The 556,941-nt window shown below is 42.5% G+C and overlaps 70 protein-coding genes and 1 long non-coding RNA gene across 106 annotated transcripts; 37 read left to right on the plus strand and 34 right to left on the minus strand.

The window, feature by feature from the left end:
* The first annotated feature begins 277 nt into the window (after positions 1 to 277).
* Positions 278 to 2,653, plus strand: LOC111598751 (ADP-ribosylation factor GTPase-activating protein 1). Of its 2 annotated transcripts, XM_023314153.2 has the most exons (6): positions 278 to 357; positions 494 to 769; positions 859 to 1,436; positions 1,495 to 1,699; positions 1,802 to 1,861; positions 1,956 to 2,653. In XM_023314153.2, the coding sequence occupies exons 2-6, from the start codon at positions 710 to 712 to the stop codon at positions 2,478 to 2,480; spliced, it is 1,428 nt and encodes a 475-aa protein (XP_023169921.1). In that variant the 5' UTR covers positions 278 to 357; positions 494 to 709; the 3' UTR covers positions 2,481 to 2,653. The 2 variants fall into 2 exon arrangements, with proteins under 2 accessions (XP_023169921.1, XP_023169920.1); XM_023314152.2 differs by lacking the exon at positions 278 to 357 and having other exon boundaries at positions 411 to 769.
* A 262-nt stretch (positions 2,654 to 2,915) lies between these two features.
* Positions 2,916 to 14,626, plus strand: LOC111598752 (calcium-binding mitochondrial carrier protein SCaMC-2-A). Of its 5 annotated transcripts, none has more exons than XM_030225641.1 (9): positions 2,916 to 3,104; positions 3,873 to 4,700; positions 5,215 to 5,341; positions 5,403 to 5,490; positions 5,548 to 5,659; positions 12,107 to 12,181; positions 12,347 to 12,505; positions 12,576 to 13,149; positions 13,213 to 14,626. In XM_030225641.1, the coding sequence occupies exons 2-9, from the start codon at positions 4,185 to 4,187 to the stop codon at positions 13,446 to 13,448; spliced, it is 1,887 nt and encodes a 628-aa protein (XP_030081501.1). In that variant the 5' UTR covers positions 2,916 to 3,104; positions 3,873 to 4,184; the 3' UTR covers positions 13,449 to 14,626. The 5 variants fall into 5 exon arrangements, with proteins under 5 accessions (XP_030081501.1, XP_030081500.1, XP_030081502.1 ...); XM_030225640.1 differs by having other exon boundaries at positions 2,916 to 3,100; XM_030225642.1 differs by having other exon boundaries at positions 2,916 to 3,100; positions 5,227 to 5,341.
* Positions 14,627 to 15,598: 972 nt separating this feature from the next.
* Positions 15,599 to 17,921, plus strand: LOC111598721 (SET and MYND domain-containing protein 4). Its single transcript, XM_023314113.2, has 4 exons — positions 15,599 to 16,341; positions 16,397 to 16,739; positions 16,796 to 17,554; positions 17,612 to 17,921. Exons 1-4 carry the CDS (start codon positions 15,768 to 15,770, stop codon positions 17,919 to 17,921), a joined length of 1,986 nt encoding a protein of 661 aa, XP_023169881.2. The 5' UTR covers positions 15,599 to 15,767.
* Positions 17,922 to 18,302: 381 nt separating this feature from the next.
* On the plus strand, positions 18,303 to 24,428 carry LOC111598728 (RNA polymerase II-associated protein 1). The gene is made up of 14 exons (XM_023314120.2): positions 18,303 to 18,557; positions 18,617 to 18,894; positions 18,953 to 19,187; positions 19,247 to 19,649; positions 19,704 to 20,186; positions 20,243 to 20,400; positions 20,477 to 20,643; positions 20,707 to 20,792; positions 21,670 to 21,904; positions 21,966 to 22,123; positions 22,195 to 22,732; positions 22,787 to 22,925; positions 22,980 to 23,392; positions 23,450 to 24,428. The coding sequence occupies exons 1-14, from the start codon at positions 18,431 to 18,433 to the stop codon at positions 23,621 to 23,623; spliced, it is 3,594 nt and encodes a 1,197-aa protein (XP_023169888.2). The 5' UTR covers positions 18,303 to 18,430; the 3' UTR covers positions 23,624 to 24,428.
* On the minus strand, positions 20,724 to 21,720 carry LOC111598727 (general odorant-binding protein 69a). The gene is made up of 5 exons (XM_023314119.2): positions 21,427 to 21,720; positions 21,285 to 21,363; positions 21,136 to 21,224; positions 20,982 to 21,084; positions 20,724 to 20,905 (listed from the first exon to the last, which is right to left on the minus strand). The coding sequence occupies exons 1-5, from the start codon at positions 21,496 to 21,498 to the stop codon at positions 20,805 to 20,807; spliced, it is 444 nt and encodes a 147-aa protein (XP_023169887.2). The 5' UTR covers positions 21,499 to 21,720; the 3' UTR covers positions 20,724 to 20,804.
* Positions 24,429 to 26,367: 1,939 nt separating the features above from the next.
* LOC111598711 (bumetanide-sensitive sodium-(potassium)-chloride cotransporter) lies at positions 26,368 to 44,602 on the plus strand. 4 transcript variants are annotated; one of them, XM_030225645.1, is made up of 19 exons: positions 26,368 to 26,472; positions 34,482 to 34,972; positions 37,055 to 37,234; positions 37,295 to 37,409; positions 38,696 to 38,954; positions 39,025 to 39,278; positions 39,347 to 39,461; positions 39,518 to 39,657; positions 39,718 to 39,883; positions 39,943 to 40,094; positions 40,159 to 40,268; positions 40,340 to 40,475; positions 40,537 to 41,130; positions 41,197 to 41,419; positions 41,601 to 41,651; positions 42,675 to 42,772; positions 42,841 to 43,070; positions 43,977 to 44,206; positions 44,271 to 44,602. In XM_030225645.1, the coding sequence occupies exons 2-19, from the start codon at positions 34,743 to 34,745 to the stop codon at positions 44,513 to 44,515; spliced, it is 3,528 nt and encodes a 1,175-aa protein (XP_030081505.1). In that variant the 5' UTR covers positions 26,368 to 26,472; positions 34,482 to 34,742; the 3' UTR covers positions 44,516 to 44,602. The 4 variants fall into 4 exon arrangements, with proteins under 4 accessions (XP_030081505.1, XP_030081507.1, XP_023169866.2 ...); XM_023314098.2 differs by lacking the exon at positions 26,368 to 26,472 and having other exon boundaries at positions 34,332 to 34,972; XM_030225646.1 differs by lacking the exons at positions 26,368 to 26,472; positions 41,601 to 41,651 and having other exon boundaries at positions 34,332 to 34,972.
* A 15,685-nt stretch (positions 44,603 to 60,287) lies between these two features.
* LOC111598729 (gonadotropin-releasing hormone receptor) lies at positions 60,288 to 72,917 on the plus strand. The gene is made up of 7 exons (XM_023314121.2): positions 60,288 to 60,495; positions 64,121 to 65,140; positions 69,530 to 69,680; positions 69,766 to 69,798; positions 69,912 to 70,120; positions 71,117 to 71,268; positions 71,336 to 72,917. The coding sequence occupies exons 2-7, from the start codon at positions 64,301 to 64,303 to the stop codon at positions 71,775 to 71,777; spliced, it is 1,827 nt and encodes a 608-aa protein (XP_023169889.2). The 5' UTR covers positions 60,288 to 60,495; positions 64,121 to 64,300; the 3' UTR covers positions 71,778 to 72,917.
* A 1,612-nt stretch (positions 72,918 to 74,529) lies between these two features.
* On the minus strand, positions 74,530 to 75,204 carry LOC111598748 (U6 snRNA-associated Sm-like protein LSm2). The gene is made up of 3 exons (XM_023314149.2): positions 75,125 to 75,204; positions 74,998 to 75,065; positions 74,530 to 74,934 (listed from the first exon to the last, which is right to left on the minus strand). The coding sequence occupies exons 1-3, from the start codon at positions 75,125 to 75,127 to the stop codon at positions 74,718 to 74,720; spliced, it is 288 nt and encodes a 95-aa protein (XP_023169917.1). The 5' UTR covers positions 75,128 to 75,204; the 3' UTR covers positions 74,530 to 74,717.
* Positions 75,205 to 75,910: 706 nt separating this feature from the next.
* Positions 75,911 to 82,010, minus strand: LOC111598700 (LIM homeobox transcription factor 1-alpha). Its single transcript, XM_030225598.1, has 3 exons — positions 81,240 to 82,010; positions 76,369 to 77,247; positions 75,911 to 76,305 (listed from the first exon to the last, which is right to left on the minus strand). Exons 1-3 carry the CDS (start codon positions 81,871 to 81,873, stop codon positions 76,052 to 76,054), a joined length of 1,767 nt encoding a protein of 588 aa, XP_030081458.1. The 5' UTR covers positions 81,874 to 82,010; the 3' UTR covers positions 75,911 to 76,051.
* A 13,701-nt stretch (positions 82,011 to 95,711) lies between these two features.
* Positions 95,712 to 97,345, minus strand: LOC111598701. Its single transcript, XM_023314067.2, is given in 1 exon segment — positions 95,712 to 97,345. A coding segment is annotated over 1 exon segment (528 nt). The 5' UTR covers positions 96,849 to 97,345; the 3' UTR covers positions 95,712 to 96,320.
* A 10,864-nt stretch (positions 97,346 to 108,209) lies between these two features.
* Positions 108,210 to 109,896, minus strand: LOC111598742 (probable cytochrome P450 12d1 proximal, mitochondrial). The gene is made up of 3 exons (XM_030225625.1): positions 109,529 to 109,896; positions 109,357 to 109,473; positions 108,210 to 109,295 (listed from the first exon to the last, which is right to left on the minus strand). Exons 1-3 carry the CDS (start codon positions 109,885 to 109,887, stop codon positions 108,275 to 108,277), a joined length of 1,497 nt encoding a protein of 498 aa, XP_030081485.1. The 5' UTR covers positions 109,888 to 109,896; the 3' UTR covers positions 108,210 to 108,274.
* A 7,308-nt stretch (positions 109,897 to 117,204) lies between these two features.
* On the plus strand, positions 117,205 to 119,232 carry LOC111598743 (LIM homeobox transcription factor 1-beta). The gene is made up of 5 exons (XM_023314141.2): positions 117,205 to 118,001; positions 118,068 to 118,282; positions 118,341 to 118,528; positions 118,603 to 118,879; positions 118,941 to 119,232. Exons 1-5 carry the CDS (start codon positions 117,295 to 117,297, stop codon positions 119,159 to 119,161), a joined length of 1,608 nt encoding a protein of 535 aa, XP_023169909.2. The 5' UTR covers positions 117,205 to 117,294; the 3' UTR covers positions 119,162 to 119,232.
* A 9,775-nt stretch (positions 119,233 to 129,007) lies between these two features.
* LOC111598763 (inositol polyphosphate 5-phosphatase E) lies at positions 129,008 to 132,712 on the minus strand. 2 transcript variants are annotated; one of them, XM_023314175.2, is made up of 6 exons: positions 132,525 to 132,712; positions 131,868 to 131,919; positions 130,205 to 131,802; positions 129,488 to 130,148; positions 129,177 to 129,430; positions 129,008 to 129,117 (listed from the first exon to the last, which is right to left on the minus strand). In XM_023314175.2, exons 3-6 carry the CDS (start codon positions 131,485 to 131,487, stop codon positions 129,009 to 129,011), a joined length of 2,307 nt encoding a protein of 768 aa, XP_023169943.2. In that variant the 5' UTR covers positions 131,488 to 131,802; positions 131,868 to 131,919; positions 132,525 to 132,712; the 3' UTR covers position 129,008. The 2 variants fall into 2 exon arrangements, with proteins under 2 accessions (XP_023169943.2, XP_023169945.2); XM_023314177.2 differs by lacking the exon at positions 132,525 to 132,712 and adding an exon at positions 132,348 to 132,440.
* Positions 132,713 to 132,830: 118 nt separating this feature from the next.
* On the plus strand, positions 132,831 to 137,569 carry LOC111598765 (spermine synthase). The gene is made up of 4 exons (XM_023314179.2): positions 132,831 to 133,370; positions 135,594 to 135,702; positions 136,089 to 136,211; positions 136,398 to 137,569. The coding sequence occupies exons 1-4, from the start codon at positions 133,086 to 133,088 to the stop codon at positions 136,979 to 136,981; spliced, it is 1,101 nt and encodes a 366-aa protein (XP_023169947.2). The 5' UTR covers positions 132,831 to 133,085; the 3' UTR covers positions 136,982 to 137,569.
* Positions 137,570 to 137,930: 361 nt separating this feature from the next.
* On the plus strand, positions 137,931 to 139,439 carry LOC111598766 (delta-aminolevulinic acid dehydratase). Its single transcript, XM_023314180.2, has one exon. The coding sequence runs from the start codon at positions 138,016 to 138,018 to the stop codon at positions 138,997 to 138,999; it is 984 nt and encodes a 327-aa protein (XP_023169948.1). The 5' UTR covers positions 137,931 to 138,015; the 3' UTR covers positions 139,000 to 139,439.
* Positions 139,440 to 139,523: 84 nt separating this feature from the next.
* Positions 139,524 to 141,831, minus strand: LOC111598764. The gene is made up of 2 exons (XM_023314178.2): positions 141,696 to 141,831; positions 139,524 to 141,620 (listed from the first exon to the last, which is right to left on the minus strand). The coding sequence occupies exons 1-2, from the start codon at positions 141,714 to 141,716 to the stop codon at positions 140,085 to 140,087; spliced, it is 1,557 nt and encodes a 518-aa protein (XP_023169946.2). The 5' UTR covers positions 141,717 to 141,831; the 3' UTR covers positions 139,524 to 140,084.
* Positions 141,832 to 142,073: 242 nt separating this feature from the next.
* On the plus strand, positions 142,074 to 191,949 carry LOC111597379 (palmitoyltransferase app). Of its 4 annotated transcripts, XM_030225567.1 has the most exons (11): positions 143,585 to 143,792; positions 163,001 to 163,030; positions 178,267 to 179,608; positions 182,266 to 182,426; positions 182,972 to 183,156; positions 184,374 to 184,485; positions 184,555 to 184,709; positions 184,776 to 184,897; positions 184,979 to 185,180; positions 185,547 to 185,694; positions 190,737 to 191,949. In XM_030225567.1, exons 3-11 carry the CDS (start codon positions 179,418 to 179,420, stop codon positions 191,648 to 191,650), a joined length of 2,190 nt encoding a protein of 729 aa, XP_030081427.1. In that variant the 5' UTR covers positions 143,585 to 143,792; positions 163,001 to 163,030; positions 178,267 to 179,417; the 3' UTR covers positions 191,651 to 191,949. The 4 variants fall into 4 exon arrangements, with proteins under 4 accessions (XP_030081425.1, XP_030081427.1, XP_030081424.1 ...); XM_030225565.1 differs by lacking the exons at positions 143,585 to 143,792; positions 190,737 to 191,949 and adding an exon at positions 142,074 to 142,322 and having other exon boundaries at positions 185,547 to 186,923; XM_030225564.1 differs by lacking the exon at positions 190,737 to 191,949 and having other exon boundaries at positions 185,547 to 186,923.
* Positions 191,950 to 193,080: 1,131 nt separating this feature from the next.
* On the minus strand, positions 193,081 to 196,137 carry LOC111597389 (cell death-inducing p53-target protein 1). The gene is made up of 3 exons (XM_023312053.2): positions 196,047 to 196,137; positions 193,655 to 193,984; positions 193,081 to 193,585 (listed from the first exon to the last, which is right to left on the minus strand). Exons 2-3 carry the CDS (start codon positions 193,936 to 193,938, stop codon positions 193,480 to 193,482), a joined length of 390 nt encoding a protein of 129 aa, XP_023167821.1. The 5' UTR covers positions 193,939 to 193,984; positions 196,047 to 196,137; the 3' UTR covers positions 193,081 to 193,479.
* A 71-nt stretch (positions 196,138 to 196,208) lies between these two features.
* LOC111597390 lies at positions 196,209 to 197,519 on the plus strand. Its single transcript, XM_023312054.2, has one exon. It carries the CDS (start codon positions 196,294 to 196,296, stop codon positions 197,500 to 197,502), a length of 1,209 nt encoding a protein of 402 aa, XP_023167822.2. The 5' UTR covers positions 196,209 to 196,293; the 3' UTR covers positions 197,503 to 197,519.
* Positions 197,520 to 197,673: 154 nt separating this feature from the next.
* On the minus strand, positions 197,674 to 199,447 carry LOC111597384 (protein-cysteine N-palmitoyltransferase Rasp). Its single transcript, XM_023312046.2, has one exon. The coding sequence runs from the start codon at positions 199,202 to 199,204 to the stop codon at positions 197,726 to 197,728; it is 1,479 nt and encodes a 492-aa protein (XP_023167814.2). The 5' UTR covers positions 199,205 to 199,447; the 3' UTR covers positions 197,674 to 197,725.
* Positions 199,448 to 199,450: 3 nt separating this feature from the next.
* LOC111597383 (protein tramtrack, beta isoform) lies at positions 199,451 to 201,673 on the minus strand. Its single transcript, XM_023312045.2, has 2 exons — positions 201,178 to 201,673; positions 199,451 to 201,096 (listed from the first exon to the last, which is right to left on the minus strand). The coding sequence occupies exons 1-2, from the start codon at positions 201,178 to 201,180 to the stop codon at positions 199,501 to 199,503; spliced, it is 1,599 nt and encodes a 532-aa protein (XP_023167813.2). The 5' UTR covers positions 201,181 to 201,673; the 3' UTR covers positions 199,451 to 199,500.
* A 93-nt stretch (positions 201,674 to 201,766) lies between these two features.
* Positions 201,767 to 202,847, plus strand: LOC111597385 (NADH dehydrogenase [ubiquinone] iron-sulfur protein 3, mitochondrial). Its single transcript, XM_023312047.2, has 3 exons — positions 201,767 to 201,926; positions 201,985 to 202,056; positions 202,121 to 202,847. The coding sequence occupies exons 1-3, from the start codon at positions 201,863 to 201,865 to the stop codon at positions 202,786 to 202,788; spliced, it is 804 nt and encodes a 267-aa protein (XP_023167815.2). The 5' UTR covers positions 201,767 to 201,862; the 3' UTR covers positions 202,789 to 202,847.
* A 253-nt stretch (positions 202,848 to 203,100) lies between these two features.
* On the minus strand, positions 203,101 to 213,347 carry LOC111597382 (G-box-binding factor). Of its 4 annotated transcripts, none has more exons than XM_023312040.2 (7): positions 213,290 to 213,347; positions 211,673 to 212,304; positions 210,918 to 211,602; positions 210,556 to 210,830; positions 210,357 to 210,465; positions 204,743 to 205,869; positions 203,101 to 204,682 (listed from the first exon to the last, which is right to left on the minus strand). In XM_023312040.2, exons 2-7 carry the CDS (start codon positions 211,841 to 211,843, stop codon positions 204,335 to 204,337), a joined length of 2,715 nt encoding a protein of 904 aa, XP_023167808.2. In that variant the 5' UTR covers positions 211,844 to 212,304; positions 213,290 to 213,347; the 3' UTR covers positions 203,101 to 204,334. The 4 variants fall into 4 exon arrangements, with proteins under 4 accessions (XP_023167808.2, XP_023167810.2, XP_023167811.2 ...); XM_023312042.2 differs by lacking the exon at positions 213,290 to 213,347 and adding an exon at positions 213,199 to 213,271; XM_023312043.2 differs by lacking the exon at positions 213,290 to 213,347 and adding an exon at positions 212,654 to 213,151.
* On the plus strand, positions 206,536 to 214,961 carry LOC111597387 (larval cuticle protein LCP-17-like). 2 transcript variants are annotated; one of them, XM_023312050.2, is made up of 3 exons: positions 206,536 to 207,004; positions 214,369 to 214,500; positions 214,557 to 214,961. In XM_023312050.2, the coding sequence occupies exons 2-3, from the start codon at positions 214,489 to 214,491 to the stop codon at positions 214,914 to 214,916; spliced, it is 372 nt and encodes a 123-aa protein (XP_023167818.1). In that variant the 5' UTR covers positions 206,536 to 207,004; positions 214,369 to 214,488; the 3' UTR covers positions 214,917 to 214,961. The 2 variants fall into 2 exon arrangements, with proteins under 2 accessions (XP_023167818.1, XP_023167819.1); XM_023312051.2 differs by lacking the exon at positions 214,369 to 214,500.
* Positions 207,435 to 208,085, minus strand: LOC111597388. Its single transcript, XM_023312052.2, has one exon. The coding sequence runs from the start codon at positions 208,072 to 208,074 to the stop codon at positions 207,757 to 207,759; it is 318 nt and encodes a 105-aa protein (XP_023167820.1). The 5' UTR covers positions 208,075 to 208,085; the 3' UTR covers positions 207,435 to 207,756.
* A 1,213-nt stretch (positions 214,962 to 216,174) lies between the features above and the next one.
* On the minus strand, positions 216,175 to 216,636 carry LOC111597391 (pupal cuticle protein Edg-78E-like). Its single transcript, XM_023312055.2, has 2 exons — positions 216,619 to 216,636; positions 216,175 to 216,555 (listed from the first exon to the last, which is right to left on the minus strand). The coding sequence occupies exons 1-2, from the start codon at positions 216,628 to 216,630 to the stop codon at positions 216,175 to 216,177; spliced, it is 393 nt and encodes a 130-aa protein (XP_023167823.1). The 5' UTR covers positions 216,631 to 216,636.
* Positions 216,637 to 218,716: 2,080 nt separating this feature from the next.
* Positions 218,717 to 219,622, minus strand: LOC111597386 (pupal cuticle protein Edg-78E-like). The gene is made up of 2 exons (XM_023312048.2): positions 219,259 to 219,622; positions 218,717 to 219,191 (listed from the first exon to the last, which is right to left on the minus strand). The coding sequence occupies exons 1-2, from the start codon at positions 219,403 to 219,405 to the stop codon at positions 218,820 to 218,822; spliced, it is 519 nt and encodes a 172-aa protein (XP_023167816.1). The 5' UTR covers positions 219,406 to 219,622; the 3' UTR covers positions 218,717 to 218,819.
* A 3,410-nt stretch (positions 219,623 to 223,032) lies between these two features.
* Positions 223,033 to 223,595, plus strand: LOC111597377 (pupal cuticle protein Edg-78E). Its single transcript, XM_023312034.1, has 2 exons — positions 223,033 to 223,044; positions 223,128 to 223,595. Exons 1-2 carry the CDS (start codon positions 223,033 to 223,035, stop codon positions 223,593 to 223,595), a joined length of 480 nt encoding a protein of 159 aa, XP_023167802.1.
* Positions 223,596 to 224,918: 1,323 nt separating this feature from the next.
* On the plus strand, positions 224,919 to 225,418 carry LOC111597378 (larval cuticle protein III/IV-like). Its single transcript, XM_023312035.2, has 2 exons — positions 224,919 to 224,975; positions 225,038 to 225,418. Exons 1-2 carry the CDS (start codon positions 224,919 to 224,921, stop codon positions 225,416 to 225,418), a joined length of 438 nt encoding a protein of 145 aa, XP_023167803.2.
* Positions 225,419 to 228,761: 3,343 nt separating this feature from the next.
* Positions 228,762 to 246,961, plus strand: LOC111601082 (GTP-binding protein Rhes). Its single transcript, XM_030225627.1, has 5 exons — positions 228,762 to 228,829; positions 244,566 to 245,459; positions 245,536 to 245,729; positions 246,088 to 246,271; positions 246,326 to 246,961. The coding sequence occupies exons 2-5, from the start codon at positions 244,945 to 244,947 to the stop codon at positions 246,735 to 246,737; spliced, it is 1,305 nt and encodes a 434-aa protein (XP_030081487.1). The 5' UTR covers positions 228,762 to 228,829; positions 244,566 to 244,944; the 3' UTR covers positions 246,738 to 246,961.
* LOC111597380 lies at positions 239,776 to 240,806 on the plus strand. Its single transcript, XM_023312038.2, has 4 exons — positions 239,776 to 239,994; positions 240,060 to 240,330; positions 240,392 to 240,541; positions 240,651 to 240,806. The coding sequence occupies exons 1-4, from the start codon at positions 239,840 to 239,842 to the stop codon at positions 240,789 to 240,791; spliced, it is 717 nt and encodes a 238-aa protein (XP_023167806.1). The 5' UTR covers positions 239,776 to 239,839; the 3' UTR covers positions 240,792 to 240,806.
* Positions 240,844 to 241,925, minus strand: LOC111597381. Its single transcript, XM_030225628.1, has 2 exons — positions 241,622 to 241,925; positions 240,844 to 241,320 (listed from the first exon to the last, which is right to left on the minus strand). Exons 1-2 carry the CDS (start codon positions 241,908 to 241,910, stop codon positions 240,863 to 240,865), a joined length of 747 nt encoding a protein of 248 aa, XP_030081488.1. The 5' UTR covers positions 241,911 to 241,925; the 3' UTR covers positions 240,844 to 240,862.
* Positions 246,962 to 253,747: 6,786 nt separating the features above from the next.
* Positions 253,748 to 311,948, minus strand: LOC111601116 (collagen alpha-1(XV) chain). Of its 5 annotated transcripts, XM_023317564.2 has the most exons (24): positions 311,871 to 311,948; positions 311,002 to 311,281; positions 298,698 to 298,805; positions 297,856 to 298,394; positions 271,944 to 272,033; positions 271,672 to 271,734; positions 271,520 to 271,594; positions 271,217 to 271,283; positions 270,980 to 271,125; positions 270,532 to 270,669; positions 268,687 to 268,824; positions 266,110 to 266,229; positions 263,184 to 263,402; positions 262,262 to 262,339; positions 261,952 to 262,198; positions 260,692 to 260,864; positions 260,448 to 260,540; positions 258,077 to 258,199; positions 257,701 to 257,727; positions 257,005 to 257,019; positions 256,489 to 256,619; positions 255,671 to 255,850; positions 255,387 to 255,614; positions 253,748 to 255,287 (listed from the first exon to the last, which is right to left on the minus strand). In XM_023317564.2, the coding sequence occupies exons 3-24, from the start codon at positions 298,786 to 298,788 to the stop codon at positions 255,179 to 255,181; spliced, it is 3,090 nt and encodes a 1,029-aa protein (XP_023173332.2). In that variant the 5' UTR covers positions 298,789 to 298,805; positions 311,002 to 311,281; positions 311,871 to 311,948; the 3' UTR covers positions 253,748 to 255,178. The 5 variants fall into 5 exon arrangements, with proteins under 5 accessions (XP_023173332.2, XP_023173333.2, XP_023173334.2 ...); XM_023317565.2 differs by lacking the exon at positions 257,701 to 257,727; XM_023317566.2 differs by lacking the exons at positions 257,005 to 257,019; positions 257,701 to 257,727.
* On the plus strand, positions 284,290 to 285,385 carry LOC115483484. Its single transcript, XM_030225683.1, has 2 exons — positions 284,290 to 284,663; positions 284,713 to 285,385. The coding sequence occupies exons 1-2, from the start codon at positions 284,415 to 284,417 to the stop codon at positions 285,181 to 285,183; spliced, it is 720 nt and encodes a 239-aa protein (XP_030081543.1). The 5' UTR covers positions 284,290 to 284,414; the 3' UTR covers positions 285,184 to 285,385.
* Positions 311,949 to 314,786: 2,838 nt separating the features above from the next.
* Positions 314,787 to 316,666, minus strand: LOC111601055 (U4/U6 small nuclear ribonucleoprotein Prp4). The gene has a single exon (XM_023317471.2). The coding sequence runs from the start codon at positions 316,566 to 316,568 to the stop codon at positions 314,946 to 314,948; it is 1,623 nt and encodes a 540-aa protein (XP_023173239.1). The 5' UTR covers positions 316,569 to 316,666; the 3' UTR covers positions 314,787 to 314,945.
* A 360-nt stretch (positions 316,667 to 317,026) lies between these two features.
* On the plus strand, positions 317,027 to 318,648 carry LOC111601046 (putative RNA-binding protein Luc7-like 1). Its single transcript, XM_023317460.2, has one exon. It carries the CDS (start codon positions 317,158 to 317,160, stop codon positions 318,457 to 318,459), a length of 1,302 nt encoding a protein of 433 aa, XP_023173228.1. The 5' UTR covers positions 317,027 to 317,157; the 3' UTR covers positions 318,460 to 318,648.
* Positions 318,649 to 320,256: 1,608 nt separating this feature from the next.
* On the plus strand, positions 320,257 to 323,169 carry LOC111601037 (transcriptional repressor CTCF). Of its 2 annotated transcripts, none has more exons than XM_023317449.2 (4): positions 320,257 to 320,402; positions 320,573 to 320,920; positions 320,974 to 322,940; positions 323,000 to 323,169. In XM_023317449.2, exons 2-4 carry the CDS (start codon positions 320,578 to 320,580, stop codon positions 323,105 to 323,107), a joined length of 2,418 nt encoding a protein of 805 aa, XP_023173217.1. In that variant the 5' UTR covers positions 320,257 to 320,402; positions 320,573 to 320,577; the 3' UTR covers positions 323,108 to 323,169. The 2 variants fall into 2 exon arrangements, with proteins under 2 accessions (XP_023173217.1, XP_023173216.1); XM_023317448.2 differs by lacking the exon at positions 320,257 to 320,402 and adding an exon at positions 320,415 to 320,509.
* Positions 323,170 to 323,548: 379 nt separating this feature from the next.
* On the minus strand, positions 323,549 to 328,500 carry LOC111601038 (geranylgeranyl pyrophosphate synthase). 2 transcript variants are annotated; one of them, XM_023317451.2, is made up of 7 exons: positions 328,225 to 328,500; positions 327,867 to 328,021; positions 325,257 to 325,365; positions 324,920 to 325,180; positions 324,759 to 324,861; positions 324,564 to 324,691; positions 323,549 to 324,493 (listed from the first exon to the last, which is right to left on the minus strand). In XM_023317451.2, the coding sequence occupies exons 1-7, from the start codon at positions 328,288 to 328,290 to the stop codon at positions 324,338 to 324,340; spliced, it is 978 nt and encodes a 325-aa protein (XP_023173219.1). In that variant the 5' UTR covers positions 328,291 to 328,500; the 3' UTR covers positions 323,549 to 324,337. The 2 variants fall into 2 exon arrangements, with proteins under 2 accessions (XP_023173219.1, XP_023173218.1); XM_023317450.2 differs by having other exon boundaries at positions 323,550 to 324,493; positions 325,257 to 325,401.
* Positions 328,501 to 328,797: 297 nt separating this feature from the next.
* LOC111601048 (signal recognition particle 19 kDa protein) lies at positions 328,798 to 329,535 on the plus strand. Its single transcript, XM_023317463.2, has 2 exons — positions 328,798 to 328,978; positions 329,038 to 329,535. The coding sequence occupies exons 1-2, from the start codon at positions 328,914 to 328,916 to the stop codon at positions 329,444 to 329,446; spliced, it is 474 nt and encodes a 157-aa protein (XP_023173231.1). The 5' UTR covers positions 328,798 to 328,913; the 3' UTR covers positions 329,447 to 329,535.
* A 119-nt stretch (positions 329,536 to 329,654) lies between these two features.
* LOC111601047 lies at positions 329,655 to 331,303 on the plus strand. The gene has a single exon (XM_023317462.2). It carries the CDS (start codon positions 329,892 to 329,894, stop codon positions 331,143 to 331,145), a length of 1,254 nt encoding a protein of 417 aa, XP_023173230.2. The 5' UTR covers positions 329,655 to 329,891; the 3' UTR covers positions 331,146 to 331,303.
* A 325-nt stretch (positions 331,304 to 331,628) lies between these two features.
* On the plus strand, positions 331,629 to 335,922 carry LOC111601019 (major facilitator superfamily domain-containing protein 8). 3 transcript variants are annotated; one of them, XM_023317423.2, is made up of 5 exons: positions 331,629 to 331,706; positions 334,011 to 334,265; positions 334,323 to 334,978; positions 335,035 to 335,631; positions 335,687 to 335,922. In XM_023317423.2, exons 2-5 carry the CDS (start codon positions 334,074 to 334,076, stop codon positions 335,844 to 335,846), a joined length of 1,605 nt encoding a protein of 534 aa, XP_023173191.2. In that variant the 5' UTR covers positions 331,629 to 331,706; positions 334,011 to 334,073; the 3' UTR covers positions 335,847 to 335,922. The 3 variants fall into 3 exon arrangements, with proteins under 3 accessions (XP_023173191.2, XP_023173190.2, XP_023173192.2); XM_023317422.2 differs by lacking the exon at positions 331,629 to 331,706 and having other exon boundaries at positions 333,841 to 334,265; XM_023317424.2 differs by lacking the exon at positions 331,629 to 331,706 and having other exon boundaries at positions 334,185 to 334,265; positions 334,327 to 334,978.
* Positions 335,923 to 336,002: 80 nt separating this feature from the next.
* LOC111601020 (RNA-binding protein lark) lies at positions 336,003 to 341,514 on the minus strand. Of its 2 annotated transcripts, XM_023317426.2 has the most exons (4): positions 341,439 to 341,514; positions 337,199 to 338,059; positions 336,694 to 336,932; positions 336,003 to 336,628 (listed from the first exon to the last, which is right to left on the minus strand). In XM_023317426.2, the coding sequence occupies exons 2-4, from the start codon at positions 337,892 to 337,894 to the stop codon at positions 336,511 to 336,513; spliced, it is 1,053 nt and encodes a 350-aa protein (XP_023173194.1). In that variant the 5' UTR covers positions 337,895 to 338,059; positions 341,439 to 341,514; the 3' UTR covers positions 336,003 to 336,510. The 2 variants fall into 2 exon arrangements, with proteins under 2 accessions (XP_023173194.1, XP_023173195.1); XM_023317427.2 differs by lacking the exon at positions 341,439 to 341,514 and having other exon boundaries at positions 337,199 to 338,352.
* Positions 338,626 to 341,577, plus strand: LOC111601017 (N-acetyltransferase eco). Its single transcript, XM_023317421.2, has 2 exons — positions 338,626 to 341,172; positions 341,243 to 341,577. Exons 1-2 carry the CDS (start codon positions 338,792 to 338,794, stop codon positions 341,442 to 341,444), a joined length of 2,583 nt encoding a protein of 860 aa, XP_023173189.2. The 5' UTR covers positions 338,626 to 338,791; the 3' UTR covers positions 341,445 to 341,577.
* Positions 341,578 to 341,739: 162 nt separating this feature from the next.
* On the plus strand, positions 341,740 to 342,708 carry LOC111601074. The gene is made up of 3 exons (XM_023317500.2): positions 341,740 to 341,885; positions 342,044 to 342,467; positions 342,526 to 342,708. Exons 2-3 carry the CDS (start codon positions 342,174 to 342,176, stop codon positions 342,700 to 342,702), a joined length of 471 nt encoding a protein of 156 aa, XP_023173268.1. The 5' UTR covers positions 341,740 to 341,885; positions 342,044 to 342,173; the 3' UTR covers positions 342,703 to 342,708.
* On the plus strand, positions 342,698 to 343,223 carry LOC111601075. Its single transcript, XM_023317501.2, has one exon. It carries the CDS (start codon positions 342,706 to 342,708, stop codon positions 342,877 to 342,879), a length of 174 nt encoding a protein of 57 aa, XP_023173269.1. The 5' UTR covers positions 342,698 to 342,705; the 3' UTR covers positions 342,880 to 343,223.
* A 278-nt stretch (positions 343,224 to 343,501) lies between these two features.
* Positions 343,502 to 345,158, minus strand: LOC111601102. Its single transcript, XM_023317541.2, has 4 exons — positions 344,893 to 345,158; positions 344,590 to 344,709; positions 344,178 to 344,514; positions 343,502 to 344,116 (listed from the first exon to the last, which is right to left on the minus strand). The coding sequence occupies exons 1-4, from the start codon at positions 344,925 to 344,927 to the stop codon at positions 343,517 to 343,519; spliced, it is 1,092 nt and encodes a 363-aa protein (XP_023173309.1). The 5' UTR covers positions 344,928 to 345,158; the 3' UTR covers positions 343,502 to 343,516.
* Positions 345,123 to 347,328, plus strand: LOC111601101. Its single transcript, XM_023317540.2, has one exon. It carries the CDS (start codon positions 345,133 to 345,135, stop codon positions 347,248 to 347,250), a length of 2,118 nt encoding a protein of 705 aa, XP_023173308.2. The 5' UTR covers positions 345,123 to 345,132; the 3' UTR covers positions 347,251 to 347,328.
* A 298-nt stretch (positions 347,329 to 347,626) lies between these two features.
* Positions 347,627 to 348,848, plus strand: LOC111601057 (selenocysteine insertion sequence-binding protein 2). Its single transcript, XM_023317475.2, has 3 exons — positions 347,627 to 348,247; positions 348,305 to 348,525; positions 348,587 to 348,848. The coding sequence occupies exons 1-3, from the start codon at positions 347,676 to 347,678 to the stop codon at positions 348,811 to 348,813; spliced, it is 1,020 nt and encodes a 339-aa protein (XP_023173243.2). The 5' UTR covers positions 347,627 to 347,675; the 3' UTR covers positions 348,814 to 348,848.
* A 49-nt stretch (positions 348,849 to 348,897) lies between these two features.
* Positions 348,898 to 350,614, minus strand: LOC111601024 (gustatory receptor for bitter taste 66a). Its single transcript, XM_023317432.2, has 3 exons — positions 350,374 to 350,614; positions 349,719 to 350,321; positions 348,898 to 349,655 (listed from the first exon to the last, which is right to left on the minus strand). Exons 1-3 carry the CDS (start codon positions 350,612 to 350,614, stop codon positions 348,898 to 348,900), a joined length of 1,602 nt encoding a protein of 533 aa, XP_023173200.1.
* A 264-nt stretch (positions 350,615 to 350,878) lies between these two features.
* On the minus strand, positions 350,879 to 352,672 carry LOC111601058 (bax inhibitor 1). 2 transcript variants are annotated; one of them, XR_003944364.1, is made up of 5 exons: positions 352,605 to 352,672; positions 351,921 to 352,374; positions 351,692 to 351,862; positions 351,457 to 351,600; positions 350,879 to 351,204 (listed from the first exon to the last, which is right to left on the minus strand). XR_003944364.1 is itself a non-coding variant. In XM_023317476.2 (4 exons), the coding sequence occupies exons 1-4, from the start codon at positions 352,670 to 352,672 to the stop codon at positions 351,166 to 351,168; spliced, it is 732 nt and encodes a 243-aa protein (XP_023173244.1). In that variant the 3' UTR covers positions 350,881 to 351,165. The 2 variants fall into 2 exon arrangements, 1 of the variants encoding a protein (XP_023173244.1); XM_023317476.2 differs by lacking the exon at positions 351,457 to 351,600 and having other exon boundaries at positions 350,881 to 351,204.
* Positions 352,673 to 354,333: 1,661 nt separating this feature from the next.
* Positions 354,334 to 358,849, minus strand: LOC111601033 (cleavage and polyadenylation specificity factor subunit CG7185). 3 transcript variants are annotated; one of them, XM_023317443.2, is made up of 7 exons: positions 358,445 to 358,849; positions 357,553 to 358,251; positions 356,387 to 356,530; positions 355,538 to 356,022; positions 355,178 to 355,477; positions 355,047 to 355,112; positions 354,334 to 354,984 (listed from the first exon to the last, which is right to left on the minus strand). In XM_023317443.2, the coding sequence occupies exons 1-7, from the start codon at positions 358,511 to 358,513 to the stop codon at positions 354,786 to 354,788; spliced, it is 1,962 nt and encodes a 653-aa protein (XP_023173211.1). In that variant the 5' UTR covers positions 358,514 to 358,849; the 3' UTR covers positions 354,334 to 354,785. The 3 variants fall into 3 exon arrangements, with proteins under 3 accessions (XP_023173211.1, XP_023173210.1, XP_023173212.1); XM_023317442.2 differs by having other exon boundaries at positions 354,334 to 354,987; XM_023317444.2 differs by lacking the exon at positions 356,387 to 356,530 and having other exon boundaries at positions 354,335 to 354,987.
* Positions 358,850 to 359,015: 166 nt separating this feature from the next.
* Positions 359,016 to 362,036, minus strand: LOC111601094 (alkaline phosphatase). Of its 2 annotated transcripts, XM_023317531.2 has the most exons (5): positions 361,855 to 362,036; positions 360,906 to 361,090; positions 360,410 to 360,669; positions 359,247 to 360,348; positions 359,023 to 359,171 (listed from the first exon to the last, which is right to left on the minus strand). In XM_023317531.2, the coding sequence occupies exons 2-5, from the start codon at positions 360,973 to 360,975 to the stop codon at positions 359,041 to 359,043; spliced, it is 1,563 nt and encodes a 520-aa protein (XP_023173299.2). In that variant the 5' UTR covers positions 360,976 to 361,090; positions 361,855 to 362,036; the 3' UTR covers positions 359,023 to 359,040. The 2 variants fall into 2 exon arrangements, with proteins under 2 accessions (XP_023173298.2, XP_023173299.2); XM_023317530.2 differs by having other exon boundaries at positions 359,016 to 360,348; positions 361,855 to 362,013.
* A 68-nt stretch (positions 362,037 to 362,104) lies between these two features.
* On the plus strand, positions 362,105 to 364,027 carry LOC111601096 (syntaxin-7). The gene is made up of 6 exons (XM_023317532.2): positions 362,105 to 362,279; positions 362,488 to 362,720; positions 362,793 to 362,862; positions 362,957 to 363,101; positions 363,163 to 363,579; positions 363,637 to 364,027. The coding sequence occupies exons 2-6, from the start codon at positions 362,558 to 362,560 to the stop codon at positions 363,730 to 363,732; spliced, it is 891 nt and encodes a 296-aa protein (XP_023173300.1). The 5' UTR covers positions 362,105 to 362,279; positions 362,488 to 362,557; the 3' UTR covers positions 363,733 to 364,027.
* Positions 364,028 to 388,673: 24,646 nt separating this feature from the next.
* Positions 388,674 to 390,428, minus strand: LOC111601051 (fork head domain-containing protein crocodile). The gene has a single exon (XM_023317468.2). It carries the CDS (start codon positions 390,275 to 390,277, stop codon positions 388,763 to 388,765), a length of 1,515 nt encoding a protein of 504 aa, XP_023173236.2. The 5' UTR covers positions 390,278 to 390,428; the 3' UTR covers positions 388,674 to 388,762.
* Positions 390,429 to 398,457: 8,029 nt separating this feature from the next.
* LOC111601077 (forkhead box protein biniou) lies at positions 398,458 to 403,283 on the minus strand. Its single transcript, XM_030225622.1, has 5 exons — positions 402,518 to 403,283; positions 402,037 to 402,451; positions 399,561 to 399,837; positions 399,133 to 399,496; positions 398,458 to 398,819 (listed from the first exon to the last, which is right to left on the minus strand). Exons 1-5 carry the CDS (start codon positions 403,128 to 403,130, stop codon positions 398,563 to 398,565), a joined length of 1,926 nt encoding a protein of 641 aa, XP_030081482.1. The 5' UTR covers positions 403,131 to 403,283; the 3' UTR covers positions 398,458 to 398,562.
* A 7,366-nt stretch (positions 403,284 to 410,649) lies between these two features.
* LOC111601056 lies at positions 410,650 to 411,388 on the plus strand. Of its 2 annotated transcripts, none has more exons than XM_023317474.2 (2): positions 410,650 to 410,851; positions 410,912 to 411,388. In XM_023317474.2, exons 1-2 carry the CDS (start codon positions 410,719 to 410,721, stop codon positions 411,085 to 411,087), a joined length of 309 nt encoding a protein of 102 aa, XP_023173242.1. In that variant the 5' UTR covers positions 410,650 to 410,718; the 3' UTR covers positions 411,088 to 411,388. The 2 variants fall into 2 exon arrangements, with proteins under 2 accessions (XP_023173242.1, XP_023173240.1); XM_023317472.2 differs by having other exon boundaries at positions 410,651 to 410,851; positions 410,909 to 411,388.
* A 2,880-nt stretch (positions 411,389 to 414,268) lies between these two features.
* LOC111601063 (G protein alpha i subunit) lies at positions 414,269 to 421,028 on the plus strand. 2 transcript variants are annotated; one of them, XM_023317484.2, is made up of 5 exons: positions 414,269 to 414,853; positions 419,180 to 419,651; positions 419,716 to 419,810; positions 419,873 to 420,061; positions 420,130 to 421,028. In XM_023317484.2, the coding sequence occupies exons 1-5, from the start codon at positions 414,733 to 414,735 to the stop codon at positions 420,318 to 420,320; spliced, it is 1,068 nt and encodes a 355-aa protein (XP_023173252.1). In that variant the 5' UTR covers positions 414,269 to 414,732; the 3' UTR covers positions 420,321 to 421,028. The 2 variants fall into 2 exon arrangements, with proteins under 2 accessions (XP_023173252.1, XP_023173253.1); XM_023317485.2 differs by lacking the exon at positions 414,269 to 414,853 and adding an exon at positions 416,943 to 417,031.
* On the minus strand, positions 416,069 to 417,094 carry LOC115483477. Its single transcript, XR_003944365.1, has 2 exons — positions 417,063 to 417,094; positions 416,069 to 416,997 (listed from the first exon to the last, which is right to left on the minus strand). It is a non-coding gene; the product is annotated as an uncharacterized LOC115483477 (long non-coding RNA).
* A 137-nt stretch (positions 421,029 to 421,165) lies between the features above and the next one.
* Positions 421,166 to 422,325, plus strand: LOC111601031. Its single transcript, XM_023317441.2, has 2 exons — positions 421,166 to 421,395; positions 421,465 to 422,325. The coding sequence occupies exons 1-2, from the start codon at positions 421,323 to 421,325 to the stop codon at positions 422,172 to 422,174; spliced, it is 783 nt and encodes a 260-aa protein (XP_023173209.2). The 5' UTR covers positions 421,166 to 421,322; the 3' UTR covers positions 422,175 to 422,325.
* A 5-nt stretch (positions 422,326 to 422,330) lies between these two features.
* Positions 422,331 to 424,291, minus strand: LOC111601029 (putative serine protease K12H4.7). Its single transcript, XM_023317438.2, has 4 exons — positions 423,329 to 424,291; positions 423,129 to 423,267; positions 422,598 to 423,069; positions 422,331 to 422,540 (listed from the first exon to the last, which is right to left on the minus strand). The coding sequence occupies exons 1-4, from the start codon at positions 424,105 to 424,107 to the stop codon at positions 422,407 to 422,409; spliced, it is 1,524 nt and encodes a 507-aa protein (XP_023173206.2). The 5' UTR covers positions 424,108 to 424,291; the 3' UTR covers positions 422,331 to 422,406.
* A 267-nt stretch (positions 424,292 to 424,558) lies between these two features.
* LOC111601028 (cilia- and flagella-associated protein 52) lies at positions 424,559 to 427,191 on the plus strand. Its single transcript, XM_023317437.2, has 5 exons — positions 424,559 to 425,078; positions 425,146 to 425,677; positions 425,739 to 425,911; positions 425,969 to 426,198; positions 426,256 to 427,191. Exons 1-5 carry the CDS (start codon positions 424,648 to 424,650, stop codon positions 427,119 to 427,121), a joined length of 2,232 nt encoding a protein of 743 aa, XP_023173205.1. The 5' UTR covers positions 424,559 to 424,647; the 3' UTR covers positions 427,122 to 427,191.
* Positions 427,192 to 427,218: 27 nt separating this feature from the next.
* On the minus strand, positions 427,219 to 428,662 carry LOC111601030 (axoneme-associated protein mst101(2)). Of its 3 annotated transcripts, none has more exons than XM_030225586.1 (3): positions 428,423 to 428,662; positions 428,053 to 428,355; positions 427,219 to 427,988 (listed from the first exon to the last, which is right to left on the minus strand). In XM_030225586.1, exons 1-3 carry the CDS (start codon positions 428,544 to 428,546, stop codon positions 427,306 to 427,308), a joined length of 1,110 nt encoding a protein of 369 aa, XP_030081446.1. In that variant the 5' UTR covers positions 428,547 to 428,662; the 3' UTR covers positions 427,219 to 427,305. The 3 variants fall into 3 exon arrangements, with proteins under 3 accessions (XP_030081446.1, XP_023173208.2, XP_023173207.2); XM_023317440.2 differs by having other exon boundaries at positions 428,053 to 428,349; positions 428,411 to 428,662; XM_023317439.2 differs by having other exon boundaries at positions 428,411 to 428,662.
* Positions 428,663 to 429,264: 602 nt separating this feature from the next.
* On the plus strand, positions 429,265 to 432,851 carry LOC111601099 (UDP-glucose 6-dehydrogenase). Its single transcript, XM_023317538.2, has 3 exons — positions 429,265 to 429,576; positions 431,489 to 431,627; positions 431,690 to 432,851. Exons 1-3 carry the CDS (start codon positions 429,427 to 429,429, stop codon positions 432,829 to 432,831), a joined length of 1,431 nt encoding a protein of 476 aa, XP_023173306.1. The 5' UTR covers positions 429,265 to 429,426; the 3' UTR covers positions 432,832 to 432,851.
* Positions 432,852 to 432,911: 60 nt separating this feature from the next.
* LOC111601100 (SURF1-like protein) lies at positions 432,912 to 434,248 on the minus strand. The gene is made up of 4 exons (XM_023317539.2): positions 434,045 to 434,248; positions 433,874 to 433,995; positions 433,619 to 433,813; positions 432,912 to 433,552 (listed from the first exon to the last, which is right to left on the minus strand). Exons 1-4 carry the CDS (start codon positions 434,246 to 434,248, stop codon positions 433,168 to 433,170), a joined length of 906 nt encoding a protein of 301 aa, XP_023173307.2. The 3' UTR covers positions 432,912 to 433,167.
* A 152-nt stretch (positions 434,249 to 434,400) lies between these two features.
* LOC111601022 (ubiquinol-cytochrome-c reductase complex assembly factor 1) lies at positions 434,401 to 435,511 on the plus strand. Its single transcript, XM_023317429.2, has 4 exons — positions 434,401 to 434,537; positions 434,646 to 434,831; positions 434,891 to 435,142; positions 435,200 to 435,511. The coding sequence occupies exons 1-4, from the start codon at positions 434,481 to 434,483 to the stop codon at positions 435,485 to 435,487; spliced, it is 783 nt and encodes a 260-aa protein (XP_023173197.2). The 5' UTR covers positions 434,401 to 434,480; the 3' UTR covers positions 435,488 to 435,511.
* Positions 435,501 to 436,370, minus strand: LOC111601023. The gene is made up of 2 exons (XM_023317430.2): positions 436,166 to 436,370; positions 435,501 to 436,112 (listed from the first exon to the last, which is right to left on the minus strand). The coding sequence occupies exons 1-2, from the start codon at positions 436,329 to 436,331 to the stop codon at positions 435,550 to 435,552; spliced, it is 729 nt and encodes a 242-aa protein (XP_023173198.2). The 5' UTR covers positions 436,332 to 436,370; the 3' UTR covers positions 435,501 to 435,549.
* A 266-nt stretch (positions 436,371 to 436,636) lies between these two features.
* On the plus strand, positions 436,637 to 442,487 carry LOC111601021 (ATP-dependent RNA helicase dbp2). Its single transcript, XM_023317428.2, has 4 exons — positions 436,637 to 436,790; positions 437,035 to 438,386; positions 440,692 to 440,870; positions 440,934 to 442,487. Exons 1-4 carry the CDS (start codon positions 436,783 to 436,785, stop codon positions 441,768 to 441,770), a joined length of 2,376 nt encoding a protein of 791 aa, XP_023173196.2. The 5' UTR covers positions 436,637 to 436,782; the 3' UTR covers positions 441,771 to 442,487.
* A 290-nt stretch (positions 442,488 to 442,777) lies between these two features.
* LOC111601049 (putative mediator of RNA polymerase II transcription subunit 12) lies at positions 442,778 to 449,138 on the minus strand. Of its 3 annotated transcripts, none has more exons than XM_030225592.1 (6): positions 448,997 to 449,138; positions 447,039 to 447,462; positions 445,546 to 445,729; positions 445,409 to 445,451; positions 444,290 to 445,348; positions 442,778 to 443,761 (listed from the first exon to the last, which is right to left on the minus strand). In XM_030225592.1, the coding sequence occupies exons 2-6, from the start codon at positions 447,115 to 447,117 to the stop codon at positions 443,534 to 443,536; spliced, it is 1,593 nt and encodes a 530-aa protein (XP_030081452.1). In that variant the 5' UTR covers positions 447,118 to 447,462; positions 448,997 to 449,138; the 3' UTR covers positions 442,778 to 443,533. The 3 variants fall into 3 exon arrangements, with proteins under 3 accessions (XP_030081452.1, XP_030081450.1, XP_030081451.1); XM_030225590.1 differs by having other exon boundaries at positions 445,409 to 445,466; XM_030225591.1 differs by having other exon boundaries at positions 445,409 to 445,466; positions 448,990 to 449,138.
* Positions 449,139 to 458,609: 9,471 nt separating this feature from the next.
* On the minus strand, positions 458,610 to 460,332 carry LOC111601087 (zinc carboxypeptidase-like). Its single transcript, XM_023317514.2, has 5 exons — positions 460,095 to 460,332; positions 459,526 to 460,041; positions 459,250 to 459,343; positions 458,881 to 459,177; positions 458,610 to 458,826 (listed from the first exon to the last, which is right to left on the minus strand). Exons 1-5 carry the CDS (start codon positions 460,242 to 460,244, stop codon positions 458,633 to 458,635), a joined length of 1,251 nt encoding a protein of 416 aa, XP_023173282.2. The 5' UTR covers positions 460,245 to 460,332; the 3' UTR covers positions 458,610 to 458,632.
* A 2,824-nt stretch (positions 460,333 to 463,156) lies between these two features.
* On the minus strand, positions 463,157 to 464,838 carry LOC111601064 (zinc carboxypeptidase). Its single transcript, XM_023317487.2, has 5 exons — positions 464,648 to 464,838; positions 464,079 to 464,594; positions 463,798 to 463,891; positions 463,442 to 463,738; positions 463,157 to 463,384 (listed from the first exon to the last, which is right to left on the minus strand). Exons 1-5 carry the CDS (start codon positions 464,795 to 464,797, stop codon positions 463,191 to 463,193), a joined length of 1,251 nt encoding a protein of 416 aa, XP_023173255.2. The 5' UTR covers positions 464,798 to 464,838; the 3' UTR covers positions 463,157 to 463,190.
* Positions 464,839 to 484,357: 19,519 nt separating this feature from the next.
* Positions 484,358 to 487,434, plus strand: LOC111601045 (amidophosphoribosyltransferase). Its single transcript, XM_023317459.2, has 3 exons — positions 484,358 to 484,561; positions 484,634 to 484,815; positions 485,802 to 487,434. Exons 1-3 carry the CDS (start codon positions 484,531 to 484,533, stop codon positions 487,227 to 487,229), a joined length of 1,641 nt encoding a protein of 546 aa, XP_023173227.1. The 5' UTR covers positions 484,358 to 484,530; the 3' UTR covers positions 487,230 to 487,434.
* The last annotated feature ends 69,507 nt before the right edge of the window (positions 487,435 to 556,941 follow it).

Genomic DNA, 556,941 nt, shown 5'->3' on the forward strand with positions numbered 1-556,941 from the left:
AATATATTTAAATAAGTTTCTTACGTTACGTGCATTACGTATTTCAACATATGTAAGGATGGATGTACGTATTTTTACATGTACGTATTTTTTACTATGTATAGTATTTTCTTGGTCTCTAATTAAAGCATAGTGGAGACACTTTAAGATTAAAAACAGTGTTACCACATGTATTTTATGTTTGATTGCTTGGTATTAGTTTTGGTATATTTTATTTTATTTTCATTCGACGAATTGTTAAGTTTTTAACATAACAACAAGCTCATTTTAACCATTTAAATTATGTAATATTTGTAAATGCAAGATAGTTATATTCTTTAAATTGAAGTTATTTAAAATTTGCTGCACTCACAACAGGTAAAGAGTAAAAACCGCATTTTTACTGTGCTTTGGTCATTTTTGCAGTTTCTTAAGTCAGTCACACTTACAATGAGCATTTCAAGTGGAATTCTGTTTTAACAAATTTTTTGGCAATTAACTTTTATGACTGTAGTGAAGGCGGAAGAAACAAATGCACAAATTCATTAAATGTGTTAATTTAAGTGAAACAAATCAGCGTTAGCTCCCCGTAGTTCCAATTTGTATGAATGTGGCACAATCGCAATCAAACGATTGCAGCCAACGCCAACGTCAGCAAAAATCTTTGATATCAACTGTAAAGGCAACGCAGTGTGAAAATCAGTTTAAAGACGCTACTTAATTCGTAATAATGGCTAGTCCACGAACGCGACGTGTGCTGCAAGAGTTGAAGCCCCAGGACGAGAATTCGGTAAGATTAAGGCAGAAACATGTTAAAAGAAAATTACGTATTGAACAAGTTTTGACGTGTCTCAAAACTGGATTTTTATCGTTTTATAGAAATGTTTCGAGTGCGGCACTCACAATCCCCAATGGGTGTCGGTTACTTATGGCATTTGGATATGTCTGGAGTGTTCGGGCAAGCATCGCAGCTTGGGCGTTCATCTCTCGTTTGTGCGCTCCGTAACCATGGACAAATGGAAGGACATTGAGCTGGAGAAGATGAAGGCGGGCGGCAATCGCAATGCACGTGAATTTCTAGAGGATCAGGAGGATTGGAACGAACGTGCGCCCATAACGCAGCGATACAATAGCAAGGCAGCAGCTCTATATCGAGATAAGATTTCAACGCTGGCTCAAGGAAAAAGTTGGAATCAAAAGGACGCCGAAGCGCGCTTAAACAGCAGTAACTCTTCTTATGGCTCCAGCAGCTATAGCGGCAGCGGCGCCAATAGCAGCTCGCAAAACCGTGCAAATGCAACAGGTTACAGTGGCAACGACAGCGGTGGAGGCTATCAGAACGGCGGAGGCGCTTACAACGAGGCTGGTGGTTATCAGCAGTTCCAGACACAAGAATTCAAAGACCAGAAGGAGGAGTTCTTCAGCCGTCGTCAAATGGAAAATGCATCGCGGCCAGAGTGAGATCTTAAGAATTACTGATGCCTAACGAGATTACAATTTGCATTATTCATACAGAAACTTGCCACCAAATCAGGGCGGTAAATATGCAGGATTTGGTTTTACACGTGAACCGCCACCGAAAACACAATCTCAGGAGCTGATCGACTCCACGCTAACCACTTTGGCATCCGGTTGGAGTTTGTTCTCCACAAATGCATCCAAGTTGGCAAGCACTGCTAAAGAGAAGGCCGTAACCACAGTTAATTTGGCTTCGACCAAGGTGCGTATAACAATATTGAAAAAAATAACAGCTGTTCTCTGTTTTGTTATTTATTTATTTAGTTTTGTTTGAGTTTTTGTTTATTTTTATATTTGGTTGTAGATTAAAGAGGGCACCCTGCTTGAATCGGTTCAGAGTGGGGTTACAGACGTGGCCTATAAGGTCGGTAGACACAAGCGTAGTCTTGTTTTAATTACATTTACATTTATACTTACATTCGGACAAGTCTAACTGGACTCTCGTTTAAATCCCAAAGGTTACTGACATAAGCAAACGTGGCTGGAACAACTTGGCAGGTGGCAACAGCTCGGCGTCTCAAGGCGGCTACAACGATCCCAGCTTGGATGACAACGGCTATCAGCGTTCCAATTCGGTGGGCGGCAATTTGGCTGGTGGTCTAGGACAACAGAGTGGTGTTGGCGATAGTGATTGGGGTGGCTGGCAGGAGAATGCCAATAATAAAACGCATCTAACTAGCTCCAGCTCATATCAAAATCAACTTAGCAGCAACGCCAGCGGCACACCAACTGGCGGCCTCACGCAAGACGATGATTGGGCTGGGTTTAATTCCGCAAATTATCAGAATTCTGAGACATCGTATCAAAATACACCATCTGGTGGCCAGTCCGTTCGCCGCAATATGAAGCTACAGGAGACTTCGCAGAAATTGAGCGAAGGTTTCGATAATCTGGATGTGAAGAACGTGAAAGCCAAGCCAGCAGCCTCGTCGAGTGGCAAAGCGAGCGCCGAGGATGATGCCTGGAATTTGTTAATGAATTAGCAAATAGAATGAAACCATTATTGAAGCGTTTTTGTCAAATAACTTGATTTGTTTTGTATTATTTTTTTTATTGTTGTCAACTATGTTTTAAAGAAACTTCAGTTTATTCGTGTGCGCATTTAATGTAAATTTACGAATATTATGTTCCAACTTATTTTTACTGATTTCCAACGAAGAGAAGTTATAGTTTACATTATTATTTTTACAGGTTAGACCAATTTTAAATAGAAGTAATACAAAGTGAATTAATATGCAAAATATATATATATGTGAATTCAAATCTAGCTATAACTTGTATTATTTATCAAAAAACGGAATTTGAATTGGAATTTAAATTAAAAATCTCGATATCGATATAGTTCGTATGTTTCCAACTAGATATAATGTCTCTTAATCGATATATCGATATATAAAACACGAAATTTTCTGCAATGATTTCTCTTTCATTCTTTTTCGTTTGAACAAGCTGTGTGGACGCATTTTTATCGTTTTATCGTTTGTCACGACAAACGAGTTGGCAGTGCGCGCAGTTTATTCGGTTAAGTAGGACCCAAAGTGAATTCAATCATTAAATTTTAAAGTTTTTCATAAATATAAATTGGTTTTATAAAATTAACAACGTAGGTAAAAAAAAACCACTCGCTGTAGCTTCGCACAAAACTCTCGAGTTTGCATTAGCATTTCAGCGTGCTTGTATGTGTGTGTGAGTGAGCGAGTGTGTGACTAAGTGAGTGTGTGTGCATAGAAACGCGTACGTAGAAATTTAATTTTGCCAATTTGGCAAACAGAAAGAACTTATAGTGAAATTTGAGACTTCAGCTATACAACAAAGAACTGAAGGCCAATCTGTTTAAATGAACGCAGTAGCAGCTGTAGCAACAGCTCGTACACACGCATAGAAAGAAAGTTCCAGCATCGTCCCTCCACCCACCCGTTGTGCTGATTGCGTGGGGAGTTGTCAATTTTCAAGGCTTCACCTATTGAACTTCCGTTTCAGTCTTTAAAGCTGCAAAAACCAAAATTAATAAAATTAATGATTCACTGGCAATCGCGACTGCCCAGCTGGCAGTCGTCCGTCAGCAAGCTGCAGCAGCTCAATTTTGTTTAAATTTAGTGAAAGTGGGTTCATCCACGAATGACTTCATTTTCATGGCAACGATTTTTGGTGCGGGGTTCACAGCTGACTCGCTGCTTGGGGGAAATGAATACATTTGTAACATAATTTATGCTTGACTGCCATTAATGTTTTCCTTTTTACTTTGTTTACTTCTGAATAAATACCTTTCAATAAACATTCAAGCGCCCGATATACATATCTATATATATATTTATATTCTGTACAATAACATTTATGTGAATAAGCAGCAAAAATTTCAATTTCTTTATTTATAGACATTATAGAAAGTGTGACGCCACGCCTCACTATACAACGGCCCATCAATTTTCAGTTCAGTTGTGTTTTTATCTAGCAAACGTTACCGAGCCCAAAATCAAAATGTTTCAGCCATAGGAATAGACGCCCGTTCGAATATTTATGTGTATAATCGAATGTGAAACATTTGCCGGGCATTCTTAGGGACCTGACAAAAAAAAAAACATAAAGCAAAAGAAAAAAAAAAAAAAAAGAGGTACTCTGCATTGGAGAAGAGCGTCTGCTGAAGCAAGCAAAAAAAACTTGAACAAACGTTAAGACGAGTCTGGAGAATGGTTAAAAAGGAAGTCGGTTTAGAAAACAACGCGTCCTTAGTATTAAGTCAGCAATCTGAGCAGCAGCCGGAGAAGCAGCAGCAGCAGAAGCATCATAAACATCAACATCAAGATCATCATCAAGCTGAACAAACGCAACGCATTGATATCGACTTGACACCGGAGGAGCCGAAAACTGATTTCAATTTTGCTCGCCAGGCAACTGTCACCTATGCACCATTAAACCCAGCCAACAGTCCAAACTATGAGAGTTTGCACAAGCTGCAGCTGCAACATGCGCATCTTGCCCCAACAACGCCCTACAATCTCGACACTATATCGCCACAGAATACGATGGCAATGGCCGTGTCGAGCGTGCCGCTCTCCATCATGCCCAATGAGATTCCTGCTGAGGACGAGGAGCGCCTCGAGCGGATCTTCAATCAATTGGACCGCGACGGCGATGGCAAAATCGACATACACGACCTGTCGGCGGCACTGCACGAGTTTGGACTGTCCAGTGTCTACGCGGTGGTGAGTGAGAGATGATGGCATAAACAGCTGGGGGGTTGTCATCTATATGTATACCAACTGGGCACTATTCCTTGCAGCTGCTTAGCATCATCAAGCACAAGTTCGCATAAATTATTCGCTAACAAATACCGTGTAAATGATTTGTAAATCTTTAGTTGTCTGCCAACAAAATTTCGATCTCTGCTCACCTCATTGTCTGTCTGTCTGTCAAGAGCTAGATATCTGATGTGCATAAACATATAACGAAATTTTGCATAATTGGCCTCTGGGTGGCAATTTTTATGGTTTCAGCTAAAAGAAATATGCATAACGTCTCACCCGATCCACATATTGTCTGATTCTATTGATTTTGGCAAATGGGCTGCTGCTGTTTTTTTCCGACAATTGTCGGAGGCCAAGGCTAAGCACTGCAGATGCCAACTAACTGGGTCACGCGTGTACAATTTGGCAATTGTCGGCTTTTCTTAGAATACAAATAATTTGTAAATATGCTTTATTGTTTGATTTTATATAGAAATTCCTACAGCAATCGGACAAGAACCAAAGCGGGAATGTGGGCTTTGCTGAGTTTCTTCATTATGTGCGAGAGCACGAGAAGAATTTGTGTCTGCAGTTCTCGCACTTGGACAAAAATCGGGATGGTAACTTAATATGACACTAATTCAATATATTAAATATGCTATAATGCCTTTTGTTTTGCAGGGAAAGTGGACTTGGAAGAGCTAATATCTGCGTTCAAGGATCTGGGCCTAGACATTGACATTGACGAGGCTGCAAAACTGCTTGGAAGGTTGTAGCTCTTCTTAATTTATATTGATACATAGTCATGCCGATTACTCTCTCACAGAATGGACAAGGATGGCAGCCTAAACATAAGCTTTAATGAGTGGCGGGACTTTATGCTACTGGCGCCTTCAACGGACATTCATGATCTGATCAAATTTTGGCGGCACTCTACTGTAAGTGAAGGGGCTCGTTCTTCTCGTTTAGCTTGTACTGTAGCTGCTAGTAATTGAATAGTGTAAGCTTTTATCGCTTTATATGGATTTGTTTTGGCTTTGGAAACGGAAAGCGAAAAAGTATGCACAGGCAGCTGCCATTGTTTATATTGTAAGCGGAGCTAGTGCAGACTTGGCTCAGTTTCCAATTACAGCCAATACCAATTTGTACTTTGCTGTGCTCCTTTGTCTAGACACTTAGACACATTTATTTAGCTGTTTATCTTATCGTATTGCATTTGAAACTAATCGTTAAACCTTTTTACCCTCCTCGTTTCGTTAATATGCGTCTAAAAAAACAAAAACAAAAACATTTTACTTATATACCAAACATACCTGTGTACTATTTTGCTTAAAAATGTAGTTCCTGCATACACACCACTCCTGACTAACTGAGGAAGATTTGAAGGTACATATCGTCAAAGTTATCTAATTACAATTAAACATAAATTACTCCCATAGTCGTATGTAGTCGCTAAAGGGCACATATGTACATATCTACCATACATACTTCTCTCACATCTTTATACATACACACACATATCAGCATTTCCTCTTCCTTTCACCTTACGCTCACGTTATCAGCACTTGACATTCAAAACTCAGTCATGGCAGTTTCCCGTTGACCCAATGAGCACTTGTATCTTTGGAGGTCAGAGCAACGAAGAGCGAAAAGCTCTGATAAAAGCTCAGCTACTCTCTTTGCCATTTACACACGCTCTCTTTCTATCGCACTCTTTTTCCAATTGGCTGACGTAAGAAGGGGGCATATTTCATCATTTAGCTAAAGCTTTTGACTGACTAGCTTTTAATGATCGTGTCTAGGTTGGCAGTCAACTGATATTTTATCATGCGCTTATCAGTCAGTTTTCACTCTTATATGATGATCTGGCTGCTCTTGTGATTGTTTATGAGCCAAGCGAGGGTAATTCATTTAATTGGCTTTACTTTCTGCGTAATCATTTTGTTTACAAGTATTTTGTTGATTTTGTTCGCATTGGCAGTCGTTGTATTTTATTTCTGTCCTTTATATTGTATACATATTTGAAATCGGGTGGTTATGATTTTCCATTGGCTAAGCTGCTTTCGCTCAACGGGGTTTTTCTAACGTATCAGATTTTTGTATATAAGTAAAATGGGAAATAAACCCCAAAGTTATTGTTCTTTTCGTCTGTCTGTTCGCTGCAGTTAATTGCCCGCTTTGTTTAAATTTTAAGGTCAACCAGTTTAAACAGTTCATTGTTGTTCTTGTACCTGTCTGGCAACAGAGAATGCGACATTGGAGGAGATAGATAGGAACGGGATCCGTACAGTCCGGTTCTTGGTTGCTACGCAGTCTTTTTGCTTACTTAATGAGTAGCCAGAATTGAGCTTATCTTGACATTTGCATTTTGCACAAGCTAAGGCGTACCTCCCGAATACCCTAGAAAATTCATTAAAATAAATGCTGCAGCTCATACATACTTATAAAAAAATTCCATAGCAATCGAAGAGCATTTGTTCGTAAGAGTATTGAGTGTATTTCTGATAAGGGTATTTGCTATGTCGCTTGTATTTGAGCAAAATATTTACGCTATAATTGTATATTATAAATAGTTCCGTTGTTGATTAAAGTCTAAGGTTTTAAGAATCGTCGCGTGTCTGGCAACTGCAAAAATATTTCAGTGCAAATGCTGTTCAAGGTGATTAATTATCACCTCTATGAAGTCTACTCTATATTTATAGCTGAATATTTAAAATCTATTACAGAATTTATGTCGTTATGTTCATGCAACAGTTGATACATTTCCTTAGCTGTCAAGTGCAATTGTTATTTATTGGTATTTGATTCTTTATCCATGTGCCGTAGATCTATGTTTGTGTCTTCTGCAAACAGATAAACAATGCAATTGTTGTTATTTTTACTACATATATTGAGAGCTATTGCAGAACATTTCAAAGTTTACTGTGCAAAGACAGTCACAAAAAAATTAAAGAATAGCATTACTTTTTTAATTTAAAATTGATAGTAATTTTCTGAAATTCCCGAAAATTGTTTTAGTTTATACAATTTACACAATTATAGCTATATTGCAGATTGTTGCAAAGTCAACTCACAAAGAATACTATTTTATACTATTTTCGAACCCCTTTCTAAATTTAATTATTTTTAAGTCTTAATATATTTATATTATATATATAAAATATATATAAATATATATAGCAAAATGCAACAGAAATTAATTGAAGTAATTAAATGTTTTATAATATCTTATTTTTATACCGGAAAAAAAACGGAAAATACGTTTTATAGATTTCATATTATGTCAGAGATCCGAATAGTTAAGCTTGGGATACTTTTTCTTTTTGTCAACTAGGGAATCTTAAAGGCACTTTGCTTCAGAAAAGCATTACTTTGCACCTGCAAGCGCAAGCTGTGACGTAGTATTGCAATCTGTAAAGTTTCCAGTGCCGTAGATAAATCGCAAACGTGCTGAATTTTCGCTGTAAACATTTTGGTCCGCTGATACGCAATAGTCCGGGTTGACAGAGCGTCACACGCTCGTCATGTGGCTATCAGCAAAAGCGTCTGGAATCAAATCTTTCGTGTGCGCCCTTGATTAGGTGTGAAATCGGCGTAAACTGGTTAAAAATGCGAATTTACCGAGAATGATAAAGAAAGGCATCCAGTAAACAATTCAATAAATCGGTGGGACAATACAGTTTAGTTAATTTAGCTGTCGCGCTCTCCCACTGCATAGTTGCGCTTGTAAGCGACAAATTGACATTAGTTATGTTGCCAGAGAGAGAGAATGAGTGAGAGAGGAAGAGAGAGGGTGGGTAAGCGATTGTGTTTGGTTGGCTGATGCTTGGGGGCCTTACCATTTGTGCTCAGCACAGCTGCAGCAGGCTGAAGAGCGAGGAGAGAGAGAAAGCCACGCGCCACAGCTGTTTGATTGAAGCGATACCGAACATGAACGGCGCGTCGCGACGACTTGCACTTTGTGCGACGCTGGCAGCGACGTCTTGCTACGATCGGTGAGTTGAGCGCAAAAGCTCTCAGTCTTGTGGCAGCTGGCTCACGCGTAGGTTGTGCGCGCGTTATTCTTCGATTCGCTCACCGTAGCGACTATTATATAACTATACTGAAGCGGGTTAACTGCTTTGCGTTCTTTCGTAGTAACAGCAAACGCGAATTTTGACCAAGCGTCGTGTTTTTCTGTGTGCGAATCAAGCAAAGTCTGAATTCCGTTATACTCAACCTATTATTAATTAAATAAGAAATTTGTAACCGTTAGTGCGAGTTACCAGTGAAAGTTTGCAATTGTTTGAAACAGTCTGCAACAAATTAGTGAAAGCCAGCTGAGTTGCATATTAACACACTCGCAAACCGCAATTATACAGCGGAAATTGGATAACGGAAACGTTGTAAAGAGATTTCTACATAACTGTGACTCAATCCTCACACACGCACCCGCATTGGGTGTCACTGATGAGCAGAGTGTTAACATAAAATCAAAGACAACTTGGTCAAAATGTTTCGAAACAATACCTACCAATACAATTTGCCAGTCGATTACCACAACATACAACAAATGGCAGTCGCTGGCGACATGATGGAGGATTTCGTTGTCGTATTCCGCGACATGATGGGACGGGTAGGTCGACATTTATATGATACCTAATATAGCAAATTAACTAATGCAATTAGCAATAACTGATAGCGCGGCGGGGAATGTTTATCCCCCAAAACATACACACGTACATATCATATGCATATGCATCATACTTTATGGTCTTTCCATTTCTAGAATCGAATGCTGACTCACTTCGCGATTTATCTTATCGATTCCAGTGAATTCGTGCTCTCGAGCTACGCTTAATCTGTTGTGTGTTAATCTTGAACATTAGAAATTGCCAGCACATGCTGTACTTCGTTTTGTTGTTGAATTTTGTTTGCAGCTGCTGCAATTGTCTGCTGCACTTGTCTTGTGGCATCTAAATTCAACTCTCGACAATTCGTCGCGACTCGCTTTCCGTTACGAGGCAAGTTGAGCGCATGGCAACAGCGTGTCGAAAAACGAATCGAAAAATGCGACGTTGTTGAGCAAAGCGCTGATATGGAACCGGTTGACTCCCTATTTCTTTCCCTCTCCCCGCGACGCCATAGACATGGCTTCGCCCGCGTCTTCGTCTTCGTCTTCGTCTTCGTCGTCGTATGCGTCGATCGTGTCTACGACATACTTAACCACAACTACAATCACACTCTCTCGCTCTCACTCACACGCACTTCGCGTTGATTTGGTTCGCTTGACGCCTTGAGGGGTTTCGTTTCGCGGCGGCGGCGACAGCGGCTGTTGCCAAGCGCTCAGCGACGTCATTATGATTTGCTCTTGGCCAACTTTAGCCAGTTATGTTCACTGAGTCACGGCTGTCTGTGCACGTGCGGGGGTGTGTAATAGACGCTGTGACGTCAAGTGTTTGTAAACATGTTGATCTTTTATTGCGTGGCAGGCAATCCGCCTGACGTCTGCTGTTTGCGTCATTGGTCAGGCTCATTGCATTCCAGCTAAAAGCGCACTCGTGAGTCAGCTAACTTATCTTAAGCTATCCGGTTTCAAGCTGCACCTTCACGATCGTCATCTTCTTTGTCGCAGCTGCCTCTTCAAGGCACTTGCATTGTTTGGTCTAGTTTACCTTCATGCCTTGCATTTGTTGGTGGGCCTTCGCTTGGGGTTTTCTCTACTATTTAAATGCTGCCCTCGTTGTGTTGAGTTGTGTAAACTGGTAAAGCCCGCAGGGCCAACGAGTTTTATGAATAAGCCAACATTGATTACTTCTTCTATTCACAGCTCAGTTATACATATATACACTTCATTCAGACATTCCACGATAAGCATTTTGGCAATGGTATAAATAAACTTAATTTATAGAAAGCTTTTCACTGTCATGTGCCTCGTTTATGTATATATATAAATGTTTCCGAACCCCTTGGAATTAAAAATAAATAATACGATAACAGAAACGTAAATTGACGATTTTCTAAAAGTAAAATTCATAACGTCAAAGTCCATGGCACATATACATTTTCCACATGATCAAGGAATATATTATATTCACAAATTAATTATCAAAATTGAATATGAAAGCAAATAAAAAAAGTAAAACACATTCGCATTGTTCCGTCAATTTACAAAAGCAATGCAAACATTTTTGAAAATATTCCAATGGGGTGAGAAGATGCTAAACATGACAAATAAAATTTTGTTTTTAATATTTTGTACATCCTCATTTGGCTGTCATTCATTCGCACATACACAATAAGTGAATGTACATGCAAGACGAAAATGTGATCGTATACTATATACAATAGATGTTTAGTTTGCTATGCAAATAGATAGATAAAACACGTAGAGTTTAGCAGACTTTTAGCTTTTTTGGGCCACTTTGACCTTCTGTGATATTTGCACTCGCGGATAGATCACATTCGGAATGTGTCATTGAAGTCATTTTGTTTGTCATGCGCTCGGAGGCGACTGAACTTTGAAAATAAAACGACTTCAATTGTTTTATCCTTGAACTGCGGTTATCCGCTCATGCTTATGGGTAATTGTAATACAGATTAGTGTGAATATTTTGTTTTAAAATATTCTTTTCACTTCCATTGTGATTATTCGGTTTCTTTTGTTATTTCATTGTGCAAAAAGAAATAGCTTTTGAAAATCACAAGACTTGGCAAAGTTCATCACCCTCAGACGGCTTTGCTGACACTTTGGCCAGCTTTGATGGCTTATCAGGCACTTCTTATCAGCGCCACGCAAAAATAATGAAAGCAATGAAGCCTAAGCGAATATTGAGCGTATAATAAGCAGAAATTGAATTACACGACATGCGCTGGGCTTTCGATTAGCTAATTACGTAACCAACCCAGTCGTAACCCAGAAGGGGGCACGTCTCTCTGACAAAACAGAAACTAGAAAATAGAAATCTCGCAAATTGGTATTACATACTATTGCACAAACATCCCTACATACATATATATATATATATATATATATATATACTATAAATATACTCTCTCTCACATTATATATGCATAGTTGGCAAAATAAACGCATGGGGGTTAGTGGGCATCGGGAATTGAGGATTGGCTGGCACATGTGTTTGCTGTCGCAGCTTTTTGCAAAATTTTCTTAATTTAGAACTAGTTGCGTGTTCGTATTGAAATGGTCTTCCGCATTGCGTTTTAATTTGTTTATTGGCTTTGGCTTTTTGTTTTGTTGTTGCGTAGAGGGCGCACGGAGGAGGACGCAAGAGTAACAGCTTATTTGGATAATCTTGTGGCAGCAAGATGTGTTACGTTGCCTAGTTGTTGCCGTTGCTTTGGCAACTTGCAGTCATGAAACAAAACTAATGGAATACTTACAGGCGGGCGTGCATGGATCTCTGATGTCGGTGATGTTGCTATTGGGGAAATATATCAAGTTCTCGGAATCGGAATTGGTCTGACTTGAATCTTAGTTTGTTTTTTTGTATGCCCGTAGCCCGATTCAAATTCAGTATCTTTTCTCATAATCCATGACCCCTTTTAAATAGTTATTAAAGTCTAGACTAAGTATTCTGCCGTCATTCGTGTTATTAATCGTTCACAATTTTAATCTGTTACAGTACCTCGACATTGGCGAGGATATGAACGTACCTGACGACTTTACGCAAAAGGAAATGCAAACAGGTCTCTGGTGGCGACACCTTGTTGCCGGTGGCTTCGCTGGCGCAGTGTCACGCACATGCACAGCTCCTTTGGACAGAGTCAAAGTGTTTCTACAGGTAATATACTCAGTGAAAATGCAGCAAGTGTCGATTAACACTAATCAAATTCTCTTCCATCTGCTTGCAGGTGCAATCATGTAAAATTGGAATCTCAGAGGGTATGAAAATGTTGCTTAATGAAGGTGGTGCGCGCAGCATGTGGCGAGGCAATGGCATAAACGCTCTCAAAATCGCGCCCGAAACTGCGCTTAAATTTGCTGCATACGAGCAAATGAAGCGTCTAATACGTGGCAATGACTCGACACGACAGTTGACCATTGTTGAACGCTTCTATGCGGGTGCTGCGGCTGGAGGTATTTCGCAGACTATTATATATCCAATGGAAGTATTAAAGACACGTCTAGCGCTACGCAAAACTGGCCAGTACGCGGGCATAGCCGATGCGGCGACCAAGATCTACAAGAACGAAGGCGGTCGCAGCTTCTACCGTGGATATGTACCCAACATTCTTGGCATACTTCCTTATGCAGGCATTGATTTGGCCGTCTATGAAACGCTCAAGCGGCGCTACATAGCCAGCCATGACAACAACGAGCAGCCCAGCTTCCTGGTGCTGTTAGCATGTGGCAGCACATCGAGCGCGCTTGGTCAACTATGCTCCTACCCACTGGCCTTGGTGCGAACGCGGCTACAGGCACAAGGTAGGTTTTTAATTGCTCATATTTAATGTGTGTTTCTAATTGAATTGTTTTTCTCTTACTTAGCCGCCGTAACGGTAGCGACCCAAATGCGCAAAACACAAATTCCATTAAAAAGCTGCGATGCGGGGAGCAACGAAGAGACAATGTCCGGACTTTTCCGCAAGATTGTGCGGCAAGAGGGAATTTCGGGACTGTATCGTGGCATAACGCCAAACTTCCTGAAGGTGCTGCCCGCCGTTTCCATTAGTTATGTTGTCTATGAATATACAAGTCGAGCACTGGGCATCAAGATGTCGTGATTTGTTTACCCCCTCACACTCTCTCGTCCTCGTGGCCGTCTGCAGTGCGGATGGCGGTATTATGTGCGAAGTGCAAGTGAAAATGTGTGAGCACTTGAGTGCTGTGCTCTACTTATTATAGTAGTAGTAGGTGGAAAGATTCGCTCTCTGATTCAATGCCAGACTTCTCTATAAGTTAAATGATTAGATGCTTTCATTAAGTGTAGAAAACCGCCTCTTCCATGCTCTTGGTATATATTTCTGATAATTTATAGTTAAATTAGTTTTGGTTACTTTCTAAAAATACAAAATAAGTGATACTATGGCTAATTTATTTATAAATATGGAATATGTGAAAATTAAGATTGTGGAACAGGGCACGAAGCAAACCCCCCAGAAGTTTCTTAATTTATCAACAGTAGGCTTAGGCCATTGTAACTTTAAGTGCTAATTTATTTAAAAGTGAAGAAACAGGTAGACGGCGTCAGAGAGCAGTTTCGGATAAGTCATGCGATTGCAACGCTTCATTTCAAAAATACCAAAAAGTAAAGAAAACTAATCAAGCAATTGCAGCTGTGAGAGATGCCGACGAAACAGACCGAAGCGCAACAAATGGTTTGAGTGGGCTTTTCATCTCCGTTAACTCTGTAATCTGTACCGTGTCTAGACAACTATAATAGGCTACAAGGTTTTTACCGAGTCCAAGTGCTTAAGCTGGGGCAGGCGTAACAAATAAATGCATAACAATAAAAAAAAGTAAACAAAATGTGGGGAGAATCAAACGAATGAATACTTAGGAGCGTTTTAAGCTTGTACACAAAAGACATTTGTTTAGCATAAAAATACAGAAATAAAACTTAACACTTAACGTTTGAAATGTGATGATAATAGTTTATAATATACATGCATATATATACCTACACATACACACATACATATAATTCAAGTACCGACCTATGCGCTTCTGAAAAACAGTCGCAGATTTTTGTTCGACGGCGAGGCTGAAGTTTTGTAGCATTTTATTTGTTAAGTTTAGTGACATTTTTTCTTAGATTGTATTTGTGAGGCGCAAGTGAAGCCAACGAGATAAATTGTGACTAAAATTAACAAACAAAATCATATTTATTTTATATACATATGTAAATGTGTATCACAAAGAGTGGAAAAACAGTTTATCTATGCAAAATGTAAAAAGCAAACAAACAATAAGTTAAAATATTTCTAAAATTTATTATTTTGTACCTTACATTTAATTAGTCAATTGATTTTTGTTGTACATTCTTAGTGAAAATAGTACTTCATAATCTGAATTCTCTTTATCAATAACTTACGCATTTTTGTCTAATGTAACTGGAACATCATATTCAGGAAGCAAGAAGTAAACTCAACCATTTCACCTATTTAATTAACACACACCTTTTGAAATCAAAGACAAGTTCATATGCATTATTTAAAACAAACAAATAAATACAAACTTTAAACTACAAAATATCCTTTTTTGTTCATCGTTTAGTAGAATATACATAGTTCTAGTCATGGAAAGGAAACTCCAAAACAAATATCTAATAATCCGAGTTAAGCTCAATAGGATTATTTTTTTTTTTATTTCCTTAGATAGCAAATGTATGTTAGAAATAATTCCAAAGTAACTATTCTTAAAAATATGAAGTCTCTTTCCAAATATATAGTTGCCGATTATAGGAATAAAAACTTGTATGTTTAACATCTATCTATATATGGATATGCCAGTCTCTAAATATAATTGATATTGATATTCCGCTAAATTACTGAATTGAATTCAAAATTTACTATTTAATATACGAATATTATGGCATATATGGTACATGCATACATATATTTATATATATACATATATATATTGTTATATTTTTGTACGTTTAGCTAATTTTTAAAAACATTATTTAATGTGATTTATATGCCCTACTCGAGTTACAAATATAAACGACATATAATAAATGCAAAGCATATTCGTATATACGTATTAATTTCTGGCATACGGTCTACGTGGCGTATGCGCAACGCCTGAGCACTTTAGCGATCTCTAGCGGCGAACTGGCGTAACTGTGGGGCAGAAGACCGTACTCAAACAAAGCGAAAATGAACTACAACCGGTTCGAATACGAATCCGAAACAATTATTTTTAACGCGGCGAATCAAACGTTCGGTGCTATTTTTGGAGGGCATCCGCCCGCCAGCTGTTTCCAATACTCTTCAGCGGAAAAGCAAGACGTCTCTGAAAATCTTTCAGTTGCCACTGCAACGAAAATTCATATTGCATTTTTATATAATTCAATTCAGTGAGAAAGTTGTCTGAGAACTATGGAGTACGAACCGGACTATCAGAAGATCTGCTCGACTCGGACTGTGCAGTCCGATAAAAAGGGTTTCTTCAACGAATTCTATTTGGATGTGAAAGATGCATGTGGCGACAAGTGGCTGCAAAACTATTTCGGGAAACTCAAATCGAATGCGGCACGTATTTTGTCTATATTCAGTGATCGAGAGATCTGTGATCCAGTGCTGGGCGTCTTGGAGCATGTGCAGCCGGTTTACAAACAGAAAGATGTACTCCTCTCCTCTCAGCGACGTGCGCAGGCTGATAAGTTTTATTTGATGAGCAGCAATGCGGAGGTTGAGGAGGATCGCAAAGAACTGCTCAAGCAGGCACTGATGCACGCCAATCTGGCGGTAATGCGAGCACCTGCTCCAAATTTGGATACGAGTGTCGATCATGGATTAACTCTGGCCATGGCCTATTTAACGCGAGCGAACATTCTTATAAGCCAGGGCGAGGGGGAATCTGCTCTAAATGATCTCAAGCTGGCTGCCAATTTCGGAGTGGAGTCTAAGCAGAACGTGGATTACTACTGCAAAATGGCCAAAGCTTATGCAGGCAAGTATTTGGAAGTCCCTCAGTTTATCGTTTCATCAACTGATATATCTTGAAGCTATGGCCGAGGGCGCTCGCGCTGAAATCTCTTTGAAGATCGCTGAGAAACTGGCAGGAGCCAATACTGGCATTATTGTTATGACTCGAAAGGAGATTGCTCTGATCAAGCCAGCCAAGCGCGAGCTGCTAACAGAGGTGACCCCTCTATTGACGCATGGCGAGAATCCTGAGCTCAGCGGTGCTGCCAACGTGGTTAAGCTGGTGGAGACAAAGGATAAGGGCAGATTTGTAGTGGCCGATCAGGGCTTGAAGACTGGAGACGTGGTGCTCGCTGAGAATCCCGTGGCAGCGTGTCTCTTGCCCAACTTCTTCGGCACCAATTGCCATCATTGCTTCAAGCGGTGAGTGAAATTTGGCCTACACCATTTTATCTGACTAAGCATAATGAACTCTTTAGCCTGCACACTCCTGTGCCCTGCCTGCACTGCTCGGGTATTGCCTTCTGCACTGCTCAATGCATGGGCGAGGCTTGCGAGTCTTATCATCGCTTCGAGTGCCAATTTATGGACCTGTTCATCGGCTCTGGCATGTCCATACTTTGCTTTATAGCTTTGAGGATCTTTACACAAGCCGCCAGCTTGGACGATGGCCTGGCAACGGCAAACTTGCTTTTCGAGCATCTGTGCTCCCATCAGGATGTCCGCGAGGCGGATGATCATCTACAGCGTTCGCTCATGGCGGGATTCTTAATGCGTATTCTACAGAAGGCTCAGTACTTTGGACGACGCAAGACCGAAGGCGTCAATCCCACTGCTGTGGAGCTGCAGGTGGCCACCGCCCTGCTCGGATTGCTGCAACTGCTGCAGTACAATGCACACGAGATATACCATACCATGGTGACCGATGAGCACTGCTTCGAGGGCTGTAAAGTGGTGTATGTGGGTGCGGGTTTATATGGCACTGGCTCCTACTTCAACCACGAGTGTTGGCCCAGCGTGGCGGGTTACTTTGTGGGCAAAAAGTTGGTCATGTCTGCCACCAAGCCACATCGACCTAACGAGATAGTTGCTGTTAATTATGGACCTATATTCACCAAGATGAATCTAAAGGAGCGTCAGCGATCGTTGCGTGGACGCTACGCGTTCAATTGCAATTGCTTGACCTGCCAGGAGAATTGGCCCTTGCTACAAAAGATCGACAAACAAGTCAGATTCTGGTACGATGCATTTATAAATATAAAAAATAGTATTTGTAATTTGTTTACTTGCTCCAGGTGCACTTCGGCCAATTGCGTGAATTTGCTCAAGTTTCCCAAGGACCTGGCTAAGGACGTACGCTGCCCTCGTTGCCGCAAGAATGTTTCGCTGAAGGAAAGTGTTGCCAAGCTTATTAAGATAGAGGAACTTTACCGGGAGGCTGCGGAAGCGATGCAGGCTCAGAAGACTAGTGAGGCAATTGAGCTTTTCAAGGAGGGCATTGATGCATTCTTCCAAATAGCAGCACTACCACACAAGGATACTTTGATTGCACAGCAGGCTCTGCTCAAATGCAATGCCAACACGGGTACTACGTTCAAAAAGTAAAATTTTAAAACAGATTTTTCCTTTTTATGTGTTGCATATGAGTCCTTAGTGGCAATAAGTAAGTTTTATATGAAAGATTATAGATAAAAATATTATTTTCACAAATTTGTAGATATTCTTTTGAGCAAAATCTCTTACACAATGTGAACTAAACGGATATATTTAAATTAAGCCCAAAAGTCAAAACAGTGCTGCAAAATGATCTAGAATATTTTGCTCGTCGATAGATTGCTTATCGACTTTTATATATCGAAAAAATTCACTTTGAATTTGCATTTACAAGTTAAATTTAGAGCTATTTAAGATGTGTCTATTGTTTAATATGCATGTATTGTAATTTAAATAATTTAAACCTTAAAATTATATATTTTATTGCAATGCTTTCTCTTCGATTATTTACATTCAACAACATTGTTTGCGCTCATCTCTATTGAAGCATCTTGCAGCCAGCTGATTTGACATTGGCATGCGGCTATTGAGAGTTTGTTTGGTTCAGCAACAAAGGTAAAATGTTTAAGAAACTTAAGCCTGGGGAAAGCGAAGATGATGTTCTGCGTATGGCCGCAGAATTCAATGCGGAGCGGAAGAAAAATCCAAATTTTCAACCAGCAGCAACAGTTGTGCGTGTGAACAAACGTAAGTCTGTGAATGTGAAATAGGAAGACATAAACAACCTGAATTTCATTTATTAAAAGCTGTTGGCAAATCATTGTTCGCTCAAAAACGAGAACAAGCGAAACTTAAGAGTCAAGTCAGTGCCACAAATTCCTCAGAAACTGAGCCAAAGTCGACACATATTGTTGACGATGCAAAAAGTAAACAAATTCTGTTGGATGAAATCCACGAAAATATGCTGGGAGATGTTCGTGGGACTAAGGTAGATCTTGAGCTGATAAATAATGTGGTGGGTGAAATTGTTGAAAGGAGAGAAGCAGCGCCGCGGCAAGTGGTCAGAGATCGTTATCTAAATCAGGTATGTATTGAAATAATCAGGTCTTGAACTGAACTTAAAATATATATCTTCTTCAAAGCAAAACAGCAACAAGTCGAAGAGTATTTTTGCACAAAAATTTAATACAAATGGAAAAGTTAATAGTAACAACAGCCAATATGATTCACAAGAGAATAAATTGCCGATGGAAACTAGTTCTATTATACAAGATGCAGAACTGTCAAAGGAAATACATGCAGAAAATCTGAGTCTACTATCTCAAATGCGTGAAGAAGAAATCCAGGCAGAGCGACAAAAGTTGCTAAGCTCCTTGGGTAAGAAATACCAATACGTTATATGATCCCATAGATGAAATTAATTTCTTCTCCATTAGATCCCGCTCTAATTGAGTTGTTGACCAAAAAGCGTGCTATCCAAGCGGCTAATTCAGCGAAGTCAAAGCCACTACCTAACAATCCGCAGCAATTGCCTGTGCTAACTGATTTAAGCGACTCGAATCCAGCACACGGGCTCCTGCAGCAAAGTGATGAAGGCAATTGGTTGAATTTCAATTTAGTTGAAAAACACAAACTGGCTTGGATGCGTGATATACCCGCGAGAATAGCGCAGCTTAAGCCTGGGCAACAATTCAATGCACGTTTCGATTGGAAGGGCGTCTTGTTGCCTCATTCACTTGATGAATTGCCGCAAACTACCGATGATCGTGATTTGTATTTGCATGGCGAGGAGCCTGAGCGCCCGGGCTACACGTTGCAAGAGCTATTCCGATTGGCACGGTTCGTTGTGCTTCTTCATTCAGTTTAGAGCTATTACAAATTATTCTGTTCCAGTTCAACTGTGTTGCAGCAACGTATTTCGGCATTTGGCGCAATAGCTGGTATATTCAGCATTTACAATCAAGGCTTCTACGATCAGGTGCTTACATTGCCCATATCAAAAATATTCTTTCTGCTGCGCTTTGGCCTAGATGACAATACTCCTGCACAATTAGAAGTGGTCAGCAGGGCGTTGGCTCGCCTGTGCTATAATGAAACCGATGAAGTTTTGCTCGATCATATCTATGAGAACGCCTATTGTCATTGGCAGCCAATGCTGCAGGTGCTGACAGATGGCGACGACTCGAGCGATCCCAACTCTGTGGCCTTTCTGCAACGCTACATGTCGCTGTTGCGCACCAACTCGAAAGCTGTAAACGCAGATGTTGATGACGATCAGTCAGATCGTGATAGCCGCATGTCTATGGATGATTTTCAGCTGGCCGAAACTGATCTAATCAGTTGTCTTCTGCGGACGAATATTCTTCAACGCATTAAGTATGGATTACTTCCATAATATTTTATACAATTTAAAGTATATTTTCTGCTTACAGTTTTATATTTAGCTCTGTGCGTCCAGAGAATAGCACTGTCGAGTCTTGTCTTAAGCTGCTCATACGCATTGCAAGAACAAACTTGGCTGCGGCAAGGCAGTTGGCACAGGAAAAAGAATTGCTGAATATAATTTTGGTCAACTTTATGCCTAAAGCACGTAAGATTACACAACCGATACAACTTATTTGTTCTAAACATTCTTATTTTAATGTAATATTTTTTTCTATTGATAGCTGCTACGGGCACAACAGAGTCTTCATTCTATGGTTATCCTCAGTATTTGTGCTTAAAGCTGTTGCGTGTTTTAATCTGCCAGCATTTGGATATAGCTAAGCAATTGGCGAATGAAACACTGATCCAGAGATTGAAGGAATTTTTATTTAATCGTGAAAACGTGAAGGTAGGACTCTTGATTTATTCTATATATTAAACATGTTTTATTAATATTCAATTTTTATTGTAGGGTAAATTAGTACGTGTTCAAATCGAGGCGCTGCGTATATTGCGTTGTCTGCTGCTGCTGGGCATTGTCGATCGGGAATTGTTCAAGTAAGTTTTCTGCTAGCCAAGTAAGTCAGTAACGGTAGATTTAATAAAAGGTCCATCCGTATCGATGTAGCATACAACCGTCTGATAAGCAGTATCGCAGCCGTCAACGCCCTCTGTAGTCGAGTAGATGAAACCAAATACAAAGTTTTAAAGTTAATGAACATTGCGCTATGAAATAATTGTAATTACTTTTCGTGCCACATGCTTCCACCAACGTCATAATCTTCTCATGTATTTCCTCTGGTAACATTTCAACCAAAGACTCCAAATGCATAACATTTTCACTGTCGATCTATTAGAAATATACTCATATATATTTAAATATTGTATATATTCTACATACCAATCCGAACACATCAAACATGCAGTGCAGAAAGCATTTAAAAGATGGATCGTTTGGCAAAATACCCTTGTGCGCCTGGGCCATTAGCTCTGCAAGCGCATAAATCCTCTAAAGCATTCTTTTAAGTTAGCGTTTCACCTGTTGCTTACCTTCACCGGCGCCTGTTTTAGCCATGCAGCGCTTGTGCATTTTGTTCACTTGTTTCCTTACCATTTCAGGTATATCCCACTGTGTGGGAGTTATTTTTATAAAAAAATTCGTACTATAAGCTTTCATTCAATAAGAACTTACGGCTTGATGTGGCGTAATCGCGCAACACAAAACAAGCAATGCCAATGTCACGCCTAAGGTTTTAGAGTACATTGCAAAACACCGAAGTTTTAGTATTCTTCAAATTGTCCGGATTAAACACTCAAACACGTAGCTATTGCGCGCTAACCACAAACTAATGCTTGCTTGGACGGATGCCTACTTATATAGCTAATCATCTTGGTACTGTCAAAAGCTGATATTATAATACCTATTATTCTACAGACAATTCCAGCCTGCGGTACGTCAGATTCTTGACTGGCACTTTAATCATTGTGTATTCGAGATGGGCGGTTCGGCGCTAATACGGCAGCACGCAGCTGCCCTGGTGGTGACGATTGTGGCGAGCGGTGAGTGCGGTGCTTGCGACATTGAGGCGCAGCAACTATTCTTGGAGCCATTGCACAACTGCTGCTGCAGCTGGCTACACAAGGCGACGCGTGGCGATGGCCTCAAGGATGTGAGTCAAGTTTTGCCGATAACATAAAGGAAATTTCTCATTTTAAGTCTATTTGCTATAGTACACTCAGCTGACGCTCTTGAGCGCTGTGCTGTATGCTGTTGGTTGGTTCTCACGACATGGTTACCTGGGCACATCGTCCTTTCAACAGTTTCTGCGCAAAATTTTGCCTGAATTCGTTTGTTCCGCTGGGTTTGTTGCATGTGTGCAGCAGTTGACGTGAGTACATTTGACAGGCAATGTTTTGATTAGTTAATAAAATTTAATAAATACCTTTCAAACAAACACAGACGGAGCTCTATAATTTTACGCAGCTTCAGTGATAGGCGCAATGTACACGCCCCTTTGCCGAATGTGGGGGCGGTCTTGATGAACGACTATGGGCCGCAGTTGATTGTAAGTGACACGTATCCAGTCCAGCTGCTGAGTAATATCTGGGCTCTGCTTGAGAAACCACTGGAGGATGACATGAAGCCACTTTTTGAAGCACTGCTTCAACCGGCAGTGCTGGAGCCCTTGGCAGATTATTTAAAGGAGTTGAGCACACGTTTGAATCGCTTTCTGGCGAGCAACTTTTTTGCACGCAGCGAACTGAAGTTTGTCTATCAGCTACTAAGCACCGACGGCCTTGAAACTTATTTGTCACGCACGCAGCTGCTTCAGGTGGTTTATAACTATCTATGCTCCTTAAGCGCCGCTCAGGCCAAGCAAATGAAGAGCATATTCGAACGGTACATCTTTAGTGGGAAGTATGTGGAGTTAGATGAAAAGTCTTTGCAGCTGCTACAGCAAACCTGCATGGAAATTGTCTACTCGCATTTTATTGCCGTGAGTACTTATCGCACAGGTGTCAATGCTTCGTTTAACTATTCTCTTATGCAGGAAAACAGTGATCCCACGTTGACACTCTGCTATACTCAAGCGCCCGTGTTGATGCCAGACTGGCCTTATTTTCAATTGCGTCTGCTCCTTAACAATTATTTGCAAAATGTACAACAGGTTCCTGCGGTTATATATTCAGGTGAGTCAATACACAATTTCCTTTTACTTTTGTTTAATTAAATGCCACTCACAGAAAATCAGGTGGTACGCATGACCTTCAGCTTCGTGCAGCAGCTTGAGCAGCAGGGATTGCAAATTGTCAGCCCACTTGAAAAGTTAATGTATCTGATGATAGCCTTTATGGGTCCCGACAGTCAGTTCTTGGAACCAGAGCTGCATAAGCTACTACAGACACAATTGCTCGATTTCTACACGCACAATAAAACGCATAATTTCGATTTCGAGGCTACGTTTGAGGACAAGGCCAATTTCGAACCGCTGTACTATCTGTTTGTAAACCACTTCGAAGCGGCCAGCTATGGCGACGAGCTATTTAGCTCGTTAGTGCTGCTCCCGCTGGCTCAAAAGTATGATAACAAGTGGCGTAGACGCATCTGGTCTGAGCATGTACAGGCAGTGCGTTTTTTAAATTGTGATGAGAGTTTGGTATGTGCTGGAAATATCTTGAATTTAAATGTTGTTTAATACTGTTGCATTTTCCAGTTGATTGGAGGACTAGATGCTTATCTAGAGCCCATCGAGGAGGAGCCCTCGCTTGTAAAACTCTATGGAGATGCACTGCAGCGACAGTTAGTGCGTCCTGGCAGTATTGCCCACACAATTGCTAAGCATCATTTCAATAATTCACAAGCGATACAGAAAACCAAGTTGTTTTGAGCATCTGCAGATAAATCGATTATTTATGAATATTAATATTAGCTTAAGGCTAATTTTGTTGCCGTGATATAGCTTGTAATTTATTCAAAACGGAATGCATACGTATAATTAAATCATAAGCTTTTATATCTTAAGTCCGCTTGAACTGCGTTTGGGTGCCCGCAAGGCCCACATAGATTATGGGAACAATTAATATTGCGGTATAGTGTTTTTCTTGAGCTTTGCTTGAGTCAGGGATTGTTATTCAATTACATGCTCGAGTGGACCTAATGAACTGTTGCGTAAGAACATTTGTACATCGACAGATATATGTTCAGATAAAAATATCTGTCATTCTTAATTGTATGCGCGTTAACTATTAACTGTTTCTAGCAGGTTAACTGTGGACGACGGCACATAGAGAGAGCTCCACTATCACCCACAATTAATTAACATCACTTGACTTATTGACAACTGAGAAATGCCGCACATGGGCCCCGTCTTGGTCGCAGCGACTGTCGTCTATAGTTACCCACGACTGCTGATAAAATATATGTAATTATAATGAACGCAATTGAAAGGCCACAGCTAATTAAATTATATGCCGTATGTTGGTATGAGTGCGCCGTGAGTGTGTGTGTGTGTGTACGTGAGTACGTACAAACGTGACTACAAACCTACAGTCAAATGTCAAGTCATAAGGTCTTTCGTGTCGCATGCAGCGTATGTGTAATATATAACATGATTTCTACACCCTTACATTAAGTACTTGTTAGTAGCTTTTCTAAGTTAAAACAGGTTTTCCAAATAAATTTAAGATTTTCGAACGCTGTAAAGGTCATTAGCATTTAATTAACATTTTGAAATGGAAATCCCTCAGACCTGGCCTCAGTGACATATGAAAATTATGCTCCTTTGTACACCGCACCCACGCACTCTATGCACATCTGTATGATGTATGTGTGTACACATATGAGCTCTGGGCCCCTCTTGTTTGCCAACGTGAATTGCAAAATAACCTCGGGAGTTTTGAGAATTATATTGCCTCAAATTTATAAGGGCATAACTGATTTTATTTTGGGCTGCTCTGACTGGCGCCCATTCAAGCGTTGGAGTTGGTTCAATTTGAGTACATGTGGTGGATGTTTGGGCATATCTTTTAGGTTTCAAATGTACTGAGGCGCGTGCACCAGTTGGGTCTTGTGCTTAACATGAAAAGTGTATATGTAATATGTGTAAACATTTTGAGTTTGATTTATTACCATTTCTTTTTTACTTTTCTAATTTTTTATTTTAAAAAATGTGGAGCTATCACTAAGAGGTTGCATCGCTAAGGGGGTGAGAGAGTGACCTTGATCTAGAGATTGATATACTTATGTATATTTTAATTAACAGTTGCATGCATTATCTGGCAAACTTTATGCCACAATTTATCGAGAGCAAACAAATTGTATAATATAAATAATAAACACTTCAGATTCTATTGCATATTTATTTGCATTGACACGAGCAATAATATATCGTACAATATTAGTTATTAAATTAAATTTTCCCTAACGGGCAATGGGTGCATCAATTATTTGAAGCCTCTCTTATATGGTATTCAAACAGGACTCAAGTGTGAGTGTGGATTTAGCTTTCAGTACACAAATGACTTTACATGAACAACAATGTACATGAATGTTTGCAAGGGTAAAATTAAACTAACCACCCTAATGGGTAGTTGGAATACATTTATGAATCAAAGTGTAGACGGGTAGTCGCAGTTGTATGTCTGGGTGTAGCCGTGTGGCATAGAAATATGTACAGCTGTGAGGGCACATCTTTTATCCATAACTTCATTCACGTTTAGTGGAAGTTTCAGTGGTGTTGCACGTTTCAGCGATTTGTCATCGATCACGTCACAGCTTTGGCGGCGAGTAGTTGCCAGCTACAGCTCAGTTTTTTTTTGTTTTAATGTGTTTGGGTTCGTCGGTTCGGTTATGCCGATGGCACCGTCCGCTATATTCAGTTGTTTTTGCTGATCGCGCGAACGTTTCGTTTCAGTTGCTCTTTGGCTCTCTGCACGTGCGGTGCCTCCGGCTTGGTGTCGCCTCTGCCAACGTCTGAGTTTTTTTGGCCACGCTGGCTCTATTGTGCTTGAAGTACATTTTAATTTCTTCCAGTGAATAAGAAATCATATAAATAAAAACGTTTTATTTTGGGTTTCTGCTTAAAAAATAGCCACACTTACGCTTCTGCATGTGCTCTAGCGCTCCATGTGCAGATGTAGCTAGCTAGCTATTTATTTTCGAATCGAGCCCTAGAGTCGTCGGAGGGTGCTCTGTGTGTATTCTTAAGTGTTATCTTGGAAACATTTTTAATTAGTGGAATATGCATTTACCTATTTAATGCATGAGTAAAACTCTTAAGTGAGACCGCGTTCCAAGAGTTTGTCGCGTTTCTTTTTACAGTTTCGTATTTCAAAGACTCACGTCAACACAAATAACATCATTTTACTTGCACATGCATCTACAGAATAATAATGAATAATAATAATAAAGAATAATTATGCATATTATAACTATATAAATGTTTAGCTGATCCATTGATCCATTGCCCACTGCTCCTAAAGGGCATTATTCGCTTTTAAATTGTGCCTCATTTGGACAATTTGTATATATATATTTAAATATAAATATATATAAATATTTATCTTGCCATGCAAATAATTCAATTGTTTGCATTATTTCTTGTGTTTACCTCTAGCTGAATAGTTTATTTACCATATCAGTTGTTACACAAATGAAAAGGTATACTTAACCGCCTTCGACTAAGAACACGATAAAGATAATTCTCAATTGGATTTTAAATGCTTTTTATAGCTCTTGGTAAGTTGTTTAAGACTTAAAATATTTAAATAAATTAACAGTTAATGAGTTTTAAAGATATGAATTGCCATATATTATAATTTGCTTAGCCCTTCCTATTATAGTCATGTGGCATTCCATCCGGTGTATGCGTAAGAATGTTTATCTTTGACTTTTTGAATTGAATGTTTAAGCTTTTTAGTTTGCTCTTCAGCACAAACAAAAAATATCTTTTTTTCTCACACAAAATGGATTTTCGTCGTGGCATATAACCTCGACACGAAAAAGTTCGCTTAGCTCAGCGCTGTTATCAAAAACAATATTCTGTGGACAAACACCGCTATTAAAAGAAAGTCAATTCACGAAAATTATACATACTTAGGCATGGGTATATTTGCTGATGTACATAAATGCATTTCTATATAGTAGATATGTGCATTTTGTATTCCGCTTTAAGTGTCTCTTAGTTTAAGCGCACTTGAACTTGAAAGCAAGTAATACAACTGTATAATGTTCGCGCTTTGGCGCTCAGCTCAGATTCTCCCTGCTGAATGTCTCTTTCGCTTTGCTAGTCTGTGTTTGGGATTAGCTCTTTGCTGTAGTCAATGTCTGGCATAAATCATCGCAATATATGGCCGTGGTACTCTTTGTACGTGTCAGAGTATTTGCTAATCGGACTGATCTTAAGTGCTTCTAATGTGTGGCATAAGACGGGGCACAGTTTACAGTCACTTGTTGCAGGAGAGACACATATACCATATCTGTTACATATATATTTATATATATTTACATTTATTCATATATAGCTTTATATATTTTTCTAGTATAATCTAGTCTCCGGTTACCTCGAATTCTGTGCACTTTGAAATGCAGTGTAAGCTGCGGTCGCGTGTCTAGTTACATTTTGACACTATCCGAAAAAAACAGTGTCATATCTTTATGTATCTATATTTGATAAATGTGTCAGATATGGTGCTTATGTTAACTTAGAACATTACAATCAATTTGGGTCTGTAATATTACTTTTCATCAAGGAAACATAATAGTGATAACAAATTTCCAATAGATAAAATTGTTGTATTGATAGCTAGCTTGTTCGCCTTGTATAGTGTTTCTGATATTCATGTTTCGTAATGATTTAAAACGCCAGCTCTGGCTTTTTTCAGTGTATGTCATTTTGAGAACATAGCGCCGTGGGTACACCTGCTGTAAACAAAGTTGAGTTTCAAGCTATCAGCTTTCCTGCTTTGACGGCATCTGCTGCTAAGGGAGTTGCGCATGCCTTGTACATCGAAGCAACCCTCGTTCTCATTGAGTATAAACCTTTTTAAGGGGTTGCACTTAAGGGCTGCGGCCAGCACATGCATGAGAACATTTATGCCCAGCCAAGCAAATGTACAGTGGATAAGGGTAAAAAAAACTTTGCTGACAATAAATGCAACGTGTTCCACTGTAGAAAGCAGAGTCAGAAAACTGGAATATGAATTCTATATTAGATAGAAACTAGGCCGAAGCCGATTCGATGTGCATTCGTCGACCTATCGACAAAATAAACCAAAGGCGACTGATTGTCTAATAGTTTCTGACTTTTGACTTTTCAAGTAAACTGGCTGAAAACGGCAGCAGAGCGACAGCGCTGGGAAAAGACGAACAAGTGGCGCTAGTGTCGTGGCTTTTCATGTCAGTAGCAGACAATAAATAATGAAAATATGACATTGCGAACACAAAGAAAAGTCATAGGAATGTTTAGGCTCTTGGAGACAATGCAAAGCCGACTACTAAAATATTAAATCATTGACCTTGTGAACCTTGACAAACAGAGACTACTGAGCAATAGCCAGTCGGGGCGCAAAACAAAAAGAATAGACTGCAATCGAAGATAAGTGAGGTGGGTGTGTAGCAAAGTATAAAGGGAGGGGCGGCGAGGGGGCAGGCACAACGGAAATGCTCAGAGAACGACTTGGAAATTATGCAAAAGCCTTCAAACTACGAAAATAGCAATCGCTTGCGCTCGCTGAAACGCGAACAATTTTCACCTTTTCGCCACATTTTCCGCTTTTAATCAAGATTTATGGCAATTGACAGAACAGACAGAGTCCAGGAACATGAACTGGGGCTAGGTGGTCAGCAGTCAGCAGTGCCAGGCAAACGGCTCGTGTTTCGCTAAACAGAGCGGTGCACAAAAATCAAATCTTCTGGTAGCGGCTATTAATTGAATACGACTTTAATTAAAAAACGCGTAATTCACGAAGACTTAAGGAACCTGACCTCAGCGATTGCCCAGACCACTTGAAGATTAGAATTTGGTGCTTTGATGTGTGTTGTGGGGGCTCAATTTGCGTCTGATTGAAGGGGCGAATTCTTTTTTCTCAGTTGTTTCTCTGTTTTGTGCTTCTAAAAGAAGGTCTGCCGTCCGCAATAATTTTAATAAAAAATTCACTTTAACTCTAGCGAAATTTTCAAGCGAGCTAGTCTTGTTTTGCCCGCTTATAAGTATGTGGTCCGAGCGGGCGCATTTAAAATTAATGAAGAGCTTTGTGCAGTGGACCTAACCATTGGACCTAACATTCCAAATTGTGTGCTCAACTGTAAAATTATACAATGATGTGAGTTAGACCCAAATATAATACCATAATTAAAAGAGGATAGCTGTCAAAGATGCCAGAACGATTTACGAATACAGCCAGCTATTATCTGCTGAGCTATTCGAGCAGCAGCTCAAGCATAAATTGTGAATAGTTCAGATTGCTTAGTCATTCGAAAAGTATTTTGCTATTAACTACTTGAAGTTCAAGCAGTTGATTGGCTATCTCAAGACCAAGCTTTGAATTAGCTAACATGAATTTTGAAGCTCGTGCAAATAACCCAACTAACATCAGTTTGGGCATGATTACGACTAAGTTTGTTGCATGCTTGGAATTATGCTTGTTGCGTGCTTCAATGCAGTTTCCATTCACCATTACTGGCCCCTATTGTGGGCAAAGTATTTAGCAAGTAATTAGTATATAATGCTTAATACTAATTAAGTTATGAAAGCTGAAAGCGAATTCATAACGAGCTGCGGCACATGACTGGATAGCAGATGTGTAGATATGTATATAAAAATATATTCAACATACATACATATATAAATATTTGGTTTAGTATACGAGTTGCATGGGTAGTTCAGTCTCCAGACCATATTCGCGTGCATGCTTCAATTCAGTTTTGGCTCACATGAATAAAATCCATTTTAGATACTTTTATATATTTGCACCATTTTTTTTATATTGTCTTAGTGTACATGAAAAAATGCATATATGCATACGGGTTACGTGCGCCCTTGGGCTTTAAAGATACTTAAAATAATCTGAGAATTAATAAATTCACCTTTCGTTTGCCTTTTGTGTGAACATTATTAGAGGTGCTTCTGGACTTGAAATGATATTTTAACTACCAATCGGTTGAGCTCATATGTTTGCGTTTTTACTGTTAGTTGCAAAAAAACTGTCGTAAAAACGCCGTCAATAATATTTACTGTAGTCGCACAAAAGAATATTCCATAACTTAACCCAAACTTGACGGTGATCGGCACGAATATGCGAGTAACGCTTGAGACGCTGGCGTATACTTAATTTATTTTGTATTAACGACTATAGTTTCTTAAGTTATGGGTAAGTTGTGTCGAGTACATTGTGGCGGCCGCCTAATCGTTGGTTTTTTACGATTCCCCACGAATTTCGTTAAAATGTTTTTTTTTTTTCGAGCGAACTTTCTTTATTGCGAAGCGTTGAAAGTGAACATAAAAGTGAATCCGATTCGCATTGACATTGATTTCGTCAAATCAATTTTCCTTATGGTCGTAATACTTTTTTTATTGGCATTTTAATGCCGACAGCATTGTTTCGTCCTTGTGTTACTTTTATATGGATATACGAAGTACATATATATTTGTTTTTGTAGATTTTTGCACTTAATTTATGTTGCCGCAAATGAAGCAAATAAAATCTGCAGTCACAGCAAACACCCACACACAGCTGAGCAGTCGAGCAGTTGAGCAGTCGAATAGCCCGCATCCGGGGACAGCCGGCTCTTGGGTACTTACCGAATGGCGTTCCATTTCTGAGTCGTAAATATATGCTGCCACAATTTTACGACTTTAAATCATAAAAGGAATACATCGCTTATTGGAATCCTGCTCTCCCGAAAGACCAAAAAAATATACATACCGACAGGCGGCCTCTTGCCCGTTTCCCGCCAGTGACATAAAAACTCGCGAAATAATATTTATGGCACTTTTCAATGCAAATTTACAGCCCAGAAATAATATGAAATACTTGTACTTACATATACAAATGCGTGACATAAAAAGCCCCAAAACTTTTTCGACTTCCGACTGGGCATAAGCCCAAGACGCCAGCAGCTTTTATGTCCCTGCGGTTATTGAAAGAGTTAAAACTAATGTTACATATCGGATGACTTGTCAGGCTGGCACATCTCGACATATTTAAAATTCCCTTACAGACAGTTGTCTATGGCAGAAACGTCTTGAATCTGGATTTAAAGAGCTTGACCCAACAAGTTTTTAAGTTATTCAATATATTTAAAAGAAAACTTAAAAATTTAAATTTATTCATTGGCATTTGAAGACCAATATTTGCTTCTCATTTTTGGAATTGTAAAAGGTTAATAAACTTAATAAAATCTATGAAAAGTTTTATTTGAAGTGCTTTGGAATTCTTTTTATGAATTGGCTTCTGAATCGAATTTGAACTACGCAATTAAATTTTGTTTGCGGCTCAAACCTGCTTAATGACTTCGTGTTTCTTTCAGATATAAAAAAAGCTCATCTTTATTCAATTTCGGGGAACATGTTTGACTCGTAACATATTGAATCAATTTCTCAATATACTCAAAAGAACTTGGCAAGCATTTTGTTGCCCTCTACGCTGCTACGGGCTGTTCAAGAAAATAAAGAAACTTGAGTGCTGTGGTATTTCTACGAGGTGGTAACTTTTGCATGAAGAAGCTTTCGCTGTGTACTCCTATGAAAATTATGCTGCTTATGAGGGTGGCAATAAATATTTGTCTTAAAGACTTTAAAGTCTTACACAAAAGAGTATGCTTAACTCTTTGGCTTTGACTAGTTTTCCAATTCACTTCCCTTTCTAAGCCCAAACTAATCGTCATAATTTGTAGGAGTCAATTGAAATGCGTATTGGATTTCCAGATGTTAATTGGTCGAAATGTCAAAGGATTTCACTTAAGCTCGTCGCTGAACTTTGACTGGCTTTGCAGGCAAATATAACAGGATTTATGTATTAGAATGTTTTTCTCAGTATTCGGCGCTGCTTTGTTTAATATTAAAGTTGGCAAGCATTAAGTTTATCGAGCCACGTCCTATGCCCCTGTAAGACTGTCCAAATCAGCACACGCTTGACTTGTTTGACTTTCGTTGTATGTTTTTGACACTTTTTTTTGCCATGCTGCCAGCTTGTTCTCTACGCCGGCACACAGGAGTCTGGCTGTTAATCAGCTTTGATGTGCATCACGGATAGTCCTGCCCATCCATACAAACACACACACACATACACCGTGGCTTATGTGGCCACAGCGCCACATGGAACATTTAGTTGCATGGGTGGGCACTAGCCATTGTAGAAGTTGTCCCTAAACAACCGATGGATGTCGGAAAGTTTTCTTTTTGTGCGTGCCGTATTACTGATTACCATTCAGACATGTATCGCTTCTCATCTAGTACAAAAACGATTGATATCAATATTAGGCCATAAACTTTGGGCATCAGTTCGACACGGAAAGCACGTTCAAACGGTCATCACAATACACGATTATCCATGGACCCGGGTCTATGTTTTCCCATTGTGATGATGTTTTGTCATTAAGAGCTGCTGCCTCAGCATTGACAGGTCTTTACATCAGCGTCACCATATTTTATTGTTGCTCTTTTTGTATCGTCTTATAATTGAGGTCGTGCAATAAAATTTATATATATAAATATATTCTTTATTTGTGGCTGCCCATGGTCAAGGTAGAAGTATGTACTTGCAATTTAATAGCGTGTATTCTCATTTTTGATGGTGCGAATACCAACAAACAAATGCTCTAAGTGTTCTGCTCTCGGATGGTATGGACGAGGCAACTTTTAGCTTTATGACCATATATCCTTTGACAGGGGCTATTCTAATTTCGTACCCTTGGAAGAATCGCAACTCTTTACGACTACGTTACAAAGTTAAATTTATCTCATGGCCATTAAGCAGGCAGCTCCAAGCGTACATTTAATTCGGTCATATAGCAAAAGGCGTCGAGCCGGCTTTATACGGAATATCCATGCCTTCGGGCGTAGAGACCACCACCAAGTAGTAAAAATCTTGTTTTATTGTGGCAATTGAAATGCGAATGGGCGTTGAATTGAGCCATGAAAAGAAAGCGTAGCAACGCTTAAATACGCATAGGCATAGTCCAATCAGAGCGAAAATAGCAACAACAACAACAACAACAAGAAAGTTAAAAGCTTGAGAACAACAGAAAAAGTAATACATATACAAAGGCAGCGCGAAATCACCATCGGAAGCAATTGGCCCATTGTAGGGCCATTAAAAGGGGCCCGCCTGGTAGTCTCAGCCGCCTTCGTGGCTCGGACAATGGCAACAATTATTCAGATAAGTTTTTTACAACTTTTTCTTGTTTATACGATGCCTTTTAGCAGCTGTCAAGCGATATCGTGTGGGGGAGTCAAATGGCCGGCTGGTCTATCTAGCCGCAGCCCAGCTGAGAGAAAAAGTTAACTGCCCCATCCACATATTTTGGGTTGCGTTGACAGAATGCAAATGAATTTGTTTATGGCGCAATTCATCAAAACTAAGTCAAATCATAAATCAAGAATCTCCATTTAATGCCATCATTAGAAAGTGTTTTCATTACAAAGAGGATTCCCCGCCAGCACGCTTGCCTAGCTGCTGCAAAAGTCTGAACTTCTGCGCGTTTGGCGCTTATCAAATTTCCACCTGGCTCTTTCGACGACCGTAGGTCAAGGTAAGACTTGCCTTCTGTCGGTATCGGATAAGCGTTCACAAAGTTTTTGGTTTTAAGGCCAAATCCCGTAGGCCTTGTTGCTTGTTGAACTCAATGCGTGTATATCTGACTGCTTGCCACCAGCTGTCGTTTGTCCCTGGTTTCAGGCCCCAAGCCCCAGGCCCCTCTTGGCGTGTGCTTATTGAATTAAGCACTTAATTGCTTCAATAAATTTGTGCAAATTTTACGTTGCTCGAGTGCAAAGTTCCCACATATTTCGCAAAAATTGCATAATTGGCGTAATTATCTCGCGTTTTTATTTAGGTCTCTCATGTGTCGCGCGGCTTGCCTTAGTTTGGCTCTGACATTTCGTTTTACAATTACTCATTCTGTGTATCTCCTGCATTGACCCACTAGCTAAACTGATGCTGCAGATGAAGCCGGAAGACTGTGTGAGAAATGGTCGACGCTTTGCAATCATGTGCTGTAATCCCTTCTTGAGTTACGAGCTGCCGCTTCATATCCAGGTTGTGAAAGCATGGCGCATAGCGCATACGACAGGTGTGCCCGAGTGGGCTGATTCACATGGCAACCATTTTCCCTTAGGATCACAGACTCTGTTAATCATGATTAATTTGCATCAATTTGCGTTTGTGCTATATTTAGCAAGCCAATTTGTGCAGGAACTTCGACACAGCGAGCTTGGGGCTTAAAAATTAGAAAAGGTAGGAAAACCACATTACTTGGAAATGCTTTCACTGGTGACATGGGTAAAGAAACGGCAGATGCCACGAGCATGCCAGTAAGCTGCATTTGAATAGTTTGCCATGTAAAATAAATACAATTTTTATATTTAGCAGAAAATAGTATATGAAATAGTTTATATATAAATACTTATATAAGGAAAGAGAGGCACATTCAGCTTGCCAATGTATTTTACGGGAACGTTGTCATATTGGCGACATATCCAATTCACATTGTATTTATTTTTGAAATTATTTGTACTCTATTTGCAGAAAAGTATTTGTGGTAAAGCTGGAAAATATTTTCGTTGCACATAAATTGGTTGAAGAGAGATGACAAACACCAAAGTTTGTCCTTGATATAAATAGACAAAGGAACTAATATAGCTGAAGTGAAGTGCTCGTGTTAAGACAGCCAAAAAATAAAATAATAACACAAAAAGTTGTGGGCATTAGCTAACCACAGAAACCCAAAGCGAAGCACTCAAAACGCTTTTTCAAGACAAGGATCGACCTAAACGCACACACAGCAACATGTCGGATACAACATCGTTTGAAATGGCCTCGGTCGACCGACCCAACCGTTTCCAAGTGAATCCTGTTAACCATCACAAGAACAACAATGACAACGAGGACCGCAAATCACACGCACCCCCAGCTGACGAGGTTTACCGCAGGCTGACCAACATCGATGGAGAGCTGCTCGAGGACGACAGTTTCGATGCGACACAATTGTTGAACAAACAGCAGCCCAGGCAGCAGAGGTGAGCCCTTATCCAATCCCACCAAAAACATTTGTGAACATTGAAACTTTTAAGAAATTGTCCATTTTTTATGAAAAAGTTGTGTCGTTTACTTTGCCAGTTACTTTCTTGTTTTGATTATGTTCTGATTTCATAAATGCTCTTTTTGTCAGACTTAAGCCCATTTACTCATATATATGTGGGGGCGGAAGGGGTTTTATACCCTGGATATAGCAACAGTTGCTTAGTTGACACAGTACAAAGTTCATTCTTCTCTCTGTCTGCAGAAGGCGCATATAAAAAAATCTCGATTGCATCCATGTTGACTCAATTGAAAATGATTTCGATAAGAGAAAATTTTTAAATTATTATTATATTTACTTTAGCCCATGGTTGACCATCCGATTCGATACCAAGCAAATTGTTTGCCTGGCCATTGGCTTCGATTTGAACTTGTTGCATCTGCTAGCTGACTTGAAAGTTTGTCGACCTGGCTCAGTGGCCTCAACTTGGCAAGTTCAACAAACAGGCCTTGTCTTAATGCTTCCAGCAGCAACCCCCCGAGAGAGAGAGACACAGGTCCCCTAATTGAAATGGGGCACCGTGCACCAGTCAACAATGGAACCAATCAAAGCAAAAAAAAATAATAAATAGCAATCTGTTTATATTGGTGTTCGATGGATGCAGCTGATAGAAGGAACAGCTTGGCGTCCATTTGCATTCCCAACGGCGAATTGAAAATAAGTTGTATTTCGGTCCTTCACTAAGGTCACGACTGTTAATCAGAGCCACGGAGGATTGAGGTGTAGGGTGTAGACTTTGCCAGTTTATTGGTCTGCTGTTAGGGCAATAAATTACCAAATATAAGCAGCAGAAACCATAAAATGAGAGCCGTTTGTATCATTCATTTTCAAATTTATATGCGGAATGAATGAGGCTCTTAAGAGTCCACATTATTTCTCTAATTGCCAATTGCCATTTCAATGATTGGCTGCCTTCATCCTGCGACAATATAAAATGCCAAGGTAATTAAATATGCATGACGATTGAATTTAATATTTTAAGGCAAATTTTTAACTAAATAAGCTAAGCCTTAGCTTTTGTTATTGCGAATACGATTTCACGAATTACAACGATAATTTTAGAATTACATTTAAGCCCTATGAAGCTGATTCCCTGGAATCAAAAGCTATTTTCAATATTGCAAAATTACATATTGATACGATTTATATTATCTGCCCTTGACAGCTACCGTGAAGTCCATATAATCGAGTTAAAGTGTAGGGGCAGTCGGGCTGCTTCTACTTTTCTCTCATACTTTGCTTTGTCGCGTTCATTCGTTTAAAAAAAGCTTCAGGCTTTAAATGCATTTCTTGAAATCATAAGTAAAGCAGACGAAATTGGGTTTTAACTTCGTATTCTTCTTCTACTACCTTGATCTTAGCTGGTTTAGCTGAATTAATTAACTGCGCCAACGGACAAGAGGGCATAGCATAGTTGCTGGCACAATCGAATTTTCGAAGTTACTTTTTGTAGCTACAATTGCTTTAGGTTGCTGTTAAGGCCAATTGTTAAATCCACGCGAGTGCACATTAAGCAGAAATCAGCAGGGATTTAGTGAGTCAGTCATGCAGCGCATCATCAACAGCAACAACAGTGGCAATACCAACCAGCATGATAATCAAGTAAGCCAGTCGCTGCTTTGAACTGCTGTCTGCTCGTTTGGCTGTGTCCTACGGCTATGTAGAGCACATGTGCCCAGTACACCTTGGCTGAAAAGAGCAGCAAATTGAAATTGGACTTTTGTTCAACGAGTTCAAATGGCGTATAATGAAATTCGATTCGCTTAAATTTCGAAGTTGAGCTGCAAATGAAATAAAAATCAGCGAAATTCGTCGAACAAATAAAACGGACAACGTCAGTTTCCAACAGATATGGTTACAATTGTCTACATTTAAGAGAAAACTTTTTAAAATTCGCCCGGGGCTGACTTTCCGTTCGGTCCAACATTATTATTTTTTATGTGAAAGGGCAGTTATCATTGCGCAATGACCAGAGACCTTTTTAATCTTTTTTAAAGCGAACTTTGCTTTTGTATTGTAGGCAATCCATCAAGAGTAGTTTTCGCGATAAGGATAAGCCGTCGCGCTTTAAGGACTTGCAGACAACAACGCGTTTTCAGGTGGAACCACAAAATGAAGAATCTGACGCTTCAAATGACTCGCAGGAAGAGCGCGAACTGCTGGACAATGAATACGATACGAAATATGGTAAAAGTTTTAGGTAAGCCCATTAAATTTTCTAATATTTATTATTCTTGTTAATTGAATTTTCTTCATTCAGGCACTTTACGCGCGAAGCTTTGCCACGTCTGGATAATTATCGCAACATGATGTCCATACAGGCCGCGTACCGTCCAACGCTCGACGAGCTGCACAATGCAACGCTGGTGGGGAAAGTGAGTATCCTTTAGTGCTACTTCGCCTCCTCTGCCAGGCTATCTCAATTTATATTCATATAACGTAAATTTATTGCCCCATATTAAGTGCTCGGGGAAAATTTAAATTTAAACCAATTCGTGAACAATTTAACACCAGGCAACGGCCTGGCATCCAGACGGAAAAGTCACAGCCATTGCCAGAGCTTTTTAACCTACTCTTGTGCTTGACACTGCAAATTGAGACTGCCACGAGAAGTGTCAAGTAGCCTGTGGCAATGTGCTTTCTTCTGCTGCTTCCCATTCGTTTTGTGAAAATTGTACAGTGCCAGCAAAGTAGTCAACAGTTGGGGTCATTAGCATAGGGCGTGGGTTCGAGGAACGTTGCGCTCTGGCGCGTCCTCGGTAAGCAGACGAACGCTGCAGATTGTAAGAAACCACTGCAACCACTGAAACCGCTGCAGTCATCCAGACTGAAATGCAGCTCTTTTGATTTTAATTAAATGCAAACTAAATACAACATTGATTGCCATTTTTTGTGGTTCACGTCTGAGGCGAGGTCTCCGAGTCTCTCGAGAAACTTTTGGGGCCGCTGACTTTTCAATTGACTTTCGCGCTTGGCTTTTGAGTTCACACGTGTGGTTGGCGGGTAAGACAAAAAGCATTACAATATGTCACTGCTTGTTATTCTAACAGAGACTTTTTTCTGACGCCTTTCTTTGAGACTGACGGGAGGCTGAATTGAAAGTCCTTTTGTCAATGCCAACAGTTGAGAAGCGAAGACACGTTTCCTTTCTTTTGTATAGACTTAAAATAGATTCATTTGTTTGCATTTGTATTGGTAGCCATCGTCATATAAACACAATTTGTAATGAAATAAATTGCCACTAATTGCTTTTGCACTTTCGAATAATTGGGTTCGCGAATTCGCCTTGTAGTGGGCGTCAATTGAAATTGAAATGAAAAAGATCAATTGTTTGAAAGTTGAAAATTTGTGCAATTGTTTTCGATGCCATGAACCTTGATTAAATTGTCTTAAAAGTTAGCAAAATGTGTCCTTAAGTGTTTTTCAAGGAGAGAAAAAAGATGGATTATGCGCCAGATGCGTCTGCGGTTGCGTTGGAGTATGATTAATTTGACTGTAACTGCAAAGCTGTCAAGTGCTATAAGGCAGTTGACCTGCCATTAAGCTGACAGGCAGCGCTTCTGGAGCTTTTGAGGGGCAATCACACATTCCACCCACGAGCCATCATCTATCAACCGTATGCAGCTTTATTAGATCTGACTTTGTCTTTCCTTTTTCGCAGAACACGCACAGCCTACAACGCAATCGAGATCCGGAGGCAGGTAACACCAATGGGCTCCTCAAATTTGGCTGGATCAAAGGTGTACTCATACGCTGCCTGCTAAATATATGGGGTGTAATGCTCTTTCTGCGCCTCAGCTGGGTGGTGGGACAGGCGGGCATCATAGAGGGCTTTTTATTAATACTGACAACGACCGCTGTCACGACTATAACAGCGCTGTCAATGTCGGCGATAAGCACGAACGGCGTCATCAAAGGAGGTAAGTCCTGTATCATTGTCAGCCGCATCTGCCTTGTTGTTTTTAACTGATTTCTAATATGTTTACTAAGGTGGTACCTATTACATGATATCCCGCTCCCTGGGTCCCGAGTTCGGTGGCTCTATCGGACTCATTTTTTCACTGGCAAACGTTGTCGCCTGCGCCATGTACGTAGTGGGCTTCTGTGAGTCTCTGCAGGCCATGATGCAAGCCATGGATGTGTCAATCGTAGATGGTGGTGTCACGGACGTGCGCATAGTAGGTAGCACCACCATACTGCTGCTGCTGATTATCGTTGTCGTTGGCATGGAGTGGGAGGCAAAGGTGCGTATGATTAATTTTTGCCGTCTAATGAATTCCGCTCAGTTGCGCCTCTGTCCTGAAATGTTTAGGCTCAAATCGGCCTGCTTTTCATTCTATTGGCTGCGATTGCTGACTTCGTCATTGGCAGCTTAATTGGGCCCAAGAACGAGGGAGAGCGGGCCAAGGGCTTTATCGGCTACAATGGTGAGTAGCAGCCAACGCGTTGCCAGTGAACAAGCTTTTAATCAAATCTAATGTAGCAACGCTATTCCATACAAATCTGTTTCCGGACTACCGCACGGAGGGATATGTCAGTCACGATTTCTTCTCGGTATTTGCCATCTTCTTCCCTGCCGCCACTGGCATTTTGGCGGGCGCCAACATTTCGGGCGACTTGAAGGTGCGTCACGGTTTCGTCTAAGACAATTTATTAGCCATTTGCAGCTCTATTGTATTTTAGGACCCCCAAAAATCTATACCCAAAGGCACAATTCTGGCTATCGTTATCACTACAGGCACCTACATGTTCATGGTTCTGATCTGCGGTGGCACTGTGGCTCGTGACGCCACCGGCTATGTTGTGGATGCTCTGAACGGTTCTTTTGCGTTTCTAAACTGCTCGTCAAGTAGGCAACATTGTAGCTCCGGTTGGCTTAATGAAGTATTCTAATTAAATTTTGCACAGCGTCCACAGGTACTTGCCTCTATGGTCTGCAGAATTCATTTCAGGTAATCGAGCTAGTTTCGGGCTTTGGGCCGCTAATCTATGCCGGTTGTTTTGCTGCCACATTGTCCTCAGCCTTGGCCAGCTTGGTTTCGGCCCCGAAAGTTTTTCAGGTTAGTGTTTGTTATCTTTGCTGTGAGCCGTCCCATACGCTTCACAATTTGCATCTGTTGACAGGCTTTATGCAAGGATGAGCTGTACCCAAAAATTGTTTGGTTTGCCAAGGGATATGGCAAAAATAACGAGCCCGTGCGTGGCTACGTGCTAACTTTCTTTATATCCATGTTGTAAGTAACTCGATGGATATGAAAGAACGCAGAGTTTATAATGGATTTGCATGTGCATTACCATCCTGTAGCTTTATACTGGTGGGAGACCTTAACTCGATTGCGCCGCTCATCTCAAACTTCTTTCTGGCTGCATATATGTTAATTAACTTCAGCACATTCCATGCCAGTCTGGCCAAGCCCGTTGGCTGGCGGCCAACATTCAAGGTGAGTGTTTCTTGTTGACTTGATTGCAGATGTGTTCAATGCCTTTCACCTTTCCACCCAGTATTATAACATGTGGCTGAGCCTTTTGGGCTCCATACTCTGCGTTGCTGTCATGTTTTTGATTTCGTGGGCCACTGCACTCATTACCTTCTGTGTGGTGCTGGCGTTGTACTTAATTGTTGCCTATCGTAAGCCGGACGTTAATTGGGGCTCCACAACCCAGGCGCAGACCTATAAGAACGCTCTGATGTCCGTGCAGCAGCTGAACAATGTGGAAGATCACGTCAAGAACTACCGCCCGCAGATACTTGTTCTGTCCGGCCTGCCCAATACGCGACCTGTTCTCGTGGACTTCGCCTATATGCTGACAAAAAATCTTTCCCTGCTGGTTTGTGGACATGTGCTGCGGGGATCTGGATCGCAGAAGTATCGTAACTATCTTAAGGACCGCGCCTCCAACTGGTTCCAGAAACATCGCGTCAAGGGTTTCTATGCACTGGTTGACGGCGAGGACTTTGAGGCTGGCACGCGCGCCCTCATGCAGGCGACGGGCATTGGAAAGCTGAAGCCCAACATCATACTCATGGGCTACAAAACCGACTGGCAGACGTGTGAGCGCAAGGAACTGGTGCAATATTTCAATGTCATGCACAAAGTGGGTAGCAGCTGGATACTTTTTTCAGTTTAGAAGTTTCCATTTAATGCTGGTGTAATATTATAGGCTTTGGATATGTATCTCTCAGTGGCCATATTGCGTGTGCACCAGGGACTGGACTGCGCGCAGCTATTGGGCTCTCCGGATAGCAATTGGCCAACAGCCAACTGCAGTCTGGAGGTGCCTCGAACGCTGCAGCCCAATGAGAGCTCCAACGATCTGCAGGCTAGCGATGCACGCCATGGTCTCAGTGGCAGCGTGGACTCCTTGAGTCGCAATGTATCTCAGGGTAAGTTGGCTCCGGCTGATGCCAGCCACTTATTAATGCTGAAATTTTTAATTACTTTTGCATGGACTTCCAAAAACCAAATGCGCACCTGTGCACAATTAATCAATTATAATGTACAACCACCATTTATCAATGCACCACAAAACACAACCCAACTGCAACTGTAACCACAAACTCTTAGATGCCGCCAACAAGTTGGCTTCCGCTGGCAATGGCCTGAAATTTGTCAAAAGTAAGTATTAGCTGCGAGAGCAAGGATGAGAAACTCATTGTTTATTATTTCTATAAATGTTCGCTTTGATGCTGAGTTCCCTTTGCGTGTGCCTTACCTGTTCCCATTCCATTTTCTGTTCCATTTCCACTTCCGGCTCCGTTTCTACTTCTGTTTCTTTTTCGTAGTACGTTTCAAGCAAAGCCTGCGTAGAATACGCTCTTGGGCAGGTGATGTTGAGTGTAAGATCTATTTTACGTGTTTTAAGGTAATTGATTGGAATGTGAAGTGATGTTATAGTAGGTTTGCTGCCAGTAGGTAACTATATGTATGAGCAGACTTTACGGCAAAAAGCGCCAACTCCCAGCCCAGTTCCACGCCGCGCACTGTGCATGTTCTGCATGCATAATGGCTTAACTTCTACCCTAGCCTGGTCTCATTAATTGCTATTGTCGCATGCAACCAATTCATAACTAACTAAAAACTATGTAAAGATTGACCAGCCGACCACTGACTGCCAACTTGTTCTTGGGCCAACAACGAAGAGGAATCAACGTCGTCGGTGCCACAAACGCAGTCGCAGCCGCAGCCGCAGTCAACGCCAGCTGTGACAAAACCCTTTCGGCAATTTGTTGCGCCCAAATTAGGGAATGCCCGTAAATTTGAATATAAATTTATACAATGTCCCCTAAAAGCACGAACCCAAAACTGTGCGGACTACATGTGGAGTCGTTTCAAGGCCGCAGCCTGAGAAATGGTGCCGTGGGGTGGCAACGGCGGCACAGCACGTGCATGTTTTAAGCATTGTTTTGCATAACATTTCCCAATTTGAAAATAAATTGTGTAAATATGCGAATGGGCAACAAAGAATAGCATAAAACTGTATTGTTTATGGCATTTACTGAAAATTGTTACTATGTGGCCTGGTCTTAATAATTTATGCTAGTTCTAATTACCTTCGCATGGGCTTTGTATAGCACTCGATACCTCTATTTATGACTTTTGGTATATTGAGATATTATTCATTTTCTATACAACCCACAGCATCCAGTACGAGTGACTTATCATTCATAGCAGGTAACCAGGTGAAGGACGTATCCGGATTGCCCGATCCCCTGGATGCCAAGACCTCAAATGAGCAGGTAAGTGGGCCAGATCATTGAGAGATAAATTGTGCTCAATTTGCCGACACATACACCTATGCACATAGCCCAATTCACTAAGGAAATCGAAGGCGAAACACGACGATCCCGTCTCGCTCTACAGAGGACCAGGCGGTGTGGAGCTACCTAAAGATGTGCTGGCTGACTTGACTCAATTTACGCGTAAACGGAGCCATGCCATCATCGACGTCTGGTGGCTGTACGACGATGGTGGGCTCACTTTGCTGTTGCCTTACATCATAAGCACTCGACGCACCTGGCAATCATGTAAATTGAGGTAAGCCGCAAGTAAGGGCAATTCGAGGGGAAGCCAAACCATGCCCACGCCCATGCCCATGCCCAGTACAAAAGCCGAATTGTTTACCTCCCAAGGCGTTTTGGAAGCCTGCAGATATGCGAGTGCGGATTTATAAGGCATGAGTTGAATTTTATTCAAATATGCCAAAGCGAGGCAGGAATTTCTCTTATGACAGGATACTTTTCAGCGAAGTTCCACGGGGGTTGCTCGTTGAAATACGAAGACCGGGCAGGTACAATAAGTAGCTTCAGCAGGCTCCAGAGAGTAGTAAGCATGCCTAATGCAAGTCTCAGTTCGACTGACTGACTGACAGAGGCAATGATTGCTTGTGAGCAGATGCCAGTCAAATAGGTCATCACGATAGCTCTCCATAGTTGTTGTCTTCAAAATATACGCAACCAATTCCGGCAAAGACTGACAGAAAGAGGTTTGGGGCACCCATACCAACTGGACTGACGCAATGATGCGTAAGTATAACATTTGGCACGTCAAGTGTATCGAATGGTTTGACTTCTCGTTTGGCACATTTTATACTCTGTTTTTCAATGGGTGTATGGGTGTATGAGACTTGCGTATGATTTCATCTTTAAATATCGATAAAAACATTCTTCAATTTGAGATATGTTTCATAACTATCCATAATCGAGTGGAGGTACAGCATTTTTCTCTCTGTAACAGAGTCACAGTTAGTCGTAGCTTTCCGCAATATTGCATTTTTGTGTTTCATTATTGACTTTCTGCGCGAGCGAGTTCTTTACAGATGAAAGGGTTTCCGGCAATATTTGAAAATTAAAATCGGTCACTATCAATACATTTTATCTAAATTGGAATTGCTCTGTCACAAACAAAAAGTTGATACGGTTTCCTTTTCTATTAACTGCACAGGGTTTATGCGTTGGCGAATAAAAATTCGGAATTGGAGTATGAACAACGGTCTATGGCCAGTTTGCTGTCCAAGTTTCGCATTGATTACTCTGATCTAACATTGATACCGGATATTACGAAGAAGCCTCATGAAACATCGACGCAGTTCTTTGATGAGCTCATTAAGGACTTTGTTGTGAGCGATAAGGAGAATGGCCACAGCAGCAAGGCGACGCTGAACGAGGACGAAGGTAATGCTCACTGATCAGCAATTCTGAATTGTATAAAACAGACTTTTCCATTTGTTTACCCCAGCTCTTATTAGTGACGATGATTTGCTGGCCGTTGCGGACAAGACGAATCGCTATCTGAGGCTGCGTGAATATCTGCGCGAGCAGTCAACCAAGTCGGACCTCGTGGTGATGACGCTACCAATGCCACGCAAGAACATCGTCTCGGCGCCCCTCTACATGGCCTGGCTGGAGAGTCTCAGTCGGGACATGCCCCCCTTTCTATTTGTGCGAGGCAATCAGACGAGCGTACTCACCTTCTACTCGTAGACGCGGTCCCCGTCTGTTCTGTATTTTTGCTTATAACCGAAAACTCACTCTTCTTAGTTATACAAGTACAAGAATTTTATGTTATTCTAGTTGTACCATAATTGTATTTATATTTATATAGACATAAACATATACGCGCAACCGCCAATCCCAATACCAACTCTAAAACCAAACAAACTCCATGACGCACACAGACGATTAAATTTTATGCAGACTTTTATTCGTCCCTCCTTTTGTATTATATTTGTGAAGAATTTCCTAAAAAGATATTTTAGTGTTTTTCCTTTTGTTTTGGCCAGTTACGTGCGTGTGCTTGTGGCTATTAAACATTGGCGTCTTATCCCAAAAACAGTTAGCTCCCACGCAGTTCACGTTTGACTCTCAATTGCATTGGCGTGTAATTGAAATAATGTCTACCTCAATTCACGCTCGAGGGCTACGAGGCCGATCAATGCTTAAGGCTTTCGGCTTGCCACTCGGCATATTAATTTCTTCATTTTGCATTTAACTGTCGCGGTTGTTCTGTTGACCATGCCCCTTGACCCGGCACAGCAAATTCGAAATGCGATTGCGATTCAATGAGCGTGACAGCCACAGCGGTCGACCCCAAAAGGGCAGTTTGGTTACGACTCGTAAACTCGCAATTCAATTTATTACAGTGTAACTTTGTTTTAATTTTAAATGAGTATGTCGCCTCTGGAATATTATATTAAAGACCGGGGCAGCTAACCTCACATCTACGCAGCTTTAAGTGTACTTTTCCTTTTCACTTATCTGCCGTTCAGCATTTATCATATAGATCTTTATGTGAGCCTAGAGTTTTCTTTAGATTAATTTAATTTATTGTTTGTGCTTAAATTTAAATTGAATTTATTTTGTCATGCATCTTGCTTTATGTTCGCTCGTGTTCATTTTGATAAAGTTCTTGACCCGACATGTCATCTACCAATCAATCTATCTGTTAATTACGTTTTGCGCATGTCATTGTCTATTTTATTGCAACAATTCCTTCGGTCACGCTATCTGAAGAGTTCATTCAGTTGGAAATCATTTTTCTTGTTGTCTCTTTAAATATGGCGCCGATGGCTTTCGCATATATAGCATAGTTTATTTATTAAATTACCAGCACATCACCATTTCATAGTTTTCGCATCGTCGAATAGAAATGTAATATATTTTGTATTTTTGCATAAATTTCAGTTTTGCATAACTCAATAAACTTGTTTCATAGCCTTTATTTAGTTACTGCACTAACCGTTCCGTCCGTTGATATTCATTTAATTTTAAAATTTACTCTGTTTTTTTCAGCCGAAATTCAATGCATGAATGCATCACTGACAAATATTTTAATTTCTCAAGGATGGCACTGGTTCGTTTGTGTATTCATTCACACTTTTCGAGGGGCTCGCATATTTCATACACGTCTATCGCTCGTTAGTTCTGCACATTACTGTAACCCAAACAATGTGGGAAATCGCAGTATTATTTATGTAACACTTTTTCTACTATTCGTTTTTCTGAATTGCTGATTTGGTGCGAGCGCAGACAAGCTCAATTTATATTAACATCAAACTAGAATAAACGTATTTCATCTCACTTCAGACGAGCACATGCCTCGTATACGTAACATATCGCTTCTAGTGCAAGTGACGCTGAGTAATTACCACCAATGCTTGGCACCTCAAGAGGTAATTAACTGCCGCTTGGCGAAATGCTTGACTACATGCGTACGTACATGATACTTGTATTTGAGGGTAGCTAAATGCCTAAAAGTATGCAGCATATAATAAATTTGGCCACGCCCAATCCGCAACACACAGAAACTTTATTACAACAAGTATGAGCATGTGTGGCTGTATGTTCTGGCGTCTAATGAGCTAAGTTTCACATGCGAGCTACCGTCGCTTAAATCAATTAAGTTTTTCCATGGTCCAAAGTGAAGTCGTGCGTGCCAAAGTGTTTGTTGTGTGCGGCTGAAGCCACTCGCCCATCAATTTGGATGGCCGCTTAAGCATTAGACGTGATGTATTTGTCGCATACTGTTAAAGTTAAGGCAAGTTTGTTGTTTGATTTCTCACGCATAGCTGCTACTTGATCCAGATAAACCCTCTTATAGCAACTCAAAGAGTTCGTTTCTATAGAAATTTGATCCACAATGACAGGAAGCTTAAGAAACTAACAAGCGGTAAAGTGAAGAATTTTGTTTATGCTAACATTACAATCCTTTTATTTGCAAATAACTTTACTCCTATTATTGGTTGTAACGGGGGAGTCCTTAGACTGAAAGTGATGACAGCCTCCAGCAGTTGTATGAGACGCAGACACACAAAAGTTGTTATTCTTGCTTAGTTGTTCGTTCAAACGTTCAGACAACTGTTGCCCTATCGGGTTTTTCGTATGTATATCTTGAGCCTTCTTCATAAATCGCATTGAATTGCTGCTGCTGCTTAATTTAAACGTGTTGTACACATGTCTATGGCTGAATGGCTACACGACTCTGGCTTGCTGTGTGGCATCAAGTGCTTTGGCTTTATGGCTTTTACGAACGAAACATATGCGTCCTTAACAAGAGAGACTTAACGTTTAAATTATATGCAAAAAGTTTTCGAACAACCATAGGAGAAAGACTTTACTCAAATTAATCGCTGTAGGCTGGTTAATTGTTCTTTCCCATCAGTTAGCTGTTTGTATTTTAATGATTTGCCTATCGCCAAAGTATAAGTATTTAGCCGTAAAGCCGCTTACCTCGAGCCCCCAATTGTTAGTCGTCGGTTTTTTTAACAACGTTTTAATCTTTTTATTGTCACAAAATTGTTTTGTAAGCCGCTTTCAAAGACTTGTTAATGCTAAAACGACAAATTTTCTACGCATCAGAATGGAAAACTCTTCATACTCATGAACTCTCGAAAATTTGATTGTAGTCGTAGGACAGAACGAATCTCATAAGCCTTTCTACCGCTTGTTCAGTCTTAGCACTGGATCAGGAAGATAACTTCTAACTGGGAACTGTAACAATGAAAGGCCAAAGCGATACTAAGTTAATCCTATTAGTCAGCTATTATTGCTATCAAGAGCGTATATGTTGAAGTACTTCACATGAAGAGCTGAGCTACACTCACGAACTCCTGACTTTACCAAGAAATTAATAGCTTATCACAAAATTCACGGAATGCTGCCATTAACTGTTTTCTTTCCTTTCCCAAAATTTGGGCCAAAAATACGCCGTTTGTTGAATTCAATGTTTCAGTCTCTCCTGGGTCCTACGCACGAATGCCCAATAAGTTTGAGCACACTAAAGCTGCTCGACTTGAGTTGAATTCGTTCGACGGTCCGGTTCATGCATGTCCTCTGACCTACATCAATAACTCAGTTTTGTGGTTGGCACGGTAATTAAAAATTGAAGGCACTCATGTACAACGCACTTTCAGTACGAGCTTCCAGTACATAAATCAATTGGGTACGCCAAATACCACGTGCAGCTCGTAAAGGCTACCGCCGCATTAAGCTGTCAGCACGACGCGTCCGCAGCCATAATTACGAATTCCAGGCCACACATTGTACTCCTAAATCAAACGCAATGCGGAAACCTTAATGTGACCGCAATCGCGGCGAGTTATCACGCAACAACGTCGAGGGGGTTGCGGTGACCAAGGGACACTGCGCGTCTACCGCATGTAGCACAACGCGGCGTATGCGTATCGGCTAAGTGTTAAAGGCGAACGGCAGTCTGCTAAGTTGGACGCCACAGTGCAAATTTTGCCAATGACTTATGCAAAATTGAAGCTTCAGCATATACTTCTGAATACTTTGAGCCGTAATTAATTGGGTGGCGCTGACTTGACGTATTGCCAGCCAAGTGATTTGGCAAAATTTGCTCGTAGTGTTAAAGTGGGTCGGAACAAGGAAGCGCTTTAAATTAAATAAATAAACATTCTTCTTTGTGTACAAAATTTGCCTATACCAAACACAGTAAATAGTATGAGTAGGGGTATTCATGAACTCAAAATCCGTGGCTTGCCTTAAGACGGCTCCCAGGCTCTCGACAACGCTATCCCCAATGGATGCCAGCAAGGCAAACTTTTCATAGCAGCTATTCTGGGGTTGGTTGGCTAACACCTCCACGACGGCTCGTGCAGTATTGTATATTCCTAGGCGTAGCATTATGTTTTGAAAATTATATTTGACACGCGTTTATCGCATAAATATTGCGCGTGTATCTGGCTGGTTTTATATGCGACGCAGTGAATACATGTACATATATATATATATATAGAGTATATATAGATCTGTATATATATATAGACGTGTACTTGTATGTACTACATATCAGTACTTGGACATTCCCGGCCGCTCAAGTGGCTGTCCATAAACGTGCCTTTATTTACTGCCACCATCATCGAAGGGACGACGGGCAGAGTTGCTCTCTAACCTCTTGTATCTTGGCTACAGCAGGACAGGGCCTATGTCCTGCAGACGAATGGATCGATAGCGAGCATTCGCGACGCATCGTCATTTGCTGCCTCATAAAGCAACGTAGTTTGTTTGCTAAGCTTAAGCATCGCCGCAACAAGGCAGCCTAAATTATTAACTAAGCAGTTACATCTTGCTGTTGCGGCCATAAGAAGCATTGGGAGCTCTGGCTGGCACAAGCCATGGTTTGGTTAAGGGCCCGCGGCTGTTGCTGAAAATAAAGCACTAAACATTTTTAATGAAGCTCGAAAATCGAAAGTTTACATTTGGCTGCTGTGGACAAGAAGACTTCACGCCTTCGGGGACTATCGCATCGAACAATTTCCAAAGACAGCGACAATTGCAAAATTGTGTGTCACGTGTATACAATAAAACGTCGTCGCCTGAGCAGCCAGTGGACGGGGCGTGGCAAATGTAAGCATGAAAATTGTAGAGCTTACTTTTCAAAGCAGCAATTTGCACGGCTCGCATGGGACGTGAAATGAAAAAGTTGTAGCCAAGTGTTGCTGGCAAGAGGAAGCGGAACTGGCATTAGCTAAAAGTTATGGCAAATTAGCAAGACGAAGACACAGTTCTCTTATTTAGCGTATGTATGTGGTGTAGGCAACTTCCTTGTATACGGCGACGAGTTACGGCTACAGCTCAACTGTTAAGCCTACTCCAGTTACCTATCTTTCATTTACTTGGCTCGGCTTTAAGAATTTAAAGCTGCAGCAGCTACTGCGCAGTCTAGTCTAGAGCACGAACAAATGAACACCCTTATTTAATTTACTACCGTAAAACTCAATTACTTTCCATTTACACCGAGCTAGGAATAGTTAGTTAGAGAAGGGAAGCCGCTGTTGGCAAAATATGTGCCTATGCTTAAAGTGTTTCTGCTTTTTATTGATATAGTACAAGTTGAAATAGTTGGGTACTTAACAAGTCGTCTTTTTCTTGTTTTATTTAAATTTGTTATATAATATTTAATTTTTCTATTTAAGCCTTCCGGCAATGTCAATCAGCTTAATTATAAAATTATCACTTTTACAGAATTTGCACCACTTACAGTCCTTAATAACAGTTCTATCTTGCTGACTTGTAATCTTTAAATGTGTTAAGGCTAAATGAAATGTGCTTAAGCAGCGATTTCAACAGGCTAGCTAGAAATATAATGGACGATTTTTGGTAAATGAATGAAATGGCTCACACCTTTGAGAAAGCTTAAGTCGGCAATAAATTGGGAATAGTTGCTTCAACAGTAGAAGTAGTTTTGATGCCCACTAATTACCCAGTGTCACGCGAAACTAGAGCTTTACCAAATATTTGCTGCGAAATTTCTGCTAAACCACATAAATAGCACCATACACAACAACAGCAAAAATAACCCGGAACAATGGCTTTGTGGTTGTTTCATTTAATTTCATTTAATTGTGTGCCAGAAATGAAGACGCTTCCGAGTGGCACTCAGGGCGTATGGAACAAGCCACAGACTATCCTTGGGGTATCCATACGTCGGGTATGCAACTATTCTTCTGGATAAAGTTCCCTTGTGTAATTTGCTATAAAAATAATGTAAATTAATTGCCTTTTGACGGAAATGTACAGAATCTGCTAGTACGGACTAGTTTAACATGCTTTTGCCATCCTACAAGCCATGGTAACAACCATAATTTTTTCTGGTAACATGCTTATAGTAAAACTACCTTAAATGCCCTAACAAAATTCCACAAATTAAATTGTTGCACTTTAAGGCAAGTAACAAGTATGCACCCTCCCTAAACATTGTAATATTTAAATAATTTTCATTAAGGCAAATATGCGACAAGACATGGAAGCAAGGGCAAAGCTCAAAAGTCGCGCATACAAGCGGGAAATTATTGCCATGCAAGTCACGTTACCCTGCAAACTTTCTTCAAGGCATTTTATTTATTTTAATTTCACATTCGAGCTTCCTTTCTTTCACATCCGAGCTTCCTGACTTTTATATATACGCATATATAAAAAGGTCCTTAATTTCGCTCTCGCTGGCCCCGCCTAAAACTGCAAGCGCAATGCTTTTCCATTTCAGCTAGCACAATTAATAAATATTATTAATTATTGTGGTCTGGTTTATTTAATTAGCAATTAGCATTGTCTTTGACATAAAATGAGTGGCCGGAGCATTAATTACGCCCACAGTGCATGCAGGCGGCCGCAACGTATTTATTAGCTTTTTAACTAAATGCCACTAATTACCACAAGTGGCTTTAACCAACTGACTTGGCTGCCTATTGCCTACATTTTTATAACGCATAAAATATTTATGGCTGGCCAAGCTAATAAAATGACCGATGTCGGAGGCGCCACACTTGACCAAATACCGAAACACTCGCCGAGCTCGTAAAACCCCAATCCCTAAGTCCAATGGGTAAGCTGAAAAGCGGGCGTGGTCAATATACTGTCAGCTTGTTGTGGTTGCTGCTGCTTCTGCTACTCTTACTTAGTATGCGTCACGTTGTCGCCGTTTTGTTTGCAATAAATGTTTAAATTCTGCATAACTTCTTAATAATTAAGCAATGGCTATAAATAAGAAGCTTAACCGAAGGGACGACGGCAGCGCCAGAGTCCGCATTCCATTAATTAAATCACAACATTAAATATTATATTATCATGCCCGTTTTGTTTCTCTCAGAATTCTGCCAATTTGCATTCAAGCGCATTTGTTGGCTTATTTATGTGTTTGCCTAATTGGCTTTGAGGTGCTAATCAAAATGGTTTGCGGCGAGCGGCCGGCACATGGTATAAACCCATATATCATCTTTATACATTTATATGTATTTGTTGACAAAGAAGTGCCAACAGCTGTCAGGACTTGAATGAGCATTCTCATCATACTCTACCCAGAATTTTCCTTAAATAATCTGATTCGCATGTGCGAACGGGGTATTCGACCCTTTGACAAACCGCCAACCACCACGCTGTTTGTCTTCTGCTCCGCCTCTAGCGGGCTCTCAAGAAAAACAAATTCAAACACAACAAATTGTTTAAGTAAGTCCACAAGTTCAACAGCAGCGCGAAGAGCTTGCCGATGAACAACATAAATAACAGCAAAGCAACAGCATAAACAACATGTTTTACGTGGCTTTGTTCCGTGCACCTGTTTACCTTAAATCCTAACCAGTCACGGGTTGAGCTCTTGCTTGTCGGTTTGTTGTTTTGTCAGCTGACGAATGTCTTTTCATAGTCCTGACAACTTCTGTTATTAATGTTAACCTGCACAAATGTCTGACAAATATTTGCTTGTGTAGCATACTTTTCAGCGCGCGACGCATGGTTCTGAAATCTGTCCAAATGGGTTTATTTAACTACATATTGTTCAAATAACAGTTAGAATACAACTAAGGACTTCAGCCAGAAGATTATAACGTTCAACCAGCATAAGTCCGTAATCCGCTTGTTGCTGCAATAATATTTATAATATTTGAGTATATGAATATATTTATACTCATAGTTTTTATTTTAATATCCTCATCTTATTGGGCTAATGGTCTTATATTTACGTTTGTAACAGCTGAAAGAAGGATTTTCTTAATAAAATTTGGGTTAAAACTACGAGACTTACAGCTTCTTCAGACTTTTGCCAATTGATGCTGATGGAAAACAATTTTTCCAAAATTCGTAAGAAAACCCAATCCTTGCGTCGAAATCAGTTTAACTCGTTGATACCAAATGGGCAATATCTACTGGTCGATTGCTTCTAACTAGCTGATTTTTTGTGCTCTTGAATTTGAACTCAGGTTCCATGAACTGGTCTGCAGTTCAAGGCGCCGCCAAGCTGTAAAAGAAGTCTCACTCACACACCTTGTCAAAGCTAGGAATTTGGCCATTTGCTGAGCATGCAGACAAAATTGATTTCCACATACGATATACGCATGATAATGGTACATATATTTCTATAGCTTTGTTTTTTGCGAGCTACTCGAGTCAATTTGATTGCTGGTTGTGAGTCCTTTGTCTAGTGTGCTTTTCCGTTGGCTACCCAGCCTGCCAGATGGTAAGCAAATAAAAAGAGCCCCTCTTGCAATCAATGTTCACTATTTACAGACGCACGAAAACTCCCACACTGATATAGACATAAGGCACCATCCTCTATACAGGCACATCAGGTATGCGCCGGTATTCGTCGGATTTAATGGCTGCTTTGGGCCGAGCTACGTCGCTTTAGCTGACCGAAAAGTGTTTTATTAGTGTGTTTATTTTCTTGGCTTGGCAACGTGTTTTGATTTAACACCCTTACATGTGCTAAAAAGCAATGCGTTCGTATTTGCCGTAGCTGCTTGGCTTCGCTTTTGTTCAGTTATCGTGATTCCCAATTTTAATGATGGAGTTTGCACGTAAACAAGCTCATTAAGGAAGGCAACTATCAGAGGCCCAAGTACAACATATGCGTGGAATGCGTTCAGATCTCGATTACCTTGATTTGAATAGCATATTTGGAGTGGCATTTATTTGGCCAGGACCAAGGCTTGGCTAAGATTTACATAGTATGCAAGCATTCGATTTGCTCATGTATTTTATTTATTTTGCCCCGCTTCTCGATATATTTTATATTCTAAGAATAGGTGCAATCGGTGCCATCCCTTAATGGTAGCTGTGAAATTGATTCAAAGGAACACCGGAGGATTTATTTGAAAAAAAAAAACATCCTTAATTTATTTTCTCTTCACAGCCATTGCTTTGATATCAGTTTGACTTGATTCAGCAAAGCGAAATTTAAGTGATTTTCAATTGATTTATTTGCTCTGCTGTCAAGTGCGACTGGCTGTTTCCCCTTTTAAATCATGGCTTTAAATCTTAACGAACGGACGGACAGTTCAGCTAAAGTATTTGGGTTTAGGTCGCTGTAAAAGTTTATCAGTTGAGTCTTATCCACTTGGGGGCATCCGAACTATAAACATTTATGTTGACGCGATTGGTTAAAATGGAAAGTTTTGCCGGACTGAAGCTCAAAGGCAAAGGCTTATTGAAAATCCGCTGTCCTTCGACTTGTTGTTTTTCAAAAGCCGCTTACAATTGAAGATTCGGCTCGTGTGCCATCATCGAGTTATCACATGTCCCTGTTTCACTCTTGACCTGACACTTGAGCTCACCTACATTCAACTAGGATCCACTTGCAGTTTGACGAGCTTTCTGAGGACTTGGGTCCTTGTTCAACTCTCATAAGTCGGTGAGTCCACGAACTTTTGGCTCAATTTTTTCATTCAACTCCACAGAACTGATTGACTTTAAGCGCATTAAATACGTTTGCAACAGAGTTCGTTACTCGTTATGGGATAATTGTATTTGTACAGAATAAAGGTATTAAATATTCACAGTCACAACGGTTAGCTACGTCTTCCCAAAGCATATATATGTACATAATCCCGTGATTGAGTGAGGTCTATGTATATTTATATATATTATTGCAAGTCCTATTATTCGCTAACTTCAAACATATTAAAAATTTAAAGCTGTGCGTGCTTCCTGAGCTTCTTTGAGCCCGGATAAGCGGTAGCTTATAGAGTCCTAGCATCAGCCAGCTAGTGGTGATTTGTACTTGATATTAGGTTTTGTCTGTTAGCCGATAAAATTTTATATGCACTTGCTAGTGCTGCGTTTCCGTTGTTTCCACTCGTCAGCTGTCTTCCGAGCAATTGTTGCTTTTGTTGTTTGGATTTGGTTCTCAATGCCCGATTTAGCCCAGGCATTGTCGCACCATTTTCGCCACATTGGGCAGCACGTGATGCGTGCCGCATCATATTCCAGCACAGATGGCTTGACACAATAGAGGGCATACCATATGCACGTCGCCATCTAATGCCGCTTAAGTTGGTCGAAATTGTTGCGTTAGTTGGGCAAAAATCTCAAAGAAATCGAAATAGAAAACAAAACAACGAGAATAAAGGCTCCATTTGGGCAGAAAATCAATACGCAGCCAACCTGGCGCTGGCGATAAAGAAAGCCATGGCTTACGCCCAGATAGCTGCTCAATAATTGAGCATATAAATGCCGGACCGGGAAGCGGAGCACCCAACCTGCCTAGACATGGATTGTAGTTTGCCAAATGGTTTACTGCTGTCGCAGCTAATTCTTTATTCATTTGGCCTTTCATTGAATGTTTTCTCTGAGAGTAAAGTGGGAGGTGAAAGTGAAAGTAAAAGTGAATGTGAGGTGAAAGTGGTACTATTTTATGTAACCATGTTTGTCTCTCATACTTAGCTCAACCTCTCAGATTTGTGTAACTACGGCACGCATTCAATTATGTATGCTCCCCCGTCTGTCCTGCCACGCCCCACCACACCCCACGCAAAAATAATGTCAAACGCCACATGAACACATGCCACTAACATGTGGGGTCCAACATGGTAAAATGCGACAGCCCTTCACGTTTTTCCTTAATTAATACATATGGCCCGGCGACTGCCTATTAATGTTCTCTAATTGACGAACTGCTTCTTCGTGGGCTGGGGCAGTCAGACAAGGCCATCATTAGAGCGAGTTAAATAATTGTTATTTATTATTGAGCCATAAGCTGCTTAAGCTCGTGGCGACGTTAAGTGTCATATTTGCTTCCCGCTTGGCGGCCAAGTGGCCCCTAATTACGGACAGGTTATCTGAGAATTTGGGTCATGTTCTGTTTCAGGTGCGAGAATAGCGCCTGCAACAACATTAAGCTTAGATCTATTATCTTTTAATGCTTCAACAAGTTTCCGCAATTCCTGGAATGGTTTCAGCCAAAGGCAAATATACGAGCGATACAAAAATATTGTTTATTTCAGGGTTTCTGGGCTACAGTACCAGCCTGATATTTTGTTGGCTATATGTTAAGAGCTTGGTCCCATTTTCGGCGTGAGCTTAAGTATTTGTTATTTTCTTTTGTATTCGATTGAGACGTTGACTGCAAGTACAATGAATGGAAAACACGAAGCGACGCAAAAGAAAGCAAAACACAAGCCTGATTCTTAGCTGAAGTTCATTTAACAAAACTCCCACACCGAGTGTTGTTCGTGGCAGGTGAGAAAGCTCTTAGCTTAAACAGCAGGCAAATGGGCGGCATGTGCTTTGCATCGAGATTTGCGCATTTGGGCTTCTGTTGTTTGCACTCCATTCAATATAAATTCAATATGCTTGATCACAGTTTAAACACGGGGCGTATGATTAATGAGCAGAGTGAATAATGAGAATCCAGTCATCGATATCATTACCGTTGTCGTTCTCGCAGTCGTTGTCATGGAAACGTGTTAATTTGCAACTATGGGTGTTAGTTAAAATTGATTTGCCAGCTGGATTTAAAGCATTACTCCAAAGTCAGCTTGATCCACAAACCCACTGAGGTATCAAAATCTATTCCGTCAACTTCGTTCAAATAGATTGTCCTTGAAGTGGGTTTATATTGAGCTTACATCATAAATTTGTTTTTGTCCTCCTAGACGAGGCTAAGAAACCCTTTTGTTTTCGAAAAAGGTCAACGGGACCCAAATGAGGCGCAGACAAAAATTATGAATGCGAATTGTCAATTTAGCCCACGTGCCGTCGCATTTGCTGTTTATTGACTGATTTGGGTAAGTTTGACATATTTAGAGGGTTGATTGGCCGGCTGCCCCAGTCCAAGCCCAAAAAAGGAAACGCTGTACTTATTATTTACGTATGTATTTAAAGTTCACTTTCGGTTGCGACATTGCCAAGGCTCTTGCAATCTGGGCACGCACTCCACATGCTCTGTAAATGACTCAAAAATGTTATTAGCCAGCATTTATGACGACTTTATGTGACGGGCCTTAAAAATGTTTAATTAGCACTTGACAAGTCAGTTAAACAAATGTTTTTATGAGCATACACGTCATTTAGCCGACTGGCAAGCCATAAAACACAAAAATTATAAAGCCAAAATGGCCAGAAAATCCAAGAAATGACGCAGGATGTATTCTTGAAAAGTCAATATGATAAAACGCATAATTATTTTTAGACTCTGTTACTAGTGGAGGTGTCATTATCGCACAGAATTATACAAATGATTTCACATTTTTGATTTGTGTAAGAGGTGAGCGTGACGGCTGAGCTCTTCGTTTTAATTATGTGAGTGTCGTTAGGCTATCAACTGTTTAATTGCTTTATAAAGACGAGTTGTGATGACATCAAGCAATTCGTTTTGCTTGTGACAGTTTTTAAGTTGATCTAGAATGTATGTTTTGCAGCTAGTACACATGAATGTGAGAAAATGTAATTAAATTTACCAAAGCATTTCTGAGCACATAAAAAAATTACATACGGTAAATATCCTCATATACAGAAGGGTCCTTTGCTATACATAGCAATTTCCTGACAAACTGCTTGAGGCATTAATTGTTGTGGCTGCATTTAATTTTTGTCTTGGTTTTATTTAAGATTTTAAAGCAGGGTGGAGAGAGCACAGCATTTTATTTGCTTATTTTTACCAAAAAGAATCTTTCTTTTTTGATGAAATTTAATATATTCAAAGCTGTACAAATAATAAACAAATAAGCCAGATTCAGTGCAAGCATTCGATTAATATCAGATTAAATTGGAGCACGGAAAATGTTTACACGTGTGGAATAATATATGGCGTTAAGCAGGTATCCATAGCAACGCCCATGTGTAAGGTCTCTGCGGGTAATTGAAGTTTTTAATAATTTTTAAGCCACGCGTGAACATAATTTGACTTAATTCCTCTACAAGTAAGCTGGGACAAACCCAGTTAAATAAATGTGTATATAGTAAAAGAACCGTTTGCCATTTCGGCAAGGTTAAGCGTGTTTGCTTAGACTGTATTTTCCTTGCTTAAAGCTGGCCGGCACTTCAAACAAACAGTTAACCAAATAAAGTAGTTTGAATCTTGCAAAAGAGAAAAAGAAGCAGCCCAAATGGAACCAACAAATGAAAACAAAGTAAAATCCCGCTTGGGTGGAATAAAAATATGTTGAAATACTTAACAAAATGAGCAGCATTTGTGCCGGAATGCTTCCAAATGTGCGCGAATGGAAGATGTCAGAAGCAAAGGGGAAGTTATTTCAAACGGAAAGCGAAGGAAGAAAACAAGAAAAAATCATGATAAAAGCGAAAGCCCAAGTGAAAATCATTGCTTACTCAATGCAAGAAGCTGTGGCTGCCACACCCAAGCCCCAGTAAGTGCCTGCGATACCAACAGTTACGGGCTAACTAACTTACGGCCGGACGCTGAGCATTCAGCTTGGTAAAATCAATTTGTAGGGGTGTAAATGATGTTTAGGGTTTGGGGTTTGGGGCTGGAGTTGGGCGTGTGTTTTCAGCGTAAGCCAATTTGGAATTTCGCTACTGGTCATGATCTGTATTATTTACAAGTGCCTCTTTGACAGCACGTTAGTCAAGTGCAGCACGTGGCAATAGCATTATGAAAAAAGGTTTCAGGGTGTGATATCCCCCGTTCATGAGTAATCAGTAAACTTTGGCATACATTTTTTAAATCCAAAGTAGACACAGGAGCCCACACACTCGGCCCGGGCTTGGCTGGTAATATTTGTCATCACATAAATATATACATAAGAAAACAAAAATCTGCTTTGCATGAACACTCTATAGATTACGCAAGACTGTCAACTTTTTTCCTACTCATTCATTCATTCAGCATACGCCCATCTCCCGAGGCTCTTTTCCTGCTTAGGCACAAAGCAATAATCCGGGGCCAAGTCCGAGTCAAGAGCTGTGTCAACTTTGGCCAAAAAAGAAATAAATCACCCGAGAAATTGGATGGTGACTAGAAGCGTCTCCATTCCCGCCCATAATTCTGTATGCCAAATTATGCATTTGTCCGCGTCCCAGCCGCACACACATGGCAGGCCCTTTTGTGCTTTAAGTTTAGATATTCAAAATGGAATGCGGAAGTGGAGGTAGCTGCGGATGCGAATAAGGTTGCCAAGAAGTTTGCGCCCAGGGATCTTAACCGCGCCTACTACTGCTTATGATTTTAAATATTCATGCAGTTTAAATTTAGCCTTGACCACAAAATAGTTTTGGCTTACGTAACGGGGGCAACGGGATTGCCAATGGGTAGAGATAGAGAGAGAGAGAGAAACCTAAGTCGACAGCATAAAGGATTAGTGGGGCAACTTATATGCGGCTGTCAGCTCGCTATCTAACAGTCGCTGCTGTGGTTGACGCAACTCTAACCATTCGGGAACAGCTTTTAGCGATGATAATAGCGGTTGCTTACACAAAGGTCGGGCATTATCTTGCTTGCTTGTCCAGCTTCCCAAAAGCATAATTTGTCAACATTGCATGGCGCCTGCGAAAAGATGTATTTTGACGAACAGTTGTCTGTTGACAGGTGTGTCAAACGTAATCCTATTAAAAGTAAATATCAAACGTTGACATATTAAACAGTATCCGTCAAGCAAAATATCAGCAAGATATTAAGTAAGGGATGTTTGAAACATACTGAAACTGTATTTGCAAAATAATTTGAAGCTTAAACGATGATCAAACATACTTTCCAAACCATGTTATTTCCTTCCTTAAGAGCTCCTAGAAGCAATTGATGTTATTTCTGTACACTTTTGAGGGTATAAAATGTAATTATGCACGCTTGGCTCTGCTTTATTCTGCTTTACTGAGCAAAACGTGTGCCACTCCATTGTGCAATGCCCACCACAAAAACAACAGCGAACAGCTTTTACTATTTAGCATGTTGCCGGGATAATTCAGTTTAGTTAATTAATTTGAATGCGCGTGTGTGGTAGATAGTAAATTGTTTGCGCAGCGCTTTAATTAGCTGAAGAATATATGTATATTAAGCATGCCAGAATAAAATCAACAGCAGTTGCAGCGCTAGACAATTAAATAGTTTGTTTGCTACTTAATTTTGTGATACAATCATAAAGGAACAAAAGCAAATTAATTTTCACCTACGCTCCTAAAATTCATTGTCCTCGAACGTAGGCACTCGCCTATAAATACGTATGTAAGACTCATACGTACTTACATATGCAAACCAACAGTTATTTTCGTCTAACAGGAAGCTCGACATTGAGACCTAGAAGGTAGCGGATGTACGGTGCGTATGAGTTACGTCCGTCGAGCATTGCCCTTCAGTAGTTGCCTTTGTGAGCGTGCAGAAATGTAATTGAAAGCAACGCCAACATGTTGCGTGTTGTCTGAGCTGCTGAACGAAGATTCCTGCCGATGTTTGCTGCCTGTAGCTGAGATTTTATGAATGAAAGAGCTTGCGACTTGAGCATGGCAAACAAGTTCGAATGGCGCGGCTAACCGACCGAGTCTCGTGTGCCCGAAGAACAGTTCGCAACGAACAACTCAACTGAACGGAACGAAACGGAACGTCAGTTGCCAGTTGCCAGTACTCGATGTGGCGCAACGGTAGTCGTGTCGGTTTTCAGTGATATGCAGAAGTAACGCGCCAACTTCATACCATATTGAAGTTGGTAACACCAGCGAAGACAGTGATAAGATAAGATTTCGACGAGTGCCAATAAAGAAGTGAAAGTTGTCAATAAATGATTGTGCGTTAATACAAATTTAAGGAGTTGTATTTTGTTGATTAAGTGTACAAATACCTACAATATATATATAAATAGTTATTGAATGTTAAAAGCTTCTTACTTACTTAATACCTAAGAGCAAGTTCTGAAAGTTGTGATTGCATTGACTTAACTTTATTGAATCTAAATGTAATATAAATACAGTTTAATATATACTCAGTTAAAAATTTAAATTCAAATTCGCTTACACAAAGGCAAGTGGATCAAGAAAATAAATTGAATAATTAATAGGTATTTGAAAAATTATTAACTGCTTACCAGCTGTATATTTATGTGTGTGAGTGTATGTGTGGCAGTGGCTTTTCAAAGCTTTATGTGAATTCGTATTTGTTGCGCAGAAAAAGCAAACGGAACAAATTGTGCAAATATTAAAACCTCACAATACCAAATTTTAAATTCATGTCGAAAATTATTATTTGCTATATATATAACATGCTAATATTTGAACTGAAAACACACGCCGTTTTTATTCGATCTAATGCTGAAAACACATTCAAAATACTACATATATTATCAGTATATATACACATATAGTATATCATTTTAACTGCGTATATGTGGCTGGTACTTTGTTATTTTTAAGTGTGTGTGTGTGTTGAGTGCATTTGTGTGCGAAGCGGGACAACTGTGCAAATAAACCGCAGTTTCAACTTAGACAAAGCTAAAAAGTCAGAGTACATATCATCCAGAATGTGAGCAAATAAACGCGCAGCTTTTGTGTTAAAATTAAAGAAGTTAATATGCTTTTGTCAGCTCGACTGTTTGCCAAAGGCTAAGAGAATATTTGACAAGCATCATGTTTTTTTCTCAGTGTGCTTGACAGCGAACTGTTTTAATGCTTGTCGAAGCCGCGAAAGCACAAACAATTGACGCGCTGCATCAGTTTGAACTTTTCTCAACTTGTATTCCAATACGAAAAGAGAAACCCACTAATAACAAAAAAGTAAAAACAAAGCAAAAACAAAAAAAAATTTCGAATTAATTCAGTCTCAGCTAATGCCCAAACTTTTTTCAGACTAAGACAATTCAATTCAAAGTTTCTCTCTGTCAATTGCTTGTATATTTAGTCTTGTATATATTCTATCTAGAACACAATCGCGTTTAATGTAAGTAGATACCTGCCCTTACTTACTCGAGAATATTAATTACTTTAAAAGTCCTAAATTGTGTATACTGCGGTTCTAGACAGCATCAAGTCTGATTATTAATAATTTCAGCTAATTTTCATTTCAAACTAATTAATTAATTATTCAAACCATTGAAAATCATGATTCAAATTTGAAATGAAAGTAGTCATGTAATACTGAAAGGTCATGATACCCACATAGTTCTATAATATCAGCTTATCAATTTCAACAGATGACTTATGGAATGACAGTGGGTGTCTGTGTGCCAGAAGAGCCTTTGCCCATCAGCTTGATTTTTTGAGTTTTAAATGCAATCAACTGATGCAGATTTACAAAACTTTGTGGTTTGTGGTTGACGTCAGACCATGCTAAATGTGCTTTGCATAGCTTAAAACTTTCTGTTTACAGAAGAAGACCGCATATAATCGCCACACGAAGTGTCCTGCGGCTAATCTATTAACAATAACAATGCCAATTTTGCTACCCACAGCATAATATGAAAACTTTTCAACAGTTATTTAAGAAATGAGTTAGTTATCTTTAATGAAACACCAGAACGATGGGCATGCCCTTTAATTATTTTCAGAGCAGTGACAAAAAGCAAGTTGCGTATACGCAGTGGTAGCCAGCTTCAACAAAAGAGGCCTGCAGCAATACATGATACTGGCAATAATATGACTTCTGCTGCACTGATTATTAATAATTATAATTATTGGTTATTTATCATAATTAATTGAGTGAAGAAATATGGTCTTAAGTCATTTGATTTCATGGAAAGTATCTACCCTCTAGAGTTCGATTTGGATGTATAATACATTACATACAAATAGCCCTAATTGTCGTAAGTCCTTTTAATGTCCTGTGCCTTGGCAGCTAACTTAAAATGCAAATACCGACTGGTCCAAGGGTCGTCTAGACATTGGACTGAAAGAAGTTTCGCCTCATTTGGTGCTCTTGGGCCTTCAATTTTTGACACATTATATGCAAATCGCATTACTCTGGTGCATGTGCTGCTCAACCTCTCAAACGATGACCCCGGGGCTCATGTGTATTTCATTTTGACTGGGCGGCTGGCTCGATCAATCAAATGCGCATTTGTATATTAATCATGTTGATTAAGCGCTACAAGAATTTTAAACCCAAGCACGCGGCCAACGTAAACTGATTGACAATAGAGGCTATTTTGCACTTATATATCTATATATACATATATGTATATATATAAACGAAGTGATTAAAAGGCAATCTAGCATTTTAGCAATCTATCAATATAATGAAATGCTGGCGAGCATTAGCTGGCAATTAAAGTCAATTAGAAAGAGCCAATAGTAAAACGTAAGCATCAATTATATTGAAGCTAGTACGTTGAGCATTAGCTTTTTAATTAAAGCAGTTTCTTTCACATTAAATCTACTTTGATTACAATCAATTTTGTAGTACCTCTTTCTAAGATAATCGCATCTACGTCGATACGCCAATTAGCAATTCCTTTTTGTACAATTATCCATTATAATCTAGTTGTAGCTCGATGCAACACACTAAGACAGGATAATGAATCCAAGTGGTCTACTGTCATCAAAAATGCACACATCTCTTATGGTTTATTTTAAGCTTGAAATAATAGTGGCCCTTGTATGTTTTGCTTGGGATTGTTTTTTGCTTTTCATTACCATATTGCAGGTGAAATAACATGACACGGTCTCTATTTAATTTATGTTCATAAATTATATGAGAAAATTCAATTTTATGGAATTTTACTTGGAACTTGCACTGCAAAACGACGCTTTGAAGCTCTGTCAATGGCAGTGAAGCAAGCGCAACGTCGCATTTAAAGGTAATTTGTGAGCTTTGGACTGAAATTCTCGGTGGACGCGCTTAATCGCTATATGTCCCAGCTATCAGAAACCAGCAACCAGTAACCAGCCACAAGCTGACCGCAACCAGCAACCGAGCTGAATGGCATTAACCACTTTTACTTAATGAACGGCTTTGTAATTACGGTCATTTAATTGTGTGGCAAGGGTCAACGACGGCTTCGATGCTGTAACAGTAAGATTATAAAATTCAAATTGTCTGCATCAGCATCAAATTGCCCGGAAAGTTAGATCAATAAATGTTGTGCAAATTAGAGTTTAGCTACTAGAGTGGCAAAACCCACAACTAGCAAATGAGCAAATGATATGCTGTCAAAAACATTTACGTGTTATAGCTGCAAAATGTTTGATGTGATTGTGTGGATTTAAATTAATATATAAAGTCGATTTATCGTAAATTTCAAAAAATTAATTATAGCCCATGGTAATTTGCATGAAAGATGTAAACCAAAGTAACAGCTTTCGCATTTATAATATTTATAATATTTATAATATTTATAATATTTATAATATGCTGTAATCCTTTTGCATAACAAATTAATTTAATGTGAATTTAAAGCAAAATGTTAACTATTTTATTTTCAGGGCGGTACAAACTGCTTTCCCAACTACAATGGGGAGCCACACTCATTTGCTGCCAGAACATGAAAATAGAGCTTAACATCGAGCGCGGAAACGGAAAAAGCTCACAGGAGCACTACTAAATACCACCGAAACCACCAAACTCACTTTGCAACCAAGAAAGTATTACCCATATACTAAATAATGGACGATTTTGAGGATTCTACACATTTGCGACTGCTTGTTAACAACTCATCTTCTGTTGTTGGGACAGATCTGTTGGACAGTGCAGCATATAATGAGATAGAGAGTAATTGGTCAACCGCAGCGAATTTCACACGACTTTTTGTTGCAGCCGCTACCGAAGTGACCCCCAACATTGCCAACTACACGCTCAAGATCCTGGATGCTGGCCTTGCACTGGCCACTGAAGCTAGCACCAGCACAGAAGCTGCAGTGGTTGGCAGTAATAGTCACCTTGAGGCAGCTTATGCCATTATGACAAACTCACGCCTGAATAGCTCAGCGCTCGGCCCCATCAACAGTCTGCACGAGTTATCGCCGTTAGCGGAGCAGGTCCCGGAGCATGTAATGGATCATGCACCACAGCTGTCACGCTCCGGCATGCTGAAGGTTTATGTGTTGGCGGTAATGGCACTTTTCTCAATGCTGGGCAACCTTCTGACCATATGGAATATATACAAGACGCGCATTACGCGGCGCAACTCCCGCCACACTTGGAGCGCCATTTACTCGTTGATGTTTCATTTGTCCATTGCTGACGTCCTGGTCACTGGGTTCTGCCTAATCGGCGAGGCAGCTTGGAGCTACACGGTTCAGTGGTTGGCAAACGAACTTACTTGCAAACTTGTGAAGCTGTTTCAAATGTTTAGCCTCTACCTATCAACCTATGTGCTGGTTCTCATCGGTGTCGATCGCTGGATAGCTGTCAAGTATCCCATGAAGTCGCTCAACATGGCCAAGCGCTGTCATCGGCTGCTCGGCGGCACCTACATACTCTCTCTGGTGCTCAGCCTGCCCCAGGTAAATTATTATTTAGCTTATCTAGCTCAGCTCTGAATTGCAAAATACAGCGTCAAATCCAAAACCAAATAGAAATCAATTCACATTGATTTCATACAAATTTCTAATACTGTTTGCTCTTTATCCGACGCTTTCCAAACATTCCGCCCAGTAAACAATTGGCAACTTATGCAGCAATTTGTCGCCTGCCATTAAGTCAAGCCAGACCAGCAGTTGGGCCGCGGGCCGATGCTTTAACTCTGCATGTGCGCCGAAGTTGGAGTAATATGTTTGCTTTATGGCATACGGAATACGCCCCGTGGCTGCGCGTAAATATTCCGATGAGGGCGTCGGTGCGTGGGCTGGCATTAAAACTGATTGCCCGTTGGATGTGAGTTAGCTAAACGTTGCTTTGGGTATCGGTACGCCTACCACACGTGCTCCGGCACCACATATCTCTCACCCACTGTGCGACCTTTCCGATAGAGTATATTCAGCTGTTCGGGCAAAGGGTTTGCCAACGAGAGCAGTAAACATTCGTGCACTGACAACAGAAATGAAATATTTATTTGCTCGGCATACTTTCCGGGAATCTGGCAGATTGCTTCAGATTTTTGTCCTCTGCTGCGAGGTGCTTATCTGCTCGAATACATTTGCTTTTGCTCATCTTTAATCATAACGGAGCCAAACAAAAAGTCAAAAGAAACGGAAGCGGATAAAAAAATAAACAAACACATTTGACCATTTTCTTTTTTTTTGGTTGTTCTTTTGGCTGTTGCCGTTTCCGTTGCTGCTGCTGTTGTTGTTGTTGCTGTTGTAGTTCTTTATTTTCACACTTTTATTGCATTATTTATTTGGTGTGCTTCGGCTTTTGTTTGTCGCTTGATTGCATATCTAATTGAGTTGGCCGGCAGATTTATGGCCCACTGACACTTTAATAGCCTTTGAATCTGCAAACGCTACACCACAATCTGCAGATTAGGGAAACACTCATTTCAGTCATGCGAGCTGCTTGTTTGGCATATCATAAAGGATTATTTGGCTACGCCATGAAACACTTATAATAAATAGTCTATCTGAGAGGTACCAGTTGAAATTATATTCATATGGGAGCATTGAGTGAGTCAAGGCAGTTGTCAAGGGAACAACTGACTGCCAAGTTCTGCGGTTTTGTGTTGCTTAGCTGGCATTACGTCTTCAATGAACTAGCTGCTTGATTAATTATAGTCGCTTTCTGTTTGTGGTACGCTTAAGCTCAAATCAATTAGCACTGTTGCCAATTAAATATTTTTTTTACAATTTATCAATTACCAAAATAAAGCCTGCCGCTGAAGGCTTGCGAATGAATGGGGCAGACAAAGACTGCCATCAGTTCCTGCTTCATCTACCATTCCTTTGTAAATGAATCTGTTGCTTTCGTTAACATTTGTTGAACTATTTGATGAACAAGAAGGGAAATGAAAAATTCATGAATAGTAAATACAAGCATTGTTAGAAGGTTGTAGATGCTTAGCTTTGCAAAGGATATTCGACTGGTCTGTGAGGGCGGAATAAGATTGTATCTAATGGTAACTACGCACTTGAATAAACTCCTTGATAATACTATGCATGGGAGTCAAATAATACTTACTTAAATGCCACATCAGCAGACAACTCTTGGCTCCAACAAGCACGAAATTGGCAGTTATATGGAAACTGACATATTTTTTTACAAAATTGCTTTTCAGGTAGGCTCTTTGGGTATCTAGGGCGCCTTGAAGAGGTGCCCAACATTCATGCTTTTGTGAAATACAGTAACAGGACCCTTGACAGGAGATTACAAAGAATGTGACCTTTCTTCCTTTCAAGAAGGTGCCATTAGGCTATCTGCATACATATGTGGGTGCTCTGGCAGGTGAAGCTTGGGTGTCAGTATATTCCATGGAATTCGCATGCTTCCGATGGCATTTTTCAAACGTTTGGAATATACCTTTATCTGGTTTGTAAAATATTTATGAGATGAGCATTCAGTTACAGCGCTGAAAAGTATGCTACGTATTTGACTAAATACGTCTTGTCCGCTTGCCGCCAGCAGCAGTGCATATCAGCCAGCTTTATCTCTAACTATATGACCATGCATGCGATACCTAATTTGAGGCGTCGTGATTATGTTTGCATATAATTAGGCGGCAATTTGCATTATGTGGGAGTGTGAGTGTGTGCTTGCGCACTTACTTGTGTAAAAGCTATACCACGCATTAGGAATAATTATCTTTTTTATATCTTTGTGTCTTCCGGGCGTGGGCGCAGAATCCGCTCAGAGATTATGCTAAAGTTGAATAAATAAACACACTCGATGCGACTGCTTTTGGGACGTGACAAATAGCTGCTTACATGAAGTGCTTGTAATTCAAACTTGTTTAATTCAGCTATCACACCCGCACACACACGTAATTAATGTTTCGCTCATCGAATATGTTACATAAAAGTTAATGCGATATTAAAACGTGATACTTGACACTGCGTCTCCAGCTTGACGCCATTTGCTCTTACTACTATGGCATCATTTGAAAAGTTCCTTGCGAACAACTTTTCGCACTTTTCCACGTTTGCCCCGTTATTGAGAAACTCACGCATTCAGTTCGGTAATCAATAAGCAACGTTTCAAATTCAATATATGCGCCCCGCTGCGTCGATGCTCGCTCTCTCTTCTCCAATTCACGCGTCTCAAATAATAAAACAAAATGAAAATTTACTTTCACTGCCAATAAACAACAAATGTTGATCCCCAGCCCCAGCAGCTGTGCACATGCGTGTGCGTCCTTCCGTTTCTTGTTTTTTCTTCCATTCGTTCCATTTTCGTTTATGCTTACGTCTTCCATCTTTTATTACACTATGCTACAGTATTTTGACTTTATAGAGCTGCAGACTTTTCATTTTAACGTTCCCCCAAAATGTAGCTCGTATGAATTGTGTTTTATTGGCTCATTTTCACTTTTTGCATCAGCATACGAGAAACATCAATAAACTCGAATACATCACATATAGGACAGGCATGACAAGGTGCGATTGAAGACCCAAACTAAAAGGGAATATATGCTCAACAGACACAACAGGCATCTGAACTCATAGAGTATGCATTCATCTATGGTCCAACAGCTTTAGCAGTTTTCTTTATTGTATGGCGAAGGATCTTTTTGTCTTCGCCCTGTCATCATTATTCTTCTTCATTTTGGCACTTTGTGTCGTTCAATTGCGTGGAAGTTATAAATGTCAGAAATTAATAAAAATCAGTCCTAATACCGATGCCAAAGCTGATGCTGACTCTGATGCCGATGCTGATACTAATGCTAATGCCCGCCCACATGCTTTTAGTGTTTTAGTTTTACTACTTTGCCGCTTAGTCGTCCGAACACTCGCGACAGCTGTTGACACATCCAACGCGCAGAACTTCCAGGAAGTCATAAAATGTTCAAATGAAAACACTTTTAATGCATTTGTTATAAGCACAACTGCCATTCACACGCGCTGGATGTATTGATGTTAAACAAGAAAATTGCATAAATGTCGTGTTTTGTTGAGACTAAAGAAATTAATGCGTGTAACACCTCATGTTGCGTTTAAAGGCACAAAGTGTTTAAACATATAAAGTAATTAAAATTAAACAGTTCAATAAATGGCAGCTAATGGTTTTTGGATGATTTGAAAACATATAACTATCATCGTAATGTACTACGCTAATGGGATTAATGAATTATTGATGAGCTGGTCAGACTGAACGTGTTTGAAAGTTATTATTATTCAAATTATCTATGCAATAGACATGTGAAAACGAGTTCTCTCCCTGGGGCATACAATTTCCAAATTTGAATATCCAACGTAAGCGTTCTATGGGAACGCAACTACGATTACAATCGACAATCAGACGAGCACAAATACATGTGCCTACTGAAACATTATATTCAGTCCGTTGTTAGCTCACTCTTATTGTTGGCAAAGTTACAAACTAAGTTCTATAGAAACTAAAGACGCTCAACATGACGTAGACTTGTGAAATAGATTATTAAGATTATACGATTACAAGATCATTGTGGGAAGATATTCTTGAGATATTGAAAAGTAATCAATCATAGAAATATTTCTATTATTCCACCTTTACAGTATTAAGCCGTCGGCGTCTTTCGCTTCTCGTGAATTTACTTTCGCATTTTGATTGATGCAGGAAGAAGACCTGATATTATTCAATCAAGAAAAACTCTTGAATATTTGTACTTTTGTGTGAGCGAATTTTAATCAAACTTCTTGTGTCATCTTTTTTAATGCTCTCCACCCACGCCGCTACTGTCAACCACAATCTGGCACCCGACATCTCGCGTCGGCATTCGGGATTCGGCATTTGGCAATTCGGCGTTTGGTATTTGGCACCCGCAGTTCTTTATTTTCCATGTGGCGCGAGGTCCTTTCGTCGAGGAGTTCTATCAGTGTGTGACTCACGGCTTCTATACGGCGGACTGGCAAGAGCAGATGTATGCCACCTTTACGCTCGTCTTCACATTCTTGCTGCCCTTGTGCATACTATTTGGTAAGTACATATATACACATGTTGAGGTAGAACTGGAGCTGTCCATCTGGATGCTAATCAAATGCAACAAATTTAAATATTTCAGGCACCTACATGTCAACCTTTCGAACCATCTCAAGTAAGTGGATTTCCAAATGGACATGCCAGAATGTGGTACATTTCAGTGGGAACTATGTTAATGCCGGCTGGCATTTATTTTTTTTCTGTGCGTTTTCTTTTCCACCTTATCAGGCAGCGAAAAAATGTTCCAAGGCTCCAAATTGGCCAACTATTCGACGACGAAACAGCTACCCACCCAGACCAACCGGCAGCGTCTAATACACAAGGCGAAAATGAAATCCTTACGCATCTCGGTGGTGATCATTATCGCCTTCCTCATTTGCTGGACACCCTACTACGTAATGATGATTATCTTCTTGTTCTGGAATCCAGATAAAAAGGTAAAAAGAATAATCGAAAGCGAATGCGATAGCATTTGCCTGCTTGGGTCACTTCTGTGCCAAGAAACTGACAATTTAAAAAGGGTTATTATTTCAGTAGGTTTTCCTTTAAGGCTGGCGGCTTAGTTGGTGCCTGCAAGGCAGATGAGAAATATCTGCCAAAGCAAAATGTTTTGTCACACGAATACCAAAACAAAGTAACATAAATAAAAATCTAAACTTAGCAGAGGTGTTAGGGAACACCTCGTTTTCTGCTGGCTATGAGCAATAGGCTAATTGGAATTTACATTTTTCAAATATCCCTCACGTTGCGTTTTCAAATATTTACGCCGTAGGCGTTAAAATTTGGTAAAAATGTCTTTGGTGTCCCTTTCATATGCTAAAATATATATACCCTGTAACCTTTGCCTCATGCTTCAGAGCTTCACCGAAGGCATTTCACAACATTTTGAAGGCACATCAATCAACTGTCGATCCCTGGTGTGGGCGGGTTGAGCGAGCTGATTTTTTGCTTGGCTTGACGTGCTTTATGCTATGACGGGAGCCAGTTGAAAATAAAATGAGCATTTTGCTGGGAAATGCACGGCACGGGGCTGCTCGGCTGCAAAGCAATTGGTTCAGTCAGCAGCTGTTCCAACATCCTTTTTTATAGCTACATTTTTACGCAATTTCTTGCCGCGCTTTGCTGGGCTGTAAACAGACTGGGGCCGAGAGCACATCACAATTATTTTTTATGCACAATTTTTAATTAATGGTCTGGGCATATGGGCTAGGCCTGCGGGCTGTTGACTTGGTTACGGTTGACCGTAAAAGCATGTAGCATAAGGTCTTACGACAGCACAATAAACAAAAAAAGGTAAAACCAACAACGACTCAAGCTGCTAGCCTGGTCAGGCTGGCAAACCACAAGCCATAAGAAACTTACAAAATAACTGCCATATTGAAATGCTGTCGAAGGACTTGAAATTAATTTGTATTTGACTCGCTTGCATGTAGCTGGGCGACGAGTTGCAGGATGCCATCTTCTTCTTCGGCATGTCGAACAGCCTCGTAAACCCGCTCATCTATGGCGCCTTTCATCTCTGCCCCGGCAAAGGCAACAAATCTGGAACAGGTGGTGGAAACAACAATGCATACAGCTTAAACAGGTAAATAGTCTTCGGGTCGAGGTCTCTTCTTTCGAGCAAACCGAGTATTAATGCCCTTTTTTTATAGAGGCGACTCGCAGCGCACTCCCTCAATGCTGACGGCCGTGACCCAGGTGGATGCAGGTGGCAGTGGGAGGCATCTGCGCACCTTTCGGCAACAGAGCTACTACCGCAGCTCAAGCAACGGCACTGCCGGTGGACCCTTCAAGGAACAGGTGGGCCTGTTGCAGGTGGGCAATGCCTCAGGCTGCGCTGCCACGCCTCAGATGATGAGGAAAAGCTCAACCGTGCGCAGCCCACATCCTAATCACAGCTCAGCAATCGCTGCCAGGCATTCGGGCTGTCTACGCGAACAGGAACAGCTGCTGCTACAGTCCACGCCATCCACGCTCGTGCTCAACTACGACAGCCAGCGTGGAGGCGTGGGTGTGGGCGTGGCCAATGGACACAAGCTGCTGGCGGGTGCCAGCCTCCTGACGGACAACAACGAACGGGTGTCAAGTGTGTGAGCAGAGCTAGCGGCGATGGTGACGGTCGAGGCAGAGGTGGGTGCGACAATGCGCGCGGTGGAGGATGCTTGCTCCTGCTGCCGTTGCCTGAGCCAGGAGCTAGTGCGGCGCCAACAGGGACTCCTAGAGGCCACCGGTTCGCCCGCACACTAAACCAGTCTAAGCTGCTGTGAAATGTACAGTTAAGACGCGACCACCGTGCGTGATACACGACTCTTCCAGTGCTCGTGAGGTTGTTCAAGTTAGCGTTGCCAGCGAGGTGGAGCGAGGCGCGGCAGGACGTTGCCGATGATCAGATCATCGAGCCGTGCAACATTTGATTAGTTAAACTAACTGAGAATTAAGTCTTTGAACACTGTTCGTGTGCGTAGTCGTAACTGTAGGCTTAGTTGAAAATGGCTAGACATTAGTGAGTGTAGGACATAAGAGTGTGGCTGACAGCTAACTAAAGGCGAGAGATGCGTGCCGGTCCACTTACATATTCAATTATGTATTTATGTGTGTGAGTGTGTGTGTCTGTCTGTAGAAAGGGGAGTCTAAATGTAAATTTGATGATATTTTAATCGCCATAAAGCTCAGCTGCGCGAGAGCTCATTTCGAATGCGGGGAAAAAACACGTTTTATGCGATACCAATTTATGTATATGCAATTTTAATTACTTAGTAGCATCGCTCTATATATATAAATATAATATAATATAAGCAGTATCAAATGCAGAGCATAGGCAGAGTAGTTACTATGTGAAGCCGGACAACGAACAGAGCAGAACACCGAACTAGCTACCGAAATTAGCTGTAATGTTATAGCTACCTGGATTAGTGCGGCAGTTGTAATCCAAACAGGTTAATTACATCGACTAAGTCCCCATAATACTTAAGAGGCGTGTACTTAACTTTTCTATATATGTTTACTTCATTTGTGCATACCGACAAACATTTATATACACCTACATACATATATACATGAGTGTTTGTGGCCAAAATGGAAAGCTATATGTAACAGACTGAACTTGTTGGATGCTTGACAAATGCCATGGGATTTGTTTGAACTTTCAATTAACTTAGTTTTTGACAAAAGCATCCATTATTGAACATGGTATTACGAAGGACAATATAAATGTTTGTATGTATGTGCATGTGCTCCAGCTCTTTCTATGTGTGTGTTTTTTTTGTACATTTTAGATAATCTCTGTAAAATTTGTATAGTTTATTTTTTAATAAAAACCGAATGAGAGCATTGCAAAAAATTTTACGAGCAAACTTTTACGCAACACGCACAATTCAACACGTTGATGAACTAGCGCCCGGAATCCCAAAATGTCTATGCCTATGCCAATGACAATGCCTGTGCTTAAGCTCGTAAATCTAGCTAAACTCCAACCCATCGGCTGGCATATTACACTTTTATGCACAGCTCAGTTTGGCGGTTGGGTGGTTGGGCTGTTGCGTTGCTGCGCGCTGCCTTGTTATTAGTACCCCAACCCAACGTGGCACACTCACAGTAAACGACAATCTTCTCCAGTTCACTCCCTAGCCAACAGTTGGCGGGCTACATATTTTTATAACTGCAAAGTTCGTGTTCAAATGCAAAACAAAGCGTTGTGAAACGAGCAAAGGAATCAACTTCACTTCATCCAAATATTTGCTGCGAAATTTTCGTTCGCTGTTGTTTGATAAAAAAAAGTCGAAACCAATTTAACAAAATAATGGAAAACGTGGAAAGCTGGCGGATGCATGGGGCTGGGCCTAACACAGGCACTGACGCTGATGTTGGGCGTTTAATGTTTGACCGAAGTTTGTTTTTATTTATGCGCACTGAAAACTCCACAGGAGGTGCGCTGGACACACCGTGGTGGCCATGGTCGCGTCCACGTTCTCAACGTTGGGCGACAATTATAGCCAGGCAGACAACAAAACAGAGTGACACGTCCATCATTTGATGGCACGATATTTCACCAAATAATTCCCTAAATAGGGCATCTGTTTGGCATTTGAGCACCGCGTTGAATATTGTGAGCTCGTGAATTTAAATTCGAATGTCATAAACTGTGCACCCCGAAGGCGACACTCTTTTTTGTGTTAGCCCACAAGTTCCCTTCACACAAAACAAATTCCTAATTCCAATTGACAACTTCCAGCTACGACACGTCACATAGCTTTGCAGCCACTGTGATAAATTGGCTCGGATATTTAAAGTATTTCGATTGCCCACCCAGTTTAAATGACGATTTAAAAGCGTGTGCAGGGACAGCTGCTACCTCAAGTCAATAATGAAATTGAAAATTCTAGTTAACAATTAATGCCAGCGCAGAAATCAATAGATTCAATGGAGCACAAGTACACATATTTTAAGTCTGACTTCCCTTGCAATACATCAACAAAACGTGTTCCTTGATATCAAAACAACAACAAAACATGAATCGTTGATTCCCTTTGACCTAAAAACATTTTGTTTCTTCTGCTCATGCTACAAGCGTCCTTTTATAATACAATTCTCAACGATTAATGCCATTCATGCGTAGACCAATAATGATTTCGTAGCTCATCAAAACAAAAACATAAAAAATTCGCATATAAAGGTTGAATGGAAAGCCCCAAGTGACTCATCAAAAATTTATGGCCCGTACATAAACTGAATGTATTACATATGTACAAGAATGCCTTCATTACACCACAAGCCTCTAACATATTCCATAAATAGAATATCGTTCGACTAAAAGGTCGTACATATAGAAAGTAGTTGTTTTTGCATTTTAGTAAATAATCTATTTTCAATTAAATTTCTTGACTTATTTTTTCTTTTTTCTTTAACAGTTTTTCACTTAGATGTAGGTCAGAAACAAAGACAACTCAATGTACATCGCGCAGTGGGGGACTTTCTTAGGCATGGAAACTCAGCTTAACATATATGTAATTCGTACCGCAGACTTTCTGTATCATTCTATCTCGTGCTAACCACTGCCTCTTTGCGTGCTGCGTCCTGCAGCAGCTGTGTGTCCACCTCGTCGCCGGGCAACTGGACGTAGCGTACCACTGAGCCGCGGATGAAGCAGTTTTTGACGCTCAACATGTGCGGGTATTTGTCGGGATCTGTGACGCTGATGTCTGTCAGTTTAATGTTTAGATACTGATCCACAGAGTGCAGCGTGCCGCAAATGCTGAAAATTTACCGGCTTTAGTTTTATTTTTATGGATTGACACGCGCCAAAAGCGACTCTTACCTGAGGTCATTTTTTAGCTCGACCACGACTTCTTTGCCCACCAGCGATTTGAAGAACGAATAGAATAGCTGCATACATCATGAATTTATTAGTTAAATAGCGTTATTCACATATATTTCTTACTTACCATTGTAAATTAAATGTTTCTAGATTGTTTATTAAATCTGCTTCTTCTTACGTCTGGCACTGTTGATTCTCAACACTGGTACAACTAAAACTGAGGGCACCCTAGAAACTTAACATAAGCTAAACTGTTATTGACATTACACAATTATGATAACAGTGCGCTCCGCCATCTATCGGCCAGAAGACAAAGCTTCACTGCCATGAAGTTGGTTGAAGGTAATGTTTCATACTCGAGAACATTTTCTAAGTCACGACTCGTAGAGAGCGCCACTAGCAATCATAAGAACTGAAAATGCATTCATTCACCACTAGTGCGCTAACAAAGCGATACCAGCATCAAAAACTTTGAAAGCGCGTAACAGACACAGCCCCTAGAGAGCGCCACCAGCATAAATATAAACTTTTACACTGAGTGCAGATTGTTAAGCATCAGATAGTGAGGACAGTTAACATAAGCTCAAAAAATGTGAACCAATATAAATTGTTATATTGGTATTTAAGAAATATGGATAACAAGCTGTTTAAATTGCACTTGCTAATACATAATTTATTGACTGTTTAATTTAAATTACATTTTCATAACAATTTTTTGGTTCTAAAACTATTTACAAACATAGGCTCACATTGATTTTATCTTTCGGTTTCTCTACTTATTTACTTAAGTCGAACTAACAATAATTTTCGCATTACGTCTCGTTTATATCGCTGTAATGCAATTTTCTTAAAACTTCGTTTAGCTTAAAAATCACATTTGATCATTTTTACTTAAAATCTCAACTTTCCCACCAAAAAAAAGCCGACTGGCGAAATGACTTAGTTGCCCGTTAACTAATGAGTTACAGTGCCTACCAACATATGCTCGCAACTCTAACGCTAATAAATTCGTATGACTACGACTCCGTCTCTGTCTGTCTGTGTCCGTCCCTGTCTAATGGTCCGAGCTGAAGTACGAGTTCTGCATGAGATACAGCTTGTCGATGGGATTGATAAGGCTCGTGTTCAGATTGGCCAGCATGTCGTGGGGATTCGAGTGCTGGTTGTGATTGCCCGACGAACTGGTCGACTGCAGCTCCAGATTGTTCAAAGACAACGAGTCGGCGTCATCATCCAGCTGGTCAAAGTTGCTGCCGTCCAGCGAGAGGTCGGAGCTGCAGAAGCTGTCGTTAGAATTGGCCGGATAGTCTGCAAACAAGAAAATAATTAGTTTAATTAAACGAAAATAAACTTAAGATGAGTTAAACTTACCATCCGGTGAGAAGGGCAAGTTCGGATTAAGCGGCTGACTGGCGAAGGCGCTGTCCATGCCGCCCAAGAAGCCCACATTGTCGACGCCATGCTCCTGTTTCACGCATTTCTCATCCTTCTCGCTGGCATCCTTGTCATCGGAGGCGCCAGCATTGCTATTGCCTCGGCCACTGCCTGAGCCGCTCGTGGCGCCACCATTCTGCTTGGCCTTGCGCTGGATTTTCTTCATCTTAGCTCGCTGATTCTGGAACCACACCTGCACTACACGCACAGACAGACCCGTATCCTTGGCCAGCGCCTCGCGTACCTTGCGACACGGCTTGGGCGACTGATCGAACGAGGCCTTGAATTGTTTACGCTGCTGGGAGGTCAAAATGGTGCGCGGTCGCTTTGGTCCGCGTCGCCCGTCCCGCGGCCGCAGCAGATCCTCCTCGTCCAGGCCAACGAAGCCACAGTGCTGGGCAGCAGCGGCCGCCAGAAACATCTCCTTATCCAAATCGTGGCGATAGCAGAAGAGCTGGCCATCCCGCAGCATGAACTGCTCGCCCTTCTGGAGCGGCAGGCGGCAGGCGTAGCATACGAAGCAGGGCAGATGGAATACATAGTTGGGTATGGGTCGCATCACTAGCTCCTGAGGCAGCACGGCATGGCAGCAGCCGGCGCACTTTACGCCAAATAGACGATCGTAGTCCAGCTTACAGTAGAGCTTCGAGTTGCGCACATAGCAGGTGTGATGCAGTTGCAAGCCGCAGTAGCAGCAGGCGAGGCACTGCTCATGCCAGTTGGCATCGCCCACGTTCATCAAGTAGCGATCATGGATCTTCTGCCCACAGCCCTCGCACAGCTCGTAGTTCTTCTCGCATTTTATGTGGCCAACCTCTGCAAGAGACAATCACAATAATGGTTGTTAGCGAGCAATAAAATCGATTTCCTACCCCACTGTAAAGCCAAAAGGAAGAAGGCAGAGCTGATCCCCTACGTGCTGGCAGCATATGTCGCTGCTGAGTGTTCAAGAGGACGCGAATGAAGTATGAAGTATGAAGGCGAGTACGTTGTCAAATCGTGTGAAAATGTTTTTTTTTGTTGTTTTTGTGCCCCGTCTGTTGTTGTGCTTATGCTCATTGTTTCGCACTTCTGGCGCCCGGCAGTCAAAAGTGAAACAAAGGAGAGAAAAAAATTATCTGTCGCTGTCGCTGATGCTGTCGCCGTCTCCGGCGCGGTAACAGCTTGTATTGATAGCTCCTTGATGCGTAATTGAAACGTAAAGTTTGCTAAAATTTTGCCAGTCTGAAATTGATGAGCCCCAAACAGCCAATAGAAGTGCACTTACAACTGAAAGGAGCTGTGAGTGGCATTACATGAATATGTGTCGAGTGCAAAGTAGCGTAGGCCACAAGGCTAGCAAGTATGTCTAGACTTGTATTGGTGGAGGTTACTCTAAGACTATTCCACTGAGAGTCTACTCAAACTTGGCCGTTGCTCTCCAGGATGACTTTAACTGTGCCTTAAATGTGATTGCATATCGATGAAATCACTTTATAAATCCAAGCTGATAAATAACCTTAGCTACTCTTTAACAGCTCGCCAGCTAATAGCCACCATAGCTCTTCTAGCCAGCTAGCCAAATGTAGCTTAGACTCTAGTACAACAGCAATGCCTAGCACACACGAAGATTAATATGGGTGTAGGAGTAAGTCGACTAATCTCTGCACATGCACGCACACTTCAAACTGTAAACCAGTCATAAAAAGTGGTAAAAAAAAGGAGACGCACAACAAAAGCTGCAGTAAACATAAAAAGAGAAATGACGAGCGCCACGAGAGTTGGTTGAAAGCAACTGAAAAATAAACGACAGGGAGTCAGGGAGTCCGGGGAGCGAAGGCGACAGGACTCAGCGGAGCTGCTCCCATATTATATGACTGTGGCTCACTGGCAGAAAAATGTGTATGATTTATGGTTGGCACAATGGCAGCCCCCAGCCAGATCTGCGTGTGTGTGTGGGTGTCTATGTGTGGGCGCAAAGCGAGCAGTGAAAACAGCTCAGAGCCTGGGCTGTGCAACTGCCTGGATTGCTAAGCCAGCGCAGCGTTAAACTGACAACAGGGGAAGCAGCGAGAGCAGCTACATGCAAATGGGGCAGGCAGCAGCTCTGCTGATGACAATGATGCGAATAGCTGTTGGTATAACGTTTGCTATAACGTGCGCCCTCAAAAGTATGCTATAAAAAGCAGCTGCAGTGCGATGCGCTGCTTTAAATGTGTGTTTGTGTGTCCATGTGTCTATGTGTATGTACGTGTATGTGTGTGTATCAAATCGCATTGGTGATAACGCGCAAATATTGCTGCAGGAAAGTTTTAGGCCGGGGTTTTAGGATCATTTGATAAGTCCCATTTTCCAATTCCTTTTTGACAATTCGACTGTGTCCTGCGAACATTGTGAATGCGATATCGTGGTGTGTTTTGTCTTTTTGTGGTGCAAAAACCATTGACATTTCGCTTTGTGTAATCTAATCGGAATTTATGACCTTTGCTGCAGTTTTATGGAGTTACGTTTTTTACTGTTTCGTTGCAGTCAAAGGACACTTTCTGTGTATTTGACGCATTTGCGAAATGTGATCAAACGCGCTGTGCATATGCTATTCAAATTGAAAACAATACAAAAAACAACAGAAATGTATTTGCATTGTTCCCATTGGAATGAATGTACACATGGAAGCGCAACAGAAGCTGACGGCGGGGCTGCTGATTGATTAGCACTCGTCCCGATCGGGCGAAGCTTGTCGGCATGGCAAAGGAACAGCAAATACAAACACAAACACAGCTAAAACAAGTGCGAGACACTCATGTCAAATGGCGCGATTAAACAGCAGATAATTCCAAAATCAACTCGTTGATAAACGCGGGCACCCATAAACATAGGCAAACAGTTAATAGACGACAGCAACCCAGGCTGTTATCGGCTGTGATCGCGTTATCATCATTTGCCTTATCAGGGACAGCGAACGGCGTCTCTGATTAGGACAGAGGCACTCCTAGCCCTACCATCCAACTACACCCGTAACTCGACTTTATGGCCCATTTATTGACACATTGACAGGCGAGCGCAGGTCTATGATGATAAATTGATGACAGAGCAGCAGCAGCAAATGTTGTGGCATAAATTTTGGGCTCAAGTCGCGGCCAAAAAGTCCACGTGGCACGGAGATTTTGGCAGACAGCTTGTGACAGCTCATGATACGAGGGCTTTAATTACTGCGGCCGCAATTTAAAGCTCGCCCAGCCCAACTCCACGCAAATCTGCCAGCTATGCATATGGCACACACTAGCTGACATAGCTGACATCGGTGTCAGCTTCAGTCTGAAAGGTGGGCCAGATTGTAGCTAGCTGATTGCAAACTCCTGACTCTGATTCTGGCTCTAGCTCTTGAGTGTTTTCATTTCCGTGGTTGGGGGCTGCCAAGCGCCTGGAAATTCCTGAACCATTTGCAACTGCTGCTGCAGCTTGACTTCGGTTTTCGGTTTGGTTTTCGGCGTCAAATTCAAATTCAAATTCATAGATGAGCAATGCTCCCGAAGTCTGGCAGTAAAGTGATTGGCAAACGGAAACTATTTGCTGCCATTTTAGCCAGGCATTAATAGACATTTCATATGCAAATACAAGCATAAAGCTAGCCCGCCCCACAGCACAGCCGTGTGGTTGTGCATACGTGCGTGTGTGTGTGTGTGTGTGTGGCGAAATATTTGCGTGCTTGACAGAGCTCGCCCAGTTTGTCCGGGTTCGCATATGCATACACACATTGTTTGCACACTTTGCATTTTGGCCAGAATTTCGTAAAGTTTGCCAGCAACACTTTCGTTGCAGCTGCTAAAAAGTGTTGCCTACTTCGAGGCGCCTGCAATGAGTGGGTGTCTGTGTGTGTGTGTGTGTGGGTAAGTGTGTGAGTGGGAGTCTGTTGCATGCCTTAATCGCCTTTTATTGGTTGCATGCACACTCACAGCGTGTGTCAGTGAGGTTCATTGTCAAAATTATTTTGTGGTCAACTTGCGTTCATAGTTTTGGTTATGCTTTTGCCGTCGGAACAAACAATTGTTATTATCATTCATTTGCTGGAGCCTCAAAGCTCCATTTGCATATCTCTTGCAAATCAATTAAATTTTATTTGGTTTTGCCCTGGCCACAATTTCGGTTTATGTGTTTTTATTAGCAAACGTTTCCTAAGCCCAATAGCCAATTCACAAACTGTTTGAGCATTAGTATAGTTTGTACAGAACTCAATTGAACATAGTTCTTAAGGTCATTTAAAAGAAAATTCAATTCCAATGCCAAATGGTTTTAGTTTTTAATTTGAAATTAAGAAAAATTGTTTTCGATCAAATTATATTTTTAAATAAATTTTATTATTCTCTGGTTTCTAAGCTCATCATTTTCAAAAATCATTTGATGAACTGATGAACAAACTGAAAGTGAATTAAAGGTTTCAAGCATCAGCCACATCAGCGGCAAATGCGAGACGCAGCCCCAAAACCTAGAATATCACACGCAAATTGCGAAAATAATTTGGGCCAACTTTGAGAGTGGCCAGGGCGGGGGGAAGTGTGGGGAGTGCGGGCCAGCAATGCAAACTAGCCGTAAGTTGAACACGTTGGACGTAGAGCCAAGCATATTGGGTCTTCGAGCAACGCCTGCTTGCCCCAACGCACCGCTAGCAGCCAGCAGCCAACAGCCAGCCAGCTGCCAGAATCTGGCCATGCCCCACACGCCAGGCAGCACACACAACTATGCCAAAAACGAAAAACGTGGCAGCCCCCAACGGAAACGGAACGAGCCGGTAAATGCCTCAACTGCCGGTGCAAAATACTTTTGGAACATACCTGTGCGTCCACTGCAATCGGCAGACAATTTCGATGCTGACGCCAGCGCCAAAGCCGACGCCGTCGCCGCTGCCGCTGCTGCAGAGGCTGCCGTGGCTCCACTTCCAGTTGCTGCTGCTGATGAGGCAGAGACGGCTGCTGTTGCTGTTGTTGCGGCAGCAGCAGCAGCAGCTGTTAATGTGTTGCAGGCGGAGTTTTGGCTCTTGCTGTTATTATTATTGTTGTTGTTGTTGCTGCTGCTGCTGCTGATGGGACTGTGACCTGTGGGCGTTGGGCAGCTGTTAATTGGCGCTGGTGAGACCGCGTGTTGCTGCTGAAGTTGTTGTTGTTGTTGCGAGGAAATTACAGATGCCGTTAATGAAGCTGTTGCTGCTGGATTGTTGCTGTTGCTGTTGATGTTGCCGGAAATGTTTGCTGACAAATTGCTGTTGCTGTTGTTCGCGTTATTATGGCCATTGTTGTTGTTGCTGTTGCAGTTGTTGCTGGACAAACAGGCGGTTGTCATGTTGCTATTTACGTTGGCCGTTGCACTGGGACTGTCCAGGAAACGTGCGCCCCCATGGTTCTGCTGCAGCGAATATAAACTGCCACCGACTTGATTGAGGTTCGTGGGCATTGGATAAAACTCCAACATTTTATTGACACAATTAGACGCGCGCACTCTTCCTTTGTTTTCAGTTCAGTTCAATTTGCAGTTGCTTTGAATGTTGTCTGTTGCTTAAAGCACATGTAATCGGTATAAGATGCTGCAGACGTATAAACAAAACTCTAAACACGAACACTTGCACGAGTTGAATACTTGTATCGGCCAGATGCTGTGGCTAGCGCGCTGACAACCAGCTGAGTCCGCTGTCAGTTTGCGTGTGATCGAACAATCAGCGAAATCAAAGCATTTCACTTTGCCTTCAGTGCTCGATGCCGACTGCTGACTGCGGCGGCCAAAAGTCCCAGCCTAAAATGTACCCCCGCACGCAATACAACACACTCACTCACTCACACTCGGCTAGTTGGTTGCAGTGCGCCTGCGCATGTTTACAAAAGCAACGGCGGCGACTGAGAATGAGTCTGGGAAATTCCCAATGCATGCGAAGGGTTGCATGCAACAAAGCCAGCCAATGTCCAACCCCCAAACCCTGTGCCCCTGCCGCGCACTGCGCATGTCTCAAGTGATTATTAGCAGCGAGGGAAATTTACTCATGCGTAATTTCCCTTTGCTCGCAGAGGCCACACCTCAGCGACGCTCCGATTGGCTGGCCGCTTCCCCGGCAACCATTTTCCCTGGTGCGCATGCCGTCGAAGCCCTTACGCAGGGGAATTGCATGAATCGTTGCCGTTGTTGTCGTCGTTGTCGATGTCGTTGTCGTTGTCGCAGCCGTCATCAGCCACCGACTTGAACTTTTATTTTTTTATCGTCTTGGCATAAATTTCTAGCAAAGTTCTCAGCTGGGCGGTTGGTCTGGGGCTGCTGCTGGAGCTGGTGGGGGCGGCTGTGGCGCTTGGGTGTTTGGTGTTTGCCGTTTGGTGTTTGCTGATTGCGCACAAAGACATACTTAGAGTCGCGGCAACTTTGGTGTGTTCGTTGCACGCTGCATTGGCCATTTCTTATGGCATTTTCTTTTTTTGTGCTGCTGCTGCTACTTTGAGTGGACCAAATACATGCTGCTAACGACGGCCTTGTCTTTTTTGCCACTTGCTTTCTACTTTTTGTTTGGCTGTATAAGTTGGGCAGCAGCAATGCCAGTCGCAACAGGGTGTTGCAAGTGGCAGAAGGCGCAGCATAGCTCTGGGACAAAGATATCGGCACTCTGTATAGTTGTATGCTTACAAAAACGCAGCAAACTGTCAGTCGAGCAGTCAACCAGCTTTGGCTCCTTGCTGTCGCACTGGCTCACCCACTTACACACACACACACACAAACAGACTTGCAGGCTGAACACAAAAAGAAAGCCGAAAGCAACAACAACAAAAAGGAGATGGCGGAAACTGCCAAGACAAACCAAACATGGCGCTGTGCACAAAAGTTTGGCTCTGCTTCAGCTGCTGTTGCTGCTTTTACCGTTGCCTTGGCTTTGGCTTGGGCTTGGGCTTGGGCTTGGGCTTTCTTCTTTTGTTTTCTGCTTTTGGTAACTTCTAGTTGGCTTTTGGCTTAAGACTGGGCTTTGGCTATGGCGATTTTGCACAAAACTTAACGTCTTTCTCTTGTTTTCTCTACACTTCTGCCTGCTGTTTCTTGTTGTAACTGCTGCCAATGCAGTGTATGCCAAGAAACTGTTAATGCCATTGAAGCAGGCTATGGCAGGACTTTAGAATTTTCCGAAACTGAAGCGCATTTCAAGCTCAGATATTCATTCAAAAAACTTTATTGTACTCTGATTAACTTTTTATGTGGCCCATTTAAAATATTTTCCTAATTATGTTACGTAGTTACGTCAGAGTTATACATGTAAATAATCTATAATAACCTGAACAAAGTCCACAGCCACATGCGAAGTTTTATAGCCCATTATTACTACTATTTTTTGGAGGGCGGACTGTGTATATAATTGGGCTAGTTCAGGCCAAGATCCTGGCTAAACCATGAAGTTATCGTGCAAATTATTATTTACGGCGTGTCATAAAGATTAACTGACTCATATACACATAAATATGCGTTTTGACTCATTGTGTATCAGCCAGAGATACGAATCAGCGCGACAATTCAATTAGCCCTAGCAACAATCGCATAATACCCTGGCCAAATACAAAACCCTACTTCTCTGAATAGGTAGCTATGATGATGACGGCGGCGGCAGAGGTAATGAAATCAAGTTGACAATGGGCAAAGAGTGGAAAATGTCACAGGCAGCGGCCGGAACAGGATTGCTTGTGCCCAAGCCAAATGTTTGGGTACTAGAAACAAATTTAATAAAATATCTAAAAACAAAAACATAAAAAACGGCAAAGGGTAGCGCGAGCCTCATTGCACGCATTATTTATATGTCTCTGTGTGTGTGTGTGTATGGGAGTGGTTGTATTGTGAGCAGAGTAATATTGAATAACCACAAGAACAGCAACAACAACAGCTAGAAGAGTACGCTCGACAGCCCGAGGATAAATAGTTTTTGTGTGGCACTTCAATTATCATTTGAGCATGATAAGCGCTAAAGAGGCATCGAGAACAAGTAAACTGGCAGACCGAGAATGGAAAGTGGTAAAAAAAGAGAAGCCACTGGCAGCCACATAAGACGGCTTGAAAATGTGCCCAAGGATGCACGCCGCATGAAGCATGAAGCAGAGGGCAAAGCGAAGACGATCCAGGGACCACCTCGTGGCATTTGTGTGTGAAATCAAGCAGCAAACAGAGCAGAGCCAAGCAAGGAATCATCGATATATGATTAGGCATCGAGGCATTGAGGCATCGAGACATCGAGCGATAGGGGTCATTAGGGGCGGGCTCGCCGACCTAGGCAACTATTCATGCCCATTGAGGAGCAGTCAAGTAGAAGGACGTTCTTGTTTGGGGCGGGTGGTGTCATTGCTTTTGTTTGTTTGTTTTACCAAGACGCACGACCCACTCCAGGCGTAGGCCAAGTTATTTTTATTTTTATGGGCAGCCAACGTCTTGGCAACAATAACAACTGCAGCTGCAGCCTGTGATGACTCGAAGGGAGAGAACGAGTAGAAGAGATCCATCAACAACACGCGCGCTGACTGCTGGCCAGGCAAAAGCAAAAAATAAGAGCTATAGAATAAATAGGAAAAAAGGACACTGCCAGTTCTTGTAAAGTGTGTAAACAAAGGCTGCGGAGCAGTAGTTGCACCCGCTATGAGCACGCTGCATGCCACAGCCTGAAGTGGGCTAATTTGACGAGCCCCTGCGTGGCGAGTGCAACCCCCAAGTCCAGCACAGCTCGGTCCCAGGGTCCAAAGACAAAAGTGTTAAAGGATTTATGCGCGTAATTTTGCAGATGTTTAGATTTCAGATTTCATAAACTCGCTCGCTTCTGCCAAATTAGTTCCTGCCCGGTGTGCAGGCTTGTGTCAACAGCCCCGATCTCAAACACCGATCCACGATTGCCCGTTCCGGTTTCCCAGTTGCCGTTGCTGCAGCAGCATTGACAGACATGCTGTCTGCTCGACAGACAGTCAGCAGAGTGAGCAGCAGACCCTATGTGTGTGTTGCGTGTGTGTTGTGTGTGTGTGTGTTGTATGTGAAGTGGCGCAGCGTGTGCACAATTCACTTTTGGGCAGCATTTCTCTCATTGAACGCTATGAAAAAATGCTCTGTTTGCTTAATGTCAACTTTGCTGCACTCCCATATACAGGCCGAACCACAGCCGCTTGATCCGAACATATTAACTTCGATTCCTTTTCGTATCCAAAGTGTGGGAGTTTGCATGCTGAGCTGCATTGTCTTCGGTTGTTTGTTATTGTCGCACCCACATTTGGTTTGTTTAACTTGCGAAATACCATTTTTGCTTTTGTTTATAATTAGACTTTTGGAACGACTTGTCTGATTCAATGTTTATGCTGAGCTGTGAACCCAGCTGAATGCGGCATAATTATGTACAGCTTTCATAGCGTGAACTATCGAGATAATCTTTATACTCCACTCTCCCAGTGTGGAATTGAAAATGATTGTCTTTATTTGCTGGATTCTTTTGTTTCTTTTTAATTTGTGGCAAAGCCAAACACAAACGCGAAATACAAATATTGGCAATAGTTGCCAGCGCTGGCAGTCGGCCCACTTTGCGCTTGGCCAATATTCATTTGGCGTGCGTCGAAGCGGCAATAAATTGTTGGGCCCACTGACAATCCATCCCAGTGGAAACTGGTCGCATTGGCTTGGGGATTGTTGGGCTCGTAATTCATATGGGCGCACTTTGAGCCGCATAAACCATAAACGCATAAAAATGATTTTTCAAACGGTCGCCGCTGCGTATCGATGGCTGCTCAAATTGTTTGCGTTCGGCGTTTCGGAGTTCAGCGTTCGGCGTTCGGCGTTCAGCTTGACTATTTTTCATTTCGGTGGCCATTATGGCCATCCGTCTGCACCGACTGCTCATATTTTCTTTTCGCTTGCCGGCACATTTTCCAATTTCATTTGCGCTGCGGACGCGGAATGTTAGCGCGTCCCCCGCTTCCCAATCGCTTTGAGGGTCTTACTGCGCGCATTCATCATGGACGGCACCAAACGGGGCCGGAGCCGGGGCCTGGAGCATCCAAGCGCAGTCATCATCATCGTCATCGTCATCGCCATCGCCATCGACATCGTGGCAAGGCAGGAGTTTGGCTATTTGGCTATTTGGCCGTTTGAAAAAGCAACATTTCAGCCATATTTTTTCTTGCTTTCAATTTGGCGCTGCCAGCTTTGGTCATTTTTCATAGGGCTTTTGATGCGTAACCCGCCAATTCTCGTGGAACGCCCCCTCAACTACCGACCTATATATATATACTTCTTTTTTTTTGTGTTGGTCCAAACGCGTCGGAGTTGGCATTAGTCGTTGCCTTTGAGCGATTTGAAGTCAAGTGTAAAAACCGTTTTGGCTAACAAAAAGCTGTATGCCGCTTAGCAAAGTCAAGTGTTTTTAAGTTTAATTTGAAAAATATTTGAATTTTTGCTCATTTCTTGGTTCACTGCGCCAGCTTCATCTCCATCTCCTCCCCTGCTTGGGCAACAATTGGTGCGAAAACTGTGCCCCTTAGCAAGCAATGACAGCTATCAATGGGAAAATCCATTTCGCGCCGACTCTGATATTAGTTAACTGTATGGACTAGTCGGCCAACATCAACTGTTGAGGGCGGGCAGCTCAAAGATCCGTTAGATACGTAAGCAAACAACCCTTGTGCCCAGTTTCCAATTCCCACTCTTCAGTTCCCAGCTCCAATCAGCCACACAATCTTTGATTTTCTGACGCTGTTGCGATTGCCCTGCCAAAGTTTCAATATTTACACAAATTGCTCGCAATTCCGACCGTACTTCATGGCCAATCTGCTCGCCCCTGAAAACTGTCATTACGAAGCATTTGATGTGTGCTCAAGCCCTTGGGAACAATTTTGAGGTATGTCCCGAAGTCCCACAATATGATAACAATATAACTGCGTACGTTTTCATCAGATATAAGTTTTTAATGGAAAGTTACTGGGAAAACAACAAAATATATTTCAAAAATACTTTTTAGATGTATATTTAGGCCTCAAGCATATTTCCTAAACATGTTCAAAGTAAGTTAAGCTGCATTTGGAGTAAACTACCATTCGACTTTTTCTGTTGACCAAAATCCATGCAAATATTGTGTAGCCACATGTTCACAGAGAACACTCAATGGTCAATGGGGCGCCATAAAAGCTAAGCCATCTTTGGGGTCAGCAGCATCCAAATACTGACCAAACAGTGCATAAAAAAATACCAAACCAAATACTTATTTTTTTGACAGTAGTTTTTGCTGGGCATCTTTTATGTTTGTTGTAGTCGTAGCTGTTTTTATTGCCTACTATAGCTGGCGACAAAGCAACAAATACAACAACAAATGCCCAATATGCACACACACACACACATACACCGAGGCTATCTCATACATATTCCGTTTACGTAGCCCGTTCGTTTAACTGTTGTTTTTATGCGCTGCAGACAAATATTTGCTTTCCGACAATAGTCATAAATACCAAAAGCTACATGCTCGGCATACTTAGAAATACACACACTCACGTGCACACACACACACACAGAGGCAAACACACCATTGGAGCGAGCGGAGCAAATAGAAATCGGGCAAAGCAAATAGCGTACAGGATATGGTTTTTGGCAGCAGCAGCAGCAGCAGCAGCCAGTATCGTCGGAATAGTGGCAAAAGGCGAGACATAAGAGAGGCAAAGCCAGCGAAAAATGCGACTGCCACTGGCCCATTCAATGGTGGCCAGTCGCACCACAGGGCCAACAAAATGGTTGCGCAAAAAGCGTCAGCAGTCGCCAAAAATATTAGAAAAAATGTTTCAGACAAAAATTGTACCAACACATACACACACACATATGTTTACATTATATATATATATGTATATATCGAGTGTGGCCGCAGGGACATGCCAGGACGTTTAACGAAATGGCGACCAACAACTGTGACCAAGCGGAAAGCGCCTGTGTTTGTGTACTTGAAGTAGCCAACGCGATGTTGGCAACTTCAAAGCCTTGCAAACTTTTCATTCGCGAGCTGGGAAACGGGTAAGAGGACGAGCCCAGCACGAAGTCACCAACCAAAAGCTTATCCATGTGAAAAATCTATGGCACGTGTAACGAGCACGCGCTGGTTGCCATCGCTGGGTGCCTTCGCAGCCCGTTGTTGGCTTTAACGCATTACACCTTCCTAGAGACGAGAACGAGCCAATAGGCAAACAAACAAATAAACAGTGCTCACGTGCCGCTCCGAGGATTATCCGCGCATCACAATCAAAACAACACCAACAACAAACAAACTACCCGCCGAGCATGTGCCTCCGGCCAGGGTCCGCGCACCGTGTCCTGCTTCGGCTGCTGGTCTGTTTGCCAGTCCGACGACCTGTTTGATTTGTACCATACCCTGACCCACTCTTTTAGAGGCCGCTTTTTGCGATGCTAATCTACGCGAAATGTTACAAAATGTTTAACAATTAAGTAGCGACACGCGCTGCCACGCTTCGAGAGTGTGTGTCCTTGCTCTACCCTCAAGCGTTTTTTATTGACAGATATCGCTTTCAGATACGCGCCACTCGACGCAATTGAGCGAACAAAGGCAGGCAGGACAGACCACTTGATGTTCATGTAGATCACATCGATGAGACATGCGAGCAGCTAATTTACAGTTCAAGTTATCCTTGCTGAACTTGAGTCCAAGTGCTGTTGAGCATGTAGAAATGTAAGTGAAACACATTCGGTATGTATTATTCAATTGGGAGTAGTTCACAATGCACATGTGCTTGAGTAGCTAATAAATTAATAAAAGGGCTCAAGTATCGTAATTGTGTTTAGAAATGCATTAAATGTCTTTAAATTACGTTCTGAACTTTCACTTTCTTCAGCGAACGTAATTCTTCGTAAAAATGGTAGAAACGCTTAAGTCAATGGATCGTAAAGTTAGCTTCACGTCTTGTGCCACATTCTCAACTTCTGGCTTAGATAAATGCAGGTTTTAGAATAGTTTTTTGTAGCATGTTTCGGGCAACCGCAGGAAATGTGAGCAACGAAAACAAGAAAAATAACATGGCGCTGATGGCTGGTGCGGCAACATGGCGTATGCCGAATGTACGAGCCACTTATTAAAAATGGAAAAAGTGTCTGAAAAGCAGCAAACAAACTAGTACGGTTACAACATGCACCAGCAGCAGCAGCAACAACAGCAGCAGCTGCAGCAACAACTAACAAAGTGACTACCAGAACGAGGACCAGCTTCCAGTCAAGAGAGAGGAGGTGGACAAGGAAACGATGAAAGCACCAAACGACAACGATGGTAAACGACAAAGTGCGGGAAGTTTGCACAAGGACATTGCAGCACTCACCACATGCATGCACACAAGGATATGAAAGAACACACAATGCCACAGAAACACATAGAAACACACACACAGAGATACGTACACTCTCATGTAACCGCACAACACACACCAGCCAAATGACAATAACAACAAAGAGACGGAAAGAGCGGGACAGCTAGAGTGGGAAAGAGAAAGCGAGAGAGAGTCATCACAAACGAAGTGTTGCAGAGAAAAAAATCAACATGACAGCAGTGGAAAACAGTTAAACGGACACTTACACTCACGTACTACACATAGACAACTGGTGGGTGGGTGTGAGTGTGGGTGCATGTGCTTGTGCTTGTGCCGAACGACCAATTGAAGCCTCATCTTCACTTGCTATGCACGCACGGACATGCAAAGAAACAGGCAACTGAAGCACTTCGCTTGCGTGCGTCCAATGTCAATGAGCCTGGCCACTTTTTGGCGCACCATCGGCAGACCCTAGCCGCCGCATCTGCAGCCAGCAGCACCGTCGCACCGTCGCACCACCGCATAGCCCCAACAGTGCCAACAGCCGCAGCCCACCCCACAGGCTCAGCCCATTGAGCGTGCGCTTCACTGCATCCAATGACAAACCAAATATGTTTGGTGGTTTTTACGCAAGACTCGTTTCCAGCAGCTCCCGCATGGACAATGACCAAACACACTCACTCACACACACACACACGCAGAGCTCACACAAATGCACTCGAAATCAATCAGCATCACTGTCCACAACTCCAGTGCTGCTTCCGGAAATCATTCAGTCAATGTAAATGTAAATTTGCGCCTCGTTGCATGCTTTTCGTCCTGTGTCAATTCTGTGTCTGTGCCGTGACTTTTGTAATGAACTTGAAGTGCATGTTGCATGCATGTCATGTGTTCTCTTGTGACGGCCTCTGTTGACTTTTGAACGTTGCTGCAAGCAGTTGCCCACACACACGGGATGGCCATAAAAGGCCATAAAAGTTGCAACTGCAACTCTAGACGCAAAAGCTGCAAAGTCAATTAACAACTCGTAGGCAGCAGACGATATTTGCAACTTATCCAATGATCCTGTCGTCCTGCAGTCCTACAGTAATTCTTTATGGTTGAGTGCTTTATGTAATCGAAATTTCAAAAACCTGACTCAAATCGAGGACATATCACATGCAATTCAGGTTGTTATTTGCCCTTAGTCCTGCAGAAGTTACACAAGCTATGCAGCTCAAAGTAAGGTAAATATATGAATAGGCTCCCAGAAATACTTCAATATAAGTTTATGTTCGTTCGTTCGCCACGAATCGATGAGATTTAGTAGAAGTCAACTAGACAAGTCCTTTAAGACAACCTCAATGCAGTATGAAATGTTATTAAACTCATTAAAATTCATAGCAGAACGCCCCAGACGTGCAGAAAGGAAACCCATTCGGCAAACTAATGTTCGAATAAGCCAATTAAAGCACAGCCCTTGGGCTGCTACGACTTTCGACTTGCGACTTTCGAGAAGCGAGAGCTCGAGACGCCACAAAGGCGCCAACATAAACAAAGTAAATGTCTTGGCTCGACGCAAAATAAACATAAATAACAGCTAGCTAGCTGGCAACTGTGTGCTGAATGAGCGGCTCCTGGGAAAGGTGCGGATGAACAGAGCAGCGGCAGCGGCAGCGGTAGCAGCAGAAGCCAGGATCAAAAGGTTTGCGCGCACACCATGACATCCTAATGATGATGTCATGAATAAATTAGTTGAGTTTCAAAGACTGCTCTGGCGACGCGTCTGTGGATGAAAACTACACGCGCCCCGAGCAAAAGTTAATGGCAAAGCCAAAGCCGATGGTTTATGCAACGTCTTCACCATGGGCGTTGCTAGCTAAAAAATAGGCGTCACCACGCCCACATCCACTATGTGGCAAGGCAAGTTTTTAACGCTAATGACAAAAATGAAGTGAGCCGCAAAATGTGGAATGCGGCATGTGAAATGTGGCATTGCGGTTACTCTGCTAAGAGCGGCTAGGCGCTTCGGCCGCAAAGCTCAAAAAATGTGGCGCACGTGTGTGAAAAGTGCGTTGAGCGCACGGCTGAAACATTGAATTCATTTAAATTAAGTTGCAAATTATGCAAATGAAACGTGTTTTACAAAAAAGTAAAAACAGGCAATACCAGTCGCTTCGGCAGCCGCAGCAGCAGTTGCACGTGCGTCTGCTCGTTGCAGGTGGCCAGCAGCCACGCCCACTTCAACGCCCGATTGTCACACACATAATTTAATTAGTTGCGCCTATTTTTGCGATCAATCATTCAATTTTCTGCGCCATAAAATCAGCCAAACAACAGCAAAAAAAGATGAATTCAAGGGAAGGCAGCCACTTGTTATGCCACCTTGCTGCAGCAATGCGTAGCAGGAACGCCCCTTTCAGTCCGCCCCTGTGTCCAAGGACAAACTGGCTTGTCATTTATGTGCTGTTCGCTTTTGTTACGCTTTTTACCAAGCTGCTGCACCCTCCTCGGTCAATCTGTCACACGCTCGTATGTAAGATTACGCTACGCTCCGGGCTCTGTGCCTTGGACAGTGGTTGTTTCTTTTTTTTTTTATTTTAGCCAAGGTTGCTTGGGCCGCAAATTGTTTTATATGAAATAATCTCAAATATTTGTGCCCGCAATGAAATTAGCCAAATTAACACCTAGATCCGAGAAGGCTTAGCCAAAAATAATTGAAATATTTTTTGTTTTATTAAAAGGACCAGACTGAATAAAGGCAAAGGAGCAGTAGAGCTTGTTGCTGTAAATAAACCAAAAACAACAACTACAACAACAGAAATAACAAGAAAAACTTGTATGGATTTTGCGACTGTCCTTTTCTGCTGTGTTCGCTTTTTAGCCCCACTCACTCAATTAGGCGGACATTGGGCAGTCCATTTGGGCCAAATGCTTTAAGCCATTTTAACAATTTCCATTAACAAATATGCACAAATTGCCTTTTGGCGGTTTTACAAATAAATTGTACAAAAAATATTTTGACAAAAATACTTACATACCCACACGCATATATACATATACATATATATATATATAAATATCTGTCTATATATATATATATATATTCGGCAGAGTAATATAAAAAGCTGGCGAAACAAAATGCGTGTTTCAACCATTTTTTGTTCGACCAAAAATGCATGAAATATTTTTGTAAATTATTTTTATGCACTTCATTAAATATTTAAACAATTTGGGCGCCAGCAAGAGTAGGAGTCAGAGGCCCAGAGGCATAGCCAAGCCATAGCCCAGAGCCACAGAAAGAGCACAGCGCACTTTAATCAACCGTAAAATGTTGACCTTTTTGTGGGGCGTGGGCGGGGGTGGATAGGCGAACGGTTTTGTAGCTGGGCCGCAACATGCTGTTGAAATTTCAACAGCAGCTTGCCGCGTGTGGTGGGCCTAATGGGCCAAAGCCTAGCCCGAACTCGACGCCATGTACACTGTACACTGTACACTTTCGAGGCCAAGCCAAGTTGTAGCTTTGGTGGAGCTTGAGGTGGTTGTGGGGCGTGGGCGTGGTCGTGGGCGTACACTGGCCGTGTGTGCATTTACATAATTTATGCCCGTGGCGGGCGTCCGATCTACAGTCTGCAGCCATCTTTGGACTTGCAACCAATTTCATTTGTGTTTTCCACATTTCATTTTATGACATCCTGTGACATTGCCGACCGCTACTCCGGCTGCTGTTCATAATTTCCACGTGCCAAGCCGGCGACTGACATTTTGGCTTTTAATGGCAACTACCAAGAGTATAAATGTGTTTTACAATATCAAATTTCTGACGAGGCCAGTGCCAGAGTTTGACTGTAACGCATGCATTACATTTATATATATTTATATAGATCTAAGGTTATATATTTATCATTCACTTATTATGCGCATACAAATGCATAAATTATTTCATATTCAATGGCCATGCACACACACACACACACACACTCACACTCGGGTATTTTATTTATGCATTTATGCCAACGAAATTCATTCACATTTGTTGTGCAAATTTCTAAGGAGAGAAAGAGATTCGAGTCGAGTCGTTTCTCACGCCTCTGATACCCTTGCCACACCCACCTAAGCAGTGCTGCTTGTAGTTTCGTCCATTGCCAATAAATTCACATCAAAGGTCTTTATTTGTGTTTGCTTAGCAGCGAGAGCCAAAAAGGATGAGTATAGCCCAGCGTCCGTCCGTCCGTTTGTCTGTTTAGGTCCCCGTCTTTGGCGACGCCTCAGCCAGCGGCTGGGCCTGTGCAAATATCATTTTCATTTCAATTGAGCAGCTCGGCTTTAAGCATTACGGCCTGCGCCTGGGATTGGGCGCTAACCTACGACACGCGTGTCATCGGCTAATCCCGGTGCTGCCGCTAAATGATTTTCTAGTTGCCAGGCAGGCAGACAGCAAGGCTGGCACTGGGCGCACGTGTCAGTTGTTTTGGACCCCGGAGCGGATGTGTGGCCGGGGTTGATATTGTTGTACTGCGAATTGCCGTGCGCCTTGCATTGCAATGAACTCGGCACTTGAGCCGACGCTCTGACAAAGTAACTCCCCGGCATTAGCCGAGTGACCGCCAATGGATTTTTAAATACTCGGCACACGCGTCGCCGGAGCAGGCGAACTGCTCAAATTAAACGCCTCGACGGAGCAGCTTGAGCTTGCTTCTGCACCATTGCCAAATAAATAACTCAATTGTTTTGTTGACATTTTATTTGACACGTGACTTCGGCTGGTTAAACACAAGGCTACAGCGTGGCCGGGACCAAGACTCTGGCTTAGTGCTTTGTTCTTTTTGCGGTTCATGTGGCCGCCAACGTCGCAGCGCCGTCGGCAATTAATCTGAAAGGTGTCCATTAAGGCGTACACGCGCTCGGCGCCCATAAAAGATAGTTGCCCGTGCCGATGGTGGGCGGGTCGTTTGGCTGCTGTGTAATACGTGTAATAGTGTCAATTTGGTATTTATGGCCCAGTCAGACAGTGATTTGTGCCATTGCTGCGAGGCTCTTGCTCTCGACTAGGTAAGAACCTATTTACACCTTTGCGAGTACAAATTTATTCATGGAGCCCGGCCCCCTTTTGGAGAGCGCGTCAAGTGAATTGCGTAAATCTGAATGAGTGTTCGCGAGGCTCAAATGCAAATTTCCTCAGGAAGCGTGTAAATGACAAGAGCGTGACACGACCAAACCGCTTTCGACACGACTCTCACGTATGCGTATGGTAATTACAGACACACACATACATACATACTCATATAATCATATATATATATATTTACAAAGATGTGTATGTATGTATGTGTACTGTATTCTGAAACGAAAACGGATATAAGAAGCACATCACTAAGCTACCTCACTTAAGGAATATGAACGCGAGATACCCTTTAGTTGATATCAGGCATATTAAACTAAGGTTGGAATACACTTTTAGAAAAGGTTAATAATCTGTGGATGAGCTTTGTGTTGGGCAACCTTTTCTATGTTGCCTGCATATACCCCTTACGCATGTGGAATGCAGGGTATTGCAATGTGCATGACTTGTTTAGTTTGAACAACTTTTGTCCCAACCACTGAGCCCGGTTGCCTATTTCAGAGCCACAGCCCACTGTTTGTTTGCCTGGCTGGCGTGCAAGACTTTTGACTTTCTTCTAAAACAATTTGGCTTTGTATAACGGGCTGTGTGTGTGCGTACGTTCATGTGGTTGCTGACACAAACCAAAATTTAAACAAAAGAAAAGCTCGAGCAGTTCAGCTCAAGTGCTCAGCACGAGACAAACCTACTAAGACTGTTGGCTAACGGAAACCGCACTCACACTCACACGCACACCCACGCATACCAATACGTGCCCACACTCACACACACACACACACAAACACACATATACTAGCTGCTAAGTGACTCTTGGCTTTTGTTATTCTGGCTCCGCCTGCCTTTGAAGCGGTAGCAGGCAACGGCAGAAAAACTGAAGTATATTGTTAACAGGATATATAATACACAAAATAAAGTTTTCAGCCAAAGTTACACAAAAGTATTTCGCAAGTTGTGCGCCGCCCCGTCAACAATATCCCCAGCCCCCAGCCCTGCTCAAAGCCCAAGCCAGAGCCCGAAAGCTGCATCACCTTTCACTTGCTTTGTGTGTTTGATTTTTGGTATTGTTTTACTTTTGTTGAAATAGAAATTAAATACAAAGGAAATGGCCCCAATTTTTCCGGTCTGTGTATTTAACTGTGCCCGCCCTCGCACACATTTAAGGTTTTCAAGAATTTTACAATTTTCACTAAAAGAGATTGAATGAATTTGATTTGACTTGGATTTAAATGTAGAATAAATAAAAACTTTGATCAGCTGAAAATTCTAACTCAATGTCGATTAAAAAACGTAAAATGTAAACTAAATCAAAAAAGCAGAATCAAATGTTAATTCCGGACTGAAATCTAAAATATTCGCATTGAACTGACTCAAACTTAGTGAATGCAAAGTTGTAGTAAGTCCGCTTATTGGGACACTGCTTTCATTTATCTTGAGAGTCCGCCAACAACAATGCAAGACGCTGCTAACCAGCAATAGAAACCAAACTACGGCAGGAACGTCAGAAAAAAAGAAGGGAAAGAAAGGAAAAGAAAAGGAAATGCTCGTAAAAGAGGCAATGGCAAAAGCAAAGAACTGTCAGTGGTGTTATACGAGAAATGTAGCATTTGTTGAGGGGCAAAAATAAATGTTTTCAAATGTTTGACGCGTACTGACAACAAATAAGCACACACAAGCACACACACACACACACACATACACACACACTCAGGCATACTGGGCGGCGAGTGGAGGCTGCTTGAGTAGCGTACAATACACTGAGAGATATGTGCATACACACGCATTTGTCTTGCTGTGTGTGTGCGTGCATTTAATGTCTGTAATTTACCGTTAAGTAGACAAGTATTAATGGTGAAATACCAACGGAATGCGTAGCGCTGCGCAACTTAACAAACATACAAAACGGCCACAGCCGGAGACAAGACGAGCGTGAGACGAACGCCCAAAGGCAGCCATGGAGGAACCGAAAAAAAAAGAAGCGAAGGCAGCTGAAAACAAAATGGCGACGACGACATCAGTTTGACTTGACGTTGAAGTTACATGTTAACTGTGGCAGTCCACCCCCACGTACAAGCGGGCACACACACACACAGGACAGACACCCACACATAGACACAAATAAGCAATTGTCAATGTGGCGCGCGCATGTTGCCTCCCCAGCAGAGATGTCAAAAAAAAAGAAGAAAAAGAAAATGAAACGAAAAAAAAGCGAAACGGAAAAAAGAAAACGCCAACAAATTCCAAAGAAAACTCAACTTTGGATTGTTGGCATTTTTGCTGTGTGCTTTGAATGCTGAAAGCGTAACGGAAGCAGTGGGGTGTGGGCCAAAATCCACCAGGGCTCACACAAGTCGAGCAGAGAGCAAGTATGAAGTTGCTCAAAAAGGGATGAACCGCAAGCAGATACTCCGTAAAGCAAACTAAACACATACACTGCAGGGGAAACTATTTGTCAAACGACTTAAATATTTATATAGAACTGAAAATAGATCTGGCATTATAAAGAGATTATATGTATAGCAGTACTTAATTGTCTGGCAATGCAATTTAATTGTGATGGTAACAGGCATTGACTCTAGTTGGTCAGGCCCACTTTGTGGCATTTTCTGTGTGCTGGGTATAAAAAAATATTTGCGCGTTAAAATAGTAGATAAGGCGAATGGTAAGAAAGTGGGAATGACAAAACAAACGCGCCATTTTCTTGACGTTCACCAATTTGACATTTTACGTGATTTTTGGACCAGCAGCTAAGGCAGAGGCAACGGCAAGAGCAAAGTCACACAGCTCACACCACACCCGCGAGCCATGTGACTTGCCATTTGCTGAAAATTACAAACTGCCAAACTCTGTCTGCGAGTGTGTGTGAGTGTGCGTTGCGCTTATGTAATTGAGTTCGAAAGCGGCCAGTCCAGAAGCCACCGGAGCCACGTCGCAAGGCAACCCAAACCAACTCAAGCCAAGTCAAACCAAACGGGCCAAGCACGAGCACATTTTTCACAATTCATTTCATTTTGCTGCGCGCTCGCTGCAAGGCAACATTATTACAAAGAATATTGTGCGGAATAGATGAAATGAAAAAATGGCAGCATAACTTAAGGCGCTTTTCCATGAGCACACAAAAAATAAAAATAGAAAATAAAGCAAAAGAAACAGAAATTGGGAGCATCTTAAACAAAAAAACGAACAAATGCTGCACAATAATTTGGTTTTGTGTTTACATTTCTGCTTCTCGTTGTGCTGTCTGGCAACATTTCCAAAGTCCTGCCAACGCTGCCAAGAGCCCAGAGCCAGCAGTCAACAGTTCTGGCCAACTAGACTAAGATGGATTAAGATTAAGCCCAAGTAGCCCGCGAATTGCAGCCAGCAGCCAGCAGCCAACTGCAGCTTCAAACGATTTTTCTTGATTTCTTTTGCATTTTGGGCTGCCAACTTCCGTGCAGCTTTCAACCATTTCGCTCCACAGCTTTGTGTGTCGGCGAGCATTAGAAAATAATATTTTATACGCTTCACTTACAATTTTTCTTGTAGTGCTCGCGCTTGGCTGCGCCATCCATTGCGCCTTCATCTCTTCGCTGTTGCTGTGCCACTGCCAGTGCCAGCTTGAACGTGTGTATTTCTTGCAGAGTCTGTGTGTGGTTGGAGTAACGCCGCCATATTGTCGGAGTTGTTGATGTTGAAAAATGTTACATGCCAGAAATTGCTGGTTACCCACATGGAAATTACGTTGCATGTTTCATTGAGCCACCCGACTGAGCAATCGTCTTCGACTTCTGCTCTGACATTGCCTGCGGTGCGATATGCAAAAAGTTAAGCACAGTGGTGCTAAGAAAAATGATCAGTAAAGTAGAAGTGACTGGAGTTTGCACAATATTTGCATTGCAAAAGTCTGTTGGCTCAGAGATGCCTCATCAGCATTTCAAAACGATTCAGAATGTTCATTTGATCTATTATCTAAATTAAGACTAACACTCACAGCTGCGTCAGTCTACTCTGCCACATTTAAACTAATGCCTCGTCAGGCTCTGCTCACACTCATTTCGATCCACCATTCGCTATCAAAGGTACGCGTATGCCTTTGGCATGTAACAAAAACAGCGTAACTCCTATTTGCTGGATGCGCGAGCAAAAATCAATTTTATTTGAATTTTACAATTTAACCATAAAACCACAGAAAGCATTTTAAACGCATTTTTAATAGACTCAAATATGTGTTTTATAAAAGGCGGCTGGCTCGTCCTCAACCGCCCGTGCCGCTGCCTGCCCACCGACCTCGGCCGGTCCTGTATGTTTGTATGTATATTGCTGCTAGTACACATCAATGTATCAATATATATTTATATTGTGTGTAACAAAATTTGCGCATTTACAAAAGCCATTGAATACAGCGGCAAAAAACGCGCTAAAATTATCGTTGGCTTTTGGCAGCAACAACAGCAACAGCAGCAGCAGCAGCCGCTTCGCTTTACTCTGGCATTTTATTTTGCTGATGGAAAATTAGTTTTTGCATGTTGTATAGATTTATCTACCATGTGTATCTGTGTGTGTTTGTTTGAGTAACTGTGTTGAATGTTTGCAAATAGTCTGCATACTTTCAGAGCTTATACAAAGTCGCGTGCCTTTTTTGTTGACGTGCATACGAGTACGTTGCTGGCAAATAGCAAATAACAAACAGCAAATATTTGCAAAGACCGAGCATAAATTGTTTACGTGAACGGAAATTTAAGCGAACGATCGAGCATTAAATCTATGTGCTACTGAAAACTCAAATATAGCCAAGTTTCTATCCACTTTCAACGACGATCAGATATCTGCGCCCAATGCCAGGCTGTGCCCCGCATCAAATAAAATCTATATAACAACAAGCACAACTCGTCGCCCAATCCTCTGGCTGGCTTTTGTCATTGAGCACACATGTCGCTCGCTCGACCCCGAAAACCATAACGCCAACTGACCATGAAATGGAAGTGCATAAAATACATCAATGGGGCTGTAGCCGCTGCCAATTGCACGTTGTGTGGTCAAATAGAAGAATGTTGTTCTAAGTGCCATTGGCACTGCTGGCGACGGACATCGATGTGGCCATCCGGCTGACCCAACCTCATGGTTGGCCAAACAACGCGACAATAGTTGGTAGCCGGGGCAACGCGATAAAATGCTGCCACATGGGGTTGGAGCCACGTCTCCATGGCTGAAGCACGGGCTCAGTCCAATGCCGTCTCACCTTTTGTTCGAGCATCCCACTCGCTATTTGGGCTGCTCCTGCTGGGTATGCTCAAGGTCTCCAATTCCTTAAAAACAGCGCCCCCTGGTATGCCAGCTATTGAACATTTTCACTGCCGGACCTCGATACCAGCTTTGACATTCTGTACATAAACTCCAGCAATTTAAGCTTATAACAACTGTTCCAAGGCATTTTCCTCTTCTCTCTTTCTTTTCGGCTGGCTTGCGCAGCAGCTGTTGCAGGGTTCGATGCAAACATATTGAAGGGACGCATCCACAGTTCCGGCCAATGCTGGGGGTATCGTCAGCACCCCGTGTATACTGTAACGAGAATTGCTGGCTTGCTTAGTTTTTTTTTTCCTTCCTTCAGTTTTCAATTGTTTTAAGCATGGGGTTTGGGTTTTCATTTGGTGGAATCACTGCCACGCGCAATATGTTCGCCAATGAGTATCTGTCAAACAGGAAATCGTTAAGTTTGAAAGGCAGATTTTTATCGAAATTGCAGTTTTTATTAAGTTTGATTAATAAAATAATCAGACTGTTCCATAAAAGTTTGAAAATCGAAATTTGGTTGATGTTGGGAGTCCGTATAGAGTTTATATGTATCTAATTCTTAAATGTATCCAATATCATTCTTATGAATTTCAATCAGAGTTCGAATCGATACAAAATTCTCATAATAGTCTCATAAGAATATATAGATAGAATATATAGATAGATATAGATATATAGATATACTTTCTGAGAATGAAGACTTTACTTATTCTAGCTGCAGTCACTCTCTTAAACGACTAAGTCACTAAGTATTAAAATCTTCTATCAATCGCACGCAGAACATTCTTTAATTATATCAATGAAAAATCAAACAAAAATCAAGATTTATTGCTTAACCACAAGAGTATTAGAGATTTGATATGCTTAAAGTGCAGAATCCAATCGCAACGAATCGTTAAAGCCTTTGCTGCGTCAATGGCATCCTTTATAACGTCAAGTGCTAGCTGCCTGAATATGTGGCCAAATACGTAGTCGCTGCAAATCCGTTTACAGGCACAATCTAGGTAAATGCTTCCAGCTTACACACTGACACTTTGACTGGCGCCCGTTTGCTCCATATCCATTTCCATTTCCAGTTTCCCCATTGCTAGATCCATTGCCATTGCTATTTTCTACGTGCCCGGCCAACTGCTGCTGGGATGCCAGCAGGTGCAGATGCTCTGGCCTGCTTAGTTGTGTTCGTGCGTCCGTACTTGCGCTACTTTTGGCCAGTCCAAGACCAAGCGAAAAAAGACTGTTTGTGCTCCTTAGTTGAGATTGGGGCCGGGACCTGCCTGCCATTGGGTGGCGGTATCAGAGTCGGAGTCATGGCCCTGGCGTCACGTGGTCACAACATAAAAACGTGATGAAATTTCACAAAAATAAAAGTACTCTCCCCCCCAACCACCACCCCCAACAGAGGCCAGTGACAACGACAGCGGCCAGCATTTGCTGTCGATGTCGAATTGTGGGCGAGTGGGGCTGGTACTGGGACTGGGGCGGGACTCTGCTTTTACGAGCACGGCCATGCGATTGCTTGACATGGCTAAATGTGCCTTAGCAGCGTAAATAAGTAGTAAAAAATTTATAGGATTTGCGCTTTTGGCTTGGGAACAACAGTTGCAAAGGTTTTGGTGTGAAACAAAAACGCGCACAATTAATAAAAATTCTTTTTGGTTTGATAGAGAGCAGGCGACGAGCCACTCTTTAAAGCCTGCACATCCCGACCGCGGCATAATAAACAATTACAAATGTCGCAAGTCCCCAAGTCCGGTCATGCAGCCTCTGCAGCCCATCATCTGAGCTAAACTGCAATAAAGTCGCAGCTGCCCATAAGCGTGCAGCTCATAAAAGCCAAAGGCAACAAACAGCAATGGCCAATGGGGCAACATGAATAAGGCAAAAGAGTTCACCAACGGCATCTACAGTGCCTTACCCTATGCCTTCGTCTCTGCGCCGACGCTCGTCCATTTTTATAATCGCATTTTTATGATTAAGACGCATTTTATGGGATTTTAACTGCTATTATTTTCGCTTTTAACTGTCACAATAAAGTCAAAGTTAAAGACAGCAAGAGCTCCACACAGCACTCTTCTTTGTTTATGCGGTCCAGAACGTTTTGTCTGGCCCAAACGGCTTTCCAAGTGGAGGCCACAGAAGAGAATCATTTAACCAGAGCCGTTGCTAAAGACAGAGCATTCTTGCTTGTTGGGGTAAAGTTTACTATGCAGATTTTAAACGAGAGATTTGTGTCCGAAAATCACAATGGAATCATCACATTGCAGCAGGCAAACAGTTTACGCAATGAATTCATAGTTGAAGAGATACTTAAATAGGCTCTATAAGTGTCTTAGCCACCGGCACAGTGCATGGGGCAAAGCGCTCTCTAAATGCCATACTCGATTATTCTACACATGATCGATTTTCGAATGGCTGTAAAATTAACATCGGAGGAGTTTATTTATCGCGTTTTAAGAGGGTCACTAACATTTATAGACAACAAACATTGATAAGTCTAATAAAGAAATAAACTAATAAAATGGAATCTGATAAACTAGGAAAATTATTAAGAATTTGATATAACTATCGATATTTATCGATAGCTATTAGAATTTATTGTAATTTTTTTTTTAATTATTTTTATAATTATTTTAGTTATTTAATTATTTTCTCTTCAATAAGTTACATCTGCTATATTATCCTGTCCTATCTATCAAGAAATTATCGATATTTATCGATACAAGATACATCTTATAGAAATGATTCTTCCCTCTACAATCCATTTCATTTCCTGCTATATTTTGCTGTCTTATAGCCCCATCGCTTGGTAATAAATCGATTAAGCTTGGCCACAATTTACGGCTATGGGCCAAAGTCAATGCCAGCCATTACTGGGTTAAATTGAATGCCAACATTGCTGCAATGGCTCAACTCAAATACACAAATAAATATTGTTGTAAAAATTGATAAGCCCATCAAGCGCCGATGACTCCAAGGGAACAAAGGACATTAGCGCAAAGTTTACGGTTCAGCATCGACTTTTATGGGGCACAGGGAGGAAACAGTCAAAAGCGGGAACTCAACTCAGTCAAACTGTTCGGATATGAACTCTTTTTTAATGAGGTGCTAAAAATGCCGTTATTGTTATGACAGTCGGACGGGCATTAACGGCTGCTGGCCCAGGCGATGGCTTCAAATGCCGGCACGCAGAGTCTTGTGTGCTTTTCGCCAGGACATTAACGTTAAAGCCAAAGTTTTAATGCAGATGCGGTAAGTTGGCCCAGCGGACAGCTCAAGCGCAGTTTAAACATCGATTTGTAAATTGTTAAATGATTGCTGGCTAAATGCGCGTGGCTAATGTCCCGTTCCGCACGGTTTGCAAGGGTTGCTCGCTTGAACGGAATGTGCGAACAGGGCGAGGGTGCGGGCGAGGATGAGGGCTGCGGGATGCGAGTAATGTTAAGGGTATATGTACGTCTGGCTTGGCAGAACTCTCATGTATGCAGCCCCATCGAATTCCACGCATATTCGAGCAATGCGCGTACATTTTTTCCTTACGTACGTTGGCCTAGCAGCCGACGAAGTCGGAGATGTCGAAGTCACAGCCAGCAGCCCTTAGACATTAAGCCCTTTCACGATTTAAATACGCTATAGAGAAATCATAGGGTAGATTTGGTCTACTGAGCCTCTCATTTCGTTGCCAATAGGTAAATATGTATTTCAAATGAAAAGATAAGCTAAGTTAAATAGCAATCAAATATTTCAGATAACTGTTGAAGTTAACTAATTTCCATCCTATTTAAAAAGTATTTTAATCTTGTTGCCGAAGTTGTCATACTTATGCAGGGTATTTGTGATGCCAACTATTCGAATTGGAGACTTCAAAAATATTAGAATCGTTTTTATGAATAGCATATCTATGATTATGGGCAGTATTTCTTGCTGAGACCTTCTGAGATTACCCAAATTCCACTGGTTGCCCTTCATTTGGCGTGTCTTGAGTCTGTTCGTGCTTATTAAAACACTTTACCCACCGCTCGAGCGGTTTGGCGGCCCAAAGTGGGGCTTCAGTCCAAGTGCGGAAGTAGCCATTGAATATTCAAGCAGCCAACACTTGCGGCTCTGCGGATGGATGGGGCAGCGATGTAGTTGTCGCATGTGCTTTAGAGGGTGCCTGTTTCATTGACGATTTTTATGAAACTTGAGAACATTTTGCCGTAGATTTGGCCTTTTTGACAAACATAACACTTTGGCAGGCCGAGACGGCAGCAGTTGGCAAACAAATTTGAATTTATATTAATTTATTAGCATAGCAAAAGCGCAGCAGTAAACGCCACTGGACAGTGTGGCTAAGCCGAAGTCCCGTTGCCGCAGTCCAAGCCTAGAACTTCAATTTTTGGGACAGCAAGTGGCAGCCGCAGCCGCAGGATCAAAACTTTTGCAAGCCGGCCGGCCCCATAATGAAAATGAAAATGAAAATGAAATGTAATTTCACAATTTCTAGCAATGAAGTCGCTAATTTGAAATGTAAATTGCCGTGCTAAGCAGTCGGAAATAAAAAGCGAGAGGCACGAGTGCTTGCCTCTAAATGACTGCTGGCATACGCCCACAGTTAGAGCGAGGGTGTGGCTCATCTACACACATTTATTAATACGCGCATTTTTCACACCGGATTTGCATGTGGCCAGGACTAGTCCGGAAGCCGAGCGACTTCATTTTGAGTTTTAAGTGTCGCCCACACAAAAATATGCAGCACTTGCGTGAAATATGCGAGCGGGCCAAAGTAGCTGGCGCTATGCAAAATTATGCTAATGCCGCGCCCACAGCGCCCAGGTGGGCGTGGCGCCAGTTGCAGAGCCACCTGCGTTTTATGCAACGAAATTTGCCAAATGTCAAGCGGAGTGGGGCGCATGGTGCGGTGGCTGTTGACTTTGGTTCGCATGCAGCTGACAGCTCGGCAGTTGGCAGTGCCAAAAGTCACAAAAGGGGAGCAAACAGTGTGGAGCCACACACAAAAAATATACAAAAACAAATAAGTGCCTTAGAACTTAAAACAAACGCGCTTGCACTTTAAAGGCAAAGCAGAACGGTGCCTCCCGCTCCTTTCTGCTGGCAAGCGATCCACGGCAGCTTAGCGTTTACCTACACACTCATAAAATGCGCATTAAAACATACAGCGCTGGCCGGGTAAAATCCAAAAGGATTTAGTTGCGCCACAGGAGGTGGTTACTTCACGTCTATTGCGCCATCTTTGCATACACACACACACACACACACACAGTGGCACACATTGAGCGACAGCCAACCGAGCAACCTCTGCGCCCCAGCTGGTAACATGAATGGTTTTTTCATCCATCAAACATGGCGTCAAACGTCACAAGGCTTGGGAGCACAAAAAGGCAAGCCAGAATTCCCAACCCCAAAGCTCTATTGTCGTCTAATACCACAGCCCCGGCTCCAGCTCCTGCCCCGGACACGGCGCCAGCCCCAATCCCAGAGCCAGAGCCAGTTTCACTGCCCCGCATAACCGACGTACCCCATCAGAGTCATGCATCACTTCCGCAGCCGCTGTTGGTGGGTGCGGCTGCCACCACGCCGTGGGCTACATAATCTTTCGAGCTTTATGTGCTGATGACTTGCTGAGCCTGAGCTGGCGATGCCATTGCTGTTGCTTTTGTTGTTGTTGTTGTTGTTGTTGTTGTTACTGTTGAGGTCGGAGCTGTGTGGGCTGTTGGGGTTTACTGCGTGTTTGGTTGTTCCGAAATGTGCTGAGTCGGTTTTTGTGCTTGGTCGGATTTTCTACACTTTTGTTGGCATCACCCAGAGTGCTGTTCTTGCCTATGTTGTTGTTGGCTCAGCATGTTGCTGGCTTCTAAATACATGGACACACACATACACTAACATAAGCATAGACATTCATATAATGCTTGTAATATTTGCGCTTAGCCTTTACAGGATCAAGCGGGCCTCTGCCCGGCATCAACTAGCAAGCGGCAAGCAGAAGGCATCGGGCAGCAGGCAGCAGGCAGCAGGCAGACGACAGGCAGCGCGAACGCCCCAAGTGTCCTTGGGGCTGCGCTTTCACATTTCAGTCGAGTTCAAAATGTTTATTTTGTTGTCCTTAGGTTAGTCGCTTGCTCATTTTCTGTTCCTAACGCTTGTTTGCTGTATCTTGCCCAAGTGTATGTACGCTAGTATATATAGATATATATCTGTATGCCTGTATGTGTGTGGATTGCTTTTTACAGCGTTTTTGTGTATGTTATTTGATTTGAACTGTTTACATTCAGTGCTGTTTACATATCTCAGGAATATCTAGCCCATGCCTTCGGTAAATATCCTTGATCCATTTGCAAACAGCAGCAACAGACTTTTTAGCAACAGTAGCTTTAAAATACGATATCTAAAGGTACAACTGAATTGTAAATATTTAAAATATGTATTAAAATATTGAAAAATATTAAGCAAAATCGTAGAGCTCATAAATTCCACCTGCAATTTATTCTAGTTATGCAAGGCATTATTCAACTCACAAAAGAGTATCTTAACTACCCACACAGAAAATATCATAAAGGTTAAATAAAAAGAGTTTACAGCGCAAAATACAAAAGATTGCGCTGACGATGATGGAAAAAGCCTTTAAGATGGGATTTGCCATAATCGTCAAAACGAACACGAGAGAAATTGAGTGAGCTAAACAGCAAATCGGCATCCAGGCAAAGTCGCACAGGCCTTCAAATCTTATAAATTGAATACAAAACTCAGATCCTTGGAAGTCACATGCTGAGCGACAGACATGTGGGCAGGAGACAGACGCAACTCGTCTGACGTTGGTGCTGATGTGACCCGACTCCCCCGAAAAGTCGCCCTTAAAATGGGACAGTTTCAAGGAAGTGTTGTATTTGTAGTGTGCGAAACTATTTGTTTTTGCCCGCTGTGCGAAGCTGTGCGCAAATTTTCGCAATTCCGTAATGGTTATTGGAAACGCAGTCAGCCAGCCAACTGGCGGCAAATATTGACGCTGGCTGTATCCAAGTGCAAATCCTTTAATAGCGTTAAACGTTCCCATACAGGGATTTCCGCTTAAACTGCCGGAGCCAAGCTCCGGGCATTGTTTTGCCAGACCACACGAAACTCCCCAACAGTGGCGTCCTCTTTATGTATATTGTCAACCATAAACTTTTATTATGCCTTAAGGTGAATGATTTTGTTTATTTTTTAGGCCTGTTGCCGTTGGAATAACAACAAGGATACTCTCGACCATGTGGCTGCGTCCTTGTGCTGGTCAGCAACGCACGCATAATTCTGCGTTACTTTTGCTCGCCACGCGTTGCGCCCCACAGCGTTTGGCATCCTTTTGCAATTGGAATGGGGCTGTCACAGGCAAAATCGCAGCAATTTGTAATGCCAAGTATTTTATTTATTCTGCGATTTCTGGCACTGCGTTTTTGCCAGCGTTAATAAATACATATAAAATACATGAAATGGCTGCCTGACACGCATTAAATGAATATATCAGGCATGATATTTGTCGTGGCTCACAATTTTCATTAAATTTACATATTTTATTGAATCATTGGCAGGATTGTTGATCAAACTAGAAATATATGAACTTCTTACAGCTGTTTGGTAAAGGGAAGCGCAGTGTAAAGGGAAGCACAGTGATCCAAATATAGCTTAGCAGTTGGCGTGAATATATATGTAGCTCGAATGACAGGCTCACATTTAATACCTTGCCTTGTCTAAAGACTAGGCTGCGTGCCAAAAATATTGTTGCTGCTGTGTGAAGACAGATCGAGGCTCGACTGACGACAGCCACTGTTGTCGAGCAAGGCGTTAAAAATGATAAGTTACTTGCACAACGGCTTGGCATCAGTGGATAAAGAAAATGATTTAAGTAACTTAAGAAACCATTCTTAGCAAAACCACTTCTTAATCTATTTAGACAGATATCTCGCTCAGCTAAAGTCCGCACAAAAATATATAACAATTATATTTATGACTTTACAATGGGCAGTCAGTAATTACATGTACGTATCAAGTCTCTATAATCAGTTTACAAATGCAAGTATTTGATAAGAAAACAAAAACAAAAAAAAAACATTTATCTTATATATACATTACATAGTTTTGATAACACCTCTATAAGTAAAATTTATATACAAATTAAAAAAATAATCGATTTGCTTCATTTCTCCACGTCGGTAAACTTGAAGCGGAAAGCAATGGCTGGTTCCATTAGGAATAGCGACTTATACGGCTTGGATGCATCGTAGTTGAACTCCACATAGAAGTTGCGAATGATTTTGGCCAGTGTAGTCTCCATTTGAAGATCGACAATACGCTTGCCAATGCACTGGCGAGGTCCAAAGCCGAATGGTAGATACGTAAACGGAGTGACCTGGATCTTCTTGTTGGTCTGTGGATCACGTAGCCAGCGCTCCGGCAGATAGTCATTGGCACGTGGGAAATACGCTTCATCCTTCAGCAGAGCATTGGCACCTAGTAAAATCTGTGTGCCTTTGGGTATATTATAGCCCGAAAGGGTAACGTCTGTCATGCACTGGCGGAAGGTGCCCACTCCATTGGGATAGTAGCGCAAAGCCTCTTTGATAACAGCCCGCAAATAGGGCATATCCTTCATATTTTCCTCGTCCAGTACGGTATCCTTGGTCGGCATAACACGCAGCAGTTCCTCTCGCAACTTCTGCTGCTTCTCAGGATTTTGGCTCATGCACAGCAAGAGAGCAGACAAAAACGTGGAACTGCCGTCGACACCGGCCATAAGCATGTCCAGGCTCATAACAACAGCTGCTTTCGGATCAATACTCATCATTCGATCCATCATGCTGGCTTGGGAGATCTGTTCTCCTGCCTGGCGGCGACGCTCCATATCCAGACGACTTTCCTCTATCAAGCGCTGGGCAACGTCTAAGCTCTCATTCAAAGCACGCATTAATTTGCGATAGGTGGGCGTAGATACAAATTTCCATATTGAGGGCTGTATGTCCAGCTTAAAAGATAACTGAAAAGTCTGCCTTGCCGTTTTAAACAGTATCAAGGCGTCGTTGTTATCACGCTGCTTGCGTATGATGCCCAGTTCGCGATTGAAGGCAATCAGAGCAATCGACTCGAAGACCAATCGGCTCATTTCCTCCTCGAAATTGGCAGGCACTTCTAGGGTCTGTGGATCGCGTATCTCTTTGATGCTTTACCAGCAATTTATAAATCAATTATTTTTGATTATTGTCCAAAGCGCTGTGTACTTACCGCTCAATGAACTCGTTGTTAATGTTCGACAGCGGTTGGTAGTAGACCTTGAGACCTTTGGGCTGCATGAACACCGGATTCACAGCTGATCGGAACTTGCCCCACTCCTCGTGTTGCCTGCATAAGAAGAACGCTTTACCGGATGATTTGATATAAGTAATCCGCAACTCACGAAGCTATAAGGCCTTTCCTCTCGGCAAATACTTCCGGTCTTATGTGCTCGCGAAAGTAAACCAACGAATCGAGACCCTCGCGATGTGGCCAAATGCCTTCGTTGCGAAACACTGTCTCAATATCTTTGGTATTGAAGGTAGCCACCCAATCCTTGCGTCCCAATGTGCCGGGTATTATAAAGATATTGCCATAACGCTTACGCATAGCATCGGTAAACTCCATGAATGAAGTATCATGAAACTCTCCACCTGGCATAAAGCCGCGCATAAACTTCAATTTTCCTGGCCTAGGCACCTCTTTAAAAGGTCGCACTTGTACAGCAGCCACATCATCAGAGGGCTGTAAGAGAAATTGCATTCATTTCATTTCATCCAATTGTTTTTATTCCACAATCATTTGTAGCTCACGTTCATCACAGTCGCCGTTTGCACCGATCTGGCGCCGAGCAGCGCAATTTGTCGCGCTGTCAGCGGTGCTTTGATAAGGGCCATTTGAATATTGTAATTTTTAATTAACTGTTATCAACTGCGACTGTTCGTAACCAGCGCGCAGCTAAAACTAAAAATTGTTTAACGTTGGTGCCGTCTTTATAGGTGATCGCAGCTCAACGAGTAAAGCATCGTAGCTCATTCGCTCTCTCTTTCTCTGCGCTTGTCTCTCTCCCTCTCTCACTCAATCCCACTCTCTTGCTTATCAACACATATATATGTATACAGTAAGCTGCTGCTCATACTCGTCAGGTATGTCTTACGCGTGGCAAATATAAGAACTGGTTGCTTCATTCAATGGCGAAGCAAAAAGCTGCTTGGTCAGAATGATATAAAAATGCTTTGTTTATATGACTCGGCACATTCGATCCCTTTTGTTACATACATAGATCGAAATACATATAAACATCAATGCACTTGTTTGTAATTGTATTAAAAGTTTTCTGCTTGATAACAAGAGCTTTGTGTACTGAGCAAAATAGGCGATCGCTAAAGTGTTCTTGGCAGCTGATGAAATGCAAAAACGAATGGTCGAATAATATATATTATAAATATATAGTATATATATTTTTATAGTATACTATGTTTGTTTGACCAGCCACTAATTGTTGATGATTACCTGTGCATATATTCCAATTGTAAATATTGACTCTGGTGTATTCAAACGTTGCCATACAGAGATTTCCGCCACACCACACGAGCCGCCCTAAGAGCGCTCCGTTTATGTACCTTGTCAACCATAAACTTTGATTATGCCTTAAGGTGAATGATTTTGTTTATTTTTAGGCCTGTTGCCATTGCTTTCGGCCCTGGTTCTTGGTCCTTGTGCTGGTCAGCAACGTAGGCATTACTTTGGTCGCCACGCGTTACGCCCCACGGCGTTTGGCATCCGCTTGGCATATGTATACAGATATCTCAACAATCTCAACAATTTGTAATGCCAAGTATCTTATTTATTTTACGATTTCTTAAACATTTTTATTTTATTTTTGTCAGCATTAATAAGTGCATAGGCGCAGCAGCCGATTAGCTCAACAGGTTTCAGGGTGGGGGAGCATGAAGTGCTCGCTTCATAAATCAATTTAGCCTCACACAGTCAAGAACTTGGTGGGTGTTGCAACCGCTTCATAAATGCATCAGCGGTGGCAATCGCAACATAATGAACCGACGCGGCTGGTAATTTGTCTATTATGTAGCATTGTTTAGCGGCCGAGGCTCCAGCTGCCGGAGCCTATTCACACTTGCGGGCGTGCGCCGCCAAACTGGAGTCGGAGTCACAGTCGCAGCCACAGTTGCTGCACAAATGCATACAATGCCACACATGTCGCGCTTAATTAACCCCAAACAATTTCAGCTGTTTGGCTGCCTGACACCAATGTGCACAGAGATACACACGCGCACACGAGTCCACTACGTAATATACAAGTATCCTTTACACTGTTTATGCGATGAAATACAGATTTTACTTATTCTGAAAATATATCAAAACATATCTAATATTTAATTAAAAGTTAGTTGATGATAACTACTATTACCATATATAGTTACTGCTGGAAATAATATCTACTTTAGCAATTATGTATATAAGAGAGAAATGTTAATGGCATAAACGCCAGGGCAACTGCATTCATTTTAAATTTGAAGGCACGGGTTAGGCACTCATAATTTCGATGCACGTTTCAACGGCAGCACTCGCTGGGGTGCAGCTGTGGAGCACAGTGACCCAAATTAATCTTATTCATTGGCGGCAGCAAGTGTGTGTCGGCAGCAATCTAGAACTCGGCTGACAGCCTCGCATCCAAAAACCTTGACTTGTCTATGACCAGGCTGCGCGTCGACAAAGTGCCACAAGTTTTGTAGCGGCTGTATGAAGTGGGAGCGAGAGCCGCCTGTCGACAGCTGAGTCGGAGCGTGAAAAATTAAAGATACAAATTAAATATTTGATTAGATTCTTTAATGAATTGTAACGCTAGACTCATACAAATACCTGAAAGATAAAGTAAATAAGCAATAAAATACTGTTAAAGTAAATACTTTTCTTTTCATAAGACCCAATCGTCATATGCCGCGGCAATGATAATGAATCATAAAAAGTAGCTAACACATAATTATGGTGATTATCCAACGCCAGAGCGAAAAGTGGGGCAGAGCTGGCTAAGAAACTGCCACGCAAAGTAAATGGCGACTAAGTGGCTCGCCCGCCTGCACTAATTGTAAGTAACACGTTCACGTTTACAACTTTAAGAGAATTTCCCTCGGAATACAAGAGACTGGCATGCAGGCAGCACCAGGCAAGCAGGCAGTCAGGCAGTCAGGCATCCAGTCAACCGGCTAGACCAAGCCAGACGAGACACACAGCCATTCCAGCTTAGACATTAAAGTTTGGCCAGCCAGCTCGTTAAATAGACCAAATTCATTTGGCCAAAGTTTAAAGTGTCGGCAGCGCGCGCGCACGCCGACATTTATCAGTCATTAACACGGCCAACTACACAAAACAAAAACAGCTGGGCAGTGGGCGTGGCAGGCGGAAAGCGAGCGAAACAATTAAAGCTGAGGAGTCTTTAATTTGCTAACGGGTCTTGGCAGCATTAAAAATCAATAAATTTAAAACATTGTATGACAATAGAAAAAGAAATCAGCAAGAACCCATGGCCCTGCCATAGATTCGAAGCTAGAGAAAACTCTCTTCAGGGATGTTCATGTAGCGGCTGTTGTTGTTGTTGCTGTTGCTGTTGCTGAGACGCAGCACGAAATCGCCGAGCCAAACATCCTTTGTCAATACAAAATACGTACAACAAATCAAATAAAAGCACGCCAACAACAACATCGACATCAACAACAATGGCAACAACAATTCGAATGGCAACAAAGACAAAAGTCAAAAGTGCAAAAACAAAAGCAAAACGAACCGTTGCGCCCCCAAAATGCAAGCCGAGTGCCCACCAGCAGCCAGGAGAACGAGAACGTGGCCAGGATCAGCGCATGCGCCTAACTGACGAATCTCACGAAGCGGGGAAACCCACTTGGCTCTGTTTGTCTGTGTGGCCATGTACATGGAGTTGGCTTGGTGTCGGCTGGGTGGAAGGGCGCATAGGAAATGTTGCTACAAACGCCGCATAAAATGGCGTTGGCTCGTTTTGGGGGCGCACCACCCAGTCGCACACACACAGAGATATTTCTCCTCCATTTTGAGAAAATTTCCTGCTTTGAGCAGGCAGGCAGCAGTCGATGGCCACGTCTGGCCGAAGTGAGCAAATGATTTTTAACAAATTTCATTAACATCAGAGGTCCGTAATCATTCAAGCATCGCGTTTCGTAACTGGCCTAACAATACCTTTCCCGCTGGCCACTCTCATCCATTCGCATGACACTCGATGCACATTTACCTGCACTGCACCTGACGCGACTACCATTTTAGCTTTAATAAAAGCCACGTGAAAAGTGCCAAGAAAAAGTATTAATAAATTGTTAAATCAACTTGAAGTAGCGTATTTCTAAGCCACCTTTGATCGGGTCAGCCACGGACCTGTGATTAATTCGTGCATGTGAGCTGTTGTTGGCCGTCACAAATTAGCAAAATGATCGACGAACAGCATCCAATGCAAATTGGCCTGTGTAAGTATTTGGCATAAGTTGAAAAGTTTCTAGAGAAAGTGCCGTCGGTGTTTCAAAAATATTTCTTTTACCGACGGGTTTTCATATGCTATTTAATATGAGTACATTCGACTGTTAGTAATATAAACAAAATTAAGAATAGTCAGCAGTTATTTGTATACTTAACAAGTTTTCTATTGGATCATTATTGTATGAAACTATCTGTCATCTTCGAGAGTAAATTATAAATATTTAAACGTGTCATTGGTATGTGTAAGTTTGTTTAATTAGAGCAATAGATATATAGTTGAAGGCAGTTATAAGCACTCATTAGAGAAGTTTGAGCAATAACTTATTAAATATTTTTTAGAAAAAGCCAAGTTCAATAAAAAAATATCTATCATTCCAACTCTTGCATCTAACCACAATTAGTAGATCACAAAGTTTAAATATGATAAGCAAAAGTAAGCATTTTTTATTTAAAACATTTTCAGTAGAATGTGTGCCTTATGTTAAATTTATAAATATATATTCTGTCAACAAAATAAAACTTATCGAACCAATCCAATACTCAACCCCAAGTTAAGGTACCAAAATGCATGCTAAAGCAATCATAGGTGATGGAAACTAAGCACAGTTTTAAATTATGAAAATCTTAAACTGTTGATTTGAGTGAGAAACACAATAAGCCATATATATAAAAATCCTGATCGAAATGTTTGGTACAGGAAAATGCCAACAAAGATTTCATACAACAAGTAAAGTCCATTATTAATATTAAAAATAAAGATTTATATGTCTAAATTTAAGTTTATGTTCAAAAGGTTTTAACTAATATTTACTATACTGAACTATAGCTCAATCAATTGTTCGATATCGAAACTAATCAAATAGAAACTTTAAACCATAAACAAAGCTTAAGAGAAGATAAAAACGACATTTAATATTATCAAATTAATGTTTATATATTTTTCCACTGTTTCTGCAAGCTGAATCATAGCCCTAATCGCACCACTTCGAACTTATATACATATATTTATAGTATTTATTTAAGATATAAATATACCTGATGAAATTCACATATTTTTCGGTATACTTTTGTTTTGTTTTTGTCAAATAGTTTCGTGTACTTATTGTTCGAGTACGAGCGAAGGGAAAACTAAGAACCACTTGCACAACTTGGCACTTGAGCTAAGTGTGCTTAAGTCAAGCTGGCAGCGAGCCAAATGCCAAAAATCTGGACACATTTTATAGTGGGCAAAACAAATGCTGACTTCTGTCAGAGATTAGGCCAAAACAAAGCATTTATGTTGTGTATCGTTGGCACAACAGCAGCAACAACAACAACAACAACAGCAGCAGCAATGCAAAACGGCGCCATAATTTCTTTGTCCGCCCAAATCCGATTAAATTAAACGCCAGTCGCCGGCAACAACTCGGCAGCGACTGACAAACGGCGGCAGCGGCTGCACACAGTATCCTGGCAAGGGTTTCCGCTCGCCCGCTGCTGCCGAAGACTGCCAACATATGCCGCCAGCAGCCAGCAGCCAGCAGCCGTAACCGACATAATATATCCAAGCCCCTGCCCCATGCCCATCCCTTGACAGACATGGGAGTGAGGTGTAGCGTGCCCTGGTTAGGGGTTGAATCTTCAGCTACTGATTCATTGCAGTGCCTCGCTTAGACCGCGCACGCACTACTCGTAAATTCTATTATAATTTAGTTATAAGCAGCGCAAAAGTCGCCCTGCAGGGTGGGTGCCCGCAACCGCCCCCCTGATTTCTGCTGCACATTAGAATCTAATTAGTGTGGCGAAAGGGCGAAGCCAGCGCTATCAATGTCGCCTCTGCCGTGACACTTGTCCTCGCAAATCCATTGCTGCTAAGCGCTGACATGTCCAGCCAACATGCTGACATCCTGATAAGCCTTGCGGCAGCCAAAGGCCAAAGCACAAAAGACAAAAGTCTAACAGGTGCGCCAGCTGAGCGGATTAGCACTGCAGCAATTCAAAGTAGCTCACATTGAAGGAGGTGTCCGAGGTTAAATGTATCAAAAAGGGAAACGGAACGACCTTTGATACAATGCGCCAGCAGTTGCGCCTGACAATTGATGTGAAATGCGAACCATATGTTTATGTTTATAGAAATAAGCCCATTCACTTAGTTATACTTCAGCACGAATCTCTAAGCCAGCAGAATTACTAGGGTAGAAGAGATGAAGAGCTAGGATATCGCACTGTGTGACGCCCAAGTTATAGACAGGACAAACTCAGACAGTTCAATTTTTAAATAAGATTGATAGCTTTGAAAAGAGTCTATTCTGTAAAGCATTATATTTTGGTATCTATATACATATATTAAGGTGAGTCAGGGACTAGACTTGACTTTGCCAAGCGTTTTGAAGTCTTTTAAGAATCGCACGTAACTCTCCTATAGCTGATATATGAACTGATAGTACACTATTCTTTGACTAGCTGCTTTAATAGATTATAAGCATCATTGTTCTATGACATATAAACTTAAATTGCTTGCCCACTTGTCATCTGTCTAAGCAGTGGGCAGTCGAGTAGCTTGATTTGAATTGTCATTTGTGGCTGCACATGACAGAAATTGTATTTCTTACACGTGAGACCGCAACACAAATTGATAAAGTAAATTACTTTAAAATGCTGCACATATTTCTAGCATAAATTTTGCATGCCACAGAAATTGTTGTGAAAATTTAATGAAATTACGCACAGGCGAAATTATTTAAATACAAAATGACAAACGCTGAATGTGAAGTCCTCTGCACATACAGAGGACTTCACACTGTGTAAATAAAAAAGAACCAACCTATGGATAAGGGCAAAACAATAACAACTGAAAAAGCGCGTAACGAAACAAGATAAACGGCACTCACGCACACGCACACACACAAGCACACTAAGAGGCAAACAAATTACCGTACAATTTCAACAATTTGCCATAAATTGAGACAACAAGCAACAAAAAGCCAACCATCCAGCCAACAGCAGCAGCACAAATGCCACAAATGTACAGTCATTTTTTGCCACCAACTCGAACAACCGCAATCGCACAAATACAACACGGCCCAGCAACACGATACGCATACGCAGCGTATTGCCGCACACACACACACACACACATAATATATATAGAAAGGCAAGTGCGTGGAATTTGCAGTTCGTCCAGCGGGACAGACGAATGCGTACGGTCACGCACATATTTCGCTACAAAAGTCATTTCAATAATTGCAAAACCACAAATTTACTACAACTCGAAATGGTTGGCAAATGGTCACAGTCGCAGTCGCAGTCGCAGTCACAGTTACAGTTACAGTTACAGTTTCAGGGCGCAGAGTGGGCAAAAGTGCAGGAACCACAAATGCAAATCCCGTTTGGGACATAGTTTTTGCCACGAACCACTGGCCGCAGTTGTAAATTGCGAGGAGGGCACACGACCAGCCGCAATTTGCATGCCAATGCGAAAATAAAAATAACTGAAATGTTTCTCATTTGCATGTTTGGGGCCTGGACCCACGACAAACCGCAAAAACCAAAATAGTTCCAATGGACATCAAATGTCAACAGCAACAGCAGCAGCAGCAGCACCATCACCAGCAGCAGCAACATTTAGCTGGAGCTGGACACACGCAGCACCCGGCCGCAGCAGCCATTGCAATGGGGCACAGCCAACTGCTGTTGCACGGAAATGAGCGCATGTTAACAACACCAGCAACAGCAACAGCAACAACAACAGCAGCAGCAGCAGCAGCAGCTTCAGCTGCAACAACAACAACTGCGACCTGCCAACAGCCAACAGGCAGCAAGACAGCAGCAGGAGGAGCCACCAACTCCCACACCCACAATGACAAAATGGCGTCAGCTAGCCGAAATGTCAACGGAAGTTGTATCAACCACAGTAGCAGCATGTCCACCGCACAGCAACAACAGCATCAACAACAGGCGCTGACGTTGACAATGAGTAGACAGGGCCCCGGGCCAGGTCCGCCCATGCAGCTGAGCAACCGCATCACCTTGGGCGAGTGCAGTCTCAATGACTTGGATGGTTTTTCAGCAGCACCACCGGCGCCGCCGACATCATCAATCGCACCACACACACCACAAGCGCCTCAAATACTGCAGCAGCACACCGTAATGGGCATGGCCATGGCCGGAGATGGAGGCATGGGCATGGCCATTAGCATGGGTCCAGCGCTCAACCAATGCACCTACTGCTGCCAGCCAATTTGTGATCGTTACATCATGCGCGTGGTGGACAACTCGTTTCACGAGGGCTGCCTCAAGTGCTCCGCCTGTTCGTTGCATCTGGTGCACTCGTGCTATGCGAGGGACGGCAAACTCTATTGCCGCATTGACTACGAAAGGTACGAAAGGGCGTGGCAGCGGTTCAATATGGTTGTCATGAAACTCAATGAAACTCCCATCCACAGACTCTACTTACGCAATCGTTGCCTTGGCTGCGGCCATAAAATCGCCGCCGATGAGCTTGTGATGCGCTCTCAGGAGAATATCTTCCATCTGAAGTGCTTCGCCTGCGTCGTTTGCGGGGCGCTGCTGAAGAAGGGCGAGCAGTATGTGGTCAAACAGGGACAGCTTTTCTGCCGCTTCGACTACGAGAAGGAGGTGGAGATGCTGCAGGGCTATGGTGAGTCATTAAATGCATCTTCTAGTTTCCACTGCTCTCTAATAGCATATGCGCTTAGACTATTATGGCGATGACCTGTTTCCACCCAAAATGGATGGGCGCCGAGGTCCTAAACGGCCACGTACCATCCTCAACACACAGCAGCGACGTGCCTTCAAAGCATCCTTTGAAGTGTCGCCCAAGCCGTGTCGCAAGGTCAGGGAGAATCTGGCCAAAGATACTGGCTTAAGTCTGAGAATTGTACAGGTAAAGCAGATATTATTTATATGTGCAATATATATAATATCATTCTGTTCATTCTGATTTGAATTTTCGCTCAGGTCTGGTTTCAAAATCAGCGCGCCAAAGTTAAGAAAATACAGAAAAAGGCCAAACAGGAGCCGCCCGCTAAGGGTGTCAGCGACTCGCACTCGCAGGACTCACAGGAGTCGCATGACAGCAGTCTGACAGCCAAAATCAAGGACGAAGCGCAAAGTGATAGCGAGTCGCAACAAGAGTCGCCATTCTCCACAGCCTCTGACGGACTGACAAGGCTGCGTTGCAACATCAAGGACGAACAGGAGCAGGGCACTCTCAGCTGCATGGAGACCAACAAGGGTAAGTACCAAAAACACAAAGTTCCAGCACAGGTCAGCTAAACATATTCTGTGATCAATAGAAAACTGCAACAAGAACAGCGAGCCCATACTGAACACCATTCTTGGCCTGAGCTATGCTACCTTCCAGCAGCTGATGGGTCCCTTCACACAGACGCCAATGATCAATCCGATTGATCGACTCTATAGCATGCAGAGCTCCTATTTTCGGCCCGATGAGCTGGGCGCCTACGGCGAATGCGGTGGAGGAGGAGGCGGCGCCAAGGAGCCCATGGACCACTAGTCTCGCCTGCAAAAGAAAACGTTTTAAGCCAAAATCAAAATTAGTACTTGTAAAATAAACAAAATGTTAATGTGCCAGAAACTCGATTTAGACAGTGCTACGAAGCCGCTTGCCACATGCAGCAGCACGTGCAGCAGCCAGCAACCCAGCCCATCCGGTGCAACCACCCAGCGCAAGGTTGCGAGATTTCGGGTTGTCCTGCAGGTGCAGCCTCGATTCGTTCCACTCAGTTGACAAGAACAAAGCGTTTAACACAACAGCAGCCACAGCCACAGCCACCCCGAGTTGGGCAAAATGCCCAAAATGGGCGTAAAATACCGATTCGTCATGCATTGTTCGCCCGAGTTCTCGATGTGCAGCCGATGGGCGACCCTGTTGACAGCGCCGAGCTGTCAGTATCGCTGTCGCTGACTTAAACCGACCCCCATCAGCATCCGAGGGCTGCCATCGAGGGCGGCTCTGTTATCCATGGCACGCAGAGGCCACAGCTATCTATTGGCATGCGAATTGTCTATGGGGGCGGAGCCAGAGCAGCGCAGAGACTGCGGAACAGTGCACTAAAAATATATAATAATCCATGAAAATCTATTATAAACACTACGAGCTTATATTTTATTAGTTGAGTGAAATTAAACAAACTAGCAAATACATAGACTATATTTAGTTAGTTAAATTATCACGGATTGAGTTTAGTTAATTAAAAAAGAATCTGTTATATGAGTATTTCAGGGCAAGAAGCTTAGGTAAAATTATGCTAATGAATAGAGATCATAAAAGATAGCTTTAGCTTCTACAAACCTGATCAAGATTTTGTAGCTAGTGAATGCTAAAGCAGAGGGACACGTGTTTACACAGTCCTATGTTTGCCCCATTCTGCGGCCCACTCCACACACAGCATCCGCATGCAATTTGTCACAATATGTGTCACATTAGCCACAGCAATTGTGCTTAAATGTTGTCGTCGTCCTCTGCCCTTACTCGCTCGTCATCATTTGTGCCGCTAACCAGATTATACCCCAATTGCGACACCGCGCTGCAGAGCAGGGAGGCGCAGGCTGATGCTGTAAGAGTAGTTAAACAAAGGGAAACGCGGCACCACCACCAATTCAGCTCATGGCCAGAGCATTAACCACCATTGAATCCTCAGAGCAGTCCTACACACACGCACACACACTGACAGAGGCACAGTCACACACATAAGTAATTTCTTTTACACGCTTTTAAAATGCACATCAGCGAGAAGTGAAACTTCTCTTCGGGCGGGCCCACATCGTTAATCAAATGCTGAAAGGACCAGGCAGCAAAACAAGTGCATGAACCACTGTGCAGTTGCGAAGACCAAAAATAAAAGGACGCCAATGCAAATGACTGGCAAATGTGTCTTGGGCATTAAGTCCTTCTGCCCATGTCCTGTCACTGAACTCACTTTTTTTCCACTATAAATAATCGAGTGGCATTTCCACATGCTGCGACAGAGTTGACCGCGTCGTTTCAAGGATCTTGTCGCGCTTTTAAATGGACAAATTACGTAATTAATTACCGCCATATCGAGGAGCAATGAACGTACTTTAATGGCCATTCAGCCACTGTCTGGCCGGCCACAATGCAAAATGAAAAGAGAATTTTATGTAAATATAACAAAAGGTAAGCTGTGTAAACAGCCACGACACAGGACCCAACAGCATCGACATTCAAATAGATAGTCGAGTGCGAAGTAAAATGCTTTAATGAAATAAATATTTAGTTTTATTTTTAAAAATAGTAAAGACAGTTAAAATACAGATTTCATATGCGACTAAAACATTTATGAACCTACAGCGAAGTCGTTTAAGCGAACATTATGCAAATTGAATTGCCGCAAAGCACACTCAAAACATATAAAAAGCGATTGCTCTTTGATTTTATGGACAAGTCAACAAAGTAAAGGCTTTCAAAAGCCAATCAGCAATGGCAAATGGTTGACAAAAAGTCGCTTTCAATACGCTTTCATAGTCATAATACACTCTTTGTTGAGCTGCAGCCCCTGCTGTTATGGCTTTAATAAAATCAAAAGCCAATTGTGTATTGCCAATAAAAACAGCAAAGAAAGTGGGATAGAGAGGGAGGAAAACGTGTACGCATTTGTTGTAAAAACAAATCAGAGCCTGTCAAATGTCTCTTGTTTTATTACTATTTTTAGCTCGAAAAATGGCTGGGAAAATTGTGTGAAAATATATGAAAAATTATGAAAACATATTGCAGCCTGGGAAGTTTTTCACAAGCGGCAAAATGATCAGCCATTGAGGCTGACCTAAGTGCACATGGCTTAAATAAATAAACTTGAGCAGGGCGATGGTCAAATGAAATGGAGAATTGATAGGAGTCTAGAATGGAATATATTCGATGTTCTTCTAAAGTGAAAATAGATACATAAAAAGCAAAAAAAATTATTAAAATAAATCTTTCTTTTGTTAAATCAGATATTTGTTAAACTATATTCACACAGTTGTGAGCCCACTCTCTGAACTTTCAAATTTTAATTATTTATGGCCTATTCTAGAGAGCTCTAACTGGCACAGATGTAAACTGATGTTTTTATATATCTATTCTTTATACATAAACTAAATATGTTTGATCAAATATGATAGATTGTCCTTTAGTCAGTTCGTAAAACTTGTTAGACAGCAACTTGTACAACGGTTATTTGCTTTATAGAGAAACATATTGCCCTGACGGGCTGGGGGACACAGTTTAAAGTTTGCGCTCATAATTATGTTAATCGAAGTCCGTAACATGAACTGCGTCCGGTTGTTGAGTTGTCGCCGGGCCTACAGGCCTTGGCAGGCAGCAATCGTAAGGCACAGATGTCACCCGATGCTGCTGTCGATGGCCGGACGACAGGTTCTGGCTGCACAGTTTGCCGACGCAATCTAAATGCAAATGGTTGGCTCAAAGGACCGTTTTTGTGCCCAAAAGGAGCCACAAAAGCCATAACCAAGAATCTGGCGCATAATGCAGCCGGCAACGGGGCCGTAAATGAGTGGCCCAACTCATTTGATGTGTAGTTGTGCGTGTGAGTGTGTGTGCGTGTGTAAGTGTACTCGCTTTAGTGTTTGTGGTGGCACATAAGTAAGTACAAAGGAGCATTTCGACTGCGACGTCTGCTTCAGTTCCATTTCGACATTTGGCACAAAATTCATAAATGCTAATTTCAACACATTGTGCATACGTTACAAATATGAATATTTACCATAACTAGGCACGCACAGGCACAGGCACAGGCACATGCACAGCCAACACTTCGATTGCCTGCCTTCGAGGCTGGCAACAGCCGCAACGGCAGGCATAGATGCAGCCGTTACCAGAATGCCTGGCCCTCAGCTCACCCCCTCGATTGCCACGCCAGCCTCGTCTGATTCGCCTGCTAGTCATCTTTATCGACAAAAGGTTTGCCATGGTTTTAGCTTTTAGCTTGAGTTCGTTTCTGGTTTAATAAAAGCCTTTTGCAAAATGAAGCAATTGTATGAGTGTGTGCGAGTGTGTAGGTGTAGGTGTGTGTGTTACAGTTTTCGAGCGCAGGCTGACGCTGTCTGACTGGCTGGGCTCAAAACCTCAAATGTATCTCGCAGCTACATTTGTAGCTCACTTGTCTGCCAACTGTGTGGGCTTGGCAAATATGCGTCAAATCACACAGACGCACTGTTTTTGAATACCAAATGGAGACTACAATCAAGCGCACACGCCCACTGAAACTAGTCAGTGCATAGGCAGAGTCTATATTTGTCTACTTGATGCCTTAGATTGAGATTGGTTTTGCGCCTGGACGGTGTAATTGGTTGCAAGTGGCGAGCCACTTGTCTGCCAACATGTTCGCTCACTCACTTTGTCATAAATGAAAATTTTTCAATTGGAATACAAGCACAGGCCGGCGCTACATTATTAGTTTAAACTGGGCCTAATCGAAGCAACTAATGAGTTTCCAATAGGCGTTAAAGTGGCGAACAAGTGCCGTAATGAGAAAAATCGCTTCTTTAGCTTCTTAGGTGCCATATGCCACAACGCCCACGCCAGCAGCTGGCTAACAATCCCAGTCCCTGCCCCAGCTCTCGTCTCTCTCCCCCACTTGCGTGTAGATAATTTGAATTGCAAAATATTTTGAAAATTGTGGCAACAACTTACACTCAGGATGCGGCTGAGGGGATGTCGAATCAAGCATCGGGCATCAGCCAGAAACCAGAAGCCAGAAACCAGTTAACATGACAGACATCAAAGGGGCGTCGCAGTTCACGAAAATGAAAGTATCTGTGGCCACAGTTCACTGCAGATTGACTTTTGCGCCTGGCCGGGTCAGAAGCCAAATGCAAATGAGCAACATCATGTTTCTAAGGGGGCGTAACGCCTGATATGCAAATGCGAAATGCTGTCTATAAATATTTAAGGCGAAATGTTGCAGCACATTTCGAAATTTTGTATCTCAAAAAAAGCGAGCAACAAAAACAAAAATACAAAATGCATTACATATTTTTGTGTGTATGTAAGAGGAATGTTTTTCATTATGCTGCCAATAAAAGCAACAAATTTAGCACGCACATACATATGAACATATATATGTGTGTCTGTGTGTGTGTGTGTGTGTGCAAGCGAGCAAAGTCGCGTGCATGTATTAAAAATATCTTGTAGATACTTCTGAACCAGAACCAACAACAGCAGCAGCAGCAGCAGCCGCTGCCCCACTGACTATGACGGGCTTTAGTAGCTCCAAGCAGTAATAGAAATCGGCTTTAGTAGGACGATGAATAAAAAAAAAATAAGACGTTGGCTGTCCAACTGCTGTCGCCGCTGCCGTTGCCGCTCTTCGTGTTCTGCAAAAAATGTTTTTATTACATTTCGCGCTCGCGTATTTTGCGCTACTCACGAAATACTTGATGCCAACACAGCCGCAGCTACAAAGGCAGCGCTGAAAGCCAACTCAAAATAAATATCAAGCACTCGCTGCGGGTCGAAAGAGTGAGGTATAATTCCAGGCGCAGCTCGTGCCCCCTCAGCCCGCGCTCTGCCCATGCCGCCATCTGCACTTGCCTCTGAGCCGTGGCAAGACGACGCCGGCAGTCACACTCGCACTCAAAGCCGCGCGCATCAAAGCGTATTCACAAGTGGTCCTTTGCGCTTTACTGATTTCGCAAAGGCTAAAGGATATTTAGCAAGTCCTTCTTGCTTGTTTTTTTTTCCTTTCTCTTCTGCTTTCTGCAGATACTGCGCTGCCACTAAAGGAGTTGTCTTGGAAACTTTTCTGCGAGCTACTCAAGTCGAGCTGCTCAAGTTATTGTTGTGCCCAACAGCGCGGCGGGCACGGGGAAAAACCCCATCAAAAATCCGCGCGGAAAAATTAAAAATAGGAAATTGAGAAGCGAGCAAAAAAAATTGAAATGAAACGAAACCAGATACTTGGAAATGCCTGCCAGCTTGTCTTTGAGTAGCTGGCAAGACGGTTGAGCTTACAGCTAACAAAATGCCAATTTTGGAGGGCTTGAGAGTGAATGTATATAGCACAGCTTATTGATCTTATATAAAGCAAAAAAGAGAAAATCTGAAAAAGATTGTGACTTTATAGATGTAATCGGGAAACTGCTTAGGTGCTCGGCAGTAAGTAAGGAGTTGGTAATTACTCTGACTTAGCCCACTCCTTTCCCTTTCTATTCTTTATTTAATTTTCAATAATATCAATCTGTATATGTTAAATGTTAAAAAGCAGGCAGTCTATATAAGACTTGGACTCATTTTGCATACAGGTGTGAGCAGTTGGAACAAAGGATCTTAGTCTGAGGCATTCGTAAATTTCTCTGACTCCCTTAAAAAGACTTTATAGCATCTGTATAACTTTTTCATTCACAATCTAATACTTTACAGTCTGCTGCTTTACATCCCGTTGCTTTACAGTCTTATTCTCTACAGTCTGCTGTCTTACGGTCCAATCTCTGACAATGTCTACATAGTTTATATCTTTACAGTCTGAATAGTTACATTTGTATACTTTACAGTCTGTACTTTTACAGTCTTTAGCTTTACAATCTGCTGCTTTAGAGTCCACTGCCTTACAGTCTGATCTGTCACTCACTTCATAAAATCTTCATAGCTGCTACTCAGTCTGAACCTTAACAGTTGGATACTTTACAGTCTGTAGCTTTACAGTGTTGTGCCTTACAGTATGCTGCTTGACAGGTTGCTCTTTACAGTCTTCTGCTTTACAGTCTGCTGCTTTACAGTCTGCTCCTTGATATATCTACAATATCTCCGCATGTTCTTATGATTGTAGCTATTTAATTTCTTAGCTTTTGTCGTTTTCTATAGTCTTGAAGAAATGCAATTTGGAATTGCAATCAAGCGTAAAGAAAACATTGTTCGGTTAACAAAAAGTCGAGGAATCTCTCAAAAAATAAAATAAAATGAAAAAAGAATAAACACGCATTTAATAAAATGCTTGCCATGCGCTTCTCTCTCCCCCGCTTTCCCTCTCCCGTCTCTGCCACTCTCATGTTATCAGCATGAGTTTGTGCGTTTTTTATGCATGCAGATTATGTTTTCATTAAATTATGGTAGCTATGGTTACTTTTATACAATCCAAAGCTACTTCAAACGCGAAAGCGCACGACCCCCATCGCTGACACCCCGACCCCATGCCCCCCTCAGAGCGCCCACTCCAAAGCGAAGCACAACAAAAAAAATATCGCAACGGAAAGAATGCGCATAATAGAAAGTAATGTATATCTGGCTGTGGGGCATGCGACGGAGCCGTGCGGGAACGGGAGGCGACTCTGCATAACTAGTGCAAGAGTAGTCAAAGAAAATTGTAGTTTATTTTTATTGCGTTTATTGTACGCTCGACTAGCTAGCAGTCATATGAGTACAGCCGCGGACATGCGTGCATTTGCATGCAGCGTGACATGTGCGCGTGAGGAAAAGCGGAAACGGAAGCGCGCCATCTTTTTGGCTCTAAATTTACACGTATGCGTTAGTGTGTGTGTGTGTGTGTGTGTAAGCGTAGTTTCCATTGCTATTGCCATTGCTGCTGTTGTCCCTGTTGTTGTTGCGCTTTAGTAAGGCACGTACATTTATTACTTTTTGCACTCACACACATTGGAGACGCCGGCACATGCATGCAAAACGGTTTTCATTTTTTATTGCGAGAATGTAACGTGCCGCATGCGAATTACTTGCTTCTCTTGCCCCAATCTGTGGCACTGCCACTGGCTCTGCCCCCAGCCACCGCTTCTGCTGCGTGCTCTGGCTTTTCGGCCTTTCGCCACGTTTAATGTTAACTTTTTTTTGTGTTCCTCTGCTGCGCAGAAAATATGAAAAATATTCGTAATAGAGTTGTTTGAAATGTACAATAAGCTTTCAAGTGGCTTCGGCGACTGCCAAGTGCCAGATGGTTGCCCCACCCAAGAGCAAAATGGGAACGCCAGCAGCAATGAGCACTGCTTAACTGCAGAAGCATCTTTTCATTGTTAACGATCTGCCAGCAGCAATGAAATGGGCTAAGATGAGATACCCATTGAAAAGTAATGATAGCTAATGAATATGTGTGGAGTATAGAATCAAATAAATAAATCTGAATTTAGATGGGTTAAGTTTAAAAATATATAGCATACTTATCTGCGCTGGCACAACTAGAATGATCAATTATATAGTAGAAAATTGTCTTTGATTGAGTTGCCATATAACTCCTAGACATATTCTGACTGTCTTGCTATCTCAGTTAGCGTGTCACTCAGTCTATCATAGTCCACATCGTTATACTTCTTGCCACTCTGCTGTTACATATGCAGAATTTCAGTGTCTGACGATGCGAGTGCCTGATATATATGCACTGCATGCAGCTATAGGGCTGCCAAAGGGGTGGCAGATGGAAAATTTTAATAATTTGTGCATCTTCCAACACTTTGAATAAAAATTGTTGCTTTGATGGTGGCAGCAGTGGCAGAGCAGCGTAACTAACAATAAAACTTTTTAGTGTGAAGCGCCAAAAGAGACGACAAAAAATATGGACACATATGAAGTCATAAAGTCATATTAACACGTACGAGTGCGCACAGGATATTAATGTGCAGCACACACACACACACACACACACACACTGACGGAGGCGCACACAGTTTTTATGCGCCAAGCTGACTTCAATGTTAATATAATTTCAAATATTGCGGTTAATTTTTCGTACGTGCGAAGAGGGCAACGGAAATGAGTTGCAAAACTGTTGGCACAACAATAACTAGCCAGCTTTGCAGCATTTATTTAATATATATGCTACAAATATGTGAAATGCATTCACAGTAGAACTGCAAAAAACTAATTTCGGCCATCGCCCCAAACCCACCTTCAAAAGTAGGCACAAACTTTATGAATTCCGCTAGTAGCAACTGCCAAATGGCAGCCACAGCGCAGAAATTGCAATAAACAAAACGGATATTGTTGCTGCTCTTATTCTTTTTTTGGCTTGTCAGGTTGAGGGTTGGCGCAGCACACACTGGTCAATACAATGCCACTTAGCTCATCCTTCGGCGCGTTGGGGCCCTCCAATGATTTTGGTCAATTGGATGACACCGAGTCGCACTGACAAGAGTGTAAGCACAAGCACACTCGCACACACACACTGACACACACACACAAACCGGCACCCACATGCACGGGTTACATGGTCATAACCACAACCAAACTGTTCCGGCTGCAGCGCCGCGGGGCTACTTATGGGACATGGATGTCGTTACCGATGTCGATGTCGAGCCGTTGCCGTTGCTGGTGCTGCTGCTGCCGCCGATGCCAATCGCCATGGCAATAAATTGCAGTGCGTCCAACGTCCGCTCACCAGCGGCATCCAACTCGAGTTGAAATTGGTCAAAAGTTTAACATATTTGCGTGTGTGCGGAGAGGGCTTTACGGTTTGAATTGCTTCATGCTGCATGCTGCATGCTGCAGGCAGCGTGGGAGCAAAGGGTTCAAGGGGCCCATGCGACTCCAGCGGCTGTCGTTGGCCTTTTTGGCGCATTTTTTGGGTAAATAAACGAGCGGCTGCACAGTCGAGTGCCAGCCGCGGGCACATCCTGCCCGTTGGTTTGCTCTCATGGGCTCCGCTTATGAGTTTCGCTTTGTCGAGTGCCGTCGCCCAACTGCCGATAGCTGCCATTGCAAATTGCAAAATGTTAAATATTAAAGAACTAAATATATATACAAATAAATATATATTATAAAAAATAATAGATTTAACTATTTACCGAAGCAAACTTAAAACAACAAAAATTCAACCAGCTTTAAACTATAAGTTAGATATAAATATAACAATTAACAACTGTTGTTCGCACAACACTATTAAATATTTATGTATATGTATTTACTGCTATTTAATATTATTCACATTCAACTTTCCACTTCATTTATATATTTGCACTAAGTTATTAGCTAATAGATTCAACTAGCCTATACACTAATGCTTGGGCTATAATTAGATTCCATTATGACTGCGCCTCTATTTCGTAAGGAACGTTTTACATTAAGGCCTCAAGGCAACGGCAGCGCCTATCAACTAAATATATATTCGAACATGGTATCAAGTAAAGTATTTGGTATTCGACTACACAATTTAACGACTAACTAACTATATGCTATAAAGGCCACACACAACCGTGGTAAAGCATTGGGACAGCTCATAAGCTGATTTGGTATAGTTAACATGACTAGTATTTTCGAGATTTTTCACTGAATAGATTTGTATATATATATATATATATATATATATATATATAATTATATACATATATATATACATATATATATATGTATATATATTTATGTTTATATATATAATTTGTAGCTTTTACTGTATGGCACAGACCGCGGAGGCGCCGGTATATTGATTATTCAGACGACGACGCATGCCCTCCAAGTAAATGTCACGACTAAACAAGCCAGCAGCAAGGGGTATACTAAAAGAAATAGAGATATTTGAATTATTGTTGTTTTCAACTACTTGGCAGCCACTCACGCATCAGTGCCAGCACGAATTAGTGTGCGAAATAAAGCCCACACTGGTTTGTGATCAGATGTAGTTATAGACGGTACGGAATCATAGAGCAGACATTGGACGTAAGGCTGTGTGGGCGTAGACACGCCCGGCACAGTGCTCTGCCGGCGTATTACTAATCCCTGCACTTGACGATATTTGTAGAGAATACGATCCGTATAAGCGGGCGCACGCTGCTTAGAAGAAGTATCGAAGTTCTGACTTCCAGGATCATACTGAAAATGAATACATAATTAGATATTGAATACTGACATGTCGCTTCTGAAGCTCACTTTATATGTGGGAGGAAATGTAATATTTGCCTCCATGAAGCCACGGAAAGCAGCGCCATCGGCCAGCACAGACGAGAGCTGATCCGTGTGCATGTATCCATGTGGCAAATGCGATGGTAGTGGAAATTTCGTATTCTGTATCCACTCGAGCAGCTTCTCCCGTGGCTCGCCCAACCGAAAGTTGAGATCCCCACACCAGAACACATTGTCAAAGTTCTGCGTAACATCCTTGTTCTTGTGACGCATGTTTGGCAGATTTTTGGGCAAGTCCAATGCGTTTATAATGCGCTTAACATCGGACACACGCTCTTTCACCTTCTGCTGGTGTGCGGTTAAATGGGAAGTCACAAATAGCATGGATGTGCCGAACAGACAAAACGATATGGCCACAGCGCCCTTTGTTCGAAATGCCGAGCCCGTGCGCACCGACATCGATGCATCCTCTGGTGCCGAACAGTACCAAATGAGATCACGCCGCATGTAGACAGCCAAATGAAGCGTGCCGAGTGTCGTTGAATGGAAAAGCACATGGGATGGCCCCAACGTCTCCTGCAGCGTGACTTCCCATTCAAAGCGATCTGGACTGGACTCCTGAGTGCCCATAACAACCAGGTCGGGCACATGTTCCACATTGGAAGGTAACACAAAGTCGTTCATTTGTCTACAAAATAGATATTTATATATATGGAAATTTAGTCTATTAGGATTAGGACTCACTTGGGTGGACTGTGGCCATTCATATTCCAGGTGCCTACGAATATGGTGACCTCTTTCTGGGGCAGAACCCGACTCAGTTCGCTTGGGCCCAGTAGCGAGGATGAGCCCAGTCGCCCATCCAGGTAGCTACGTTCGCGTGCTTTGTCCGCTGGTATAAGATTCAATGCCTGCGCCGCCATCAATGTCTGACGAGCCAAATTGGATCCAGATCCTTGGCGATGCAGCGTCATGTTCTCGTGCGACATGAAACGCATACCGGGCGCCTCCTGGATGACAGCGTCGAGCGTATCTGGCTGTGTGGCAATGTTCGGCGAGGACATGTGCTGCGGCGTTGTAGCACGCTTCAATGTTTCCGCACTTTCCTCAGGATGTAGCGGCGGCAGCTCCTGTCCTGGTGGAAACAACTTGAGACGCAGCCGCGAACGACATGCAGACACAGCGATGGGCCGTATGGGCGCTCGATTCACAGTGTCGCTCTTGTTGGACGAACTGGATGGAGAGTAGTGCAAATTGTGATGCGTGGAGCCGGTGGCGCTTGCGCCACTTGGCGCAAAGAAGGTTTTGCTAGCCACTGGAGATTCGGGGGCACTGGCGCACTCGCTGGATGGTCGTGGGCGCTGGGTGGACGGGAGCTGAAACGAAGCAGCTCCTTCACTTGAGTGCGAATTTAATGAACCCGAATTATCCATCATGCTCCAGCTTAGCGACAGGTTGTCGCGCCGAAGCACGTTGCTGGCATTGACCACGGCATCAGGTATCGAATTGTAACGCACAGAAACCGGCGGCGTCATAGGCTTCTTCTCTGCCTTGCAGCACAGGCTAAACTGATGACTAAATCGATTGTGATTAGGCGAACGCTTCTTAGGCGATTTGCGACGCATGACTACATCCGCACCTCCATCGCTTTGGGAGCCCGCGTCGCTATATCGATGTGTGTGCGCTTTGCTCTTGGATGTAGGATTGCCGCGTCTATGGAAGCTTATTAGTCCGCTGTGAGATTTATCCAGCATCTGAGCGACATTACAATTGACGGCGTTGGCGGGCAACGTTTGACTCTTGTGATTGTTGCTCGACTCTGCCGAGCATTTGGCAAAACTGACATCATATTGGCCACAGGCAGACGTTGGTCGTCGCTGAGAATTTGGCGAATCAGGTGTTACAGGATGTGGCTCTACCTTGCTGGGCCGCTTGCTTAACAGTCCAAACAACGTGCTGCCAGTCTTTTGTGCGCTGCGTGGACTGCTGGTAATGCGTTCCTCACTGCCAGCCCCACCCTGCTGCATGATTTACAATAATTTGGATGCAGCGAGGTAAATAAATTTGTGTTCGAGTCGTGCTTCTAGTGGATCCTAGGTGTTAGCTGCTCATGCAAGTCTCAGCAGGTGTAATACTGTGCTTCATCAGCTATTATCACATGTTTACAATTGTGCTTTGATTGTGTTTACATTCGGCGTTTAAATTTAGGCTCTTGTGCGTATGAGCTGTATCGAAAATCTGACTACAATTTGTATAGGCTGGCTGCACTTCCATATGTGATGTTTAGCTGCTGCTATGCTCAGCCCATGATGAGCAACAAACTGTGCTGTGCCTTTCTTTACCTGCAAATATGTTGAGACTTTTATAATTACTTTTCTTTTTATAGCTAACCATTCACGCAACTCACCTGTGATTTAGACTTGTGCTGGTCATAAAAAAACCACAATTTGCAGGAACAGCTGTGTGGGTGAGAGCAAAAAGGAAAAAATCAATACGTGTATATAAAGTGTAAGCACATATCGTAATAAAAAAAGCTGTCGCGGAGCAAAACACTTAAATCCACCCTTCCCGCTTGCTATGGCGTTGCCCACAGCAATGCTTGGGGCGCCAACAGACGTAGGCAGGAGTAGTTGAAAGGGGGGCGCGCAAATGGCATACAAACGGGGGGTGGAACAAAAAGAACTATATAACGACGACGTAACGAAATTGGCATCTGCAAAGCATGCTGCGATGTTGCGGCTGTGACGTCCGCCCACGCACAATGAAAGCGCAAACAAAAAAATAAATAATAAAAAAAAGACTTCTGGCGACATCACTTGATTTGTGCGCCGGTGCGCTCTTATGCTGGGATTTATAATTAGCAGCCTATTGTTGCCGCCAAACGTACGCGCAGTGTCTTTGCCTTGAACGCCTATGAGGCGAGGCGTCTGGCGAAGTCTCGGCCAATAGCAATATAAAACAACAATGACAGCAGCAGCAAAAGCACACATTTTTTGTCACAAGTTTTTTCAAGTTCAGGTTCAGGTAGTCTACAACATTGACACTTTACTTCACGACCTTGTACCTTTTAGCACATATTAAGTCCGTCCGGTGCCCGCAAACACTAAAGCAAAATAAATATTGTTTATTTGCTTAAGTTACTCGATACCACGGCAGTCAGTTACTCGATTCCTTAATTCTAACAATTATAGATTAATAAATTGTATATCGTCTATCGGGCACACAGACTCAACATTGCGTTAACATAAATATGTTAATTTCACACAATGTTTAAATTCAAATAAAAAAATTGAGAAGGCTTTGCTGTAAACTTTTCTTTTTGATTTAACAACTTATTATGTGAATTAATTTTATAATGCATAATATCAGTACAGTAAGATTTTGCTAACTTTGATTCATGATTTTAAGCTAATTTAAGACGTAAACAAATCAAACAGCTGACTGTGAGTGAACACATTACTTTTGGGAAAGAATGTGCCCAGGCTTTTCACTCATTGACAAATATATCGATACTAGCATATTCGATATAAATCAAATATCGTTATAATAAAGGCGCATGCAGCACTAGTGAAACCTGCATTCGTATTTTGCACATTCGGCGGGCTCAACCTCAGACAATTTCGCCATGGCTGCCCAGACAATACTCTTTGATTTTACACTGGATGCTGGAAAAACAGCGACATCAATACAACGCCAAGAGGTGGCCCGTATTGTTCGCAACGAGCTAGAACATGTGTTTACCCAATTGGAACTTGCTTATTCTATGGAATCCATGGATAATGGATACTTTTCGGTGCTGCACGAAAATAAGGAGACGATTATAACGTGCCGCATCTTTCAACAGGGTTTGTTAACCATCAATGTGGAGTATTATTTGGCCGCCGGCAAGGAACCAATCTTATCCTTTGATGTATGTATGTATGAAATACACACTAAATTTATTTTATAAAACACAAATTTTTGCACACACACACATATTTATATATGTAAATATATTTTTATGGCATCCACACGTGTGAAAGTAAACTCACGGACACAGTAAGACTGCGACTAGCTGTTAAAAGTTTGTGTGAGTGTGTTTGTGAGGGGCTTGGAGAAGGGCTTACAGGGACAGCGGGAAGTGAAATTGATTTTTCGTTACTGTGTGTGTACGTGCGTGTGAGTGCGAGGCCCCTTGGCGGGGGTGTGTCTCATGCACTTGACCGTTTTTTTCCGTTAACATTGTTTTTGCACTCTTCGAAAGTGGAAGTGGGATGAAATGGGCGCATCGGATTTCAAGGCATTCGAGCTCCATGTGGCCAAGACCTTAAAATTGAACCATGTATGCGTCTAAATTTCGATTGCGACTATTATATCATACCGCGCCTCTGTTTGATACGCTAATAAAGGGTATATGTACTATGTGAAATTTCCACTTAGTAAATTCAAATGTTGCAGATTAGATTGCAGATAGCTAATTAGCTTGCCTTAGCATACTTTTATTATCTTTGAAATACTGTGCGTTAGCTTGATTAGGGTATGCGTGCATCGGCCCGGCGGCAAACATAATTTCTCGCTCTCCCTCTCTCTCGCACTCTGTTAGAAGCACGTGGGTGCAAGTTTGAGTAAATTCTTAAAATTATTTCTAGACGCTCTGCATTACCGGCTGCGTTTTCTCAGCAAAGTTTGCTATTGTTTATGTTTTTACGTGAGCAGAATATATATAAGTGTATATAGAAACAGGCGTGCAGGTCCGTATCGAATGTTGCGTTGGTCTAGCCGGCAATTTGCGTTTCTCGTATTGCATTTACTTCAGACTAAAGACACATATATGTAATAAGATATATAAACATGTACTTGTCTACAATCTGAACTATAAATAGTTGTTTGCGGGGCTGGCTATAATACATATATAGATATATATATATGTAGTTTCCACACACTAGCACGGGCTACTCGAAAAGTTTTTGGCTATGGGAAATTGGCTCTTACCGATTGTGTTTTATTGTTTTCTTTTTATTTGCTTGGCTAATTTCCTTCATCACAGCATTGACATTTGCAATTTATATGCTTTGATATACGCAGTAGGTAAATAATATTTAGGAACTTAAATAAGAAACATTACAATTGCAGACCATGCGTACAATGGAGCTTATTCTACGTCAAAAATTAGATTCCGATCGATCCAAGTATTTACCGCCGATAAAACGTGGTGGATATATTGACATATACATGACTAGCTCAGGTTGGTCAAATATATATATTATTAAAACAAATAAAAAAACAAAAAGTTTAGTTTTTGCTAGTTCTATATGCAGTATCAAAGAGTTTCGCAATCCTTGTATTTACTCGTATATATCTTCCTATTCCGAATTGTCTCTTCAAAATCAATTGCCAAAAACTTGCAACCCAAGCAGAGCAAAAAAAAAAAAAACAAAACAAAACAAAATTTCTGTTCACTTTATATATCAATTCGACAAATATATAAATTCATATTCATCAACTATTTGGTTGCACGGGCCCTAGCCATTGTAGTATGGCTCTATAAATTCGCAAACGGCTTGTCAGTCACTCACACTACAACCAGAAGCGTTTTCCTTTTCGTTCATTGTAGCCCCCACAACATCCATGTAATATACAAATTATATAAATTGGTTTGCTACCTTAGCTTACCCATAGAAATAGCCTTCTAATTTCGGCAGTTCTTGCATGTTTGTTCCGTCGTGCTAGAAATCCAATTGGAACCGAGAAAAAAACAATATAAAAATAAAATAAAAATGAACAACGTATTATTTGTATTATTTTAAGAATTCTTAATTATTTTGATTTTTTTTCTATAAACTCTTTTTTATTTTCATATCCATGAATATACACAAACGAAACCTACACGATGTCTTTGGTCTTCTCTTCATCATCAACATCAACATCATCACCTATCATCAATCACGATAATCTTTTACAACCATGATCAAAATTTCTTCGATTATAATCAAACAAAATGTGTAAACCAAATTAAATTGTACGTACGCCCAATGCACCTGTGTCACCTGCCCCGCTCGCTCGCTCGCTCTCATGGTACCAACTACAACTACTACTACTATGTACAACAACTCCACCTACCACCATGTACATTAACCACTCGACAACTGAGCAGACGGGCAAACGCTTGGAAAAAGCCCTAGCAAAAAGTTTGCAAGCCCTTTCGGGTCAAAAGATACCAACATTGAAGCGCGGCGATGTCGCTAGGTATTATCCCTCCGCAGGTAACGTATACCGTATACTCTATTATCATAATAAAAAAACTAGAAGCTAAATCATAAGTCATAAGTAGTTGAAAGCAACTTTCGCACTGCGTACAAATACATAATAAAAGCACAAAGCATGTGGCATCCTTTCATTTGAAATTCGAATAATTAATTTAGTTTGGAACAATTTTTTATTGAACATCTGTTCACTTTTCTGTCTCCACAATTTATAATTGAGTTTCTTTAATGATTTATCATTTTTTATTTCAGTTAATTTTGATGCATGTATGTAATACTGTATATATAGGATCTCTAGGGTATTTGATTGCAGTTCTTGTGAATAGTTTGCAACCTTTATCTATATTATATTTAATCCGTGTGAACTTTTGAATATTGATTCGCAGATGAGCGCATTATTGAATACGATATTGATACCCTTGTCTATGAGGCGCGGTCGCCGTTCCAGAAGATTCAAATCATGCACTCCAAGACGCTGGGCAATATGCTAATTTTAGACGAGCTGCAGAGTAAGTAGGACACATGCATTCGATAGCTCGGTGGCACGTTAATTTACAACCCCTGCATAGGCTGCAGACCATGCCACACAGATCAAATTAAGGTCAAGGCCTACTTGGTGCACGTCACGTGTCGCTGTTGCTGTCGAGCTGAAATAAAATCAATTTCGAATGCTTGCTAATGTCTCACTATTGCAGATATTGCCGAATCGGATTTGATCTATACGGAAACTCTAATGGGTCGCGGCGTTGAGAACTACGAAGGCAAGGAGATATGTATACTGGGCGGCGGAGATGGCGCTCTACTCTATGAACTGCTCAAGGAGAATCCCAAGCATGTGATCATGCTCGAAATTGATGAGCTTGTTATGCAGGCTTGCAACAAGTATTTGAACACCATTTGCGGCGATGTCCTGGAAAAGCGGAAGACCGAACAGTATGAGATTATAGTGGGCGATTGTGTGGACTATATGAAGAAGTTCATTGCTGAGGGTCGCAAATTTGACTATGTCTTTGGGGATCTTACGGATATACCCATTTCGGATACACCGATTGGCGAGTGTTGGGATTTTATACGCACCATCTTTGAGCATTCGTTTCAGCTGCTGAAGCCAGATGGTAAATATTTGACTCATGGCAATGGCACCAGCTGCTTGGAATCGTTGCAGTTGTTCGAAGATCAGCTACGTTTGCTTAAGCCGAAGGTTAAATTTACTACAACCAAAGCTTTTGTACCGTCCTTCATGGAAGAATGGCTCTTCTATCAAGTAACTTTCGCTTGACCAGCTCAAATTGAAACAGCTATACGACGACTACAAGCACCACAATTACAACTAACAAGTAGTACCAACTCAACTACAACAGCAACAATAACATCCACATCGTGTCTCCAAAAAGCTACATCCAGCACGCAACTTGTTCTCACACCCACAATGCAAATCGATCCACTTGAGCTCATCACCAAGGAGCCGCTGTTACTGCACAGCTACACCGTGATATTGCATGCTGCCAAGACGCAGCAGCTGCCACAGATTCTACAAAACAATGTGCCCCGTAAGAAGCAACGCAAGAAGCGTGTGCACTACCACCATGCCCTGGTTTCCTAGTGGAGGCTATTCAAATATAACCAAAAAGACAAAGAAACTACTTAGCATCACTCAAAGCTCCCGAAACAATAAAAGAAATACACTTCCAAGGGCTGTAACTAGCATCTGATAACCAAACCAAAAAATATTTAAAGTCCAATTGATATAATTTAAGTTAGGATTTAGTTGTGTTTTACGTTCATTGATTTTAAAACTAAAACTAAGTCAGGGTCAAAGGCGTGAAGACAAGACGACGAGAACAACATGTGTTATGTATTTATTTGTGCTTATTTAACATTATTAATTAATGTCTAGTATTTTCATAAACATACATAATATACTTATATATATATATAATTAGAATTCATGTATTTAATTTTCAATTAGGCGCACTCAACTGCGAGTTTATGAGAATTGAGTGTTAGGAGTGTAGCAGATGGATGATGTCACTTGATATGTTTGAACAAAAACAATAATAAAATGTCGTAAGCAAAATAAACAATTTTTTATTTTAAATATTAGCTCTCGGACTACGACTGTTCAGTAAACGGAAATTGAATTTGAAATGTTCAATTTTGCGCGCACGGTCACAGAAGCAAATTAATCGGAACAGTATCGATATGAAGTAAGTGCAACAATCGATTGGTCGAGTGCGATTTCCATTCTTCAGTGGAAAGCAAAATTTCATTCGTTTGACGTGCGACGCGACTGCGGAACAAATTAGAGTAAAAATGGATCGGAAACTGCATAGTGCTATACATCATCCTACGCTACGACTGCTACAGGAGTCTGGCTGCGAAATACTGCCATACAACTTGATGTATCCTGTGTTCATAATTAGCAACGACGATGATGTACAACCCATTGCGAGCATGCCGGGCATATCGCGCTACGGGCTGAACCGATTACGCGAGCACTTAGAGCCTCTAGTCAAAAAAGGTTTGACCTCTGTCTTGCTCTTTGGCGTGGTGGAAAGTGAGCATAAGGACGATCAAGCCACAAATGCTGATTCCAGTCTGAATCCCGTGGTGTTGGCATTGCCCAAGCTCCGAGAATGGTTTCCCACTCTGCTGCTAGCATGTGACGTGTGCATCTGTCCGTATTCGTCACATGGCCACTGCGGTTTGCTGGGCGACAATGGCTTGGAGAACGAGCCGAGTATAAAGCGCATAGCTGAAATATCCGTGGCCTACGGTAAGGCTGGCGCACATGTCGTCGCCCCCTCTGATATGATGGACAACCGCGTTCGGGCTATCAAGCAGGCTTTAGTGGACGCTGGCCTCACCAGCGTTTCGCTGCTGGCCTACTCGGCCAAGTTTGCTTCCAATTTCTACGGACCCTTCAGGGAAGCAGCACAGTCGGCGCCCGCCTTTGGAGACCGTCGTTGCTATCAGCTGCCCAGTGGGTCCCGGAACCTGGCCATGCGGGCCGTACAGCGAGATGTCAGTGAAGGTGCAGACATGCTGATGGTTAAGCCCGGCATGCCCTACTTGGACATATTGCGCCAGACCAAGGACACATATCCATACCATACTCTCTATGTCTACCAGGTGTCGGGGGAGTATGCCATGCTCTGTCACGCTGCGAAAGCGGGCGCCTTTCCACTCCGCGAAGCTGTGCTGGAGGCAATGAAGGGCTTTAGACGTGCGGGCGCCGATTGTATTATAACCTACTTTACGCCCTACATGCTGGACATAATCAGCAACTCAGCTTAAGCTAAGATCACCCTCTCTATATCAAGTGTACTTAAATGGGATCAAGAACATAATCTAGTTTTTAAGACAAAAGCGTGCAAATATTAGTAATAATTTCTTAATTTGTGTTTAAACTTCAATTTTTAGCTAATCATGATGACAATTTCATTAACTTATTCATTGCAATTGATGTCCATAGACAATAAGCTATTTTATATAGTATTCGCTGGCCACTCAACATTCAATATGCTTATCAGCCCAGCACATTTGGAAGGCAAATGCAGCCCAACCCCGTAGCGAGTGTTTCCAACTTTGGCATTTCAATCGAGTAGCGCGCACAATCAGCATGACGAGGTTATTGGTTAAATGTTGAAATATATACTTACTACAGTGAATGCTCGCTAATGGAAACTGTCACAAATTTGACACTTGTGACTCACAAACTTCGATTTTAATTCAACTTTTGATAAACGTTTTTTATTCATATTGGTTTTTAAACTTTTTGAAATATATAAATAATTATTTTATACTTTTTAGCAAGTGGATTAAATTGATATTAAAAAAGTGTAATACTATTTTATCTGTATCTTTCTGAGCTCTTGGGAATCTATAGAACAGAGCTTTGTTTAGCGAGTGTCCACCGTACTGTCCTTCAACCGGTTAACACGAGTGAAATTTGATTTGTTTTTTGGGCTGAAAACATGTGAAGCGCGCAATTAAATCGTGTTTAGCACTCACTTTCATTAATTATACAATTTGTTTTTGTTCTCATTATTTGGTTTGCAATATGGTGACAACGAAATTGGCCTAAATCTTAGGTGCTAAACTTAACGTGTATTAGAATATATTGTGCGAATATTAAGTCTTGGAATGTGATGTAAAAATCACAAAATAAAGTGTATTTAACTGTACTCAGGCTAAGTTTAAGTACAAGAAACATTTCCTTCTTTCGGGGGTACATATTTGAATCTTAAATGCATAGATTTGGACCACAAAAGCCGTGTAATATGTGAGAGAGTAATGCCAGTTAAGGAAACTACAGATACTATATATATGCTATATGTAAATCTATGAAATACTGTGATGCATTTCGAAACTCTTTGTGCTTAGGTGCTTTCGCTGTTGTGGATTTTGCTGTGCTCGAGTATATCCCGATTTTGCATTGGCTCCAAGTCAGTTTCGGATATTATTTCAGCCAACCACTGTTCAATTTGCACTGGATGAAACGTGTCCTCATCGCCGCTGTTGGCCTCCAAAATAATTTTCAAGTTCTCGAAATTCTTCAATACCAAACGCTTGCCCGGCTGCAGCTGCGACGATAATGTTGTCTTGCTGGCTTCACTGCCCTGCGTGCTGGAGACATGGGCCGGCCCGTCTCCTCGGCTCTGCTGCTCGCAACTTGAATCAGCTGCCACTGTAGTTGGCTGCACTGCATCGCTGCTTGTGACTGTTGTTGCGGCGGCGGCGGCGGCGGCGGCTGCTGCTGCTGCGGCTTCTTCCTGTGCAGCTTCATACGTGCGCGTTGGCTTCTGCTTTAGACTCTTTTTGATTTCGTTTAACAAGCGATTATAGAAGTCACAGGTTACTTCATGCGTATCCGTCGAGGTAGGCTGCGTGGGCGTACTTTCCACGCTCTCAGAATGCGGTTCCCTCTTGGTTTTAAGTGACTCCTCTTTGATCTCCGTCCTCTTAACACCTTTGTGCTTCTTGGACTGCGAACGGGAGCTCGCATTGCTCGAGTAGTTCGAGCTGGTGGGCGTGCAGCTGGATAGTTCGGTGGCGGTGCTGCTCGAGTCTGCTGACAGCGTTTGATGCAACTTTGTGTGAGCTGCAGCAGCTGCAGCGCCATCGGTTAAGGGCAGGTCAGCGCTGACAGCATCCTCGCTGGCACAGTTGATGGTGAGACTGGCGATGTTGCGGAGGTTGATGGTACCATTGCAATTGTTGATTGTTATCTTTGGTTTGAAGCGGGGTTTGCGCGTCTTGGGCTTCTGTTTGGCAGACGTCTGCTCGGGGCAGCTGCGTCCCAGGCTGGACACTGCATCGGCTATGGACGATTCCAGCTCGTCGTCCAGCTCTTCCAAATTAAGCGGTGGCACATATGTCTCGCGCTTGATTTTGGCTCGTCGTATCAGATCTTTGGCTTCCTGCAAGGTAATATTGATAATGGAGCGCTTGGCATTGTCCTCTAGCAGCGCCTTGTTGCGCGAAAAGTCCACCACAATGGCCTCTGGCTGCACCTCATCATTCAGATTGTAGTAGTTGCTGCTGTCCACCCGATCTTCAAGGCATTTGTACATCGTCTCGTGGTCATCGATGGGCTCAATGTAGTCCTCGTTTCGCAGACCTGCTGTTCTGTTGTCCTGCAGTCTATGAAGCGCCAGCTGCATATTGCTATCAAGTTGAAACTGTCCAAAACTCCGAATAGCCGTCAGTAGCTTCTCCTCTTCGTCATCGTCGCCCGTGACGAATCGCACCTTGCACTTTTCTTTATCATTGTCTGTGTTGTATTCTATGTAAACAGGCGCTGATTGTTCGCGTTGTGTATTTGCAATTACCTCCAGTTGTCGCAGTAGCAACTTTTCACGCATATGTAATGCGGCGCGTATTTCGCTGAATTTTTGCTGCACATTTGTTTTTACCTAAACAAAAAATACGTATTAAAAAATCTGTTAAGCTTCTGTAACATACTCAAAGGCTTTGGTTTGCTACTTTACCTCGTCCAGAAGCTGATCCATGTTAGCTATATGTTATTCGCTCTATTATGTGTTAAATGAAAAACATTTTTATCAATTTTCTTTAAGGGTAAATGAAAAATATGCAAATTCTGTTTCTGTTTGATCGAATTAGTGGAGCGAACAGCTACGGCGAATAACGAACATATGTTACACGGCGAAAAATACCAACGATAAGCTATCGATAAATAACTGGCTGATTTCGCCCAACTCATTTGGCGAGAAAATTTTGGCGCCAACAAGTAAAAACAGATATATCGGAGAAATATATCGATACAAAAGTTATTTGTTATCGACATGGACAGCCGCTTATGCGCTCGCATCTCTAATGTCAATTTGCCTTTTGCTGGAATTGCTTGCTGTTAATAACAGTCAGTCTGCTTCTTTTGGCCGTCGTGATTTCTAGGCGCGGATAAATTTTTGTTGATCGCTCAATTTGCGCTAAATTCGAAAACAAGATTTCAAGAGTATATTTACGAGTTTTTGACAATACGTCCGACATCGACAATAAAAAAACAATATAAAAAAATAAATATTAATAAGTTCACCGTTAATGCATTAGCTTTCGCTGTGCAGCAGCCGACGCCGCTTGCGTCGCATCACATTATTGTAATTATAATTGTTCTGTTCTCATAATTAGTGTATATTTTGAGTTTTTGTTAAAATTCTGAATTGTACATTTGTTTATATAAAAGCAACACTCGCCGAAGTGAATCATAGGCATCGAGCGCTGGCTGCCGTGTTTTGTTGTTGCTGTTGCTGTTGTTGCTTGCCTCGCACAACTAATCTAAAATAGTGTCAGTGTGTGTGTGAGTGCGTTTCTGTGTGCGTGTGTTGTGTCTTGTTTGTGTTTGCCAACGTGTTTTTGTTTTTCTTTTTACTTTGTTCACATACGCGTAGGCTCTAAAACAAAATTCATAAAACAACTCATTTAAAAATTGATTGTGCATGTCAATTGTAACCATTGTACAAATGCAACAGCAACAGCAATAGCAACAACAATAGCAACAACAACAACACAATAACGGCGTCAGCAACGTGGAGTGCAAAGGCATAAAAAATAAAGGCAAAAATCAAAAACAAAAAGAATGAGAGAGCGCGAGCGAGAGAGCGCGAACTGTGTCAATGCGGCAACAGCAGCAATGACGCCAAAAACTTGAGAAATATGTATATTCCAGACGGGCTATTAAACAAATGAAGCTATTTCTTTATTTAAATAAAGTCGCTTTAACTATTTTTAATTGGATTTGTGCGACATTTGACATCGCTACGTCGTTATGCCTACGTTCGGCGTATCGTCAACGTCAACTCTTTTTTTTGTGTGCTTCGCTCTGTCTGCGTTTTTATTGTTGTCTGTTGTCTTTTCATTTCTTTTGCTTTGCCTTTGCCTCTGACTTTGCCTTTGCATGAGTGTTCGAGCGAGGCAGTGATATGAATTGTATTTGTCTTTGCTTCGTGACTTGATTTTTATTTTAATATTTGAATATGAAGGCATATAATTTGTCAAGAAAAAGAAGAGAAATTAAAAGAAATATGTATTAAATCTAGGCTTTCTTGTGGCTCCGGCTTTCCGGTTTCGGTTTCAGTTTCGGTTTCCATTTGCCCGCATTGCAGCGCTTGTTTATCTATGCCTTATTACATACGAAAAGAAAACCTGTTTAGCCCGACGTAAAAAAAACAATTTGTAGTTGTACGTTTTAAATAAAAATTACCTCATTTCACACTGTGCCTGCCTGCCTTCTGTCTCTTTATCAAATTAAAACTAATATGCTCTATTTATGTATGCTTCCAGCAAAACGTATTCGAATCGAAAGTGAAATGTTTTAAAAACATCAACAGAAAGTGTCGCGAATCAAATTCAATTAACACATTCACAAACCCGTTTTACATATTTAAATTCCCAATTCAAAATTCGCGTGTTTCCATCAAAAAATACAAAAACGCATAAAAAAATTAAATATAAATAAGAAAAGTGTTTCGGGGTCAATGCTGTTTATTTATTGTGGCTGCTGCTAGCAAGAGCGACAGAGACAGTGGGAGAGAGGGAAGAGAGATAAACTCAAACTACGCAAAGCAAACGTAAGTCAAGAGTTTTCTTATTGTTATTTAACCGTTAATTCACACGTTTCAGCAGACAAAAGCGTGAGACGCCGCAGATAGCTGCGAGCGAGCAGCTCAGACTTAGCTGATCATAAATTAAATACTCATTTTGTTCAAATATTAAATAGAAATGATTTACATGCGAGTAGCAGATGTTGTGACTGGGCTCTCTGGCAGTTAGACTGAAGCCATTTAATGGCTTCCAGTGGGTTTATTTTGTACTTCATAACTTTGCTTTTCAATCGCGTCATGTGACTCATTTCTTATACTCTAGCTTGAAACTTGATGGAGGTTTTAGAAAATATATTTTTATTTTTAATTTATGTTAGTCATTTTTTTTATCAATTTAATTTTAAAAATCAATTTGGTATTTAGTATATTATTTAAAATAAAATTTCATTTAAATTTTATGCTCAAATTTTTTATTTATTTCATGTCCTAGACTTGCCCCATAGAAATAGATAAATTTGTAAATTAGGTAAATACATGGATTGATCTAATTGGAGTCAAATCCATCCTGTTTTGTAATATTATTGTTTAAAAATTTGTTTATTGTTTAGTATAAGACAGATTGCAAATAAAAATAGAAAAATTAAATAAATATATATATTATTTGAGCTCTACTTTGATATAAATATATAGTTTATTATTATTACACTTCACTTTAAGTTATTTAAGCTTCATACAAATTTTAAGCTTCAGTTTTTTATCAAGTTAAGTCGTAATAGAGCTAACTATGGAAAGTGTTAACTCGGCCTATGCATAATTAGAGCCTACACATTAAAATTCGTAGCTCTCGGGCATATAGTTTTCGAGTCAGGGCCAAAATGTATAAATAAATATTTGAGAGAGCAGCTAATAAAAATGGAGATTTATTCTACTCCTGCCGGAAGCTAAACTGTCGAAATAATTATATACATTTGCGAAAACTGAGCAAACATAAACTTGGCAATTACAAATTGAATTAAGCCGCTTTTGACACTAATTAACACCTAATAAAGTGCAATAGTAAATAAAAAGTTTTCCTTGATTTGAGTGCCAATTAATTTACTTTAATTGCACAGTAATTAATCACAAAGCCATGAAATTGATATGACTAAATCCAATATAAATATATAAATCAAATATATATATATTTAAATTTGACTTTTGTCCATGTGAGATTATCCAAACGAAATCATTATATGACTTTAATTAATACTAATTTGCATTATGAGCGCAATTCAGAAATTTCCCATTAATTCGAATGCACATATATGTATATATATCTGATAATTTAAATTGGTATTTAGTTTGCAGTGTTGTGATTCGTGTGAATGTGGAAATCGCTTTGAGCGCAGAAAAAGTAAATTGGAAAAACGCCTGAGCAAATTCTAAACTGTAAATGCAAATAAACGAAATTGAGCACACAATAAAAAGAGATATAAATTTCGATATATAGCTATATATATATATATTTTGAATGTGCATTCATATTTATAAATGCATTCTGTATTTCTAGCAATAACTTTTGTGCACTCTTCCGTTTAACATGCTTTGTAAAGTGGCTTTCAAATGTTTTGCCAATTGCTGACTTTTGAACTTCTGACGTGTGAGCGTCGCCCTCTGCCTCCACTCACCTCGCCTCACCTCACCTGACCCCTTCAATAAATTTGCATGACAAAGCCGCTTAGCCCAAGTGCTGTTAGCATATTTCAGTTTACATTCATGTTAGATAGTTGCCTAGCCAAATAAAAAATTGCCAAAATAAATATAAAAAAATGTATATAAATATTTTGTGTTCCATTGATGCATTCGCTCACTATACAGAAATAGTATTCATAGCGTGCGTAAATATTTAGATATGAAACTTTTACCGTTAGACGTAATTCAAATATGCATTTATATATAGGTTTTTTATTAGCAATACGCAAACGATTTACTGACCGCAAATAGTAAAATAATATTTGCTATAAATGCGTTATGAAAGTAATTAAACATTAAAGGTTTATTTCAGACTGTTTGAGTCGTTAGTTGATGCAGACTTAAGCCCTTGAAACCTTTGCCAGTTTGTATTTATCTCAAAGATTTCATTTGCTAAAGATGTTGTTTTCTATATAAATGGGAAATACATGAAAAGCATATTTTACACTAATTACTCATAGCAAATTCCAATCAGCTAAACAGTTTTGTCAACTCATTATATATATTTTTTTTTCATGAATATATAATAACACCTTATTGCTTTTACTTGCCTTTCTCTTTGAACTACTCAGTCGCAGTCATCTTCTGTTAATTTCGTTAAAACAATAACCAAATGACTGGCACAAATAAATAAAGGAATATAAATTGTGGCAGAGCTGGCCATCATAGCTGGGCCAGGTCGCACGTGTTTAGCCTGCAGCATTTTTGCTTGTTATCTGTTGCAATTAAATTTAATCACTTGCTCCAATTAGCAGTGCAACTGCGATAATTTCGTATGTTTGCGCTTAACGCAATTATGCGGCTGTATCACGGCCGTTCTGAAACCCACCAGACCACCACTCAGCAGAAGCAACAGCAGCGGCAGCAGCCACCCACCCACAACTGCCCCGCGCATAAACATCAAATCAAATTACATTGCTAATACGCCACGTTGCGCGCAGCGAGATACCGCCGAGTTGTCCGAGTCAGTGCGAACGCATTCGTTGTGCAATTTGCTTGCATTTATTTACCCACTTTATGCTTGTCCCATAAATGGTCGAGCTTCGCGGCTAATGAGTGGCTCCAGCTCCCCAACCTGGACGTGGACCCCCGCTTTCGTATTCGTCTTACACTGCGCTCTCTGGCTGTATTTAAAGCTTTGCACAATTTGAATTCAGTTGTCCTTTTTGCCCTTTTTTTTTTGTTGGCTTTATTCGCGTGCTTGCGAGCTGCCACTCAGCTCCAGCCGTGAGTCATGGCTGGGCAGTCCGCGCCCCCTTCGCTGGCAATCCCCGCGCTCTGTTTTAGTGCTTGTGCATTATGAATTTTTTATAATTTCTTGCGTTTTTATTGGTCGTTTATTCGGCTGGTTATGTTTGGGTCGCTTAGTGCGTGTTTTCCTAGCTCCTGTTGGCATTTTTTCTTCCTTTTTTTATTTATTTATGTGCCGTCGCCTGCGAGCGTTTGTAAACAGTTTAGGGCAATATCATTGCAAATGTTTTTATTGGACTGTTGGGACAATTTGGTGCCAAAGTGAAGCTGAGCACTGCCGTTGCCTCAATGTTTATTAAAATTACAATTTTAATTTCTAATTGCTTAAAGTTGGGTACGAAAACAACCGAAAAACTTGCCTTCATCCAAGCCTCTCCAAACTTAATGTTTCTTAAGCCGCTCAGTAGATGTGTTTTGCCATTTATCTTAGCTTCATTTGCGAATCTCAGCGTATTGACTTCTGAGCAATTGGGCTTAAGCCCAAAGACCATTTATAATAACGCAGTTATGACAAGGTGCTAATGGAACTGGCAACACTGTGCGCCAGGCCAAATGCCCCATGATTTATTAATAGCACAGGCTGCACACACTCAGTCAATCCTGACTCAGATCTCAATGGGGGTCAATACGTAGTGAACCTAACGAACGAGGGGCACAGCGAGTAATCTTCTTAAAATGCAATTTGTTTTGTTGCAATCAACGATTTTTGATGATGATGTTCGACCAAGGACGATTGCCCACTGGCAGCTTCATCAACTCGATGATGACGTTATCGGTGCTGTTGTTGTTGCTGATGACGACGATGATGATGACGATGTTGATCGAATGCGAGCTGAGTAACAATTTGCAGTATAGCCAAATAAATTGCTTGTTATTTCTACCCTTAACCCCACCAAACACAAAAAAGTGAAAAAATGGGGAAAAAAATAGGAAGCGGAACGAAAATAAAATTTGTAGCGTGCTTTTTGGGCTCCGTTTTTTACGTGCGCACCACTTGACTCAAATTGGTTGGCTGCCACTCGTGATGCATGGCCATGCCAATGCGGTTTGAGCGCTGCGACAGCCCTGACAGACGGATGGACAGATAGACGGTCGGACAGACAGGCGGGCAAGCCGAGTGACCAACGGCCAGTGCAATGAATGAATCACAAGCTAAACGGGAGCTTTAGTGTGGGGTCGGGCGGGAGGCGAAGGGTCAGTAACAATGCAGACAGACACACACACACACAGCTGACTCTTATAAAAGCGCAGCGCTTGCATTTTCGCGTGGCATGAGGCATGTGGCACGTCACTTGGGGGTCAGTTGATCAGAGTGATGCTTTGGCTTTCGCTTTGCTGCATACTTTATGGCGTGCTGGGCGCGTGCTGCGTGTTTGCCAGTAACAGATTTGTTTGCATTGCCAAACCCCGTTCACTTGCATTTTATTTGCTCGCACGTATCAGAGCCGTGTTTCAATTTGCACACACACACATGCACACACCCGCACGCACACACACACACATACACACAGACGCAAGTTGCACATGTCGATTGCTATGCCATCGTTCTGTGTGATTGTAAGGATTGATTTCTAGCAGTGACTTCATCTCTCTGTCTGTCTGTCCGTCCGTCCGTTCTTCTGGCTGCTTGTTGCCATTTGGCTTGCATATTTTTGCATATCTATCGCGGCGCCATCAAAGCGTACTTTTATGCAGTTTTTCTTTGTTTCTTCTGTGCAAACATTTCGGCAGCCCGCTGACAAACTGGCGTCTGAGATGCGCATTCATTATTTGGCAATTGATTAAAGAGCCAGCCTGGCCGAGATTAGCAAATGAATCCTTTGCCCTGCTGGGGCGCTGTGCGTGCCTTTTGGCGCTTTCACTCGGCCTTGTTGAGTGGCTTGTTGTTATTTTAGCTGGGCTGTAGACAGTGGCATGTACGCGGCTTATCAGCGACAAGCAAACACACTTCCACACAAACGTCGGGCAGAGCGTTTGTTATCAACCATTGCGTAGGTAATTACCCCTGGCCCGGCAGGTCCGTCCGTTTCTCTACCAGGTACGGGCGTAATCGTGGGCTTTGTTTTTGCAGCTATTTAAACAATTTGCTGATTAGATTTTCAGCATTTCTCTCTCTCTCTCTCTCGCTGTCTCTTTTCTTGTGTGCTCTCGCCCACACTTTAAGCAGAGTATCGATGGGAAAAAAGTTGGTTTAGCCTCAATTTGTTTAGGTTGTTCGCATTTGTGGTCTTGTGCGGAGGGCGTGTTCACTGAAATATCTTTAAAATTGAGATTTGCTTGTTTTTTTAATTAAGTGCATATTTTTTTTTTTAATTAAATGCATTCTTGCCTTTCGTTCTCTGATTATTTGCAGGCACTGTTGCATGTCGAGCTTAGAGCTTGTACGGCAAAACCTGTTTAGATTCTGTTTGTGTGTTTCTCAATTATTTGTTCTGTACGCTTGCTGCGTTCTGGATGGCCTGTTTACCTGTGCGCACCTTGCGGGCAAGCGAGCAAGCCAGGAGCTGCCAGAAGTGTCCACATATATAGACACTTTCCTATGTCTGAAATATGTATGTACATGTTGCCGTTGTCGTCATACCTAATCTCGGTTCTAGTCAAACTCAGCCAACACAATGCCATGACATTGCTCTCGTAGATCAACAACTGCCTTATATGTAGACACTATTTGAATTTTAAGCAAATTATATATATATATATATATATATATGTGTGTGTGTGTGTGTGTTTGTGTATACCCTCTATGCCTTGAGTTACGACTAGACGTTAAATTGATAATCTAAAACAACAAAAAGTGACGCATATAACATTAACCCGACCCTCAACTTGGGCATATAGAAAGCGCTGTTCGAATGGAAAATTACCTTAGCTAACAGTTAGTGTGAGTAAAGCAAACAGTTCAAATAAGCTAAGCTATTCGCATATAGCTTTGTCAATACCATAGAGCCTAGTAGTAAAATTCTTTTAAGACATTTACGACTCATCTAGCTAATCAACTAAACGACTTCGGGTTGCTCTGGCACAGAAGCCCATTTAGTGAGCTCGTTAGGCATTAACATTATCTGCTCCTACACAGCTGTGTACCTGGCTATTATCTATTAGCTGCCATTAAAAGGGCTCATTTTGCATTTGTGCAGGAGTTGGCGAGCCAGTTGAATGAGATGACGAGCTGCCATTTGGGGAGCAGCGTATGGGAATACATGTCATACTTATCTAATCATTCATATGCCAAATAAGATGACTGATTACGTCGCCACATGCAAGCCACACAGTGTGTGTGCTCGTATGTTTCTGTGTGTGAGATGTGCCCGATAAGCAAGACAAATGTGCTGTGCGAAATCTATAAAGCTGTATGCCTAATAGCGACATGCACATGTCATAAAACATACGCCCAAATGAGAAATGTTGCCAAGTCAGCAGCCGGGCCGCAGGCTGGGCCGGACAGGAGCTACCAGCTAGCAGCTAACAATTTTCAATCTCAGCTACGTTGCGTATACGTAATACATTTGCTAGCTTAGTGAAATCCGCATGCTGCATGCCAAAGATTGGCAGGCGTTGCCTTTGGTTTATTCAATTTATTTTATAACATTTTCTAATGCATATTTTGCGCGCGTGCCTGAAAATGTTTTTTCATTCCATGTGCCACTGCCATGGAATAATGTTTGCCCCGTTGACATTTTCCATCGCCCATTTCACCTGAACTTTTCTCTCTCTTGCGTGTCGCTGAAAACTTTCGTCCAACTATTTATCTAGTGCTGTGCATTTTCGCCGAGCCTGTGCAAATTTTTGCACTATGCCAACTATTTTTTTATTTTGTATTTTTATTTTTATATATATATATTTTTTTTGTTTGTTTCTTGTCGACAAACTTGGGCTGACAAACATTTTGGTTACAGCTGCCAAGCCGGAATTCAGCTGAGAGATTTCATACCTTTAAGTTGGCCTTTAGTCGAGCACTTGCATGTTCTGACGTCTTTTTGGATTGACTCATCAAAGGTCAAACGTTTGATTTTTAGTTTCCTTTCGTTAGTTTCTTTCCCCTGGCTTGGCTTGCGTTTTCGCTTTCAATTTGCGTCGACGCCAATTGCCCAAGAGTTGGGCGACAGCTGCCAGAACCTTAGGCATATACGTGTGTCCGTGTCTGTGTGTGTTTGAGTGTGTATATGTGTGTGTGTGTGGTTGCCATTATGTGGCCATTTCCAGAGCAACCATAAAGCCCGGTGGCCCGCTTTTGTCTGCTGCTGCTGCTGCAGCAGCATTGCGGGTTCGGAGGGGCTTTATGCCTTTTTAATATGGTCTTCCACCTCGACTACCTCGTTGTCATTGTCCGACTCTTTTGTTCGCCGCAGTGGCTGACCACATTTAGTTGTACATTGCTGTTATTCTCATTGTTGTTGTTGTCATTGTCTAACTGGAGGCCTGGGGGGATCACATTCTATTCGCATCGAGAGAGTTCAAAAGGTTCTTCCTGCGGCCATTGTTCACTAATTTTGTCACGTTTGCAGCTTTTTGTTAGCATTTTTGCTGCCATCTTCCACTTTCACTTACTTTCCCTTCTTCGCGTGTTGTTCCGCCATTTCCATTCATTTTGCTTTTCTTTTTTGTTTTTTGCCCTGCAGCGCTTTGCTCTTGTGTCGCCTAATCCTCGGCTAGTTGGCCGTCACGACGTGTCGTTGCGATGCATTTGATTGATTATCAGGCTGGCCTTAACGTGCTGGCCAGCAACGTCGCGTCTCTGAGCTCTTCCACTAATCATAAGCAAATACCTGCCGAAAGCCACAGCGCAGCCAAAACGCAACAAAAAAATGCTTGCGGGCCATGCGGGTCATTTTATAACAAAGCGTGTTGCCAGGTGGCGGCACGTGACTCGCACGCCTCTTGCCCCACTAAGTGTGCTGCATATTTTAGCGGCAACTTTTGGCCCCAACAGCAGTTTTTTTTTTAATGTGCTCCGCTGCTGCTGTTGTTGCTGCTGCTGTCGTGTGCTGCAAAATACTTTTAAGCGCATGTTTTGAATATTCCTGCAATATTTCGCTGTCTTGCAGCACACACGGTTGTGTTTTATACCCTGTTATTAAAAGTCGTAGCGGGGGGCCTTGCCTGTGCCATAAATATAAACGGAAGCCGAATAGCTTATGCAGCACGCGTCCATACCTAATGTTTTAAACAGCATTTAATGTGCTCAGATTTTGACTATGGCAAAACATGAGAGAGGAGATCGACTAGAGTCTGACCAAGTCTGTTCATAGGGTATGCAGCAATTTAAGCTTGAGGCATACGCATTCTCCCTTTCTTTTTTTTTGGGTCCTGTGGCATTTCGAGTAAGTTGACGCAGCTTATCTACATGTCAGGTCGAGCCTTCCGTCAGCTCTAGTATGTGCAGCATATGCGACAGCTAGCACGTATGTGTGCTGTGTATATATATATGTGTGTGTGTGTTAGTGTTTCTGCACATTTTTTCGCTGCTGTTTTGCAATTTTGAACCATTTACCAAGGGGTATTACGAGTTGGTAACAGGCTTTGCAGCAAATGGAACAAACAAATCTTGCAAAAAAGTTAAGTTATAGATCCTAGTTATACTTGGTTGAGTTAAGCTCAATTTTGGCTTATCCAAATTCGTTCAAAATTAACAAAAAAAATTGTTGCATTTTCAATGTTGTTATGATAAGGTCACTTATGCATATTCTATTAACTCTTAGCAAGAATTTTGTTTGTTATATTTCTTTAGTAATTTGCCTAGCTCCTAGACTTTGCACATTATGCGTTATTTATGGGCTTACAACTTGAATATTAGATTTGCAATAGGGTATTAAAGTCTGACTGCTTTTATTTTGTGTGTATTTTTTTCTGCACGTTTTTTTTTTTGCTGCCGCGATGCTTTACATCTTTTTAATGTTGAAAAGCTTTACTTACTTCCGTTGGCAGCGGCAGCAGGAAACGGAAGTTTAACTTTTGTGAACATTTTAGTGACTCGTGCGCAGACACTCGCCCACTGTGGTAGCAAATGGGATTGGCTCTGGCTAGAATTTGGACCAGAGCGACGCTGTAGATGTGGGCCAGCGCACCCACATGGCCGCAGAATAATGAAGTTTCTGTTTAACCTGGGCCTGTTAACGACACATCATGGCCACAGCAGCTGCTGTATCGAAGGCGGCCACGAAAATCAAATATTATTTTAATACACTGCTGAAAGGTCGATGCCGAAGTTGAGTGCCTTTAACTGGCCGTGGCTACGTGGCAGTAATAAGCCTGTGCGCTTTAATAGTTTCTGTGGCAAAACATTTCGTAATCCTCACCTGCTGATGGTCTGAGCTGCTTATAACTTTGCAATGTGCAGTGCAGGCGTCGGCGCTAGTTTGGCAGCGTGCCTGGGCACCCATTGCTATTGCCTTGCCACGCCCGCTCGTTGGTGGCAAAAGTTGTGAAAGTCGGACCAAACGGCCAAACAAGCAAACTTTCGAAAGTAGCAAACTGCCGGCGCTCGTTATTACTATTATTATCTTTATTATTATTATTATTTTTGGCTTATTTAATGCGTGCTCCGTCCGAGATCCTGCAATCTCTATCTATATATATACGTATATATGTATATATAGCACGCTTTTCTGCTCACCGTTCAACTTTTTTAGCTTTTAAACAAAAGTAGTCTGCGATTCGGATTTCAATGGACGTTCATTGCGTGCTGCACGTCGGTAGCTTTTAACGGTTGCATGTTTGCAACAGTCACGCCCCCTTCGCTAGACACACACTCGTATAGCCACACACACACACACATGCACACACACATATGGCGGAAATGCATTTTCAGTGGCCGTCAAGAAAGCAAGAGAAAGCAATTTCAGTTGAGTTTTATGAGCATTTGTTATCCGCCTCGCGATTGGCCGTTCCATTTCCTCGCTCGCTGTTTCAATTTGTACACAGTTAAGGGCAGCATCAGCCCTACAGCTGCTGCTTGCTGCTGTCGCCCCTCTCGACTGCTCAACTGCTCAACTGCTCAACTTTATCCTCGCATCTCTGACATCATGACATTGCTATGCCGTAAAAGCGTTATGGCAAATTGTTTTAAGCTGTGCGAAAATGCCATCAAAATCAGTTGACTATGCAAAGCAGCCAGTCTGTGCAGCTCCAGTGGAATGGCCAAGCGCTGAGTGGGAGCGCTGCAGGAGAGCTGGGTGACGGTGGTGGGGTCTGTGTTGGGACATTTGTTGCTGTTGGCATTGCATTTTATGGCTTGTGCTTGTCAGCCATTATTGTGGCCCATCTCCTAAACGTTTCCTTTTGCTGTGGCTCTAACTTGAACTTTAGTGGCTCCCAAGGGAAACGCGTCGCCAATGGTCGCCCAGTGGTCGCCGCTCTGGTCAGTGAGGTCTGCCCCAAGTAGCACTAAACAGACCTTTTGCAATATGCTGCCGCTTTGCCACTGCTGCAAAAGCAGCTGCTGCGCATTCGGGTCGAGCTTGTGTTGAGGGACACAAATTTATTCAACAAGCCAAGGCGAAGGCAGAGACTGGATATGGTTATAAATGGGTTGTCGTTAGCTCAAATTGCGTCATTATTTTAAGCGATTGACACACTATTGATAGAGTTGCCGTCGACAAGTTCCTTTCGGGCTGTCAGTAGGTTAATTTTTAAGCAATTTATCTTGATAAGCCAAATGAGACTGTGCTCTCTACTTGCGGCGCTTCTTTATTTGTAAATAATAATGCTGTGGGAAATCAAAATGAGCTTCAGTTGCAAAAGCAATCATAACTATCCGCGTTGTCAGCTACAGCGTTATTTGTTGGAATCATTGTTGAGGTGTGGGGTTCCCTTGCTTTCTTTTGCAGCACTTCAATTTAAATTGTACAAATTCTGCGCAACGGCCACAAAAGCTGCTGTGGCAAGCCAGCAAGCTGCATGTGGCAGCGGTTGAAATGCCCACGAGGCGGGCCCTTTGCCTTGACTCAACAGCTCCCGGGTACCTTTTTCACGCGATCCCCTCTTTGTTTGCCCTTTGTTTGTGTGGCCCGAGTACCCGCCCCAACGGAGGCGGCGTTCGCTCGCGGCGTGTGAATCCGCGCGGCTGCTGACACTTTGTAAATATACCTTACGAGCACAGCATTGCAATGGGGCATATTTTTGAAAAGCAAACATAAAATGAAGTTTCACAAAAGAAATCTAATTAAGAAAGGTTGGAGTTCTCAGTCTTAAGAAACCACATAGCTTCAGCTCTACTTTAAGCTCAATTACCTTTGGCTTTGTCATATTTCGCGTACAGGGTGTCATAAGGTCGACATACTCTTCGGCTTCTTAAGTTTTTTCACTTGCTTTTTGACGCTTCGCCGCCTGCCAAACGTCGCATGCATAATTTAATGCAAATAATGCACTTGTTTCGTTTCGTTTCGTTTCGTTTCGTCTCGTCTCGTCTCGTTTCATTTCACTTCACGTGTTGCCTTAAACACACGCGTTCTGTGACCCAACGCAGCAGGGGAATGCGTGGCTGTGGCATATAAAGTGCACAACTCCATTTAGCATTAACTTGGCTGCAACTTCTGCTGCTGTTGAGGCTGCTGTGACTGCTTATGTTGCTGTCGCATTTATTCAGCATATTTCTCGCTTGTATTGCATTTCCGCTGCTGCCGCAAGCAGGCGACGCGCGACGCGTTGGCATAAACTTAATTTCCTGTTTGGCGCCTGCTGCCGCTTGTCACTCGACTGCTCCATTTTTTTAATTCCTGTGCTCGACTCCTGCTCTGGCCCTTACAACTTGTAGCGCGTTTTGTCTTCGCTTTCTATTTAATTTCCCAACCGAAAGCGCTCGCCTTCTTGGCGGCTGGCATTTGCCATTTGCGGTTGCGCTCCTACACAGCGCTGCAATTTCCATCAACAGTTGAGTTCCTTTTTGCTTTGCGCGTTTTCTTTAATGGTTGAAATTAACGCCGCCTCCAGCCACCCGCGAGAACTGGGCGAGTCGCGGGAGTCGACACTTTGCTTGCTTGGTCGCTGCCTCGCGAAAATTGTGTTGCAAATTTCCTAAGTGCCATCATCATTCAGCAGCCACTTTTCCTCTTTTGCCGCCTGATGAGTGTTTTGTTGTTGTTTACTTCAGCTCTGAGTAGCTGCTGTTTTGAGTGTTTTATTTTTGAATAATTTATTGTCTGCATTTCTGACTGGGCGTCGCGTGGGGCGTATGCGCAATGTTAAGTACGCCTAATCGAGAACATCGCTCATACGCCGCGTGTGCTGTAGGCAATTAAAAGCCAGTCAAACGGTTACTTTGCACTGCGCGTTGAGTTAATTAAACCGCAATATTAGCATATTTCACATCTGGCAAACGGCAAACTCATCGCCCACACACCTGCCCTTTGTGTGTGTGTGTGTGTGCTTGCGTCAATGTGTTGCAAGCTTTATTGCTCAATTTTCCCAAAAAGTTTGCCTGCCAGCCGACCCCCTTGGTATAGGAGCTGGGTGCTGTGGCAAACCAAGGCACATCGAGTTAACATGCAACTTTAAGTTGCGTTCGCAAACTTGAGCCGAGGCAAAGCTCAGAACACACTGATAGCCCCCGGCGTGCTGTAAGCTCAGATAAACCGAGACAATGTTCAAACAGAAGCCAGCGGGGGTCGGCAGCTTGACGCGCTTGTGATTTTTATTAACGCACTTTGCGTACCAGATTTTGGCTAATAATAAAGTTATTTGCCTTTGGGCCCCAAGGCGGAGGTTTGGCTGCTGCGCGTTTGTCTGCCTAGCGATAATAATTTATAAATTTAATATTACTGCAGCGGCGTTTGGTCACTTGCCTCTGCCCACCTTTTTGTGTTGTTCTTGGTGGTGGTGGTGGTGGTGATGGTGGTCATAGTGGCAGTGGTACTGCTGCAATGTCCACTGTGATTTACAGCTATGCCTGCAACGGATTCCATGCCAGGAAGTGGGCGCCCAGCAACGTGCGCCAAAACTTGCCGTTGTCGACCGCTGGCCGCAGCAAGGACATTTATATTTGCTCGCACACACATATACCTCTGCGACCTTTTCGAGCAGGGTGTTTTATATTATTTGTGCCATTTACGAGTGTTAAAAGTAGATGACACTCGGCTGATAACTGAGGCGTCAAAGTGTCGACTTTGTCACTTTTTCCCAGTTGCTGCGAGTCTGTAGAGAACTTTTAAACCTGCATTGAGGACGTCAAAAACTGAAAACTATAAGTTCTTCCGCCCTGTCAAAGTGTTCATGTTACAATACATTGATAAAACTATTTATTTTTCAAGAAACTTTAAAAAATATATATAATTTATATAATTTATATAGCTCAAATAGTTTTGTGGTTTGTTGTTTTTTTATTTTAAATAAGTCTTTATACTACAATAAGTTATGCCTATTCGATCTGCAAGAACTCCTCACTCGTAAGGATATCTCCTGGTCTAGCATATCCTAGTTTGTTTCCTGAGTGCCTTGTGAAACAGATGCTGTTGCTGAAGTTGTTGCCAATGCTGTTGTAGTTGTTTTTTCATTGAAGGCCACAATTACAAGGGTGTATAATGCGCTTTTATGTTTTAAGAATTTTGGTTTGTCTGGAGGCCTGTCCTGGTAGCGCTAAATAGGGCCAAGCCTTGGTCTGTTTGTAAAAAGTATTTCGTTATTTATTGTTCGGTTATTATGTAAGGCTTTGCTGCTTGGCGAGCCCCGTTTTGCCCATATATATTTATTGCCATCTTATTTATGAGACACGGGGCCACTGGAGCTGACCCGACGATGGCTTTGCGCTCACAGTTGCGTGGCTTGCTGTGCGCGCCGTGGCTACTAATGAGAAAATTATTGAGCTGCCACTGAGTCGGTAGTCGCAAACTAATCGGGATTGGCCACATTGAAATGCAACTCCCAAAATCTAGTGGCTATAAATTGGTCTCGAGCACTGGGTTGCCAATTTCAATAGCTAATATCGCACCCCAACAAATAAGCCAAATCCCAGCCAATTTGCCGAACGGAAGAAGAGCGGGAGGACGGCAACAGAGCCACTCGGCTAACCGCAAATGCTTTGATAGTTGTACATTTGCACTCCACGGCCCGTCCCCTGAGCACTCTTCATATTTGTTTTTAGCCAGCTACAGAAATTTATAGTAGAAAATTAAATACCGCACGAACTGCTGTAGCTCGCCCTCACTGCCACACAGAGCAGGGCTCTTGTTGTCCTTTGCCCTTCGGCTCTGTTCCTATGCTACAGTTTTAACACAATTTTTATTTCAGTTTATTTTCTCTGTTCCTTGGTGCTCAGCATCCTGGAGCTGTAGTTATTGCTACTTTGCCGTTCCACTTGCAGTTTAATTTGTGCATCGATATATTTTCTCAGTTGTCAGGATACGCAGCTAAAGACACACACACACATGCATATATATATACATATGAGCATGTGTATATGCTCAACTGAACGTTGTAATTGCTGTGGATGTAATAAATTCTATGCTTTACCCTGCGATTGTCAGCCTGATATATACTTAAACTTTGTTCCTGGCATGCTTAAGGCATGACTAGGCCTGCTGCTGGCTGTAGGCTGTAGGCTGTAGGCTACTGGCTACTAGCTTCCGTGTCGTATACGTAATGCAGTATTTTATGATAATGCAGTTTGACATAACCAGCTAAATGATCTGCCATTTCCGTAATTAACACTCGACAGTAACTTACTCGTTACTCGACTTCATTCATAATTTGCACTGTCTGTAACATCAATCAACCACCTAAGCAAGCAGAGAATAGTCTATGGCTTTTGCCAGTGGCGCAAATTCTATCCGCCCGCCCGCACAGCGCTCTCGTCTTGTCGACGTTTTTGGCGTGCTTTGTGCCAACAATGAAACTTTTGAATCAATTCAAGTTGTCCAAAGTTAAATCCGCGCGCTGCAGCGCCAGCTTTGCACTCAATTAAGTGTGTTGCAGGCGGTAGAGGGGGCGTGTGCGGGCGCTAGAGCGGCAGGACGAGCTGTGCGGGCTGTGCGTGTTGCAATAGCAACAGCAGTTAGGAAAAACAATTTTGTTGCTGCTTGGAAAAAGTGAAGCAAGCAAATCCACTTCAACGGCAAGTTAGTGCCAACAATTGCAGCAGCAGCTGCCACGTCAGAAGTTGCCACTTTCTTGCCAATAGCCCTCACCACCGCCCAAGTCACCTGCCCTTCTCTCTCCCCCTCCCTTGCAGTAGTTATGTACGTGCACTGGCAAAGTTTTGGACCCTTGCTGCCGCCACTCGTTTCTCGTTGCTCTTCGACTTCCGGCTGATTGACTTGCATCGAGTTGACTTAGCACAGCTTCTCTTTCCGGGGCTCACTTGAAGGATGCAGCCTGGTCTGGCAAACGACAACGACGGCACTTGGCAATGGTTGCGTAAACTAATTTTCCATGTCGTCACTCGATTGTTTTAAAAGCCAAGTTTGCTTTTGTTGACACTCGGCCCACACACGCACACACACACCCACCCACACACACATATGCTCACAATCGTTTGGTCATAAAATATTTAAAGTTTTCTATGCGAGAGCCCCTACGTTGCTCGTCGCCTGATACTTTCCGCTCCATTGTTGCCGTTTAATGGAGTTTTTGTGTTAAGCCCAACACATCCTTCTATTGACCTGAACTTCTTCTATCGCATACAAGTAAACAATTTGGTATTCCCATTAGTCCCATTTGACTTTCGCACAGTGGGCAAAGAGTGTTTGAATTTGCTGTCTAAATTCAATGAACAACAAAACTCTAAACTTGAAGAGACTTTAATGTGTGCTGACTTAAACAGTTCAATGCATGATTGATAAATCTAATGAAATGTATCGAATTTACACACAAGCTTTCGCCCCATCTGTAGTGGGTGTAGTCGCTTTCCGCTTATGCATGGGTATTTGTGTCTGCCGCAGGCATTTCCGCAAAGTATTCTGACTTGCGGTCTTCGGCACTATGATGGATAATGGCATTTTATGTGAAACGTAATCCACTCGAGCTGAATTCCCTATGCACGCTTAGACGTCCCACCTTCCTCCTGCCTCCGGCCACATGTGGAGTCGTGTCTCTTAAATTGCTACATCAATTAATGCACAAGTCATTGTCAGTTGTCATGTGCATTATACATGATTTGTGTGCGTGAGCAGCTCTTCATTAGCTGTCGCACATGTTCCGAAGGCGTGCATTTATGGGTCAAATGTTACGACCTCATTGGTGGCAGCCTCTTAAACCGGCTTCACTGCATATTGATTTCGTGTGTGTGGAGGGCGATGCGGAAGGAGTGTTCGCACACTTCAGACTATTTGCAGTGGTTTGATTTCATTGCATTAGGCGAGTGACTGCCACGCCCACACAGCTGTGGTGTCGACACTTAAATATTCATTGGGCAAACTTAAAGTGAGCCCCACATTTACAGCAGCCACATGCACCGATAGCTAGGGAGGCAGAGACGGAGAGAACGAGTGGCTGTAAGAGGCAGAGAAGTCACTTGCAACGCTTTTATCAATTATCAATTAACCTAAATTTTAGCATCTACGTTTTTGGCACCGACTGCGACAGGAGGCAGCCACGTTGTCAGCGCCGTGTGCCAGTTGAAGCAGAAATGTCGCAAGACAAAGTATCGTTCAAATGAGAGCTGACAGCTTTGGCTAGCGGCATTTGCGCCCACCGTGGACGGCTCCTGCAGCTGGCTGCTGTTCGTGTGTGCGTCATTAGTGTGAAAGGATTCTTAATTTTTAATAGTGGTTGAAGTCGTATAAAGCTGCTCTCTGCTGCTAACTTCTTCCTCACTTATCTTTGCCCAGCTGCAGCCCTCTTAGCTGAGAATTGGGTTTGTTATTGCTGTCGACCCTTGACAATAATCATTTTCATTACAGCAAAAAGCCAGCAGCGGCAGCCAGTTGCAAATGATGGCAACACAAGGCTGCCGCTGCAGGATGTGTAGTTTCAATTTGATGTTACTGCCAAATTCGCAAAACAAACAAACAACTGCAGCGAGAGCGTTTTCAAGGCGACACAACGCCAGCAACTCCCACTGGGCGTGCCCCGTGGCAGCGTTTTGCAGCTACTTTTATGTCTTGCAGAGCGGCTGACGGCTGTGTGGGTGGTTCAGTGGATGGCTGGATGCAGTTACTGTCTTTAAGACGTGCACTTGCTCAAGTGGAAATGAATTGAACTCAGGCAGCGCCGCCAGAATCCAATCTCATTCTCTTGTCAACTTAACCCCGGCTGAGACGTCAGCGACGTTGCGCCAATTGTTGTCTGTATCTGTATTTGTGCATTTGAAGCTCCTTCCCATAGCTGATGCCATTGCCTAGCTACCGAGCTGCTGGCTTCTCTTTGTCATCATCAGCAGCAGCAGCCATTTAGTGACTAGGTCGCACAGTGGGAACCAAGTGATTGTTCAATAAGAATAAGACTTATTTTGCTCTTCCTAGAATAATATTGAAGATAAATTCGGAACAACGAAACTATGAAATATTTACCATAAATTTTGCTGACTGTAAACTCCAAACAATTATTTATCTGAAACTAAGAGAAACTTGCTTTTATCATTTGAAAAGCCAAAACAAATTAAGCAGAAATTGAATAAACTTTAGTTTTGAACTTCGATAAAAATATTTTATATGCAATAACACGAAACTTTTTCCACTGTCTTCGACTGGTTGTTTGTGTCGAGGTCCGTTTGTCTGCTGCTGCTGCTCGATTTTTACTTTAAACAAAAGCTTGAGCATTTCTGATTGTCAAATGTTTGCAGAGATAACATTTACTATTGCGGATTTGCAGCGAAGCGCAGGAGATGGTATTCTAACGATGGCGACGAAGCTGCAAGTGCCGTAAGCGATGTTCACTCCCCGCTCTGTCACATCCTTCGTCTTTGGATGCGACACAATTGCCATCAACTGTCGTCTTCAGGCGTCTGGCTGCTCGACAGGAAGCATCAATTTGTAATGATCCTATAAGTGCTTGTATTGTCCTTTTGTGCACGGCTCTCCACAGCTAGCGAAGCAAATGTATTTTTAATTGTTTCGAGCAGTTAATAAAATGGCAATTAGTTGCCATTACCCTGCATACTTAAGGACTTGTAGCTCTTCGCAAAGAATATAGAATTGACGTTTATTATTCAATATTATCAAACCATTAGCATTAAATCATAATAAAGAAATTTGATTTGCTTGGCTTTACGCAACTATTAAGAGCACTCTTTGAAAGACCTTTTAAAAGTGGAAGTTCCTTTGGCTCCTGTTGGAGCGTGTAGTTGCAATCACATTTTCCGGTTTGCATTGCACGTAATTCCTATTTATATCAGCGTAGTTTGACCAAATTAGTCATTTGCATTGTACCGCAAGTGGGTCTGCCATAGCCTTTGCTCGAATTTTCAGCGCATTTTACGCTAATTGAAATCGCAATCGAATTACATGACTACCTGGCCAACCGCCCCGATCACGCCCCTCGGCCCTGCTGGCCGGCATAAAAGCCAATGAAAATATAATCACATTTATGCAGTTTTTATGCCTGCAGTGTAAATATTTTTGCTGTAAACACGCGGCAGCCGGGGCACATGTCCTGTTGACGCCAGCCAACAGCCAGCAGCTGAGCTCTCATAACGGCGACACACACATACACACACGTACATAGAGAAAACTCGCTGATGCGGCGTCCATTCTGCGCATCCTGTGCATTGCAGTCAGTTAGCCAAGCAGACAGTCAGTCAGTCATTCGGTTTGTCGGTTATTTCGATTCCATTTCGAGTTCATTGAATTTGCGCTGATTTCTTTGCTTTTTGGTAGCTTTTGTGCATATAAAAATTGCATTAAAAAAGATTGTAGCATAAATTTTATGCAGCTATGCCAACGGGTAGAAACACAATTACGTTTATTTATTGGGTGTGTGTGAGTGTGTGTTAAAAGGATGCGCATAAATGTATAAACTTGTTTTTGATTTAATTGCATTTGCTGTAGGGGCTGGCCAGCCAGGCTGCCGACCCACCCGTCGTATGCGTAATTTAATAGTTTTTCAATTGCTGCGTAATTGGTTTTAGTTAATATTGACAAGCACACTGGGCACAGCTGTTGCATTATTAATGGCCACGAAATGTGGCGTTTCCGGTTATGGCCAGTGAATTAATAGCCCACAATTCAACGGAAATACGCGCAAAGTTCTGCTGACAATTTTTACTTTGATAAACGATGTGCCATGTGTGTCTGTGTGCCTGTGCGTCTGTGTGTGTGCTAGTTTGTGTGCGTAAATGTCACGTTCGATCGATTAATTATGTGATTTTTTCTTGTCTCTATTTGCAGTTCAGCGAGCAAGCGCCAAAACTACAAAAGGTAAATAATTGTTCGCCTATATATCGTATATTTATTGACGGAGCGTGTTAAATTTGACAAGCTCAACATATCTGGGCTAAAATCTATGCCCAGGCATGGCTGATTAGCCAAGCCATAAAGTTGCTCTAGACTGGAGACGGCATAAGCCAGTGACAACGTGAAACTTTTAACGAAAACTGACAACCGCAATGACCAGAGTGTCATAAATCCATAACCGAGCGTCAACAACATCAACAAACATTTTGTTTGACCTACGACATGTGAGTGGAACGACGCCACGCTTGCCGGCCAATAACCCCCAATAGCCGCCGACCCGCCATTGGGGATAAACAGCGCTAGACGACAGCTCTCATGTCAACCGCAGGCCGACGTATCGGACAGAATGGGACAGCACATATCACTGAGGGCACGAATGGGGCTATGAAAGATTGACTGTCCCTGCACTCTGACAACCACTCAACTCAGCTCCACTCCACTCAGCTCAACTCAACTCATCCATCCATCCATCCACTGCCACCCACTCACTCTCCAGCGCGCGATGTCGCCTCGCGTCTGTCAGATAAAATGAAGTATTTGGCGAGTGTGTGTGGATGTGTTCAAGACATGCGGAAAAACAAAATTCTTTTCAAACGGCAGCTGCTACAGCAGCGGCAGCAGCAGCTGTAATAACAAATAGCACCAATAACAACAACGTCGTTTGTGTCTGTGTTCGAAATTTATCGATAATTCGTCGCGGTTGACGCGCGCGCGCTCGCAAAAACAATGGTGCATAAATTCATGAGCTCCCAGACCGCCCGCAGCGCCAGCCATCAGTAATAATCATATATTAAAATGTATAAATTTTTTATATATATTTATTTATGTAGTCTACGATCGCTCTGAATTTTCGCCATTTTTTGCGTAGCCGCAGAACAACGGCATTGACAGTTAAATAAATGACTTTCGCTGGGGCGGGGGTTCACAAAGTAGGGGTTGTATAATAGTCCTGGCCTCTGACTTGGGCTCAACATATTTTCCTTGTTTTTTTTCGTCGCTTGGTAAATTTATGCAAATCTCTTAAAGTAGTGCCGTCATCGGAAAAGTTGTTGGCGCAGTCTTTTGACTAGTTTTGTTTGCGTTGTTGTTTTTAATATAATAAATATAATAAGATGCCAGGACTCGTATTTCCCCTCGGCAAACAAGGGTAGACAATAGTTTCCTTGTTGTTGCTGCTGCTGCTGCTGCTGCTGCTGATGCTGATGCTGTTGACATGAAATCCGTTGGTCTGAGGGCAGTTTTGTAATGTTTTTATGCTGCTGTCGGGCTCTGACTCCAAAGCTTTGTGGTAGTTTTGTTGAATAGCTTCATATTTATGCAAAGTTATGCGGCTTAAAAGATAAGTCGAAAGTTTGCTCTGACAACGGTGCGACAGACAGGCCAAGCACAGGCGTAAAGAGAACTGGTAACAGCAGCTAAAGCAACCAACTGCCACCAGCAACTAGCAACCAGACCATAGCATAGCACACCACAGAATAATAAAACTCTATCGATACACATGTAGGAAAGTCTGTTGGATTTGGCATACACTTTGATTTGCATTTCACTGAAAATTGTTTTAGGAAATTCCATTTTCAAGCCCTTTAAAGCAAGACACTCAGGCAGTGCAGGGCAGAGCAACTTTCATGGCTGGCTTTCAGCACTCTTAATTCCCTATGACAAACTGTGTGTATATGTAAGCAGTATGTAGGCCAAACTTTTAACTAGCCCCACACTGCGTATACGCATCAACATGTAAGGCAACATAAGCCGCTGCAGCAAGCGTGAGCTGCGCGCAACAAAGAGTGCCCCCAACTAATAACTCCGGCTTGCCGCTGCCACTTTAGTTAATTCCAAATTAAAAATAAAAAACTTTTGGGCTTTGAGCTGGTCGTTTTTGGCTCGCATTTTCATTATCTGGGCAACAAAGTAAAATTTGAAAAATAGCTGCATGCGAGCGCTAGTTAAATGTAGTTACGGTTACGGCAAGAGCGGCAACAACAACTTGCCACGTCCGAAGGGTACGTATTTGCATTATGCCGCTTGTTGCTGCAGGCTCTGCTGCGAAGCTGCTGTCCTTTGTACACCGTCTCGTTGTTGCCTTGTCGTTTGTTGTGGCCCAGCTCTCTTTGGCATTAGTTGCCTCTGAACTTCATTTGCCCTGGCGCGAGCAGCGTAACTTGGCCAAGGCTCAATGCCTGCTTGGGTCCTGTTGCGGCACGCTTGAAGCAAGCTAAAAAATAAACTGCAACGTGACACTTGGGCGTTCATTTAATGTGACCAAGCAGCAGAAGCACAACCAGAAGCAGAAGCATCAACAGCAGCATCACCATATTCAGCTCTTACCTCGCAGAGTGGGTAAATAAACAAAGGGAGTGACAGCAGCAGAGGACTTGACTGCTGCCTGCCACAGGCAGCACTGTGCCAGTGGGCAGCAGGTAGCATGGCCCAGCCATTGATTTGCGCCCCTCCCAGCTGCCGCCTCTCTCTACTTCCCGAGACTCTTGAGCATCCTCTCCAGCTCCCGCGCCCTGTCCGCACTTGACTGACCTCCTAAATTCGTTTAATGTTTAGTTAGGTCGCATCGGGTCGGGTTTTGGGCTGCAGCGGTTGACAGGTTGCCCGCAGCTGCCTCCTCCAGCCTTTCTACCTTATTAATGGACAAACTGAAGTGTACTAAATTATAATTTTTTCGCTGTCTATGCGGAACGGCGCACATTTCTTTTAATGAGTTTCGGTCCTAGCGTTCGTTCGGCTTCAAGTGCGCTCGAATTATAATTACGAGACTTTGTTTATGCGCGGACTTTAAACCTTACATCAATACGGCAATGGACATTTATTTAATAATCTTCAGACTCGAAAGCCATTATCCAGCTTTGGATGTTAAGCCGGTCCAGCAAGAGTAAGAGCGTTGCCCAGAGTTTCAATTATTTCAGAGCTTCATTAATTCAGTTGCTGTGCAAAACTTAATAAAACATAAAGAGGAGTAATTAAAATTCAGAACAGAAGACGGTTTATATTTGAAAAAAGATAGAAGGTGTAATTACAATTTTTGATTATATATTATCCCGTTTTATGAATTAAATCCCTGGTTAATTACAAGCTATAGACGTTATTTTTAAAATCCTTTATTATGTTGATACAACAAAGAAAACAAAAGGGTTTTTAATATAGTCTGACGACAATTTTAATACAATAATCTTGACTTTAATTAATGTCCTTGCATTGTAAGAATCTGTGTGAGCTCAAAGAAGTATATCATTTGATCTGATGATCTCTTTAGTCTCGAAGCCCCAGTTAGAGTAGGCAGTTGGCCAACAATTTGTGGCGAAACCAAAAGTATTTGCAATACGCTTTTGGCCAATGCATAAATTCTCTATTCTAATTATAGCTCACCCACATATATTTGAGCTTAGATTGTAAAAATAAAATGCAAATTTAATAGCATTAGTATGCGCTGAATGCAATTAAATAATTCGAAACTATGAAACTGCGAAACGAATGAGATATGTTTGTGGCGGGGAATGCATAAAAATTTTAACTGCCCGCCCGAAAGTATGCAGCAAATGAGAGTGAGAGTGAGAATGCAGCAGCTGCTGCAGCTGCAGCGTCGCTGACGTCGCTGTCACTGCAATGGCCGCCATGGCGTGACCTAATAAAAAAATTATGCCAAACGAAAGCGAAAAACCGAATGGTAAACGGTAAACGGCAAAAGGACATCGAGCAGGAGCTGAGGGCGAAAGGAGGCAGCGGACACCGTTAATTTTACAACCGGCAGCGGTTAGCGGAAATGTGAATGGGGTGCCGAGTGCTGCAAGGGTGGCTCCTGCTCAATATGCACACTCGGCACTTATGAGATATTAAGTTGAAAACTTTGCCGCAAACTCGAGTTAAATTGAGCAAAATAATGCGGTCAATTTATAACGGAACGCGTCGGGGACTAGGCTCGCCTCCAATTGGATATGGGGTCTCGGCCGGTGCACATTCAATATGGACACGATGACCGAGCTGCTGGCATGAGCCTATACCCATGCTCACACTCACTTGCATCCATAATGTATAGAGATGTAAGTGCACGAGCATGTGTCGTAGGATGTGGCAGCGCCATTATGCCAGCACTTGCCCCACCGTTGGCCAGTTTGAGGCAAGCTTAAACAAAAGGAAGTGGCCCGGCTGCTACTTTGTCAGTTTTCCAACTTGTTGGAGACACACGGAGCAAGGGGTATTTTGGCCATCCGGCTGGCTGACTGCGGATGTGCGGGCGTCCGTACCCATTCATGTCCCACCCGCTCGTCTGCTGGTGTCAGTTGGCTGTCTTTCTGGTCGCACGCAAGTTTGCCAAAGTATGGCATCAGGCACGCCCCGCCGCACTCCGCAGCGCTGCGCCCCGGCCCGCCCAATTTATAAGGTTAATATTATAATGGAGGCCCCTCTCGTATTCGGCTACAACTACAGCTACGTGCTTCGGCTGAACGAGCAGCCATTGAAAGTGCAAGTGGCATTCTTGCTATTGACAAATGACCCAATTTATAGGGCCGCATTCCGGTCAGCAGAGGACGACATGAACATGACTTAATTCCTAGCATAGCTGACATTCGGCTTTCACTTTTTAATGAGCTCCGATAAAGGACAGCTTAAATATTGGCTTTCTATTGAAAAGTTAGCTCGCTCGCTCGTTTATTAATCACGAGTCAAACAAAACTCAAATGAATTATTAAAGCATATTTATTGGGGCAAATAGGCAAGTGTGAAGAAACTTATGCGTTTGTATTTGCTGTCCTCTCAAAACACGTTATGCTACTCAAATTAATTACGCATGAAATTGCAATTAATTGGTTTAAGAAGTTTTGCCAAGTTTATTTTAAAGTTTCTGTTGGCCCCCACAAAGTAAGCAAAGAGCTTAAGTACTTGGTTAAACAAAAACTCGCATCCTCGCAAAGTGAAGAAGAAGCTGCGCCAGGCAGCTGCAACGACCGACGGCAAGTAAACAGATAAACGGCAACGAAATCTTGCGAAAGCAAAAACATCAACAACCAGCAGCCAAGTGCGAAAGAAAGAGATAGCGAGAGAGAGAGAGGAAGGGAGCGGGAGCGGGAGCGGGTAAGCCAGAGAAAGAGACAGAGAACAGACGGGTTAAAAACAATGGCGCAGGCAACGGCAATAAAAATGGCGCACAAGTTCAACCACGTGGCACGTGGCACGTGAGTCCGAGGGCCAGAAAATGTTTATTTGGGTCTTGCTTATGTGTGTGTGAAAGCTATGTGTGTGTAGGCCATGCTGTGTGCAGCCAAAGCAAAAACAACAATAACCACACACAAGCACACACGTGAACAGCAACTCGAGGGAGGACTGTCACAGTAACCTAGATAGATGCACAAATTTCGCCCAAAATATGCCACTTTCGCTTTGACCCAGAGCCGTGGCAAACGAAGGGCGGCCAACCGGCTGCGCAGCGCTGCGTTTGGGGGTCAATGTGTCGGTCGGCGGAGAAGCAACAACAACAGCTGCAGCCGCAGCAGCAGAGGCAGCAGCAGCTGAAAGCCATATAAGAAATCATGCTTGAAATATTATACTCGGTTGCGGTTAAGTGCGCAGCCCAAGGAGCTCTGCCAGCAGCTAAATTGCAGCCATGCGTCACACACATACACTGGCTATTGTCCTGCCTATGTATAGGAGTGTATGTGTGTGCGTGTGTGTTTGTGTAATACATGCAGCGTTGTCATGTCTGCTGCCTGGCTTTAACAAATGGTTTGATTTTCTGCTTAAGCCAGCAGCGGAAGCGCTCTGTGCCGACCCAATGCCCGGTTCGAGTCCCCGTCGTTGTCCAATGCCAAGTTAAACAAGCTACCTTTGGGAAATTTTTTAAATGACACCAATTTATTTAGTGTGTATGTGTATGTGTGTCGGTCCGTGTGTATGTGTGTGTATATGTTTGTGGCTAGCAAGGATTGCAGCCAAGGCCTCAAAGTCAAATATTTAATTTCGTTCGCAATCGCGTTTGTTGACATTCGACTCGGCACCCAAAATGCCATGTCAAAGGCGCCTGTTCACGCATAAATAACTTTCGGATTTTGCCTTTGGGCCCCAAATTGGTATTTGTAAATTTTTGCCTATGGCTAAATAAAAGTCCCTTAAATATTTAACTGTCATTATCTTGAAGAAAATTAAATTAGAAAATTGTGCCAGACCTCACAATATTTTTCTTAGATTTCAATCTAAATTAGTTATCGTATAATTTCTGATTTGTGAGTGGAAGAGTTGAATCGAGAGGCATCTTAAATTAATTATGCAAAGTGCGACCTAATCCAACAACGGCGAGAAGGACCTGTCGTACTAAAGGACTTTTAGGTGGGGCTAAAAGCCCACGCTGACTTAACCTTTTTTGATGGCGTTATAAACGTGCTAAAAATAAACAATTTGCGTCGCATTTTAGACCCATTGTTGCTTTTGCTATTGTTTTGTGGCATTTGCGTGTATTTTGTACATTTTGGCAAAGCCTTCTGACACTTGGCGTGTAAATATTTTATGTAATTTATTCCTATGGGAAGGACCCTCTGATTTGGGTTGGCAATTAGCAAAGCTTCGACTTTTGTCCTTTTTTTTTGTTGGTGATGGTGGGCGTGCGCCCTGGCTGAGTAGCAAAGCTGAAGGGTTTATTAATATGTATTCAATGATGATGACGGAGCGCTGGACAAAGAACCCAAATATTTTGTTGGTTGACGGCTTAGGCTGGCTTTTAGTTAAGCTGTTGAAGATAATGAATAACCACATAACAAATTCTTGTCCTCGGTCTATGACCTCTAAGTCAGTATATGTATTTTATGAGTACTCATGAAAGTCATCAAGCTGTCGGGGTTAATATTTGACTTACGTTTCACACAATCATTTCTTATTTACACTTTTGTAGATTTTGCCCTTTGCCCAGCATTTAGTCTAAAGGTAACCGCTAAAGGCCAATCCAATTATACCGCTTTTAGCAGTTTTTGGTTAGCCACCGGCCACTGGACATCACTTACAGCGTAGCCCTTAACCAACTTTGCCCTGTCAGAGCCAAAATGTCACGTGTAACTCATGGCAGTGTCTGGCTCAAACACCTCTGACCTGTCCAGCTGTTCGGGTCCGAGTTGCTCCAGCAGCGCTTTGAGTGGAGCAGCTAAAAAGCTTTTCGCCCGCATCAGTTTTTCTTTTTTGGCCGCACTACCACTCAAATGAGTCAACAGTTTGTGGCCACCAACGTTTGCGCCGAGTTTTGTTTCTCCATTTATTTTTTTTGTTCTTCCCGAGGTTTGAGTGTGATGGTATCCTGGTCGACTGCCCGATTGGCTTCCAGTGCGACGCGTTGCAGACGCGACTTGACGCTTGGCTAAACTCCAATGTGTTCGTCTGGCCATCCGGCAACCAGCATTCAGCATGCTGCATGCAGCATGCAGCATGCAGCAAGTCGAGCTGAATTTATTGTTTTTGTTGTGCGGAATTAAATAAAAATTGAATTATGTTTATATCCGCCAGTTGATGTTATTGTTGGCACCATAATAACGCGCATTGTTTGCGCTCTCTCTGTCACTCTGCTTTGTGTGTATTTGTATTGCCCGTCCGGATGACTCTATGTCGCTGTGGATCTGTCTGCGGCTGCCTTTGCTTGTGCCCGCACTTCGAGTGTTTTTCATTTTGCATAATAAATTGCATTTTCCATGCCAGTGACTCTCCATTTTCCCGCCGCCTCGTCTACTGCTCGGTTCAGTTCGGTTCGGTTTGGCTGTGGAAATGCGATTCCCAACTCCGCATCCGAGTTTGTATTTGCCACGTGCTTTGTGCTTTGCTCTTTTTACGGCATCTGTGCGCGCTGTTTTGCATTAATCTCATTTCATTGCCTGTGCGCTCAGACAACTTTTGGCTCCATGGCTAACCCTTTAAGGAGCTGCAAATTGAAGTCGTAAATCTGGGCGCCCACCCACGCTTTCTGCCTGCACGCGCTAAATCAATTTGCTCTTTAAGCTTCAAGCCTGGCTGCCATCGAGTGGCGCCCACCTTTATAGCCTTTGCGTCAGCGTCACCTGCTCACCTGCTCACCTCAGCGCCTCGTCAGTCACTTGCCAGGTGCATGCTGCTTCGTTAAATGATTTTCATGAGCTTAACGAAGTGGTTGTTCTGACTCATAGTCTTCACCTTCGAGACCCTTACAACAACTGCATCCATCTCGAAGCAAGCCGCAAATAAAGTAAATCAACGAACGACTATTGAATACCCTAACTAAAGCTAGACATAATTCAATAAATAAGGAAATAATGGGAAATATAATTATTAGCTAGAATCTAGTGAAGAATTAATCAAAGTCTCGCAGGATAAGCTTATATTAAACAATACATTATATATAATGTATAAATTATACATTCATTAAAAGTTAAAATCAAAATCTTTATTTAATTAGTGAGTTAAAAAGAAAGCTTATTAAATTTAAAATATTTCTTAACAAGTTTTTTTAAAGTCCCTTAAACTCTCTTTAAGACACCCTGCCTAATAGGCACATTTACACGAAGGTTAGGGCGGCTTTGCTTATTCATGTCGCTGATTTTGATGTCCTTTGAGGCTTACACGACAATGTTGAAAAAGTTGTGTGTCCCTTCTGTCTGTCTTTCGGTCCTTTCTGTGCCTTTCTTGCCTATGCCTGGCGGAAACAATAGATTTTTGAGTGTTGCCACTTTGTTTTACAATTTTATTGCGCGAAATTTTGAGCAACAGCGTCAACAAAAAGCGGTCCCAACAACAACAGCAACGCCATAAAAACCTAGTAGCTGCTTCAAAGAGTTGCCCTTTTTGCTGTGCGTCTGTGTGTGTGTGTGTGTGTGTGAATGAGTGAGTTCTGCGGAGCTTGTTGTGTGCCTCGTTTGATGCGCACATTTGAGCAATCTTTGTTATGTGTTGTTTTTGTTTGTGGTGCGTGGCGCGTGCCAAAATTGGCTAAACGTGAGTGGCTTTCACTTCCAACTGGCTACCCGGCGCCCGTTTAGGCAAATTCTTGCAGCGTGCATCATCAATCATGCCAACGTTTGCCGTTTGCGCTTTGAGCTTTTGTTTAATCAGCCGAATTATGTGACCCTAACGAGCGTAGATCAATTTATCTATATATATATATATATAGATATATACATAAATATATATATGTGTGTGCATATATTTGGACTACTTGGACGTTTGTTGTCCTGTTAGCAACTCAAATTGCTGGCCCATGCAGAAAACTTGCAGTTGCACAAAACTCAAACAAAGCCTGTCAACAACATGTTGCAGAACAAAAGGCATCGGGCCATTGTGCTGCAGCGGCAACTGCAACTGCAACTGCTGGCTGAGAGACAGGAGCCACCACTAGCGACTAGCAACTAGCAAGCTGGCAAGCAAACAAGCTAACAGGACAAACAAGCGCCACATAAAATCTGTATGGAAGCAGTTGACAAATGGCGTTTTGGTCATAATGCCGTCGCAGCTGGTGGCGCAGACGTAGCCCCAGCCCCATCCTCATCATCTAGGCGGTGGCTAACATATGTTTGTGTCAGTCTCTCTGTCTTCCTCTATGTGTGTGCATCAGCGGCAGACGCGCCGCTGCCGCCGTTCGCTCATAAAACTAAATTTCTAAACAATCTGCGTTTGGCAATCTTAGGGGCGCTGCTTGCGTCGCTGTCGCAGCTGGCGTCGCTGCTGCGCAACTTTATTGAAATGTTTGGCAGTTTTTCGTGTCGTGCTCAATTTGTGTCACATACATGCATAAAGACACTCACACACACACACACACACACACACACAGTGATTTGATATTACGTATATGGCTTTGCAATTTTGATTTTTGCAATTTTGCCATTGCATACTTTTTAGGGCCGCTGCAGCATGTAAAACAAAGTTTTTGATTACGGCACAAACTGTGCCACATGCCACACATTTCACATGTGCATGTGTGCTGAGGTGTGTGTGTGTGCGTGTGTGTGTCTTACATAGGCAATTCATTGATTTTTGATTGAAATTTAATTGAATCATAATTCAAAATCTCAAATGCGCCAGCAAATCTGCCTTGAGCAAGTGTAGAGGGTGGAAGGAGCCGATGCTCTGCCAGTGTGAAATTGCAAGTGAGGCATTCAAGCGTAAATGAAATAGCCAATGGCCATTCAGGCAATACGATTCGCATCAGAACGATGCCAAATCGATGATATATAAAAGCTTGTTAGAAGCAATAATCCAAAGCATCGCAGCCAAACAAGTCGTTTGTAAAAATCTCTCAAGAACGCCGTCGACGACTCGCATGTTGTTGGGCTGAGCACGTGGGCGTGGCAGTGGCAGCCCACCAAAATGGGCGCGTGCAAGATAAGCAAACAGCCGGCAGCTGAATACACATTTGCACATAATAGATATTGAGCTATAGCTAGAAACATATATACATATATATATATATGTATAGATAGATAGATTTGTGTGAGGGTAATATGCTTTATGTATTGTAAGTAAATCGAAAGTGTTTTTGAAGAGCGCTAGCAGCAGATTGAAGTAAATGTTGCCTAACACGCAGCTAAATAGCGACTTGCCTCACTTCGATGGCATCTAATGCACAGTTCAAATAACACTTAAGGCTCGTTGTCCTCCTTTCCCTTATCTCTCTCTATACACTTTGCATTGCCAGCACAGGTTAATAGTCGTTTATGTATCCATTATTTTATCTTATCTTAAAGCACATTTCGTGTTCATTTTAGCCGCAGCAATTTCCTGCTTAATTTATGAACAATTTGTGTTGTGTGCGAGAGACTACTCTTGATGTTCATGTTTAATTAAAAAAATTAAAAAAATATTAAACATTCTGAGCAAAATATACAAAGAGGAGCAACAAAAAGTTGAAGTTAAGCTTCAAGCTCTAAAGAGTTTTTCTTTATGTTTTTTGAGGGGGTTCCTTTTCAATTGGCTTAAGCTCAGCTCTCTGTGAGTGCGCTCGCTCTAAGTATTAATAGTGGAAGCAACAAAAAAATAAATACCCTGCTCAACGTGTACATAAATAAATTGAATTATATTGAAAATGTTTCTGCCACAAATGAAACGATATTTTTCGCTAGGCGAAACTTTCTGAGTAGTGGCTTTTACTTTAATGCTGATGCATTTAATATTTTAACGACTGCTGTTTTTTGTCTAATATAACAATTGTCAAGGTTGTTGAGGGTGGAGAGGAAGTGCCCGGTGGCGATATTAAATTAACGGCAACGGAGATAACAAATCGGACAACAATTGCGGAAAGTCTGTGAAAGGCAAAACCAAACCAAACGGCAATTAATTTAATGCGCCCCAATGGGCATTGCAGAGATAAAGTCGTAGCAGTAGGAGGCTGGGGCATCGCATCCGCAAATAGAAATAGAGCGAACCGAATGCCCAACAGTTCATCAGCGGAAAATAGTTGAATAGTTTCGAGCACATAAACTGAAACCGAAACTGAAACCAATGGCAAATGGACAAACAAAAGTTTGCTATCTGCCAAATGGACAGGAATTTCGAAATTAAAGCAAAACAATGCCCAAAGATTAACAACAGCTACTAATACACAGACTACACACACACGCGACACAAACAACGGATACAATTTGCTGGTTTACGGGAATCGAAGCGATAGTTTTCCTTTGCCTTGTGCCCTGTACAGTGAAGCTGGAAGAGGTATGCCTGGTACTCTTCAGCACTAGTCAGAATTAGCTTATCTTATATATAGATGATCCTTAAACGATATGCCATGACTTTGCAGGGCATCTGCCAGTCCATCAGTTTGGCTCAGTTAACTTTTGCCTGTTTTTGTCTTTGTTTGTTTGTTTCCATGCGCAAGGCAGTGAAATAAAATGTGCTACAAAACGTGGTCCAAACGCTGATGGTAACAGCGGCAATGACCACGGCCATGCCGAGCAAATCGTTGGCGGCGTCAGCAACGATTACAACGCCAGAAAAACTCACGCCAAACAACAAAAGCAATCTAAGTAAATGTGTTAGTGTGTGTGTGTGTGTGTGCTGGGCGCGACGCTTTGTTGCATTAACGGAATTGAACGCCATGTCGGAAGCGAGGAAATGTTTGTGCTGTTTCAACGGAATTGTTATAAATATGTTCTCAGATTTTGGTCTCCCCTGCACAGTGTGTGCCTGTGTGTGTATGTGTGTGTGTGGGTTTCCATGCTGCAACATGCTTACGCGCACGTTTAGCCAGCATGTCACAATCAGCAGTATTTGAAAGGATATAAAACAGAATAAATAAATGATTTAGATTCTATTATGATATACAGTTGGGCCTAGTTATGGAAACAATTAGCATACGTTAGTTTCACTGTTGAATATATTGGGGAACTATATTAAAGCTGTTGACGTTGCAATATCCTTAGGCCTATATCAACTTCTTAAATACAAGTTGCATATTTTTTGTGTTTTTTATAGTGAAACGATCTAGCAAACTCGTTTTATCTTTCTCTCTGCTCTGTACAGCTTTCTCTCTCGTTCTGGTTCTGGCTGTCTGTTAATTATTTCTCTGTTGAATCTGTATTTCTATCTACCTCTTTAACTGAAGTTCGTTTTAATTTACTATTATTTGTTTTCTTATTCTTTCCCTGTCTTTCTTTTTCCCTTAATCTATCTGTCTATCTATATATCTATCTCTTTTCCCTTCTATCTCTCTCTCTCTATCTCTCTGTCCATCTATCTATCATTCTCTTACTCCATTTCCCTCTTTTCTCTCTCTCTCTCTCTTACACTTTCTTTCAATCAGATCTTAAGACTTCCAGTTTTCTCGAATCGTAAACCCAAATTCGTATAAAATCTGCAAATTTCATATTAAACCAAATAAATATTTCCATATAATTTATCAATAAATTACTCAATATTTGTAATTACTTGAAAGATATCAAATAGGCCTAATGATCGACTAATTGGGTAACAGAAACCTGACCAGCATATTACTACGCAGTTTAATGGGCATGAAATGCTTAGCCGGCTGATTGCGTATGCCAAGCGTGAGCAGTGTAAGTTCGTATCAGATCGTGGCTTACAGCTGCTGTCTCGATTGCCAACTTCTGGGCATCTGCTTAGTACTCATGGAAGTTGCTTGCAACACTTGCCGCAGCCAAAGCAACTTAAACTGCCGCACACTTACACACAGAGACTCCTCTACACTACTCTGCTCACTATTCATTTGCAGGCTAGCCGAGGCATTAATGTGTCTGCGTGTGTGTGCTTTGTTTGTTTGTTTGTGTAATAAGTGGAGGGCAGTGTAAATGGTTTTGAGGCGTGTTGCGTAAATGAATAAGCGCAGTCGAGCAGAGGCTGAGTCTCGCCCAGCGACCGAGTCAGAGTTGGACACGTGGCAGGCGAGCGAGTGCACTTGCCACATGCGAGTGAATGCCAACGGAACAGAATGTTGAGTGTGCTCGCCATGCATGCGTGTGACTAACGGTAACCGTTAGTGAAAGTGTGTGTGTGCGTGCTGTTCGTAGCATCAAGTGCACACTGTGTGGTATTCAAGTGTTTGATGTATTACAAAATATACGACACGCATACGCAGTCACAACTGCAATTACAATGCCAAGTGCTTTGGCAGTACCTTCGCAATCAGACAAGCAGCGTGTGAAAGAGAGAGAGAGTAACTAATATATGTTGCGCTCTCCCTCTCTCTCTCTCTCTCTTGTTGTCATTTAATAATACAAACATGTGCGCGACCCGCTGTTGTCTTTTGTTTTATTACATTAATAAACATAAAATTGGCATATTGTTTGCATTTGTGGAGCCCACATATAAACACACACACACACACACACACACACACACACACTTGCTCAGATACTCAAACACACTCCTGCAGGCATATGCAGACGTAGTCAATGACTGTTTCCGCTCCGCCCGCTGGCCCCTATTGAATTGCTTTAAGTGGCCATTTATTACATATTTGCGTTGAGCGCGGCGTCGCGTTTGCCAAGTGCTCCTCAACCTTGCAGCGAGCTTGTTGTTGTTTGCTGTTTTATTGTTATTGTTTTGCCATAGTTGCCGTTGCTGTTGTTGCTGTTGTTATTGTTATTGTTGTCACTGGCACTTTGCGTCATTTTGTGCAATTTATGAGTTTATTGACTGTTTTGTGCATAAAGTAAAATCGGACAATCAAACTGCGTTTTGTTGTGGCTGCCACTAATTGTCGGCACTCGTTAGTTGTGCCACAGATTGTATACACACACGTATATGTGTGTGCCTGTATATAGTAAACTTGTTCTTATTTTTTTTAGCTATTCCCATTGCCAGTGGATGCCGTTGCCATGGCTTTAATTGCAGCTCAATTTGCATAAACTTGGCGCTATGCGAAGCTCGCTATTTGCCCCTGCAACAGCTCCTCTGCCACTTTTAATGGACGACGTGCGCCTAATTAACGTAGAACAGCAATGGGAATGTCTCTGCCACGCCTACCCCAGCACCCAGCACGCCCCGCTCGCTGGGTGGCTTGGCTCATGCCATTTGTTGTTGTTGTTTGCATGTGTGCTAGTTTATGGCATTCTCTGGGTCTGTTTGCCTTAAGATAACAATTGCCAGCACGAGACAGACAGAGAGAGAGCTAGCGCAAATCGCAGTTGTACTACGGTGCGTATGGTTAACTTTATTAGTGCAATTTATGTGGCAGTCGAAAATGTACAGCGCATAAACGCATTACTGCTGCAACAGCAATCTGTGTGTGCCTGTGTGTGTGTGTGTGTGTGTGTGTGTGTGTCCTCGCGTCTATTTGCGTTGTCAACCTAATTCGCTTAATTTATGGACTGTTTATGCACTGTGCAGCAGCTTATCCAAAATAATATATATATTACAAAACGAAATAGATTATCCCAGTATTTTATCTGTCAGCCAATCTAGTTGCTTATTCAAACCACAAACAAGTTGTCTCACTCAACAAATGACTGTTATGATGAGCCAATGAGTAATTTGAATAACTCACTTTACTATGTTCACTCATTCAGCTATTCAGACAGACAAATGAAGTAGAATGGATGAAAGAGAAGTCCGTGCAGAAAAGTAGCATTAAAAAAACATTTGCTTGCGTTCGTGTCTCGTCTACTTTTTCGTTTTGCTTTTATCTGAATTCCTTTTGGCAGTTTTGCCAAAGTTCTTCTTAATCAAAATAACTTAATGATTATATTTGCTTTCACCCGCTCTCAGTTTCTAATTCAATGCACGGTTCGCTCTTTTCTTTGCAGCTACGCAGCTGCTGCGACGATCTGAACTGCCTTTGAGGCGCCGGGCAACGTGCAGCGGATAATTGAATCATAAACGGACAGCGGCCGACAGACGAATCTCGGAGCGAATTGCGGGCAATGTTAACAAAGCCAAGCGAATAATTGTTGCAGAGCGCCAGGACGACGACGACGCAGACGACGAGGAAGAGTAAGAGCAGCGGGCGGCGACCAGGAGGCTAAGAAATGACAGCCGCGCTGCTTTAATTAAAGTTGCGCGCGGATGAGGCGCGTGGAGCGGCCAGCACAGACAGAGAAGAAAGAGTGAGTAAGCGAGCAAGCGTGCGAGAGAGAAGGAAAACGCAATGTGGCTGATGCCGCCGCGCACTGTGCACAACAGAACAAAGTGGACGAAATTGCTTTTGGAATTGAATGAGCGTTTACCGGACGCGGGCATCTAGACAGCGCGAGCAGACATTCATTTTGATTACATTTTACCTTTTACACTGCGCTACAAGAACTGACACGCAACTGAGAAATTAGCCGAAAACAAGAAAACACGATAAGAGCAAAGCCAGCCAAGTGGAAGCCAAGGACCAACTACCAAATAGCAGCCAAAGTTTTGCCAAAACTCTGCTGTTGAATTTAACGCATGAAATAATCGCAAACGGGCCGCACTTGCAATTGGGGGCGTGGCCAGGGCAGCACTGAAATTTGCATGCCTCAGGCCTTGGAAGAAGTTGCCGCCATTGCCACCATTGCCGCCCATCAACAGCTACACATGAGCACGCCGCTGTGACACGACGAGCTCGAGCAGGCGGGGAGGCACCGGTCACATTTTCGATTCGTCAACTACAGCAACAACAGCAGCAGCAGCAGCAGCAGCAGCTTCATCCTAGCAAAGTGTCAACGTTTGTCCATTAACGCAACTTGGCAGGCTCGCAACGAATCGGCATCATCACAATCCCGCACCAGCCCCGGACAACGTTGGTTCACATTAGCCGCACCAACAGCTGCATAAGAAGAAGCAGCACCAGCAGCCGCCGTCGCCGCCGCAGCAGCAATAGCAATCTCCTCTTGTTACTGCAACTCTGAAGATAACCCATTGGAGCCACCCGCAAGCAGTCGAAATCATTCCCCAGTCCTAATCTAAACCCGTTACCAGCAGCGATCCAATGAATCTGCTTTGCTGTTGCTGTTGCAGTAACATGGCACCAAACCAGCGCGTCACACGCAAATGGGAACTGTTTGCCGGACGCAATAAATTCTACTGCGATGGATTGCTAATGTCCGCACCGCACACGGGTGTCTTTTACTTGACGTGCATCCTGATTACGGGCACCAGCGCCCTCTTCTTTGCCTTCGAGTGAGTACCAGATGCATGTATATACCGACTATCCACAACGAATTGCGTGTTTCAGTTACCAGCTGCCATTTGCCAGTTTCCAGTTGCCAGTTGCCAATTGCCAGTGGCCGTCCGTCCGCTTCTCATTTGCAACCGACTGTGGTTGCATTGTTTGCAAAATGAATACGTTGCTAATTAAGCATCGCCAGGATGCCATGCCATGCCATGCCATAGAGCCAGCCCTGACCCTGTGTGTGCTCTGGTCTGCTTGGTTTCCAATTACGCCCACATTAATGGTCACTGACTGTCGGCCCGGCCGTCTGTAGCTCGCTCTCTGTTGCGCCTTGGACGTATCCAATGGCATGTAATTATTGCTGTGCAACGTAGCGTATGCGTTATGCTTGGTCGGGCAAAGGATATTCGTTGCTTTCGAAAAGGGATTAAAGTCTGCATGTTTTTCGGATTTGGTTCCACTGCGGTTTATCTATTACTCGTCTAAAGACTGTCAAATAAATGCAGCGCTTTGTTTTGATTTGTCATTCCTGTGGCATTGAAAAGGATAACGCAAATTTAATTTGGAAAGCTCGACGTTAAGGATCAACTGAATCAAACGTCCTTAGTGTTCCAATCCGATTAGGAGCGAGTTTCTTCGATTCGCTTTGAGCATTTGAAAGCAAGAAGCGTGACAAGCACCAAAATATAATTGGATTATCGATGCTGCACTTAATTAAACTTGGGCACTTGCATCGTGAAATGCTCAAAACTTTGTGCCTTTAATCAGCTTCTAGTTTAATAATAATGGCACGCTTCTACGGCACAAACGCTGCATATTCGAGTTGTTAAATAAATATTCGTTGCTAAACAAATAGATTGCTGTGGCTGCCACATGCGTTTATCTTGATTTTAGTTATAGACGTGGCGTATACGCAATGCCTACACTGTGGTAGCCTGGCAAATAATGTATACGTCACGTAGCGCAAATACAAATACACATAAAATCCCGTATTGGCAGGGCCGCAGGGTAATGCAGCGTGCAGCTGGTTTCTGTTCTGTTCACATGTGGGAAGGGGGAAACATAATGATGCGATTTCCAACAGTGCACGATTAGAAAAAATTATGCTCAACATTTTCTGCACGAATTCGTTTCAATAGCGCCAAGGAAATTGCATGTGTGTAGGTGTAAATACGCACACACACACACACTCATGCTCAAATAGCGAGCATAAAGAAATGGAATTGGAGTACTCGGTGTTTTTATTGTTGCTGTTGCCGCCTTAAACTTACAATCCAAATTTATGCGCTGCCGAAAAGCCAAGAACGGCAACTGCAATGACGCGACGTGGCATCGACTGCACATACCCATCCGTATACGCTTTGCTTAGTGCATAGAGATGCTGTCCAGGAATCTGGGAGATAACATGTGTTGCTCTAAAGTATACAAAATTCATGAACAGGATCAAGCGACGTGTTGACGTAGTCTTAACTGCGCCTCCATCAGCCAGAGAATTTTTACATTTGCAAATATAGTCAACATCCAGCTATAGCTGTGTAAGGGCATTTCCGCTTCGGCATTCTGTTGCGAAATCTTTTTTATTTTTGGGCTGGTAGCAGGATTTTTATTTTCATTGCATGCCTTATATTAGCGCACAGTCGAGCTGGCAACGGTGGCAACCTATGGGCATTACAATATCTTCTATGCTTTTAAGTGCTGTTGGTTGTGGGGAGTTGCCATGTCTGTTCCTATTACAGTTACCTGCCTGCATCTGCCCGTGGCTATGGCCAAATTGTATTCCGTTCAACGCGCTCGCAATGCAAATCGCTAAAAGGTAGCACACACAATGCGATGCTGGCTTCCTTTTTTATGTGCCATTGTCAGCGATTTGCCAGCTGAATGCGAGGAAAAACATTTTCTGAATGCTTTCCCGCTGTGGATGTGTGTGTGAGTGTGTGTGTTTGCTTACGGAAGGTGTGAGGCGGGACGGTCTGTTAGCCATTGTCATGACAAATGTATTTAACTATTTTCGGTTAGTTTTGCTGACGGTCCCACATTCGACTGGCCCCAAAATGCAGCTGCAATTCAAAGCTGAGCTCTGGGGCTTGTCACACATTATTTTCATTATGCTCGCATCTCTTGGGAGGCAGTCAGCGAGCGGTTGTGCGGGTGTGCGGGTGTGCGGGTGTGCGTGTGTGCTGCTATTCACAAATCGGTAGCACGCATGGACGGCATAATGTAACAATGCTGGGCAGCAGCATCATTGTCGCTAAGCGTTCCACAGCAATTCCCGCTGGGTTGCACATGCTTCGTGCTGCAGTTGTCTTATTTTTGGCGCCTGGACGGCGCTCAATAAAATTCCCTTGTTGCATATTTGTGCGGGCGAGCGGCATTTGGGGCATTGCCAAAAAGCCCTCTGGAGTTATTTGCATGCATCTTTGAGCAGAACTGGCTGAGCTGGAACTTTAAGAGGAATCTCCATGGGCAAGCAGACAGGGTGGGTACAGAAATGTAAGCTGAGTTCATCAAAGCTTATATTAACTCGCCTTCATTGTTGTATGTACATCTTATGAATACCTTTGTTGTGCTGAACTGTAATCAGACTTGGTTGCCAATCTTCGTTTCCTTTTGATACGAGGCCAAAATATATATACTTTAATCGTGTCATTCATATCTTTTCATGCAGCTGCCCCTTTCTGGCGACAACCATCAATCCAGTTATACCCATTGTGGGCGCCGTTTTATACTTCTTCACGATGAGCTCGCTGCTGCGCACAACCTTCACAGATCCAGGCGTTATACCGCGTGCCTCCAATGATGAGGCCGCCTATATTGAAAAGCAAATTGGTGAGTAAATTCCCCCTTGCCCTGGCTATGCTCTCTTCCCAGGTTGTGTCCACGTCAAAGAGGCGAATGTGGACAAGGTCGTTTTGCCTGTTGAATGGCTCATGACTGCCACGCCCACAAACAAACACACACACACACATGCATTTATGCATTTGTATATATTTGTTTTCACTTCATTAAGTTGGCAAGTGTGTGTGTGTGTGTGTGTGTGTGTGTGGCCCCACATAAAAAGTAATGAGCGTGTCCTGGCATAGAGAACTGCGAAAAAAGAAGAAAATATGTATGAAAATCATCAAAGGCGAAAGCTGTGCTGCCTTTACCCTAATGAGTTGTTGTTGCTGCTGCCTCTGCTGCTGCTGCTGCTGCTGCTGCTGCTGTTGGAAAATATTTAAAATGAGAAAACTTTTGCTCTTTCTCTCCCTTTTACTTGCATGTCAACAACGACTTTGTCGCTGTCGCTGCCGATGCTGCATTTCCGACGCCAACGCCAACGCCGACGCTGACGCGCACATCCGGTTCCGTTTGTTGCCATGTCGCCCGCGCAGAAGTGCCAAACTCGCTGAACAGCCCCACATACCGGCCGCCGCCCCGCACCAAGGAGGTGCTCGTCAAGGGGCAGACGGTCAAACTGAAATACTGCTTCACCTGCAAGATCTTCAGGCCGCCGCGTGCCTCGCACTGCAGTCTGTGCGACAACTGCGTGGATCGCTTCGATCACCACTGTCCCTGGGTAAGTGCGCCGTGCTGCCATCTGACATTGCAATGCCAAAACGCCGCAGATGTGGGCCATCGAAAACAACTTTCACTGACTTTAACCCAATTCCTGCGCCAACTGCTGAGCTAGCTGAGAAAATAATTTGTGTTCAGCTGCACTGCTGCTGCGACCACAGAGCTTTGCCAGCAAAAAAACTAACACACACACACACACACAGGCGCACGAATTCAAACACAGTCGCCCCGTCGAGTACTACCCAATTTGAGTTTTTTTTTTCTGTTGCTGTCGCGCAGGCAGCACAAAATGCGAATGCCCCGCGAGCGCCTAAAAGATGCAACAAGATGCGGCGGGTGGTGGACCGAACAAACAAACCGCTGCACACAAAGCAGACACACACACACACACAGACACACTTTTATACGCATACTTAAGTAGCCGCACTCTGATTTTCTAGCTTGTGAGTCTCTTTCTCTGTGTGTGTGTGTGTAAGGGGCATGTTACACTAAGTGCAACGCGCTTTTTCAGGCAACGTGGGCGTCGTTATTCTTATACCCTCTCGAATTAATAGCAGTTAAGGCTTATCTTAAAATCTATTCAAGCAGCTGCTTAGTTAGTCTTTCTAGCATTTAATCACAGTTTATCTTTTGGCATCTAAAGATGCCAGACTTAAGGCCCTAACAGCTAGCTATGCCGCCTTGACAGGCAAAACTCGTAAGTTTTTAAGTTTTATACAATGTTAAGAATCTTTTTGGTAAAGTTTTGCTTTCATAATTGAATCACTAAATACAGGGTATTCTTTGAGCGTGGCAAAATATTGCCGCTGACTTAAGCTCGCACCACCCACATACCGCTGTAGAGAGGGCTTTGAATTTTTCATTTGCTGAGCGTTTCGTTCGTTCGTTCGTTCGGACGAGCCCGACCCGAGCCACCCGACCCCTGCTAACCCACAGCCGGCTTGATTATGAGCTGTTGGCACTGCTGTCAGCGCTGAAGGTCGCCTCGTGCCTCGTGCCATTTCGGGCCTTAAAGCAGCGGGTGGTGTTGCTAAAAAAAAGACGAAATTGAGGCATTTCTCGGCGGTGCACGACGCGTAATTTCATTTTGGCGCCAATTATATTGCGAACGGGGCGTGGGGCTGACGAAAGGGCAATTAACCTTATTGTGTGACGGCGCATTATGCAGGCTTTGTGCGATGTGAAATTTTCCAATAAAAAATTTGTCTCTCTTCGCAGGTGGGCAACTGCGTGGGCAAGCGAAATTATCGGTTCTTTTACTTGTTTCTAGTCTCATTGGCATTTTTAGCCGTATTTATATTCTCGTGCTCTGTGACGCATTTAGTTTTATGTGAGTAAATCGAGCTATTGCGATAGTGTAAATGAAATTAATCAGATAATTCAATATGTGTTCGAACAGTGATGAAAACGGAGCAGGAGGTCTTCAAAGTAATAAAGAAGGCGCCCTTCACTGTGATTGTTGTGTTCATTTGTTTCTTCTCCATTTGGTCGGTGATTGGACTGGCTGGCTTTCACACATATCTGACCACCAGCGATCAGACAACGAATGAGGATGTAAGTGATGCCCCTATGGCTATACTAACCTATAAAGTTAACTGTTTATATCCACATTCCGTACAGCTCAAAGGCTCGTTTTCCTCGAAGGGCGGGCCTCGCACTCAGAATCCCTATTCACGCGGCAATATTTGCCTGAACTGCTGCCACATTCTGTGCGGCCCCATGACACCCTCGCTGATTGACAGGTAAATTAATGTTATGCTGCCTGCCGTGAATTGCATCATTTGTTAAACCGAACAATTTGTCTCTGCATCCACACACCACAGGCGCGGCATAGCAACGGATGAGTACATACAGCAGATGCATCATTCCAGTCCGCGGCATGCGCTGAGCGATGTGATCAGCGCCTCCCAAATGGTAACCACAGCGCAACCGATGCTGGGCAGCATGAGTGGCGTTGCTGGTGCCGGCGGTGGTGTAAGCATTGGTGGCACCGGCGCTGAGCTGAAGCCGCGCTTCTATGATGAGGTAAGCAGTAAATGCTGCACTGCATTTCGAGCACGTCCATCCAACTCCATCCTAATCGAAGTCTAAATGTCTCGGCACCTGTGCTTGCTTATCAAATCTCAATCTCAAACTCAATCTCCTCAATATATATCTCTCTATCTCTCTCTCTCGTACGATGAACTTTTGTGCACCTCATATTTGACGCTCTGTTTTTTCTACCTCTTCTTTTTTTTGATTTTTGGTCAATATTGATTTTGGTAACAACTCGTTAAATATATATTTGCATATATATATATATAAACACCAACAACCATATATAAACAACTTCAACAACAACAACAATCAACAATCAACCACATTTCACATAATCACACCGACAACAATCAGTCAAATCCCTCTTCCTCGACGTTGGAGAGCAACGGGGTGGCTGCCGCATCTGGTGGCGCTGTCAACGGCCATGGACATGGTCATGGCCTTGGGAATGGGAATGGGAATAGCTTCGATCGCCCGCCCAGCTATGATATGCTCCAAAACGGTAAGTCCAAGTCGCGCCGGCAGCAGAATCAACGCTGCTCGCTGCAAACACTGCTGCCAGCCAGTGCACAGCATCAGTTCAAAGCCAACAAACACAAACAACTCAAACACCAATCACACCAACAACAACAACAACAAACACAAACACAACCGCATCAAAAGCAGCAGCTTTTGGCTGCAGAACTGCAGCTGCATCTGCAGCAAGAGGCTCTCGCCAGTGGGCTGGCCACGCCGCCCTCGTTGCAGCGCTCGCCTGCGACTTCCTCCTATCGGCTGAACTTAAAGCGTTCGCTGCATCTGCCGCTGACACCATCATACGATGCACGCAACTCGCCGCTTCCGCTGCTGCATCATCACGTGCACGCCCAGCAGACGACCGCCATTGGCAGCGTGTCGGCGGCGGCAGCGAGTGTTGGTGGTGGTGGCGGCGGCTCTTCATCGTCGGCCACAACGGCGCCCACCTCGGCCTCGATGGCAACGGCGCCGGCGCTGGCGCCACGACGGCCCTCGACGCTGAAGCTGCAGGGCAGCGCCGTGATCTCGGCCAGCAACAGCACAGTGACCACAATACACACATCGGCACCACAGCCGCCGGCGCCCAGCGACTTCAAATACTATTCCCCGCAGCGCACCACCAACTATCCGTTTCCGAAGGCGGCGCGCAGCATGCGCCGCCAATCCACGCAGTCGGTGGATTCGCAAAAGGTTAACATTGCCGGCTATCATCCGCTGCCGATGCGTTCGCGCTACAAACATCAGGAGGTGATGTTCGAGCTGAAGTCACCGACCAATCGGCTGACCATTCGAGAGTGCGACTTTGGCGGTGGCGGCGAACCCTGCGACGACGATCAGTCGATCAAGGATAGCCAGATCTTTCGTGTTAGTAAACGAAATCTTTATATGAATCACCGATCGCCATGGAAGGAGCGCGATCGTTACTCGAATCTGTACGAGTATTCGTTCAACATCGATCTCAATTCGATTATCGAGGATGCCGCGGGCAGCGACTCGTCCTAGTACGCAGCTCGCAGCTCCCAAGCAAACACTGCCGTCAACTGTGACCGCCGCCTGGTCGCAGTTGCCACTGACTACATTGATTGGTTGTTAAACGCTGTACGCTCTAAGGGCTTGCCCCTGGCAGTCTGCCTCCGATTCCTACTGCTGCCAGGCTCGGGCTAGGTACGCTGTTCGAGCAAATAGTTAGGCCGTATCGGAACGGATTTTGCAAAAGAAAAGAGAAAACAAAAGTAAATTCAATAATATAAAACAAGTTTTTGAAATTGCAAAATTGCTAAAAAAAAAAAAATAACAAAATATATATAGTCTGATGACATACATATACGTACTGTATGCATATATCTGTACAACTCCTTGGTTATTACCCAACACTGGCTTTGGTAATTTCACAATTGGCTTCCGTGACGCGCTTTTTAGGGTAGATGATTGAATTGATTTCCCCTAGTTCTAGTCTAGTTGGCATTGCCTTTGTTTTTATTTTGCACGCCTAGCTGCAGCTCGCGGTTGTCGCGTTTATGATTTGATTTCTATTTTATGGAAATTTTGGACACCCAGCAACCAACACTAAAGCCCCCTCCCACCCAACCCTCCGTTGTAACAGCTCGTAGCACCCGACCCAGCTCTAAACCCGGACAAAACAAAATAGAAAAAAGAAAACTTGGTTCATACAAACTTTTGCGTTTATGTAGCACCTATATATCATAGGCGAGCCACGCTGCCGCGCCGCATCTGAGCCAGCCGCGGAGCGGTCAGTGTGGCCATATGTTTTCAGTTGTCGCAGCAATTAACACACCTAACACACACTTAAATGTTGAAAGTCCATATCCCGACGCCGCCACCTCCAATAGTAAATAAATTCAACAAAAAAACCGAAACGTAAAACTTTATAAGAGCAATGCATTTTGAAGACACTTGCATGTTAAGACTCGATTCGTAGTCGATTGAGATTTTAATTTATTAAAAAAATATACATACATTATATATATATATATATACTTAAATGAAAAGCCCTTGAATTGTGGGCAGTCACTTGTGCAGTTTAGTTGAAATTTAATTTGTGAGGTTTCAATTGAGTGAACTCAAATATGAAACGCAAACAGCAAACAGCAAGCGAACACTTAGCAAACAATTTATAAAAATAGCCAAACAACTGCCATTTATCGAGAGAAAAGAAAACACATTTTGTTTTTACAACGAATATTAAGTAAACAAATCTTTAAAAATTCACCAAGAATTTGGAATTTGATACGTGTAGTGTTGTATAACAAATTTTAATAGATCTGTAATTTTTAAAAACCCTAGTCGAAAGCAAATCAATGATGCATTATTAGTGCGAAATGCATGCGAAATATTGGATAAAATTAGTGTTAACAGATTGCCAAGTGACTGCAAATATGTCATAAAAACATATGTTTAAACAACTGAGAGACAAATATTTATACATAAACACATAGTTGTAAATGTTAACAGAGCAAGTTAAGAAGAGCAGAGCAGAGCAGAGCAGGGAGGGAGCGTACCCGGGCATAGAAGAGACATACCGCAGCATGCTTCTGGCCAGCGGGTAGCTTAGTTATTTAAGTGACAAATTCAATAGAACAATAAGTCAGCTTACTGTAAAACGGACGGCGCACTAGCAGCTCGTGCCCAGTCTTAAAGGCTATTAATGTTACGCATTAACAATATTATATATATTATATATACATAAATGAGTTCCTTTTAGCAATGGAAGAGTTATAAAATTGTATACATACGTATGTTGAAGATGTTCAGAACACGCGTGTTGAATATATATATATATACATAAATATATATATATAAATGTGTACTAACGCATATATGTGCTTATGTATGTTAAGCAGCTGGTATATATACACACACACAGACACATACAAACATAATAATAAAATTATACTTAAATGTTGGGCAATAAAATGTACTCTAGCGTATCTATGAAAACAATTGAAATGTTAAGGAATTACAAAACAAACAAACACAAACACACACACACACAGCTACTATGTTACGAATAAATAAACTTTGTGTGCTTACTGACAAAACTCACTTGAATGCAAATGCTGTAGACCAAGCGAAATCAGAAATTGAATATCTTTAAATTTGCCAGCGTTCAGCCATGAGCAATTGACCAATTAGAAAACGCCTTTGTTTCGCCGCAAAGTTTCTGATGGGCGAAATACTTTCCTATGCCGCGTCGAATTGCTTCCCATGGAAGACGAGCAAGACTTATAACAGAAGCATATTGCTGAAGTGACGATCAAGTATGCACACACACAAACACATACACAACAGAGACATACACACACACACAGACACCTTGGCAGCTGTACTGCACAGCGGCCAATCAGAGTGGACGCCATTTTGTTAAGGTTTGCGCGCTTCTTCTTAATCCCCCACTTCGCTGCCAATCGCCGCCATGTTTGAGTTTCCATTTAGCGTGATCTCATTTCGCATGCATTCAAATTGCAGGCGCGCCACACAAGCAGACGCACCAACCAACCACTCACTCCTCTATCCGAGTACTCAAAACAAAATAAATAAAAAATAAAAACCAAGCAACCGCAACAGCAACAACAAGTTAATACTATCAAGCTATACATGATTTTTCTCTTGGTTATTATGCACATATAAACACAATCCCTGTACACTAATGCCAAACTCTTTTTTATGTCTTTCAATACAACTTGTGACTATGGAAACTAACAAAAAAAAAAAAAAAAACAAACAAACAAATCGAACATAAAACTTTTTGTGTCTTGTTATTGATCAACTCGAAATAAACAAAATTGCAAACCAATCAAAATTGCAACTAAAAACTAAATGCAATTGAGGGAAAGCTTTCGAGTGCCGCTTAAAACTAGAGTAAAACATAAATGCCTCATGCTAAATGCCTCAATTGGGTGAGTTGCCTCCACGACACGAAAGTAATAATTCCCTTTTCTGTTGTTCAACTTATGTAATAGTAAAATAAAAACAAAAAACAAGTATTGAATTCTCGAGTAAATTTAACAACGCTTAAAAACGCTTTATTTCAAAAGCAAAGATTGTGCTATATATAGATATATTTGTATAACAATCCAATCCGATATATATGTACTTTGCTTTTTTCATTTTGTATAGCGCAATTAGCTAAAGATACAAGTGTTCGACTACCCTTTAAAGCCGTCTTTTGTTGCTTAGCCTTATGTTTATTTGTTTATATTCAAAATGAACCCAATTCACACAAATTGATTATGATTTGCCTGAATAAATACAGAGATATACAAAGCCCATAACATATCACACGCTCCAGACACAGCTCATCAGATAGAGATACATTTTTAATCTTAATTTGTCTATTTGAAACATTGGTATATTTAAGTTTTTTTTTTGTACAAAATTTGTAAAATTGTTGGAGCATGCTTTGAATTGTTTCATCTACTGCAATTGGCACCGCATTCAACATTCATTAAGCGTTCTTTATACATATATAAGAAGACACCAATCATAACATGGCTCATGCGTTTATTTATTATTCATTGCCATTGGCCATTTATTGATATAGGCGATTATCAAATTGAATTATATATTTTCAATTATGTTTCGACCAAGGATGCCGCCTCGACAGTGACGTCAGCTTAAATCCCATATAATTTCATTTGTTTGAGTTGTTCTGTGCATTGGCAATATTTAATCTATTTAATTTTTAATTTGCCGCCTTTTCAGCATTTTTCAATTGTTTGCATATTTGAATAGTTTGTTAAACCAGCAGCGAAACCACCAAAAAAAGAGTAAAACCACCAACCACACGAGCAGTGAACACTAGAGAAAAACTATTTCGAAAATTAAAATACAAATTTTTAATTAGTTGTCAAATTTGTTGTAATGAGAGTTTTAACATTATAAATGTTTCACATTAATTATGTATGCAATTTCCATATACATATATATGTTTTTGTATATATATATGTATTTATAAAAAGAAGTGCAAGTATAATTTGTGGACTAACCGCTTGGACATTTCGTTCGCAGGTAATTCCAATAGTCTAGCCCAGCTCGTTGACAACGAGATCCCCTTGGCCCAGATGGACATGCCGGCCTACACACAGCCAACGGCCACACAGACGCGTCAATTCCGGCACCACAAGCAGCGACAGCTGTCCAATGGCGCCTCGGCAGTCGAAGATCTGGCCTATGAGAATCAATTGGCCGCCGCCGGCAGCGAGGATGAGCTGGACAACACGGATGTTGTTGTGGTAGGCGGCACAGAGGTAGTCGCTGCGGTGGCTGCCATTGCGGCTTCCAGCAAGGCGCGTGAGATGCGCAACCGCAACCGCAGCGGCAGCTATAGCAATCTGTTTGACGTGGACTTTGATGCAGCTCTGGTCAACTCACCGCTGAGCGCCAACCATAAGCCCTCTGCGGGCGCTGCTCTACTGGCCGCTGCCATGAGCGGAGAACAGCATGCCCTGGCCAAGTCCGTCTCACAGACGGAGAACATGTACAGTAATGTGCCCCAAGTGGCCGTGTCGCCGTCCACAGATGCCGCCCTGCACGTCTACTCGAACATTATCGACGAGCAGGCACAGCAACAGCGGCAGCACAACGAGCGGATGCAAGCCTCGACGGTGCTGTCATCCACGCTGCTCAGTGACGATCTCGACCTGGACGATCCAGTGAGCGCATCGTTTGTGGGCGGCGGCAGTGGCGGGGGCGTGCACAGCCATGGACATGGGCATGGGCACGGCCCCCGCAAGGCTGGAGGCGATGGCGCCGAACAGGTCAAGTCAGCAGATCGGCTACGCATGCTGCACGACACGACTATGATTGATACAGCGCTCGATCTCGACAGCCTGGACGGGTCCAGCATGGGCAACAACTCGCAGTCGTGCTTGGTGAAGACGGCCAAGGCAACTTCCAACATCACTGGGGCGCCCATTGTCTAAATTACAGTTACCACTGTCATTAGTCGCGTATACCCTGTAAATAGCCAAGTTTTATCCAATATGCTTCAGCTTCTTTTAATTAGGCGATCCAGCAGCAGCCGGAGAGAGATAGTATTATAAGGCCTAATACTTGATCTGATTACGTTTATTTTTGTTGACATTTAGTTTAATGAGCGGACACTTCAAATATCAACCTATCAAGAAGCAACTAAAATATTACCTTAAGGCGTTACGCATTCATAAATATAAAGATATATATACAAGTTAAAGAAGATAACAAAAATTAAAGCAAACAAATACCGATACATATACAACAAAAAAAAAAAAAAACAAAAAGAAAACGTGGTGAACAATGTTAACAATTCAAATGCATTAAAAATGAATGAATAAATCCATACTATATTATTAAATGAAACTGTTTATACAATACACACACACCCACATACATTCATGTAAGGCAAAAGTATATACATATATTAAGACATATATATATATATACATATATATATGTATATGTGTTGTATATATATGGTTAGTTATTAGAATATATAATTTTTGTATATTTAAGTTTTTACAAATGGCAAACGACGAGCGTGTTTTCCGTTCTTCAGAGTTTATTACGATTTTTCTGTAATAGCAACAAATTTAAAACGGAAAATTCCATGCAATATATTTGGATGGAAAGCATGTTAAAACACACACTTGCATATATATATATAAATATATATATGTACAATAAATAATAAACTAATAAAAGGTACACCACAAGAGTTGTTAAGTGCATGCGAGACAAAGAGAAGTGCGGCGTATAACTGTTTATTTACATAATATATTATACTTACTATGTAATTCAAGTTAGGAATATGTGCGTGGTGTACAATGTTATCTGAACTTATAAGTCGAGGTAAAGAGTTTGACATGTTAAAAGAAAAAACAAAAACAAAACAAGAGTATGTTATGCGAAACTAATGAACTACAATTATACAAAGAATACAATTTATAAATAGAAAAAATGAAAATTCTTGAAGTTTTTACTGGCAAATTGGGTGGCTTACACAAAGTTCCAGAATTCCAAGGGGAAGTTACAGAAACTGACCAGTTTTGGCATAAAATAAAAACAAAGAGTGTACATATTTGTGTTTAATTTTTAGATTTTATTATTACGAAATTAGACTTGGATGTTATTGATCAGTTGATAAACACATATGCATATGCCCTAAGTATACAGAGTGCATTTTTGCATTTGAAGACATTCGCAGGTAAATTACAAAAATAATTATAGATGCTGTCTTTTTATCATTTAAATTACTATTTTGTGTTTTGCAGCATTGGAAAATCAATTTCTACATTTAAATATCATTTATGATAACCAGTCACTTCTCAAAACAAACTGAACTTGAATTTAAGATGATATTACTGGACAAATGGCATCGCATAGCAAAGTGTTTGGACAATTGTGTAAATATTTACATAAATATTAGAATATTCTATTCGAAAGCTGCCAAATAGTTATATATTTACCCGAATATTACATATTTAAATAACTAAAATATTTTTAAAAAATATTTGGCAAACTAAGTGTAATTTCGAGTTGCCAATTAAGTGCACGGAGCATGAGCAATTTAGCAAGGATTAGCATTAGATTAGAAATAAGCGCCTGCATTCCTTTTGGCCATGGAATCCAAGTATTATTATTACGATTTAATAAAAAAGGCAGAGCATTCGCTTAAATTTAACTCTCCGTCCCCTCCTCCCTCCATATGTATAGTTGTCTGTGAATTTGGGTGTGTGTAAGTTGTGTGCAAAGCAGCAGTAGAAATTGCAGTAATTTATCGTCGATAACGTCCCAAATATGCCTTGCAGTTGGGGCACGTGTGATGGACGTCCATGCAATCATCGATGCAACAAGGTATCAAGCAGCAGCCCAGCCAACAACTGTAATTAGAAAAGGTTTGATGTCAGCTAGATCTGGGATATATCAGTGAATACCTCTGGCGCACTTACCCTAGCAATGCGATTACAAAACCGGAAAGATAGGCAATCATGCCCGGTTCTGTACGTGTTGTTGACTCGATCTCTGCATGGCATGAGGGGCATATCATGTGTGTGGAAGTCCGTCCAATGGGCACCACTGTCGTCAATATATTTGTGCCCACGGTTGCAGGCGCCACAACTGGCGTGTATGGACCCACTGGCTTCACCCCGCCAACTGCCTCCAGATAGGACGGAGGCGCCGATGGCGGTGGAACGTATGTGAACGGCGGCGCATTGCCCGTAGACTTGCTCATATTGTCAATCGCCAAATAGTCCTATAAATGCACGTGATTGTAAGAGCTGCACGAAACAGAGCAAATCAAACAATTAGAAATGTAAGATAGAAAATTACCAGCATAGAATAACCCTAAACTGACAAATAAGCTAAAAATAGCGTGATGATTCACATACAGCTAGCCGGAGAGCGAGAGAGCACGGTCCACGGAATTTATGTGCCCGCATTTCGAAATATGTGCACGAAACATCAACAGAGAGCAAGGCCAGACGATTAATTGGCATAGTTATGGTTTGTTTGGAGAGCATAGACGAATTATACGCATACTCTGGGCATTATAAAGAATATTTATATAATCATTTACAATCTTACAGAAGGAAGCGTCATGTCTGCAAAAATACATGTGTTAATTGAGCGCTGCTCATGGAGCATTAAGCAATGCCTGTGACAATTTCAATTTAAATCACCATTGACGACATACAATGGACAATCATATATATATATATATAACTATGTGGGTATACCCACATTAATTTGTTTGTTGCGCTGACATGCGGCTACATCAATTAGACGCTTCGTCAATAATTGCCAACTTGTTGCGCTGATAGCAGCGGCAGACACGAGGATACAAATATACAAGTATGCACATCATTCTGATAATTACGTATATGAAGCAACGATGTCATGTGCTTGGTCGAAATCGAATGGGAAGTTAACAACAGTAACAACAACATTGCGGAGCTTAACTCGACTGTTGGAATGCAGCTTTCCCCACCCAAACAGAGACAGACTGTCAGCAAGTGGGCACAGAAACCGCGTCGCAACCACAACCGGAAGTATTTCAAACTCGAGCTTAGGAGACCGAACAAAATGGAAATTCAATCAACTGTCTGTCTAACGATCGCCAGTTTAAAGGGTATTTCCCAGCACAGCAACCGCAAAAGCTCGTTCAATTTGCTAATTCCACTAGACAAAAGTCGTAGGCTTGTAATTTCAGTCAAGTTACGCCTGATTTCTGTTTATTTGTTCTTCTGTTATTGACACTAAATTAAGACATAATTACTACAGAGGCCAGACACAACAAAAGTTTGAGCAAACATTTGTTTTCTCTCAAAATGATGTCATTGGGCGGACAACAAGTTGCAACTCTTGCAAGCTGCGTCATAGCAACACTAAGTAGAAGCCACTGTGCTTATTCCCATGGCATTCGAATACAGTTTGCGTGCAATTGTATCATAAAATTAAATATTATAATCAACATATGCTAACGTATTTTTGCCAACATTATAACAAATGGATTTTTCAAATTTTAATTATCTTAGAGCACCGTGGCAAAGCTGTTTTGTCAGGTTTCAAGTCATTTAACTGTATAAATAATAGCATTCACAAATCTATTTAAATAATATTTATTTTAAATTGTTGGAAGCACATTCGAGGAGTTGATTTAAACAGATGTTGCTGCTCTACCTACCAGATGACGTCGCTGTGCTATAATCGGAGAATATATAGCTAGTGTACATATAAATATACATATATTCATGTGTGTGTGTGTGTGTGTGTAGTATTTATGCTAAGTTGTTGTTGTGCAGCAAGCATATTTTTAGCAATATATACATACATACATAAACAGAAATATAGTTTTTATATGATGTAATCTAGTGAACTGTGTGTATACGCATTTAGGGTTCAATTATAATCAATGAAAATTAGATAGAATTTCACTTTTTTGCTTATCGAGCAAATAATCATTTAAATTAGATTCATACATATGTATATATGTACATCGAACGTTGCGCCTGTGTTGGTAAAGAAGCTACTTTTATTGCAAGACGAAAATTTAAAGCGAAATGTAATTTTTGCCTAAATAAAATAGTCCCGAAATAGACAACAAAACACATATTTTTTGTATTGAACTTATTTCCAAGGAAATCAGCGAATGAAAAATATATACATATACAAATATATATACACATTTACATACGCTTTTACCATATACACTTGCTTATAGAAATATCAAACGGCGGGAAGTTGTTGAGCACTCGCGACCTTCGCATCGAGCCTACCTGCCCTCATTTATAATAAATATATATAAACAAATCAGTAAACGCAAATTCTTGCTAGTTTTACCTCAATAATTTGTCGAACCGAGCTAACTTTCGCACAATAACACGACACGGCAACACGCTAACTAGTGATGCAACCTAAAGGCAAACTGATCCAGATATCGAACTATCGATAGAGAATTGAAATAACAGCGATGAGAAAATTTACAAGTTACCATCACTACCTAATTATTGAGATGGGCAGGGTTGTCTGTTTGTTTATGTGATTCCAAATATCTAATACGTTTACAGTCAACGTTCAAGTTTGGTCTATGTCAGCTAAGCACACGCCAGATATATCGGAGCTGCTACCAGTGCGCCAGTATCGCTGCGAGCACTGTGCAGATCAAGTGTTTGGTAATCAAAGCCACTATAGCCTGCACCTTCGACGACGACACAAGTTGGCACTCATAAAGAACGAAGCGACGAATCTTGCATACCATTGTCCAGTTGTAAGTTGTATTTATCATGCAGAACGGAAAGACGGAAGAGGCTTTGCAAATCTACGATTCCTGCGGCAACATTACCAAAAAACCCATATGACCAAGACGTTCAAATGCAATAATTGTAATGAAGCATTTCTACTCGAGCGTCATTTGGAAAAGCATCAATGCTGTTCCACTTACCCTTGTGCTGTATGTGGCCTCACCTATACCAGCAAGGCAAGCCTTCAGACCCATATGCGTCGCAAGAATCACCTGAAAGTGCCCTGTGAGAGTGAGACAACTAAGGATGCAGCAACGTCAAAGGTGGCAATTCCTAAGTTAAAGGCATGCCAAAAGTTGCCAAGGAGTTCTGTTAAAATGGTCGATCAATCCACAAATACTGAAGAAGTGCCATCAGATGATTCACCTATTAATGTGCCAATAACGGAGCACATACCACCCATAGACTCACCTATGCAACCATCATTCTATTGCCTGCCAGACATAGAGGTGCCCTATGCTCTGCAAACAGCCACACAGACGGACGACAGTGTCGACATGGACGTGGCAATCCAAACAGCCATAGCTGTAGCTCTTAAAGAACGTGAAAATGCAGAGAACGGATTGCCTATGCCAAGTTTGACGTATGATGAAGTCAATCGGCTTTTGCGCGACATGGAAACGCAAACGGAAGATGTGGATCTTGATGAAATCGACATGAACAATGAGGTGCTGGGTCCACTGCTTCGAAATATACAAACCCAAACGCTCGACAACAGGCAACACCAAGGCACAATGACAGAGCTTGACCAGGAGTCGGACCCGCAACAAAATGATAATTATGTGGCTTACCAAGACCAGGAAACAATGTTCGGGCCGCAGAACTCCGCTCACATGCATACCCAGACCTGCGATGAGCTGTTCGAAGAGCTGGGCTTATCGCATATACAAACCCAAACACATTGGCCAGATGGGCTCTACAATACGCAGCACACGCAAACTTGCGACGAAATGCTGGACGAGCTGTTGGAGAATTTTCAGTCGACCTATACGTAAACCAGGTGTTTGGATTGGCAGGAAACTGAAGATGCTGTTATTAATAAAATACTTAGCTATAATATATATATATATATATATATATATATATATATATATATATATATATATATATATATATATGTATATATGTTCACAGACTTTTATTAGCTTATTTGTTATTTAAGGGATAAACAATACAATAGTTGACGTTTAATACAGTCTTATACATCTAATTAGAAATCTAAGTTGCTTTCATTTTGTCCTTGGAGGACCTGGTCAGCAGGACCTCTGAGCATTGGAAGAAGCAGTAGCTGCAAAAGCTCAATGCCAAGTAGTTGCCTATGCCGCTTAAGTAGGCGCCGCGCATTAGAAATCCGCCGACTTCCTGACCGGCAATGAAGTAAACGTTGGAGAAGGCAGCGGGTATAAACAGTTGGGTGGCAAGAATCGCATGCAATCTTTGTGCGCCAGCAGACCCAAAGTGATTGAGTGACCAATTTTGATAGGCAGGCTTCGACACAAATGTCTTGTAGAGCTTTTCCGCGGCCAGGCAAACAAAATTAAGTACGCTCCAAATCAGTACATAAGTGTAGCAGCCATGCCAGATGAATACAAATGAAAAAGTCAGTGCTGTGGCACAAAGCTTCGCAGCTGGGGACGACTTCCGGCCGCACAACTCAGCGTAAATGTGCTTAAAGAGAAACTCATAGAGTCCCTCGTCAAAGTACTTCCACATGTCCGAGTAAAAATGAATGCGTCCAATACAGCGTGGTCGCCTTGGTGCCGCAATGTCATCATACTCGGCAAACGCAATTCCCAGTCCATAGGTAATCACATAGAATATAAAAAAGAACTGCCCCATGAAGTAGCCGGCGGCATGCTGCCAAAATACCGACTCCATCATAACCACCGCGCGCACATCCCGTGACATGTAGTTGATGTAGAAGTAGTGCAGGGACCACTGCATGACCAGCCACCAAAAGACAACGCGCAGCAGAGCTACAAAGAAGCTCCAGTTCGGAGACAGATCTTTGCCCGTGGGTTGCTGCTTGAAGCGCTCAAAGCTAATGAACGGTCCATAGGTGAGGCAAGGAAAGTACATGGTATAGGCCAGGTACTCAAATAGATTTTTCGAGCCAGTCGCAGTAAAGGAGTAGCTGCAGCCACGTAACAAACTCCAGGAGAGGGTAACTATTAACAAGACATACTCTTCATATCCAACTTGAGACAGCCACCATTTGCTGTTTTTGGCAACGTTAAGGACCCCGATCCAGGCAGCGGTTAGCAGCCAAGTCGCAAGTTTTGATCGTGCGTACAGAGTTATCAGATAATAGCTGACCAGCAGAGACCCAAACATAGCCATGGATGTCCAATGCATATTGAGGACGATTGCCAATGCGCAGACTGCAACATGTCCGAACTGGCGCAAGTGGGCCCATTTCCAGCGCGAGACACCACTCACAAGTGCATGCAACAGGTAGAAAGGCCAAAATTTGGCTATGAAATCAGCAAAGTTCTCCAATTCGTCATTACTGTCGTCACGCTTGGGGGCCACGTCAGCCCGTTGGAGCAGCCTCCAGCCATCAGCGAATTGGAAGTCAGTCGTGCTTAGTATACGATCCCTTAACGCATAGATTTTATATAATCCAATAACAATATAAGCAATATAAACACAAAAGTAGGCAAGTTTTTCGAATCTGTTTAATAAGCCGGCAGTCATTTCGATATCGATAACAGTGTACTACTATCGATAGCGATGGGAGAGTGTCGTGCTCAAATTTCAATCTTCATGGTAACATATTTGGTTAAATTAAAATATAAATATATGCTATAGGTTGCCTATAGGCGATCTATATGATAGATTATGTAATCAATTTAATGACAGATGTAACTTAGGACTACATTAATTCTAAAATCGCATAGTGTAATGTACATATATGTATGTATGTTTGTGTACGAATGTATGTATGTTTATGGATGTATGTATATATATATATATATGTAGGCATATGAATTTTAATTCATATCATCATCCTCTTCTTCATGTTCCTCCTTGACTTTACGCTCCGCCTCGGTCCCACGCCGTTGCAAGTGCCGCCATAGCGTGCTCTTAGGTATTTCAAAGAGATTGGCTGCATGATTTTGGGTCATTCCATCATTGAGGCACGCATGCACTGCCTTAGCTAGCTTTTCACGCAGCTCATCCTTCGGGGTGCTGTCACGCCGCCGGCAAGCAACGAAGTCGGGCAGGCGACCCTGTGCCGCAAGACGCACTTTGTGGCGGTGCAGCGTCGACATGGGTATATGGAGATCCTGGCTTATGCTTTTCAGCGAATCGCCATTCTTCAGGCGTTCATAAGCTTCCGAAAGCGAAGGTTTTTCCCGTTTTATCCGCATATAGGCTGGATTCGATCGCACACGTCGCCAAAGCACGGTTTTTGATATATCGTAGCGATCAGCAGCTTTTTGCAAGCTGAGGCCTTCGTGTAGCACGGCAGCCGCTGCGAGGTCGAGGGCTTCATTGAGATCATCTTTGCATTCTTTTTTAAGTGCTGCGTGTTGTTGATGCTGTTTGGTCATTGCTTTCTTCGTTGCCTTTGATGATGCTGGACGCTGGCGTGACTTGGGTTTTAACATTTTCATATCGAGTTGAGATTTGCGAGGTTTCACATCCAACAGCTCATCATCTTCCTCCTCGTCTCCATCGTGCATTGCATCCTCGTGCATATCAACATCCGCCTCTGTGCTCATCTCTATTAAAGGATCAGCCGAACCAACATATTCCTCCTCGATTAATTGTGACTCCGATTCTTCGTGCTCGTCTGTAACGTCTGCCTCTACATCCTCGTCGCCTAGCTCAGCTGTCTCCACAGTATCAACCACAGCTGAGCTGCCTTGCACTCCTAACTTGGACACAGATGATTGTGTTATGGTAAACGTTCCCGTATTCTCTGTATATATATACTGATTTCCGCTGGTTGTGCCGCCCATGTGTTCGATTGAATATGTTATCTTGGGCTGTTCACCGTACACATCCAGGAATTCCAGCGTTCGGCCTTCCTGCTCGTGCTGGTGTTGAGGATTAGTGAGTACGGTATTATCCACTTCCAATTTGCCAACTACTGCTCCTGCATCTTCCTCTTCCTCCTCCTCCATAAGAGCTGTATTCGCTATGTGCAAACCGCTAATTGATTTGGCTTCCTCGACAGCCATAGCGCCACTTATAACATTTGTGCTCGTCATGGATGTCGGATTGGTATCAAAGCTTATGGCAGACTTGATGCCCAGTAAATTAATGGCCCCGAGAAACTCGGGCAGCATGGCAGAGGTTAAACTAGTTTCCCCCATGTAAATAAACGATAACACATTCTCGAGCAGCTCACCACGGATGTCTGGTAAAATGACAGTCGCCTCCTGACCGGCGGGTAAATCGACAAGCAGATTGCGCATTAAGTCGCTGCAAGTGCTTAGAACGAAGAGGTGGGCGCGTACACTGATGCCATCTTTGGCCACAAGCAATACTTCGCATTGCTGATTGTTGCTTTGTTGATGTAGCAGAACGCGCTGTATATCCATTATTGTGGACGAGTGGCCCATCCATTTTAGGTGATTCTGAGGAAAGATAATCGAATTTCAAATGTAAACAAATCGCACAAGCGTGTCGGCATTTGCATTTGTTCCAAAAACCATTACCATTTTCGTTTGTTGTGTTTTATTTTCCAAAAATCGGATTCTATTCTATTCCAGAACTGCAGGCGAAACGCGACGAAAATGGAGAGCAATAGGGTTGCCAAATGTGATAAGAAACGGGATGCCACTACAAATTCAAATATTTTAACTTGCGACTTGCGGTAAAAAAATATAATAAAATGAACGCAAAATTTCTGTAGTGGTTTATTTACAAGAAAAGTCAATTTATAGCGTCAATTGAATAATAATTATTTTATTTAAGACAAAATATTTTAACTTGTTGGCAACACTGAGCTTGTTAAATTTGCGCTTGGTGGTTCATGAAATTAAGTTCAGCTCTTAACGGAAGACGATCATTTGTTATTGTTTGGCTTATTCCATTCTGCTGATGAATTCTGTACAGAATTTAAATAATCAGTACTATTGATAGTCAATTGTATTAAAAGTAATATGCAATGGGGTTCATGTTAATTTTTATGCTTTGTGGAGCCAGTGAATTTGTTCTGTTCCATCAAAATTTCAACAATTCGAGAATTTAGGAACAAAATTGAGCAGTGTCAATGATTTAGTTCACTAGAGCAAAACAATTTTCTCAACACTGGCCTTTTGACATTTTGTTATTACATAAAGTGTCAAATATTTGGCAGATTATTGAATTTGCACTGAAATATTTGGTTTAATCGAGCGTATGGCCGCATTAATTAGAAATCTGGGTGCCAGAATTGCTTCTGCCGCTTTGACGGCCAAGCATGGTACGTGTTTAATACTAAACATACTTCAATAACACTAATTTTTATATTGATTACATAGTGGTACCCGCTGGAACAGCTGCATTCCGTTTGCAGAGTACTGCGCCCGTTGATGCGAAACCAGCAGAGAAACGTACGTAGTTTGGGTTGGTTAACAAATATTTCGTTCATATATATAATGTGTTTCTATTTGGTAGCCACTGTACGCAAGCCAGATGCAGCTGCTCGCTCCAGTCTTTCTGATTTCGGTCGATATGTTGCCGAATGCATGCCCAAGTACGTCCAGAAGGTGCAACTGACTTCTGGTGATGAACTGGAAGTGCTGATTGCTCCCGAAGGTGTTGTACCAGTGCTACAGTTTCTGAAGGATCATCATCAAGCTCAGTTTACCAACTTGGTGGATATTGCTGGCGTGGATGTGCCGTGCCGCAAGAATCGCTTCGAAATTGTCTACAATATTTTGTCGCTTCGCTTTAATGCTCGTATTCGGGTTAAGACCTACACCGATGAGTTAACTCCTCTGGACTCGGCTTGTGAAGTTCACAAGGCAGCCAATTGGTATGAGCGTGAGATTTGGGACATGTATGGTGTCTTCTTTGCCAATCATCCAGATTTACGTCGTATCCTTACTGATTACGGATTCGAGGGTCATCCACAGCGTCGCGACTTCCCGTTGTCCGGCTATGTTGAACTGCGCTATGATGATGAGAAAAAACGCGTTGTTTGCGAACCTTTAGAGTTGGCACAAGAGTTCAGGAAGTTCGATCTGTCGGCACCCTGGGAGCAGTTCCCTAACTTCCGAAATGCAAACCCACCAGCCGAGGTGGTGCAGCCAGCTAAGGCTGCTGCTGGTGCTAAGAAGTAAGCAGTTCGATGTGCCGCATCGAAGTTGTGAACCTTGTTAAATGGTAATTATGTAGAAAACTATCAATAAAAACGATATGTAGAAATTGTAAATTTAAAAACAATGATTTATTGATAATCAACGGTACGTCACATAGAGTTTAACCTTGCATTCAGGCTCTGGGAGTCCGATTCTAATATGTAGTAAGAAAATAGATAAGGTCAAGTCATATAAAATATGCTTTTATACTTTTAAAATTTGAAAATAGTTGCCAATTACAATTTTTGATCGATCTACCAGTTTGACACGCACACATATCGGGAGTGCAAAAATAGATTTTCTTAAATTCTCATGAGCTGGGTACAAAATATTTTCATTGAATTACAACACCAAGATATATCGCTGTAACGATTTCGAAATTGAATGAAATTGTTGTATTCATAGCTTGAGTTAATTTAAAATTGATTTATAACTTGCTTTACTTGGCATTTCTTGCACTTTTTTGCGTTTGCACGCTTCCGTTTTGTCTGCCATCGCTGTCGAACTTAATTTTGTACTCTTGTTTATATGTATATTGTCTAAATGTAACAAAGTCTAACTAAACAGCAGCGAAATGTTGACAATTTTATTTGACTTAGCGACTCGTGTTCGCATTCGCATTCGCATTTTTACAAAATACTCTACATTCACATGTGCTTGAATATATACGCATATCATATGCATATTTACGGATTATCTTAATAGACTTACAAATCTGTTTTGTTTTTTTTTTTTTTAATTTTTTAACACAAAATTCAGTTTACCAGGTGAAAAATCGTGCGCCTGCGCAGCGGTGCCTGGCCTTAAAGGCGTCAGGTGTTAGGGGCGTCGTCACGCCTTCAATCCTAGTGTTCTTTGTTTGGCGGGAAGTTTATAAGTTTGTTGTACAATACACACATATATTTATATATATTAATGTATGTATGTCTGCTGTAGAAGTTGAATTCCGTTCATATATTTATGTGTTGATTCGAGCTTGATTTATCTGCACCGCTGATGTTTTTTTATTTCTTGATTTATATGTATTTTCGTTTCTCCAATTTGTACAAGACTATACATACAAATACGTTGTACGTGTATGTACGTAACAATAATTTTACATTTACATAGCTCGCTATACGATTAGTATTAAAAATGTTTCTTGTGCATTTGTAAACCGTGGCATGCGACTGGTTGCGCGCATGCCTACATGTAGGTATGTATCCATGTATGTATGTACACGTATGTACGCTACATCACTGCGCCGCCGAAATGGTGACGCAGATACAAAAACAAATTTTGTTGCGCTTCAATGCGCGTGAACAGTCCGTGTCCAGGTACCTGATCCGTCCTGGACAGTGGGACTGTGACAAATGAAAAATTTCGATGCAGGATGAAGAGTGTGCCGCTGGCTTGCCGTTTAAATGGCGCTACAGCTGCACTTCCTGGCGACAAACAACAAATTCGACATCGACGACCATTCGTGTAAGGGCCCGTCGTGCCTCAAATACAAATATGTAAGCCAATGCACACGATTCCATGGTGTGGCTTATATCGATTCGGTTTTCGTATAGAGCCGAGCAGCGGACCCGCCAGCTGATGCATAGGGTGCTCCTTTGCTGTTGCTGCTATTGCTGGTGTTGGCTTGGCTTTCGCTGCCGCTGGCAGCAGCGGCTGCTGCTTCATTATTGAGCCGCTCGTGGTACTCCTGGAAGCACGGCACGATGCATAAATTCGTTTGACACTCGGGACAGTGGTATTTCGTTTTGCGGCGCAAAATGCGACCATGTCCATCGATGGTATTCCAGCAGAAATTGCAGCCCAGCGCCGGACCAGGACGAATAACTGGGCAATGACTAGACCGTGGGTTCTCTAAGGTAATTATTTCACGTTGTGTCTGCGTAGTAAAGTTAAATATTAATATGATGTCGTGTTAAGCATACACTTATCCTCTTACCTGTGGAGAAGACACCGAGCGCTGTAGTTCCTCGTTCTTCACGCGCAGCGTGGGCAAATGCTCAAACGAACCACTCGTCGCAGTCTGGCTGGGATGCAGGTGAATGTTGCTGCTGCTGCTGCTGCTGCCCGTTGACTTGGAGGAACGTAACTTATTCCCACTGCCATTGGCCGTCTCTACCCGTGTGCTACTGCGCTCCACAATATTTGTGATGGGTGAGTGGGGCGACCGGCGTTCCGGAATGGGTGACTGTTCCGTGCTGCCTCCGTATGTCGGCGAAAATGGCTGACGATTGCTGTTGCTGTTGAGGCCTACTGGTGGCGATGTTACTACAGAAACGGGTGTGCCACTTGAGTTGGTGGGCGTGACTGCGGCCTCACTGGACGAAGCGGTACAAGTGACGACGCGTGCTGGTACCAGGTACTGCGATGAACCGGCTGGCGGTGGCGAGCCAGAAGCATAAATTGATTCAGGCAGCGAGATATGGTGTGGATGGTGTAACGGAGCAGGTGGCACATAGCTTGCATTACTTCCAGACAGTGGATGCGAGTATTGACGATGCAACGGCGCAAAGGGATTACTGCCCGTAATGCCGGCTGTGCCAGTGGCGTGCAGCGAATGCTGACGTGGCAGCAGCGGGTCCGAATGCTGCTTAATTAGATATGGTGTGCTGGCCGGTACGCTTAACAGGTGCGGAGTGGGCGATGCCAGACTTGGTGCTGGTTCAGAAGCGTGCCGCTCAATTCGAGGTGGTACGGTCAATAGATGATGGTGTTGGTGCTGCGCCTGGTGGTGATGGTGTGTCGAATAGTCCCTGGCTATGGCGGTGGTTGTGCCCGCCGCATTGAACGGATCAAAGTCAAGTGTCGTAGCGGCTGTATCCGGTGAAATCTGATTTGTCGACGAAAGACTATCGCTGTCGCGCTTAACCCGAGGCTGCCTGGTGAGCACCCTATTCCGCTTGGAGCCCATCACAGCAGTCGACTGCGATGTCTGCAAATCTGTTGCAGCATCCGTTTCACTCGGCGTCCGCTCAAAGCTGCCACTGCTGCTGCTTGTATTGGTGCCTTGGCTGTGGCTGATCGACAGCGTGGGATGATGCTGCGTGACATGCGCCGGACTAGGCTCTGCAAGCAAAGTACACGATTTAATTGCATAAAATTAATGAAATGAATTAGTTTAAATAATTAGTAAATGCAATTTTAAGTGAATTATGAATGTGTGACTTTTTTTTAATTTTATTCGTTTCTTGCACATCGAAGCCTAAAGTCTAAAAGGTTCGTTTGTTAGTTACATTATATCGTACATATTTTCGTAACTTATTTTACAGTCGTTTCATTTACTACCGCAGACTAATAGTACATTAAATGTAAATAATTAAATATATTTATATATATATATATATATATGTATACATATAACTATATGTTAAACATACACATACACAACTACCATAGTTATTGGTACTTTTGCAATTGTAGGAAACAGAGTTAGTCATAATTATTGTTTATGCTATTTTGCGTTGTTTATTTTGTATATTTATTTTTTGATGAATTCGTATTTCGTTTGGTTTGTTTTTGTTGTTTGTTGGCGTGTGTTACACTATGCATCTAGTTGTAGGAATTAAAATGCATTACCAAAGTTTGACGTTATAAATGACTTCTAACAAATCACGCTTAATTTTTAGTTTGCCCTGCGACAATATAAAAAGTTATTTATTAGTTACATACATTATTATATATATAATATTAAACTACTTTTTTATTTTGTTTTCATTATGTATATATATTGTATTAAAAACACACTACTCTTATTCGTTTTCCTTTACTTTCTGCAGTCTCCATTTAGGATTTTGGGTGGTTACGAGTTATCTTAGTTTTGTATATTGCATATATGGCTTGCCCATTTAGTCCTATTTCTAATCGTATGCGTACATCGAACTTATGTACAATTAAGAATTTCAAAATTATTAAACCAAGATTCCCTCGTCAGATATGTCTAATATGTGCCAAATTGCACTCCAAACAAAAACAAAGTGTTCTAATTTAATATATATCTCTTTAACAGAAACTAGCATTGGAATGGTGTGTAAATTGCCAACGTCGAAATTATTTTGTTAATCTGATTTTAGTGATGAATATGTAAAAACAGTCCCTGAACAAATTATTGCTTCCATATGGATCATTTGGTTGGTTGATTGGTAAATCCATCCCATAATCGAAAATACAAAATGAATTCGTACATTTACAAATGTATATATTGGTACGTACATATATATTATACATTATTGAGTTGGCTTAATTAAATATTTGATGGTTAACTTCCCTTACGGTTTATTTTATACGGACTTTAACACTATCCGTCTAACGGCAGACCCATTCCCCATCAACTAGATACAAACACCCATTTTAACTAAAAACTGATTGGCCGTTAACTGTACACAAAACAGATATATAGAAGTATATATATATATATATATATATATATACTCAATTATACGATTTAGAATGTAATCGTAATAAAGGTTGCTTTTGTAACACGAGTGCCAGGATTAGTGGGGGTTTACATCAATGATCAAAATAATTAGGCCATTTTTAAATATTTATATTTAAAAAGTTGTATGTACATGCTAGCTAGTCGATACATAAATCAATTTCTTTCTGATGATTAACACTAATAAAATTGTATAAATTTATGTACAAATATAAATTGTGGTTACATATACAAGAGTACTTTACTTCCGATTCCTTAGTTAACAGTGGTAAAAATAATGTTCGGCTCGAAACATGTAGCTTAAGGAATTAGGTTCTATAAATTATTACATGTGTTGTGTGTCGGCACATCTGCTTAACTTTAGGGACACTAAATATTAGTGGGCTATGTTTGCATACAAACATGCTATGTATCCCATCTTATTCCGATTACGATTCCGATTCCGATGCCTTATCTTTGTAGTTCACTATAGCTGCCGTTGCTCTAATACCTGTATACCTTGCACGGCTTAGCCCGGGAGCTTAGGATTTGTCTAAGTATTGCAGGCCCGTGTTAACCAGTGGAGCTAATGTACTGGCAACCAGTGGCGGCGGTGGTGGTGCCGCCACCGTTACAAAATTATTGAAAAGAAACGCAGTAGCCGCTGCGCTATGCGCAGTGCCCATTGCTGAGACCGATACGGGCACGGCTGATATGCTCATTGGTTCTGGCTCGTTTGCTGCCATAACGGCGGCCGCCTGCAGCATCGTGGCTGGCCCTGGCCCGTGCGCAGACTCGCCGCCGCTAAGTTGGTCCACCTGCATAGGCATTACACCTGCGGCGGCGGCAACAACGCCCATGTGACTTGAAATCGTATTCTATATTGAGTTGAAGTTAATACTCTGTAGATTCATGGCAGCGGCCGGATTAACATTGATCGTACCCGCTCCGGAGGCACTGGCCGCTGCACCAGCACCCGTCGCATCGATATACCGCTGCCGGGACATAGTGTGCACGCTTGTTGGTGATTCCATGTAGCGTGCGTCGAAGAGGCTCATGACGCCGATGGCTGGATGCGTGTTAGTGCCACCGGCCGTAGAGGCCGCTGACGCGCTGGCATGATGCGGCGTACACATCAGCGAAGGCGTTGGCGTCTCCGCCTGCGGCGGAATCTGCATATTAAGCGCGGCAGTTTGAGCTGCGGCCACGGCAGCTGCTGTTAGATGATCATATGATTCGTTGGGCGTATCGTCGCCGGGATTTGTTGACGGTGTTGGTGAAGGTGAAAGGTTGGGCTCCTGTTTGACCACACGCGCCTTGATGCTGGGCCTCGATACAGGGTAACCGCGTTTTTTGTATTCCAGCCAGAGAGTCCGATTATTCACCCCGTACAGTCGTGCAGCCTTGCAGAATCCGATACCACCAGTACGAACTGCTTCCAGAGCCCGAATAAAGTTCTCATCACCTTGTGGATTAACAGAACGTTTCCGTTTTACCACTTGACTGTTGCCGCCGCCTCCACCACTGCTGCTATTTCCGCCGCCGCCTGCGCTACTCGCACTTCCACCTGCACTACTACCACCGCCGCCGCCTACACCCGAGTGAACAGGTGACTGCGTAGGCGTTGGCCCCTGACTGTACACAGATTGAACCATGTTGGACTCGTTGGGAGACGTGGGTGACAAGTTTTGCGCTGCAGTTGTATAACCGCTGACCAGATTATTCACGGTTATGATTTGCGACGAATACGCCTGACCAGCCGTGGCGCCTTGTTGCTGCTGCTGCTGCTGATAGTGCAGCTGTTGTAAATGCTGCTGTTGCTGCTGCTGCGTGGCCTGTTGCTGGGCTTCATGCTGCTGCTGCTGCTGTTGACGCTGGTCGTTGGTGCCGGCAGCACCGACGCCTGCATTGCTATTCGCGCCACTGTTTTGATTGCCGCCGTTGCCATTGCCAATCAAGTTGGACTGACAGGCAGGCATCGAAAAGCGCGAATAGTTCGAATCAACAACTGTCCACTGCAGACCTGGGAAGGGGAGAGAGAGAGAGACAGCGTAAGATTGGTTTCGTCTTTAGTTGGGGTTTGAAATTGAAATTTACTCTCTATAAATTTACTCTCAACTTGGGGTCGGGGCTCATCATTTGGCCAAGATCTGAGATTGGAAATAGGGGCAAACCATTGGACAACAGGTATATTATAGTTTGTATAGTAGAATGGTATTGGTATCGGTATCGAGTAGTAGAAAGATTGCTAATGCTAAATCATTATCATTCGAAAACCGCTCCTAAAATGTATTCCCATAACAACAAATATTCGAAGAAAATTAAAAATCACTTGGCAAACAAAAGAGTTTAGTAATCAAATCGACAAAATTAAAAAATCAAATCAGTAAATACAGTTATTTAGTTTTGGACTCTGTGCTAGCTCTCTCCCATTCCCAAGTTCAGGTAGGATTTCGTTTTTGAATAGTATACACAATAGTTAATTATATACATATGTACATACACAATTGCATTAATTTTCATGTAACACAATTATTTTTATTCGCACTTAATCGGTAAACGGTAGTCTTTATGCTTATGTTTCATATTTAGCTTTAGCATTCATTTCTCCAAGCGCTTTGGATAGCACTTAAATTCTTTGAACTAAAGTATTTTTGTGTGTGTATTTGTGTGATCGTGTTGGTGTCGTTGTGTGTATGTGTGGTGTACATGACATATGAATGAGCGGTAGCAGAGTAACAACAGTAGTATCTAAAGTTGACCAAATTCGGAAGTATGAAATAATGATAATGATAGCAAAATAACAACAAAAACCCAAAACGGAAGGGACCAGGTTGAGCTCCCCCACTCGGCTCATATGGACAGCCTGTTGCCAATAAAAAGAACAACCCCTTAATGAAGCATGATCTGGCGTATGATTATATTTATATGTTGCAGTGTTATTTCTCTTAGTGCAGTTGATTTGTGTACTCTTATTATATTAAAGTACATTACACTTAAAAAATAAGTCGCAAATTTGTTTTGTATACTTTCAGAGAAGTTTGGGTAGTTTTACTTTTCTTATTCTCGCGATTTATTTTTTAAGGCACACTGTACAATTACATTTCGGACTGCGCTGTTATAGTTTAGTGTCTGAACTTACCCGAGTGCGACGATTGTGAATTGGGGGCGTCGTGTTCCGAAGGTGTCGTAGTGCCAGATATGTCCAGAGGCATCGATTGATTCACATTGCCAATATCCACTTCAGGCTTCTGTATGTTGATCAATCAAATATGAAAGAGACAGAAGTTTAATAAAATGCTTGGAAATGGATATTTAGTTAACGTGACCAATTTCATTACAATTTGCATATGTATGTGTCCGTGAGCGTCATCCAGATCCGAGTCCTGTGGCTGTTGTTCTAGCTCAGTGCTCGCCGACTCTTTCAGCAACTTGGCAGTATGCATCGAGTGGCCCGAAAGACTGCCCAGTGCCGCTGAAGAGTTATTGCCCGCTCCACCGCCAAATGACATTTGACTCATATGCGCTAGGCTGAGTCCAGCAGCGCTGCCAGCGGCGCTAGCTGCATCCAAGGAGCTGCTATGCTGTTCCTCCGAGTTATTCCGGTCACCAGAGCCTAAAAATAAAATCAAATTAGTTACATTGTTCAGTTTCCACGATATTTACTTCCTGGTCGACGATTCTTTACCCAAGTCACACTCACCGTTATTCGAGGATTTTCGCAAGCGCTTGCGCCGCGTGGCCGGCGAGGTGCCAGCACTTAGCGGCGATGGTGTTCGTCTCAACTGATGATGATGCGTCTGTGAACCCTGCGCTTGGCTGCCCTGCTGCTGTTGTGGTTGGTGATGATGATGGTGATGATGATGCTGTTGCTGCTGCTGCTGTTGTTGTTGCTGCTGCTGTTGTTGCTGCTGTTGCTGCTGCTGCTGCTGGTGCTGTTGTTGTTGCTGCTGCTGCTGTTGTTGCGCCTGCTGCTGCTGTTGCAGTTGTTGCTGTAGTTGTTGCTGATGATGCTGCTGAAACTGTTGTGCCTCACTGCTACTCCAAAGCGAATCACCAGCACTACTACTGCCACTAGCCGCTCCTAGACTAGAGGCAGCCACACCAGCGTTGGTGCCCGCAACATTCGCGCCAGCTTGACCCAGCAACTCGGTGGCCTCGCTGGACGACTTGCTATCTGACTTGGTGAGGTTCGCCGGATCTGTTGGCATTTCGGCCAGGCCCTTTATTTTGAGCATCTCGGCTGTTTTAAGTATGTGTGGCAGTTGCTCTTGCGACACATTTACCTCACCGTAGTACATAAAATCCACCATCGTCTTGAGATCATCGTACTGCACGTCCTTCAGTATGACAATCGGATGTTGACACGGATTCGTCGTAAATAGCGCCTGTTAAAATTAATGTGAAAAAGATGGGTGTCTTGAATATTCACTTTTCTTCAAAATCTAAAACACGCACCTGAAAGTACGAACTGCACGCGGACAGCACTATTTTGTGGGCCTGAAGTTGACGACCCTCCGCGGCAAGCGTGACGTCCACCAGCGTCCCATTATGCAGCAGGGAGGAACAGACGGATATGAAGTTTGGCTGGTGATTGTTCCAGCGCAAGCAGAACTGCTGCACAGACATTGTCAGCGTCAGCGTTGGCGTCTACGCAAGCAACAACACCCCTTGGCGAAGATGTTGCCGCTGCCGCGTACTCTATCTCGCGGCAGCAACAACAAGTTGTCGAAATGCCAACGAGATACCAGCAATGAATGCCAAGACAAGCCAACCAACAATATCAATTCCAAAAAGCCAAATGACGAAAACACGCTGATAACACTTTTTATCGCCTATTGATTATTGTTTTCTACTTTCTGTTCCGCTATTTTTTTGTTGCTGTTGTTTTTCTCTTCGCTTTAATTAAAGTTTATGTACAATATTATTTTCAGGGCGCCTTTAAGTTCCGCTACTATTGTCCTCGTCACTGTTTGTTTTTGGATATACATACATACATACGCGTACATATATATAAAATTTTACGTTTGGCGGCGGTTTCTATGCCGCACCGTTATACACATACACAGATGCACGCATCTTATGTACCGCTGAAATGGGAATGAATGCGAAATAAATAAATTATAAGTATGCACACACATTATAATACATATTTTTATATTTATTTGATAAGAGCAATATTCGAATTTGTTTGGATTAATTTTTTCTTCTTCTGCTTGCTTTAGTGTCAAGTTATCTCTTCTTGCTTACGCGCGCACTCTTTCGCTCTTTTTCTATGTATCACAGGCTGCGCCGCGCTCGCTCAGGCTGGTTACAACAAAAACAGCGTTGGCAACAACAAAATAAGTATATATATATATACATATGTGTGTGTGTAATTATACAGTCGCGAATAGCACACGCACACGGGTACACGTAAACATTCTAGCATATACATACACTGGCAGATGCTGGGAAATTTAACAGAAAGTCTGTGTACTGTTTTTTTGCCTTAAGTTTTATTTTTAATGAAAACGTAACGAAATCTAATACATAGGCTTCATGTCTGATGTGCGCTATAGGGAGACCTTGAATTTTCTTTGATTGTTATGACGTAATTAGCGCGTCTGACCCTCTGCCTCTGCCACAGGCACGACCACGACCGACGTCGACTAATCGCTGCTTCGTTTATTCATCGTATTGACATTTTCAGCAGCCTTTATTTAGGTATGTACACGCATACATATGTGCATATGTCGCGCGTTTTTTGTTATAAATGTTTTCCCATCTACATGCTTGCATTCTTATTTAATTAGCAATTGGCAAAGTTTTATGTTTTTCGTGGGTTAGGGCAGACGATTTTATTATTTCGCACAAAAGAAAACACGGCGAGAAGTAGAAAGTCCAAAAACAAAATGGCGCGCTTGTAAGAAAAATTGTTAGTTTGCAAAAGCTTTTAAAATCATGTTTTACACGTTATATTTTATAGGGAACTTATGTATTACACATTTTCACTGTTGTCTTTTTACATTGTGCATATTTTTGCTTAATTTTAGTTTGCATATAATTTAATTATGACAGAAATGCAGTTCTTACGTTTTACTTCTTTATTCTTTTATTGCGATATCAGACTTGACAATCAGGGTTGCTTTGCAGAACTGGAAAAAGCATTCAATGAAAACATCGATAGCTTAAAAATTATTGTATCTATCGATGTTTTACTAACTGACATGGTCAAATGATTTATTAATGTGAAGCTGTGAAATAATTGATCGAATTTAGGAAAGTTTTTTATTTTTTATTTTTAGATATTGCTTTTAAATTTTAGGTTTACTAAATGCTATAAAGTTCAAAAATTATTTGATCTAAAATCGTTCAGAGAATACCCCTAATTCGAGCTATTTAAAAGCCATCGAATGTAGAAGCTATCGATTAATTTCCAGTCACTATCGCAGCTTTTAGTGTTGGTAATGATGTATATACTCGGATGTTAATACCAATAGGAATAAAATACTAAATATTTAAAATGGTATTCGGCTTCACTAAATTTTGAGCTTATGAATTTTCATAATCCCACTGAAATAACAGCAATTAATTAAATTAGTTCACATACACAGTACGAAATTCCTCTAGGTTTGCAAATATTCATTTATTTTTATTTATTAAATGAAATGCAATCCAATATAAATTAAATTTATTTAGAAATAAACATGTATGATTCTCTCTCTTTGAGTTAGTTTCTATAATTGAATTGTTTAAAGATGAACAAATGTTTATAATTTGTAATGCTAATACCTTTTTAATGGCAAAAATCGCCTGATAAATTTGAGCTCATTTGCATTAGCACTTTCCGAAATGGAGTCAATAAGATTAGCTATATATTCATATACAAATGTAACTATATTAAAATAGGAACAATGCTATAAAGTTCAACGAAATAATGATGTGTAGTTATGAATAGGGCTGCTGCTATTCATGATACGCCCAGATTTACAACCTTTGATAGTCGGAATAAATATGCATTATATTTTATGCATGTGACAAAAGTTAAAGCTGCAATGGAAAACGTTTGTGGAACGCGGTCAGATTCATATTTGAGATGCATAAATTAACAATTCTGTATCTCAAAAACATTTTTTAATATGCATTATGACGCGGGGGCCCTTGTGTTGTAGGTGTAGGTCATCGATCCGACCGAGCGCTAGCTGATATAAAAGACTCGTCCAAAACATTGCGACATCAGTTCCAACTGCAATAGAGATCGGTGTAGTAACTAAATTTTCAGCCAAGCAAAAATGAGCAAGACTGTAAGTTGTCATCCTAATATCAATTAATTGTAGACTAAAAATTGATCATATTTCAGAGCATTATCCTTGTTGCGTTGTGCCTTGTTGCCAGCTGCAGTGCTGTGGATGAATCGGGTGCTGTGATTACCAATTATCGATCAGAGGCTAATCCGGATGGCAGCTACAGTTACGAATATGGCACTTCAAACAATATTCAGGCCCAGGAGACAGGCGTGGGCGGTGCCTATGCTGCAGGGTCTGTGCAGTACACTGCGCCCGATGGACAGCCCATACAACTGGCGTACACAGCTGATGAGAATGGATATCAGCCTAGCGGCGCTCATTTGCCAACACCTCCACCCATTCCCGATTACATCCTGAGGGCATTGGCATACATTGAGGCACATCCTTTCGCCAGAATTCAATTGAAGAAATAAGACTGTAATAGAATTGTGTAGCCCTCGCGCCACTTAGTTTAAGTTAGTAAATCAGAAATAAATTGCTTACATTTTACCGTTAAATCAGACAAAGATATAACTGCAGTAGGCAGCTTCACTGTGCGGCTGATACATATAGCTAAATCTGCTGAAGGTGTTTTGATATTATACTGCCTTGGGAGTATTTCACTTCCCCAGAGTTTGCTGTAAGTTGAGCTGTTTCTTTGCCACTTTGAGTTTAATCAAATGTGAAATGAAAAATGTAACTTCGTTTGTGCTCCAACTCAGTTGCCAGCAGCATCTGCAGCATCAGCTTCGGCTGTAGTATTGAGCAGTTGACCAGTTTTTTGATGTTAATGAAATTCAAAAGCCGTCGTTTTATACTAATTCAGTGTGAACGAAGGCTCTAGATTGGCGTGTCTAGTAGACATCTCTTAATCACGCAAATTGAGTCCAACACAGTCTTTAATTGATTTTTGATTCATTTCAGATTCAAGTGAAGTAGAGCACAAAGTAGATTGTCTATGGCACTATCTTAAGTGGACATAATTTAATTTGCTACAAACTTAAATTTTGAATGCTGCTTTATTGCCTTTTGGGTCAATTTGACTAGCTTAAAATAATTTAAGTTTGATTTTAATTTACGTGTAAAGTAGAACTGTTGATTTGATGATTAGCCGTACAAATTTAAAAAGATATACATTTTGGAATCGTCCTTGTTTTTAGCCTAAAATGGTGATGCAAATTCTTGCTAGTTATTTCGAATGTGGTCCAATTGAGTATGGTTTTTTGAATACGTATGGATTGCAGAGATTCGACTGAGTTACAAAATATAATTTCCAAAGTCAATTAAAATTTTATTGAGTTATTCAACTGTTGAATTAAACATTAAAATTAAAAAAACATTTAATAAAAATCCACTTTTCAACATTAAAAGTAATAAAAAATTAAAATCCACTCTTCAAGTTTTAGACGCGTATTTTAGTGAAATAAATAATGTATTATGTATATTTATACATATTATGTCATATATATTTGTTATATATTATGTATATATATATTTATGTTAAGTTTAAGGAGGAAAATAATCCTATAAATAAATAGACCAATGTTAAGTTTGCATACTTCAGATCACATTCGTTTATTTTACATAGTACACAATAGAAAAGTTTTTAGATTGATATTATTTGGAAATATTTATAATTAATTAATTTAATTTTTAATTAATTAATTAATTAAATATTTATAATAATATCGCTTAACCTATCGACCTAAAAATCTTGACGTTATTTTGACGCTCATCATATTGTGGGTGGGTGCGGATGTATTCCAATGATCTCAGAATAGCCGCTGGAATTGGTGGTGGGGTTGGCAAAATAGCGCCCTGTGGCTGGTAACCATTCTCATCGGCAACGTATGTAATTTCGATCGGTACGCCCTCAGGTGAAGTGTAAGAGTATCTACCGCTGGCAGCCTGACCACCAACTCCCTGTTCTTGAGCAGAGATTCCATTGGAGGTATCAAGTGCGTAGGCGTAGCTACCATCAGGATTGACCTCGCTCCTGACATTGGCGATTGCGTGGAGATCGTCCAACGGTCCGGCACAGGCGCAGGCAATCAAAGCCGAAGCAACAAGGAGCTAAATTTATTTGGGCGAAGTGGTTATAGCAATTAATCCTGTGATGCGAAGTTAAGCACTTACGAATCGGAACATCTTTGCAGGTTGTTTCTGTCTTTAGGTGATGAACTAAATGATGCCTTACTGGTAACACGCCAGCGAATTTATACTAAAATATTGGCTCGGTATTCTCATAAACCTGATCGCTTCAGAGCAACTTATATGTATGTATATGTTCAGGAAATTAATCTAAATAACAATAACAATAAAAACAACCAATAGCCCGAATTGTCCAAAACCGGCGAATGTCTGTGCACATCAGCATTAGCGGCAGCAGCCAGCGATGTGAGTGGGCTAACGCTCAGCGGCCTGTTGAGTAGAGCCAATAGCAAATGCCGCATGCAACGGAACGTCAATGCCAAGCCAGACCCTGGCCCACCGCCCGAAGGGAGCGAAGCGGGGGCTTCGCCCGGCACACCCAAAAATGTATTTCACTAAATTAATGTATGTGTGCGTGTATGTGTGTATCGCCATAAATATTTCGCATAATTTATGGTTTCACTGCTACAGTTTGTCTAGCTTGGTCCGAATTTTGTTGTCATCGTCCGGTTTTTTGGCCAGAAAGGTTTAACACATTTGTGCGGAGAGGCGCTAAATGTGCGCGCTTAACAAATTGGACTATAACATTGAGATAATTATCTAATTCAATGATCAAGCTGTGATATCAAAACAGGATTTATTTATGTCCAAGTCTCAGTCGAGTCTACATACACGCTGCGGCGGCAACGTGATTGATCTGCTGATGCATCAAATTTTATATGTAGACTTATTTTATAGCACATCTATAGCTATTTCAATTATTTTAAGCTTTGTTTTTAGCTGGCGTTTCGATTCTGAACGAAGCCTCAATGCTATATGTAAGTAGATAGCCCTTTTCAGGCTGAACTTAATTTGAATTTCATTTGGATATCCAGATTATAATCGACTGCGCTTCCTTTACATCATGTAAATGTGCAGATTTTTGGACGAAAATTGGGATGTAAGCCAATCGATTTTAATTCCAGATTAAAATTCTATTTTCACAGAATTTGTATTATATATATATTCTTTATAAGTTTTGGAAACGTGTTTCAGATAAATAATTATATATATATATATATAAATTGTCTGTATATTGCGTTAAATGCAACATTTAAGGAATGAAATAATCCTACCTAATTTTCAGTTTGTATACTACAAATCACATTAGTTAGTTATTTTAAAATATTTGATTTAACCTTATCCTGCCAACGATCTTAGAAATGGTGAGCTTTTGTATTTGATCGGCTCCTCAGTTTGTGTGTGGGCACGGATATATTCCAATGACCTCAGAACAGTTGCTGGAGTTAGTGGTGGCTGGCAACCATTCTCATCGACAACTCCCTGCTCCTAAGCAGAGATTTCATTAGAAGGATGAAATTCCAATTGATCTTCCATTGGTTCGGCATAGGCACAAGCAATCCGAGCAGAAACAACTAAGAGCTTAAATTAATATAGCAAAGTGGTTTTGACCATAGATCCTGCGATTCGTTCTTAAATTATATATATATACATATATGTATAGTATCATAAATACAGATTTGTTAGAGTTAATGTCAAAAACACATAAAAAACAAATAAAATGTGAAATAAGGTAAGTTAAGACAATATTTTGTTGCACAGTGTAGGGTGCAAGATGTTTAGAATTTAATTAAAATGATTTGTATTGATTTTGTGGCACATTTATGACACTTTTTGGTAAACATAGACTCGAAGCTTGTTGATAATTCAATTGATGGAAATGAGAAGAAATTTGAACAGGGAAAATATGCATTTGACTTTTAGCATTTGAATGATGGACGTATAAAACAAGTTTTGGCTTCATGGCTATGCGAGATGCCATAAACACTTACCTCATCAATTTATGGCCATAAGAAAACTATCTCAAGCATAAAACTATTCTGATTTACCATCTGTCGAAATTTGCATGCAAATTAAAACAGTTTTATAAGCCAATTTTATTTGACAACTAATAAACGTATTCTTAAGTTGCCCAGCCCAGTTGAGTAGCAGAAGCTCATATATATTTACATATATATATTTATATAGAAGGCATTGTGAATTTTATGTTTATGTTTAATTTTTATTATTGTTTCCAGCAGCTCAAAAAGAAGCTGAAACAACGATTTTATTCTAGCTTACAGGATGTGTAAAAAGCTAAGAACAGATAAAGAAAAGACTATATAATGCTGCTATGGGTTAGCCACTTAGAAGTGCACCTTAGCCAATCGCTGCTCCTTTGGCGGATGGGTGCGAATGTATTCCAGGGATCGGAGTATGGCAGCTGGAATTGGTGGCGGTGTGGGCAGATGAGCTCCTTGCGGATGGAAACCATTCTCATCTGCAGTGTAGACCAGTTGGATCAAATCGCCATTGTTATTGTAGTAGGCCGATGAGCCGCTCGCATAGTGGCCGCCTACGCCCTGCTCCTGCTGGGCTATGCCATTGGTGGTCTGGAATCGATACTCATAGGTGCCATCCTCCTTGACGTCGCTCTTGAGCTCACGTATTTCGGCGTTGGAGTCAAAGCTATCGGGACGGGCCTGGGCAACGGCCAAGAGGGCTACGGTCAAGATGAACTGAACCAAGGAGAAGATTGGCTGTTAAAATAGCTTCTTCAATTGCTGAGAGAGCTAATAAACTCACGAATTTCATGTTGGTCTCTGTGCTGGTTGTCACTGTACAGACGATGCGAGAATGAATGCTGCTGCAATGGAGTACCAGTCCATTTATAGTCTGTTTGCCAATTACCGGGCAAACCCAAGCGGCGACAAGTTTTATGGATTTTAGCATTGAACCTGAACTGCCGCTGCTGCTGCTCGAAATACATATATTGCCATACTCATTGTCGGCCCTGTTGCTAATTCACACATTGACATTCACAGACAGACAAATACATGCAAGTTGCTCAATTTTAGGAAGTGCGCAGATAAATTTGTATAAATTGTCTCTGCTTATGTGGCCTTTGTTTAAATTTCTGCTGGTTAGCCATGTTCTTCTGCTTTGTTGGGCCGACAAATCTAATTTATATTATTTAATTTTAACATCTTTCAAGTATATAATAAATTTCCATCTTTGTGTCTGACGAACTTTATTATATTTTAAAATAGTTTCAAAGGACTTGCATCAAGGCATCAGGAAACCCACGCACGCAATAAATCATAAAAAAAAGATTGACGAAAAACAAAAAACTTTATTATAAATGATACAAACTACTTAAAAAGTCGATTAAATATCAGGGCATTCATTTATTATAAAATCACAAAAAACGTTCCCCAAAAACCAAAGGTCCACAACACAGCCGGGAACGACCTTGCCACAGCATGTGCCGACTTTTTGCTTCATTTTTTTCTCATTTGCTGGCTACAAATATTGCGCATACGACAGGGATGGGAGCATTGAAGGCATCATCTGATATTGATGATATTTCATTGCAGATGCTGCAATTGCAGTTCGCGGCTCACGAACCTTCAGTCACGTATAATTCACATAGGTAACTGTCCTAATTTTAATTAGTCTTCGCTAATTTTTTGCAACTTTGTTGAGCTTTGTCGGCTTCCGCGTAAGCTGGACAGATTTGGAAACTAATAATTTAAACTATTAAGTGCGAATAAATTTAAATTGCCTTTATATAACTTATTTACTTTAGCTACCAAAATGTATATAAATAAAACCGATATTTTAATTAAGCTCAAAACTTCGCTCCGAGCTATACGAAAAGTTTAGTAGTTGCTATTTGCGTAGGTTTTAAGAGAATCTATATACGAAGTCATATAATTATAGCCTTTAAAACATGTGAGCTATGCTCATATAACGGATGCTCGATATAGTTGTTAATCGAATATTTAGTTCCGCGATCAATGCGTTCATTCATATGCATAGACCAGACCACAGAGCTCAACCGAAGCAGCTTGTTATTCTGTTCAAGAATATATATAATTTGTAAGACAAAGAAAGCGTGCTTCTGCCTCATACAGTAGACTTCAGCTGACATTTGAAATGGTTTAGGAGATGCAGACTTATTCCAAAAAGGTTCACCTCTAATTGAAGTAACTGAAGCCCACGGCATAGTTAGCCAGGCAGCCCATACTAACAAAATAAGCTATTCGCACCACAGTGGCTTGAGCCAATATTGGCGTGAGTCAGTGGTGCATCACTAGCGCGAATGGGCCAAGCAAAAGAAAAGCAACGAAGTAAGCACCAGCTACATGCTGTTCCATTTATAAGATTTGTGAATGCTTTTTATAAATACTCGTATTCGTGCAGGGGCGAGAGGTAGACGCAGAGTCTGGGCTGGGTTGGACTTAAAGGCAACATAATCTTCTTTCTTTATACGTTTACAAATATATTTATAATTTTTTGCCTTTTTGTTTTTTCGCCTTCTGTCGGAACCGGCTGCTGGGGCCCAATTGGACGGGTGCCGTCTGCCGCTTGGTTGAGTTTAAATGAAAGAAAAACTTGTTACGATTCTCAGGCACTTCCTTGCGCAGTTCGATGCTGCCTAAGTGGCTTCCGCTCGTCCCGGACCGGGTCAGTTCGGCCGGACCCATCATCAATCCGTCGCTGGGCGCATTAAACTCATATGAAGAGTGCCACTTGATGCACGTTCAACAAGCCGTCTAAAAATAATTGACCTAAATATTGTGGTTGCGACAAGTATGTCTCAAGGTCAGGGCTAGAGCACATCAAGCTTTGCCATTGCCTTTTATAAGTCGCCCAGTCTTCGCTACTCGTCCCTATTTGCTCCCATATCGAATGGATGCTTATGAGCATCATAAAAGTCTATGGGACTGCATAAATTATAATAATAGCTCGACATTTGAATATTTATTCGTGTTTGGTTTATTCAGGTTTTTTATTTGTATGCTCCACATTTTATCAGTTGATGAATGAATTAAAACCAAAGTTATGGTTAATCACTCGCTCAGTTCCATTGTCGGCATGCAGCTGTCAAGCGACTTATGTTAGCTACAGCTGATACAACTTGATCGACGACAGCTTTCACAGGGGTATATGCGACTATATGGCCAAGTAACCCACTCACAATGTCAACTACTTTCAAAAAAAGAGGCAAGGGGAAAAGACATTCTAACACTGACCTTGGACTCTTAAGATACCAAAGCTTTTGCCCTTATTTTTTGTTTGTTTTTTATTTACAAATCCAGCAAGTCGCACCTTTCGCTTGTATCTTTTCTTTTCAGAGCTGGTTTTTTTGGGTAAGTGTAAAATCCAATCAATGGAGTCTTAAGTTTTGGAGTAACGGTAAACATATGTCAGCGATTGGGTGGAGTCGCGTCGACTGAGTGTAAGAGTATGATTGACACACATAATGGTGAGGGTCGAGCTCAATTATTTAATTTTAATTAATTGTTATAAATAGAGTATCTAGATTGAGGCGTTGCCTATCTCTGGCCTGGTCTGAACCGCTCCTGGCTCGACGCAAACAATCAATATTAAGGAAAAAAGCCAAAATAAAATCCCCCGCAGCTCGCGTCTTTTGAATATTTTAATAAAATGCCCAAATAAGCGATTGTAATATTAATTAATTCATTTCATGGGCACAGCAATAAAACTTGTGAACTAATCGAAAGCAAATGCGAGCCTAAACTCTTGTTACATTCGAGTTGCAAGCGCTACGGAACTATCTGCTCGGATCTGGTTTCGCTCCATGCATTAGCATTATAACTAATTGAAGAGATAATTTAGTGGAGCAGAGCTCATCTCCAAATTCGAAGTTGAGTCATAGCAGCAAGCAGCAGAGCAGCAAATTGGGCAAGAGATGTATTCGCTCTGCTTTCGCTAAGAGTGTGGAGATTTACGTATGAGTGTGAGCAACTGTAATTAATGAATTAACACCAACACTTAATTATTTTAATAGCCGCAACGCAGCGTAGAGCTCGTACCTGCCGAGTTTTTTGAACCTCGGGCGGCGTTTTGCCTAATCGCAGCTCCAGTAAAGAAGTAAGTGCGTGTGTGTGTGCGTGTGTGTGTGTGTGTGTGCGTGTGTGTGCCCGTGCCCGGCAGCTGAGTGTTGCGTACAATTTAAGAGTTTAAATTTTAATTTCGGTTTCGGTTTGGTTTCATTTGGCTGAGCGAGAGCAAAAGTGAATGAAACTGATTGCTGATTAGTTTAAGCCCATGGCGAGCTGTGATAATTGGAAATGCAGAAGCTTGTAGCTAGTGGTTGGGATATGGATGACCCGTTGTTGGCCCTTAGCCTCATAATTCCATAATCATTATCAACGGTTAATGGTTGCACAGACACAGACCGATCTTTCCCCACTTTCGTTGTGGCACAGTAAAAGTTGAGGGTATATAAAACTCAGTTCAAGGCATAGTCAGGCATCAAACATAGTTTAGCTCTTAGGCTTTAAACAACAATAAACCAAAAAACCCCATAGAACTCCAAGCCAGGCAAAAATGTTCAAAATCGTAAGTTGTTGGAGTGTGGAAGGATAACAATGGCAAGTGGATAACAATGCCAATCATATCTGTGTTTCCTTTTGCATTTGCAGCAACTCGTCGTACTTGTTGCTGCCGTCTTTGTGGGCGCCGTGCAGTCTGCGCCGTCGGATTCGGCCGATGCGCACGCCGAGATTCGCAGCTATGTGAACGAACTGAAGCAGGATGACAACAGCTACAAGTACCAGTTCGAGACGAGCAACGGCATAGCACAGCAGGAGCAGGGTGTGGGTGGATATTATGCCAGCGGCTCATCGCAGTACTATACACCGGATGGCCAACTCATCCAATTGACGTATACGGCTGATGAGAACGGATTCCAACCACAGGGCGAGCATTTGCCTACACCCCATCCCATTCCAGAGGCCATTATCAAGTCATTGGAATGGAATCGCGAGCATCCAGAGGAGGAGAACGAGGGACAATACAATCATGGCCATGGCGGCAATGGCTATGGCGAGCAGGCCAATCAATTCCTGCAGGCGCCGGCATCTGGTCTGCCATACGAGAAGAAGATTTAAATTACTTCACTGCACAGCCACTGCAGCAGTAGCAGCAGCAGCAGCAGCAACAGCAACAGCTGCTGCTCTTGCGGTGGCCCTTTGCCCCGCGTTAGCTTGTTCGTTCATCTTGTAGTTTAAGTCCAGTCAACTCCGCCCTCAGCTCTCCGCATCAGCTTGTGTGTTCATTCATGTTCGTGTTTTTGCATATGCTTATTGCATGGCCGAGACAACAAACATGAGCAAACAGTCAGCGACAACAACATTGGCTCAGTGTAGCTGACTCCGGTTCTGAAGCTGGAGCTGCCGCTGCCGCTGGAGCCAAGGGATGTCAACGCCAACGCATATACCCCTCACTGTTCACATGCATACTGCTCATACACATACGCACTGTACATACATATACATCTATATAGACACCCACTCACACACACTCAGCGGTCCGCTCCTGGGCGCTGTGTCCTTTGTCGGCTCGCTGACGTTGACATTTATTGCCAGAGATAATAATAATGTAATAAAAGAAAAAAATACAATTTAATATTGTTGTTTATACTATGTACAAATGGCGTTGCTTTTACCCAACTACCTCGCCATACCGTGGCCATATGGCTGCCTACTCTATAGCACCACAGCAGCAGCAGCAGCAGCAGCAGCAGCAGTTGGCCTTATCATAAATCCTGCTTTTACAAGGAGCTTTAACTTTAGGTGTATTTCGAGCAGTCCATCGGCACTTGCATCAGTTTTGGGCACACGAAATTAAATTTTAATAAATGCGTTTCCTATTGTCATCGTTGCTGTTGCGGCTGTGCTTATGCTAATTAGCGTTTGGAGCTACATCTGTTTGGATTGCCGCATTTCGATTAATGCAGAAACATTCACCTTGTAACTGATGTTCGTTCATCTCGGCGTTTTGATTAACATACTTATTTATGTGGCAGTTGCTCTGCTGTTGTCTCTTGTAGCTTTTGCAGTGTTTGCACCAGCATTTGATAAGCTACCTTCGAGATTTGGTCAGCAACAGCAAAGAAAGAGTATGGCGGTGCTTTGAACTTGGTCATCAACTCAGACAAGACAAAGGTGATTGCAATCAAGATTAATATGTACAGTACACTCGTGTCAAAATCATTTGAAGACAAGCGCAAAGTATTTTCCAAATACATCTAAATTAAAGATGCATCTTGACAAATCTCCAGTTAGCGTATAATCGAGTCGATGTAGCTGCTTGGCTCTAAGCATGTCACTAAGCATATTTAAGTGGGCTACTCGGCCTGATCAATTTGCATATTGAATTTTTATTGTTAATAGTGAAATCTTACAACTTCGAATGCTATATAAGTTGAGGGCATGAATGCAGAGCTCACAAAGCAACTAACGTCCACAGACTGCACAATGTACAAGCTTGTAAGTAGCCGGATCAATGTAGTTGGGAGTATCCATTTGAATTGTGATTTGTTTGGTTAAAGTTCATCCTCGCTGCACTTGTGGCCTGCGCCGTCGCCGCCCCGCGTCCAATTGGTGAAGACGCTCAAGTTGTCAGATACGATATACAAGCCGAAACGGATGGATCCTTCAGTAGCAACGTGGAGTTGACCGATGGCACGATTTTATCGCAGGAAGGCCAGGGTGGAGTTTATGCAAAGGGACTCGTTTCTTATACATCCCCCGAAGGCATTCCAATTCAATTGACCTATGTGGCCGATGAGAATGGGTACCAGCCTCAGTCAGATGTGCTGCCCATTGCACCCCCAATCCCTGAAGATATTGCAAAGTCGATTCGATACATCCAGGAACATCCCACGCCGGAAGAGTTGGCCGATCGTGAGGTGCGCGCTCGCCAATTTTAAACAAGTCGCCAATTAGAACTCGGCTTTATCACTACCATATAATTGAAAGATGTACAAATAAATTATCGCACCTAATCGCGAAATTTAACGATTAGATGATCCAAATAGAAATGTTTTCCTGCCAATTCATTATCAGTCACGCGAAACTTAATTAGTGTTGTTACCGTGCTAATAACAGACGTGAAACCAGACAGAGCAGTTCATAGATGAAGCCTAGCCTTGTGTGTCGCCAACGAAGAGCATTCCAGCTGAGTGAGACCTGTCTGAAATGGAAAGCCATATTACTATATATAGATAGACTTTAGTTAGAGACTACTGTACGCTATGTGCCAGCACTTGCAGCCGATTGGCGTGTATGCGAGTTAAAGTTCAGCTTAAGTTTGGCTGCTAGCTTTTGCAGCTGTTTGGGAAGATTGAAATTCATCAAGAACCCGAGAGGAAACTGTACACACGCATACACACCGACAATGCACGCAACGAGTTGTGGCAATGGGAATACGTTAACAGGCTCCCCATATCAATTAGACATGCTCTGTGGCGGATATGAGTAGTTAATTAAAAAGATTAAGGCGCATGAGGAAATTAAGTAAATGTGCGCAAGTTGTATTATAATATCATTTATATATTGCTGGGGGTGTTATTTACAATTCGTATAAATAAATACTCGTGAATATATTAGGCACATGTGAAGTGCATGCCACGCGTGCTCAATTTATAATTAATTCAAACATTGGCTTGATTTTTTTGCATAAATATTTTTAACGCTTGCCAACACTTATGCAAAATGCTGTCCAGGACGCCGGAAACGAAAGGTAAACACAATCGCTCTTTAAATGATTCGCACGCCCCCATACGCCCCCAGCCCTACACAGGTGGTCGCGCTTGAGTGCTGATGCTGCCGTTTGTCGTTTGTCGTTTGCCGTTTGCCGTTTGCCGTTTGTCGCTTGACTCCCTGACAAAACAAAGTCTGCTGTGTAATCAAAAACTTCTATTTAACATTTTATTTTATTTTCAACTTGATGATAAATGTTTTGTTGAAATGTGGGCCCTATCTGGACGACAGAAGCGTTCCTAATTTCCAATGCTGGGCAGAGTTATCCGCATCGCCAGGCCAGGAAGTGAATAAATTTCAAAATAGACAGCACGTCTCGGCTCCCGTCCGTTGTTATATCAACATACGCATATATTCATTATTTTAATTTTTGATTGTATATTGTCTGCATTCTAACATAATTCAATTTATGCTTGCAGGCGTCAGTAGCTGTCAAAACAAACGCGTTTTCTTCGGTATTGGGCGTATTTCATAAAGCTCTGTTTAAATATAGCTGCAATATGAACCGGTTTCAGCCAGAAATTTCATTTAGTTTTAGCATAAATCAAGCCCGAAAGAAATCGAGTTGGTTCGCCAACGCAATAATCCAGCAGAAAACTAAAAGTTTTTCTACAAAAATTGGTTTTAAATAAAAAACAACGAAGTTGGCCATCAATGGCAATCAGGTATGGGCAATAAAATAACTTAATTGAAGCGGTTTTGCTAGATTAGCCTGAAGTGTGTTCGATGCTCAACAAAATGCGTATTTTACTATCAACTTTAACAATTGTTGCTTTTGTTCTGCTATGCCCGACATCCAACCGACTGTGACTCATAAAGTTTCAACATTTAGCACCAGGAACAGAGCCGCAGTTACACAAAGAGACAGTAGTCACAGAGCTCGGCAGCTGGGTAGCTGGGTTGAGCCTTTGGGGGGCTATTGTAATGCAAACAGATCTCTTTCGTTCTCTGAAGTGGCCACCATTTGTATTTGCCAACATGGCGTATGGAACCCCAAATGTTCATATTTAAAAAATAGCTTTGTTTTGTCACTGTTCGCTAGATTCCGGTCTGGACGGACTAGGGTATGGCAATATACGGGTAATAGCACGTGTCACGTAGCCGGAAAAATATGCGAGCGAATGCCCGAAAATAATACGGCACAAACACTACTCGGAAGTGGATGGCAAAAATGGTAGGCAAAGCACAAGCATTTCAATTAAGCTAAAAGTGGATCTAGGAGGGAGGACGACAATGACAAGCCAAAGGGTTTTGGGGTAAAAGGGTGTTTTTTTTTTCATTTTTTTTCTTTATTACTCTCGTAATCAAGCCGTAATCTTTAGCATTTCAGTTGAAATGAAATTTCCGAAACGCTTAAAGTAGCCGGACATGAGGTTCGAGTGGGAAAACTGTTTGTGACGCTCAACCCCATCACATTTCATTCGGGATGCAATTTTTCTAGTTGTTGAGTCGAGAAATGCGCTGGCTATATTAATAACAATAGCTGCTGCCGCACAGCAGCCGGAGGCGGTGACAGCCAATGTAGTGCAAGGGCGATCAAATGAAAAATAATCTCAAACAATAATTGCTATAGGAAAGTTTTCGGCTAGCCAAGCCAAGCCAAGTCAAGGCGGGTAGTGCGATAGCTGTCCCGGTCGACAGTAAAATAGCAGCGCAGACAAACGAAACCAATTTATTTTAAAAGTAAAAATCAACAGCCAAGAACCAACAAACGAATGTTCGGTGTCCCGCACCACCTACGTCTCACCATTAAAAAGCTGAGCTGTGAGTGGGCCACGACACCACTGAAAAGTGTAAACCAACAGCCACATGTGAACGCGAACCGGTCTGAAGATGCCGCTTAATCGACACCTGCCCATTTCAGTGGTTCCATGAAGAGTCGTTGCGTCTGCTTGTTGTCCGCAGCTACCGGGCGCGCTATTACACTTAACAACTCAACAATATAGAACCTTGATGGTACAAAATGCATTTGACAAGCCATGAAATTCAATAACTGCCACTGGCCGACAGTGTTTGTTCCTCTGGCTATCGGATTTCTCATATGCTGAGTGAGTGTCCGAGCGTGTGTGTGTGTGTGTGTGTGTGTGGTAGTTATTGTTATTTGTTTCATTTACTCACCGGAGAGCATTTACTGAATGGCATCTACTATTTGATTGCTCGCCTTCTCTGTTGTTAAATTATATATGACCAAGCGCATTCAGGATACATACGAATATACCTCTAGGTGGATACAGCAGCTGCTACGCTGTACTGCAATAAAAGTTGCTTCAAAATTGAACATTATTTTTCTTTGTTGTCGCCGGCGCATTTCCATATTTAATGCACAATGGAGGACTCACACACACGCACACACACACAGATACAAAAACTTCTTTTGCATTTCTATTGGCTTTGCAGCTCTAGCTTTTAACAGCCACTTAACATTCGCTGTTAAGCCTAACAGCGCTCAGGAATCGCGCCTTTTAACGGTACATCAGGGCGCTCGTGGCGCTCAGTTCGCGTTCGTTGGCTGCTCGTGGCTGGCGTTTAGTCGCATCGTCTATGTTTCGTTCGTCCACTTCCGGAGCCACGTTCTTTGTGTACGTAAATATTTATGTTTGATAAGCTCATGTGCGTCCTGTTTGGCTATCTGTATCATTGTGTATATTTTTGGCGCCTTTGCGCGAGTGTGTATGTGTGTATGTGTGTGTGGCTGTGTGTGTTTGTGTATGAAACTACATTAAAAAGTTCACACACAAATTGCATTATTTCCGCGCAGCGATATATTGGCGCGCTTGTTTGTGTGTTGCTTTTGTTGCTATTGTTGTTGTTGTTGTTGTCGTTGTTGTTGTTGTTGGCAACTCGAAATGCTTTGGGGCCAGGCCACAGCGAACATAAAGTATGTACATATATGAGCGTTATAAATGCCTGTGGGTGTGCATACATTTTTTACTTACTTTAAATAAGTTTAAGACATTATCCGCTATTGTTGTACAGTTCGCATGGCGTGTTCAAGGATGTGCGTACGTATGCATATGTGTGTGTTATTAAAAAAGAAAAGGAAAGAATGAAAATTTCCATTAAAATTCTTGACAGTTGCGGTTGTTGCGATTTGGTCCGATTAGGCTTCGAGGGGCCACTTCAAGTCGATTGCTCGGCTTTGGGAGCCTTAACACCTGGCTTGGCCTGAGGTGACGGCAAATTAGTTGAAAGCACGCTGATTTACAGCAAGTTTAGCCGCATTAGGGCATTAGCCCCGGGCCACATCCTGCTGCTGATGCTGATGCTGATGCTGATGCTAATGCTTATGCCGCAGCCACAGTTGGGCCATGTTGCCACATTGGTAATGTGATTTTTTGAGCACTTTTGTTCACGCCCGGCGACACATGTTGTGGTTCACACACACACACTCGAACGCTCACACAAACTTGAGGGTCTACCATGCCCGTGGGCGGTATTTACATGTTCCGACCCCGTTCAGGCTGAAACGCTTAGCTTGGCTGCCAAGTTTGTGCTGCAACTTTCCTGACAAGAAATATATACACATGTGAGTGTGTATGTGTTTGCGTGTGTGTGTTTGTTTAGCATGTGACTCTATTTAAATGGCCCTTACTAATAATGACCTTAAATTATACAGCTGGACACCTAACTTTTGTGGCCCCAAGCCAATTTAATCGATATATGGACAGACGCCAACAGTTAGTTGACGCTGGGACGTACGTAGTTATATGTAAATATTTGATGGCCCCTTGGGTCAGCTAGCCGTGACTTGGCTGCCATTCACGACACGCTTGATCTGAAGCTCAGTCAGTCAGTCACAATTTGGGGCTTTAGGCCTTTCCGACGATGTCCACTGCTCAGTGAACAGTCCGGGCCATTACGATGATGACGGGCGTGTCGGCTCAGTTCCGGCTAGTACCCCCATTAAATCTGAGCGCCGTCAATCCATCTGAATCAGCGTAAGAGTGGCAGTGTGCTGGTCAAGTACCGTTGCGGCGACAATTAATTAAAACTAATTGAGTTTTGGCCAATGCTCTAGCCCTGACCGACCGTCCGACTGTCCAACTCAGCGGCTGACTGGCTGACTAATTGACTGCAAGTTGGCAGCTTGAGGTTGAGCTCTGCCCGCTTTTACAATAAATTGTCATTTCATTAGTTTCCATTACGCGCCGCGCCACCCACGCGGCGTTATTAATGAAATAGGCGCTTATTTACCTGCTGCCGTGTTGTGCCGCTTGATAATTTTCACTTTTATTGGCATTTAATTAATGCGAAATTGTTTCAGATTATGAATACTCGTCAGCATCTCTGGCGAGGCAATTAATTTGATTACAAAACGTTTAACGGGCTCTGCATGCTAATGAGATCTTCGGAGCCAACGCTTAGTTGGCAGGCTGATGCTGAGAGATTGCAGTGTCACACGTATATTTGCTTTTTCAGCTCTAATAGAACGCACTTCGTTCACTCAGCTAGTCAGTCAGTCAGTCAGTCAGTCATGCCTGGGGGAGGCACAGTTGCGCCTGCTGCTTTGTGTGTTGGCTGCTTTTTCATTTCAATTGAAGTGATGCTATCAAGTCGAGCTTGTTGCCTGTCTTTTATCCCGTTAGCGCTTGCCTGATATTGGCTTGTATGCACGGCAATTGTCTGCTCTACAGGTATGTATCCGTGTCTGTGTCTGTGTGTACACACCAAAGGCTATTCAACACACTTTCACAGCAAAACAGTTGCATTCATCAGTTACCATGTTCAGTTCATTGACTGACTTTGTATCCCAGCCACACTTTTGTATCCTCGAACAATGCTCACCATGTTAGTGTGCGTGTGTGTGTGTGTGTGTGTGTGTTTCCTAGCGAATTCCAGTACACAAATATTGACATGGTCCAAAGACATACACAAACAAGCACACACAGACACTGTCACCCCTCATCACTCACTCTTATTGACGGTTATTGGTTATTGATATGAAATCTGATTATCTTTTGCTTTCTCCGCTTTTATGCAACTTAGCGTACGTCTTATTTGCATGTGCAGCCAAGCGTGCCAGCTGAAAGCAGAAACTCCAATATCGTAAACTGAATTTAAACTAGTCGAGGGATCTGTGGAGTTAGGAATTATATCGAATATTTATAATCAAGCTTCCTATTCTATAATACCCAACAGCTGTGCCGTAATCATTATAAATTAAAAGTAACATAAGTAAGTCTCGAAAATCTCCATACATGAAGTCTCTCTGGGAGAATTGCTCATTTTGTTAAGTTCGTAAGCGTTGGCTCCCACACGAGCAGCTACTTATTGGGGTAGCAATTTGAGCTTAGCTTACATACATCTAGTCGTTGGGCTTGGCATTTATCTGGCAACCTGCAAGATATTAATGTCAACAGCACAGCCTGGGATTTGCGGCATTTGAGTGAAGCCGCAGTGGCGACCACAGACCGTGGGCGGCAGTCAAAGGCCGCCACGACATTTAAGCCCACCCGAGGAGCAGTCTACAGTCATTGGCTTTTGGATATTATGTAGATGCTTTATTTTCATAATTGTCAACATCTTAGCATTTCATTAAAGAGCCCTCTCGGGGTCTTAGCCTTGCCAGCGGGCGCGTCGCTAGGATGCTTCCAGCAAGTGAGTTCGTGGTGGCAACAAATGATTTGGTAATCATACAAAATGATTTTAAAATCAACAGCTTATTTGCGATGCCAAAGACATGCGAATGCTTGACTTAGGCGCCATCTCTTACCATTTCTTAATTGTGTGTACATACGGGTCTGTGCGACTGACAGTGTGTGTGTTGCCTGATATTTCTATGACTGCAAGCAGAGAGAGAAAGAGAGAGAGAGAGAGTGCTGATATGGAATACAACTTGACTTTTGTTTTGTTTGCTTAACTTCATGTCAAGTTAGGCACTTACATACGTACTTACGACAACAGCTCGAACTCGAACTTGAACTCGAACTCGAACTCGCACTGTTAACTCTGCTGTTAACGTTAACAGGCATTAACAGTCGCTCTTGCTGTTAGGGTCTGCGCAGGCGCGAAACCTTCGTCAATTGAATTTCATAGCAATTTCCGTGCGATGGCTGCAATACGTTTCAGATAAGGGTTCGTCGGCTTCTGGTTAGGACACTTCATGCCGTTCACGGCAATTTAAATCTGAATTGACGGCGTACTTAAAGGCGTGCTCAGTACGTATTACGCGCAAGCAAAACAAACTCTGAGCCGGCCAGCAGGACAACGACTTGGCATGCGTTTAGCCATTGATGTGTTTCGCCTAAATGCTGATGGCTCCCAAATAAGACTTCGATAGTGTGCATTAGTGTGTGTGCGTTGTATTGTGTTTGTGTATTTGTGCGATTCGCATAATGTACTAAGTGTCAGCAATAGAAGAAATATACATTATAATTGTACAGGACAAGCAATTTGGATGGTGTCCAGCACAGCACAGGTGAGCCGCAATTTGTGCTTCACATAATGGAATACATTGTTATCGACAGATAGGCAGCATTATTCCTATCGCCCTGATGTGACAACGCCTAATGCAATTTGGGACTATTTTATTTTATTTATTATTTGATTTGTTGGTCGCCTTTGGCTGCTGACGCCGGTCAGCACCGGCGGCTCCCTAGCTACCAGCATTTATTTTATATTTATTTTATTTTATTTTATTTTTGTACTTTTTGTTTTATTTTTTTGGATGTCGTGACCAGCCCTCGTCCACTTGGCCTATAAAAACCCCGAGCATTGGGTTACCCACTTAAACACTCAATATTTTATGGCCCAACTCTTGAGTGCAGAACGCTGTGGCTTTTGTCTCTTACATTTCGCTTACTTTTATAGTTGAACTTTAATCGAGGCACTTGGAATTCCAGCAGCGACCACTCCGTCCTCAGCGATGTTTTCTTTCCCCCAAGTAATAACTGGAGTCGCAACCAAAAAGCAAGTTTGTCAACGTTAAAAGCTCGTAATATTTAACTGATTAAGTTGCTAAAAAAAAGGAAAATAAAGCGTGCTCTGCAAAATCAGTGGAAAAAACAAACACACGACTGCACAGCAGAGCGAAAAGGGAAACTCGTACGTTTTTCAACGAGTATGTAAATATGTGCTCAAGTATTAGACGCGTTCTGTGCTCTGCACACTTTGCTTATCTAAATTGTTTTATGTCACAGTCCTCCACTTGTTGGGGCCCAGACTATTAAGCAACATCAACTCATACACATACAGAAGCAGAAACATACACTCTCCCTCACACACACACACACTCACATACAGACACGCATAAATATATCATAGATAATTTTTCAATGTCATTTGAAAGCATCAAAAATTTGACATTAGCCATTAATAAATTAGCAAGCATTTTGAATTTCTGTCTGCTAATTGAATGTGAGCGAGGGCTGAGCTTTTGATGTCCCGCCTGTGATATTTCAGCACCACAAATCAAATGTCGCCCAGCTCCGCAAATCAGAAGCATAAAGCAGCAGCTGTGCCGTCGCCCGAAGTAATTTTATACGTAGCTTAACCTTTAACGCCAGCGCAATCCTTTGTTTCCGCCGACGGGTCGCCTTTTCACCGCCTTTCACACATCTTTTGGCGAGATGCTGCGGAGTTGGGCGCTTAGCTACGCGGGGCTGCACTGTGCTCTCATAGAAATCCGCCTACTGCCTCGGCGTGTGTTGCCTTTAAAAAAGTGAAAGAAAAATCTTTTTCAACATTGCTCAAAATGTTTGGTAAAATGGTTTTTCGGGTCCATTGCGGAGGCCTCTTTGCAGCTGTTGCTATTTTATGCCCTGTACTGAAATCATAAATGTTTTCATCAAACATTGATATGTTTATACAACAAAATGAGCAATTGCTCATAATAAATCATCTCTTCCCATAAAATCATCTTGCTGAAAGAATTTTATATCTGTATTTCTGAGGCAGAGACTCTAAATATTTTATTCCCTGAGATTTATTTTAATTTCAATAGAAGCTTTTCCAAATCATTTAGACTGCTGGCAGGTGGCAGAGGGTGACATCTAGTCGATCACTATGAAGTAGCTTCGTCCTTCTTTTTCTTTTTCTTTTTATTGTTTTGTTGTCTGCTGTGATTCCTCGACATGTGTTGCCACCTTAAACCATTTGATTTTTCGCACACCCACGCAGCAGAGCAACAACTGCAAGTTTGTTATAAGCGAAGTGTGTATTAAGTCTGTCTGTCTGTCTGGCTGTACATTGTTATGAATTTTCGTTGTAATTCCAATGATTACATAGTATTGCGTACACATTTGTTAGCTAAACCCAAAGGTAGGGCTTTAAAATGCCAGCCAGCTCAGTGGGACCCCTGCGGTTCGGTAGCCACAAAGTGGTGTAGCAGAAGCTACAAGGACAACATGTCCTGTCGCACTTTAAGACGCAGCCAAGACTGTTTATGTTTCCCTAGACCTGACCAAAAATAACTGTATGCTTGCTAAAAATCGAGCAAGTCGAGGATGAATTTAATTTGTGAAAAGCACAGGAAAATTCGAAGGAGCAAGTCTTTAGTAAGGGGAAATGAGCTTAAAGTGTAAACTAACTCAACAATTGGCGCACTTAATTCCGAAATTTGCAGCTTATGGAAATCGTTTCTGGTTAAACTAATAGTCACCCTTGTGAGCAAAAAGCATTAAACTAATAAAATACTTCTCAGAAAATAATATGCTGCTCTAGCGCTGCCTTTTATGGAGGTTAGCAACTGCCGCACAAAATATACCGAGAAGCAAATTATCGTATTATATTATTCGCCCCCGTTGGGTGCGGGACCAATTAGTGTAATTACGAAATAAAACTACTTTTTGCTAAGACAAAAGCATAGAAAAAAGCACAGCTCTGCGGTGCTTGATGCTGCTTTTTTGGTACAACTGGAAATAATTTTCATTAAATTGTTTTTAATTTTTAAGCAGCTTATAAACTGATCAACTTTCTCCGGTTGACCGCTGTCTGAATGCAATTGGGCGGCACGAGTGAGTGGCTCTGAATTCACTTTCTCTCTCTCTCTCTCTTTCTGAATGGTAGATAGACGAATTTGAGCTAAGCGACAGCTTGGTCAGATAGACATTATAATAACATCCATCATCCGGGGCTATATAGGGTTGACAGCAACAAATGTTAAGGCTCTTCGCTGAGTAAACATTGCCTATTTTTGTTTACCAAAAAATTTCGCTTTGGGTGTTGATGGTGCGTTCGAGGGCCAACCGAAAGTGGCCTTTGAGGGCCATTCGCTAGCTGATTTCGCCACGCGCCCTATATTTATATGTCGGAATGTATATGGACCAATAATAAGCCATTTCGTGCACATAATTGGCGGGGGGACAGACGCCGAGCAAATAGCCATAATTAATGTATACTCGTACAATATAAACATAAATGTGACCTGACCAACATACAAAAAAAAAACAGTGGCCGAAGCTAACAGCACGAACAAAAAAAAAAGTAAACGGAAGCCACAAGGCGAAAAGCACGGAAATTGTTTGTCATCGCGTTGCTGCGTCTGTGCCTGTGTGTGTGTCTGTTTGCGTGTGTGCGTGCGTGCGTAATACTCACGCGGGAAAGTATGCAATAAAGGCTATTTCTTCATTGATACGCAAACAAGCCAGCGATTTGTAACGATATAGCTTTTCGTTTATGTATACTCCGCATATACAGTATCAGCATTTCGTGGAGGCGAACGCCAGCAGCAGTAGGAATTGATAGAAACAACAGGAAGATGTGCTTTGTGGATGAGGACATCATTGCCTGATTGCGTTGCCATAATCACATTGACAGCCAACGCATCCTGCGGATATTTGCAGCTGCTGCGGACGTTTTATGTTGCTGCGAAAAGCACTTTTCGCCCTAATGCAAAGACGCAACATTTTCCGCACATATCGCGGCAATGAGAGTCAGTCATTCGATAATTACGTTATATGAACAACAACACAATTTACGAGTTGCATTATGCTTTTACAGCTTCAGCAAATTGGATTAGAAGCGAGCTTAAGCCGAAATGCTCGTGCTTATGGAGCGAATGGACACATAAAACTTTAAATGCACATAACTTTGTCAGACTTGGCTTGTCAAATAGTTTTAGCTTAATCTAATATTGCTGTTCAGTTTAATTTTTGTTATGGACTAAGTTGAGCCTAACTTATTTTCAATTTCTTTTACTTTGCTGTCGAATCCAATGCCCAGAATCTTGGACGAAATTCAATTGGAAACTTTCAACGAACGAGCTTCAATGTTTTTGGATTATAAAATAATTATTATTTAGCTAAGTTATAAATTCTGTTTGCCCGCATAAATTTATGTGCGTACTGCCACGTAGTTCCTAGTATTATGTTTGCCTATGAATATCTTAAGGTCTAGTCTTTTATATCAAAGCTTTTTGTTCTTTTGCATAATTTTGAGCCGTAGTAAGCCCTGGGCTAAGGCAGCCTTAGAAACTTCAATCAAGCGCAAAGCCTTTTTATTTTTGATAATAGCCAAATTAAATGAATGCAAACTGTTGTGAATTTAGCGCTGCACAAAAGATGTCTCGAATTTATGCGCTCCGCTCTCGAGGGTGCCATTGTCATTGCCAAGTGGTGACAGCTGCTCCGTTCAGCAGCTCATTGGTTGTTCTTGGCTGCTTGTGCTGTCTGGAGGTCCTTTGTGGTCCTTTGTCGCGCACTCTGCTCGCTGCGCTCGGGCGTTTTTATTACGAAGGCTCGTGAATTTTATTTAGCACGAAAATAACAGGACTGGCTACTGTTGCCAATTTGACGAGCATTTTTGCCTCGATATTTGTATTGGCCTTGGCTGCAACATGAAGGCAAATGCCGTGACAGGCAGCCAGGAAGCACACAGGACGCGCCCGAACTATGCGCCCAAGATTACGAAAATTGTTTACACAATGCGCCAGCGTGGCATGCGTTGCCCGCCACAACTCTAATTAAAAAAGTTTCACGTTTAACCGCTTGAGTTGGCAGGCCACACACCCAAGCACACATAGCCACTTACATGTGAGTGAGTTGTTTGCGAGCTGTGTGCTCTGGTCGGATGTGTGTATTAGTGCGTGGCTAGACAATCAAAACTTTTGTTCAAGCAGCCTCACAGGTTCAAAGCTAAACCAGGAACAACGTTTAAGCACACCGCAAAAGGCACGCCTGCCGACCTCAGATTTCTCTCACAGCTCTTAGCTCTTGACGCATCGCGGCATCCCCGTCGACTATAAAATTAATGAAGCGCCTCAGCTTTGAGCATTCAGCTGGCGGCCATTGCCATAACAGAGACATTAAAGTCGTCTTTGCCTTTGCTGTCAGTTGACATTGTTGCCGTAGCCGTTTTCTTGTCTCTAGCCTCGTGTCAGCTTCCCATTGTTGATGCGTATTTAAATATGCACATAAAAGCTACGGACGCTGCTCGGGATTTATGTCCTGCGGCCGCTGGAGGTCCCTTTGCTAGAGCGCTTCGCCCATTTTGTGGCTAATCTCTGATGTGCACTTAATTATGTGGCACGCTTGCTGATTGCCGGCGATCTATGGCAGCCACTGGCTGGCAACCCTTTCTATACCCTGTGCACAAAGGGCATATACCTCTTGAATAACACAATGTAATTAATATATGAGTGAGCGTTGAGCTCGCACCTTGAACTGCATTAACTTGTTTCAATTGCTAAATGGTACAGGGTATTAGTAGCTCATAGTCTGACAGTCAATTTGCAGCAAGCTCTCAGCTTACAGCTATATTTTTAATGCTTGGCGTTTGTGCTTTGTCGCATACCCTTTGACCCTTTGTATGCGCCAAATGCCATGTAAATTTCATATAGTAAATCCTGTTAGTAAGCCAAGCAAAAGTATGATAAATTTTTTACATTTTCATTGGCCTCTTCTCCGTCGGTGGCAGTGCAAACAAAATTGCCAAAAAAAAAATAAGTACAAAAAATGCATGAGAAAGTAGGCGAGGAGAGGCGAGGAGAGGGCAGGCAGCTAGCACGCACACTGCATGCAAATTGTGCACTGTAAATTCAGTAAAAGTTCGCAGCAGCAGCGGCAGCAACAGCGACAAAAAGTGCGCACGAAATTGAGCAGCTGGCAAAAAGAAAGGAACAAATTCTTTGCGCAAGTTGAGCTGCATTCCAGTTATGTTACACTACACTGACTGCCATAAAGCAATCAATTTGAGCCTCGTGCGTGTCCTCTCTAGCGTCAATCTGCGGCATTTGATGCTGGCCAACACCTTTGGCAAGGTCCACTCGAAACCCGCACATGAACACGCGACGAGGCGTGAATTCTTGAGCATGATTTGTAATTGCTTTCAAGCGAAACTTTTGCCAGTAGCCACGAACGCGGCTTGGCCGTCAATCAATCAAGCAGTTAAACAATCAGTCAATGCTTGAATTTATTCGAAACACCCGATAGGCATCTGCAATTAGTTAATTTGTTACAATTGCTGAATACAATTGAATATGCACAGACAACAACGTGTTGACTCACCCCAGCACGGGCAACAGTTTTATATAGATTTTCGTTGGCTTTGTGGGCCACTTGGGCATTTCATTGAGTCTAGTAATATTCACTTGTCATGCGATTGAATGATTACCTTTACGGCAATCAAAGCGAAGGAACGCGAATGGCGCATTTAATATCTATTGGCACAGGCAAAGGACCCATGCCAATATTAAATTAAAGTAACACTCTGGAAAGAGTTCTCGAATCCAGAGTTCATCTGCGCTCGCTGCTAGCATTACGCATACGCCCTGTGGTATTATAAATTATACCCTCTCCCAGGAGTACGAAAAAGCCAAACAGTCGTTTATCAGAGTCCTGTTGTTGACTGTGAACTGTTTTTAATTTAAAGCAACTCTATACATTTGTATATTGGCAATAATTCTATAGCAGAATCGTTAAAATTTCGTTGAATTTCTCTTATTTGTGCTCCTTGCTGTGAACAGAGTCTTTGGCCGTCAAGACTGGAAAAGTTTTCGTTCATAACAAAATGCAAACTATTTTTTTATTATCTCTTGTTTCTTTGTTAGTGAAAACTAATAGCAGAGCGTTATGCATTTCCATGTGAATTTTTCATTATGGCAGACGCGCCAAAGAGAATTCAAAAGAAAAGAAGAAAAACACAAATTTATATATATTTTTAATTATTTTTTAGCAAATTCCTTGCAGAGTTAATTGCAGTGTTTGCTGCTCACTCAACCGCACATTTACGTTTAAGATCTCAATTTGGGGAGTTAAGATAACTGGGTTAAAATTGAACTATTGCCAAGCATTGAAAATCCAATGATGTCCAAGTTTGAGGTCGTGTGCTGTTTGCTTAAAAAGTTGCAACAAACTTTGGCAACGGACGGGTTCGGGTGGCGCCTCATGTTGTAAGTGCTGTGTAAACTTTTAATTATTACACACTTGCGACGTTCAATTTGTTCGCGATGTTGCTAGATGGAAAAGTTTCCAAAGTTCAATTATGTACGACTCTTAAATGCTATTGCGTTAATTTGCTGTGTTATGTTCTTATTTGTATTTTGAAAGCAGGCTCAGAGTTTTGAACGGATAGTTTATGTCATTTCTGACTTACGTTAGTTACATTAGTTTTAAATCTACGTCGAAGTAAACAATACCAAATTCCTTGTTATAATGACTGATTTCCGCCCCAAATTCGGTTCCATTAAAAAGGATACGGAAGAGGATCCCGAGGACCGACGCTATTTCGTTTTCCAAGTATTTGCTCAGTTTATCACATATGCGGTATTTGCCCTATTGCAATGGCTTTCATTAGTTGCAATAACGAGGTAATATTTGAACTCTAATCTACTTCACTCCACTCCTCTCTACTCTACTCTTATCTGTACTGCAGGCTTGTAGACCACCACATAATTTTAAGCAACGAGTCGGCTATGGTTGTCCTATTCTTCATGGGCCTGCTCTTTTTCCTAGTTTTCGCAGTCAGTCCACAGCTGCGGCATAGGGTGTGCGCTAACTGGTTGGTTACTTTGGTTGTGGTTGAGGCGCAGGTTTTAGCCATAAGTCTTTTATGTGTGCGGAGTCACTACATTCTTATAATGTTGGGCTTTGTTATCGTTCTCGTGATCATGATCGTGGTTCTGATAGCGGTGTTCTATTTCCCGGTAAGTCCCAGGCTGCAAACAGTACCGTATGCATATCAATTTCATTTCGCTTGCCACACAGATTGACCTGACGAATTATGGAACCTTGCTCTTCATGTATAGCTGCTGTATATTTGTGCTCTGCATATATTGCCTTATATTTTGTGTAGTCCTCGAGTCCACCTGGGCATTTTACTTGTTCATCGTCGCGCAAGTTTGCTTGGTGTTACCCGTAAGTCTCTGTTGCCTTTTGATGACCATGGCTTTTCACAATAAACAACCCACTTTCGCTGACACAACCACCGTGTCACACCCACTCGCCATACACTTGCCATTTACAGATTATGACGTATCATGAGCAAACAATACTGGGCAAAGGCGAAGTCAGGTCCAGCCTCCATGATGACAAGTTCTGTGCCCTGCTATTGTTTCATGACTTTCTGGCTTTGATTTTGCCAAGCTTTTTCTGGAACGTTTGGTGACCCACCCGCTGCTAGAATCAATAAAAACCACCATTTGGATATATTCTTGCTCAGGGAAAAGAGACGCATCTCTATTCAAGGCCTTTCGCTTTTAGACAATCAGTCATGCGGTTCTGGGACAACACAGGCAGCGAGCTCATCACACATCCGGTTGGACCCAGTTGATGCAGCATTATGTGATCTCGACACCGGATCACTCCATCACCATCGCAATCCCTTGCATAAGAAGTTATGAAGTTGCGCACAGTTGCCGTAGCACAGCCTGGATTTGATACGCAAATCTCATAATCTGGAATAGTGTTACGTTGGATTAATCGATGGTCAAGCAAAGCCAGCTGTTCTTTCAATAAATTCACATTACCATCGGCACCAACGTATGTTGCGTGCCGTACCGCATCCTGCCAATAGGGCCTGGAGATCCGATAGATGCTGCATGGATTTGAATGGCACGTTGCCGGTCTATTTGCTGTGGCTGTCGCCGCGATGCACTCCAGACACTCATCGCCAAGCAGCTGAGTGCCTAAAGCAGCTGAAATACAGAAAAAAATGAAGTTGAGTGAGATCCGATATCATTTTTCATAGTAATTTATATTCTTTGACGCCAAATTCTCGTAAACCACTTTAATACTTTTATAGTTTTCTATATAACGTGTAACTAAGGTTGCAAGCTAAAGCGCGTTTTTGATATTAAAGTGACTGAGTATATGTTGTCTATAATAGTCGATATATACCTAATTCGTTTTACTCATGATTATTTGATAGTCAAAATCTGTTTAATAAACCTCATCTTTAACTCGAGCCAATAATTCCCAATTAGCAGCTCAACTTACCCACGGCTGGCATTGTGACCCCTTGGAAGGGGGGTGTCGCCTCGCCGTCTTCGTTTCTATTCGCTGCCAGCTCAATATTTAGGCGACCAAGATGATGTTTTTGCATTACATGCATATAGATGGCGCCCACGACTAGCAGCAGGGCTACCAAAATGGCAGCTGTGCTCAGCAGCTTTCCAATGCTACATTTTCCGTACTTTACTCGAATGCCTTGTTGCTGGTGCTGGTGCTGCTGCTGCTGGCTTCTGTCGCCTTGGGTAACTGCTACACTTGTTGGAGTCGTTGACATTATATACTCTGCAAAGGAACTTAATAAATTGGCGTTCTAATTCTTTACTTGTCAACGCGCAACTGAGCCCTTGCGGTGCGGGCTGAACAGGTACTCGCCTGATACGAGGCGTTGATAACCCCAGCAAATATACTCGAACAGTCGCTCCCATCGATTATCTCGCTCACTGTTTGGTCTGTAATTGATGCTAGCTGTTTGTTTGCGGTTTCAGACCGACTGAGCGAGTGAGCGAGTGAGCGAGCCAGCGAGCATTTTCTCTATCTCGAAGCTTATCTGTGTAGCTTGAAACCGTACAACATGCTCATATTTTTTTGGCTAGCATTGCGATTGGGATGCTCACGAGCTGTCCCGCCTCCTCTCCAACACAGCTGTGTAGCTGCCGTTGTTCTTCGCCACGCTCCGCACATAAAACGCAGATGTACGCGCCAGATTAGGTGTCGATTGCATTTGCTAGTTCGACTTGGCACATGACAACTTGCGGCAGGTCTGGATCTGGGTCTGGATCACAGTTTCGGTTCTGGCTGGGCGTGACACCTTGCGCATTTATATGCACGTACGGTAAGCATATATGAGAAATTGCTGAGCACATTGCAAGTTGGCAGCCATTTGGACAGCATGTGCCATGAGCAGAGGCGTCGCCAACAATGGTTGGGCGGGACATAAACACAAACACACACACACACACACATGCATACATATACACAGTGTAAGTGCCATGGGGAACTTTGAATAATTTGTGTGCACTCAGAACACATCAATCGTTATTTGGGAGCCTAACTTGTATAATGCCGGTTAAGTAATTGTCTGCATTCGGGTCTGTGCTCATACATTATTTGAAAATCAGCAGGGATATAGACCAAAAGCTGTAACTCTCTGTTAATTAACTACCACAAAAGCGTGCAGTAAAATATATGAACTCTAAACAGCAGCAAAAAAGTATGCAAAGCTTTTTTTTAAACATCAATGAAACTTTGGATAGTTTGACGGTTGGGTTTGATACTGGCCTATCTATACAGTTCCATATTGTTTGGATTTTGGACAGTCGCATTAAATAAACACGCTCACTTGTCGGTTGAACTAACTGTCTAAATATTTATGCTAGAAGAACTTTAAATCGAAATAGTTACAGTGGCATTCGAGCTGAACCCAGGCTAGTTGTGTCACAGCTTTATTTTAAAGCCACTCTTTATATGCCACGCAGCTCTAATTTACGCTGTCAATGTCTTGAAATGAATTACAGGAGAGTAGTATGCCCTGCTCTTAGCAGCTTTCAGCCAGGTGCACAGCTTGAAGTGCGCTGTCATTTACTTGATTGTTTTTTTATATACCCTACAGGCGAAGCTATTGGATTTGATAATTCATGGTGCACGCTAAAAGGAAACTAATTAGATGGCAGGCAAAAAAGTTAGCAATATATAGATAGAAAGCAAATGAATACCGAATGGGATCATTGAGAAACACTTAAGCCTGATTATCTATGTAGCATAAATTAGCAGTGTAGCAGGCTGGCTTGAACTATGAGTACATAAGCCGTAGTGATGGAGTGAAAAACTCTTTTTAAGTCAAAAATCTCCTCAAGGGTTTTACTCATTTCAATGGCCTGCAAGCGTTTTTTAATCCCTTCTCTTAAGCCACCCAGCCTGAGCAAGTGCGTGGTATTTGACAGTTGTAAAAATGTTTAAGTTGTTTGTCTTCCCTCGCACATTGCTGGGTTCGCTGGCTTTGTCTGTGCATGTGTGTGTGGTTGTGTGAGTGTTGCTTTCAAATGTCTCCATTGTCTTCGGGCGTTTCCTTGCGTTCCTCTCGGCCCAAAGTAATTTGCGTATTTTCTTACGAAGCACATGAGAATGGCTGCGAGCAGGGGCCGAAAAAACCCGAATTCAATTATGATATCGTTTCAAGTAGTTCTTTAAATGGCATTTTCTGCACCAAAGAGCCAAAGCGAAATGCCAGCTTCGTGGAAGCAAGCAACAATAGAGGGGGTTCCAGCAAGGTCGTTGGGCGTTGCTGTATGAGCGAGTTAGTGAGCATTACACAGACACACACACACACAGCCATACTCATTATGTGGCGAGTTCTTGTTCTTGCATATTTTCCAACCGAATTCCTTTGAAAAGTAGCGCTTGTATAAAAGAAAAACTGAAAAAATGTGAACAGAAGCTGGGCGATGCTCTCCAATGGGCGAAATTCAAGCCAAGGCACTTGCTGCACTCGATTACGGTCGGCACTTTCCGGTTTGATACCGTCCATTGCCTTGTTGTTCCGCCTGCATTTGAATCGGCTGCGGAACGGGCCAGGAGGCGACGGGGCGTCGCTGCTGTTGGAGTATCCTGAACACGTAGCGATCCAAAACAAAGTTAATTAGATTTGTTGCAAGATGGTCATTATTGAAGCCAAATGGTGCTTGGCTGAGGACGACGTCAAGCCCTTTTAATGGACAGTGCCAGTGCAGTCTATTTGAAATTTGTATGCGCCATTTTTATGTGGCTTACTCGGCTGGAATGCCTGCCGTGTCTCGTGCCCCGTACAATTACCCAGTTGGTTGCCAGCTTTGGGCACTGGCAAGACCAACTCTCGGCCATTTTTTATGCAATTCGCGCAACGTATTTTATATTTACGTGTTTGCGTGTTAAATGTATGCATTTCTCTTTGCAGCTAAACTAGGATAAAAGCAAGTAAAAAGCATCGGAGCTGCAAAAAGAGCTGCGAGCAAGCTGGGAAAGTTCTGTTTTTAACAGGTTCAGAAATCGGAAACGCAGCTATATATGCAAATGTACAACACGACAAAGTTGGCTGATTGAAAATGCAAATCGCATACAGAAAGTGATTGCAGGCAGCAGCAACAGGGCCGAAAACGAATTTTGTGGCAGCGCGAAAACAAGTAATAAAGTGCGCACAGGTAGCCCTTTGCCCGTTGCACTCTGCGTATGCGTAATAAGCGAGAGCGCGTGCTGGTCCAACGGGTGTAGCGCAGCGCGGGCAGCAGCAAGGCTACGCAGTTGACCATTAAAGTGGCGGAAATGACACAGACGAAATGTATCGCTGCAAAAATTGGTTCTGTGCGCGCAGCAACAACAACAACTACGTCGATGTCGCACTAAACGAGCCGGGACAAAGCCCGACGCCAACAACATTACCACCGCAGCCACCCAAAAGTAGCAGTAATAGCTGCAGCAACAGCAATAGCATCAATAGGGCTCGCAATAAAACCAATAGCAATCAACAGCCAAACGCAGCCGCTGCGAACCACAGATCAACGCCCACCGATGATCCACCGCAGTCTGCCGGAGCAGCTGGAGCCGGAGCCGGAGCCGGAGCCCATGTGGTCACGTTTCTGGACGATGCACCGGGCAGCAGCAACGGCGGCGTAACCAGCAGCCGCATTGTGACCACCGCTGAGCTCCATCAGGCTCACATGCTGGAGCACCACTCCAATCTAGATGCCATTGAGCAGGCCGACGATTTCATCTACGGCCCTGGCGCTGGACTCTCGCTGTGCGATGACAGCCTGCCGTCTGCCAAGAACTGCTATAGACTTGTGATGCTGGGGTGGGTATTCGTATAATCAAAGCTATTCGACTTGGCCGAATTGGTGTGTGTACTTAAAAGGCTGTCCACTTTGCAGGTCGTCACGCGCCGGGAAGTCGTCGATTGTGGCACGTTTTCTGGGCAATCGCTTTGAGGAGGCCTATACGCCGACTATTGAGGAGTTTCATCGTAAATTGTATCGCATACGAAATGAGGTCTTTCAATTGGATATTTTGGATACTTCAGGCTATCATCCGTTTCCCGCAATGCGTCGTTTGTCATTTCTAACGGGTGAGTCGGATGTCTGTTGTTAATGTATGAGTGTCTTACTGTATAAGAGCTGGTGTGTGTGCGTGTGCGTGTGTGTGTGTGTAAGTGTTAGCCGCAATCATATCAAACGCACGTTTCATCACTTAAGCTGCTGAGTTCCCGGCGCTATTTAATGTGCTATAAATTATCATAAGAATCAAGCACAGCTGGGGCTCAGCTGCCGAAGTCAGTTATTTGTTCCTTCACACACACACACACGCAGACTGCTATACTCCCCGTGTGTGCGTGAAATAGGATCCAATATATAAGCAATAAATTTGCATCAACTAAATCAAATACTGTTAAATATTTCATTTGATTGCATCGATTTGTATTGCAGGCGATCTATTTATATTGGTATTTAGCATGGACTCGCGCGAGTCCTTTGAGGAGGTAGTGCGCCTGCGAGAGAACATACTCGAGACCAAGTGGGCAGCTCTGAACCCGGGCTCGGGCTTCAAGAAGAAGAGTCTACCCAAAATACCCATGATACTGGCTGGCAATAAATGTGATCGTGACTTCAAGTAGGCTGAGAATAATAATTCGAGAATTTCTCATTAAATTCCTTATTCGAACAGAACCGTGCAGCTGGACGAGGTTATGGGCTACATAGCTGGGCAGGACAATTGCTGCACTTTCGTGGAATGCTCGGCACGCCAGAACTATCGCATCGACGATCTGTTCCATGCCCTATTTACGGTTTCCAATTTGCCGCTGGAGATGACGCCCAACCAGCATCGACGCCTTGTCTCCGTCTTTGGCGCGCCCTCGCCGCTGCCTCCGCATGGCTCAGCCGTGGGCGGCACCAAGAAGAATGCTCTATCCATCAAGCGACGTTTCAGTGATGCCTGCGGCGTAGTCACGCCCAATGCACGGCGGCCCAGCATACGCACCGACCTCAATCTCATGCGCTCCAAGACGATGGCGCTCAACGAGGGCGGCGAGGGCGTGCGTAATACATCCCGCTGGAACCGCTGCGCCCTCATGTGAATGCAGGGGGCATAGATTCTTGGCGTCCATGTGATAGTAGTGAGAAGGAGTCAGTATGTGGTGGCTGGGCCCACAGACAATGAGCGAAACTGAGAGATAGATAGAGAGATCTTAATTTTAAACGCAGCGTTTGGGTGATTTCGTTATGTAATGTAAATACTTGAGCACATACTTATGCATAACAGCTAGGAACACACTCGTATGTGGGTGTCTAGCTTAGGCAAGCAAGCAAATTACATATATATATATATTATATATGTATGCATTTTGCATTTTTCGCATTGTTATTATAATATTAGCAAGGCAAACAAGTCAAATATAGAATTATATATATATATATATGTATTACGCATATTTAAACACGATTTCCAACCCTTCCTCCGCACCTCGAATTTCTTCAAAGCAAACAGACCAATTACTCTATTCTATTTCTATTACTACATATATTTACATTTTTGTATTTCTTTGTAATTTTATCAGCACTTATTTTGAATTGACGCACAGAACACACACAGACACACACACACAAATGCAGGCGACAATAATGTTAGGATGTACTTGGAATTAGTACTTGTTATTCGATTCGGTTTAAGATTTAATAACAAACGTTGAATTTGAATGACTTGAGATGAGGCGACCGACCCATTGTTTAATTGTTATTGTTGATTGTTGTTGATGTTAAGCCAAAGTTTTTCTTTCCTAGCACCTTACGGAGCTCCACTACACTAACTACATCTATTTCCACAAAGTCTCGACCTAAGGGGTCCAATTAAACACTATTGATAAACTTGTACACCGAGCGAACAGACCAGACCGAAAACAGAAGAAAACTATTTAAAGCTACTCTACTCTATGCCAATACATAATCATATACAATGAGTACATATGAGTATATATTATACTAAGACACATGCATACATATACATATACAAATACATATACACGTATAGCGTTAAACCGAATTTATGCGTAATAAATTCGAGTTTCAATTTAACCTAAGCAACAGCAACAATTTTCGCGAGTTTAACTTACAATTTAACTAAAAAGTATTATGATTAAAGGAATTAACAATTTCCAAATGAAACAAAGACCAAATTAATTAACATTATACCATATACACAAGAATACTTATATACCAATACTTATATAAATATATACCTACTAACTAACTATATACCAATCGATATCTAAACTGATCAAAATGCGTTAACATACTCGTACATACATACAAGTTATTTAAAGTTTCGAAGCGAATATTGCATTATTCTAAGAAGTGCATATATTTACAATTTTCGTGGATTGCTACATAAGTAACGATTGAGGGTTTATACATACATATTTATATACATATGTATGTGCTAATGGCAAACTTAACAATTATGGTAAACAGCTCGATATTTGAAGCGTATGTTAAGTATAAAGTTTACATTTTAATGCTTTGGATTTGCATTGTTTATTATGATTAAATAAAATTCAAAAAAAATACAAAAGAACTGCATTTTAAATTGATGTTTCATAAACTTTGAAGCGCAAAATAGAGACAAGTTTGCTAGAGCTTTAAAGCTTGAAGTTAAAGAAAGTGCAGAGCTTTACAGCTTTGCTAAGGCTTTAGTGATGTCAAGTGGGAGAGTGTTTCGACTAAGATTAAAAAGCTTGGCTTGTGAGAGCTTTGTCGAGCTTAAGCTCTTTGTAAACTTTGTGAAAAGCTTCGATAGAGCTTTAAAGGTTTAAAAACTGATTGGAAATCATGTGGAGTTACTTTTTGTTATGCACCCAAGAGCAACTATTATTTAGAGTTTGTATTTGCTAATTTATTTGATCGGTTTACATATAGATTTATTGGATGTACTAAGCATACATTTTAATCGCTGGCTAATCCGCCACAATCTGCCACAAATAACAAAGCACTTTGTGTGTTGGCCAGCAGCGACAAACTGGCCAACGATTAATTGACGTGTCCAGGGAGCTGGCAAATCGCCGCCTTGTTTGAGCCATGGGCAACAACAGCGACAGCAGCAACAGGAGGAGCAACAGCGGCAATAGCCAAAGGGTTAGCACGTGCTGTGCCAGAACAGCAACAGCAACAGCAACAGCAACAACAACAACACATTTACGCCCAATTGAACAATGGATGCCATTGTTGGGGCAGCCCTGCGGACCCCTTTGGGCGGAAGGGGGCCAAGTGCTGGGCGAACGCTTAAAAGTGCCGTCAATTTTAATTGTTTGTCTGATCGCAGACGGGGGCTATTAATAGGCTTACGGTTTATATGAAATACTGAGCTGAGGCCATGTGGCTTTGGGGCATTGGTGGTGCCGGTGGTGATGGTGGTGCTGCTACTATTGGCTTTCAACTGGTGTGGACCCCCTCTGCTATTGTCGGCACTCGATAATCAGTGTGGTTGCCGCTGCGCGAGTTGCAATTTGCCTGTGCAACGTTATCGCTGCCCCGTTGTTGTTGCAACAGTTGCCGCCATACGCTGAATGCAGCACATTTAGCACCGGGCATATATAGTTATACATTAGGCATAAACCAATTAGGGCTCCCTCAAAACAGATTTAGTCGCAAAAGCCAAATCATAATTTAAATTATGCAGTTGTTGCTGAATATTTGGTTGTTCGGCTTATGCAACCAATTTCAGTTAATGGCTGACAGTTAAAAGCTTTTCACTTTGATTTGATACACGTGTGCACAGTGGTTAAACACATTATTATACATTAAAACGAATTCTATATATGAAGTGTTTCTATTTAGTTTTAATCTACAGATAGTTTCGTCTTAATACTCGCAGCATGCTCTTCAGCCTTATCGATTTCCCCTGTTAAGCTGCACGCAGTTGGCTTTAAATTAAATCGGCATTGCTGCTTAGTTAACCAGTGGGTAAATATTTGCGTTAGTACGCAGCTACAAAATGCTGAAACTTATTCGCACGTTCTGCTGGCAGACTTTACTTAGCCAGCTAGCTGCATGCTCCAGCTAACAGTGGCAACTATAACTATTCGCCCATTCGCCTTAGTCAACGGCGGCCCACGCAGAAGAACTTTCCGTGTAAACAGAAACAGAAACTGCGACGGCAATGGCGACGGCGGCGGCGTCTTTAAGTCTGCAACACCTGTGCAGGTGACTCGCTTACAGTTGTCGCTGCTGTTTCTGATACTCTAGTTGTTGTTGTTGTTGCTGTTTCTATCGTCAGTGTATTTGCTTATTGTGTTTGTAAACATTGCTAAAAACTTGAGTAATGCCGGCGACAACGCGCCTTCAACGTGGCTCCAGCCAGCTCAAATGCCCCCGCGCATTGCCGCAGTTGCTCTATAACTGTTACTCTGCTACAATTGCTAATAGAGGGCGCAGCAGAGAGAGACAGAGAGGAGAGAGGGTGTGTGCGTGTGTGTGTGTGTGTGCGTAGGTGTAGTGAGTAGCGCGGAAATACAATATATTTCGCTGAATGTGAACCTTTACTTCATTCCCCTTGACTTTTTCCCACTGCTGTTGGCAACTTGTAAGTGCTCAAGTTTTTCAATTAAAAGTTGCTACCTTTTTGTATTACTGCGGCAGCATAACATAAATACGCATGTGAGTCGTTGTTTATATGTGTTTCTGCACGTGTGTGTGTGTGTATGAGTGTAAGAGCCTGCAGCAATGGCTTTTCCGTTTAAATACCAATAAGCCGAATGGTAAATAGTAGCTCAGCCCAGCACGATTCATACGCAATTGGATCAGCGGGTATCACATTGAAATGGACACGGCCCTTCAGCAGGCAAAGTGCAAAGCGACGACAAGAACATAAAAACGTAACCAACAAGGCAAACAAACAAACAATATTGTAATGCCGTTGGCAGGTGTTGAAGTCCAGGGCATTACAAATTCATACAAAAATACCAAAACGTCAAACAAATTGCAAGTTTTCAGTTGCATTTCCGCAAAACGTAGCTGAAATAATACGTTGCCGCTCTTGCTGGCGCTGCTGTTGCTGTTGTTGCAGTCACAAAAGTATGCAACAAAAGCCATGATATCGAATGCCCGCTGAAGCCCGACAAATTGGAGGTAGGCCAGTGGCAACGTCTTCGCCTTGCGACCGTGTTCTGCGCTCACTCTTTGAGTGTGTGTGTGTAAGAGTGTGTGTCTGCTCGCATGACAAGTTGAAATGTTGACGGCTCACTGACACCGTGTCAGTGTGTGTGTGTGTGTGTGTGTGCATAAAAGCGGATAGCTGCGTTTTTACCCTTTAAAAGAGCTTTAAAAAGAGTTTTCTGATGGACGACCACATTATTTGCCAAGCACTCGAGTTATGTGTTGAAATTCAATATGTATATAGCATATTCATATTGAAATGGTCGCAAATGACTGCTTTGTAAGGCTTTTAGCGTAGTAAATCCTATTAACTCTTATATGTGCTCTACTGCTCTCTGCACGCTGCGTATGAAGAGAGCTAAAAAACACAATAGAAAAGAGCTAAATTTGTATTCAAACTGGCTTTATATACTACCTATTTAGATATTCCTCAGCCTTACAGGGTATATAATAGTCCATATGTGTGAGCTTTTTGCTTGGCTTGCCCGTGCCTGTTTGAATGATTTTGTGGCGTTGTGCCGTTGAAAAATCATACAAAGTTATGCAAATTCTGATGTGGCTGTCGCCGTCGACTGTACCGCTCCCGCTGCAGTTGCCGTTGTTGCGGCCGCTGCTGTAGCCGCCGGTGCATCGGTTTCTGCGGTTTGGCATGCATAATTGTTGGTTTTCAGTTACACATTTTGCCAGGCCGCACGGGCACAAGTCGGTTATTAGAGCAGCACAGTCTGCGCGCTTGTGCCGCAGAGGCATTTCAATATTTGACTTTGAGTGCATGCAGTTGCCGCTACTTGCAGACATTCTATATGTATAAATATATAAGAAGGGGTGGAGAGCACCTGGCAAATGCAATGTATTTTAATCAAAATCGGAGTCAGTTGGCTACTCCAGCTACAGCTAAAAAGCACAATAATCATTTCTCTGGCATTTGTTTAGCTATTTACATTGGCTGTGCTTCGCTTGTCCTGGCTTACCATCTGCCCCCTGCTCCCCTGGTCCTTCTCTAGTACAGCTAGAGGCTATGGCTATCATCAAAAAACAATTCTGCGCATAGCGTCCGCAAAATAATGGACGTTAGGCCTCGCTTGATAAGCTAAATGATAAATTGTTTTTATTCGTGACATATGTATGCATGTGTGTGTGTGTGTGCGTGTGTGTGTCGGCCTACACATACGAAACGTGCCTTGTTCAAAAGCAACACACTTACACTGAGAAGGAGCAACTTCTTTAGGATGCCAAATGCGTAAGTTGTGTGGTTTGCCGAACAGCAAGTCGTGTGTTCTGTTTGGAATAAAAAAAATGAAAACAACAAAGGAGAATAAAACGAGAAACAAGCAGAGAAACTTGTAAACGCGCTTGGGTACAAAAGTGGAATCTAATAAGCTCACGGCTAAACGTGTTATGATGAATGACATTGTCAGGCGCAGTCGGAATTTAAAAGTTTGCGCTCGCAAACCTCCAGTCGGCGCCGGCAGCCAGCAGCCAGCAAGTCTTATAATTGAAAATTGAAAATGCAATCGACTACAAAAGATATAAAATGTTATTATAAGTTGTTGCTCGTTGCTGTTGGTGTGGCACGGTTACTTACCTTGGCAACGATTCCATTTAATCAGCACTCGCCTCTTCAATGGCTTTGTTTGGCTTACCAGTTGGGTTTCTCGTTCAGGGCGCACATGACCTTTCGACTTCACAGCTAATCAACTAACCAAAAATGTTCGTATTCATTCATTAAATTAAAATTTCATTCTGCTCATCTGATTTGATTGCTCTGTGCCTAAGTGGCTGGCGCTGCCTGCTGGCGCTCACAAGCGCAACCACAATTTGAATCTCAATTCCAGTCCCAGTCCCAATTCCAGCCCCAATCGCAATCGTAATCGCAATTGTTGGCTTTCCTCTGGCCTGTCGGCTTGTTTATTTGTTTGTTGTCTGTCCTCAGTCGATTGTCAGCTTGCTTTGGTTACCTTACAAGCGTTTTGTATCTCTATCATCTGACTGAATCTGTATCTGTTTTGTATCTGTATCTATATCTGTATCTGTGTCTGTATCTGTATCTGTATCTATAGCGGCGGCGACCGCATCCGCAGTCACCGACGAAACTATGTTGCCTGCCATTGAAATTCATAAAGCATCCATGCCCCCGAATTGCAAAGGGGAGCAGGAATCGAGTTGGGGCTCTGCTATTTTATAGCGCTCACTGTTTGAAATCATTTGCTTTAATTCAAGTGAAAAATTATTTAAATTGGTAATCAAACGTGCGATGAACATTTACAGATGGAAAGGAACAAAATTTGCTGTGTTTTTTTGCTACTGCATGTCTAGTTCGGAATTTAAAATGGAAATGAAAATTGATTTCAACTTAAGTGAAGAATATTGATCAAAGAAATATCATGTCAATTTCCTGCTTCACTGGCACTCTAAGAATAATCTACTTTCCACTAAAATTCTAGTATGCCTGCTATAGTGCAAACTCCGTTGCAGATACAAATTATTTATTGCTTGGCTTATTGTTTTTGTTGTCCTACAATTTCGGCACAAATACCGAGCTAAAGTTTAATGACAAATATTAGAGACATAATTGACAATCATCATGATTTGAGAATCAATATGAATTGTGAAAGAGAGTAATGGACTTCGTTAAGATTTATGTCAGGAGTTGATTTGGAACTTGATTTAATTTTGAGAAATGTTTCAAAATATATATATTTTATAGTATAGAGCCGAAGGAGTTTAACAAAATATATTTTTCGAAAAACCGACTTCACTCACCTGTGAATCGAGCCACACTTAACAAATGTCTGCTGCAATCCCTAAACACTCGACACCTTTGGATAGAGTATGCCCGAGAGTAAAATACCCGCTTGCATTTATAGATTATTTATCATACGTAAATGTATTTTTATTTATTTTATATGCACTCTCAATCTGCATAGAAGTATTAGGCTTACGACTAGAGGGATTTAAGTATTCATTTTGATTTCACTAAAATTAGTTATTTGCAACATGCGAGCACACACATGCAGGTGTGTGTTTGTAGACATGTATGTGACACTTAGTATGTAGTATGTATATAATTGCTTGGGATTGACTTTGACCCAATTAGCATTACTTTTGCTGCTTCTCGTCAAATTGTAATTATTAAAAATGATACGCTTTTCAGTTATACAATTACATTATTAATTTATTACATTACAAATCGGTAGCTGGAAATGCATAGTTAAATGCAAATTAAATTATATAACTAACTATACTGGGACAAGTAATTTGTGCATTACTCGTTAGTAGTCGATCTAGAATTACAATAAGTTACATTACATATGAGTACATACATATGCATTCGTATTCATTTATTACATATAAATTACTGCACTCGCTGCTATAATTCAGTTATTCTATTGCGTTCATATAAAAAAGGGCTTCTCTTCATTTATATAATAACGAGTATTTTCATATTTCAATGTAGAAAATCTGACTACATTATTAGTAAGTAGAATAGAAAACTGGATTGGCATAGAACATAATGCACATTGGAGCTGATTCAGTTAAAAACGTTGGTTTCGGGGCTAAAAATGGTTTGCTCTGTTTTTGTTTTTCTTGATTTCATTGTTGGTTTCGTATCCTTATCATTTACACATTTAGAAGTCTTTGACAAAATACATTTATACACGTATACAGCCATGTGGAAATGTATTTGCGCATGGATTCTCCTGTTGCTGCACGATGCAGGAGTCTAATTTGGCCAGTTCGTATTGCTTCTTGCTGTTGGTCTTTGTGGTGAAAGTGATTTTGTTGTTGATGTTATCGGGGAGCAGCTGGTATTATGGTCGATCCTGGATCTGGAACTAGGACTAACCTTAATGGCAGCACAAGCAGCAACAGCAAATATGATTCGCCTTCGCTGTGACTTAATTACAAAATATTTAGCTTAGTTATTAATTTTCACTATGTATTAGGCTACAATTACGAATGTTTAACTCGCTTGTACAAAATGCTTGTCGCCTGTCCAAATTATAAGATATGACAAATTATTGTATATATTTATATATATATGCCTAGTTACTCGTAAGTTAAGTATGTAGTTATTTATGTTTTTTGTTCGTATTTTACTATGCAATTGTTAATCCATCGCTTACTTGAGTATTTTTTGGTTTAGTTTGGAATTCGCTGATTATATGTATTTATGCATGGCCATGATATACGTTTACATTTAATGTGTGTATTGTGTGAGTGTCGCTCTGTATGTGTACCTGTGTGTGTATGTGAGTCTGCCATTGGTAGTGTTGTTCATATTTGTATTGTATTGTATTGCAGTTACAGTTACCGTTTGCCACATGCCGCTCATGCTCCTCTTGAGCTGGCTGCCCCACACTTGCGGCGCTTACACTTGTAAATTATCTAAATGCTCGGCGTATTCCTCGGCCGTTGTGAACTCCAGCTCTAGCTCGCCGCGACTGTTACTGTAACTGCGACCGCGACTGTGACTGCGACTGTAATGAGCAAAGTTCGGGTGCGTGGCGGGCACCATAAAAAGTTAATGCCAAATCAATACTACACGTGTAAGCATTTCATTGTTGTCCCCCGCTCACCTGCTACTGACGTCACGTTTTTTCCGCCGATCCTGCGACAGGGCCTCCACACACAGCACAATCAGCTTGCCGTCGCACGGCTGGCGCTCTTGATCGAGTAGCTTGTTGCCCAGCAGGTTGCTGGCATAGCCGAACTTCTCGTGCGAACTGGAGTGCCAAGCATCGCAATAGGTGTCCATGGAGCGCTCCCCATTCGGCAGCGAGCCGTGCCAGACTAGCTTGAGCGGCCTGCATGGAACATGTATCTATGTATCTACATTCATACTTGAAATGGTGGGACTTACCACAACGGATCTGTGAGAACATTCTTGCCGCTAAAGCTATAGATTCTTGGTGCCTGGGAGAAGAAGCCGCCCTGGCCGTTAAAGACGCCTTTCCAGGAATTAAAAAGCACATCGCCGCGGGTATTTACAACTGGCAGCTCCCAGTCAGCAGGACGCACTATAGAGTCCAGGTTCTGTACCCTATGAGCGACAAGAAAAAGCAGGAAAATAAATTTAGCACGAGGATTATGAATACGAGCTGTGGCCCACTAAGCCAAGGGTCTGCTGCAGAAAATTTAAAGCAGGTAAACAAACTACCTACGAAGTGTCCAAGAGGCTGCTGCGTGTCGTTCCAGCGCCATCAGCCAGCTCTTAAGCATGGCTACGCAGGCGAATGCATATACCAAGCATGGCATAAGTATATATTTCTTTATTTATTTATGCTTTACTCTGGCAGCCTTACCATTTATTTTGGCATCCATTCAGCGCTTTGTGTGCTCGCCGCTGTGTAAATAAATTGCACGAGATTGTTTTTAGCGGCTTTTGTTTTCATATTTTGTGCGCTTTTCTTGCTTTGCTTCAAATATCAAGATTATATTCCAGTTAATGAGTTCCAAAAGCGCCACCCGGTGGTGGCCAACGCTGCGTATGAGCAATGCCATCTCGAAATTTTCGAGTGCCAAGCTTAAAGTGCGCACAGTGCCAAACTAAACATAAAAAACATGCCTAATACGCGTAAAAAATCTAAGGACAGATAAGACACACCCGGCCTTTCAGTCTTTCAGTCACTGTCCACCCATGGCCCCACACCTAGGACTTGGAGTCCGCTTCGTGCTTACCTGGAGGTGAGGAACGCCTTGAATGTGCCCAGAAGACCCGCTCGCCGGCCTTGGCGATAGCAGGCGAAGTCCGCGCCTCGAATGCCCTGCAAGTCGCCGACATAGGGCTCATTGAGGGCCGCCACGCGAAGCTATTGTATGGATTGGGAAGAGCGAAGCGCAGAAAATATGGCAGAAAATTAATTTGGTATTTATGTCAAGCATTTTGAAATCTAATTAATATAGAATTTAATGGCTGCGAATTGTTTGTTTAGCCATGTTAAGGATGAGGCAACAATTTCAACTTCTTATGAGCCTGTTCAAATGATAAGAGTGTGTACGATACGATAGCGCGGTACTCCAGAGATATTTCAATTTGAGAAATACTCGGGAATGCAAACAAGCCTACAGAGGGTACAATTTCTGAGGAACTGGCTTACATATGTATGTACACATGCCAAACGTTTGACGTTTGAGGGCATTCACTGGGTCGTCGGGTATATTCGGTATTTGTAATTGTACTGAAAGGTCACTCACCATCCGCGGATACCACTGAGAACGTAATTCGAGCATTTCATATGGTATTCAATTAAGCATCATTGTTAACGATCCCAACAATTTTATGCGACGACGCAGCAAGTTTGAGAAGGGCACAAGAAGTCGTACATTGTAAGATATATATATATATTTAAATGGGTTCAAGAATACACAAAACACAAAAACGGATATATTGAAGCACTCAACTCTTGCTATAGTCTTTTTTCAGTTGAGTGAAGATGCACTGCATAAATCAAAAGCTACACAAAGTGAAATGGAATTAAAAAGCGTATCTGATATAGATATAGAGTTGGCCTATATCTGACATTGATATAAGCATTAACATACAATAAGTTTTATATAAATTATTCATTATCATAACAGAAATTCAAAAACGAAGCCCAAAAACTACATAAATTCAGCTGCTCGCTACGGAACAGAACTCAAAACACAATTTGGACTAATTAGAAACGTTTTCATTGACCAAACCAAACCAAACCAAAATCAGATTATTTAATTGTGAGTGTCTATCTGTCTAACTGTGTGTGAGTGTGTGTGTATATGTGTGTGAGTGTGCAAGAGATACGTTAATTCGATTTAGTATTATTCTTTTTTGTTTGCACTCTTTGTGGTGTGTGTCTGAGTGTGTGTGTGTGTGTGTGTGTGAATTCAGTATATGATATTTTATTTAATTACCGTTTCGTATTCGGGCGCGGTTGTAAACTGCATTTAATAACAATTAATAATAAATGGGTTTAGTAGTGTTTATTAACTGAATTGCTTAATGCTTCGCTAGATATTAATTATACAATTTTTAAAGCTATCGAATGACGGCGTTATTGTTGTAATTCAATTTGAGAGTTTTGGCTACGCACTTGAGGCACTAGTGCAGCAGCGATAGTATGCCTATCATGAATAAGCAAACTGTTTGGAATATTTGCTTGGCATTCGATGCACATTTGCAGCTGCACAAGTGCCCCGCTGACATTGTGATAGAGCTAGAGAACAATTATGTATGCTTGTGTGTGGGTGCGCAGGTAAGTGGCTATATGAGATAATGGCGAGCACTTACCGTCGGTGTGTTGAGCAATGGAGGTGGACTATTCAGCAGGTTTTTTGATTGTAAATCGAAGCGCAGAGACGGCGCAACTGTGGTGGGCGGCGCTGGAGTTGCGATCGGCACCAAGGTGCCCAGCTGTCAATAGATAAGTAGATAATAATGTGCATTTAGTCAAGCTGTAAGTTGTAATTAAAAGCGATTTCAGTTGGCCAGCCAAGGCATCAATATTGTATGAGCCCGGCATTAGAACAAATCCCACTGTCCCCGGAGCAGGCACTCTATTATGATTTAAAATTCCATTTCCTACGAATATCTGCTAACTTTATAACAAAGTAATGGGAATATGTATTTGACAGCTTAGCGACGGAGAATCGTTGCTGCTTTTAGCTAATCAGGCTTCAATTTAATAAACATCAAGAGTAAAGTTTTCACTAAATGTAATTTTTAATAATTCAAGATTTCATTTTTTCCTCTTGCTGAGCTGCGCATAGAACTGGGTGACACTGTGCGCGCTGCTGTCTGACGAAAGTTTTAATTACTATTTTGAACTTTAAGTAGTCGACTCGTGTACTGAAATCTAATTAGGACGCGAGTGTCACCACTGATGCTGCAAGTAGCTTAGGCATCCAGATGGCAGCTCGGGCAAAGGACATAAAAGCCCAGGCTGTGGCAGCGTCAATGAGCTTTTGCTTGATTTACCCACATTTTTCAAAGAAAGCCCCATGCACGTTTTGTTGCCAAAAGTATTTAAATATTGCCGTCAAAGGCATGAGATTTGAGCAGCCCCTTGCCGACCCAACCCTGCATCCTGGCGCTGACTTTCGAGTTCATTTCCATTTCCCTTCTTTTGAGCATGCACATGGCAGGCACTGCTAGCAGCAGCAGCAGCAGCAGAACGAGTTGGTTGTTGTCTGTGGGCTGTCCACGCCCACAGTTCATGCTGTACTGTGCTGGCATTGCTTGTGGTGGTGGTGGTGGCGTGTGGTGGCATTGGCTTTGTGCATGCAACAACGGAAGCGGAAATCGAATCTTGAACAATTTTGAGCATATGTATTGTACACTCTGTGCACAATCAGGCGCCCCAAAAATCATGCAATACTTTTTAATAACGCATTGCCACAAGTCTGGAACTAACTCGGCTGAAAGCTGCTCACAAATTGTGGCCACTTTAATGCGTAACAAGCAATTGGCAATTGGTGCAATTTTGCGTGTAATTTGTGGACGCTTCAAGTCATTTTTTGTACGCTTCACAAGTGCTGACCAGGCCAAATTGGCCCAGTTCTACCTTCGACTTCGACTTCGACATCGACAGGCAGCGGTGACAGGTAAGATTAATTGGCAGCGTTGAGTAATGCACTGCACACACTGAAGCTGAAGCTGAAGCTGCAGGCGAGTGAGTGGAAGTGTGTGCAGTGAAAGTGCTGAAGTTGAAAATATTCCAAGTGCCATTTGTGTAAGAATATTCGATTTCCAATTCCGTTTAATATTATTCTTAATCTCCAGTTAAGGTTTATGACCCACAGGGCGTCTCTGCAAGCATATGCATGTTTTATTCCTTGCCAATAAAAGCTTCGTTTGTTTTGTTGCTTCTTTTTCTGGAAGCGTCGCAGCTGCTGGCTGACTGTGTGATTGGCTGGCTGAGTGACTGAATGTGCTGTAGCAAGTGGGTTGACTTGAATTGGCTGACATCTGCCTGGGTTTGTCCATCAGCTTTGCGTCAATATTACGTGTTCAGGGCGCCACTTCCTGCCGTCCTCCCTGTGTGACGACTGTGTTGGCTTAGGAGTAGCGCAATTCTTGTTCTATCGTTAACTCGCTTGAGTGAAAAGCCAGGCGCGAGTCAATATAATTGAATAACGGGACACACACGGTTCGGGGCGTAACATGCCCGATCCGTTGGCAATCAGTCAGAACGTCTGCAACATTTAATGTGCAAATAAAAAAGCCCGAAGGAGCAGCCGCCAAGACAAGGACATTGCCAAACAAAAACCCTATTTTATGGCCAAAAACAAGAGGCAAAAATAAACAAAGCAAACATATGTACGTCAAACGTCTTGCCGCCTAGCCTCTGTCTCCGCCTCTGCCTTTAGCCTTCTATTTTTATTGCATTTTATCTCGCTTTGCTTTGTTTTGTTTTATTCTGTTTTGCCAAGCCATATTTTCATAATATATAGAAAGCAGGCAATGGGTTGGGCGACTTGCAAAGGCTGCTCCATAAAATAATGGCGTCCGCCAGCGACTTTTTGTTTGCCATATTTGCCATTTGAAAGCGCACGCACGAGCCGCACTTGTTTGCTTTGGCCCGAACGCAAGCTCAATCCCAGTCCCAGACCCATTTCGATCCCAATATTTAACCCAGTTCTCTAACCCAGGCTCCACTTACCGCTATATACTGCCAGCCCTTGTTGACGCGCACGAGAAGCGCTTCCTCCTCGGTAATGTACGCCAGGGTGCCGGGTGGGCTGAGCGCCGATTTCTGTGGAACGTCAAAGACACCAAATTTAAATGAGTTTAAAAAAAAATAAAAATAAAAATATAAATAAAAATACGTTGCTAAATTTATATGCCCGGATATACTCCATGGACATATGCAGATGAGCGTGTATGTGTGCGCTGTGGTAACGCACCTTTGTCATTTCGTCTATGTTCTGGAAGGTGACTGCACCTGGCACGATTCTCATGTTCATGTTCGATGATGATGCGGAAAAGTATGGCAGCTCCTCGCCATCTCCCATGCCCATGGCAAAGCCATGAGCCGCCTCCTCATGCTTGTGCGAGTGCGACGTCTGGCGCGGCGGCTCTGTAAATGATGATTCCGAGACATGCGTGTTAAACATCGATTTAAGATAACTTAGCTTATATACGCATAAATACATAATGAACTGCACTAAAACTTGTGCGCGCTGATAAGTAATTCAGTACTGCAACTACTCTATATACAGTCAAAATCGAGTCATTAAAAAACGTTTTCAATTTGCCTACGTATTGGAATGACAATCAAATACAATAGGAAATAATCGAAAATTAAGAATGAATAGATGAGAACTCTTTAAGATATTTTAGAAAGGTAAAACATGCGTCATTTTTTAGTTAGACCTGCAAACCACTCTTAAGCCAAAGCTAATATTTTTACTGATTTATCTTTGCAGTTTATCAGGACATCCTTTACAGTGAGGCAAGGTAACAACTCATGCTCAGGTACTAGGTTAAATCTATAGAGCTCATTTTCAAGCATTAACTGTCATGTTCTGTGTGTTTTCTTTTTGTTTTCGGTAAGTGAAAGCATGACTCTGTAAAAATGTTGAACAAAATGTTTACATGTACTTCATTAACGCAAATGAGATGATGATGATGTGCAAATAATGAGCCCAATTCGAGGCATGCCAAGGACACGATGGGCGTGTTTACGCACTACTGTATATGTATATATGTATATTTATATATATATGCATATATGTTAGATATATTTGTGTATGTGGAAAGAATGCTTAGGCATGCAACATCGAAAAGGAAATTTGACTACGCCAACTTTGGTGGATTGATATGATTTGATTTTGATGGTTTACCAGCTGTGCCATCTGTGGGCCTATCGCGCAGATCTTGCAGCTCTCGCAGTGCTTTAAGTTCGTCTAAAGATGAGCGCGCACCTTGATTACGAGTACAATACAGAATGATTTGGAATTGATATCTTATTGGTATGGGAGGAATGCTAGTTACTCAAGTGTCTATCTGTGTGTTCGTGTCTGTATAACTGTGTGCGTGTGTGTGTGTGGGCACATATGTACAGTTATGAATCATGGCACAAGTACGAGCACCTAACTATACATGTACAATTATGCTTGTATATACAATTTGTTGTTGGCGTTTTTGAGCGGCCGTCGGCTCACCTGGTCGTCCGTAATAAGAGGCATCTCCGAAGAAGCTGCGCGAGTCCACGCCAGCTTCTCCCTTGGGTCCAGTTATCGACAAGCCTGGCAAGCCGGGTGGCCCGGGCGGTCCTGGCGGACCAGGCATTGGAATATATTGCACGCCACTGCTGTCACCGTCGCCGCCACCTGTTGTTGCAGGCAGGCCAGGTGGTCCTGGCAATCCGTCACGGCCATCGTTGCCCCGGTCACCTTTTTCACCTTTCATCTGGAGTAGACGGATAGACAGGCTTGAATAGCCATTTGTTGAAAATGAACTGTTGAAACTTACTCCATCACGGCCACCGGCATCTCCTTTGGCACCTTTGGCTCCTGTATCACCCTTCGGTCCAATCATGCCAGGACGTCCCTAGAAACGAGAATTTCATAAATGATAGCCAATCATTTGCTACGCGCTGAAAAGATTTCTTTTAATCGCAAGCCGGGCGCACCCTTTACTCTGGCAACTCTTGGAGTTGCAGCGTAGCACACAGTGGAAACATGTGGCAGGGTCCGACGGCTGGCAGGAATCGCTACTAACAAGTGAAGTAACTCGGGTATAAAAACCAAGTTGAACAATCGCCAAAAACGGCGAAACTTTTGCAGTTTAGAGTGCAACAATTTGGTTGTTGCAACGCTTTGATGTTTTGTTGCTGTTGTTGGTGGTGCTCTGCGTGTGGCACTGCCAGGAATTGAGCCAAACTTTCGTTTGGCTTCATTTCAGCGCGGCATTCATGTAAATACGTAGCTTGACTTTGATTTTGAGAGGCGGTAAACGCTGCCAGTTGGCAAACGCGCAGCCAGCCAAAGCAAACTTCTGCCTTTATATGAGACTATCCATTGTAATGTTTGTTGCTGCAGTCGTAGCTGCAGCTGCAGCTGTAGCTGCTGTTATTGCGGAATAATGGTTGAAACTGAAATTCTGGGGTAACTGCAATTGGAATCGTGCGCTACGTCGGCTACGTCCTGAATAACCGTGATGAAAATGCACTTAAAATACTTTTCGTTTGAGTTTATTTCGCCAAGTTGGGCTCGCTTTTCGCGGATTCGCTTTGGCATGTTGTCTAGCTCGCGATTGCGACCAGCAACTGTCTGTCTGGCTGGCTGGATGACTGGCTATAAGTGAGCTTTGCGAGCGACACAAACAATGGGCGCAAGCATGTGAAAGTTGGCCCGCTTTATGAATATGGATGCACAAGTTACGAGTGTCTTACCGAGTGCCCGATATCACCCATGGGTCCCGGTTTGCCGGGTGGTCCAATTGGTCCGGCTGGTCCGGTGCCGCCGCGTCTGCCGCGCATGCCCTTCTCGCCTTTTTCGCCGCGCTCGCCCTTGGTGCCGTTGCCATCGCCGGGCTGGCCGGCCAATCCGGGTAGGCCTGGTGCCCCAGGCTCACCCTTGGGTCCAGCGGGTCCGTGAGCACCTTTGTGACCCTGTTATTGGAGTGAACAAAAAGAATACTGTAGGAGCGTGTGTGTAAAATGATTTACGGTATTAAATATACGGTACATGCCCAGGGGGCGCACTCACGCCTAATTTGGCCGTAAAACTCAATTTCAAACGTTTTGTCGTCGGCAAAAATTCAATTCAAACTCATTTTGAAATCAAATCAATTCTAAAATCCACAATCCCCACAATCAAACCAACTCACACGCAAACACGCACACACTCTCACACGCACACAGACGCAACATATATAAATTTATGCGCCCGAATGTATGCAATGCTAGTGACAAGCCTGAAAACACAAAACCATTGCCAAAAGACGAGGCCCCCGAGTTTCTTTGTGTACCCGGACCCGAAAAACCTATCAACGATATATTATGCTTGTATTTGGTATGTTTTCTAATCAAGTATTTGCAGTTGAATACATAAAGTTTGATTTCATTTCGATTCTCAGATTGACAAAGGACACAACATTTATGTTTCTATTAATATCTTTAAGACTTTAAATGCCATAACTAAGTTCAAGCTAGCAATAAAAGTAAATATTAATTTATATATTTTAAAAAAGATTTCCTGGCTCGGGTATATTCTAGTCAAGCAGCCGCTTCAGCTGCTGTGCTTATGTGTACTTCTGCCTTTTTGGGACTTTGCTTTGTGGAAGTTTGCAAAGCGACTGGCGGTCTGCAGTTTTGTCCCTGCTCCTGCTTCTGCTCCTGCCCCTGTCCCAGTCTCTGCCCCTGCCATAGCCAGCGACCCAAACCAAGTGCTCCCGATTTATCCCCAGTGTCGTCTTCCACATCATCAGCGCCTTAAATGGTTTGCCATAAATTTGTGCGCGCCTACTCGCAGCTTGCGGGCAGGGGTTTGGGTTTTGGTTGAGCAGTACAAAATCTGGAGTCTGGGCCTTTGTGCATGGGATGAGCGCTCTTGGCGTGTGGGACTGCTTTAAATTGACCTGACCCTGCATCTGCATGAGTTGCTGCAGGCTTTACACCATATCGCCTGCTTGATGCCAACTAATGAATAATTAATAAACCACCCACACGCCCTAAAATACGCACACACATGCAGCTGGGTGTGGGAGTAACATTACAAAGTACGCGCGATTGCTTCCGGGTTGTCTTGAAAGGAGGCCTGGCCCGCCGCGCTCGTTGTGCGAGGCGTGCTGGGGGTGCCAGGGTCTGTCTTTTGAGTTAAATGAAATGTACCTAATTGTGCGTGTATTTATACGTTTAAAATGCTAATTTCCATATTAGTTTCGAAAATTCAAATGCAATAACGAATTTTTCGGCATGTGTGTGCGTGCGTGGCCGTAAATTGGGCGTAAATTCATCAGAAAATCTAAATCGATTTTTATACAGCTTTAGGATGCTGAGGTTTTTGCATAATTTCTTTTTATTTCACGCCCGATTAAGTATGGTTTGCCAGCGGCTTGCCGAGAGGGCGTGGCGCAAGACAGCAGTCAACTATTCAGATGGAACCCGAAGTCAGCCCTACAAAAACTTTGCCACTGGCCAAATAAGCATAAATATATGTACTTACGTAATATATTAAAGGTCAAATAAATCTTGACACACATACACATAGCTGAAATTGGAGGTGTAACAGCATCGGCTGACAATCCGAGAAACGCCCACTAGCTATTGTACAATCTCATGCCCTGCCATGCCATGGCTCAGCTCCCATCCACGTGCGACAAACTTCGCCCCACAGAAATGGCAAACAAACTACAAACATATTATATTCCTGAGAGTATGTGTTGGCAGCTTAAAGTTTTGAGGTTCCACATAAAAGAAATATGCGCGCCACTTTTTCCAGCTCACCGACCCTTGCTAACGAGGAGTCCAACAGCGGGCACAGCGCTTCGCTGGGAGTCCGGGTCCCTAAGCTGCTAAATAGCATGAAACGTAATGGGAGGGAAGTAAGCGCCGTCTAAGCAGGATGAGCTGCAGAAATGGCCAAAACTTATTATAAAAATAATACCGAATGCGAGTAGTAGAAATAGTAACTACCAGACACTGACTCAACAGACTGGACAAACTGAATGGCTGAATGACTGGATGAATGGATGACTGGATGACTGGATGAATGGCAGGGGTCATTCGAGGGTATGGACTTTAGTAAACGATTTCTAATAAACTAGAGAGCACCTCGATCATATCAACTGGCAACCAAATGAGCTATAAACGCTTACAAATGACACTGGGTCCAGCAAGGCAACAAATAATACAACTGCCCTCCCCTCCCCTATTCTGGTCTGATAGAAATTTATGCGTCAAATTATGGACAGCTCTGGCCCGCAAATGAATGCAGTGCAATAAATCTGAGAGTTTCAGCTAAACGATGGCCACTTGCTGCGAGTTGAAGTACAAATGTGACAACTAAAACCGGGGCATATATCATGTTGAGTGCGATTCTAGCTGCTCGTCTATATGTAGCATATGGACCGGGGGACTCAGGGATATGAATTCCCATCTCTTAGTTTGTTCTTGGCAGTCATTGGCATTTTATGTTTCTAGCTCCGAAATCAATTGAGTAATCAATAGAGCAGAAGTTATTATTCGACACAACAATGTGGCTCGCATACTTTTTAATGCATAAATACCATACACACACTCACACACACTCGCATACGCACTCACACACATAAATATTTACGTGCTGGACAAATGTTGGAATTGAACTTTGGCTCACCTTTTCACCGCGATCTCCTGGACGTCCGGCTTCACCTTTATCGCCAGTCGCTCCTTTAGGTCCTGCCTGGGTAGCGCTGGAGCTGCGTAGGCCGGTCATCGAGTTGCCCATTAAGGATTCCTGTTGTGTATGTGTGTGTGTGAGGGAAGGTAAGCATAGTAATTTGTTAAATATTTGCTTGTACTACAATTTATATTTCGATACATGTATTTTGGGGCCATTTTTTAAGCAGCGGGCGACCTTTGATGGCACCGCTGGCCCTTACAAGAATACACGTAGTACACACGCACACACACACACGCACACATACGGGAAATTTGATTAATGATCGGATGCGCCCCATTTTGCGTGTGTATGTGTGTGTGACGCCCCTAATGCTTGGGACTAATGACGCCGAGGGGTTCTAGTCCATTAGGTTTTTGCGGCCAATGCTTACCCAGAGCAAACTTGTGCTTTTGTTTTCTTGTTATATTTCTGTTATTGTTTTTCTTTTTTTTGTTTTTTTTTTTCTTTTTTTGGTTTAGTGGGAACATAAAATGAAATTGTTAAATATTTATACCTTGAAAGTCCTGGTAGGATTCCAATTTATCTGTTATTTATGTGTTGATTGTTACAAGAATACATATTTTGTGGTACGATTTGTTTATAATATATAGCATAAGACAATGGGCGTGAAATTAAAGCGTATTATTATATGATTTCAATTCGTTAATGTTCAAAGTTCGAGTTGGGGCAGTAAAATTGCAACTTTTACAAATTTATGATGCCCCCATACATTCCACCAATCTCCTTCTGCTGTCATTTGTTTGGGGCCGTCGAAAATGATTTGAAAAAGTTGTCTCCGTGTCAACAATCAAAAGTCGTTCTAATAAACTTAAAAGCTTTTTTGCCCTCTCTGGGTACATAGCTGTACAAGGTCAAAACGCTTGACAACAATAAGAGCAACAACAATTGGAAACGCCTCTAAAAAACGCCCCATTATCGCCGCTTGCCCTACCCCTGCAATGCGATAATGATAATAAACCCCCGACGAGCGCATAAAACAATGGGAGGCTGACTGAGCGAGCGTCTGATTTAACTGGCGCGTTAGCCATAAGTAGCTTGACACTCTCATAACCGTAACAGCGCGATAATGATTACGACCACAACCGCACACACAGTCACACACATAGCACGCTGAGATACGCCCAAGCAGGCAACATACGGCGTTGAAATGCGATGATAAAGCTGGCAAAAATAAAAATAAAAGTTTTGTTCTCCGTAAAGGGTTAAAAGCCGGCAATACAAATGCGTATTTGTGTGAGCGTGTGTGTGTGTGTGTGAGTCAGTATCTGTATGCGTGTTAGCGCGTTTAACCGCGTGAACTGCGCGCCATGCGCTGATAACAGTAATTGCCACAAGCTGGCATGCCAGCACTCCGTAAGACCTGAATCAGAAACCCGCAGGCAGAGCCATAGCCCGAGCCAGAGCCGCAGCCAGAGCACGAGCCAGGGCCAGAGTCAGTTGCACGTCGCCAAAAGGGGGAACTTCATTGTAGACTGGGACTGGGCTTGGCTTGTTTTCGGTTTGCGTGTTCAGGACACTTACGTTTCGGCATTTCTGCGAGGTGTTCATGTTGTTCAAGGCGCTGCTTTTGTTGTTGTTGTTGTTGTTGTTGTTGTTATTGCTGTTGTAGGTTTGTGGTTTTAAGATTATTAGCGCAGATAACCCATTTGCGACAACAAACCTGAGCCGACAGCCCGTCGAAGCAGTCGCCTGCCAGGCCCAAATCTGGCCAGCAATTTTTCACAGTGTACAGGTGCAGTCGCTTGCCGCTTGCCGCTTGCCGCTCGCTCAGCGTGCGTCCCTCCCCCAGGAAGGAAATTGGTTTAGGCAAATTGTGTGGCTAGCAAAACATGACCGATGCCTGCCGCCAAATGCGCCGCCGAGGCGAACAATTCATAAAAGGAACGTGCGTGATTGGAAGCATCCGTCGGATATAGATAAACGGACGAGCGCCTTACCGTTTTGGGTTTAGCGTAAGAGTTGCAATTTAAGGCCCAACTCAAATGAAACAGAGTCAAATAAATTGAAACTTGAATCTATCTTCAGTTGACCGAAGATTCGATACTCTCGCTTGAGCTGTTCGAACTGTGAACATTAAGCAAGAATATTTGATTATTTATGTTAATTATAAGAGACGTTAGTATGCAAATTGAGATTGTGCGACTGAGATATACCCTGTACTCGCATGTGGAATTCATAGCTGACTTAAAATTCTTATTTCTTTCATATTTGCATTGGTACAGGGTATTTGAATAAAATAGCTCTCGTCTTTAAAAAAAGAGAACACAATAAATAAAACTTTAATTTCCACTCGAGTATGCCAAAGCATAAGTATGCACATTATAAATGTAAAGTAAATGTGAATGTTTAATGTTTAATGTTAGTATTGTATCAGATATAAACTCTTAAATGAATATTAAATTAAAAGAAAATAACTGTTCGTGTGATGAGAAGATAATTGTGTAAGCACGACAATTTCTACTCTTGTTATTCTTCTAATTAATTTTTAAAATGAATTCAACTTGTACTCACATCATAGCTCTCTGGCAAACCAGGCGGGCCCGCAGGTCCGGGAGGACCCATCACTCCGGGCATGCCGTCGACGCCTGGTTCGCCCTTCTCCCCCTGCGGACCTTCCGGGCCGCGAGCGCCAGTTACGCCAGTGGCACCCTGTAAATAAAAGAGAGAGAGAAAAGGAAAAACGGCGCCGCCGGCGACCAAGAAATAAATCACATTAGTGGGCGTGCATATAGATTGTACGACTACGACTATGTCTACGGCTATGTCTGCGTCTACAGCTACATATACTGAGCACATATATATATATAGTGTATTTATATAGATATGTACATTGACTACGAACTATTTGGAGGCCTGTTGCCAGCTGGTTGCTTTAACTGGCTGCGGTCGATTTACATAATCGTCGCGTTTTAGCCCTAGCTCATTAATCTACGCGGCCCAGCTGCCAGGCCAGGGTATGGGTTTAGGCTTGAGCTTGGGCTTGGGCTTAACTGTGGGTATGTTGGCTGTGGTATTGCACAAAAAATGTGTCTCTCGATGTCCTTAATCTTATGCAAAATGGACACGCTGTGCGCCATTTGCGTGTTGTGTTTGCCTTCGGATTGTCCGTGTTGCCTTCGTCGTTTGTACATTGTTATTTCAGTAGCTGCTGATGTTGTTGTTGTTGCTATAATGCTCTCTTGCTTATCGTCGTCTTTTAAATTAATTGCTATTAGTTAAGGGATTAGCAGTAGAGGAACAAAATTGTCGCAGGAATTTCCGGTATGCGCAGCAGTCGCCATATTTTACTCAAGCATTTTAGGTGGACTAGGAGCAAGGACAACGGCTGGGATAGAAGGGTCAGATTTGGGCCTTTCTACATTTCGGGCAAGACATATTCGCATAGCTGCTTGTTGTTAGCCACAGAAATGTTTTGCATACCGCTTTTCTTTTGATATATTGCAGCGTATTGAAGAGGCTGCGTTCCACAGGTTGCTAAGCACATTGTCAATGAGAGTTGAGTTTTTCGAGAGACTAGGCAAAGTGTTGTCTGTGACTAGGCCAGAATAAAATGCATTTGCATGTTGCTTTTCTTCTTCTCCCTTGTTTGTAGTAGACTAAAGCTTCGAGAATCTATGTGTACATGGACGCAACGTATCTGAGAGGTTTTTATATTTTTGGCTAACCCCATAAAAGTTACGAGTATCTTTGGCCCTTTGCCGTGACAGGCACTTTCGGGCTGAGTGGATGTTGAGGCTAACATCTCGTTGTAGCATTGTGGACTTAGCCTTTGACCCGCACACACACGCACACAAGCGTACATGTGTAAGCAGAATAAAATAAGCGCTAACTGGCACACAGTTACACAGATAGAGGGACATGGGAAGGAAGAGAACAGATTGTGGGGAGTGGGTAGTCTCTTTGTATCCTTACATAGATACAACTCTTATAGTTGCGAAAGACGTTGCCAACTGATGAGATAATATAACGAGTGCCAGTGGCGCCCAAAGTGGATAAGTGTTTAAGCCTGAGTTGCCTGCCGTTTGCTCGCAAAACTTATAAAGAAATTTCGTTTCCTTTTTCACGTTAACGCTTTTCCTCGTTTCCGGTTACACGCACACACACACACGCACAAATTATGATGTTTGACTTGGCTGTCGTGTGTGTGTGTTTGCGTTTGTGTGTGCGTGTAACCGACTGGCGATAACCATCGCACTCCTATTCTCTGCCGTCCCCGCATTCTCTTCAAGCTTAGAAGATGTGTGTAATGAAATTGAAAATGCGTTAGATCCATGTCAAATATTGCCTTTTGCCATTTTGGCCGGCCAATCCGTAGCCTCTGTATAAACTAGGTATAAAATTGTCGCATGTACTTACGGTAAGTCCAGGGGCGCCTGTCTTTCCATCTCTGCCCTGCGCACCGGGCGGACCGCGCAACGTTTCCCGTATCGTTTCATTGTCCTTGAAGGCTTCCAGGATATCAGACGCATTACATGTACATTCGCCAGTGTATTTCTGCAATTGATACACGAATATTTTTGTCATTCAATACCCGAAGCGGGCGGAAACGGGCTTAATCCAAGACACCCCAACCCAACCTCTATATCTTTCTTGTAGGTGTCTCTGCAAAATTTTGCGAGTGCACAGGGCTTATATTTGCATTTGGCAAGAAAGCACCCAGAGTCAGCACTGAATTTGTCTTTCAATTCAAATCCAACTGCAGCTCCGTTGTCGCCTCTAGCGTTTGGCGTGCAAATATTTGGGCCCCAAGCTCGGTGCGGTCGCAAAGTCACAAAATGAGTGCTTGGTCGATTTTAATACTTACAGCCCCCGGACTTGGTGTCTCCACAAAGGGCGGATACGAGGGTGTATCACCTTTGGGGCCCGGCGGACCGGGCGGCCCAGGTGGACCACGTATACTATCACCCTTGGGCCCTCGATCGCCCTTCTCGCCCTTAATGCCGCGATACGCTGCAGGAGGATAGAGGCAAAAGCAAAAGTCATTCCATTAGCCGTTTGCCTAATTAAAATCCGGACAAGGTCCAGCTTCAGTTGAACTTACGTCTCTCGTGCGTTAGCTGCGTCTGTCCGTTGGGCTGAATACCACTGTCGTCGAAAATGTCAGTTGCCTGTGAAAAAAGAGGAGAACGACAAGGACATGTAGTGAGTGACGTTCGCATTTACGGCAAGTGCACACAGCACTTGCTGCCAAGTTTATAATTCCTGATCAAGCTGCAGCTGCAGCCGTAATCAGACGCAATCGAAATGCCATTTGGAGATTAAAATGAATTATTGTTTAGTTTAGTTGAGTTACTAAGCGTATTATGAAATTGCCTGGGATATGTAAATATGCTTAGCAACTAACCTCACTATCTATAGACCAAAAGTCCTCTCTGGTAATGTCATTTTCGTCGATAATGGGCTCATCAGGTGGAGAGTTCTAAATGAAACAAAATCAAATCATAAAAAATATAAAACAAGCGTTGAAACGATACAAAATAAAATAATAAAACAAACCATTTCTTGATCGGGATCAACTTGTTCTTCGGGAACTGACTCTGTGGGTAGGTCATTTTCCTCCTAATTAAATAATAATGCAAAATAGATTTATAAAATGTATAAAAAATTAAAATGCTAAACAACTTGATAAAACAATAAAATGAATTTCCAAGCTTTTTATTACAAAATGAAGACTTACAAATTCTTAATTGCTTTTCATTTATTATGCATAACATATAAAGCCCTGAAACTGTATGAACCTGATGATGAGCTGCAAATGATGGACTTACCACTGGCACGGCCGTCGTTGACTCTGGGGCCTTGCATTGAAATTTAAAGCCTTCCGGGTTCTCATACACATAGATTTGTACTAAATAGCCCTGCGCATGAGATATGTTCGTGTAAGGGCTTGGACGCTTATCCAGATTTATATTAATATAATGTGTTTCTAATAATTATTGAAACATTTATGGACGCGCAACAGCAGCAGCACACAATTTAAATCCCACATCAACTAATGCATCGATAAATATACATATCTATAATAAATCAATCAATTTGTGGATCGTTTCAATGAATGCACACATAAATCTATTGGCAATGTAGCGCGGGGCTACTTCTGTTCCATGCCAATTGTAATTGCAGCAAATCGAAATTAATTATTGATGTTAATTTCGAATTGCACTTGCCACTTGCCACTTGCCACTTGCCACATGCCACCAGCTATCCACGCAACTAATGTGCGCCGCTTTCCCCTGCCTCAATTTCCCTGATAAAGAGACAGACGAAAGTCTGTGAGACAACGAAGCGGAAAAGGGGTGCCACCATTACATACAACATAAGTACACAATGCGACTTCCACATAACAGACTTACCTGGAAAATGAGTGGAAAATGGAGGGAGAACAAAGCGAGGCCTCGGCAGAGGGCACTACTATCAGCAGTCTATAGAAATGCTAACCGCAGACGCTACAGAACCTAGCTGCAAGACAATGAACCACGGACAATGCGATGATATTGCACAAACATAGACAGTGCCTCAGACAGAGACACAAATCGAAAGAGATAGAGAGCAAGGGATAGAGATAGAGAGAGACTGGGTGGTAAAGTAAGTGAATGCACATCTGGCATAAACCCTGTTCTGGGTTCTTTCAAATAAAAATGGCAGCAAACACTCACTGGAAATACCAGTGCGGGCCGAGCACAATGGCAGCAGTCACCCAGGCATTGTTGTTATCCTTGTTGTTGCTTTGCAGAGACTGTAACTGATAGTAATGGCCATGCGGCTTTTATGCATCCCAGTTAAAAGTTCTGTCTGAGACGCCGAGTCGTTGAGTTTCGGGTTAAAAGCGTGCAATCGGCTTTCAGAACGGCTTAATATGCTCAACGCTTAACAGCATAGGACTGCTGTCACAGCGAAAGGATTGAATGGGCAAATGCGGCACGGTGCTTGGCCGCAGGACAACTCAACAACTGAACAGCTGAACAACAGGGCAACAGGGCCACAGCACTCGCATCACACACGTACTACGCTGCATTAAATGGCGGCCAATAAACATTGAAGTGAGCGGCGCTCAGTTCCACTTTCCATGCTTGGCCCCGACTTCAGCTGCAGCTTGTTGCTCTTTTGCCATTGGCAGTCTGTTGAGTGGAAACATTAAAGGTTTCGCATTTTTATAGCTCCCATGGAAAATGGATATAAGAGCAGGGTACATTGCAGTTGGGTAAATGCAGCTGAAAGACTCTATGTAACAAAGACACGTCATATTGTTATTTGAGATATGCATGCTATGGCATATTATATGCCAAAAATCAATTTGCATCTTTAAGTGTTTTGTTATCTATATACCTTTTCCAGTTAATCTCGCTCTTTGCATTTCTGTGCATTTTCTCTTTCATAAAATAGGATATTCTCCAGTCACCTACTGCCGAGCTGATTATAATTTCTTACTTTGCTCGGGTTTTGATGCGGTTGAACAAAACTATGCGCCAAGCATTACAGCAGGCCAGCGAAAATGGCAAGCACTAAAAATCCATTTATACATATATCTGTGTATAAGTTAACTTATAACACTTAGTTAGCTTATAACACTTAATGTTAGGTATTATTCAACACTTATTATCGGGTGCTAGACAAGTTAAGGAACAGCCCTGGCAAGGGCAACTCTACTTACGCCGGTGAGGCTATGATTTGTAAAAATATAGATCAGTCTCGTGTTTTAACTCGTACTGATAGGACATGCTAAAAATTGGTGTCATATAAGTAAAACTAAAAATAGTGAATATAATAAGAAAAACCAATAAAATTAACTGTTTCGATTATTCAAAAAAGAACAATTAAAAGCAGGGTTAAAAAGCGTTCTTCCAGTAAACCGCTTAAATAAATATTCACTCCGTCATTTGCTCGTTAAATGGCTCATTTCATTGTCTGAGCCCGAGGCCAGCAATAAGAGGCACAGTCGCCTCTCAACCTAACTTTCAGTCACCACAGGACTGGAAAACATATAATTGGCGCCCAACTAGTGGTCGGACTCCACAACCAACAACAATTAAGACAGCAGCGCGGGAGCTGCAATTGACAGATCTTATAAAGGGATTTTTTTTTTTGTTTTGTGTTAGTTGAATCTTGTAAGTGGATACTCTAGCCAAAATTTTTCTTCAAACACAAAAAGTGTTAAAATTTATTTTATAAAAAAATAGCTAGGACTAGCGAGTATTTTATATTGCAATTGCATGTAAAAAAAAAAAAAAAATTAATGATCAGAACCAAGTGAGAGTGACTACTTTGGGAATTTTAGTGGCAGCAATTGATCATTCAGATCGTCAATAAAATTACATTGTGTTACTTTCTGTGTGTCTGAAGTTGTGCATGCAGTTCTCGTAGTTCAGAACTGCGACGTAATTCGACCCATCTTCTGACGGCCCGTTTTATTTTTCGCGACCACTGACCTGCGCATGTCTCGGTTCAACCAATAGAGAAACCCTCGCAGGCAGTCTAGCGACTCAGATTCCGACTGTGCAGTTCTCCCACCATCAGGTAGAATGGATGTAGATCAGCTTACGGAAGTAATAAGGACGGCTATCAGCAAAGCTTTAGCCGAACAGGCTGCTGTAAACCAGCAGAGGGAGCATGCATTGACTCAAAGAATTAATGAGTTAGCTGAACAAATAGCAGATGCATCCCCATTAGTTAGAAGTTCTTTTTTGAAAATGCTGAAGACCAGACAAAAGGCCTTTGCAGACCCAGACGAGACGTTGCCGTATAACACATCAGTCGTGGCTACCATTAGGACCATAGATGAGCAACCGATCTATACCAAGCTTTACCCATATCCAATGGGAGCGGCTGATTTCGTTAATAAAGAAATCAAAGATCTACTAAAGAATGATATAATTCAAAAGTCCGTCTCTCCCTACAATAACCCAATATGGGTAGTAGACAAGAAGGGCACTTATGAAGCGGGCAATAGGAAAATGAGGTTGGTAATGGACTTTCGTAAACTTAACGAAAAAACCGTGCCGGACAAATACCCTATGCCAAATATATCAATGATATTGGGGAATTTGGGGAGAGCCAAATTCTTTTCAACATTAGACCTCAAGTCTGGTTATCACCAGATCATACTCGCTGAACGCGACCGTGAAAAAACCTCTTTCTCTGTGAACGGGGGGAAATACGAGTTCAAAAGACTCCCCTTTGGATTAAAGAATGCAGCAAGCATTTTTCAAAGAACCATCGACGACATACTGCGAGAGCAGATTGGCAAATTTTGCTATGTTGATGTCAATGACGTAATCATCTTTTCAGAAGATGAGGAATCCCACATTAAACACGTGGATCGGGTCCTAAAAAGCTTATACAAAGCAAACATGAGGGTCTCCGTCAAAAAGTCACGTTTTTTTAAGAAAAGCGTGAACTTTCTTGGTTTCGTAGTCACCAGCACTGGCACCACGACGGATCCTGAAAAGGTTAGGGCAATACAGGAGTATCCAGAACCAAAAACGCTGTTCGAGGTTAGATCATTTCTAGGCCTCGCAAGTTATTACAGATGTTTCATTAGGGACTTCGCCGCAATAGCAAGACCCATCTCGAATATCCTGAAGGGTGAAAATGGAACAGTCAGTAAGCATAGGTCCAGAAATATAAAGGTTCAATTCTCTGAAGTGCAGCAGAGGGCATTTCAGAAGTTGCGCAATATTTTGTCATCCGAGAATGTAATGCTCAGGTACCCCGATTTTAAGAAGCCATTCGATCTAACGACCGATGCTTCGGCTCACGGCATAGGTGCAGTTTTGTCTCAAGAGGGTCGTCCTATAACAATGATTTCAAGAACATTGAAGGACAGTGAGGTTAACTATGCAACCAATGAGAGAGAGTTATTGGCCATTGTATGGTCACTTGCCAAATTAAGGCACTATTTGTATGGGGTGAAAGACATTAATATCTTCACTGACCATCAACCCTTGACCTTCGCAGTTTCGGAATCTAATCCAAATGCGAAAATCAAAAGGTGGAAAGCGCGCATTGACGAGTCTAATGCACGTATCTTCTATAAACCTGGCAAGGACAATCTGGTTGCGGATGCCTTGTCAAGACAGCAGCTCAACGCTATAAATGAGCAAGAAATTGAGTCCTGCGCAGCAACGATCCACAGTGAGGTATCTCTCACCAACACCATTGAGACGACAGACAAACCCTTGAACTGTTTTCAAAACCAGATAGTGCTAGAAGAGGCGCGTTTCCCCTTAAAACGAAGTTTTATTCTTTTTGGAAATAAGAAACGCTACTTGATCAGCTATACATGCGTCGAATCGCTGCTAGACGAGCTCGAAGATGTAGTCTCACCCAAATGCGTAAATGCTCTCCACTGTAATTTACACACGCTTGCAATGATACAAGATACATTGGTGCGAAGATACCCAGCCACAAAGTTCTGGCATTGCAAAAATCGCGTAGTGGACATATTTGCGGTTGGAGAAGGAAGGGAAATCCTCACAGTCGAGCATAATAGGGCCCATAGGTCTGCACAGGAAAATGTTAAGCAGGTACTCTCCGAGTACTACTTTCCACGGATGGCAAAAATTGCCAAGGAAATAGTACAAAACTGCAAAACATGTGCTAGGGCTAAGTATGATAGACACCCCAAAAAACAAGAGCTTGGAGAGACACCGATCCCCTCACATGTAGGAGAGATGTTACACATGGACATTTTCTCCACTGACAAGAAATACTTTCTCACTTGCATCGACAAGTTCTCTAAGTTTGCTATCGTCCAACCGATCGCTTCAAGAACCATTGTGGATCTGAAGCCAGCCGTAATGCAACTTATGAATTTTTTTCCAAAAGCCAGATCCATTTACTGTGACAATGAACCGTCATTGAATTCAGAGACCATCATGACTATGCTCACAAACAACTATGGGGTCAGCATTTCAAATGCACCACCATTGCATAGCATATCGAATGGACAGGTTGAGCGCTTTCACAGCACTCTGTTAGAGCTAGCCAGATGCATAAAGATCGACAAAGGCATAAATGACACCGTAGAAGTCATTTTACTGGCCACAACCGAATACAATAAGTCGATTCATTCGGTCATCGACCAGAGACCAGTTGATGTGGTTCAGGCGCACTCTGATGAGCCACAAGAGAAGATAGAAGAAAAGATCAGAAACGCTCAGACGACGCTCAGAGCTAGGGAGAACGCAAAGCGGCAGAATAGAGTCTTCGATGTTGGTGACAAGGTTTTGGTCAAGTCCAACCGACGGCTCGGAAACAAACTCACACCTTTATGTGTCGAGAAGGCCGTGGAAGCAGACCTGGGGACCGAGGTCCTCATTAAAGGAAGGGTGGTCCACAAGGACAACCTAAGATAACTCCCTTGTTTTTTTTATTACACCTTTTATTATAAGCCGCTAGGCAATTTAGAATAAGTTAGATATAGTTTTTCAATTTACCTTTAGCCACTTGGCATAATTTTTATAAAACATTTTGGTGGCGGGTACACCCGATGCCGGTCATTTAGAGTAGATTAGGTCCACTGAAATGCGACTAATGAATGCCAACAGTAGACGGATAGAAGTAAACACTGAGGTTCAAGACCAGCTTAACCAGTTAACATTTGCTGTCAATGGAGTTCTCGGGATAGCCAAAACTCACAAATTGATTTATTTATTTGAAACACTGAAACACTGTCCAGAAACAGAATGCGGACGATCGAGTTGCAAAGTTTAATGCTTGCTATTACTCTCGCGAAGGCTCATTGTTAGCCCAAACATTTTGGACTCCTCAGATTTAAAATCAATTTGGCTAGAGGAATCCATCAACACTATACATTTTATAACCAAATTCCCAAAAATTAAAAAAGCCTGCAGAAAAATTACGATTTATCCTGTCGTCCACAAGAACCAGCAACAGCTCTATTCGCCCCATAGTTGGATGCTAAGCCAGAACCACAGCATGCAAATCTACAAGCGGAATCGTTGAGGAAACCCCCTTGTTCACGGCACCACCACCAACAGTAGAAGCTCATCAGCCAGCAACAACTAACGAACTCTTCGCGGCGGCAGAGCCAAGCGACTCTTCATCCATACTAGAACCAAGTTGCTCCAACCGCTGCCCATCTCTGTCGACACCTGCCACGGCTGCCGGCTCATCCTCATCCTCATCGGCAGCGGCGTCACGTCAACTGCAGCTGCCGGCATTGTCGGCAGTTGCCGCACGGCAACAGCAGCTACTGCTGAACGGCTCTCTGAAGAGCAAGACGAAGACATTTCCTGCGTATCGAGCATCGGTGCGCAGCGAGAGCGACGACAAGGAGTACAGGGCGGCTAGCAGCAGCAGCAACACGATACCGACGACGGGCAAAAGTCGGCCAAGATCAGCGGCAAGAACTGTAACAATCTGCTGCACAACGCCGGCAATAAGCTAAGCGTGAGCAGCAACTCCTTCGGCCTATACGCAGCATCTGGCATCATCGCCCAAGAGCCCTGTCTCCAGCAACGGCCATCTGAACAAATACTGCCTGACGGACTTGACGCGCCGCAAGGCCGAATTCAATCGCCAGCTGAGCGCGCCGACAGACTACACACATCACTCGTCCAGTAACGGCTCATAGCATCGCTGGAGTGGTGGGACACAGTCATCACGGCCATCACGGGCACGTGCACGGCCAGTCATCGACGGCGCCAGCCACACTCAAGTCGCTGCAGCTGCACAACTTTGGTGTGCATCATCCGATGCCAAGGCCCACGTCCACGTTGTGCACCAACAGCTTCAACAGACGCCACATACGTAGGCGCAAGAGCAAGCTTAGTAAGCGCCTGCTGAACGGCGATAGCGAAGAATCAGTACGCTGCTCATACTGCTCCGTATTGAATGTGAATGAGAACGACTTGCGGATTTCATTCGAGAACACCTGCACCGACTCGCTGGTCACCGCTGCTAATATGCGACCAAGGAACCGAAATGGTGCACTTTGATGATGTGTCGTTGTACGGCACTCCGAAAGAGGAGCCATATGCTGTGCTTTAATCTGCATTGGCCTCACTCTTTGGTGGATCATCGACGCAAAGAAGTCCGCGAAGCACTTGCGAGGAGTCGTCGCTGGAATTGGGTCGGTCGAGGACGACCTTACACTTGAGGGGGGGGGTAGTTAACTTATAACACTTAGTTAGCTTATAACACTTAATGTTAGGTATTATTCAACACTTATTATCGGGTGCTAGACAAGTTAAGGAACAGCCCTGGCAAGGGCAACTCTACTTACGCCGGTGAGGCTATGATTTGTAAAAATATAGATCAGTCTCGTGTTTTAACTCGTACTGATAGGACATGCTAAAAATTGGTGTCATATAAGTAAAACTAAAAATAGTGAATATAATAAGAAAAACCAATAAAATTAACTGTTTCGATTATTCAAAAAAGAACAATTAAAAGCAGGGTTAAAAAGCGTTCTTCCAGTAAACCGCTTAAATAAATATTCACTCCGTCATTTGCTCGTTAAATGGCTCATTTCATTGTCTGAGCCCGAGGCCAGCAATAAGAGGCACAGTCGCCTCTCAACCTAACTTTCAGTCACCACAGGACTGGAAAACATATAATTTATATACAGTCAGAGCCACTTATACAAATTTGTCTCTGTGTGAGTGGCCCAGTTCTGCTTTCAAGCCGCTGCCACTCTCTGTGTGTGTGTGTGGGTGAGTGTTTGTGCAACAAAATTAGCCGCAAAGAAATTCACTAGAAACGGAAATTAAGTAGCTGGATGTGGCAGTTTTGGGGTGTGGGTCATTATTTCTTGTTCCGTTCGTTTATCACCGCACTCTCCCGCTGGGGGGCGACATTCACAATTACCTGCTGGCCACAGGCATTTCTATGAATTGACAGCTTTATACAAGGACATACACATACACATCCGATCCAGCTTAAGCTGCTAACTGGACTGCGAAAAGAAATCGAAAGAGTGTCCTACAATTAAATAACTTGTCTTAAGCAAATGTCTAGAAGAATGAAAATGTTTGCCCAGATTTTAGCAGAAAAAATGAATTTCCCATTAACTGAGATTTTCGGCACAAAGAAAATGTCTCAGAAGTCGGCTGGGAACGTGCTTCAAAGTGCCACGTGACAATTGACCAAAGAGCAACGTCAACAACGGCTAACCCTTTGAGTTAGTCCAAATCAGTACTCGTAATTTGAACCCTTTCTTGAGGGTCTGAGTACACGAGTCGAGAACGATGAACTGCTGATAGGAAAACATCAAAGCAAGCTCTGGGCAAGATTGTGCATGACAACGCAGAGAGGCAGACAAAGACATGGGCAAGGCACCAACGAAAAGGCATTGGCAAATAAATAAACAAGAGAACCGAGCGGTAGGGGTAGGCAAGCGGAGGTCAAGCCCAGACAATGGTCGCCGAGTCTCTTTAAATAATCAAAAGTCGCCCAGAGGCGACCCAAAGTAAAGTCTTGTCTGCTGGCCGAAGTCGTAGGTGAGGCAGTTAGTTTAAGCTGTCAGCCTAAACGTAAACGTAACCAGTAGGCAGCGTGCTGCAATGCAGCAGCTCGGTCAAGTGGCGCCACGAGCAATTAACTAGGCTGCGACGAAACGGTGGAGCGGTGGAGCGGTGGAATGGTGGAACGGTGAGGAAAGGACTCTGTGCATGTGAGTGGCGTGTGCATTTGATTTTGTCTTGGGCCGCACATAATTAAGGCCACCAGAGCAGGGCAGAGGCGCCAAAGCGGAGCAAGGACATGCCAGAAGAGCAGTCAGAAATGAACGTCAGGAGCACGACAGCAAAGCCAGCAGCGGGGGTTGCACTTGACAAGGGTTCGCATTGAGAGTAAAACAAACAAATATAACACACCGTTGACCTGCTTCCCCAGTCGGGTCGAAAGGTATGCAACCTTTTGTGACTAGTTCCTTTCGTTCTAGGATGCCAGACACGTTTCTGATATAAAAAAGGAAAGGACACTGCCCGCAAACGGAATCCATGCAGCCTGGCAATTTGTCAAAAATGTGTCAATAATGTAGATCGATTGAGGATGATTGCGGCCCCTTAAAAATTAAGCGAAAAGGGTTCAAATTGATTATAAGTATCCTTCTACGCCCAAATGGTTCAATTAGAAAGGGCTTCCCTTGTATTTGTTTTCGCACAGCATCCGCAAAAAAGTATTGAAAAATTCACCTTGCATTTGATCGCTTCAAAAATAGTTTAAATGCCAAAACCTTCTTTCCGAAAATATCATTAAATGCAATAATTATTTACTGTTTCTGGTCGAGCTCTGTTGGCTTCCTCGACCACAGAAATAGCAGAGCGAAGTTCTCTTCCTTTCTTAATTAGTTATGCACATCACAGTGGAAACCATCATCAGTCACAATAAACCCAGATAAAACACCAAATAAGCCCAGTCAAATGTCAAGATAGATATGCCAATGAATATGGTTTTATTTTTAACTGGGTAACTGGGAAAAATAATTGCTGAATATCCTTTCTTGAGTAACATCCGTGACGGTCCCAAATCTCGACCTGGAACTCACTTTGTCAGTTGTTGGCTGGGAGCTGCCAGTTGCAGGCAGCTGTTGTGTAGTTAAAATTAAATTTTAATTAAGCACAAATATTTAATAAGCATAAATTACGGCATGCAGCGGCATGACGACGATGCCACCAGCGGCAGCAGAACAAAAGGACTGCTTTAAATTGTGAATGGCAACTGAAAATGGCATCGCATTAAGATTAGCATAACTTGTTTTTATAACCGCTCCCCATTCTGTTTCCTCTCTTCGCTTGTTGTCTGCCTCTTATATAACAAAAACAGGAAAGAGACCGCGACAATGGCAGCGACACAGCAGCAAGCGGAAACGGATATACATACATATTTGTCTTGCGTGAGCGGTGCTCTGTTGGTATGCGACTCTCTGCGGCAGTGTGTGTGTGTTAATATCTACAAGTAGCAGGTAGCTGGCCCCCATCCATCCGCTTGTGTAAAAGTTATGCGCAGGTTAATAGATAATTAACCATGCAAATTGCCACGCAACAGTTTACAAATATTCTCAGCATCATTCTCGCAAGACAAAAATGTCGTGTGCTAACGGCAGGTGTGTGTGTGTGTGTGTGTGTGCGAGGGAAACAGGGACAGTGAGAAGAAGTAGCGGGCATATGAAAAGCGTTCAGGTACAAAGGAATTAACTCTAATTACTTTGTAATTCTGATTAAGCCAGTTAGAGCGCATTAAATATGTAAACGCCATTCCGACATTCTTGGCATATTGGCAGAGACAAGCAGAACTTTAAGCGGGCCAATAAGTCAGCCTCTCTCTGCTGGGCACATGTGAAGTTGTGCAACCAATTGCTATATTGATTTAAGCTGCAATACACTCTTATGTCTTAAACGTTTATTTACAAGTCAAGAGTTGTTAAGGCACTTCAATTTCCATTTCAATTTCAATTGCAAATTTCAATGGCATATTTTATGCGGCACAAATGAAAACGAGACCCGGCAAAAAATACCAAATTTAAATTCAGCTTTATGGCTGCCAACGGGCCGACAAACTGAGTACCCCAACGCCGCAGCGCAGCCCCTGAATAACTGTAGCGGGCCAGCTACAGCAACAGCAAGAGCAGCATTGGCATAGTTTCTAAATCACTTTCTGTCAGCCGTTTACAGGAGCAGCAGCAGCGGCGGCAAGGATAACAATCGCTACGTCAAAAAGTTGCCCACTTTTTTGTAATTTTATTTTATTTCCGTTTAAGTGCGTGCGCCAAGGTGCTGTCCGTCCACACGCACCTCCTCCTCCGCTGACTGGGTGGGGGGAGAGTGGGTGTGTGGTGCGATTTTAAAGCTAAATTATAGCAACATAAAATTTTACGGCCAAGTTGAGGTAGATGCCGCCAAGCATCCGGCAGGTGTGCAGAGCTTAATTTTGTGCACTTGACTTTGGACACTTGGCGGCCGTTTGAAAAGGGCTTCATCTTCATTTTATTTGAAGCTGGCTGCCTTTTTATTTTGTTTGGTTCGCTTCCTGTTTCTTGCATATAATCTGAATAAATTACTTTGCACATTTTGCGGCGCATAAATAATTGACGATAGCTCCCAAACCCAGACCGAAAAGACCAAATCTCTTCACACATTTATAAGTCTATTCAGGCATGTCTATATGGGGAGATGTGTCTGCGCTTGTCTGTGTATGTGTGTGTGTGTGTATGGGCGTCTGTGCCTATATACATAATTGTGGCTGCAGACGCAAAGGCAGAACAATGAGACGGCAAATGCCAGGCACACAAAGTGACAGAATTTTTTTAATTTTACTAAAACCTAGGACTAATTCTCAAACGAGCTGACACAAATCTCGAAAGTTGTTACACCAACATATTTGCAGGCTGCCCCGGTGCTGCACCACTGCCCCACTGTCTGCTCGACAGACCCGCCAACCCGACAGCCTGGCAGAACTGTCACCAAGTTCTGTCGCTTCGTTTGGCTGTGCATCTGTGTTCATCCCGTCTAGCTGCGAGCTCTGTTGGTTTTTTCTTCTTCTTCTTTTTTTGTTTGTGGTTTAAACACAAACAATGAATACTAACACACACATACATACATACATACATACATACATACATAGATATATACATATAGACGTGGATTATGCCAACGGAGCCAAGGGAAGAGAGCCGAAAAAAAACCAGGAGCAGCAAGCGGAACTGCAACAATGGCGTCCAGCATTTGGTAAAAGCGCCAGCAACAATTAGCTTAAAGCAAGCAATGCACACACTCGCACACACACACACATACACACACATAAACGCACATTGCATTTTGCATAAACCAACACGTTATCTGCGTATTAGAGTCCTGCACGTGTGCTCGTTCAGACAGTTTTATAAACCCTATGGCAAACACATATACTTTGGCAAACGTTGCGTATACATAATCAAACAGCAGCCAACGGACGTTTTTCGATTTGATTTGCTATTGTTGAAATCTTTTATTAAATTAAGAATTAGCTTATGACAAATGAAATGAAAGAAAAATAATAATTGAGTGGATTATTCACGAACGGATTACAACCTTTAATGAAACATTTTTCGAAGACAGTAGACACTAGCTATGAACATTACTATAATATCAAACTTCTTTTTCGCTTATGTCAATTGTATTTAGTAAACAGATGTGTGTAAATTCAGATACGGGTCGTAATCGAAAAATAGTTCATTGGGCTCAGTAAATAGTTATATATTTTCAATTTATTTGCAAACCATAATAAATTCACCCAAAATGCCGCCTACAAAAATCGAAAGTAATCCGATCGAGAAGATCGCTACGAATCGCTCGATGTTATCTGTAAATCCCGAGTTGCGCAGCCTTATCGTGGAGCTGATGCTGCCGCGGATTGAGAATCTGCGTAAAATAGTCTCCACGCGTTTTGTATCTGAGGCGGAGGCTGCAAATGACACAGACGCTGCCGAAGATTGGTGGCCAGATTACAGCATCTATTCGCACTTGCATTACATGACCGAAATGAATGTAAGCAATCTATTCGTATAGAATCTTTATATTGTCATACAAATTTCAGGGTCTGCTGCATCTAATGATAAATAGCTTGAGAGGCATGACGGATGAGCTGCTAACCATTGGGGTCAAGTTTCAAGCCTTTGTTTTTGACAACTTCAAGCCACATCAAACTGCCAAGGAACAAGTCGAGGCAAATCCAGCTGAAGAGAAGCAGAAAATCTTGAACCGTTATCTCTTGGCTCAAAGCTTGATCAAGGATATGGTAACCTTTGTGACCTGCTGCAGTCGCAAGTGCAGCAAGCTTTTGACACAGCGCAAAGACTACTTTGAACGAGCCTCAGAGACCAAGGACATGGAGGATCGAATACGCTTGAAAATCTTCGATGAGCGCAGCTTTAGTCAGATGCATCGCCGCATGGTTAGCTTGAAGAGCTTTGTAGAGGACTTTTGCAATTTATTTGAGTCTGATCAGAGTCCGTCAGATCAGCAGGAAACCTCTGTCGTTTCCCCAGCCAAAGAAATATCCACGTAAAGCTGTCTCGTTTTGTTAGATGGATGTTATTAGCCCGTTTCTTTGTTCTAGCTTGCCCGAGTCAACCAAAACGAACACACACACACAGACACACAGAAACAGAAACAGCAGCAACACACATGCCACTTGCCACATGCCACATGCATATACACATGAAGGCTTCATTTGAGAGGGTTGTAATAAAGAGTCCACCCCCTGTGAATTGGAGTATCCAGAAAAGCTTTTTATGCTTCAAAGTCAATATAGTGTGCCATGTACGGAGTAGAGTTTTAAAACGTTAAGTACGGCGTACACATACACACACATGCATACGTGGCTGGGCCTCGCTCGGTGACACACTTGTGATAGCTACAAACAGCTACAGTACCATCCCCACCGCCAATCTCTGCCTCACTCCATCTCAGGCAGTTAGTTGCTTCAAGCACAAACGCCATTCAGGCGGAAATGCAGCTACGAAACAGCAGCAGAGAGACGAGCGTTGAGCGCTCAGCGCTGGGCGCTGGGCGGGCCGGAGGCAAAAAACCTCCACGTGAAGTGTGTCATCAGTTTAAGGTTTTTGTGGGCAACAGCAGCAGCAGCAGCAGCAGCGGCGGTAACAGTGGCAGCAGCAAAACACACATCCAGCCGCCCTCACCCCGACCGCCTGTATTTTCATAATAAACAAATGGGTTGTATGGTTGGTTGGGCTTAACTTTTGGGCTGCCAGCAAGTCGTCGCAGTCGGTTACAGATAGCTGAAGACCCGTAGAAGTCTCGCTCGCATTTGTGAGCACAAATCAGTGCTATTTATATTGTGGCCAGGTTGAGCTGGGGATGCAATGTGCGTGGGGCCTGGTGCGTCGTACCTCGTGCCTGGTGAACGTCGTTTGCTGAAGTTGCAGCTTGTCAGCACGCTTACTGACTGCTCTTTGGGTAACATGCAATTTGCAAAAATAACCACTCGAGTCACATCCTGTGATTCCCTTCCACTACTGTGTCGCAAAAGTTCACTTGCAACATGCTCTTATCTTTGACATGCAACGCACGGCAGCAGCAAATCGACATCGCAACTTGCACTACAAGTTGCCTGTCAATGCAACAAGTTTAGTTCGAACGAGCAGAGCTTCTAGGGAACGGGCACATCTGACAGAAAACTTTGTTGTGCCTATCACAGCCAAGCCGCAGAAGTCAGCGTAGCTTCTGCAAAGTTGCGCTATCTATGGCATCAAGTGTCTCCGCGGTGGCAGCAACAGCTGTGACCGCGAGCCATGTCACACAGAATGGTGGGCAGACGTATAGAAGGAGGAGTGGCAAGTGCGTGGCACGATAAATACATAATAGACAAACGTTTGGCGGGGCGTGTCTGGTAATAAGTGGGCGTAGCTAGTATGAGTTTGTGTGTGTGCGTAACCTATCACTTCTCTTACCAACTCCGACGTTAACCTTTACGCAACAGACCGGCCGACCTACCTCGTGCCCTCCTGTGACTACTGCGCCCTCTGCTACTCCTGCTTTAATAAAATATTATCATAAACGTAACAGAAGATAGTTTTTCATATGTTTATTCACAAATATGTGCGCACGAGTCGGAATGTTGGCGCCAGCTACTTTCTGCTTGCTACTTGCAACATGCCAAAGTTCTCTGCTGTTTACTTCGGGGGCCAACTCTTTACTTTTGCTCGAGTATCCCATGACCTCCGCGCGCTTTGTTACCCATGTTGTTTCAGTGGCGCACACATTTTGATACTTTCATTATTTATTACCAGCTGCGGGAGTAGCCGAACGAAAGCGACTACATTCATAAATATATATAACTTGCGATACGATGCCTCTGCAAATCTAATGGAATATGCTTCCTTGCGTTTTTTATTACTCAGCCGAGAGTGTGGATTGGCAAGAGAGAAAGAGAGAGATGGCGTAGCAGACTAATATAGTTATGTCCGGCTATATTGAGTTTGGATACTTTACAATCCTCTAGTGGGGCATGCTACTTATCTCGATGACATTACATTTTATTTGTCCCAGTTCCTTTGTTAACTACAAATTGCACACGAAAAAGGAAAATGAAAATAAAATGAAAATGAAAACGAAATACACAACTTTAAGTACACGTACTCAGCGAATCGCTGTGGCATTAAATCTTTTTGTGCTGACATTACGGTTGACCTAACTCTCCACTCATAATCAATCAATTATTTTGCCTAAACTAATAATAAATTGTTAAAAGTGTGCTTCTTTTGTAGAGGTAAAGTCAACTAAATGTTACCCTACATAGATTACAGAATTGTGCATTGATTAAGTTGTTCAATTATAACAGCTTAAAATTCTTATACAAATTGCAAAAATAATCTGGAGTCGCAGCATTTGTTGGCATGACCTGCTGATCTTATCAGACATTATTAAAATGCAACTCGTTTCTGAGTTTAAGGACGACGTTTTGATTTTAATGAAAATTGTGTTGTCGGACTTGCAGCTATTTCCGCTTGCAATTCAGAGTGGCTTAGGGCCATGTTGCGATATGAAGGGCTCCAGGAGTTGCGTGACAATGTTCACTTTGCGAAACACGCGTCTTTCTTGAGCTATCGTGATAGAATGTCACAGGGTATCGCATAGTCGAGCCCAACACAGCAATCTAATGCTTAGGTTCGTGTGAATTATGAACTTGTGCGATAGCAATTAGATTCAATAACCACCAATTGGTCATGTCCCACAATGTATTCTGTTTTTGTTGTGCAGCACCTGCATTGGGTTACAGCTAATAGCGGTCCATATACATATACATATATGCATAAATAAATATATGTGACTAACTGTCATGCTGGCGTTGAAGAGTCCAGTCTAATTCGACGCATTTACAATAATTGCCTTTTTGGATAAAATTCGCTTTTGGTTAATTGGCCACTAATGAATACGGCCAGGACTTGTTGTTGTCGTTGTTGTTGTTATTGTTGTTATTATTATTGTTGTTGTTGCTGCTGCCGCTTATTGTAGTAATAGTGGTTGTTATTGTTGGCGCTGCTGCAAAAACCACACAGCTAAACCGCAGGCCACACACGTATAAAGCACACACGCACACACACGTGAAGCCACTCGCTACCATTTACACTCAGTCAATAGAGCTAGTTGCGGCAGCCAAATAACCGCCTCAATATAATACAATAACAAATTGCCTGTCAATCTACGTGTAACTTTTATAAATTTCCAGTAAGGGACGCTGCACGCTAGCCCCTACCTCGCGCGTTCACCTCGAGTTTCAGCTATAATTAACAGCGGCTGTGGCAACTGTGCGAAAAACTAGGGGGACAACAACAACAACTGAGACGGCAGCAACAACAACAACAACAACAAGAGCAGTTGAAACGCGCTAAGGCTTTGTAATGTTAGCTGCTGCTAATGAACTCGCTACCGACGCCCCTTAGCGTGCCCATTGGCAGGGTCAGGGTGAGGGTGAGGGCGCTTGGAGGGAGGGGCACCATCCTGGCAGCATGCAGCAATGACTTTATTAGCAGCCGCGCCATGTCGCTGGCAGTACTCGGGCTTTTATTTAGATTTTTATTGCTAAACTTTGTTTCGTTCTATTTTTGTTTTTGCTTTTTTTCGCCACTTGCCAGTTGCTACTTTGCCACACATTCGTCTGCAGCAAGTGAAAACGAGCTGGGGTCAGGGGCAGGGCAAAGGTAACGTCTATCGAAGTCAGCTCGTTAACGGCTGTCGTTTGGCTCCGACTTGAACGTCCTTCTCATGCGACACTTTGAATGTTTTAAATGCTTTTTCTTTTCCCTCTACCGGGCCGGGCTTGTTGTCGTTGCTGTTGCGGTTTGTAGCTGCATTAAATTAGTTTAATCACCATGCAGACTACGCCGGCGGTCGCTCCACGGCAAAGGCAACCAAGCCCATAAGTAAGCGTAAACAATGTCAAAGCAGTGCACACTGTAGCAGTAGTTTACTGTAACTACCTAAATGACCGGTCTCCGCAAACAGCACCCGCGTCCCACGGCTGGTGTCAATAGAAACATTAACTGGGCGTGCTGGCAAAATTAGCACAACAATTATGCAGGTATTAGCAGACGACGCGACGGCGTTGATTCACTTTCTTTGCTACCTGCCAAGAGGTGTAAACAATGGGCGGTGTCCACATCAAACGGGTGTATGCTTATACTCACATCCAAAGAACTTGTTATCGACCTGGATTAACTGCAATTCGTTTCTATTCAACTCAATAGCTAAGAGCTTACATTTAAAACCCATCAAGTTACAGGAGTAAAGAGCTTATTAGAAAGTTTAAATAATTTCTTTTTCATCTTAATTGTAATCCTCCAAAATGTTGTTCAAGTATCAAATTTTGAATACAGCTACACACCTACGCACACACACACACTCACAAGCACGCGCGCTAGGCCTGCGATGCGAGGCCATTAAAATACCACTTGAGTGGGCTTTTGTGTGTAACAACAATCCACCTGTTAATCTTCACACACATGCACACCCACACACCAACGGATATACTAATCAGAACCCGCAAAACAGTCGAAAGCTCATATTACGTATACGCACTGTATGTAGAACTTAAACCAAACCCATTTACTACTGCTTATACAACATGCAAAAGTATTTCCAAATTTATAATTATCTCTAGTTCGCTTGAGTAACCTGTTTAATGTTTATTGATTCAAAAAGTCATTTGATATATAAGTGAATATTTTAAGCAAATTTAACATTATAAAAACTGTTTCTATACTTAGCATAGAGCCCACTTAGCAATTCTATTTCGAAGCCCACTTGCCGCTCGCTAACAACAACCTTGTCCGTTTCGTCGATTTATCTTGTGTCACAGGACTAAGGACAACAAGCGCTTCTAATGTTTTCTGATAATTACAATAGTTTCTTTTTTAATTTATACCTTTGCACACACTCGCAGACACACGACACACACTGACATGACATTAACTCACCTGGTCAAGTCAAGCCGCATGCCTTTGGCCCGAGCACACACACAGACATACACGGGCATGCTGCTACATATGACACATGTGGACAGCAACAAAATGGCTGGCTGTCATGAAACATTTGTCACAATAAACTTTATTTGCTTTCGTGTAGTGCAGGAATGTATTCTAGTTTTTTTTTTTTATTTTATTTGCTCAGCGGGTCTGGTAGAGTATTTAAAAGCAAGTCTAAGCATTTTGTGGCCTCTGGTTGACGATGTGTGTGCGTGTTGGGGCCGCATAAGCTGCGACCCCACGCACCCTCGCCTCCCTCGCACTGAAGACATTTGTTTGCATTTCAAGTAGGAGCAGCAGCAGGAAATGAAGCATTTAGCATTACAAATTACACATTACACGTATTACGTATTACGTATTACAAATTACACAGTTTAGCAGCTGCTACTATGACAACGACTAAAACTGTGAGCTGAAAATAAAACTCATAAATTGCAGCCGCAAGCTTTATAGTTGTTGTTGCCGAGACGAGTCGTAATTATAATTAATTGGCAAGTTTTTAAACCTGATGATATGCCATTTGATATGAAGAGCAGACCCGAAACTTGTTGATTATTATTTGTGTTTTTTTTTTGTTTAGTTACCTGTATCCTGGCTGCCACACGCTCGCCGTTGAAACGATTGGGGTTGAACCAACCCTTCGTCGAGCCGGTCACGAGGACAATGCCGAGCAGGAAGAAAAGTATTAACGCGGTTATAACGAGTTTCGCGCGCGTTGAAATGACCATTGCCATGTTTTCAATTTGGATATTTACACACACACACGCGCTCAAAACGGTAACACTTTAACACTTAGCTCACTAGAAATCAGCTCGGGTATGCCACACACACACGCTCACGCACACACACTCGATTGCCTGGAACAAAAAAAGATGTATGAATTGGCATATTAATTGGATGTGGCTTGTTATTGTTGCTGCTGGTTGGGCCACATACAAATGGGTTGAATGCTATGTTGACGGCTTGAATGTATTTGACCCTTGGGTGGCTGCTGCTGACTGCAGAGCCTCTAAGGGCTACCTAATGGCTTTTGTGGCACGTATTAACCTTGCCAAGCGTTTTCGCAGCACACGCGCTCCTCTCAAATGCCCATATCAGCTTCTTCTCAGCCATTCGCAGTGGCACTGGCACTGGCACTGGCACTGGAACTGGCACTTCCTCTGAACGCAACAAATATAACACGTTTTATTTAATTTCCCTCTCCCTCTCTCCCCCTCTCTATATATACATGCGTGTCCCTCTCACTCTCTCCCACTCTAATTTTGCTCGCTTGTCAGCATTTTCTTACCGATTTTCGCCACCAAAGAGATGGCTAAAAAAATAAAAGGCAACATTATACAAAAAAGTGAAACTTTATGAAAAGTTAAGCTGCCAACAAGTTTATTTGAGAAAATATTGAATTATAGCCACGTCATGGCAAGCGAAATGTGTAAGAGCCGAGCTACAAAATGCGTTGCCTAGATTTGGCCACATGCTAAAGATGTCTCGGCTTTTATTTAGAGCGCATAAAGGCATAAGCAAAATGCCTGTGGTGGGCGAAAGGCGAATGCGATGGGGCTGCGGGCGTGTCCTTGAGCGCCCCGAAAATGAAATAAAAAACGAGCGCCAACTTTGCAACCTACATAATTGCGGTAAAAGTTGGCGCACAACACACACAAAAGTATCCTTTAACACACACACACATACACACGCACACCCACACGCGTGCATTGAGCGAGCAGTTAAGCGCTGGGCTCAGCGCGCACAAAAGTATGCTACAGTCAGCGCATAATTACGATAATCGTGTCTGTCTACCAGCAGCAGCAGCAGCGCGGTCCAAACAAACAGACGCGCTCACCTGCCGGCCCAGCCACGCCTGCTCACCTGCACACCAACACACTCGCACTCGCCCCACTCTAAAACGACAGGCAGTTATTGAGTCAACGGTTGAGTCAGTGGTGTAAAACAAACTTTTTTGTGTGTGCCCAAAAAAGAAAGCCAAAAAGAAACTTTTTTTATGCGCCCAAGAGTCGAGTCTCGAGAGTGGAGCTGCCTTTGCCTCTGCTTTTGCCTTTGCCTTAGCCTATGCCCTTCCCTCTGCTCTCAGCCTCAGCGGCGCTCTTCACGCAGCATTAAAATTCTACGGCCGCTGCTGCTGCCTCAGCGCTCCAGCACGAGAGCAGGCGCAGCAGTTTAAGCTTAAAGTTTGACACGGCTCAAGTTTCCTAATGAAATTACCTACTTGGACTTTTTCGACTGCGTTTTTGGCCGCGTAATGAAAAGGGGCAAAACTTGTGCCATACAAAAAATAAAAACCAGGAAAACAAAAAGAAGTAGCTGCCTGCGGGGCTGTGTTTGGGGGCCGATAAGGAATTTCATATCTACTTGCAAATTAAGTACGCCAAAATGAGTAATGACTTTTGAAGTTGTCATGGTAGCCGAATCGTAAGCCGTTGAATGCATAATTTAACCAACAATAATAATATTGCACAAAGGGAAGTGCGCTGCAGGACCTTTTCGCCTCGGTTTGTTAGCCAAAACGTTAACGCCTAATGAAGATAATGGGCTGACATGTTTAAAAAGGCTAACCTTATCCATTCACTCACTCACACACACACACACATATACGCATGTGGCATGTGGCTTGTGTGTGCTTTATGTCTATTCATCGCTGTGCGGTTTTCTTTTCTACATTTTGACATGTTATTTTTAATAAACAGCAGACACACAGAAAGGGAGTGAGACTTCCGGCTTAGATAATTTCATTTGGCATGCCTTTGTCTGATTCAAAGCCTAAGTAACAATGACTAACTGATGTTCCAACTGAGCAGGGGTTAAACATGTGTCACACATGCATCCTTAATAAGAAGCAAGCACAATAAAATGTCACCAGAAGGAATGTCTAAGCAGCCCCATCCTTGTCACGGACCAGACTTGAGTTGACTTGGCCAAGTTTGATCGATAGCAGCTCCTTTGCCTACTGTTTGACAATTGCCCCCAGAACCCATTCCACATGTGACTCAATGTGTCACTAGGCATGTGTGTAAGTGCGTCGGTGAGTGTGTCTGTGCGTGGACGATCCAAAGGACGCATAAAGAGCTGGTTAAATTAATAAGAAGCCAACTAGTCGAGCGCATTTCCCTGCCATTATAGCAAGCGGGCGCGTGGGCAAGTGGGCGAGTGGGGCGTTCGTGGGCCGCTTCACTAGTCGTATAATTAAAATCCAGCGTTTGCATAATTTATCTTTATTGGTGTTGGGTTTCGGTAACGGCTGCTTGTTCCCTTGCTTAAAGGCCCCAATCGGGCAGCAGCCATAGAATCATAAAATAGTTTATTTTCCTGACTTTTTGATTGGTTTAAATTTCTCACGGAAGCACTTTTTAGTTGGCTGACCATTTTCTTCATTGTGAGTAATTCTGCCCACAAATCACAGAGCTGGCCATAAAATAAGCATTGTATTTAAATTTAACGAGCTGCAGCCTTATCAGCAATAAAACGTACATTATTGCATACAAAAACTCTGGGCATATTAATCTTCAACACGTACGGACTAAAGCGATGAAAGTGAGAATCAATTTTAAAAAATCTACATGAAGTCAAAAGTAAAATTTAAAAATTTCATGAAATATCAGTCTGAAAATAAGCCAAACTAAATATTTCGCAAAAAAGTAGACAGAGAAAGAAACCAAAAGGAATCACGCTTAAGCGTGAGAACAGAAAGTTATTCTGTCGAATTGCTCAAGCGAAACGTTTTAAAGCATTGAAAATCGCAAAGAACAGCGCACTGAGTGAGGTGATTAAAAGTGCATTTAAAGAGCTCTGCAGATGATTTGCATTTATATAATTGAAACCGGTGGCATTGCTTGTGCTCACGTATTTATATTTGTAGACAATGGCTTAGTGAAAACTAATTTCAAAACACAATCGCGGTTAATAGAAAACAACTTATTGTGGGCGGCAATTTGGCTGAATGTGTAAATAAACATTTTAAATTGAATTTTAAATTGTGTCAACAGAACGGGTCAAAATATTGTATTATGATGCTAAATTGATAAATTTGCAAATCAAAATTACACATTACTGGAAATAAAGCATGTTTTCAGGGGCAGGCATGTAAGCAAGCGGTGTTAACAAACTACGGCAACAAATAAAGCCAGCTGAACACACAATCAAATTCTGATATTTAAATGTGCGTCAAACAGGCAGAGAAAGCTAGAGAGAGACAGAAAGAGACAGGAGAAAAAGAGAGAGAGAGAGAGAGCACGCCCTATTCAACTATGATAATTTATGACTACATACATATTTATGTATTCAAGCTTGTTGCCACTCTTCAACACGAGTCGAACTAAACCCCACAGAGAAACCCATATATATATACCATTTAAAGTCCTGGATTTTTGTTACTTTTCCTGCTGTTGTTGTTGTTGATATTTTATGTCACATGCGTTATACCATTTAATTAAATGCACGCACTGGCTGCACAGCAAAAGCTGAAAATGCCCAAAATTCGAATTTCAATTGAATTCCACTTTTCTTTTTTTTTTTTTTGAAAAGGGAGGCGAACACACGTGTGGCCACAATTAAAAGGCAGAGCCTTCGGCTACCGCAAAAGTAGTCGAGTTAGTCAAAGGACTCAGCTATGTTTGAAATATTAAACATCTGGCCTATATAGGCAGAGGGCTGTGTGATGTCATCAATAGCTCGGGTTATCTTTTGTGCAGCTGTTAACCTTATATCGGGATGCCAGAGCCCAGAGGCCAGAGTAAGTAAAAGAAAATGTCTTTTGTAACAATGCAGACATTTAAAAGGCCTTTTATTTAATAAATAAAATGTATATTTCTTTACCTAGCGGCCGGAACACCGGAACACTAAAGACAAAGGCAGTCAGGCAGGCAGGCAAGCAGGCAAGCCGGCGAGCGAGCTAGCGCACAAAAATCTACGTATACACAATATTATACCCATACGCACACACCCACACACACATAGCGCTCTTTTAATATGCATATGTGTGCGTGTGTTAGTGTTTGTGCTGGTTATTCATGGCTGTTGTTGCAGTAGGCTGCCTTAATGAGTTTGCCTTTGATTTGGGCCAACGCGAATAAGGCTCAGCCAATATAGAAAGCCGCTGCCTCCGCCTACGCTCCGGCTCTCTGGCTCCTACTTCCCCCAACAACCCCCGCCTGCTCCTAGCTTGTCATAATTTATGCGCAGCCAATGCTCAATTTGATAGGCAACAGCCTGCGACATTCAAACCATTTGTGTGGCCCATTGTACCACTAATGCCAGCAGAGTGCCTACTATATATACAGATATACATATGTATATATATATATAAGATATATTAATTTATGCATGTATTTACCTCGGAGCTGAGTGAGTTAAAAGTCAGCTTTAACTAAACGATATGAACGCGACAATCTATTTATGTATATGTTTTCTTCTCGTAAATATGTATGCGTTGATAATATTGAATATGTTGACAAAATCACAGATAATTTAATTACATATAGTTAGTTAAAAAAAACAAAACCAAAAAACTTTATTTTATTATATTTTTTTGGGTTACACTTCTCGCCTTTGTTGTTTCTTTTATTACGTTCAAGTTATGCACTTGTGGGAAATCATTTGTAATTACAAATGACAGCGAATGTCTTTATTTGTTTTTTATTTAAGCAAAAACGAATTGCCGAATGCGTTTCAGTATCTGTGCTCAACAGTTGCGGCAACTGGCGTTTGTTAACTGGACAACCAGCCGTTGGCTCCCGCTGCGCGCAATCAATTTTTCTCGTTTTCACACCACATGCATTTTTACGTTGTGCAATTGATTGATTTTCATTTGAACAAATTCACTGAGGGCGGACGCGGGGGCGGCGGGATCTAGGCAATGGCAGTGGCAGTGGCTATAGCGAAAAGTTGTGGGTTTTAAATATTTCATCTTCAAGTTGAACCGACTCTGTTTCTGCTTCACACGAAAAGTTTTCGCAAATTTCACACGCTCGACACGGCGACGGACACGAAAAGGAGCCCAACAACAACGAGCAAACAAAATAACAAGAACAACAACAATAATAATAACAAGAACAACTGCAACAGGAGCAGAAAAGCCGCGAGCCTGCCAGCCAAACTAATTGTAAATATTTGCTCAGTGGGCAAACAAATTTGTGTTTTCTGTTTAGTTTTTTATTTTTTTTTACGGAACTCTTTATTTACCTAGCCGGCGCGGCGATCAGAGGGGGCTGGCTGGGAGTTGCCTTTGGATATGTTGGATAATTTGAACGCTATAGGTAATACTCGACCATCACGTTTATTAATTTTGCAGAAAATCTGGCCAGGCGTTTAGTCCACTGCACGCGATTTGCAAACGACACGCGCAACAATCACCGGCACGAATGTGGCCAGGAATGTTGTATGATATGTGATGTGTTTAGCTTGATATGTTCTTGGCGAGCACTGCTACTACTACTGTGACTGTTACTGTGAGTGTTAGTGACACTGATACTACCAATACCAATAGAATTGGCAGCTAGGTGAGTGGTCGCAATTTCAAACGTTTGCGCCATCTTTCCTTCATCTTTGATCGCATAATTGAATTTTAATTGACTCGACTCCGTTGGGTCTTGGTTTGAGTTCACATTACGCGTTTCACGTCTCGGTTCACTTGAATATTATGCAAACATATTTCATTTAGGCATAAATCACTTTCGTTTTTTGCGGCTAAACTCGCACAATGGCTTCATTTACGCCTGGCTCACACATAGCCGCTTACGCTTCACGATACGACGACAGCGCCGAGCCGCTTACGCTGAGTATGAGGACGACAACGGCAACGACAACGACAACGACACCGACACCGACACCGACAACGTGTACGATGTGTACGACAGGAGGCACCGAGTCAGAGCGCGACTTCAGCGTTCTGTGGCAGTATGGAAATATTAGTGCTGTGCCGTCTTTGCCGTACGCACATGTTAACTGTTTGCGGCACCGAACGCGACTGAAAGGTAAACGCACTCGTCTCGGCCAGGCCCAACGTAAGCCAAATCACAGCAACATGGCGCACACAAGGGCACACAAACACACAGGACCAACTGGATGCCGCTCAACTCGTGCCTCAGACAACACAGTTTCACTCGTGCTAAGCAACACTTCGTCCTTACAGGCGCTGAATAAAGCTGAGAGCGCACTGTGAGCCTTGAATTAAACTCGGCGTATACGTAATACGAGTTTGAGTACCTTTCGGTTGAGCGAAACTGCGCCAACTGAGTGAAGCCAACTGAGCACTGAGTCTGAGTTGTCTCCCAATTTGGCCGCCATGTGGCAAATTGGCGCCCTATAAGGGTGCGGTGGTGAAAACGTTTGCTATCAGGTGTGTTGAAAAGCTCTGCAGCTATTTTCGTCTTCAACAGAGCCGTTGGTGGTTGAATGTTTGAATGGTTCAAGCAGCCACTTGCAGACAATTGAATGAGTACTCACGCGTCTTTTTATGAGTACGTACAGCTCGTTGCACAAGCATTCAAGTACAAATTGATACGAGTAAGACATATGGTCTGTTTTTTAATGTGTTGCTCTTTAATTTCCCAAAACCTTCACCCAAAACGTTCCCCATTACCCAATGGGTAGCCCCGCTGCATTGAAGAGACATGTGTGCCGCCGTTTGACGTCTGCTGTTGCAATAATTATTAGATGAAAGCAAATTGGCCGCCGCCAGAACTTACCTCGAAGTGGCCATGGAATACGGAACCTGCCTGGCCAATAAAGAGCACCGCAGTCTTATTGAATGACAGCTCAAATGGATCTCGCACCACCTCCGTGGCGTTCTGCAGTACGCAGTCGTAATAGAAAGTCACATTGTTACTGTACACCTGGAACGCAATCGAGTTCCATTTGTCCGGCACGTTGGGTACCGGAAAAGTGGCCAGTTTCCGACCCGCCGGAATGTCGGCCTGCCCGTAAACGAGCGTCACATTGTAGCTGTTCTTGACAACCGGCGACAGGTGAACGCCAAGCTGCAGCACCGTCTCCTGGGAATCAACAACGCTGAATAGATAGCCGCCCTTTAGCGAGTTCAGCCGATATTTGACCAGTATGGCAAATTCGTAGAGCTTTTCTGGCAGCATCAGAGTCGATGGCGACTTCACATTTGCACTCGCAAGTAACTTGAAGGCCGGGTAACCATCGTCAGCATTGACAAAGTCAATGCCCGTGTATTGATTGTCGTACATGATATCCGTGAGCATATGTTCACCCATTTCATCTGGTATAAAAAGAAATTCAAGTAAATAAAAACCATATTGAGTTGTGTTTTATCTCAAGTATAATTTTAATTATATATAATTAATGCCCGCCCAAAAGTATGCAATGAAAAACTTGCTCACACTGTCTGCTCTAGAGCAGCTCAAAAGCGGGCAACGCATGTTCGCAGCAATTTGAATTTGTTGGATTTATTGACTCTGATTGCTGTTGACATCAAATAAACAATTAGGCTCAACTACACCATTAAGAAGCAATACGAAAAGCAAATATCATAAAACAATACAGCATTGGTAAACACACTCACCTTTAATGGATTGGCCCACTAGTTCAAGGGAATCACGAACCGGAACCAGACACAGCAGCACGAGCGCTGCGATGAACGGAAGCGAACGCATTTCAAACTGATTTATTGCTGCGAAGAGAGTTTAAAGTTGAAGTGGGTTAGTAAAAAGACAATAAATTCTAGAAATGATTACTATATTTCTTTGAATTATTATTATATAAGTCAAGAATGAAGATATCAACTATAAACTTGTGAACCAAAACTCTAAATAATTATCCATGATTAAAAATAATACTCCTTATTATAACAAGCAACTTCGACACTTTAGTGAGATACCCGCACCTGTGCGGGAAATTTAAGCAACAACCACAGACACTTCATCTACGAGCCGCAATCATTGGTAATACGAGACCGTTAACTCACAGTGGAGACCCCCTGCAGCGGTCACGTGCTAAGTTGCGGGTCTGCAGACTTGCTTGCAATTAAGAATTGTGGGTGGACGATGCCTCACTGTCAACCACACCTGTGCGCACAGCCCATCGCTACCAAACCCCACCAACTGCCTGCAACCGCAGGCACCCAGCCCGAAGCCACACAATTTTGTGGTCTCTCTCAAGCAAACAACTTAATGCGTCACTGCTGCACACGAGACAACTTGTATATGCGACAGACAATGGCTCAGGCAAGCCAATGGCTTGTCGAGATTAATGACAATTAGATGTGGTGCTGATCGCCGAATTGTGAGATCGCTATTTATATTTCTTAAGCTAAGATTTGGGCGACGAGTTTGATAGACACACCCTGGCTGGCAGCTGGCAGCTGGCAACTGGGTTCATGTGGATGTAACTCTGTGGAAATGTCAGAGATCGAGCAACAAATTGCTCGTAAACAAAATTTGTCAACCGAACAGCTAAATAAAATTGTAGTTGGTCACTTAATAAATCATTGTATTGAGCTGGGCTCATTTGTTTAATGATACATTCCCAAACAAAAGCAGCAGCAGCATATATTCAAATTCAAATTGTCAACACACTTGAAGCATGCGTTTGGCGCCTATTTAATTCGGTCTTGTTCCCAAACCCTTCGCTATGCATAATCTAATGCAATTAATGGGCTCTACATCGCGCACATGAGCATGTAGCTGACCTCAAATTGTCTCTCTGGACAAAGGCAAACAATTAATATTTATCAAGTTTAGCGCAGCACACGACATGACAAGCGCACCAAGCTCTATACCCTATAAAGGCACGCAGCCATCACTCACGACGCACGAGTGCCCACAGTCCACATACGAGGAAAAGAGAGGGGGTGGCTGCCTCACTTTCACACACACTACGTTTGGCTATGCAAATGACTGTCAATTGTGAGAGCGGCGAAGAAAAGTGTCTTACTCTATTAATTAAGAGCACATTTGTGTTTATAACATTTTGATGATGCCAATTCTGGAATGTTCAACATGACTTTAATCGGACAAGAGCTAAAACTGAATAAAGATGAGACAAATAAGATGTGAGAAAGTGACAAATTCATTTAATTGACCCTTAAAACTAATTGACAAAATAATTTATGCAACTATAGCACATAAGTGGAACAGCTATGACTGTTATGTAATAATATTTATTTAATATCTTTGTCTCTAAAAAGGGTAAAAAATATATAAACGAATACGTAGAAATTTGACACTCTCAAGGCGAACATCTTATGAATTTTAATCGACTGTTGAACTGTTGAATGTTGACTGTTGACTGTTGGCGAAGAGTGCCGAAAAGTTTAAAGAGTTCTACAGTTGAATTATTCTTATAATGAGGCAAAATTTATGCAGTACACAGACGAGGCTTGGGCCACCTAGGCATGCATTCTGTCTGTCTCTCTGTCTGCCTGTCCGCCCTCATGCTTGAGGCGCCGAAATTGCCAGTTCGCTTGCTGTCAAAATAGAATTCGGATGACAGTACGAAGAGTGCTTGAAATGGAACGCACGTAACGCCGATTAGTAGGGCCTAACCTACACAGTACCCAGCAGCCAGTCGCTCCAGCTGCGGAGGCGTGGCCCATGCCGCCAACAGTATAATAAAAATGCACGTTAGGTGTATTGCCCACAACGGGAACCATAATCAAATTTCACAATCGTAAATTTCTGATTCATTGTGCGTGCATTTTTTAATGCATTTGATTTATGCTCAGCCATATGCGAAGCGTCAAACTAATAAGCAGCCAAATTTGATTGAAAATCCGAAACAAACTGCCTGAAATCAAAATCAAAATCAGAATCAAAATCAAAATAGATGATTCCAAAGCGCCCGAAACGCATATATATTGTAATGGAAACAAATCGGAAACTGAAAGTCGTAAAAAGCTACGCACTTTCACATCAAATCCAAAAGTCGTCAGAGCGTTGCACGCTTCCAGGCAGGCACTGACGAACAAGAAGCAGAGGGGAAAGAGGAAGAAGAAGACTGTCAAATGTGGCGAGAGGGAGGCAAAGGCGAGCAAAAAGAAAATCGAATAAAATTTTATTTTCAATAGTAAATCGGCTCAATGTGACTACGGGCCATATGAAAGGGCTCCGGACACACACACCCGGCGTGGCTAACAGTCAGTGCGTGTGTGTGTGTTTGTGTATAGGTGGGGGAGGTGGCGGGCAAATGTGTGCCACTATGTCAAACCAAGCAACCCCACCCTAAGTCGACGTCTGCGGCGTTGAGTTGTTGTCTCTAAGTGAACTATTAGCTCTGTTGATTTTATATTTTCCAATTTATTGTACTTGCCCCATCAGCAGCAGCAGCAATAGCAGCAGCAGCAACAGCAGCAGCAAAAGCAACAGCTGCTTGCGAGGGTGAATATCTTTTTGGGGTTGGGGCTAAGCTAAACGCAGCGTCAGGGGTGCCAAAAACTGCGCTGTCATTCCGCTCGACGCCTTGTCAACGTTTATTGTTCCCTGTTTTTATTTCCTTCTTTTTTTAATGCCACCCGCCCGCAATTTGTTCTATTTGATTTAAAGGATTTGCATGCCAAATTTGACTTTATTTGTTTTCGCTTTTGTTTCTAAAGGCCTACACAACACACAACACACAACACACGCACACACATCAACAAGTTTGTCACTTGGCACATGCTCGGCTGGCTGTTTTGCATGTTAACAATTTAAGTGCCTCCATTCAAGGTGGCAATATTTTCCAAAGAGCTTTGCATAAATAAAACGGCCCTAAGCCGGCCAATAGCCGACTGTGTAGCGAGTGCAGCGAAACGAGTTGTTGCGACATCCCGATCGGATCATTAACCCGCATATGGAGACAGACCCAAGCTCATATCCAAACTGTTGCATGCCAACTTAAAGATACATACAAAACATACAAAACAAAGACAAAACTGCAATTTGATATGGTCACAAGTTTGAATCTGCTAAGCTAAGCAGAGGTTGAGCTTGATAACGAAAATGTAAATAAATAATTAAAGCCATGTTAAGGCGCTCGCAAACATAAAGATAAACTATAGTAGCTGGCCTGGCAAATAGAGTCTCAAGAGATGATCTCATAGTCTTTGCTTGTGTGGCAGACACATTTCCATATGCTCAAAAGAAAAACACAAAAAGAAAAGCATTAAATTGAAAATTTAAGATCGAAAAGTAATTAAAACTACCCATCAGTTATTTGTAGTATCAATTACTTTGCTTATTTTTGAATATATTTCAAACATTTTTTTATTTTGTGGAACACTTATTCATTATTGTTTCCTAGAAACTAGTCATTCTGTGTGGTTTAACAAGTCCAATAAAATTCAAAGAAAATAGCATTTTAGCCAATTATAGGTTACAGCGCACGCCTCGCCTTGGATTCCATTTATTTTACACTTGTAATTATTTTTGACACTACTTTCTATATGCACTTGGTGTGTGTTTATTTTAACAACTCAATGCAGACTTATTAGCATAAATTATCTTTGAAGTTCTATATGTCATCGCATATTTCATGTTTAGTTATTTGCCATATTTGCAACTGGGTTAATCGTCTTGAAATGGCGCCCTGAATTCACTTTTAGCTGCATAGAAACTAAATAAGACGTCAATTTATCCAGCTACAATAAAAAACTCGCATACTCAGTGTGTACACAGGGAATGACATAGAAACTGCCGCCGCGCAAATAGCCCAACAAAATCAAGTTATAAACATGAGCCAAAAATGGCACAAAGCGATTTGCCTAGCCGGTTGCCAGTCTAGATGGTCAGACCATACCGCAACCAGTCGCGAGTGTTGCGGCTGTGTTTCGGTAATTAACATCAGCAGCTCCCCAGCTTTCGTGCAGCAGCCACATTGGCCGCCAAATATGTATGGGTGTGCGTGCGCCTCGTGCCCAGTTTCCCTTTTTCAGTTGCAACAGCTGCCACCAAACGTATTGCCAGCCTGTTGCCAGCAGCGATTTAAATAATCTTCAAGCGTCGAGTGCTACTCATATTGCACTTAGAGCTGTGGGCGTCGTCCTCAGCCGCTCGCCGCTCGTCGGCAGCCATGTGCAACACGTTGTCGCAACGAGCTACAACTGCTAAAGAAGTTCAATGAGTGATCAGAATGGCATTAATATGGTCATGGGGATGCGATGGCAGCTCGCTCATCCCATCGCATCGATGTTGATGAATGGGGTGTGCCGAGTCATCATCGTATTCTTTATTGCTGTCATTAAAATCTGTCTTCGGGATATTTATAGCGCTCTTTGTCTTGTCGGCCGTTTCGCTTGCCAATTGGCTGCTGCCTGCTGCCTGTTGGATTATATTTTGGCTGCTACTCTTTAACCCGCTGCTGATCAGGCAATTTCGGGTAGCTGAACTCTACCTCCCTCACTCATTCACTGCAGTCATCGAGTGCGTTGACTTTGCAGGACTCCAATTTGTACATCAATTCAAGGTTAGCCTGAGGCGCAGGCCTTTTCCGCTAATGAGTGGACAACACTGCGTGCTGCGTGCTTCGTGCTGCGAGCTGCGTGCCTGGAACTGAGATACACTTGAGTAGTGGCTATGATGTCTGGCAGTCAGCCAGCATGGCGATTTGTGACGTGAAATGGGGCAAAAGTTCATTAAATGTTCGCGACCAATTCCACATTTCTGCTTACGGGATGGCGTTCAAATGTCCAAATATATTCCTAAGCATTCCGCGCCTCCGCATATTCCATGTAAAATTATGGAAGCTAAATGCACGCGACCCATTAAAAATAGCTTCCATTTCATATACGTCGCCGTATATAGATTAAATTAGCTTGCGACAGGTTTATTTTTGATTCGATTTGGATACATATTTCTTAAAGACCAAAAGAACATGCTATCTACTGAAATGTGTAAGCTATAAAGCACTTAGTTCAAATTATGACTGAGACATTACGCTGGACTGCTTTCAAGCTACTGGCTACAGGCTACTGGCTAAGTCATCTGTTTACCGAATAGAAAATACCCTCTAACCATGTTCCACAACAAAGTAAAGAATTAAAGTTAGCAGAGGACGTGACTACTACCTCAAAGATATAACTTCAGTCAGCACATGCAGCCGATATGTATACAGCAGACACTATGTTGCCGGAGGCCCTATGGTGGATGGGTATATTATGGATAGCAGGAATTGCGTATTTATGGAGCGGCTGCGGTTTTTGGACTGTTATCAGTGCGGCTGCAGCTGCTTGCATAGACCGAAGGCGCCTCGTGACGAGCAAAGCGAATCGAAATGAAACCGGACCAGTTGAAGGGAAACTCATTTGACTGAAGTTGATTGCCAATCAATGCCTGTCATCGAGGTGGACAGGCACAAAAATTGTATTAGCTCCTGCCAGAGACGACGGAAGTTAATACTCATTTGGCTGATGATTCTGATTGCTAGCACGGGCACGGGCACGGGCACGGGCACGGGCAAAGGCACGGCCGCTGGCAAAATCAATGTATAGTTCCCCAACCAGCGCCTAAGGACTTTCATTAATAATCAGTGGGATGCGAGTCCTGCTTCAAAGGTCAAGCACCTAGTTGGCGACCGTTCATGTGCGAGTCGAGACTAGAGAGACAGCCAAGAGCTGAGAGTTAGCCAAGCAGGAAACGGAAGTTATTTCCCGATGGGCACCGATAAGTCACATACACGATATTCGAGTGGCAGCGTTATGTCAATGAGCCAATAAGTTAGTCGAGGGTTTTCCACGTTCATCGGAGCTTAATTGAAATTGAAGCACGAATGTTGCTGCCTCCCAAAGCTGGTTGAAACGAAAGAAAAAAAAACAAGTGGCGCCAGGGAGATAATGACGTGATCTAACAAAAATTTGAGTTTACTTGAATATTGTCTGAGCTGAATAATTGAATTTAGTTCATTGTCACAAGCAAAGTCACTCACAGTCTGTTTGCATATATACATTACATGTAAATACTTAATGAAACAAATACGTAGATTACAATAGAAATGATTTAATACTCATTATTGTTCGCTGCTCAGAGATTATTTTTATTCTTTATTCAAATTGATACACACACACATTTATGCATACGTATATATTTTTATACGCAACTTTATAATTTATGTGATAAGCAGACAACTCGAAGCGGCTGGCACTTAAAAGCTCCCCGAGCATATTGTCTGCAGAAGGCGTTTGGTTTGCAGCCAAGCATAAGATGTGTGTATACATATAGTAAGTATTATGTAAGTCTTGCAATAAACTGGAATTTACGACAAGCATATGATTAAGAAGAATCATTCCACCCCTTCCAGAACGTCTCACAGTGCTATTTTCGTTAGTACACAAAATTCTGGTCAGCTGCAGATCATACGAAAGCTCATCAAATATATAGCAACATTTATATATATATATTAAAATACAAAGAAATTTTAGTTAGTTAGTTTTAGAAGTGAACTCTTGCAGGTGCCAAGCGAATCTCACAGAAGCGAGAGTGACTGAGACGTGGCAGTGTCAAATGTGGCACAATGAGATGGAAGAGAGTAAAAAACTGAGGTAGAATGAACGAGAAAAATAACTTAAGAGAGAGAGAGAGAGAGAGAGAGAAGAAAAGCAGGAAAGGAAATCAGAAATCAGTGAAAAATAATTTAATATAGAAAAATATATTATATTGATAATAATGGCAGCAATAAAAAAATACCTGAAGAAGAAAGAGAAATACTTTTTAAGACTTTAAGATGTTTTTATATTGCCACAAGTCGATATCTATAGCAAGTTTATATTTGCTTTTTATGGTCTACATATAAAGTATGTACTCACTGCATTGCATCAGTTGCAAATGTCTTTTGGCTATATTAGCTCTATCAAATTTCCACTAAGCCAAACAACATCATTTTCTCAGTCGCTCAAAGTGATTCATTGCCCATTTTACGACTTTGATAACTCGACTTTAATGACTCGCTGACACTGTAAATACAGTCCCTGCGCAGAAAAACAAGTTTGGTCCACAAATTCACTGTGTAGAATATGTATTTATGTATATGCACTAATTCCCATTACGTCAAATTGATGTCCAATAAATGAGTTTGCATAACTCGCATAAATTGCAACTGGCTGCAGAGCAAGCCCCACAGCTGGAGGACAACCACAATCGCCAGCAGCTGAGCCACAAGTCGGTTCGCATGTTTTCAATGGACGCATTGCAACATTAAAACTCATGCAAAGATTTATGACAATTTACACAAAATAACTAAAACCACACAAATGTGAGCGTATTTATATATAAATATATATAAATATAAATGCAGTTTATTCAGTTTACGAATTCATATGTAGCTACTGGCTTCATGCAGGCTTATCAAACGCCATCGAATCGGGCTATATCGATTGTCGATCTGTGTGCCAAGTTGGAATGCCGCCAAATCAAAGGCGCCAGACGGAAAGCAAACAATGCATGACAATTAATTAGGCTTTGGCACGGGTAACAGCAGCCAGTAGCCAGCAGCAAGCAGCAAGCAGCCAGCAGCCAGCAGCCAGTGACTAGTGGACAGAGCCGGTCCCAATCGATGCCAACTCATTTGGCTAATTGTCTTGCGATTCAACAAACCAGATAAGCGCCGAAATTCGCTCTGGCTGAGACTGTTGAACGGCTTGGACATGCGCTCAAAGCAACTGCCGCTAACAACGACAATTATCAAACGTGTATCGAGAGGTGGGCGGGCCAATCAGAGGCGCCTGCTCAGGTGACGGCGCTAAACGTTATGCATAAATATAACAAATCTCTATTATTAAGACTTTTGCAAGGGCAATTAAAAGACACTCGGGCGACAGCTGACAGACAGACCAGAAATTGACTATCTGAGAAATAAGCTGAATATTATAAACGGCATAAAATAATTGTTTATCGTTGTTTTGATATTTCATTTTGTTTTTGTTCTTGTTTTGCCTTATTGCTGACAGTACGTTGTACGCATAGGCCTTCAGATTCGTCTCCTGAGACAATGCCCATTGTTCGAGCCACAACAAAGGAGTGCAAAAGCTGCGTGGGCAGCCCCGCGGAGCAGGGGACATGGGGCAATGCCAAGTGCAGCAGCATAAACAGCCAAAAGTAGTCGTTCATGTGTAAATGTTCAGTTATTTACAATATGACCAAGATTCCGTTCACTACTAGCAGCTGCGCACGCATATGTATTCCATTACGATGCGCCCATATACAATGCCCCCAGACGGCACAAGGAATGGAATGGAGACGGAATACGCATACGCACTCGCTTTTTGCATGAAGGTCAAATCATGACGGAATCCCAACCCCCACTATAAGTGGCCTCACATTCCAGTACATATAGATTGGTCATATACTATTTTCATAACTACATGTGTTGCTCATACCCTTAGCCAAGTGTCGCTATATATATATATATACTATAATACTTTGTAGTTGTCATGTAAAATATATTTCTATTGTTGGGTTTTCTCTATATACTTCATATATATATATTTTTAAGACTCAATTAAAGAGAGTGTATAGTTTTTTGTTAGGTCGGGTACAACTCTTATCTAATCTGTTAGCTCTTATCTAAGTCGTTTAGTAACAGATCACCAACTCGAGCTCCCAAGTAATCGTGGGAAAGAGAAATTGTTATGAGCCCAATATGCAGATTATACTTGACCTATAGGCGTAGAGCCTAATCAAAGTTCCTATACGCCCTCTAACAAATAACTCACGCTTCGTCTTTTTGCATAATACCGAGACTAAAGCTCTACAATTATGCGCATAATATATTTATGTAAACAATGTCAGGGCGCTTTATTCCGTCTTCATGGTGGTGGTGGTGGTGGAGTGGTTCAGTGGTTGAGTGCTCATTTATCGAACCTGTTATTCTGCCATGCACTTGGGCTCATATTAAACTATATTTTACAGAGGCACTTTTAACGCTGAGCCGGCAGTTTATTGGCACCGCCTCGTGCTACTAGCTTGCGGATGGAGGAGCTAACATCGTGCATATTGATTGCATTAGCAGCAGAGGGACGAGGGGGGAGCACACACTCACAGAGTCTGTCTGTGGATTTGTGTACGCGCAATCAATTGGATTTGTAAGCGGGCGCTCGTCAAAGCCAAGCAACAAGTTGTCCAATTTGCTTAGCCACTGGTCGGCCACGCGCATGTTCCTCATTTAAATATTTCGCAAGTGCGACTCCCGGCCACAGTTCATTCAGAAGAGTGACCCAATTGAGAGCTTGTTCGGTTCTAGGCGCGCGCCATGTCTATTACAACATCTTGTTGTTGCCGTTGCTGTCGTCACTTTCGGCTGAGTCAGCGCCCCACCACGTCCCGTCGGCGAGCCGTGACAGCATTTAGCCAAGTGTCATCGAAGGCAAATCGCATGTAAAGCGACTGCAGCAGCAATTTGAATGTAAATTATAATTGTATATTTTCACTTTCAATGAACGCGAATTGCTCACTTCACAGAATCTCTGGCTGACTCACAATCACGCCTAGTTCCAAATGTTAATAAAACGAGCAGTGGCATCTCTCACTCTCTCTCACTCTTTATGGCTGCTTGATTAATATTTTTAATCATTATGAGCTTCAACGACGCTCAACTAACAGGAGAGCACGTAGCCCCAGTTGAGAACGCGTCGGATACTTGCTGTGAGTCGTAACACCCTTTGAATGGGCACACAGTTTGTTTCCGCTTCAATAGCTGGTCTGGCCCGAAGACGCCTCCTGGCACATCCAACTAATTTGGTCGTGGCTGTTGTCTTTGTTTCGACTCAGCATACAGATGTTCTATGTGTCTTACATCAAAGTACGTTTGTTTTACAAATGCTGCTGGCTGCCAGCGAATTAGGCGAAACATCAGCAGCAGCAGCAGCAACAACAACAGCCACAGCAGTGGCTGCCACAATGGCCCAAATTGTTATGCATGTCACACAGATACACAAATATGTGCAGGAGTCACAACTGCTGTACGGACATTTTTTGAAAAGTTGACCTGCTTCCCTATCCCTACTCCAGTCCGCTGTCAGCGAAAAAATCATTTTTAATTAAAATGAGTAAACTGAGGCCCGCATCGCAAAAATATAGCCGCGGGACAAGTTGTTTAACAGGTGTGCTACGAAAACTAGATTCGGCTAGTGTAAATTGCAAGGGAACAAAAAACCATTACATCGCTAAAAAATATAAACATAACACTATAATTTTGTAACCTTTTTTAGAATTAGGTTCAAGCCACAAAAATATACCACTGCAAAAGGTGTGTAGGTGCTATTAAAGCTGAAGTATGACCTTAGAAGAGTTCTACGATATTCGTACTCATTGTATGACAGATATATATTATACATATATATTCATCATTTGATCATCAAACACATCTATGTACATATATGAGTAATATATGCAGCGTAGACTGATTCGATTCCTAACTCATGAAGCTGGTGCTTTGCTGCTTTTCAAAATACCTTGCAGAAGCTCAGCATTTTCTATGCTGCTAATTTATCATATGAATATATATATATATATATATATATATATGTGTGTGTATGTGTGTGTGGCCACATGGCAAATAAATATGCATACATATTTTGCCCATCTTTAAATGCCTGCAAGGGTATTTCAGCTTCGGCAGCCAGTTGACTCTTAGTTTTTAATTACAAACAGTTAAACAAGATAATTTTGTACGCTGTGCATAGACTAATAATCGTTTTGGCCGTAAAGCGAGACAGCCATAAACCAATATATTTGTGTATATATATATATATATATATATATATATATATATATATATATATATATATATATATATATATATATATATATATATATATACATGTGAAGAATTATGCTAAATCGATGTCTATGAATGACACTTAAACTTCGTAGGCAACAATAATAAGTCGAGCTGTGTTTATTGAGTGTCTTTAGTAGCTGCTGCTGCTGTTGCTGCTGAAAGGTGCGACGGCTTGGCAAAAAGCTGATAGATAGAGTCAAGTCAAAAATACAACATGCGAAACTTTAACTGCAGATCGAAGAGAAACCGAAAACAGCAAGCAATTGGCACATTAAAACAACAACAGCAGAGAGATATTCATATGCAAACAAGAAAAATATAGTTGTGTATATAGTAAATCGTTTTAGATTTCGTAAAGTCACAGTTACGAGCATCCGTCGCACTCGCTTCCGATAGGCTAGTTCCCCTATACCCTCTACGTGCACAGGCCTGACAAGGGGTATATGCTGTGCCTGCAGTCAACACATTTCGCAGGAAATTAAAGAAATCAATTTAATAAAAATGTGATTGGCAGACTTGTCAAGCAAGCGGAGTCAGTGAATAATGAGCAGACACAATGATGGGGCAGTTACTCATTGAGGTGACTTGCGGTCTATACAGGGTATATTAGGGCTGTATCGTTTAGCAGCATTCATATGCAAATATGTACTTTTAAATAAGCCGCGCATATATGCATAATTTGTTTTCAACTCGTTGTCGCTCACAATATTTTGTTTGTCTTTGGCTCTCTGCTGATGCTGCCCTTCCCTATCTATCCACATACATACACACACACACACACACAGTCAGTTGCCATGAATGAACGAATGAATGGATTGATAGGAGCGTGCGAAATCAGCTAAAGATGCTGCAGCTGCTGCCATATTTATTTCTGCATGAGCAAAGAAAATAAAATCTGCGCACAGTATTTAGTAGGTAAATATCAATTATCGCAGACAAAGTCGAAGACAATTGAGGAATATAAATATGTGAATATATAAATGGATCGTAAACCGATTTGTGATCTGACTTCAAGTGCTTTTTTGATACTTGCGTAATACGTTTATGAGCTCAGTTATGTGACCAAAAATTCCTTACGTAGGTAATGTATAATGTATAGTCGACTGATCGATCTGTTGACTTACCTCAGCCTCGATATATGTACGTATATAGGTTTTTATGAACGTGTGGACAGCTCGTAGTCTCTGGCGCTGAGGCTAATGCTGCATAGTTTTGGGCAGCAGCAGCAACTTCCGATTTCCAAGAGCTAAATGCGGATGTCGCTGTCGTTAGCTTGACGTGGACAATGTCTGTGTGTTGACTTGAATTTGATTACTTTAAATACACATATATTTGCATTTAACAAATATTTGTTTTATTTCGCATTAAGAATTGGCTTTAGTTCACTTCACATGGCAGTCGATGCTGCGAATCGACAAAATGATTAAATGATAAAAAGCTTTGGCGGCCTTCATATATTTCACAAGCGAATGCGACACTTGACACACACACACACACAGACATGCTGGCACACTCGTGCACACATTGCGATCGTTGCAACAGTTCACGGAAATGGCATTGACAGTTGGTTCATTGAAGTAAAACATATAATTTATGCATTTTATTGCAGAACTAAAACAACAGATTTCCCCACTTGTCACAAGCGTTAGAAAAGATGCAACAATTGAAGAGGACAATATATTGGTACAAAGAGCAGCGCAACAATACACAAAGTAAAGTAGCGCAAACTAACGGACAACAACAATCCGCAACAGCCGGCAAGAAATAGCAGACATGAAAAAACAGTCACAGACACAGGCACACTTACACACACACACACACACACACGCACACACACAGACTGCAACTATTGAAATGAAAACGAAAATTAAAATATTATGCTTAATTTTGTATTTTTTCTCTTGTTTTCTTTTTTTTAGCTACGTTCGTATTAACAACGCGAATAACGGAACAAGACAAAGAAGAAACACCAAAAATATATTAAGGAACGCACGCGTAAAAGCCGTTGGCACAATGCTCGCGTTCAGTGTATGCCGCCTACGACGAAGCGACCAGCCGGCTGAACTTCACAACACAGACTGACTGAGGCAGGCGAGCGCCAGCGTCGACCAGGCCCAACAAGCAGCGACGCTGACGCCGACGCGGACGCCAACGTCGGCGTTCGAAGTTGGATACTCGACGTTTTCTCAGTTGAGTTTTTTGAATACAACATAAATATATGCAAATATTTGAAATAATTGTATTGATATGAATAGGTATGTGTGCGCGTGATTAAGAGAAATAGTTGGGCAGAGCTCGAAGAGGCCTGACAACTCCTAACCATTTACTCCGTTAGAGATAATGTCGCTGACTTGAAATGAGATCCAATTTGTACTTTGGGGAAGGTGCTTCAACTACTTAACAACTTGTGCACAGTTGGGTCGATCCCACAGGTGCCTCGCATGTTGTTTTAAATATTTATACAAAACTGGCTACCAATAAAGCTGAGCATAATTTTTGAGGCACAACAACTACATTTTACTATCTGATTATATATACATAGATGTATGTGTGCGTGTGTGTGTGCACATATAGACCATAACCGGCGCACCTGTGCTTCATTTCAAATTCTATAAATAATTTGAAAAGCAGTTGATACAAATTGCAAAAACAAAGCAGCAGCCAGTAGGGGGCGGACCTAAGGGTAGGCCCTTGCATAGACACTGGCGTTAAAAGGCAAAAATGCCGGAAAATAGAAAACACATTCATACAAGTTGTTGACGCCAGCCGGCAGAATAAGCGAAAAGAGAGCAAGAGATAGAGTAACAGCGGAAGAGAGAGAGAGAGAGAGATAATGTTTGAATAAGCGTAAGCCGGCAAATGACTAGCGTCGTCGTCGACGTCGGCGTTGACGCCAGCAGCAACGACTGCATCACACGTGCCGTATGCGTAACTTTGCCGGCCACTGTAAGCGCGTAAGTTTATGTGCATGTGTGCGTGCATATGCGTGTATGCTTGGGAATGTTGCATGCGTTATCAACACGACATTACGTATACGTACAGCAGGCAAACTTTATTTTTAAGAGCGCCTCTTTTATCGTGAACCCGCGTTATTATACCCTGCAACCAAGCGAAGTGTATAACAAGGGCATATTGACAAGGGCACATAGACATAAGTAATATACATTTCAGAAACTACGGAGTATCTATTAATCTGATAAGCAGCCAAAGCTTAAACCATATAAAGATAAATGTGGAAACTAACAGCAGCAGTGTTGCTGCACGGCATCTGCAAGTCGAGCAGCTGTATAGAATAGGTTCGCCTGTTGTTCACTTGCTTGTTGCAGTGGCTGCTGCGCCCGTTGTCATATTTGAGCCGGTGTCTGTGTCGGCCAATGGTTTGTTTGCCGGCTGCCAATCGTTTAAACAAGCATGTGCGTCCACACTGAACAAGTTGCGGGGAGTTCCACTCTGGCTTCCTCTCTCCATCCCACCTCTCTCTCTCTCTCTCTTTCTCTCTCTGTTAGGGCTGCCGCTTGCCGCATGGGTATTCATGTGTTTGTCTGGTTGCTGTGTTATTGCAGCTCCTGTTGGCTGCGCCCTGTTGTCCGCCGTCTGATTGCACTCTCGACTGGTTGTTGTTATCGCGAATGTCGTCGGGCTTAAACGGTTTTCAGTGCCAGCCATGTAATCTGTTTAATAGTCACTCGGATTGGCCTCGCATTGGTTATTCTGCATTTTTTCACACGCGCTGCTTAATTATGTATGCGCACTTGTCTCCTCGTGAATTGACCACAAATTTTGGCCTTTATCTGCAGAGTACAGAAAGCGCACCTGTTGCTTGACTGGAATTGCATAGAGATAAAAAGACAAAGCTAATAAAATGAGATCAAACAAACGCCATATGAATACCATAAGCAACTCAGCTTAGGCCGTGGCCTGAGCTCGAACCTAAGCACAAAAGCCAAAAGTGAAACACAGCCGTCGCCAATGTAAGCTAAAACTTGTTTCATCGGCCCGCTCCGCCCCTCTTGGCGCTAAATTCAAACATTTTCTGCCTGATTTGCATAAAGACGAGTTGAGCAAACAATAACAAATAGAAATATTGCAATGCTGTCCGCGCTTTTGCCCATTCAATTAGCAGCTAAGCCTCGGCTGCGATTTAAGCCAAGCACAATTGCGATTGTGTTAATAGCTCAATTTAAAGAAATAAACAATTCCATGATGCAGTGTATCAATATTTGCTTGCGTATTGTTTTTTACGCTTTCATCTTCATTAGGCATCGAAATTAAACCTGATCCATAATCAAATGCAAACCGATTTTTAATGATCTAGTTTAATTTTGTGGTCCAAGCTGCTTGTTAAGTAGTCAAATAAAATTTAAATAATATTCATGAAAAACGCTTAACAAAAGCCAAATTTGAGTTTTAAATACTTAAATGCTAAATATTAGAATTTTATCTTAAATCTTCCACGCTTAATCGGCTAACGTTCTCCAACAGTGTGGCAGCACTTGTGATTGTACGTTAGCGCCATCTTGCGATTCGTATGGAAATACTGAGAACACTTTATGACAATCAAAATAAGAATTCCCCATTTAGTTAATTTTTAAACCAGGCGAATTCATAAAAGACCTCTGTTGGCATGACTATTCGTTACACAACGGCACCTAGTGAGATTTTTAATATTACTATTCTCAGTATTTTTAATGAGAATTACACTAGATGGCAAGATTACTGAGCGACTTTGCAGGACGCCATCTATGTAACTTTTTATAACATAAATTTTTGCACAACTTAGATATGTCTTAATGTCAATGTTAGGATTGATTCCGTTTAGTTTTAATGCTTAATTTTCGTTTATACCAAAATGTTCATTTTTATTAACAATTTCTATACAAAAGTCTTATATGTACGAAATGCATTATTTCGCCTAACTAAAATAACAAATTGTGTTATAAAAACTGAAGGGTGAAATGTGGAAAAAACGTTTGGGCTATTGTGTTTCAACGAAAAACAGTTAAATACAAATTGAGCTTATAACAAATCGGGTGTATAAGCAGCCGATGTATATATGAGTACATGAAAATCAACTATCTGGCGCCCACAGCTTGAAGGTGCGATCGAATGAGGTCGTCGCTATATACTGCGAATTGGGGGAGACATCAACGGCAATCACCTTATTGTCGTGTCCTTGCAATGTCTTCAGCGGCTGCCACGTCTTGTTTGACCAGATCTTTGTGGTCGAATCGTACGAGCAGGTGACCAGGAAACTGCCGCCATCCTGTTGGTACTTCACATCCGAAATGAGATTTGTGTGCGCTGGTATGGTGTAAACTGGCTGACGACGACGCAAGTCCCAGATTTTGCATGTGTTGTCCTGCGAGCCGGTCGCTATATGAAAGCCATTGGGCGAAAAGTCTGCGCCGAATATAGCCCCCAAGTGGCCCTCAAGGAACATGATGCAACGGCCCGTGCGCAGGTCCCACACACGGCCGAATGCATCCAAGCCGCCGGTCACCAGAACACTGCCATCCGACTGGTAGCTGAGACAGTGCACTGGCTTAGCGTGTCCCTCCTGATGCAGGACCTCAGTCTTTTGCTCCAGATCCCACAAACGCCAAGAGGAATCGTAACAGGCGGTGGCGAGAAAGCGGCCCGATGGATGGAATGCTACCTTGGACACACGATGTGGCATATGGCCCGTTATATCAGCAATGGATTCCTCATTGCCAAAGCCCCACAATTTGACAGCGCCGTCGTGGCCACCGGAAGCCATAGCGACAACATTTTCTTCATCCAGTTTAACTCCTGGCCGCAGCGCTACTCCCCCTACATAACTGGCATGCCCACGCAGAGTTTGCTTCAGCTCGCAGTTGGGCACGCTCCAGAGCTTACATAGACCCGACCACGAAGCAGTCATCAGCAGCGAGGAGTCTTCATTGAAGGCAGCACTGCTGACGGGACGCGTGTCTCCTACCTGTGAGCAGAGCGGCGCCAGTGACTGTAGCTTCTTTTGCATCTCCACCATACGACCGGCTCGCGTCGCGCTGGGAACCTCTAACGCCTCTTTTGCGCGCTCTAGACGATCGCGAGCACGTGGCAGGGAGTAGTTGGCGAGCCAAAGACGTGCCACACGTAGTGTTTCGGGTCCCTCGTGATACCATGTGGCTTCCTGCTCCCGTTGCTGCAGCTTTCGCTCCTCCTCCTCGGTTTGTTTCTGCTTGATGGCGTTTTCACCCAGGCTAGCGAGCAGCTCCTTTAGTCGTCGGCGTCGTTCCGCTGGACCCTCGCCGAAATAGCAAATTGGTTCGTTTAATTGCCGCAAATTGTTCTTTATTTCGGCATCATCTGTGGAGACGTTAATCTGTCGTGCCCGCTTTTTGCGCTCGAACTCCTCCAGCAGTGCCACTTTGTCGCGCTCCATCTCGGTCTCCAAATCAAAGTAGTCATCGTCAATTTTGTTGGCCAGTGACGCAGCTGTGGGCGGTGGCATACCGACCTTTGTGGCATTAGACTTTTTGTTAGTCTCTTCATAGTCCTCGTCAGAATCAATGTCTTCCAGCTGTGCAGCAGTTGTTGTTGCTGCCGGCGTTGTGCCGGTAACAGAAGACGCCGCGCCGGTTTGCCGCTTGCGTTCTGTTTCTTCCAGCGAGCCATAGTGCAGAGTACGCTGTCGCTTTATGTACTGGATATCGTCGTCATCTGACATTATCTTTTAATCCAAAATAATTAATTTTTAAAATAAAAATTACGCCAACGAAATAAACAACAAAAAGCCACTGCAAACGTTTATCGCATCGATATATCGAAATAGCAAATGAAACTTTGACAGGGATGATATACAACTAACGATAGATATCGTGATGCAGTCGTGAGCCGCTTTTATTCTGTTAAATGTATGTTAATACACATATCTAGTAACCTAGCAACATTTAAATAACTTAATATATACTCAAAAATTAATTATTATTGGCTTATGTCATGTAATGATTATAATTATAAAAATTATACAATTCATAATAAATAATGCTTAGAAAATATCTCATATTTTCAATATAGAACTTGAATAACAGTTGCCATAGTGTTATTTCATACCATGTTAGTAACATGACATAAGCAGTGACAAGGTGGCAGAAAATTATGAACTAAGTTCAGCAGTGACTTATTTTGTAGTTCAGTATTGTGAATCGTTCAATCGAACTTTTCTGAACTTCTCCGCACAACTCTACTTATTATTTTTCACTAGCAGAAGTAAAGTTGAGAAAAGGCAATTGAGAATATTAAAATCGGCCTGCACAATGAGCGCGCCGAGCAATAAAATGTCGGCAACAGATCAGATGCGTGCAATGCTGGATCAACTAATGGGCACCACACGAAACGGAGACGATGGACGCGGCCTCAAATTCTCAGATGCACGCGTCTGCAAGTCATTTCTGTTAGATTGCTGCCCGCACGATATTCTGGCATCCACGCGCATGGATCTCGGTGAGTGTCCCAAAGTGCATGATCTGGCTTTTCGTGCAGATTATGAAAGCGCGTCCAAGTCGCGTGACTATTACTACGATATCGAGGCCATGGAGCATTTGCAAGCGTTCATAGCGGACTGTGATCGACGCACAGACTCAGCCAAGCAACGGTTGAAGGAAACGCAGGAGGAGCTGACGGCAGAAGTTGCCGAGAAAGCCAATGCAGTACACAGCCTGGCGGAAGAGATTGGAAAAAAGCTGGCCAAGGCCGAGGCACTTGGAGAAGCTGGCGAAGTAGAAGACAGCATGGAACTCATGAAGGAAATTGACGAGCTGCGCGGCAAAAAGATCAAAGCCGAGCATGAATACAGAACCTCAATGCCAGCGTCCACCTACCAGCAGCAGAAGCTACGCGTTTGCGAGGTATGCTCCGCTTACCTGGGCATACATGACAATGACATCCGTCTGGCGGACCACTTTGGTGGTAAGTTGCATCTGGGCTTTCTCACTATACGCGAAAAACTTATCGAGCTGGAGAAGACGGCTGCACCGCGGAAGGCGGAATTAAAGCGCTCGGGTAAGATACCAGATCGAGAAGAGGATGGCCGAGGCAGAAATCGGTACTTTGTAGGTGGCCGCGAACTAGACCGTCGCTCGCGGGTTCATCGCTCTCGTTCCAGAGAGCGCCAGCGGCAACGTGATGCAGAAAAACAAGGCAATGACAGATCCAACGATAGAAGCGACGAGAGAGCAAGTGCCCGAGAGGTTGATAGTGAGCGATCTGCGCCCCGCGGACGCGATATTGACAGCCGCGGCTCTGGACGTGGAGGAGCAAGTGGTGGCGCCGACAACAACGTTCGCGATCATCGCGATAGAGATCAGCGTGATCGAAGGGACAGAGATCGCAACATGCGCAATGACAGAGGACGGTATGGAGGAGGTGGCGGTGGTAGTGGCGGTGGCGGAGGCGGAGGAAGCGGCGGCAGTGGTGGTGGCGGCGGTGGCGATCGTCGCAATGAAAGGCGTCGATCACGTTCGAGAGAACGTTCGCCACGAGATCGCCGCAACTACAACAATAACAATAACTTTGGAAACAGGCGCCGCTCCTTCTCCCGCGAACGCTATCGCCGCTAAATATATCGAAGTTAACATCAAGATCCAGTGGACTCCAGTTCCACACGGCAGTGTCCAGCGCACGTACGTAGCATAAATAACAACCACAACAGAAAAAAAAAAAAACAAACAATAGAGCAGGAGAAACGAACTAATTGCATTATTATTTAATTAATAAATGACTTAAATACACACTTAGACAGCAAGTCAGATATTTTTGTAAAATATTATTAATCCTTATCTTTGACTCTCATCAGTGTTAACTAACAGAAAAGCGAAACAAAATGTGTAAGCTGCAACTATATAAATTGTTAAGTAAATAACTCTATAATTTAATAGTTTGACAGCCCGACCAGAGTTGAGTTGTAATGTACGGTACGTAGAGCCAAAGTCCCGAGTAACCACACTAAAATGTACAATTCTATATATATATATATGTGCCCAGCAACGAATCCCAAACAAAAAAAAAAATACAACATAAAAACCAAAACTGAGCTATATCATAATTTCTCTCAGCACAGTCCCGGACTGTGGGGCGTGCCCGCTCCCGAGTGGTGTGTGTGTGTACGTACGAGTATTGTCGCCCCTTTTAGGGTAAGCCTCACTCTCTATAAAAAAAAAACTATAAATTGTAACCTTTTAGCGTTTTTCTACTTGAAGTAACCTTGCAGCTCAAAAGCCGTAAAGCTGGGTACGTATCGAGTGCATATTGACAAAACAAAACGTCTATTCTAGCCTTTTTGATAAAGCTAGGGATCTCGCTAATTGCAGATTTGAGTATGTGATAGACATATACCAGATATACATATGGTTCGGTTCGTTGCTTTGGGTACGTATTCGTCGTCTATCTATTCTTTGGGAGTGTTTGTTGGTTTGGTATGTATATATGCGTATTGTTATGAAATCGTTAGAACATAAATTAGCAACAAATTTTTGGTACGTATGCCCAAGCAACAGCAGCAGATGTTAAAGGATTGTGTTGATTCCTTAGGGTTCGATGAGGACTTCTTAACGTACGTATTTTTTTCAAAATCAACAAATCAAAATCTTTGTATTGCAATCTCCCGTAGCGGTTCATACATACATATGTAGTTAAAAAACCACCAAAACGCATATTTAACTTAATCTCTTTCTCATACTAAAGTAGTTATGCCTAAATTACACAGAAAAATGATTGATGCGGGCTAACCCAACTACTGGCTTAGTAAGTGAGTATTCGGGCAACATCTTATGATTAAAACCACAAAAAAATTAATATGTAATAATAATAATCTACAAAAGTAATTGGGTGGCAATTCTATCGTTTCTTTTAAACAGCATTTATTGAGACGTTGATTTTTAGTATGGGATTGAAGATTAGGAATAAATAAAAAGAGACATCAGTTTTGTGGGACACTTTTACATGTACGTGGGTAAGATTTATGCAAACTACCATTTACATTGAATTTGAACATTAGAACCATAAGATTAATTACAATACTGGGTATAACCAGTTGTAAAAAATTCACAAATGTAACTTATAATAAAGCCAAATAAAATTTGTTTTGGGTTCTATAAGACTACATTATATTTTTTGATTGGGGAAACAAGAATGGGAGTACAAATACTCAGGAATTTGCACTACAAATTCAAGAGTGTCAGTCGGAAATTAACAATAGAATAATTATATATTGATCATAAAGCCTCACCAACTGTACGCCGTTTTTATTTCAATTGCTACTTACGCGCCAAGCAAATTATATTGAGTCGGTGAAACAATGTTATACTCAAAATGGCACTGTTAGTAACGATTATAGCCGAATGGCAACGCCACGGCCATTCCGCCATCTTTTGCGCAGCTGCTGTTGTTTCGCCTCTGACGGAAATTCTTTGCACTAAAACTTTAGTTTACTATTAAAAACAAATAAACTAGGAGATTCAATTTGTGCGTTGGATTCCCTTATTTGGAAGCTTCATTTGTTCACGTAAGTAATAACAGGAAGACGAAGATCGTTAAATACCTTATATACTAACACTTGGGACTGCGAGAAATCAATAGCCGCTTGGGGTCGCTGAATGCTTTATGTCCGCTGTAGGTCGCTACCAGCTCTTACTTTTTTGGCGCTAAATTTATAAAAAGTGTTATTGCTTGCAGCCAAAATGTCAAAACGCACGCGCGACTCAGAATCAGAGGATTTGCAATCGTATCTAAGAAATTTTCACAAAGAAATTGAAGATGGCAGCATTGAAGACAAAGAAGTTAAGGCAGATGATGTTGCCATGGATGATGATGCTGAAGGGGAAGAACAGGAAGAAAACCAGGACGATGATGACGACGACAAATATTTTATAGACGACGAAGGCAACTGTTATATCAAAACTACACCAAGGAAACAAGAACAGCTCAAAAAGAAATTGAAGCAACAAACATCGAAAGCGCCAATCAGAGAGGAAATTTCAATACGCAGCACAACGCGTGCGGCCAGCAGCAAAACGTCTAAAGGTTTTTATTGCTTAAGCCATAATACAAGGGAGTGTTCATAACTTTTTTTACAGCCATTAATCTACGTCCTGCGAAACCGAAACCAGTTGCAGCTGCTCAAAGGACCCCCAAAGCAATCAATATACGACCTGCTCCACCAAAAAGATCACCAGTTAAGACGACAACCTCTACACCAGTCAGCACACCTAGAGCATATTTACGCTCTTCAACAAGATCTACAAAATCCGAACCAGAGTCGCAGCTGAAGACTAAATTAGTAATAGAGAAGTTGGTAGAGTTTGAAGAACTCGTAGATGATCCTAATGCCGGTGATATTACCACAGTTTCCATAAATGAATCAGAGCTTACTGTCGCTTCAAATGATGCCAATGCAACTAGCCTAACTGAAGATCAAAACGCTAGCAAAGACAATTCGGACACTGAGGTCTACGAGTTTGATGACGGCGCAGCTAATGTATCTGCCAGGTCGGATGTGGATTTCGTGCTCAGCGGCAATCAGTACAAGCTAAAGCCGGCGGCAACGAACTCGGCTGCATCGCAGAAGTTCGCCTGCTCCCACTGCAGCTATACGACCAATAAAAAATTCCTAATATCACGTCACGTTCGCTCCCATGACTCGGAATTGTCATTCAAGTGTTCTATCTGTGAGCGTGGCTTCAAGTCCAACATGGGGCTGGTCAATCACTTAAACACACACATGGGCAACAAGCCGCACAAGTGCAAGCTTTGCGAGAGCGCGTTCACTACTAACGGAGAGCTTATACGACATACACGCTACAAGCATACCAAGGAAAAGCCGCACAAATGCACGGAGTGCAGCTATGCCAGTGTAGAACTGACAAAACTGCGCCGCCACATGACCTGCCATACGGGCGAGCGTCCGTATCAGTGTCCTCACTGTACTTATGCCTCTCAGGATATGTTTAAGCTAAAGCGTCATCTGGTTATACACACGGGCGAGAAGAAGTATCAATGCGATATATGCAAGTCCCGCTTTACACAATCAAACTCGCTCAAGGCACACAAACTGATTCACAGCGTGGTGGACAAACCAGTGTTTCAGTGCACCTTGTGTCCCACCACATGCGGCCGCAAGGCTGACCTACGCACTCATATGGCCAACATGCACACCTCGGATAAGCCACTGATTTGCAAGCGTTGCGGCCAGGAGCTGCCTGATCGCTATCAGTATAAGCTGCACATCAAGTCACATGAGGGTGAGAAATGTTATCGTTGCAGTCTATGCAGCTATGCTTCAGTATCTCAACGACATTTGGACTCGCATATGCTTATCCACACCGACACAAAGCCCTTTAAATGCGACTTGTGCTCCCAAGCGTTCCGTCAGCGTCAACTGCTGCGACGTCATGTAAATCTGATGCACAATGAGGACTATAAGCCGCCGGAGCCACGTGAAAAGGTTCACTCTTGTCCCAGTTGTCTACGTGTCTTTACGCACAAGGGTAACCTGATGCGTCACATGGAAACACACGATGATTCGTTGAACGCTCGAGAAGAGAAGCTGAAGCTAAAACTTGGACGTAGCGTGCGTCTCCAGCCGGACGGCAGCATTGTAACTCTGGTCAATGGCACCGACATTGAGGCACTTGACAAGGGCGATGCTATTTCCATTGACATCGATGAGCAGTTTGAACTCACTGAATTGGAGGAGATTGATGAGGAAGAAGCGCCAAGCGAAGTCATTGAGGAAGCGTTTGCTGCACCCACCTTAAGAACACGAAAGAACAACAAAACTGTTCTTGTAAGAGAGCGCGAGCAGAGCTCGTCCAGTAAACCAATCATTATTAACCGGCAATTAAAGGCTCCGCGTGTGCACCGCGAACTAACTACTCAAGCCGGCACATTCCGTATTAAAGAAGAGCCCGATGCAAACGAATTTACGGTAGAACTACAAGGTGAAGATGAACAGTTTATGGTCGTCCAACTGGTTAACGATGATAGCGAAGTTGTAGTCAAGCGTGAGCCCAAGATCAATGCCAATAATTGTTTTGGCTTCGAGGTAAGGAAATCGCTTGATTTTTAGGTATATTAAACACATATTTCTTTTAAATGTCTTAGGATGATGCCAATGTTGAATACGAAGAATATGTGGAGCCTGTAGCTGAAGTGGATGCTACGTCGCAGCAGTTTCTACAGCTAATGGACATGATTGAGCAGGATACATAGGTCAGCAAAAAATTAAGTCATATTAGAAATGTATAGAAATAATAATAAATAATAAAAACAAACGTGGATTTACATAATTATATGCTGTGATTAATACTCGGTACCGCTTTCAATCTGCATATATTGCGACAATGTTGGCATAAATACAATATTTTTATTTAAATATTTCAAAGATACTTTCATGTATGACAATATATGTATGTAATATTCGCACATAGTTATAACGACGTGCATTTTGGCGTGCACAATAAATTCTCGGCTATTTGTTGCATCTTCATCATTTTACAATAAATCTTTTCAGCATTTTTAGTAGTTTTTTTCTCGTGCATGTATACAATAAAAATATATATTATATATGTTCATGTTTATGTATATATATATATATATATATAGTGCAAAAAGTTGTCTGCTGTGCAGTGCATGTTTTAACATTTTTTTCTCATTTAAATATGTTTCTCAAGTTTGTTTTTTTTTTTTTGTTGCTTTAAACGTTAACAATTTGTTAGTTAATACATAAGTATGCATTCAACTTGTATTCTGTTGTAAATGTATATTATTTGAACATTTCATTTAACAAATGTAAAATGGAACAACGTTAATAAAGGAAGTCCCGACCCTATTGCCGACACAAAGTAAATAATGATACATTTAGAAATTGTTAGAAAAAATTACTTGCATTATGAAGTACACCCATACAAAATACATTTAGAAATACAACAGTCAAAATGAAGGAACCTTATATAATTACATCCTAGTACCAACTAAATACTTAGTATTAAATTGAAAATAACATATAGGACCTAGTAAACATAAACAAATTCATGGGAAGCTGTGCTATGGCTTTTTTGCTAGCTCTTCATAAGCTTGGCTTATCAATTAACTTTTGGCTTAACATTTTTTGTAAGGCTGCTGCTGTATTGGTTCATTCAATCAATCAATCAATTAATCGTTTTTTAAGGTGTTATCAAATAAAATCAAATATTCGCCATTGAGCAGCTTTGGGAGGCAAAGTGAGTGAACAAGTACAATAAACCCTTAAAAGATTTTTAGTTTTCGAAGAAAACGCAACAAAGGAGCACTAAAGCAGGCTGCTTGGTGTTGTGGTTGCTGCTGTTGCTGCGGCTGTTGCGTTGCTTTTGGATTACCAGCAAAAGAGGAGGCGGCTGCGTCACGGACTTTGGCTCTGCCATTCGCAATTCACAACTGCTCCCTCTTCTGCCTCTTTGGCTGTTAATTGCAATTGAGCGTATTCTGGTTGGGGCTGCGTGTGACATTGTTGTGATTGATTTGATTCGACTGCGCGATACTAGCGCTCTCGCTGCTCTGCCAGGACAACAGCTTATTGAGCAGTCTATCCATAAAGGGATTACCGCCCAGACGCGCCAACTGTCAACCACAAATGAGAATATATTAGTCACATGATTGCAAAGGAATACAAGCATAATTTCATAACAACCTCGGCACGCGCCTCCGCATCGAGCGTTTCGAGCACTTTGCGTGTATATTGAAAGCTGCCGAGCTTTTCTAGCAGGCTAATGCAGTACTTCTTGACCTCAATGTCGTGCGTGCGTTGTCGCAAAATGTCTGGGAAGTAAAACAACAGTTGAATAAGCAATTATGAGTCGCAGCGAGGGGCGATCGAAAGACTTACGCAAAACCTGTTTGTCTTGCTTCTGCGTACGCACTGCATGTATGACTGGAAACCCAAATTTGCCCTCAGTCAAATCCTCAGCAAAACTCTTATTTTCCGTGTACTGCAAAGGCAAAAGTAGAATAATACATAGGCTTTCAATGATAAGACAATCCACTTGCCTCTTTCAAACTTAAATTGCAGTAATCGTCACGTATTTGAAAATATAGGCCCAGAATGGCTGTTAACTTTGTGAAATCCTCCTTGTTCTCACTAAACAGCTGCATCAGGCGTATGGCCAGCATGAACAGGCCCCCAGTCTTACGTACAGTCATCAGTTTGTAATCAGATTCGGAGGGACATGTAAAACTATCGCGCCAATAAATCTCCATGCCTTGGCCGCGATGCAGTTCCAATAGCTGTTCCGTGTACACCTTGGTTGCCTGTCACACAAAACGAACAAACAAAAACTTATTGATTATTGATAAGCTTTGATAAATGGGGCTGAAACCAGCCTACCTCTGGATGTCCCAGTTGCTGCACCTTTTCCAACGCCAGGAACAGAGCATAATTGGCCGCATTGATGGTGCTAGCCACGCCATAAATAGAATGCGCAACCGGCACACCTCTGCGAAGTATCGAATTGTCTTCAATATCATCAATGCTGTAAGTTAGCAGTCAGAACACAAGAACACATATATGTATATATAAAGCACTCTGTTAATTTCTACGGATGTTATGTGTGAGTTTACTTACTTTACAACATATAAATACGTAACTAATTAAGCTTATCACATAGCAAACAAGACTTGGGTCAAAGTTAGACTTGTTATCTATTTAGGGATCTACTATAATTGTGACTATGGGGCAACCCTCGCAATATGCTAGGCAACACACCAACTAAATGTACATAAATTTAAAACTTACTTTGAGGCCCATATCACTTCAATAACACGCCAGCAAGCAAGGCAAACTGGGCAGCCGACACATTTTGCGTAATTAAAAAATGTTTGAGCGCGTAGAGGAGGGGGCTGCAAACATTTGTGGGGAATTGGAGGCGTGGGCGTTGAAGCGACGCGCAAAGGCAGTCAACCCAAGTGAATGAAGGATGGAGAATGGATGGCAAGTGGGTGGGTGGGCATAGCAGTGAAGCGGAGTGAACATGTTGCATTGCAAGAGTTACAATATTGTGACAATGGCTGTCGACAAGCTGACTTAATGACAATGGCGATGACGATGACGATGCTGGCGCCTTTGAAGCTGTTCACTTTCCTCTGTGTGAATGCTGCCATAGTTGTAAAACCAAGTTTTTGTCGATATGAAAATGCATTTGAACACACAAAAAAACACGAGCCCAAACGCCTTCTGTATTTGTGTGTGTGTGTGTGTGTGTCTGTCGAAAGCCATTTATTAGTAAGTGCGCGCCGAGACGCTGCGATAACAGCTCTCAGCTGTCAGGCACTGTCGACAACTGGTGCCAGCGAACAATGCAGGATATTAAGCGGCATTAAGGACATTTCAGCACATTTGCATTTGAATAATGGGCCGCAAGAGTGGTTGGATGGGTGGTTGTATGGTGCGACAGGTGGCAACGAGACGGGATTAGCCTGCATGATTGAAGCGAAAAACAAGTCGGAAAGCACAACCAAACAATGGAAGCAGATAAGCGACTTATAGCTATACATATATATATACATATATATATTGTTATATATATACGTAAATACAATTTCATATATATCTATAAATGTATATGTATGTATATACAAGAAGCTGCTGAGCCAGCTTTCGTTTATAAGTTCTCTAGAAAAACAGCTAGTATTGCAATGCATCAATTGAAGCGTGCGACGTTTTGTCAGGCACTTTAATTGAAGAAGTTCAAAGATTAACTGTTGCGTATCTTTAATACTCTGTAGCACTCACATACATGCAAGAATGTAATGGTCTGCATTCAACTTGATATAACAATGAAAAATCTAAACATTTAATGCGATTCCATTTTGGGAGATGAGAAGGCACATTTTGCAAACAAATTCAATTGAATTTTATCATAAACAGAACGCTGCGGGCTTTTGTTCGAATTTTTCGATTGATTTCGAAGGCAAATAACCAAAATTTACGCACACGTACTCACTCACACACAAACAAGGTCGGGGGATGGCGCTTGGGCAGCAGTGTGTTCGTGTGTGTACGGGTACATATGTGGAGTGTGCAAGTGTGAGTCATTTGTCCAAGTTCTATACAAATACCCATTGCTAAGTGCCCGCACAATGATGATAATGCTAAATATATACAAAAAAGTCTGATATGAAATATGAATATGATATGAAATTCATATTTTTACCAGCTGTCAGATGAATTGTCCAGACAAGAAATAAGAAAAAAAAATAAAGCTGCAGGGGGCTAAACTTATATCTGCGTATTATCTGGAATTCCATAACACACAAGCTCCCGGAGAAAGGAATCAGTCATAGTAACTGATATTACATCCGATAAAAATAAAGAATTCTATAAAATTAAACTGCAGTTGCATTAATTTTAAATAATTCCAATCAGAATGAAATGTAGAAACTGGCCAACTGCAAGATAATGCAGTTCTGGGCCTTGAAATAACTGTTTCCTGCTGAAAATATTTTCTGTTTCAGCACATCATTCGATTGATATTTGTTTAACTAAATTTTGCTATTTTCCAAAGAAACTGAGTTTATAGAAACACTCCCTTGCACAGGAAACTATTTTCGTTGCTATCTACCACTGTGTATTTTTCTCAATTTTACGCGCTAATAAATTTTGAACTTAAATCGTAAACAGTGCAACAAACAGGCAGGCAACAACAAACAAACATATGTAAATAACAAATGTGTAAGTGTGAAATGAGATAAACATGAGGCGATATGGTTGATGGGGTGAAGGTAATGGTGCGAACGTGATGGTTGTACAGCTAACGTAAACAAAAGGTCGAAAAGGCAAAATGCCAAATCGAACTAAAATGGAATCAGGGAAAGGTCAAATGATTAGTAAAATAAATGCAATATTTTAACAAAGCTATGCATAAATTAAATTTGTAAATCTGTATTTATATGTTTATTATATATTTTTACATATGTAATATTTAATTTGTTTACTTACAGCAAACTTGAGTTATGGAGCATTTGCACAATCTCGCCAATCTGCGTCAACTTTTCGGGCGGTATAAGCAACCAGTGATTGAAGGCCAAGGCCAATTCGGAGCGAAACTGTTTGCCAGGTATTTGCTGTATATACGTAAAGGGCTGCAGCAGAATCTGTGTGCGTGGGCGATGTCAACAGCATGTAAATAAGTCACAAAATAAAAAAAATTCAATTTCAGTCAACACAGAAGGTTAGGGTTCGGGTTTCGCCAGCAAACAAGCGGCAGGATGCTTAAAAATGTCAAAGTTCACAAATGTCATCGCTGCCACTGGTTAACGGTTAACTGGTTTTGGGATTGGGTGGGTTGGTTGCATACCTCGTCCTGTTCCCTTTGAGTTGATTTATCTTTGGTTTTTTGCAATATTCCATTCAGCTCTTCCATTGTGTGGCGCCTGTTGTGTGTGTGTTTGCGTGTATTTTGTATTTGTTGTCCACAACAAAGGCTGACGACGAGAGCGCGTTGTTGAAGTATCGCCCAAGCTTTCAATACGCGTGACTAGAATTGTTTGTTTGGCCGCTCGACTTTAAAGCAGACAGACGCAGCGCACTGCACAACAGTTAAACCAACTATAAACAGAATGAGGAAGATTGTTGATGTCTTATCGATTAATCGATAACTACTGTTTGAAAGCTTACACACGATTGTTATCGATGGGATATTTTTATAGATACAGATATACTTTAATCGATTAGATCGACTTGGAAACCCAGCGATATTGCACGCAGTATATATTTAAGAAATATCGCATTAAAAACAATGTTTTAAGTTAATATTTCAAATTAATTCTTCGCATACCACATGTAGTAGCTAATTGCAAATAGGAATACCTCAATGAAAAAATTTCCTTTGAAAATATCGTTTTGCATCACTTAAGAAATGGCAGCTCAGCATTTCAGATAGCATCGATATCGATAAGCTTATGAATTAATCGGCAAGGTGCCTGCGTGGAAAATAAATAAACTTTTATTTTTAACTATTTGTTTATTTAAAAACGAATTAAAATAATGGCTGCGTCACAGCCAGTGCGCATGAATTGGCATCCAAATATGAAACACAATGAAATAGAAAGGTAACATACAAAAAACTAACAGCAGCCTCACCTATTTTACATGCAACGTCGTCTTTTAGGTGGATTTGCATTTACCCTGCGTACATAAACAGCAAGAAGACACGCCAGGAAGGCCGTCGACTGCCCAAAGAGAATTGTGTTGAAAATCCAACGTATGTGGAAATCCGCGATGTACTCTCGGTGTCCAACTTACAATTTGTTGTGGAGAACAAGCAATATTGTCGCGAAAAGAGCAGGGAGCTCCAGTTTCGAGGCCGAGTGCGCGTGCAACTACGGCATGCGGACGGTACTTTGTGCAACAATGAATTCTCCACCCGTGAGTCTATCATGAAGCATGTAGCCGGTAAAATACCGCAATTAAAAACGCGACAGAACAAAACAAACGACCCTCAGCCGCAAACACAATCGAGTGGGGCTGGAGCTGGTGGTGGAGGCGGTGGCAAGAAGGGCAAGGGCAAACGTCGATGAAGCGCTGTCGTCAAACATTTCTTTGTGAGAATTGTGAAATTTGTTTAGTTGGTTTTTTGTAATAAATTCTAAATATATTGTGGAATAGCAAAGCATCTCTTGTCTGGTATGAAGTTCAAGTGCAAGAATTTGGCCTTGGTCGAATGCAACAATATATAAGTATATATTTAGTACGCATGTCTAAGCTGACCCTAAAACTGAAGCAGTTAATAACGATTGCATATGTGCTCAATTAAAAATGTCTCAAGATCATACAGTGTCAGCGAAAATTCCGGCGAACACCAAAGCAAAACAAATCAAAATTCGACTGACAGTCACGAAGCGGTAGCAACGAAAAACTAAAATAGCGTCTACGATTTCACCCAGTCAGCGTATATAACATACAGCGCGTCTCAAATGCACAGCCAAAGCTCAATTGGAAAGACACAAAGGCAGTGCACACAAAATGATACGGGTTAAACACAATATCATCAGTCTCTACGCCAGCTCCATTTTGTTGGTTGGAGCGTTACTGGCCACTCAGATGTCCATTTCCGCTGGTGTACCAACCACTGCCTCGACTACTGCATCTACTGTACAAACAACAACATCCCGCTATGACAACCCGCTGGTTGAGCATAAGAACGAGAGAAACTGTAAGGCGCTCTGCGAGCATTGCGGCTGTCTTGGATTCTATTGCGGAGAAGAGTGCATTTGCGAGTGCAACAACGAGAACTCGGACACGGAATGCATCCATACTATGCAGGTGAATGCGCGCACCTTGAACACGCCATTTGAGATCCTAATACAAGGACCGAGTGACAATCGATTTGTGCGAAATGCCAAAGAGTTCGAGCAGAAGCGCGAACTGGTGGCCAGAAGTACTGGGGACACTAAAAGTGCACGCAATCGACGTTCCACAATTACTATCTACAAGCCATCAAGGTCAGGAGCTAAGAGGCCAGCTTTATCGTTAAACGCAGTGGAAACACCATCCACAAAAGAAGATAAATTGAATCTGGCACGGCACAAACGTTCCGTGGAACATTTGGAATGGTTTAACGATTTTGCCAGCTCACTGGTGCGCCCTTCGCCATTAGGCTCGATGGCTCAGAAGCAGCGCGACGCAAAAGAAGTTTCACTTAAACGCCAAGCCGCTGCAGCAGAACCACTGTCAATGGTGCATCGGGAACCATGGTTTATGGAACAAAAAGCTCCGCTTCTTAATCGTCCTGCGCCCCTTTACAAGCGACATCATCAAACCGGCGACAGTCAAAGCATTAGAAAATCGAAGAAAAATTTCTCAACCAATATCCGACCTGATTCTATTGAAGAGTCCGAAACGGAAGCTCCAAAACCTAAGGCAGAGATACGTCCATTTCGAGATGCTCTACAGGTAGTAGAACGTATTCCTCGTGTGCTACAGGACACGGTTAGCCATTTAGCCGCCGATGATAACAGTGGCGATGTCTTCAGTCTCAACATTATGAATGATGTGCTGCCCAAGAAAATTTCTCGAAAGGATCAAATGAAGGGTTACCGAAGATTCAGACACTATACTCGAGATAGAAATGTCGAGCCAAAGCCCACAGCCGCTACTAGAGCACCTGTTGTTGTACCCCCAGCACCCCTGGCACCATTAGCACCACTCGCACCACGTGGACTTCTCTTGCCCTGGCTGCGTCAGCGACGCATGAGGCGCTTCCGCGGAGAGCAATAGATGTTAATTTTGGGTAATCCTATTTATCTATGTTTTATATTTTTAAGACTTCCTAAATGGCTGTGTAAGTATGTTTCTTTTGGCCTTAGCTTAGAAGCTAGCAGTTGCTCTAGTAATTTTTCGCAGACGACTAATTCCAATTTCCGCTATCTTCGATTAGGGAATCCTGTAAATTTTATTTGCAAATAAATATTTTTTAACAATAACAAAATAACAACTTCAATTAGAGATATAATATAATACTGGAGGAACTTTCGCCACAAAATTTGAATGATCTGAGAACGAGCGATTGCATTCTGAGTTGCTTTCCACTGCTTGCTTTTAGGCATTGCGTTTAAACTTACAAGTCGGAATAGTATTGCATACTTTTTGGGATCACTTTTAATCAAAATAATGAATTGAAGTGTGTAAGAGTAATAAAGAGAGCGCCGAGTCAGTCGAACGTTGGCAACAAACGCCAACGGTTTTCAGTTGAGTAAATCAGTTGGACCGACCAGTGCGTCTTCAGCTGTTGCTCTGCGTTGACTATATTTTAACAACATCTTAACAGGGTTCCAACAGGTAGTTAACAAATTGGTAAAATGAAAATAAAACAAAGAAGAGTAAACATAATAAAACTATACGAAAGCCGTGCGACGGGTTACACGCGAAAGTAAAGAAGAGCGAAGTGCAAACACTTGCTATCAATGTATTTGTAATGTTACAAAGTGCAACAAAGTACACAAACCAACATGAAATAAAATAAAATAAAATAAAAAAGAGACAGCTATGTGGCTGCTCCCTTGGTCCCCACTTGTTTGGTGGTGTTCGCACCAACAGATGACAATAAGTGTCTGTGTGTTAATTCAACTGTATGTGTGTGCGTGTGCGTGTATGTATGCAGCAACAAAAATAAAAACAAAGAAGTAAATTCGTGCGTTATATACTATTTATACATAGGCATTGAAACAAGCTAAAGATATTATCAGAGCTATATATTTTTGTATATAAATATGTAAATGTTGCGCGTCTCCAGATATGTATGATAGAGCTCATTGAACCAAGAAAAGGAATTAGCTGGGATTCGAGAACTGTACTGTACTGTACTGCACTGCACTGCTAGATGGAGCACAGCTGTTACCCCCAACAAAGCTGATTGAAATTTTTTAGTCAATTAAAATGTGAAATCAATGAATGTGATTCACATCTCCCGCAACTGAGAACAGTCAAATTAATTATATATATATATATATATATATATATATATATATATATATATATATATATATATATATATATATATATATATATATATATATATATATATATATATATATATATTTATATTGAAACTATTTAAATATGCTTTAAATAAAGCACCTGTTGAATGGGCTCACTAGGAAATAATTAGATTCACAAAATGATCTTCGATACCCGAACCGAATTTACAACGCGCATTGCGTAAATAATGGAACTTTGTAGTTAAATGCTAAAACCTTAGTTTACAACAAATACATGCTAAAGTATCTTAACTGCCAGTGCGATAAATGATAACTAATACAGCGATAAGTGACTAAACCAAATAACAAACATCGTTAACTTGTACATGCATACACGCATACATACATACATGCAAACACACATATAAAGCCGGTTGTATTAACGAGTTGGCAACGATAAGCGCACTAATTTGTTAGATGATAAAAAAAATATGAAAACAGCTGAGAAATCGGTATTTGTTTATTTGTGAGTCTGTAAGTTAACGGTGATAAAGTTGAACTACGAGCGAAGCGGGACAGAAGGGAAACAGTTTAGCTATGGGTGTGCGGCTTGATACCCTGTTACTCTGTAACTGACTGATAAGAATGAGCAGTTATTTATTATTTATATTCAATATCTGTTCATACTTAACCATGGAAAACTTAATATATGGTAACTCGTTGCCTATGCAATGCCAGTCAACTTTTTTCACTTTTGCCTGAGTAAGCTAAAATACGCTTTTATACCCTGAGCCCATTGAATAGGGGAATTCAAAATCTGTAGGCTTGAAAACCGAATATATATGCTTACTCTTTTTGTACACTATTTATGACGTAGTAAGAGTTTGTAATTTTTCAACATTTAATTTTCTTGCTATCGATAATAATCGATATTTTAAATTGGTTTTTCAATCACAACTCGGAAATTTAAATTCGCTGAGCCGGTGTCTGTTATGAATATGCTGATTATAAGCACTTCGGATTTTGGATACCTCCCCCACTTCTCTCCCCTCCCAAACTGAAAAACTGTAATTTAAAGGTATAGACTTGTAGCAAATATACATATTTGTAAGTGATTATTATGTTTTAAAAATGTTCTTAAAGACAATTCAGTTTCAGCACATTATCCTGCCCTGCTGCAGACGCTACATAAGCTACGTAGTAAACGAAGAGATTGCTCAGTCGTGCGTGTGTATGTGTTGTGGGCTATGTATACAAGAGGCGTAGTATGATTGAAATAGCAGCATCTCCTAGTCGGGCACTCTCGGCTAGAGCTTATTTTTTACAACCACCTTATAAATTGAGCACATATATATAAGCTAAAGCAAGCTTCAGTCAGTTAAACAATAACTTGAAAATAAACCAAATTGCAAGCACAATCTTTATATATGTATATGCTACATTTTGCATTAAATAATTTTATAGGGTATTTTAAATTGTTTTTTTTACTATCACCATGTGTAGTTCGAGCACCTGCTTAAGTAGATAAGGTCAAGGCGTAGCAAGCCAAATATAAATTGTTTTTGTATTAGATTATGATATTAATACATTTATGCACATATACCTACATATCACTAATATCACAACTAAACCTAACGACATGGACGAATCTCTTCACGAATCACAGCATGAGCCAGCGACGGTAACATTGAAGGGACACAACTGCTACAACTGCGTCTACAGGCACATCATGGATTGCTGGTGTAAGTTTCGGGAGCGTCTGGCAGCCCGTAATCAGCCCGCAGAGCTTGACGATGATCTGGAAACTTTGGAGCAATATACGCAACGCTGGCGTTCCGTGCGCATCATTTATTTTACAATGTTCTTGATGGCCCTTGGCTTTAGCATCATACTCACCGGCATCTGGCCATTCCTTAGCGAGGTACGTACTCTGTATATGTATGTTTATATAGAGGCTAAAGGGCAAGCATCTCTATAGCTAGATCCCAGTGCGGGCAAGGAGTTTATGGGTTTGATTGTGGCCGCCAATCCGTTGGGCCAAATGATCTTCAGTCCCATCTTTGGTCGCTGGGGCAACAAATTGGGCACTATACGACTACCTTTACTGCTTTCGCTGGCGCTCTTCTCTGTGGCAAGTGCGCTGTATTCTTCACTGGAACTCGTGAACAATGTGAAGTACTGGATGCTAATCTCCAGATTCCTAATCGGCGTCAGCTCGGCTAACATTGCTCTCTGCCGGTCTTATTTGTCAGCGGCTACACGTCTTAACGAGCGTACCCACGCCGTCTCCATGGTGTCCTTGGCTCAGGTACTGGGCTTTATCATAGGTCCTGGCCTACAGGCGCTGGTCACGCCGCTGGGTCGCAATGGTCAAGTCTGGTTTTGGGGTGCCATGCACGTGAACATGTATACCGCCTCCGGCTGGATAAATGTGATCATGAGCTTGGGCAACTTTGTAATGTTTCTGCCGGGCATCTTTGAGGAGCACAGAATAGCCGCTCGCGAGATCATGGTGATGCAGGGCGGCACTTCTGAGCGCGAAACCTGGAAGGCAATAAAACCAAATTACTATTCCGCCTGGACACTGATTGTGGCATTCTTCGTGCTGGTCTTCAACTTTGTGCTGCTGGAAACGTAAATGTGACCTGTTCTTGTTGCTACGTTTTACTCTACATTCCGTCTATTCACAGTTTGGGGACTTCGCTGACCATGGATATGTTCGCCTGGACGAATAATGAGGCGCTCTACAACATGGGCATCTTCATGACCATTGCGGCGATTATATCACTGGTCACTTTTGTACTAATTGAACCGCTATGCAAACTCTTTGCCGAGCGTTTTGTTCTCATCTGGGGTGGCTTCTCATTGATGGTGGTGGGTCGCGTACTTTATATACCCTGGGGACCGGATCCGCCAAAGCTAGCTGTTGCTTACAATGCCAGCTCGAACCTCTCCATTGATGATCCCATTTATTTGGGCTGCCCGGCCACACAGGACTGGTGTCCAGAACTGCCAGCGTTGACATTGACGCAGTTTATTATTGGATTTGCATTAACGTCAGTTGGTTATCCAATTGGTGTTACTCTTATACAGACAATATTTTCCAAGGTACTTGGTCCGCGGCCGCAAGGTGTGTGGATGGGCATTATGACATCCGCGGGCTGCTTATCACGTGTGATGGGCCCCGTGTTTGTTGGCTCCATTTACACACGTTTGGGCACTTATTGGACATTCGGTTTTACATCAATTATGATGATCATTTCTATGATCTGGCTGCTGTGCAGCAAGTAAGTAGATGACTTAAAATGAATCCATTACACTCTAATCCTTTCTTCCTCGCAGTCGTGTACTTATTCCACCAGTCGTGGAGAAGCCACCCATACCTATGCAGGTGATACATCCGAAAGATAAACTCAACGATGCTACGCCAAATAACGACGAATCGGATGAATTGCTGGTGGAGTCCAAGGCGATACGCATAGTGCCCTCATCCCAGGCATAGCAGCATCGTGGACTATAATATATTATCCCAATGACTGCCTTTAGTTTACACATTCACTATGAATTTATAGACATAAATATATTTTGCTAGTAACTTATGTGTTTTAATACTAGGTCATTTACAAGGTAAAAATCATACGTACAGGGTCTTTGAATTTTCTCCACAATCGCACGAACATGTATTGGTGCTTAAGTTTTTATTCGTATATATATATTTATATGCTAATCACACAAATCCAATAGGTCGTAGTTATTTACGCTTAAGAATGAACCTCTTTGATGAAATGAAACTTCTGTGATCCTTGCAATCTTTGTTGCCAGCAGAATAACGTTGTCATTAACAGTCAGACAATGCTACATAAGTATGATTAGTATGATAGGGATGTCTATATGGACTATGAATATTTCTTGTTTGTTTTTTTTTTGTTAATGCTGTTAAGCGTGCGGGACTACCAAGGTGCTGGCATCCACATATGTAAAAACGGCAACTGCTGCAGTTGGTGATAATGAGGCATTGTCGGCGACCAGCAAAAGAGCCAACATGATGAACCGCTAAAAGCATTATAGTTGTAAACGGGTACAAGTGGTGGTGCACTTGTAGCAAATGCACCGCCCAAATCAGCTGCTGCTGTCACTCAGCTGCTGCCGTTATAGTAAAACTCATCTCAGTAGGGCGCATACCGGCGACCTGGCGGCGAAGGGCCGCGCATGCCACGTGACGAAATCATACGTTCGTCGAAGGAATCGCGACTAAAGTCTTCATAGCCATGCGGTGTCGGTGAGCTGGTCAATAATATAAAATAATTAAAATCTTGTTATTAATCTTATATTTATATATATATACACACCCGTAGCGACTCATGCCGTTACTGCTGCGTGGGGGCGGAGGTGACCGCCTACTGAACATGGTATCATAGCCACGAGAGACACTACAGGAGCGCAAGCTGCCGCTCAGCGGTGGGGGCAGTGGCATAGGTTCACGACGCGAAATTGGTGGCGGTGGGAAATCACGCATGCGTGATGACTGGTAGCGACGCTCGTACAGATCGCGTGAATCCTCAAAACGGCGGTCATAGTAATCATAATCCTAGAGAACAAAGTGCTCATATTAATATTAAGGTAAAACCTTTTGAGTAAAGTGAATCGTGTATTTTGATATTTTAAGGGTATTCGCGGCGAGTCGATTCATAGACTAACTGCTTAAAAACTGTGGAAATTAATTTAAAATGGAGATATTCAATTTGTAAGCTGGTAATTACAAATATCTTTTAAACTCGTGTCAGACCGTTAATCTTTAAGCAGTTAAATCTTTTCGCCGACCTGTCGAGAGTAGCCAAATTTGTCTGCATTTACCCTAAAACCGTCCATTATGCGATCACGCAGGAATGGCGGAGGTGGCGGTGGCGGCGGATACGGATCACGACTGTACATGCGATCTCTGTAGCCGCCGGCGCTCAACGGTGGTGGTGGCTCGCGTCCACCAGTGCCTGTCCAACGCGGACACTCTTTCGACCAATGACCGGAACGGCCGCAACGATAACACTGCTCCGGATCGCCCATGCCCGGTTTGGGGCGTACACGACTAGTGGAAACCTGCACCTTCAGTGGCTGTCCATCAACAACGCGACCGTTCAACTCCTTGATAGCATCCTGCACATCACCGACACAATCCAAATGGACAAACCCATAATTGCGCACAATGTCGCATTCGACGACGGTTCCGTATTTCTGAAATAGTTCGCGCACCTCCGGCGCACGCGTTTTGTCGGTAAGATTTCCAACGAAGATTTTCGTTGTTGGCGTATTGGGGGCGCGTCGACTTTTAGCGGCCTCCACCTTGATGGCGTTATCATTCAAAACGTAACCGTTCAAGTTCTGTATGGCATCGCGACCCTGCTGTTCGGTTTCCATGTGTACAAAGCCATAATTTTTCACCACATCGCATTCGACGACAGTACCGTATTTCTCGAATAGCGCACGCAATTCGGTTGCCTGCGTCTTCTCATCGAGATTACCGATGAACAACTTGAACGTGCCGGCTCCGGGCATCACGGCGACGGTTTCGGCTGCGGCGTCGTCCACGGTTCTTGCGTTAATTCAATATCTTGGGAAGCTTGAGGCGTTAGCGTACGCGATTTTTGTGTTCTGTTTTGTTTACGCGTTATTGACGTAAATGTAGCGCAGCTTGTGAACGACAACGGCGGCGACCGCGACCTCAAAGTGAAAGAAGAAGCAATGCAAATTTTCATTTTGATTGTGGTTTGTATTGAGGCAGAGCAAGAGACAAGCAATTCGATAAAAATTTAACAACAAAGAAAGGTCACAACGCGTCCATTAAACTCTAAGATCAGACACATGCACAACGCGTGAAAAATCATTATAATTTCCACACAATATACAAAACAAGATGGCGGCGACAGCGACGGCGGCAATGCGAAATACTGATATGCAGAAATGGCAGGACGGCGGCTTCTATAGTTGTTTATGCGTTCAAACTTTTAAAGACTTCTTACCTGTGCTCTTCTTAATAGCAAATAAAATATTGCCCAAATTCTATATTCTCTCTCTGTGTTCAGCAGCTTACAAAAACTCACTTTCCCACAACCTCTTAGGCAAAATGATTTTATGTGTATGTATGCCAGTACTGACAAATTAAATATCGACTATAAAAAACTCATCCCTGTCGATATGGAAAAATCGAGTTGGAGTATCGATATTCCCTGCTTGTATACTTAGTGCAAAATCTTTTCGATTAACTGTTATATTGGTTTGTACGCTCTACTTGATTGCTTAGCTAGAACACCTTCAAGGTATGACAAAATATTATTAAAGCTGCCGATAAATAATATTAGGGCTGCAACATTGTTGTAGTCTACAACACTGGAATTCCGAATTAGCGCTCTTATTAAAAAAAGCGGGAAAGATAGTTGTAATCAAACAATAATTATGGAAACTCCTACGGGACGTGCTGCACGGCCTTCACGAACTGCTACGCCGCGGCTCTCGGAGCGCAAGAAGCAATTGTTTCGTAGCCGGAGTTCTATGATGGACCAAATAGAAGACGACGGGGATGTCGAGGACCCATTGTTGGGTATTGCACCTCTGAAGCCAAGACACCTAAGTCAGTTAACTAAAGGAACGAAGAAGCCAAACAATCGTTGCAACCTGTTCGAGAGCGTTGGTGATAGAGATGATCAAAGTAGTATGAGCAGTTCTCCCGAGACCAATAAGGAAAACAAGACCTTACGGAAGACACGTGGCTCTGCTATATCGGCGGGGACGGAGGAGCAATTGCCGCATTTGTTTACTAAAACTATGCGCATTCATAGCAATAGCAGCACCAGCCAAAGTCATAGCTCCAGTCCACGCACGCCCCAAGGACGAGGCCGTGTCGTAAACGCTGATGAATCTAGCACGGATACTGATGACTCAGCCACTGGTAAGCAAAGAAAAGTAACAAAAAGAGCGCACGAAATGATGGCTGCAGTGACCATCGAATCTTCACCGGAATCCGCCACAACATCGCCAAAGTGCAAGTGGCGCAGGACCCAAAAAGAATGCATACCGACAATGGCGTTCTATTCATGTACTACCAGTACTCAAAGTGCTTCACGTAGATCAGGCTCTTTGAAAAGTGTACGTCGGACGGCACAGCAACAACGCGTAGGCAAGACTAAGGCTACTTCGCCGCCATTTCGTCCTCGATTGGGCATCAATAAGGGCGTGCATCACGGAATACGAAAACCTCAGCGTACCGGCGCATCGATCAATTTGGATGACATATTGGGATCGTTGCGGAATGAGAAATTACGCAATATGATTATCACGAAACGGGAGGAGCTAGCCAAGGTAGAGGAGGTCCACAATATACTGCGCAGTGCAAAGGATCCAATTAAAATGGCTAAGCCGCTCAGCGTAATCGCTCTTGATGATGCCAATAATAATAATAATAACAATAACAAGGAAACTGAAGCACAATTTTTATCTGCTGTGGATTTTTCCGACCTTAGCGACGATGAAGAATTGCATACTCCCTCAACTCAGGCTGTAGCCATGGAACTCGAACCAATTATACCAATAATTCGTCATTCTAATCCAACAGACACATCGCCTAAAGCGGATCCTCCCAACAATCGAAAGTTCTTCAAATCAGGCAAACGTAACAGCACGTGCATGGAGGTACGGATAACGGATAACATTCGCGCTAGCGTTAGCCAGGGCAAGATATCGTTGATGGAGGCCCCTATAAAAAAACATCGACAAGTGCGCGTTAAATCCTCTACAATTTTTTCAGCAGAGCAGGCGACCGTTGATGCAATACTACGTAATCTTGACGAGACCGTCGTGGATGAAATCATTGAACCAGGACCAATAGCGGAATCAATACCTCAATCTCGGACAGATCCTGAAATGGAAGATCAGGTATTGGTGCCAGATCCATACGAAAAGTACCGTCAACAATTGCCATACCAGACAGATGATCCTGCAATTATTGAACAGCAAGCCCTCTTGCTCGAGTTTCTAATAACCAATAACATATGTACAGATAAGAATTTTGAGATATTTATAGCTGATCCAGATAATCACAAGGAAGAGGCCACAAGCATTGTAGATAATTTATACACGGTAGTTTATGCAGATCAGCTAGATCTGGCAGAAGCTGAGAACAGCAACAAAACTGAAATCGATCATGTACCTGTGGAGGACAACTCTCCAGCGTTGGATGTAGAAAAGACCAATAAAACGGAAACGAGTTTGTTGTCCGTTGAGCCTCAAGGAAAATTGTTTCCTATTTTCACTCAACGCCTACAGCCAATGACACTAAAGTCATCGCGGCATAAGACGAATGCCTCGCTGCGGTTAATGACTGGTGCGAGTGGTTCCAATCAATATCAAATCGACGCTGGTCAAAAGGCCTTTGGAGCCAGGCAATGCCAACAGTGTGGTCTAGTCTATACCGTCCATGAACCAGAGGAGGAGCAGTTACATAAGGAATATCATGATGCTGCCCATGTGCTACGTTTTAAGGGTTGGATAGACGAAGATATCGTAGCCGTTTGTCCAGATTGGGCGGCTGATGGACGGATTATACGTTTGAACGAACGTGCTCCTTCTGTCCGCTTACAGCGGCTTACTGAACTGATCAACGTAATAGACAAGGAATTGGGCTACTCCTCCTATGTTGTGCCAAAGACATTTGTAGCCTTCCTTGCTGTGCGTAAACAGCAAATCGTGGGGCTGTGCCTTGTACAGCCGCTGACGCAGGCGCACAGATTTATTCAGGTCGATGGCATCGACTACTTTAGTGAGGAGACATTTGAAGCTAGGTAAGTATTTAATGTAAGCCCTCCGTTATCTGCCTGTTACTAGTAATATTCTGTATTCCATTTTATGTAGCTGTGGTGTGGCCCGCATTTGGGTTTCGTCACTGCATCGTCGGAAAGGGATTGCCAGCAAATTACTGCGCGCAGTGCAATATCATACCGTTTTGGGTTTCGAAATACATCGTGATCGCATTGCATTTAGCTCACCGACGGATGATGGACGGGCTTTAATTCGTCAATTTACGCAGAATGATAATTTCCTGACTTACCAATGAGAAACACAGGAGTTTGGCTATTGAATAGCTGGCTATTGTACGCTGTTGAATATCGTTTACTATAAATGCCTATGTTTTAGTTATTAAGAAAGAAAGATATTTTGAAATGAAATTGTGTTATATTTAAACCAAATTTGTTTGCAGAATGGTGTTTTAATTTAGTATTAATTTTTCGAAGCATACTTTTAGACGCATCCTAACACGCAGTCTAAATAAACGCGATAGTTATATATCGATATTTATTTCAATATTGATCAGTAGCAGCAATGCAACTTATCAATCGATAGTTAAGTTAGCTTGTGAGCCAGGCTTTGGGCGTTGTTTTTATTGCTGGTCTAGAAATAGATAAAAATATTAATTATAAACGCATGTGCAGTGTTTAGAAATAGAAATAAATCGAGCCAAGTTTCAATTGCAGTTATACTTAATTGAGAGCAAATGGTAAGTGAACGAAATATAATAAATGTTGCATCTAGCAAGGCAACGCGGTAATTAGTGCCACGCCCAACGTGACTGAATTGAACTAAAATCAAAAGCAACATTTAGGGTTGAATGTAGTCTGTTGTCAACGTTTCTTATTGTGTATACGCATATTTCAGACAATTCGGCGTTACACTTGTGGTCAGCAAGAGAAGCAAGTAGCTAACAGAGAAATAGGCCAGTGACTTCATCAGTCAACGGCTTCTCCTATCACACTCTAAAGTAAATAAAGGCAGAGCTTGTGGGACTATGTCCACAATCGAAGAGGAGCGTAAAGCGTACATTAATAATCCATATTTTACTGGACCCATCTACGGCAGCTTCAAGCCGTTTTATGTGACTATCGCCATTTGCACAGTTGTGCTCGGCTCGATAATTATATTAAACATAATCTTGGGCTGCTGCTCCAAGCACCGCAAGTACTGGCAAGACCGGCACACGGGCAATCGCTGGTTAGTTTCCATTTGGTCTTCTACTCCTCACAAGCAACCACCTCTTGACTTCACTGAGCTTAAGGACGCCAGCTATTTCGATCGATTCCACGTAAATAATTACCTCGAAGTAAAAAGCTTTCACAACATAACATATCTGTCCATTACAGCCTACCACTCACCAACAAGTGTTTCCCAGTGACGTCGTCGTTTCAGTTGACGATTTAGAGCCCGTTCATCAGTCGCATCATCAACAACGACCACCCCGTCCAGAGGGTCGTACATTGCATCAGCAGCGCCAGCGCGAAGAATACGTTGAGTTGCAGAAGCGTGAAAGTGACATTTAAACCATGGCATTATATTTTCTATATCCCGCCGTAGCTGCCTTAGCTCTCTTCGTTATAGGCGTCATCATTGTCATGCTGCGCTATGGTCCGCGTCTATGTGGGCTACGTCATCATGCTCTACCCGACAATCATGACTTGCGGGAAAAGACCTACGAGCATGAGATTAGTTATGCCTGATCCGCCATTTCCATAATTTTCTCTTAAACACAACCACTTTTACTAACCATATTTATAAGTTTCTATATATTGACCATAACTAACTTTTCACAAAAATATTTAATTGTGTCTGCTGGAATTGCACAATTTCTTTTACATACATGCAGTACAAAATGCCCTCAACATTTAGTTAACATTTGTCAGCCAGCTTTTATCATTCCATTTTGAAAAACATACAAATAATGTGCCTTCAATATCTCAATGAGAAACGTTTGCCGTCCAAGTGTCTTTTAGAATTTTAAGAGTGCTCAGCTAAAAATATATAAACATACCCTTTTGATATGAACAGAAAAAGTTTATAACCTTTTTATATAAAATTGAATCAGTTATAATGCATGTTTGTTTAATGTGCACTTTAATAAGAAATATAATTTACAAACAAACTCTACATTTGTATTCAAAACATTTATACAATTTTTGACCAATAAAAATACATTTCAATAGAAACCGAATTTCGAAATCGACCGAATCAGTTTTTATTTAGATACTGACCGACTTTAACTTAAAAAATAACAATTTTAACTTCTGATTGAAAACAAAACCATTTAATATCAAATCTGTTTTAAATTAGGAAGGATATATATGAAAACATTATTGACTAAAAAGATGATAACAAATGCATTTTGTATTCGGCAATGCAGATGGACGACAGCACTTCATATTTCTTTTCAATTGTGAGTAAATTAGACGTTCCTGGGCCAGCACAAAAATCATACGCTGTCATCGAGGTAAATTTAATAGATTTTAATAGGTTACTAATATACTCTTCTTTTTTCTTCTGCTCTTTTTCATCGTTTTGTTCTTTTGTAATTTGCTCTGTATTTGGATCTGTACTCTTTTCCGTATCGTTTTCATTTTCATCTTTCTTGAATGATTCATTCTCTATATCTCGTTCCGTTTCTTCCGCATTTTTAATATCTGTTTTTGGTGCCTCTACTAAGGCCTTAACTTTTTTGATGACTGGTGAATAATCTCCACATTCATCATCGTGATCACTATCAACGATTGAAGTATTTTGTGAAAATTGTTCTGAGCTTTCCACTAGACCATGTATTTTGCAATAACGATCTATTACACTAAAACGTAGCTTATCCCCAACAATATCATTAAATTCCTCGATAAATTTTAAAAAGACCTCCGAGCTAAGATCAAAAACTGCTGCCGCGTTGATGTAGGCATCTGGATTAAAACGAAATTTCTAAATAAAAAAATATTACGATTTTGATTTAATTCATATTATTTATGTCAATAATACTCACAGATCTAATGTTAGTGACTAGTTCTTCGTCTTCAAGCTGGTGGCTGTACTCGAATAAATCAATTGTCACATCCGCTTCTAAACCACTGGACAGTCGACGTTTGATCACATTCAAGCAATTGTTGGTAAAAAATGTTACCATGAACTTTTTGCTTAGATAAATCAACGTTTGCAGTGTCTGCAGATCATATGTGTCTAGTCGACGATTATCGTGCCAGTACAAATATTCCATAAATTTCTTGAAATCATTGCCCGACACATCGTCAAGGACAATATTATCGGGTATCTTTGCCTCCTCGAAGTCGCCCTCAAACATGCGCTCGAAAACTGGCGAAACACTAAAGGATATTTAAATATTGTATATAAATATATTAACCTGGTTTAGAATAAATAATAAAATATTTCTTACGCACCTCATAAGCACAAATTTGTGATATTTTAAAATCACCTTTTTGCCATCGTTATCATAGACAACAAAACTGCAATCCGACAAGTGGCCGGTCTTCAGCAAATATTCCATGCGTTCTCTAGGTCTGAAAAGGTTATTTATATAAAAAATTGTGGTCTAAGACCGAAATCTAGAAAATACTTTTAAAAAATCTTTGCAATGTAACATATATTTTTAAAAAGCCAATCTATAACGATGCCAAAAAGAAATTTTACTCGAATTTCCAGCCAATATTCGTAAGTGAATAAATTGGTTGATAATCTCTTACCGGAGATCCTGCCAGTTTGAGCCCGCATTCTGCATTTTAGTAATTTAGTTGGCCAAGGAGCGGTTTGCACGGGTAAAAATTGCGGCGTCAATGCAAAATGTAGTTAGTGTTGCAAAACGACTAGGGGAGAACTGCGAATTTTTACAGAATACGGTCACTCTGCTTAATCAGCTGTGTGCTGTTTTCTGTTGCCGTTGTAGAATTCAATATTAAATTAAGAACCCACCTGCACCTATAAAAATGATTTTACTTATTAACATTTGTATCGGAATCGGCCTACTGCCATTAAGTCATTCAGCAATGAGTGAGTGTCCTACATATAACGTACCATTGATGCGATCTGAACTGGAAGCAGCTAGTGAAATATCTTTGATGTTTTACTACGTGTCTTGGTCGAGCGATGCCAGACAGGCCCGTTTGGTTTACGATGGCGTAGCGCACTATTACAAGGATTACGCCTCGTTTGGCGTCGTGGATTGTTGGCATCTACAATGCAACTGCAGCCGCACTCATCGACAGCTCCCCGGCATGGCAATTAACGGCGGCTATCCAGACAAGTGGCCCACGTTAATGGTGAACTATGGGCGGAAATTGAAACTGCAATATCAGGGCGCGTGGCATTTCGAAGATCTGACAAGATTCATGAATAATCTTATACAGCCTATCGATCGCGTACACACCACCTCAGAGTTGGGCGCGCTATGGAGGATATCAGATGCCGTTGTGCTAGCTTTGCTGGAATCTGCTAATAGTCAAGCATATAGGCGCTTTTTGGCGACCGCGATACATTGGTTGGAGTTCGATCCGGAGCGTAACGTACGTTTTGCAGTTACGTTTGGCCAACGAGCGAAGGAAATGCTAAAGGTGGAACAGATATTACTGCCACAACTAGTGCTCATAGATAACCGGCATGGTTTGCACAGCTATAATAAATCGAATATTTGGCTGCCAATGGAGATCTTGCATTGGATACGACCCAAGGTTAATCCTCTCCAAACCGCTGGCTATGGAACACCCGCAAAGATTGCGATTAAGGCCCGTCACATGCCCGTGCTCGCCATGAGCATACGAATGCACCATCAGCACACTGCCATGCCCTTAGTAATGGGCGAGGACGCGCTTCGTGGAGAAAATATTGACTGCGAGAAATACTCGCAAGAGGATGCTCTCGACGACCTTGAGACACGTTACAGGTCGTTGATGCAAATGCCGTTACATATGTATGAAGGTGCAAATACGTCGAATCAGTTAACTAAGAATTGCTATCAAGCACTTCAGCTTTCTGAAGCTACACTGGCGAACTACTATTCCATCAATGTGTATCTAAATTATCTGTGGTCTCATCACTCTCACGAAAACGAATTGGAGTCAAAAACTCGTCAGCTCTTAGCACTGCACACACGCAATCGGTGCTTAGCACATACCCATTCACAGCAGGGCACGCCAGCTTTAAAGATTGGCATAGCCAAGGTGGTTGCGAAATATAGTCTGTTGATGTGGCAGCATTCACCGGAACAGCTATCGCAGAATCGTTCTCTGGCCGTGGTGCTCTTTGATGGCACCAAATATCGCGATTTTCTGCAACAACTTGGCGTAGATCAAATTTATCCCAATGGCAATCATAGAAGAGACAGTTCAGCAGTACAAGTTTTCATTGTGGATGCAGCAGCTGAAGCATTGTATGTCATGCCACAGCATCAGCCGTTCTCTTACCAGGCACTGACTGAATTCATTAAGCAGTTCTATGCCCGACAGCTCCCGCGCATACAAAGGAACTACGTACCAAAAACTGTCACATCCCGGGATGCATCATATATACAGACTTACAATCGCCAATTGTTGCTGCAGGCATTGCAACGCGCTAATGCAACCAATGTCGTACTCATTCACCGTCCGGATTGTGCACTTTCCGCCGTTATGTCGCAAGAACTAATGCAAGTTGCAGCAATGTTACGGAGTCCGGAAGTGAATTTTATACGCTTTAATAGCCAGGCAAACGATTTGCCTTGGGAGCTAACGATGTCAGTGACCCCGGCGCTGCTCGTGTTTCCCCAATCACGTCCCACAGAGTCTGCGATATTTCCCACTGATGTGAGAGTAGACACGGCCAACATAATGTCTTTTATACTGGCACAACTTGAACCAGAACAGCAGTTACGCTTAGTGTTAGCTAGCTGTCGCAGACGCATGCGACATGCGCGGAGTTGTTTGGACTTCGCCGGGAAGCTCGTGCTCCAGCACGTCAGCCAATATTTGAGATATTGGGAAATATTTGTGACGGAGCGAGATCTGATCTTATCACATCTCAAACAGTTTAATGATATGCACATAGCCATCGAAAGTAGTATAAGGTTATAGTATTTTAATTTATCTCAAAGTGCTATAATCTAACTAATTAAGAATATAAATAATTATTGTGTAAGTTTAGTGCGGAGCGAGCTCACTTATCTGATATTTAAGTCCAAAATAAGTATAACTTCGTTGTTATCTAATAAGTATAGTTTAAGGAGCTAGTAAATCAACAAATAAGTTACGACTGATTAATTGATTTTTGTTGATTACTTAACGTTACACGATTAAAAAAAAATAAAATACTAGTAAAAAATTTGCCAATGTGCAAACCGGAATTATTCTAAATAAAGTTAAATTTTATTTTTAAATTTGATAACTGTGTGCCCAGCCAAAAGTTGTGAAGAAATGTATTCTTCAACTATGACTATCGATATCATTTCGATTATGCTTATAGTAATAAATTGTGCGTATTCTGCAACACAATCACTAAAATGTCACGGTTTTCAGATAAAATTAATATAATAGACCAAAGTACATATCACATTTTAAAAGAGGATAATGGGAAGCGAAAGGTATTACGCAGCTCCAAATATAAAAATAAACACAAGGAGGAACCAAAACTGTCTCTGCTGGACTTTCTTACCGTGCCCCGCCAGAAGCAGAAACAACAAAAACGTCCTCATCTGATCATAGCTAGAAAGTCTGTGTCACTTCAAACAAAGCACAAGGGAAAGACGCGTTTGCATCCTAAACGTCGTATAGCACGCCTAAAACGCATTATTCGAAATTATCGCAGTTTAAGGCAGCATAACGTTGACAACGAAACAAAATATACGGAAGAGATACAAAAGTCTTCGGAAACAGAAGAGCCTCACAAGTTAACTTTGTGCGTGACAGCAAATGAAAATGACAGAAGAGAGCAGAATCTTGCTTTAAATTACGTCGTACCAAATCCTTTACAGGTAATAGAAGACTTAAAGTGTCTTACTTTGAATGAAGAGAAGTCAGAGAAAGCCACCTTATCAACCCCAAAACATAAAATACATTCCCGACGGTTTAGAAGGTGCGTAGAGTATAAAGTAATCAAGCTCCCCTAACTAATTATAGTTCTCATATGCAGCTACTGTGATAATTGCACGACACCCCGTCTGAAAGAGCTGACAACTCAATTGCTAAATGACTTGGATCGTTTTCAGAAACGCGCCTACGCTCACAATGAAATTAAAGCACGCGCCCATCCGCGCTTGGTGGTGGGATTTCGAGAGTCGCTGTCTAGGCTGCGCATTAACAAAGTGAAGCTGTTAATCCTGGCACCCGACTGTGAGAACTGCCCACTTCCTGGTAGCTAAAATATTTAACTCAAAAAATGTATAACCTATTATTAATCTAAACATTTTTTAAGGCGGCCTGGATGATACCATAGATGAGTTAAAGTCTGTTTGTCAGCAACAAAAAGTGCCTTATTGCTTCTCGCTAATGCGTCGGGAGTTAGCCTATGCACTACATAAGCGAGCACAAATATCATGTGTCGCCATTCTGGACTTTGATGGAGCCAATGAAACGTTCAAGCAGTTGCTGAAAGAGTTGGATGTAGCCAGCTATCAATACAAATGTTTAACTGCAACGTGATCTTTATTGAATCAAGCAGAAAAAGTGCCAAAAAGGTGCCTACTCAAATATGTTAATAAACTAAATTTATACTCATATAATTCACTAATTCAAGGGCGTCATCATTGTAGTAGTAACCAGATCGAATAGTGAGGAGCTTTCATTGCCAAATTCGGTGGCAGCTCCCACTAATCCAGCGGTGTCGTTAAAGCTATTAAAAGAGTTGATTGCATCCTTGGCCTGCTGTGCAGCCAAGTTGAATTGTATAAGAATAATAAGATAGCTAGTGATGCCGCCGCTAACACCATATAACGTTTCCATGTCCAGCGTGAAGAAACCACAGGCCGAAAAGTCCACGGAATGATTTAGCAACTTTAGCGACAAGTGATTCACAATCTCGTACAGCAAATTGTCATCAGCCACGACTCCACATTTATGCAAACTGATGCCAGTCCGCTTAGAGGCCAACGAGGTTTTCCAGCTCAAATAAATTAGATAAATGCATTTTCCCGATGTGTAGACGAGCACGATGACTGTAATAAAGGGATTCTTTGCGGAGCGAAATAACGAGGGTATCGATTGTGCCCGGGTGGCACAGTACAGAAAATACAGTTGAGCCGTAAATATCAAGAAGCCGTAGGCCATTAGTGAAAGAATTGGATAGCTCCATAGCCCATTCATTGCCTTGCCTATCTCACAGATCTCGTCGTGCACTTGACACAGATTGTTCAGCTTTTCCTCGACTTTGGTCGCATTGCTTAACTCGCTTTCATGAGCCATGTTTATCATTGGAGTTGTATTCGACTGTAGCAGCTTTCGAGGCGATTGAATCGATTCTCCAAATGAGTTCAGCGAGTGGGCGACTTAGTTCATTAAATTTAACAAATTATATTATTATGGATAGCAACTTACGGATGATAACTTACTTGGGGAAACCTTGTTCTTGCCTTTGCTACCTGAACCCCTCAGTGAGCCCACGTCGATACCACCTAGCTCCTTGTATAAGTACTCCAGATTGCTGTCGTACTGTGGCGGCTGGGACTCAGAATCATCTGCTGCGCGATCCTCAATGGGATCATTGGGATCGACCCCATTTAACCAGGTCAGGAACTTTTCGTGTTCTGCTACGAGATCTTCCAAAGTAGCATTAATGGCTTCAAAACGTTCTTTCAGTGCATATAGCGACACGGCAAACCAAATTTTGTCCAAAGTATTGATAAAAGTGGGAATTGCCGAGACAACCCACAAGACGGATAGCCACTGCGTATAATCAACGAGCATAATGTATGTGCTTAACAGAATGAAAAGCTCAAACACAAATGTCATAAGAAGCATTATACGAATTCGCTTTGCTATACTGCTGTTGTCCACCAGGCACTGCTCACGGTACAGACGTTCATCAACTACGCGTATGCGCTCGTACAGGTCGCCCAGTCGTCCTTGATTAAAGAGCGCTGTCACTTGATCCGTGACCATCATAATAAGCCCAATATAGGTCAAAAATAGGCCAATAACAAATGTCAAGGTGCCTGCATGGTTTTGTTACCTAATTGAATTAAACACCAATCTCATCCTACTTACTTTGAGTTGCTTTGAGCGAGCGATCCTCTTCTCCAAAGGAGTAAATTAGCAGATTATAAAGCACCATATAAAACATCAAGATGCCCAGCATATAGACCATGCCATTGCGGGACTTTTCCAAAACATTTTTAAATCGAAACTTGTCTAAATCCTGTGGCAATACGCCCACCAATTTTGATAAGAAAAACAGTTGCTGGAATTGCATCAACAACGGCTGCACCATTGGTGTCGGTTGTGACATGCTGCGCGTTGGTCAGAACAAACTCGAATGCTAAATAATAATCGACCAAGTGACACTTTTAGCTGGCTACCACTTTACTTAATTAAATTGGTTTGTTGAATTGTTCCGCTAATCGATACAATCAACGAATGCAATCTCATGGTCCTGTTTAAAGGAAAAGGACTTACGTGAGGGAAAATATACGTTTATTGAATCGTCATCAATTGTATATATATTATAATAAATAATTCATAATTAACCCAAAATAGATATTACATATAATATAAACTTAACACAACATCCAGATATATACCTTGGGGCTTTATTAAAAATCGTTCAATAGCATAAGGCCATAAGAATTACATTTAAGATCATTTGAATGAACTGAATTTTATTAGATGGCATTTAGGTCGGGATTTGCATGGTTTTCATGTGTACCAAATACTACAATTTGTGTACAGTTGTATTTGGTGTAATATATATAATATAAAGATTAATTTCCCTTTCATTTGGAATTTAAAATTGTTTCCAACGTAAATAATTTGAAATTTGTCAGTTGATCAAGTTTTTTATTACTTCTTTTTACGACGATCGTTTTGCTTTTGCTCCTCCTGAAAATGAGATGAGATATTACAATATGTTAATCACTGTTTCCAAGGTTATAAATATAGTTTCACAAATGGCGAACTTAATGTGAGGATATCGTTTTCAAAAAAGTTATTCGTAAACCTGGAAATGAATATACTTCCAAAAATAAATTAAATTAAAAAGGCCAATAGGAAAAGAACACCTAGAGACTTTTGTGAAAGTATACTTATTGCCTTGGACATACGAAAGAAAGGTATACGCTTAAATCGGCATACCGTTGCGATTGAATATTAAAGAATATTTCTTTGCAATATAATTAAAGATATTGATTGATATAAGTAGTCAGATCAAGGTTATTCATTGGCTTGGTCGCTAAACTGCATTGACAAACCAAACTCTCAAACCATAAAACTCTTGAGCTGTAATATAGGGCACAATATTGAGCACAAGTCAAATATACTATCCCTGCCTTAATCGATAACAATTAAAATTAGGATATTGTAAACACACCTTTTGCGTTAAGATAATTAACAAACGGCGGAACATGCTCAACACGTCGAAGAAAAGATCCAATGCATGCTGTACAACATCGCGGTTGCCCAAGCGGCATTTGTCGACAATGTTTTGGGTGTCGTACACTATGAAGGCAGCCATAACAAAGACGCCAACGTATAATTGAGTCTGAAACGAAGATTATATATTAGCTGAACCAAAGTGATTATACTTTGATATTACTTACAATTTGGACAAAGTATGATTTAAAGATCATGTTGAATAGACTGAGCAAAGCCATGCAGTTTATAACGCTAACCAGCATACCACCCAGATACAAATACTTGCCCTGTTCGGCAAGCAGAGCGGCTAGCGACAAAGAACCAAACGTGACAAAAGTCCCAGTTAGTGCAGTTAGGATAATCGCCGGATTGATGCTGCAAATGTAGTCCAACAAGGGACCCAATGTTTGCCCCGAACAAAAGCCAAAGGCATAAAGCATTCCCAAGCGCGTGTAATAGTTTTTGCCGTCGTCTTTATAAAAGTGTAGACCCAGAACCAGCACCAATGAAGCGATAGCTGCTAACATGCCCAAATCGAAAGTTCCACGCATTTGGAGCAGGGCGCCCACTGCCGAAGCAGCGGTAGTGCTAGCCAGCACCATATAAACTTTGGACAGGTGCTGACGGATGAATGGCTCACTAAAAAGAGAAAGGCAGGATGCATTAGTTCAACTATGAGTGTACGTGTACATTACTTTCAAGGACTATTGATTAGACCCGACCAACTGTTGATGTGGAATTATAACAAAACAACACGTCAGCCTCACCGTGGCCTTCGCTTTGCCCCCTAGCAAAGTGTTTGCATTTGACTCAATTTGCGTATCGAACAGTGACTTTTGTGCTAGTGTAAGGTTTATTTGTATACTCACTAGCGTTCGCCGATGCCGTGCATAAAACGTTGGAAACGTTCGTTTATATATTGTGCCGTATCCGCCATACTGTATCCTTGTTTTCTACTTCAAATGAGTTTATTTCTTTTCTTTTTATATTAATCGAACGGAGGAGGGTGAACGGAATGTGAACTAAAATAGCAAAACCTTGTTAATGGGATTGACTGATTTTACGTTGTATACTACGTCGATCTTTTCGTTTTTGTATTTCACATTTATTTATCTATATTGCACTTTAGTGTTGAGTAATATCGAACTTGACGAAGCTTCCAGATGATAGGGTAACCATTTGTGCGCAAAAGAACATATGGTCACACTTCAAGCAAGAAACTTTAACACAATTATCGGCGCGTGATAGCTTTTTGAAATTCCGAACTCGAATAACTTGATACTTGGACGCTATTGAAGGAATCTTTATTATTGGACCATTTATTAACTAAAAATACGAACGAAAGTTCGATGTGTTTGAAGATAAATATTTGTATGTAAGCTTTTCTGATCGATTTTCAATAATTATGAAACCATCGTACTAAATTATAAATTTACACTTTATTTCGGGCCATTAGCGCTAGTCTTTGCTCTAAATAGAATATTGTGATAAATTGAACACTAAGTGCGTATATTTTTTAAACAATAATAGAAAACATAAATTTAAATAATGACGATTTGTCTTAAGTATGAGTGACATAAATATGATTTTGCAATCTTGATATTATCCGTTTAAAGTAAATAAGAGGCGCACTTACAGACTATATTTTCATATACATATATGTATATAACGTTACCTGTATTGTGCATGATTTACAGTAAATATGTATATTTAATTTCACTCAAAATCACAGTTTCAAGTTTGTACAAGACAAAATTCGTTTGATTAAAAGTATTAACCGACCGTATTGGTCGTAATGCTTCGCGTTAGATCAGACCTAAGAAAGTTACAGGTACTAAATATCGAAAACTATAACTTACACAAATATCATATGGATTAGTGTAGCAAGTTTTAAGTTAAAATTCATTTACAAATGTTTGTGTACATAGTACAAATAAAAATAAAGTTCATAGTATGTATATAAAAAATGAAATTAAAGGTTAGTGTTACATAGCAACTACATAAAAGCTTGATCGCATTTAAAAATTCTACAATAAATGCTGTAAAGACCTCAATTAGTTTATAGTTAAGGTAATTTATCATCACAGGCGCACAACAACTCATTCATACCACTTATTTACATAATATGGATTAATATTGTCATTCTAGCTATATGTATATATATAAATATTCAACTTATCCATTGGATAAGGGCAGTCAACATTTAGAGGTATGATCAGTCACACACACGCGCACAATAAGCTCGCTTAAATGTATATAAATAAAGTCAACTTTAGATAAATGCTTGAGACAAGATTTACAAAAGGAAAAGAGATGTTTGAATACAATTGGGCTTATTACGATTCTTGGCCTTATTTCGGCAAAAGTTTTGCAATTTGCAATCAGATGCAAGTGTTAATATAACAATATTATTAAGAATAAATGCGTTGTAGTTGTACAATTTAAATATATATGTGTATATCAATTCGTAAACTATATTTTTATATATATATATAGGGTACAAGAAGACACACAACGCAAGACAGTTTGAGTATTTCTTTTCGAACATTTTTTAGTTTTCATATATATATATGTTTTATTAAATAAACCGAAATATTAAAGTACAATAATATTGAAATTCTGCGGTGAAGATGACGATGATGATGTTGATTGTAGTTCATTTCGTCTGTAGCTGCTGTCCATCCGTCCCGTCCCTTCATCCGCGATGACGACCTCAATTGGGATGTGTGCAGATGCAATGCAGTTATAATGCCGTTAATATGTTAAATTGTGTGGGCGTGGCAGTCCGTCGTTCAATTGTGTATTGTTTTTTTGTAGAGGCTTGTCAACATTTCGGCTTACTCTAGTACGTCTAGGAGAAACTATGTTATACCATATTCATATCCTACGTATTGGTAATGTTAGATACAAATCAAAATTTGTTAATCTTGTGGCTGGCCTTCTTCAGCTTGCTGCATCATTATTATGTGTTAATAAAAGTGTCTAGGAGGTGTAAGATGTGTTTGGGTATGTGTTGGTTGTTATTAATTTTGCTTTCGCTTGTGTAGCAGTCAATGCCTGGAACGATGCTCCTCACGCCTATCCCGATCACGTTCTCGCTCACGCTCACGGTCCCGATCCCGATCACGACGTTCACGATCCGAAGAGCGATACCGTTCCCTTTCCTCGTAATACCGTTTAGATGACGGTGCTTCAGCGGCTTCTGCAACAACCGGCTCTGGAGATTTACGTGGACGTGCCGATCGGCTGCTGCTATAGCACAAAATGGAAGTGTTGAGATTGAGTATCGTAAGTTATTAGATCATAACTACCTGTCGTCTCTGTAGTGATCCTGAGCTTGACGCTCGCGTTCACGACTTCGTGACCGCTCCCGATAGCTGTTTGAGAATGCACGAGTGTAAGAATATAAGTGAAGAATATAAATTACTACATTCAAACTTACCCTCCATCACGCTCACGCTCGCGATCACGATCACGCTCTCGTTCACGGGAACGCTCCCTATAGCGCGAAGTCGATCGCTCACGACGTTGACGACTGCGATGGGACCGATCGCGTGAACGCGAACGTTCGCGTCGATTGTAACTCTTGGCCTCAATACCGTGCAGTGTGTCCTGCAGTGAGCTGATCAAAATCTTACAACGCTCATCGTGAGCCACCTTAGATTGCTTGATGAGGGAAATAGCGGTAACCAATGTTTCGATGGCGCTTGAATACTCGCCAGCGGCAGCATCAGAAACAGCTCTGTGGTAATACAAATTATTTAATTATAAAAGTTACCTTTTTCATTTTTTGTGAGCTTACCTGGCAATCGCCGAGCTGCTGACCGTGCGGTTTCTGCTCATCACCTCTTCGAATTCTACCTCTGTTAATTGCGGCCCCATTTGCGGATCGGGGAAAGCGCCTGGAGGTTTGCCTTGCGGAGGTCCTGGCCACGGATTGCGCGGTCCACCCTGTTGTGCAAAATGAGGTGGTGGTCCGTGCTGAGGAGGCATGTTCATGCCTGGCTGTGGCCCTGGTTGACCATGTGGGGGGCCACCCATACCTGGATGCGGTGGCGGACCTCCTGGTTGGTTAAAGAATGCTGGATTGACATGCGGAGCGGGAGCGCCATGTGGTCCACCCGAACCAGGCGGTGGACCAGGACCCATTTGCGGGCGTGGCGGGCCCTGCATATGCGGTGGACCCTGTGGCGGCCCTTGCGGCGGGAAGCCACCATGCATGGGAGGACGACGCCAATCAGGACCCGGCCCAGGACCACGAACTGGCATGCCCATTGGCCCCTGGAACTGCAAAAATAAGGCATAAAATACAAAATTAATAACAACACTTAACATGGTATTGAAGGGTTTAGACATTAAATTAGGCCAGTTGCAGTTGTGTGGTAGTAGCCTCGTCATGGATGTGCATGAAATTTGTGTCTGTGGATGTGTTGGATGTATTGTGGCTGTTGCAGTTACAAACATGTGCAGTTATTTAAATGTTCTGAATACAATTGATGAGACACTCTAATGTCGTTCACTAAGTTAACTTAACTTGGGTTAGTTTGGTTTCGTTTCTCTACTATATTATAATTAAATCTTTATAAAATAATAATATAATATATAGGATATCTTTGATATTGTTTTTGCATTTTTTGTTAGGATTTTTTACCATTGGTGGTCGTTGGAGCGGTCCATTTGGTGGACCCGGTCGGGGTCCACCGGGACGTTGACCTGGCCATTGACCTTGCGCTGGCGGATACCTGGGAGGTGGCTGTTGATTGCCCATTGGGCCGCCTTGTGGATGCATTGGCGGCTAATAATTTACGTAAGTTTTTTTTTTATTATTGTAGATGTAGTTGTTGTTGTTGTAGTGGTGGGTAGAAGTGTGCGTAAGCGTTGTCATAAAACACATGGAATGGAATATAAATATAAAGCGTAATACATAAACATTTTTATATAATTATAATTAATATAGATAATACATAGATATTAAGTACATAGAGATCGCAAAACAAATGCAGCACATTTACAAAGTCATAAATATTGCCTTATTATAGCTACCATTAGATTTATTCAAACAAGTTTGAAGTCTCAACAGTTTGCAATTAAAGTTTGCAGTAAATTACATTAAAAAAAAACAAATGGTAATAAATAGGCTTATGCGTAAAGGATACAGATATATAAATAGAAATTCTATAAAATTGCTCTGAAATTATTTTTTATTTAAACCAAAACATGTATCGTACTTAAAATCATAATAATGAACAATAATAACCTTATAGTCGAATCTTTGCATGTCTAGTTACTCTTAAGATATCAAGTACAAACAAAATTAAAAAATTTTTTCTAAGTGACAAAAAAAATTTGCTTTTTAATGCTATTATAGGATTGTCTTTTCTTTTCTTTTTTTTTTTTGTTTACAAATTTTTTTAAATACAGTTCTATAAATATCTAATACATAGGTCCTGCTAGGGAGTATCAGTTATATTACTTGTGTGTACCAGAACTTAAAGAACATGTCATGAATATAATGATGTCTTTCCAATTCCACTTATCTATGTTATATTAATTTGACCAATCATTGATCAGCTAAATATACGACCAAATATTCGACTTTTAAGATATCAAATTTTGCATTCAGAACAATTTCAATGAGTTAAAGTTAAAAAGAAATGTAAATGGCGTTGTTAATACGGGCTGACGAGCCAAACAATTCCAAACAAATTCAAGAACTCTTTTGTTATGGTCACTTGCTAACGGGCAATTGAAAAAGCTACGACTTACGGGCAAAAGAAAGCAAAATTAAAGGAACAACAAAAAGGTGCAAAAGCTCACCTGCATTCTTGGAGGTCCAGAGTTTGGTCCAACCTGCGGCACTTGCGACATATGTGGCCGGTATTGACCTGGTGGTAGGTTGGGATTCATGCGTGGCGCATGTCCAGGAGGCACACCTTGGGGCACGCCCGGATGCGGAGGCATCGGTCCGCCCATGTTGGGTGGTGCAGGTCCACGGGGTGGTCCATTTTGCTGCGGTGGCGGTACTGGACGTGTTTTTTGCAGGCTCTCAAACTGGGTAAGTGCTTGCTTGCTTGGATAGGTGACTACCACGGTCTGGCCGTGCATCTCCTTTTTGGGTAACTGATCGAGTACAGTGCGTAAACTAGGTTCGGAACCAAGCGATATTACGCTAAAGCCCTTCGATTGACCATTTGCACGATTCTCAAAGAATTTCACCTCCTGTAGATCGTTAACGCCAATTTCACGTAAGGCATTCGATATATCTTGATCTGTGGTCCACCAGGTCAGATTACCAACATAGAGCTGATAGCGGCGATTCATTGTTGGAGTTTGGTTACCACTGCCCTGATGGTAAACTCCATTGGGACCGACATTAGAGGAACCGTCGATGGATCCAGGCCCGGATACATTATCTCCAGTTGGAGTGCCACCACCGCCGCCGCCGCCCGCAGCTACTGGCTCGGTGGGGCCACCGATGTCATCGTACAAATCGACGCCATCGCCACCAAATTCATCCTTTTCGTAAAAAAAGAGTATGTTGAATATTTCGATACATGCACGGACAAACAAATATATCGATATTTGTAAAAATATCAACAATGTTATTTAATATACCCCCATTACACATACAAGTATACGATTGCATACAAATGCGCGCATGCAAGTATACATATATCTGCACATATAAAGCATGGTAATGCTGACTTACCTGAGCTTGTCCGGCAAAATCTTTGTCCAAATCTTCGGCATATAAGTCCAGAACCACACCGTCGGCCATGGTTGCACGAGCGTTTACTGGACAAAAAAATTGATTTTAAACGCACGCGACCAACTTATTTAGCGGTGCCGTGCACACTTTTTCCACCACACACACACGCTCACAATCACAAGCCGCCCGTACAGTCGAACAACTAGCCACCGGCGTGCGGCGTACGTATAAATGCAAGTAAAGCCCGTAGTTGACGAATAACTATTTATATAGCTGTTACGAATATACGATATTCACATATATAATATATTTACATTATAAACAACAGCTTTTTCAACTATTGTTGCGAAAAATTTTCTGCAGCTACAGCTAAAATGGCGGAGATGTTCAGAGTGACCGTGTCTGTTAAATGCCACAAATGTTAAAAACGCCATATTTAGCACTAGTGTATTCAATACTAATCTCGTATGCCATTTAGTATTAAAAAAGTTATTGTAAAAAAACGCGGTACTTTTCGAAATGTGAGTTTTCGTTATTAACGATTCTGATTTATTGTTATAAATAAATACTTGGCAGTTAGTAACTTAATAATTCTTTTATGGATTGTAAGCTTTCTTAGGCCTCAGGTCGCAATATGTGATGCCAGGACCAATGCATGAAGCGAAACCCATTAGATGGGGTATTGCGTTCTGTTCGTAAACGCCGCTAAACAGATGAGACCAGGGACCTAAAACAGAATTATATAAGACATAATTAAATGTATAGTTTTGCTTATCATAGTTGTTATTATTTTTATTATTACCATTAGCATAAACTGCAACATCACCACCTCCGTGAGTTTCCTCGGAATAAGGCACGGCATGTGGATACCTTGCGTCCTTATCACCAATATTTAGAGTGCGGAGATCAACGCGTTTAACTGTGCTATTTTCCGATTTATAAAAGAGATTCATTTGTGGGCCGTTGGCGTAGGATAAAGTGGCGTAAGGTAATTTGTCGACGTCACTTAATTCCGAATTAAGACCAGTTATCACGTTGTTTATATCGGGATATCCGTTAATGGTCATAGTATGTCCATGATCTGCGGTGACTACGATTAAAGTTTCCCAAGGATTGGTTAACTGTCTTGCTTTCTTGACAGCGTTTGAGAATTGCACAGTTTCGTCCATGGCTTTCTTGGCTTTGGTCTCGTGGTGGGCATGATCGATGCGACCGCCTTCGACAAACAGAAAGTATCCAGCTGGATTCCCAGACAAAATTTTAATTGCAGTTTCCGTCATTTCCTCGAGCGTCGGACTATCAATGCTATGGTCCAGGTTATATGACATATGAGATGCATTGAATAAGCCTAATAAGTAGTCCGTATTGTAAGGATTGATGCTCAGCAAATCCGTGCGATTGAACACAACTCGCGCATTGCCTGATTTGCTTTGTTGCCATTCATTTATCAGATTGCGTCCATCTAAACGCTCGCCCACGTTGCCGTACAAATCCTTTTCTGTATTGGGCAGAAATTTCTTAGTGCCTCCGCCCAGGACGACTTTCAAGCCTTGACCCACTTCGTTCAATAGTTGCTGCGCTATGTCTGGACAGTTATTGGGATCGTGTCCAAGATCCTTAACATCAAAATCACTTTCAAAGTCACGATTCGAGGTGTGGGCATAAACTCCAGCTGGACTGGCGTGGGTGACACGAGTTGTCGTTACCAATCCCGCAGATTTACGCCCACGCATCGCCCAAGCCGCAATTGAGGAGAGATGATTCTTGGGTAACTTGGCTGCTCCACAGTCATTGAACTTTACATCTGCTGAAACACCGATTGTCATATAATTAGCCTTTATGCCGGACAGGTATGCAGAGGCAGTGGCGGCCGAATCAGAAACTTGTTTGTCTACGCAGTAAGTCTTAAGGAAATATAGATCAAAATTATCCATTGATTACTTACTATTCCAAGACTTAACTTACCTTTGACAATCCAACGTAGTTAAATTGTTCAAACTCCAAACGATTTCGTTCCCCTACAATGCCTTTCGATTGGCCATCATAAATGCGGGCGGCTGTTACAGTGGGCACAGACATTCCATCGCCAAGGAAGAAGATTATGTTCTTGGCCAAATACTGATTCGGTAGAGTGGAGATCTTTTCATAGAGCGTACGTTGAGCATCGTGGAACCAAAATTCTTTGCTCTTGAGATCATTTGTAGAGCGTATATTCCAGGCGGGATCTGCTAAGAGCAATAAAACACGCATTTTAGTGAAAGTTCTTGATTATTTTTTTTGTATTTTTAAAAATGATCAAAATTCAGAATTCTTTCACATTTGCACATTCAGTTCGATTAACACTCGATTAGGCAAATTAAATGTATTTAGTTTGTTTTGTGTTCGCATTCTGTTTACGATCTTTCACACTCTCACTGTTTATACTTTAAATATGTGTGGCACACCGTTAAATGTCACGCACCTGGCCCATAAATGTACTGACAATAGCACAAAGCAACTTGAATGGAGAGCGTTAACCAGAAAGCACGCATTGTCGAATTTTGATGAACTTCTCTTAATGAAAAACTTTCGATTGCGGACTTCTGTTTCGGCTTCGGCTTCGAATATTGTGCCTCGTACTCCGGCGTTGGTTGAGAACTGATTAAGCTGTGTGGAAGGAAATACGTGCTTATTTATATCAGTTTAGAGTGTAACGAATTGAGTGGCGAAGATCAACGGTATACTAAAATAAAAAAAAACTCGATCTGACTTTATAGATAACCGGTCCCTCAGGTAACCCAACTGCAGCAGGGCTTTCAAATACTTGGAGACTAGACAGTGTGTGTTGAATATGCATTCGATTTATTCAGATGCGATTTTTAGATCGAGCTGCGTTTCTAAATCATTACATGCAACTGCACCGGTTCTACAGCTTGTTATCTATAGCAGTTTTTGGAGTTAATAATATATATTTAAATTTTCTAAAAGATTTTCAACTGAATTTGTTATCGCTTAGCTGTGCCTGAGTAGAAAGCTTATATTAATACATGAAAGTTATTTCAGGTAAACAGGTTTGCTAATAATTAGCATTGAATTAATGATGCTAAGATTTTTGCAGTATTTATTTTGATTTTGGGCAATAATATTTTATTGAATCCTGTTTTGGCGCAGATTAATTTTAACATTATATATATGTAACATTTGGAATTTCACTAATTGTCGCTAGAATTCGGGAGCAAGGAACTTAAATTCCAGTTTTAATCAACGTACTTAATATGTTTTATTATACTGACAAGAGCCGCTGTTAAATAAATATGCATTATTTATAAGATGATATTGCCGAAAATGTGGCGGTTTAACTTATTAAGATTTGCCCTATTGATTAAAAGATTAATTATGATATTGAGGAATTGATTAATAATATTTCTTACCTTTCTCCTTTTGAAATTAGTTTTTTATGTAATTTTTTTATGTAACTTAACTAGTGCCGCGCAATTCAATTGTAAGAGCCATAAATCCTTTTAACTCCTTTTTGAATTTGAATTGAATGTTTTCTATTTTACATTGTCTAACACCAAATCATGTCGAAAGTCTAAATATCGATAGTACCTTATCATCTCTGCATATTTAGTATACGGTCACACTAATCACTATCATTACGATTGTTTAAAATAATCGATAAGACTCGTGCATTAAATTATTTCTCCATCTCTATAAACTTACATATTTCTTGCAAAATTTATTCGTTTATGTTAAAAAATTCCTGTGTGTGTCAATTAATTTTTTTTTAATGGACATGCGCTAGATTACGCTTTGATAACAAGGGTTCCTGGATAGGTTGACAAGGGCAAACAAGGTGAGAGATGTGATGACATATCAGCAAAAAATAAAACAAAGACTACTCAGGCCCCCTTCGACGAGCAAAAACACAAAACAATACTCATACAATCACACACAAGCTCTCATACAGGTGTATTTCTCTGAAACGCATATAATGATATAAGTAGAAAATTAGAGTGCTGCACAATTTATCTAATTGGGAACAATTTATTGGAAATTTTCAGGAAAGCAACAGTAACAACTGGTTTCTGCCACATTGAAAAAAATATTGGCAAGGTGTCTGCATACGAAAGCATGGATTTACAGCATATGGAGAATGGCCTCAGCGGAGGAGGCGGCGTGGCAGGAGGAGGAAGTAGTGGAGGAGCAGGAGGTGTGGGTGGTGGCCTAAGTGAGTTTGATTTTCAGCGATTGGCACAAATAATCGCGACAAGCATACAAAAAGTCCAACAAAATGGTGAGTCTAGTTTGGGGCGTATATTTTTCATCTATGACTAATCGCCTTGCTATGCATATTCACACGACACAGTCTCCACTATGCAGCGAATGGTCAACCAGTTGAATACTCCACAGGATTCACCTGAATTGAAGAAGAAGCTGTAAGTGTGTGTTGAGCGTGTTGCCTAAGCTATCAAATTGCCAAGCTATACGTATATTTGACATAACTAAATGAAATATGTTTTCTATACCTAGTCATCAGTTAATGACCTATACCAAGCAGCTGGTGACCGATACAAACAATCAGTTGAAGGAGGTGGACAAGTGCAAAGAGCGGCACCTAAAGATTCAGCGCGACCGTCTGGTAGATGAGTTCACAGCGGCTTTGACCGCCTTCCAGGTTAACTAATCTCTTTTACGATAAGCGAAGTAAGAAGTTAGTCATCACATTTGCTTTGTAGGCTATTCAACGTAAAACGGCTGATATTGAAAGGAGCGCTTTGCATCAGGCGCGTGCCCAGAACTTCAGTATTTCACATCCACCTGGCTCGACGCGAACCAGCACCAATGCCAGTAGCAATGACAATGGCTCCTTCTTTGAGGACAACTTCTTCAATCGTAAATCAAATCAACAGCAGCAGCAGCAAATACAAACGCAAATGCAGGAAGATGTTGACCTGCAAGCCCTGGAGGAACAGGAGCGTGCTATACGCGAACTGGAGAACAACATAGTGGGGGTCAATGAAATCTACAAGAATCTGGGTGCTATGGTCTACGAGCAGGGGTTAACTGTCGATTCGATTGAGTCTCAGGTGGAGCAAACAAGCATTTTTGTCTCGCAAGGCACTGAAAATTTGCGCAAGGCCAGTTCTTACAGGGTAAATGCTGACTATGTCTTTTATACATTTAATCTTAATGGTTATTATTTATTGTAGAACAAAGTGCGAAAGAAGAAGCTAATACTGGCTGCCATCCTGACCGCTGTTCTTTTAGCCATCGTTTTAATAATGGTGTTTCAGTTTAAGAACTAAACATGGGAATCCAATATACTAAAAACATCAAAAAAAAAATTTTAATAAAAACTAGTAAATTGTTGTGCAAAGAAAAGTGTTGCCCCATGCAGGCCTCTATCCGTATTTTAGACACATGTGTGGCTTTAATACTATAATTTCATTTAAACCAAAAAAAACACTAATTGGCTAAAAAGTTCTTAAAAAATTGTCAACTCAGTTGCATGAATCGAAACGTGTTTAGCACAGAGTTAAGCAGCGCTTAGGCATATACACACACATCCATATGTTATATAAATATACTTATTCTCTAACAAGTTATCTAATATTTTATATAAATATGTATTATGTTTATAAATAATGCACTTTGTATTGTATTATATTGATTGAGTGGCGCATTCTCAAATTTGTTTAGCAGCAAATTCTAAAACATTTCCAAATTCATTTGCTAGCGCTTTGTATTTAAGTTTAAGTGACATACAAAGTATATAAATATACGATGGTACATGATAATACACATTAAAATATAAAATTAACGAAAAGAAAATATTATATGTAAGATCAATGCAGGGCAAAATCCTTTAACAAAGCATTTCGAGTACTTCATTTCGGGGCATTGCATGAAATGAATGAATCGATGAATGGGCTGGAGTTCAGCACCATTTGGGCATTCAAAATGTGCTCGATCATGGCTCTGGTCGCGTCATCAACGCCTCGCGCATAGCCATAACGATCATTAAGATTTGTTGTGCACTGATGATACGCATGCTTCAGCGGCTTAGCCCCTGGCTGAAGTACTGCCTGTGCTTACTGGGCTGCCCAACTGGGTGTTCATCACATCACATTAATGCAACGGCAGACGGTATCGATCTCATGTGTGTGTGTCTGTGTGTAAGTGTGGATGCCACTTGAGCCGCAGCCGTTGCTGAGGTGTGTCAAGTAAAGGGTTTCCTCGGGTTCGGGTTCGGGCTTGGGCTTGGGCTCGGGCTCGGACTCGGCCTGCATACAAATTGAGTTTAAATTTTTTGCCAATTCACTGACATTGATAGTTCGTTTGGGCATCGTTTGTGTCGTGGTGGTGGCTTCTTATCCACTTGTTGGCATCGAGTGGTTTTCTCGCATGCATTTAAGTGCAGCTCATTTCCTTCTCTATCGCCCTGGGGCAGCCAAATATTGTGCGCTGTCATCCAGCTATTTTTAATACTAAGACATATCTGTGCCCTAACTTTGAGTGTGCCACATTAACTATGTCATATTGTTGGCTAACTAAACTTATTGTTACTATCTAAATCTGAAATTATCAATGACATGTTACGAAGCGTGGGTTCAGAAGGTACATATGTTTCTGAAAAATGCATTCCATTTACAGCTAGAAGCCAGCTGTTACTCATACTCTGCTATATTGAAGGGGTACCTTATGATAGGGTATCAGAGATGCGGCTTGTTAGCAATCATTTGTATTTTTTCTTGTTTCTTGTGGGCCTTCTTGGCTGTCAGTGGCTGTCTAAATACGTCACCATGGTTTTTTTTGGAATTAAATTATTGATTGGTCGACTGAGGTTTTCAGTTTACGACACGGCCTAATCACATCGATTATCGGTGCATGTACATGGCACTTGGCATCGGCTGGCCATGGACGCATCCATTCATAAGTGAAAATCCAGTGCCGAGGCCACAGGTCACGTTGCGGCTGATTCGAGTGCGTAGGTGTTGGACATTAACAGAACTATGCACACCTCGCACAGCAGGTAGCCCCGATAGCCCGCGCCGTGTGCGAGCTCTGTGTTTGCATAGGCCGGGCCCATGATAATATTGACACATTCGGTGGTCAGCACAGAATCTCATTTGCGAAGTCATTTTGTACAAATAAATCCAGCCTCTGCATCGCATCCTCTGCTCTTCCTTTTCTTCCCAACTTAATGCGCGGACACACAAACCGCATGTTTTGACTTTGCCACCGAGGAGCAGTGGAAATGCACATGGAAATTCCGCAGCTCTTTTTTTTTTTTTGCTAAGCGCGGATTGACTTACCAACTTAGCAACTTGCTGGACGGGATTGGGGTATTGGTAAACGATAGGCTGCCTGCAGTTTAATCCCTGCACATTTCACACGTTGCTTACGATTCGCCTTAGCCATAGCCAGGCAGTAGCCGAGACGTAAACATCCGGCTGTGGCATTTCCCAAATCAATAAACTTATTACGAGTACTTACACACCTTATATACGTACATATATAGATATATATATATATCTGTATATCTTACAATTCATATCCCCTTTTTGGTTTTTATACGGAAAAATCTTAATTAAGCATTTGCTTGCCCACATTTTTATGAATGAAATGACGAGCTGCTCTCTGTTCCGGCCCCGCCCCCTGTCCCTAATTTTCTTTAGCAACTCCCGCCCGCCCGCTGCTACTATTACCGCAATTTAAGTGGAATTACTTGTGGCCTGTAAATCTTTTGAATTTTTATTAAAAACAAAAACGCCAAATGGAAATTCGTTTGATTGTGCTACCTGGGCGCGTGTGTCTGTGTGTGTCTGTGGGAGTGGACTCTTACGGCGAAGATCGGGGGCTGGGATCGCTGCTGCACACTTTACGCCCAACACTTTCGACATTTTTATTAATGAAATTCGCAGAAAAGGTGGCCCACTGACGAACCGAATGAAGTACTCTCACCTAGCCACGTCCCATGTTCATGAACCACGACTGAGCGCACGATCTCTCAGGCCCCATTCGCAGCTACATTTTTATATATTGGAACTGGTAGGGCGTACACTTCTAAACAAATTGGGTGTCAAAAAGTGCGCACATTTCAAAAGATTTAACCGTTTTGCAGTTTGCTTTGATCTATGCCGACGACGCAGACGCCGTCGAAGCGTTTATGTGCCTGCTACAGTGGAGCCTGTCTAGCTACTCGACTGTGTACAGTGGATGAATACCTAGAATGGCTCCACTGAGAGATGTACTTACAATCTCTCTAGTATTTACAGTTGTGACTTTTGATTACAGTTAATTTAGATTTAATGTTAAGGGCACTTATTAGCTTATATTTATATATTCCTTAGCTGATTACTTGTCGACTAAGAATAAATTAATAATAATAAAAGACACACAAAAATCTGAAACTTGTTTCTTGGGTCTCAATATGTGCTGTTAGTCAAGCACCACTGTGCCACATATTGGAATCGTTTGTGCTATTCTCAATATAAACACGTAGTATATCTTTTATCTGATTTGGTTTTAATACCACGCGCCGCCTGCGAAAAAAGCGTCAACGCTGCAAAAATGCGCGGCGAAGGCGCTGTTTTTTATAAACTAACACCAATGCCAGCGGCAACAGCCGCAGCCCCAGTTCGAACAGATCTGAGATCTCCCCCAGGGCAATGTGATCTCAAAGAAGATCAATCCGAGCGCAGCGGCGGCAAATTCGCAAACGCAGTGAAAATCGCAATTGTAGCTGAGGCAATGGAAAGTGTATATTGAGTTGTCTGTTGGCCGCAGGCCGGGATTAGGGGTGAAACAATTGATGATGGCTGGGATTCGATGCGATTCGATGGGATTGGCTGGCATAGGGGGATGCCACCGTGCTTGAGCATCGGCGTCTATTGTGCTCTCTATTATTTCGGTAGGTGTCTCTAGCTCTATCTGTGGCCCATTTGCAGCCGCTTTGTTGTGTAATTGTTTGTTTACGAGTTTGCAACAAAGCCCAGACAAAAGGCCATGGCCAAAAGAGATTTTATAGTTCAGCGGTTCACACACGTACCAACAACAAAACAAAAAGAAAACCAAAGCAAAAAAAGAGCAGACCAGAAATGAATCAAAATCGAAATCCAAAGCTGCAATAACAAAATCATCTTCCAGCCATGAATCTTCTTCTTCTATGTACTCGGAGGCATGTCAAATTATATCTTGTGGCTCGTTCCGCGCGCCTCGTTTATCGTTTTTTGATTGTTTTTTTCATTTTCCATTTTCCGCTTTCGATTCTCTTGTGTTTGGGTAGCATTTTGCTCTTATCCACTGGCGCTCCTCACGACTAATTGTGGCTGACATTAATGTCACTCTGTATTAAATATAGCCTCCCAACAGAGAGTCTGTCTGCGGCCCGCTCTCAGCTCCATTCATATTTTGGGAGTCAGATGTGTGTGCCCTGCACGATCATGCCATCCGAGGGGGCTCCGAGGCGACTAAGCAACGTGTTGACAGCAAGTGACAGACACATTCATTAGGCGGAATGATTCATATGCCATTGCGGATGCAGTGGGCTATGGACTAATTGGAAAGGCATTAGCTTAAATGATTTAACGTTCTGGTTTCTTGCTGTTGATCAAACAGTTGAGCTGGAGCTAGACATGATTAGGTATGGGCTCAAAAGCTTGATTTATGTTTCAGGTATATATGTGCTTGATGGGTCCTTTATTGATTCAGCTTAGCATGTTCTGATCACAATTGATGCTGCTTAACACAGATTGATGTAAGTATGCCAAGAAGTCTGAAGAGCTTTCTATCAGAAGCTCTGATGAAGCTGGTTATGATTTGGAGTAGGTAGAACAGTTTGATTTACGTCTAAAGTTCATTCCCCGTTCATGCAGCTGCCGCATAAAGTAAATTTGATAAAATTGCAATAAAATAAGGCCGTAAGCCGGAATGCTCGCTTATTGCGTAAGAGGCAAACCAATTATGGATTACAACCTCAAGTCCATATGCGCGAATAATATTATGAGTGTAAATATTGTCGCACCATGCACGAGGGGGTGGCATGTGCCCCGTGCACAATGTGTTCACAACATTTCATATGCACGCTGGGGGCACAGATCGGACACACATGGGGCGCGGCCAAGTAGCCTCCGGTTGCTTGGCCAGAGCGCGCGACAATGCGAAAAATTGTTCAATCGATTGCCAAGCAAAAAGCCAGAGCAGAGCAGATGAGGCACCTCCCACTGCCTGTGCCTGGCTTGAAATCAAAGAGTGCTGCCGGAAAATCAAAGGTTCTTTTCGCATCGGCTCGGCTAGGAGTATATATAAATATATATATATATATATATATATATATATATGTATATGTATATATAGATATATTTATGTACATACTGGTAGCTCACATGTTTTTTTGTGCCTGATTGTTTTTTATCCATAAGAAGCCTCGGGTCACAATTTATAATAGACTTCTTGTATATTTGTATATCTGTGGCACAGGTGCAAAAGTTCACAGGGCACTTGGACTAGGAGTTTGAGCGACTTGGAGACGAGGACCTTTGCCGAGTTCTGTGGAAATTCAATAGAATTTCGGGGCAAGCGGCATTCCCGTGCTTCCTCAGACGCTGCGTAACACGAGCAACATCTGCATACAGTAAATTATACAATGAGTGCGTAACCATAAAACCTGTCCCGGTCACAAAGACCAATCCAAATTCAAGTGTCATGCTATTTTTGGTCTCGAAATTTGTCGCCTGTTCGCCTCAAGTGGACCCAACGAGCATGCCAGACTGCCGGGCGACATTTCTAGACATCATTCAGCTAAGTCGCACTATTTGTTCATGTTACATGAGCTTGAGCTGCATCCAGCACGACTCGGCCCGAGCTGGGCTCACAACATTGTTTGCCCAGCTCGACGTGGTTCCATCTTGGGACAGCTCCTCGCTCTTAATTGTTGGTCATGCACTGACGTTGCATTTATTTATGGTTTTCTTAATGAGTCTCATATTTATTACACTCTGACATTGGGCTGACGACGGGCACGGGCTCGAGCTCAAGGCATAGTGATAGGCATCCATATTTGAGCACAACATCCATATCCACATCCAATCCACATCCACGCTTTGAAGTCGGGTCAGCGGCGCAGGGGAAATACGTGTCATATTTCATTAACGGGGTCCCATTCAAATATTTTGGGCAGTTAAGTATATCATCTCTGGCTGTGTGTGTAATTTGAATATGCACTTGAAATTGCATGGAAATTAGTAGTTGTCGCGCCCTTCGTCCAACACTTATTCCGGTCTGCTCTGCTGCAATGCGGAAATACTTAAGGCGATGACCAAAGCCCGAAATTTTAAGTTGAATAATTATTTGTTTTGGGTTACATTCGTGACGGTTTGCTGAGGGGAAATGGGCGTGACAGCCGTGGAATCTTTTGCCCTCAAACACAATGTGAATGTGAAGTGAATGTCTCTTATTATTATATTATATTATTAAATGAAAGCGTACTAATATATATAAGATAAGCATTCTATTTATCAATTTGTGGAAGGACTCTCAGCTGTTTAGGCCAGCTTAAAACCTCCCCTCTTTGCCGCGCCATACTTCCCACTTAATTAGCATTTCATAAGAAAAACTCAAAATTTGACTTAAAAACTGGGTAAGCTTAATTCAGTTTATATATCTCAGAGCTTTGCGGCATTAACTACGCATCTTTGAGGTCTGGTCTTTGTCATATGCCAACAATCAAATCCCAAGCCAAGCCAAGCCTATTCTGTACGCCCCTTCTCGTTAGCCAACAGGCGCCCACAATCAATTAACTCTATCGTCAAATTCTAAGCACCCACACACCCACCTAACAGCTGCTGCTGCTGCTGCTGCTGCTTAAGAGGAACATTTGTATTCGTATCTTCGGGCCACACACCTTTAAGCTCTGGCTAGAGCCACAGTCGCCGCTGGGCCAAAATTGATAACATTGTAACATTGTCCGCAACAACAAAACGTTGAATTTTCTGCATATAAATGAATTAATTTTCAGCACACACAGACACAGAGAGAGAGATACACGCATATCGAGCGCAGCCCATCCTGAAGGCTGGAGGCTGTGTATAGGGCTAATTTCCATAAACCCTGAACGGAAGAAGTCGCAACGCCATTGTTATGCTAAGTGGGAATTCTCTTGGTGTGTGTGTGTGTGTGTGGAGCAGGGGCATATTGCCAAAAAAGGGGTTGCAAGGACCACCAGGTTGAAGTGGATCTGGACTTGGCTTGAGAGTCCAATGAGATAGAAAGAGAGAGGGAGAGAAGAGAGGGAATGCGAATAGATTGTTCTGTTAGCCAGCGGCCAGGCTAAGCTCACCACCAAGACAAATTGTTGCCCAATTGTTCGTAAAAAATAAAAGAGCAACCCGTGTAAGCACCTTAAATAACTGAACAGCATTAGAACTAACTGTAACTGTTTATATTTTTCTCACATCGAGCCTAATCGTGCGCATGAGGGTGCGCTCCCAAAAAAATCTAAACCAGGCCCATGGCTCAATCCATTGGGAATTCAGCTGAGCTGTAGACTGTGTAGGCTGTGTGAGCTGCCTAATGCCCATTGTGCAGTTGCTTGAAATTGCCTGTGAAATTGCATTGAAATGCGAATTGCATTAGGGCAGCAGCAGCAGCAGCAACAACAACAAAACGCCCCTGCGGTCCTGTCAATCACAAGTCGTAAGGTGTGCGCTGTCAGATTTTCTTGGGTAGCGGGCGCTATAAATTTTATACGCTTCTCGAAACTTTATTTTATGGCTGCGGCAACAATGGCTGGGGTCGGGGCTGGGGCCTAGGAACGCCGTTAATTTACGAGATATACTCCCCATGGTTTCGCCTCTACATCTCTACTCGTTATTGTATACAAAAAAAGATTAGAACCAAATCCAAATTCAAATCCAAAACCAAGCAATCTTGCGTGCGCCATTCGTGTGAATTTGAAATAAAACACACTGCAACATTGGCGAGCTGCAGAGCGGGAGTGCGGGACATGGTGAGCCGAGAGGGAGCCAAATGCAAAGTGCTTGGCTACACAGACACATATACATATATATAGATATATATATAAATATATATATTTACAGAATCATGTAAAATCTGCAGCTCGAAGGCGCACAGATGCCGGCGACATGCCACAAATGGACTGCCAGACAGTTGGACAGCGCTGTGACAGCGCCCCTGATCGCTGTAAGGAGTCAACCCACCAGGCACTATCACGCTCCACGCTCCACGCTCCACGCACCACGCACCACCAGAGACCATGTGTCAAGTCTCGCTGCATGTTTGTGGAACGTTTAAAAAATATTTTCTTGTAATTTGGTAAACTAATTGTTGCCGTTTGTTTTGACAATAAGGCATTTGTAGCTTTTCAGCGATGCTAACTGACGATTTGATTGACTTGAGCTGACAGCCACGACACGCCCGCGCCCCGCCCCGCCCCCTCTTGTCATGCGCTTTAGTTCTTGTCTCCCTTCTGACTGATGCTCCGGCACTTTTCCACTGCTTGTTGCTTGGGGTTTTCCGGTAGTCATTGGCATGCTGCATTGCATTAGATCTTGCATTATGTTCGACATCGACATCGACATGTAATTGATATATTGGCACCTCTTTGCCCATGTCCCCCTCAGCCATGCTCCATGTCTGAACACATGTCGAGCTGTTTGTTTACTTGGCATTGTTTTAAAACTAATGCCGATCGCTGCAGTTTTCCATTTGGAGTGCAATTAGCAGCAGATCAAGTGGTTAATATGGTTTGTGGTGGGTCAGTGGATCCGAGATTCTTTTGTAACCGAGAGATTGACAATTGGAGCCAACCACTTGAGCCAATATCATATTTGATATTTGTATATATTTAGCAGTAACTCGTCGAATCGTTTGCCTCTCACAACATCTTTTGAGTTTCTATCCACAATTTACGCATTTGGCCCGCTGCAATCACTCAAAAATTCTATAGAAAATGCATAAAAACTCAAGCATGGTTTGTATACACAAATTTGTTTGCTGGTAATTAACAAATTTAGGGGAACAAAATCATTAATTCCAACAATATAAAATCAGAGTTTATTTCCAACAATAATACAAACATCAGGCCAGCCAGCCACGCCCACCCGCTACACGCCCCAGAGACTTTAGCCTCCCATTCGTCTTGGTTGTCGTCTCCATTTCTACATATATCAAAAGCCTAATAAGTGCTGAGTGCATTTGCCTGGACTCAGCTGCTCCCCCCCCCCCTCTCTCTCTCTCTCACTCTCTTTCTATATCCATAGATGTATCTGTATCCGTATTTGACCGGGGGCTGATTGCATGTGTTTTTTTTTCTGGGAAAAAACTGTCGACGCAACGTCTACGCTGTGCAGCAAGTCCATAAAACTCAGACGAGCGCATAACTGCAATAAGACCATTAAAAAGGTGCAGAACGACGATGCAGTTTATGGCCACATCGTTTAAATATAATGTGATATACTATATATACATATATACTATAGATATTTATAGGTGCTAAATAGCGATCAGACCAATTGACGTTTTGTGGCGTCTTCCAAGCGAGTCATTCATTGGCTTGGAACTCTGTGCGCTAATTGATTGATTGTGGGAGAATTTGAAGATGGGCAGGGAAATTGCATGGAAGATAGCTCAAAAGGTTGGTACATGATATATGTATATGTATGTATGTATATGTATATGTTAATAAGTTAATGTAATTATAGTTTCGAATTCTGTTGATATAAGTACTCAGTGCTTATACTCAATTCTATCAAGGCATGAGCTATAGCCTCTATTTCGTAGTTTCATATCATGAGAATCGCATAGAGAAGGCCTATTCATTCATTACATCTTCTTAATGCCTTCACATATATTTGGCTTTTATGATCGTCTCCATTGACAATTAAGAAACTGGAATCAACATATTTTCTTAACGACACTCTCGCAGCTTGGAAAGTGCCCTTGACACTTGGCTCTGCTCTGCCCGCCTGCCTTAGCCTGTACCCCAGTTCAATTACAAGCCGAGCTCTTCCTGTTTATTTAACTGATTTCTGTGCTCCACTTGCCACTACAAGAGGTCACAACGTTTCCTCTAGGGAAAAGTTAGTTCCACTTCTGTTACACAAATTTGTCAACGATCATAGCAACTAAACGTAATCATGATTATCAGCATTATGATTCAGCTTAGAGTACGCTTGAGTTTTCTCTGAGCTATACAAAATGGCCGCACGTCGAACCACCCTGAGAGCGGAGTTAGTTGACGCTCTAACTGTAAGTTGTTCGCATAGATAAATATTGAGTTTTTCAATTAGCACCCCCGAAAAGTTTGTACACTCGCTCTCTCTCTGTCTCCCTCTCTCTGTTCATCTCCCTCTCCTTTGCTCTTGTTGGTCTAACTTACCCTCGATTGCTTTTTATTCAGACTTTGTATCTCTGCGTAATGCTTCAGTTTTTTTTTGTCGTGCTTGCCCACCGTCTCGTCTGTTTGTCTAAAGGATCAGGAGCGTGTTTGCGTATGGGCGCGTTAATTGCCCATAGTGGCAAACGTTTAAAGCCGCCACAAATCCCGCCCCAGCCTTATGTCAAGAGCAGCCACCCTCCCGCTGCTTTTTACCTAGGCCTCGAGTTTGGTTTTGTGTGCTAAAAAGATAAACGACTGAGGTCGGAGGACGGCGAAACATGGAAACATGGAAACATGGATCTGGGGCTCTGGCTCTCTCGACTCTTGGCTCTTGGCTCTAGCGTTGTTTTTCATGTTGTAAAGTTAATTATAAATTAAATATTGATTCTGTGACGTGCGCCTGGGCGACAGTTGCTGGCGCTCATCAAATCTTCCCCGTCAGTTGGCCAAGTTCTGTAAACACATACACACACACAGATGCACAGATGCACAGATGCACAGATGCAGTTGCGAGTGTATCTGTGAGTCTGTATCTTTATTGCAATGCGTGGACATTCCCCGCAGTATGAAATTGATTGGTCACGTATGATTTATTAATATTTGCTTTTCATTACGCATACGCAGCAGCAGCAACAGCAGCAGGAGCAGCCACAGCAGCTGTTTTAATTGGTTTAAAATTTCCATCGTCGCGGTTTCCAATTGTCGTCTGCAATGCAATTACCTGCAGTGGTTGGAGGTGTAATGGCCACCAGCTGTGATCCATTCGATGTCTGTTGCATCGATTCAAATGCCACTTGCCATGACTTTTATGCCTCTTGAGTCTATAAAGAGTATTGATATATTAAGAATGGAACTCCAACTAATAACTATAAAAATTATATCAAGCAATATAAAACGAAACTTAAACCATGAAACACACTAAAAATGAATTTTATATCAGATAAGAATCAAGTTTATATATAGCATATGCTGATGGAAACTATGCATCATGCTTGCTTTATTGTTATAAACTATCTTTATCTTATTATTATTATAAATATTATTATCTTATTATTATTTTATAAAAGTTTAAAATAGTATGAAAAAATAAGCTTTAAATTAATTGTAAATTAAATTAATTGTCTACAAAATTTCTGCAAATATTACGCCACAAAATTGATTTTTATATATTTATAAAAATAATTAGAAAATAATATTAAATGATGTATCCAATAAATATCTTGAATAATTTTTAATTTATTAATATTAATATTTTATCTAATTATTTCATTAATAAACTCTTAACTCAACAGCTACAACGAGTTCCAAACTCACCTCAGAGTCAAAGTAGCGACGGCAAAACAGAAGGACGCACTGCTTCACATGGCACCAATACATTGATGTAAGTTACACATATATATAAATGAATGTATATGTGACGACAGGTAAGCTATAGCAACAGCCACAGTCACACATAGATAGCTAGATAGATGGACAGCCAACGACATGCAGACAGACGGGGACAGTGGGATAGGCGAACGGGCGAACGGTAGGTCGGCAGAAGCAAGTAATTTATGTGCGGGCTGTGCTGGCGGCCATAAACGAGCAAGAGCGAACTAGGCAATGGCAATGGCAGCGCCAGCAACGGCGATCGACTGGTCAAAACAAAGACAACAACAATAATAAAAGCAACAACAACAGCAGCAACAACAACAGAAGTAACCACTGGCTATGGCTGTGGCTGTGACTGTGGCTTCTGCTGCGACTCAGACTGCGCGGCCCGAACGAGTTGATGCTGCCGCAGTCGCAGTCGCTGCTGACGCTGGCTGCGCAGTCGAGGTGGTTATTTTCATAAATTCTCTAAGCAGCAGCAGCAGCAGCAGCGTTGCTGTGTGTGTGTATTTGTGAGATACAGTTGTACATCTGCGCTCTGTCGCAGTCGCAGCTGACTTCGGCATCAGCGTCGGCTGCCAGTGGGCGGAGCCAACAAAACAATTTTTGGCGAACTTTGGCGCTCATTTAAATGCTAAAACTTGTTTCGTTGTTGTTGTTGCTGCTGCTACTGCTTTTGTTGTTGTTGTTGTTGTTGCTTTTGTTGTTATTGTTACTGTAGCGGCACGCCCCAGTTAGATACATAAATATTTATGCACGATAGATACTTTTGCTAAGGTTTAGCCAAGGTGTGAACTGCGCCTGAGTGAGAGAGCGCGTGCAACAGAGACAAGGCGATGGCCTGTATGCCGCTGTGCAAGCGAGACAGCTTGGCTGCTGTAATGCCGCAAAAGGTGCAAAAGCTTTATTAGTGTTTTTTTTTCTTTGCTTTCTGGTCCAAGATTATGAAAAAGTTTGCCAAACGACACACAAAAATGCAAAATCGAAAATGGCTGCTCGACTGCTTTTTTCCTATATGTAATTTGGCTTTTTTTTTGGCTTTTTTTGGCTTTGGCTGATTAATTTTTATTTCATGCGCGTCGCTTATTTATTTATTTTGCTTGCGATTTTTGATTTTTTACAGGCCGACGCTGCCGAAAAACCTGGCCAGGTCGCCCGTCTGCTGTCTCCTAGCTGCTGTCTCCTGCTTTATGTTTATTATCGTTTTGCATAATTTTGCTAATTTCGCTGTTTATTTGCGCGCAACGCACAATCGATCTCAATCGACCGACCGACCGTCCGCCCAATGCCCCGCCCACTTGCCAGCCTAATCATTTATTGGCTTTGTGTTTGTGTCAATAATCGTTTATATTTGCGTATCTTTTTTGCTTTCAATTTTGACGATTGTGCTAATTTATTTTATTGTATTTGAATCTGTGTGTGTGTGTGTGTGTGTGTGTGTTATTGTTGTTATTTTTGCTACTGCGCTCCCTTTGTTGTTGTAGTTGCTTTGATTTGCTGCTGCTGCTTTGCTAAAATTTATTTGAAATTTTAATTGTAAAAATATTATGTTTTGGATTATGCGATTTATTTGTTATTAAACGGAAGTCATGAAATTGAAATTGAAAATGGAAAATGCAAAATGAAAATTGAACATGGAAAATTCTAATTGTAATTGTAATAGAGCAACGCTGTTTTGTCTGCATCTATCGCTTTGTTGTTATTTATTTGAAATGTATCCGCCGGATCAATTTGTGCAGCTCCATATGCTGCTCAAATGTATCTATATATATATATATATATATATATACATGTGTGTGTATGTAATGCACATAGTGTATGCTTTTTATTTTTAAATGAAGCTTGAAACATTTCAATTTTGATTGCCATTTATTGTTTGTTATTTCAATTGTTATTACCTTTGTTGTTGTTGTTGTTGTTGATTTGTTCTAACATTTTATGGCGCATAGATTTGCAATATTTCAATTAAATTGTCAGTGCATAATTTGATTTCTATATCACTGCACACAGGTGTGTGTGTGCATGTGTGTGCGTGTGTGTGGGAGTTAATTAATATGAAAGACAGCCAACTGTGTGAATTGATTGATTTGTGGGCTATATAAGAGTGTGATTTATATAGAATTTTTATATTGTTTAAGCAATAGTAAAATATTAGCCAGTTCGATTCGAGGCGAATTTAATTAATTTAGCTTAATGATGTGGGCATGGAAATCCCATAAACATGTGCAGATATAATGAATGAATCTGGAACAACATAGTATTAAATATAATTAATAAACATTGAGGTATGCAAGGCATGGCAAGTCCATCAAAAGAACTCTGCTTAAAGATCTTCATCTATACTAACTTAAGCCACATAAACAATGTGGAATTCATTTCAAAATTGAATTCTCCGGCTTCTTTTGCGCTTTGTGTAAACAACATAAATCGATTATTGATTATGTTAGGGTATCTCATGTGAGGCACATGAGCCCTGAGAGTTGCAAAGTGCTGAAATTGAATTTCCATGGGAGTAAAACCAATTAAATGGAAGCACTTTGCTGGCAACTGGCAGCCGCTGGCAGAAGGAAACGTCAGATAGTCGCCATTATGAATGCCCATTGAAATTGTGACAAACATTGTCAAGAGCTGGAGAGAGGGGAGAAGGGTGAAGCGAGACGCAGCAGCAGCAGCAGCAGGAGCAGGAGCAGGAGCCGCAACAAAAACTCAAATTCGGGCATAAGTGACAATTCAATAAGCCATGACGTGGCCCAATGTTTATTTAGCATATTGCGACGGCGAATGAGCGACGCTTGGCTGCCAAGGGCTGCGGCAGCGTCAGCGGCAGCGGCAGGAGAAGCTGTCGCTGCGGAAGCGAGCGAGCCAGGGGTAGCAGCGACTGGCTGCGGTTAAACGGTGCTATATGTTTGGCCAGACAATTTAACAGACTCTCTCGTCCACGTCGCGCGCCACTTTCGAGACGCTTTAACGCCGAGGCGACGGAGGCTGCGCTGCCACATAGTCAAAGTCGTCGTCAACGTCGTTTTCGTTGGTGTTGAAATGTTTATTTAGGACAAATTGTCAGTGTGTGTGTGCGCGAGTTGATGTGTAGGCAGTCGCAGCCAATGCATCAGCAGCAGCAGGAAATTGCTCATTGTACTTAGCCAGGGTTAAGATATGGCGGCTCAACTACCTTGTCAAACTAAGTACAAGAAAAAAGACGTTTACCAATTAATATGCTCCATTTTGGGTTAGGGTATTTATGAGCAGCAGTGAGGCGTCTGTTAAATTGACTGCGAAAACTGTGATGACTCGTCTCTGTGTGTGTGTGTGTGTGTGTGTCGCAGCATCCCGCACCCACGTCCATGCTCAACTTGGAGCTCAAGGCCTTGGCTGCATCTTTATTTTTTAGCTGTTTTTTGTGCGTCTTGTTTGCTTAACCGCGCGCCATTGACGACGCATTTTCCAGCTGCAACGCTCGAATAATTTTCACAGTTTCACGTACAATGTCATTTTCTATTGTTGTTGTAGGTGTTATATATGTTTGTCAGCTTACGTTTGGGCGTAATTGATTAGTGCAACTTGCTGACGGATACGTGTTTCTGAGCTAATTGACAACTTCCTTGGATGCAATTCATGGAATGATCTTCAGGTAACTGATAGTTAGATTTGGCAACGAAATATTATTTATATATAAGCTATACTTTAAATTAATTAGCCAAGTTCTTGTTAACTAAAGTTTCACTTTGAACTGTCGCAGAGCAGATGCTGCCGCTGCCATGACAACAGCCTTTAGCACTCGCCTTCTGCCTAGCCACGCCCCTGACTAACTTAGCCTCAGCTTACAGCCACATATATGTATGACTTAGTAGCTATTCGCCGTTTCTTAAAGAGTCAAAGTCTGGGGCACAGTTTCCTCCTGCTCGTCATCGTCTTCTTGGCTGCAGTTGTTTTCACAGTGTAAATATTTAAATATTTTCAAGACAAACATTTGATTGTTGTCTCTGAAAATATGTTGATAAAATATTTGCTCAGTAAACTGGTTAAAAATTACAACAATTCTCGAGTCGACTGGAGTCTTCGCTCATTTGGTCTAGTCTGTTGGCTTGTCTGTCGTTGTCTTAGCTTGACTTTGGCATTTGTTTCATATATTTTTCTCAACACTTTTCACTTTTCACGCAAGGCGTGGAAAAACAGCGCACAGCCTCCTCGGGTCAGGCCAGTTTTTGAGTTATATCCATTTGCATCTGGTGGTTGGCTCTTGCATAAATATGCAGTAGACGCGTGTGTTGATGTTTGTTGTTGTTACAATTATTGCTGCCACCGCCACCGACACCGCCACCACCGCCACCGCCACCACTGCCGATGTTGTAGTTATTATTGTTCTTGTTATTATTGCTGCGGCTCGTGCAGACAGCGCGGCACCAAGTGTTTCACATCCCATGAGGCTATGAGCGAAATAAATACAAATGTGTGTGGGGCAAGTGGGGCAGGGCACCGAATTCTAGCGCATTCCACGCATCGGCAAAAATAGAGAGATAATTCACTTCCTATATCTATTTCGATTATGGTTTTTGGGTCAGCCGCAGAAGCCAGTTGCCAATGTCGGTCAACGTGGCCCAGCAGGTGCAGGTGCAGGTGCGATTCGCAGATCACTCTTAGGTCGGTTCATGAATCACGTCCTATAGCCGAGCAACCAATTCACGCCACACATTCCAATTGCCTTTCGGCTGACATTAATTATAGCGCAAACGATCGATTAGAAGCGTTTTAAAATTCATTAATGAATTGTTTCTCAAACAGCAGAGGCAACAACAGCAACAACAGCAACAAAACTACATATGTATGTACATAAATAAGAAACAACATGCGCGCCCCAATGTCTATAGGTTGGCATGTGAACAGTGCCTAACAGAAGTGCATGTACAGCAGCTGTTTAGCGAGAGAACAAGGGAAGGAATAGCGGGTAATTAGATGGAAATAAATATATTAGAAATTAAGTTTTTTAGATATTCATATTTAAGAGAATAAGCCGAATAATAATCCATATTATAACCCATCGATGCCTGATGCCTAAATCAATATTTTTCTATCGATCTCCTTTATTAATCTATTTATCCATGTATCTATCTATCCATCTATTCAATTATTTATCATAGATATATCATCTGTTAGATAGAGAGAATGCTGCGCTCTATCTCTCTATCTATATATCTATCTATCTATGTATCTATCCACCTATCCACCTCTCTATCAATCTATCTATTAATTTATTAACCTATCCATCTATCTATCTCTGCATCTATCTGTCTGCCTATCTTCTATTTTTATTTCTATACATCTAACCATATATATCTATTCTTTCTATACCAATCGATCACATGTTGTTGTCATACTTTTGGCAGCCACAATATATGCACGTTAGCTGCTCACATTCTCGCCCATAACAAATTGAAGAAAAAACTGACTGAAAAATGACGAGCTGACGATTTGTTTGGTATTTTGATATCGACAACAAATTTTCAGGCATCAGCCATCGGCTACACACCCACGGCCCAGGCTGGCGTCTACGGCCCCACGACCTGCCCTGCCATCCACGCCCAACAGCTTATTATGCACAAATAAATAGCACGCTGGACGATGAAGCAGCAAAAGAATAGATGCTCAGCACCAATAAAAATGTAGAAATGCTGTTGCTTTAGGCTTTTCAGTTGATTTATATGACGAACGGAAATCGTAGACTTTTCGACGCTCAGCATGAGTGCAGCAGACATTGAGGAGGCCGCTGATACAGCCACATCCACATCCACATCCACAGCTACAGATACATCCACAGCTACAGCTACAGCTACAGCTACAGCTAGAGATGCAGATACCGTGGACTGCACGAGCTTGGCATGTGTTATATCTTACAGATACTTTCGGCTACAAATTGGGCAAAACGCTCGAAATGTGTTTGCAAACAAATTAATATCCATCGATCTGAATCCGAACTGGCAGAGAGCGTACAGACAGCGTTGCCAGATCGCTATGATCTATGATCCGATCAGTACAGTTTAGATGGGAATTAGAGATTCTGGGATGCTACATCTTGCCTGCTGGCTTTATAATTTTATTCTATAATTTAGGTTAACTAAACAAAGCAATAAATATTTAACGTGCCGCTACCCATGCAGCGATCCACGAGCTGACCCGATCCCAATGCCAATTAGGTGGTTGCCAGGCGAGGGCAGATCGATGCAGATTCAAATGCCAAAATACAATGTCTGTTTTTGTTAGCGCTGGATGCTGTCGTAACCATAAATTAGCACCTACTTCGACTCTGGACCACGGCTGCCATATGGTTCATATATAAACTGCAGAATGCAGCCGATAGATTTATCTGAAAATCCGTTTCCAAATGAGTCGCTCAGGCGCAGTTTATTCTGCCTCTGCCTCTGCGATCTCAATTATTATATTTCCAATGAAAACTATTTTGGCTGCTGCTTCCGTAAACATGGCCAGGAGTGCCCTTGAGAGCAACAGCAGCAGCTGAAGTGAAAGCTGGATCTAGATTAATGATAGCCGAGTGGAGCTGCAAGTGGCAGCTGATGGGCCATGGACGTTGACCACATGCAACACTTTTCACTGTCAGCACATGGACTCTGGCTAATTGAGTGTTTCAGCTGACCACCAACTGGGCTCGCCTTTCACACTTTTTCCTATCGAATATGATAATATTATTGCTCACACTTGATCTTGGGCGTAGACTGAGTAGACACGCCCACTGTCCACAGCGAATTGGACTTGAAAGTGGTAGGTGTTAGGGATTAGCGTTAGACGCATCAGAGACTAGGAAAGACCCGACTGCAGCACAGCATGAGCTGGCGCTATGGCAGCCCAGTTTGGGTGTCTGTTTTATAGCCACGTGGAAGACGCGCTACCACCTCCGTGGGCGATAAATCTGCAGTGCGCCTGTGGCGCAATGAACTTACCCCTGCCCGTAGCTAACAATGCAACAGCTTCTGCCCTCCTCGTCTGGTGGTTTGTTTAGCTTTCAGGCGACGATAAACACCTTGGCGCCAGTGTAGGTCGCGCGCCGGATTGTGGTCTTTGGCTGGACTTGGCAGACTCATCCAGTTATTGCGCCATGCACTTATTATAATTCAATGAGCTACACAGTTTGACAATGCCAAAAGCCACTTGAGAGCAGCTAAGTGCTGCACCTGTTTGCAGGGCCGAGCCAAATAGCTGTGGGGGCTATCGATCACAGGAGCCAGACGCCTCGAAATGTTGACGACTCGCTGGCGGGTGTCGTGGGGCGCGGGCTTCCGTCGAAAGCGCTTGAAATTACACACGATATCGCTGCAATTATGCATGCATTTATGTTATTGTTAATTGTTTAAACAATAGTCTAAAGCTCCAATTGTTGGACGTGTGCGCTGCATGAGGTATTCGCCTGGCGACTGGGTTAGCTATGAGGGGGCCACAGCCTCCTCCTGCCCCCGCTGCTCGAAGCGACCAATGTTACGAAACGAAAAACCAAATGTTTCAGACTTTTGTTTTGTTGAATGGTTTTTTTTTCATTCATTCATTCATACAATGAACTGTGCGCAAGTGCTTCAATTTAATTCATAGACATCACGTATACGCCAGGCATGCCAGCGCTTAGCTAGACTAGATCTGAGATGTGAACTATTTTAATGCAAGACTTGTATTCAGATTTGCTTAAATAAAGCAAATGTGAGTTATCTAAATAAAAAACATAAATTGACAAAATAAAGACATTTCGCATGAAAATCTTTCGAGTTTCAGCTACGTTTTGCTAGAAGGAAAATATTTACTTTGATTTGGATTGTTTGCACAGAAGATCTAGCATCAGTTATAGCATGGGATTGTTTGAGTTTTATGCTGAAATTAATAAGAACTCAGTTTTGTCTATTTGTTAAGAATTTTGATTGATATTCGATTTAGTTTTCTAAATTTCCAGCAAAATATGTAAATTGAAAACACAATTAACACACAATTCCACAAACAGTGTGTGTGTGTGGGGGGGGGGGGGGGGAAGCTTTCATTTGATTTATGGCACTTCCATGGAAATTGTCGACAATTTGTCTGGCCGCGCAGAAGAAACCAGGCAGCGAGTTGGTAAGAAGTCGTTTCCGTGATTTACGCGCAACAAAATTCAAAAATAAACAATGCGTTTAGTAAGTATTTGCAGGCAACGAGTCGCTGCTGCTGCTGCTGCTGTTGTTGTTATTCTTTTCGCTTTACGATATCTTCAGCCAGAGCTGTGTGTGAATTTCGTGGTGATTATTTGACTTGGGCCTGACGGCAGCCGCGCACTTTGATAGTGCTGAATTTGCAGCTTCTATTTCTGTCATTGATTGCGGATTCTGTTTCCAATTCCAATTCCAATTCCAATTCGAATTCGAATTCAAATTCATTTGGCGTTGCTATTTATTTGCTTATGTCGCGCCAACTGGTTGGCAACTTCGTTGACGTCGGCAGCATCAAATGGCCCAAAAATTTGTGGCCGGCTGACTGGTTGGACTGGCATAAACATTCTACGGCCCGGTGACGAGCCAATGCCAACTGTGTGACATCAAAGCACCCAGAGCTGATAAGCAAAATAAACTGCACATCAGATTGCAATAATCAAATATGCTGGCGATAGCTTCATTCGCTGCACTCGACGACCTTACCCAATGGGGGACGACGCGTCGACGTTAATCACCAATTGAGCGCCATCTGCTGGCGTCAGCTGGCAACTGCTGTCGCTAGCATTGCTGCATCCTTTCACTCTCCCCCAATTTGCTGGCAAGACCCAGATCAAAGCATTTCAAGCGCAACAGTCAATCAAAATTGTTGTTGCAATTTTCTTGCCGGCTGCACATAATTTTCGCTGCTTTTGTTGTTGCCATCGACGCGTCGTCCGTCAGCCTGGGCCAATAAATTGCCTGCTCCCGGATCTCTTCTGGTCGGCTGGCCCCGGCTCCTCCTGCGCCCCGCCCTGACGAGAGGCTAATTTACTCAAATGTCGACGCCTGGCGCTGATTTTTCATTTGCATACTTGCCAGCTTTTTTTTCATTTTTTCTTTTTTCTTTTTTGTTGTTGCTTTGTTTTGTTTTTGGCATAAATCGATCATAAATTTAATTTGAAAATTGCCGAGTCTAGTTTCGCTTGGGCGAGGCAACTCCAAAGCCATTTTGCGTATTTATAACTCAATAAAACTTCAAAAGTGTTCGAAAACATTCGCTCTCAAAGTTTGTTTAATGCCATAAAAATGCAGTTGTTGTTGCCGTTGTTGTTGTTGCTGTTGGCATTAAAACTCGGCCATAGCTTTATGGACTCTACAGCTGACAAAGGGAACCGGAAGTTTACTCTATTTGCTCTTGCAGTTGATATTAAGTATTATTTGCTCAACGATCGCAGCAAAGCTGAAGCATTATCTTACGATTTTGGAGCTTTGATCTTGAAGCAAAATATACGATCCACATTTGCTTCAGATTAGAGCAGCTTTTCCATAAAGAGGAAGCCGAAAGACGAACAGACTGACGTAGGGAATCTTTTACATTTTAAGATTTTCACACTGTGTTTTGACTGCACTGGAAAGGTTTGACTCTAGCTCATCCTCGTGTTGCGATCCACTTAACAATCAAATGATTCATGTAATTTAATACAATAGTTAAAGTCCAGTTATATTCAACTATAATGTTCACGCAATGTAAATTTACTTTGGAGTTGGCGAGTCTCTATTATAGCCGGGTTAATTGCAACGACAGCTGCCAAAACAACAGCAAAACCGCGCAAGACAAACACCAACAACAACGACAGCAACAGGAACAACAAGGACAACAATATTATACGCTTCTGTTGTCATCGTCGTCAGGCGATGGCAGTAGAATTTATTGTTATAACGGCGCAATGATAACAGGTCATCAACACAACTGGGCAGGTAAATAAATATGTACAAGTATATATGTAGCCAGCTAGCCAGAGCGAGATAGCAATACGAGGCCAGAGTGAGACAGCAGCACCGTGGGAGAAACATAAAAATTACAAAGGAGCTCGCAACACGGCGAGCGAAGCAAACAAATTCACAGTTATTCCTGTGCAGCTGTTGCCTGATAGGGCGTGGCATGGGCGTGGTGGGGGTGGCGGGCGTGGTAGGTGCTGCTAGCAGCTAATACTTGCATTTAATTAGGCTTGCAATAATATTTATGTAAATCGGGCCTGGCTCCAGGACGAGCGCAGACGGCAGCTGTCAATATTTATGATTGGGTCGCTTTTGGGTCGCTCTGTCAATGATTTGATTACAACTACACTCACACACATGTGCGTGTGTCATTGTTGTCCTGCGAACTGTGTCCTGCATCTGCATCTGCTCATGTATGTGTGTGCGTGTGCGTCCTTATCGCTAAGCAAACAGTGCAACATTTTGCTGTTGTCGCCAACGCTTTGTTTATCTTGTCCGCTGCGCACTGTCCCCTACGCGCCTCTGCCGCTTGGACCACCCGCGCAATCTGCGTTCGCAGCTCGCGACGGCTGCTGTGGGCATATTTTTTCATTTGCGACACGATTTCTTTTATATTTTTCCTCTCAGTTTTGTTGTTTTCGCATTTAATTTTGTTGCTTTTGACACCGAATGGACTCAAGCCTCGTCGAGGCGCGGCTTTGTCAACGCAACAATCGCAGCAGCCCAAAAATTTGATTCTACAAAAGGCGCTGAATTTGCATAGCTGGCGTAAGCATAAGAAAAAGATAGACAGAGAGAGAGAGAGAGTGAGTGAAGAGAGGAAGATCGATGATGCCTAAACACTTTCTTTATATAACAAAACTAGTTTGCGCCCAGAACTTCATCTTCTCTATGAATCGAACCTTTAGTTGATATATGTATACAAAAACTTAGCCGAATCATAGTTTTTCTCCATAAAGCTTTGCCTTAAAATACTCAGCCTTTCAGCTTTGTCTCTTGGTCAAAAATAACTTGATTTCAAGGCTCCGAAAAACCGAGGCTATGGCGACTTACGAGGCTTAATTCAGACAGTTGCTTCAAACTGTCAACCGAACTAACATTGATATATATGAAAACTGAAGCACTAATATATAACTGAACTAAATAATAAATTTAAGCAAAATAAACTTAACTATTACATGTCATCTTACCAGGCGTTAAGGCCTAAACAGCAAGTAGCTGTTAGTCTACATAAATCACTTAGCAGTAGTTAGGAATATGTTAATCTATCTATGTATGTTAACAGCTGTTTAATATGATGTTTATATAGTATACGCATACCTAACATATAGAGCTATAGAGGCCTTCTTCTGTTCGCCTCGTAACCCACATCCTACTTGTTTTTGTAGCACAGTGTGAGCACGCTTGTAGGCCTAGCTTTGGCACACTTTTCATTCGCACTTGAGCGCTCATTTGTGTGCCGGCTGTGCCCACCCAGCTAGGCATGGCGCGGCTCAAGACTTGTATGCCATTGAAAACAATGGCCCAATGGCCCTTAGCCAAGTAAAGGCAAGTTTGTGCTTCAGCTGAAGCGACACCTGAGCACAGTTTAGCCCACATCAATATCGTCGTTCGAAGTCGTGGTCAACGCAATCTCAATGCCGCTATGGCGCCAGGCGGGTATCTCAAGTGACGATGGATCGCCTCATGATAGCCGCATAATGGAGGCGCAGACACTGGAGTAGACCATGACAACAATCCACACGTTTTGCTGAACAACATCATCAGCGACTGTTGACAGACAGCAGCCACAGCACACATTTTGCTGTTGTTGTTGCAGTTGTTGTTGTTGCTTTTTTTGGCAGTTAATCAGTGGAGTTGTCGCTAGATTGGTTGGGTAACTGGTCCGACTCGATTCAGCTAATAAGCGCACCGCAGCAATACACTTTTTGGCACTCATCATTAGCGTTACGCATTTCGCAGTCGAATGCCACTTTTGTGTTTTACTTTCTACCAATTAACTGCATTTGTCTGGCATTTAGAGGCGTGGCTTAGTTGGGGAATTTCTTGTGAGTTATTTTAACTAAAGATTTACAATTTACACGGCTATTGTTGAGCAACGGAAATGTTTTAGTGAAAGCTACGTTGCGGCAGCATTTAGGAAATTTTCAGCAATTTTTAAAAGTTTTTATTGTTAACTGCTGAATCAGATCTATGTTGAGCTATGAGAACTCTAGCTGGCAACAGAAGTAGAACTATATATATGTATATATATATATATATATTTTTTTTTATTTTTTCATTTAGATTTTCGTTAGATTATTATGAAAGCCATTCTGAACTAGTCTTAGAGGCATATCGGACCATATTGCTATATCATACTATACCAGAGCAAATGCTAGTCAAATGACTTAATTTCGTATACTCTTAGATGAGGCCAAGTTATAGTAACACATATTTGAAGTGCGTAAACTAATTGTAATAATAAAATGTAATTAAAACAAATCTTTGTAATAAACTAAAGTCTATCAGAGCTGAATTTCATATTGCATATGTCCAATGTCTGATGAGACACAATATTGATTATGGTCGCATATTGCAATCTGATGCGCAGTGGACTTTTAGCCAACATTGGACACGCACAGACCGTCTGGAGAGTAGTATTGAAGCACGTGCAATACGACCAAGTGCAGTTCATCTGATATTCCCCATTGTCATATTTCTTTGACGCTGATTCATTCATTCAGCTGAGCGAACGCTTCTTCTTTCCTGCTGAGCGGTCATTTAATATGCGTCTAATATACATATATACATATATATATATATATATATATGTACATATATTTCCTTTATCAGTAGCCAGACATCGGAATTTGCGTATGCTATCGATTTCATCTGAAAGTCTGTTTCCGTGCAATGCCATGTGGAAGTGCAACTTTGATTCTGGTGTAGATGGAAATAAAACTCGCAATCATTTTTGATATTTTAACATATTTTTTTTCTTTTTTTGCTGTTTGTGGTTTAATACACGGTTTTGTTTTAGACGCTAATTTGATAATAGATTTGCTTTTGCTTTATAATTATTTATAATTTATTATTGCTTACGTAGGCTAGGCTAGTTAATTGTAATATTACTAAGCGATTCACTATCATACTATGATGTTTTAAATCGTTTGCTTTTCATTGAATTTTCATATTCATTTCCATTTGGAGTTTCCTTTGAAATACTTGCTACTGGCTAAATGAAAATCGATCGCATTGCAAAAACTCATCACAAATTGCATACCAGACATAACTACGCCCTAAAGTGATAACAATTATTAATAAGTAGTTAATTGTAGTTATTAATGGTAGTGTTTAATGCTATTAGATTGTATAAAACTAACAACTAAATACGTGAGCGTTCGCTTGGCCCACACATCGTATACGCAATTCGCCAAAACATTTCAGCGTGTGAACAGCAAACACTAAATACAAATACAAATAAAAACAATTCAAAAAAATGAAAAACAATAATAAATTCATTGACATTGAGATACTTTCTGCTGCAGTTGCTGCGGCTGCTGTTGCTGCTGTGAATCATGCTTGGAAATATATTTACAGGAATATACAAGAGAGCACAGCGGCCACGCCCATTTAGCCCCCTCCTTAGACACCGTACTTGATGCCATACTCCTGGTAGTGACCCACATGCGGACGATAATGGCTGAGGTTGCTCAGCTGGCCCAGATTGCCCAGATTCCCGCTCAGGTGCGACACGTGATGATGATGATGATGATGACTATTTATCACGGCAGCTGCGGCGGCGGCAGAGGCAGCCGCAACGCTGGCCGAAGCCGGCGGACTGGCCGACTGTATGCTGCCCGTCGGGCTGCCCGTGTCCAGCTGGCAGGATTGATTCTGCTCGAAGATCATGTCGCGGAAGCCCAGCGCTGAGCTGGGACTGCTGGTCAGCACCGAGGCGGAGATAGCCGGATTGTTGTTGTTGTTGTTGTTGTGTATGCTGTTGTTGTTATTGTTGTTGTTGTTGTGGTTGGGATTGTTGTTGCTGGGATGTGTGGGCGTTCCGCTCTGGCCAGCCCCGTTGGTAATGGGCTCCGATGGCGGCGTCTCCGGCGTATACCAGCCACCATGCGCTGGTCCATGGGGCGTTGAGATCGTGGTGGGTGAAGCGCCCGACGATTGTATCCCATTGCCATTGCCCGGCGTCAGGGGATGTGAAACGTGGGCAACATGTCGCAGCTGCTGGGCGTGATGCGCAGCCGCAGCATGATGGACATGATGCATCTGACTGCTGGCCACCGTCAGATTGTCGTCGTTCAAATGATACGGATAAGCGCTGTGATGGATGCGCGGATTGTAGACATTCATCAGGGAGTCGACGGTGAAGCCGGCATGCTCCACGCCGCCCGTCAAATGGTTCATTTGCGCCAGGCTGTCGTGGCAGGAGTTGAGCATGGCTGCATGCGACACATCCTTGCCGCTGAGACAGCCCAAGTCCATGAGCGGCTCCTTCTTGAAGTGCGCCGCATGGGCGGCCATGTGTTTGGCTTCCAATATGCCATTGGTCATCAGCTTCAGGGGCTTCATCTCGGCCAGCTTTTCGTTCATCATGGCCTGGCGCTTGATCGCCTCCTCCTTCTCCCGCATCACATCCTTCTTCTTGAAGCGACGACGTCGTCGCAGAAACGAGCCATTGTCGAACATGTTGTAGGAGTCCGGATCTAGCGTCCAATACGAGCCCTTGCCCGGCTTCTTATCGTCGCGGGCCACCTTGACGAAGCACTCGTTCAGGCTGAGATTGTGGCGTATGGAGTTCTGCCAGCCCTGCTTGTTGTCCCGATAGTAGGGAAACCTCTCCATGATGTACTGATAGATGCCGTTGAGTGTCACCTTCTTGTCGGAGGCATTCTGTATGGCCATGGCGATCAGCGCTATGTACGAGTACGGCGGCTTCACAATCTCCTTGTTCTGATGCGGTGCACCCAATCCGTAGGCGCTGGCCGAGTACGGGTATCGCGAGTACTGATCGTACGCATAATGGGCCGCTGCCGCCGCCGAGGCGCTGCTGGCGGCTGCCACCGCCGAGGCGGATGTATAGCCGGCGGCCGTTTGGGCATAGTGGCGGGAGAAAGAGTTCTGATCACTGAACAGCGTGTGCATGATATTGATATTGGTATTAACTATGGGATAACTGTATTTTAAGTTTTGCGGACTGAGCCGCCACTGCAAATTGTCAGGCACAAGAACTTTAAGCAGCTTCTATAATACTTTTTCTTTACTTTTTGTGTTTGTGTTTTGTTTGGCGCACTTCACAGAGGTTTTAATTTTTTTTTTTGTTTTTTGCTGTGGCTGCTGCTGTTGCTGCGGCGCGTTTATTATTTGTTCTAATAATATTTGCTTAAACAAGTTGTAGCTGTGGCAATGTGCGCGAATATTTGTGTATCTGTAGCTGTAGCTGTAGTTGTATCTGTATGTGTGCTAACACAACAACAAGCAATCGCATCGGACGTGCAGGCACAACGCAGCGGCGAAGAACCGTTCGGGATAGTAACACGTCTGATACTGAATCTGTGTAACTGAAATAACATATAGCTCGAGTCAATGCGACGCGGCAGCAGCGCTACGAATCTCGGCAGTGGCAGCGACAGCGACAGCGGCAGCGACTGCGACGCCGACGCGAATGCGTTTGTGTGTGTGTGTAGCTGTCAGTGAGTGGAGCTGCGTTTGTGTTGGTGACCAACCACCGACAGCAGCACGTTCTATTCGCAGCAGTCACTAAGTGAAGACCTACAGCTATATGTGTGCGCAAACACTCACACACACAGCTACGTAGAGATACTCTCTTTCACACACACACACACACATTCACCACGAGGTGGCCGCCATTCATGATTTTGTACGTACGCCCCTGTAAAGTGGCACTTTTTCTGTATAGCTTGGCTTTGTTTTTGGGTGTGGGAAGTGGATGTGGATGTGGAAGTGGAAGTGGAAGTGGAAATAGTTGTTTCAGCAGTTACTATATATGCCAGCCTATGCCTGAGCTAGAGTCTGAGCCTGCAACCCTGCCTCGTTGCCTCTATTTATGTTGTTCAAACTAATGCTTAAAATGCGGCCTAGCCAAACGCTCTCGCTCTCGCTCGCACCTCCTCCTGCTGGCATTGCCTAGAAAGAAAGCGCAATATTTGTCGTAGCACCTGGGTGTGCAGACAAGTTCCGTGCCCAAAAAAAAATATGTGGGTGGCTTTTGGCTGCGCTAACTGCGACTTTTATGTGGTTTTGGTTTACGCATAAATTTGTGAGCGCAATTTTTTCATTTAAAAAATAAAGCTGATTAAAGGACGGGCTAAGACTTAGGCTATATTCTTATTACTTTATAACATTTGCTAGATTTGGAATTTGCCAACTTTTCATAGTATTCTAGAGTCAAATATAATTAAATTATATTCTAGAAACGACGTAAATATTATAGCTCAAAAGACAAGTACAAAAAGCTTTTTAAATGAAGCTAATCTAGAGTTTCGCTTCTTAACTATGCTACCTGTATTAGCCCTGTTCATATATGTAAAGAGCGACAGCCCTTGGCTTGCATTTCCCTCCCGTGCTCCTGGACACATATTTTCTCACTTTTTTCACATATAGTCGCTTGTCGTTGTTATTGTTGTTGTTGTTTTTGGGCCCAGGCACTTTTTTGCAGAGCACATTGAAACAATTTTTTTATTTGGTTTTTGCTTATTGAAACAATATTTTTTCGTACAACAATATTTATTGACTTTGTCAGCTTTAAAGTAAATTTTATATGTTTATTTGGGCAAGTGTGTGCGAGTGAGTGTGTGTGTGTGTGCTTGTGTGTCTGTGTGTGTGTTGAGTTGCAGACTGATTCAAACCGGGTTCTCCCACGGTTCTGTTTGCTTACTTTTAGCTATATGCACGCGTGTGTGTGTTAAATATATATTGTGATAATTTAAAAGTATAATAAATTTCATTTGCATTCAATAAATTGGCAGCTCATATAAAAAAGCTCCACACAGAGTTATATATTATCATACTGCTCTGCACTCTATCTAACCCACTGCGTTTCTTTCTCTGCTGCCCTATCTCTTTCGGTGCGTATTTCGATAACCTGGATAATTGATACAAAAATAATATTTGGCTCTATTAGCGCAATCGCATTATTTTGACAAATATTTTTATTGTTTTAACATAATTTTTCGTATGCGAGCCGCATGCCGCATGCCGCATGCAGGAAGACGACATGAAGGACCTTAGCTGGACCAGAGCTCACATCTCATGCAGAGCTCGCCACGAATGTGCATGTGAAGCATCAGGCCGTGTCCATGTCCGGTCAATTCCAGTGAAGAGTCCTTTGGCTGCATTTGAAATTCGAATGAGGTTGCAGTGCCACCGACGTCTCCACAGTTTCGCCTTCTCCATCTCGCTCTTCCCCTATCATTCTTCTCTCCCTCTCTCTCACTCTCTGCTGCGCCATTTGCGCATTTCATTTTCTTGCTTTTTGGCGTCGCAGACATCGCTGCTGATTTTACAAATTTTCGTCTTTTGGCATTGGAGCCCTGATTGTCAGTGTCCATGTGTGTGTGTGTGTGTGTGACTTCGTCTGTCTCTGCATTTTGCACAGTTCATGTTATTTTTTGCGCAGTTGCCATGCCCGTCTGTCCCAAGTTGGGACCCAGTCTCCCTCTCCGTCTCCCCCTCCCTCTCCCTCTCCATCTCCATCTCCATCTCAATTCCAGTTCCAGTCCCTGACTCACGTCGCACTTGTTTCTTGTGCTCCCGCTCCATTTTATCTGTCATTTGACCTATGCAAATATTGTTTTAATCTCTCGCACTCCAACAAATTTTTACCAATTGCAGTGAAAGTTTAATCAGACTTTAAGTATTTAGCAGCGCAGCTACATTTTGTCTTCAAGTTTATATGATTAAATGATAGGTAAAAGTGATTATAAATGAATGAGAATCTATTGAGGTGGCTCATTCATTTATCTCTCCCTCTCTCTCTCTCTTTCTCATATAGTTGAGTGTATATGATTCAAAGTTAGTGGAGGAAGAGATAAAGACAGAAAAAGTGAGTTCGATCATCATCTTGTTTAGCTTCTAATGCCATAATCTACAATTAATCCTAAACCTCATCTGCTCTTCGCCTCGCAGCATCTAAATATCAGAGTTTGATGAACTTAATCAATTTAAAAATGTAAATTACGCAATGCCAGCGCTCGTCACGGTATTAGCATATGAAACATATTAATTTGACAAACATTTTCAACAAAAACATCTAAGAGTGCTTTGCTGGGGAGTATCCGGCTAAGTGATATCCTAAAACATGCTGCGAGCTGAAGAAGAAATTTCCAAGCTCCATAGTCTTCATCCTTTAGACATATCTCAAATCAAAATTAGTACTAAGGCTGATCATAAAAATATCAATTCAGTCATTTACATTTTCATATTTCATAGACTTTCTATTCCGATCATCCATTCTAAATGAATTCAGGGTATAACAAGTCAATATCTAGGAAATATAATTTCTTTTGCACAATCGTTGGGGCATTTGTCGCCAGAAAAAAAGTCAAAAATGTCAGCTCGCCATTTTGCACGCTCAATTTGATCGCCGACGAGCAGGCGTCGCTTCAGATGTCCACTTAGTGCAGGGACAGAGAAGGGAGCTCGGCCAGACTAATAGCTAAGAGAGTAGAGGACAATTTGCAACACATGTTGAGCCAAGTGAGGGGCGTTTAGACAGTTGGCGAGACGAACAAAGGGAGTGCCATATGGCAACTCATTGCCTATTAAATTTAGCAATTGCTGGCCTTTTTATATTTTGGGCAGATTTTAGTATTTTTACTAGAAGTAATCTAAAAACAATATTTATTTTAAAGCGCTGAGTGCACGAAGTGCCCTAATCAGACAGTTAACGGCACTTGAACCAGGCAAACACACACACATACAGGAGAACAGGATTTAAGCTGCAACAATAATAAATTTCCTAGCAAAAAAGAAGGAATTGAAAAATATGTTTCGGTTGAAAACGCGCACTCCTAAAAATGCTGATAAGGCGAAATATGCGCACGCACACATGAACAGCTCGTATACCAACACAAACAGAGCGGTGGCGCTGCTCTGCTTGCTGCTGCTGCTCACTGCTCACTGCTCTCTCATGAATATGCATGCGGCGACGCAGCGTCGCTGCCTTCTCTGCTGAGCCAATAAAGCGTAGACTCACGCACGCACACACATGTAAACGAGCAAGCGCACACACACAAGCGCATGCACAGACGAATGCGCAGCCAATGGAAGGCGTGGCCTGCACTGCACACATAGCTAAGCAGCAAAGAGTGAGAGAGACCAAGAGCGCAGCAATGGCGCATTCATTGCACTGCTTGCACACTGCATTGGCTCGTGGTTGCTTTCCTCGTTGGATAATAACATTTTCGGGTGTATGCAGGGTGGGTCGTGAAAGGGTGTTGAAATGGCTGGGGTGTTGGCTGTTGTTGATGGTGTTGGGTGGTAGGGTGGTTGGTTGGCTTGTTCAATATCGGCCACTCATTAAAATTTATGATTTGTATATGGTTCGAGCTCTCATTATGCATACGTAGTTCGTTCTTTTGCATAGCCAATTTAGCAGATTAGTTGTAGATACAAATTTTTGGTTTTGTTATTCCAAGAACTTTGATGTGAGTGTGGATTGTGGGAGTCGGGCTGTGGGATGTGGATTGAAGGGGTTGCATGCAGCTGGGAAATTTCCGCTATTAGTTTAATCATAATCGCAATCATAATCGTGGCGCAAATCTTCCGGTTTTAAGCCTAAAGCAGCGGAAATTCATGGCAAGACGGCGGCGCTAAGTCTTAAGCTACCTGAACACCAATTTTGGTGGTCAGCCAAAACACCAATCACCGGATGCTAATCATCATAATGCTTAAGCGCGCTTGATCAGCAGGGGAAAACTTTTTTCTGGCTGCGGGGTTGGCATGTTTAGACTTTAATGCGCGCCGCGGGAATTCTTAATGAAACCAGCAGAAATTCGATTGGGTATTTCCCGCTGCCAGGGCTTAGCTGGCCAACTTACCTGGCCTGCGACGGTCGGTCGGTCGGTCAGTCGGAAATCGTGCTACTGTTCATATGGTCGGTTTTCCCCCCCACGAGCGATAATGATGATGATGATGAGGATGACGATGTGGAAGCTGTTGGTACCCTGTAGCGATGCTTTGCTTATGTCGCGCGTGTCCTGCGGTTTTGTGGCTTATTTGCGGTTTTACAGTTTTTATTGCCCAGCAGTCAGCCGCTGGCTATATGTGTGGGTGTAGCCAGCTCCTGGACCTGGCCACGCTCCTGCTGCGAGCCAAAACGGGAGCGCTGTGAGGTGTGTACCTTTTGCCTAAGTGATGAGTTCAATGCGCTTTTCCCGGAAATTTCGCTACTGAAGTGCGCTCACAATTAAAGAAGGGGACATCCTCAATTGACATGCTAATTGAATATATTTATTAATAAATAGAAATATTAATGCCACTGCATTGAATAAGCTAACTTTGGAAATCAAGAGAAAAGAGGAAACATAAAATAATGGAAAATGATCAGGATTTAAATTAAGCTTAATAAATATTTAAGTAAGTCACTTTATCTAGAAATTTTAGAAGTTTTAAGTTAATGCAATTAACATTTTACCACTTTCTCTCGAATTGCTTTTCCCAGTTCGAACTTATCCAAACAGTTGCGACCTGAGAGTTCATTTGAATACTCTAGTTTAGGGAGACGAATGGCACAGCCGAATGAATTTTCTGGCATATATTAAGTTTTATATGCGTTCTCAGAGTCTCACGCTGCAGCAAGCCATTCACAACCCATTGAAGAAATGTGTTATACCTGCCCGAGCATAACTCAAACACTTTGCATTACAGCGCTTAATTCATTCATAAAACAGCGTCTCCAATGCCGTCTGCGGAGCTATTCCATTCAAGACTCTAAACTCGTATTGTTGTTGCTGTTGCTGCTGCTGCTGCTGCGCTGGTCTAATGTTTATTTAACAAATATTCCATGCCATGTTATTCGAACAAGACTTTTGTTTATTTATATGGGGAAATACGCGCGACATACTCGAGACTTTGTGTGTAAACGATTCGAATGTAAAATGATTGGGCAGCCGGCGAAATTGGCAATAGAATTCACTGCATAAAGGATCTATCTATCTATTGTTGTATACGATAAATATTTCCTCTCACAGACAGACAGACAGAAAGACAGAGGGGCAGATAGTTGCTGGCATTGGAACCTGGCAATTTGCTATGCGCGCCTATGAAAACATTCAGCGGTTCGAAATCCTTGCGAAAAACGTTTTTAATTTCGCATAAATTTAAAATAAATAAAAACTACGTTTTAAAAAACTGTTTATTTTAACGCAAAGAAAAACGTATTTTTTGCCAAAAATTAAAAATGTTCAAATCATTTTATTTATTTATTTATATAGGCTGGTGCGGTTGCTGCTGCTGCTGCATCTTCGATTTGGTTTTCGGTTTTTCACAGTCTGCCCGAACCGCTCTGACCGTTGTCCTGGGCCCGGCCATGGGCCTGGGCCTTGGCCTGGCTTCGATTGTGGCTCTGTTCGTTCGTTCGTGTGTTTATTTGACGCACAAATCCTCTTACGACGGCTCGGCCTCAGCTCTCAGTTCGATTCGCAACGGAACGAAAAAGGACAATTGCATGTTTTGATTGCCGCCTGCAATTGTCCTGCCACTGCGAATGCTGCTGCCGTCGTTGCAGTCGCTGGACGACACAGCGCTGGCTGCAGCACTTGTGACAATATTTTCATAATTTTTGCATCTTTTTTCTTTTTCTTTTTTTTTGCTGCCTTTTGCCGCTGTCATCGGCGCATCGCCAACGGTAGGTGCGTGTGTAAACATTAACTTTTCAAGAAGATTTAATCCCGATTATCCTTTGACTGTAAAATTTTTCACTCAAAAGTTACCTCGACTGCCGTTTCACTGTTTGTCTTTTGGTTTTGCTAAGATTGAGTCTCCCTTGTCCACGTCCTAGTCCTCATCCTCAAGCTCATCCTCATCGTGATGCTTAGCTTCATCCCCGTCTTCGTCTCTGGCGATAATTATCAATGGCGACGACTTCTTGATGCGATTGCTGCTGCCTTTACCTTTTGGCCCGCACAATGGTCAGTTCAAAGGCTCACGTTGGGTTGGCCCTTGCACTGTGTTCCATTTGACTCCGTATGAGATTTTAATTTGCCCATAAAGGTGAGACAATTAACTGAATAATTGGATTGCTAATCTCTAGAACAATGTGGTGGGCATGTGCCTGGAATCAGATTTAGATACTGAGCGAATATTATTATCCTCTGATCTGGTTAGTTCGCTTCTTGAGTGGGTAATCAGCAATGCTCAGAGATAATTTATTATTAATAATATTTCAATACATGATGTATCTCTTAAGCTGCAAATAATATAATATTAATACTACCTATCAATAAATTAAATATTCAACGTATACCAAACTTTTCAGAGAAACGCAGTTATATAGAAAAATTAACTCTAGCTCAATTTTTATATTTCTTCGTCCACATTTGTAAACCATAAAATTTATCTATACACTCGCAGTTTTCCGTTAAATAGGCGCGCAAATGTAAATTTAAACTCAACTAATGAATTCAAATTGTATGTAGTGTTGCCAGATTGGTCAAAATATATCTTATTAAACTATACATAATGTCTGTTTTCAAGCAGCGCATGTTTGAGCAGTGCACTGCTTTGCGCACACTGCTTAACGCTTCACCACTTCACGCAGCACAGCCAACTTCGCAGTACGCAATTATGCTGCTCTGTTGAAGTTGGCTGTGAGCAATTGACGATCTACTCGTCTGCACATTGCGCGCGACTTTTAAATGTGCTTGCGAATTATTATTGTTTCAGATAATTTATAATTTAAATATATATTCATAAGCTGGCTTGCTTGCCATCTTTTTTAACATTTAAAAATATCTCAAACTGTTTTTAAATATAATCATTTATCAAAAAGCTTAATGAAACATTTTTGTTTTTATGCAAATATATATTTAATATCAACTGTTTTTTTTTGTTGTATATTAATAAGCTTATATGCAGAGAATAGTAGCAAAGAAAGATAGAAACGGATGTTGCACCTATGCATATTTTAGTGAGTAGAATTGATTATAGGGCATCTGCCAGTCGAAGATATTTATAGAAAATTTGAACAGCTTGATCACAAACAATGCTTGACTATTTGCTTTATAAATACTTGCTAATTATATGATATATTTTATTTGATAATAATTCATTTTGTTTACGCACTAAGCAACTAACTTTGTCGGCAACTACTTAAGGGCTAACACTTATAGATTGATTATCCTTTGAGGTAATAATGCAAAATAACTCATATATGTAGACGGCTATATGGCTAATCAGATTTGGCTAGGCTAATTTGAATATTTGATTGTCTCATAGTAGCCGCCATTCACTGCAGTCGGAGGCGGAGTCATGGGCAGGTAAACCGGTTTGAAATCGATTGGCGAGCGATCGGTGGCATGGTTGCCCGATTGAGATGGCGGCGGCGTCATGCTTCCATGATGCGGGTGATGCGAATGATGTGAATGATGATGATGATGCGACTGCGACTGACCCGTCTGTATGGAGGACAATGCTGGCAGCTGCTGCAGCGACATGGAGCGCAGACCTGCGAAATAGCCCAAGTAGAGGAAACAAACAAGACACGATTAAAAAGCGTTTTTTATGATCTGGCGTTAAAATTCACACAGTGCCGAGACGCCGATGCTGCCGCTGACTTTGACGGCGACGGCGACGGCGACGACGATGTCGACAGCGACAGCAATAAAACTCGTACCATGTGTTGCTATGCGGTGGTAATTCGAGATCAAAATGCCCCGCACACACGCACACCCTGTGAACTCAGCGAGCGATTAAACGGCTCTGATTGACAGGAACACCCAGGCAGAGAGCGCGACGCACTGGCTCAGTGGGGCACTTACCGTTATCCAAGCCGCTGCCACTTGTTGTATAGGAGTAGCCAGCAGCCACGAGACTGGCGGCTGGCGCATAATCACTTTGAAGCGCCGCCACTGGCGAGCTGGAGGGGCCCACCGTCGAGGACATGCCAAGAGCCGTGTGTGCCAACGGGGGAGTGGGAGAGCCATTCAGATTGTTACCCACTGCCGTGAGGCAGGTGATGTTCGAGTACTGTGGCAGCGTGCCGACGCCAACAGATGGCGCTCCACTGTGAGCCGCATGCACGTTCCAGGCATCGCTGAAGCCCTGCGCAGCCGAAGGACCGGCAGCTGCAGCGCTGTAATCGTAACTGGCATAGGCGGGCGTTGCATAGAAGTTGGCATTGTCCTGCAGGTGGGTAAAAAGTAAATAAGATATTTGACTGGGATATAACGGAATCTCGAAAGCTCACCATGCCCGCGTCGGCGTAGCTGCCGCTGTAGAAGCTGTTCGCATTGACTGGATACGTTTTGACCTTGATCTTGGAGCGATAGCCGCGTGGACGACGTCGCAGACTGCCCTCGTCCTCGAACAAGTGCGCCGAGTTCTCATCAATGGTCCAGTAGTTGCCCTTGCCGGGCTTGCCGACGCCCATGCCCTTGGGCAGCTTCTTGAAGCACTCGTTCAGGCTGAGATTGTGACGCACCGAGTTCTTCCAGCCCACGTAGGGTCCGCGAAAGAATTCATAACTGCAAGCAGATACAGATAGAGATACAGATAGAGATACAGATAGAGATACAGATACAGATACAGTTTATTTATATAAGTAATTGATTTCAGCTGCACATCCAATAGCCTCCGTACTAGGCCCCTCGCTCTGCCCCTCTGCTCGTGCGCATATTCTAATGAGCTTTGAGTATCCGTCACAAAAGTCAATTAAAAAACTTTCGGGCCCACAGACATGGGCAACAACAAACAATCGTTGTCAGCGCTAAATCCTCTCACGCATTTCGCATTGAAGCGTTGCCAGGGCCCGTTCCGCTCCGCCCTTGTCTGGTTCCCAGTCGTGAGCGTCGCCAATATCCAAACACACATATATTGCGATATGCATGTATAAAGTGCCATGCGCTGGGAAATATGAGCAATCAAAAGGATGCGCCTGCCAGAGAGCTACAGCGTGGGCTCGTGAGCTCGAACTTGTTCTGGCTTTGGGTTGGGGGAGCTGCTCATATTTTTGTTGACTAAATAATATCGGAGGCAAGTAAATAAACGCAAGCGACACATGAAAATCGAAACACTTTTAGGTGCCTCGCCAATCTCCAGTCTCCAATCTCCCCCCTACCCTCTGCCTGCCTGCCCCTCTCGTGTTGGCTATATCTGTGTCCGGTGCCCGGTGGCTGGGTGTCGATGTCGGTAACGGGTCCCAGCTGGTTACTTGAGATTCTGTCGCTGCTTTCAGCGCTTGGGAATGCAATGGCCGATAAGAGCCAAGAGCTGAGCTACTTTTAGGGCTCTTAACCAGAATGTTTAGACAAAACGACTTTTACTTTTATTTATTTAAAAAAAAAAATAAAATAAAATAAAAATAATGAACGTTCCTTATTCGCTATCTCTCTCCAGCACATAACAATATGCATGCCCAACTCTGAGACTCTCTCAGCTTTAAGTTCTTTGCGTCCAATTGCATTTGTTCAATTTTTGTAGATTTGTTGAGTTATCCGTAATTTGAATTAAGCTGCTTACGATATATAATAAGTAGTTATAAAATAGAGACTAGACAAGGAGAAAGAGAGACAGGGCTAAAGATAGGTATAGATTTATAGTGAGAAAGAGTGAAATGCAGAGAGACAAATATTGTATGAGAGAAAGAGGAATCTTTATAGCGAGGAAGAGAGATAGATATTGAGATGCAGAAAGGAAGATTAAGAAAGTCAGAGATAGAAAAATCTCTGCAGAGAGAGAGAGAGAGAGAGTCATAGAGACAGAAAAACAGAAATAGAGAAATATCTATATACTAATAGGGAGAGAGAGAGAAAAAACAGATAGAGAGTGAGAGGTACATCTGGATATACTCGTAGAGAGACAGAGAGAGAAAGAGAGAGAGAGAAAGAGAAAGAAATGCAGATAAGCCCCTATATACTAATAGAGAGAGAGAGAGAGAGAGAGAGAGAGAGAAGGAGATACTTTATAAGGTCGAAGTTGACAATCTCTGTCTGCGACTGTTGCCTTCCTAGCTTAGAAGCTATAATAGTTTCCTCTTAAATAAAAGCAAGGCTACATATCTATTTATTTATGATATATATATAATCTGTTACAGTAGAGCTTCAATCAGTTTTTCACAAGCCATCAGAATATATTATGTAATATTTTTACTATTAATAATTTTTTTTTCTGTCTTATGAACAACACGAATACCCCAAGCAAACAAAAGTTTGATGCTTTTTTACTGTGTTTGGTTCTGTATCGTAACACTTATTAACATGAATATTTATCAAAGAGTTGTCATAGTTCTAGTATGGTAATTTTTCGGAATGAAGCACGAAACATGCTGTTAGTCAAATAAGAAGCAAAAACTTATTTTATTTTAGCTTAAGGTCCTAAATTTGTAATTGATTTCTATTGAATTGAGAGTCTATGAAATGATCTTATGTTATAGTCATATGAAATTCCATTAGTATTACTATTGTTTTAAAACTCCATTTCTATAAATTTCAATAACTTTTGACATTGGAGCTGCTTTCTGCTTTCTGGGAGCCACGACACTAAAAGCCTTTCAAACTCTTCAGCTTCACATATGTTGGACGACATTCAATACTACGCCTCAATCTCAAGTGGTTAAAATTTTATAACAATGGGACTTGATCGCCAGAGCTCGATTTCAAATATATATACATATATATATATATAAGTCTATATACATATGTCTGAGCTGCAGTTATGGTACCCACCTCTTCTGTAGATATGCGTAGATCTCGCTGAGCGTCAGCTTGCCAGTGGGCGACTCCTTGATGGCGTGCCCGATCATGTTGATGTAGCTTAAGGCTGGTTTCTCGGGACGCCGAGTGCCGGACTTCTTGGTGGTGTCCGGCGTGCTGTTGTCTGGGCCACTGGAGCCGCTCACCTTCGACTGCTGTGCGCTGGCGCTTTCGTGAGCTGCGCTTGTGGCTGTCGTTTCGGAGCCGTTGAGCGACTTGGCAGGCGAGGAGCTGGCACTCGAGTAGTTCAGCACAGGCAAGCCATGTCCGTGGCTATTCGCCATGACCTGGTTGGGCGAGGCGGAGTGGCGTTGCAAGTAGCCGCCGGGAGAGTGTTGCTGCTGCTGCTGCTGATGCTGCTGTTGCTGCTGTTGCTGCTGCTGCTGTTGTTGTTGCTGCTGTTGCTGATGTTGCTGTTGTTGCTGTTGTTGCTGCTGCTGCTGCTCCGATTCATGCATCGTCAGCTGATGGTAGTCGTTGGCGCTGACTATGGTATTGTTGGTGCAGTACTTGATGGTGGAGGCATACTGATGGTTGATGTGCTGGAGCTGCAAGGGCTTCACCACTGAAGAGCTGATGCACATATCCTGGTCGGTGGGCGTCTTGGAGCTGGAATTGGGCGATACCGAGCCAACGGAATGGGCTGGCATTAGCACGCCATACGGCGGAATCGGACTCGACGATGCCGGCGGCGTGCCCATGCTGTGCAGCGCACTCAGCCCATAGTGCTGTGCGGTGGGCGTGACGTTGCCGTTGGTGGCATCCAACGTGGGCGCATAGTACTTGCGCTCCATATAGCTAATGTTTGGCTTCTCATCCACCAGCTCTGTGGGCGAATCGCCGCCCATCACTTGGAAATTGCCAGCGGGCAGCGTATTCCCACCGCGATACAAATGCGAAGGTGTGTGATGCGTGAAGGTGTGTGCATGCAGATGCTGGGCACCGCTGCTCAGCGGATGATGCGTGTGATGTGGGTGATAGTGCGAGCCACTCACAAAGCCACCCAGTGGATCTACGACCATCGTGCGGCTGTTCAGCTCCGATGGCACTTCCTCGCTTTTGATCATTTCGCTCACTTGCTCTGCTTTCTAATCGATCGAAGCCTTTGCTGTTTAGCTGTTTCAGTTCACAGTTCACAGTTCACAGTTCACACTTTTTGCTTAGTTGCCCGTTTCTACTTTCAGTTTTATCCGTTGTGTTTGGTGAAACAACCACGCGGCTTCGCTATGCTCGACTAACTGCAAGCTGCTTGCGATCTCAGCGTTCTCGTCGCTCTGAATAGTGCTCGGGCCTCGCCGGACGACGCTCCGCTCCACTTGATCGGAACATATTCTTTTTTTAGTTCGCCTACGCCTTACGCAAATGCGCTCTCAGTCTCACTCTCACTCTCACTCGCACTCCCGCCCTCGCCCTCGCTCTTTCTCTCTCGCCTTTCCAATTCGACTTGCAGCTAATTGGCCTGGCATTTGCTGCGCTGCTTCTCGCTCTTGCTCTTGCTCTCGCTCTTGCTACAGAGATCACACAATTGTTGGCATTTATGTGACACATCTGTGGTTAGCGCCATTGGAGCCTGGTCTACGCCTTGGCATGCCAAATATCCAGGAACAGGCAGCGAACGGCCAGCTCTTTGACTCTGAAGTGCTGCAATCCGAGCGAGTTGGCCAAACGATACAGTTGACTACTATTTCGTTCTTCAATGGGATTATATACATTTGTGAATACTATATATATGTGTAGGCATCATTAATTATTCGACTTGAAGCTACCCTAAAAACTGGCCAGAATTTCCACTTCAAGTCGTTTATATATTTATATAGAGAAACGCGGATATAGACACTCAGACGTATTCTGACTTCTGTGTTCATTGGTTGTCATATAGTTCTATAGACAATATATAGTCGGGCTTAGGCAAAGCTGCCTTTATGGACTTTAATGCTTCCGATGTCGCTGCGATTGTCTTGAATGTCATGAAGCGATTGTTTTTGTACTGTAACTTGAGTTGGTGCTGAATAAGAGCAGGTTAATGTGAGTTAAGCTAATTATGATAAGTATCAATATATAGTCTAGTGGCTATAATCAAGCAAGCTGCTGTTGCATGGGCTGAGAGCCAAGTGATGTTGGATGAGTCTAGTTAAGTGTCCATTGCTGTGTTTGCAGATTTCTTAGAGGGCTTTCGGCTTGTTTAGATATCTTGGAGTGACTTCATTACGAACTAACTATTGTGCTTGGATTTCTTAATAGTTTCAACAGTTCGTAGATAATTATTTGAAGTCTTTTGTATATTTTCTGTTACAATTCAATCTGGCTTAGTAACTAGTTAAATTTCAAAACTGAATTCATGTTGTATATGAATTGTCATCTATATTAATTAGACATTCAATTTATTTTCCACTTTTTTTTGACTGAAGATTGCAATTGTGGCTAAAGCTTAATAAAAGTAGAACATTTAAGGCATAACATTCAAATTCTATCAAATTGAGAATTGCAGTCACATCGGAAACAATCGAAAATCATTCAAATAAAATATGAAATTCGACCTTTAAAAATGAAAAGTCCATTGCATAATTCTGTCAAGTGCCTCTAAATTGCTGCTGAATTTAATATGTTAATTAAAATATGCCCAATCAAAACATACTTCAGCAAAGTCCATACCTTCTATAGCTCTCCCTTCAATACAAAAGTCAAGTAAATAAATTAATATTTAAGAAAATTCCTTTACATAAGCAACGAAACTTGTTATGCGTATGGCATAGAGTCTTAAATATTTCCTAGAATAAGAGACATCATTGGCATAGAGATCTTGTGGCCACGTCGAGCATGTCGGTCGCCTGTTTCTGGCACAGTCAACAGTTAATAAATAGTTGGGAAACCCAGATCTCGAAGCCCCAATTACGGCAAATGAATTAACATTTGCCACTCATGGAGAGTAAACCGATGGCCGTTGTTCCCAATGCTGGCGCGGCATTCAAACGAGCTGTTAATTGATTTAGTCGCTCTCTGTATGGCTGTATGGTTCGGTTCGGGTCCGGACCTGGGTCTCTGACTGCTGCATGCATTGTGGCTGCTCCCTGAGTGCCGCCATTGCTGTCAGCACTACGCCGACTCGCGACCGTGACGACGTTGACGATGGCGACGAGGCCGCTCTCTGCGCTCCGCACGCAACTTGTTTTTTTTTTCGCTGCCAAGAGATCGGGCAACGTTTCAATCCCCACACACACACAGAGAGAAAGAGAGAGAGCGGCACACGAAGGCGGAGTTTTGTTTACATTAAACGAATTCTATTTGTCGAACGCGTCAGGCGCGATTGGCGCTGGGGGCAACAACAGCGCACATTTTGTTAGCTATATAATCGATTCTTATTATTTTCTTGTGCCTTTTTTTGGGGAATTTTATTTGACTTTTGCGTGGCCCGAAAGATATTTTAATTTCGTTTGGCAAATATATCACAAGCAGACAATTTGCCGAAGCACTCGCCATTTCAGAGAATTTTTCGCGGAACTCGCAGACAATAACCGCAAAGCAACAACAACAATTGTGGGGGCAATTGGGGAGCGTTTTTCAGCACAGCATTTAAAGTCAATTTCTACAGACAAATATATATATATATATATATATATATATGCATATATATGTGCGCCTTTAGCCATTTTTCTGCTGGTCTCTGCGGACAGGCCATAAATTATTTTTACGTTTGATTATTATTATTTCTTATTTCGGTTTTTGCGTGCTGTTTTCGTTGCTGCACATCCAGAAGAAAGAAAAAAAGTGGAATTTATTGTGAGTGAGGAATAAATTAAACAGGCATCCGAAACAATACAATTCCGATTGGCCTATGGCTGCTGCTGCTGCTGCTGCTGCGGCTGCGGCTCCGGCTCTGGCGATTAATTAATTGCCCAGGTGCGAGAGAAGATTGAAAAGAAATCGTTTTTCCTACTAAATGACATTGACCAAAATGCACAGAGCGCACAAAAATTGATCGAAAACAACAACGGCAATAAATCAATTGAAAGAGTTGAAAATATTTTAATTTGTATACAAATTTCATAGTTTTTCTTTGATTTTACTCTGTTTTCAGCTATTTTCCTGTCGCATTTCCTTGATACACTTTTCACTTTCTGGCCAAATGTTTAGCCATTTGGCCGGATCGAAATTTCTTTGACATGCCATCGCGCCTTGTATTTATAGCCATTCCGATTCCAAGGCAAAGCCAAACAGTGCGTCATATTAACTGGGTCAACAGTTCCGCCAAAGGCAACTCACAGCGGAACTTGTGTGGTCCGCTGGCAGTTGCCTCCCTCTCCCTCTCTCTCGCTCTCTCACTCCCCGTACTAGCTCTATTATCCAGCCTGTGTTCAGGGAATTCCCAAACAAAAGTCGTCATCAGCAATTCGTTCTTTTCTGTTTCAAGTTCAAATAATCATAATAAAGATAAGCATATACAATTCATCTCACTTGATATTTTTGCTCTCTTGTTGTTGTTGCTGTTGTTGTGCTGGGCTTCTTGTACGGCGTTTGTTTTGCTTTTAATTTAATGTTAATGTTATTAAATGGCCAAATTGTTTACTATTATGGACGTTTGTAAACAAAATTATGTATACGACGCGTCCGCCGTCTGCACCAAGTTGAGTTGTAGTACACAAAGCGGCGATCCCATTGATTCAGCGATGCTCTGCCTCTCTCTTACTCCTTCTCTCCCTCTCCCTCTCCCTCTCTCTCTTCTTCTGGGTAATGCAAAAGAATACCAAACAATACCAAATGCCGGCCATGGCCAGCATTGTTTAAACTTGCCTCGTGCTGTAGTTTAATAAACATTTAACAATTAAACACACTCTAAACACACGATTCCTTTGCCGCCTCTCGCGAACGCAACCACGCCCCCTCCCCCAGTCTTCCTCTTCCATTGGAGCTGCGGCGCATTTGTTTTTGCACACTGACCTACAACAACAATCGGGCATAAGCAAACAATTGCAGCTTCCTCGGCCACGCCCTGCCACCTGCCACGCCGCCGCCTCGCGCCGCCTCCTAGCGGCCTGGCAGCTCGCAACGTTTATTAAAACAGTTGATCCGCCGGACAACAAATAATCAAATAGTCCAAAATTCAAAATATTTACACACAGCTGCTGCGAGCAAAATTATGCAGTCTATAGTTAAGATTTGTTCCCACTCGCTATATCCCTCTCCCTCTCTCTCTCTCTCTCTCTCTCTGTCTGTCTCGCTTGTGCTCGTTTCTTTGTTTAAATATTTAGACTTGTGCTGCTGCAATTTGTAGCTCAGATCTAACCAAATAGTTAGGTTTAATGTCTTCATAAGTAGATTCCAGGATTTGTTTATGCCCCCAGCTTTTGTGCAGAAATGGAATCACGTGTTGCGGCCACTTTATGTGGAACGCATTATCCACATGGAAACAGTATATACGTACTTGTTTTTTAAATATATAAGACCATTTTGTTATTGTTTTTTCCCACGACTTTTCTCTTTGTAAATATTTATGCGATATTTTAGCGTTCGCTTGGGCGCTAAGTAGGGAATTGCTTATGGAATTCTGTTTGGATAAAACCTGGTGACAGACCAACGCAATAAATAGACTTATAAACAGTAAAGTGAGAGCGAAGAACAAATACAACAAATGTTTATAACGAAAAGAATTTTCATATAAAAAGCTTATTATGCTTAGTCATTGAGTTATATAAACTAATTATCAGAGCTGACTGTGAAGACTCAATAACTGATAATGGCTCTGATCATCGATAGGTAGCTCCCCACTGTTTGAATTGGCATCTGCGCTGCCTAGCTGACCAATTGAATTGCTTAAAAACTCAATTAACGAACAGCAAATCGAGTGATATAGAGACTATAGAGATTATCAGATAATAATCGTATGTAAGTATCTAACATGAGAGCTAAGATCAAAGGTATCGTGAGAAAGATAACGAGAAATCATATGCACTTAAAATCTAATTCAATTAGAATTTTATTTTATTTTTTAAATTTTATTTCATTTTAAATTTAAATTAAAATAATATAAGCAACTTTATCAGGCAATCTTTAGCATTGTTAAGCTTTAATAATTATTTAAATAATTAATTTACCACATTTAAATATTAAACAGCTATCATAACCAGATCATAAGACAGCTTGCCAAGCACTCCTATATTCTACTTGGATAATTTTACTTGGATAATTTTGAGTCTTTAGAAATTTCTGTAAAGAATTTTATTTATTATATAATTTAACTCATAATTAAAAAACATTTTAAAATTTAATTTCAAGCTATTTAAAAAAATTCAGTTTATCAAGCATTCCTACCTACCTCTACTACTTACACCTGCTCTCAAGATCTTTAACATTTAAGAGCCGCTTTATACGATTATTGTGCTTAAGTTAATTCATTAAAAAGCTGATCACAACTAGATCATAATATAGCTTTTCAAGTCATTTATAGATCTCTGCTCAAGTTCTTCACCTAGTCAAGTCATATGCATTTCCTGAGCTCGCTTAAAACTTGCTTTTTATGAATTTTATAAGTTTTGGCCAAGAGTTGCTTATGGAGTCAGTCGTCATGCTGGCCGGAATGTTGCCACACTTGGCACTCAAATAGCGACAGCGTGGCCATAAACACCTTGCCTCACCGGATTACAATTTCAAATTTCCAATTTCAAAATGGCCGCCGCTGTCGACGTCGCTGTCGCTGCCGCTGCCACTGCCGTCGCCGACATTTGCGCAAGATGGCCAACACGACGTGTGTTTGGCTGCCAGCTGCCAGTTATTGTGCGATCTGGATGCCATTGCCAAACTACCATGCAAACTGTGGCAATATAATAAAAGAGGGAGAGCGAGATAGACAGAGTGGGAGAGGGAGAGGAGGAGGGGGAGCGCACGCAACGGGCAGTCCCAGCTGAATGGGGCATTTGCTGCGGCATTCAGCTGTCGAAGCTGGCGCAATAAAATCCAACAATTTATAGACTATTTGGTGCGCAATAATTGCGCCAAATTGAACAGAAAATTAAGAAAGAAAGAGAGAGAGAGAGAGGAAATAAAGCCAAATACTTTTAAAGGCAGCCGACGGACAGTCGAGTTCGTTGAGGCTCACAAAAGTGATTTTTACTTGGCACTTGGTTTGGGGTTTTGTTTAGCTTTTGCTTTAATAGCCGGCACTTAAAAATCCGTTGACTCACGCGGAAAGGTGAACATGCAAATGGAAATGGAAAATGGAAAATGGAAAATGCTGTGCGCAAGGAAGAGAAAACAGGAAGCAGCAACAGAAATGATCTTCAGCCAACTATGTAAATTACAAATTTTGCAATGCCAGCAGCTCGGGCTAAATTTCGCTGATTGTGTGATAAGTGTCGAAGTCAAATGTGTGGCATGTGGCAAGCCAAGACTGCGCCCATTGATGTAGCTGTAGCTGCTGCGCCGGCTGCTGCTGCTGCTGCCTGCAGCCGATCTTCGATCTTCGAACTTTTGGCATCTGTTTCATTTCAATCGACGCGTATTGTCCTCATTGCTTCTTGGTAATTGCTCTTGGGTTTGGCATTATTGCCGTTGCTGTTGCTGTTGCCGTTGCTGTTGCTGCTCTGCATGTTGTTGCTGTTGTCGCTCACATATTTCGCTTTGTTCTTGGCTCTTGTACATTTTTTATTCAAGCTCTTCCCACACTTTTTTTATTGCGCCGCGTCGTTGTTGCTGTTTGTTCAACTCGTTGCTGTTGGCCTTGCGGGGCAGCGCACCTGTGTGGCATGTGGCATGTGGCATGTTTGATCGTATATGTCTTCAAGGAATTGGAACACAGTGCTCCAGCCATGATTGTCAGTCCTCCCAAGATCAACGTCTCTAGGCATCCAAACGACGCTGATAAATGAAAATTGTGGAATGCCACAGAGTCGGCCAGGGAATGAAATGATATATATATATATATATGTTATAGTAACGACTAACAATGCATTGCATGTCAAGTGGCTCGCAGGGGGCGATCACAACGCATATATATGTAAATTTGGGTTAATTACAGGCGACATCCTGACGCAGCGGCAGTCCGTCGTAATTGTACGGCGTAAAACGAGGCGCTGACAAATATTTTGACATGGCATCGTCCCCCAGACATTGTCGCTGCGGTCCACACTTGATGCTCGGACTCGGGTTTTCGGCAATGTGTGGCCGGCACTTGAGATCCGGTAGCGGAGTCGGGCGTGTAATCCAATACCCAAATTTCAAACAGCAAAACCCGAGCCACAACATCTCCAGCGTCTGACACATGTCAGCTCAGTTATTAATCTAAAGATTTCTAATACGAATTGGTCCATGTTTTGGTAATTAGTAGAATTTCAAGGAAATTGAAAAACTTTCGATTTATTTGCTAGAAATAGTAAAGGCTCTTCGAAACTGTTGGCCGTTCGTCAAACTATATAGAAAAACTTCAGCTCTGACAGCAGGCTAAATGAGTTGAAGCCTCCAATGTGCAAACAATTTTTATAGAGATCCAACCGAATCTGCGAAGTCTGTTGAGCTCTCATGCATACCGAGATGTAATTCCAAAACATAGCAAGCTAAGAAAAGTGCCTGGGGAATTGACTTATGGAAGCTAGTGTAAAAGCACGTTTAGTTCTCTTTACCGATATGTTTTAAGAAGGCATAATACAAAATTCTAAATATAATCAAATGGAACGTTTCCCAAAAATCGCCGCGCTCAGTTTGAGGAACGGCTTCCAAGTGCTCTGTGCCAATGTGAGGCTCAGCGCAGTGAGATATCTGAAAAGTATCGAATTTCATGAGCAGAATTGTCCAACGAAGCGTAAGTAGAACAAGAATCACATAAAAGTTTAAACTGATATTAACGATTGGAATAAAGAAGAGTCGTTCGGTCCTCGTTGCAAGGGTGATAAGAAGGGCGCGAAGGGGGAGAAGGAGGGAGAGAAGAAGGGCGAGAAGAAGAGCAAGAAAAAGGACGACAAGAAGTTGGGGGCGAAGAGTCAGAAGAAGAAAGATAGTCCGAAAGATGGTCAGAAAGATCCCTGCAAAAAAAAATGAGCTGTATTTGTATTGCGTTTCGGAACGAAGAATTTTCTAATTTTTAAGAAACTGACCAAATAGAGGCGCCCAGTCAAATCGTATCACATAATAGAGCAACATGAATCACTTATATAGTGTTTTGCTCACTGGATAGCAGAAAACACGGAGATCATAAAACGCAACGCTCTAGACATTATAAAGCCATAAAGCAACGAGTCAGATCCAAGCCAAAATAGCTGGCCAGCGGGGAGCTAACACGAAGAGTAAAGAATGAAAACCATAAAGAGTGATAAAATAAAGACTGTGTAGTTGCATGAATATTTTATTGCTTTGAGACTGCTGCTGCCGCCTGGCAAGCCTGGCGACGCCGAACAAATCGGATCTAGATCAGATATATACTAAAACCAATTGGCGCAAAATAGAGAAAAGCCAATTGGAAATAATTATTGCACTTTTCGCTGGAAAACTGCATTCTATCAGCTGGCAGGTGCTTAAAAGCTCCCACGTAGCTCCGATCTCTGATCTCTGATCTCTGATCACTGCCATCCATGACAAAAGTATTCGACAAGCTGCGGCGGCTGCTGCTGCTGCTGCTGCTGGAACGGGAATTCATAAATTTCACACCCAGACTCGAGAGCCAAAGCATCAGTTTTTATGGCAATTCAATTGCACTGCCACTGATATTTGTTTCCTGCTGCTACTGCAGCCCGGATTCCCTGCCCCATTCCCGGGCAGGTTGCAGCCGTATGGCCATGCACGATTCGCTTTTCCCTATGGCTAATGTAAACAACACCAAATCTCGACACGGGCCGCACTTGTGTCGACTACCGACTCAACAGTCGAAATACTTTTCCTCGTTTTTTCGTTTTTTTTTCGTTTTTTTTTTCATCTGTACTTGGGTCTAGGAGCCAACCGATCGATCGACCCATAGCTCGCTGTGTATGTGTGTGTGATTGTATACAGCGCATTTTTGTCTTCTTAGGCTCTCTGTATTTTGGGTAATTATTACTTTTTCAATGTAAACAAATTGAATGCTGCTAATTTTAGTTAAATACTTGCACATATTTCCCAGTTTTACGATTTTGGGCCCCCGTTTGGCCGGCCATTCCAATGAACAGTAAAATCTTTCCAGCTGGAATGTCGCAACTATTTCCAGTATTAGTATTTTTGCTAGTATTTATATATGCTAACTCTTCACTTCTTTTTAGGTATTTATTTTCTGTAGTTGTCAGCCCATTGACTTGCTCGACGGCTTTGTAAAGTGCCGAAAATCAAAGCGATTGACGCAGTCGACGATCGACGGGCGGTCGAGCATCCATCACGAGTGTGTCTAAAGGCTATGGAGCCACGGCTGAGTGTGGAGCACATCCATAGCCAGTTTCCAGATACCAGATGAACAGCCGCCGTGTGTCTGCTCAACCTTTCAACGCATAAAACGCCGCTACGCAAAGTTTTCCAAAAGTGTTTTTTTTCTCTTTCAAATTATCGACGAAATTAATCTTAATCTTGAGTTTGCCCTGGCAATCTGGCAACACATGTGCTAAACGGTGTCTGTATGCGTGTGTGTGTGGGTATAGGTGTGGGAGAGCGACCAGTACAACAACAACAAAGACACACATACGTATGCTCATATCTATTTCAAGGCCTTGCCATCCTTTAACTGTAGTTGTTATTTTTGTTGTTGCTGCTGCCGCTGCTGATGTGTGCATTGTTGTTGTTGTTGCTGTTTGCTTTAGTTTCTGCTTTTGTGCGCACGCCGATTGAAGTTTGGCCGACGTTGACGTCGACGTTCGTCAAATTTGTTGGCATCAGCAAACGGTTTTTATTCAACAAGCAAGAGCAACCACAGCTACTACAACAACAGCCACGATCATGACGATGCCGATGACGAGTAAGACAGCCGAGCAGAAGAAGAAGACGGCATGCGCTTTGCATGCGCCGCATTGCACTCGCGCGACGGCCAACCAATTGGACCACCCAAAGCGTTCAGCGTCCGCACTCCTCGCACTCCGCACCCTGCCTATGTGCGCCCTATCTCCTCTAACCGCATAATTCCATAATTCTCTAGCCCGCGCTGCCGTTTTACTTTTTACGATAAATTACAACAGCAACATTGCTGCAATGCGGCTATCATTCATTCATGCGGGGATCCCAACTCCCCCTCGACCGTCCTCAAGCTTCGTGTAAACATGTGTAAATCATGACCCGTTGATGGCATCCACGTAGACAAAGCGATGGGGCGCAGAGCGTAACATGTGATGTCCTCGTCGACGTTGCTTCTGCCGCAACTTTTGCACTGCGACCCCAAAACGTTTCCAATCATCTATTTATGTGTGTATATAAATAAATGATTTGTGAAAAGCTATTCCCGTTCAATCATTCCAGTGCTAGTTCGATTTTCGACAACTTTTGCGCTGCAACGCTAGCTTCTTTCCAGTCACATCCAGATAAATGACTTGTGGAAAGCTATTCCAGCTTGCTGTCCCGCAACTCAGCCCATTATTCCAATGCTCGTTCGAATTTCGATAAGTACAAATGATTTCCGAATGCAACTGCCACCATTTGGCGCTGGCTGCTGCTGGCCGCCAACGTAGATTGACATTCCCATCCCAATTCCAGCGCTCATAATCGTATTGTCCCAAAAGGCTAAAGCAAATATTATTTCTCCCTCTCTCTCTGTCTCTCTGTGTATGCTGGTTTGCCCTGAGAACTTTTTTCGGCTTGCGAACATACGGTTTGGAAGCAAACGCCATGTACTTCCGAGGAGCTGAACACAATTTTGTGTGCGTTTTGTTTGTTTATACTTAAAGCGTTATTTCAATAAACATATCCAAAGGCAAAGGGCAAATTTTTGATATTGAAATTTTTGATACATTCTCAATAATGTGAACTTGAGCATTACATTCTAAGTCCAATTTACAAAATTATCCCGTTAATGCTTTATAATAAGGTCAATGTTTCACCATACAGTTTATTTAAATTATTAATTTGATATAAATTGGTTTCCGTCGCAATTCGCGCCCAATTTTAGTTTGAAATTCGAGTTACATAACATTCAGCAATATGTACGGCTCCCATAACAGTCTGGCAGCATTGCAACAGATCGTGCTGACGTCACACTTGCTCAACTTTCCAGTGCTGAGCAAGGCAACATATTTTTTGGTATTTTGACAGCACTGACGAACGCTGATCGTTCTCAGTGTGACCAAGTGCTATGCGCTAGTGGTGTTTTTTTAGTATGAGAGTGGGAACCGCAGTAGCAGTCAAAAAGTGATTCACGCTCGCGAACGCTAAAAGCAGTTTTAACAAATAGAAAATTATTTTGCATTGCCGCCAGACATACATACCATTAGAGAATTTAAATAATTTAATAAGGCCGCCGCCGCGAGTTTTTTGGAAAGTGCAAAATCTACGGCCCGCTACGTCTGCGTCGGCTCAAACTTTGACTGCGCGTGTGCATGCGTGTGTATGTGTTTGTGTGAAAGGAGGAGGAGAAGCAACACACAAAAAAGTGTACAGACGACGCGCAGACGCAACGATCTGCAGTGGCTAATTAAAAGTACCGAATAAACGGGAGTGAAAATTAATTAATTACAGGCGCAAATTTCGCCAAAAAGCTGATCACGAGTTGGTTAACAAGCAGCAAACAGCGATAATAACAAAATGGGTTGTGCCGTGAGTACAGCACGAGATAAAGAAGCCATCGAACGTTCCAAAAACATCGACCGGGCGCTCAGAGCCGAAGGAGAACGCGCCGCCTCTGAGGTTAAGCTGCTGCTCTTAGGTGCGTCTCTCACAACTTTCCAATACATAAATACGTACTAATTAAGACCTTAAGTTTTTGCCTAAAAGTGCGACGCCATGCACAAATATTTGTGAACTATTTCTCAGTGGGGTGGGTTTTTTTCACAACTGGAAGCAAACGAAAACCGTTGTAATGCGGAATTTTATGCTCTCGAACTTTTTGTCTCTCAAATATTGTTCGTGCGCAACTCGATACCCGTTCGATTCATCTTTGGCTGTGGTCGGGCATTATGCAATGCACATGTCAATAATTCAATTGCGATAAGAAATTGAAAGTAAATTAAAACCAAATGTGTGCTGCGGCGACTGTGGTTCCAACAAGTGGGGCGCCTTCGCCTTCCATCGTCTTGCAATGGAAACATGTTTGTGATGCGGTTCTTCTCACATATACAAAAGAAGCATACATAAGAAAACGTGTATGTATGTGTACGTGTATGTTTGTATGTGTGTTTGTGATGAGTGGCACTTGTTGTTGGTGAGAAATGTGCATTGAGGCGTTGCGACGCCATCGCTTCAACTTTGACCTCTGCATCGTGCGCTTGCGTAGTGAAATTGGATGCCGCATCGCGTTTTTGGCCTTCTGCAATTAAATTTCTATACAAACAGCAAGTCGAGAAATTATCTTGAGCGCGCGTTTTCATTCAGTCAATGTTGCAAACAATGGAATGGGTTTTCCAGCTTTCCAACCAACAGCCACAGCTAACACAACTCAATACAGCTGCACTTGAGAGCTTTTGCTAATGAAGCGGCGCCCCGCTCATTCGTTCGACGATGACTCAAAAGGGGCTGTCGATTGACGGATGCGGGGATGCGCTGGGCGAGTCGGCATGCCAGTTAAATGATACACGAGATGAATACACAGCACTGGTCAACAAAAATCTGCTTTAACTACTGCTAGAAGTTTATAGTAAAATGTGGTTTTGCGAAAAGAATTTCGGCGTAAAACGATATGACATGAATTTAAATTACTTATTATCTTGTACAGTCAATTCAGCTGCTTTATCTGCTGAAGGAGAGCTGTGTTACAATTGCAGCTGTTCGTTGCGCCACACAGGAAAAGTGACAAGCGCAACAACTATGTATGTTAGTGTAGCTTATGGCAAATACAGGCAATGAGAAAAACACCTTGCACCAGTTGCTAACATTTGCGCTCGTATTTATTTTATTGTTCATACATATGTTATAGTACAGGTTGTTGTTGTTTTGCTTATGTTTTCATTTGTATAGCACTATCTCGGCCTATGCGCTGGCTGCTGCGCCTGCGCACGTTCATTATTTCAACCGCATTCATCAAGAGCGCTCTCTCTCTTTCTCTCTCGCTCGCTCTATCGCGCAGGCCTAATTGGCCGGGGCAGCTGTTGTAGTAGTTGTTGTTGCTTGTACACTGACATTTAAAGTGGGGTGAACGATATTAGCGCAAATAAATGGCCCCACATCCAATGCAGCTGTGTGCGCGCGTGTGTTTGGCTTATGCTTCGCTCCGCTTTATTCGTGTAGATTTAATAAAATTTTTTGCTATTGTTGCAGCCGCTGTCTGACCATTGCACCCTACTTTGTATCTGCGAACAGCCTCTCCAGTTGAATTATGGCACTTAATTTAATGTCGGTTTCACTCTCTGCCTCTGTTCCCCTCTTCCTGTCCCTCGCACCCACTCTGCCACCCTTTGAAACGCTGTTCAATTTGGAAAGTGCAATTTGGAGCTTTCTTTGGTATTTTCCATTTCAAATACTTTAGCACAGACATATCTCGGTTTATTTAATGTTGATTAGTCTCACATTTCCCATATCAGACATATGCATACAAGTAAAAAAAATAAAAAAGAAATAAACAAGCATATAATACGTTCCATTAGCATGCCGACCGACACATAAACAATATTCGACACTGACAGCAAGCGGAGAGCCCTCGGAAACTCGACACAAACTGTCAACACAAATAGCTTAATCAACAATTTTTAAGTATTTTATAAACACACACGCACAAATACTGACGTATGCATTCGTATAATTATTCACATATATAATGTACTTAATGTGCTGTTCTTATCGCCATAAATTGTTCGGTGTCTTATCAAAATTATCAATAAATGACCTTTCCGTCAGCTTTGAAACAGTCATTTTGAGCTAAATTAATGGACGAACATTGATTGCCTAAACGGTATTTATACATGTGATTGGATGAAATTTACCCAGAAGTAAATCATAGTGTGGTGCATTTCCTATGGACAATTTCAGCGACGATTAAGTGCCGACTTCCATTTGTTTACTTCCAGCTCTGCTCGCTCGCACGTCTGATTAACACATTTCTTTTCTCACTTTACTTATCGGAAAGTTCAGTCGCCAGCCGCTTGGAGGCGCCAATATAACTCGATAACGATTAGTCATGCAGTCAGAGCAAATGAAAAAAGCTATGGAATGATTGTTGTGAATTTTTCCTGTCCAAATGTGTGTGAGTCTGTGTGTGTGCCTGTATGTGTTTGCCTTTAGTCACCGTCAATGCAATTATTTACATGTATATGTATCTAATTGCACAGGAACCGCAATCAGGAATAGCGTTGAGTTGTATGGCACGCCCCCAAAAGGAGTTTCCCTACATAAATACATATGCATATGTGCGTGTGCTAATGAAGTTAATTTGAATACCGCTGTTTATCATGATGAGCGATGCCGATGATGATGATGAAGTGTTTTGAGTGGCGTTCTCTTGTCCTCTTTGTACCTCACCACATCTCACCGTTTTACGCTCTTTTCTTGCTGTCTTCTTTCCTCGCTTTGGGTGCTTATTATGGCACGTCTAACGGTGCATTGATAAATGAATACACGATTTATCATAGTGTGTGTGCATTTCTTCATGTTATTGTTGTTATTATTAAATTGACCTTTTTTCGCCATTGTTGCGAACTGCCTCTATCCCCCTCTCTCGCTCATTTGCTTTGTTTTATTATTCGGTGGCAAGCTACGAAGCTTGAATATTTGTTAATCAACCATTAAAGCCGAGTTGACCGTCTTTTAAGCCATTACTTATTATAACGACATAATTTTCATTGCCTAAATTAGTACGCATTGTTAGCTATGATTTTAACAATCATATATATATATATATATATATATATATATATATATATATATATATATATATATATATATATATATATATATATATATATAGATATACGTACTTAAGCATATATAGCATATACTATGCATATGCGATCGGGTGGTACTTCAAGCTTTGCTGCAAAAGTGAAAGTACCAAAGTAGAGCTCTCGCAATTACCTAATCAAGTTGACTACCTTCCCGCCTCTCCTCTAAAGCTTTTGCTGTCTGGGAATAGACCCAACCACAACACAAACCTATGCAGCAACAATAAAAGCCATCGAATGTTGCAAAAAAAAAAAATTAAACATAAAAAACAAAAAATAATAATGTTGGCTTAATGCGCCTTTGTTGCAATCGTGGACAACGTATATCGCTTTTTGACGTTAAATATACTAAGACCGGTAGCTAGCAAAAATCATGTCTGCGATAAAAAAAAACATTAATTTTTTTAGGTTTTTTTTAGTTGCAGTTGGGGGAAACTAGAAAACACGTAACATCAGTTATTCTTATCTATTGGACTGGCCAAAATAAACTTTTTCAATATGCTTTTTGTTTACTTTGTGCATTTGTGTGCCTTGCTTAACTCATATATATTTTGCAATTTAATAAAACTTTGGCGTTTATTTTTGTTTACAAGGTAGGTTTAAACTTCGTTTGAATTTTGATAAGTCGAAGTTCAATGAACCGCAACGGCCTGACCTGTGGGAAAATAAACAACAAACAAAAATTATATGTGATATATAAAAAGCAAGGCAAACCAATAAACCTGCCTCAGACACCTCTGCTTGGCCATCCAATTATTCGTATGTTTATAAACAGTAAACTAGTTATATTATGTACGATATATTGCCTATGCCAGCTGAGCAGCTTAATTACTGCCGATATTACATGACCAACATGACCAACGCAATTGAGCACGTTCGGCACAGCACAGCAAGGCATGGCGCGGCAGCTAGCTTTTTGGCCTCTTGAACCCAAAGACAATTGAACAAATTGTGGCATCCATTCATTCATGAATTGCCGCCTGCTCGCTGCCCCCTCGTGTGCACATATTGTTAGCTTCATTCATTCATTCATTGGCGCTTTTTACGCATGACACATACAAGAGGAGCAGCTCCAATTGTTTGCTGATTGGCAGGTCACGCCCATTGGTTGAGCCAACATCCGTTCCACAATTTCCACATTTGTAATTCTGGTTTATTTACAGGCGCCGGCGAATCCGGCAAATCGACAATAGTCAAACAGATGAAGATCATCCACGAGACGGGCTACTCGCAGGAGGAGTGCGAGGAGTATCGACGCGTCGTATACAGCAACACGGTACAGAGTTTGATGGTCATAATACGGGCGATGGGCCGGCTAAAGATCGAGTTTGCGGATCCTGGAAAAACAGACATTGCGCGCCAGTTCTTTACACACGCCTCGGCTGCAGACGAGGGCATCCTGCTACCGGAGATCGTGCTGCTGATGAAGAAGCTCTGGTCGGATGCTGGTGTGCAGCAATCGTTCTCACGCTCTCGCGAATACCAGCTCAACGACTCGGCTGGCTACTACCTGAACTCTCTGGACCGCATTGCGCAACCCAACTACATACCCACACAGCAAGATGTGCTGCGAACACGTGTGAAGACCACAGGAATCATTGAGACGCATTTTAGTTGCAAACAGTTGCACTTTAAGTAAGACAAAACGATTGCTTCGTATTTCTTGTAGATGTTTTAAGCTTCACATCATTTTTTGCAGACTATTCGATGTGGGTGGACAGCGTTCAGAGCGTAAGAAATGGATTCATTGCTTTGAGGGCGTGACAGCCATTATCTTTTGTGTCGCTCTCTCAGGTGAGACTTGGAAAGTTATTTATGATAAACAGAAAATGCTCATCCATATCACTTTCTTGCAGGCTACGATTTGGTTTTGGCTGAGGATGAGGAAATGAATCGTATGATTGAATCACTCAAGCTCTTCGATTCCATATGCAATTCCAAATGGTTTGTGGAAACATCCATTATATTATTCTTGAACAAAAAGGATTTGTTTGAGGAGAAAATTAAGCGATCTCCCCTAACGATATGCTTCCCTGAGTACTCTGGTAAGGCGAAAAACGAAATCCAACTGAAGTTAATTTATAGTAATATTTATATTCTATGTCTGTGACAGGTTCAAATACATTCGAGGAGGCCGCCAACTATATACGCATGAAATTTGAAAATCTCAACAAACGGAAAGACCAAAAAGAAATTTATACGCATCTTACCTGCGCCACAGATACAAACAACGTGAAATTTGTATTTGATGCAGTCACCGATGTCATCATCAAGAACAATCTGAAACAAATCGGTCTTTTCTAATGGATGAGAAAAAGAAAGTGAGAGCAGTTTATGCGATTAGAGTGCGTCTTAGTATTAAAGGAAAACGCGCAAACATTTCCATTATATTATAATTAATTAACTATAAACATAAAATCACATATTTGTAATCTGTATTTTACGTATATACTCATATGTATATGCTATAAAACACGAAAACGCTTTACAAGCTCTTGAGTTATACTTACATATATATTTAAAACCGATTTTTGTTGCCAGTAGTCGCGGAACAAATAACCAACTGCAATTAATTAAGTTAACAATTAAAAATGCTATAAGTGAACCAATTAAAATACGTATCTACTGTATGTATGTAATTTAACACATTGTAAAGTAGACGCCAGGAGCTTGGTAAAGATGGCTGTCCAGATATGTAGCCCACAAATGTGGTCAGCTAACTTTGCGCCTAGTTAAGATTAAAGTAATCAATGAATGTGACTAAATTGCATGGCGTAAAATGAGGGAAATTTCAACACTATTTTCCTTCATTTTTTACGCAATGCATTTTCGGCACGTTTTCCAATACTGTCATGAATTTGCCAAGAGCTTAGCGCACTAAAAAAACAAAAAAAAACAAATAATTAAATAACAAAGAGTGTGCGTGGGCCTAATTTTTGTAAGCCCTCTACATGTAACTAGAAATTTTACTAATATTCTTAGTAATAGCCTAAATAAAGACAAACCTAAAAAACACGTTTTTGATTGAAGTTAATTAAAGCTGACTAAGTCAGTGTGCTAGCGTCCTTTTAAAGCCAACTGTCACTAAAGATCGTTGTGCAACACTGTTCAACACTACTTTGGTAAATTTGTGCCTGCGTCAGAGAAGTGCCTTCTTTTCCTGTCAACTTTTGTGGAAGTAGGTTGAGTTAATTCTTTTTCACAAAATCTTACATTTGTAAAATATTCAGGTAGTTGAAGTAGCTCTGTTTAATATTGTGTAGGACATAAATAAATAAAATCAAAGCAGAGGTTCAGTTGTACAATATGTTACGCGCAGTTATTTCGATCAGCCAGCGTGGAAAGATTCCACTTACACTGCTCTCATCCCAAGGTTTTGGTAAGCTCGCTTTTTCTGTATCGCGTAATTTACTTGATACGATTTTATTTTAACACTTTCCAATCACAGCCCAAAACAAGATACGCATTTCCGGTTTCCAATATTACCGCCCTCTAGCACGCTTCTATGCTAGTGATGATTCCAAGATAAAAGGTACTATTCGCGGCGGCCCAACTGGAATTATTGGTAACGTGGATCAATCTGCCAGTTTGGGTAATGTTGGTGGCGGTGATGCAATTGCACATGCGCAGTCGGCTACTTTGGGTAGTGACCCCACACGCGACTATGGGAAGCCAGCTAGTAAGCGGTCCGCGGTCACTTCCCAAATGCATGTCACACACTTAGTTCCAGATAGTGGAAAGCATGGCAATAATGAAGCGAAGTCGTCCTCACCACCGCCGAAATCAGCATCGTCGTCGTCGTCGTATTCGGCAACGGGAGAAGAGTCGTCGCACAAAGTGGTCGGCCAGGGTAAGACAACTGGACAATCAGAGTCTGAACGAACTGAATCCGGATCTGGAACTGGATCTGGGTCCGGATCTGGAAATAAAATGGTCGACGATGCCATTAAAAATCTGCAAGATGCTGCCGCTAATTTGCCCAGCAAGGAACAAGTTGAGAAATTTATATTTCGAACGTTGGCATTCATTTATGATATTCTCTTTCTGACGGCAAACTGGACAATTCGTGTTGTCGACGAAAAGATAGTACAGAACAAAACGGTCAGATTCTACTGGAAGCGATTCCACGAAAAAATGGAGGAGGCCAAGAAGGATTAGGCACAGCAATCAAATTCAGATGAAAGTGACGCATGATATAATGCATATGTATATATATATAAACCTCTTGTTATATATATATATATATATCCACAGGATACGCAAAACATTAAACAAAGCTAATAAATCTCAAATTTCATGACATGTACAATGCCAACGTGTATTAATATATTTATTGCTTTTGCCTTTGCTTTCGGCTTGATCACATAATTGATTTTTGGTTACTTTGAATTCATGTGAAGCTCGCAAAGTTGGCATAACCGTCCAGTAATGTGGCCAAGTACTTAAGTATCTTGTTACGCGCCTGTTTCAGCTGTGGCGGATCACTGTTCGCCGGCTCGTACATGTTGGCGCAATGTGCGGTGCCTGCAAAAATGTTCAATTGATTATCAAATTACAACAGCTTGGACTTCGACTCTGTACCTTCAATATAGATTGCGGGCGTGTCTTTATTGGTGGAGACGTAGAGGCCAAGCGCATGCCATGGATCAATGGAGCCGTGCACGTAAAGCACCTGTGTTGTCGCTGGCTTAAGGGCGCCATAGTAATTGTTCGTCTGTGCCACAACCTGTTCCAGATATTTGCCGTTCATGCGATCCGAGAAAATGTCCATGCACTGGCGTATGAAAAAGTCAACGCCAAAGCGATCGCCAAATGTATCCGATTTGTTCTCAGAAGTCTGATAGAAGCCGAATTCAGTGCAGGTCTGGTATGTCCATTGACGCATGCCCTGAGCGGCCTCCGAATCCCACGACACGTTCTTCATATCAGCTATCATCTTGTCGTACTTGTAGTCGAGGCACTTGGTCTTTGACTCCTGCAGCAGCAGATCGTTCACAGCGGCCAAACGGGTAACAGGCGGTCCCATTGATGTATTGAGCATCACATCGCAGATCTGTAAGCAGGCGGAAGACATTAGATCTTCGAGATTGGCTTGGCAATCCGGGCACCTACCTCATCGATGGTTATCTTGGCATGCGGACTGTTGTCCTTGTTGTACTGTACTACACCAGCGAAATTGCCAGCAATATTTTCAAAAAGATTCGCAATGTCCAATGGATTCTCGATCGAATCTTTAAGGGGCGTGCACGTTCTAATAAAATACAGAAGGAGTTTTCAGTTATCTATAAACGTTTGAACAATTAAGAACATACTTGAATTTCTCGTCGAGATTGCGCTGGCCAATCATGTGCTTTAGCAGAATCTCCACTTGTGCAATCCCACGTGACACAGCCTCCACGCAATCAGGTTTGTAGCTGGCTAGCGATGCCTTCACCACTTCGAAGTATTGGGTGAAATCTACTTGAGCCAGCAGTGGACCACTGGAGCTAATGGCGCCATCAATCAAATGCGGATACTTCTCGCGTGCCCAAGCAGCCAGCGAACCGGGATAAGAGCCGCCGAAGGCAATCCATTTCTGTGTTGCGGCCATGTTGTATTTGACCTTCATGGCTGACACAAAGTTGGCCAAGTCGGCCAGCGCCTGCTCCGAGCTGAGATAAGCCAAATTGCTAGTAGATAGATCGCTGGTCGGATGGCTCTTGCCGTAGAAACGATGCTCCAGCTGAATGCACAGCGCACCAAAGTGTTCGGCATAGTGAACCCAGGCACCTTCGTGCATCCATTTCTTGGCGGCTTCCGCCTCGCCGCCAATCATCAGAAAGACTGGAGCTAGACTATCATTCCTGTAAAAGGCGTCGTTGACAAAGTAACGCTGCTGCCATGTGCGCGTGTCTTCTTTCTTAAGGTGATCCAAAGGCTGCTCGAACCACAAATCCTCCACATCTAGCGATCGCTGCAAGGTGACCATTATACTTGGTTCTCCCAAAAATCCGTTCACATGGCGGCCGTTTCGAAAGGCCAGGCTGCTGGACTGCGCAATTAAGCATACGAGCACCAGCAGAGGCAGACACAATCCCTTGGGATGAAGCATATTTCAGCTTTATCACAATCGTCCGGTCTTTGACTTTTGTTTTTTTTTTGCTGCTGTTGTTATTGTTTAGTTCAGGTCAAGTGAGCTGTCATTTGATTAGCACAACCGTTGTTTGCTCGACTAACTGTAAAAATGGCACAAGAATGCAACTTATATAGTTCTGCTTGCGTACGTGTGTGTGTGCTGTATATAGGCACACATCTGTACGTACCAATTCTTTATGCTTATGTTATATTTGCCGGCTGTTGTTGGGCGTTGCCACCTAGTTACAATCACTGCGTTCACTGTATATTTACGCAGTGCTGCAGTTCTCGCTGCTGCTGTCAGAGTCAACAGAAGATTGGCACGGCGGCTTTGCGTGAAAAAGAGCATGCTTGAAAAGTACGATGTTGCCACCTTGTTTAAAAACGGCTTCCAGGCAACGGTTGCTTAATTTTCAAACAAAAAATAAGCAGTTGCTGTTAGTATTGTCAGCAGCCGGTGTAGCGTCGCCAACAAGCCAGAACTTACAAAAGCATAACTTAAATATATATTTTGTGTATGATAATGGCGAACCCGGTAAAAGACTGTAAGCAGCTGCAGCCGCGAGCAATTTTCGGCATCAATGGCAAAGTGGAGAATGGAGTTCGTCAGCATCCCGTTACACAAGCTGCAATTTTTCCATTGGGCAACAAAATAGCCATTGCCGATTTTAACAAGAACACACAAGAGTTTGTTGCCGGTCACACAAACAGCATCTCCTGCCTGGATGTCAGCAAGAGCGGCAAGTACATCGCCTCTGGTCAGATCAACCATATGGGCTTTCGTGGCTACGTCATCGTATGGGATTATGAGTCACGCAAAGAGCTTGGACGACACGATCTGCACAAGGTGAAGGTGCAGGCCATTTGCTTTACGGCCGAGGAACGCTTTGTTATATCCATTGGAGGCAAGGACGACGGCTCCGTCATTGTGTTCGATGTGCAAACATTGTAAATACCACAGTTGCTATCAATCTATTCCGCTTCCTGCTCAAACGCTTCTCTTCTCCACTTGCAGCTCGCCCATTTGCCGACAGGCTGCCTCGCGTGCTATTTCAGGTAATGCACTAACCGTCCGTCCGATGCATAACAATCCTTTCTTCTTCCTCACTGCCGGTGATCGTCATCTGCGACTGTGGAGCATTGTGCGTGAGCAGAAAAAGCTTTATGTTCAAGACGTCCATTTGGCCAGCAAATCCCGCACGTTTTATTGTGCCCGAATAGATAAGAAAGACGAGTTCGCGTACCTGGGCACTGGCACAGGTGATATTATTAAGATCGTACTCAACTGCTGCGACAGGGACAATGTGACCCGGCCGGGTACATCAAGTGGCATTCTAGGTGCCTTTGGCACCCACAATCCACGCAAGCCCACGGGTCGCGATTGCAATCGCTATGTGAACGGCGTCCGCGCCCTTTATGTGCTGGAGGGTGGGCGTCTGCTAATTGGCGCTGGCAATGGTGATGTGGAGCTGGTCGAGGAGCGCACCGATGTGCCATTAGTAAACTTCCGAGATTATCCAGGACCCACCTGGCCCTACTTGCGCGTGGTAAGCCCTAAGTTGGAGCTTTCTGGAGTTCTGTTCTTTCTAAGCGTCTCTACTCTTTAAGGTTAAGAAAACTCGGGTCTCGGGTCGTGTCTCGTCCTTTGTGCGCAGCACGCCAGAGAAGTTCTATATCTGCACGGACACGAATGAGATTTACATGCTGAATATACAATCCTGGGTTTTGAAGCTGATGCGCACGTGTCATGCCAAGGCAGTCTACTTTATAACATTTCCCAAGTAGGTCCAGCCAAAGAGTTCCGGTCCCGTCTCTCTCCTTATTACCCACTATTGCAGAAACTATGCAGCTGTTTTTGCCACTGCGGGTCATGAGAGCATACGCATCTGGTCCTCAAATCGCAAGCAGGAGCTGCTGCGCATCATGGTGTATAATTTCAACTGTGCTGCTGTGCGCTTCTCTCAGGACGGAACCAGCATTGTGTCCGTATGGAACGACGGAATCATACGCGCCTTTACGCCCATTACTGGACGCCTTATCTATGCCATACCGAATGCTCATAATAAGGGTGAATTTTAATTCGTAATCTGTAATCCTTTTATCATCGATCTGGATGTTTCCCTAGGTTGCAGTGCCTTGGCCATTGCATCAACTGGCCGCTTTATTGTCACGGGCGGCATCGAGGGTCAGGTGCGCGTGTGGAAGATCGAGCCGTATCGCCAAAACTTAGTGGGCGTGCTGAAGGATCATTCGGGGCCTATTACCTCACTGGACATCAACTATCTGGATACGGAAGTAATTTCCGCTTGCACAGATGGCTCCTGCGTCATTTGGGACATCAGTCGGATGACCCGCAAGCAGGTGGTCACTGCCAACACGCAGTTCATGTCCGTCCTTTATTTTCCCACCGGAGTGCAAATACTCACCTGCGGCTCCGACGGCAGAATCATCTATTGGATGGTCTACAATGGCGCACTGATACGCGAGCTAACCGCCTCGAAGAAATCTTCTGTGAACTGTCTTTCCATGAATGCCACCGGGGACTATTTCGTTAGCGTTGGCAGTGATCTGCAAGTGAAGTTGTGGGACTATAATAGCGGCGATGTGGTGGGTGTTGGCTCGGAGCATGCTTCGTCCGTAATTAGTGCTGCATACAGTCCATGTGGGAAGAATTTCGTGACAGGCAGTACGGACGGGTCACTTATCATTTGGGATGTGCCCGAGGATTATTGGGGCATGCCCAATCCCCCGGACGGACCCAGCTACCAACTGCCCAAGGCGCAGGCCAAGGGCAAAGCCGTTGTTCAGTCACGTGTCGACTCCGGCACTCGCGTCAAACCAATTCCGGGCGAGAATATCAATGGACTGCTGAAAGCAACGCCCAAGGACGACCTCTGCTGTGTCGAATGTCCACCATGCGCAAAGAAGGATTCTAAGGCCGCTGACCCAATTGTCGAGTGCAAGATTGTGCCGGATGTGAGGAAATGTTAGATTTTCTATTTCCTCCTACATTTACATTTGCTTAAAAGAAATACAGAGAGCATTTAAGAAAGAATACGAAAACCCCTATTTTATCTTAATATATTTAGTATCATATTGCAGATTTTGTGATTTGTAATTTTTATAAAATTCGAAATGTTTTGGGAACATGCTCCTTTAAATATCACACACTGTTTCAGTCCTGGACACCAGCATCTGCGGCACCATTCCGATTGAAATTATAGTACATCTCTTTGACTTCTTTAGCGGCCTCTTTGTCTTCGGCCTCCTGTCGTTTGCGCTCCTTTTCACTAAAGGCGAGCTGTTGCTTGCGATCTTTCTCAGCTTCGGCCTCCAGACGCTTACGCTCCTTCTCCACTGCGGCGTCCTGACGCTTAGCTTCGGCCATTTGTCGCTTCAGCTCCTTGGCCTCCTCGGCCTGTTGTTTTTTCTCTTCTTGCATAGCCAGCTTCTCCTGTTTTTTGGCTTCCTTTTCAGCAGCGGCCTGTCGCTTCTTAGCTTCGGCTTCTCGGTTTTTATTATGTTTCTTCCACTTTTTATTCAAACTGTCGAATTCTTTTAACCGCTCTGCCTTTTCCTGCTCCGATTCGGGTTTCTTACCAAGAGCTTCTAAGTCGATCTCATCCTCATAACCATCCGGAGGCAGAGGATTCCAGTAACTATTGTGGAATTGACTCCTGATTCCGTCGCCAAAGTAGAATGGCTTTGTACGCAAGTACAAGTGAGACCATTGTTTAAATTCGGGCCGCTCGGCCTCGTGATGGGAGGAAAAGACAAAGGCCGTCAGTATGACTACTATCGGAAATGCACCCATCAAGGTGATCCTTTGCCATATTTTTGAGTGGCCGTCGCAAGGCTCTAGGTAATACAAGGGTTAATGGCTTTAATTAACGTTGAAATAATACTTTGTTGACGGCCTTACGTGGTTCGGGGCAAGGTTTGCACGGACATTTCGGGGGTGGAGAGACCGGACTACTCGCGCACACAGCTCCTCCCTTCTCTTTTTCCTTCTCTTTTTGTTGTGCCTTTTTTTCTGCCATTTCCTTTGCTTTTTCCTTTGCCTCCTCACGTCTGACGATCAGTTTTTCGCAAAGCTTCTGATCAGCATTTTTGTCTTCGTTCGGTGAGCCCAATTCCGACCTTTTTTTTGAGGTGCACTTGCTTCCACCAGAAATCTTAGTGTGGTCCTTCTCCTTGCTGTCTGCTTTATTGGCCTTGCCTTCAGCTACAACAATTAGAATTCGCAAACGTTTATTTCATAAATGAAAATATTTCCTTACCTTCTTTTTTACATTTTTTGCTGTCGTCTGGCTTTTTTGGTTCACTGGCCATACAACGAAAGTGCGCGATGTTCGGTGTTGGAACCCTTCGATGTGCCAAACTCGGCCATTTCGCAACTTTTAATAACTGAAGCATGGCTTTTAGAGCAAAAACAGCAACGATGAAATTTTGGGGAGACTAAATTTTTAAATAACCTACAGATTTACCGAGAAATAATTTGTAAATGTAGCCATTAAAAAGCCAAAGCCAACTGTCCAATTTTCCTTGTGATAATTAGTTTTAAAAAGCCAAAGCCAACTGTCCAATTTTCCTTGTGATAATTAGTTTTAAAAACAAGGCGCCAACAGTTGCTGTTAACGTAATCGTTATCGATTGTTCTTAGTCAACAACTGTGCTGTTAGCTGACCACTCTTAACATAATTACGTTAGTGTTTACAGTGGACTACTAAAACGAAAATTTAACAGCAAATGTTATATGTAGAGATTAAGATTTATTTAATACCACTGAAATAGGACAATGTGGGGTATACACAGTTAAACAATAATAATAAAAGCTAACATAAACTACGCTTTAACTCTTATATACGTTTGAAATCGATTAAGTGTGACCGAATCGAAAGGTCAGTATGCGAAACCTTTGCTTTTTATTGCCTTATACAATTGTATACTTACTAACAGAAGTGCATTTATATTTAACAAAAAAAATCTAATTTATGAGAACTAATAGCTTAAAAGCTTTGCATTTGAAACCATTTGAAATTGACTTAAATGGAGTAAAGGGTGTCTAACAGCTCGCCAACACCGCTGAGCAGTTTGGCTTTTTTACAGTCTGATTGGACTTTTTGTTAACAGATGTTATTCAGACGCCGTCGAGGAAGCATTAAATATTTGCGTTCATATGTATTGTTGTTTTAAAAAGTTGTTGAGCGTAATTTGACGAGAGTATTCTGCACATCCGGGCGTTATTTTAAATTATTTGTGTGTGTGGGTGTTGTAAAATCGATTTGGATCAACAATGAAGGTCTGCTGCATTGGCGCTGGTTATGTCGGCGGCCCAACATGTGCGGTAATGGCACTGAAGTGTCCAGATATAACCATAACGCTGGTCGATAAAAGTGCCGAGAGAATCGCACAATGGAATTCGGAGAAATTGCCCATTTACGAGGTTAGTTTATGTTATTGCTGAACAGTTGATGATCATGTTACTCCGAGTTCAAATTAAGTTGCAAATCTACAGATGCACTAACGTATGCGCATTGTGTGTGTGTGTGTGTGCGTGAGTCTGTGTGTACGTGAACAAATTCAGTGATTGTGTGCGTGTTTGTGAGCTAGAGATCTATCACGCTCGTGCTGTACAAGAAATGAATAGTAAATTCTAGCAGATCTCCTAAACAAACAGCAGACACATCAATCAGTGCCACAGATACAAGTGCCCAGACGTCGATGAACTTCTCTTGCCCATGTTTCAAGTAGCTCAGCCGCCGTCTGACAAACAGTTAAAGACTGAAACCAGTTCCCCAACTGCTTGAACAGTGATTTGTATACAGCGCGCACCTTTCTAGCCCTCTCGATCTAAGGCAGTGCGTGTGACTGCGTGCCGCTCAACAATAGAGAGGGCACCTGATCATTGCGAAACACACAATTGGTGCGCGGCAAGGTCAATGGTCACTCTCCTCTGCCGCCCAGCAGAGAAGTGAACTTCACATGCTGACAGCGAGCATTCATTAGTCATTCATAAGGTGCACACACACGCAAATACGTGTGCTCACTTGCCAAATAATTACACTAGTGTACAAGATTTTGATATCGATTTGACCTACTCTGCCAAGTGGGAAGCCCTTTGCGGCAAAGCTGCCACAAGTCACACATGTTTCTCTTTCCTGCTTACTCCTATTTGTTGTCGCATTTCCGTTTTCGCTTTTAGTTTTTTATTTATTTTTTTTGTGTGATATTTTAGACCCGTTTCCGCCCGCGCCCTATTACTACCCCAATCCTTATCAGCCCGTTCACATTACGTCTTGTGAGCCAGATAAGCAGCAGAGTTCTGTTCCGTTATCAGTTCGTGCTGGATAATTAGCGAGTGCCATGAAAGCAAAAAAAATTAAATACACTTTTTCAACCATTACAAACGGGTTGTCCATTACCAGCGACTGTAGCATTAGAGTAAATATTATTTATTCCGTAGAGTATATCTGTCAATAGGCCAAGGCTCTACCTAAACATCTCTTATGTCTCTATAATTTGATGGCCACCTCAGCACGATTGCATCATCGCCATTGCATGTGCAATACTTTAGAAATATTCATAAATAATGAGAGAGGGAGAGAGGAGAGAGGAGAGAGACAGAGAGGGCGATAAAGAAGAATTGATATTGCTGACACTGACTGCATTGATAGTTTCTTGCACAGGTAGCTCTGTGCACATATTTGCCCAGGTGCCAACTCGATTGTTGCAATTCGTTAGAACGTGCAAATACGCTAATTGCATTTGCTGTTTGCCAGTTATCAGCGCAGATGGAGAACTTCAGTAATAATAAAAGACAAACTTGAAATTTGTTTACCAATTGCATGTGATGATCGATATGTCTAAGTGATAGCGGGAGCTTCATTAATAATAAAAGATAATACTTAAATTAGTTGAGCAATTGAATTGATTTGATTACAAATAGATTTTTGCGCTGATTCAGCATTTGCTGTTTCTTCTTCTTCCATATTATTTAGCGCCTGCTTCTTCTTGTTGAAAATTATCATGTAAAAGGTTCAATAAACCACAATTCTGATTAAAATGCAAACCTGATGGCCTCTGGAAAGTTACCAAATTGCTTAAAAGAAAAGCATAAGAATGTCTGAATCTATTTGTTCCATATATATATATATATATAAAATGTTTTGATATCTAAAAAAAGAATAACATTATTAGATAAGATTAGCTTGAAACGACAGAAGCCAATAATCTTATCGTTTAACCCATTCAGATGAATGATCGCTCGGTTTGTTGGGTTTGCCTAACGCCAACTCAGCAAATATTTCATGTATTTATAGTTTTTTGATACTAAATGCGTTTCTTTTGCACCGCAGCCCGGTCTCGATGAGGTGGTCAAGAAGTGTCGCAATGTGAACCTATTTTTCTCCACGGACATAACGACAGCCATAAAAGAAGCTGATCTGATTTTCATATCGGTGAACACGCCAACGAAGACCTGCGGCAGTGGCAAGGGTAAGTGCTGGGTTCCCTGCTGTTGGGTCTCTGATCTATAATTAGACTATATCAACTTTCAGGCCGAGCTGCGGATCTGAAGTATGTGGAGAGTGCAGCACGCATGATAGCCGAGATAGCGCAGTCCAACAAAATCGTTGTGGAGAAGAGCACGGTGCCAGTGCGTGCTGCGGAGAGCATTATGCATATATTGCGGGCAAACCAGAAGCCAGGCATTCACTATGATATACTCTCGAACCCGGAGTTCTTGGCCGAGGGCACCGCCATTAACGATTTGCTGAATGCGGATCGCGTTCTGATTGGCGGCGAGGAGACGGCCGAGGGTCATCAGGCGGTGGAGAAGCTGTCGTGGATCTATGAGCATTGGATACCAAAGAAGCATATACTGACCACCAATACGTGGAGCAGTGAGCTCTCCAAGTTGGCGGCCAATGCCTTCCTGGCGCAGCGCATCTCCAGCATCAATTCGCTGTCGGCTGTGTGCGAAGCAACCGGAGCGGATGTATCGGAAGTGGCACGTGCTGTGGGTCTGGACTCGCGCATTGGTTCCAAATTCCTGCAAGCCTCTGTTGGCTTTGGCGGCAGCTGTTTCCAGAAGGATATACTCAACCTGATCTATATATGCGAGAACCTCAACCTGCCAGAGGTGGCGGCCTATTGGCAACAGGTGATAGACATGAACGACTACCAGAAGCGCCGCTTCTCGCAGAAGATCATCGAGAGTTTGTTCAACACGGTGTCGGACAAGCGGATTGCAATCCTTGGCTTTGCCTTCAAGAAGAACACGGGCGATACGCGCGAAACGGCAGCGATTACCGTCTGCCAGACGCTGCTGGAGGAGGGCGCTAAGCTGGAAATTTACGATCCCAAGGTGGAGCCGGAGCAAATCATTGACGATCTAACGCATCCCAGCGTAACGGAATCTCCAGAGAACGTAAAGAAGGCGGTTCAAATACACAGCGATCCCTATAGCGCAGTGCGAGCCACGCACGCTCTGGTCCTGTGCACTGAATGGGACGAGTTTGTGGATCTGGACTACAAGCGCATCTATCAGTCGATGATGAAACCGGCATACATATTCGATGGACGCAAAATTCTAGATCACGAGCGTCTGCTGCAGATTGGCTTTCATGTGCAGACGATTGGAAAGAAATATCAGCGGGCCGGACTTCTCCGCTCGTGGGGCATTGTGCCGCAGCTGTAGAAAAGCGGGCGTGGCATCAAGACTTAAATCTGTCAACAATTTCCAGTATTTACGAAACTAACTGTAAATATGCTTTTGTGTTTTTTATATAAATGATATATATAAATAGTTCAAGTATTTCGCTAGATACGCCTAAGTATTCCCACATCTATTCCTACAACCAAATGTCGTTCCAGTTGCAATATATAAATATACAAACATTGCCGTTGCAAACGGACTGCCCAGTTAGTTCACTATATACAGGAGCTACTTTTCTGTACCAATTGATCATTGAACAAGCATTTACACATATTATGTAAATTTTATAACAAAATAAACAATTCAGAAATTGATAAATCAAAACGGTATTCTCCTAACAATCTGGCGGTGCCACAGGTATGAGGTAGCTGCCGACAAGCTGAACCAGGTAACCAGATACGAGAGATGATCGTTGCGAAGAGTAACGCGTGTCTGTCCACCTATGGGACTATTCTCCGCCGCCTTTGGATCATAAATCGCATCGAGAAAGATGGGCGCAGAGCCAGAGCTCTTGCACATCCTCTGCAAGTCGCGATAGAGGTAGACTTTGCCATCTTTGTGATCTGGCGTAAACTGTGGACGAGTCTCGCCTTGGCGTACAACAGCCGTCAACTCCACTTCGTCTTGGTACTGACCCAAGGCACGTGTCTCCTTCTCCATATGCTTGCGTGAGACCCAGCCTCGGTTAACCAGGACAATGTCACTATGGAAGAGCAAACGAATTATGGGAATATTATATTTCTATAATTATCGTATTTGTGTGACTTACTCCCTGTCAGCCAGCTGGAACGGCGTGACTACGAGGTAACCATTGCCCGAATCGCGCTGTGAGAACAGTCCACCTTGTGTTTCCCCTCCATCTGGTCGGATGAGTGAGCGGGGTCCCATCAGCATCTCCTTGTCATGCAAAAAGCGTCCTCGCAGCTTAACCAACCTATACTCCATTTGTGTTAGCTCACTTAAGCTAAGTAAAGGAGTAAAACAGTCACAATTATAGGCCAACGATCCCAGCATTTGCACTCACTCATCGGGCAGACTAACTGGCTCCATATGCATCTGTTTATCCAAATCCCTAATTAGCTGCTCTTTCCAGAATTTCCGCTTCACTTGCCAAACGCCTAGGCCAAATGTCGTGGCGGGTATGAGCTGCAATAGGACAATTAGTAAATGCAAGGCTAGTCATCAGCTTACTTACGAGTAGGAACCAACCAAGCGCTGTGATTTTATCCTTGTTTTTCTTGGCAATCGGAATGCTCGTTGTGAAGTCAATTTTTGGATGCTGTTGTGTCATCTTTCTGGTGACCAATTGTAGCCTGATGGTGTTTATTGTGTTTATGCTGCTAGGCAGACGTTGCAGCGTAATGCTTTGCTTGCATATTTGAGAACTTAAACGCAGCATAATTTGTTCTAATTAATTTTATACAATTTCACGAATGAATTGAAAGTTCTGGTCATAACTCTGTTAACTCAGCTGCTTACAGCGGTTGAGCGGCTCTGTTAAGACGCCTGTGGGCTGTTAAAGCAGCTGTTTACCTAAGTGCCGGAATTGGTTTTGATAGAGTTGGCAGCACCACATGTTATTGGAGCACTGCGTTTCGTTTTAAACAATTATAATTCAGTTTAATTAAAGCATGTTGTGCACACGCGCAGCTGCGAGGCTTGGAAGTGTCTTGACCACATCAGGACTTGTATGTAAACGAATGCAATCACAAAGCTTAATGCCTTTCAGTGCTGTATGCAACTGCACCTGCACCACTCTTATATAAACCACACTGACGGTTGTTTTTATCCCACAGGTAGCGCACCAAACGTATACGCATCGAGTGGCAGCAGCTGCGGCAGTAAGATTCACTGAGCAATGTCGACTCTGTTCCACTGGTGTTGTGGACAGCCCGGGAAAAACAACAAAACAAGCTACGGAAGATGGTAGCATATTGAAACGTGTTCTCAACAAAGTGGGCTTTACGCCCAATACAAAAGCCGTGAGTACTATAAATAAAGAATTCATGAGAGAAAAATCTTATAAATAAACTTGTTGCAGCGCCTCAAGGTTACGAGTCATCTCCTGTATGAGAGTGTGGCGGACAAGATCAACTACGTTGCCTTCTTTCGCGATTTTAATTTGCCCAACACGTTTAACTCCTGGTTCCTAGTCACTGAGTTGCATGTCTGGCTGCTTATGCTGCGTTCAATGGCCGAAGGATCAGAAACTGGCGAGGATGGACGGTTCCTGAGGAACTGTATCGTCGAGGCAATGTGGGGAGATGTAAATACACGTGCCAAGAAACTGGGAGTAAGTGTTGTAGCTCTACTTAGATCGTCGTCTAATCTTGTTTTATTTGCTCTGCAGGCCAATAATCCCTCTCAAACGAGGAAGCAAATTGAGACTCTCTCGGAACAGTTTCAGGCCGCTCTCATTGCCTACGACGAGGGCATCATGTCCGATGACCGAGTGCTGGCATCTGCTCTTTGGCGTCGCTTCTTCGAAATGGATTGTGAGGATTACGCTCAAATTGAGCGTCTGGTCAAGTATGTGAGGAAACAGGCACTTATGTTGGATAGTTTAAGTCGCGATCAGTTCATAACAAAGCCAAACGTGGCTTGGCATGATCTGGACAAGTGCAAAGTGGATGCATAGAAAATGTTTTTTTTCTTTTAGTTTGTTTATTAAAGGTCTATTTACACTACTAAGTCTAATATTTAAATAATCAGATCGTCAATAGGCTCGTCCACCAGAGCTCGCAGCTGGCATTTGAGCAGGAAGGCCAAAATTCGACGTTCCGCTCGCATTTTTTGTACTCCTTTCAGTTGCCCGAGAATTCGGCTCATTTGTATATAATCGCTTGTAGGTGACGTGTCTGCAGCCAGAGTTGACCTTTCTTTAGCTTTGGGTTCTATGCTAGGTTGCACATGCTGCTCTTCTACCGCACCCTCGTCCTCAAAAACGATTTCTTCTTGTAGAATTTGATCGTTTTGCTCAATGATTTCCTCAATAATGAATGTATTGTCACCATGCTGGTCCACATCGGCGACATGCATCACCACGCAATCTTCATACGACTGCCATGCATCCTGATCTACAATGGATTCCTTTAGCTCTACGTTCGGCTGCCTTTCAGCCTTGGGCTTGACCTTAGCTCGCGATTGTGCATCGGTTAAAAATTGTAATCGCTTAAAATATGGCCAGGTTGAACCGCCAGGTCGCCTGGATTCCTTGCGATACTGATAGTGTAAATTGTTCCAGCGCATTAGACAGAAATCCACTGGAAAGAAATTCATTGTTATTGCTAGTTGACTAAGGAATACCACAATTTACCATCACAATCCATGATTTCTGCTATTTTGGACCATATCTCTGTTTTAACTTTCATAACATCATAGTTCGAAAGTCCCGTCTGGCGTTTATACAGTACGGTATTAGGCTCGACATGATCGATGAGCTTGAAATCAAATGGACGATTCTTTTTATAGCTGGTGCGCATATTTATTAAAATCTGAAAACAAATCTAAATAATGGTCGAGTGACACTTCACATATTTGCGATTAAGTTGCTTACACATATAACTACTTAAGCAAATATAATGTTTGGCACAAACAAAAAAAAACAATATTGTTTTAAATATCAATTTGCTCAACATTAACAGGTGAAACCTTTAAAAATTCAACGAGGTGAATGTTTCATTCCATTTCAGCAACAACCAATAGTGTCACTCTACTACCTTATTACTATATTTGTATATAACAGAGTTGCTTTGATTTACAAATATCGAAAATGTCCGATATCAAGCATAAATAAGCCAGCAGTTTCTTTCATCTCTAATACTGACGTAGGTGCAAACCTGGAAAATTGTAAGGTGAAGTGAAAATTGCAAAAAAAAGTGAAAAAAGATATAATATTTGGCAAATAATTGTGCAATTTAAGTGCTGATAAATATGAACATGTAAGTAACAATTAGTTGCATTGGGGTCACATCAAATTTACATTGTTTTCGGCGGAGAAACTTGCATGTGGTAAAAAGCTGCTGCAGTGGGGTAAAAAATTTTCTTAAACATTTGCTAAAAATCGATAACTCAAAATGGTAGAGAGAGTAGCTAGTGAAAATCACATCGAAAAGTAGAAAATAAAGTTTGGAATTACTTTTGATGCTCAAAATTGTAATTAATGGCAAACAACGATCGTTACAGGTATAACGGACAGGTAAATGGTTACATGGGTAGTGCACCAACCGGTGGCATGCCCAACAATCGTATGGGCGCTAGCGGCGGTGCTGGAATGTTCCAGCGTAATAGATCGGCTCCATACATTCGCGGTGGACCCGGCGGAGGCGGTGCAGGTGGTTTCAATGGAGGTCGCATGAATATTGGCGGCCCAGGAGGACGCGACGGAGGAGGTTTCGGTGGTGGTCAGAACAATAATCGTACGTCCACCCATGGCGCTCATTTGCCATCAATAATTTGGGCTGAGGTGTCGCTCACGCCGTTCCGCAAGAATTTTTATAAGCCTTGTGAATCTGTGTTGGCTCGTACTCAAGGGGAAACAGAAAACTTCTTGAGCAGTAATGAGATAACTATTAAAGGCAATGAGGTACCTACTCCAAGTATTGAGTTTGAAGAAGGTGGCTTTCCTGACTATGTAATGAATGAGATACGTAAACAGGGCTTTACCAAGCCCACGGCTATTCAAGCGCAGGGTATGCCCATCGCTTTGAGCGGACGTGATTTAGTGGCCGTGGCCCAAACTGGCTCGGGCAAAACATTGGCCTATGTACTCCCCGCTGTGGTTCACATCAACAATCAGCCGCGCTTGGAACGTGGTGATGGTCCAATCGCTTTGGTACTTGCACCCACACGAGAGTTGGCCCAGCAAATCCAGCAGGTAGCCAGCGAGTTTGGGTCTAACACGCAAGTGCGCAACACTTGTATTTTCGGCGGTGCCCCCAAGGGTCAGCAAGCTCGTGACTTGGAGCGAGGCGTGGAAATTGTCATTGCGACACCCGGACGCCTTATTGATTTCTTGGAGCGCGGAACCACTTCGCTAAAGCGCTGCACCTATCTGGTGTTGGACGAGGCCGATCGCATGCTGGACATGGGCTTTGAGCCACAAATTCGTAAAATTATGCAACAGATTCGCCCAGATCGTCAGGTGCTCATGTGGTCCGCAACTTGGCCCAAGGAGGTGCGTCAGTTGGCCGAGGAGTTTCTCAACAATTACATTCAGGTCAACATTGGCTCCCTATCGTTGAGCGCCAATCACAATATACTCCAGATTGTCGATGTTTGTGATGAGTCGGAAAAGATTGTTAAGCTAATACAGTTGCTAACCCAAATCTCTGGCGAGAATGAGACCAAGACCATCATATTTGTGGAGACTAAGAAGCGTGTGGATGAGATAACACGCAATATATCGCGTCAGGGTTGGCGTGCGTGTGCCATTCACGGCGACAAGTCGCAGCAGGAACGCGACTTTGTACTATCCAGTTTCCGCAATGGACGCCACTCCATACTGGTGGCCACCGATGTGGCCGCTCGCGGATTGGGTGAGTGTTTCGTAGCTTTTGCGCCAGCAGCTGGCTAATGCCAAGCTGCTCTGTTGTCTTTTTTGATGCGCTCCATAACCAATAACCGAGCAAGTGTTGCTGTGGATCAACAACATGCCCAAAATGCCAAATGCCAAAATGGTTTTGTTTCATTATTTGATTCGTCGTCGTCGTCGTCTGGCAGCGACCGTCAGCGATGAATCGGCCAACACCGACCAGCCTATTACTCTTTCTCTCTCATTCCTTCGCTTTCACTTTTCTTTCACACTCTCTTACTCTCCGCTTCTCTCTCACCGCTCGAGTGAGATAAGTTGACCTTTGTGCATTTACAGGTTAATTTGTGCATTGCATGTCTAACTCTTCTCCCCCATCCCCCGAACTCTCCTCCCGTTTGCTTCCGTACGGCGAAGCATCGAAAGATATTTTTATTTTGATTTTGATTTTTATTTATTGTTTTCGCTTAAAACTTTTACTTTTACTGTTCCAAAAAAAAACCATTAAGAATATCTAAAAAATGGTGTGGTCGAAATAATAATGAGGGGAATGTGTTCTCCCTGCATTTTGCTGGTTATATGAAGTTTATTCCACATATATGTACTCTATTGTGTTTTTAGTTCGTTGCTCTACGTTTTTCTATCTAGTCTTTAGTTGTGCTTCGTCAAATTACACTTGAGTAACCTAACATACCATATGCAATATGTTGTCAGTCAAGGACTCAATGGCTTAGCAAAATACGAGTAACTTAATCAGAAACAAGAATAAAACGACTAAGAAATCGGGTTCTTCGGCTAGCCGAATATGAAATACCCTTGTAGATGGTGTCGAGTTTAAATAAGGTTAAAGTTGTGTTTCCGATTAATTGCGGATAGAGACTAATGGGCAGATGGACATGACTAGATTGACTTGACTATTGATACTTATTATTATTATATATACGAACTTATGAGGTCTACTACTTTATATGAATTACTACTTTCAAGACAAATCCTCTACAATGGTATTTAAATATTGAAAGTTCGCTCAAAAGTTATTTTGAATGCTAACTTTAAAGGAATGCCCAGTTCTTTAAAAAGTTGTAAACTTTATTTATTTTTTTACTATTTTTTTTTTAAGTTTTAATTCGGATCTAAAAATTAAAAAATAGAGTTAGCGATATATTTTGCGGCCAAGAAATTTTTGACTGATGCTTATTTTCGTAGTTATTTTGTATTTATTATAAAAGTATTATGTATATTGTATATTACGTCGCTCCTATATGTATAAAACCTAAATTTGTGTGTGAACAAAAATATCATCAGCACTTTTTGAAATGGACTTCGATTTTTATATGGCAAAAGTAAAAAAAAAATAGAAAAATGAAAAACCATAACAAAAAATAAGTTAAATGTTAAATGAAAAAAAGTTGTATACACAAAACAGATACAAAAAAGTTAAGCTTTATATACAAGTTGAGGGTTGAATTCTTAAGTTTTTAGCAACGCGGAACTCTCATCAATTAAGCTCCGTGCCCAGGCTACATCTACAACAGCTACAACCGAAACAACAACAACAGAGCCGTAACAACATTTATTACGTAAGCCCTATCTAATATCTAATCATAGATCGCACACGGGGTAAGTACTAGGCTAATTATGAACCAACTCTTTCTCTCTCTCTCCTCTCACTCACTCACTCACTTACCCACACTCATCACTTTTTTGTCTTAACAACTTAAATGACGCACCCTCCCTCCTTCAACTCCATTCCCCCAGCCCCAACTACACCCATGAAGACTAACTCTGATTCCTAGCACCCACTCATCACATTCTTATTATAAAACCTACATCTTAAGTTTAATCAAGCCGTCTCTTGTATGCATTAAGCTTAAAAAAAGTATATATATATTAAAATAAAGATTTGTGTATTTCAAAATGAAAAAAAGATATAAGAATGAGAACACAAAGGTCGAGGTCCACATTTCTGCAGTATAGAAAAAACATATATCTGTTTGCCAAAGATGTATAGTTGTTAATATACGCTAAATAGTATTGATGGCGAAATTTTTGTTCAAATCAAACCATAAAATATGTAGAGAAAATAAAACGATTGCAAAACAAGTTACAAATTCAAGTGCTTATATTAAGTTTAGCAAAAAACACAAAAAAAAAAAACAAAACAAAAATAAAAAGAAAAACACACATAAGTTTCTGTTTTTGTTTATAGTTCTTGAGTATGTATTGAGAAAAACAAAGAAAAACGTATAATTTGTAAAACGTGTTTAACATATTGAAAACTTCTTCAATTTTCAAATCGAAACGCTAAACAGACGTTGACGATGTCAAGTTTGTGATCAATTATGATTATCCTTCGAACTCGGAGGATTATGTGCACCGAATCGGGCGTACCGGACGTTCCAATAATACGGGCACTGCATACACCCTGTTCACACACTCCAATGCCAACAAGGCTAATGATTTGATTCAGGTGCTACGCGAGGCCAATCAGGTAAATATTGAGTACCAAGAATACCAACATTTCGATTCTTATGAATGCATCTCCCCCTCTTAGACCATTAATCCGAAGCTAATGAACATGGCTGCTAGTGGTGGCTATCAGAAACGTGGTGGAATGAACTATCGCGGTAATACTGGTGGATATCAGGGGCGTAATTCTCAAATGTCCGGTGCCGGAAACTATCGCAACAACCAAAACGCCAACAGTAACAATATGAATAGAAATGGCAATGGTAACAACGGCTACAATCCAGCTGGTCCGCCGCGCTATGATCAGAAGGGATCGCGTACTTCGCCGCCTGCTTCAGGCGTTGGTTATCGTCCATCGGGCGGTGGCTATCAACAGCAGCAGCAACAGCAGCAGCAGCAGCAACAACAACAACAACAACCGTCACAGCAATCCAATGGAGTGCAGTTCTCACGTTTCAATCCAAATGCCGCTTGCTTTGAGCCCAAGACACAGGTCTCGGGTGTGCAGCAACATCAGCAACCACAGCATTTGGCCGCAGCTCAGGCAGCAGCAGCAGCTGCTGCTGGCTATGGGTATGGCATCGAACAAAAACGCTCTCGCTTTGCTTTGAATTTCAATATGCCGCCACCACCCATTCCACACCAACAACAGCAACAGCAGCAACAGCAACAGCAGCAGCAGCAGCAACAACAGCAGCAGCAGTCGCAACAGCAACCACAACAGCCGCAACCACAGCAGTTGCCAGTTGGTGGAGCAGCTGCTTTGCCACCACAGGCTTACGGACAGTATACGAGCATGTCCACTAGCATGGCCACAGTATCCCTGAATGGAGGTGCTCCCAGCATAGCGGCTAGCGCCTATCGAGCCCCATATGCAATGCCGTACGTGATGCCACCACCACCATTACCCGTACAAAACTAAACTTAACAGTAACGCCAAATTGTACGAGCTTAAAAAGGCTAGATCCCTTAAGGATCTATCTTTCTTTTCGCTCGAATATAATTTCCTTTCCAACACAAAAAAACTCACATAAAATCACACAGACAAACACAGACACCGACACTTCCACGTACAGACAAAAGAAAACGTGCACATCAGCGTATGAAACTTCGAGTATATTCACGTCTTAGACACCTTCTAAGGTCCCAGACTCGTATAGATCTCCTCCGCCCACACATATTAGCAGTATAATATGGTTTAAACTGGAATCAAATACGCTTGCAGTTTGATAAATTCGCTTTTCGTTTACCTGTAAAAACACACATGCACACTCATCTACAAATAAACACTTTCATACACACAAACAGACTCACAAAACATATAGTTATTAGGCATTTGTTTTAGTCAGACATTTGGGCAATTCGGTTGCCAATTGATTTTTTGGCATTTAGATTTTAATTGGCCCCAGCGTATTTGATTTCTGTAACTATTCTCGAATAATCCTATTCAATCTTAAAATGCAAAATTTGTAATTTGCAATGCTCCAAGCGACACTGAAACAGAGACAAAAAAATATGATAATTTCTTAGAATCAAATGCGTATTACATCGTCTTAAACCATATTATGTGACTAGTCTAATTGCTTAGCTGAAACTTCACAACAAATTTCACAAAACAATAACAACAAGAACAAGAAAAGAAAAAAAAATAACTAAAATGTATAATTCCATTTAATGTAAACTTATGAATTGATTTACAACTTATGAATAAAGGAGTTAATTAAAACAGCAATGATTGCTTTTCACTTACGATTCCTCCGGCTGATTAATGATCAATTGCGGCTCTTAACTTAATTGATTTGCATTTATTTTCATTTTTAAATATATATATATTTTTTATATAAGAAAAACTATCATACATCCAAAATTATCATAATAATAAATAGAACTAAAGTATACAAATATTACTAGACAGCATCACCATCGTCATCATCATCATCATCATCATTGTCATTAATTGAAATGATCTCTAATTAGTGGCTATCATCCGTCCATCAATCGATCCATCGATCCAGTTTCAAGTTTTCTCATTGTTTTTGGGTTTTCTTGACAATTTCTTTACCTCACACATTTTACAGAATTGATTTTTAAAAATTACACGATGAATGTGATTATGACTAACAAAATTGTGAGAATGTAGAAGTCATTTTTGTTGTGTTTGTTTTATTTGTGTTTTTGTTTCTTTGTGTTGCCTTTGTAAGTTGCTAACATCTGGGCTTGCTTCTCGTACATATACATAGCATAAAGTGTAAAGTGTTTGTTATATACTCGATCCTTAAACTATTTGTCTGGCATTCTATCTCCCTCGCTCTTTGGCTGCCTGCTGATTACTTGGGGGTGTGTCTATATATATATACATATATATATATATATAGTTATAATGCAATTTATTCCTGATTCGCATAACTTTCAGTAGTAGTAGTTGTTGCTGTTCTAAGTTATCGTTTTGGGGGCTCTTAACTACCCAATTGGGGCAAGGAGGATTACTGAAACATTGAGTGCAGTTTTACAATTTTTATCGATTTTTTTCGTTTTTTTTCTTATGTATTTTTTATAATTAAATTTTTTTTGTTTTTTTTTTTGGTTGTTAATTTTGCTTAATTTTGTTCTTTGGCGCAGTTGACTAATTCTGTTTTTTTTAGTTGTTTGCTAGGGGATTCTGCTTGCTGTTTACATATATAGATATCACGAGAGTTCCTGCGAGAACTGCGTCTCCAGGGTGGGTCTAGTTCTAGTTGGATTCCTGTTGGGATTGCGTATCGGTGGTCCTGGGCTCCCATAGCCCGCCGCATACAGCTGCGGGCACGAGTCTTTTATGAGTTCCTGCGTCTCGCGCAGCTGCCGCTGCACCTGAGGCGCCAATCTCTGCACGCTAATTGCCGGCGGAAATTTGTATTCCGTGGGTGGCGCGGGCTGTTAAGGATAGAATTTTATTAATCATTTTGTATAGGTTCAGGTACAGCTTATTACGTATCGCTAGCTACTAGAGTTCCTGAGTTCGTTGGGTATGTCTGAATTAGGATTGAGATGGATATAACTGATTTCATAGAGTTTTCATATCAATTCATATCAAATGGTATCTTTAACTATGCTTAAGACTATGATGTCTTCGTGAAATATACCTTATTAAAGCATAAAGGTCTTGGAAATCAGGTCATAATGTATAGTTCTCTATAAGATATAGCTAATGCTGGAAATGACGTTTTCCATATACCAAAGAGTCTTCGATATTATTAGAGTATATATCATCAATATCAATCAATATCATCAATATATATAAGAGGTTGTAGGACAGAGTATTTCAAAGCTTCGTATGCTCAGTCTTTATAAATTAAGGTCTTAAGCGCACTACCAACCTAGCCTAATACCATCTCTCTCTCATTATTATCTTCAGTTTTGTAGATAGTCAAAATGTTGCCCAGTCATGGCCACGCCACTCACCTGCACAGTGTGCATGACCTCGCCGTAGTAGGCGCCGGCTGCATTTGGCGGTTGTTGCAGCTGCGACGTTTGTGGTTGCAACTGTTGCTGCTGCAGTTGCTGCTGCTGCAGCTGTTGCTGCTGTAAGTGCTGCTGCTGCAACTGCTGCTGCAGCTGGCTTTGGCTGTGTGGAGCGGTTTGTGGTTCGTAAGATTCGGAGGCGATGGGAACTGGGGCCGCTTGCTGGGCGGCATTTTGTGGGGCAGTGCTCGGTACTCCGTAGTAGGATAGCTGCAGGGGTGCACGTCCGGCCGTTGCGCCGGCGCCATTTAGGAAGCCCGTCACGCCCGTCTGCATCAGCGGCGAGTTGGCGGCAATATACTGAACAGGAGCAGCACAAACGGGTGGCGGGGGTATGGCGCCATAGAGCAGTCGCTTGGGACTGACACTTTGGGGCTTGGCGCCGGCGGGAAGCGTCAGCAGTTGGCCACCATACGCAGCGAATTGTTGCTGCTGTTGTTGTTGCTGCTGCTGCTGCTGCTGTTGCTGTTGCTGATGTTGCTGGTAGAGCACCAGCTGCTGTTGCTGCTGCTGTTGCAGCTGATTGAGCTGCGCGGCGGCCGCTGCATTGGCATTGGACGTATTGACGAGATTGGCATCGAGTTGTGGCAGCAACTGCTGCGAGAGGATTAGTTGCTGCTGCTGATAGATAGCTGCCGCTTGATGTTGCTGCTGCTGTTGCTGCTGCTGTTGTTGCTGCTGTTGATGCTGCTGCTGCTGCTGTTGCTGTTGCTGCTGCTGTCGCCCCGCCATGACGTGCTGAGGTAGATACTCAGTCGTGGGCAGCGTGTTGCACGCCGAGGAGGGCTGCAGTAGGTGGCCAGCGGGTCCGCTCGTGGCGCCTCTCGTCTTGAGCGGCACTTGCGCCACCTGACGTATCGGCGTCGTCTGCAGCGAGCGGCTGGCGGAGGAGCATATGGATGCGGTCAGGCTAGCGGACTCCCAATGCTGGACCAGTGCATTCAGTCGTGCCTCCTCCAAGGCAATTTCCGTCTCGCTAGCCGAGTCATAGTCGGGCCCCTGCGAAGAGAATTGCTTTAGTCGAGTTTTTTCAGCTTTGGAATTGTGTCCTCGGCTTACCTCGTCGATCTTCTTGTCCAGCATGCGAAAGAAGTTCTGTTGGCTTGATGATATTTCTCTGCAAGGTGCAGGCAGTTTTAGTTGAGATGGATTTTTGGGGGTGGGGTGGGGTGTCACATTAGTTAGTTGCTACTTACTGGCTTTGGAGCAGCGACAGGTTTTTGGCACGCAGCAGCGACACGGCCACGTCCTCCTCGGTGTCCTGTATGTCCTTATTGCTTTGTTCCTCGGTCTCGTCTTGCTTCTCGCGCTCACGCTGTTGCGCCTTCTCAGCATCCTCAATATGACCTTCATCCTCATCCGTCTCAGCATCCGAGTCCGCTAAGCAAAGCAAAAAGAGGGAGGCGACATATGTAAGTATTCATTAAGTGGAAAACTAAAGCAATAAAATGTTCCCTGCGAGTGGCTGAAGGACATTTGGCGAAGTCGTAGAAAAGTAGGACAACAGCTTAAGACAGTTCAAGTATTTGAGATATCAATAATACTCAGCACTTGAAGACCTCATTGCTTGCCAAGGAACTCATCCTTTGATCAGTTTTGGCTCTTTAAGAATACAAGGTCTGAATCAAGGAGTTTTCCCTCTTCTCTTTGAGTCACTCGTGGCGGCCTTTGGCAAATTTAATTAAGACGAGTTATGCATTTTAATGCAAATTCATCAGCCGCAACACAAAAATACGATATGAATGAAAAACTTTATAATTAATCTAGCCATAGTCGAAAGAGGCGAGAGCTTGACGAACCTAAGGCCATCAGAATTTGGGTCTTTTATGGCACAAAGGCGCCATTGTGTATGCTACACTTTTGTTAACCCGTTTTGAGCGCAGCCCAAACACACGAGCACTGGCACACACAATCACACAAACACACACATTAATATATATTTATATATGTATATACACAAAGAGACATTCATGCACATACATAAATAGAGACAAGGGCCCCAAGGGGACCACACCCACTCAACTGGTGCGCCCATTGCAACAACAAGTTGCCTTTTAGTAGTTAATTACACACACTCGCACACGCACACACACACGCACACATTCATACACACGCAAATGCGAGAGAAAGGCTGTAAAAACAGCAGCAGCTACAACAACAACATGACAAAAGGCTCTCGAGGCTTTGCCGAAAACTTTTGAATGTAGGCTAGGGCAACAATTTTATTTTACAGTGTTTTATTATAAACGCATACATGCACACAGACACACACACACACACACGCCCACACACGGATACATGTGTGTTTATATTTAAGGCCTGCATGTGTGTGCAGCTTATAAGCCTAGTCTTTTAGTTGGCAACTGCATGGCCTAAGCCCTGCTGCTGGAATATTAATCAATGATGTCCTCATTGTGAAAACAGGTGGCTTACACACGCACACACACGTGCTCACACACAGACGCACCTATACACAGCTGCAAGGCAAATTGATGTCGTCATGCGTGTAAGCTTTTGTTTTATTTGCCTGTGTTTGTGTGTGTGTAAACGTTTGTGTACTCAAGGCAAATAGACACAATCGCACACATGCAGACGCACGCACACACACGCACACACACACACACACACACACACATATACATACGCATACATATATACATAGGCGCAACTCCTTTGATTTGCTGCTTACCGTGTCCTCCTTTCTTGCCGTTTGCTTTACTCTTCGATTTCCTGGGATATAAATGTATTTTGCTCTGTCCACAGCCCATTTTGTGACTGTGCTGCTGCTGCTGCTGCTGTCGACGCCGTCACTGACGTTCTGTGTTGCTCTTGTTGTTGTTTTTTTTATGTTTTGAACTTATTTTTTATTTATTAATTTGTTGCTCGACACGTTCTGTGTAGTCTGCTGACGACCTGTATCTGCTGCCCTCGCTCGCTCGCTCGCTTGCCCGCACGCTCTCTGTAGGTCTCTCTCTCTCTCTCTGTCACTCTCTCTTTCCCGCTCTCTTTGTATACCTCTATGTTATTTACGTTTTTGTCACACGTCTCTGCTGTGTTTCTTCTTTTTTTTCGCTTTTTTTTCTTTCGATTTTATTCAATTTTCACTAATTTAACTATGTGTGTAAATTTAATTTATTTGATTTCTGCTTGTTGTTGTTGCTGTGCGTTTCGAGATCGTTTTTTAATGCGACATCAACATTATCAGCAGCAACAGCAACAACAACAATCATAAAAAATAGCATAACAACAAAATGAAAACACATTTGCGAGAATGGAACATTCCACATTGGCCACTTGTTCAAGAATCTCGTTTGTCGACATCTACGACGTCGTCGTTGCTTGCTCAGTCGACGTCGTGCGTAAAACGCCCACCCACCCCATTTCCAGATCAAACCAAACACGCACACAGACGCACACGCACACACAGAGGGCATAAAAACTTTTAAAAGTAGCGGAAATTAACTTTTTGCCTTGGACCGTACCTAGCGACAGATACCGTTGCAAATACCGTTGCTTGGCCACACTGAGCCACCCGGCCGACCCACTGTTGTTGTTTCCTTGACTATGTGTGTGTGTGTGTGTGTGTGGCCCCAACCACTTGTTTCGCTCTGTGCGAGCGATAAATTCAATTTGCAGCGTCAATTTGTAAACATGCACACGGCACCGCGGCACAGGACCCATAAAAGGGTTTGGCTCCAGGGTTGCCATACTATTTGTCTCACTACCGTAATTGTTGTTGTCGTTACTGTTGGTGTTTCGATTTATGTTTCTGTTTCTGTTTCTGTTTCTGCTTCTATTTCATGTGCTGTTAAGACGCGCGCGTTTTACAGCTTTCAACACTCGCGTGCGTTGTTGTTGCTTGTGTTGTTGTTGCTAATTTAAACAAATAACAATAATAAGCACAACAAATAATGCAACAAAAACACTTGAATTATATTCAATTATTCTCACATAGCTGAGCAGCAGCGCGCTGACCATAGTAGAGCGTCTGCCTTTTGCTCGCTCACAGTAAAGCTTATAATAGACACACACACACATGCACATACACAGGCGTGCACACACACCCACTTGGGCAGGCGAATGAGGCAGGCAGCGAGGCGCCAAACAGCCGAAGCCAATACACTCGTTTAAAGAGAAAGAGAGAGAGAGCGAGAGAGCCACAGCGAGAGCGCGAGCAAGCTCCAGCGTTGCCTCTCTCTTCCCGCTTCTGCTGCTGCTTGCTCCTATATGCGTGCGTGTATGTTTGTGTGTGTGTGTGTGTTTGAGTGCGCGCTGCGTGCGAAATTGATTTTTCTATTTATAAAAAAAATCAAAATATATCTGTATTTTCGTTTGTTGCGCGGCGTTCATATATATATTTATATATACATATATTTTTTTATGGTATATTATTTTGTTGCTGCTGCCAAAAACATAATTTATGTTTTATTTATGATTTTCATTTCCCATTTGGCATTTTGCGTTCAAGCGTTTCGACGTTTCGTTTTCGTGCGCGTTTGCATAGAAACTTGTTTGATTTATACGGAGCGCCACTTGGACACAGCCATCACTCGGCCCCAGCGAGCAGCGTTTTCCTATTTCGATTCCGGAATCGCAAACAATTTGTTTAGCGGCACATTTGTGTGCCGCACAGCATTTACCGCTTACTTTTATTTACACAATTTGCTTTAAGACTAAAAGGAACTTTTGCGCATCAATTTTCATTGTATATTTACACTCGGTTCTTTCATTTTTATGGATTTTCTGCGGAAAACTCGCCGAAAAAGTTTTCGGACTGCGACGCGTCGCTTGTGTGTGGAATTTTGTATGCTGAAATTTATGCTGCTTGACACTCCTCTTTGTGTCACACAGCACTTTTTGTGCTTTTCTCAATTGGCAATAGCGAGAGCGACAACAAGAGTGTGAGGGAGAGAGAGAGAGAGAGAGAGAGAGCGACGACAACTGAGCGGAGCGCAGCTTACATGCCAGCACATGCCAAAGCATGGCCAGAGAGCTTTTATGCTCAAGATGTCTCTCACGTCTGTGCCACACAAGGGGTGGGTTTTTGTTTCTCGAGTGATTGAGCACTTTTTGTTGCTGTTGTTGTTGGGTGGGGGTTTGTGTTCTTGGAAGCTTTCAGCGCCGCGGGGCATGTTTGAATGAAAGCTGCAGTTGAAATTTGATTTGTCGCAAAACTTAAAGCTCATGCTAAGTAAACTTTTCAGTAATGCGCATTTCTGATTGACAAAAGCTTGGCAAAGCTCTCTAAACTTGATGCATGTAGTTGGCAACACTTCAATCAACATATTCTTACAGTTGATTTTGCAACCCCAAATGCAGAGCTTTTAGCATAGAACCATTTTGTATCGACTGAAGTCTGGGAAACTCTCGTGAAATTTATATTAAAGAATCGTCGTTTTGTCATGTTCAGCATCATTATTTTGCGCAATCTGAGCGTCCAGTGTGATACTCTATTTCCGCTGGCAAAAACAACAGGGTGAACAACCCCCTAATAACTCGCCCCTAGGCCCATGGGAGATATATGCTGCTAGTAGATGCCATTATGCGAGTTTGCCATGTGAATTTATTGCATAATAATGAAGTGAGAAACGTTACAAATCAAAACACTCGACGGCATTCAGATAAACTCCAGATGCCCTGCTCTACTCTATGCCGTTTTTTTTTATTATTATAATATTTTTGCCTTTTTGGGGCTGAATCGTTGGCAATTCTTGTGCATTTGTCAGCCGCAACGGAATTGAAACGTTTGCGCTTTTATTGCCGCGGACGTGTGTCGGTTAGCCTGGCAGGGGGTGGACAGGATAACTAGCAGGGGATGTCCTTTCCGCTGGGAAAAAAGCCAAGCACAAATATGAAATGGATAGTGTGTCGAGCAGGAAGTAATAAACAACAAATGCGAAACAATATCATAATATTGATCTAGCACTCGCATTACAATGGCCAACGAGCAGAATAACATTCTATGTAAATGCTCAGAGTAGTGGTATAAGAACTTGATGAGTCTAAGGATTTTGCACGCATATGAAATATTTATGGATATTAAATTAATTAAGCTTTGTTACATTTGGGTAAGAGAGTTTCTTTTATAAAAAGTAAAGAAGGTTTATGAAAATGTAAAATATATCTAGTTGTAAGGCACATTGCCTACATTCAATTTGGCTTTGCAGAGCTTCAAGCTTACAATTCGCAAAGGGTTATAGCTTGAAAGAAGATGGAAGGCAAGGCGGGCGGGCTAAAGTTGGTTGATGATAGATGTGGGAGATGAAAGATAGATAGATGGATAATGGAAGTATTAAGGCCCTTTGGGAACATTTTCAAGTTAAAAAATATTATTTTAAAAAATTTTTGAATGTGAAAAAAAATGAAAATTACTGAGTTGCTTTTAAAAGAATTAGGATTTAGTGTAAGCAATATAATAAATTGTAGGAAACACTTCTTCAAAATATATAATGATATTTTAAAAATACTAAATTATTTTAAACCTTTTCTACTTAAGCTTACACTAAAAAAACGTACGTTTGACATTTAAATTTAGCATTTGCAATAGAATTAACAATTTCTTAAATGCTTTATAGATAATATTAAAATGCATTCCTACATTTTTTTTATATTATAATTTTTTTTATATATTTTCAAGTACTTTGATTATAGTCTGTATACTTTGGGGCTTCTTCTCTTCTTTCCCACTCTCCTTCCCTCGTTCACTCTTTCTCCCTCCCTCCCTCTATCTCTTCAGTCTCTAATATCCTCAGCCAATTGATTCCGCTAAAACTCTTTGTATTGATAGCTAAGCATACATTGTGGAGCAGCCTCCCGCCTGTCCTCTCTCTCCCTCCCCCCTTCGCTTCCTCCCTTTCTGCCTCTACCTCTTCCGTCTCAAATATCGACAGTCAATTGTAAATTTTTAGCTGTTGTCAATCTGTCAAAGGGTTCCATCCATTTACACATGGCTCGCGGATGTTGGGCTTTTAGCTGCTGTTGATTGTGGCAACATATGTTTCTGTCACATTGTTGAGCGTGCAACAGTTTGGAGTTGCCGCTGGCATGTCCTGGCTGTGCTGCCACAGCTGGCTGTCAGGCATTTAGGCAAATTTTCGCACTCTTTTATCCTTTTTGTGGCTGGCGACCACAGGAATGGAAAACAATTTACATAATTTTCGTCGATTCGGTGCTGCCAGTTGTTGATTGGCGCCGTAGAGAAATCAGCGAGTGACTGATGAAAAATCTCAGCAGAGCGATTGCGACTATCATGGAAGTGGGCGTGGCTACCCGCCTGGCCGCCCATCGGCCACGTGACCGCACGCGTTGCGTTGAATTTAACACGCGTGAGGTGCCGGCCCCAGGGACAGAGATTGAGAGTTGGGAGTCGGACGGCGGCCCACTGCAGATGCAAATGGGGTGTGGCTTATGGGAAGGCAACAGAAATTGTTTAAACTTTTTTCGCTTTTGGTTTTGCGTCGACGACGCGAGGACGCGTGCAGCCAATAAGTCCTGTACATAGGTCCTGAAGTCCTTCATCACTTCCGCTTCAGTTCAGCTGCGTGATTTTGCACAAATAATGTTTTGATTGCGTGGCAGCGTGACGTGTAATTATTATCGCCGCACAACAACAAAGGCTAACACCGTCAAGGGGGCGTGGCAGCGATGCTGCAAAGAGAACAGGAATCGCAAAGCAATTAAAATGATTTGCCAGCTTAAAGTAAACAGCAGCAGCGATCAGCGCAAGCTCATAAATTACTTTAATTAAAACTTGCTGCAGAAGTTTCCTTTAAGGACATTCTCAAATTAAAAATGGCTGCCGCAAAAAAAAAAAAAAACAAGAAAAAATTGAAAGAAATTTATGCAAATTATGCGCGGAGCAAGCTGAAGAATCCTTTCTGGCAGACCAGCGGCAGAAATTTCATTAAAAACTGCGCCGAAAATCTTTGATAAAAATTAAAAACTTTTGCCTTCAGACGCGCTGAAGGACAATTGACAGCAAATCTAAGGAAAATGGCAGGAAAAGTAACAAAAAAAATGTATATGAAATCTTGCTACAAGAAATTAAAACAAGCGAAAAATAATATGAAAATATTATGACAGCGAGCGTGGGAGTCACAGCGCGTCTGAGGTCTAGGGACTGGGCTCTGAGCTCTGGAATTATTTAAATATGCCCAAGCAGCTTTCATATCAACATTTTCCATATTTTTTTTTTGTTTTTTTTTTGTCATCTTCGTCATTTCTGGTAATTTTAATGCGTTTTTTAGCGCCTTCCAGGGTCCGAGCCCACCCACTGCGAGCAGAGAGCGCAGGCGGGGGAGGCAACAACTGCTTTGCATAATTATATTCATTGAAAACTTATTTCCTTCAAGTTTTTCAGCAAGAAATATTAAAAAATTCGAGTGCCCACTGAATTGAGTTACAGTTACATCAAGCTGAAGCGAGGGCCAAGACCGGGGAAGAAACAGTTTTGACATTTAATTGCTAGGTCTTGCGCATAGAGCTTGGCCAGAGCCTGACCAAATGTCCACCACTTGCAAGCCGTCGTCCACTTGGCTCAAGGAAAACCCGTTTCATTGGACTTTCGGCTGCCTTCAGCCCGCTAGCCGCAGCCGCCCAGTGGCTGGAGCTGAAGATGTTGCTGCTGCGGCTGCGACTGCGACTGCTGCAGAAGATGAAGCTGGAAAGCTGAAGGAAAAAAATGTAACATGATTTAATGACATGAATTATTTATGAGTTTCCTGTCAATCAAAAACCACGTCAAAGCATTTTGATGGCAATGTCAACGCGCCAGCGAGCAAAACACACGCAGCTCTCTACACACAGCGGACAAGCCAAGCGAAATACAAAATAAAAGATACGAAAATGAAAAAGAAATACGCAAAGAAATATAAACCTAAATAAATATACTGATACAGGTAGTAAGTGAGAAAAATAAAGCTGAGGAGGAACTGAGCTAGCTAGAAGGGGGGCTAGGCTGCAGCAATGCTAAACATAGACTAGAACTCAGAAGAGCTGACAGAAGTTAGCTGAAAATTGAATATATAAAATATTAACTTCAATCAAAACTAAATCTTAGCTAAAAATTTCATTTTGTATTGAGATTGAATCGGATTAGTTTAAAACTAAGAGCGGAATAAAGGGAAGGAAGGTTGATGCAGAAAAAATTGTATAAAAAATGTAAAAAATATATTTAAATTGTTTAATATATATAATATATATAGTAGTAAGAGTACATATATATTGAATATTTTTAATTAATGTTTTTTAAGTTTTTTTTTATATATTTTCTTTTCTTGGTATCATCAGGGACTTCCGGAATTTGCCATCTGCAAAAAATTTTAAAAATAAAAAGTTAAAACAGAAGCACAATATAAAAATATAATTAAATTATTTAAAATAGATTCTGTGTATCTCAATAATAATATATAAATATTAAATATTTAATAGTCATTTTATTAATTCTATTGTCCTATCGTCTTATATCTGTTTCATGTATTAAAGTGAAGTCCAGCGCATTTGCAGACTCTTCCACCTCTATTTCTATATAGTCTATAATACTAGCAGAGTATGCACCATGTTTCATATATATTTTTATGTATGTCATAGCTTTTTTTATCATGGAAACGTATTTAAATTTAAATATATTTATAAGACATTTCTCCAATGCCCGATAGATCAATTGAATTTTCACTTATTGCCATGCGTAGCACACGACTATATCATATATACTTGTGGCTCTGCCATTCCATTAGGTATTTATAGAGACTGCAGTGCAGCAAATGATATGCTAATTCAGAAGCTTTTTAATCAAGGCCCTAAGCCAAAGCCATGGCCAAAGAGAAAGCCAAAGCCATAGTCAAAGCCAAAGGCAAGCTGAGGAATGGAGTGTATTTGCATTTTGTTTACTTTTTTGCCATTGTTTTCTCTTGTGCTTACGCGCTGCGTGCTCCACGTCCTGACTCAGCTCCTATGTGGCGGCTGAGTTCCATTGTTGCGCTCGAATGAAATCAATCATGTAATTTATGTTAGGATAATATGGCCCAACCACGGGCGAACCCCTCTAAAATGGACTGTCAAGAAATAAATATTTAACAATAATTGATTTAAAAGGCGCATGCAAATTTTTGCCAGCAGCAGCAGCAGCAGCAGCAATAGCAGCAGCAAGGGGCGCCAATCAAAAGTAAGACGCGCACGAGGCCTGTCTCATTTCTTTTTTTAAGCCAAACAGCCTGGGTTGGCCGGGCACGTGGGTAAAGCAACGGCTGCTCTTGACTTGGGGGTCGCCTCTTCATCTGTTCGTCTCGAGTGTTTTTTTTTTGGCCCGCTTTTCCGGCTTTTTTCCAATTTCCTTGGCCGCTAAGCAAACAACTTGTGCGGACCTTGCTGTCGCTTAAGCGTGAAATTATATGAAATATCCTTTAAAAAGCTTTTGATTTCGCATCCTCCAAAAAAGCAAAACAGAAAAGGAATGAAGCGTCCTGCAAGGACAGAGGCGCAGCCGGGGCTTGTATGCAAATGTTGTTCATCTGCTTAGCGTAAAAGTTGTTTTCTTACTTATTTCAGCAACAAGGCTTTGGGTCCCGGGAAAATCGCATTTGCATGCCTTTGTCTGAAGTTGACCTCGTTGCCGTTGCTGGTGCGTCAGGTGTTGCGGCCAGGATACTAATGCTTCCCGTTAACGCTCTTAATGGCATAGACGAGCTGCCTCTGACTGCATAATGGAGTTGCCAGGGCTCAGATGTCGCCTGTCACCAGTCGCCAGTCGGCTGTCGGCTGTCGTCTGTCAGGTGCATTCATTCACCTGCTCTCTAATGTTAATGACATCTCCTGGGCCGATGCATCAGACCATTTTTGGGTTCCTTGGAAAAAGTAGCTCAGTAGCTTGCTGAGCAAGTGAAAGGCCATCGGGGCTCGGTTAAATGGGAGGCTGGGAGTGAGTTAGGGCTGCCTGCCAGAATATACAAAAGGAAAAAACAGATAAAATTAGCATTACTTCCGACTGATCACAATCGGCGCATACTAATTGCTCGCTCGGTCGCAACGTAGGTTTCATTCATGGCAATCATTGAGTAGCTGCCTCCAAACTTGGCATCGCTGAATGATTCTGCTGTGATTTTTTCCAGTCCGTCTAGACGAATGTCTCCCCGGTTCATATAAGGCAACGGCGACGCGACTCGACTTGACTCGCGACTCTCTCTCTCTCTCTCTCTCTCTCTCTTTCTACTCTAGAGGCCTGCTGATCTTCGCTGTGCTTTAGCCAATTCACAGGAAACGTAAACGGGACAAGTCGACATGGCGGGGTCAGGGGAACGATTACCCTTGCTTCTTACGAAACAACACAGAAAACACCAATCATCCACATCATTGTCAACACGCCAGCGTCGCCGTCAGTCCATAAACGGACGCACCTTTTGCCTTATTGGGAGGCAGGCTCTGTGGCTGCCTGTCATAACTCTTGGTAGGCGTACCATGAGCCCCGATCTCAGTTACTCAGCTTGCCACGAAATGGTGCACTATGCGTCTGCCTGGCTAAGGCTCTTTCTCCTATGGACATTCTCGTTGCCAGCGCGTCCTAAAATGGCGCAGACGCCGCACCTGGGAATATCGAGAGCCCAGCTCTTGGCGTCGTCATACTTTCGCTGCAGTTCCAATCCCAGCTGTCGGTGCTTCGCTTCGCTACGTTCTCACCGCTCTCAGCCCAGCTCAACTCAGCTCAGCTCAGCTCAAGTGTCAAGCGTCAATTGGCGTTGAAGTTTATTGCCTTGGCAGCAATTAAAGCGATTTCATTTTGGTTTGGGGCTTGGCCATGCGTAAAGGCAACGCATTTGATTTGATTTTTGATTGGCTGTCAACGCAATTGATTGCAGAATTGAATTATCAAATTGGAATGAACAAACGGCTCTCTGGACTCGTTTCATAATTGGCAGCCAACGGCATCCAACTTCTAAGCAATGACTCAGCCTCACTGTCAGGCAATGCCACATGCTTTCTACACTCGTAAACTGCACTCATTCAATGTGCAACAAAAAGTATCTTCAGCCAAGTGGTATTTTAGCTGTATTTATAGAATTGCTAAGAGACTTTGACTTTATAAATAAATGAATCTTCTTCAGGTGTAGCTACAGAAGTTTTAAACTCCCTATACTTTCATCAATCTAAAAGATTTTGAATGCTTAAAAAAATGTTCTTCTTACAACAGTTTTGTACTCTCAGTATTTTCTTCCATCTTTGGCTTAGACAACAACATTACGTATAATCATAGGATGGATATGGATATGGATATATGGTATGGATATACAAATCCATCTTTCAGTTCGGAGCTGCTCGGAATACTCAGCTACAGAGCATAGCTTGATATCTACTAAGACTCTGAGTTAGTTCAGTTATGAACCAAAAATCACAAACTTCGAATTCCCAGTGAATTTTTCTCTTTAATTTAAAATTTTTATAACTTAACAAGATATAGTTTCACAACATTTTGAGCTTGACTTAACCTTTACAGGTTCTATATTAATGTTTAATCTTCTTGACAATTTAAATTATTTGCTGTTAAAATTGTTGGCTAGGAAAGTCCTCAACTATGAAACTTATTATAATTTCAGCTTCGTTGCATATGTTTTGTTGTTGTTTCTAAAGCATAAGCTCACAAATATATTTTATATAAAATGCATTGAGAGTCTTTTAATATGCTATTTGCCCAATAATAAAAGTTGATTTTTAATACTTTTAGACCCACAAATTGTGGGTTTATATCTGAAGTCATAAAGCTTCTAATAAAGATGTTTTCATTGAAGTTTCGCTGCTTTTCTCTGATGTAATTCGCATATTAACAAGGCAAATCAACTTTATTATTAGTTAAGCTGTATTTGCTTTATTTAATTTTCAATATATGCTTTATTATCTTATTTTTATTTAACATTTGGGAGTGTTTTTTAAATCCAAATAAGATTCTCTTAAATGCTTTGCTTTGCTTTGCTTTTATGCTCGGATCCATTGCGACTTAGTGCAATTGCCATAACTGATTGCCTGGGACACTTTTATTAGGCAAATTTCTTATGCTTCATTTGCTTTACAGCAATTTGGCTAAGTAAGTTTTTATTGCTGGCTTTTGGGTGTGCAGCTTCGCTTGCATAACTCAAAGAGAAAAATTCATCACCGCAATATGCGCAACAGCGCATGCAAGTGAAAAAGGCTAGAGTAAAAAAAAACAGTAAAATAGAAAAGTGGCAGCAAGGAAAATTGTCATAAAGGTGCAACTGACAACGCCAGCAGCAGCAGCAGCAGCAGCAACAAGAAAAGCGAAGCTCGTAAATTTCAATTTATATGCAGAATGAGCAGTGAGTAAAAAAGACACACGCACACACACACACACACACACACACACACACACACACACACACACACACACACACAAACGCACATGTACATCTTATAAATATATATACATGCAGCCAAGGAGCCGTGCGAAAAGTGTCAACGTGATATTTTCTCGAATTTCCCAAAGATTTCTTTTACTATTATCTTTTTCTCTCTTTTTTTTTTTGGCTTGCAAGTGGAAAAAGCAATTTCATTAGACAAATTGAAAAAAATAAGTGCAAGGCAACAATAATAATAATAGACATGGCGTTGCCCGTTATATGAACAGCTTATATACAGCGGCATATATATATCTTTATATATATAGTATATATATCTGCTGGCACATAAGCCTGGATAGACGCCATGTTGAACTGAACTAAAGAATTTCGTTGGTCGCTTCTCATTCGCTGCGTTTATTTTTGTTTGCTAACGCGCATACGAGTAGGAGTCCCACACACACATACACACACATATATACAGTTATGTGTATGCTCGTCGCATGCATGATGAGTTGGCATCCAGCCCAGCAGGATGCTGCGCGCGCGTTGAAAATAGGCGGAGACTTGGCGGCCAACGGCGCCTTTCACACTTGAAAAGCAAACGAAAGCAGAATGAAAAAAATGAAAAAGAAGAAAACCCACAGCAGCCTGTGTGGAAAACGCAAAAAAAAAGCAGGCAAAGAAAATGCAAGCGACAACCGTTAGCTGTTCGCTTCTGCTTCTTCTGCCTTATCACAATGCCAGAGCTCGGCACGATTCGTTTCTGTTTGGCCGCAGCGTCGTCGCTGATTGGAAGCTTCGGCGTGCTGCTCGTTTTTGGGGCGGAGCAAAAGCTCTCAGCACAGTGGCGCCGTCTGCGTTGGGGAGCCAACAATGGGGGCTGTTTGTGCCTGTTTGTTTCTTTTTTTTTCGACGGGGGTTTCTTTATTGAGTGCTAAGCTGCTCACAAGACATTAATTCCACGGGCAGCCTGTATCAGGCCCACGAATCCCTCCGTGGTCTCACGGGCCACAGGTAATATATACTCGGGCGGCAGCAAGAATCCGTACTCGCCCCTATCGCGTAGCTCTAAAGTAAAGGGTATGGTTATGTTCTTCACACCATAGGCCCAGTCCTTGCCCGAGCCAGAAACTTCATCTGCAATATTTAAGCACAGTTAATACCGAAATATATCGAATATATAGATCTTACATAGAGTTGTAGCACTGGATCCATAGTTATATTCGGTGCCATAACGCCTGACCACTGCATCGGCAAAACCTTTAGCCACGCCCATCATCTGTGGATAGTGCTCGGGAAACTCCAATGCAGTATGACCCCAAGGCGAGAGCAGAAGCTGACTATACGAATGCAGGGAAATATAGATCTTAATGGTACCCTCGGGTATGGAGTTGTTAATATAGCTCGTCAGTTGCCTAATCTCCGGATCAGACTCCGGATAGGGACCGGCATAAGTTTGCTCGCAAGGATCAGCCGATGCGCCAGCCTCTGAAAAGGGAAATTTTATTGATTTCATGGATTACTTTTAAAGGAAAAGGTTTTCTATATTCTTTCACTTACCCATCCAGCGATAGTTAAAATTGCGATTCAAATCAGTTCCAACGCATTCTCCTGTAGGATCCGAGTTGAATCGCGATTTGCGCCACAAACGCTCCTAAATAAATTATGAGTAATAATTAAGTGTCATTGATTTTATGGCTATTCAAAATTCCAAAGAATATCAAATGATTAATGAAGCCAATTAATGTTTTTGGCAGCTCTGTAATCTAGAAGATAATATCTTATCTTTATACTTACAGCATGGCCCCCTAATTGGGGATTTTTTTTGACACTTACCACTTCATGTGAGTAGGAAAACCCATCCACATTAAGCACGGGTATAATGTACCAGTCCACATTATGTGCTATATCTCTCACAGCCGGATTCCGCGGCACGAGCAGCTCATCAATGAAGTACGTGATGGTAGCAGAGGTGATCCATTCATTGCCGTGAATATTCGATTCGATAAAGACGGCGCTGTTGCCCGGTTTGTAGGAGATCTTGATGCCACGTATCGGACGACCCTCATAGGAGTCACCAATGGTGAAGGGTGTGACTACGTGAGGATAGCGCGCCTCAATCAGATCTAGCCAGGCGTAGATCTCGTCCAGGGTGTGATACTGAGTCCACTCCATCGAGCTCAGTCGTTGTTTGGGACGCTGTTCATCGATCAGCCGCTGTACGTTATCGATCTTGATGCTGTAATTCAAGTTGTGGCTGTTGAGTAGAGCCTCAAATGCCTCCTGGCTTTGGGGCGGCAACATAATGTCCGATGAATCGCCAATACGACGCGCGGCGCTCCAACTATTGAGCTGTTTCAGAGAAAAGGCTATAGGGAAATAGGAATACATTTTTCTTGACTTACCTTCAGAACTTTCTCATTGTCACTGAGCAGTTGCTGGTCTTTGACATCATTGATTTGGACTGTGTACAGCTTGTAGTTGTCATAGCGCACCTGTTCGCTGGTTTTAGCCTGGCTAAGACAGGCCAATAGCAGAACAAATTTCAGATGCATACCTCTCGATCGAACCACTTGCGATGGACTGTCTTTGTCTCAGCCATCGCCTACGCTTGTTGATTTGTCGATTTTATCGCTGATTTTATTTTATGGTTCATTGAATCCGAGGCAATTTAGTTTTTATTTTACTTTTTATCAGAAGAAAAGCATTTGGACACTTTGATTCTTTTAGCTGGTTAGCTGGCTGCTTTGTCAGCATAGAGCAAAGAACTTGAAGTTGTCTGGCCAAGCCCCGTGGTACTTAGGCTGTCTCTCAACTTTGCACATAAATTTTGTGCAACGGCAGCCCATTTCATTGTAGGTCACTGCATAATGAAGGCACCGCCCCGGAGCACATAAATTTCTGTGCTCGCTGGTGGAGATTTCAGCCTTCAGCCTTCAGCTTGACTTGTCGCTGGCATTAGTGCGAAATTCTGTTTAGGCCTTTTTATGCCTCGGCGCTGTCCTGTGGCGAGTGCTTAAAGGACTTTCGGCTCTTGGTCATATTTTGCGCGGGTCTTAGACACAGAGAAAGCTGAGGGTTGTAGTTTCTCTTGTCGTTGTCACCGCATGAGGTGTGCCAACGTGTGTTTTATTAACGACTCTGCGTGGAGTGTGAGGCTTTTAGATGGTGCCACTGGGCCAATAGAAACTTCTAAGGTGGGCAGAAGCTGGGGTAACAGCCCATACTTATGTTGCCTAAAAAAACCAGTTTGGATAGCAACTAGAATTTAGTAGTTACCAAATTTTAATCTAATATTAATTTATATCAAAGCGCGTGTGCCAAAATGTTAATAAATGGCTCATAAAAACATAAAGCTTTATCAGTCAACATTGATTTAAGTTTAATTTCTGTGCGTTTCAGATATTAGCAACTGATAATCAATACGAAAACTCAACAGTTGATAAAAATATTATCGACTATTTTAAGTCTACTTAATCAGTAATTTATCGACTATTTATGAATACAATAATTTTGGCTGGCAATTTTCATAAGCTAATATTGATTTTGTCTAGCTTTTTATGCATTTTATCATTTATCGATAGAACGTTATCGGTGTTACATGTGCCCATATCGATAGTTATTCGTTATAAACTTTGAAGTTTATAAAGTTTATAGAGTATACTTTCAAGCTTTCATCTTTCAAGGTAATCTTCTTATCTTTTCTTATCTTTTCAAGGTAAACTTTCATCGATATTATATCGATCAGTCTTAAATTCATAAGACTTCTTAGTTAACATTTAGCTTTAATGTTACGTTGATAATCATCATAAAAAATGTCCACAGTAGAGCTGTATGCCTGATTTGATATCCCAGCCAATCGATAACTTATCGATTACTTAGCAACCCATAGTTGGCCGCGCGTTAGCAGTCAACAACTTGAATCGCTATTCTGTAAAATACTGAAAACTTGTTATGAATATCAAATATTCACTCATCGAAGCTATATTGTAATATAAATAAAATAAAATGGAGTTGATTCTCCCCTATCTATTTATGGTGATTGGCTGCTGGTGCATCCTTATGGAGCCGCAGCTGCGAATTTGTACAGTAGTAAGATGCAATTTCTTGGCAGTGCATATCGAAAATTTGTGGCCAGCTGTGCTGAGGGCAAGTCTCTATACCCTGCCTGTCGCGCTGGCCGTGCGGGGCAGCAAACCGAAGAAGGCTGAAAAATATAATAACTACAGCTGGATTATTATGATACCCTACATAATGTACTGCATCTATGTGTTTGGGATAAGTTTAAGCAACATGCGTTGCCAGCTGATGTCCGAGGACGTTCGGGCAACTCAGAACTTTGGTCGAGTGCTGGCTAAGATTGTCTTCGTCTACTGCATTCAGTTGTTCTTTATACTAGAGACGGCTGTGGTAATGGTCTACGTGAAGTGCTTGGGAGTTGGCTGGGGCGGCATTCTACTGCGAGCTGGGGCAAGCTCTAACAACAATTAGCTGTGGCTTATTTGATTAGCGCGCTAATTGCCAGCAGGCAGCGACTCGCACCAATAAATTCATGCACATTAATTTCTTATCAGCGCGCAATAAAGCTAGCAAGCCGGATTAAAGCCGTCCGTGTCTTGGGGCGCGGAGGAGGCAGGCCTGTGGCGAAAAGTTGCGTTGAACAACTTTCAACACCTTGGCGCGTGGGGCGTGGAAATTTTGTAAAACTTTTAACCAAAGAAAAACTTGTGGTTGCGCGTGCGATAAGCCAGCGCCGCATATTTAATTGCAGCGAGCTCGGCGAGGACGCTTTGGGGGCAGCTTTAAGACAGCGGCTCGCGCTGTTAGCCGGATGCCAGTCCTTAAAATGTCATAAATATCGCGGACAGCCGCTTCCTGGCGTGCTTTTTTTCCGCAGTGCTTTTGTTAATTGTGGCAAGAAACATTGACGTTACATAAATCTGGACTGCTATGTGACTTCGGCCGGTGGACGTGGCGTATGCGCAATATTTGCAACAGACTGAAAGAAATGTCAATGCCGGAAAGTGTTTAGCATGCGCCTCCGTTTTCTTTGCTTTTTTTCGTAGCCACATGTTGTGGATTTAATTAGCCTTAAAATGTCCAAGCTCCACAAATGGCGACTTTGCATGCCATGCGAAAAGTGTCCAAGGACCAAGGATAAGCGAAGCTAGCACCGCGAGGAAGGAAGTTGCATGTTTACCTCAAGTTCAATTTGCTTGTTTAAATATTTTTCGGACAGCTTTTCACATGTGAGGTGAGCCGCAGTTATGAAATGTAAAGGAAGCAGCATGTCAAGGTTTTTGGTCATAAGTTTGAAATATGTCCCAGGTATTTTTACCATTCTTAGCCACTAAAGAGGTTTTTCTACTTCGTTTTTTGTTCAAAATCGTTTGATAAATTACCGAAATTAAATAAATTTAACTTTAGGAAAATTGCAGAGAAAGGCGATATATCAAGTATGAGCTGAGTAAAATAAACTTAAGTATTTTAATTGTTTATTTTCACAGTATATCGATTTGTCGAGCAGCCTGTATCATGCCCACAAATCCCTCCGTGAGTTCACGTGCCACAGGTATGATATCCTCGGGAGGCAAGACAAACCCGAGTTTGCCTTTATCGGGCATCTCTATGGTATACGGTATGATTATGTTCTTCACAGCATAAGCCCACTCCTTGCCCGAACCAGACACTTCATCTACAATATTCAAAGGTAAATAATGCTTCCAGTTTTATATAGATAGATTGCTCTTACATAGAGTCGTTGCACTGGAGCCATAAGTAAACACCGTGCCATTACGCCTGATTATACCATCAGCAAATCCCTTAGCCACAGCCATCATCTGTGGATAGTGCTCGGGAAACTCCTCTGCAGTGTGACCCCAAGGTGAGAGCACATACTGGCCATAGGAGTGCAGGGAAATGTAGATCTTAATGATACCCGCGGGTATGGAGTTGTTAATGTAACTCGTCAGTTGACTAATTTCCGGATCGGACTCCGCATAGGGACCGGCATAAGTTTGCTCGCAAGGGTCAGCAGAAGCACCGATCTCTGAAATATAATATAAATGTATAAAAAAAGATATATTAGCTATATATATAAATACTTACGCATCCAGCGATAGTCAAAGTTGCGATTCAAATCGGTTCCTATGCATTTGTTTGTAGGATCGGAAGGCAAACGCGATTTGCGCCAAAGACGTTCCTATTACAAACATTATAAAGATAATCAAATATAAATAGTCTCTCCATGAGAATTGAAAGTTGTTTGGGTGCCGATAAGATTGATAAGGTTGAAAAGCAGCTCGTAATCTTGTCGGCAGCTTTGTTCATTGGATACAATCTAATCTGAAATGTATTGCAGCGCTACCAATTTATTTATTAGGGCTTACCACATCATGCGAATACACAAAGCCGTCCACATTTAGCACAGGTATAATGTACCAGTCCACATTCTGTGCTATATCTCTTACAGCCGGATTCCGCGGCACGAGCAGCTCATCAATGAAGTACGTGATGGTAGCCGAGGTGATCCACTCACGAGCGTGAATATTGGACTCGATGAAGACGGCGCTGTTGCCCGGCTTGTAGGAGATCTTGATGCCACGTATCGGACGACCCTCATAGGAGTCACCAATATTGAAGGGTGTGACTACGTGAGGATAGCGCGCTTCAATCAGATCTAGCCAGGCGTAGATCTCGTCCAGGGTGTGATACTGTGTCCACTCCATCGAGCTCAGTCGTTGTCTTGGACGCTGTTCATCGAACAAGCGCTGCACGTTATCGATCTTGATGCTGTAATTCAAGTTGTGGCTGTTGAGCAGAGCCTCGAACGCCTCCTGGTACTGCGGCGGCAACATAATGTCCGAGAACTCGCCCGGTTGACGTGCGTCGTGCCATGTATCTAGCTGTTTCAAAGAACTGGCTATAGAGAAATATAAATAGATATTTCTTGACTTACCTGCAGAACTTTCTCATTGTCACTGAGCAGTTGCTGGTCTTTGACATCATTGATTTGGACTGTGTACAGCTTGTAGTTGTCATAGCGCACCTGTTCACTGGTTTTAGCCAGGCTAAGGCAGCCCAATAGCAGCACAAATTTTAGATGCATACCTTACGAACGAACGACCAGTTGTAGACTGTCTGGGCTTCAGCCAAAGTCTATGGCTTGCTGATTAGCGCTCGTTATCGCTGCGTGCAGACGTATAGGTAGCCAAAGGTGTATTTAGTGCATTGGCATATTTTACCCCTTAGCAATGAGTCTTGTGCTTGGCAAAATGTTATCTTGCATAACAATTGGATAATTGCTTAAGCTTCAGTCTCACCTCTTGGCACAGGTATTCCTACTAGCTGCATTCTGGCAGTTTGTATGGGGTGTGTGTGTGTACTGCGTGCTCTGCGGCCATTCCTCATAAACGAATTGTGGTTATTATCTTGATAATTACAGTTTGGCTATTGTAAGCCGCCTTGTTGTTAATTAGGGCCATGTTCTGGCTGTGGCAGCTACATGTTCCATTCTCATTCTAGTTGCAGCAAAATGCTCATGCGTGGCCCACGCCCACCCGCCCCGCGACGGGTGCTATGGGCGTGGCATAATTAATGCTCACCTGTTGGTTGCCCATCGCTGGCATCCACCTTTAATTGCCAAATATGCACGCTCGTGTGATCTCAAGGCTCACACGCCGTCTGCCACAAGTGCCACTCGCTCGAGGGCGTGGCATCTGGGCCGTGCGCTGCTTTTGTTTATTTCAGCGTCGACGACGTGTTCAATAAGCGATTATTTTTTCAGTTGAAAATTCTTTGTGCCGTAAATTGTTTTTACTGTCTGTTGTTGTTATTGTTGTTGTTGTTGCTGTTGTTTGTTCTTTGGCGTCGCTGCTGGCAGCTATTATTTGTTAAATGAAGCGATTTGTTTGTTGTCATTACGCGACGAAGCGTTAAAACATTTTCGCTTTATTTTTTCTACGCTCGAAATTTGTTTTTGCTGCACCGTCGTGCCACGCATATGCCAACTCCACGCCCAGAGTGGTGGGCCGTGTGGCACACACCTTGCCTCTCGCCACTGGCTGGGCGTCGGTGGCCTCTTCTAAACATGCTTCTCGATGTGAGAATTCCAAACAAGCTGCGCCAGCTGTCGAACCTGGCATATAAGACGGTTTTTTTGCCAGAATTTTTCAATTGCAAAAGGAACAAGCGAGGAATTTACCTCATGTATATGGATCAAAGTATGTATTAACATTGTTCCCAGCAGACTTATATGAGACGTTAACTAACTTAAGTATATATTTTTAATAAGATATGAACATAGGCTAGAACTTTGAGCTTAAAATTTGTATAGAAATAAAGTGTTTATATATTATTATTATATATTATTTATTTGATTTCCTAAATATTTTTTATCTTATTTTCATACTAAATAAATAATGTCTAAATATATTTATTTCCTTCTTCATTCATTATTAATGCAGTACAATTCATTTAGGCCCCTCTATTCGCTTCTCACTTACGTTTCTTTCATTCTTTTAAAGCCTAGCTCCAATATCTTTTAATATATTTCTTTAACATAATTTTAATCTTTTTAATTTTGATATTATTTATATTATTGATGTTGGAATTATTTAATATTGTATTCCTAAACATTTTGATGACTCTTTTATCATAGTCAAGTCATGACTCTATCATCAATTAATTTTTTCTAATACAGCATTTGCATTTGAAACTCTTTCTTCATATATTTTAATATATAAAAATATATGTTGAAATATAAATAAAATAGATCTGATAATATTAAAGTTATTTTACTTTTATAGCTAACATTTCTTATGTTCATGCCGTAGCTGTCATTAATTTCTACTTATTTCATTTTTCATTCGCCTCTCTATGCACTTCTCACTTGGCTTGCTTGCTTGCCACCGCCTTAGCATTTGCAGTCAGTTCGTTGCTTTAGAGGCTTTGCATACCCAAGTCAACTATCAGACATGTACGTTAAGCCTTTGCCAGCCCCATGCCACCGTGGGCGTTGTCTTCGCCTAATCCGCTTTTAAAGTAAGTAACGAGGCACAAAAAACGAATGCAAAAAAAACCGGAAATCACAAGTCAAGTTGATGAACTGTCTCTGCTTGTTGTTGCCAACAATGTTGTTGTTGTGGCTGTGCTCGTCTGCATTGAAACTGAAATCTGAAATCGGCCAGACACACAAAAGACATGGCACCTGCAAAAAGTTTGCAGACACATTTACCAAGCTGCTGTGCTCGCTGTGCTCCGACCTTTCTTTCAGTTAGAGATTTACGCATTTATTTTGCATTTTTTATTTGCCACACAAAACATGCGCGCAGATTTAAGCATATCTCCAAAAAGGAGTACAATTTATACAGAAAGAATGCTGGGAGAAAAAATCGACAAGTTAAGTTGGTTAGAACAATTTTTGGGTTACCTCTCGATTTGCCTGCGTTGACATGACAAAAGCGCAGATCTGCATATATTTGCATGTCATTGGACGGTCCAAAGAGGCAGCGAGCGCAGCATCAGGCAAGGACATCGAAATCCCCTTAAGACATTCGCTTGCCCACGTTAACAATATGTTAAGTTCCACCTGCCGCTCCTCCTGGCCGGCTTTCAACGAGTTAATCGCTTAATGTCGCCCAGCTCTGGCATCATTTGTCAGCTGTCTATTCTTGGGGATTGTCGACTATTATGCTCACGGAGTTGGAGTCTAGCATAATTGTAATTTGTTTGCATTCGCTGCAAAGTAGCCAATTGACAGTCGCTGAAACCAGCACATTTGCACCACTCGAAAGTCCCAAATTTATGGCCTCAAATTGCTTTTGGTTTTACTTTTGGCTAATGTCCACTACTGGCCAGTGCCATCGATGCCCAGCCCTAAAAGGTAATAAATATCAAAAGCACCCTGGAGGCAAATATTTACTTTAAAATTGAAATACTCACCCCCACCTTCTCACAGTGTTTGCTTTGGCTGCGTAAGTGCGTGAAAGGGTTGCAGAGTATCAGAGCATCAGAGTATCAAAATAAATATAAAAAAGGAATCGCCTTTAATGGTCTCGCTGACTGGTTTGGGCTTTGATGTTTCGTGCTGCTGTGGGTGTTGGCAGGCAATCGCTAAAGAACCCAATTCCCACACCCACACCCCCACACACATAGCTACTATATATGTGCTTAAGTATCTCTATCTGGCTATCAATAAAACGTTGCACGCATCTTTGAAATTCAATTTTGAAGCTACTTTCGGCATTTTATTGCCTGACTAAATTGTTTTTATAGGCGCCGCAACTTCTAGTTGCTGCTCGCCTGCCTTTGCGTTTCTGCGGCACTTTAATTTCTTCATTTTCACTGCTTCTCGTTGTCTGCGGTCTCATCTGATTGTTGTCGCTGTTTGTTGTTGTTGTTGCCGCAGTTGCCAGACCATAAAAATTAACAATTAACAGAACGCTTGAAATGTACAATCGCAAATCGCGGCTTACAAAAAAGCCGAGCAGCAAATATATAAAAAAAAAGTCTAGGAATATTTTAGTGGGGTATGCTCGACTTGCAGGTGCCGTGTGAATTGGAGATCAGAGTGAAGCAAATTTAATGGAATTTTTGACTACAACATTCAGTGATCACAGAGTGAGTGAATGACAGAGAAAAGGCGAGAGAGAGAAAGAGAGAATGGAGAGAGAGAGGGAAAGAGAGAGCGAGAGCTATGTATAGAAGGAGAGAGATAAAGAGAGAGGGAGTGAAAAGGTAAACAGGGAATCAGAGGGTTTGAAAGAGAGAGAATGAGAGACAAGGGAGAGATATGAGAGAGAGATAGAGCGAGATAAGGAGGCGAGACATAGAGAATAGAGCTACAGAGGGAACGAAAGACAGATAGATAAATTCTAAATTATTGCCGTAGCAAACGCCCTGATCAGGTCGCAATGCCCTACCGACGCTGAGGTCTACATAGAGAGCATAATTATGGGTCGGAAGACTGGCAGCCAGCCAAAAGCGGACAGCGTGGACAAAAGGGTTATGAATGTGAAATTGTCATGCAAGAATTAGCCATGTTCTGTGTTATGGCCACGTAACGAGTATTTCGTTACATTGTTTTTTTTTCAGCTTTTCTCATTTATTTTGCTTTTATTTTGTTATTTGTACATTTTGTGGGCAGTCGTCACGTCAGTTGACCCGGGCAGAGCCTTGTTTTACGGCTCCATTCACTCTTGGCATGCCGGCGATTATTTGCGAATTGTGGAAACATTGCTAAATGTTTGCTAACGCTCAGGAAACGTAAACATTTAGTGTAGTTCAGCCCGGGTCTGGCTCTTTGGTGGCCCACTTTAAGGCAGTCCTTAAGGCGTTATTTTCTCATATTCGCATTCATAACTAACACCATGTAAAATGCATTCTAATGTGCGCAAAAATCCAATTTAAATTCAGAGCGTTTCTGTCTTTTAGCTCGCTGGCTCGCAGCGTGCAATCACAAAATTAGTTGACGACGAGATAAGAATTTCAGCAGCGCAGTAAACGAAGATGACAAAAAAATGAAAAACGAGAGAAAAAAGTAAACATAATGCGTATAAATCAACGAAAGAGATGCTGCAAACAAATTCCAAATAAGTCCTGTGAGAGACGTGGAAAATTCATTTGACAAAATGCACAAAAAAGCAATTTCCAAGCTGCAGACAAATTGAAATTTACGCGTGGGGCAGGTGGGCGATGGGCGGTCGACTAGGGGTGCCTGGGGGCGTGCCGCTGCAGTGGCAGTCGGGGTAAATAAATATACATAGCTCGTATGTATAAACGGCGACAGCGCCGGGTATATAAAGAGCGACACTCCCGCTAGGGTACGAAGATGCAGCCACCACCTAAAAGTATGCTACGAAAATAGTCGAAGCTGCGCCAGCTGCCGTATGTGAGAGAGCTCCTACTCGGTCTACATGGATGTGTGTGTGTGTGTGTGTAAGGGCAGCTTTCAACTGTCTCTGTGTGTGTGAGTAGTGTGCGCTTTGCCATTCGCGCGTTCAAAATGGGAGGAGCTCTTATGCAAACTTTTCATGCGCAGTTGCCAATGTAAAGAAAAATAAATAGAATAAAATATATAAATATATATAGAAACATAAAGCTTTAAGGAAATATTGCTTAAAAATATATTAAAAATTTAATACAAGTATAAATTAACTAAGAATTGTTAAGGTACTTAGTACATCAAACATATTTTCATTTATTTTTATCAAAATGACTTTAAATATTTTGGCAACATTTTGCAGGCTTTAGTCTAACATTTGCCGTACAGAACCCTTTTTTTGGGGTTTGTGAATTTTTTTTATATTCTCCAACTAATGCGAAAAAGGCGGAGCTGCTTTGTAGTCAATTCTTTTGGCTTTTGTTTTTTTGCTGTGTTGTTTGGCAAAACCCCTGCAGATGTTGGCTTGCTTTTAGACTGATGTAGGCGTTGTCCGTCGGCTGCTTTGGCCTTAAAGCTGCTCTGCCAACCCGCTGCGATATTTATCTTTAACTATTAGTACAGCAGTCAGCAGTCAGCAGTTAGCAGGTAGCAGTCTGGGGAGCACTTTTTGGAGCGAACTGCATCCGCTGGCACTACAGGCCGTTTAGCGCCATTAAACAATTCCCGCTGGCTCAGCGGCATTCACGCGTGCGCAAACGGGTTTCATGGATCCACATGGCTGCAGCTCGAAGCTGAAGCTGCAGCTGATGCTGTTGCTGTTGCACCCAACAATCAGTCGATTGTCACAGATATTTGTCATGTTTCTCAAGCAACTTTCCCTGCTGTTCTTGGCTGCCAGGCGACATGGTTAGCGTTCCTTTGTAACTACAACGTTGTAAAAATGTCAATTGCATTTGCTGGCTGAGCGTTTTTCAGTGCCTTTTGTGCCAGTGGCCCCATGTTCATCGATCGGATTTCATGTAATTACATTGTTCTCTGATTCATAATTAATTTGCTTTGCTTCGGCACAACTGGAGCCCTTCTCTCCTCCCTTCCCCAATCCCCTCTCGAGTCAGCTTGCATTTTTGTGCGCTTGAAGCGATTTTTACATGAATATCAACCAGGCAGCTGAAAGCATATGTTGGCCAATGGCAAATCGAACATTGATAGCTTCTGAGTGATGATTTAATGAGGCAAACGTGGCATGTTGTGAATGAAATCAATTTTGTGAATGTGCAGAATGGCTGGCAGGCAGCAAAAACACAGCAGCAACAACAGCAACAAAGTTATGTAGTCGCAATCGCCGTCGTCAGTTTGCCGCTTGCAGTTAGCAGCTCATGATGAAAACATCTCGAGCATGGCCAGCAGCGGGTGCAGCAACAGACGCCTTGGCCAGCATATCAACTGTGCCTATGCCTGTGCCTGCGCCTGTGTTGGGTGTCGTAATGAGGCTTATGAATCAATGCAATGTTGATTGAGCTCCAACAGGCAGCGGGCGTCGTCTACTTGCCTTATTAATAAAGTGCAGACAGCTTTGGCATGGCTCATTATAGTGAAACTAGCAAGAATACTATGGGAAATCATCGAGTTATATTCCAGTTGGAAATGTTTAAATGTCAGAAATTTGTATACATTTTTAAGTTCGCCAAGCTTATCAGGTATATCCATGCAAATATTGATTTCATCTGTCTCCCAGCTCATCTCAACTCAAGCCACGAAGAGACTTTCCCACCAGGCAAAAAAAAGGCAAAACGCACGACTTGCAATTGACAAATTAATGCGGATCAGAAATCAACACTTCAACATGTTTATCATATCAAAAAAAAAAAAAACGAATTGAGAATCCCGAGACCAAGACCCAAACCCCAGAGCTGTCAGCGCTGGCGTTGAAAATTAATTAAAAACATCAACAGAATGCGTCGAGATTTACCGAAAATAACTGCGTTGAGGCTTCTGGAATTAGTGTAGATAATTTCAGAGCGGATTGCAGTTGGGTTTGGTTTTTGATTATGCCGTTCTGTGTTCCGTGAGTGGGTGTCGCACCTTGGCGTAGCAGCCGAACCGCAAACCGAGCCATCATCCATTCATTCATGGTTCACGAACCCTGAACGGGCTCTAATCAGCAACCCTTTTCAGCGTGCGACACGAAGCGAACTCATCGCAACTTGGGGTAAGGGTTCAGGCCTTCTTTTTTCCTGTTTGGGTTTTTTGATATGCAGATTCCTGACAAGGTCCTTGGATGAGGCTGCGGCTGCGGCTGACGATGATGATGTCACTGTGTATGGCTGACAAAACGCTTGACTGATTACACTTGTATCTGTTTTGGTAGCGGGCGCGTGTGTCCCGTTTCCCGTTTCTCGTTTCCAAACATGTTGAAGGATTTTAAATTGTTGACTCTCCGCTGCTCGCTCCTGCTGCTAGTTAGATTGTGCGCTTGTGATAAATTTGGTTTATTGAAAGGCGTCAGTGCGTGAAATGATGTGTGTCAATTGCATGAGTGCCCCTACCCTAGCCTTAGCCTTAGCGACTTTTGCGGCTTTGCATTTGTGAATTTGGGTTGAGTTGACAGCGATTATGCAAATCCGACGAAGAACTGCATTAATTCCTGTGGCCATGTCACTCGTCGCCAGCCGAGCTAAAAGTGGGAGGGGAAGCTTGTGGTTTCGTATCTTGAGCTGAGGCTGTGGCCTCGGTTAAAGTTTTAGCATTGCCAAAATTTGCATGGTCTTGCGGCATTTGGCCACAAATTCAATTTATATGCAAAAGTCAGGCCAAGTCAAGTCGACACTATCTAATGAGCAATTAAAACTTGATAAATTTGGCAATTTAATTGGCTATAAATCGCGCACATATGCGCACTGGGAACGTGGCTCATTAGTGTTAAAACGATGTCAACTCATTTTAATTGTATAAACTCCCCTCGCTCTATCGAACCAATTTATTGTTGTTGTTTGTCGTGTGCGAGGCGTCAACCGCAAATTGCTTAACAAATTGTTCGAATTGTTTAAAATCGCCTTCGAGGGTTGACTTTCAGTTCGATATACAAATCCGCACCTCAACGCCTCATTGAACAGCCCCCAAGCAGCCCCGCCTCTAGCCCGATAAACTGTCAATTGTCTGACCACTGCACAGGGGTGCATCATAATGTGACCAACGGACAGTGACCATCAGGTCCCGGGCATCATTAAAATAATTGATACACGCTTGTCCAGCGACGCCCACGCAGCAAACTAATTGATTGCCGCATGTGCGCCGTTTGATTTTATGTTCTGCATCATTTTAATTAGTTAATAGATTTATTCACGATTTTCCATTTCCTCAATTTGAGACTTTACTGCGAGACTTACATATGTCGATTTGCTACTTTTATAGCGCTCGTAAAATACGCGCATAATTCCTGACAACTCAGCAATCATTTGCGACTTATGCGAATGTGGAGAATGTGGAGAGGGCATCAGAGTCGACATTTGAGTGCGCTATAAAGTTGATGTTGGGAAAAGCTTTGAAAGAAGAGTGTGAAAAGAAAATATTATATATTATATATAAACAATAAATATAAATAAATAAATATTAACTTAGAGTTCTCTCGCTCTCTGTGTCTTCTATAAAAAAATGGAAAGAGGACTCTCATGTAAAGTATGAACAGAAGAATTTCTTTATATATAAAGAGTTTAGAAATATATCTTTTTATTCTCATTATTTTATATAAGAAGTAAACGTACCTCTCCTGTGCTTTGTAAAGACAAGAAACTATCTTTTGGTTATTTTTCTTTCATCTTATGTATATACGGAACTGAAAATACTTATCTGTCTTAATTAAACATATTAAATAAAGAGATTACATGTGATACAACGCCTTAAGATGAATTGTTGATCAGAAGGAATGATCAGAGTGTTTCGAAGAAGCAGAACCACATGAATAAGCTACAGTGATCTGTGCTGAAGTGCGAAGTATGAGCTATAGTGATCTAAGCTGAACTGATGCATAGGGCACAAGTGTTGTTCGTATTTGATGTCTTTGACGTTGGGATGTTCGTAAGTTCTTCCATGCTCCACTGCAGTAAACTTGAAGGCGTCAGGAGATGGTCAGCAATACCAAGTTTATGCTTAAGCACAAGTAAAGTAAAGATCTATTTCATACGAAAAGAGAAACAGAAAAACCCTTTTTAGAGAAAGTTTCGATCAGCGTAAATCTTACACCTTCAACTATATCAAATTTATTTATATAATAACTTTAGATATGTACACTGAAAAGATCAATAAGACAATTCATCTGCATTGTATTTTCTGCATTAGCTTGTAGCAATATCTTGCAGTTATTTGTTATACTCGACAACAATCCCAATTGACTGTCTCCAGAAAGTTGAGTGCAATCTTTCATACAGATAAGTTCACTGTTTGCCTTGCAGCTAGACAATTGGAGTGAAATTATTTAATTTTTATGTCGGCTCCAGTCAGTCGGTCGAGTCGGTTCAGCGCGCCGGGGGAGCCATAAAACTTTTCCCGCTTGCTTTTAATCTGGGTGCAATTTGTGTGCTTATCAGTTGCGTGTAATTGCGCCATGGAAATTAACGGAAGAGATAGAGATAGACTTAGAGTGAGAGCGAGAGCGCACCACAATGGCGACTGCCAATGACAGTTAGAGTGGGAATCAGAGATTGGCGGAGGCAGTGGGAGCAGGGGCAGGCTGAGATGCGTTCAAGTGGCGAGATAAAAGCTCTTGAGCCGAGTTAATGACTTGCTCGCGCAGTTGGGGGCGTCAGCAAACTGACTTAAGACGCCATTTTTATTATAACTGTTGTTGTCTCCAGCTATGCCACTCGTATGAGTTGGCTCTGCTGCTGATGTGGACTCTGTGTCCATGTTTCGAAGTGAGTGTGGCGAATGCTTTAATGGCGACGTCGCGGCACTTGAGTGCAGCCAAGTGGTGAGCGTTGAGTGCGACCATAAGGACAAGGCAGCCTGGCAGCCAGGCAGACACCCTCAAAGCACTGCTGCATGGAGCGTGGAGCCTGGCCAGCCTTTGGCTTTGATTTCATTTCTCTGTTATTTGCTAATGAAATCACGTAGGCAGTCGAATATATATTTAAATTTTAATTGCAATTGGTTTATCATATATATGAAGAACTTTTCATGTCTTTTATCTTCCACTTTTTATAGCGCACATCAATCACAATCGATCAGTTGCTGTGGCTGTTGCGGATTTGCTCGCTGATTGTGCCTGGAGTTTGCGATGTGGTTTTCGCTTTGAGCCAAATACAAATCCCGACGTGATGATAAATGCGTTTCTAAATGCATTCTAATGCCGCACCCATGCCTGATGCCTGATGGCTTCATCGTCACGTTCGTGATGTGTGTGCCAAAAACGTAGCCCCAAAAAGCGAGCTACGCTTTTTTTAGATATTCCATGCCTCACGCAGTTGCTAAGCATATCAAATGGATATATGACACACACTCATGTGTGTGTTGATGTGTGTCTGCCGCAGAGGCATTCTTTGTCCGCCCGAAGAGCACTCAGCAGCAGCAGCAGCAACAACTACAACTACAACAACAAAATTATTTGCATTTCAAACTTTTGTTGATGACATTTTTCATGAAAATTTTAATGTTTTTTTTTCTTCTCTCTTGCTAAGCCTGAAACCTGTGCCTGAACATTCGCATTTGGGATATTAATATATGCAGACCCCTGGCTTTTAACACCTGTCTGTCTCAGGTGGATGTGGCAGCTGCACAAATGGAAGGGGGCTGTGGCTTAGGGGCTGGCCGCTTGTCACTGGGCCGCAAAACTTTTCCATATGAGATGCGTTTCGTAATGAAAGTTAGAGCTGACAAAACACAGACAAGAGTTGGAGTATAGGGGACAGATACACACACACACACACATAAACACATACATTTTCAATATTCATGTGTAACACACACACACACACACACACACACACACACACACACACACACACACCCACACAAACGTGTATGCGCCATGTAAATGCAGGCCGTGCAACTTTTTTAACATTTATATGAATATAATTTAGAATAAATTTTGTGAAATTTTTAAGCTCGAGTTATGTGTGAAAGCGGTGCACAACAAATACATTAAAATTCCATTAAAAATGTGACGGAAGAAGCAAACCTGAGTCAAATGTCGGCTCGCGTTTATATATTAACTAACGCAGTCTGCGGAGTTGGAGTGGAAGTTTTCTTGCGGGGCAGCGCATGCGGCGTTGTCCATGGCTAAATGGTTCTCTTGGTCCTTGGTCCTTGTCACAATTATTGTATAAATTAACGTCACAAACAAATGTTACAAAAGCCGCCAATGAAGTGGAATGATGCGACGAGCGCTAAACTCTAAACAACCCCTGCCCCTGCCCCAGCCCCTGCCCCGACTCCTACTCCTACCCCTAGCCAAGTCGAGGACATTTGACAGGCTGACATCCCTGCGTTTAACCGCAAATGTGCCTAATTTTTCGTTGTTATCCTTTGTGTTGGCTTCTTCTAATAATGCGTAAAATTTAATGCGCCTCTGCGAGTCCAAGTCCTTGAGCCTGGAGTCCTTGCAGCGCGGCAGCTCAAATCGCGACAAGTGATTTTCAGATTTACGACTATCATAGAGTGGGAGAGAGAGGGGGCCAGAGGGCAGCAGCAAGCGCTTCCACATTCTCTTTGTCCTGCGTCCTTTTTGTTGTGCTAATGTGTGGCGTTTTTATGGCTTGAAGCAAATTTGATTTATTGCCAAAACTTAAGCGTCGACTTGTTTGCCAAGTTGTAAAACTTTGCACAGCGCTGCGAGTTCATCTTATAATTGATGCGATTTGCGGTTCATAAAGTGCAATTGTCCGTAAACCCTCGAGCCGAGCAATGGCTTAAGCATATGCGAGATTTTTTAGTTCCTTTTTAGATTTCGCATAAAGATAAACGAGCAGTTAAATTTAGTTAGCATGTGTCTTGCTCGACGTGTGAGAGTCAGAGTTACTAAATTTGGTTTTTATGGCTGTTGTTAACTAATGAAACTGTTGGCCGAATTGTGGTAATCAATTTAAAGTTGACAACTTTTAACACTCTTAATTTATTGAATATTTTTGTGTCTTGTTCTCATTAGCTGATTGAATGCAGAAATTATAGTATTAATTATAGAGACAATGAAACTGAAAAGCCTTGCTTGCTATTAAGGATGTGCTGAATCTGAAGCTAGAATAACTTTATTCAATCTAATTCAATATTCTAAATTAAGAGAGAGAAGAGCTTGCCTGAGCCAAGATTAATCTTACCTTCTTCTTAAAATTAGTGATGTTAGCTGAACCAACTATTGCTTTATTCTAAAATCTTTCTTAACTAAAAATTAAACTTTATTTCTCATTGAATTATCATTTGCAGTGTTACAGAATATCTAAGCTAAGCTAAGCTAAGCTATCTAAGCTCTTGCTCTTGCTCCTCTCCTACTCTAATTTATGCCTCTTTATTAAGCTAGTTTATATGTGGACTATATCTAAGACTCTCATAAAGAGGATATTTTGGATGAGTAGGAAAGAAAGTTCAGTTCATAAGCCTTAGGAAAAGTTGAGTCTGATTCTCCATTCCTCAATGCTGTTTGCTTATGTTATTAACAATTGTTAATAGTTGTGTTAAACCATAACCATAGAGTGTTAATAGTTCTGCAAGCCTTGCAGCCTTTGTTAAATAGTTTCCTTTTTAAGTTTGAAAGTCATCAATTGAAACTTAACTCTTGCAATTTAATGGCTTGATTAATGTTTGAATCAGTTAAGTCTAGCAGTGACCTTGTTCGGGTCTATATTTAGACAGCTGTAGAAGAAACGAGACTCTTTCTCGGCTCATTCTCATGCCAGACGAGTGCCTGTAAATCGCCCTCATTAGCTGACCCAAAGTGTCTCAAACTATGCAATTTACATGCAGAGAAGGCCGCGTCCGTTAAGTGCCATAGATACGAGCATTGCCCAAAACCCAATAGAGCATGCAATATATACACAGACAGATAGATGGCACCACCAACTGTGGCAGGGGCGAAGCACAGAGCTCACATGAAAGGTAGGCAACCGAATGTTGAGCGAATTATGTTGTTGTTGCTGTTGCTGCTGCCGTTGCCGTTGCTGTTGGGAGGTAGTAAGTGGATAGAGCAGATCGTTGCGGGCGATACATAAAATTTGAATGCGTTTTGCATACATTAACCCACTGTTGCCGTCAGTCCTTGCCCTAGCCAGTGAGAGAGGCGGGGGCTCGCAGCGCGTTAACGGTCAAGCGAAATACCTTTATTAAATTTTATGATTATTGGCTGCAATTGAGCAGCCTTCCTGTCCTGGGAATGTGTCGCTGAGCCACTGCAAGCACTGGGCCCCCTTCGATTTTCGGAATTGAAATTTTATGCAGAGAACGGGCAGAAATTCTCACGCGTAACTGGAGCAGTTGGTGGCTGAGCGTGGAGACGAGTCGTTTACAATTTGTGTTCGTAATTCAATTTACGTTTCTGAAATTTTAATTAACTTGCGAACGAGTTTCACTGGGTGTCTCTCACTCTTGGCTTGTCGTGTCGCTACACATGTAGACATCCCCAGCGGCTGCCCCGTTCGGCTTCAGCCTCTCTTCGCACTTTGTTTGTATATCAATTACCAGCTGCTTAATGTGCCACAATTTGAAAGCCATTAAGATTATATGTTTGGAAAGGTTTTGGGCCACGTTCTCTCTCTCCCTCTATCTTTCGACTGACACACATCAATCAGTTTTGGGCTACGATCTGTGGCCTGTCTAGGGGCCCTCTCATTAGCTATGCGGCTTGGCGCTTCAACAACAATTGCTGTGCTAGTTCTTGGAGATCCAGATGTAGATACATCTCTGCCTCGTGGACAGCTGCTACCTTTTGTCGAGTGTGTACAGTTATTGGGGAAATTAATTAGAGCTCGACGTTTAGTGGGCGCGTGGGCGTTTGGGCGTGGCGCCCTACGCATCGCTGGACAAATTGAAGGCAAAGCGAATGGCAACTAAAAACGTTTTTCGAAGCCAACTTAAAAGTTGTAGCAGGACATCAGTCCAGCTGCTGGTTGTTGTTGCTGCTGTTGCTTCGTTATGCAAATCCTGTCAAGAAAATAAAACAAAAATATAAGAAACGCGAGCTCAAATGAAAATTGTGAACGACGTCTACTACATAGTGTGTATATGCAAATTGTATATAAAGCATTGCCCAAAGACAAACACAAACAACAACGCGAGCAAACAGCGAACAACAATTTGGGCAAATGATGGCCGGACAAAGGAGACGAAAGAGAAAAGCGACGCTTTTCATCGCTTTTTTTCTTAGCGTCTTCTTGCCGCGGAATAAATAATAAACGTAAACGAATAAAAAACGTTGCCAAACGAACTGTCCTTCAATTGAGCGGGGGCGGAAAGTGATGGAGAGTGGGTGGCGGGGGCGTCACTGCAAGGCACTGCCCTTTCAATATTGAACGCGGCCATCAAAGTTCTTCGACTTGGCGAACTGCTTTTGTTTACTTGGCCAAAGACAAAGTTTATGCGCTTTTCAATTAGTTTTAATTGAAATTCCCATTGATTGAGCCGTAGACACAGGCCGAAGCTCAGGCCAGGGCTCAAGGCTGTGGGCAAGCAAAAGTAAAAAGTAAATTTTGATTTTTTGTCATAATTAAAAGTTGTCTTAGCTGCAATTGTAATTGAGATTTTGCTAGCTAAATGGAATATAAAAGATTGCTTACTGAGCGTGGCGCAATTCTAACTACAACTATTCCATCTATCTTGTATCTTAGTAGTTCCAGCTATATAATCTAGCGAGCTTTTGGAATTGAGTTTTGAGTGGTTTTGTAATAAGTTTTGAGAAATTCTTGCTGCACTGGAAATTGAAGTATTTTATATTGGTATATGCTAGAGAAGAGACGAAAATATTTTAAACTAAATGCTGAGCTCTTTAGAGTTTTAGATTGACTTTAGCTGTTAATATTCAGCAGCAATATATATGAGAGTTCAGATACGTCTACTTCTGTCTACCATTTCCACTTTGTACTCTAATTTCATATTTTCTATGTGCTACTCATGAGCTCGGCTTAAGCTCACAGGCTTTGCTGCTTTGAATGTTTTCTTGAATAATGTTTTATTCATATAAAAAACTAAATGAACTAACTTTGAGTTAGACTCTTCCTCTCTCTCTTTCTCTATCTCTGTCTCTCTATATATATATCTTTCTTCATCTATGTCTCTTTATGCCTATCTAGGTCACAGTGTCAGCTCCATTCAACTTTTTCTTTCTTTCTGAATAGTGAAAAGTTAGACTTCTTTTGTGAAGATGACAATAAAGTAATTGTTATTATTCTGTATGGACTGACTAGCGTAGCTGCATACTCACATTCAGCTATGTTTCTAGCCTCGCTTATCTGTCCATATATGCGCACCTCACTCAATTGTAATATCAGTCTTTATATTTAAATGAACATTCAACTGATACACGGGGTATTTCGCAGCATCAAGTCATTCAATATTCGAGTATATGTTCCCTGTGCCTGCCGACTCGGCGTCGGCTTTATCGCCCGTTGCTCTGATAACGCGTGAGAGTTCACATGATCTCTTTAGGTTTCCCAGGCCTGGGTCTACCTTTGGCTGTCGGCTGTCGAATGGGTGTGCCATTTCGTAATGAAGTTATTCTCATGCAGCAACCGCAGCACTGAGATAGACACTATCTGGCCGAGCTATTGCCAATATCTATTGGCCAGTGGCAAGTGCCCTTTCGACGTGCATTAGAGTAACATTTTATTCAATTGCGGCCACAGAAAAACAAATAAAAACTCTTTTTGTTTTCTTCTCTCTGTTTTCAGTTTTATTTTATTTTATTTTTTGGCCACTTTGGGCACATAAAATAAAATCAAATGATGCGTTGAAAGCGGCGCAGTCCAGCAGCTACTCGGGCTTTGAGTAGACCAGGAAGATCCGAAAGGCCGAGGGTTGTCAGAGTCATGTGTGGTTGGCTGACTGGCCAAAGGGGGTGTGGCACTTTTTGGTTGAATAGACAACGCAGATGCCAACAGCCGGCAGCCAGCAGCCAGCAGCCAGCAGCCAGGACAAGGCAAGTGCCTTCATGTGGTTATTTCCGAGCAGTCGCTGTTTGTCCATTTGATGATTTTTGCGTCACCGTTGCTCGAAATCATTCCGAGCGCAAGCAACTGGAAACTGTATAAAAATAATGAAAAGCACAAAAAAATAGCTGTACGCAGAGAGCGAAAAAAAAAACGCAACGCACCAACTTGAAATAAATGGTCAAAAGAAATAAACAGTCCCATAAAGAATAATCATTCAGAATTCTGCTGAATTATGCATGAGCCAAGGCTGTGGCACGGCCTGCTCGAGGGCGCGCAGAGGCGGGGAAGAGGGCAGCAACTGGACGCCACGTTCACTACGCGGGGGGTTCACATATGCGAAGCATCCACACAATCCACACGACCTCCTGCCCCTTTACCCACCGCCTGCAATGCGGTTCATTTCGGTTTGGTTTGGTTTTGGCTTTGGGTTTGGCTTCGGCTTTGGCAGCATCATTTTCCCTCTTTATTATCTGTTTGTTTAGTTTTGTGTGCTGGATTTTTATCGGGCTTCTAAGCAGTTAGTTGAGTTAAGGAGGGAGTCGCCAACGCCCGCTGCCACAGCCACTTGCCAGAAGTCAGCAGCATTCGCATAATTTTCGATAAAGCTTTTCGCCAAATGAAATTCAAGTGGTTACACATTCGATGCCAAACACCACCCAACCCAAGCACCATTTTTGGAAGCTCATTTTTCTTCACTGGTCACTGGACACTGGTCACTGGGCTTCGTTTTCCTCGTCATTTTGGTCATTATACCCTGATCCCATTAAAAATGGGAAATCAGGGTATAATGGTTTTGTGCAAATGTATGTAACAGGCAGAAGGAGGCGTGGCAGACCCCATAAAGTATATATATTCTTGATCAGGACGACAAGCCGAGTCGATTGAGCCCTGTCCGTCTGTCTGTCCGTCCGTCTGTCCGTCTGTCCGTCTGTCCGTCTGTCCGTCTGTCCGTATGTGTGAACGCGTGGATCTCAGCATCTATAAGAGCTAGAGACTTGAAATTTTTTTTGTAGGTCCGTGTATAGCACGCGCAGGTCAAGTTTGTTTCAAATATTCGATAACTATTCGCATTTAATTGTTATCGAATAAAAACATTATTGAAATGCAGTAAATAAATTATATCTCGAAAGTCTTAAGAGCTAGAGCCTCCAAATTTTGTATTTAGTCTTATGTATATTTTATGCAATTTTGATTTTTGTTGGATTTTGGATACCGGCTCCAAATTCCCCCAAATTCTTAGAATTTAAGTTTAGTTGGAGCTAGGGCCATTATGTGAAGGCGTTTGCATCTCAACCAAGCCAATAGGATATGTAGATCATATGCTGAAAGTTTCATTAAAATCCATTAAGTAAAACAGAAGTTATTAAACAAAACGTTTGGCCAATTTGCAAAAGCACATGTCAGCAGCGCCACGCGCACGCATTTTTCCTATGCGTGTGCACACATACATTCAAATGCGTGCATTCTTTTCTATTCCAAGAATTGAAATTGCGATTGAATTGTGCTGAATTATTAGCTGCTACTTATGTTCAAATTTGCAACAACTCGCGAAAGAAGGGCAGTGGCTGCGTTGGTATAGGCGCCGCTCGTATGCAGCTTGGTCCGGGTTCGAGACCAGAGGAGATGAAATGTTTTTTATTGTTTTATTTTTTTTTTTTAGTTATGAAGTGGCGGTGTTGGTAGAGTTTGTGCACGTTGCGCAAATAATCCGGGTTCGAATCCTGGTCTCGCAATGTCGATTTTTATTTGTTTTCTTTTTTTTTTAATTCTCGATACAAACTACGGAAAATATTACAAAACTCAAAGGACTAGGATCAGGGTATCTCCTAGTCGGGCACCCCGAGTAGAGCTTTCTTACTTGTTTTCATTTGCACATTTTGCGGCATCTTATTAACTAAGTATGTTTGCTTGCTTGGCGCTTTGCTTGTTTATGGTCAAATGTCTCTCTGTATGTGTGTGTGTTTTGGTAATAAAAGAAAAGAAGGTAATGCGTGCGTCAGATAACTCTCACTAATAGCATGCACAGCACACGAAATGCTCTGTCTAGACCTCGCTGTGCTGATCTTATGCAATACGGCTCGTAAATAACATCACATTTTGTCTGGTCTGTGCTCTATATATAAAAGCCTGCTGATGCTGATGCTGATACCCAAGCCTGTTTGCATTCATCTATATATAACACATAATCAGATCGGCAGCCTCAACAGCTCACTTAGGCCATTGCATCAGTTCAGAAATCAGTTAAACTGATCGATCGATCAGTCTGACAAGCTTGCCAGCCAGCCAACCACATAAACAACTTGTTTATAAATAATAATATTTTGTATATATGTGCATACGCGTGCTAATTATAGATGAACCCTAACTGGCCCTTAATATAGTTACAGTTAATACAGGTTTTGGCCGAATGTACTCAATAGTTTTCTAAATGTTTGAGTAAATAGTATAATACATACTTTTTTCATTGAATAAAAGTTTTGAGGAACTGATCGAAAAAAAAAAATTCAAGAATTGAAAGCGATTAGTTAGGTATCGTAAGCATTGACTGATCGATTAATCAGCATGATTCGTTATCGAAAATACGTATGTTTATCAATATTAACTGATTGATTAACATGATTTGGTATTCACAGATCGATTAACGTGTATGAATTGATATCGGAGAACATATATATATATAAAAATTAACATAAAGTTATCGATAAATATTTATAGTTTGATGTACATATATATATATATATATATGCCACAGCCTTGGCTCATATATATATATATATATTATTATTGGTTAATTGACATATATTTATATTGATTGATCGATAAACATTTATAATTTGTTATCGAATATAAATTGTTAAATTCAGAATTGCAGCTCGATTGGTTTAATTTTGTTTTATTTTTTTCTTAAGTTTAAGAGTATTAACATTTCGTAATATTCCCGGAGAAATTGTCATTTATTTTTGTTTACAGCTTTGCAAGCATGCGATCGCCTTCGCTTGGCCAGTTATCGATCAAGCTGCATGGGGGGCCTGCGTATTATTAACTCTTCTGATAATGCCGCCTATTTATTGCAAAAGAAAAATAACAAATCTGGAATCTGTTATTGTTTACGCGTCTAAGTCAACGAAAATGCGTCATTGCACGCATTTTCCAATGCGCCGAATGGTGATAAGGCTGCAACAAAGTTGTGATAAGAACGGCAGCATGAGGCAAGATGGCTATGGAAAAGTATCTGGAAGCGTGTGTCAAGGCGCTACAATAAAAAAATTCAAATCGGAAATAAATTGTATGGTTAATTAGCTATAGATACACTTATCCCATATGTGTGCTCGTCGCTCTAGTCTTAGGATCAATGGGAGCTCGAGTTAGCCATTCCACATAATTTTGTGGCATGGAATGCGAACTTTGTTTGTTTGATCTGTGATTTGTTTATTTTCTGTGTATACGCGTTGCTATTGAACACAGTATCAAATGATCTGCTGCGGTTGGGAACCTTTCGAGAAAATGCAAGCGACGCAGTTATCAGCATCAGCTACATGATGTATGCATACAATATACACTTACGATTATGTATATACAAATGCATACATATGTGTATGGCTGATCAGTGTCTCTGATTTTTGAAGCTTTAATATACCGCGCTTGTAACTTGAACACTCATAATTCCACTGGCATTCATTCAATGCAGACGTGAATAGTCGAACTCGAAGTAAACAGATCTCGTGAGAAGTGTTAAGTGTCTCAATTTGTATATAGGAATCAATCAATAAGCTATTTTGAGTGCACTGAACGATCGTGTCTAAAAATAAAGAAGTAATCAATCAGCTGACTATGGCAGAAAGTGATTGTGGAAATGTTTGTGGTAAGCATAAAACGCAGAAAGTGCGCTCACTCGAGGATCAGCTGAGATAACATGCAAATATTTATATATCAGATGCCAGCTCAGCGCAGTCTTGCTGCAAGCGCGAGAGAGGCGCCATCGCCAGCAGCGCAGCATCAAAAGTATTTCCCGATAAGATCTACAAATCGGTGCAGCCCAAGGGAGACCATGTGACGGGCATGACATGCGAGTGTGGAGTGTTTGGAGCCATTGCCTGCGGCGAGTATCCTACACAGGTGAATAAATGGGATTCGTATAGCAATAAGAGCTGGGATAGATATATATATATACATATATACTTATATATGTCTTATACTATATATATTTATATATATATATATATATATGAAGGTCATATATATATATGAATGTATTCTTTGAGTATCCTTTAATATAGTTAAAAAGGATAGCTTAGGTTCGATTAGTGATCTCTTTTCAAGAATTCCTGCAATTCTCACAGATCTTTCGCATTTACATATTTCTAGTATTTAGTTATAGATTTAAATCTATTCAATTAGTTCTACTTATATAAATATATATATAAAAATATATATATATATTTAAATATATATATATCATAGGCTGATTTTCAGATAAGCTAAATAGAGAGAAATCTTTAGCAACTAGCAAGCTTTAAATTGATCTTCCCTTCAGAAAGCATTCCAAGTTCTGTTAACTTTCTAAGCACTAAGAAACTAAGTAACAGACATATATATAATTTCTATGTTCACATACTTAAATAGCTCAGCTTCACTTCTGATCATTCGATCGTTCATTTTAGAAAAACAGTTATTGTAAGAGCCTAGTTAAATCTTAGAATTAGAATGACAAACTTATTGATCACGTGATTGCGGCAATCACTTTTGTCAGCCGGCATTGGATCAGAGTTCCGTCAGTGTAAGCTGATCGCAAGTAGGTCATAGAACAGCGCGCAGAGACCCTCGTTTTCCATCTGAGGGGGCCAGTGCCAAGCGGTGACGTCAATGGCAACGCAGCTCAAAGCTGCACTGCGGTTGTAATTGCTTCAAATCAGTTGCAGTATTGATGTCGTCTACGTTGTTGTTTTTGTCGTTTGTAATGAAATGGAAAATAACAGGAAAATATGTGTGCACTATCAGAGCATCAGCGAGCGTTATCGGTCGTCAGCTTGTCAGCTGTTGCCATGGCATTGGAAATCGAAGGGTTTGATACAAATAATATGTGAATCTGATTTTGCTTGCAGCTGGACATTGCACAGATGATCTGCCTGGGCCTGGTGGCGCTGCAGCATCGCGGCCAGGAGTCGGCGGGCATTGTGACCAGCCTGGGCAAGAGCTCCAAGAACTTCAGCGTGCACAAAGGCATGGGCATGATTAACAACATCTTCAACGACGAGGCCATTCGCAAGCTGAAGGGCAACTTGGGCATCGGCCACACCCGCTACTCTACGGCCGCTGCCTCCGAGGTGGTCAACTGCCAGCCATTCGTAGTTCACACGGCACATGGTGCCCTGGCCATAGCGCACAATGGAGAGCTGGTCAACTGCGAGTCGTTGCGTCGCGAGGTGCTCGAGCGAGGCGTTGGCCTCTCCACGCACAGCGACAGCGAGCTGATCGCCCAGTCGCTGTGCTGTGCGCCGGAGGATGTATCGGAGCATGACGGACCCAATTGGCCGGCACGCATACGCCACTTCATGACGCTGGCCCCACTTTCCTATTCCCTCGTCGTCATGCACAAGGACAAGATATACGCAGTGCGAGACTCCTATGGCAATCGGCCGCTCTGCCTGGGCAAGATTGTGGCCTTCGATGCGGGCCACGCGAATATTGAGGATCAGTTGGCCGAGGGCTGGGTGGTCAGCAGTGAGAGCTGCGGCTTTCTCTCTATTGGCGCTCGCTACGTACGCGAGGTGGAGCCGGGCGAGATCATCGAGCTGTCACGCAATGGATATCGTACCGTGGACATAGTGGAGCGGCCGGACTACAAGCGCATGGCCTTCTGCATCTTCGAGTATGTCTACTTTGCACGCAGCGACTCCATGTTCGAGGGCCAGATGGTCTACTCGGCGCGTCTGCAGTGTGGCAGGCAGCTGGCACGCGAATCTCCACTAGATGCGGATCTGGTCAGCTCTGTGCCGGAGTCGGGCACAGCAGCGGCGCACGGCTATGCCCGAGAGTCGGGCCTGCCCTTTGGCGAGGTGCTGTGCAAGAATCGATACGTGGGACGCACTTTCATTCAACCCTCGAATCGTCTGCGCCAACTGGGCGTGGCCAAGAAATTTGGCGCCCTGGCGCAGAACGTGGAGGGCAAACGCATTGTGCTTGTCGACGACTCCATTGTGCGTGGCAATACGATTGGCCCCATCATCAAGCTGCTGCGCGATGCTGGCGCCATTGAGGTGCACATACGCATTGCCAGCCCCCCGCTGCAATATCCTTGCTACATGGGCATCAACATACCCACGCGCGAGGAGCTCATTGCCAACAAGCTGAATGCCACGCAGCTGGCGAACCATGTGGGCGCCGACAGCCTGGCCTACCTCAGCGTCGAGGGTCTGGTCAAGGCGGTGCAGATGAACAAGACCCACGTGAACCCCCTCAAGTCCGGCTACTGCACCGCCTGCCTCACTGGCGAGTACCCAGGCGGTCTGCCCGAGGAGCTCAGCTGGTAGAAGCGCACGGAGCCTTGGCCTAGTTATTTAGCTTTAGCTTATTGTTTAGCTCATCATCAACTCAACACAATGTTCATCACGAAGGCAGCTCCTCGAGTTCCGAGTTCAAAAACACAATTACAATTTCTAATGCTTAAGATAATCCAATCTTTCGCTTGTAACAAATTTAAATTATCTCATCAACCTAGAAGTGTTTCAAATAAATTTTAGTTGTTCTTGCATTTAATGTAACCTAAAGAAATGTTCAGCAAATCAAAGGTAGGACTGCCTGAGAGCTTTAAAAGGTTAGCTCAAACACCTTTTGAAGGATTCACAGTCATTGGGAGTTTGAATGTGATCTAGAATTAGATTTTTAGAAGGCTGCAATTTGGAATAACATTTTCAAGAATTCTAGTCCCAGATTAGACCTAGCTAAACTCATTTTTGAATTCAATCTAATACTACAATAGATCACTTAATGTGCTCAGAACTTAAGCAAATCTAAAGTTCTTATTCATATAAATATGCTACCAAGTAGATAACGGTAATTGTCTTTATGTTCTATATAGATTTCGACACCTTCCCCACCATTAGCTACAAACGCCTGGCAATGCTGCGCTTAAAAGTATGCAACATATTCTAAATGCAAATTTACATTGAGTGGGTGGAGGGCGTGGGGAATGTGCTTGCTGCTGCTGCATGTCACATGATAATTTCAGAAACTGTCTAATGCCATAACTTCAATTCATTTCAATTTATATTTCGAAAGTTTGTTTGCCAAGCGGGCAGCACTCCGCGCTCCACTCTGTGCCGTTGCCTTTCCGGTTATAGCCGCATATCATACAATATGGTAATCGCATTTTTTTCAACTTTTCTTCATCTATATTTCTTTCTCTCTTTCTCTGGCTTAGTCACATGGGGGGCGTTGCAGTGTCTAAAGCGGGGCGTTTAGGGCGTTTAATCCTGCGGAAGATGTCCTTGCGGTTATATGGGGCTGTCTTGTCTCGCTCTCTCCATCTCTCTCTCCCTTTTTTTGTATATGACGCGCGGGGCACTGAAGTCAACAATGTCATCATTATTCTTGAATATTGTGTTGTATTTTCGCAAACAATTTCGCTAAGCTGCGCTGTGCCGAGCATGGGGGCCTTTTGCCGTTGTGGAGTGGGCGAGCGGTCGGGCGCTGTACTGCTTGGCGCTCTGGTAATGACACAAAGAAGAGAATAATATGCGCTGTCATTGTAGCTCGCTTGATTAATTCTTGTGTAGGGTATTTAAAGACTTAGCTGTGTTTGATTCTCATAAAAAGTGAATCAAATCTGATGTGGAGTTAATGAATATTAGAGATATTTGATTGGAAATGAGTAAGAGAGAGTGGCAATTTCGACTGGTTTGCTGTTTTATATTTATTTACATATATTCTTATAACTTTGATGTACTCTACCTTTATCTTCTAGCTGACTTATTTGTATTTCCTTCAAACTGTCTTCAGAGTGACTTTGTGAACTGACTTTGCAGCTCTGTAGCGCACTCTCTCAGTTGTTATGGCTGCCGCACACACACACACACACACTTCGACACACACAAGTGGCTACAAAAGGAAATGACTCTGGCAACATTGAAAACAGACGCTGGCACTTCTCTGACACAATCGCCGCTTGCCGCTACAAGGATATGAAACAGGAAAAAAACACAGAGCGCTGCTTGCTTATGTGCGCAGTCGATCACAAACACAAACACCCACACACACACACACACACACTGGTGCACACAATGTTGGGGCGTTGACAACTAAGCAGAGCCATATTGCCAGTGTTTCGAGCGCCTTTTCCCTTCGTCCCGCACCGCGCCGCGCCGCAAAACATGCTTTAAATTTTTTAATAACGCCGGGCTACAAGAGCGCTGACGCCTGCGTCCGGAGCCAGATCCGGCTTCTGTTTCAGCCGAGTGTGGGTCACCCTTACCCAGTTAGAGACCCACATCCAGCTACGTCAACTCTCTGTGGCCCGCTGCCCGTTGTCGTCATTTGCACAGAAGTTATGTAAATTAATGTTTACTTAAGTTCTCCATGTTGTTTCTTCGGTTTTTTTTCGTGCTTCTTGTACCTTCTTGCACTTTCACAATGTTGCCTACTTCAAAAACAACGGCACAGACACAGAGGGCGTTAAGGCTGGCTGGCAGAGCGGCTGCGGGGCTGGTGGCTTTCTGGCTAATGGCAACGACAGCCGCTGAAGGTTAGCGCCAAAGACGTTTCGCCAGAAGAAATTGCAATAAATTTGCCAGTTGCCTCTGCAATTTAATAAAAAGCATTCAAAAGGCGAGTGAATGGGGGCAGCGTATAAACAATCATGCCTATTATTGAGTCAAATGGCTGAGTAAATATTTCTAGTGTGTGTGGCAGGTGGAAAATTATGGCAATGGCATGCAAATGAAATGGCTAGAAAAGCTGTCGGCACGGTGTTGTTGATTATAACGAAGCCTCGGGCACATAAGCACAGCCATTAGCTGGTTCATTCAAGCACTTGAAGTTGAATTGTCGCTAAAATTTAATTTAAATATCACACGGCCCTAAGGGGCCTTGTCAAACGGCATGTCCCGGCCGCCTGACACTTGACACGCATGCAACAAGTCAACGGACCAATAGACAAACAAAGCACACCTTACATGACCCAGCCATGCTCTCTGTGTGTGGCAACACGCAAACGTGCCTGGCATACCAAAGCCGAGTCGCCGGCAACAAATCAAATGTGATTTTCTGGCCAATATATTTCGACCAGCAACGAGCCAAGTTTACAGTCAGGACATCCTTTCGGTTCATTAGCAAATCAAACTTCCGTCTTCTGCTCAAGATATTCATGCGATCCTTGAATGTCCGAAAAATGGGCAACATGTCCCGTGTAACACCAATAAACAACTGCTGCTCCTTGCCAGTTTGCCTCCTGCCTGCCAGGAATTTGCATTCCTGACCTCAGAGCCAAATACAAGACATTTGCTTGTTTGCCTTCAATTTGATTTAAAGACTTTTCTTGACCAGGCATTGAAAGGCTTTCATGAAGAAGTTCTCGAGCTGTTAAATTTTTTAATTAAATTATTTATTAATTAAATTAAATTAAATTTTAATTAAAAAATAATATAAAAATACTATAAAATATTATAAAATAACTATAAAAATATGATAACATTTTAGTGCTATATAAATTTTTAAAAATACTATAAATATATTCAAGTATTTTATACAATACAATACCGTTGTTAAAAAATAATATATTTCTCTCTATAAGTCATTTAGTTTATATAAGTATGTGTACATCTGTAGTTATAAATAGCGTCAGCTCTTATATTTCATAGAATTAGTCATTTCAAGAGTCTAGCAAAATCTGTAATTCTGTGAATAAAAACTATATATAGCTCGCCCTCCTAACAATATTTTTTCTTTGAAAATAACCTACATATATTCTTAATAATCTCATTTCTAACAAAGTAATAATAGCTCATTCTATTTATATTTTAATTTATTTATATATTTAAGTTAAATTTTTCACTATCTGCGCTCATATCAGATACAAATAATTACAACAAATCAAAGAAAAATATCCATAAATAATTTTCATTTAATGCGCTTGCATTAATTTGCTTAACAATTAAATGAAATTAATATATTTATTTGAATTACATTTTGTAGGTATTTTTTTAAAATTAGTTTTAGTGTTGGGATTATAATAAGTTGTCATTTTAATGAGCACAATTCACGTTAAGCACTTCAGCCATATAATTTACAAAGCCTCGAGGTGCTTTGCATTGATTACAGCTCGCAATTAAAACAATATAATTAAAATAATAAATAAATCCCTCGACTGAAGCAAAAAAAAAATTACAAAAGGAAAATAAAAAACATAAAATCAAAAAACCTAACCAACGGGAAACTGCAAAAAAACAACAAAAGCCATGTTAAAAAAGAGAAAAATTAAAAAGTGCACAAACAATTTTCAGTTGAGCGGCCATGTAGAAATTTGCAATGCTGCCCAGACAACTGCGACGGCGACAGCGACAGCGGCGTCGACTGCGACTGCGACTTCGATTGCGGATGTTGAATGTTTGTACGTGCTGTTACTGCTGCTGCTGCTGCGGCTGTTGTGGATGAACAACAAGTGTACACTGAGAGAAACACACCAACATTTATTGAATTTTCAAACAAAACTTGCAAACTTGCAGAACACCAAAAATATTGAACAGCAACCAAAAAGAAAGGAAAACGGAAGAAACAAGTAAAGCAAAAATCTGGAAGCTAACGTATGCATAGATATCACATAGGCTATATCCTGCTTATGCTCTGATCGGCCATCACATTGCCAGATGGCTCCAGGCGATGCACATAGGTGGAGACTGGCGGACGGCCGCGTGGCCAGAGCAGCACAGCGGCGCCCATGGGATGATCCTCGTTCATTCGTGGATAGTTTCGACGCGGCGCAGCCTCCACTTCGCGACGGCAATTGGGGCAGATGTTGTTGCAGCTCAGCCAACGCAGAATGCAGTTCTTATGGAACAGGTGGCCGCAGGGCAGGCGATGCACAATCAGCACCTCGTCCTCATCGTTGGCCATGTCAAAGCAGATGGTGCAGTTCGAGCTGTCGGGCAATGGTTCGTCCATGTCTAGCAGTCCATAACGATACAGAAACTCCTTGATCTTTAGCATTGGTTGGCGTCACTGCGCTTGGAGTTACATCGGCGTGGCGTGAGTACGAAATCTTTTAGTTTCCTAACAAATTTTTGTAGTAAATATAAATGCTGTTCATTGACGTATTACTATAATAATATTTGATCTTAACTTAAGATGCTCATCTGTTTATATATTATATAAATAAATAAGTAAATTTTTTCACAGAAAGTGTGATGTTTTCTATTCGATTACTAAGCGATAAAAAAATTTTATAAAATTGTGGTTTTAATATGGATTCTATTCGAATAGTCCACTAAGAGCTGCACTCCAAGAAATGTTAAGCTCATATATCTGATCGACTAAATATTAGCTTAATACTCATCCACAATGATCAATTTTTATGTTTCAAATTTGATAATTAAATTAAATATATTTTTATCGATCAACCTATTGATTGATCATCTACTTTTCAATTCATTCAAGTACTTATCTTAACTTCAGCTCATACACTTTTCATTTATATCGTATATTTTTCCTGAGCTTAATGTTCTCCCCTCCAATTTCTCGCTGTGTAGCATTAACAACAAAATAATGAATTACACGCAATGGGAAGCACAGCAGATGCAGTTTGTCTACCTGGAAAATAACAATCAAATGTCAGCCAATGCCCAATGACTGCCTGGCCAGAGCCCCAGATGCAGCTGCAGCTCTAGCAGCAGACCCAACAGCAGCTCAGCTGCCTTTTCCCTCGGCCATAGCTCGTAGTCATCACGCTTTGTCACACATGTGTTAATGGTCGCCGGAAGTGAGGCGCCCCCAAAATGGCGAAACGGGGCAGCGCCAGCAGAAGCAATTCCCTGATTGTTGTTGCATGCCACTCGCATCTGAGATTTGCTTTTGCACGCTGCGCGCTTTAATTATTATTATTATCTGCTGCTGTTGTTGTTGCCTCTAGAATTGGCCAATGCGGCGGGAAAATCACTCGACGGCACGCGATGTCAAATGGATGCAGCCCTCCAGCTTCAAGGTGTGCAAGGGGCAGGTGCAGGGCGCGGGAGGCGGCCAGAGGGGGCGTTGCATTCTTTTGTGCACACAATGTTCATGCATATTTATAGAGTCGACGCGCTTTTGTATTTATTGTGCACAGTAACTAACTCTGTAGAGTATAAATATATATAAATATATATATATATATAATGCACTCAATTTCCTGACTGCCCATCGTCCCCTCCCTAAACACGCCCATCTGCTGCTGCCAGGGGCATCAAACGTCATCCTCAACGTCGCCGACATCGTCATCGCCTCTGCGTGCCAAGCTCTGAAATTAAATTATTTTAGTTCATAATTTTAAATTATACAAAAAAAAAAAATAAAATAAAAGAGAAGGAAAATATGAAAAACTTACTGTGGCTGGAAACGTGGCAAACTCTGGTGAGTTTTCTCAATTTTCTATGGCCTGCGGCCCCAGTCGCAAATGCAATTTGAACACTTTTAGAAAATATTTAGAAAATTAACGCAAAGTTGTGGAAACGCTGCGTCCACAGCGCTGCTCCACGCTGTTAGTTTAGCCAGTTTTCCATTGAAAAACATTATGCTAATTTTTCATGATATTTCGCTGTTGTTGCTGTTGTTGTTATATTTCGGTGTCTGGAACAGGTAAATTATGAGGCATTGAAGAACATGGGAATGTTATGCCAGTTGGACACTATAAATGGTAACTCTGCGGAGAAGCGTGGGCGAGCGCATTTACAGTTGCTTCCACCTGTTCGTAACGGCCAAAAACAAATGAGTATTAAGTGGAAACTGAAGAAAATGGAACACAGTGGGTGCTAAAACTAAGTGTGCATTAGTGTAAACAGTTCGATCTCAGAAAAACCTGATTGGCAGATTAAATTACGACTGTGGATCAGGGCAAAACTTGTCTTTATATCTGAATTTTGCAGTTGACTAGAATGAGGTTTTAACAGACATTCAATACAGATTATAATATATATTATATTTTAAGAATTATTAGAAAATATGGTGACATGAACTTTTTCGCCAAGAAAATTATCTGAGAGAACTTTTCTGTTCAGAAAGTTGTCTGCGATGCTTAGCAAATTCTCTCTTAGATCATAGAACTTTAAGATTGTTATAAAAACTTTAGTAATTCCATAATGGTATATAAGAATACGTATCTATTATATATATACGTATCTATTTATTTCCAATAATATTGAGACCAAAATCGTGTAGACATATTAGTAGGCTAGACTTGACCGGGCATGAGCCAGGCTCTATCTGATATCAGCTGTTTGGAATTGCTAATGAGCAATGACAAGTTGAGTAAACAAGCTAGAAAATATCGGAAGTGTAATACCGATAAAGCTTTCTGTAAATTAATTTATATATTTATATATACATATATATATATTATGTACATAGCTTATCTTAATATATAGTTTATCTGAGATCAAAACTTTTCAGGTGAGCAGCTCTATAAATCGAGGTTAAGACGTGTAAGAGGAAACTTATAAATTTTTCTATAATTTATAATAATTTATATTAATATTAATGGCAGATCTAGGAAAAGAGATGCTAAATATGACAAAGTTTCTCTTTACTAAATTATTAGTGAAATATAAGGAGTATTAAAAAGTTAAATACATTTTTGTTCTACAAAGATAAAGGAATTGCCATATTTTTGGAAAATGAATCTAAATCTAAATATTTGTCGTCGTAGACTAAGCCGAGAAACTAACTAAGAAATGCCGATTAAAATCAATGAATTTCTTATTTATCTATATATTTATCTAGAGTTTAAAGTTCAAAGAGTTTCCGCAAATCAGATCTGTGATAATTGCTATTAAATCGCATATATCCGCCTTTAGCTCTCCACATCGCACAGCAACGTCCGCCCCCGAGTCGCCGCTGTTGCAGACTAAATCCACACAGAAACTCCACAGCGCACTCCAGCTCGAGTGGCTCGATGTTGCTTGGAGTGCCAACACGCATGTCCTTGGACAACGCTATTGAATATTATTTGCTGTTCATTTGGGGGGCATGTTGGGTTTGTGGCTTCACTAAGGCAGCGCCATCTGGCGGCGCGAACTGCTTGAGATTTGAATATATTTTGTTGTTGCTGTTGCTGCTGATGTTGCTGCTGATGTTGGTGCAATTTGCACGATAAAAATTATAAACACGAAATAAAATGCAAAGGTAAACCGAGAGAAAGAAAGAAATCACGTAACTGTCAAATATCTCGACTATATCGCATTTTATGTTGATCGACTGTGGGAAAAGCGGCGTGAAATCTGAGCAAAGTTTTGTTGTTGCTGCTCGTCTCGCTTTTGTTGTGGCTCCGAAATAGATCTTGGCTGGCAGATAATGCCGCAAATTCACACATGTCTGCCAGATTATGCTGCGAACTGGTATAATTTTTATGGAACTCGGTTGGGTTTTCTACCCTCGCCCCTTCCCTCTGATGACTCTATTGCTGCTGTGGGTGCGTTTCATGTGGTTTGCAGCATTCTTTTTTTCTTTTTGTTGGTTTTTTTTTGGCAGCCGAAGTCACGTTTGAGTTTTGAGTGATGATCCAAGTTTGCTGTTTGGCGAGTAGCTAGACAACTCCATAGCTCCACAGCTCATCCGCTCGTCAGCTGTCTAGAATTTGGTTGCAAGCCTGTCTATAGAGCTGTGTAATTAGCACAGTTGTCCGTTTATCTGGGTGACTTTCGCCAGCTGTTTGGGAAGCTGTTCGCATGTCTTGGGATTAGCGCAAATCGCATTTCTAATTGAAGAACTTGGCTTATCGCACTCGTACTCGCACTCGCATTCCCATTCCATTTCTCGACTCTGAAAGCTACAACAGCTCTATCCATTAGCTGGCCATTGCAATGGAATGCACGGCACGCTGCGCTGAACAGCGATCAAGGGACCAGAGACCAGCGACCAGAGATACGTGGAGCGTATCATAACCGGATCGGAGCGTGAACTAAAACCCAAAATGCAGTTCCACTGGAGTTCCACTGGGGATCACTGGAGCGTTACGCTCAGACCTCGGCCGCGGCATTATTAATGGACGGGTCCACGCTTAGGCCGCTCCGAAAATTGCCCGTCTGCGTGGCGAGTGCAAAAGCTGAGCGAGAGAGCGAAAGATCTCTTAACGCTGATAGCCACGGTCAAGTTCACGACGCCGACTGCGCAGCTGGCAGTGTGTCATTAGCATGTAACGCGACCAAATTGAAAATGTAACGGATCCCTCAGCAACATGGGAGTTCATAAAGTCGGTTACGGCGGCGCGCGATAAGCGATCTCAGGAGCGAGTAAAAGGGAACCCTAAATAGTTTATTGATATGCCAGCAAGCAAAAGGACGCGCAGGACTCGCAGGCAGCTGGGCACCTGCCTAAGGCATAATTAAAAGGCAGCTCCCATGACTGGCACATTGCCGTTGTCGTCGTTGTTATTGTTGTTGTTGTTTTTGTTGTTGTTGCTGTTGTTCTTGTTCTCGATCACCTTGAAAGTAAAAGTCACCTCAATGCATTTTTATGTTAATCGTCGAGCGAGTAAAAACGAGTAAGAAAAACTGCTTTGCGCGCAAAAAAACATTAAATTAAAACAAACAAATAAATGAATAATAAGCTAACATACAAGAGAGAGAGAGAGGAGAGAAAGAGAGTGAACCCACAATTTGCATACACACACACCGACTCACGCGCACACACACACACACAATCAAACGATCGCGCGAGAGCGAGAGAGACAGATCAGCTGATCAACTGAGTTCTTTCTTCATTTCAAGCTTATGCTTGAAGATAATTTTAATGAGCATGCAAAGTGTTTATTAAACATGGCAACTGCTACGTCACATGCTCAGCCGATTCCAGTTAACTTGCTCGTTACACTTTTTATGCGGCTAATTATTGGCGTAATGAGCCGAGTGTTTGTTTATGTAATTAAGCACCGCCGCCTGTTTAGCATGCGAAGTTCAATTCAAATTTGTGTATTGTCGAAAACATGTTTAACATTTTTCACTCGTCTTTGCCGCTTTTTGGCGCACAAATTCAAATTTGAACATTTTGGACGCGTGCAAAAAGCTTCGCCCAGAGTTGAAAATCGTCTTAAAGAGCGAGCCAGCTGGTCTGCGCTCTTCTCGCACTGGAAGCAAGCGTGCACACAGCACAGTCTGGTTCTGTGTGTGTCTGTGCGTGTGCCTGTGTCTCTGTCTTGCTGTCTGATGGGCGTGGCTTGTGGCTGAGCGTCGGCGTATAGCAGTGCGCAGACGCTGCGCTCTGAGAGTGGGCGTTGCCAGAGCGACGCAGCCGCATTGAGCAGGTGACTGGAACGAGCGAGACGGCGCTATATGTGCAGCATGCAAGCGAGCGAGACAAGCATAAACAAAATGGCTGCTATCATTAGCCAACAGCCGGTAGATGGCGCCAGTGCCGGCATTTGCACCCAGCTGCTGCTGCTGCTGCTGCTGTTTGTTGCTGCTGTTTATGGTGTTTCTGTTGCTGCAGCTGCTTGTGCTTGTGTTTTGGCCCATTCGCAAACTGTAAACTGTTTGGCGCGCTCGCTAAGCGATTTGGGTTAGGAGTGCCGTCGACATGGAGTACGGAACTGCTCGGCTTGCTGACCCCCCGGCCTTGTAGGCGCGCATTTCCGTGCCGGCCAACCCGACGACTTGAGCAATTTTTCACTCGACCACAAAATGCCGCCTAGTCGATTTTCACGCTACGCTTCGCCGACGACTAAAGTGCATTTGGCTAGTCTTGGATCACAGGATGTTCTTTCTTGTAGTGCTTATGCTGCTGCTTCTTCTTCTTCTTCTGCTTGGACTGCTGGTGCTGGTGCTGCTGCAGCTGCAGCTGCATCTGCTTGCTCTGCTTGTGGGTTCGAGGGTCGTCTGCTCAATAATTTTAACATTGTTGCCATAATGAAAGCTTTGCTCTTCATTTAAAGGCAGCCAAGTCCTGCAGGTCCTTGCTGTATGTCCGAGACTCTGTAAAACATGCTTCCTGTGCGCTCTCTGCCAACGACGACGCCACGCAGCAGTTTGCGCAATAAAATTTGCATAATTTTAAATGTGTGTGTGTGGGCGTTTATATATACATGTGTGTGTGTGTGTCTCGACTGTCTCGCATATCCTTGCTGGCATATCCTTACGCATTGTCTACCGATTGCTGCACACACAACAAAAACAAATGAGTCTCGCGGCGAGGCGAACGAAAACTGCAGCAGGCGCTGCCTTAGCTTTAACTTCAGCTTTAAGTGCAGCTGCAGGAGCTGCGGGGGCGGGTCTTAGTTACCGATTAAGCTTAGTTGAAGCTACTAGAAATTTGCGTGCCGAGGGCACCAAAACAAAGACAAGAAAACTAACAAAATCCCAAAGTAATAATAAATAAGGAATTATTATAGAGCTACAAACGAAGCTAATGTGACTTTATGGAAAAACACGCATGGCAGCTGAAAATACACTGAGAGAAATTAATTTAGGCATATTAAACGAAATTTAATAAAATATCAAACTTTAAATATAATTAATATATATCTTTTTTGCATTTAAAATCTATTTGTTTTTGTCAGTGTACTTTTGCTAAAAGAAAAAAAATTAATTTTTATGAATATAATAATTTGATATAATTTCAATTAATTTTCAAATGTTTTATACGAGATTATCCTTATTTTGCTTCAGTGTATTCACATCCTTTTTAGTTGCTGTCGCAACCTACTTATGTTGATCATTAGACATGCTTATTGGGGCTATTAAAATGAATCAGGACAAACTATAAAAGTCAACCCCTTCAACTGGTCGTAAGCTTCCTCCTCTTCGAAAAAATGCGTCAAAGTTTGTTTCGTTTCATTTCTCCTTTCCTTTTTGCTTTTTTTGTTTTTTTTTTGGTACTTTCCTTAACGTTCTGTCAAAGTTTTGGGTTATATATTTTTTTGTTGACTCTGTTGTTATTGTTATCAACATTAAATCAAAGCACAGAGACAACAACAATTACAAAAGGCTTTGGCTTTCGTATAACGCAGACAAAAAAACGAGCCAAAAGCTGAATGAATCGAAAAACATATCTGTAATGGCCAAAAAGTGCGACCAGCAGAAGGGGAAAAACACAACGCGGCAACACAAAATTTACAATGTCGCCAGTTTCCGGTTGGGGCCTGGAGTGGCAAGGGCGGGGGTGGCTGTTGGTTTGCGCTGCACTCTATGAGGCAGCGCTTTGGGGGCGTGCCGTTGCGTTGCGTTGCGTTGCTTTGGTTTTGTTGTGGCAATAAAATACATCATAACGGTATCATAAGCGGGCGAACAAAGCGAAAGGCGATACACACAGACCCACACACACAGCGAGCAATAACAACAACAACAACACGCATAAAAGGGCAACGAAAATCTGTGAAAAGAAATCCATTTGCCGGGCGGCAGCGGCGGCGGCGAGAAAAAATATTCAAATTTTGTTACGATGCGCAAAAACAACAACAACAAGAAAGCAACAGCAACAACAACAATGAACAGCAACAAAAAAAAACAAAGCCTAAAAGAAACAACAGAAACAGAGGCGCGCTATTATGACAACAACAACAGCAAAAGCAACGACAACGACAATGGCGGCCACAGGAAATAGTCACACACACACACACACACACATGTACAGCGCACGCAATTCACACACACACTTATGTGAAAGGGTTTTACGTACCGTTAGTTGTCTCTCGCATGCTTCATGTCCTGTGCGTGCTGCAGCAAATAAAATATTAAAATTGGTTCAATGAATTTCAATAACAACAACAAACACGAAATCAAAACTAAATTTCGCTTTATTGATAACGAAACACAAGGTAAATGTTGGTGGCTGGGGGTGGGCGAGGCGGGTTTCTGGCCTTGCTGGCTGCCTGCGTGTGTGTACAACGACTGCTACGGCTCCTACATAGTAGAGTAGAGAGTAAATGTCCCACAGCACTTGAAATTGTATATGTGACACAAGGCAGAGGCGTGCAGCACAGAGAAAGAGAGAGAGTAACTAGCAATTATATGATAAAGATTTGGCTAAAAGATGTGGCTAAAATCTCAGCAGTTTTTTATTTATTATTTTATTATTTTAATATTTTATTATTTTTATTTTTTCTATATGTTTTATTCTCTTTAGTCCAAGATTTACATGTCCAATTTTCATCGTATATCTAAATATAATCTTTATTTATATTTAAATAATAATTAATAATAATAATAATATTAATAATAATAATAATAATAATAATAATAGCAAATAATATACAAATGTAAGTTCACATTTACAATAAATATTGATACTGTTAATTAATAGTACTTGACTATTATTACATTATTAATTATTATCTTAAAGTTTTATATGAACAAATAATATATAATATAATTAATAATTAATTCAAATATATTTTTTATAGTTTAAAAAATTGCTACATTTTAAATTTGAATCTCATAACATTTACTTAACGTTTCTTTATGCCATACTCTAACCCCCGCTCCGACTTCTTCAGCTACGTCCATGCACATGGACAGATGTACATATGTATGCAGATGTATGTTTATGATTACGCACTCACACACTTGTATGCAAATGGAACTCGGTGTGCGTGTGCGTGTGTGTGCATTTGTGGAATGCCGTCAATCTTAACCCTTCTGCAGTCGTGCGTGCTGAGTTCTGCCCCAGCCGTCCCTTTGGGGCGCTGCCTATCTGTCAAATTTATTTGCATGTTGTGCCATTTGAATGCGTTGTTCACTTTTTCATGTTTCGGCAAATCGATAAAGTGCGCTGATTTGACAGCTCTGTCAGAGACTTTCGCTCAGTGCGTTAATGAAACGAATCTCCGTCTCAATCTTATCAATGATTGACCAGCAGAAATGGCTGCGTGCCAGCTGGGATGATAGCCATCTACAAGATATTATATGCATATAACAAATATATGGATATGCGGACGGTTTTTCTATTTGGCGACAGTGTCCACAACAAACACACACTTACGCACGCACACACATGCACAGTAAATGGCAACATGGACTGACGCAGAAGTTTGCTCCCAATTTTCGTTGCCCAACTGGAAATACCTACAGGGGGAGTACATATCAGGACAGGCAGAGGAACGTGCGGAGCCTTTGCTGGGGGTTGAAAGGACGCACACTCACACGCATGCACGCATACCAACGCACATTGGCAGCGACAAATAACAAACAACACACAAACCGAAAGCAGTGCCGCAGCAGGACGCAGGACGAAGGACCCAAAGTGAGGAGTCGGCAGTGGCAGCTCCCATCGGGGGAATGTCGCGTATTTGCATGGCAAGGTGTCCAACCCCGCCCACCTTCTTTTATAGTATTTGAGTTTATTGTATGCGTGAATATTCAAATGCTGTGCGTATGTGTGTGTGTGTGTGTGTGTGTGTGGGGGTTGCCACAGCAACAGGAAATAGACGCATGCGTATTGCTCCCTTTGCCGTTGCTTTTTTTTGTTGTCTTCCGGTGTGTGCGTGTGTGTGAGAGTGTGTGGGCAGCCCATTGGGGAGCTCGGCACGTTCGGCCTGCGAAACAAAGCAACGCCAAATAATAAATAATTGCTAGTTGGCATTGAGGTGTAGCAACAACAGCAACAAAATGCGATCCCCTAATGTACCCTTAAAACCCATTTGACCCACCCTTGCCGTAGTTTTCTTTTTTCTTTTTCTTGTTTTCCTTTATTTTTGTGCCATTTTCTTAATTAAAGCTTATTTGGCAAATGTGTGCGGCTTCATGCACGCGCTGATTGAAAAACAAACGACACACGGCGTATACGCGATTTGCCGCTCTGTTCTAACTTTAAAATCGGATTCAAATTGAAGCTTATCGATTTGCAGGCGCTTTAAAGCGCTACTCCACAGCTTTCGCTTTTCGCTTGGCTCTCGTATGTGTTGTCATTTCAAATGGCGTGTCTGTCTATCAGTTGTATGGCTCCGGGCGATAGGCGATGGGCTACGGGTGGTGGGCGATGGGTGGTGCAATGCTAGTTGCAACCTGTCTACATAAATACTGTCTGCGATAAGGCTTTTGTTTTTGTCATAAATCTCATTTTATGATGAATTGATATTGGAGAGCGAGAGCGAGGGGGATGGAGAGAGAGAGAGAACGAACTGCAGCCAGACATAAATTGGATGCACAAAGAGGAGCCTCCAGGGACAGGGAGACTTACGTGTGTGGGTAACTGCAGATTGAAATGATGCTATATAATTACAAAGTTTCATAGATTTAACTAAAAAAGCAGTCAGAGAGAGAGAGAATGGGAGAGAGAATGGGAGAGAGAGACTAAGTAAAGCTTTTATTAGAGCCATAAAAAGGTTTGATTACGTCTTATAATAAGTAAATAGTTAATAAATTGAGTAATAGACATGCTATTCTATTAAAAAATGGAGGCACTCTTTTATTGCAGCTATAAAAATATTTGTTTTCATGTCAAAGTGGGAAAGTTACAATAATGGCACATAAATTGGGTAATGCGTATTATTTATTATTTATTTTAATTTATATTTTATTTTATTATTTATTTATTAAGCATTTATTTATTGCATAAGTCTATGTTTATTCTATATTATATATCAATGTTTTTTTCTTTAAGTTGTTCTGGTGCTGGTAGGCACAGCTCGTCAGCTCGTCTGAATGATTGTTTTGACTACTTCTTTATCTGCGTCTACTTTTTGTTTCTCTCTGCTCGCAGCACTTCAAAATGGCGCACAAATCAGACACATTGTGCTGCTCATCGAGAACAGTTACAGTCTCAACGCCGTCTCCGCGCTCGCTTCCGTTTGCGTCAGTGAAAGTTATGCAGCGCAGCGACACAGGATAATGTCTGCCTGTTTGTCTAACTGTCCCTGCCCCAAAGGCGTCTCCCGCCATGTTTGCCTGCCTGCTGCTCAGCTTCCAGCTACAGCTCGCAACTCCACTCCATTCCCAGCCACTCGCTGCTGCTGTTGCTGTTTCAGTGTGCATGCGTTGGCACCTCATTTGCATAAATGCTCTGGCAGTGGCATCGCCAAACTTTTGCCCACATTGCACAAAAGAAGGCGTCAAAGAAGAACTGTCGGCAGAGGCCAGACCAGCTCAGCCCAGACCAGGCCAGACTAAAGCAGGCTCGACTAGACCAGGGCAGCCACTGAGATGCTGGCAGCGAGTCGAGTGAAAAATGCGCAAACTTGGTAACCAAGTTAGCGCGTTATTTTAACATTTTCCGCTTTGCTGCTGCGCTGCCAAAGGACTCTCTCTTTCTAACTCTCTGTCTCTCCGTCTCTTGCCTAGTTGAAGCATAGTTCAAGCACTTGGTACAAATCACAGTCACAGCCAGTTGAAAATTATGATCGATGTGGCAGCAGGCACAAACTTATGCAGCGGTTTGTCAGGAAATTTGTTAAGTTTTCCCGATTGTTGCGCTTTGATTTTCCAGCTCATGTTCAGTGCTTAAGTGCAGGTAGCCAAGGACTAAGCACTGTTTATCTAACAAGCTACTCTTCTGCAGCTAAACACACTCAAAGTTGGAGTCTGTCAGGCGCAGACTATGGCACAGGATATATCTATTATATGCCTAAATTTGACACGATAATCAAGCTCAGCTGATTGAGGACCTCTAACCAAACAGAGACCGGCAAATATTTTGATGGGTCTTATTGATTCGATTCTAGAATAGGCAAGCAAGTAAAATATATTAGCCAGTCATTGACCCTAATGTATTCCTACTGAGTAGTTCGTATGATGTGTCCTATCCGCAGGTATGCAATCGTATGCTGCTGAATAGACATGACGAAGCATGTCATGAGTTATTGTCAGTTTTCCAACTTCGCCGCTTGGCTATTTCTCTCAAAATACTCCAGGATCTATTGCTATCACCTACTGGTCTTGGATTGCGCCGTGCTCTTTAGTTATGTATGCAGGATAGTTAGATTAGAGTACTATTTCCTTACCTTAAGTAGAAAACATTGCCATAAGGCAAAGGTATCTGCATTTACAGGTTCCTCTTGCGACGGTATTGCCGAATGGGCAAGTAGAACAAGGAATAATTACATATAAGAATTCAACTTTAGTGAGGAACATGAAGTCATTCACCTCAATCTGACCGAAAACTGAATTCTCAGCTCCAAAAGTGGGCTTTTATAAGCTCATAAAATCAAACCGAATTTAATGAAATTTCGCCACTTTTACATTTTATGCATAAATTGATAGTTATAAAGGTCTTTCATATTATACTTTCTTAGGTGTGTCACTATTATATGTCTAACTAATAAGTTCATGTTTTATGTTAATCAAATTTGCGGATGTCTTCTAAAGTTGAAGCTTTAAAATCGAATTGAATTGATACGAAAACTCGTTGAACTTGGTCTACTAAAGATTCAAACTTGATGTGGCAACAGAGTATAAAAACGATTTAGTTTGAACAGAATCCGTCTGATAACACGATGTATTGAGTTCATTTTATACAATATTTATTGAGACGTTAATTGTGGATTTTTATATGCAGCTTGAGTAGAAAGTCGTTCTCTCCCTCTCAATCTCCCTGCTATGTCTATTGACTTTGAGTTAGTCAAGGCAATATGTCATCTCATCGTCATGCCAATGGGATGCTCGCATTTACACTTCCTCTGAGCATTTCATGCAAATTGCCTAAGGTCAAGAGCAAAAGACTGCAACTGCTCTGCTCTGCTCTGCTGTGCTGTGCTCTGTGCTCTCCTTTCCTTACAAGTGCATAAAAACTTTCAGTATCAGTGGGTCACATGCTCGTCTGCATCACTGATGAGCTAGAGACGAGCCTCCTCCGTAGCCGGCGACTGCGTCTTACTCTTTCGATATTAACAACAAATTATGGCCCGCTCATAAAATCGCACAATAAACAAAAGCACAAAAGCTACCAGTGCCTGTGTGTATTGGCTTGGCAAAGAAAAAAAGTAACAAATGAGTCAAAAAAAAAGAGAGAAAAGAAAAGTAAAATTTCTGTAATAAAAAGTTTTTCGTGATCTACCTCAACGAAGGAGGCGGCAGTGAAAAGGAAAGTGGAGCGCTACGGGATGACACTCTCTCACTATATATATATATATATATATATGCTTGCATGTGTGTGTGTTGGGGGTTACTGTACGATACGCTGAAGGCATAAAAAATCAGCTCTCGTGTAATAATCATAAATTAGTTTATGAGTCGCAGTCGTCGCGTGCGCGTAACCTTGCCCTTCCACGCACACATACACACACATGAACACACACACACATATGGACACTCAGATGCAGCAACACACATCACATATATGTGTATGTTTTATATGTTTGCAGATTATTTTTTTTCGAATTTTTTATTTGTGCAAACTGTTGAATTTTAACGGCTGCTGCATGCATAAAAATGAAAAGCTCAAAGCAGCGCAACAAAGACGGCAACATCGCGTAATAGAGGGAGATGGGAAGAGAGCCGGCAAAAAATAAACAAATTTGAAATTCTGTAAGCGCGCCCGTGTGAATGTCGAAGTGGAAAATGTATTCGAAAACAAATTTTGAATTACAAATCGACAAAGCAGAGCTGGCGACTGTCTGTGTGATGACGTCATCACAAGGATGCAGCAAGGACAGCAAGCGAGACAGCGGCGATGGCAGCAGCAGCAGCAGCAGCAGCAACAACAAAATTTCGCACGAGTTTTGCATTTGAATTACGAGCAACGAGTTCCTCTAGACGAAGGTCCTTGCCCATGCATGCAAGCCATGTCCATGGATGTGCGAGTGTGTGTGTGTGTGCGTGTGCGTGCGCATGTGTGTGTATGAGTGCTGCTTGTATGTGAATCAGCTGATTGCTGTTGTGCTGCTGCTGGCCCGCCAAGCATCTGGGCCACTTAAGATCTTAACGCTGCTGCACAGATTTTCCATATGCGAGCAATGCGCAGACGCCGTCCAAGTCTAAGCAAATTCTAGACAAAATGGCCGTAGCTGTCCGAAGCAGAGCTGCGGTTAGTCCTTATGAATTTCCTGCTCTGTGCTCTTTTCAATTAGCTCAGGTCTTACGTGGACTTCCTTTTCGGGTTTAGGTTCCGCTTAAAGTCTTGGCTCTTTAATATTTGGCGCTTCCTCTATATCGACCCACGCAAAAAGCACACACCCCACACACACACACACACACATACAGCACCCACTTTCATCATCGTCGCTGGCTGAGCCTGTGTCGAGGATTCTTGTTAGCATTCGTTGCAGCGCTCACATCGCAGCGCGCGTCTGGAATACAAATGAGGATCGCTTTCGTTTGGCGTTGTCCTTGTTGTTGTTGCTGTCATTGTGGCAAGGGCAGTGGCAGCATCCGGCATTGACAGCCCCTGAAACACACACACACACACACACACGTCTCGCTTTTGTGTATTTGTTTTGCTTGGTTTCGCTCGCATTTTCAGTGTTTTTCGTCATTTAGTTTGTTGAGTTTTTTTTTGTGGGCGGCGTTGCGCGGCACGTCTGACGGTGCATTCATATGGAACTAGTTCTTTGCGTCCATTTTTTTTGCCTCTTTTTCTTTAGAATATTTGAAAACTCAGTTGCGGCCATAGCAAAATTTAATTCCTTATTCAAGCTGAATTCTAGTTCAAGACTAGCTAGACTTGAGCAATGTTAATTAAACTAGACTTGGTTTATATATAAATATTTTTTTTTTATTTAAACTATGCTCAATCCAGGCCATGAACATATTTAGTTTTAGCTACCCATTTGTATTGTCTGTGAGTGTTTATCTTGGGAGTTTGCTGTGGTCACACTCACCCACTCACACACAACTCGATGGTCATGTCCATGGTCAATTGCTGGCCACACACACACACACACACATACAGGGCTGTTATGCTGTGAATAGTTCGTCTCTTGATTTGCACTGTTTGACAAGCAAAAAATGTTGCTGTTTGTTTTGTGTTGCAGAGCAGGAGAAAGAGATAGAGAGAGAGAGAGAAAGGGAGAGAGACATAGAAAGGATCTGAGGAGAGCCATGCATTGGAATAGAATTTGCTTTTGTTATTGTCTAGCTAGCCGCTATAGGCCGCCCCCTTTCGTTGTTGTTGAGCCTAATGAGCCAAGTGCGGAGCGTTGACAGTTGTCTGATAAGCGTAAAACCGTAACGAATGCCAATGCCTAACCAGAACACGGCGTGGCCAGCCAAAGGATAATTAAACGTGAGCCGCAGTCAGTTGAAGCGTATTAATCATTTAATTTACTCCTTTCACGGCCAAAGCCTACGGCAGAAGGAAGCTCCAGGCACTTGTCGGCGAGCGCATTAACACCGTCGTCCTGCCAGACAATCCTTTTCACGTGTCCTCGCAACCCTTTCGTGTCTTTCGAAACTTAATTCGTTCGGGCATGAAATTTCCGCGTGCGTGGCCTCCCGCTCTCTCCCACTGTCTCTCTCGCGCACGGAGAAAATGTTGCCAGTTTTCTTGTAGCTTCATTAAAATAAATTTAAATAAACTACGCCGCTTGTCCTTGTTCTTGTTGTTCTTATTATGAAAATAATATAAACTGGCAAAGTTTTGCTTAAGCGGCAAAAACTTGAAACTTCGCTTCAATGCAGCGGCTCAAGGTCGCCGGGGGTCGGGAGGAAGTCGATCAAATTATTTCAACATTTGTACGAAATGTTTGCATTAGAAGTCAATTTATTAATTAGTATAATTTAAACATTTGCGCATCATTGCAGAGCAGCAATTGAAGCCCAACACCCAACTCCCACCCTTGCAGCAGTGTTGGCTGCACAGGCCAGACCCAGTTCAACCCCTCGTTACGCCTAAAATACTGCAATACAAAATCGATGACAAATTGCGGACACGTTACGCGTAGTTGACTCGAAGACGAGTTGAGCTGCGTCTCGTTTTTGGCTACGGCGTGACTGCTAAATACGCTGACAATGCTACCACCGCTTCAACAGAACAAAGCAACAACAGCAACAGCAACAGCAAGAGCAACAACAACAAACAATCTGAAATGCCTACCAGCCACCCTGACACAAAGGCAAAGTCAGGGCAAAACAACAACGAGGATATATCAATGGGCAAATTAAAATAACAACCTAATCATCGTTTTAAGACCGCGAGAAAGGCGACAAGCAGAGTCAGTAAGGGAACGCAAGAGGCAGAGCGAGCGAGGGAGAAAAACAGAGAGAGATAGAGAGAGAGCATAGCAGAGGGGTGCACTGTTGGCTGTGGGTGGGGTTGTGTTAGCTGCATGGCTGCTAAATGAAACGGCAAGGCCTTTTGTCAACGCTCAGCGGCTCAGCGGCTCAGCACATGTCCTGCCCCTCATCCCGGCCACTGTTCGCTTTGAACATCCCTTTTTTTCTGTTTCCTTTTTGGCAATTTTATGTTCCGGCGTTTGTTCCGCCTTCTGTTCCTGTGCGCGAGGCTAAACAATTGCCCAAAGTGTTGGAAGTCAAACGCAAGTGCTGTCACCCACCGACCCACCGACCCACCGACCCGCCACTAATGCGTCCGCTCGAGTCTTGGCGAGATGCAGTGGCAGCAGCGGCACCAGAGACATCGAATTGCTCCCTTGTGACAGGCCAATATAATGCGCCACGGGGCGACGAGCGGACGGACCGACGGGCGTTCGGTTGGGCGATTGCATAACAGATTGCTGCGCTCATATCAAGTTGCAAGCGTCGAGCCTCGACGTGGCTGGAGACTCGGTCTTGTCTCTGGGCCACTGATACGATATGATGGATCGCCTTAAATACCTTTAAATTAAAACGAAGCTCAGGCGCAATGAGTTGCGGCAGTTCTGCCACGTTTTGGGGTTCAGCCTCGGCCTCAGCCAACCACCCACCCGCTGCCCATCCACATTCGCTTTTAAATGCGTTTTAATTGAACGCAGCGTGATGCTGCGCGCTTATAGATTGCCGCTGTCTAAGGCGATTTTGCAAGGCCTAAAAAAACCGTTCAGTTTCCTATTTTTACTTACAGCTCTCAAATTTGTTAAATTAAAAAACCAAAAAATCGAATAAAGTTTTTAAATGCTTTTAAATGATATTTTAATTAAGAAAAGTTTCTGCTATTGAAATAAGTTGCATGGAGTATAATTGGCTGCGACTTTAATGTGATATATTTAACTTTTTAGCAATAGCGATACGTGAAACCGCTAACCAGTTGATCTAGTTATGAAACCCAACTATAATCCGATAGAACATCGCTCATAAAGTGCTCAATCGCCAACCCGCTGTCAAAGCTGTCTGTCTGCAATTGAAGCGATTTTTCCTTCTTTTTTTTGACACTAATCAGATTAGTATCGCCAACGCGATGGCATATAATTCTCTCGTTGCACATGCGAGCCAGACGCATCAAATTGCACTGGGGGGTCTATCGAGCCACCCACACCCAAAACAACGGCAGCGACAGGAGGAGAGATGAAGAGGGGAAGCAGCGCGGACAGACCACTAGCACACAGAGCAACATGACAAGCTGCATGCAGTGGACGTTGAAGTTGAGTCTGGAATTGGGATTGGGATTGGTATTGAAATTGGGACTGGGACTGTTGCTCGGTCTGGGGCATTGCCTGCCTGCCGCACTGACTGACTGCTTGACAGGCACTGATGTTGATGAATATCAAGTGAATCCTTTTGTGACATCAAAAACGGCCTCCCGCTGAGCTGCCTTATAGCTTGTAGCTTTAAAGACTTGTGCCAGCGCCATCGAAAGTGACATCGCCATCGGCACAGGGCCATCGCGGACTTACTTAGCCCACAAAATGCTCAGATTGAAAAGCGCAAAAGTTGAGATATGTGCGCCGGGCAGATTGATTGCCAGCGATAGCGTGGGCCCCTGTCTAGGGCAAGTGTATAAAAAACTAGAGACAGCGAGGCACAAGGCAACAGGGGCACGGGGTTACTCTTGAGGTTAGGCATAGCACTGCGAGATGGCAGATAAGGCAGCCAGCCCTGCGTCCGCCTGTAATAGACAGCGGCAAGGATATGGAAAATTATGAAAGTGTTGGCGTAGAACAAATCGAATTAGACATTGCGTAAAGTTGATGCCATGGTAACAACAGCAACGGCAACGGCAACGGCAAGAGCAAAACAAAAAGCAGGCGGATCGAATGTTGGCTGGGAGTGCGAGTCCTTGGGCCGGGCTCTAGGTCCAGGCCTGTCTGCCATTAGTGCGTGTGATTTCCATTTCATTTCGCTTCGTGACAGTTGGCAACTCGAACAGATTAAAGGCATTTCCCATCCAGCACGCAATTCGCCTGAATTATTGTTGTCGGCAACCAGTCAGGACAGACCACGGCCAGGGCCAGAACCAGGACCACGACCAGACAACCAGGAGCGATGCTTCGCGACATGCGTCGATGATACGCAAATGCAAACAAACAGAGTTCAGCGAAGGAACTGACTAGGGGAGGGGCCAGGAGAAGGAGCAGGGGCAGGGGCAGCGGCTGGGGCATTGCCAGAAATAATGCCATGCACATTGTTGGCAAGACAGAGACAGAAGCAACGCGAGTGAGAGAGACAGATAGAGGCGGGTGTAAGGCATATGCAAAAAGAAGCAACCGGTCGTACGTCCCACGAGCCTTGTCTATATAGATGTGTGTGTGGGTGTGCGTGTGTGTGTGTCGCACTTGCACAATCAGCTGTGAAAATTTTGAAAATTTTCCACGAGGATTTTCGCGACTTTTTGCGTATTTTGCATCAATTTTTATCAGTTGGCATCACCAGGCGTAAGTGGGCCGGCGCAGGCTAAAGGCAGGGGTAGAAGCAGTTAATGGCAAAGCGACTGCGTAAGTGGCAAAAAGAGGACAAATGGCGGCGGGAACGTCAACATTGCCAGCTTTATGCCAGATGAAAGTGCTCATAGGCTGCTGCAGAGCGCCATGTGGCTAAGAGGATGATAGATTCTGGATTGAGTCATAAGTAAGCATTTGCCACTTGCTGCCAAATTTGCCAATTACTTTACAATGGCAAATGAAGCTTACTTCAATATTGAATTGAACAATCACAACAAACTAATTTAGGTGTAAAGCTAACAGAGAGAGATGTGTCAGGGCACAAAGGCAACGACCTACAACTGATTTATCGCTAAACTATATACTATCTATTAGTATACCCATTCGGGTTTATGGTCTATCTGATATGCTAAAGTTTCAATCGATTTTAACATCTTATCAAGATTTAGAGCAAGGCTCCTGCTACTGATTGGCATGACTCCAGCTTTCTCCTTACGACTATCACTTTCATAGCTGAGATTACACTAAAAGCGGCATGCATCAACGTCTAGTAGCTGCCGCTCGGGCAACACTCAACGTATTGAAAGTTTCCGTTTGCTGTAGCTTTCGTAATTGCCTGCGACTCAATGAAAACACTCGATTAATCCAAATGAGGGCAATCATTGTGCTCTAATGAACCAAAACTTGGCCGGCGCACGCACCAAGCTTCATCCACACGCCCGCAGTCGAGCAGCCCAAATATTTTGGGTAACGCCTTGTGCGTTGAGCGTGGGCAGGAGAGCGGGGTTAACCCTTTTTTAGGGGTAAAGTACCCGTTGTATGTACATTTGCGTGTGAAAGTGCCGATATTTGGGTGACTGTGACGTGGTTGATGTCGCCAGCCTCGTCTCGTCCTCGTTGGCCTTTAATCACGTGGAAAGGCGCGAAAAGCAGCGCTTAGTGTTTGCCAAAAGCTTCAGCGCGTGCGAGCGCGAGTGCTGAAGCTAAGGATGCAAGGAACACGAACGGCGACCAGCCACAGAGAAGGGTTGCTGGCAACATCGACATCCACCCAGCTTGGCTGGGATGCTTATCATTAATCATTAATAATGAAAACGACGGCGTTAAATCTTGTCGATGTGCCATGCCAAATGCTGGTATTTCACATTCATGGACCAACTATGGGCATCAAGGGGTTGCTCTATCTGGTAGCCTGGGCGGTAGCTGAAGTACCTGTTAATGGGCACTCGGCAAGTGGCTCGGCAGGCTCTCGCTCTGCCTCCCTCTGTCGCCTCTAACTGTGACTGTGACTGTGACTGTGTAATTTGACCCGGGGCTATAAGTTACGCAATTGTGTGCACTTCAAAAAGCGCAAATTGCACAGCAGCGCCACCTATGTACGAAATTGAGATTGTGAGAATGGCGATTGTCAGCATTCTGGCCATAGGAGTGAAAAAGAGCGAGATAGAGTGAGTGAACGGTAGAGAGTGAGAGAGAGAGAGAGAGAGGCGTTGTCATTCCTCAACAGTTTTATTTGTGGACTTTTTTTTGTAGCTTTGCTCAAATTGAATGTCCTAGGGGACTCGGAGAGCCTGCCACATTCTGGCATATTTGACGCGCGTAAATGAGACTTAATGTGTTTTTCACGCAGTCTGTCAGCTAGCGAAAAAAGTCGAGGTGAAAGCTAAAAAACCAGCTGGTGGAGACGCCCAGACTGTCAGACTGCCAGACTGCTACACTGCCGTCATGCCGAACTTTTAGTAAATTCCATATCAAAGCCGGACCATGTTAACGTGTTCGGACGTGCTACGGGGCGTGGCAACGATAGGGGCGCTGTAGCGTCAAATTCAATTTAGCATTTTTAAGTGCGTTCGCCTTTGATCAGCGACAATCGAATTTGCAGCAATAAAATGTGCGAGAACGTAACGAGTGTCCTCGCTGTTGGCCTGACCTGTTTGGCTGTCCCCGCTGCAAACTGATTACGCTTGCCGTTTGATCAACAGCCACAGCCGCAGCCTAGTCGAATGTCCTGCTACGTTCCCCCATTCATAAATATTCAATCCTGCGTATCGAGCGCAGCCTACTCAAACTTCTGTGCCCATATAATTACGAGTGTCCTATACGACGGTATGTAGCCAGCGGGCACGACGATTGCGATTCGAGCTCGAGTACAAATGCGAATACTAATACGAGTCGAGGACTTTGTCAACAGGAGCGCCACACGGCTCATTGGCTGCCTTTAGCCGCGGGCCAAGAATCGAGCACAGATGCTGACGATGGCAAACCGAAAGTGGCGGTAATTCGGCAACTACTCTGAGCTGGTCTAGAGTGCCTGCTCGCCCCACTCTGGCAGTCTTGCATTGGCAATTGACAATACAATTGAATATCAGCCGCTGCCTCTTGCCACACAGTGTGGCAATTACAAGGAGTGGCCCAGATTGGCCCAGATTGCCTGCGGCCCAGTCATGAGTTCCATGCAAGTTTCCCAGCTCAATCCATGAGCATTATGCTTCATTATACCCTTTATATTGGAAAACGGGCATAACAGCTGAGCCAGCTGGAGAGGCAGCTTCCGAGCTGACATTAGTTTAAACAGCTTAGGTAGAGTCAAATGAGATTTTGCTTGCACTGTAAATGACAATTCCTGAAGGATGCTAGACTCATAGTAAAGTGCTAGCTGAGACACGAGTAGAGGAATTTATATTTCTTTTTTTTATCAATATTTTCATATTTAACTTGCCTTTCTTCAGGCCTTTCTTAAGCTTTTCCATTGCTCAAAAAATTCTTTTGATATATTTCGATTCATAAATTGTTTATAAATTCAATTAATTTGCTAGAGTATTTCGTCTTCGTTGCATGGAAACTATTTTCCAGGTTTTTTTTTCTGCTTTTAATGTCGTTTTTTTGCGACAGATGTTTGTCTCTAATGCCAGCTATTTGCCTGAGTTGGCCTACAATATTTTGGCTATTTGCTGCTGCGTGCATAATTATATTGCAATTATTTATTAAGTACATACAAATTGTGATCGATCATAGAGCAGAGGGTGAGTGGCTGAGCTGTCATTGCTGCTTATCGGTGCGGGTGCGGGTGAGGGTGGCTGCAGGGCAGGCGCATATGTTGGCTGGGCAGCTTATGAAATTCTCATTAGTTGGCGTTGTCAGTCGAGCCACCTACGCGACTCGAACGTCCCACGTCGCAACGAGAGACCCAAAACTGTCGCGTGCATGAGCTGATTTTAATGAAAATTCCATCTGGAATAGTTGAGGCCGTGACACAGCAGCAACAAATCTGGCAACTCAGCGTATTAACTTCCGATTAACTTTGGCCGGTCAAGTAACCCCTTTTTGGCCAACCCACATCCACTCTGCGGCATTGGCAGCTTGCGAAATTGCCAAATTCGATTGGCAAAATCGTTTAGCGGCATCTCCGGCTCTGACTCTGACTCTGACGGACTTTCTAAATAACTGAGCCACACAGCGGACAGCTCGTGCGAGGGAGCCCAGCCACCCTTTGCGGCATGTCTGCCAGCGAATCCTTTTGTCGAACGCCTGTCACAATATCCTTTGGGCGACTGTCAATTTTTTGTGCGCGCGAAATTGAGTAGCGTGGCCTGCCCTCACGCATGACACAGCCACGCAGCCAGCGTCACATGCGCTGCATGAGTTGAAGAAAAAAGTGAACGCAATGTCGCCAGGACGTGGCCAAACCGATTGCAGTCGTAGTCGCAGTCGCAGCCATCGCTGTCGTTAATCCTGTGCCACCAAGCGGCACGCCTGAGCGCATCGCCAAAAGTGCACAAGACTGCCAGCCGAGCGATTCCTGCGTAAGGATATGCCACTGCCACAGCGACTGCGACCAAAGGCAGATGTCACAATCGAAATTGAATTAAAGCGCAAAGTAAGATTGATTGTCTGCAGTTCGCTGAGGTTATTGCGTGCCTCGGATAACTGCACAAGCATATCCAGCCGGCCACCCAACCTCCCTCCCAGCGCACTCCTTTAGTTGAGAGCGCCTTGGCTGGCGCTTTAAGATTGCCTTTCATTGGAGCATCTGCGACTGGGTCTGCGTCTGCTGATTAACATGCGCCAATTCTGGCAAATTGAATGGCGCAACTATGGCAGCAGAGCAGCATATCTAAAGCAGCATCGCTGTCAAAAGTGTATGCGTAGTAAAAAGTAGTTGTGCGTCGAGTGAGCGAGCGACTGTAAATCGAGGGCAAATTTGGTTTAATCAGCGCTGGCAACGGACACATAAATAGGCAGAGGCAGAGGCGGAGGCGGAGCAGAAGCCAAGAACCCCCCTGAGAAATTGAAACGCTTCAAAAACAAATGAAATGCCAAACAGGAATGGCATCGGGCAGGATTCAAGTCGGGCGCCTAAATTAGACGCTCGTCTGCTGGCTCAGTTGGCTGCTGTAATTGCACTAATATATTTTTATTGCTGTTCAGCTCGCAGCCTCGCCTCATACTGGCTAAGCCCCGAGCCTTGCCAAGGCTGTAAGCTGTGCACGCTCCCTGGCCGAAGCGGAAGTAACTAAATCATCTTTGACGATTGCGCCCGCCTGGTCTCTGGCCTCTGTCTTGCCTCTCTTAATAAACATAATTGTGCAAACGGAAATGGCCATGAGATATCCTGGATGCCCCACCTTTCTCTCTCTGCGTCTCCCTCCCACTCCTTTGCACTTTTGCATATTCATTTGGGAATACGAGCACTATGCAGGGTGTTAGCCGAGCACGCCCATCCCAGCTATCTGGCTAGCCGGACAGCCAGCTAGCCCACCCCGCTGGCAACTTATGACAGGCCATAACCATTTAGCTGAGGGCAACCCACGGTCGGGCACAATGATCATAATGGTGTACAACAATTTCGAAACAATTGATTGCGATACAAATGCCCGTTTATTAGTTGGTGTCGGTGTCGGTGGCGGTGTCGGTCTCGGCGGTCACTCGGTTGCTGCTACGCCTGCTGCTGGTACTTCTGCTCCTGCTGTTGCAGCACTTCCGCCAGGTCGTGTGTCTTGCCACGTGGTAATCGTAATTAATGGCCACTGATGCCAGCTACTAGTTGTCTCTATCAGCCACTGAGAGCGAGAGCGAGAGTCGTGGGAGTTCCTTGGTTACGTGTAGTGGACGAGATTTGTCTGGCTTAGGCTTGGGCCCGTGTTATCGATGCGATTTTTCAAATGCGCCGCTGAAGACTCGCTGTCAGCACCAGCTATCAACTAGCTATGCCAAATGCACAATTGAAAATAATTGCTTAAATTTATCTTAATTACAAGAACTTAACTATTTAGAAGATATCTGGACTATCGAACAGGATCAACAAGCTGCAACAAAATATTCAGCATTTCGTGACTTGGGTCTTACACAAGCTACTTGCTTTCAAGCAATCATCAATCAATCAATCAATGCCTACGTCAACTTTCAGAAAAGTTCATTCAATCGCAAGGCCTAAAAGTGTTTCAGGAAGGTATTTACTTTAAATATGCTATACTATATATACCTATATATATGGCTATGTGTGTCTGAGGAGCAATGCTATGTCTGCATCTGAAGCCGAACTTGAGCAAGAGGAACAACAACAATTTAGATATGTGCAGTCAGCATCAGCTATAAAGATTATAAACAGCAATTGGTAAGTGAATAGGGAGAGGCACGTTGCAAGGCAGAGCCAGCTCATTATAAGGTCGGCAACACTTAGCGCCAGGGAAGGCTTGGCCATTGCCTTGGGCTTTGGGCATTGGTCGGTCGTTGCTTCGATTGCATCTGGTGTTTGGGCTGCTGGTTGCTGCTGACTGCTGTGCACGCTTTTTGGGGCCGGCTGCAATCGCGATTTGACTTTGTAAGTCGTCGGCTTTAATTATGCCCGCGTGGTGTTAATGAGATCTTTAGGAGTTGCCGTCGCTCGGTTGGGCTTCTTGCATGCCCACAGTCGCAGCGACTAGTTGTTGTGGCTCAATCGGGGCAACTGGGCAGCTGGGTAACTGGGCTCCGACTGCATTCTAAGTGGCGCAAAAGCTTGCGTGATTTAAAGGGCTTCATTAAGTTCGTGAATTCGACTAAATCACGCGCACCAACGCCGGCGCATGTCTTGACACCCCTTGGCCGCTGTCCCAGGGCCCTCGGCCCAGTCCAAGTTTAAGCATTATATGGCGGCGATAAGGTCGAGACCTGGCTGTAGCCTTGCCTGTTAGCTGCAAACTGCAAGCGGCAGACTGCAACTTGCAATGCTGCTGCTACGCACTTCCGATCTTGGCCAACACGCCATGACCAGGCCGAGTGAGAGACTGAAGCAGGCCGGAGTCGGGCCGGGCCGAACAGAAATTCTTGGCCATTTGACAGCTGACGATTTATGTGCCAGCAGGGAGCCTCGACAACCCGTCTGCACCTTTTTCCATCCAGCCATCCAACGCTTTGACGAGCCGGATGAGGACCTGAGCCTGTCTTGCAGATGCGACTGCCTGTCTCCCAGAATATGACAAAAGGCGATAAGATCTACGAGCGCTTGTTAAGTGCGCTGCCCGGCTCTGCCCGGCTCTGCTCTGCTCTGCTGGGCTCTGTCTGTCTTTGATACGTATTTTTGTATTGTTTCATCAAAAACTTCACCGTTATGCTCATTAAAGCTGCAACAGCCAAGCGGCTGCTCCATTGTTTGCAGTCCCGCAATCAAAGCTAAAAAAAAAACATTTCTTTTAAGCAAGCGCTTCCGGTGTTCTGCGAAAAATGCGCTCCCAAAAAAAAAAAAAACAAAACATACAGAAAAAGTGCAACCCAAAAATAAGAAATATAAAAAAAAGGCGAGCGCAGTGGAAGTTGTGTCAATCAATAGAGTTTGCTCCTGCTGCTGGCAGTGGCTGGGCCGCTATGCGTCCTGCATGTTAATGGAACCAGCTGAATCTAGAGTGGAGTCAAGCGAATCGATATTGAGCTGTGCGAGAGATTCTTGGACATCTCCTCGGACATTGTCACGCGCTTAGGTACTCGCTGATATGTTTGGGGTTAGAGACTGTGGCATTTACGCTAGTTTGCTCATGTGTCCTGCTGCTGGCTAGCTGGCTAGCTGGCTCGCTTGTCTGTTGGTTTTATGTGCACGCTTGGAATTTGTAAATTTAAAATGCTTCAAATGCCAGCTGCCCCCACACGCCACACGCCCCAAACACTCCAGCCAGGGCCGCATGTGTGGGCTTTGACCTGCTTAAGAACTAAACGGCTATCATGGCTGCTGCTAATGTTGAAGATCTCTCCAGCTACTCACTCTCAGCTCTGCTGCTGGCTGTCGATTACTTGTTTACCAGCGCCAAACAACTTAACTACTTGGCGTCGTCCAACTTTGATTGCTATCGCCGAGCGGGCAAATCAACTGTTTATTTGTCAAATACGCATTACACGCAGCCAACAACAACGGCAACAACAATAGCCAATAAAACCTTGAACACAACTGAGAACTGTTAGACAAACCAACAAAACAAACACACACACGCGAGTGGGTCCTTTGAGTCAACACTCACAAATAGCTGACGCTGCACATATGTGACTGTGTGTGTGTGTGTGTGTGTGCGTATTTGTATCTCCCTCCAATCAGCCCTTGGGGTAAACGCCCCCCATATCAGAGACATTGCTCTTGATATTTTAGGCGTTAAGAACGAAAAGCAAAAAAAGAACTGACCCCAGGCCAGTTGGCAACTTCAGCTTTTGTTCGACCCACGCTCTATAAACAATTTTCACTTTTTTTAGCCTGACCTGCAACGCCCACCGTCCAGCGTGCTCCACACTAGTCGCCCAATTCCTTTGGGTGGCGCATTTGGGCTGCACTTATGTCAACCTAATGAAGATAACAGCATAATTTGCCAAGTTCCCATTCGGAGGGTGTCTGCGCCGTCTACAGCTAAAATAAAGTCGCATAAAATCAAAGTTCAGGGCGCGTATTGGAAATTGATGGCGAATTGGCTCATTGGCCAGTGGACGCTAGTTTTATGTGACCATCTTGTGATTTGTCTCCCAGGCCAACTCGATGGCTGATAGCAAAAATCTGTTAGGTGTTAAATGGCACAACAGATGCGTCTGGAGCACTGAGTAGGGACTTTGTGTGTAATGCGAGTGGGGACTGTGTGAGGAAATGAGACAATTGAAATAGTCATAAATGGCGAGCATAGAGAGAGAGAGAGAGAGAGAGAAAGCTACTACTTCTCGAATAAGAACTAAAAGAAATAGTTGATTCATGAATGGTATTAGATATATGTTAGTTATTATTCTGAGTAATAGAACTCATTTAGAAAAGTTATTAAGTTAATCTCCCAAGACATATCTGAGTACAGCTCACAGTTCAGTGTGGCAAGCCAAGCTCACAGCGCGATGAGACTTTCTGAGTGCCAAATCAGTGCGGCATGTAGAACAGCATTCACATCATACAGAGTCTGCTTTTAGGAGCGGTGCCTTGTTCTTTTCTTGGAGCATGTTGGTCATTCCGTTCAGCCAGCTACACATTTGGCTATTGTTCGCATTGCCGTCTCACCTCATCCCCGGGCACATTCACATAAGCAAATTTCTGCTGACAGAACAGAAAAGCACGGGAAATCGAAGTAAAATGTTGCTGGCAATTTTGCTGTTGCTGTTGCTGTTGCTGTTGTTGTTGATGGCATCTCTTCGTTGTTGTTGAGCCAATTTACTGACAATTTCCAGGCACTCTGGCCAATCTAGACTTGACTGTCTATATACATATACAGGCTATATATATATATATATAGACGTGTAACAGCCATGAAGATGATGACGAGCGCACAGAGCCGCAGCCATTTGCTCAGTCAAACTACCTCGTGCTACATGCCACAAGCCTGCTGCCGCCCACGCCCACATTGACGCCTTTGTTAGCTGAAATTTAATGAAGTTGGTTTAATTGAAGTATGGCTGCTGCCTCTTGCTCTCTCTCTGTCTCTGTCTCTGTCTCTGTCTCTGTCTCTCACTCTCTGCTGCTCTCTATCAATCCTGCCCGCTGCTTGCCCCTTTGACAGCCATTCAGAGTGTTGTCTTTGCCTCTGCTGTTGTTGCTTGTTGTTGACTGTTTAATTTTACAAATTTGCTACGCAGACAACAGTGTAAAGCATTTTTGTGCCTTGTGCATCCTTTTGCATCCATTTAAGGCAACTTGGATGCTGTTTCTTTACCTGTGTGAATCTCTCTCTCTCTCTCTCTCTCTCTGCCTCTATCTGTGTTTCTTTGTATCTGTTCAGCTGTATCTATGCGTCCGTTAAGTGTGACAGTAACCATACGACACACACGCAAATATTTTCACGATTTCATTCTCTGTCATTTGCTGCATGCCACAGTGCGCTTCAAAATTATTTTTTGCTTGAGAAGCAAGCAACCTGCTGTTGCTGCTTCTGCTGCTGCTGCTGCTGTTGGATATCCCAGCATCCAGCCATCCATCCAGCGAGGCATCCATCAGTTTCACTTAATATTGACGCCAAATATGCGCGCAATGCTGACGAACGATACGAGGACGAGAACGTTGGATCGCTGGACCCGTTCGGGCATCCTGCACAACCGATGCTGCTGCTGCTGCTGTAGCTGGCGACCAGAATAGCAGCGAAACATTTGCTGTGACATTCATTAATTATTTTATATGGAATTCTACGCATTGCCACGTACACGCTGGCGACATCGACATGGAACATGTCTAGGTAGCTTCAGCTCAGTTCCTTAACCAGTCTCCGAGAGTCTGTTGTCTGGCCCATTGGCTACATAGATGGCCATTTAGCCATATCAATTAGGGGCGACATTGCTGTTGTTGCTGTCTGCCCAGGGGCCAGCGAGCCAGGGCCATTGATAACCCAAAAAACAAAGAAAAAACTCAAAATTAACTTGGTCATCTTGCTGCACTTGAGTCAAATTCAATGTTGGGAGTTGCAGTTGGAGCTGCAGCCGAAGACGAAGTCGGAGACGGCGTCACTTGGCGATTGTCTTCGTTTCTGTAGTGGCTGAGCAAACACTGTGGACGGACACACAAGCAACTAGAACGAGCGAGCAAACGGCAGCCAGCTACAACAACCGAACGGCGATCTTTACAGAGAAGTGTCTTTCGTCTCTCTGGCGAGTCACTAAATAAGCACTTTATGTCTCGGCCGGGAGCCAGCATTGAGTCATCAACCAGGGACTGCCTGCAATCAAATCCACTCCAAGCCACGAGTGCAGCGGAGCCAGACAAAAGGCGTGTAACAAATATTAACAATGAAAATAATAACACTACAAACTTTGGTGAATGAACTGGGGAGATTGCATTTGTCGGATTCTCAATTGGGGTTACCTTTGCCCAGCATCGCAGCATCGCAGCACTCAACACACACGCAGCTCTTGTTGCCAGATTCTTAAGCATGAGCTTGCAGTTTGTTATTGGCGTCGATCGAACGTTTAAGGATCTGGCTAAGTAAACACGTGTTAATGAGTGCCAATGGCGACTCGACTGTGGGTGGGCCGCAGCGGAAGTTTGTTGTCTGCAATTGATAAACGCCATTGGCAACACACTAACCCGCCCTTTACGCAGCACTCTCTCTCTCTCTCCCTCTCCCTGTGTGTGTGTAGTCAACGAAGCATGCATTGTTGGGAGGGCGTCAGGCGTTTTGGGCGCACGAAACTCGCCGTCGCCGTCGCCGTTGCCATTGCCATTGCCATTGCGCGTTATGAAACATGTCGCAAAAGATTCCAGCGCTCGAACAGGTAATTGGATTGACACTTTTGGTTCTGATGTAGACGAGACGAGAGAGTCGGGAGGCAGCGCAAAGAGATGGCGTCGAGTTGATGAGGCCTCGGCGCGGCGGTGGTGGCTTGCCAGCCCGATGATTGCGTTAGCTGATGAGCTGATGAGCTGCTGGGGACGCTGCTCGCGGGCACTGCCAGACAACCCCAAAACGCAGTTGGCTGCCTTTAACTCTGGCTGATTGGGCGGACTATGCGGGGGGAGCCAAGGTGAAACAAGAAACGAATATGTTTTAGTCATAGTTTCAGTTCGAGTTCGAGCTCGAGTTTGAGTTTGACTTGTGCTTGAGCTGACGAAGTTTGGCTGTGAAATAATTGTTGCGCTCTTTTCTAATTCGAGCGCACGTCAAAAGTTGACAGTCGCTTGTTTGCATAGCGTACACACGACGACACGACGACACGACGCCACGCTGCCAGGGTTGCCAGCTTGACATGTGACGCAACAGCGACAACACTCTCGCGGGTGGGTTAGGGCTGCAAACAATTGTCTATTGTTTCAATATTTTGTGATTGTTTTTTAATTTGCTGCTAAATATTGACTTAGTCTTAGTTGGCGTAATGCTGGCAAACATGAGAGCGACATGAAGACTGGACAGTGGACGTGGCAGCGCGTTTGTATGCCTCTGCGTCTGTGTTTAATGTGAAATATTTGCTGCGTGCTGACGCAAACATTGAAAGGATTTGCAAAAAAACAAGAAAATGGCAATGAAAGAGATAGAGAAAGAGATGGAGAGAGGGAGAGAGGGGTGTACAGTGGGGTCCACATTTCAATTGGCATTTGCTGAGGCAGCGCGGCAATTTGTCCATTTGTGTCGTCGCTGACGACACTTTTGCATTTGCCAAGCGGCGAGTGTCAAAATTTATGGCGATAACTGTCGATAGTTGGCGCATGTTTGTATCAATGTTGCTCAACAGGCGTAGCGCCCTGCTGCCAGCCACTTACGTAAGCAACAACAACAACAACAACACGACTAGTAGCAGCAGCAATTCAATGTTGCTGTCAGGCAGCCAGCCCCGTTGCCCGCCAGACGCCAGCGCTTGTAGACAGTTACCGAGTCGCAGACCAAGTCCAAGCCAGGCCCAGTCGATGCTAGTCGAGACATTCATAGAGATAAACGCAGCAGCCGTGGGTTGTTTGTGGCTGCTTGTGAGCTGCAGTTGCAGTTGTGCTTGTGAGAAATGAAGGTCAAGTTGTTGTTATTGTTGCTGTTGCCGTTTGACATTTCATATAAACTTGTACAAAAAGCAGCCAAACAGTCAACCAACTGTCGACGTCTGCTGTGGCTAGTCGATCTAATGAGAAAATATTTTAAACGCTTTACACGCTTCCTTTGCAAATTTTTGCTAAGCACTTGACATTGAACGTGACATTGTTGTTGTTGGCGCTGTTGTTGCTGCTGCTGCTGCTGGCGCTGCTGCTGCAGCGATTACGCGATTTATATAGTTTTATGTAGCTACAAAGCTGCATTCCATTAGCCAACCGATGCAAAGCTCAAAGATTGCAAGGCACGAGGCCATAACTAGGACCACAAAGTGGCTAAGGCGGGGAAGGGGCAGGACACGTGCTGAGCCACAAAGTAGTGGAATCGACTGAAGAGAGAGAGCGAGAGACAATTGTATAAGTAAGGAGAAAGGGAGGCACATTTGCTGTTTGACTAGTACTATAAAGACAATTAGCTTAACAAACTTCAAATAGGATGGAATTTTACAGCTTGAACTGTATTTTGAACTGCAATCAAACAGACTCAGACTCAGTTAATAATATAATATAATACATATATCTTAGAAGACTTCCAGCCTGTTTCTCATTCGAATCCCTTGCTCTCTTTCAGTGCGAACTGTGCAAATTAGCCAAGAAATTGGCCAAGCGGCACTCAATCACTGGTTCATGGAGAGGTCAAGTTCCGGGCTAATCAGGCAGCTGGCCATAAATAAATCAAAGGCAGCTCCATGAAGGAAACTCCCCGCTCATAAGGCTGGCCTATCGAATGTGTGGCCGGCGCGTTGTAACAAAAATTACGTCTTTCATTAAGTTTGGCCAAAGGTCATTAATTATTTTGAACTTTGGTGCGGAGGTCAAGGCGCAGGCTGTGCCTAATGAGCATAAGATACGGCTAATATCGAGCATAACCCACTGTGCCACTGAGAGTGCGAGTACTCGTGCATATTTCTCTATGGATTAATGTTAGTTTTGGGCTCTTAATTAACGTACGCGCCCGTGCGATAAAGCTTATCACTGCTCTGACTTGGCCCGTCCTCCCCCGCCCCACCTGCCGCTGCTTTGTGTGGCCTCATTGATTTATAGTGCGCTATATGTTATTTATATCTAACGTGGGCCTTGTAATCGCCCGGGCGCTTACATATCGCAGCCACTGTGCAGCTTGTTGTTCGCGCCCCGGGGGCGGCTTAGTCAACGGCGTAAAAACCTGTTACAAGTCGCTGCAGTTGTTTCTCATGTTATTTATAGCTAATTAATATTACTTATAAATGCAATTCTATAATTTAGAATATATATATATATTTATATATACATATATAGCGTATTGCATTCTAAACTAAAACTAACAAACCATTACTGGCAACATCAACAGCAACAACAACAAAACATGTTTGCAGTCACGCCGCAAAAAAAATAAATATAAAAAATATCACAAATATCTTCCTGTTTAATCACACGATAAATCATCTTTTGTATTATTGCTGCTTTTTATTGTCTGTTTGTGCTGTGAAAACAAGTTCCAGATTCAATGGAAAACGCTAAAATCCATTGTGCGCGCTTCTATGCGCTTCTCAAATATGCTAGATGCCTTCAATTCGTGTGTGATTTATATAAATATTATTAATCTAATGAATATCATTCAGACATATTCCTTAACAACTGCCCTAGCTATTTTTAGTATTTATTTTAGTATTTATTTTAGTATTTAGTTTAGTATTTATTTAAGTATTTATTTTAGTATTTATTTTATTATTTATTTTACTATTTATTTTAGTATTTTTAGTATATATTTTAGTATTTAGTTCAGTATTTTTTAGTATTTATTATATTATTTATTTTACTATTTATTTTAGTATTTTTAGTATATATTTAAGTATGTGGCTCAGTATTTTCTAGTATTTATGCCATTATTTATTTCAGTATTTATTTCAATATTTAATTTAGTATTAATTTTAGTATTTAATTTACCATTTATTTTAGTATTTTTTTCATTTCTATCTGCACACATCGCATTAGGCAATCAACATAGACAATTGAAGTGCCTAGTCGAGTAGTGTAAAGTTTCGATGTCGATGCCATAATTAATTGATTGCCCCTACACAGTTTTTTTATTGCTTTCCATTGATCTGAGTGCATTGAGAGGCGCAATTCAATTGCCAAATGACCCTGGCAATGGGAGTGAGAGTGGGAGTGGGAGTCGAAGTGGAAGTGGAAGTGGAAACTGGGAACGGTCCCAGCCTCATCTAATACAGAATAATGCGATCCACTTGGTAAACAAAGCGCAGTTGGCTAATTAAACGAAAGCTTCTCTGCTTAAACATTGATTGTGCATTAAACTGCAGGCCAAACAAACAAATGAACGTGAATATTCGCGAGCCCAAACAACAATTGTGGGCAAATTGTGGGCGAATTGCTGGTGAATTAGCGCTCCACCCGGCCTAGGCACAAGTGCAAATATTTGAAAGTCAACAATAACGACAATTGGGCATTGAAAATCAAAAACGAAAGCGAGAGCGAAGCTGAGACCAAAAATGTAACAGATTGCGCTCGGCAACACCTTCAAGTCAACCCTCAGGGCCAGGAAGCAACTAATTTGAGCAACCCTTGTGGCGAACACCTCACAAGAACAAAAAAAAATAACAGAAAATGAAAAGCCCAAAAACCGTAATTGAAGTTGACATGTGTATCCTTTTCATTAACTCGCGACGCTCTGTGCTGCTGTGGTGCTGCGGCGCTGTGGTGCTGTTTCATGTCCGTGCAATTTCAAAAATCCAAAACCGAAAACTCAAAATTGAGTTGTACGCGATGAAAGTTGGCGAGGGATGGGTTGGGGTGGGGTGGAGGCTGTCGGCTCGAGCTGGCAAACTGACGCGCACTGACAGCTGCCCCCGGCCTATCTTTTAAAGTGTGTGAGAGGGGGCGCGGGTGGGGTGGGTGGTGCGCACGCAATATTTGCCATTTGACGACCGCAAATTTGATTGCATTTCATGGTTTAGCGACGCGTAGGTACAACAAACCAAGGCCAGCAGGCGCAAGTAGGCAAAGCCACCACCCTGCCACATTTATTAGAACATAATTCAAACATTTCCACCCGCATCCGCAGACAAAGAGAGCGAAAGAGACAGAGGCCATTGACAGGAGGACCACACAATGCCACTTCGTTCTGATGTTTCAAATTTGATTTAAACACTTTAAATTGGATTATGCTGTAGGCAAATTTCTTTGACCAGAGCGACGTAATTGCAACATTGTGTGGGTGCCTCTCTCTCTATGAGTGTGTGCGTGTGTGTGTGTAAGGGCCACATAATGACAGAGCTCGTCTAGGGTTTTAGGCAGCGCAGCAGAAAAAGCGTCGCTCATAATGACACTTAGTATGCGGCATGCAACGTGGCAGCAGCTCAGTCACGAGCCCAGGGCGGCCATCAACGCCATCGTCGACATTCGCCGCATGCATTTAATTGCCAAAATAAAAACACACGGGTCACCAAAAAACCAAAAAAAAAAAAAGTAAGTGTAGTAGATGAAACAACAAGCAAATAGAGCAAAAACAAACAAAAAAGGGAAAAGGGAAAAGGGAAAAGGCAAAGGGAAAAGCCAAAACAAAAGCGAAGCCAGTGAAAAGCGTGTACAATATGCGCATATAGGACGCCATTTTCATAAGGACAACCACACGAGGCGGCACATAAAGTAGCGCTCGCAAGGCGATCCAAATGCATGCGACACGCCAGCACAGCAGAGAAGCAGGAGGCGGGCGTGAGGAGGAGGCGAGAGTCAGGCAACGTGAATCCACTCGAGTCAATGAGGCGTCAAAGTTGCTACGCGAGCTCGCCCAAAAGTTGTAAAATTTCAACAGCGCCTGTCGCACAGGTGCCCCAGAGAGGCGGAGAGAGGCATGAGGGGCCAACGACTCACTGCCCCTGCCACTTCACTACACACATGTGCGCTTAATTGCATGTGCCTTGGGGTTGGCATGCCAAAGAAGCGAATACCCAAACGCAACTGAGCTGAACTCATAAAAGCCAGCCGCAGAAATCAATAAAGCCAAGGTGCCACCTGACGGGGCGCCTGCCACGCTGCCACGCTGCCACACAACAGAGCAAGGGGAGCGCGGCGACTCTAAACTTTAGAATGTACTTATTTCAGCCGCAACACGCATTATGGCCACATATCATGAGCCATAGACGTGCCGCATTGATGAAACCAAGAACGAAATCGAAAACGTAACCGTAACCCCAAGACCCCAAGACCCCAAGACCCCCACAGAGCGCCCATTCATACCCCCTGTCATACAATTAACAATTGCGTTTTAAATCGTGCGATTTAATCGAGCAATCAAAAGCGTTTGTCATTTACTTGTCAAAGGCAATTTCCACTGATACAAAGCGCCTAATTATACGTAAGCTGTGAGCCACAATCGATACCTGATGGGAATGGCGACTGCCTGGCGAGGCATTTTTTGACAGCTGCTGTCAACAGACAATAATCGGCGACTGTTCGCTGACAATTGGAAATCTCAAATTGTCAATTGGTCAGTGGTCAAGCGCATACCATTAGAGAAGTTGGCTATGTGCTTAGAGAACGGAGCGAAACCACTTGGAGCGAGTGCTCGAACACGTGCGCATTCGCAATTAAAAATTGTAGAATTTTTGTCCAGTCAGATATTTACTGAAATTGCTAGAGAATGGATCGGACTTTCCCCCGAGAAGCTGAACAAGAAAGTAACAAATGCGAAAGCTGATGACCATTAGAGAGACTCTCAGGAATTTGAAAGACTTGGTACAGCCTGTGACTTGAGGAAACAACCAAACAACATTGTCTGTGCCAATCGAGCAGCATTTGAAGTTGCTTAGCTATCGAAGGAATTACAAAGAACTAAATAAGCTCAAATATTCTGAAGTTAAAGAAAAGTGAAGCAAGCAGGCTCGAGGGCAACTGTTAAGACGGAAGGATTTTCACTTGCAACGCACTTGGCAGCAGTTGGTAGAGCATCAATAAACGCAAATTTTATGACTGCCTGGGCGCGTTAATTTCAGAGGCTACAGTTGCGTGACCAAAGGACTCGCTAATGAAGACATTGCGCCGGCAAAAGGGTTAGGACTTTTGAATGTTCTGCCAGGAAGGGGGAGTGGTTTGGCTTTCCGTTTGGGTTAAATGAAGTCGAACTGGCACGCGAAATGAATTGGGCTCGCGTTTGTTTTGGGCTTAGTAGCATCTTCGACGACGAGGCATAAATTGTCAGGACTAAGACGCAGGATCAGGCAATGGCAACGGCAAAGGCAGCAGCAGCTAAGGCTAAGGCTCATTTGGTTGAGGGCTGGCATTCAAGTGCCATATTTCTTAAGGCAATTGGGTAAGCGCGAATCCTCGACTGCTTCAGAGCTTCAGTTGTGGCACACAATTGTTTTAATTTCGCTTATTGTGCTCGACTGGCTTTAATATTTTAGGATTTGCCAAAGCAGTTTTTTCGACACATCCGCCGAGAGCGGAGCAAGCAGCAAGGAGTTCGCTGTGCTCGACATTTATTACGCATATCGTTCGCCTCTCGCCCGCTGCTCTATTAATGTTTAAGTGGCACTGCGTCCCTTAGGCTGACAGTGCCTTCTATCACACTCATACACTCCCGCACACACACTACTCGCACAGCTGCCTTTTGTTGCTGTTTTTGATTTGCCTGAAAGCCTTCGCGCCACGCAGAACTCGACATCGGCCTACGCCAGCGAGCTCATATTTTGTACGGCTATGCGTCCCGGAATTCCCTTTTGCGTACGTGATCAAATCAACTTGAAAGGATAATATTTGCCGCCTTGTTGTGGCTGTTGCTTGCAGCCACCGTCCCCCTCCCTCACCCTCTCTCACTGCCTCTTTGGCCTGCCCTTTCCTGTTTGTTATATCTTCGCTTGTATCAGAAGCTGCGTCTGGGCCTGATTGGCCTGGCTGCAAACGGCTTAAAGCTGCAATTTATTTACGAATTTATTCATATTCACACTTGCAAATGAGTGAAAAAGGGCTACACGCAAGCTACAGTCTGCCTAAGTGGGTGAGAATCGCGCAGAAAGGCACAGCTCAAAGGGTGCCTCTACAACTGGGAGTTCAAATGAAGTGGATGGCTGTGTGACTGCAGATTAACTAGACGGGATACCTACGATTAAAGTCTATGAATTAAAACATCTGCTCGGAATATCTCTGCAGAGAAGATCAATATTCATATATGAAATAGATCAATATTTTATTGAGTGCTAACTAAATTTGCTGTGAGTCTTAAGGAAGTGAGAGGCTTTCTGGAGTCGCATAGGTTAGCTTACTCTGCCGTGTGGGTCGCAAATTGAGCGAGCCCTAAGTAGAGACACAAGAATAGCCTTGTCTTGTCGCATGCCTAAATGCTAACCCCGTTGGCCTTCGGGCACATGTCGCACTAATCCGCAAGGACAATATTGAAAAGTAATAACCCACAAAAACAACACACACACGCACACAGCGGCAGACACACGGCTAGATAGACATGACGAGGGTGCCGGGCAACCGCAAGTTGCAAAAACATTCAGCTATCTTTTTAGCCAGAGCGCAACGACTTTAAATCCTTTTAATTCACGACAGGCGTAAGGATAAACGCAGGAAAAGCAAAAAATAGCTGGCGAACAAACGCACGAATTGATATCGAGAGAAAAAGAAAAAACCGAAGCGAAACGAAAAATTGGGCGACCGAGGGAAGCATAGCACAAAATAAGATCACGTAGCTGCCGCCCAGGACGCAGACCCAAACCCAGACCCAGCAGCGTAGGCGCAGAGAATGGCGCAAGTGAAGCATATAGAGATTGAGAAGGGAACAGGCAATGGGCTGCTGTCATGTGTGTGTGTGTGTGTGTGTGTGTGTGTGTGTGTGTGTGTGTGTGTGTGTGTGTGTGTGTGTGTGTGTGTGTGTGTGTGTGTGTGTGTGTGTGTGTGTGTGTGTGTGTGTGTGTGTGTGTGTGTGTGTGTGTGTGTGTGTGTGTGTGTGTGTGTGTGTGTGTGTGTGTGTGTGTGTGTGTGTGTGTGTGTGTGTGAGTCTGCCCGGCGGCTACTGACACTGCCTTATTGAGCAGGCTGGGACAGGGCAGCGAATTGGCTGCAATGGCAGTCGAAGTAACGAGGCAGCCAGAGTCAGAGTCAGAGTCAGAGCCAGAGCCAGAGCCAGAGCCAGAGCCAGAGCCAGAGCCAGCTACAGTCACAGTCAGAGCTTCAGCCAGCGAATAAGTCAATTTTGACCGCGGGCTATTGCGTTAGCTGATGAGCAGCAGGAGAAGAATGGAGAAGAGAGAGAGAGAGGAGCATGGGGAGAAGTGGCAAAGGCAAACGCAGTGCAGTTGTATTGATTTCCTATAAGCCAAGTCGCCAGGGAATGCGAAACGAAAAGCAGTTTAGACTTTAAGTTCAATATGCAACTGTGGCGAAAAGACAAAAAAACATCCGCAAGCTGGCGGGATGCTGGGTGGAGGCAGGGAGGTACGAGCCAAGGGGTTGCCAGTTGATCATGATAAATCAATGCGTGCAAAACGCACACGTACGTTAAGAAGACTCTTGGCGAAGGCCGCAGCAGCTACAAACATAGAGAGAGAGCGAGAGAGAGAGAGAGGGAGCATGCCGAAACGTGACGCAATTTACTGCCACAACTTGACTTAAGTTCCAGTTCCAGTTGTAGTTAGTTTCACCCTCAAGCAACCCCGGCCCGGTTTGGTCCGGGTCTGTTAGGAAAACGAATCGTCTGCCCGCTTTGGACGCTCGTCTTTTTTAAGAATAACAGTTACAGTTATTTTTTTAAGGTTTAGCTTAAGCTTTTGTGTAAATAAACGACCGCAGTCGTGCCACCACCACCACCGCCAACGACAACGACAGCGACGCCTTCAACTTTGGCTCAGAGTGGGCCAGGGTCTCGTTTCGAGCAATTCATTCATTCAATTTACGCGACACCCCTTATTGAGGCACAAGGAAACCCCGCACGCACATCAATAAATATATATATATATATATATATATATGCTCTGGCAGCAATTTATATTCAACTATACATGGGAGAGTACTCCATGCGCTTATTGGGTCGACTTTGCTTTTTAAAGTTGACTCGCGCGCTTTGAAGTGCGCTTTTGACTGGCACATTCGGGCCACTGTTGCACGTGCAACGTGCCACAATTGCGGCCACGTGTGTTTTGATTTGCAGCGAACGTTATTCGCTAATGCCCGGAGTTGGGTTAGCTGTTGGCCAGGAGCTGCTCTGCTCTGCTCAGTTGGGCCCGGCGGGCGCATGATGCAGCATTAAATTGCCGCATTGTGTCTGCCAGGCGGGAGATTGGCTTCGACATCTGGAGGCTGTGGAGGCAGCTATAGCTATTTTTTATTTGATTAGCTTAGCGCACTGACAAAAGTCCTGCGGCGACGTGTGGCCGCCGGATTTGATGAACGGCTGCTTGCCCGGTCTTCGGCTCCGCCTCTGGCTCCGGTTCTCGCGCTGGCGCTGGCGCTGGCTATGAATCTGCAGCACTTGATTAGTAGCCCTCACGTCTGGGCCAAGCTGCTTTTTAAGCTTAGCGCTGTCAAAATATTTTTAGTAATAAATTCCCTTTTAGCATTCGGGCGAGTGGCACGAGTCAAAAAAGTGCTGCTTACCTCGTCTCTGCTTGTTGAAATTGAAAGGAAATGAAATGGAGCGAAGCTGGCGCTAATAAATCTACTTAAGCTAGCGACAGGATAACTAACAGCGGGCTAAGTAGGTGGCTGTAATGAAACGCAATGAGCAACAAGCAACAGAATGCACTCAAAGCAATGCCAAGCCTTTTGAGTGCTAACTGAAGCTCTTCTCTGCAGTTCTCATGTGCGTAGCTACGTCACATTGGAGAGACTGGAGAACCGTTTGTGACTTGCAGCTAATGTATCTAGTTAAGGTAGCTTGTAAGAGCTATTTGTGTGTTAAGTCAAGCCCCTCTCTGCAATTCTCAAGTATGAAGAGCTCTTAAGATAAGACTTTCAGCTGATCTTTCCAGCCTCATTTGTCATTTCCTTTCACTTCCCATGGACTTCACTTTCAGCTCTTTAATCATTTCATTATTTTAGTTTAGATTTGTAGAATACACCCACGGCGTAGTTGGTTGGTTGACCCCAACAGAAGTTGAACATTAGTCATGTCAAAAAGTGTAGCTGGGTCAACGACCCAGTAAACATGAATGGGCAACAAATAGCGCTTTAATAACACCCACGCAGCATTCAAATTGACCAAACGGCGGATCAGCTGTAGGCGCCATTTAATCAACGCTTCGAGCTTTGCTTTGTATTTAATTTGTCTTGAAATTAGAATTTTAAATTCAGCTACATGTGTGTGTTAGTTGGTTTTGCATATTCGAGCGCAGCCAGAGCGACGACGGCGACGGTGACTGACTGTGACGTCACCAGCATAATAACCAAGGCACATGCACACACGTTAATTATACGCCGTGTGGTACTCGCTCGCCATTAAGTGTTGCCATCTCGCTCATTGAAATTATTAATTTTTGTCTGCACGCTGTCTGGGTCAGCAGCTCAGTCGACTGCCGACTGCCGACTGCCGACTGAGGCTGAGCATAATTTAATTTTGATGCACGTCGGCAGCGACAGAGACGAAGGAAATTGAAATTCAAATTTCAGTGGCTGCCAAAGCTGCGCAAAAAGCGTGTGGAAAATGAAAATTTAAATGCGCGCCACACACACACACATACACACATGCACACACACACATACATTCTGCAGTCGCTGTCGCTGTCGCTGTCACAGTCGCTGCTGGCGTCGCTTGTTGCTGGCTGCTCGCCGCTTGCTGCTGTCTCGCTCGCTCTCGACCGGCCACTTAAACTATTCATTTATACAAATTAATTCAATTATGCGTATTACGTACGCGCCTGTAAAGCGCAGTCGCCGGCATCTCTCTTGCCTCTCGCCCCTGCTCGTCGCCCCGCTCGCTTCCTCCTTTACAATTTCTGCTCGCGTACGAAATTTCACTTTAAGTTAATTGTTCAAGTTCAAGTTCAATGTAACATAATAATGCCAACCACACACACACACACACACACACATTAGCATACAGCAAACTGTTGCATTTGTTGCGCTGGCAGAGAATGAAAAAAAATAAATAAAAAATTATAATAAATTATTATTCCTTTTCGTTTGATTTTTATGCAGATTTTTAGGCATTTCGTTTGCGCTTTGCCTTCGCCTGCTGGCGGCGGCTGTCTCTTGGCCCAGTCGCCAGTTGCCAGCTGGTAGCTGCTTAGCCAAGTTCCCAGTTTCGTTGACGGCTCAGCAAATTGTTTGTTATTGTTTGTGAGTAAATGTTGTTTATTGTTATTGTTGTTGTTGTTGCAGCTGTTGCTCCTGCTGCTGAAGCTGCGTCTTATTGCATTAGTTGTTGTGTGATTTATGAGCTGCTGCCTTGGCTGCCAATTGCTTGATTGGCAATGCCTCTCTAGGCGCTTCTCAGCAGCAGCTAGAGAATTCATGAAGTCTATTTGAATAATTGTCGCTATCTATGACAAATTTATGAGTGCATTGAAAGAGGCTCAGGTATCTGCTTAACAATTAACTCACCTTGGCATTAGATATCGATTTCCAGCGTCACATTTGTATCAGGCTTTGAAATTAGCTTTTGGTTAGCTGTTAAGTTAAATGTTTCACTTCCTGTTGCTGCTCCCAGGCTCATCAGACAACGAGCAATCGACCACCGGACTTAAACAACTTGCAACCTGCCAAGACAGCAGCAGCAGCAGCAACTGCAACTGCAACATTCCCGCAGGCATTTGCCAGGCAATTTGAAAAGCGAAATGACGACGACAACAACTGCAACTGCAACTGCAGCAGCAGCAGCAGCAGCAGCAGCAGCAGCAGCAGCAGCAGCAACAGCAACAGCGACAACGACACCGACAACAACAACTTGCAACGTTGTAGGCCATTTGATTAACAAATGGCCAAACGCAAACGAAATTGATCGAAATTCAGCAAAGGAATACGTGGCGAGGGCAAGGACGAGGCCGGTGGCAACCGGTGGCTGGCCTAGAAGAGGCCCAAGTAAATTATGGCAAACAAGTTTTGGCCGGCGGGCAACAATTTTGTCGCTGCTCGCGATACGTTCCAAACTATGAGTTTACATAGCACGCGGATATCTGGCGACGATCGCAGAGAGCAGCTCGCTGGCGATGTTGTCGCCGACGAGAAGAGATTGCAGCAATTAACGCTAATTAAATGCGCTTCAGTTTATGTTTCATGTGGCGATATTTCAGTTGTCTAGCGCGATAATTAAATCGCTCGGCCATTTGCATAACAAATTTGCCGCGGGCGCAGCGAGCTGCTCATTGGCTTTGCCATTGGCTGTCTGAATCGGGTTCAAGTCCAAAAAGCATTTGTTTGTCTTTTGGTCACCCACTTGCCGGCAGCTGTTGGTTGGAGCTCGGAGCTTGGAGGTGGGGCGTGTGGTTTTGGCTGGAATTTCACTTTCACTTGGCCCGTCAGTTTGGCCAGAGGAGGCGAAACTTTGTTGGCGCTGCGCAACATCCTTTGCATACGGAAGCAGCAGCAGCAGCGACGGCAACGACACATTGTCCTCGATTCAACTCTTTGCTGGTGCTGCCAACCTGACCGAAATTCCAAATGGCGCCGCCGCCAACGAGCGAGACGGCAGCTGTGATGACGTCGACGGGGCAGCGAACGCCGCTTGCATTCCAAAGATGGATTTTAATATTCTGCATGTGTGGAAAGGTCGCTGGCCGACTAGCAACAAGCTGCTGCTGCTGCTGCTGCTGCTGCTGCCTGCTGGCTGCTGTCCTGCTGCATCCTTTTTTTATGCCTGTCCTGTTGCTGTTTTATACTGCATACAGACTTTTTTCTGCTGCTGCTGCTGCTTGCTTTTTTTTTGTTAGACGTCACCTTGATTCTGCTGGCAATGACCATGAATATAGATGGAAGGCCATGCGCACATAGCTGGCGCTGTTTAGCCCACTTTGCATGGACACAGCCACTCGAATGTCCTGGCGCTCGTAAAATGCCTTGAGAAACGAGCTTGGCGCATTTTACAACACATTCTTTAAGCTCTGGCCAACCAACACACTGGCGCCGAGATTAAGCTGCTCAATTTGTTGCTGTCGTTGTTGTGGCTGTTAAATTTTGATTTGAAAATATGGAAATACTGCCACAGGACACGCCGAGCACAGGACGTGGCCAGGGCACACACAATAAGAATGAGACCAAGCGGAAAAAGCACAAAATTAAACTTAAACGCTACAGGATGCACGGCTGGAGGCCGACACAGAGACATAAGCAGGCCAAGCAAGACGGACAGAGGGCGACAGAGGAGCAGCAGTGTCTAACAGGACAAAGGACAATGGCTGTGGACAATGCAAGACAATGCCAGTTAATATATGAAGATATAATAACTTCCGGTAATTTCAATTTTATGACTTCGCTCTCGGAGATGTCAGGTCAAGCTTAGCTGAGCCGCACAGATAGTGCATATATCATGCGTTAGGCGGGGGCGGGGCGATGTCAGTGGGTGTGGCACTTGTACAGCCAATTGGCTGGACATCAAGTTAAAGCCGGCCGATGCTTAGGACATAGGCAAATGAATTGCGGAGTGTTTTGCGTTTGAAGAGCGTGAAAAATTTGTGAAAAAAAAACAGCAAAAATTGAAAAGAAAAAGGAAAACTGCACATGTCAGAAGGGGCAGAGGCCGAGGCTGAGCCTGGGCCTGCGGCTGGGGCAGGGCAGTTCTTCAGCAGAGCCGGGGGCATGACGAACCCAGGTCGATGGCTGTCAGTGGCAAGTCAACTTCGTCGTCGTTTTTTTGCTTTTCTGCTCGCTGGCACGGCTGAGCCCAGGCCCAGCTCTAGCTGGGGCATTGTAGAGCTTCTTCAGCGGCTGCGGCTGCTGCTGCTGGCTCGACACTAAGAAGCAATAAACCTAAAGGGAAATGTAATAAACGAGAAAATCTTGTACGTGACCAACCGCACCAGGGGTGCACAGACAGCGGCAAAAGCGGCACAGGCATTGCCATCGCTCGGGGTTGGCCTGCTTGGGATTCGGATTGGGATTGAGTTGGGCGGCAAATGGACTTTTACTGAAGCGAAATTGCAAAAGAAATGCAAAAGAAAAGAGAAAACAACGGCAGCGGAAGCATTTTAAAGCGTAACACAAAAAAACCGAAATTCAAAAAAAAAAAAAAAAACAATATATTTATTTATATATAAGTGTGTGTGTGTGTGTGAGTATGCCTAATCGATATCGTGTGTGTGCGTGGCCCACACGACGCGAGAGCCAGAGAGTCTGGGAGTCACTACTTAGGCACAATTTGGATGGTTATGGCAATGGCACTCCAGAGACCGAAGACCGGAGAGCGAGTGCAGCCAAGAGGCAAACAGCCACCAAATCGATTTCAGTGAAGCGTTTCAGTCAAATTCTACGAATGAGTTTTGTTCGCCTGGGCGTTAAACAAACTTGGCCCCACATCGCTGATAAGCCAAAAACAGAAACCAAAAAAAAAAACAGCTAAATAAAAATAAGGTTGAGGAAAAGAGCAAGCCAAGTCCGAGCCGAGGTCTTACGTGGAAATCAAAATGCCAGCTCTTGGCCAACTAACTGACCAAACGAGCCACGAGACGTTTGAGCCTTAACTGTGATTTCGTTTTAATGGCGTGACACTAGACAACGACAGCAGCGGCAACGGCAACAACAAGCTGCACAACAAGGCTTAATTACTCAGTCGGAAATCGGCCATCGAGGAGCTGGCTGGCAGCGATCGAGTGGAACACCCAAGCAGGATCTGCAGCTGGCTGATGCGCCGGCCGAGATTTGCATGTGGACACAGTCCAGAGAGCCAGAGTCCGTCTTGCACTAGCCGCCGCCTCCGCCGCCACCTCTCCCCCAGGGCGGCTGCTGCCAATGGTAACAGTAAAAGCCATTAAGCGGCCATAAAAATTGTAGCCGGGCTTTGGCTAAATTGTCATAAGGCGATTTGTACAATCGCGGCCATTAAACCGAAGCGCATTGTTAATAAAGCGTAAAGTAAAAGAAGAAAAAAAGAAGCTAAAACTTTGCATAGAAAAACACAGCAAATGGAAATGGAAAACAGTGGAAAACCTCCCCAAACAGTTGTAGAGCTTCAGTGCGCGACAATTTTAATTTAATGATGCGGACTTAGTCCTTGTAATGGCCGAGTCCGCTCGCGCGCTCGTCCTGGCGCTACGTTTGTTAAATTAACAGCCGCGTTTGTCATTGGGCGCAAAGAATCGAAAGCGAAAGAAAGCCAGCGGAATCCGCATAAAAATAAAAATACAAATAAAAAACAAATAAAAGCATATGGAGACGCGCTCTGGACCAACGGCAACAACTGCAAATTAATTTAAATGATTTTTATGATGTCATTGCGCAACTGAGCCAACGTCCTACTGCCCCCACACTAAATATATATATATTTCAGATACATATATATATGTAGTGGAATATCTATTTTGTACAAGAAAAAATAAACAGAAATGTTGCAAGCTGCCCTTTAGCTGCTGCAGTAGCTACGAGCGGTAACGAAATTCACGGTAGGAGATAAAAATGTAGCAAATCGAAGCGACGATCAACAACCCGAGGTGCCTTCAGAGGGCGGACCGGGCTCCGCAGCCGCAACCGACCATGCCAAGCAATTGGATGCGCCACAGCCAACAGCCAGCAGCCGCCACATGCAGCAGGCAGCAAGCAGACTCCTCCTGGCTATGAACACCTAAATACTCTACTCTTTGCAATGGAGAAGCTAAGAGAGAGGTGTAACTATGCTGAAAAGAGAGCTGCAGGTAGGCAGAGAGGAGGTAATGCTTTATATAGTTCATAGAGACTCGGTTTCTTAGTTCTCAATTAGTCAATTTATGCTATTTGTATACTCAATTATAGAAGTATTGAAATAAATTGTTAAAAAAGTAAGTCAACTACAGACATTCCTTACTCTCCCTCTATACATCTTAGTATCTAATTTCCACTGTTCACCTAGTCATTTGCCATTCAGTCAAACAAGACATCGTCTCATACATACACATATATAATTTCCCATAAGCATTTCCCTAGAACGTTACAAACAGCATGACAAATGCATAATATCCTTGGTGAAGCAGGCTCTTGCGACTGGAAGGCAACGAAACTGAGACAAATGTGATAACCACGCTGCGATATACGAGGAGTTTTCAGGTCCGCGACCAAAAGACACGACGACAACGCCGAAGCTGCAAGAGGGGCATGCAGTGTGGCTGCAACGGGGGCATCATTTCATGCACGGCCACTGAGAATTTATTGTCGATTTGGCGAGGTGTATCGACAACGCAACTGCTACTGGGCACAGAATCAAAGGCAACTGTGAATGGCGAGCGCACAAGGGGCAAGAGGCAAGTGGTAAGGAAAGGAGAACGAGGCGCGCTCCTTGGCTATCGGGCAGCGTAAATCTGCATCCGAAAAAACTCTTGTGCTGAGGTTTTAATTTGTACGCCGCTGCTGCTGCTGCTGCTGCTGCAGCCACGATGGCCGCTGCTTCTGCGCACAGTCATCGCCACCGTGGCATGAGGCAAGGTGATGAAGTTACTGGGCCTCGACTTAGGCCTGGGCCCGGCCTGCGCACAAGTTTGTTGATGCGCGCACTGATAAGCGGGTCGGGCCAAGCGGTGGCAAGTGGCGGCGACTCCGCGACTCAGACTCCAACTACGACTTCTGCTCTGACATTGTGTCCGAGGCTGAGTGCGAATGCGAGTGCGCGTTGTAGTTGGAGTCCGAGTTCGAGTCGGACTCTGCGTCCGAGTTGCAGCCCAAGTCCCAGTCTGTGTGGTGTGGCCAACGCTGGCTATGGGGCTTGCGGCTTCTCGGCATGATAAAGCCTCCAAAAGTGTGGATTATTTCATTTTGCAGCGTTTTGTTGCCGCCTGCCACACCTCTGGCTGCATGCAGCACCGCACCAGTTGCAGCTGCTGCTGCTGCCGTTGTTTTTGCGGGTAATGAATAAATTTGCGCAATTTGTTAAGTGAATTCCTTTGTAGCGCGATTTTTTTTGTTTTTTAACCAATTCGTTCGCCTCTCTTGGCTGCGTCCCAGTGGCGCTTGCAACTCAGAATCTGAAAACTGCTTAGAATGAGAACTAACGAATGGAAAACGATCTGCTGAGGTTGATTTCATGTCTGGCATTTGCTCTAGAGTACCTATCCCAAGAAGTACTCTAAACTTCTATCTTTCCTCTTTCATTTCATTTTCTATCCTCCCAATTTGCCCAGGATATATATATATATATGATATCTAGCTAAGAGATGCCGTTGCTATAAGCCTTGCTCTATTAGCTCCTATAAACATCGCCCATGCCATGCCAGAGTGGCTATGCAGCTGGTACTCACCTCGCTTCTACTCGAGACCCTAACCCTTGACTGCATTTCCTATAAAATCTGAGCACTTCCGCCAGCAACAACGACAATTGGGCAACGGCATTAGATGCCACCCCGGTTGCATCAAATGTTCGTTTTTCCTGCAACAATTTCCGCTTTGGGTGCAGCAAAGTCGAACAAATTCAAATTAGAAAATCCCAACATAAATATCTATGCATGCGCTTGTAGTTCGCTTGTACAACAATAGATGTCGCTGGCTGTGATTGCCCCAGACGAAAAGGGTTGCAAAATGCACCCTTGTGTGTCAGTTGTCTGTCTGTTTACACTCTTGCTCTGCCTCCCAGTGTGTGTGTGTGTGTGATTTTTGCTGGAATTCAAAAGATTTACAAATACTTGTGCACTCCTTTAGTTGTTGCGCCTCGGCTGCACTTAAGCAACTGTGCGAGTCGCCGTCTTTAAGTGCAAGCAACCCCGATTCGCCTCCTGCTTCTGCTTCCCTCGCGCCCCTTGCTCTGGTCTGTAGCGTCGCTGAACCAATAAAAATCTACGTCCAAGTCATTTTTAAAGCAGATACTTGTCGTCAGCAGAAAATTTTTACCTCTTCACTTTGAACGCTCACACAAACACGCACACACACACACGTCGTCTACTGGTTTATCCTTTTGAGCGGGTTCTGCTTATTTTTTACAGCACCCCAGCGTCTTGTCAGCGAACCTGCGCTCGAAATGTTTGTTCTGTTGTATGCTCCACTGTATTTGTCTTTGGCTTCTTTTTTTTTGCTTTGCTTTTACAATGCTCGATTTTTGTTTATTTCGCTGACGAGGCAAAAGGCGCTGCCGAGAACGCCATGAAATTGTCAATACAGCGAGACAGGAGAGTGAGAGAGAGAGGTAGAGTGGGATTGAGAGAGATGGAATATCAGCGGGCATAAAAAACACAAGCGGGAGCCACAGGACGCGCCCACATTACCAGCTCTGTGGATTTTTTATGGCGGGAACCTCGGCGCTCCACTCGAGGAAGGGTTAACAATGGCGCTACGTCCAGCTTCCTTGCCACGCGCCTTGCCGCTGTCATATGCAAAATGCTGAAGAGCCAGAGTGGCAAGAGCGAGGAGGCGCCTAGACAAGGACTGCCAGCAGCGGACTGGCAGCAACACTTTTGATAACATTTTATTACAACGTACTCGTAGGTGTGATTTTTATGGTTTTTGCTATGCTCAACGGTTTTTTTTTATGTGCCCGGCAATATCGTGCTTGTTCTTCTTCTTTGCTCCTGTTGTCTATGCTGATTGCGTTGGGCGGCCTTCGCCTGCTCCAGCGCAGTTGCAGACCGCCCAAAACTAAATGGGTTGATTGCCAGGCGAGTGGCTGGCGCTGTATGTACGTAGGAAAAGAAGCTGATTAGAAAAAATCTAGTGACTTTTCGCAGAGATAAAGTGAGCTTAAAGAAGGTTGCGAAGTTAAAGATTCTGCATGTGATTGAAATGGAGTGAATTACTCTGATGTTATGTTGGATGAGATTCAGATTGGGATTGAAATGAATTAAAGTAGTCTGAAATTATTTTGGAGTTACTGGTGCCTTATATAAATGAGGCATTTAAACTGAATTGTGTGTGCTAAGAGTGCCTAAATCTTATTGTGTTTATCATTAATAGATATTTATTAGATTTAAACACAATGTGAATCAGAGTTGGGGTGTGGAAAAATGTATATACTATAAATAAATATATCTAATAATAATAATAAAAATAATAAAAAATAACAATGCTCAAAGCTTACTTGAAAGTTATCGTAGCTTAAGCAGTAGAGATTACTTTTATTATATTTATTATAAAATATTAAAATTAACATATTTTTCTTTGCAAGATGAGCTGAGCTGGGCTTCTATCGTATGTTTCTTTAGAGTTATGAACCAATGACTACAACATCCTACAAAGCGCACAAAATAGTAATTTTCTCTAGTTATAAGGATGTTTTGAATTAGGCTTGAGCTCTATGCTCACTACAAATAAAATAGTTATTCTGCTTATTCAATCAAAAATGAGCTTGCACCATAAAAAGTAGGAATTGCACGTTAAGTTTGACGAACAGAATTATTATTTTGATGAAAATTTCAATAATTTATAAGCAATGCTCTAATATATGTCAATATATAATAAAATGTAAGGCCAAATTAAATAAATAGCAGCTATTAATAGTGAGGTTGATTATCTAGTAAAGCAACACTGCTAACTCAAAGCGTGGAAGCTATAAAAAAACACCCTTTACTGCCAGCATGTAACATGATCTAGCGACTAGAATAATAAGTTGGAGATATAAAAAACATAGCTAGCTAGTTATTTAGATTACTAGACTGCTAGCTTGTATTCTATATATACACATAAATTCATAGTAAAACTGACTTATATAAACAACAATTTGAATTTACACTTTATTCAACTACCCACAACTCGATATATATATATAGTTAGTGAAGCACTTGGTAATTTGTCAGAGTGACTCGCTCTCCATTTGCTAATTAGCTGAACAATCAAACAATAAATCACTTGAGCTACAACTAGCTCCCATGTCAAAGGCAGCGTTTCACGCCAAATGCAATGGGCTTTGGTTTTTTATGCCACTAAATATATATATCAATATGGATTTTACAGCACTTCAGCACTCCATCTACCTGCGCTAGTAAACAAAGACGGCAAGCGACTTGAATTATTCATACGCCAAATACAAAATAAAAACCAAAATAAATTATAAGAAACTCATTCGAGAGATTCACAGCAGCAGCAGCAGCAACAGCAAAGCCCATGAGCAACAGATAATTATTCATTATTATGCACCAGATTTGCGCATGGAATAAAAAAAGATGTTTGACCAATGTCGCCCCCTGCTCCTGCGCCAGCTCCTGCTGCTGGCTCTCTAGTTTAGTGGGTCAAGAAATCCAGTTTATTAACATTCAAATTAATACATACAAATGACGTCTCTGCGTTTATGGTGCATAATAATTAGCCAACAAGCTGGCGCTAATGCTGCCGCCGCTGTCGCTGCCGCTGCTCTTGGCTAAGGACCAAAACAGTGGCATTAGCATAAAATTAGAATTTGTAATTGCGGCGGCGCAACAGGCTGAGGCGCAGGACTGGCTGTCTGGCATGCGTCGCTTAATTAAAATGCAGCCAGAGGGAGGCGCGAGGCGAGCGGCAAGAGATTTGTCAGACAGCAGGAAGCGCCTGCGCAAAAGGACAACGCGCCGTCAGCTTTTGAATTATTCAAATGCCAGTGCGCGCAGCCTTTTTGTCGTGTTGACTTCTTCCTTTTTTTCCTGTTGCTGATTATGCGCATAATTTCCCAATGGAAAATGTTATGACTAGGGCTGCTGGCCGAGGCGCACGCCTCATGATTAAGCCATAACAATTAGCCGCAAGTTGCGAGCAGCAGACACGGTGCCACGCCCTGTGGCAGGCAAATCAAATCTAATGCTGCCTCTTCGACTGCTGCCACTGATTCGATTTCCATGCAATTTTCATTGAAAGTAAGCAAAATGTCATCCATAAACAATGCCGCGAGGTAAAAGGGTAGCCGGCAAATGTTTTCCAAGTGGAGCTCAGCTAGAGCGCTTGTCGCACGGCGGCATTTGCATGTGTAAAGTCATAAATAACGAGACAACATAACACTTAAAGCATACACAGTTACATCCACACACACACACACACACACATACTGAGAGAGAATGGCGAATATATTGCTGTTGCTATCGAGATGCGATGTATGACAGCAGCCCCAAAATGCATGAGCTATGAGAGACAAAGAGAAGGAGACTATCAGAGAGACAGAGAGAGTGAGAGGGACAGGTAGCTGGAGCATTTGTTTTGGGCCGCAGTCTGGCCCTCGCTTATCAAATGCAAAATATGAAAAAGAATTTATTTCGTTTAGGAACTTCGCTCGCGGGTTATGCAAAAATTTGCAAAGGCGTCGAGGCGCAGGGTGCGGGGCTGCAAATAGGTGGGCTGCAAGTGGAGCATAAATAAAAATAAATAACGAGCGCCACACAAATTGATAAAACACTGCAAAGAGCGGAAGAGAGAGAGAGAGGCAGCAGCGATAGAGTGAGAAATTATTGAACAAAAGCGTAAGGCACAAAAATGTATGAAATTGAATTTGATAAGACTGAAACACACAAAAATTGTCAACCAGATAGAATTGTGAAATGCGCTGCAGAGTGAAAGCAGAAGAGAGACTTACTAGAGTTACATAAATTACTTATAATCTTACGATATTTAAAATAAATTAACTTTAGTTGGGAATTTTATAGAGTAAGCCTAATTAATTTCCCCAACAAGTTGTACTCTACTCTCGCTCTCTATATTTAGCTCTTTGCTAGTACAGTTTGCTACAAAAGGCTTATACTTTAGTGATTCTGTAGAGCTTGCCAAAATATGTGCAGGGCACATGAGTTAAACCCTTTTTGCATACAAGCACAAAACACGGCAACAAGAGTAGCAAATGGCAAAAAATTTGTAACTGCCCCCCGGTAACACACAGCAGCAGCAGCAGCAGCAGCAGCAGCAGCAGCAGCAACAGCAAAAAGAAAATGAATAAGAAAATAGAAATTGAAAAGTAAAACTGAAAATAGAATTGGAAAATAGAAAACTGGCTACAATGAATGCTGTTGCTACAGCAGCAGCAGCAGCCGCCGCATCGAAATAAATTAAATTTTCTAAACGATTGTGCGACGAGGGCCCACAAAGCACCTAAGGCAGCCGCGCGAGCACCCAAATCCAAATCCGAGTCCCAAGAACTTGCCCTCGCAGGTTCACAATGGGATTTGCATACGCGAAAATGTGACGGACCACCTCAAGTGCTGAGGAAATGCAAAAGATTTCCTGCTTTTCACTTTTTGCGACGGGCTCGAATTACGCAATAATAGCGATAAGGATAAGGCTGCCAAAAAGGAGTTGCAGGCGAAATTGTGTTTTGCATAAATTATAAATTAGCGAGGCGGACGCATAACCCTAGCCCTGGCCCAGCCTGGCACCCATTGAAGCAAAGGTGACGCATTTATGCATAAATTAAGGATCAATACCGCCAGCTCTAGCCAGCCCTCTGGGCCTCGCCTCGCATTTGCATTACAATGGCAGGCACTGCCAAAGGCTTGCCAAAAAAGACGCGAGCTGCGTTCCAGCCGATAATAATAGGTCATCTATTAGGGGCTGTTGTTGCCGATTTTCGCTGGCTGTTGACGGCTACCGGCAAAACACAGCGGCCGCAGAGGAGCACACATGAAGATGAAGACAAGAAACCACCCTTAAGACGAAGATTAGACGGCGACCCCTAACCCTAGCCTCGCACCCGAGCTCGAGCTCGATCGCAGCTCGATCTGGCAGTCGCCTTTGATGTCACATTTTGTTATTTATTTCGGGGCAGCATTTTGATTTGCATGAGAATGGAGAAAATTGATATTTGGTCTGCTGAATTGTCTGCTGTCTGCGCTGCAGCGTCTTCTTTCCTTTTCAGAGGGGCACACGTGTTGCGGCAAGGGTGCACCAGGCCAGGCAAGGGTTGATCCTGCCACACATTGTGAAAATTATGCAGATGAAGTCGAGCAACCTTTTTGCGCAAACGGAGGATGCCGAAGATGAGTATTCAAATGGGTTGAGCCATCTTCGCGTCTTCGCATCTTCCTAGGGGGTTGCTGAGGTAATTTGCCTACGTGGCAGATAGGGCGATCGGGCTATCGGGCTAGGCACCTAATGGGATGACATCTGTGCGCAAGGGTTTTGCATATTATTTAATTTTCCCAAGCCTGGAGAAGGGTTAAGCTGAGAGAAGAAGATTTTTCTTTCCCATGGAAATGCGCTAAGCACAAAAGACAATATTGATCGCGTATTGAAGATGCAATCAACTATGTTAAATGCATTGAACCCTTTCGCATCCTTCGGGCCTCGCTTCTCTGCACTTCTCTTTTGCATGCGAAATTCAAATTAATGTGAAATGCGAAATTTGAATGTGCGAAAAGCGTTGATCGAGGTATGAGAATGACAGTTCGATTCAGGATATATGGCATAGATAGGGTAGCAGTCCTCAAAGGCAGATGATCATTGTCCAACTATCTATCTGACGTCTTGGCAGCGCCTCATAATGATCATTGCAAAATTATCTAGAATTTTGTAACGTACTTTCTTGTGTTGGTTTCTCACGCTCTGAGCCGAGGGCAAAGTTTTGGGCAAAGGGTTGCAGGCCGCTGGCTGGCAAACTTGGAGTCGCCCCCGCTGCCTGCGCACAAAAGTCAAATAAGGCAACAAAGGCAAATAATAATTTAAAAGGTTTTGTTGACGTTTCGAACTGTTGTTGACTTTGCCGCGCGCGCGAACCAAACACAGCACAACAGAAATCAAACAACAACTCGAACTGCAAGTGGCTGAGGTTGCGGCTCTGCCAACCACCCGCAACCACCGCCAACCACCAGAGCAAACACTGCTCACAGCTCCGAGTTGCCAGAAAGACGGCATCGACAGCATTGCCTGCTGCTGTTCCTGTTCCTACTCTTGCGCTTCATTATGATTATTTGCGGTAAAATTTGTGGCGCTTTTAGACTCGAATAATGATTTGATACGGAAAGGATTAAAATTAAGCGCAAACTTTGTCCGCCTGTCAGCGTAGAGCAAAGAGCGAACAGCGAGCAACGCAGAGCCAAGTTGCGCATTTGTTGATTAACTTTTTATTTGATTTATTAGCGCAAACAAACGCAAAATGCTTAACGCGCCGCGTATTTCCGCTCGGGTCATGAACTCCACTTCACTCCGTGACTCAGTCCCATTGTCCCTCCCCCCATGCTGCGTGCCTGTCTTCAGCCGCATCGTATAGTTTAACGACGACGACGTGTTGCTGCCAGATTCGTATCTGTCAGCCTCAGCTGCGAGTACCTACGCATCGCCACATACGCCGATCAATGTGCGGGTGTTGCTCTGCTGCTGGCCCAAGCAATTAGCAGCTCTCCAACAGCTGATCGACGGGCACACACTGCACTGCAAGCTAAGCAGTAGATATATAAGTGTATTGAGAGTTAGCCAAGATTTTTGTAATGAAACTTCATTTGAACTCACATCAAATATTATTGTCTTCTTTGCGATATTTCTACTTACTCTTTGCAGTTGGTCTTAAGCTGCAAGAAGTCTTTAGCCATTTAGAAATACATATATTAAAATACATATATTAATACATATATTATATTACATATTTATCACCGACCCAAATTATGTTGTGCAGTGTGTCAGCAATATTGCTATTAAAATCATAAAATCTCTTTCACAATATTTCCAAATAGCTCTTAATTAGATGACCCGCATCATGTTGCACAGTGTAATTCAATTTGCAGTCAATTACAGATCAAGCAAAAATTCGCTTTCTGCAGCCCCCTCTCTTTCTCTCCCTCTCTCTACCCATCCTTTCGAAGCTCCTCTCAGGTGGGTGTCTTACGCACCCAGAAAGGTGTAAATCATGATCATGTCAATCAACGGGGCAGCGGCCCAGCCTTTTGGCGCACACCTCGACTCCAAATTCACTTTTCATTCATTAAAAGGGGCACGAGAGCAACAGCCACAGCTGCAACATGAAAAACTGTTGCAATTGTCGCGCCTACTTAAAGACGCCGTCGCAGACGCAGACGCAGCAGTTTAAATAAAGCCTGGCTTAATGATATCCGTTGGCAAGGCTCGTCTTTGCCGTGGGCCGCACACTGAAGAATGAAGACTGTAGAGTGAAGCCTCTTTTCTGGCAGACAAGCCAGGCACAGGCGTAGCTTTCTGAATGAAAGACAGACGGCAATGCGATACGGCTTGTAATGATGCTGTTGCTGCTCATGGGCATGCCCATGCCCATGCCCATGCCCAGGCCCAGGCCCAGGGACGAGCTCCAGACGGCGACTCATTCATGAAGAGCTCGACCCAGAGTTCGCATTTTTTTTCCTGATATTTTGTGTGCTGTGTGTGTGCGGCTGTAATCAGTCCACGCAATAAAATTGTTGGCAACTCTGGTCGGGTTCTTGTTTATTGGCATTTTGTTGCTGTTGCTGTTGTTGTCGTTGTTGTGTGTGTGGCTGCTTTGAAGTTTGCTTTTTTGACAGTTTTCGAGGTGTGTGTGTGTTGTTTTTGTGCCGACTTTGCCAAGATCTTGTCTTCGTTGCCGACATCGTCGCTTTTCCTGCGTGGCAGTCAGTCAAAAGTCTGTCGAAGTCTGCGTCTCAGTCTCTGCCCCAGTCTCCATCTCAGTTTCATTCTCATTCTCAATCACAGCCAAGACCGTGCCTCAAAAGATGTCAATTAAATTAATTATTGCTTTTGAATTTCATTGTTTTACTTCTTATACAATGTTGCTTTTTGCTGTTGCTGTGTCGCTCGTTTAATGCAATGCAAAACTGTTGCATGCCACAAAGGTCGCCGTGGCTAAGCCAACACCTAAACCTCGTATGCTTTTGAGCCAGTTTTTAATGGCTGTGTTCTGTTTTCTTCTTTTTTTTTTGGGCAGACCTCAAAAGTATGTCAAGCATTTTATACCCGCGTAATTCTTTGTTTAATTAATCGCCAACCGTTGACATGTGGCTGGTTCCAGTAGAGCAAGCCACTGCCGAATTCATCAGGGTTGATAACAAGTCGACAATGTATATAGATATGCATGCAGCTAAACGAATACTTGATACACTACAAAGAGTATTTTTGAGTCTAAAGTAGTCAAAATTTAAAGCTAAGAAGACTTCAGAAGAGAAAAGTCGAAGTCTAGGCATGACTGTTAGATACTTAGAAATTAGAAATAGGATCAGCTCTTATATATACTTGAGTTTCGATTAACTGTTACATATAACTTCATATACCTTGAACTAGCCTCTTCTATTCAAAAAGTCTTGCCTGACAGCTAGCCGACATTATCATTTAAGTACTTGCAGCTAAAGTTCATGCAGACTTGCCGACAAAGTGCTTAGACCCTAACCAGGAACAGAGCCTAACAAGCCGAAGCCACTGCGATACCCTCGAAAGAGACTTAGCCACAGCGTTGCAGAGTGACACATTTTCCGGGCCTGTAGGCGCGATATGCGCATAATTAATGAGCCTTTTATGGTTTATTGAACCGCAACACCAGCGGCAAAGCCAACGGCAATGGCAACACGAAAAAGTCATGGCTATACATATACATACACCTATATACCTATATATATATATATATATTTATATAGTAAGGCAGTCGGTTCAGATGATAAGGTGCCCACCAGCAGCGGGTTGCGCTTGGCTAACTCCTGACAAGAGACATCAGAGACAGGGGAGCAACACTTGACTTGAAAATTTATGTAGCCGCCTTTATGGTTATTACACGTAGTTTTGGCTACACAGCTGTGTGTTGGCCCGATTCGAAATGTGGCCAAGGAGTAACAGTTCTCGACATTAGTTAGGCCCAAGCGACGCCAGACAAAGCTGCTCTAATTGCTTAATGTGACTTCCTCTCTTAGGTATTGCCTCACTCTTTCTCTCTCTCTCTGTCTGGCTGTTTGTAACTCTCAGATTATCTGATTTACCACTCACAAATTCTATGAGCCATTTAAATTAATAATTTGTCAGAGCGCAACGAATGATAATCAAGAATTTTGATCAGCTTCTGAACTGCGTGCGCTTAATGAGCACCAGGCGAGAACTTCGCCTCAGCTACCCCCAGTATTTTCGGGAATTTTAATTTCAAGTGCTCTCTCAGAAATTAATTTCAACGCACAAAACATCAAACCGCAACCCTTAACCCTCGTGGGCGGGCGTTCGCAGATAGCTTCAATTGTTGTTATTGTTGCTGTTGTTGTTGTTGCTCATCATCATCATTTTATTTCATTTTATTTTTCCATAAATAAACTGCGTTGATTGTCGTCTGGGCTGTTCCCGTTCACCCCCTTTAACCCTTGCCCCCTGCCCCTACGGCATGGGCAGCCCCTTGAGTGCTTTTAAGCTGATGTCGTTGCGTTGATAAAACTGCAGACGCAACTCAAACATGGGCAGGTCCTGGTAGCGGTAACGGTAACCAGCTCCTGCTCCTGCTCCGACTACAGCTCCAGCTCCTGCTTCTGTTTCAGCTTTACGGTTACGCTTCGTATCTTTCAAATTGTTGCCAGTTGCTGGCTGCTGATTGTTGATGGCCAGCTGGGTGGCTGGATGGCTGGGGGGCGTGGCAGTCGCATGTGTGCCTAACAGACCGTTTGCCATTTTTGCATGTACACACTCACACACACGCACTGATTATATGGCGCCCACTCAGACACACACACACACATACATGCTTTCCATATATTTAATTGACTGTGGACATGTTGGCTGTGGTGGGTTTATGGGCGCAGCGGTGCAGGGGCTATGACGTGCGGGCTCTGGGTTCGGCACTGTGATTCTTGAGGTTTCTGTGTGGTTAAGTTTAAATACTCGACAGCCATCAACAGCGCATAAAACATTTAACAATATTATTATGTATAATGCGAGAGTGAATGACTGAACTGAACCACAGTTCGGCCGAATTGGGTGTTGGGCGATGTGCGAATGACTCCAGAGCAGTTGCTAAAAATGTCATTGCATATCCACAGGCGCCGAAGTACTGAAAAGTGGGTTTGTGGTGCATGATGGTGGATTAGTGGGCATCTTATAGTCGATGTGTGGGTGTATGGCAAATATTGCTTACTAAGTGGCTATACTAAACCGATAACTTATCGATTATCAACTAAACTTGCTTAAAACAATTTGATAACATATCGAAACATATTCAAACTTAGATACCGATTATAACATTGATTCAATGTACTTGTAAAGTATCGATTACACATCGATAACTTGTTGACTTGTTGACTTTTCTGTCTATAACAGACGGAAATCATATCGAATTATATTACATAGCAAACCCAAAATGATATGCGCTTATTTCCAACCGATAACATATCGATTACAATCCAAATATCGATAGCAATTACAACGCGCTTACACATAACTCTCCAATACATTCCAACTGCCATAATCAAATATCAATAGGCGCCCAGAATTAGCTTAAATATCGATTGCCTCTTGATTAATTTTCATACAAATTTGATAATAGTCAATCATCTTGGGCAAGAATTTGATTTGCGACACTTCATCAACACGCAGCAACATGTAATGAAGCATTCAGATTCAGACTCCTGCCCCACAGCTGTCGCAACCCTGTGCCCACTTCAAAGTGCTCTGCCGCGCCGCAAAGGATGCCATTTTAACACCCGAACAGAGTCCACAAGTCCAAGCAAGTTCAAGGCAATTGCCTTACGCACGTACGCAGCTCACTCATCTGCTTTTTTACATCTATACAGAGTTCTTCTTCTGCTTCTGCTGGTGCTTGTCTCTGTTTTTTTGGACCTTGCCGCCGAGACAGGAAGGCACATGGACGTTGACGTCAGCCGAGAGAGACAGACTGACAGACGGAGAGAGAGAGAGAGTCAGTAGACCTTTAGCAACACGTAAGAATTAAAACTCCAACGCACATTATTATTTTTTTTTTATGAATCTTATTCAGCCAGCCATCCAGTCAGCCAGCCATCCATTCGAGCAGTCAACAATCCAACAATGTATATTGCATTTTGCGTATAATCTCTTCTCTTTTCTCTTTTTTTTTTTTTTTTTTTGGGTGGGCAGCGTAGTGGGGGGAGCGGAACGCAACGAATTGTATTGAGTGCCACTAAAAATGTTGAGAAATGTGCGAGTGCCAATGCCACGATACATATAAAGAATACATATACATACATGTCTATACAAATATACAGATATATTTGTGTGTGTGTATATAAGACGTTCTGTTGTTGGTCGCGTCCAAAGTCAACGTTCCTTCTGTGGCAGCACGCACGTTTTTTTTTTTTCATTCAAACGTATGACATGGACGGACGCTGCCGGTTCGCTTTTTTCATTTAACGTATCAGCGCTCATCGTTGACAACGGCAACGGCAACGGCAACGGCAACAGCAGCACGAATGAATGGCCCATGCCCATGCCCAAGCCCATGCCCATGCCCATGCCCAAAACCGTGTCCCAATCCCATGGACTTGGAGCAGTAGCTAAAGGCGAGGGCGAGCGCTCGTCGCTGTCGCTGTCGCACAGCCGCAAACCAAACCGTTGATCACGTTTGGCGCAGGCTTCCGGTTAATGTGAGACGGGCCAAGTCATAGGAGCTCTGCGAGCTATACGCGTCGTTATCACTGCCTGCCTTTGGTCATACAACAAATGACGACTGACGACTGACGACTGTCGACTCTCGTCTGTCGACTGATGACTGAGTACCCGGTGGACTGGGGACGGAGGGACTGAGGGATAGACGGACGGACGCCCGCGCACGTTGACGGATCGCAACGCACGCGCGTCTCCATTGCCAAGTGTAAGAAATTAAAACGTTCCCAACTTGGACTTTGTTTGGCCTGCTACGTGTTTGGCAACCGGCAGCGGGCAACGGGCAACGGGCAACGGGCAGCGGGCAGCGGGCAACTAGCAACTGGCAACCGATGTCGACAAAGACGATCCTCAATTTATTTATTGTATTTTTCTAGCTAGCTTCGACAACACAAACGGGGGGAAGTCATAAATTATGTAACAACCCACACCAGCTCAATCCTCACCTCAGCGCAGCTCAGCTCAGCTTCTTCTTCGTCTTCTTAGCATGTGAAGCTCTTTGCTCTTTTATGAGCTGTTACTCTTTGCTTTTTGGGGTAATTGCAGCTGCACGGCTTCTTATCAAACTGGAGGTCACAATTGGGCAGCTCGTAAATGTTGGCCTCTGTTCTTTTGCTTATTGTTTTCGTGTTTTTTTAACGACACACGACGCGAGTTGTCTATGAACTCGAGATACAGATACAAATGTATCTGCCGGCCACACTCGAGACTCGCGCAACTGATAAGCAGGCGCTGCAAATATGCAAATCAGACAACTCTCTGACGACTTTAAGGCCTGATAAGACGCGCGCAAATACAAATGCAAACAAAGCGACAGCCCAAACAGCACAGGAGAAAGAAAATAAAACATTTAACAAGTTGCACAAAACATTTGCAAAGCAAGCTGCGGGGGCGGGCTGTCAAACAACTTAAAGTCTCATTTATCATTTGCCGCTGTCCCTGTCTCTGTTCCTCTGCGTTTGTGAAAAGTTTAAAGAATTCAAAAATATGACAAAACTGTACAATTTATGCAGAAAAATAACATAAAACAAGTAAGAGAGTTGTAGTCGGTGTAACTGACTAGGAGATACCCTAAACCCAGTCCTTTCTAATTCTTAAAGAGCCTTAAATATAGTTATAAATATATATTATATATAGGTATGCAGTAAATATGGATATAAACATAAATATATTAATTGTTTTTAATTTTTAATTTTTTTTTATTTTTTTTTCTGTCATCAATATTTTTTTTAAATTATTTTAGACATTTTTTACAGTTTTCTCTTTTGTCATAAATATAAATTTTGTAATACATATATAGATTATTTAGCAAACATTTGTCAATGTTATTGATATTTAATATATTGTATATATATGTAAATTTATATATATATTACATTTATATATTCTTGTTTTTAAATATATTTTTAAAATATAAATATACATGTAGGCATTTCTGTAAATATTTAAAATGTTACAAAAATGAAAATTAAGAGAAGACATTCTCTGCCTAACACTAAGCACCCGTTGCAAATATCTTAACTATATTACAAAGAGGCAAATAATATAATAGCATTTTATATTTATTACATTAAATATATAATAAGAGTAAGCTTAGTAATTAACAATTTTAAAGAGAACGAGGCAGCATGAGAGTATTACAATCTCAACTTCATTAGCATTACTCAAATTATCAGGAAAAATCATATTGCTAATGATCATTATCGTTAATGATAATTACCAGCAATAATAATGAGCATAAATGATCATTATCGTTAATGATAATTACCAGTAATAATCATGAACACAAATGATCATTATTCTGTATAATTATGATCGCTAATGAACATTATTACAATTACAAGTAGTGTTTATTAATAATAATTAAAAGTTACTAAAATACTAAATATTTATATTTTTAACATTTCAACAATTAAACATTAAATATTTATTTAAAAATAGACAATGTGCAAAAACAAAAAAAAAAAACTTAAATATATATTTAAATATTTATTTAAACAAATACAATAGTTATTAAAGATAAACAAATTACTTAAACTTAAACAATTTAACAAAAAAAACTTAAATTTATTCACCATTCGCACTGAACTGCACTGCGACTGACCTAGTCCAGGTCACAAACTTGACTGATCGCCCACCGCCGCTGCTGCGCCTTTTATACCCAAAAGTCACTCAAAAAGCAAAGCTCCTGAGCCCTTTTTGAGTGACAATTCGCACTCACTTTGAATTAGGTTAGCCGAAGGAAAGGCGAACAGACAGAGCTAGCTAAACGCAAGCAACTAGCACACTGATCGGGAATATATATGCTATACATACATACCTCACATATTTGTGAATCAAATGTGTTTTTTCGCTCTGCTGTTGAGCACATTTATTATTTTTACTCATTTCACATGATTTAAGAAACGGACATATATATGCAACTATATTAACAGCTACTGATTATGCTGATCATACTTAGATATACATATATATATAACTATATACATATATATAGGTCGCAGCGTTCACACATACGAATAGACAGACAGACGCACAGTGCTCACCCTGATCAAGAATATATATACTTTATGTGCTCTGCCACGCCTCCTTTTGCCTGTTACATATACTTTAGCAAACCCATTATACCCCGCTTGCGCATTTTCAATGGGTCCAGGGTATAAATATGAAAATACTGGTGAAAATAATTTTTGCATAATTTCTGAAGGTTGTTCTGAGCCGGCGAGGGGGCCGGGCTAAATGATGAGTACTTAAACAGTGCCAAGACATGACCTACAGCAAGCTGATCAACAAGTGGCACACACACCCACATAGTCATAAAAATGAATAGCAGACGATGAGAAATCCATAAGTCAATTTTCAAAAATTATGCAAAATTATTTAAATTGCACAAGAACGTAGCCAAAAAATCAACAGGAGCAGAAAGCGAGAGCCTTGCTCTAACACACTCCCTCGCTCTCGCTCTCTCTCTCTCTCTCTGGGCTGGCGCTGCTCTGCATGCAAATGCCAAACGGAAATGGCAAACAAACCATAATGTGACGACGACGTCGCTGCTGGCGTTGACGCCAGCGCATAAGCAACAACTTCCGCTGTCGACGCTGGCGTCAACATCATTTGTGCCAAAATGAAGTTCTTCTGCCGCTGCCACTGTCGCTGCCGCTGCTGCTGCTGCTGGCGCTGGCGCTGGCCTGGTGAGCAGACAAAATCGTATGCAAATCAGTCGCCACAGTGGCAGGCAAAAGTTCAGCGTACGCTTAACTTTCAGCCTACAAAGCCCCGCACCACCTACACACTGGCGAGTGGCTCCCTCGACGGCGCGCTTCCCTAAATCGAGAGCAGCGCGCATGAGCGCCGACATTGTCTGCCTCATTTGCGCCAATTTTTTACATAAAAATCGGAGTGCAAAATATAAAAAAAAAAACGTTGACGCCTCAGCCAAAGCCAAAAACACCGCCCAGCCGCCCAGCCACCCAGCCGCCCCCTCAGCGCGACTCTCTCTCGCTCCGTTCGTGCCACATTTACATTTTTTACTGCTGTTGAACTTATTTTCGCATTTTGTTGGTTACTCTCCCTCGGTGTGTGTGTGTTTGTTTTTTTTACATCGATTTTGCATAATTTTTCAAGGTCGTCAGTCGACGGCGGGTGTTGCATACATTAGCATGTTGCCGACGCTGCAAGGCGCCCGCTGCGCGCTGCGAGCTGCGAGTTGACGGTTTGTGCAACCAACTCGGTAGCTGGCTGGCTGGCTGGCTGGCTGAATGGCCGCAGTAAAAGTTGTTGCCACAGTTTGCGCATAGTTGGCATATTAAGCAAATGTTATGTTCAGTTTGTTGATTCGCAATGATTTTCCGCTGGCGTGTTGAGCATGGGCCAGGAAGGTGTCACGACTGCACTCAGCACCACCTGCCGCAGCTGGCTGCTCTCTGGGGGCTGCTTGGAGTGATTCAACAGTTTTTTAAGGATACAGCTGGGTTTGGTTAAGGACTTTCTAGCTGCAGTTCATTGCAATGAGGCCTTAGAGAAGTTCGAATTTTCGGTAACTGAGAAACGTTAAGAAGATTGAGTCATGTAGGAATATTATTAAGTCACTGATACATAAAAACAGAGTATTGAAGTCGAGCAACTGTCTTTCTTTACTACATATAATAGTTCAAAAATCATTTAATAGTTTTTAAATATTATTCAGCTCTGAATTAAATTGTTTGAAAACTCACCCAATTTTCAAAAAAGTTACCATTTCGAGCTCGAAAAGTTTTGTGCTTATTGTTTTGTTTGCTTGATATGAGTTGTATTGTATCTATAATGAGTATGGTTTGTAAGACTTTCATGATTAGGAGATTCTTCTATAATTCGCCTTCTTTTAATTGTATTTTTCTGATTTTCAATATTTCCCAGTCACTTGTAAGAAGCCTTCAAGGAACCATCCTAGATCAACTTACCAACCTTACTCTGCTCAGCAGCCTACCCTAGCTTAATTCCATTGTCTCAATTAATAGTTTGATATGATTGATGTATCCAAAACTTAATAAGTACTTAGATCTATAACTAACATATCTTTCATCGCTGCTCGAGTTCAGCTAAGTTAAACATATAAATGATATGTGCTTAGAAATCCATTTGCATTTTAATGTTGTCAAATTAGCAAAAGTTTCCAACTCATTTTTCTCGCATATTCAATGCAAAATTATTATGTTTTATTAAGTTTTTTTTAATACTCAATTGATTTGCTGTTCTTGTGGCTCACATGTGGTGGTTGCCTGTGGTTGTTCTGGCTGCATTTCGAAAACCACTTTGATCGCCAGGTGCGCATTGAAGTTGTTCTGGTTCTCCTTGTTGCTGGCGCTAGTTGCTAGTTGCTGTCGCAGTTGTTGCTGGTGTTGCTGGTGTCGCTGGATTAGGCCGAGAGCGCAAAAAATGCTTTTGGAACCTTGTTAAATGTCACCAAGCGGTATGCGACCTGAAATTGATAAATCGCCCCGAAATGCGTGTGCGTAAAACGCCGTCAAGATCGCCAGCTAATTTGCGATAACTCTGGCAATTTGTGGGCCTTGAGATTGAATCAACCAACAACCAATAACCAACAGCCAACACAGCAACTGTATCGAAGCACAGGCAACTGGTTCGGGCTCTGCTTCTGCACCGCAGACCAGTTCATTGAGCTCTCATAAAAAGCGAATTTTTGGCCAATTGCGACTCTAACTGCAATTTCTCTGCCTTGACAAAATGTTATTAATTGGATCGAGGACAATGTGTCTGCCCAGTCGACTGGCTCTTTGTCAGTTGCGTGTGATTTCTACGGCTTCCAAGTGCTAATAATTGGATGCCAATATGGTCACTAAACAGCAGACAATGGCCAGATGATTATCGATGAGAAGAAACAGGCAAAAAAAAAGAGAACAGAGACCAAAAAGTAGCAGACGCAGCTTGACCGAACACAAAAACTGTGCCAGGTCTGCCCGGCAGCGTAACAATATAATTTGTGTACCTGTATTATCGAAGGTGTTTATGTGTGCGTGTGTGTGTGTTCGTGCTTTCGTGTGCTCGTGTGTCCTGGCCACTACAAGGTGTGTGCAACCCCGTGCTGCGACTCTCGAGCTCAGTGGCAACAGTTTACCTTTGTCAGCGATCAACTGAGCGCGTAAATGCCATAAAAATTGTTCCAGCCACGGTAATTAGTTGTTGTCCTGCCGATGACGTTGGCGATCCGCAGTTGATGCCATGGCAAGGTGTTTTTTAGTTAGCCCCGGGGGCCAGTCATGGCAGCGATCGTGGCTGTAATTCATTAACGCTTCGTTGGGTCGCTGACACGACGAGAAAGTATGCGACTATTTATCCAACTCTGCGCCGCTATCAAGAGTGCAGCACAACTGCGGCAGCT

The sequence above is a fragment of the Drosophila hydei genome, unplaced genomic scaffold (assembly GCF_003285905.1).
Source record: "Drosophila hydei strain 15085-1641.00,03,60 unplaced genomic scaffold, DhydRS2 tig00008135-arrow-pilon, whole genome shotgun sequence".
NCBI classification, from domain to species: domain Eukaryota; kingdom Metazoa; phylum Arthropoda; class Insecta; order Diptera; family Drosophilidae; genus Drosophila; species Drosophila hydei.

Bases quoted from the DNA above. Each gene is read 5' to 3' on its own strand.
- LOC111601096 (XM_023317532.2), top strand. From the start codon at position 362,558: ATGGATTTACAGCATATGGAGAATGGCCTCAGCGGAGGAGGCGGCGTG. The intron at 363,102-363,162 runs GTTAACTAATCT...TTTGCTTTGTAG, and splicing joins CGGCTTTGACCGCCTTCCAG to GCTATTCAACGTAAAACGGC. The intron at 363,580-363,636 runs GTAAATGCTGAC...TATTTATTGTAG, and splicing joins GCAAGGCCAGTTCTTACAGG to AACAAAGTGCGAAAGAAGAA.
- LOC111598721 (XM_023314113.2), top strand. From the start codon at position 15,768: ATGGAGTACGAACCGGACTATCAGAAGATCTGCTCGACTCGGACTGTG. The intron at 16,342-16,396 runs GCAAGTATTTGG...TATATCTTGAAG, and splicing joins AATGGCCAAAGCTTATGCAG to CTATGGCCGAGGGCGCTCGC. The intron at 16,740-16,795 runs GTGAGTGAAATT...TGAACTCTTTAG, and splicing joins TGCCATCATTGCTTCAAGCG to CCTGCACACTCCTGTGCCCT.
- LOC111601028 (XM_023317437.2), top strand. From the start codon at position 424,648: ATGATAATGGCGAACCCGGTAAAAGACTGTAAGCAGCTGCAGCCGCGA. The intron at 425,079-425,145 runs GTAAATACCACA...CTCCACTTGCAG, and splicing joins GTGTTCGATGTGCAAACATT to CTCGCCCATTTGCCGACAGG. The intron at 425,678-425,738 runs GTAAGCCCTAAG...CTACTCTTTAAG, and splicing joins CCTGGCCCTACTTGCGCGTG to GTTAAGAAAACTCGGGTCTC.
- LOC111601047 (XM_023317462.2), top strand. From the start codon at position 329,892: ATGATACGGGTTAAACACAATATCATCAGTCTCTACGCCAGCTCCATT.
- LOC111598727 (XM_023314119.2), bottom strand. From the start codon at position 21,498: ATGTACTCTAAAACCTTAGGCGTGACATTGGCATTGCTTGTTTTGTGT. The intron at 21,085-21,135 runs GTATGTAGAATA...TATTTCTAATAG, and splicing joins TGTTTGATGTGTTCGGATTG to ATCGACAGTGAAAATGTTAT. The intron at 20,906-20,981 runs GTAATTACAATT...ACTCGACTACAG, and splicing joins GGAAGCATGTGGCACGAAAA to AGGGCGTTGACGGCTGCGAT.
- LOC111597378 (XM_023312035.2), top strand. From the start codon at position 224,919: ATGAATGCAGAGCTCACAAAGCAACTAACGTCCACAGACTGCACAATG. The intron at 224,976-225,037 runs GTAAGTAGCCGG...GTTTGGTTAAAG, and splicing joins ACTGCACAATGTACAAGCTT to TTCATCCTCGCTGCACTTGT.
- LOC111601087 (XM_023317514.2), bottom strand. From the start codon at position 460,244: ATGCATCTGAAATTTGTTCTGCTATTGGCCTGTCTTAGCCAGGCTAAA. The intron at 460,042-460,094 runs GTAAGTCAAGAA...TCTCTGAAACAG, and splicing joins ACAATGAGAAAGTTCTGAAG to CTCAATAGTTGGAGCGCCGC. The intron at 458,827-458,880 runs GTAAGATCTATA...TAAATATTGCAG, and splicing joins ATCCAGTGCTACAACTCTAT to ATGAAGTTTCTGGCTCGGGC.
- LOC111597389 (XM_023312053.2), bottom strand. From the start codon at position 193,938: ATGAGCAAGTCTACGGGCAATGCGCCGCCGTTCACATACGTTCCACCG. The intron at 193,586-193,654 runs GTAAGTGCGCCA...TTCTAATTACAG, and splicing joins TTTGTAATCGCATTGCTAGG to TTGTTGGCTGGGCTGCTGCT.
- LOC111597390 (XM_023312054.2), top strand. From the start codon at position 196,294: ATGTCAGCTAAGCACACGCCAGATATATCGGAGCTGCTACCAGTGCGC.
- LOC111601048 (XM_023317463.2), top strand. From the start codon at position 328,914: ATGGCTGCGTCACAGCCAGTGCGCATGAATTGGCATCCAAATATGAAA. The intron at 328,979-329,037 runs GTAACATACAAA...GTCGTCTTTTAG, and splicing joins AAACACAATGAAATAGAAAG to GTGGATTTGCATTTACCCTG.
- LOC111598711 (XM_030225645.1), top strand. From the start codon at position 34,743: ATGTCGGATACAACATCGTTTGAAATGGCCTCGGTCGACCGACCCAAC. The intron at 37,410-38,695 runs GTGAGTATCCTT...CCTTTTTCGCAG, and splicing joins ATGCAACGCTGGTGGGGAAA to AACACGCACAGCCTACAACG. The intron at 40,269-40,339 runs GTAAGTAACTCG...ACCATCCTGTAG, and splicing joins ACTTTCTTTATATCCATGTT to CTTTATACTGGTGGGAGACC.
- LOC111597382 (XM_023312040.2), bottom strand. From the start codon at position 211,843: ATGTCTGTGCAGCAGTTCTGCTTGCGCTGGAACAATCACCAGCCAAAC. The intron at 211,603-211,672 runs GTGCGTGTTTTA...TAATTTTAACAG, and splicing joins CGTGCAGTTCGTACTTTCAG to GCGCTATTTACGACGAATCC. The intron at 210,466-210,555 runs GTAATGAAATTG...ATCAACATACAG, and splicing joins GACACATACATATGCAAATT to AAGCCTGAAGTGGATATTGG.
- LOC111597386 (XM_023312048.2), bottom strand. From the start codon at position 219,405: ATGCTAAAATCCATAAAACTTGTCGCCGCTTGGGTTTGCCCGGTAATT. The intron at 219,192-219,258 runs GTGAGTTTATTA...TCCTTGGTTCAG, and splicing joins CAGAGACCAACATGAAATTC to TTCATCTTGACCGTAGCCCT.
- LOC111601020 (XM_023317426.2), bottom strand. From the start codon at position 337,894: ATGCCCGGAGCCGGCACGTTCAAGTTGTTCATCGGTAATCTCGATGAG. The intron at 336,933-337,198 runs GTAAATGCAGAC...TTTGTTCTCTAG, and splicing joins GCATAATGGACGGTTTTAGG to GATTATGATTACTATGACCG. The intron at 336,629-336,693 runs GTGTGTATATAT...ATTATTGACCAG, and splicing joins AACGGCATGAGTCGCTACGG to CTCACCGACACCGCATGGCT.
- LOC111597379 (XM_030225565.1), top strand. From the start codon at position 179,418: ATGAATCTGCTTTGCTGTTGCTGTTGCAGTAACATGGCACCAAACCAG. The intron at 184,486-184,554 runs GTGAGTAAATCG...GTGTTCGAACAG, and splicing joins TGTGACGCATTTAGTTTTAT to TGATGAAAACGGAGCAGGAG. The intron at 184,710-184,775 runs GTAAGTGATGCC...CATTCCGTACAG, and splicing joins ATCAGACAACGAATGAGGAT to CTCAAAGGCTCGTTTTCCTC.
- LOC111598766 (XM_023314180.2), top strand. From the start codon at position 138,016: ATGGATCGGAAACTGCATAGTGCTATACATCATCCTACGCTACGACTG.
- LOC111597381 (XM_030225628.1), bottom strand. From the start codon at position 241,910: ATGTCAACGACTCCAACAAGTGTAGCAGTTACCCAAGGCGACAGAAGC. The intron at 241,321-241,621 runs GTAAGTTGAGCT...TCTGTATTTCAG, and splicing joins GGTCACAATGCCAGCCGTGG to CTGCTTTAGGCACTCAGCTG.
- LOC111597385 (XM_023312047.2), top strand. From the start codon at position 201,863: ATGGCCGCATTAATTAGAAATCTGGGTGCCAGAATTGCTTCTGCCGCT. The intron at 201,927-201,984 runs GTACGTGTTTAA...TTGATTACATAG, and splicing joins CGCTTTGACGGCCAAGCATG to TGGTACCCGCTGGAACAGCT. The intron at 202,057-202,120 runs GTACGTAGTTTG...TCTATTTGGTAG, and splicing joins TGCGAAACCAGCAGAGAAAC to CCACTGTACGCAAGCCAGAT.
- LOC111598743 (XM_023314141.2), top strand. From the start codon at position 117,295: ATGGGGCACAGCCAACTGCTGTTGCACGGAAATGAGCGCATGTTAACA. The intron at 118,002-118,067 runs GTACGAAAGGGC...TCCCATCCACAG, and splicing joins TGCCGCATTGACTACGAAAG to ACTCTACTTACGCAATCGTT. The intron at 118,283-118,340 runs GTGAGTCATTAA...ATATGCGCTTAG, and splicing joins GGAGATGCTGCAGGGCTATG to ACTATTATGGCGATGACCTG.
- LOC111601063 (XM_023317484.2), top strand. From the start codon at position 414,733: ATGGGTTGTGCCGTGAGTACAGCACGAGATAAAGAAGCCATCGAACGT. The intron at 414,854-419,179 runs GTGCGTCTCTCA...GTTTATTTACAG, and splicing joins GGTTAAGCTGCTGCTCTTAG to GCGCCGGCGAATCCGGCAAA. The intron at 419,811-419,872 runs GTGAGACTTGGA...ACTTTCTTGCAG, and splicing joins CTTTTGTGTCGCTCTCTCAG to GCTACGATTTGGTTTTGGCT.
- LOC111601038 (XM_023317450.2), bottom strand. From the start codon at position 328,290: ATGGAAGAGCTGAATGGAATATTGCAAAAAACCAAAGATAAATCAACT. The intron at 325,402-327,866 runs GTAAGTAAACAA...GCTAACTTACAG, and splicing joins CTCCATAACTCAAGTTTGCT to CATTGATGATATTGAAGACA. The intron at 324,862-324,919 runs GCAAGTGGATTG...TTGCCTTTGCAG, and splicing joins GCAATTTAAGTTTGAAAGAG to TACACGGAAAATAAGAGTTT.
- LOC111601101 (XM_023317540.2), top strand. From the start codon at position 345,133: ATGATTTTACTTATTAACATTTGTATCGGAATCGGCCTACTGCCATTA.
- LOC111601046 (XM_023317460.2), top strand. From the start codon at position 317,158: ATGAGCGCGCCGAGCAATAAAATGTCGGCAACAGATCAGATGCGTGCA.
- LOC111598748 (XM_023314149.2), bottom strand. The intron at 74,935-74,997 runs GTAAGAGTCGCT...GTAAATTTTCAG, and splicing joins GAGCTAAAAAATGACCTCAG to CATTTGCGGCACGCTGCACT.
- LOC111601100 (XM_023317539.2), bottom strand. From the start codon at position 434,248: ATGCTGCGTTTAAGTTCTCAAATATGCAAGCAAAGCATTACGCTGCAA. The intron at 433,996-434,044 runs GTAAGTAAGCTG...GTCCTATTGCAG, and splicing joins CGCTTGGTTGGTTCCTACTC to CTCATACCCGCCACGACATT. The intron at 433,814-433,873 runs GTGAGTGCAAAT...TCCTTTACTTAG, and splicing joins CCAGTTAGTCTGCCCGATGA to CTTAAGTGAGCTAACACAAA.
- LOC111601019 (XM_023317422.2), top strand. From the start codon at position 333,936: ATGCACATATACCTACATATCACTAATATCACAACTAAACCTAACGAC. The intron at 334,979-335,034 runs GTAAATGTGACC...GTCTATTCACAG, and splicing joins AACTTTGTGCTGCTGGAAAC to TTTGGGGACTTCGCTGACCA. The intron at 335,632-335,686 runs GTAAGTAGATGA...TCTTCCTCGCAG, and splicing joins ATCTGGCTGCTGTGCAGCAA to TCGTGTACTTATTCCACCAG.
- LOC111601022 (XM_023317429.2), top strand. From the start codon at position 434,481: ATGTTGTGCACACGCGCAGCTGCGAGGCTTGGAAGTGTCTTGACCACA. The intron at 434,832-434,890 runs GTGAGTACTATA...AACTTGTTGCAG, and splicing joins TTACGCCCAATACAAAAGCC to CGCCTCAAGGTTACGAGTCA. The intron at 435,143-435,199 runs GTAAGTGTTGTA...TTTGCTCTGCAG, and splicing joins CACGTGCCAAGAAACTGGGA to GCCAATAATCCCTCTCAAAC.
- LOC111601030 (XM_023317439.2), bottom strand. From the start codon at position 428,546: ATGCTTCAGTTATTAAAAGTTGCGAAATGGCCGAGTTTGGCACATCGA. The intron at 428,356-428,410 runs GTAAGGAAATAT...TAATTGTTGTAG, and splicing joins CAAAAAATGTAAAAAAGAAG to CTGAAGGCAAGGCCAATAAA. The intron at 427,989-428,052 runs GTAAGGCCGTCA...TGTATTACCTAG, and splicing joins CAAACCTTGCCCCGAACCAC to AGCCTTGCGACGGCCACTCA.
- LOC111601023 (XM_023317430.2), bottom strand. From the start codon at position 436,331: ATGCGCACCAGCTATAAAAAGAATCGTCCATTTGATTTCAAGCTCATC. The intron at 436,113-436,165 runs GTAAATTGTGGT...ATTTCTTTCCAG, and splicing joins AGAAATCATGGATTGTGATG to TGGATTTCTGTCTAATGCGC.
- LOC111601075 (XM_023317501.2), top strand. From the start codon at position 342,706: ATGGCATTATATTTTCTATATCCCGCCGTAGCTGCCTTAGCTCTCTTC.
- LOC111601058 (XM_023317476.2), bottom strand. From the start codon at position 352,672: ATGGCGGATACGGCACAATATATAAACGAACGTTTCCAACGTTTTATG. The intron at 352,375-352,604 runs GTGAGTATACAA...TTCTCTTTTTAG, and splicing joins CACGGCATCGGCGAACGCTA to TGAGCCATTCATCCGTCAGC. The intron at 351,863-351,920 runs GTAAGTAATATC...TCTTCGTTTCAG, and splicing joins AATCATACTTTGTCCAAATT to ACTCAATTATACGTTGGCGT.
- LOC111601102 (XM_023317541.2), bottom strand. From the start codon at position 344,927: ATGCAGAATGCGGGCTCAAACTGGCAGGATCTCCG. The intron at 344,710-344,892 runs GTAAGAGATTAT...TAACCTTTTCAG, and splicing joins TCAAACTGGCAGGATCTCCG to ACCTAGAGAACGCATGGAAT. The intron at 344,117-344,177 runs GTGAGTATTATT...TTTTTTATTTAG, and splicing joins TAGTCACTAACATTAGATCT to AAATTTCGTTTTAATCCAGA.
- LOC111601045 (XM_023317459.2), top strand. From the start codon at position 484,531: ATGGCAGAAAGTGATTGTGGAAATGTTTGTG. The intron at 484,562-484,633 runs GTAAGCATAAAA...TTTATATATCAG, and splicing joins TGATTGTGGAAATGTTTGTG to ATGCCAGCTCAGCGCAGTCT. The intron at 484,816-485,801 runs GTGAATAAATGG...TTTTGCTTGCAG, and splicing joins GCGGCGAGTATCCTACACAG to CTGGACATTGCACAGATGAT.
- LOC111601082 (XM_030225627.1), top strand. From the start codon at position 244,945: ATGTATCGCTGCAAAAATTGGTTCTGTGCGCGCAGCAACAACAACAAC. The intron at 245,460-245,535 runs GTGGGTATTCGT...TCCACTTTGCAG, and splicing joins TATAGACTTGTGATGCTGGG to GTCGTCACGCGCCGGGAAGT. The intron at 245,730-246,087 runs GTGAGTCGGATG...TTTGTATTGCAG, and splicing joins TCGTTTGTCATTTCTAACGG to GCGATCTATTTATATTGGTA.
- LOC111598765 (XM_023314179.2), top strand. From the start codon at position 133,086: ATGGCTGCCCAGACAATACTCTTTGATTTTACACTGGATGCTGGAAAA. The intron at 133,371-135,593 runs GTATGTATGTAT...ACAACTGAGCAG, and splicing joins AACCAATCTTATCCTTTGAT to ACGGGCAAACGCTTGGAAAA. The intron at 135,703-136,088 runs GTAACGTATACC...ATTGATTCGCAG, and splicing joins TAGGTATTATCCCTCCGCAG to ATGAGCGCATTATTGAATAC.
- LOC111601024 (XM_023317432.2), bottom strand. From the start codon at position 350,614: ATGTCACAACCGACACCAATGGTGCAGCCGTTGTTGATGCAATTCCAG. The intron at 350,322-350,373 runs GTAAGTAGGATG...AAAACCATGCAG, and splicing joins CTCGCTCAAAGCAACTCAAA to GCACCTTGACATTTGTTATT. The intron at 349,656-349,718 runs GTAAGTTATCAT...TAATGAACTAAG, and splicing joins CAAGAACAAGGTTTCCCCAA to TCGCCCACTCGCTGAACTCA.
- LOC111601055 (XM_023317471.2), bottom strand. From the start codon at position 316,568: ATGTCAGATGACGACGATATCCAGTACATAAAGCGACAGCGTACTCTG.
- LOC111601064 (XM_023317487.2), bottom strand. From the start codon at position 464,797: ATGCATCTAAAATTTGTGCTGCTATTGGGCTGCCTTAGCCTGGCTAAA. The intron at 464,595-464,647 runs GTAAGTCAAGAA...TCTTTGAAACAG, and splicing joins ACAATGAGAAAGTTCTGCAG to CTAGATACATGGCACGACGC. The intron at 463,385-463,441 runs GTAAGAGCAATC...TGAATATTGTAG, and splicing joins CTCCAGTGCAACGACTCTAT to ATGAAGTGTCTGGTTCGGGC.
- LOC111601049 (XM_030225590.1), bottom strand. From the start codon at position 447,117: ATGGGCTGTGGACAGAGCAAAATACATTTATATCCCAGGAAATCGAAG. The intron at 445,730-447,038 runs GTAAGCAGCAAA...TGCTTTGCTTAG, and splicing joins CGGCAAGAAAGGAGGACACG to CGGACTCGGATGCTGAGACG. The intron at 445,467-445,545 runs GTAAGTAGCAAC...TGCACCTTGCAG, and splicing joins CTGTCGCTGCTCCAAAGCCA to AGAAATATCATCAAGCCAAC.
- LOC111598763 (XM_023314175.2), bottom strand. From the start codon at position 131,487: ATGCAGCAGGGTGGGGCTGGCAGTGAGGAACGCATTACCAGCAGTCCA. The intron at 130,149-130,204 runs GTGAGTCCTAAT...TCTATTTTGTAG, and splicing joins AATGGCCACAGTCCACCCAA to ACAAATGAACGACTTTGTGT. The intron at 129,118-129,176 runs GTGAGTGGCTGC...TATTTCTTTTAG, and splicing joins ATTCGTGCTGGCACTGATGC to TATACCCCTTGCTGCTGGCT.
- LOC111598751 (XM_023314153.2), top strand. From the start codon at position 710: ATGGCTAGTCCACGAACGCGACGTGTGCTGCAAGAGTTGAAGCCCCAG. The intron at 770-858 runs GTAAGATTAAGG...ATCGTTTTATAG, and splicing joins AGCCCCAGGACGAGAATTCG to AAATGTTTCGAGTGCGGCAC. The intron at 1,862-1,955 runs GTCGGTAGACAC...TAAATCCCAAAG, and splicing joins TTACAGACGTGGCCTATAAG to GTTACTGACATAAGCAAACG.
- LOC111598752 (XM_030225641.1), top strand. From the start codon at position 4,185: ATGGTTAAAAAGGAAGTCGGTTTAGAAAACAACGCGTCCTTAGTATTA. The intron at 5,491-5,547 runs GTTGTAGCTCTT...ACTCTCTCACAG, and splicing joins GCTGCAAAACTGCTTGGAAG to AATGGACAAGGATGGCAGCC. The intron at 13,150-13,212 runs GTAGGTTTTTAA...TCTCTTACTTAG, and splicing joins AACGCGGCTACAGGCACAAG to CCGCCGTAACGGTAGCGACC.
- LOC111601099 (XM_023317538.2), top strand. From the start codon at position 429,427: ATGAAGGTCTGCTGCATTGGCGCTGGTTATGTCGGCGGCCCAACATGT. The intron at 429,577-431,488 runs GTTAGTTTATGT...TTTGCACCGCAG, and splicing joins AGAAATTGCCCATTTACGAG to CCCGGTCTCGATGAGGTGGT. The intron at 431,628-431,689 runs GTAAGTGCTGGG...ATCAACTTTCAG, and splicing joins GACCTGCGGCAGTGGCAAGG to GCCGAGCTGCGGATCTGAAG.
- LOC111598742 (XM_030225625.1), bottom strand. From the start codon at position 109,887: ATGCAATTTCTCTTACAGCCCTCTGATGATGTGGCTGCTGTACAAGTG. The intron at 109,474-109,528 runs GTGAGTTGCGGA...CTTCTTATGCAG, and splicing joins AGGAAAGGCCTTATAGCTTC to GCAACACGAGGAGTGGGGCA. The intron at 109,296-109,356 runs GTAAGTACACAG...TTGCTGGTAAAG, and splicing joins AACAACGAGTTCATTGAGCG to CATCAAAGAGATACGCGATC.
- LOC115483484 (XM_030225683.1), top strand. From the start codon at position 284,415: ATGCCGCCTACAAAAATCGAAAGTAATCCGATCGAGAAGATCGCTACG. The intron at 284,664-284,712 runs GTAAGCAATCTA...TACAAATTTCAG, and splicing joins ATTACATGACCGAAATGAAT to GGTCTGCTGCATCTAATGAT.
- LOC111601056 (XM_023317472.2), top strand. From the start codon at position 410,719: ATGGAACGTTTCCCAAAAATCGCCGCGCTCAGTTTGAGGAACGGCTTC. The intron at 410,852-410,908 runs GTAAGTAGAACA...ATTGGAATAAAG, and splicing joins GCAGAATTGTCCAACGAAGC to AAGAGTCGTTCGGTCCTCGT.
- LOC111601077 (XM_030225622.1), bottom strand. From the start codon at position 403,130: ATGATCAAAAGCGAGGAAGTGCCATCGGAGCTGAACAGCCGCACGATG. The intron at 399,838-402,036 runs GTGGGTACCATA...ATCTGCTTGCAG, and splicing joins TACGCATATCTACAGAAGAG to TTATGAATTCTTTCGCGGAC. The intron at 398,820-399,132 runs GTAAGTGCCCCA...GCTATTTCGCAG, and splicing joins TGGCAGCGGCTTGGATAACG to GTCTGCGCTCCATGTCGCTG.
- LOC111601074 (XM_023317500.2), top strand. From the start codon at position 342,174: ATGTCCACAATCGAAGAGGAGCGTAAAGCGTACATTAATAATCCATAT. The intron at 342,468-342,525 runs GTAAATAATTAC...TGTCCATTACAG, and splicing joins GCTATTTCGATCGATTCCAC to CCTACCACTCACCAACAAGT.
- LOC111598700 (XM_030225598.1), bottom strand. From the start codon at position 81,873: ATGTTGGAGTTTTATCCAATGCCCACGAACCTCAATCAAGTCGGTGGC. The intron at 77,248-81,239 runs GTATGTTCCAAA...TGTCTCTTGCAG, and splicing joins CGATTGCAGTGGACGCACAG to AGGTTGGCCACATAAAATGC. The intron at 76,306-76,368 runs GTAAGTTTAACT...TCTTGTTTGCAG, and splicing joins CTTGCCCTTCTCACCGGATG to ACTATCCGGCCAATTCTAAC.
- LOC111597384 (XM_023312046.2), bottom strand. From the start codon at position 199,204: ATGACTGCCGGCTTATTAAACAGATTCGAAAAACTTGCCTACTTTTGT.
- LOC111601021 (XM_023317428.2), top strand. The intron at 438,387-440,691 runs GTGAGTGTTTCG...AACGCTAAACAG, and splicing joins TGTGGCCGCTCGCGGATTGG to ACGTTGACGATGTCAAGTTT. The intron at 440,871-440,933 runs GTAAATATTGAG...TCCCCCTCTTAG, and splicing joins TGCTACGCGAGGCCAATCAG to ACCATTAATCCGAAGCTAAT.
- LOC111601057 (XM_023317475.2), top strand. From the start codon at position 347,676: ATGTCACGGTTTTCAGATAAAATTAATATAATAGACCAAAGTACATAT. The intron at 348,248-348,304 runs GTGCGTAGAGTA...TCTCATATGCAG, and splicing joins CATTCCCGACGGTTTAGAAG to CTACTGTGATAATTGCACGA. The intron at 348,526-348,586 runs GTAGCTAAAATA...ACATTTTTTAAG, and splicing joins TGAGAACTGCCCACTTCCTG to GCGGCCTGGATGATACCATA.
- LOC111597388 (XM_023312052.2), bottom strand. From the start codon at position 208,074: ATGGGCGTTGTTGCCGCCGCCGCAGGTGTAATGCCTATGCAGGTGGAC.
- LOC111601031 (XM_023317441.2), top strand. From the start codon at position 421,323: ATGTTACGCGCAGTTATTTCGATCAGCCAGCGTGGAAAGATTCCACTT. The intron at 421,396-421,464 runs GTAAGCTCGCTT...TTCCAATCACAG, and splicing joins GCTCTCATCCCAAGGTTTTG to CCCAAAACAAGATACGCATT.
- LOC111601029 (XM_023317438.2), bottom strand. From the start codon at position 424,107: ATGCTTCATCCCAAGGGATTGTGTCTGCCTCTGCTGGTGCTCGTATGC. The intron at 423,268-423,328 runs GTATGTTCTTAA...GTATTTTATTAG, and splicing joins AATCTCGACGAGAAATTCAA to AACGTGCACGCCCCTTAAAG. The intron at 422,541-422,597 runs GTACAGAGTCGA...ACATTTTTGCAG, and splicing joins GCCCGCAATCTATATTGAAG to GCACCGCACATTGCGCCAAC.
- LOC111601033 (XM_023317442.2), bottom strand. From the start codon at position 358,513: ATGGCCGACGGTGTGGTTCTGGACTTATATGCCGAAGATTTGGACAAA. The intron at 358,252-358,444 runs GTAAGTCAGCAT...TTTTACGAAAAG, and splicing joins ATTTTGCCGGACAAGCTCAG to GATGAATTTGGTGGCGATGG. The intron at 355,113-355,177 runs GTAAGTTTGAAT...ATTCTCAAACAG, and splicing joins GAGCGTGAGCGTGATGGAGG to CTATCGGGAGCGGTCACGAA.
- LOC111601051 (XM_023317468.2), bottom strand. From the start codon at position 390,277: ATGCACACGCTGTTCAGTGATCAGAACTCTTTCTCCCGCCACTATGCC.
- LOC111601094 (XM_023317530.2), bottom strand. From the start codon at position 360,975: ATGCGTGCTTTCTGGTTAACGCTCTCCATTCAAGTTGCTTTGTGCTAT. The intron at 360,670-360,905 runs GTGCGTGACATT...TGCTCTTAGCAG, and splicing joins TCAGTACATTTATGGGCCAG to ATCCCGCCTGGAATATACGC. The intron at 360,349-360,409 runs GTAAGTTAAGTC...TATTTCCTTAAG, and splicing joins ACTACGTTGGATTGTCAAAG to ACTTACTGCGTAGACAAACA.
- LOC111601017 (XM_023317421.2), top strand. From the start codon at position 338,792: ATGGAAACTCCTACGGGACGTGCTGCACGGCCTTCACGAACTGCTACG. The intron at 341,173-341,242 runs GTAAGTATTTAA...CATTTTATGTAG, and splicing joins GAGGAGACATTTGAAGCTAG to CTGTGGTGTGGCCCGCATTT.
- LOC111597380 (XM_023312038.2), top strand. From the start codon at position 239,840: ATGACTGATTTCCGCCCCAAATTCGGTTCCATTAAAAAGGATACGGAA. The intron at 239,995-240,059 runs GTAATATTTGAA...TCTGTACTGCAG, and splicing joins TCATTAGTTGCAATAACGAG to GCTTGTAGACCACCACATAA. The intron at 240,331-240,391 runs GTAAGTCCCAGG...CTTGCCACACAG, and splicing joins TAGCGGTGTTCTATTTCCCG to ATTGACCTGACGAATTATGG.
- LOC111598728 (XM_023314120.2), top strand. From the start codon at position 18,431: ATGTTTAAGAAACTTAAGCCTGGGGAAAGCGAAGATGATGTTCTGCGT. The intron at 19,650-19,703 runs GTTCGTTGTGCT...ATTCTGTTCCAG, and splicing joins GAGCTATTCCGATTGGCACG to TTCAACTGTGTTGCAGCAAC. The intron at 22,124-22,194 runs GTGAGTACATTT...AAACAAACACAG, and splicing joins GCATGTGTGCAGCAGTTGAC to ACGGAGCTCTATAATTTTAC.
- LOC111601037 (XM_023317448.2), top strand. The intron at 320,921-320,973 runs GTTTTTATTGCT...CTTTTTTTACAG, and splicing joins CAGCAGCAAAACGTCTAAAG to CCATTAATCTACGTCCTGCG. The intron at 322,941-322,999 runs GTAAGGAAATCG...TAAATGTCTTAG, and splicing joins ATAATTGTTTTGGCTTCGAG to GATGATGCCAATGTTGAATA.
- LOC111598729 (XM_023314121.2), top strand. From the start codon at position 64,301: ATGGACGATTTTGAGGATTCTACACATTTGCGACTGCTTGTTAACAAC. The intron at 69,681-69,765 runs GTAAGTACATAT...TAAATATTTCAG, and splicing joins GCCCTTGTGCATACTATTTG to GCACCTACATGTCAACCTTT. The intron at 71,269-71,335 runs GTAAATAGTCTT...CTTTTTTTATAG, and splicing joins AATGCATACAGCTTAAACAG to AGGCGACTCGCAGCGCACTC.
- LOC111598764 (XM_023314178.2), bottom strand. From the start codon at position 141,716: ATGGATCAGCTTCTGGACGAG. The intron at 141,621-141,695 runs GTAAAGTAGCAA...TTTTTTGTTTAG, and splicing joins TGGATCAGCTTCTGGACGAG to GTAAAAACAAATGTGCAGCA.
- LOC111601116 (XM_023317564.2), bottom strand. From the start codon at position 298,788: ATGCGTTCGCTTCCGTTCATCGCAGCGCTCGTGCTGCTGTGTCTGGTT. The intron at 268,825-270,531 runs GTAAGTACATGC...TTTTATTTACAG, and splicing joins CAGGCGCCCCTGGACTTACC to GGTGCCACTGGCGTAACTGG. The intron at 260,865-261,951 runs GTGAGCCGACGG...CATCATTTACAG, and splicing joins CTCTTATTACGGACGACCAG to AGCCGCCGCGCCAGACGTCG.